Raw genomic sequence first — 531,439 nt, forward strand, 5'->3', positions numbered from 1 at the left:
ACTGACCATAACAGTTTCCTTGGAAAACAGCCTGGAGTCTAGAAAGGTTTGCTGCCACGATGGATGGTGAGTCGCCTTCCATCTCGGAATAGTAGATATGAAGCAGGGCATTGTTGATGCAGATGTTCTTGTGGGCCATGTTTCCTTGCTGCCCCATGCCCGCAGCCTCGACCCAAAGCGCTGATAGAATGGCGTGAGAGTGGAATGCATCATGGTCGATTTGCATCCACTCCGATTCCCATACATCTGACGTACCAAGGAACTCGTAAACGGAACGATGCATGAAGACGACGCTCGAGTCTAAAAAAAGGTCGTGCTCCTCGCTACCGCAGACACATATCATGTTGGGCTCGTTGGTCGATGTGACGCGCTGAATCTCAACTAGACCATAACATCGGCTTCGCAAGCGCCCTTCCATCATTTGACATTTCATTCTTTTCTGAACCATAGATAGATCTGGCATGCGAGGTTCGTCCCAGTCAGGGCGAAATCCCCGTCCCTCACTCAAAGCAAGTCCAAGCGTCGGGATAGAACCAACGTCCTCCTTGGTCTGGTTGTCGAACACGAGACGTAGCAGTCTTATGCTCTGATCTCTGTACCTTGGATGAATTCTGTGGAGCATGTGTCTGAACAGGCCTTCAAGTTCTGGGGGGATTTCGTTGACTCGAGCTTTGAGATCCGAGATACTATCACACGCCGCTAACCCTTCCAGCACTGAACGACATGCAAGGACAACCCAGAGAAACACGCCAGACGACTTCAAATTGAAGTCCCGTATAAGCTCACTAGAACTTTTCGGGTCTTCCAGGGCCAAATTGGTCATGTGTGGATGGTGTGTGACTGTGTCATCGACATAGGTCTCAATGTCCCGTCTCGTGAGATCTTGGAGATTCATCTTGGGTTTCCCTTGGAAAGCTGCGACGAATTCAGGTAGAGGTCGGCTAGACACGAGGATCTTGACGCTCTCCAGCTTCCCTAGCTCTTGGATAAAAGCTGTGGCATCCATGGGTCTCCCATCATACTCGTCGAGTCCATCGATAAACAAAAAAAGTTTGCCTGGTTGAATCTTGGCAAAGTTCAAAAGCCCTGTTTTCATCTCGCGTACAGATGGAATCGAGACGTCTTCCTTTGGGTCGTCTTCCGTCGCGAGCGCTTCCTTCCACATGTTGGGCATCACAGTCTCGATCAATTCACGGTGTTGACTGAGGACTTGATACAGAAGCCCGCGAAACAGTCCCTCCTGGGATTTCTGCTCGGGCATCCCCAAGTGATAAAAGAAGAAGTCGGTGACAGTGAGATCTGAGGCGCCGGTCCATTCCTTCAATAACGCTTGCGTTCGTGAGTGGCCAAGGATGTACTTCATCAATGTCGATTTGCCACTGCCTGCTTTACCAGCCAGCCAGTAGGTCCCCGAGCTTTTCCCCCGAAGCCAGTCGCAGAGATCGTCCCATTCCAGGGCTCTCTGTGGAGGGTTCAAGGCCCAGGAAAACGTCCCTGCATGGGCGCCGCTCACGGTTTCCCGTCGATCTTCGATTCGTCCAAACCACAGTCGCTGCAGAATCCGATTCTGGTTTGCGGTACGGATAGCTCGTTTGACTGCCTTGAGGACATATGGTATACCAGGGGTCGCCTTCAGAATCAGCTTGAGGTATGGGATGCTCCTTATGTCGGCGAGATCTTCTTCAGTCAACATCAAGGTCGATCTAGCATTATTGTTGTCCGGGACCAGTGTGTCAAGTCGTGAGTTAAAGTAAAAAAGCTCCTGGATCAACTGCTCAAACTTGTCTCTGTCGCGCACAACCCAGCACCATTTGTCTGTCACTTTGAAGCTCTTGGTTTCCGTACCTCCTTCTGGGGTACTCCTACTCAAACTGAGCTTTTCGAAATTTCGAAGAAAGCGCTCCATCCGCGGTGTGCTGGCCTTGACTGTGTCATCAATGAACTCGGTCTCGCCGATGCTTAGGTCGCGACGCTCAAGTCCGTATCGGGTTTGCAGAGCATCGCCTTCCTCTAGCAGAGTCTTGATGCTCGACAGTACCCCAGCGACTGTTGCGTTTAGAGCTTTGTCATCCAAACGTTTGTCCCATTCCTGTGGCTTGACCAAGCCGACACGGTCTGCCCATTGGAAAAAGAGCATTTTCTCGACGTCGAGCTTCGTCTCGAGCAATGCTGCATCCTTGCCGAGAGACCTCGCCGCCGAAATCATTGAGTAGAGGTCGATGCAATCTTTGAAAGTGCCAATGAGGGCCACCGCCCCGATCGTAAGCCCCGCAACTTCCATGGTGACGTATAGATACTGTCCTGTTGACAGTACCTAAGGTAGGGAGAGTCAGGAAGAAATATGTCGGCGAGAGAGGAACTGTTGGTACAATTGAAAATGTCTTTTCAGATGGCCTGCTTTTCATATTACCTAGGCAGAAACTGAAGGCCGCAGCGATTGCCCAAGGGGCTATGCCCTGGTCCGCAGCCCAATGTGGCGCTTCATCGCGGCAGGCTATGGCCAAGGACGTACGCAGAATGAGTTGGCGCTCCATGACTTGTGACAGCGATGCATATGCATTTCGCGTCGTGAGGATGGCTTGAAACAGAGTTGCTGGTTGGTTGATGGATCGAGCTGAAAAGATGACCCGCATGAATGACACCAGCACAACCCATCCCTTCTGCTCTCTCTTATGGATCCCAGGTCAGGTGACTTCACCAAACCCTCCCTCACCCTCGGCTACGCAAGAGCATCAAGCAGGTATTTTTCCCACTACGAGAGCACTATTAGGTTGTTTGTTTTATCATAGAACCTCATCTTTACTTTAGTGTTAAGTTTAAACATGCCGTGCGGGAAGTTTGAGGCTCTCAGCAGCCAGGAAGTACCTACAGTCAGGTTTAGTCCTCTTCTCGTATACCAAAGTGAACTATCTTTTCGCCGTTGAGAAGACATTGACGGCTTGCCCCAAATAAATAGGATCGAGTTGGACTACGGCACTATTGATAGTATTACTATTCTTTGAGACCTACTTGATAACTTACAACAATAAAATAAAGTAACCAGGTTGCAAACAATTCATCTCACCTATTTACATCCTTTGTCAAGTATCGAGCGCAGCTGAAACAATTAGCTTGGAGACATCAAGAAGCCGTCCACTCACAACATACAGAAAGATTCGAAAACGTCTTGCAATCAACAGCAAAGCACAAGCCGCTCCAAGTCATCTTGCCCAAGGTACTGCCCCCCCTTTGCTGCAACTCCAGCCAACTCCCAGCACTGTGTCTATTGTTAGTTCTTGACTCCTCAATCAGGCTCATTGCTTGCATGGAACTCCTTTGTTCCGCCGATCCACGATCATCACATGTTTTTTCGTCTTTGTCTCCCTGCCCCCCTTGGTGGCATGGTCAAGCCGCAAAGGCCAACACACCAAAGCCCAAGCCAGAAACCCCCTCCTTTGGTTTCTTTGTTTTGCGAGGCAGTTGCCTGCTCCCTTACTTGGTCCAACCCCCTCTGTCTTTGGCCTTTCCAACAGGCCTGCAGATGGCTTTTCTTTTCATTCTTGGCTCTGCCATTCATGTTGGCCCAGGTGTTTGCCTGAGCTCTCTAAATACACGCTGTTTCCCGACTCTTTGACATCCGACACACCCAAACTTCCCTCCTCCATTTATCAAAATGTCTTTCATAGAAATGAATTTCAAGGTACCTACTGCTCCCTCGCAGACGGCTCAACAAACTGAGGAGTCTGTCCGGAATGCCTTTTCAGTGCCTGACAGTACCGAGTCCTCGCCGCCACCTTCACCAACCGCCAAGTCTTCTCGCAGGAACATGTCTCCAGAGGGCGAGAACTATCTTAACAAGGTCCCGCCCGTCGTCCGATTGGAAGTTTGGCACTTTTCTAAGACGGGTGGAAACATTAAATTCCCTCGCTCCCTAGCCGATACTCTGTCTAAGGTCGATCTTCCGGGTTGGCAAGTCCAGCCATCCAACTCTGCCTCTGCTGAGGAGAATCGCAGGGATGAGTTTGTACCCGCTACGGTGAGCATCCAGTAACCCGAGAGCTTCTTGGATATTGTTGTTTATTATTGTCTTTTAGGTTGATTTCAAATACCAGCCCTTGTTCCGTGGAGGTCACGACACAGCTCCCGACGACCTCATGAGATCTTTCTTTTATCAGACTCTCCAACCCGTCGTCCGAGACTTCTTTGAGAGCATCGGGAAAAAAGAACAATTTTTAACCATGTATCCCCTCGGCCAGCGTACTCAACGCTACGCTGTTATCAAGTACACACATTTCGTATTTCTCCAGGCCTTGGTCGTGGAACCCGATATTGTTGCCGGAATCATGCAGGTGCCCTATGCCATCCAAAGATTTCTTATGCTGACATGGGTAATCGCTAGCCATCAAATCTCCAACGTGGATGAACACACCCGCAAACTCGCTTACAAGCGCGTCGGTGATCTTGCTATCAAGGCTGTTCAGGGACGTTCCTTGCAAGACGAGTGGCTCGCGCTCGGGACATGGCTCTCCAGAAAGGCTGTAGCAACAGGGGTAACAGGATCTCTGACATCAATGAGTCCAAAGTTGAGGCTAATCCTGCATTATAGGTCGTCAAGGTCGTTTCCAAAAGCCGGAGGCAGGCAGCCTACGACAGGTCTTCTGCCGCTTTCAAGTGCTATCAAGAGCTTGAAACCGTTCTTGAGCTAGACTGCAAGAAGCATTTCAAGCCCAGTGGTGAGTCCAATGACACTTCTCGCAAACGCATACTCACCAAGGCAGACCTTGGACACCAAGATCTTTATTTCAGCATCGCGCAGATGGCCATCGCCTTCCAGATCGTCCCATTCTACAGAAAGGAGCGGGAAGAGTACCTAAAGCGGTTCTTCAGGACGACTGGCCGCATTCTCTGCCTCGCATCCCCTTTCGTGGCGGCGACTGCATGCGCTTACTTCTGGACCAAGCGTAGACAATTCAACGAGCTCAGCTGGGATTGGGCGATGGACAAGTATACTTATTGGGATACAAGGTACCAGTACACCATCTACTGGAAGAACAGTATCGGCATGGGGCTCCTCTCGCTCTTGGTTTTGTTGATCAACCTTGCCGAATACTTCGCGCTCAGATTCTGTAAGACAGTTCTCATTCAACCTTTATCACGCGTCACCCACATCGCTTACTGACACCTCATCTCGATAGTCAACAAGAGAACCGACAAGAAGATCAACGATCTCAGGGTCACCCAGGGCGCCTTGGTGGCCAAATTCTGCGCTCGAGTGATGAAGGCGCCGCCAGACATCATGACCGCGACCGAGCGCAAGAAGGCTTTCTACTTTTTGGGCGTCAATTTTCATGATGAGACACCAGAGACACAGCGCCGATGCCTCGACGCGTTTCAGACCGACATAGTTCAGCGTTGAGAGCATGGAGACAGAATGGGGGATGGGCATGGTGATTTTTGTTCCTGTAATTCAGTAACTTCGTTTTTGATATTGCGGATGGCTTTCGTGGATGACGAATAAAACGACGCTAGCTTGCTGAGGATATCTTACAATCGTGGCATGACCGAAAACATAGCAGAGAAACTCTACTCTGTGTCTCTCGCTCCCTCTCTGACGAGCAACCTGAAGCTGACCTGTGACATCTAGATTCCCCAAACCTTCCCGTCTACCCGTCTGCCAGTCTTCCTCTCCTCTCTCGTCGCCATCATCATTCTCTTGATGACCTGCTGGCTCACATCATCCCATCCGCTAACCTTCTCCCTCGTAGTGATGTCGAACCGATGACCAGCCCACTCCCCTTTCATCGGCAGCCTCACCCGTTCGTCTTGGGCGGCCTCCTCGCCCCAGGTGATGTAGCACAGCAGCACCTCTCCCAGGCTGTAGGAAAAGTTGGATCGGGCGAGGGCATCGTCGCTGATGAACTGCTTGGTCGTGAGGTTGCGGAGCACTGCTGGTCGGTGACTGCTTGGGAAGTGGGGGTTGTGCATCAGGAGTTTCATTAACCGCTTAAACGGAAGCGACATCTCCTGCTTCTGGTCCAGTCGCTCGCGCACATTATCGAGTGCTCTGCCCCATACTTCGAATGGCTGTTCCTTGACGAGGGATGCCAAGGTTGAGTGGTGACCCTCGGCCACGGCTTGTTCGCCCATTTCGTAAAGCGGGTTGGTTCCATCGCTGCCCCACTGGAACCTCTCCAAGACGGTCGCAATCTCGGGAGGGTAGCCGACAGCCCTTTCGCCGATGAGAATGAGTCGGTCGCCAGCCCACTGTCCGATGTCCTCCGAGATGGCTGCTTGAATCATGTGGGAGATGAGTCGGAAGAAGTAGCTGCAGGTGACGGAAAGGCAGATGAGGTCGGCATCGTGTCGGCATTCATAGAGGAGGGCAACAATCGAGTCGATGACGTTTTGAGGGAGATTGACGAGAGGTGAGTCGTGGCTAGCGTATGAGGTTAGGGTTGTGGTCGACGAGGGAGGGGAGTCAAGCGCACTTTCTCTTCTTTGCGGGGATGGCTTTCTCGGCAGGAATCTGGAATCTCAGCCACGAGGGATTGGCCAGAAGTCCAACCAGCTGTTCGCCCGAGGTGCTCTTGAGGATGTCCAGAAGCTTGGGCTGGCCGACGTGGCGAAGCTGGCGCTTCTTGTCGATGTTGATCAGCTTCCAGTCCTGGCCCATGGTGAAGAAGCGGTGGCACGGGGTGGAGGAGTAGAGAAGGTGTTTGCCTGGGCCTGACCTAGAGGATTGAAAGGCCAGAGGTAGAAGTAGGTGAGGTGAAGAGGTGAAGAGGTGAAGTTGTCTCCCTTAGGTAATCGGCGCAGTGTGTCTCTGCACCCCGCTTCGGCCTCGAGGTCAAGTCGTACAAATCGCACCTGCCGTTTCTTGAGCAACAGAAGAATCAGCACCCTCTCAACTCAGAATGCATTTTGCCTGCTCGCATGGAGGTACAAACATTATGCAGTGTTGAAAGGCGGGGAAAACTGTTAGCAAGTGCCCATCACTTGTGAGCACTGCTGAGATGTGACGACCTTGGCTGCTCATACAACGCACCTGTTCTAATCATATTTGATAAGATTAATAAGAAAAACATTCTAAAGAGAGAATAGTCTGATGGCAGAATTAGAGCATAACGGAGACCTCTGCCTTTTCCCTCATCACACTCCGCGCCAGCTTCCAGCTGGCAGTACCTCGAAATATTGGCGATGTCCAGACGCTAACATATGCATCTCTCCAACTAGATCAGCCCGATTCCACTCCTTTTCCGAATTTCCTCCTGTCGGACGGTCATCAAACACAACCTGAACTTGGTGGGTACGGGTCAAAAGCCTCCAATACAGAGCCGAGGGCTTCGACCAGCTCCTGTATGGCTGAGAACCAACACGACACTCTCCAACCGTCCTCTGTGCTCCATTCTCATAGTAAAGGTGCATCCCCAAGAGATTATCTTCGTCGTGATATACATCAACGCGGGCCATGTTCTTCAAGGGGGCCCATGAATATAACATGCCTGCGCAGCCCAAATGCCCGTTCTGGCCCGGCCAACGGAATGTATGAGGTAGCGACCCTTTGCCCATGGGGTAGACAGAGATTTCAGGCTGATGGCTTGATGTCCCTTTGAAATAAATGAGCGCTTTTGGCGACTTGCTGTGCGACTCAGATGCGAGCCTCTGGTGATATCCAACATGGAAAACCCCAGCCAGTTTGGTCTCGAACTATTGGGCACTTAGAAACTCCATAACCTTAAGATGTATGCGTCAACTCACCATGAGACTAAAACTACCTTCGTCTCCATATTCACCACACAAGACAGACATTGATAGAATCTCCTCACCAGGTGGCAGCGGCACGTACACCGCCGTAAGACCGTCCGGACGCTTTTTCAGATGAACTGGGGATGTTCGAGTATGGACTTGGATAGCAAAGACGTCCTCCCGGGAGAATTCTTTGTATAAAAATGTCAGGCCGGTGCAGGTCGAAAGATCAATGGTCTTTGGATGCGACGGATACCTGTTGCTGGGCCAAGACATGGCGCACGACTCGAGCTGAAACAAGTTCGAATGTGCACCAAAGTGAAGGATTTTTGGGGGTGTTGGAGTGTCCCACATTGCGAGCCGTGCATATGTCCTGGTCGCGAGCCATGCGAGACCGTCCTGTCCATCATTAGCTCGGTGTTACAGTTCTGCTCTCATCTTATGTATTACCTGGAAGTAGATCTCTATCTTGAGAGCTTGGACTCTCCTCCGGTCAGCGATGATATATTTGGCCGAGCCGCTTCGCTTTTCGCTAAGCGGTTCCGGGTAGTCATTAAGAGCCTCAACTCTGCTAATGCCATGGTGATCCAGGGTGACCCGGGTGTAGTTGCTGTGTCCTTGTAAAAGCTTTGGGCCCTCTTCTCCTCGAGTCCAAGACTCAATCTCGCACAGTTTGCACTGGACCATCTTAGTTTCCTGTGGCATCAAAGACAGCTCCATCCTCAGAGCCACTGCTCTCGCAAAATGCCACAGTGGCGCTTCGCTCGAGTATTCTTGTATAATGGCCAAAATCTCCATAGGGAGCCCCGATAGGCCATGGAGATTGAATTTGTTGCGCACCACGGCCAGGGCATCGGGGGAAAATCCCCACGGTTCCGGGATACGAGCGTCCAGGTTGTCTTCTCCAACCATGAACGAGCTCACGACTCTTCCAACAAAGTCTGGTCCTTTCTTTGCTTTCCTTGGAGATTTTAGAGCGGATATAAATCTGTAGCAGTGCTCATGGACCTTGACACAAGGGGATTCACAATTGTAGAGATAGTGTCCATTTACCATCATGCCCATGGTCGCGATCACTGCCATTTCCCAGGAGCCAAGCGGGTAGTTCTCGCAGTAGACTGGGACAAAGGTCAGCAAGAGACACCTGCCCAAGTGCAATCGAAGCATGGGGCGAAAGGCCCTTTTGAGGATCACTTACGAACAACGACTTCGTCGAATAAATCCCCAAACCCCCCGTGGCATATACCGCATGTATGAGGCCTGAAGCATTTGAGCAAGGATCTTCTCCTTGATTGGGCCAAGAATAGTGGTTGACTCATAGCTCGTATTGTGAAATTGCGCGGTAAGTTGATGGAAGTGTGAAATAATGGTTTGTGGGGAGCGTAGAGAGACAGAATGATTCGGGGCAAGATGGGGTTCCCAAGTATGACTCCTAGATCTTGAATTAGGCCGCAAGCACAGTCATAGATGCAAGTTAAGTGCTTGTTGAAGACACATGGCCATAACACACGCCGTGGTGGGTGCCACGCAAAGCTTAACGAGCTCAAGACAAAAGCAACTTTCGATGTTGTAGCTCAAAGGCCTTGAATTTTACCTTTGGATCAACCTTGAATGGCATGCAGCAGGTCATCAACCCTAGTGACGCCTCTGACAGCTTACTCACAATCCGCCTAGCGACTAAAGATTACCCCCAGCTATTTAAACTCGGACCTAAACCGAAATGAAGCTCGGGGGTCCTCGATTTCATCCCCCAACAAGAGTGTATCAAAGAAAGAGTTAAGAGAACATATTAATTCCCAATTTCCGATGTTCTAACCACAATACATTACAGAGGCACTCTACTATAGGTCGCCGCCATCACCAAGAAGATACCTATCTCTCCGTTCAATTGCTCGTCTCTTGGAGGCGGCTTTGTCAGCCTGTGTTGGGAAATCAAGCACATCCCACACATCCCTCATCCTAGCCGCATCAGGAGCATCTATAGATAGCTCTTTGCGTTCCCACCTGTCCCTGTAAATGCCCGTCTCCTCTATAGGCTCCTCCGGATCCACGCGGTTGCGGTTCATGTCGTGGCCCAATATTGGGAGGGGGCTCTCCGGCGGAGCAGCATCAGCAGTCAAAAATTCGATCAAGGCTTGCTTCTGCTCAGGAAGGAGCTCAAAAATTCGGTATGTGACATTTGTTCGGTTCGGGTGCAAGTAGACGGCATATGGATCAAAGTCTGGTGACTGACTGCGCCGGTCAAACACGACAACACCACCAATGATACGGGACTCAGCCCAGTAGCCTACCATATCTGCAGCCCCATTGGGATACTGGTCGTAGTCGATATACCATGGGTGCTTGAAGAGGGTGGGAAGTGGCCCGTCTGGATTGTGGTCCCAGTACAGCCTGTTGGACTCTGGCGGTGCCCACTCCGTGATACCGTCGTCTTTGTGCAGACTCGTGCCGAGATTGAATAGCATCACTGCGATTTGGTGAGTCGCAACAGCCATCAACTCAATGAGTCGGATATTGAATGTCCTTGACCCCGGAGCGGCAGCTTGGTACGCAAAGAGCAGCTATCAAGCACAAAGGTCAGCTCGCCTAACAGCAACACAACACGCGGGAGTTTCCAGCTCACCCTAGAGTCGATACTTAGAATTTCGGGTTCAAATTCCTCACGGAATTGTCGTGCCTTGTCCAGCATACCTGGACATAGCTCCTGGTGAGCGCTGTGGAGAGGATGGCCTTTGGGCAGTTTCCCACCCCTTGACTCGTATATGACCTGGGTCAGGGGCAAGCCATCGATTATTTGTGCATATGTCAGTTCGGCAACGTCTGTGGAAAGAATTCTGGTGATGGCGCGGGTGAAGGTATCATGATGGTCGCCGTCAAGGACATCGATGGAAAGGCTCCTGATCTGGCTGTCATCCGTGATCGAGGGGGGTTGAGCCCCAGCCGATGAGTTTTCTGAGTGCTCTAAAGACATGACTTCTGCAATCCAAAATCTGAAGAGAAGAGGATGTCTCTGATATTGGGGGATGATGTGGGCGGTGCGTCAAGCTGGATTGCAGCAGGAAGAAGACGGCGCGCGTCTCCCGAGTGCAGAGCGCTAAAATTAGCGCACCGGGCGCTAGGGCCCAGGGGAGGCTGTCGGCAAGCACGTGCGACTCCGCAAGCGCCGACGATAGCGGGGGTGGGGGCGCGGACCAATGATATCGGGTAGTTTACAGCACCGCCGAGCCGAAGCGCGCGCTTCCGTCTATCAACCACGGTGCCAGGTGAACCAGGCCACCATATCCATACTTTTCCTTCGTGTTTAGAAATCGACATGGTTCATGCAGAAACATGGATCCATGGGGCGAAATGGTCTACTCCAATTCGGTCGTCCGGGGTCCAGGCCCAAGCCTGGCCGGTTGATAGGCCCCAAACAGGCTGAGCAGACTCTAGGCGGCTGCAACCAACAAGACGCTGATTCTTTTCCCGAGGATGGCACAAGGAATTCTCATTTCGGTTTCCCTTTCTGAGAAGCCAAGTTACTGGAGTGCTGCGATAATGTGAATACGGTCTGTTGGTTCTGATATGTTTCAGGCTCAGGTTATCATCTCATGCGTCGGGCCTGGTTGACGGTCTACTACTCCACTTCAAGAATAGGGCACCACCTGAGATTCTTCTGGTACCGCTGAGGCTTAGAATAGGGTTTCAATCCTTGTTCCTCACGTTGGCTCTGGTTCATGTCAACTTTGGAAGCGTTTTAGGCCAAGGGAACGACGAAGCAGGCAAGTATAAGGCATGGCCAAGTCCTCTGTTAAACCGCACCAAGACTCCAACACAGCTCAGATCACTCCAACAGCCGTTTTTTCCCTGCTCGTATTCTTTTATTGCTATCCAAGCTCCACGATATCTTCTTTCCAGCTTTATTTTTTGCAAAGCTTCCAAGTTCGATCTGCTGGCAGATTCCTACAAATCATTCCCTTCAACCAAGGTAAATCATGACTGACAGCATGCGCCGCGGTACGAGCTCTGTTGACAACTCCCTAGAAACAATAAAGGCCCTTTTCAGTTTCGTCTTGATAATCGTCCCCATTTCTTACCAAGACTATCAACTCAGAAATTCGTTCAATCATATCCAACATGTCTCAGAGCAGAGTCTTGGACCTTCAAATCCGCCCTGGTCGCTGGTTCGACGGGGTTGACCCTCTCCCCTCGACTTCGACCAGATACAAGATCGTCGAAGCTTCGGTGCACATGGGGTTGTCTATCTTGGAAACTCCCCAGGGAAGGCAAAGTCTAGCCAGAGTTGCTACGGCCATCATCGAAGAGGGCCGGAGCGAACAGCCACCTCGTGCTGATATTTACAAGGGATCACTAAGAGACATGCCCGCATGGATAAACAGGTTTCTTACTTCCATGCGCTTCAACTTCCCTGCAATATTTATCCATGATGAAGTCGCCGGTGAGGCTGAAGCGCAGAGGCTTGACTGGGGCGACGACATGCGGGACTATGATGCTGGTCTTGGAGGGAGGATCTCTCTCAGCAGCGCTCTCATCGACAATATGGTGTATGCACATCAGCAGTTGCCACAGATGGCCGGTGACAGCTACGTCAGATTCAAGTTTCAGATGGGCCTCAGCATTGCCCATGAGATTGTTCATCTCCTGACCGGATTCATCACTGGAGATCCTAGCCCGCTCACCCCCCCAGAGGTCAGCTTGCTCCGATACGGTGACTCGGAAGCTGGTGAAGCGGGTCGGTACTGGGAACATATTCTCTTTGGCGGTGTTGTTGAGTTTTGGTCCTTTGTCGATGACCCTATGAATGTTCGGCAGACGGGCACCGCCTATTTCTTCGAGAACGGGCACCGGGATGCCACGGGCTATGCCGTCTCACTGGGCTATATGAACGAATTCGTAAACCAGGGTAAGTTTCCGTCTTCTCAGCTCCTGCGCACAAGTCTGACAGCTCCTTCTTCCCAGTATTTACGTTTCCAATCCGTCGCTCCAGTGAGGCTGTCTTCACGACACGTGCGGCACTCACACGAGCCAACTGCGCTGAGACGACGAGCCTGCGCACGAGGAGAAGGCAGAACCGTGCTCCGCCGGCGAACTCGCCAGCCCCGGACCATTGGAGTGCAAATATGCGCTATCGAATGCCTCCTTCCGGGTCTCAGGGCCACTCCAGAGTTCCCGGCCAGAGTACCAACTCCCAAGCAGGTGGTTCAGGTAGAGGTTATGCTTCTCAATCAGGAAGACCCAGCCAGGCCTATAACCCTCCAGCAGGAGGATCTGGTAGAGGCTACGCCTCTCAGTCGTCAAGGCCCAGTCAGGCTTATCCTCCTCCATCAGGAGGGTCAGGTAGAGCCTACAGCTCCCAAGCTGGACAGCCAACCAGACCCTCCAATCCCCAGTCATCGCGGTCGGATCGGTCATACCCTAACCCCTTTGCACCCCGATCATCAGCACCAAGCCAACCTTCATATACTCAGCCGACAAGCGGCAGCCGGCCCCCTGAGTACTACTACAGACGCTGATTGGATGTTGAACCTAAGTTTGTGATTTTTGGAAGAGGAGTTGCGCTTGGAGATTGCTGCGGAATGTCTTGTATGTTTTCGGAAAGTTGTTCGCCCTGGAGTGGCATTGTATTTTGGACATGTCTAGCGTAATTTTGTGATTTCTTGATGGAGGTATCCAACCTCCCAGTTACATTCAACGCACAACAACAAAACCAAACTCAAATGAAGACACAAGTGGTATTCACAAGACGGTGACTGCGCCGCAACATTGCAATTGTCACTTTGGGGAACACTTTGCCTCTGGGAGTGTACCTAGAAAGAAATCTTAGACTGCCATGTCGTAAGTTGGTTTGTACAAGGTACAAACCAGCTCGAGCTGTCACAACATGGAATGGAGATTATTGGTTGCATCGCCTCCTTTAAAAACCAAGCTCAATCATCTCCAACGTCTTAAATCTGCAGTTGGCTATGCTGGCGGCAGTGCAAGGTGAGACAGTGAGATGTTGGCGTCGCCGGATGATATGGCGGGCCGGCATGTCTTACGCCAACGTTGAGTGGCCGCCCTAGTTCAAGGCTGACCAGAAGGCAGTTTCTCCCCCAACGGAGAGAGGTCACGCCTCCATATCCTCCCACAGCCTCAGAAAACCATCTCCTCATCAATACACAGCCGATCCCCATCATCCTTCATCTTGGAAAGCCATGCAGACGCCATGTTCAGAGCAAAAGGCAGCACTAGGGCGGTTGGCGGTCGTCCTCAACGGCTAAGGCCCGATGCCGGTGCGTACGGTCTCATTCCTTTGGAGCAGAGGAGAACGGAGCGCTGACTATGATCAAGAGGAAGCGGGATCCTCAGCTGACGCTCAACGCGATTCTGAAGAGGTGCCGTTTGTTAAGGATGAGCGGACATGGATACGGTGGCCTGTCTCACTCTTTGTGGTTCTGATTTACCGGCCAATTTGGAAGCCTTTGTACGCCGTCTTGTGGAGTCCTGCGTCTCTGCTGTTGGTTTTGGTTCTCTTTCTTTTCGCTGCTGTTCCGTTCATGATTATTTCTGGGTTCTTGTCTGCTGCTTTTGGTCTTCGGAGCGTCCAAGGTTCCACCAGAGAAGAGGGTAGGGCAGCGATGCAAGGGAGAGCTACTGAAATAGCAGCTGCTATCTATTGACGCGAAGGAGGACTGATAAGCTCATGCCCTTGTGTACTGAGCTGTTCTATCAACTTGGCTACTAAAGATCTGCCGTCAAAGGCAGTTCATTGCGTCTCTAACTGTTCAACCCTACCTCGATGAATCTGCTGATAAATAAATCATTTTCGTCTACAGGTTAGAATGTATAGTTAATGCGTCAACCATTCTGAGATGATGAGCTGCGCATCTATGACATACTCAAGCCTGCAAAGCTGCAACTGGCCGATTGAGATGTCAAAATCCGATGCCGATGACATTGCCAAGGGCATCTCCCTGTCCAGAATGGGGGCGAACCCCAAAATCTCATATATCCAAGGTTACCACTGGACTGATATCCGGGGCTTGGCAGCCATGCAATCCCTGGAGACCATTATCGAGGCCCGCAGACTGGCCTCCTGCGACCGAGACGCATGCATGAGATGCATGCACCGTTGCATCCCCACAAGATGAAACGTAACGGCACTCCATGATCAGTTTTGATCTGCAAGAGACTGCCTCAGGACGCATATTGTAAATTTGGACATCAAGGCTGGAACGTGGTTGGGCCTTCAAGCGGTTCAAGAAAAAAACAATACAAAGCTCATGCTTCCTTGTCCACGATGCCCAGTCAATTGCTGGTAATTGTCTATCTTCATGCTATCGACTCTTTGTAGGAAATATCTATCGCGATATAGAAGTCTGTGAAGCAGCTGATAATGCCCTATTGCCTAGCATAGTGGTGTATTTTGCCCCAAAATTCATTCCTTGACATTTACTTGCTAGTCTTCACCTTGAGAGACCTTCTCGCCTCTCACCCAAGGGTGGAAGTAGGCTTCCAGGGACGTGAGTCGATCCTCGGGAAGCCATGTCAAAACGCACTCAAGAAAGTTGATAAACATCTCCTTGTCTTCTCCTGGCACATTTTGGACAAGAGTCTCCAGCTTCTTCTCGGGTGGCAAGGGCACGGGGCCATGCCATTGGCCTGGACACTTGGTCAGAAGAGAGTAAACGAATAGGCGGATGCAACACAGGGAGATCCCAGGACTTGCTTCCTTTATATAGCACTCACCATTCTCATTCCAGTATTTAGCTGTCTTCTCTGACCTCTTCAGAAATTCAGGCGGGGGCGGGCCAAGAAGGGCCGTCAATGTTGCAGCGTGGTGGGCATCGTTTTGCTCCTGGGAGTCACGGTCGTACACACGGAAGAGGCTTTCCTTCTCAAGAAGATCCCAGGCCTAAGACAATGGACCCAGAATCGCATTAGAAAAGATGGGGAGAACCTGGGGTAGGGGTAAGTTCATACCAGGACTCCCGTGCTCCAGACATCCACGGCATTCCCCCATGTCATACCGAGAATAACTTCAGGTGCCCGATAAACCATTGGCATGGCATTCCCGCGCTGCACTTTGCCAATGCGTGCCTGCCCCAAATCACAGATTGTGAGCGGACCAGCACCCCCCAGCATGTATTGAGACACGTAAATGATAGTATCATCTACCACCTTTCGTGCTGAAGGTTTTTGTATCTCATTCTCTTCCACTGTGGATAAAATGCCGTCGTCCGTAATAGCAACAAGTAAGTTGTCCAAATGGAGGTCTGGTTTCTCGCAGGTTAGATAATATCGCTGTGTGCCAGGTCTAGTTGCTCACCAGTATGAATCACGTCTGCTTCATGGAGGTAGTTCAACCCCAGCAGCACTTGGCTAAGAGCTGTTGTGGCGAGACTCTGTTGGAAGACATGATCTTTTTGCAACTCCTGCAGAGTCCTCAGGCTCATGCCTAGGGGCGTCATGACAAAAACGTCATGCTCACCATGAGGGCCTTTCAACTTGAACGAATCATGAAATTGCCGCACGTATTCACGGCCAGGATGATCCACGATGAGGCCAGAGAGGTAGCGATAAACATTTAGTTCCTGGTAACGTTGAATAGTGTTTATGTGAACCTTGAGCACCCAATACTTTCGATTTCTGACAGAATCATCGATAGTCAGTAACTATTTCGTCCTATTGAAGGCAAAACAAACGTACATCAGATCTCTAGACAACCATACAGTAGAACCTGTGCCGTAGCCCAGCTTTGCCACTACCTGATAGCGGTTTTGAAGAACCTGTCCGATCCGCATGGGATAGTAGTCCTCCCGTCTGTAGAAGGGCAATCTCTCCTCTTCTACCTTTTGAGGCGGGTCTATTACCTCGAATCCACCAGACGGAAACTCGCGCGGCCGCGATGGCGTAGATTGGCTGGAGAATTGTCGCGAGGCAACGATGGGAGGTGGGACGATCAGACGAAAGAAATGGAGGGATGGTGAGCGAAAGACCCGCCTCGCAGCCATGACTTGGAAGGAAACTCTGTACTGAGCTGCCCACTATCAGCTTTCTATCCATAAAGTATCATTTCCAGTTCTTGCATCACACTTCTCTTATCTTGAGTTCTATGTATGACGCTGCTCAGCTGCGGTGCAATGTGTTTTGAAGCCCACATGGTTCCACGTGATGCGGAGCGGGGAAGCTTGTCTTCCTCCGGCATCAACCATATTCGCTCAGCTCTGCACTCACGCAATCTTGTCATCATCAGCCAATTGAAGCTGTTCTTTTGTTTAGGCAACTCTATTCCCTGTCACTGGTCTTTTCGGCTTCTCGTTCATCCAGTCCAGCATCATGAGCGTCACACATACGGTGCTCTTCCAGTTCAAAGCCGATGCCAAGCCCGATGACATCAAAGCGGTGCGTACCTGTAAATCACATTCAGGAAGGACTAAAGAATCTCACTTTGTCTCAGGCTTGCGGTCGCTTTCTAGCTCTTAAGGACAACTGCATTCACCCAACTACCAACACGGTCTACATCAACTCACTGAAGGGTGGCCAGGACAACTCCCCAGAGGGACTCCAGGTGAGCAGCCCGTGTCATACATCTAAGCTAGTGACAAATACTAACTGTGATAGAATGGCATTACCCATGGGTTTGTGGTCGAGTTCAGTTCTGTGGAGGATCGGGATTACTACGTCAAGACGGATCCTGCCCACCAAGCTTTCATCAAGAGCCTGGACGGGCTGGTTGAGAAGGCAATTGTTGTTGATTTCAACGATGGTGTGTACTGAAGCGTTACCTTGCCTTTCGTCATTAGATGGAGACTAGGTGGCTAGGTATCATTGATTGACTACCGCCAGAACAAGGCGGAATTGTCACTTTCGGAGCAGAAGACCTTAAGACAAACTTGGTAGGGCTTAAAAATCTCAAAAAGTTTATTCATATTTCATATCTTCATATCCTCATCAAATCAAATCACCGTTTTCGTTCCGCGTCCCATCACGCGCAATAGTCGCGTGGTGTCCATGCATCTTTCATCTCCGTCCCACCGTGCAAAGCACATTCCATGACCTCATCCGTGCAAATTTCCATCCTCACGCCCCGAAAAACTCTCTGGGCAAAGCTAATTCCCAAAGTCTTTTCCGTCCATGGTAGAAACCTCACTCACACGGCCATTGCCTGAGAACTCTGGAGCCGAAACTTGAGCTTCATGATGCCTTCAAGAAGAATGTCAATCACCCCACACTGATCGCCCAGGGCGGTCCGAAACTTTTGAATGTCCTCTTCAGTCACCTGCTCGCTATCCATGGTTGCGCGATCAGCAAGGTACTTGATCAGCCATGTTTCGTGGCCGGTGAGCGTATCGAACTCGTCGTCGAGAACCTTGATCAGACTAGCAAAACTCATGCCTTGGCATTGTTCTGTAATCACCGCCCCTGCCAGGCTGCCGAGATCCTCGAGGCCGAGATTAACAGCTTCGAAATAAACTTGAAGTGTTTCAACGAGCATCCCCTTGGGCGTCTCGGCCACATCACCCGGGGGAACTGGTAAAGCTTGGTAGGTTCCGGTGAAGAGGTAGTGCACAATCGTGTGTCCCACTCTTCCCGGCACGTCGAGGAGTTTGAGAGGCTCGTTCGGTGGCAACTCGTGGAATCTAGCGGCAAGGTCTGGGTGTTTGTTGATAACTTCTCGATGCACGCGCGCTTTGACGCCTCCCATGAACTCGATCTTCAGCATGGTTCCATAATATGGTCTTGATGATGGATCAGCGACATGATTGCAAGGCATGGTTATGGCCATCGTAATGTACTCACGAGTCGCTGGGTAATTCACCAGAAGATTGGCTGGGCATGCCCTCGAGTTGTGGCGGTTCAACATGTGCTCGATACATGGTGTCTGGAGGTTCCCCTTCGAGTTTCGCGCCGACTCTAAGATCAGTGGTAAGTCCGACCAGCATTCAGCATGTCTTGCGCGAGAAAAGGCAAATCTTTCTCGGCGGTGAGGTGGCAAAGAGTGGAGGAGGAGTGGTGCAGGAGTAGAGATGATGCTAATGGTCCTGAGTTGAGATGAAGTGGCTGCCTGGAAATGAGGAACGCCCGCGATTTTAGTTCGTGATTCACTGCGCAACCGTAATAGACAAACCATCTTGGAAACACCTCCCTATCTAGCGTTTGATCTCCAGGCACCATGATTCACCCTGGTTCCGTGTTCAACTTTCAATCCACTAATTCGTGCCATGCTCATAAAAACTCGAGTTCCTCCAGCCCCAAATACGAAACAAGTGGACCAGATTCAATCCAGCCACCTCTCTGAATCAAGCCGATCAGTGAGCCTCTCGTTCTCATGCATGAGGTCCCTGATTCTAGCTCTCTGTTCCAGAATATGCGAAAAGAGCGCACCAAAGATGGTCCCATCATTCTTGAGCGCTAATCGGTAGGTCCCAAGGCCTTCATCCAGTTCTGCCTCCCAACCGACTCGTGAAGCTCTCTGGACCAGGTTGTGCATCAGCTCGAAGTGCTCATTGTCGAACGTGACATTGCTTCCGGAAAGGACGAGGAGGACGCCCGGGAGCGACATGCTTCTTGATGTTACGTCAAACACATGAACTGCCAGCTGGATGAGCCTGTCGAGGCCGCACAGGGTAGCCAGCAAGTACGTCTGGAGAACGCGGTGGAGCATAGCTTCGGGTTCATCATACAGTTCCAGCTCGTCCTTGCCAAGTTCGTGCAGGTCCTGGTATGTGCCGGTGAAGAGAAACATGACGAGCACATGGACCACACCTGTCGGCCAAGTGGTGAGGTCGAGCTTCTTGCCATCCGGCACGGTCACAAACCGGGTAGCGAAGTCCGGGTACTTGTCGATGGTCTTTTCGGGGAGGAGAAGGACTTTGGGTCCAGCAAGTACCAGCATCACCATGCTCTGAACACGCTGCCTATCACCACTGGTCAGTTGTCGGTTCATGGATGGCAGAGAACTCCAACTCACGAAGTATTCTCTCCGGTGCCTCTAGCTTCCATCGTGTCTCGGATGGGCCAGTCGTCGCTCTAGACGATCTGGAGACTTCGTTTTCTTGCTGAATCGAGATTAGTATCATCGTCGAGTATGCACCTGAAGAAGAGCCAAACCTGTTTGCGAAGATGAATTGGCAGGTGTGCCGGATGATGAAGGAGGAGAAGGGATGACGGAGTGACGCATTTTGCGCTCAGTGTAATCGCTCTTGGAATTATCGATTTTCCAAACGTGATTCAATGTCGCATACAGAACCAGGTCCCCGCGATCCCACACAAACACACATCCTCCTACAATCACTTGGAAAAGACTGCCTGGAAAACGTTTCCCGCCTCGAGGTATAGGGTAACGAACAAACTTTCTGATTTGTCTACCTGGCAATCCATCATCTTGACTTTGTCTGCACTGACTGACGAGAACTGCAGTTGGCTCCTAAAATACCGACTTCAAAAGACGTGTTAGGGTGAAAATACCAATGATAGATATTCTGAGCGTTCTGGATGACAATTCAGTGTACGGAGTGAATAGATGAAATAGAAGCTTAGTTCAGCCCTCAAACATCTCACGAGATTACGCTGAACGCCTCAACTACTTCACGCAGCTTGGGATCATGATTTCAAGATAGGGGTAATATGTATTTATCCAGTGATGAGGGGTGAGCGCCCACGGTCCAGCCGCTCACTCAATTATCATCTATCACTGCTATTTACAATCTCCAACTCATGTAACTCAACCTGCAAGAGGTACTCAAACTATGTCAACGGCGGTCTTGGCAGGAAGCCTGCTGCTGTCACTCTCATCTCCCTTTCGTTCAACCACTTCAGGCGGAGCGTTGAGAGCCTCTTTCTTTGCCTTCTTTTCATCCCTCCACAAGAGGAGTTGAACCGTGCCAGTGATGACAACTGTTTTAGTGGTTAGTTGGGTATGAGCCATACAGTGAATCGTTACTTACTCAACAACACATTTAGAACAATAGACCAAGTGTAGCCCTTCCTGGCTGCTGGGAAGTCTGTCGTCTTCCACACAAAGTTAGGTGCCTGAAGTGCATGTTAGTCAGAAGGTCCTTTGATACAAAGATCTCGAAACATACCACTGCCTGCACGACATAAGCGAGATCATTAGCCGCGCCGACAAGCAAAGCTCGCTTCTCGGTATCGGCAGTGCAAATCTCGTTGATCCAACTAAGAATAAGAGGACCGGCACCACTCTATAGAATGGTTAGATACGGAAAGCTTCAATCTGTAATTAGGCTGAACTCACCCCAATGTTGGCGAACCAGTACACAATCATTCGGTTTGTGATGTTTCCATATAGGGGCATCTTGAGAAGTCCAATATGAAAAGAAATCTATATCCGATTAGTGCCTATTCCATCACAAATCAGGTTGATGGCACATACGGTGATTACGGCGCCAAGGTAGATGAAAGGATATCGACGACCCTTGAAGGGTCCATCAGAGAGCCATCCCCATGTCAGGGCCATGACGATGAAGATTCCAGTTGTGGGCAGGGGCACTATGAAAGTCAGCACTAAAATCTCTGGACAATTGGACTGATGGCTTACGGTTGTTGATCTGAGGAACGGTATAGTGCTTTCCGGGTACGGGAGGAGGATCAGCATTGAAGCTCTTGAGCCAGTATCCCATGGCAGGCTGGGGGTAACCGTTGTTCCAAACGACGTAGATGAGGGCTAAATGCCTTGTTAGCTGCGTTTAGTTGACTTTGCGGGGGTTGCATACGCAGAAGCCAAGTGTGCCAGCTGAAAAGAATAGACTTGACCTTGGCCTTGGTCCAGGGCTGCTTGCCAGCTCGACCCACGGCGTCCATTCGCTCAACAGAGATGACACGCTCTCGCTCAGTAACCCACCAAGTCTTCTTTCCGTCCTGAGGCAGGTTAGGAAAGAAGACGTATCCCATCACAGCGAGAGGGAGAGTGATGATGCCGTCAATGATGAACAGCCAGCGCCCTGTCTTGGTTAGAACAATACCGGTATGAGGAAGACAGAAACTCACATCCTTCACGTCCGTGTACTCCATTAAGATTAGTATAAGCAGCTGCCTGCAGGAAACCACTGAACATGTTGCCAATGGAGCCAGCGAGCCAGAAGACCATGGCACGCTTGCCAATCTCGCGAGGGGTATACCAACAATCTCGCGAGGGGTATACCAAGAGCCGAGCATGTAGTGAATACCTGGGTAGAAACCAGACCTTGGCGCAGTGTTAGAGACGTAAGTGATATAGGGACAATCAACCTACTCAAAGAGTCCGACAAGGAATCGAAGGGCGTACAGCGCCTTGTAATTTTTGACTGCTGAGGTGGCAATGGTTGCAACACCCCAACCAAGTTCCAACGAGGGAATGACCCAGCGAGGGGAAACACGGGTAAGAAGCAGGTTGGAGGGGAGTTGTCCAATAACATAGCCGACGGTCCAGATAGAAGTGCCTGAGAGTGTTAGTCCATAGTTGTAAGCGCCAGTTCCATCGATACGTACTGGTAACAAGTTCGTTGCCAAACATGTTAAGGTCCTCCTTCATTCCACTCAGGAAAGCATTGTTGACGTTGGTCTGATCGATATTCTTCAAGAAATAACCAATCGAGGCAAAGGTCAGCACAAAGGCGTCGACCTTGAACAGAAGCCACCGCTGCTCAGGTGGTAGCTCCCAAGTATCCCAGATGTAACCCTTCCACGTCTTGAGGGGCTTGACAACGACATCCTCGTGCGAAGATCGGCTCGAGTCGGTGTCTGGCTCGCGGACATTGGCGTCGACTGCGTGCTTGGGTTCAGCCATTGTTGAAGGATGTATTTCCAACAGGTCACAGCTAAGCGGACTGCTCAGAACGGTAATAGACTCTGGCAGACAGTGCTACATCGCAGATATATATATATAGGGAAAAGTCGGATTTAACGTCTGCTAGCATCAGATGTTGTAGCATTCACTCATCGGTCCCAGCGATCGCGTCAGCTCGCTGCGACGCTCTTGAATTTTTCCCTCCCACTTTCTAAGCCCCTTGTTGTAGCGCGCTATGGATCGAGACAAAGTGGGATAACCAATGGACAAGGGATGGCGACTATATGCACGGGGCCCCGGATGTTCGGAGCTGGCTATTGTGGGATCGCTAGGCCATCTTGCGTGATTCCGGGTGAGGATAACACCTTATTTTTTGGCCCTGTTAATTTCTCCGCTTCGAGATAAGAGAGATAAAAATGGCTGGGTCTTTTTAGGCGGACACGTGTATCCGAGATGAGCGTGATTTTTCTTGTTCAAGCGAGATCTTGGGGGAATTGAGTTTATGAGAGATGAGTGTTGATGGTCTTGATATCTCGCCTTTGGTGTTTATCAACAACGCAACACATCGACAGGTCACTTTCAGCCACTTCAATCGTGTCATAGTCTAGAACATCGTTAGTAGGGTCGCCCTTGACGGACAGCATCCGACTCCATGGTTCAAACAAGCAAAATTCCACTGCGAACTGCTCTGACACCATCGACACTATCCACAATGGCGGCATGCAACCCATCCCACCCATTCAGTGTGATAGCAGCTGTGGATCGGCCGAGAACTGGCTATCGTCATCGTCGGGCAGTCCCCCGACCAAGGATGAGCCCGTCTTGCTATTCCCCCCTGTCTCCGATTTAGGACCTTATTTGGGAATGAACCCAATAGAGGTGTTGCCTCACCGATATCCTGGACCCAACATGGAGCTCGGTTAGAGTGCAGGAGTCGCCTCGCTCACGCCATTACGCAAGCAAATATGGGGCTTCTTGGTTGTTTGATGCATGGCAGGAATACCTCCATGTTTTCTCTATGATGATGACCTCCTTGGATGAGTGACTCTGCTTGAATATACTACTTTTATAGCCTTCAAATTATTGCAACTCGACAGACGTCAAAATGCCAAGGCGGCTCAACGGCAGACCAGGTATCTAGCTTTCTTGGCACTTGGCACCCTCGTGCAAAGCATGCAAGGTCCCGAGCTGGTGTCTTGGCGATCGACCAAGGCGTCATGGCATGGGTCAACCAATTTATAGAAACGCTTGGCTAGCTCTCATATGTTTTACTATTAGCCTAGAGAAGGCCAATAGTTTTCGTATCCATTCTCTCTTTAACAGCTTCATGAGTTATTTTACGGTATTTCGCGCGCAATACATGGCAAGTATAACCCAGGGCGAGAAACACTCATCAATACCAAAAGCCGGCAGCGTCGGCCTGTCAAGACAATGGCTTGCATCAATTAACCTTTGCGTATGCTACGGCTCATCAAGCCTTCTATTCGAACCTCGCTGGACCTGATCCATGGCTCAGTAAATCTCTTTAATTACAGGGATGCAAAGATATCGCGTCTCAATATGCCAAAGACACTTTCGCTAACAAATCCGCAATGAGGCTGAGCCATAATTTGGAGAAAAGCTTAAACCAACAGCTGATAGCCTATAAACCTACTGACTTGATATTGACAAAGTCAACAGAGACGATGGTACGTAATACAGAGCATCGGTAGGTCACGCCATGAATAGCCTCCATATTGAGGCGGAAGGCTGGATCGACCAATATGCGGACATAGCAAACCGCCAGGCTATACCACCATCGTCCCTGCGATATATATGGGTTGATACCATCATCAACGATATGACCAGAATCGTGGCATAGGAGGCCATTAAACGGTCCGAACCTGAGCGCAAGACTGAAGAACCGGATGAGCCGGTCGTCCGAACCTTTACACGATATCAGCGAGATTGCTCCTGTCAACATTCGGGGCTTCATCTGACCAGTCAACCAGATATCAGATAAAGCAACCCAGCAAGATAACTGTGCCTACCAACGCCGTAAAGTCACAAGTTAAAACTCGCACCCAACCGCAAACCCAACATGTAGTAAGCTTTGGAGATGCATCACATATCAACGCTGGGTTTCAACACACATGGGCGTCTTATATTTTTCGTATTTCCATTCTGATATCTTCTCTTTTTCATCCTAAACCTTTCTTCTTCTTCTCATTCATATCTTCTCACTCTTACATTATGGCATTCACATCTACCCATCCTTGCAACGCCTGGCACCCAAACATGACTAGTGTTGATGACTTCCAGGCCGCCATTTCCGACGCTTGCCGCAACTACTACGATGCTACGACTCAGCCCTACAACAAAACGAGAGTGTTGGCCGTCTTTTGGGAGAAGGATGAGAGCGCAGGCCTTGGTAAGAAGGCCAGAATTGTCCGTGACGTCTTTCAGCGGTCTTATGGCTATGATGCCGAGCTTTTAGCCATCAAAATGACAGATCCAAACCCAGATATCACGCTTTCTTTCAACCTCGGTCGATTACTCAGTGGACTCAACAAAGGCGATCTGGCTATTTTTTATTACACGGGCAACGGCGACCGAGGGGCTTTCCAGCAAGTGCGAGCCCAGATCATCGACCCATCTCCTGCTGACGTCCTCATTCTTTTGGACTGCTGTGTTACTCCTGGGAAAGACATTGGACATCGCAAGTAACTTATTGCGGCATCAGCTTTCGACAGGACAACTGAATACAGCCCGTCTGGATTTACCGACGCCCTCGTCCAGCAACTCCAGCATGCCATTGACAATCAACACATCCTGTCCACGGCTCAAATCTACAGCCGTCTGGCCACTCGACACTTGGCCACTCAGTACTTGGCCATTCAGGGCCGAATTTCTCAGCTCAGTGCCATGCCCTACTTCCTCCAGAACTCGGGGGAGGGCCGAGCACCTATCATGCTAGCTCCCAAAATGGCTCATGAAAGTTGGACTCCAGGTGACGTCTTGGCAACCTTCAACAGCCCAGTCATTGTCATTCTTCGCGTCCATCTTCGAGATGCTCACGCTTCCACTTGGAACCAAATAAGACAGTGGCTCCTCGAAAACCGTTGTCATAATATCGATGGGATCAGGATCAAGTCTACGTTCCCGTCTTTGCCCAAGGGTGCGATTGGCATCATAGAGGTTACCTTAGATAAATGGTACACGCTCCGTGAGGACCCTGCCATTTCATTCATTGGCTTTGAGGAAAATCACGATCCTTGTATACATATTCCAACAGTTATGCCAGGTGCTATACGACCCATTTGTATAAATCAGATTTAAGGAATAAATCATGAAATAAAATAAAAGTATTCAAAAAGAAAATCACTTAAGACATAATTTTACAAGTTTGGTGAAAGTACAAGCTACATCATTTACCCCCTATAGTGCGTTTCTATGTCCTTGGATCCTAAAAGACTACACAATGGTCGCCTCATTAACCTCGCAAATCAAGCCGGCATATCAATTCGGCAAAGTGTGGGGATAAAACAGATTGACAGTTGATTCTTCCGACGTGGCTGATTGGTCGGCGGGATTTGTTGCGGAATTGGGCCAAGTCCCGTCTCCGTATCCCGAAACTCTTTGCCGACAACCCCAGTCCATGATCGTGATTGTCTACGTAGTCATACACCATCAAGGGCAAGCATGTATCCTGATCCAATTAGACCCCTCTATTTCGTAAGAGAGGTAGGGCTTGCCGTGCCCGGACCGTGTCACCTCTCTCGAGGCCAACTTTATCGACGGCTTCCGGACATCGACGAAGTCCGATGCCAATGGGCGGTCCGATAGGCCGGTTTGACTTCTTTTTCTTTTTAAATTCTTCTAAATTGTTGTTCTATCTTTCGTTCTATGAGTCATGGGTCCTTTTCTTGACAACAGACTCAGTGCCCCTGTCGGATCTAATACCATCACCTTATTACCATCATGCGTCTTGAAGCCATTCTCCACGTCGGTGCCATCCTGCTGGCTTCGGTAAATACATCGTTCGTGCTACCTTACTTCCATGATACTTGAGACGTACCAATACGCATATTAACTACATCAAACAACTAAATTCCTTTTAGATTTGCCATCACAGCGAGGCGTAATGTTCCTCTCGAAAATGACGACTCATTACCTCGGTCGCTTGATGAAGGCTTCATCGACAAGTTTCCAAAAATGTCCTACGAGCAAGCAGGTCATCTCCGACACTTTCATAACCTAGCAAGCCAAAAAGACGGCGAGTGGCGCCACATGGGATCTCAAGTTGCCGGTCAGGAATGGCTTGATGGGTACCGATACCAACTTGCGACCATGACATACGCTGCAGGGGCAACTCATTACTTTCGGCTGCCGCTTCTAAGGTCTCTGTTCAAGAGCTTATTTGAGCAGCTCATCTCCAAAATGCTGCTGCGAGATGTTTGGGGCTATTGGTATCTCACTAGCCACAGCGGCACTCTTGTAGACCCCGATCTCACCGAGTTGCGGAAGCCCTGGGCGGATCCGGTTGCGAAAGAGAACATCATGGCAAGTTTTCAGACGCTCTATTGAACGCTGTCGATGTCTTGCTAACGCCTTGTAGTATTCTGGTCACCTCCTCCACATGGTGTCATTGTACACGATGCTGTTTGACGATGACAAGTATAACGAATATGGTGCTCTGGAGTTCAACTGGATGCCAATCTTCTGGGGCATGGGGCCAGAAAAGTTCATCTATAACCGGACGTCCCTGCAACAAGCGATATTGAAGGGCATGGAGGGAGAAAATTGGCTCGGCGTCTGCTGTGAGCCAAACAGCATTTTTGTCGTCTGCAACCAGTTTCCTGTAAGAGCACATTGGCCCATTCTCCCATCAATTAGTGCTAACGCCATGATATCAAGATGATCGGGATGCGGTACAACGATATTCGGGACAATACTCGTATAGCCCCCACCGTTCTTGAAACATACGAGGAGGCTTGGAAGTCCAAGGGCATGTTCCAAGACGATGGCCTCATGATTGATTGGTTTTCTCCAAAGCAAGACAGAAAGACGCTTGCCAAGGACCCTGGGTTCACAGCCTGGTATGCGATAGCACCTGATGTGGCTTTTCACGGGGTGAAGCTAGGCTAATCGATAACAGGGCTGCTGCTTTTATGAACGCTTGGAATCCAGAAGTGGCAAAGGTCGCGTATGACACGGCATATGACAGGGTGATGGAGATGATGATGCCACCGAATAAGTCTACAGCTACGGAAGTGTCAACGACCTTGATCTCCAGGGCGCAATCTCCCGGTCCTCAGCAGCCCATGACCAAGCCCATCCTTGGATACGCAGCGCAGATGATCTCTGAACTCGGCGACAAGGCCACCTTGGGCCAGTACCTACGCTTTTTCGACGAAGCTTACCCCCCAACCTGGGAACAAGGCGGGCTCTTTTACCCAACCACTGCTCAGGGAAATGGCAGTCTACCTCCCATGGATGCCTTCACTGGCAACGCTGCCATCCCCTACGCGAAGTTGAATGTCTTCCAGGGCCAACGCACAATGTACGAGAATCCTTGGGCCGAGAAGCACTTTTCTACTTACCCATTCATCGACAACATCGACCTCTCTAGCGGTGTTGACTTTCTGCGCGGAAGCTGGGACGAAGACCTTGCAGCCATGGCTATCACTATGCGCTCGTATTCAGGGGAGGACAAGACGTGAGTATTTTCTCTTCCCTTCGTTATTCACCTCTAACATGCCAGCTCCAGTGTAAAGTTCCATATCACGGGACTCGGTCCTGGAAAATACAGCCTTTACGAAAATCGAGAACTGCTTGGCGCATACGAAATCCAGGCCAGAGCAGACATGATCCAGCTTGAACGGAAAGTGACAGGAGATGGCATGGATATTGTCATAAAGAGTATAGACACTGTTTCAGTGCTTCCTCTAGTACAGGTATCCCGGTGGGAATCGGTGCTGGAATGGGGCATGTGCATCTTGGGAACTCGAGCCAAACGTCTCATGAGGTATCTTTGGGTTTAATATTTGTGCATGAAGGTCTTTCATCAGGCTTGGATGCCTACGGTACCCAACAATGCAAAATATATTCCTCCAAATCAAGGAATGAGGCCAGTGTAGGCCAGCTCCTAAAGAGAGTTGCACCGAGCAACCATAACACCAGAGACCCAACCACCCACCGTGACGGCCAAGTTGCAACCCATCGAAGATCCTACATCTCCTTCTGGACGGTTCCTCTCATCGTCATCTGAGTCATCATCCCCAAACCATTCGTGCTGATAAATCTCTCGCTCGTTGATGGGGAAACCATCCATCTCCCGCATCCACATGAAGATATTGCGCGTGGAGATCTCTGAAATGTCCCTATCTGGGTCCAGCTGGGTGTAGTCAACTGGAATAACAGTCGTCATGGAAGACGATGTTGGTCGAGGGCGAACTATTGTGGTCAAGTTCGCTGCCTCCTGGATTTCCTTCCTCCCTCCGGTACAACTCCATGTGATCTTGGAAAACTTCAGCCCGTGCCCACCTGGGCATGCTGTGTGAAGTCGCACATCAAGATCTAGGTCATCGATTGTCGTTGACCCCGGCGGCGGATATGGATAAATCGGTGGGAATCCATACCTGGATATTCCCTGAGTAAGGAATGCCAATGTGAACTCGTCCTGGCGTGAGATTGAGGTGGCCCTTTCCTGCTGCTGAGGGACGGGGTTCTGCACGAAAGATAAGACCGTTCCGGTCCAGGCCGCCTCGTGAAGGTCAATCCTGTTGAGACCGAGGAGTCCTCCGAGACTTTTCAAGAAGCCCCTATGCAGGCCAGCGATAATAGCACCGAGCCATAGGAAACTTAAATGGGGGCTCCGAAGGGAGAACATGCGAGCCAAAATATCTAGATCCCCTGCCTTTCTGGACTGGAGAACAGCGAGAGTGCCTTGTAGCCATGGGCCAGAGGCATTGCATAGTATCCCAGGTTCGTAAAAGATGCTCCCGAGGATAGATTTCACGCCGTGGGCGTTGCATGATAATGTTAGGAGTCTGTCAAATTGCCGGAGGTCCCGTCCCCAGATTGGTTCCTCTGGCGTTGCACTGGTGCTGGTGTTGATTCTTGGCCGTGCTGCAGAGTGCATTCGAGGTACGGGCAGCAAGACATTCTGCCTGTCGAAATTGGCCAAGGGGAGCATCATGGCCGTCGCGAAAGCCGCACGGTTCTGGTCGTCAGCAGAATGAAGTGCAGAATACTCAGCGATATACCGAACTGCTGTCTCAAAAGGTGGGCATTGTTGCACGCTGGGCGTTGTACTTCTCGAGACGCTGGATAGCCGGATAGCCGGAACTGATTTGAATGTCGAGGACCAAGGAGACAAGAGTTGAGAGCGTCTGCATGAGATAAAGGCTTTCCAACCCTGCCCCGGCGAGAGAACAGCCGCCCACCATCGTGCCCCATCGTCACTTACGACTCCAAGCTCCACGATCCCGTCTGCACTTCTCTTGTCGTAGGACTGGCTGGCCACCCACTCGGCTTGGCTATCGGTATACTCGAGCGGTGACGCCTGAGGTATGATGTCGGCCCAACGAGCCGATAGAGCATAGGCCCATGCCAAAACGAGAACTGTGAGATGATTGTCGTATTGCTGGAACCACGCGGACGGTGGTACGGGTGCCTTGGTCGACATGAACAATCTCGTAGGCGTAGCGACATACGGCAGGATTTGGAAAGGCTGCTCGAAAGATGACAAATCACAGGATCCTGTCCCAGGAACCCACGTGGATGAGGCTGTCAACAATCCAGAGTCATCGAGTTCAAGTCCAACTGGAAAGTAGGGATGCTCAGGGAAGAGATGCTCGACTTGCAAGCTGGCTGGAGGAAGCCCAGGATCGTCAGATGCCTCCTCCATTAAGGCCGACCAGGTCTTGTAGCCATTCTCGTAGACTACTCGATATTCTTCCTCATCAAGCCGTAGCGGGTCAGTCGCCATCATTTAGGTAGGGTAAAATATGTCAGATGCGGTGCTGCTGTCATCAAGCGGTGGACAGCATTTTTGCATGTCAAACCGATATACTGATAATGCAGACTCATGCAATTCACCGCTTAATGTAAGTATAGGGAAAGGCAGCCAACGCCGGCCGGGTGTCTTGCTGACTAGAACATCATGTTGAGATCTCGAATAGGTCAGGACACTCTTGCTTCCCAATCAGGGAAGAGTTATTACCGCCAATGTGATATGAAGAGCCCGAATGCTGTCTGTTAGTCCAGCCTCAGCCTCCGATATGTACTAAGACAATAGCAAATAGGCGGTTAGCATAAGTAGAGCTGCTTGGCATGAGCCAGGTCGTCCTTTCAAAAAGGTATAACAGACAGCATCCTTAGATCAGACACTCCCGAATAACCCATGGCAAGCCTTGAAAGAGTCGTCAAAACAGGGCATGCCACAAGTCCTTCTCCAGTGGACTCACATAGAGGAAGCAATCGGCAAGCCAGTGTCATCGAGTCCGAGACCCGCATTAGCCACTAAATACAAGGCAAAATTTTGCTGTACAGTTTCTAGTACGGCTGCTGACACCAACATAGCCTGGGCCCAGGGATCTCACAAGAGCAAAAGCTCACCCGATCAACGTGAAAGCCTTGTTACTCCCCACCTGGTACCCAACTCAATGACCACCCATCCTCTAGCAAAGCCTTCTGACGCTGGACCTCGAGCTTCAAATTGAGAACACTCTCAATTAGAATGTTGACAAGAGTTCGCTTCTCTCCAATACGAGCCCGAAAAGACTGCACTTGAGCTTCAGTAACAGTCTCCCACCTCTGAGCACGATCCGCCATGTACCGGGCAAACCAGACCTCGTCTTCCCCTATCTCATAATCTTCTTGTTCCATGATATCAAGGATCTCGATAAAGGTCAGGTCCTCGCCCAGCTTGGTGAGTTCGATGGAGGCGAGGACGGCAAGGTGCTCGAGGTCGTACGCGACGCCGGCAAAGTGTACCGCGAGGTTAAGAGCAAAGACCTTGTAGCGCTTCTCGTCGGGGGACTCTGCTTCGGGTTCCGGGACCTGGTATTCCCCTGTGTAGAGGTAGTGGACGAGAACGCGGGCCGCGGCCTCGTCCAACTCGGAGATGTCGAGGTAATGGCCAACAAAGTGCGAGGCAAATGTTGGGTACCTTTCGATGACGCCGATTGGGACTCTGACTCCCAGACCGTCTTCAAACTCGATTATGTACGTATATTCCACGTACAGCCTGGGCGAATGATCAGTAGGGCGAAGCCGAGTCTTTGGGGGGATGCATGAAAGGAAGGACGCACGACTCGAATTGGATATCAGTATCCTGTTGGACGGGCATCTGAGAGGCCTCTCCGGGTCCCTCGTCGCTCCCAAGCTCAGTCTTCATCTTGCGACGTGTCGGGGGTCCGGGATGAGGAGAGTTCTCGGGCGCGGGATGCTTCTGCGGCTTGTCTTTGTCTGGCGATGATCTTGTTCTGAGAGGAACAGACAAAGACGAGTTGAACAACTGAAAGAATGACATTCCGCCCGCTGGGTATAAGGACAGTCAAGATCTGTGATGTTGGGGATGGAGCGACTCGCTGGGCAAAAGCCAGATGGTCGAAACTGCCTAGGACAGCTGGCAGGTGCACTCACCCAACTCTAAAGCAAGCGACCGCAAAAACAAAGTACCGAAGCATGATAGCAACCTTGTTCAATACCTGTTTATCAATCATCATTTGAATTAAGCTAGCTCATTATACTGTACAAAAGCGCACCTTGCGACTGACATCTTGAGCGCCACCTGGAATGTTACAACCTGGATCCCAAACTCGAGCCTCCAACGAACGACCAACGAACGACCAACGACACTTCCTTTCCTCTCCACATAATCGAAAACAACAAAAGCTCCTCGACCTACTTCTCCTTAAGAGCGCGGCGAAGGCGCTGGTTCTCCATCCCCATTCTGGCCATCGCCTCACAGACGATGCCCGTGATGGGCCTGTTGTTCTTCATGTCATCCTGCATGCCCCGGATGATGCTTGGGGTCGAAGCCTTGCTAGCCGTCATGACCTCATGGGAAATGTAATCGCGAAGCCAGCCAGCGATCTTGGTGTGAGTAAACTCCTCCTGGTCCAGGACGGCGATGAGAGTGCCAAGCTGCAGCATGGGAGTGAGGACCACGAGCTCGTCAGTCGCGAGGTCTTCGAGGTGGTAGAGGTCATACTCTCTGGCGAGGTCGTAGACATGGACGGCCATGCGGAAGTGGTACTTGGTCTTGTCGAGCTCTCCGTTGCCCATCGCCTTGAGGCCCTCGTAGCGCTCGGTATACAAGTAATGAACCAGAATGTGGGCGGCTCCTTGGGGAACAGGCTTCATGTGAAGCTGGCAGTGTTCAAATCTGGCCGCAAAGTTCGGGTGCTTTCTAATCAGGCGACCGTGGACAAAGACATGATTACCATTGAAGATAAGCGCCGACACGGTTCCCAGGTAAGGTCTTGATCTCTGGTCAGTCACTCGTCGGGTCCGGTCGGTCTGGAATACTCACGACAGCGTGCCTTGGTCGACAGTCGGGACAGTCGCGACAGTGTTGGACATTGTCGAGTTGGATGGTAGAGGATAGCGAGGAGAGTAGGTGAACCAAGGAACCCTCCAAAAGTTCATTCCAAAAGCGTGTGCAAAAAAACTTGGTGTACGTTCAGTGCCTGTGGATGAGTGGTGAGGAGTGAAGAAAGGTAAAGGTCGTGGGTTGCTGAGCGACGTCCGTTTGTAGCCAGCTTGTTGCGACTGTGATTCACTGTCACTCGCCTTGCTAAGTAATCCATTTCATTACGTATTTCATATCATGCGAATCTCGTTCATTTAAACAATCAATGGAGACTTCTACCGCTGAGATCTGGATGACCAAACTCACATCGAGCTACTTGTACATGATGGACGTCCTGTATCACACTCTCCCTATTCCCATGGTAGAACCAACAAACCCAACCCTCACATAATCTCAGGGCTTCATCTGACGGAGACGCTTGTTTTCAAGCCCCATCTGAGCGATCGCCTGGCACAAAATGGCCGTGACCGGCTGATTCTTCTGCATGCTCTCCGAGATGCTTCTGGCGAACTCCTCGGTCGAGTTTCTGCCGGCTTGCAGGAGCTTCTGTCCCATGTAGTCTCGAAGCCAGCCTCGGACGGTTGTCCGGTGAAATTCTGAGCTGTCGAGAAGATCAATGACAATGCCGAAAGGGATATTTGGTGTCAAAGCCATGAGCTCCTGATTGGCCATGTCCTCCAGTTCTGTGAGGCTCACTTGGTGAGCAATGTCGCAGACGTGAACCGGCATCTTGAAGTCATGTTTCATCTGGTCGTTCGGTTCGTTCCCGGGCGCTTTGAGGCCTGAATAGCGGCCTGTGTATATGTAGCTCACGACTATGTGGGCTGCAGCCGATGGGATGTTGTTGACAAAAAGATGACCGCTCTCGAACTTGGCTGCGAACTCAGGGTGTTTGTTCACCTTGCCAACATGAATCCAGACATAGTTTTGATTGCCAAAAACCAGGCCCCATAAAGTTCCCAGGTATGGGCTTCATCACAAGTCAGTCACTCATCAGGCGAAGGTTGAGATGGGATACTCACGATTGCGTGGGTCGCGTTTCAATAGCAAGAGACGATGGGTCTTGCCCCGGAGGCGCCATGGAGTCGTCCGGATCCAAAAAGTCTTGCGAGCGTGTCCAATTATGATTTCAAGAAATAAGTCCACAAAACAGTTGGTAGAGATGAAGAAGCCGAAAGGTCGAGGTAGCCAGCCTGTTGCCGCTGTGATTCACTGTCACTGAGCAAGGTGGGCGACAGTGAATCACAGACAACAAACGTTGCTGCCCTACGAGACTTGTTTGGCTTTCAAGTCCATCGTCTGATGTGTTCGTCTCTTTTTCTGAGGGTCTTGGTCGCAAACATTTGCCATGTCTATCGAGCAATTGACGACATGGCCAACCTCAACTGTGCAGATCTCGTCAGAGATGTCAAGAAACGAGATGGACATCGCGTGCGAAGCAATTCGTGTACGTAAAAGCCATCGTTTATTAGTGCTAATCTTGAATATGGCAACTAGATTGAGCTGTGGGTAAGTGATGAAAGTGTCGTGTTGAGCTGCGCGTTTGCCTCTACTCTAACACTCTTCCCCCACGACCACTGTCCTTTTCAGACCGTCTGTATTCATGTTTCTCAGCGCATTTGCGTAGCTTCAAAACATATCTCCTCCATTCTCAGCCGATGTTTCCCATTCCTTGGTGGTCTGGTATGCCTGGTCTCGTAGCTGCCAGGAGAAGATACAACCAACGGTATCTCGTGTACACATCATTAGAATGGAGACTTTGCTTGTAGTTGTTGTAGCCGACTAGTTTATAGTTGATGATGTATCTTTAGAGTGAGGTGAAAGTGCAGCTAGGCCCGTAGCCACAGATGCAATTGTCTGCCAGCCTCGATCCACAACAAAGGTAGTCTGATGGATCGTTTATGGGCACGCGCTTATAACCTTTTAGCAGAAGAATTTTGCTACCGTACTGCGATAGTCTTCTCGCATCCGTTCATCCCAAGCAACGGGAGTGTACCCTTGGAAGCCGTCCCAGCCCGCTAGACAACCTCTCCTGGACCAAAGGATTGCGCTACTCTGTGCGTCTCATCCTCAGTGATGTATATATCTACGTAGCCGCCCTAGAAAGGAACAGCTTGAGGTTTCCGGCGATTAGAAGATCCCGGATATGTCCTGTCTTCACAGAGTCAGCAACTTCCAGGCTCATCGACGCGGTTTTCTCACATTTCATCTGTATGCAGATTGGCCTATCGCACAGCGCGGAAGCTCAATCGTGGCGTCACAAAATACCCTCAGCGACACTTTTACTCTTCAGGTTCCTCCATCTAGACCAGTATTTCTTGCAGGGCGACGTTTCGGGGGGATGGCGTCGGATGGAACTTCCACCGGAAATCAACAATCCAGTCACAGCAAGAAATTCGAGGCAAGAAATTTCAGGGAAAAGTAGGAGTCATCACTCTCACTGAAATCGCTCATATATAACCGAGCCAGGTGATACAGTGTCCAGGTTCGTGGCCAGCGGTGCTTGAGAGCGCAAAGGGAGCATCCTCAGCGGGACTCGGATCCTCCCAGCTGGAGCTGTGATCCATCCAAGTCCAGAAGGCCTCGGGGTCTGTCACATAGCAGTAGGCTGTAGCCAGTTACCGAGTCTTGCCGGCTAGTCCTAGAAACTCATTAAGCTTCAGGGCAAGCATCTCAAGGTGCTGTCTGCTTCAGCTGTAAACTGAGGACACTGTCTGCATTCGCGGCCAGCGATAATTTTTCTCGGGGTCATTGCGCGAGATGTTCCAGTCGACTAGAGTGCACCCCAGAAATCTCCCTCAACTTCTTCAGGGTTCTTTTTGGTATGGCCAAGTGCCTTCCAACTATGAGCAAGGGGTCAAAGACAACGGTAGGCCCTGACTTTTGGCCCATCGGTTGACGTGATGTCACCAATATGGCGATGGACAGCCAGGGTAGGCGTATATATGAGGATATATAGTGATGTATAAAGAATAAAGAGAAGAGACAGGCCAAAGCCGAGCTGATGCAGAGTCTGGGCCTCACAAAACCGGACCGAAGCCGGCATCGTGACGGTCTTGTTCAGGTCCATCACCAAAGATGAACGGGAAATGGCGGACAATGTGGGAGCGACGAGCCATGGATCCGAGCATAGCTTGCGACTGCCTCGCAGACAATTCCGGTGGTTTGTCGGCTATGCTTCATGTTTTCATTCTATATGCAGTTCTTGAGGTCGATTTTAAACCTGAAACGAACAGGAAAAGGTGTAGGAGATGATACGAGTTTCGGAGGAGGAGACGGGTTGATGATATATATCCAAGGACGTCCAGACCGTAGATTCCGACCACGAGATAGCAGACAACATGCTCGCTGCTTGCGGCCTCCCAAGCTCAATTCAGGCGAAGGGCATCATGACGATTTGACCCTCTCTCCAATGTGCTGAGAACGAAGCCACCGCAAAGCCGCATGGATCCTCTCATCGGAGTCCATCAGGATTGGGCGTAACACAGAGACGAGCCCCGACAATATGCTGCCCATCGTGAAGTGTTGAAAGCGTGAATATATACTTGGTGTCTTTCTTGTACTCCGCCCTCTTGGTCAACGACCCGACTGCGACTGAGGTCATGCTCTCGGAGAGCAAGTCAGTCGAGCCGCCGTGGACAGAACAATATAGTACTTTAGTTTAGAAGGAACTGTAAAGATTGGATGACAGGCTCTTGGCACTTCGGGAGACTTTAAATACCCGCGATGGGTGCGTGTTTGCCGACGTTTGATCCTGTCTAGATGCTGTCAACCATCGCCGAACACACTCGCTCATCAAGGTGCCAAGCAAATCAACATGTTGATCCTGACGAAAAAAACCAGGAAACAAAACAAATTTCTCGATACCAAAGATTGTAGAGACCCGAGATACACAATTGTGATGCTCTTGGCTACCAGTCCTCTCCAGCATCCACGACCTATCGACCCGGTCTAGGTCAGGACAAACCAGCGCGCAAGACGGACAGAGTATAAACCTTTCAAACACGATATTTACTACATGTTCAAACTAAACAGTACACTAAAACACGGCAAAAGATGAAAGCCGTCAAGATAAGCAGGACGCAGGTCCAGCAACGCCCTTCCGCGGTGCATCTCGCCCCAACACTTGTCACCACCACCCAAGCCCCAACAACACATCAAACTACCCAAGAGTAGCAAAAAGGGACCGATATCAGGTATACCACTTGGGCAATTATTAGCAAATCTTTGTCAATATTGTTTCTTGCACAACAGTTATCCTAATACAGTTAGAAGTGCTAGCGAGCCAGCCAGCATAGTTGCAATCATCACAACACCACCATAATCACTCTTCACAAAGACTTGGCAGCTAACTTCCATCTTTTTTTGCAGAAATACCATGACTAGAAACAACCATGCCCCGTATAAACATGCTCTTGAACCTTCTCGCTCCCTTCTACCAGTCCTCCGTTCTCTGCACGCCAGCTCCATACCCAAATGAATGCAAGCATCCTCCGATGGTTCGGCTTTTGACCCAAGGCGTCTGCAGTGTGACAACCGAGACTCTGCTCTAGAATGAATCATGACAGTTACATTACTCGCTCCTGGAGGCATGTCTAAGACCGCCAAGCTTCGATACATCATTATCCTCAACGCCGGCTCACCCAGACTTAAGCCACCGACGCGACAACCAGCGTAGCGACGTTCTCCTCCTCGCTTCGCACCGTGATCTTGGTCGTCACACCCGTTTTTGAAGAGAATGCCATCCGCACGGTAGCAACTACCCGACCGCCACCAACAGTCTTGCCCAGAAGCTTGAGCGTGTGAGTAGTCTGGTTGACGGGGACATCGGTACCCTCCAGGGGTTGCAGGGAGAGAGCCTTGGTGAGCTGCTCCGTAGCCTCTGTGGAATTGATTAGTCTTGTTCTTCTCATCGATGTGACATTTCAACGTACCTGCAATGCTGGACATGCCGCTAAGCTGGAGAGTCTCTGTTGCCTCCTCGCCGGAAGCGCCAACCTGCTCCCAGATATGGCTAAAGTTGCCAGCGAACGTGGGAATCACGTAATCACTGCCAGTAAGGTCGAACTCGGCCACCTCGTACTCATCATCGTAGCCAGTCTCCTCGGGCTCATTTGTGGAGGGGTCAATCTCCTTGCTAGTGAATCGGAGTATGTTGGAAAAGGTAGAGATGGGCAGAGAGCCCTCGCCGTTGATCTTCTTGAAGGCCACATATACCTTGCCGGGCTGGTCGGTGGGAAGCTTCTCGGCCTGGATGATAAAGACCTCCTCGAGCTCCTCGTCGTCCGAGGGGGTGGCGACAACGGACACGTTCTCGAGGACAGTGTCGGGAAGAGTGTTCTTGACCTCGTACTGAAGAACAATGTGCTCCTTGAAGATGTGCTTAACCAGAGTAACGACGTACTCAGTCTCAGCCTCAGTGAGCTCAAGCAGAGGCGACGACTTGAGCACACTGCCAAACTCCTTCATCTCGGGAATCTCCAGCAGCTCCTGGGCATATCGCTGAGCCTGGGCAGTAGCAGATGCCTGAGCCTCGGCGCCAGAGGTCTTGGTGGGGCCAACCTTGGGTGCCTTGAGGGTAGGGGTGGTGGCGATGAGCTTCTTGGTACGGTCCTCGGCGTCGGCCTGTTCCCGGGTGACAATAGGGATCTTGGAGATGTCGAAGGGGCTGTCGAATGCAGACTTGTCATCCGAAGTGACGTACAGGACAAGCTGCTGCTCGAAGAAGGGGAGGGAGAACATGTTCTCTGTAGGCGAATTAGCATTGTTCATAATTACATATATTTCTTGCTTACCGTTCTTGACAAATCGAGCGGCCATCTCATCGTCTTCCTCGGCCATGAGCTTCAGGTTGAGAGCGGCGCGATCGCGAACCTCGTCATCGACGTCATCCAAGCATCGAGTAAGGAGAACACGGACACTGCTCTTGACCTCGGGATCCTTCTGACCGACACCAAACTTGGCAAGGGCGGTGACAGCGGCAGCTCGCACAATCGCATTCTCAAGCACCACTCGGTTGTAGATGTATCGGATGTACTTGGTGGGCTGGGCAGTCTTGGGACCCTCGAGACCGATAAGATGGAGAATTCGGACAGCCAACTTGGTGAACTCGCAGTCCTCAATGAACTCGCACAGGTGGGCGAGAGCATCCTCCTTGGAGTCGGGAACAAACTTGATCAGGTCAAACATGCTCTCAACGACAGCCCTCTTGAACTCGTATCCGCCCTCATCACGCAGGATCCCACTAAGGAAGGTGAGCATGCCGGCCTGCTTGCTGGGGAACTTGAGACACAATGTTCGAATAGCCTCGACAATCGTAATCTTGAACTCGTCGGTAATCTCAGACATGAAGGTGGAGATCTGCTTCATTAATCGGTCGACGCTAGCCTCGTTGCCCGTCTTGAGCAGAGTGGTGATGGCGAATGTAGCGATCGATCGGTTGCTGTTGGAGATGAGGAGCTCGATGTCGGGGTTGCAGACATGGACGGCGGTAGGCTTGAAGCTAGCAAAGTTGTGGAGGATGCGCAGAGCAGCGAACTTGGTGACGGCACGAGGGGAGGTCAGGAACAACTGGAGGACATGGACAGCTTGCGACACCTCGGCGTCGGACACATCTCGCATGTCGCAGATGGCCTTGGCAGCCTCGAAGTTGACCATCTCGCTCTTGTGTCGCAACCAGCCGTCGAGAAGCTGCATCATGGGCTTCCTCAGCGAAGGATCCTCCTCGGCGAGCTGCGCAGCAAGTCGGACAAGCATAACAATAGCAGCAGGGCTCTTGAGCGCACCAGCTGCGCCAAACTGCTGAACCATCTTGACAAGAGCCATTCGGTCGTGCGAGCGCATCTGATACAAAAGTCCGACAGCGTGGTATTGCGCCATGGTCGAGTGGTTCATGGGGATCTGGCTGCTCGAGGTGGAGAATCCGAGGGAGAAGCCGCCAGACGACTTGCTAGAGGCAGCGGCCTCCTGAGTCTCGCTCTGCCATCGTCGAACAACATCCTTGGCGATCGGGAGAAGGTGGTAGGAGGAGACGAGGGCGGCAGAAGAAACCGAGGGGTTCTTATCGACGATCGCAGTCTTCATCACTCGCTCGATCGATTGGACAGTCGTGGCCTTGTATAGTGTCAGTAGAGTCGGTGGAGGCGCCAGCAGCAGGACAACCTACATCAATGATGCGGCAGAGGGCGCGGATAGCGTTAGGTCGGTAAATGGCATCGGTGCTGCCTCCAGTATCCTTCATAATGGTGCTAGTGACCATAATGATGTCCTCGGCCGAGTTGGCAAGCTCCTTGATGACAAGGTGGACCATCTGGCGGAGGGAGGCATCCTTGTTCTGGAACAGCTTGGAGATGCCAAAGAAGAGGGTGGTGGCTTCATTGGTAGGGAACTTTTCGCCCGTGTAGAGGAGGAGGGCGATCTTTGTGAGGAGGATGCGACATCTTCGAGGCTGGATCGGGGACGAGTTGAAGAGTCGTGCTGTCGACCTATTTAGCTTGACTTGAACTTGGACGGTGGGGGGAACAGCAAGAGGGCGATTGCTCGAGACGGACCTTCCTGGAACACCTGAGTGCGGTCCACCTTGACCAAACCGAGGTCGGCATCTTCGTCCTTTTTGCCGTAACTCATGTTGGGCAAGCTGGGTCGTGGGGGGAGCGGTTTGGTGAGGGAGACTTGGTGGTTGCGGTCGAGGCGCTCATCCAGAATCACCACGTCGCAGTTACTCTTGTCAGGGATGGATGGGTCGTGCCGCATCACGTGACAGCTATCAGCCCCTTATCGTGGACTGGGATTCGTGTCAACTTTGGCAAGGAGGTGCAACGATTCGGTTGTCTTACGGGTATGAGAAAAGGGCATGATTGGATTCAATGTCGGCTTAATATTCGTTTCCTATTTATACAGTCTATTTACTAGAAGTCTTTCCCTTATATGCTCTCACAGTATGTCGCTACATCACCGTGGAGTACTGCTATCCCATGTACCTCGACACCTTTAAGCTCCAACCCAGAAGCTTTGGTACAATCTTTTAATAACTGGCAAATTCTCTTATCTAGATTCTATAGTTCCGATTGTCGAATCCAAGCTCTATTTAGCCAAAATCACCCTTGCAATGTCGTCTTTGGCGAGCTCCCATCTCTCGGGGTGACATCATGTCGACCCTGAATCCATCCACCAGCTCCGAGCCTCCTCAGCCGGACCCAATTTTCCACTCCGGCGGGTTTGCGGCTTTCTGCCCTCCAGCCTCAAATCTTTCCGACTCAACCCAATTCCACCACGAATTCGTCGCCAGAATGAAGCCTACGACACGGCTGCCGCTGCGGCTGGTTCCCCGGCTCGTCAATGCCCCCGTCTTCATCCGTCCAATTCACTCGACTGTTGCGAAGCCCGCCAATGTCGCCTCCATCGTCGGGACCGGCCCGCCACCGGAGCCACCGCTGCCAACCGCCGAGAATGTTCACCAGCGTGTCGCGAGGCGGAGGAAGCAGGCTGAGATGCTCAAGAATGCCAAGGAGCTGCGGAGTGCGAGCGGTGGAAAGTCAAGCGGTCCTTTGAGAAAGAGGTTCTGGAAGGATGTGGCAGTCAAGGAAGTTGATGGTAAGTGAAGATGGCTGATTCTTTGCCATTGATTGCGCCCACTTATATCGACGGCAATGGGCTAACAAATATTCTTGAACAGGATCTTTGCAAGTCTTCCTTGATACCCGACCATTGAGGCACCCTGTGTCCAAGGAAATCGTCTGCCTCCCAATGTCGAAGCCCGACCTCGCCTCGGCACTCGCTCTCGAATGGGATCTTTTGACTTCGGCTCAAGATGCGACACGACAGCATTTGATCCCTCTCACAAGTCTTACCTGCCGAGCTCTCGATATTGCTGAAGCCGACAAGGCCTCCGGAGCCGAGATCTCGGAGGTCCGAAACGCCATCTCTACTACGCTTCTACGATACCTTGACACCGACTCAATTCTGTGCTGGGCGCCTCCGGCCAGAGAGCACGACTTGAAGAACGATGCGGGAGAGTCACTCCGAGATGTTCAGAAGCGGATAGCCGAGGACATTGTATCGTTCCTTACAACCCATGTCTGGCCAGGCATCACCATCACGCCTGTTCTTGACGGTCACTCAATTCTACCCCAGGCGCAGAGCCCCGGTGTCCGAGAGGTTGTGCAGGGATGGATCGCAGGCCTCGACGCCTTTGAGATTGCGGGACTAGAGCGAGTTGCCCTTGCAGGCAAGAGTCTGATTGCGGCTGCACGGTTCATCGTTGAATGGAGTGAGGGATCGGCTGGCAAGGGCGAGTTCAACCAAGGCAAAAAGTTTGGCGTTGAAGAGGCCTCTGTTGCTACTAGTCTGGAGGTCGACTGGCAGACGGGACAGTGGGGAGAGGTTGAGGATACTCATGATGTTAACAAGGAGGATGTGAGGAGGCAGATGGGCAGCGTTGTCCTGTTGGTGTCGGGTGTCGGCAAGGCTTAAGTCATTTGCCATGCATGATGATGATCACAAATGCTGACATGTAGAATAAGAAAAATGTATGATAGATATAGAAGGATACAACGATGTTGCGATGAAGAGTTAGATTGGTCTGAATGATGTGCGTGATGATTTGCTTCATTGGGCGAATGGGTTATGCATCGCCAGTATGTACCTGCAGATGTCCATGGATGACTTCGCTACACAACATATGAAGCTTGTGTGGCTACTCCGTACACAGAAATAGATATGGAGCACGACAGAGTATCTTCTCAACCCAGTTATCCTCCTTATTCAATGCCACAGCCAAAGCATAAGCAAATCTCACATGTTGTTCTGCAAATTACCCTAGACTGAGTTGTGTCTTGGCCGTTGAGGCTTGACCAGCTAACTCAAGCTACCCTCATGGCTTGTGCTCTCGGAGACTCAGCGTTCCGCATGCGAAATGAGACAAGGGACGCCAAGCAGCGGAAAAGCTGAGAGCCATAGGGTGAACCAAGGGAGGCATGGGAAGGTCCGCAGACGGGTCTGACTTTATTTTCGTTAAAGATCCAATCAAGGACAAGTTGAGGCATCAAGGAGAAATAGTCTCAGAGATGCAGATGTCTTGTTTGTTCCATACCGAGTACTTCACGCACTGTTGGTTGGCGGTGTAAATTACCAGGTTGTGTGGATGAATTCGAAACGAGAACAGCACAAGGATAAAGATCCTCGTCTGCCTCACAAGGCTTATCCCGCCCCAATTTGGCATCCATCTGACGGTAAGCGGAGAGGCCAGGGCCATCCCAGGGAACCAAGACTGAGCAATGCCACTACAGCTTATTCCAACCTCGATAGATGATGAATACGACTCTCAGCTTGTGTCTCAATCAAGCCACCACGACGTACCCGATCAAGACAAAAGAGGCGACAAATTGACAAAAAGAGGAGGCCGCGCAAGCAAGACGCCCCCTTACCCCAGAAGCAATCGCATCACCTGGCCACACTCGATCGTAGCGTACAGACAGAGACTCAAGACATCATGGATCATTACCAAGAATGCCCAACGCTTGGCCAGGGCAAAATGTCAGCAAGAGCAAGCTTGGCCGAGGATCCCGCTGAGTGTGTGTGTGCTCGAACCCCAGCAACGCTAATCTCCCGCCTGAGCAAGTTAGCTTGCCCAGCGAGGCGGAGTCGAAGGCGATATGGGGCGGCTGAGGGGAGGGATGCCGAAGGATGACGGGGTGAATGAAACATGGAGGAGGGGGACTGAGATAGGGCGTTATGCTTAATGAATGTGTGTTCAGGCTGTTGAAGAAAGAGTTAAAGAAAGTCAACTCTAAAGGAGAAATCCTCAACTGGTTGACCTTCAGCTTCATCCTCCACCCCCCTTCACGACGTTCATAAGCTGCGGGAACGTGCGTCCCAATATCTCGCAAGCCACAAAGGCGTCAGCCATGGAAGAACCCAATGTTCAAGGCCATGCTCCCGACTGCCGCCGCCCGGGGTGAAGAGGGGGGCCGTCTTTCAGCTTCCCCAATTAAGGCTCGACTTGGCATTGGGACACACCAAGGATCCAGACGCCAACCAAGGCCAATGCCACCTCGTAGCTTGCGCCACCGGGGCCACCGACAAGGGGGTTCCTGTTCTGCGCTGTCTGTCGCTCTTTAAACAAAAGGTAGGGCACCCTCCAGCGCGTACAACATGATGTAGTGCGATTCTTCATCAATCTTGCACTTTGGACTTCGACTAGAGGTTCGGTATAAGCCATGAGGTGGACGACATTAGGCACCGTCGCCGCTGCCATCAGTTGCGCCGATGCGCTGAGCTTCCCGCGATCAAAGACCGGCAAGGGTTACCTCTCGGTGCACGTCGGCACTGTCGAGAAGCCCAAGAAGGAAAAGACGAGACGAGATGGCGATGCCTTTGTAGCCGTGTTGGACAATATGGGATATTTCTACGCGACAGATCGTGCGTTGAAACAAGAAGACATGGAAAAGGGTTACAGTTCTAACGCTGAGAAACAGTTGAGATCGGCACGCCACCGCAAAAGATTACCGTCCTCCTCGATACTGGCTCCAACGAGCTCTGGGTCAACCCCGACTGCGAACAGGCCAGCAGCATAAGGGAGTACAACATGTGTCATGAGATGGGACAGTATGTGCCCGACGACTCGACGACACCGCCCATCGGTCCCTTTGGAAGGGAAACACTCAGATACGGTGACGCTTCGGATCCCTCGACTCACACGTCGGCCACGATTCGATACTACGCCGACACATTCACCTTTGGAGACGCCAAGCTTGAGAACCAGACGTTTGGTGTGTTGATTGAGAGTGACGGTATTGCTCAGGGTATTCTGGGTCTTGCACCGGATACGAGGGGTGGATTCGACAATGACGATCCTTACCGACTGCTGCTCACTTCCATGGCTGTCGAGGGCCTCATCAACAGCCGTGTTTACGCCCTGGACCTGCGCCATTCCGAGGCTGACGAGGGTGCCGTCATCTACGGCGGCATCGACCGTAACAAGTTCATCGGCAAACTAGAGAAGCGACCTATTATCCGCGGCGAGGGCGGCGAGTACCGTCTCGCTGTGGAGTTGAGCAGCATCGGCATGACCACCGAGGGTGAAGAGCACGAGTTCGACCTTGATGATGCGGATAAGAACGTCATCCTCGATTCAGGAAGCACACTGTCCCGTCTGCACTTTGAGGCTGCGAAGCCAATTCTTGAGATGCTTGATGTGCAAGATAACGGTGAAGGCTTCTACATCACCGACTGCGAAAACCGAGACCGCGACGCCACAGCCGACTTTGGTTTTGGCAACAAGCTTGTCCGTGTTCCCCTCAGCGATCTCATCCTCGAGATGGGGTACGGACAATGCTACGTCGGCATTGTCGTCACCACCAACCAGCAGATTCTCGGCGACTCTGTCCTTCGGGCTGGGTACTTTGTCTTTGACTGGGATAACAAGGAGGTGCACATTGCGCAGGCTGCCAACTGTGGCGATGAGGATATCGTGGTTGTTGGATCTGGCAAGGATGCTGTCCCTACTGAGACGGGCAAGTGTAAAGAGGGCGATGCCTTTACCACTGGACATGTAAGTTGCTCACATCCTCAGATGATGAATTCTTGCTAACAAGACCTTTAGGCAACCGTCACCAGATCCCCCACGAGGACCGGCCTGGCTACATCAGCCTACACAACCACCTACACCGTCACATCATGCCCTGAGTTCGAGCGCGATTGCAGAACCGGCGTCGTAACAACACAGACAGTCGGACCCCAACGAACCGTCACCGTCACGGCGGGAGCCAACTCGGACAACAACAACGGCGACGACGACTCAGCCGCCTGGCAACCTGTGCCTCTGGGCTGGGTATTCGCAGTGCTTGGTGGTTTCGCACTTGGCGCCAACTTGCTATAGTGTACATACATGATTTGGGGGAAATACCTTTGCATAACTGTACATATTATTTTGCGACGACGACGACATCTTTGGATATAATGACCCTTAATTGATAGACCGCGTCATTGGCCATGACCATGAAGCATACAGCGGCGTTCTGATCTCTGACTCGTGGTGTTCTAGAGCAACTCTAATCTTGTGAAATTATCGTGCGATGGCTTGGCCTGGTACCTTGGACACGCGGGGGGCTTATTCGTTGGATGAGGTACGAGTGCGTGCCGTTTGGTGAAAGGGACTTGCCGTGTGGCTTGCATTCAGGATTGGAAAGTTTAAGACGGGAAGAATGTAGGAATAGCCTTGTTAAGTCACGGAAGCATATCAACATCTCACGCCCCTGGTGTTGGGTTGATATGTTGAAGTAAACCAACCACCGGCTGAATAACTTGGTAGCGTTTCATCCATCATAGCCTATTCCTCCCAATGTTCTGGGTTTAGTAAAAGGTTCCAAATGACTCAAACGTATCCCCATTGTTATCACCTGTCCATTCCCGCGCAAGTGCCGGACCAGGGACCCGTTGCGGCGTTTCTCGTGCGCCCGCGCCGAGGACCTGGTAACTGACGCCGGAGTGACTGGAATGTGTTTGCCTTGGGGATGGGGCTGGAGGGACCCAGAACAAAGGTAAAGTATCTGTATGCGCTAGGGCACGGCGACTGCGACGATGAGATGTTGGTGATGGTTAACGAGTCAGTTAACGTCATATGGCTGTGGTATTCTGACAACGGTGATGTTTCCGAAAGGCGTCGGAGGAAAGCATCATGTTTAGAACGAGGCTACCTATCAAGCCACGTTGAGTGATGGTTTGTTGGAATGGAGCCGTGTAAGTCTCTGTTTTCGAATTGCGATTGTCGTTTTCACGAGGCTATATGTATGCAATCCTTCCCATCCTTGGCATCACTCGTTGTCAGCTGCGTAACTGCCACTCCCCTACAGCCTCTCAGTTCCTTCGCCGCCTCTCCTTGCAAAGCAGTTCCTACCCCTCTGTGCCTGTGCCTGTGCCTGAGTTGGTCCATTGGCCGGATCATCATCATCCTCTTCATCATCCCCTTCATCACTGCCCTCATCGCTCTCTCCATTGCTTCCTTCATCCCCCTCATCGCTTTCTTCCTCACTTCCCTCTGCCTCATCATCATCATCCTCCTCATCGTCAGTATCACCATTTCCACACCACCACCCGAACTCCTCACTCTCGTAGATATATGGCGATGGGTAGTGCATCGGAGTCTCATCAGGCAAGCGAAGGCTAAGCCCATCATCGTCATAGTTGCTGGTCTCAGCCCGTTTGCTCGCCTGCTCACTGATCTTGCCTCCGTTCCTCTCAATCACATGTCGAGGCCGGAACGTCACAGACACAATGTAGTAGTCGATGACGCCCTCCTCCGTTTCATCACGAACCCATCTCTTGTTGTGCCAACGGCTGGTTCCCCTCCACCGACTCTCCTGTCTGGTTGACCCCTTTGTGTCGGCAACGAGAACGGTTCCGTCTGGCTTCTTAAAGAACCAGCGCTCAATCATCATCTTGGCGATGCGATCAACCTGGCGCTTCTTGCGCTCCAGAGTCTCCATCTCGATACATATCTCGTTCAGGCTGGGAGACAGTTCGTCGCACACGTCCCTAATCCAGGACCCTTCGAAGCGAAGTGGTGCATCATCCTCCCAATACCACCAGTCTGCGTGTCGAATCGTGATCGTGAGTCTCTTGGGGTCCATGTAAGGCGTCCTCAGGAGTCTTTCCAAGTCACCCGCTTCCAGCTTGAACATCTGAGGAAACGCTCTGATGCCCTCGATCTGGACTTGTTCCTGGCCCATCTGCTGGGCGATCTCCTTAGCTGTGGCGTGCAGCTTGTCCACGGCAGTGTCGACATCGTACTCTGGAGGCGCACGTTCATCAAAGGAGAGCCAGTGCAGCTGCTCGGTCAACATGAAGGGTAGGAATCTGCACTCGCGGTAGACAGCTCGACAGGTACGTAGTAGGGTTGTGTCCGTCTTGCGCGGCGCAAAGTATGAAGGCCGCGTGAAGCAGGTATTGTTATCATAGTGATTGTCTGGGGAAGGATCCTCGTAGTCGGTGAGAGCAAGGGCAAAGATTTGGTTGCGCACTTCTGCTGGCAACAGTCTGAACAGGGGCGAGCCGGATTGAGGATTGTCAGGGACGGAGAGGATGTCTTTAGATGTTGGCACAGGCTTCTTCTTGGTGTGCCGCCTGAACCTTGACAGGAATCGAGGCGGCTCGGGCTCAGACTCGGGCTCGGGCTCAGACTCGGGCTCGGGCTCAGACTCGGGCTCGGGCTCAGGCGATCGTTCCCATGAAGGCTTGGTTCTTGCCATGGTTGGTGATTGTATAATTTGTATGTGATTCGTGGTGAGAAGAGGGGATCAAGCTGACAGAGAGGGCGGTCATTTATACGCTGGGTGTGCTAGGCAGCACAGTGGGCCTTGTGCAACTCAATGGAGTCGCTCTGTTGGTTGACGGTTGCAGTTTCATGGAGGAGCATGGTCGAATGACGCTGGCTTCAGAGACAGGGAACATGCTCTGCGGGATCTCGGTTGGTGGTTGTATTGAGTCAGCATGATGTGACCGGCGATAGCCAATTTAGGCAATGGGGGGTTGAAGGCAGCCACCACTATCCTGCGGTTGTTGGTAGCATAGCAGTTAAATGAGAAATATCCGATGAGATTTATTGCCTTGAATACCCAATAGTGAAAAGAACAAGAGTCAACTGCTTTCGGACTCGGGGCCTGCTTAAGGGCCAATTGGATCCCAGTCGCTGAGGCTGTGTCGACACCCTGGAGCTCCCAGAGGAGAGCACAGTCAAAGCAGGCTCTGTGGAAGTGGACGCGATAGGTACATAAACAAAGATTTCTTCATGGAAAAGAATGCTTAGCACACCGCCTAAGTCGGCTGGTTGACACTCATTTATTGCTCAGGTCCAAGGTAAGTACGTGGATGAGATGAACAGTGAGAGCAGACATCAGAAGAACTCTCATATTTTAACAATTTTTCTACTCCTCTGACACTGAAATTATATAGAATTCCACAAGAATTTAATGAGAGTTCGATGAGAATAGCTAAGAAGTCTCAGCGATGTGCCGATTCCCTCTCATCAGCCTGCTGGGCTCACCGAGCTGTCAGGACCAACAGGACCAACACGTCGCATTAACCGCCCAGGATAGGCGCCCAAAGATGCGCAGCACACAGCCATTGGCCATGCCCAAGACATGCATGAAAGCCTTGGCCAAAGTAGAAAAATCTACAGCGCGACCAATTGGTATAAAGTCGTTTCGCTGCCTCTGTCGTCAAGACTGATCGTCAATGCCCACCATTCACTTTGCACCATGCCTCGGTCATGATACACCCACCATGTCCCGTCAATCCCACTCTGACTCTGACAGCCTCGCTTTATCCCACAATCGGTATGGAATTACCGAATTTTTCGAGGGCTTTCCCAACAATTGCAGGGCCGATATCGTCTTTGTCCACGGCCTGACGGGCAACTCGGATACAACATGGAGACACGAGAATGCAGACCTGCCATGGCCGGAAGAACTCCTCGCAAGGGACATAAGAAACTGCAAAATCTTAAAGTACGACTACAACATATCTAATATCAATGGCCTGGGAAAAGACCTGGCGAGGCTTGCTGCCGACCTACTTAATGAGCTCGTCAATTGGAGACGTGATAATAAGGTAAGGTGGTCGCTCGTCGCTATGCCCTCCAGCTACCAGAAACTAAACTTGAACCAGTCAGAGCGCCCCATCATCTTTGTCGCTCACAGCCTGGGAGGTCTCTTGGTCAAGCGCTTACTCCCAGAGTCCCAGTCTCGAAGTGCGCCCTACAACATCGGAGCCCTCACTCGCGGTGTCATCTTTCTCGGCACTCCTCAACGCGTGTCAAGATTACAGGAACATGGGCATAAAATCTTGCAAGCTCTTCGAGGCAATAGAGCTAATAGATTGGAACCAAACGTCGAGTTGCGGGCCATCTTCCAGCCAACCTCGGATGTCCTCGACAAAACTCACAGCTCGTTTATGGATTGGCTCGCACAGAGAAATGAGGACCCTCTGAAGCCTACTGTCCACATCGCATCCCTCTATGAGAAATTGCCTACAATGAAATTACCGGGGCTGGGAGATGGTTACTGCACCGTCAGAGCCCAAATTGTCAAAGCAGTTCGCTTGGCTAAGCTTCAGGATGAACTTGCTCTACGAGATACAGCCGAGCCTAGCAAGAACGAGCTGGAATTGTGGCGAGGTATGTCGGTCCTCCTTTTGGCGAGCGAAGCACTGACAGCTCCCTATAGCATGTTTGCAATCCTTTGCCTTTTCTGACGTTCGACAGCGGTTCGAAACCGTGAGCCCTCATCTCAGAGGAACATTCCGATGGATTCATTACTGCCATGACTTTTGGGCTTGGCTTGAAGATCCCAGCAAGAACATTTTCTACATGTCTGGAAAGCGCGCATCTGGGAAATCAACATTCATGAAATACCTAACACGAAACGAAGCACTTGCTTCGTGGGCTCGCATACAAAACCCTTCCAGAGAGGTCATCGTTCTCAGTCACTTCTTTCACTATGCTGGACAAGATCCTTCGCGGAAGTTTGAAGGATTCCTGAGATCTATTCTGTTCCAGATGGTCGAGAAAGACTTTGCCGCCTTCAAACCAGTCCAGCCGTTCTTCGAGGGGCGCAGAAATTACCAGCAATCACCAACCTGGCCTCGAGATGACCTGGAAAAGGCATGCTTGGAAGTCTTTAAAGAATGGGGAAGACGGATGGACAGTCAACGTCCAAATATCTATCTCATCATGGATGCATTGGACCACTTTGATGGAGAACTTTGCGAGATGACTTCCTTTCTTTTGGAAATATTCAAACTATCCGGCAGACGACTCAAGATATGCATCTCCAGTCCGCACGAGGAGAAGATCGACAATGCCTTTACCAACCTTAAAGACATGGGTGACCTCTCAAGACTTGAGATCCATCAGCACACCAAACAGGATATCGCCCTGTACATCAAGCGGAATTACCGAAAGCTCACAGAACTCTCAGTGGGCGAGAAAACGTTTGCCGATGTGATTTTGGATCACTCCCAGGGCGTCTTCCTCTGGGTTCGGCTAATGTGCAACAACCTGGTCAACCGCGCAATGACAAAGACAGAGTTGGACAAAACCTCGGACGAGGAGCTACAGCGTATGCTCAACAATCTACAACCTGATCTGGAGAAGTTTTACGAGATGATGTTCAACGCTATTGAACCAGACCTCCGAGACGAGGTTGAAAAGGGACTGTCCATTGTGGTAGCAGCCTCGAGAAGTTTGACCGTCGAGGAACTACAGTGCGCTACGTATTTCAGCAACCACAAGAACATCATGATCATCAACAACGATGACAATCGCAGCAGCAACAGTACCGGGACCGGGAACAAACCAAAGAGTAAAATCAGCAAGGAGTATCTGACTCGTCTCGGAGTATTCAACCAAGATTTGCAGACCATCATCGAAACAAGGTATCGCGGATTCTTGCAAATAACCAAGGTTCAAGGTGGTGATGCTGAACCCAGACTAATCATCGAACCTTGCCATGGGACAGCTTCTACCTACCTGATCAAACGCTGCAAACCTCAAGGCCCTGGGGCAACCTTCAGGGATCTCGTGGCCTACGGGGACCACCTTCTTTACGAATCATCGAGAGCATACCTCGGTTACTTGGAGAAAGGAGATCTACCTCCAGAAGCATCCAAAGCTCTGGAATTTCTCTTCGGTGCCAAAAATGGAAAACAGTCGAATCCTAACGAAACAAAGGGGGGGGAGAACACCTCGAGCTACATGGGGAGCATGACAGTATCCCTAGATAAGCTGAAGACGGTAGATATCGAGAAATTCTGCTCAGAGTACCCCTTCCTATCCTACTCGGCCGAATGCTGGGGCCATCACGCAAAGGTCGGCTGCCTAACCAAGATGGAACCAGTTCAGGTACTCGAAGGCGACGCATTCCAGTGTTTCCTGTGGGTATTTTGGGAGCTCATGGAGGCTAGACCAGCCAACCCATATACCTTCTCAGATTTACCACTTGATGCACTGGAATATCTTTGCTCGACGGGTTGTGCTAACTACCTAGACCGGGCTCTAGACAAGCAGCCGGAAAGGATAAGACATCCTGAACGGCTGCTCCTATTCACCATCCGAGCCAAGAACCTTTACATGGTGGGTCGTCTACTACAGCATTATCCGCTTAAGAAGCTCCATGTCAACCACGGCGAACAAGCCGTGTTGCAGGCCATCGACTTCTCCAACAATCCGGATTGGGGCAAACATTGGGCGAAGCACTACGCAAAATTGACCAAGAATCTTCTGGATCATAGATTTCCTGCACACAAAAGAGTCGAGTACACCATTCGCGATGAGCATTGGAACACGAACCCAGAAATCCGAGTTCGGAAGAGACAGTTTGAATGCAACCCCCTACTTCTAGCAATCCTGCTTAAACGCAACTACATCGCCGAAGAACTCCTGACACATGAGTCGTGCGAGAAGGCGGTTCATCAGGAAATCGACTGGGTTCTACAACGAGTGATCGAAATGACGACTTTTATCCAGCCCGCCAACATTAGCGGCATCGAATTGCTCCTACGCAACGGCGCAAATGCCAACACTTCAGGTTCGAACTCGCCCAAGAGCACACTCCTCGGCATGGCACTCTATCTCAAGGAGTTCGACGTTGCTGAGACACTCCTGAACCACGGGGCTGATCCCAACTTTCGCGGCGATCATGCCAGCCAGCTCAGTTTCATGGCAGAGACCGAGAACGACTTCCCAAAGGGTGTTCAGCTGCTGTTACGCTCAGGTGCTAGCGTAGATGTGTGGTCCATGGAGCAATGCTGTAAGGGACGCCGAGGAGCAAAGGACGTTAAAGATGTTGTTTTCTTCTTGATGGACCATTTGTGCAAGAATGGGGGTATCGATCAGTTGATACAAGGCCGAGAGACCGCTCTACACATCGCGATTCGCTGCGGTCGGGAAGACCTTGTCGAAAGGTTGATTCAAGACCTGGAAGCCAACACCAACATCCCGGACCACAATGGAGATTACCCCGTCCACGTGGCTCTACGGCAGAGCGAGCCCAAGAGGCATATCAAACTTCTTCAAAGAAGCCCGAAATTTGACGGTTCTGTCAAGAATCGTGATGGGAAGACCTTCACAGATATTCATATGGAAGAGGACCCTCAGCAGAATATCCTGGTAGGAATGCCGCGTCTGGATGCTTCCAAAGTTCACATGAGGACCGTTCTCCTCCAAGCGTGCGTTAGACAAATATCCGAGAGTTTACAATTTTCCTTTGACTAACGTATTCCAGGCCTCTCGGATACAATGCCGTACAGAAACGGCTAGAAAATGCCCCATATGGCATCAGGGTGTTATTCAATGACCCAAACGCCCCTTGGAGTGCCCTCCGCCCTTCTGTGGACAATATGGTTGTCGATCACGGTCTTCATGGAAATGAAATACATCTACCAACGCAGCCAGAGGCGATTCCACGGGAATCGGGGGACTTGCCGTTCCTTGAAGGAGCTATCACAGACGAGATGGAAGTTTCTTTTCCAGTTCAACAGATGTACGCCCCAAGCATATCAGATACGTCGGGTGGCGAATTTCTCGCTGGCACAGGGAGTTGGGATGGGCATTCGGTGTATTGGAATAGGCAATAGAGGGATAGATAAAGGCGTTGGTCGGTATGGGTGCAGTGATGAGTGTTGACGAAAATGATGCCGTGAATGACGAGAGAGACTGAGCGAGACGCGAGGCTCCAGACACCGAGTTGAATCTTGACAATTCAAAGGCTTTTCTCTATTTTATAATAACAATACATACATAAGATGAATATAACGACGAGGCAACCTAATAAGACAATGCTTTTACGTCTTTTAAATTTATTAATGTATTCCTTCTATACTAGATACCTCTATAGCTATCCTTGCGTGGGGATATGCTAATATCACTACAGCGTCTTGCGCTTTTTCCTATCGCGTGTGAGGGTAACCGTGGAGGATGGAGGAGCGGCGGGTCATGCAACCTTGTTTGGCAAAACGTGGGAGCGCACTCGCTAAGCCCTATTCGAACCAGCGTCTCCTCAATGATCTTCGCTTGACTTGCTTTGTGTAGAGATTTTTGCATATACTATGCTGCTAGAATGTTTAGCTCTCTGTAGGATTCTCTTGCCTGGCCTGACAATCAGGCTGGGGTGATGATGGTTCGTGGTAGGCCGAGCTTGATCACGAATCATGGACCACCAGCTATCACACTTGGGTGCGATCTTCGTGAACTGGGTCTTGAAACACACGTCCAAGACGGATAAACCGATCAAAATCACCACCGTCTAGACTACCACTGACCCGCAAGGCACGAGCAATCATTCACATCTCGACACGCACTCAACACTCCACTATATCTCTTCATTTTCGCTCATGACGCGGCCGGAAAGTAAAGGGAATAGTCGGCCTGACCGGGGAAAGCAGGCCGACCAGAGTCTCGACCTGGCCGAGGATGCGTTAAATGCTTACCCCCAGAGTAAGCATGGCGAGACCCTTGCACGAGCTCCACGCAGACGCCGAGCTCGATCCCTGTCGCCGAGCCATTACAGGACCACCTATTTCGAGTCTTTTACTACCTTTTTTGCGAATGCAATTCATCCTGTGGAGGTGGCATGCCTGTCGCGCGCGGGTATTGCGATGGGGTTTATGGGAAATGTGTCCGTCAGGCAGCGAGAACAAGCGAAGACATGCTATCGCTTGATCTTGGCCCAGATTCGCCCGAGACTCTTCCATTTACCCGTAAAAGCAATCGACCGAGTCAGACTGTGGGGGGTCCTGAGACACAGTTAGACACAGTGTCGGACTCTTGAGGTTCTTGTCTTTTGCCTCATGTCGATCTTATCTTATCTTATCAATCAGTCCAAGAAACGTGGCGCATCCTCAAACCGCCGCTGACACAGCGTGGTAATCAATCAACGCCATTGACTTTGAGAAGGCCAAGGGGACAAAAAGCAAAAGGTGGATCGCAGGCAGCAGGATCCGCTGTCGAGATTATCCCACCGGCCCAGTAAAGATTTTGAGTCCGTCTTTGGTGACATCGCCGGGAAGCCCAGAGCCGCCTGGACCGCAGGCGCCAAGAAGCGCTCGTTCCTTGACGAATCGTCTTTCAACTTTAATCCCACTTCACGAGAACTGTCTTCCTGGCCCTACGAGGCCTAAAGCCTTGTCACTTTTGGCTAGAATGGTCATGAACAGCAGACGGAAATGCCTCCCCACATACCCATCCGATGAACCCACGCAAGACAAGCATGGACTTACCACTACGCCGGTAGAATTGCCACTATTGGCTCTAGCCTTTCCCAGGTTCCCATAGGACAAGACGGAGCTTTTGCTTGCCAAGAAGACCCAAGTTTCGAGAAGAATTTTCTATTACGCGGACCATTCCTGGTTTGCTTGTTTCTCGTCTGGTCATCGGCTTTTCTCCTTTCGGTCGCTTGGACTGGATTTAGCTAGCTGCCTCAATAATCAACTGGAACTGGTGGGTTCGGACTCTTGGACCCACGCTTCGTACGCGATCGGGGGGTTGATCCTGTTTACCCTGCGAGCGATGGGTGACAGGAGGAGCTTGATCATCTGTTCCACGGGCATGGCTCTGATGCATGTCTTTCTGCAATGTAACAACACCTACCTGCAGCGTGGGACGTTGGAAGTGGTTTGAGAATCTGATTCCCAAGAGTTGGATACGGCCTCAGTTTCTGTTAGACGCCAAGACGCAAAAACTGCAGAGCAGGACCCTGTTCATGCCGGTTACTACTGCCGGGCTATGGCTTGGGACCTGGTCCAGGCCAAAATCCGATCTTGGCGCAGGTGGCGGGTTCTTAATCGAAGCCCCCCATCTCGCCATTGTTGGAATCATCCTTGTCGACAAGGCGTGCCGCTCTGAGTCGAGAAGCGCGGCAGACGCGCTGTTGGGTAAGCTATTCCGACTTGGCCAACAGTCACGGGAAGAGACTCTTTTGACTTCATTCTTGCATTCGGGCCAGTCTTGATTCAGTGTTAAAGTCGAGACCTTGGCTGATGGATCCCTTTGGAGCCTCCTTCATCATATGCCAATGCCAAGGGAGCACCAGTACCATGGACTCGTCCGTTGCTGTGCCTCAAGAGGTTGGCCGATCTCTTGCCCTGGTGGCCTTTGGTCAGCGATTATCAGATGATCAGATTATCGAACTAGTGTCCGAAAATTTGCGATGATCCTCCCTTGAGCTCTTGGGGATGGGATGGCCGCCACACCAACCTCAACCCCGGGCCATGCCCGGTAGCTTTTAGGAAATAAGCTCCGGCCAATGAAAGGGTTCTCAGACAGCTTAACCCTGCCAATTGGGGGTTTTCCGGTGCTATTCCCAGGATCTTGTACGGAGTCATGGTGGGGAACGTTGTGTGGGACGCCTGTGTGTGCGGCCTTTTTGACTTGGAGAGATTCGATGCAACGTTGGGAACTTATGTTCCCAACGGCAGACGCCGCTGCGAATCACCCGCAGCGTAGTAATGAGCTTTTGATTATCTAGTGTGTCATGGTGAGCGTGGGATTGTCCAGTCATGGGTTTGATGTTTGGGGGTTTTGGCCTGGGCGCGGGTCATGGGAAAAAAGAAGAGGGCATCGAGAAGGGAGACATTGTTGTATCTCTTCTACAGATGATCGTACAGCTACAATAAAAATTGTAGAATAATGCAGAATAATTGGTAGTGTTTGTTAATGTCTTAGTGGCTTTTAGTAACACGTCAATATTTTTAGGTAAATTATTAAACACGGGTTAGACATGTGTATCCCCATCTGGTGTCTCGATTATTTCGCCCCATGACCATGGAGACCGTCAGAACTCTAGGCCCTTGAAAGACCCATCCCACGAGTCTCGCCAGAGGGACGATCATCGCCGACCCTGTCAATAAGTCTGCGTCCAGGTACTGACAGCGTCGCATCTTGGCCGAAGAATGGGTACTTAACAGGGCACTCCTCCCACTTTGTGAAAGCTCTCTTGTCGTGCAAGCTCCTCTTCATTCACCACTGCGTCCTACAGCTCGCCTCCTCTACTCCTGAAGGACAGCCTCTTGCTTCAATGGCGACTCACACTCAGATTGGGCCCGAGCCCATTAACGAGGTGTCGGTTCCCGACATTGAAAAGGTCGCCGGCAACGAAAAGAACAATGAGATCACCGAGGAGGACCTCAAGGACTTGTCCGATGATGAGTTTAAGCAGCAGGGTGTCAAAAAGGCCGAGGCCATGACTACTGTCTGGTCGAAGCAGATGCTTATTGCCACCTTTATCTTGTAAGTCAATTGATGTCTTGAACCAAGAGAGTACTAACTGACTTGTCTAGTGTCTGGCTTGTCGCCTTTGTCGACAGTCTTCTCCAGGCCGTCCAGTCCAACCTCGTCCCCTACGTAACATCCGCATTCGCCCAGCACGGCCTCATCGCGACCACGAGCATCGTCGCCACCATCCTCGGCGGCGTCTGCGCCCTTCCCATCGCAAAGGTCATTGACATCTGGGGTCGAGTCTGGGGCTTTGGCTCCATGGTGTTCCTCATCGTTATCGGCATGATCATGAAGGCCACCTGCAAGAACGTCGAGATGTACGCCGCTGCTCACACGCTTTACTGGGTTGGCCATCTTGGTCTCATCTATGTTATCGACGTGGTTGTTGCCGATACCACAACCCTCCGAAACCGATTGATCATCATGGGTCTTAACTATACGCCTACCATTTCGTCGACGTTTGCTGGTCCCAAGATTGCCGAGCTGTTTTACGTCAATGTCAACTTCCGCTGGGCTTTTGGTGCTTTCTGCATTATCCTGCTTGCTTTTTGCATTCCTGTCATGGTCATCTTTATCATGAGCGAGATCAAGGCTCAAAAGCTGGGTCTTGCTCCTGAAAAGGTTCACAACCGCACCGTGTGGGAGTCTATCAAGTACCACTTTGTGCAGTTTGATGGTATGTTAAACTTCAAACCCCATCATCTTTACTGTTTCTAACTTGTTGCAGTTATCGGTCTCAGCCTCACCACCTTTGGATGGTCGCTTCTCCTACTTCCTTTCAACCTCGCCTCCAAGGCCCCCAACGGCTGGGCTAGCGGCTACATCATCGCCATGATCATCCTCGGAGTCGTCCTCATTTCCGCCTTTGTTGTCTGGGAGAAGTTCTTTGCCCCTGTGCCTTACTTCCCCTTCCACCTCCTCGCCAACCGAACTGTCCTGGGTGGCTGCCTCATCTACGGCCTCATGTTTGCCTCCATCTTGTGAGTAACCTTACTAGGTTAGGTATCTTTGTGTCTTGATCTAACTGGTATCAGCTGCTGGGATGGTTACTACGGATCTTACCTTCAAGTCGTTCACTTCGAGAGCATCACCACTTCCGGTTACATTCTCAACTCGTTCTCCCTGATGGCCGCCTTCATTGGTCCCTTCGTCGGACTGTGAGTCTTCTCGCCCAACTAACAATGAACCACAACTGACCCTAGCAGTGCCATTCGATACCTCGGACACTTCAAGTGGCCTTCCTTCATCGGCGTCCCCTTCATGGTTCTCGGTACTGCCCTGCTCATCCACTTCCGTCACTCCCACACCGCTGTCAACTGGCTCGTCATGTGTCAGCTCTTCAACGGTATCTACAGTGGCATCTGGTCCCTGACTGCTCGTCTCGCCGTCATGTCCTCTGTTAACCATCAGGATGTCGCTGTTGCCCTCGCTTTGTGGGGTATGTTTGGTTCCATCGGAGCTGCTATTGGTCTTGCCATCGCCGGCGGTATCTGGACCAACATCCTCCCTGGTGAGCTAGCCAGACGCCTCCCCGAGTCTGCTCAGAACATGACTGCCACCATCTATGGTGACATCACTGTTCAAATGAGCTACGCCAGGGACTCCCCTGAGCGTGATGCCATCATCGGCGCCTACGATGTCGTGCAGCAGAAGATGGTTATTGCCGGTGCTTGCTTCATCCCTTTCACCGTGCTGTGCCTGTTCATGTGGAAGAACATTGACATCCGCAAGAAGGATGCCCGCAGCACCCAGGCTCAGGGCATGGTCTTCTAGACGGGGATTGTTACGATATATCGGGATCACAGGCGGGTTCTGGTCTAATGAGTTTCCGACAAAGATTAATGTTCATGTAATTCCAAAAGTTCATTCGCTTTCTAGATACCTCACCTAGACTTTCTTTAATGCAAGATAGTCTACGCTCAGATGCCTCCTCTACAACTACAAAAATACCGTCCCAAATCACATCGCTCATCTAGACGTCTAGTATCTAACCGCCATCTATAGCTTGGCTCCCTTCTCCTTGCGAGCCTGCTTCTCTCGGTCTCGCAACAACCGTCTCAAGATCTTGCCACTAGGGCTCTTGGGAATAACATCGATAAACTCGATGCCTCCCTTCAGCCACTTGTGTTTCGCCTTGTGTTCCTCGACGTACTTGTTGATGCTCTCCTTCACCTCATCATCAGACTTGCCCTTGGCTTGGGGGGCCTTGACGACAAACGCCTTGGGCACCTCGCCGGCTCGCAAATCGGGAACCTGGATGACTGCACAATCCGAGACGAGTGGGTGGCTGAGAAGGTGATCCTCGAGCTCCGCAGGAGCAACCTGATGGCCCTATGTGGTGTAAGTAATGAATAACTCTGAGTACAAATGATGGACGTACCTTGACTTTGATGAGTTCCTTGATACGGTCCACAATGACAAAGTGCTCGTTGCCCTTGGGTGACTTGCGGACGAGAACCTCGTCGCCAGTGCGCATCCAGCGACCATCTTCGTGGTGAACAAAGGTCTCAGCGGTCGCCTTGGCATTGTTGAGGTAGCCCAATACGATTGTCGGGCCCTGGACGAGGAGTTCACCAGGCTTGTTGTACTCGGTAATTTCGCTCCCGTCGGTGTCGATGATCTTGGCCTTGAGGCCGGGGAGGAGAGTACCCGAAGTGCCAGCGTCGATGTCTAGCTCGCTGGTGGCGGTGACAACAGGAGATGTCTCGGTAAGGCCTTGGCCGAGTCAGTCATGAAGTTGACGATGAGGGCACAGATTTCACTTACCATAGCCCTGGCAAATTCTCCACGAAGGCCACACCTTCCAAAGGTCTTCCATGGTCTCCTTTCCAAGGGGAGCAGCACCGCTGAAGATGAAGCGCACACTGCTGATGTCGTACTTGGCGCACTCAGCCTGGCTACTCAACATGTGGATCATGATCGGGGGCACGAGGGCCATCTGCTCAATCTTGAACCGTTGGATAGCGGACAAGAGCATCTTGAGTTCAAAGCGTGGGAGAATGATGGTCTCGTCACCGTTGTACAGACCTGCGCAGGGTCAGTATCAATGCCATTTTAGAACGAAATAGAGACCTACCATAATGGGCAACGGGCACGAGGCCATAGATGTGGCTGAGGGGCAATAGACCGAGCTGAACCTGAGTGTCGACGCCGGCAGCTTTGCGACCAACGCCGTCTTGGATGGTCATCTGAATGATGTTTGCGATTACATTACGGTGGCTGATTTGAACGGCTTTCTGCAGATTTGTGAGCAAGGTCCCGACCAATGCCGCCAATACTCACGGGAAGACCAGAAGTTCCGCTGGAATAGCACAGGTAGGCAACCTGTCGCGCACCCTGACCGTTGACCCAGTTCAGCGGCTTGAGCTCAGGAGCGTCCTTGCCTTCAGCAATCAGGTCGTCGATTGTCTTGAACGGAGCCTTGGCCTCAAAGCCAGGAATTGGGAGGAGAAAGATGCGGTCCTCCGGGATACCCGCGCCCTTGGCCGCGACAAGGGCATTGTCTAGAAGAGGGACGCAGGTGAAGAGAGCGTTTGCGCCGGACGAGACGAGCTGGTGCTGGAGCTCCTGAGCAGAGTATGCGGCGCTGGCGGGGGTGACGATACCGGAGAGACGGTGAACGGCGTGGGTCAAGGGAATGTAGTCAATCTGTACGACGCGTTCAGTTGGCATGTGTTTTCCTCACACAGCAGCTCTGGGCATACGAACCGTGTTGAGGGAGTACAGCGCAAGAACCCTGTCCCACTCTGTGCCGTCGGCGAGGTCATAGCCGAGGCGCTTCGCAAGCGCGCGGGCGAGCAGCTTCTCGCGCTCCTCGACCTCGGAGTTGGTGTACGACTTTCCGGTGATGCCGCATGTGTAGGGCTTTCTAGACCGAGCCAAGGGCTTCCGGCCGTACTTGTCGGAGAAGACAAACTCGGGGATGGTGATTGAGTCGGGAGGATCTGCGGGTAGGCGCGTTGTGAGCAAGCAAGTCACGGCAGAAGAAACTTGAAAACATACCAAAGGGGAGCTTTGGGACTGAGGGGGGAGGTAGAAAGACCATTGTTGCTGGAGGTTTTGGAGATCTAAGCTGCGCAAGCGAAAGAAGGGACTGGGAGGGAGAGAAAGGGAGAGACAATTGGGGAGAGAAGGGGAAGGTAGATAAGGCGGCGCCTTCCTGTCGCCAAATTCAAGACCTCCCACCGAGGAAAAGGGAAAAGCTGGGGTAGGCGCCTTGGCGTTGGCCCCTGCTCCATCCCCCGCATGCGCCGAGGGGGGATGGTAATGAATGAGACACCAGTACAGAGACATCAAGTCAGTGTTGCTTTTTCACAGGTTGAACGTCTCTGATAAAATTCATGAATAATTTATACAGCTTTCAGAGCATCATTGTCTCTTGGCAGAATTTTTGAAATGTTTTATTTGAGCTGTCCTGGGCTTAATCATACAATACTTGTCAAAGGTAGAGGTACCCTCGCTCCTCAAGTGCCCCCTTTATTTCTTCAACCCCGTTCACTGTCTTGGAGTCCCACAGCACACAAGTCCCACAAACGTCGGTGCGCCAGCTCCAGGGCCTCGGCACAGAAAAGGCACTGGAGTCGTACTAACCAATAGGAGAGGTCGGAGGGCATGACGATCGTGAGCAACAAAGGGGAGAGAAGATGAACAACAAGAACCCAATTTGAACTGAACCACCATCTCTTAATTCCGCTGTGTGATGCGCTGAAACCAATCTGTAGATGCGTCCTGATGATCGGGGTTTGTAACCGAGGGCCGTCCTTGCATCATGACCCTTGTAGCCAGATTTGCGCCCAGGAATGCATCTCTTTGGATTCGGCATTTCCCATCACCGACCATCCTCTCTTTCTCCTCTCCTCTTCTCTCTGGATGTGTGGGTCGAACCTCGGCAAGTGGTCCCTCTCCAACTCGAACGTCATTTTGCGCTCTCTAATCCACCCTCTCGGAGAGATACATCACCGAGTCACCTTAGAGTCCGTTACTTCCGCTTCCGCTTCCGTGACACGCGTGGTACAAGTTCGACAGTGCACTCGGCTATAACCCAACCGTGACAACGCCCGCCAACCAGCTCGAAAAGATCTACTCTCCCCCCTTCCACACAAAATAGACTTTCATCATTTTCCCGTCCGTTTTTCCCGTCTGTGTACCCTCCAACGACGTTGAAATAAGCTCACGCGAAGGATCAAGATTGGTGCTGACTGGTGCTTACATGCGTGAATGGCACATCGGGAAAAGAGGTGTGTCGCATGGTACCTGACTTTAGCCACTGCTTGTAAGTTGGAAGATGACTCCTCCACAGTCTACGAGGGGAAATAAGCAAGGATGGGCCAATTATGTATACTTACTAAGACAACTCAACAAAGTTGCCTTGTGCGCTCTATGTTGACAAGACCTTTCAATAGGTACGTCGACTTGTGACGTCTATCCCACTGGAAGGGGTATCAGTGTCAAGGCACAGGAGTAGAGGCCAGCTCACATGAAACATCAATGGATACGGCAAAGGTAAGAGTGCGAGGCCGAATAGAGGTTAAGGACCAAAAAGAGCACCAATTTAAGAGTCAAAGCGATCAGCAAGGTCAATTCATGTTCAACATTCACAAGGCAATGCAGCTTGGACATCACAAGGACACAGATATTGAGCATCGGAGTTGATTGAAAAGAGAAAAATCAGTCAATATTAAGATTACACAAACCAGCCAGCGGGTATATATGCGTCTATATGCATTCGGCTCGGCCGGTAACTTCCCGTGCTCTTTTTTTTGTTTTTGTGTCAGTGATTTTCGACCCCGACGACAAGCGTCAGGGGGGTCGGGTAAGTTCCAACGTTCCACACCAATGCATATTTTTCGTAAGGATCGTAAGAATGATACATGTTGATGAGCGCGCTTGGGGGCTTCCCTGGAAGCTTGAGCGGTCTCGGGATGCGGGATATACAAGTGACATACATGTTCCGCCTCAGGTACCAAGACCCAATCTATAGATAACAAGGAAAACAAAGCTTATGTGCAGTGCTCGTCAAGACCCTTACAGGGCAATGGCGACAGCCAGGATGGCAGCGGCGATGCCCATGCCGTTGCGAGCGGCACCAGCAGTCACGGGGACGTTGCCGGGAGCCGAAGTGGGAACGGGGACACCACCAGTGCCAGCGACGGGCTTGTTGGTGATGAGAGTCTCGCCAGCAGCGGGAGCCTCGGGGTTGGCGGGGTAGGAAGGAGATCCAGTGGCGCCAGCCTCGGGGGCAGTGACGGGAGCGGTGGCGGGAGCAGTGGGAGCAGCGGGGATGGGGCCGTTGCCAGCGGGGCCGGAGGTGAAGCCAACCTCGGGGACAACGATCTCAGTCTCGATGGTCTTGACGGTGCTGCTGCCCTCAATGGTGGTGCCCTGGGAGACGCAAGGCTCAGTGACAGTGGTGGCAACAACAACGGTGGTGTAGTGAGCAGAGGTGATGATGGTGGTGCCAGTGACAGTGATGTGCTCAGTGACGGAGTCAGCACCAGTGGCAATGACGGGGTTCTGCTCAGCGTAGGGAGCGCAGATGCCCTGGAAGAAGGAGACGGCCTCGGCGACGATGTCGTCGTTGTCAGCGTGGGCGTACAGGCACTGGAAGACGTTGTCGACGAAGGACTTGTCAGGGCAGTAGCAGGCAGCGTCGGTGTTGTCCTCGCAGTTCTCAAGGTAGTCAAGGAAGGTGTTCAGGCAGCTGGGGACAACGTCAGGAACGTTGTAGCCATCCTTGGGAGTAGAGGGCTTCTCAGTCGAGGGCTTGTCGCCGCTGGGCTTGGAACCAGTGGGCTTGGGAGACTTGTGGGTCTGGGTCTCAGTGACGGGGCAGACGGTGGTGGAGACAGCGACAGTCTCAGTGACAACGGCAGGAGTACCAGCGGTGACGGGGCAGTTGGTGACCTCGGGGCCGCAAGAGGTGATGGTCTTGACGTTGGTGCTGTAGACGGTGGAGGTGCTGTCGTAGGTGGTGACAACAGTGGTCTCCTCCTCAGGGACATCGGTGGTGGCCTCAGGGGAAGAGCCCTCAGTGGTCTTGTCACCGCCGTTGGCAGGCTTGGTGTAGCTGGGCTTGTCACCACCGTTGGCGGGCTTGGTGTAGCTGGGCTTCTCGTTACCAGTCAGGGTCTCGGTGACGGGGCAGATGGTGGTGGAAACAGCAATGGTCTCAGTGACAACAGCGGGGGTGCCGGCAGTGACGGGGCAGTTGGTGACCTCAGGGCCGCAAGAGGTGATGGTCTTGACCTCAGTGGTGTAGATGGTGGAGGTGCTGTCGTAGGTGGTGGTGATGACGGAAGAGGTCTCCTCCTCACCCTCAGGGACAGATTGGGTCTCGCCAGGGGACTGAGCAGTGGTGGTCTTGCCGGCCTCAGGCTGGGTAGCAGGGACGGTCTCCTCACCCTCGGGAACGGACTGGGTCTCACCAGGGGACTGAGCAGTGGTGGTCTTCTGGCCCTCAGGCTGAGTAGCGGGGACGGTCTCACCAGCAGGAGGGTTGGTCTCGACGCGGGTCTCAGTGACGGGGCAGATAGTGGTGGTCAGGGGAACGGTCTGGGTCACGATGACGGGAGTACCCTGAGTAGCGGGGCAGTCAGGGACCTCAGGACCGCAAGAGGTGACAGTGGTGATCTCAGTGGTGTAGATGGTGGAGGTGCTGTCGAAGGTGGTGACAATGGTAGTCTCCTCGCCGTAGGGGAAGGTCTTGGTGGTCTCCTCGCCGCCAGGGTAGCTGGTGGTCTGCTCGCTGATGGGAGAGGTCTGGGACTCCTCGCCAGTGGGAACAGTGGTAGTCTCCTCACCAGCAGGGACAGTGGTGGTAGCCTCACCCTCAGGAACGCTGGTGGTAGCCTCACCGCCGGGGAAAGAAGTGGTCTCCTCGCCGCTGGGAACAGAGGTGGTCTCCTCGCCAGAGGGGATGGTCTCGGTGTTCTCGCCGCCAGTGGGAACGGTCTGGGACTCCTCACCGGGGAAGGTGGTGGTCTCCTCGCCAGCAGGGACAGTGGTGGTAGCCTCACCCTCAGGAACGCTGGTGGTAGCCTCACCGCCGGGGAAAGAAGTGGTCTCCTCGCCGCTGGGGAAAGAGGTGGTCTCCTCACCAGCAGGGATGGTCTTGGTGTTGTCGCCGTAGGGGAAGGTCTTGGTGTGGTCGCCACCAGGGATGGTCTTGGTGTTGTCGCCGTAGGGGAAGGTCTTGGTGTGGTCGCCACCAGGGAAGGTCTTGGTGTTGTCACCGTAGGGGAAGGTCTGGGTCTGCTGGCACTTGGTGCAAACGGGCTTCTCGGGCTTGTCGCAGTCGAAGTCGATCTGGGGGATCTCGACACGGCACTTCTCCTTGGGCTTGTTGGGCTGCTTGGGGTAGACAATGTGGACCTTCTTGGCACCACCACACTGAGAGTTGTAGACATCGGTACCATCCTTGGAGCAATCAGACTGGTGCTTGCAGTTGGAGCCGTCAGGCATCTCGTAGTGGAACTCAAGACGGCAGTCAAACTCGGGCTTGACGTGGAACTTCTTCACAGAGAACTTGTCATAGCCACCACCGCAGTTACCACTGTTGCAGCCGAAAGAGGGAGCAGACTCCTTAGAAGAGCCACACTCTCCGAAAATGGTCTTTCCGAACGTACGGCCGCTAAGATCACGCTTCGACTTGTCTTCTCCGCAGGTCCAGCCGCTGAAGTCCCAGTCGTTGTACTTGTCGAAACGGCCGACGTCGAGGTCACCCCAAGACCAGCCACCCTTCTGCTTGTCGTCGCACTTGTTGTCAACGGCACGAGGGGGAGAGTACTTGGGAGCTTCCTTCCAGTTACCCCACTAGAGATGTGTAAGTATGAGATCGGATGAGATGAGATGAGGCTCTGCGGTGAGCAGGGTACTCACGGTAGCGGAAACCTCGCCAAGGCTGGCAGCAACTGCCAGGAGGGCGAAGGTAGCCTTCATTGTGAATGGTTGTCGAAGAATTTGTTGTAAAACTAGTTGGTAGTAGCGAATGAGTGCAGATAGTTGATAGTGAGAAAGTAATTAAGAGACGTGTGGGCCAAAGGAAACGAATGACTTTGACACCGGAAAGAAAAGATATTTGCTTGAGTAAAGGAAAAAAGGAAAAGATGAAGGTGGTGATGAAGCAAGAGGAAAAGCCAAAGATGGGAGGGCATACGAAGCTACTATATACCCAAGAAGCAGTCCATACATCCAGACGAGAAGAAGTGGGAGACTGTGACTGCAGAGCACAAAGACCGGCCAGCCCGGCATCTGGTGCCAAGGATGCGCCCCTCGGCCATCCATGGCTGGGTGGAGAAGCACTGACGATGGAAACCCCTGGTGTGCCTCTGGGTCAGGTTGAGCACGGCTGGAGGAGACAAGAGGGCTCGTGAGGCTCCTGAGTAGTGCAGCGGTCCATCCACCGTCCAAGCTCTCCGGTGAGGTGGTGTTGGCCAAGCGGTTCGCAGTCCAGAGGGCGGCTCCAGGAACAAGGGACCAGGGTCATCGTTCAGGGATCTAGGACCATGGGCGAGCCCCGCTAACAAGGGTATCCGACAGCGGGCTAGGCGAAGCCAAACGATTTGTAGAAGCCCTGCCAGAGCGCATCCAGGGGCTTTCTTGCTGCCGAGACCAGGGCACCAATGTGGTCCTGAAGGCTGGATGGACTGATGGACGAGCGTGCTGGCACCATGAGCACGGGAAAATCGACAGCGGCCAATGTGATGCCTGTGCCTGGCCATGGGTAAGGAGGCATCCCTTTTCTTCTTCGCAGCCCAGACTTGGATCCGTTGACATATTTTGTTTATGCCATTGTGATCCCTATCAGATGCCCAATTGTGCATTGCCGCGTTGTGCATAGCCTCCCATCCTGCGTTGTCTATGTGTGTCAAGAGATGCGACTATTCCCGAGTCGGACAAGATTATGCATATTTTTGTTGAAAACTCCGATGTGCTAACTTTGGCTCAGCTGTTGTTGACAGAGCGCATTGGTGTCTTTGATGCTGAATGTCGCGGGGCGGGCGTCTATCAGACAGCGCTGCGGGGCAGTCGTTGAGCAATGACGGCTCGCTAGATCTGTCGACTAGACGCCCAAGGGCAGATCGTCGACAAAGAAGCGAGCTGATGAGCGGCGAATCAGAGACAAAGCGAAAGGCTTGCGCTTTGTCCTCAACTTGTGGACTTTCACCGACGACGGCGTTGCGGTGATGGTAGACGAGCTGGAGATGTGAGGCCACAAAGCACAAGGCGAGCACAAAGCAAGACAGTCAGTGCACATCTCCAGCCGGCTTGATCGTGATAGGAGAAACCCACCGCCAATTGTTGCTGCCCGGCGTTTTGCCTCCTGAAGGCAGCATGCTTCTCCGAGTTCCCATACTGCAGGGCCTGTCGATGTTCCATTGAGCTCCGCGTACGGCCAAGTGCAACCTGATCGTTGAAACGCTTCGCCACCTTATCAGAGAGCGTTAAGCACCTCCTTTTGGTGAGCGGTGGGGCCCCGTTGATGCCCCTCCAACAGCATCTGCAGGTACGGATACCACGGGCGATGCGCCCACCAATAGACTGGCAGCGCTTCGATGGCGCCCTGGCGGCTGGACGTTTGGGGGTGTCTTTGTGGGAGCCAGTGAGGTCGATGGAGGAGAGGATGGATCAGTCAAGGGGTCATTGGGAGGGAGCAGTTCTTCCAGTGGCGGTTGGCCCCTGTAGGAGAATGTCTCTGGTGGCTCTTTCCCCAGAAAGCCACCAACTGAAGGTATTAGACGTCTATCCGCGGAAAGCAGCAGCGGCGGGCATGACTTGCAGAGGGAAGGTGCTAATGGAAGGGAACCAATTTTTAGTGGCCAAAATGGAGGCCGCCACTACAACCTCAACGTCCAATGCCACAGGACTCATCCATCATAGTAGGGATGTCCTTTTCTTCTTCCTTGATCCTGCGCAAACAAATCATGGCTTCTAACGCCAGCACAACATTGTTGATGCCGGGTAGGCTCGAGTCAGAAACACAGCATCCGCATAAGCACCAAAAATACACTCGCCTCCGTGCCATGTGGTTGATCCTCACTGCCGTCGGCGGATCTACGAATGGCCTCCGGAAATACCAAGGTTAGGTGACCCATGCAATCTACAGCAACGTCAGTACAAATCCGTCACGGGATGCTACGTCGAGAAATTGCACAGATTCATGCGGTCGACGCCCGTTGGAAACCACCGAGAATTGTTCCAGGATGCTCAACTTGCACGCTTTCCCCATTTTGCAGCATCGTACCGAGACCGATTCAGCGCCCGAGATAGGGCCACTCCACCGTCCCCTCCAGGCTCCCACCGTTACCACCGTCCCGCTCCGGGATTAAGCGTACAACCAGCCATTGATCATGAATAAACGTTCGTGGCTGTCAGGGATTGAAGCATGGCCAAGGTCCGTGGGAGACATCGGCCAGAGACAGCACGCTTGGCATGGGGCCGCCCTGACATTCGCATCGCCTGACCGATGGGGTTCCGTGACATGGTTCTCACGTTCTGCAAGTGATGGCTTAACAACACCGAGTAAGAAGACAATCTCGCGTCGAGGAAACATCATCTCCGGATTTGTCGATTTGTTCTAGCTCGTAACTTTCCTATCTGGTGGTTTCGTTTTGCGATGCCGTCACACGCGGAATTTACTGGGCATCTTGATTGCTTGGCACTGGCACTTCAGATCAACTCGCTGGCGGATACTCCGTACTCCATACAGGACGGACAAATGACGGACGGATACCAGACAACGCTCGAGCAACGATAACTGAGACAGGCGGCTGGCCTCAGCGCTGAGCACAAGGCCACAAGCAAAGGTCCCTCTACATCTCTGCCATCGACAATTCCGCCTTCGTCATAGCTGTCGGAACCAGAAAAGGCAAAACTATGGCGCCCAAGTCCATGACTTCCCCAGTTTTCTTCTTTCTCTTCAATCTTCCGTCTTGGTGGATGTTCATTTTTAGCACCCAGCCCGCGCTACCATCGCGTGGCGTCGTTTGACGCTGGAGTTGTCTCAGGACAGGCTGCCCCTGGTTGTTTCAACATCAGGGCAGCCAATCACAACACAGTCAGTGACCCGATCCGAGACAAAGCAGCAAAGGGTCCAGCCTTGCCGCCCTCCAAGTTTACCAATGGATCCTGAACAAAGCCATATTGGACACTGGAGGGTATCAAAAAAAGACATGGCAAGGATCATGCCCTATGAAACATCCCGCTCAGTTTTACTTGTGCTTATTCTGGGAATCACTCGATGAGATCTCTCCATTTACGGACGGATCAGCGCGCATGGGCCGTTGCTCTCAAGTCCCGGGTAGGTGATGAAGATCAGAGTTAACCGCCAGCATCTCAACAGCAACCGCCTTTGCGGGACAAGACAAGAATGATAGGATATGAAGAGTCGATTGCAGTTAAAGAACTTGCACCGCATGATTTAAGCATATTTTACGACACGGAGATCCCAACGTTGGGTGAAGATTATCGAGAGGCCTTCAACACGCTCGTTTGTGATATGAATGACGGGTCGCATTGAAGGCTGTCAAGGATCTTTCACATCAACCTTGATTGCATGCTTACTCGCCAACCTCTCTCTCTCGCCAATTCTCTCTCGCCAAAATGTTTCAACCAAATACAGCAACAATTGAAACAAAAAAGCACAGCCTTCAGGTATGAAACTGAGTCCGTCCGTCACCGATTCCACCAAAACACGGTTCCCTCACCTGAATCTGGCGACGGCCGAATCGGAATGGTCCTCCATCACACTTGTTTGGTAGACCGGAGTCCACGGTTCCTTGTTTAATTTCCCGTTCTGTTCACAGAGTTTTTACGCCGCAGCCTCTCGGAAGCAGGAACTTTGTCAACGTCACTATGGTTCAGGTACGAACTGTTATTGTTGACTAGACACCTGAACACTAACCCGCTTCTACCAGTGACGCTTGAGCTTATCGACAGACAGCTCCCTGTGGCTTGCTCACGCCATTGTTTTGGCGTCCGTCAACGACGGTTCGCCGTAGTCTCCGCGCGCCGTCGGACCCATTTTGCGCCTCTTGCGTCGCTTGTTTTGAAAGGGCTTCTAGAAGCACATCATCCCCCACTTGTTGGATGGTGAATTACGGCGCTGCGAATTGGTCCAAGTGCTCCCGGCTGGAGTCTCAGAGACGGCCTGAGACGGAAAAACATGTCAATCACGGAACGTCGCCAATCCCGCCGCTTCCGGGGGTTGTCGTATTTTCTGTCAGGGGTCGTTCTCGCAGGTCGAGCCATGATGGGATGTGCTACCCCTGGCGAAGTGCTCACTGTGCTCTCTGTTCATGACCGGGGACTTTCTTGGCCCGCCCGAAGGGATCCCAGGCGACACTAGCCAGAAAGATCAAAGAAGCAAGGGTGCTCCCCAGTGTCTTCTTTTTCTGGCTCTATCACGTTTCGAGTTGCGGTGATGGCGGCTTTTGCTGAAACCCGCGATTTGATCTGTCATGGCCGTGTTAGCTACCGACCGACGCCATCCACCCAAGCTGCGACCCTCTTTTTACTTTTGAACGGTGAAGCAACGTCTCTACGTTGAGACTACGAGTTAATTCGGTGCACTTTTGTGTTGCGTCGTGTCGCAGAGCGGGCCTCAATCAACTGCTAAGTGCACATTTGCAATCAAACCAAGGTCGTACGTTTTTTAAGATTCGCGTGCGTATGTTGGTTCACTCGCAGGTAACCTTGGGATACAGGCATCGAGTTCTGCCCTCTTGACATGTCCTGTGGCACGTTCATCGCCAGACGCTTGGGCGATTGATTAACCGTCCTGGTCGATCGACTTCCAGGCCTCCGATTCCTCCTTTTCTCGTGCCAGGTTCCCTTGCCTCAGCCTTCCCCACTGATCGTCGGCCCAGAACCGTCTTCTTTGGTGGTTGTCCGGCCGTTTCATGCACAAAAATGCCCGACGAGTTGGCTGCCGGCTTTGTTTTCTCATGGCCAAGGATGCAGAGCTACGGAAGGATTTCAGCGAGCAGTCTTGACTCAACCAACAGCTTCACCGTCAAATTATTTCTCCTTGGACGTTGGTGCCATGTTTTTTCCGTCTGCGTTTGCCGAACCCCTCGTGGGGACATGGCCGTGGCGAGATGCCGTACCTAGCATCCTCCGACAGGGGAACCGGACCATGGCCTATGAACAACTCGTGCGGCCGACGACGGCCCAGCCTGCCAGCCTTGTGCCTGCTAGTCGGCCAGGACCGGGTACCTGCAGCTTGGTTCCGGTGCTTTCCTCTGTTGGTCCATGGGCGGAGGTGATGCTACATCGGGCGCTGGACACCTGAAGCACGCCGCTTCCTTTTCTCTTTTGGGATCCCTAGGAGGTGGCAGTGAAGTGCGGAATCTTCCATTTGTCCTTGTCCGTGCCCAGCTGAGTGGTGGATTTCGTTTCTACCTCTTATTCATCCTGGCTTCATCACAGGGCCGGCAAGGGTCATGGATCTATGAGTTCTACCATGGCCAGAGATAGATCCATGGAGGCCTTCGCTTTGGGCATGCGAGCGAGCGCCTTCCAGGGCTATCATCTCAAGATGATCATCAAGGTTGCCTCTTTCTTGGCCCGCCTCGGGCTTCTATATTTGTCAACCCCTTTAAGGACACGGACTCGGGCCGGTTTCACCAGCGATATGGCTCAAACCACTTAACCCCGTGTTGCCCACTCGTTCGGCAGATCTCTTGGACAGAAAAGGCATTCGAGTTCTCTTTTATGCGAAACTCTAGGGCTGAGCCGAATTTCAGCTTTGGAGGCCTGTTATGACTTCAGGTGTCGTAACAAAGAGGTGTTGCGACTTGGCCGCACTCTCTGTTGGTTAAACCACTGGGACTCTAGAGACTCCACGATGGAGCCTTGAACAAGACGATAACTCGACTTGTTCAAGCGTCACTCTCACCGCAAGTTGGTACTGACAGTGTTCCAGCTTCCTTTCCTCAGTTTCCTCTTTTTCCGTTGTCCAACCACCAATCGCATTTCTTCAGCACCTCATGAACCGACGCGAGATACCAGGTGATCACACCTCGGCTTCTTCACTTCCGTCCGCCTTCTACCAGAGCCAACTCCTTTGGTTCTTTGTGTGAGGTGTCATGTTGCCGAGTTCCATTCTTTCGTGGATCCTTTGTCCCATGGTCTTTATCTGCAGTCCCCTGCTCGTCGACCGGCCCGCCTCTTTGGAATTTACCCCCCAAAGGATCCGACAACGGAGACGGCGAAATACTAGGGGTTTCTGTTGGAACAGTTTTGCCGTGCCTTGATGATAACGATGCGATGACATGTCCTTTTGACAGTTCTGCTGCTGTTCGAGGCTGGCCCATGCATCTTGAACGTAGCAAGCCTTTTGGTGGGGGTTAGACACTTGGGAGGAGACTCTGATTTTCAACTCGACATGAAAACCTTGTCTATAATGGTGCCGAAGGCGTCCAGGCCATATCACAACGATGGCATCAGCTTGTGTCCGCCATGTTCAGTTCTGGACCCCAAGTGATCACCGGTTGGTCATGCCCCTTTCCCATGTCGATGCTTGACTGTGCTCGTACACGAGGTTTCAATGGGACCCTACAAGAGACTTTGACAATTCAGAGGATGAGTTAGTGTCTGAATTTTCTGGTGGCTGGTCTCTTGGGCCACCACCCATTATCCTTTGTACGCTGTTGTTCAAGTCTTGTACGGACAATGAACCTCGACACAAAAAAGGATATCCCATGTTCAAGTTCTCTCTGTTCACATTTCATTCTGATATGCGAACAATGAACTCTGAACAATGAGCTACGTACACTGGTTAGATACTTAAGAGTTGACGAGCCGAGGGATTCACCTCGAGTTCCCCTATCGGCTTCAGAGACGAATAACCTGCATCACCTTCCCCAACTTCATCATCATCATTGAACACTGAATCGTAAAAATGGGCAATAATCACGACAACCGTGGCGGCTATAACGGCAGGGGAAGAAATCGGAGAGGTTGGAACAAAGGAGGCAGAAACAACGGCTGGCAGAATGAAGGTAACCAGCAGAATGGCAATAACCAGAACAACGGCAATAATCAGCAGAATGGTAACAACCAGCACAACGGTTATAGCCATTACAATGGCAATCACCAACAGAACCAGCAGAACCAGCGGAATGGCAATAACCAGAACAATGGCAACAACCAGTCCAATGGCAATAACCAGAACAATGGCAACAACCAGTCCAATGGCAATAACCAGAACAATGGCAGCAACCAGCAGAACGGCAACAGCCAGCAGAATGGCAACAATCAGCAGAATGGTAACTTGGCTAACAATGGCCAAAAGAACAGCAAATGCAGCAATGACACAATCCACTGGAAGACCAACGGCTGGATCGGTGCCGATAGTAACAACACCGACGACGACAACAACAACAATGGCCACAACGATAACCACTGCTGCTTCTGGCAAGAAGTATCCCAAAATCCCTTCCTAAGGCAAATAACTGCCCAACTCTCCCAGTTCATGGCAAACAACAAAAGAACTTTCTACCCTAACTCACCCCCACCGTCCATCGACGCCATCATGACCGAGGCAAGACAGGCCAAGACGGATTGGCGGAAAAAGGTCGACGGGATCCAAGGCGCCCAAGTGTTGCTGGAAACCAAGATCGGCAATTTCATCGGCCAAGCTCTGCATGGCTACTTTAGTCCTTGTATGAACCCGGATATCCTGGACGAGACATACATGATGACGGAGCAGGACGTGGACGCTCCCGCTTCACAGTGTGTGGGTAAATACACGGTACACTCCCGTCATCCTATCATCCCAAATGGGCCAAAGGAGCTTGAAGTCCAGATAAAGGTGACAAAGTCGACAATGCGGGTGGAGATGCTGGTGTGCCCGCGCGATACTGATGGGTATAACTTTGTCGGTCCTGTAGGTGCGATGAACTGGTACCAAAAGACCCTCGTCACCCCTATCGAAGGCTACACAGTCACGGGTCAGATCGATCAAGGTCCCAAGGGGATGTATCTGGCCTTGATCATGGGGCAGTCTGAACGTGCGTGGGATTATGTCTATGCCAACCTTCTCAAGTGTCCACAATGATGGAATGATGCCGGATAGAGGAGGAGTCCAAGTCTGTTTGTTCTCATGTAATTGAATTTGTCATTAAAGTAAATTCCAACCCTTGTTTCAAGTTGATTCTTTTGGTGTTGGCCATGTTTTTTCCCCCTTGCATGAGGCTGAGTACGTAGATGTGGTGAGGTGCCATGTACCATTACAGGGGAAAGATATTTGCCCACGAGAGGGGGGACGAAATTGGCCCCGACGTGTCTCTTGATTTCCTTGAGACCGGGAATAACATGAAACTTGACCGTTGGTACTGTCCCCAAAGTTCTTTGACTCTCGGAAGGTTTGTGTACAGGGTGTGGGCACGAACCTCGTGGCGGAGTAATATGTTTATCTTTGTGTCCCTTTGACACGATACCGAGACCGAGGGCCTTTGTTTATATCTTGCTATAAATGGGATCATGGCGCATTCATGGAGTTGATATTCCCGACAACAAAGAAACTTGACGTGGGATGGTTGCTCCGTGCCAGGTGAGGCTGGTGCGGACATGGATGAGTTGGCGATATTGAGCATCACGACATGTCTGAAGAGCTCATTACCCACAGTGACAAAGAGCGCAGTTATATACGTGAACTTATTAGAATTCTACAGTGAAGTCAATCACACAATTTCAAGCTTCTATAACGGCCGCCATAGAAGGTTAATGGTGGAAACACAAGTCTTGAATGAGAGACGCCACCAGCTCTCAGATGCGCAAGTAGAAAAAAGTGGTAGAAGATTTAGGGTTTGCGGGTGTCGTGCGCATTAGAATTTCTCTTGAAACTGTAATGAGCTCTATGAGCGTGTCTGTACGTCTTGGAAAATCATTACCGCCTCTCGCTGTTCAGAACCTCCACAACTGTGTTCCGAGGCTGTGCATCAAGCGCAGCCGACAGCTAACTGTAGTCATATAACTGACAGGTAAACTATCTACATGCTAGTGGAATCTTTGCCTTGACCGTTGTTCGTTGTTCAGAACTTGTAACTTTTCTGATTGCATGCGGGCTTTCAACGGTCGTGATTCCTATCGTATCTAGAATTGGCTTCACGTCCCACGCCTGATCTCAAGTCTCCCTTGCAAAGTAGATAAAGAGTGAGTTTAAGACAACTGGCCGTGCTTGGAAGCCAATAAAGAAAGAGATGGCTTGTTCACGTTCAACAATGACAATGTTCTGGCTCACTTCAAGGGACATTTCAAAGACTGAACAGCCATTGTTATGAACAACTACTTCTCAAAGTCATACAGAAGTTTAAATATCAACAACCTTTCTATTAAGCTCCGATTCCTAATTACCTTTTCACCAGCAAGACAATAACCCATCGCTTTATTAAAGCAACACAGTAAGCACCTACACAACCAAACACGCCCACATCTATCACAAGATGCCTTTCAACTTCTTTAGTCGCCGATCAAGCCGCCCTAGGGAAGTACTTGTTAGGGCCCTCGAGACGGCTGACCCATGGCGCCTCATGGTTATTGACATTGTCGAGTCTTACCTTACCCCCTTGATCCTCCCCTATCCCCTCAACGTCTACCGAAACCCCCATGAAGAGGGGCATGAGTTCATGGTTCAGCTGCCGAAGCCAATTAACCCTGGCATCGAAGCTAAGGAGTTGCACGTCAAGTTCAAGACAGACTCCTACAACCGGACTACAGTGTACATGTCCATGCCAAAGCCGTCCAAGAGCAGCTATGCCCCCCCCGCCCCAGACCGGCTGTACAACTGGCCGACATACATGGGGCCTAACTACAAATATGGTCCCATCACGGTCAAGATGGAGGATTCAGTTGAGGGGCAGTGGTTGTCCATGACCATGCATGCTAGCTTTGGTGCGGATTACGTCGACTTTCGGGTGAAGCAGTCTATCATGGAGCAGGGAGAGAATGTCACACTGACTGGACCTCGACCTGATGGCATGTTTGCGCTCGGCTGTGCCCGTCTCTGGAGCCAGTAGAATGTTCGCTGCTGATCCATCATTCTTTGCATGGACGTAGAAGTATGGTAGAGGGAAGAGGTGACTGTCGTGACCTAGTCTAGAAGTATAATTACAATAGAACGTCATGATCTCAAAAAATAATACGATGTCTCGTCAAACTATGCATCATGTGAACAAAAGTGTGGTAAATGGCCAAGTGTGCGAAGTATGTCCACCTCTTAGGTGCCACCCATGTAAACATCCATTCTTAGAAGGGGGCTCAGGCTTCCACATCTAAGCCATTGTGCTTCTAGAAATGCTGAGGAAACAATTGAGAAAGGCATCCGGAGCCTGCTGGGGGTGTTGCATGTGGGTATCGACGCAGGCAGAGCAGTCATTGCAGAGAGAGCGACACTAACGTCCAATGGCTCGGTCCCTGGGCTGACAAGTCTCAATCTCTAGTGAAATTGGTGAATTCAAGGCTATAAACTATTTAGGAAGGTTGTGGGATATGCAGGCAATGTTCTGAGTTGCCGTTGATGCTCCCTTGCCTAATTGGGCTTATTTCGTACTTCACATGGAGTGGAGCATAAGTTTGCGACAATAGACGAACCACCAGGTGAACCTCAATCAGGGAATGGTCAAAAGAAGCTGGTTCAGGAAGATGTTGTTTTATCCTGCCTTGGAAGAATGCTACTGATCTACTCTCTGACCTGTTTAACTACCACCTTGCATCCTCCGTATCCTTTCCTCTGCTGCCCTCGCTCTCCTCTCCCTCTCCAACCTCACCCTCATCTCCGGCGTCAATCCTCTAGACTCTGCCTCTCTCTTCTCTTGAGGCGTCTTTGTTAATCCTGCAGAGAGCGTGTTTCCCTTTTGCTTCCGCCCCTCAGGCACCTTGGGTCCTTCGCTTCGCAGCCTCTCCTCCTCCGCACGTCGTCGCTCTGTCTCTTTTGTATCCGCTTCCTTCTTCTCTCGCTCGTCACGTTTGTCGGCTTCAGCTTTCGTCATCGCAGGTGGTACCTTGGCCGAGTCCCAAGACCACTTAGCCTCCCCAAGCTCCGATCGCGCCACACGGAAAGCATCACGGGTTGCTCGTTCGCCAGCGAGTTCAAACGCAGTCTTGCCTTCGTCGTTCTTGATCGTGGGATCAGCACCACCTCGGACCAGGAGTCCTAGCACGAGAGGTGCAGCGTTCTGGGCTGCTGCAAGATGGAGTGGTCGCGGGGCGTGGTGGTTCTGCTCAACGGGCTGGAACTCAAAGTCGGGAGAGAGGCTGTTGTTCTTGAGGTACGAGAGGAGGGCGGGGACTTTGCTTCTCCGTGTAAAAGCCTGAAGCTGAGAGGTATGTAACAAGGCTGTCTCTTCCTCCTCTGACAACTTGGGCTTTGAAGGCTTCGACTGGGTCTTTGTCGGAGTCGCACTGGACTCAGGCTCCTTCTTAACCTCAGCAGGATCGATCTCACGGACTTTTAGTCGGGTCAACTCGATAAACGATCTCATAAGCTCATTCTGTGTCGCTCGTCGCGTGCTGAAAGGGAAGCCTCGCAGGCGAGTGTCGTTGTGCTTCAACACCTGGCCTTCGTATGGACCGAAAAGAGTTCTCCGGTTTGTCACACCCGTTGCCCGGATGAAGAGCAGTTCTGACGTGTCAAGCAAAGCCTTCCAGTCCTGAAGCAGATTTCGTACATCTTCCACCAGGGCCTGCTCGTTGTACCGTCGCAGACTTGAACCGGCTGAGTGCGCTGCACCCTTGGCATTGTCGTTGGCTGACTGCGAGCCACCCTGCTTTCGTCGTGTCGTGTACCGATGGAACGTCTTGTGAGCCAACACCGTCGCTTCTCGGTTCATGGTTGTGCCGTTCTTGTTTGGTCGCGGCGCAAGAGACACAACCATGGCTGCAAAGTGGCCGCCTCCGATCATGCAGAGGAAGATGTGCGGGCCCTTGTACGCGATCTCGGGTATCGAACCGTCCTTGGGCATCTTGGGTATCGAGATTGGGTCGACTTGCTTCTTCTTGAGGACCTCGACCAGGTCCTGGTTCCGTTGTTCTTCCCCTGTGAGGATGGCACGATACATGCCAAAGTATGTTTTCTCAGGGAGCACAGGGGAACTGAACCAGATCAGGGGCGGCTTGCCACGACCTTTCCTACCAGCGGTATCATCTTCTTCCTCGTCTCCATTTGTGTCCTCCCGTCTATCTGCTAACCTCGCTTGCTTCTTTAGGAGTGTTGTAAGCGTCGATTCTTGCTTGTCCTCCTCTTCCTCGTCCGACTCGTCCGAATCTGAGCCCGACAACGACTCATCCAAGTCCCCAATCAGCTTCTCAAACTCGACTTCTGACACTGGCTTCTGCCCTCGGAGCTTCTGCTTGAGGTTGTAGTGGTGCAGGTCAGACTTGAGATGCCCTCGCTGGTCTATCACAGTGGTAAATGCGAGACCGCAGAGGGAACAAGCCTGGGAGCCAACGAGGTTGCTGTCGGATGCGGAGGGGCTATTGGAGGGAGACGAGATCGACGATTCGACAATGGCTTCGGTGTCGGCATCGGACTTGAGCGTCAACGTGTCTAGGACCTCTGGCGGCAGGTCATAGACTGGCGATCCCAGTTAGCGACCTGAGGGGCAACAATGGCGGGGTGAGGGGTTATTCCTTACGGTACAGGGGACGCCTGAGGATATCCTCGTTAGCCTTGGACATTGCAAGGACTATTCTATGTCTGTCGGGGATAAAAGGCAATGATGGCGAACCAAGACTCTGTCCAAAAGGCGTCTTGTCGCGATACTTGAACTTTTTTCGAGGTGAGCGGTTGTCGCGGTCCCTGTATGCGTCATACCTACCTTGTCGCGTTGACTCAGCCGGCCAAGCCACAGCCCTGAAGCCCTCTCGCTTGAGCCACGCCCATGCCACCACAAAAACGCACCCCTCTAGGTCCCCACCCAGGTACCAATTTATCTTGGCTCCATCAGGACCACCAAGACAAAAGCTCCCCACCACACAGCTCTCGGTGCAAGTACTTGTCTTCCATCTCAAGACAAGAACACAAACACCAAACCACCAACATCATTGTTCAAACTTTGTTTCATTGAACAATTCCAACCAATTGAGTCAAGATGGCTTACAATCCTCCTGTCTTTATCAACGGCCCTCTGGCCCCTGATCTCATCGGCATTGCCATCACTCAGCTGCAGTACCGTACCAACGAGCTCACAATCGATCCTTTCCGCCAGGTCCAGCGTCAGAGACACAATGCGCGACTCACCCCCAATGTCCTCAACTGTCCCACGACCTCTCAGCAGGTTCTCAAGCAGCATCGTCGCGAGAACTGCCAGCTGAACTCAATGGCTGCCAAGCTCCGCGTCTACAACAACTTGATGGCACCCAGCGAGCCCATCACTTCGGAGCAGAAGAGAAAGTGCCTTCTCTTCCGCTCATCTGGATGGGACTACAACCGCATTGCCATCCATCTCAAGTTCACCCCCCGCGAGGCGCAGTACGCAATGCTGATCACCGAGGCTTCCTCCGTACCCAAGGGTACTACCGCCAGAGGCCAACTCCCCGTCCTTAACCAGCCCCAACTCCTCATTGTCCTTGCCTACACCCTTTCTTCCAGAGACACTCGCCGCATGGACTTCAACAAGCTTGCTTCATCTCTCGGATGGAAGTGCAAGCCTGCCGTCATCGGAAATGCGCTGCGCGAAGTCGGGTACGAGCGTTATCCCGCCCTCATTCGACCCACCATCATCGAAGAATTCCGCCAGGCTCGATTCGACTGGGCCCAGGAGCACGTCGACTGGACTGTCGAGCAGTGGAAGGCCGTCGTTTGGTCTGGTGAGACTCGCATCATGACTGGACCTCACGCTCGCATCCATGTCACCCGCACCATCCTCGAAGAACGCGACCCTGCCTGCATCATTGACGACGATGCTCACCTCCAGAACGGCAACACCTTCTGGGCCAGCTTCTCCGGCCTCAAGGGCAAGAGCACCAGCGTCTTTTGGGACCCAAGCTGGGGCACCATTGACGCCGAGAACCACTCCGAACGGGTTCTCCCAAGCATGAGCTACTGGCTCCAGCAGCAGCCAGACAATGCCAAGTACTGCATGGAACACCGCACCATTGCTCACTCCGACGCCGCCATCCGCGCCGAACTCCAGAACAAGAACATCGAGGTTCTCCAGCTGCCTCCCGCCTCTCCCGACCTCGACCTCATGGCCGTCGCCTTTGACATGATGAAGACGAAGATCGAACAAGACCGCCAGGTTCCCCACCTCCGAAACCGCAGCGAAGTCGTTGAGGCCATCGAGACCTGGAACGGGATGGAAGACGCCCACCTGATGGCTCTGATTGAGAGCATGCCTGCTCGATGCCAGGCCGTGATCGATGCCGACGGCATGTACACCCCTTACATCTAGGCGGACTCGACATGACTGGATGGACTTGACGAAGGATGATGGCTATGAAGGACAATGGCTACGAAGGACAATGTCTACGAAGGGCAATGGCTACGAGGTTACGAGAGATGATGGAACTGGTTATGAAAAGGGATTACAAAAGGATCGAATTCATGTGAATAGCTATAATGACCCCTAATAGAGAGCTAGATTCACACACTTGCTGTTTCCATCTGTTCATTGTGCATGCTCAATTCACTCTTTCCACTTGATTGCGCCCATTATGCCCTCAATCTCTGCCACATTTTCACCCATCTCCCCCAATTCGCCGTGATACCAAATTTGGTGTTCTGGATTTGCACAGTACGTTGCACGGTAAGTGCGTGCATTGACACTGTATCGTCGGGAGACGGATTAGGAAATTTAATCAAGATCCACACAATCTGAGAGGAATCTGAGATTGTCCCCGTGGCAGTGAATCACGGCCTCAGAAATCGACCCCCCGCTTCAATCCATTGACAGTGAATCACGGCTCCACCAAAAGACACGCCCCCGGCTTCATGCAACCCTTTTGACTTGATGAATCACAGCCTCACTAAAATTCTGAATCACGGTCTCGCCAAAAGACATTCCGCCCCCTCGCTTCTTTGAACCCTTTGACATTGAATCACGGCCTCGCTAAACTTGCATTTCAGCGCAGCTCGCCCAGGTTCATGGAGGGGCACGCGAGCTTGGACGCCGCACCTTATCCCACCTGCAAGCTGAAGTGGGCAGCCAATCGCCAACGACGTCAACGTCACTGGTGCGCATCTTTCAGCTCCCATCTTCCAAGTCCCATGCTCTCCCGTGTCTGGTCTCACAACCTTAAGTGCAACCCTTGTTCTCATTGCGTCAGTGGATCTTTCCCACCCGCGATCAAGAAATTCGGTCCTTGATCGACCCCGCCTTGTGCGGCCTCCTGCCGTGTGTGACGAAGTGCTGCGTAGCTATATAAGGACGTCGTGGGGGACGTCTTGTGAGATTCTTGTCTTTTCTCCTCATCATACCTGAAACCTGCACATTCATCTCCAACGCCCTCACTGAAATACCTCAATTCAACCGTTCATCTCTTCAATCATCATCATGGATTTGCTCAACAAGGTCACCGGAGGCGGAAGCAACAACGCCGACCAGAACCAGAACCAGAACCAGAACCAAGAGTCCGGCAGCGGCGGCGGGTTCATGGACAAGATCAACGGCATGGCGGGCGGTGGTGCCAAGGGCGAGAAGAACGAGGATGGCCTCGACAAGGGTAACTCCCCCACAAACACTTGATGTTGAACCAGTGCTGACGTTCTTCTAGCTGTCGACTACATGCAGGAAAAGTTCCTTGGACAGGGCGACCAGAGCAACGAGAGCGCCGCCGAGCAGGCCAAGGACGAGGCCATCTCGGACTTTATCCGCGACAAGTACAAGGAGTCGACGGGCAAGGAGTTCTTTGTCGCGGACAAGGACAAGAAGTTTGGTGCCTAAGCTTGAGGCTGTTGGATTGTATGATTAGCTATTATGAAACCTGTATGAACCTGGTCTGCGAGACCTCTTTGATGACACTTGCCATGCCAAGAAGTACCCGTGGGTGTCAATTGGATACCAAAGTGATGCCGATTGATTGATGCGCATTGAGATCCATTTCTTATCAATGTGCATGGGTGAGATCCAGGGTTCAACGATCTACGCGGACGTTCAAAAATTTGAGACACCAGGACAGCTGCGCCCAGTTCAGTCAATAAAGAGCACTCGCTTTACAGCTTGACTATGAACTGAACAAGAGATAAAAATAAGAAATGGTATTAAATCTTTGAACATTTTAGATTCAGGGACGCGTTTGAAACCAGGGATTGTTGACTCAGCCTAGTGTCACACATCCCGATTCAGCGACTGTCGCATGTGCCAACTCTGCAAACAGAGGGGATCTCAATGCATTCAGCAATTCATTCTTGGCAATATCATCCTGCCATTTTAGAGATTACGTGCCCTTTCGTCCGATCTTAGGCCTCATGCAAGCTATTCAGACCATGCTACGGAGTGTTTGGTTGAAGCAAACGGGAGAATCGTCACGCCTGGGGGTGCCACCGGGTTGAGACAAACGAGACACCAGAACATTCCGTCGAGCATGATGATTAACTAAAGATATACCATAGTAAAGATTAAGCTCTAGACCTTCTTTTATTATTCTCACTATACTCTCTTTATCATCTTCAGGGAAGAACAGACTCAAGGCTGTATCTGAACGTCTCTTTTCCCTCGACCTGGGTGGGTGTCTACCTAGGTGCTTGGCCACAGCCCCGCAATACCGCAACCATAACCAACACAAGAGATGAAGAGCCAAATGCAGCAGGTCACTTCAGACCCCGGTTAATACCTGCTCGGTCATTACTTAGATGGGATCAATCTTTTGAGAGGCACGGCAATTGAAGGATGATAGCGGTGAGGCTGTGCTGACGTGGTCGCTTAAAGAACTGGGCTGACAGGCACTAGGCAACCAACACTTCGACTCATCATCATCACCATCATCAACAGCAAGCATGCCTCGTCCCGACAGCCGTACGATTGTAGGTGAGCTGCGACAGACAGACAGCGCAAGTAAACGCCAGGACGCTATCCGCCAATTCACCAAGGCTCTCCGTCGTGGAGACCGCTTCCAGCCGACATGGGATGCTGTCGGCGGAGCTACTGGGCTCGCCCAGTTGATGGCCGAGTTCAGCGTCAAGGACGTGCGTACAATGTGCAAGGCTCTAGGACGTACAGCCTCGGCTGAAAAGGCGAGACCTGAGAGACGCAAGGCTCTTGGGGAGCTTGTGGAACTACTCTGCGATAGTGGCGAAGATGATCGTCCGCTGAGGGAGTTTTATCAGAACATTGTGCCGGCGTGTACCATGGACGTGGTTGAGGAGTGGGAGAATAAACGACATGTCGAATGGACGTCGCCGCAGCAGAAGAGATTGTCCCTTGGACACCGCGAGCAACATGAGAAGAAGTTCCTCGAAGACATATTTTCTCGCGGCAAGGAATTGACATTCTTGTCGCAGAGGAGACTGTTTTGCGGTAATATGGCCTTTAGTGAGGAGATTTTGGATACCCTCCTTGCCAAAGAGGGAGATATCCGTGTCCCTAACGACTTTGTTGACGAGTTGGTCATGCCGTTGCTCAAACGCCTGCTCAAGAGAAGATTCGATCACGAAACACGACAGAAGTATCTGCATCTCGTGGTGAAGTGCATCCAGAAGCACAAGAAGATTATCTCGAATCAACTCAACCTCTTTCACGTTGTCGGGCCTGTACAGTATACAATCGACCGATGGTACGAGGCCCCCGTGGACAGCGACGTCAAGGAACGGTTCAAGAGCGACTTGATACAGCTGATTGAGCTATCTCCTGCGAATCAGCGACGGGATGGCGTAGACTCACTTCGCGATGTCATGGCCATCTCCAAGAAGCTCAATAGCGAGGCGAGATATGACCTCCTCCGTCTACTCTTCCTCCACGCCAAAGGATACAACAAGATCGATATCGACGATGGGTCAGACTCTGGTCTTGATCGGCTGAAGAAATTGACTACCGAAAAAGGTCTTTGGCCCGCCGATTTGTTCTTGACTGTTGACTCGAAAAAGGCAATGCAGCTGTTTGAGAGACTGGACAAGGCCCATCCAAGCAGCGACTTCTTGAGCCCTGGATCCGATTACTCGGTCATTGCGCAGCGTCAGAGGCCTGATATTAGCACCTTTGCAGACGTCGAGGTTGCTAGAGCATTATTCATCCGTACGTCAAAGACGGAAAATGAGCACGAGGGTTGGCTTGAACGTACCCGCGCACTTATCCAGGAGCGGCGAGTGAACTCTCAACAGGCTCGGGAGCCAGGACTTCGTGCCTTTTGGGCAATGTCGGCGCTGAATCTGTGCGTCGCTGCCAATGACATTGAGACGTTGGGAGATACTGTTCTGTGGGCGCGCCGTTTTACCAAGGACACTTTGGCGTGCAAGGAGTTGTATGGCCACAAGGTGTTTAAAACAAGGGAATTGGCAGCTCTCTTGACTTCCATGCCAACAGAACGTGTTAAAACCCCAGAGAACGCCATGTCATTCACGTCGTCAGTGGTGAAGGAAGATATCGTGCGCGCAAACAGGATCCTCATCGACCTTCTGGAGACGGCAACCAAGGCAGTTGGCGAACCTGGCTTCCAGCGCCGGGACTGGGACATTGTGATCGGCCTCTTGAGAGTCGTGGCCGACAAGAGATTCGACAATGTCAAAGATTTCTTGAAGAAGCTCAAAAAGTGCACGGCGGCTGAGTTTGCAAAGTGCGAGACGATCATGGTTGAGACGGTTTGGAAGCCAACTATGGACACTCTTATTGAGGCGGAGGCCATCGTTCGCAACCCGACATCTGATGCCCTCCGTAGTTCATCTCACTTTTCATCCCTCATTGGGCGGTCTCGCAAGTTTGAAGCCTCGGGCCTCTTTGCCTATAAGAAGCTCGCGTATACGTCCATCTCTCCTGTGCAGCTGGCGTACCTCGCGAGGTTTCTGCTGGATCAAATGCGGTCGCGTTTAGGAGCCGAGGCGATGCGTGTGCACATGGGAGACATTGTTTGGGTTATTGAGAGCATTGCCAACTCTGACCAGCCGGCTTTGGCCTCCCCGTTCATCCGAGACCTCGTTCTTCATGATGAGGGCGCTGCTGAGAGCTCTGCATGGCATCGGCAACTGCTCAGCGTTGCCTTTCTTTCGTCTCTTCCGGCAAAGGCGGCAAAGGAGATTCTTCAAAATATGGGTGGTGCCATGACGGAGAGACTACGGCAGCAGAACGAGATCATGGACAAGGAAGAGGCAGGCCAGTCCAAGGAGGCTGATGGGGAGGCCAAGAAGACTCGAACTCCTTGGATCAAGGTCACCACAGTCAAGATGCTTGCTCAAATTCTGCAGAACAACCTCTTTATCAACGCCTCATCGTCTTGCGACATCCTGATCGGTCTGCTCGCCGAGGCACGACATATTGATATCCGCATCACCATTACCAGCAGTCTGATCAGCGCTATGCAAGAACCAACATGCCCTCCGGAACTACGTTCGCATATCCTCGACGCTCTAGAGAAGTACATTGTGCCTGTCGTCGCAGACCTCAACGAACGACGCTCTATGAGAGAAGAGGACTGGACCGCTGCTGAAGAGGATGGCGCCGACTTGCCTGCTGTCAGTGAGGAAACCCCTCTGCTGGCACTTCTCGTCGAGCAAGCCAACTCCGCCAGGCTCAACGAGGACGATAAGAGACGGCTTGCGCAGCTCATTATGACGGCGCTAAAGCAGTCGGCCGTGAACAACGCTCGCTGGATGAAGCTCTTCCTAGCAAAGAACAAATTTTACCTCGGCGAAGGTGAAGAACTCCCAAAGATGCCAGTCAACATCACGATGCTCTCCTCGATCTTTACCCAGCTTATGGCCTACATGCCACTCTCCGTTTTCGACATGATCCGCTCCGTGGTGTTTACCAACATCAATCCGACACCAGCAATCAAGACCATCACAAAGTTAATCAAGAAGAACCGGGACCTCGTCAACTCCAAGCCCGGCAAGCATTGGCTCGCGCAGTTTAACGATCAGGGCGTGGACGCGTTCAAATTTGGACTTTGGAGCTCCGTCCTCGCGCTACAGAAGCCTAGCCACGAGACCCAGTCAAAGCTAGAGGACAAGGGAATCACGATCCATACTCTAGAGGACTTTTTACTCGATACCGTTGAGATTCTTCTTCAAAAGGGAGAGGATGACTTGATTGAGAGAATCGTTCTGAGGCTGTGTGAGGACCGGTTCCGGAGCCGTGAATCTTGGACCAGCTGGCGCGAGAACTGCTACCCTCTTATTGAACGAATCATCCTAAAGACAGATGAGGTCCGCGTTCGCCAGAGTAACGAGAAGAGCAAAGACAAGAAGCCTGTCCTGTTGCCCAACTCGACCCTGATGAACATTGCCATCCTCCCCGTCCCCTTCCCTGGAGGATCACCTGAAGAAGAAGCCGAGCTCATATCGAAACTCCGCCAGATGACAGAGACATTCGCTTCGCGTCGACGACCATATCACAACGACTTTGCGCGTTTGAAGAACGACATCAACAATTGGCCAGCCAGGAAAGATTTTGTTCGCTTCGCGCTGAAGCTGGCCGAAGAGACTGGATACGACGTCGCTTCAGGCGAGGAGGCTGGACCGGCAGACTACATGTGTTTTGAACTTTCGGAATACCTCCTCACCAAGGCCGACAATCCAAAGGACAAGGACATCATTGTCGAAGCCAGGGAGTTGTTGGATAGGTGGGCGAATTGCGGTGACGAGGGGGTTAGGGAGCTGGGGATCAAGTCTCGAGAGCAGCTGAAGCGGCAAAGCAAGAGTGGTTGGTTCAAGCGGAGAGAAAACGAAGAAGCTTAGGTTTGTTTACATGTTGTTTCACAACAGATTTGTTATATAGGTTGGATACAACGAAACAGTGTCGCCTTCAGGACATTTGCCAAGATGTTGGAGATCTGAGACGGATTGACAGGCATAACAGAAGTCGGTAGTACAAATATCTGGCCTTTCTTCCATGAAGGAGACTTTTCCCTCATCAACACCAAATTCTCTCGACAATTACCCTTCTTTTTTAATTTCCGCTGGCCGGATTCTTAACATCGTCAACATCAAGTTCTTCTCGGTCGCCATTTCTCTCTTTGTTGCCACTTCTCTGGCGCAGAACGGGCAAGATACATGCAACCTGTTTCCTTGTCAAAGTCGCTAATACTAGCACAGCTGTGGTTTTTCCCGACGGCCCCGATTGTGAGTCCGTTGGTGTCGGCGCCAACGGACTAGAGTAGTTTACCGACCCTGCCATTTCGCTGTGCTGGCGAGCTGTGTGTGAGCTAGTGAACAGTAACAATGCTGGCAACAGCGGCGACGGTAACGGAAACACAAACGGGAATGGCTTCAACTTTGGCTTTGGAGGAAACAGGGATAACCGCCGACGAGTGCCACGAATCTAGATGCCCATGATCTTTCATCACAGTAACACGGAGCTTCTGGGAAGGTCGAGGCAGCTGGAGGGCCATGCGATTAGGTTTCTGGGCCACCTACCTAGCGACTCGCTAATAAATAGCGGCGTCGTCAGCAAAGTCGTAGCGCTTATCCGCTAATCTATAGTGGATCTTTGCTGATTTATAGGGGCCCAGGCTTATGCGTGGTCGATCATCGGGCTGTTGGAGCTCGTTCATAGCTTCCACTGACATGCAAGCCTTCAAGGTTTGCGCTCGGCATGATGGGAAACGGAGGACGTTGATGTGATTGATACATATTACATATGTAAGCACTTATGAAGAGAGTATGATGGCATTTCAGCAGTTAATCTTATGTAAATGGTAGTAATATATTCCCATAAATGTAGTCAAGCTGTATCGTCTGTCCACGCACCATTCGCGAAATACCTCCACGTCTTCCCACTTTCAGCGGCATGAGGGTGCTCCTGTATAGGTAGTAGGGTGTGAGTCCTTGGATAAAAGCAGAGGAATCCACGTGGCATTGACTTTCTTGAGCATGTTGGGCTTATAGGGCAAGCTACTCACAATATTTCAACCGAGTCATATTCACCTTATAGCATCACCTCTGCAGCCACCCGCCTCATGGCATCTTTAAGACCACCAACTGGGCTGCACCATGGGGCTGAACTGCCCGAACGTTGGCCGCTTAATTTTCGGCTGACTTGTTAAACTTGGTTGTTTGCTCAATCGCATTACATATTGTTTCTCTCCTCATCGCACGCTTCACCTTTACGGTTCCCCCATTCAACTCATAGCTTCCTCTTCCTCTTCTTTTTCTTACTTGCTCTTGGATGACAAATATGACTGGCTTTGCAGATAATGACGCCGATGGCGCCTCCGTCCGGTCTGACGACTCGTTTCGGTTTCTCCCGGCCCAGGTTGGCGACACAGAGGAGCTGGAGCTGTATCAGGAAGGAGGTTTCCACCCAGTTCACCTTGGCGATCTCTACGATGACGGCCGCTATCGAATTGTCCATAAGCTTGGTGCCGGCGGGTTTTCTACAGTATGGCTTGCTTCTGACTGTTTACTCTCTAGCTGGGTGGCTCTCAAAATTGTGGTTGCCGACAAGTCTCCAGTCATCGAAGAGAAAGCAGTCATGTGCCATAAGATCGCTTCACATTGGAGCGACGGCCGGTTCATCACCTACAAGCGCTACTTTTATATTGAAGGCCCCAATGGCCGTCATCTGTGCCTCGTTCTACCTCCATGTGGCCCGTCTCTCCACGTCCTATCCCATTACCTGAGGAGCAGGGTTCATCCCTGGCTGTCGCGCCGTGCCGCCTTTCAAGCTGCAAAAGCCACTGCGGATCTGCATTCTCGCGGCCTCTGTCATGGAGGCAAGTGAAGCATCTCGTTCCAGCTGGAATTGAACTAATCCCTTCTAGATATTACTCCAAGCAATATCGTTTTTCGACTCCGCAACCTTGATCATCTTGACGATCAAGGCATCTACCGTCTCTTTGGCGAGCCACGAACTGGTCCACTGGAAACGTGTTCCGGTGATATTCCAGGTCCAGAGGCTCCGCGATACATTGTTGGTTACCTTGACTTTATGTCGTCTAGAGAAGATCTTTTGCTTGACGATATCTCCTTGATTGACTTTGATCAAGCTTTTCTAACGTCCGGCCCCCCTGAGGAGACGCTTGGGACACCAGTTGGGTTTCTGGCCCCCGAGGTGGCCGTCGGAAAGCCAGCCAGCCCAGCGAGTGATGTCTGGGCCCTGGGCTGCACTATTCTACACATCAGATCGGGATCTTCGCCATTTTCTACTCTCGACGTGGACTGCCCAGCAAATCTAACGAGATGTATTATTGAATACATTGGAGAGATACCGACATCCTGGGAGGGGCCATTATTTGACGACGATGGTCAGCCAACAACGGATAAGAGCCGTGGCATGCCCCTGAGAGAACTTTCCACCACAAGAAACTCGCTGAGGCAATGGGTGAGCGAGATTTGGGACCAACCGACAAACCTTGACGAAACTCAGTCCTCCTCAGCCATGGTCGTGGAAGATGAAAACAAGCCATATCCGAAATGCTACGACTCCAAGTTTTGGAAACCCGCCGCCATCAGGATTGACGACACCTACCTTGGTGGATACTGCGACAAGGTCGATAGAATCATTGGGTCCCTGCCCAAGATTTCGGCGCACGAGGTGGACTTGCTGTTTGATTTGCTGTCCCAGATTTTCGTTTATGAGCCTGCCCAGCGAGTCGGCGCGGGGGCCATGTTGGCTCATCCATGGTTTCATATGGATAATACAGTCTGAAGGAAGATGCCTGCGTTTCTCTTGCATTACATGTGTTTGTATTCCACGCTTAGTAAGCCCCTCACACCCATTTTTTCCGTGTCGAGGCTGTGAGCATCCCCTCCATCAATGCTGATCAACTCGCTCGCCTTTGACGATGCTCCAAGCCATCAAGTGCATGTTTGCCCTTTCGTGGACGCATTGCCTTGCACGAATTTGCCATCTCTGGAATTCTAGCCTTGCCCGCGTCTTCAGATGCGGCCCTCCTTCTCCAATCAATCTCAGGCCTCTCACAGACCAGCAGCGCAAACTAAAGGCTGATGAATTCATCGAGTCAATCGACACGGATGCCGTTTGTGCCCTGGCCTCCAAGTACACCGGCGGCTTGCCTTGTAGCATTAGATGCAGACGTCAAGGCAGCTTCAATGTCTGCTTCGTCCTTGACTTCCCCAATGACACTACCCGGCTTGTCAGGCTCCCCATCGAACCAATGGTCCATGACGTATGGGACAAGGTATGCAGTGAGGTCTATACTATGCAGTAAGCGATGCCTATATCTTGTCTTCACTTCTAGCTAGTCCAAGGCTTATCGTGTCCATAGATATGTGCGAGACCACACGAGCATTCCTATCCCCCGAGTATACGCATATGGCTGTGGTCCGCTCCGGCGAAATACCTCGGCCCATCAAGCATTCATAGTCCTAGATTACATTGGTGGGCAGCCCTTGACGAAAAAAATGCTTCGGGATAGCTCAGAAGACTGCCGCCGTCAGTTTTTCGGGGACATGGTTGACGTTTTTGCTCAACTGCGAAGGCTCGAATTCTCTCAAGGAGGCTCGTTGATGCCAAACACGACGGTTGGAATCTTGGCCCAGGTACTCAAGTCGATACTTCACCGGGAAGAATCCTTGACCCCTCAATCAACCATGGATCACGACCTTGAGCCAAAAATCGTCGGCGCTATTTCGATGCGCAAGAATGAACTCCAGATCGATGGTTATACAGCCCCACGCTTCACAGCCACCACTGCCAGGGAATTCTTCCGAGAGCAATATCAGCTGCTTCAATACATGTGGAAAATGCCCTCCCAAGAACTTGGTCGAGAGGAAGCCGAGCGCGAAGAGTTTGCGCTCCACGCCTTGAGCTTAGAGGAAGCTCTACCCATTTCCGGGCCAAGAACCGATCCAGCAGACGACTCATTCTGCCTGCACCACCCTGATCTCCGCGTTAACAATATCATCGTGGACAAGGAGCTTCGTATTCGCGGCATTATTGACTGGGAGTTCTCGGTCACAGTCCCGCGGCACGCATTTCTCCCCCCATCTTGGATTACTGGTCATGATACTGGATCGATTATTTCCAAAGTTGATCTTTCATCCGAGTTCATGAGCGTCTTGTCGTCAAAGGAACAAGAATCATCCAGCCACTCTCAGCTTGCGCAAGACTGGGATTTTCGAGACGATCTCAGGTTACCCATGACTTATATACTTCTAGATCCATCTGACCTTGTGTGGCTCTTTTACAAATTCATCTACCCCAAACTGTACAAGAAACCCCGGGACGAGGTAGTCTCTCGCTTCTTCCAACTTGCCGAAAACAAGGAGCTGCAGGTAGGGTTAGGGATGCGATTGCGTGCTTCTGAACGGTACACCCAGTATCTCAAGGACAACAACCTCATTGACAACGAGGAGCCAAAATGGCAACAAATCTGTGAGGGGACTGCCGAGACTCAAAAGGCGTTGGACCAGTTAAGTAAATGGAGCGATGAGACACGGGACAAATTAGCACGCCTGGATAGAGAACGGGCTATGCAACGCGGGCGAGAGAAGCAAGCATAGACAAGCAGCTAATCAGATGATGAACTCGATGGAGATGCTGTCTAACAGCGGCTCACTGACGGAGGGCAGTAGCAATTCGGTTGTAGTCCCTAGGCGAAGGGGGGTTCGGCCTCATGGCTCAAGGTGATAGTCTTTGCGACTGGGTGCCTCGGATGCGCCAAGCATGGCCCAAATCTGCCCCGTCAGGAGACTCAAGCTAGTTCCGACTGTTAGCCATCTTACCATTGCCTTGTGATCTTGCGAGACTTGATGGAATGCCCTTTCCATGCGACAGACACGCTTCCAGCCAGGCACGTCGGACCGGATCGGGTGCGTGTGCCTTGGCCTCCAGACCCGGGTTCAACTTTAAGGCCAATGACGAGGGCCCAATGATGGCTGATCGCGCGTCAACACTTCAGTCTGTCCCAAAGCGAACGGTAGTACGGACGCGTCTTCTAGTCCTGGCATCTTTGGTGTTCCTCCCCGTGCGTACAGCGCAAGATGGAGGCTTCATGGCAGAAACCTCTGTAATGATATTCTCCGCGAACCAATATGTACCTTTACCTCTCACATCACCCAGCTTCCCAGAGATCATCAGATATGCTAGGTCTCGGTACAAGAAGGTCATCAAGTGGTAACTGCCTAAATTTCTCCTCAAATCATCTTACACGCTTTCCTGGCTAAAGGGCTGGAGGGGACTAGAAGCCTCTGTTTCTTCTCATTGGCCATGGTTCCAATGGCGGATCCAAATATTGGACGAGACAGTCCCCCACCGTCCAGATCCAGCTCTTCACACGCGGATCCGCGGTCGGAGGGCATGGTCGTTCGAATCAGATGTCTAATTAGGGAGGCGGGGAGTGACCCACGTGGGCAGGCTATCTAAAGAACTCGATGAGTCGACGTCGCTAGGTTGCTTCGAGTATGGCAAATGAAATTGGGAGAATTCTTGATTCCTATTGACCCCAAAGCACTAGTAGTTAACGAGCTGAGGTCAACGGCGGCCCGCATTCTAGAGTGGATCCCCACCGACACCGACGTCTCGTTGAAATTCCGGGGTCCCCCCACCTTCGGGAAGCCACGGCCGTGGACCCTGCGATTCCCCCCCCCCCCCCCGCCGACCGGTACGGAGAACTTCGATGGAGAGTAGGGTTTGCTTCGACCACAGTGAGATTGCTTTGGGTGATAATTCTTGATTATTTGCACGAGCCACGTCGACAGAGTGCCCCTGCCATGAATGCATTAGGTTCGATCACGATGCGGTAAATCCACATACTCTCAGCCTTGACCTCGACAACTAACACCTTCGTTTTAGGTACATTCAAGAGCATACACAGATTCCCATTCCTAGAGTTCACGCGTACGGCCGGGCCTATCTCTTGCACGATAACTCTGCGGAGCAGGCTTTCATGATCCTTGATCGAATTGAGGGTGAGAAGCTCGTCGAGCGGCAGCTTTTGACCAGCTCGAAAGAACACCGACGTCAATTCTTTTCGGAGCTGATCGACATTTATGCCCAGTTACGAAGCCTTGAGTTCTCGGCGGCTGGCTCGTTGATGCCGGCCCAACCCGAAGGTTCAACTTCGACGCCAGCAATTGTCGGTGCTTTCTCTATACCTATAAATGAACTCAAGATCCAAGGATATTCACCTTCGCCTTCGCCCTCGCCCTCGCCATGCTGGTCCACGGCCGAGTTCATCTCCCAACAGCGCCGACTGCTTCGGGATTTCTTGCTGCCTACCCAAAGCCTGGACCGGGAGACGGCAGAGTTGGAACTGTTTGCACTCGACTCTCTAGGTCAGATACCTGTAGCGGTTGATCGCCAAGATGAACCGTTCGTGCTTTCTCACACAGATCTCCGATGGTCCAATATCATGGTGGATCATGAGCTCCATATTGTCGGCATCATTGACTGGGAGTGGGCAGGCACAGTTCCCGCAAGCAACTTGACACCACCATCATGGATCACTGCCTCCGAGTACTACTTTGCAGAGTTCCGCTTCGTCTTGGCATCAAAGCATACTTCCTCTCCTCACTCAAAGCTTCTGAGTGAGTGGAATTGTGAGTACACGGTCACGTCACGGGCTGCAGAGATATTTCGAAACCCACACCACCTCGTCAACGTATTTTATAGCTTCATCTACCCCAAACTCTTCACTGAACCCCGTCAGAAAGTCGTCCCCGAGTATTTCCGTTGTGAGCAGAAGCAGCTGGAGCTTCAAAGGCTGCTACAGAGCTCTGAGCGCTACACCAAGTATCTCAGAGAAAATAATCTCTTTATTAACAACGACGAGGAAGACCGACGAGCGAGTGAGTGGATGGCCGAGGTACAAGCATTTTATGATGGCAAGCAAAACTCATGCGCAATGGGAACTATGTTCGCCCTAGAGTGTCACGAAAGAGCTCAATGACTTCAGAACTGTTCTAACTGGCTCTTCAGGCCATAAGAACTCTCTGTCGCCGACACTGGCATCCTTCAAGACATTAAAGTGGCCGCTACACTACTTCTCCCCCTAGGCACGCTAGACAACAGAAGAGTCCTGTTCCATGCACCCCGAGGACCCTGCAGGCCATTAACAGATGTAGAAACACCTGGGTCTTTACTTTTCTCGGAACGTTACCGATGGTAGTTGGTCAGACTCCTAGCCCTGAGTGCCAATACTCGCGGCATCTATCTCATTCTGCTTGCTACATGGCTGCAGAGACTTGTAATGAGAGGCACTGATGTCTCTGGCCCAGGTTGGCACGTGTGTTCCCTCATCTCTTCTCGTCATCGCGACCTTGAACTCTTCAACAATTCATCCAGTTACCGCCAACACCACGAATTACAACAAGTGCTTCGACTTGAATCATGAGGTGCAGCAAAACTACTGGGTAGATCGCGTGCATGCGGCTCGTATCGACGGCCGCATATGCCAGTGGGGTTCGACCCTGCATCCTAACTAATCGACTGCCTTGCTATTATGATGGCGGTTTCTTACATAGCGCATACAACGTATGCCAGATATTCGTCTTTAATAACGGCACAACCCAGATACTACGGTTTCCTCTCGTTGGGGCCATCTGCGATGAACATGCCGATGAGAAGATTGCCATCTAGGTCGAGTAGCAGGTCAGTCATAATCGATCAAGCCGCGTGTGCGTCGCCGGCACCCCACCGCATCGTGGCAACCTCGCTCTGGAGCTTGGCCCAGACGTCGTAGATAGCAGGTTCAATCAGGATTCGTTACGACCCATCTCGTGTCGTCGTCGGGGAACTCGACAAAGAAGCAAGCATTGAAGCTGCCATGAGCCGAGTCGAATATCCGACAGGGCTTCCAGTTGTTATGCCGGGATGCAAGCTTACAGATGGCATCATGGTCAATGCCATCTATAAACTGCTTCTTCCTCGCGCCTTGTTGCTCGTATGTGAGAGGGTATGCGTGATGGGCTGTCGAGCTGCGAGGCTGGATTCGCAGTGCGGAGCCGACAAACCGAACGAGAGCGCTCCATGTATTTGCCAATTTTCCAAAGACGGCTACAGTCCACGGTATACGACGAATATGGTCAATGATTCTCAGCATTCTTTGGGAAATAGAAGCCAGTCGGGTAGTGGTAGGAGAGCCGTCGGTTGACAAGGGATGACCATTTTGTGAAGCTGGCGATCGTGCTTGAGTTGGAGAGTTCCAAGTTGTTACCCGATTGACCAACACCTACCCGGTAGCATCCCGGATCAATGCTGATCCGCGGAGCCCGACTTTGCAGCCTTCACATCCATGGCCGATTTCTTTGCCAAACCTTTTATTTCTCTCTCAGAGTACAATTACAAGACATAAAAAGCTTACTAGAGGATGGCCATGGCTACTCAAGATATGCTAGAATAAGAAAAAAACTTTGTCCATTAGCTTCGCCTTCAGTCCCCAGCGCTTACAGCCCGAGACCTCTCCAGCACCAACATGTCCTCCACAGACAAGAGCCTACACTTTTCCAACCAGTTCGTCATCAGCTGTGGCACCGTGTCGCTTGACTTGGAAAGATCAAAGGTTCTCCTTGTCCGCTGTCGGCGAAGAGGCGAATGTATGCTTCCCAAGGGTCGTAAAGACATTGATGAGTCCCTTGAAGAGACGGCCCTGCGAGAAACCTTTGAGGAGACTGGAATACGAGTCCAATTGCTTCCCGTGGATATCAACAGCCTGGCCACCTTGCCGTCCTCAATCAAGACCGAGGACCGCCCGGAAGCTGTCACTGAACCTATCGCCGTTACTCAACGCACTACACGACAAGGGATTCTCAAGATCATCTTCTGGTATGTTGCTGCAGCAGACTCTACCACTGTTCCAGAAGAGGGAACACAGCAGGAGAATGAGGATTTTGATCCCGTCTGGTCGGATTTTGACAATGTCGGGTCCACCTTGTCCTTTGATGAAGATCGAAGCATCGCCGAGGCAGCCATCGCTGCGGTTCAGAGAGGAGTGACCCCAGCTTCTTGAAGGGCAGGTCAAATACCCCCCCGTCAGAATGGCATACCCATTCATAAAGCCAGAAGCTCCATGGCTTCCGTTATCATGATCGCGAGACCTTGATAGCAGGACAGAAGGCGCCCGTGGTGTTGATGAAGCTTATCTGAGCGCTGCTGGTACCGCACAACTCTCTTGGCAGGCGGCTAGTGATGTAGACTAAGATCCCGGTGGTCTTTATTGAGTGCAAAGGTTCTAGAGAATGGTTTCAACCTCGGGATGATTGACTAGCATCTCTTCTGTAGCATTAAACTCGGTCATTTGAACACAAGTTGCTCATCAGCTAGTCTCGGTGAATTTCTTCCAGATTGGGTGACTGTATTTGTCGAGAATACGCAGGCCTTGCATGAAGGAGCGGCTCCTGATCCAAGAGACGGCGGCCATGGTCTTGGTGGTAGCAGTAGCAGCATCTAACGACTTGAGCAATTTCTTGAGCAAGGCTTCATGCTAGGGTGATGACCCCGACCGCAACTCTTGAGTGACGATACAGCCCTAGATCTCACCCATGGACAGAAGTGGAGCGAATATCCAATCTTGTCTCTTTCTTTAATGATTCTTCTCAATTTTTGATGTTGTCGCGGTGGAGTGCGATCAATGTCAAGGTTTGAAGTTCATATAGGGGCCATCACATTCTTGTGTAACCATGAGAGTTTGGAAACACAACTCCTCAAGAACAGCGCAACCAAGACTCCTCATACAATAAAAACGCATTTCCCATTACCTATGAACATGCCCAAATCCATTATCTCTCCAACCAAGCCAACCGGGTTGATTAGTCACCCATCCCTGAAAACCCCCCCGCGCTCCATCACTGCCAGACACCCGGCAGAGCCTCTACCCTTATATATCACTTCCCCGGATCCCATTTTCAACAGACAGACATCCGAATGGCGCAACGGTGACGACTGTTCAGCAGGTCCTGACGAGGAACGCACTTCGGGATGGCCGGTACGCCGGGGATGGCGACGTGTGCTGACATAAGGTGGGCATGTCGGTGTATACGGGCCTGGGGTTCGAAAAAGGTTGTGCCTGAAGATGTCTGTCCCTTACGCGCTTCTTTTTTTGTTGATGTAGTTTTTTGTATTTTTTGCAATTTTCTATTACTGTGCTTTGGGCGAGTGGTGTTGTGGTGTTGTGTGGTGGTTGATTGGAGATGAAGCTATTCACAAAAGGAGGGGCACCCAAAAATCCGTCACGACCCGACTTGCTCAAAGTTAAACACGTCCTGCCACTCATACGTATAATCAAAATCCCACCCAGAGCTCCAATTCTCCGTCAGCTCGCACGATTGCTGGAGGTCGGTCGGAAGATGCATGTTGAAGACGTTGGTCTCAAACTCGATGACGTTTTGGGGGAGAGCAGGCGCCGGCTTCTCGACCCGCGAGATGCGCATTCTTCCAAAGTAAGGTATGGTTACCTCAAAGTTCTCGGGTCCAAAGAATGTCCCGTGTCGCGCCGCATGTAGATTCTCCAAAACCTCGGCCCCCTGAGTCGCTACCGAGCAGTCTAGCACAGAGGTCATATCTCTCATGCTTTTTGCCAGTTCCATGATCAGCTTCCACAGCCTCTCCTCTTCTTCAGCCGAACGGGGGATACTCTTGGATATCAGGTCGGCAGCGAGAATGGCAGCTCCGCTAAAGGCCATAAAGTCGACAAAGTCGCAGCTCATGGGCGCAGTCCCGAGGACTCGTATGTTCAGGTATGCTCGCACCATTCCTTCGGCAGACTCAAAGGCGGTGGTTCGACTGTATTCGTATCGCTTATCTTGGGCTGCCATGCGCACATAAGGCAAATGCAGCAGCTTGTTAGTTGTATAGTAGAAGAGGATGATGGCACGACGTGTAAAGTCTATGCCATAGTACCCGGTTATGTCAGCCTCGGTGGGTTCCCACCACTCGGTCGGTATCATCTCCTTGAGCTGGTCCATCTCCTCTATGATCCGAGCTGTACTTGAATATGACGACTCGAGCTGGTGACAATTTCGATCGGTGATGTGGCCCGAAATTATGCCCACCTTTCGAAGGATCCTCCGTTCCAGGACATCATTTTCGTCAACTCGGTCGAGGCGGATGAAGTGCTCTGGAACAGCATAAGGTAGTCCTAGGAATAACGATAGGTGTCGATCCTGTACCCATAGAGCATTCCATATCTCCTTTTTCCGTCCGTTCGGGGCGAACCCGTGCAAACCCAGTATCATGGCATTGTTCAAGGCGGTCCTAGTGCTCTTCCAAGCACTGCATGGACGACCCATGAAGATGAAGAGTTCGTATTGGAGCGTGAGGGCCTCGATAAACTCCAGGCTGCAGACGGGAGACGAGTGTGTTTGCAGCAGCTCCTCCACCTCCTTAAGGTAGTAGTCAATGAGCTTGGACGCCTTCCAAGGAAGAGCCAAAGGTGTGTCCTTGTTGAAGTCTTTGGGCAGCTCTTGGAGGCAAATGCTGAGCCAGACCAGAGCTCTTGCGACGACGCCTGGGTTTGCGGACCCGACGGATTGCTGAATAAACCTCATGGCCATCGGTACAGAGTCAGGGAAACATCTTTCATTGGTCTCCGTAGGCGTGAATGCCAGGGGCCAAGTGGCCCAGAATTGCTGCGTATACTCAAAAATGCTGACCAGTGTCGGGGCGCAGGGCAAGTAAGGCACTGAAGAACGATTGGAAAAAGGTTCCTGTGGCCGGGTCGGTAACTCGGCTTCAAAAGTAGGCTGGGTAGGCAGAGTCTCTCTAAGATTCTTCATAAGCGGTGCGTTTTCGAGGACAACAGTGGCATCCAAGTCTTGATCAATGGAGGTGCTCCTCGACGAGATGGAGTTGCCAACAACATGGGTAAAGATGGCGCCGAGGGATGTATCTAGCGGTAGACCGAGTCTCTGACATTCTCGCAGTCGAAGAGCCTCAACAGTGGCCTCGTTCGATTGCACATAGTCCGGTGATAGACTCGCTGTGCTCGGCGAGCTGCTTGATGGAGCCTGCTGGGGCCTGCACGGCGCCTTGTGGAGTTTGCACTGTCGACATTTGTCTGATCCCTCGGGAAAGATGCATCGAACTTTTCGGCGTCTGCATTCGGTGCAGCTCTTGGTGCCTAGTCTCATCCGCTTAGGTTGTGACTCCATGATTCGTGTGTAGTAAGACTGTCCTTCGGAGAAAGTTGCTTAGTGGTTGTTGTTGGTTTCAAGATGGAATCATGCAACTCAGCTCGGTCGAACTCGGTCGAGTCGGCCGAATTCTTACCTTCCTTCCCACCCCTGCGGACCTGGGCCCATTAAGTAGTACAACACCAACAATCAGGCAGGCGCAAGTGGATTAATCAGTTCGGACAAACTGAGACCACTTCATTTCGAGATTTATAATTGAGGATTGATAATCATGTTGCAGCTTGGGCTGGTAGGCAGTTGATCGAGTATATAGTTGGCATAGTAGACGTGGTGTTGAGTCGAATCCAGCATCAGATCAACAACACTCAACACAATAACAACTTTACCACTCTCAAAACATCTTTCAAAACTCCAATCTTCATTAAAAAATCCTACAAAATGTCTTCCCAGTCTGAGCAGCTTACCGCCATCGCCCAGTCCTTCAAGGGCGTGCCCGGCTCCGAACCCATCACCACCGCCATCGAGGACTTTGTTCAGTTCTTCAAGCCCCAAAACGCTGTCCAAGTTGGCGACAAGTTCCCCTCGTTCCGTTTGAGTGATGCCACCGGCAAGGAGGTGTCGAGCGATGACCTGCTCGCCAATGGCCCCCTTCTCATCACCTTTTACCGCGGCGAGTGGTGCCCCTACTGCAACATCGCCCTCCAGCACCTGCAGCGTCACCTCGATGAGTACAAGGCTCGCGGTGTTACTCTTGTCGCTCTGACTCCTGAGCTGCCCGACTACAGCTTGACCACTGCCGAGAAGAACGAGATCAAGTTCCCCGTCCTTACCGACCGCAACAACGAAGTCGCCAAGAAGCTCGGCATTGTTTTTGATCAATCCTCTGCCAAGGACCTCTTCAAGCAAGTTGGTGTCGACCTTAGCAAGCGCAACGGCCTGGACAACTTTGAGGTGCCCATCCCCGCCACTCTGCTCGTTGACGGTTCTGGCATCGTTCGCAACGTCTACATCGACCCCGACTACCGAAACAGAATGGAACCCAAGGTGGCTCTGGAATGGATCGATGCTCTTAAGAACTAGGCGTCTTTGCAATAGCGCCTCGCCCTTTCTCAGATGCCGCTAGATTTGGATACCCCAGGCCTTGGAGTATCTTGAATGCTCAAGGGCAATGATGCATTTAGGAGGTGGAGGGTTGAGATTAAGCATAGGGCAATAGTGTCATGATAAAATGATGTCTCCAAGATTCTGCTATCCCAGATGTGTCTCGCTTGCACTTGATCAAGATTCATGTTTGATAACGTTGGTTCCTGACTTGCTAGGTGTGTAGTGTGAACTCATCCGTCAGCGAACCGCTTCGACTGGTTTCTAATGGAGGTGCGGGGCTCTTACTCGACTTGCCTGCTGATCCCTGGCAACTACCTAGACAGAATAGAGCAAAAAGTCTCATTCAGGTAGAGATCCCGTTGATTTGTCTTAGGGGGTGTATTCTGGCACCCGGACGTACACAAAGAAAAAGTTAAGACACCAGAATGTCTATCCTTAGTAAAGAGTCCTCACACAATAAGTGAATTATATACTAAGTAAGAGATAAAAATAAGTAATTATATCATAAATCTTTGAGTATTTTTTTTATTTTATTTTTATTTTATTTTTATTTTTTTAGAATATTTCCCACCTCAGACGACATAGGTCGTTGACTCAGTATCTCATGCTTTTCTACGAACGCGTGTCTGGTATCGCGACCACAGGGCATAGAGTGGTGAATTGACAATCGACTTGGGCAAGCCCCACATTTCGGCCGTCGGTGGGGCCGATGGGGCCGATGGGGCCGATGGGGCCGGCGCATTCATTCACAACACAGGTCCTTACCTAGAAGCTTCTCATAACAAACCATTCTTTGCGCCGATTACTTCCTCTCGCACAAATCCACCAGCCCGCCCTCCATGGAAGAAATCGAGAGGCTGCGAGAGCAGCCACGGGAAGATCCACGAATTCGTGAAGCTGCTGAAGGTCGCGCCCTCGAGGAACAACGCCGAAGCGAAGAAGCCAAAGAAATCGAGAGGCTCCGGGAGCAGCTACGGGAAGTGCAACGCCTGCGCAAAAAAGAGGAACGGCTTCGTGAAGCTGCTGAAGTTCGCGCCATCGAGGGACGACGCCAACGAGAAGAAGACCAACGAATATATGAAGAAGAGCGACAACGACGTCAAGAAGTCGAAGAATGTATAGCTGCATCGCGCCTATCGACACCACAACAATACCTCGAAGCATGCCATTCACTTGGCCTTGCTCTCAAAATAATAACCGACCGTCCCTTGACGGAACTAGAGCCAGAGGACACGACGAATCCGGCCGGCCGAATTTGTCCTCGACGAATCATCCCGTGGACCACATTCGCAAGGGAACAAGAAAAAGTCTGGGATAAGCTTTCTTTCAGTCCCTCCTTTTCTTCCCAAGCCACCTTTCCATCCCGACATCAGCTAGACTATGTCAAATCCCTGCTTTCCCCGGTCAGCTGCGAGATGGGACTTCGAATTAGCCAGCGAGACGTTGTGGAAAATGCAGCCCAGATTCTAGTAGACGCGACGTATAACGATTCGTCACTGAGAAGCTACCTCAGCCTCGGCGGAACGGTGGCTTTTGATGTACACACAAACCTCGAGGTTACCGATGACTCCCTCTCCGAATCGATAGAGCAAGCGTCAGCCCAACGTCGACGAAAGGCACGAGGGAAGGGCAACCGAGAAGCAGGCCAGTTCTGCGTATACCAGCGCTCTAGCGGACAAACTATTCCTGCCGTTGCGATCAAGTACAAGGCGCCCCATGAGTTGAGACGCGGCGAGATCGTCACTGGGCTTGCCTCAGAGATTCAACCGGATCGTGATATGATTAACCAAGAGGGCGAGGGATACGAATTCGCATCGAGACGGCTTACCACTGCCGTCGTAACTGAGCTCTTCTCCTACATGATAGGAAAAGGCACCCAGTACGGGTATGTTTGCACGGGGGAGGTCTATGTTTTCCTCTATATTCCAGATGACCCCTCCTGTGTCTATTACTCCATCTGTGTGCCAAGCCTAGATGTTCAAGGTGATGACGAGACGAGGCTCTATCGCACTGCCGTTGCGCAGGTCTTTGCCTTTCTGCTTCAGGCCATCCAATCGCCACCACCGTGTCAAGCCTGGCATGACGCTGCCGAATGCCTCGATACATGGGCCATAGAGTACGACGACGTCTTGCGCAGTACCCCGGAAACAGATCGCAGGCCGCGGCACGATACTCCCTATCAGGCGCAACGGTGGAAAGGGTTTACACGCTCTGCAATGTCGAGCGAGGTACAGGGGCAGGATGGAAACGCAGCTTCACAAGAGCGCACCAGCATGCGACCAAACATCCGGGATCGACTATACTGCACGCAAGGGTGTCTTCGCGGGCTCGCAATCAGTGGCCCAATGGACGAAAACTGCCCTAACTTTGCGGATCATGGCAATATGCACATTACTCCGGGAGAGTTTCTTCGTCTGGCGCGGGACCAACTAGCAGTTGACCGTGGAAAAGATGCTGATTGCGTGCCTCTCTACCTATCTGGATCACGGGGGTCCCTCTTTAAATTCCGCCTCTCATCGCATGGCTATACACTCGTGGCGAAAGGAGTAGAGATCATGGATACCAAACATCTACGCCACGAAAACAAGATGTATATTCATCTTCGGGATATCCAGGGGGAGTTTATTCCGGTCTGCCTCGGTGTCATTGGCCTCGTCAAGCCCTATTACTTCAATAGTGGCGTATACAAAGACTTTATGTTCCTGAGTTACGGCGGACAACCGGTCTTGAAAGAATTCAAGGAAGTCAGCATAGATATGGCCAACGAGATTCTTACCGCGCTCGGCCGACTACATCAGCATGGAGTCCTCCACTGCGATGCAGAGCCACGCAACGTGCTCTACGATGAATACACGGGCAGATGTGTGATGGTGGACTTGATGTTGGCCAAGTTCCATGCCCGACAACCACTCGGAACCATCAAGGTCAACAACAGTCGAAATCAGAAGAGGAAGTCGGGGTCTGGAAAGCAGGAAAAGGACGTTTTCGCTATTGAGGCGCAGTCCCTGCGGGCGAGTCTGAGACGGCGTCGGGGTCCTGCGTAGATTATCGCCTCTTTTGGGCAACACACTGGAGAGAAAGAGGAGAGAGCTTGTAATGTCCGGCACGGCCTCTTGCTATGTATCTTTGTGTAGTGGCCAAGTCTGGTCTACAGAATTGAAGTTTGCTTTCCCTCCCGTTCGTTGGCCGAGGTCCTGTGATGACTTGATTGCCTGTGATTGATTAGCCCATGAACAATTTCAGTCCGAGCGAGCTTAGGTCATCAGGAGGATAGCTATGTAAAGGTATGCACACACACACACATCATCCTAAACATAATGCCCGTGTGAGGAGTCGCCATAATTCAGGCCCATCAGAGTCTTCAACAAGCGTATTCTCATTCTGGCCTGATGACCAGATCACTGAGTTGTGATAGGCAATACTCGAATGCTTTCAAGCAACGTTGATTGCATTATTCACTTCCTAAGCAGAGGGTTCTCGTGTAGCCCCAGATCCCGTCCTGCCTCGGCCAGGTCTTGGCGCTTGTTCGCCAAACCACGCCCTCAGCTGTTCCATGCTGCTTCCTGACGACAAAACCTCTTCCGATGGTGACCCATCGACGTTGCGCCGGAATGCTAATCGGAGAATTGCGCCAATCTGGCCTGCAGCTTCAGCCAGACTCTGCGTTCTGACCCGACGTTCCTCCCCTTCGATCCCATAGGCAGCCCAGAACTCCTCCCAGAAGGTGTCTCGCAGCAGCTTCTTACATGCGTAGTCATGCCAGCCGCCCCGGGTCATGAACCCGGTGGTTAAGAAGAGGATGTCCAGATCCATTCCGAAGGGCATAACCGCCGCTAGAGACCAATCGACGATGCCTGTGATTTCGAACTTGTTCTCATCGACTAGAATGTTAGTTACTGAGAAGTCGCCATGTGTGAGGACCTGCGGGTAATCTTGACCGAAGAGCGAGGGAAGGCTCTTGATGAGGTTGAACAGCATCGAGCTGGGCAGAATAGACGGCCGTGATTCTTCCGCCAGCCGGGTGAGCCTTTTACAGATCCCTTGTTGCTTCTCTGCTTGGGTACGGTCAACAGACCGAGGGCTGGACCAACATCGTGCAAAGTACCTTGAAGATATGAGCAAGATGACCTCTGAATAGTCCTCGGCTTGGATGTGGTTTACCGAGCCAGGTGTTTGACAAAGACTCGATGCTTGGCTTCTTGATCGGGATCCATTTCCACCTGGAAAGCTAGGACCTCAATACAGGATGAGCCTCGCAGATAGGGCATGGAGTAGATGGACAGCGGCGGATCGGATCCCTCGACGTTGCCGTGACAGGTGGACTCGGGCACAAGGTCGCCGTGGATCTCTTTGGCCAAATTCACCATCTCCTCGTCGAGCATGGCCCCTGGTTCTCTAAAGGATACAATGACATCTTGCAGTGGCTCAGGGCGCCCTTTGCAGATGACGGTGTAGCTCATTGAGCCTGGGCTATCCACGGGGCTGACCGTCGACACGCCAGAGACGGATTGTGCAATTTCATCACATTGCGTCTGCGATGGCGATTTACGGCCGCCAAAGAAGCGGTCTATTGCCTATTGGGCCCAAGACGACTGGGCCATTATCAAGGGTGTAGTCTTTTTCTTCTTCAAGGTTGAATTCAGCGTGAAAAAACGTTGGCTGTGGCGGACGGGATATTCACGGTTAGTCTGGTGCTGCGGGCCAACAACCAATGCAGCAACCCCTTATTTCAGCCATTCTCGAGCGTCTACAATTGGATACATGTGGTACCTATTGGGGGCCATTTCTATCACCGAGGAAGCGAGAATAGAATACAGACATTGATCTAGTAATCAGGCCGAGGACAATAGTCGGCTGTCGGGAGTTTGTCCTAGACTTTGCTATCAGGCGGTTAGGTTACCAATGGTAGAGATAGGGATGAGTAACATGTCCAGATGTCCTTCTTCCCTTAAGCCAAGGTGCCATGCTCTAGAACATGAAGCCATCGAATAATGCCGTTACTACATTCTATGCAGCACAGATATGTGAATTCTCCGCTTTGGTCCTCAATTCTCGCTGTATCATCATATAGACACGTTTCTTTGCCTCGGAATTCGACCCTCACTATTCAGTCATGCAAGGCTGCTGGATGCCAACTTTGAAATGTACAGCAAAACCATTCAATCCTCGAATGTTGGGTTATCCAGCCACGTACGAAGCTTGGCCAGAGCTGAAGTGTCGTGTCGCGTCTCTGACGTCGTATAGTCCTTCATCTCGCAATCGATCCAACCTTTCGTACCGCGGCTAGTCGATAACTTCTCTCCAATCCTACGAGCCGAGCCAAAGTCGATCAGAATGGGTCTTCTGTCCTCCGCCACGAGGACGTTTGTGGGGTTGAGGTCGTTATGGGCCCAGCCAAGAGAGTGTACATGATGAATTGCCGACTCGAGTGATTCTATAAAGAGCTCTTTATTTTGGATGGTGTGGCCTCGCTTTAGATAGCTGTTCAAGTCATGGAGATGTCGATCGAGCACGAGCCCAGTGATATAGCCTCGTCGCACATGGCAGCCATGGTATCTGATAATGTTTGGGTGAGGCTGGCTCCACAGTACTTCCATTGCTTCTGCCTCTTCTACTAAACCCTTGGGGAGGAGATGTACGACTTTGTGCTTCAGGAAGACATCGTACAGTGCTAGCCTGGGCCGCTTGACGAAAACATTTGGCGGGAGCTCCTCAGGGGCCTTGGTGAGAGTGAGGCCTTGGGGCCACCGGGGAAAGATTTCGTCGTCGGGAATTCGAGCAAGGGAGTTGGTAACATGCTGGAATAAGATATTCGCCTTTGGTTTGTTCAGCTGGCCGTAGTATATCATGTCGTCTTCTACCGTTGCGAACATGGTATATTGGAAGTCTCCGGTGTCCTCGTCGACCTCTTCAGACACCCAAAGCAACTCCTCCCAACTGGTAACCAGTGGCGCCATGGCTGAGGGGTTTCCAGGTAAGTGGCAGAACGAGCGGAGAATTGGGTTATCTGGTCTGATGAGCTCTCTCTCGGGTAGTTCGAATCAGGTATCTCTCCCAGGCCGCCAACGTGCGAACTGACAGGTGATTATCCTCCCGTTTGGTGTGGCTGTGTGGAGCGGGTGCTCCTGGGGAGCTTAATTCAGAAGTCTGGGCCTTATTTGCCATTAGCGAAGCAGTGTCACCGCCCTGACCGATCCAATTGAGCTTGGCCCCAGACAGCCTGGAAGCTAGTCTCGAGGAGAATGTGTACAAAGGCACGCGATCGTCCTAAATATAATAAACTGAATATTCAAATCAAAGACTTAGAATATCGCATCTCATTCTCATCTCTTATTCAGCTCATACTTAGGCTATAAAGTGAATAGTCTTTACAGGCCGCAACCGTCCTGGTATCCGGTAGTTGTGACTATGCGGTACTGTTTACCCGATAGTCATCATAGTCAAGTCATCAAATTCGCCACCAAGCTCAAATTCCACGGCGAGCATTCCAATCCATAAAGGCCGTACTTGCCAACCAAATATCCTCCGAAAAGCCTCGATCTGCCCGGTTTCGCTTGCTTGAACCACCAGTCACCTTCTTCTTGGCATCCATCGCCTCCGACTTCCACGCTCGCTTCTTCGGCACCAGCTGCGCCAACGACGGGCGCTGAGGCGGCTCGAGCAGCAAAGCTCGTTCAAAGTCGATCACCATGACCCCGTTGGTCTCAGAGTTGAACAGCAAGTTGGCAAGTCGCACATCTTTGTGGATCACGCCCTCCTGATGCATGGCTCTCAAGGACCGGATGGCCTCGTCTTCAAGTGACTTGTTCATGTCGTCTACTGTGTCGACCCTGCATCCCCCCCAGGACAAAAGTGTCATGTGCACCACGTAGACCCGATGGTCATAGTAGTAAGTCTTGTTCATCGATCTGAGGTCAATGGCACCCAGAAGGACAGGTACGTGGACGCCTTGGATAGGCTTGAGGCGCTCGTAAACAGCAGCTTCGTGCTCGAGATCTTTGATGAAAGCCCGTACCGTGCCCTTGCTGACCAAGGTGTAGCCATACGCAAGCAGAGTCACTTGGAAGAGCACACCCCGCGCACCGCCCTCGTCCAACGGCCTGATCCCGTCGTCAAGGGACTGTTCCAGCTGCTTCCGAAGTAGGCGGAGCCACTCCTCATGATTGACAGGATGGCGTGCGCCGGCGGGAGCACTGCTCTTGCAGTGAAGTGCAACGTTGGGGCACTTTGGGTCGACAAGACCTCCCCTAACCATCCCAAGAAGGCATTTCTGCGTACAGTACTGTCGACCCTGCTCATCGCCTCCTCCACGTGACTGGCGTGCCAGTCGCTGGCTTCGCCTAGTTCCTTGTCTGGTGCTTCGTCCGAACAACCCCTCGTCAATCTGGCTCTTGGCGGCTCGGCGTTGCGGCGTCCGATCAACGCCCTTATAAGTAGTAGGTTCATAACCAGGTGAGCTATCCGATGGAGCCGACCGTTCATTTTCTGGAATGGAGCGTAGTGTCGATTCGAAGTCATCGGCCCATGTTCTCAAGTTTCTCACAGCTCTTTGGCGTTCCTCCTGCCCAATCACCCGTCGTTCACCTGGCGAGCCGAGAGCCATGAGCATGAAGGCAAGATGCTGACCGACAACCGAACAGACATCGACGTTGTTTGGATGAGCTGACACCTCCGGACCAGGCTCCGCTAGATGATAGTACAGCGTCTCAGGTTCGTCCCAGTCAATCTTTAGAAACACAATAGCCTCGCCAGTAGTCAGAAGCCCATATTCAAGACCGCTTTCAATCATGTAATGATATGTCTGCGTGACGGCAGATGCCGTGAGCTTCTCTGCGTGGTACTGGAAACGCGCTTCAGGGTCTGTAGAAGTTGGAATCGTCTGTCGGTTCACAACTTCCTTGAAGATGTCCATGGGGCGGAGACCGAGACGAAGATGCGGAGGGGTCAACTTGCAAGGTGACTTTTGCTCGGAAACGTAGACCAGGGTGTACTGGGAAGACGGGGCATTATCGGATCGATAAACGCAGATTCGATGTTCCGGCGTCGGCGCTGGTATGGCTGGGTCCTGCATCTCCCTGTCCACGACTTCCTCGGCGACGTCGCTGAGAGCATGGGGTTGGCTTTTAAAGATGACACGATCTCCGATCTGAAAGGCCCTTCCGACCTCTTCCACCAGCTTGAGCTGTCGGATGATGAGTCGGAGCGGATCCTCCACGGTCATTAGCAGGAAATATTCGAGCGCCCTCTCGTTTGCTACCGGCCGTTCAGAGATCCGCTTTCCCACGCCGGCCAGGCCAGCTAGGTTCTCGAAAGCACGGCGGTCGGTAGGAAATGAATCGTAGAGCGTCGCGAAGATAAGCCTCTGTTGATCAAGGAAGTCGGACCATGGCCGCAGGTTTTTGGGACACCACTTGTCAGGCGGGTTTGCGATAGAACCCATCGAGGTTAGCTTTGGGTGTGTTTTAATGGTGAATCGGGAGAAAACCGAGGTATGGCAGGCTGCGATGTACTCGTCAAGTGTCGTGGGTCGTATTTTCCTCTCCGCTTCATCGGCGCGTTTCTTTGCTTCGTCGGCGCGTTTTCGGTCCTCTTGTAGTCCTCTCTCCGCTTCATCGGCGCGTTTCTTTGCTTCGTCGGCGCGTTTTCGGTCCTCTTGTAGTCCTCTCTCCGCTTCATCGGCGCGTTTCTTTGCTTCATCAGCGCGTTGCCGTGCAATCTCACGTTCCCTCTCAGCGCGTTGTCGTCGTTGCAGTGCTTCCTCGAGGCGTTGCTCCAACTCTCGTATAAGCCTCATCTGCTCCTCTTGTAGCTCTCTGTCTGCTTCCTCCATGCGTTGCTCCGCCTCTCGCAGGAGTCTCGTTAGTTCCTCTTGTCGTTCTCTCTTTGCTTCCTCGGTGGGTTGTCGATCCTCTTGTAGTCTTCTCTTTGCTTCCTCCACGCGTTTCTCTGCCTCTTGCAGGAGCCTTTTCAGCTCCTCTACACTCTTTGGTCCATCCATGATGCAGCATAGGTTTGATGTCGTGATGAGAATCGATTCAGAAGGATGGCTATCTGTGCATTGCACAGTGTGGGCCCACACGTTGCGAGGGGTTACCTGCCGGAAATCGTGACGGCCAGTGCCTTTGTCATCATGACTGCGGGGGGGCTACCAGCTTGTACAAGAAATCAACTGCTTAGAACCCGCTTCATCACTGACCATGTTGGCACGCAGGTCCCTCGAATCGAGGTCAATGTGGCTCCTTCACCACCGATCGACACGGGGTCGAGAAGTAAACGAGGAGACAAAAGAGAAGAAGGTTACCTAACTCTTTATAATTATTATAAGTAAATTGATATAAAATATAATAAAAGAATTAAGGATATGTTATAATAAAAGTAATACCTTAGAGTCTTTTTTTATTATTACCCTACTATCTTTAGGGGAGAATTAACTAATAGGGTAGTGTGTGGCGGTCGGTCGACCTCGGGGAATAAGAGGATATTCTAGTCCATGAGAGGATATTCTCATCCATGGGCGTATCTTTCTACTTCTTCTTATCCTCTAGCGTGCCTTTGATCTAGAAGACGCACAAAGCATTAGGGTTGGATTGCTCGCACGGAGCGAAGCAATACGGAGGGCGGCACGTCGTAGAGATGAGGAAGCCGAGAACGCTAAATGCAAATTGAACTTGCCCAGCCTAATACATTACAACCTTCTAAATCATCCTCGTAAGAAAAAGGTCAGAGCCGCGGGAGCTCCTGCAAGATCTCGAAATTCTGCCTCTGCCTTTCACAGCCCAGGCACCGACAATCTCGTGGTTCCCCATGTTCACGTACATAGACTTGATACTTCTCATCGTGGCGTTTCTGGCTAGCAACCCTGCGGTTAAGAAAGTCATTGACATCTGGCCTCTTGAGGAACGCCATCAACCTCTCTTCAGCAACCTTCTCACCATCTGGAGAGTAAAATCTATAGATGAAAGAGTCCCAGTAGACATCATCGACGGCTTCAGGGTGTAAAAGTGCGAGCACCAGCGTGCAGTGCGGCTCCTGAGGGAGTTGTTGCCACTCCGTTTCGAGGGGGGACTGTTTCGATCTTGCAACAATAGACATGCAGAAAGCCTTGACCTCTAGAAAGTAACCAACGCTAGAACAACACAGTTCGCGGATTGGGTTAGAGTAAAACCCTCCGAGCCACGCTGGGGGGATAAAAAAGGAGACGGGGACTGCGTGACACCATTCCCAGTCGAGGACAGCAACGAGGTTCAGCTTGTCGTCCCAGAGGAGGTTATTCCCATGCAAGGTTAAATCGCCGTGCATTAGCACAAATGGCTTGCTCTTTGTTCTCCACTGCCAACGAGTGAGCATATGTTTATAGAACTCATTATGAGCCAAGGCAACTCTCGAGGCAACTTCCAGGGACCCCATGTCGGGGTCTTCAGCCCTAACCAATCGGTTATGGCCTAGTTTTACTAGGGCTTGGATGTACTCCCTAGCTGTCTTGAATGTCTTCTTCTCGGGGAAGAATTCTGTCGGTTTGAGCTTCTCGACTTCCTGGAGGGCCACCTCAATCGGCAACGGTCGATGACGAATGGTGATTCCCGATGAATCCGACGTAGGCATACCAAGCGCCCCAATCTCAGGGAACTCTAGACCACGAAGCTGGATATAGATATCCGCGAGTTGTTCATGGACACGAGCTAGGTCAGGGCTCGGATGGGTTGGGCTACCTGCCCATCTCTCTTCTCTGCGGAACAATAGGGCGTTTAGCGGCGTGCCTTGGACGTGATCCATGATGATAAAGGCATGACCAATTGGGCTTTGCGCTTCATACGACCATGCATGAATCTTGGGGATCGGAATAGTTGTGTTTTTGGCTATATACCTAGCCATCGTGAGTGACCCAATGGAGTATTCGTCAGGGGGTATATACATCATTGTGGCTATCTCCGAGTCAATCTTCTCGTCGATCCATGGGACCCGTCCAGGAAAGGGTATGCGCACTACCCATCTGTCTGCCGGGGTGGTAAGAGGATCATTGAATTGGATCATGAAGCAGATGTTGAATGATCCATGTGTTACCGCAAAGATATGGCATGGAGCGCCATCGTGATAGGAGGAAGCTAGGGTGCAAATGGCCTCTCCTTTCTCTTCCTTGAGGAGCCGGATAAAGATTTCCCGCTCCCTCCTTATCTGGTCATCAATAATCCGGTCTCTCATTTTGCATTCCTGGTGATGAAAGGAGGAGTGTGCCAGCGTTCATATACCCAATTGTCAGACCTGCACTTCTGCCCTCCCTACTATGCAGGAAGCGAAGAAGGGTTAAATCAAGCCAACACGATGCAACTGCTGGCCAACCACATTCTCCCTCGCGATGCCATCCATCTGGCTATGCACGGCATGGCTGGTTACCCCGCATCTGGAGCATAGTAAGGATAAGGACCACCATGGTAGGTCTGTATGCGCGGGCTGCCGTGCAGTCCATCTCGGCGAACTCGGAGGGAATTTTGGTCGAAAGGCGATAGTAAAGAGCAGTCGAGGTTCTCCAGAAGATGCAAGCCATTGCAACTAGACCTGAAAAATATTATCAGTTGAACAGGACCTACGCGGTAGATGTAGGCCTCTCGCAATCGCGAATTCTCTCCAGATCTTTCTCCTTGCCTCGAGGCACGCTTTCTCAGCTGCAGCGGTATTAATAAAGTCTTGGGTCGAGATGGCGAAATAATTTAATGCCGAGATGACAAAAATGAAAACACGACTTCCTTTTGGTCGCATGAGCGTTGGGGTGATCTGCACAGCTCCGTTGTTGATAAAAGAGGTGGTCCGCGTGTCCTTTACTAGATATTGGACTGTTCATACGGTGTACCGTCGAAAACAATGTCTTCCAGGTGCTCAAAAGCATACCTACCTATCCTAGGTTTGTTCGTCCTGGTGGTCGTCATTGGCTTCGAGGTGTGCAGCGTGTACTTCCTCTACACCCTAATTCCATCCATAACATCAATACTATAACTTGGCAAAACCTCCCCACAGGGTCTCTCTCATTGAAGCAAGGCATTTCAAAAAGTCGATTTCCCGACATTGAAATATCCTATTACCAGAACCTTACTCGATACATCGATCCTCGATGCGCCGGCCGTGGTAACTTTAGATCGGTAAGCTGCCTACCTGGACGCGCCCACTGACCAACAACCATGGATAGAATGGATGCAAGGCAGCCTGACACCCCGCCACACTAGAACCCATTGCAGTTTCTCTTGCATCAGGAGACAGGGAAAGAATGCGCGGCCGAGACCCGCGGACTATAAAGAGGGACTTTGGCCGCTGAAATGGTCCTTCGGCTGGCTGGTTGATACATGTGCATAATCCTTCATGAGAGAGTAACCAATAAGACATCGATAGGTAATTACTTTCCATAGCTCTCATGCAGTCTTCACAATTCACATACTCTACCAGATACCATGTCAGCGAGCTCGGGATTGCGCGGTAGTTGCAGTATTTGCACACACATGTATAACGAACATAACCGATACCGATGCACTAGGAGAGATAAGAGGAAAGTGAGCAAAGGAAAGCACGAGTGTATCAAATGTAAAATATGGTGGTATCTGTGTTAGAAAGGAGGGCATGATTTTATGGGTGACCGTTAAGACGCCTACCTGGTTTGCCTACCGATGTAGCAGAATTATACACACTCTGCGTCTATTTTTGTAATCCAGTCCTTGATCCGTTTAATAGGGGAGTCAGAAGAGTCCTGTTGGGCATCCGAGCTGGAATCCACCTCGTTATTTCCATCCATTTCTAGGTCTGCAAGAGCGTCAACCCAAGGATGCAGATATATGTTTTTCCCCGTAGGCTCAATTTCCGTAGCAGACCATCGAAATATGTCGCCAACCGCCCTCTCTGAGGCTATGTGATCTGGCTTGTAAACGGGATCGGGGAGGGAACCGTGAGCCAAGTCCACCGGCGACTCACTTTCGAAGAGAGAGAAGCTGTCCTGTGGCGACCAAGTCTCGGTTGACACGATCCCATTGCTCAACGCCCAAGTCCATCGAACATACGCCCACTGATGTCTATCGCAGTTGATATGCATCCGCATAGGCAACTCCAGTTCATCAACTTTCATAGATCCAAAGGGAGGCCAAGGGCACATTGGAGGGTTGCGAAAGGGAGCACCTTCGGGCTCGACGTCCTAGCACTCGTGGCGCAACCGCTATACATCTGCTCGAGCAACCTGATCCCCTGCTTGCAGATATGCTCCTGACCTACTAAGATCCATAAATGATTGCGGAGAACCTGTCTAACCCGCAACTTCGGGTATCGGCCTTGAAGGCACGGGAGTAAAGAGATTCTGGAGAAAGGGCACGATAGAGAGAATCGTCTTTGTCTGCCCATAGGCGGCAATTCCATACCATAGGGGAGCAACATTCGGTCGACGGAGCGCCAGAATATGGCCTAGCATCTCGAGCTCGCCTCGATTAATTAAAGGCTTGACTATGTTGATTATCGCATCATACCAAGGGCTAACTAGGTTGCACTCTACACCTGGTTCCCAGAAAACCGCCCAAAGCACCGACGATAGGAAGATAGGGTTGGAGCTAAGAGTCATATAGTGAGTTAAGCTCTTATACTCCCGTTCGATGCTTGAAAGAGATGCTCTCGGGGTATCTTGTCTGGTAAGAATTGGTCTTGGCAGTTTGACTACCGAGGTCGTTTCGTTGTGTAGGGGAAGCGTCAAAGCCATAGCGAGAGCAAGGGGAGCTTGGCCATCGAGGTCATACATGGAAGCGAATCTGGAGAGAAATCTCACTGCTTGTCTGCTTGATGGCGGGCTTGCATTCAACCCGGCCGACGGTACGACTTTTGCTTCAACTCGGAGTTTAATATTGCCCGTGTATGTAATGGCCCATGCAGGATGTTTTCCGCTGGCCGATCGCCACCCTTGGCCTGGAGAGAGCAGGGAAGTCCACCAGAGGAACTCGCCTTCAGAAACGTGCCCGATATCCACAGTGAGCTCTCGTCCATCTGAGCAATGGTCTTGAGTGGGAGGAGGTGTGGGTATGCTGTCTGGGTAACACATTGGAATGTGCTGTTTCTCTAGCATGCTCATGCAGAGAATATATGCCCAACCGAAGAACAGGATAGCGATCCCGTTAGACGTGCTGTCCGAGTAGGAGAAGTGGCTATGATCTGATATCATGCAGAGTGTCGGTCGCCGCCTTGCAAGAGCCCATCGTCGTGTCTCCTTAGTCATGGTTTTAGGGAATGTACTACACCCGGAGGTTAATAGCTCCTATGTAGCCTGTCTAGTAATATGGTTCACGCCTCGTAAATCGTCTGGCATTACCGGGAGTTTATGGGCCAGACGGGAGAGCGTGATAGTATTGCGCTGTAAACACATCGAAGCGGCTTTCTTATGTAAGTCTTGCCATACTTGTTTACTGCGAGCGAATGTCTGGTAAATTTGGCTCTTTGACGGAATAATATGGTCCTCATCTTGCCCCTAGGACTTTGAGCTAGGATTAGTGGAGAGGGTCGTTGAGATGGTGCTGCTTGATGATATGCTAAAGGACGATAAAAAGACCTGGGGAACGAAATGTGGAATCCAATGATGCTTGAGCAGCCTCGTCGCGACTCGGTTCAGCTTTCGTAGGTTGGATGGTGAAAGGCGTTGTCTTTGGTGTTGGTCGGAGATTCGATCCTCCGACAGTTGCGAGACCTTAGTCACTATTGTCTGGGGCGAGGCCAATCGAGACACGGACGGCTCCCTCCCCGCCGCGCAAAAGTGGTCAATGAGAGTAGCTCTTCTACTCCGACATTAACCTCCAATGCGTCGTCACCCGTCCCAATGAACTCGACCCGGAATATATTATTGCGCAGCCTGCGCACCTCAAGGCCAATCCCTCCATGCGCGAGATTGGCCTCCGCCCCCCCGAAAAGACCCTTCACATCATCCACCTTTCGTCGCAATACCAGGAAGCAGCCCGACGCCGATGACCCGGAGTTTGTGTCGATTCTCGATGGACCGCCGCAGATTGTTCGTGCAGGAAAGCGCCATGGACCTGGCCTCATCATCCTCGGTGCGTTAATTCACGTCTACATACCAGCGGAGAACTAACCTTTGCGCAGCCATCATCCCCATCACAGCCTTCATCCTCGGCTCATGGCAGGTCCAGCGTCTAGGCTGGAAGACGGAGCTCATCGCAAAGTTTGAAGACCGCCTCGTCCGAGATCCCCTCCCCCTTCCTCCAACCATCGACCCCTCGGCCGTCCACGAGTTCGACTACCGCCGTGTCACAGCAACAGGCCGCTTCCGACACGACCAAGAGATGCTCATCGGACCGCGCATGCGAGACGGTACTGACGGATACATGGTCATTACGCCACTAGAGCGCGAGGACGCCACGACTATTCTTATAAACCGCGGCTGGATCGACAAGAAGCACAGGGATCAAAGGACGAGACCGGATGGGTTGCCCAAGGGCGAGGTCACTGTGGAGGGGTTGCTCAGAGAACCATGGAAGAAGAACATGTTTACGCCTGACAATCAGCCCGAGAGGGGCCTGTTTTATTTCCCAGATGTCAAGCAGATGGCCGAGTTGACGGGAAGCCAGCCCGTCTGGGTTGAGGCCACTATGGGTATGTATAACTTCTGCTTCATCCTTGCCATCGTCCAGTCCATCTTTGCTAACAACAGAAGAACCCGAGTTCATGCAGATGGTCGACTATGAAGCTCGCGGCATTCCTTATGGCCGAGCTGCAGAGGTCAACCTACGGAATAACCACGCTCAGTACATCTTCACATGGTATGTCACCTCCTCTCATCCCCACACCAGTCCTCTCGGGTTTCTAATACCTCGACTTCAGGTACGGTCTCTGTGCCGCAACCTCCATCATGCTGTGGATGGTCGTCAAGAAGCCCTCAAACGAAATTGTTCGTCGGGTAGCCCGCTCAAAGGGCCTGTAAAATGTAAATCTCACTCATCCATACCCATGTAAGACTCATGTATACTCTGCCACCTCTCCCTCACCGTCTTCCACCCGCGGACGCTTAGCACGTCGTTGTTTGGCGGGTTGCGGAACAGGCATTCTCAGCTCTTGCATCAGTTCTCTCGGGAGGTGCCTCTGCGCGAGAGAAAACATGGAGGAACGCGGCCCTATCTGGCGTTGCCTGTACCATATTAGAATTTCTGGCTACAACAAAAAAGGAGCTGATACCCAAGTGACACATCAACGTACCTTTTCATGAGCGTGAAAACGTCGCTCTCCTCGATCGTCTTGCGCTTCGCGTGGTCCGCGTAGGCGCCCAGATCATCACCCAGTTGCTCAAAGAACCACTCAGATGCTTGAATGAGAGCGTCTAACGTCTCTGCGGAGAGACGCTGGTTGCTTAGGCCTGATGACTGGAGAGCTGTTTGGGCCACCCTCTTGACAAACGCAGGGGGCAGTGGCGGATACTCAATGCCGTGCTGTGATATCCGCTTCTGCTTCTTTCTGGCCTTCAGACCACGCGGAAGTCTATCCTCGGCTTGTGCTCGGTGTACGGTAGCAGTTACCGTGGGCTCTGCTATGGGCTCTGCTATGGGCTCTGGTCCCTCATCTAGTGAGCTGTGGTCGTCAACACCGCCTGCATCGTAGTCCCATCCACCCATATCAAAGCCTCCCCCTACATCCGAGTCAGAGTCACCGAGCACCACATCGGCATGACGCTCCTGGGCATCTTCGCCCATGGCCTCTGCAATAGAACGATCGACAATAGGCGATGTCTGCGGGACATCGACAGCTGGGTCAGACAGCATAAATGTTGTCTGTTCTCCAACACCAGGAGGGATCTCAAAGTTGAAATCGCTCTCTCGGCCAACAGTCATCCGTCTCGACTGATCAGCGTCGAATCTGTACTTGTTGTTAGGACACGCCGGTTCGTAAAACGCGGGGCAAATTCGACTTACTGGTCTAGAGAAAGGTCATCCGCGCCCGCTCTTGCTTGCAGGTCCTCCAACAGGCCTGGGAAGAAATCCGACTGTTGACCAATATCCTCCGTGCCTTCTTCGTCGTTAAAGTAGTCGCTCATACGCACGCTTCCAAAGCTTCCACGGGATAGCCTTGATGCCGCCTGCTCGCTGATAGCTCGCCGTGGCATCTCGATCGATTGCATCGTAAAGTTGTCTTCCTCGAGTTGCGACAACCGCGGAGGCCGTAGATCGGAGCTTGTACTAGAAGCATCCTCATCATCAAGCGGCAAAGATAGCCGTGGCCTGTCGATCGGTAGGTCGTCTTCATCGTCATCTTCGTAAATGTTCGTTTCTTCTTGCTGAACAGGCGATATGGTCGACTTGTCGTCCGGTGACGAAGACGAGGACGTCTGAATAGGCTTGCTTGTTGGCGCCAGGACTCTGCCGAGGGTCCGCAGAATGTCCAGGGGCGTCTCACGCTGCTGCATCAAACTGCGCCTTCGATTCTTTCCAGGCGTGAATATGGCTGTTCGGCGCTGGTCGAGCGCTCGACGAGCGGCTTTGGCATGGGGAGTTGGCGCATTGGATCGGCCAATGGAACCGGGAGTGCCACGGCGGATAGATGCTCGGAGGTCGCGGGCTCCGGTACGATCTAGAGGGGTGTGTATCGAAGCGCGGCCCGAGTGCGGTTCGGCGCTGAAGGCGCGGCGGTTTGGAGTTCGTGAGGGAGTTCGGGACGGGGTTTGTGAGGCAGCCTTGATAGGCGACCCGATGGGGCTTGAGTCCATGATGTTTTGTTTAGAGGTTGCGCATCGATAGTTGAGGGTGAAATGGCGGCGCAGATGGCAGGTTGACGGTTATCAAGTATACTTGGTCGTCCGCTGGTGTTCGGGCCAATTGATTCCTTTACGGGCTCGTGTCAGACTCTCCCTCCTTCACTGCTGTTGATGTTGTTGATCCATGTCGATGATGGATGTTAGTAAAGGTGGGACGCGACAAGCTCCGACCACACGCGACGAGGGGGACCATGGCCGCGCACGGACCATCTACCCTATCATGACCTGCAACACCAACTTAAAGCTGAAGTTGCAACATGACAGGCAATTATTACGAGATGAACCACGAGGTTCTACTCGGAATGGGGTCATTTGAATTGCCGGTAACATGTTCAGCTTGTGACATCAGTTTTCTCTGTTGCCGGCTGCCTGAAGTTCCGACGTTTCATGTTTCAAGGAGTAGGGATATGATAAGCCGAGCGTTGTGGAACTCATAGGAGCTTCGATATAGACAAACGCAACCCAACACAGCCTCACTCACGATAGGTAGTTATGGGTTGGGCTGAGTCAATGCGTCACATATTCCTACTTTGGGTGGGGGGCCAAGACGGTGCGTCACATGGCTTTCTGAGGGATGCCTTGAAGTTTACGATTGTTATACCATAACTTTCCAACTTGGAGATACGAAACGACCTGCCTGACATACAACTGGGTAGGAGCATAAACGTGAAGGCCAGAGGAATCCCGACAAATTGGTGAGTTTATAAGATAACTTCCCGAAAGGCTAGATTTAGACTTCAGTGCCGAACATCGGCCTGAGTGCCCCCATCGCCCGAATAGGTAGGTTACAATATTCATTGACTCGAGTCAGTCGAGACGCACAATCAACCCCTTGAAGTCAACCCAAGGAACCCCCAGCCGCCCACGACAAGACCAGAAGAAAATCTGAACAGCGCTTTGCCCGGAACGCCCTCCTTCCAGCACAGGTATCCATCTGCAACACCGGCCCAGAACAGAAGGGCCATCAACGTATCCAGTGTCTTGAGTTCACCTCGTAGATAAAATATCCACATGGAAAGGCCCATAATGGATACCCGGGATCCGTATACGGCGAAACATGTATGCGCTGGTTGAGACCTGGCTATGCCCTCTGGTAACCCGAACTCGCGAATGGCACGGGCTGGGTTCAAGAAGGGGAGAAGACCGCCAAGGGTAAACGCACTGGCGATAAAGAGGGGCGGGATATGCCATGGCGAGAAAGAAGAGAATGCGCCTGAAGCCATGGTGTTTGAGAGAATGAACTGCAAGACTTACACGGCAGTTAGCAGCCGGTATAGTGGAGATCTACGTTGAGATCTGAACTGCAGGGACTGAGAGCGATGGGAACTTGTCGCCAATTACTCACTTGATATTGATTCCCAACAGGTGGCATAGAGAAGCAATTCTTAGTTCCGGTTAACCTCGGAGTTGTAACTTGTTGAAATCTTACAAGCGAGGGGAATCAGTGAGACGCTCAACTGTAGATCAAAATGTAAGCTGGCAAAAGAGTAAGCGAGGGCAAAAAGAAAGGTATGAGGACCGAGCGTGGATCGAACACGCGACCTAGGGATCTGCAATCCCTCGCTCGTACCACTGAGCTATCGATCCTTGTTATTGGATGAGTGACGATCTTCAATCTTTGGTATATATTCATGACGCTTCCATACGTCGCAAAAGTGCGTGAAGTTGAATCACAACGTTCAGATAAGCGTCAGGAATGACTTGAATGGCATCCATTTGGGACAACAATGGTGATTCGTTTCGAGATTGAGGCTTTAACCCCTGACTTACCCTCCATGCGTGTGAAATGTAGGTAGGCAGGCAGTCACATTTCCTACTATTCCCAGCCTCTCTTGGCCAAAGCAACGTCCTGCCTGTCCTGACGTCTTCCTGCACCTGAGGTACTCTACGCAAACCGAGGAATTCTTGTGTCATGCCCATTGTTGGCCCTGGTCGTACTTGAGCGCCATCCCCGTCAATGTGCATCATAATGGCTTAAAATAAATCCATTCAACGATTGCAACCGTCCAACTGCTTCTGCACTTCCCCCCGCCACCGATCCACAATCCCCCGACCACCTTTTGGGACCAAGAAAACGGGTGGACAAGACGGCGGTTGGTGTTGTTTCTTAGCCTGAGGGTACTCACACCGACGCAAGGTACACCTTACCTAGGTACCTCACATGCGACGTCCGCGCACAGAAGATCGCCCGCCTCCACCATTTTCCTTCCATTCACAACAGCCACGAGTTATCCATCCCACCAGCTCCTGCGAATACCCGTTACTGTGCCTTTTTTAGGATTGTTGTTACTGCTTCTCCCTACATTGAAGTGTCACTGCAGTATTTTGTGTCCCGTCGTTGTCTTCAGTCCTCTCTCACCTCATCTCGGCGCGCTCCGAAGCCATCCCCAGCCACAGCTGGCCATCGACAAGAAGCGTTATCAGAGACACAAACCGCAAAGCAAAGGCAGGTTCCCTCTCCTCCATCAATCATTCCGCGTACCTTGGTTGGCCGTAGGGGACCCCCTGTATCACCCCCCACTCCCAAGGCGCCTAGAGCTGTCCAGCAGAGCTCCTCCAGAGGCCGTGATTGTCCAGAAGCTCCGACACTCTGAGCGGCACAGGAGCACCACCCGAAAGGCCCCCTTGTCCCCCAGCCAGCCCAGCGGGCTGTTGGCAAGGCTAGGACTGTCTCTAGCAGGGGACCTTAGCAGGCTAAGGTGGCACCGGCGGTGGCTACTGGCTATCCTGGGCGCCTCTCTCGTGGTCCTCTCTGGCTGGCGTCGTCCGGGCGGGCGGTCTCTCCTTGGCTGTCTGTCTGTCTCTGTTCTGCTCTGGTCTGCTCTCTGCTCTCTCTGTGGTGGATCGCTCCCATCATTGAACCTCCTCCTGTGGCCTCACCTTTCTGCGGCACAAAACGCGTGAACTACACCTCGGTTTCGTGTCAAGTTTGCTCGCTCTGACCTTTCCTCTTTGATTTTATGCAGCCTTGAAACTTTTGTCGAGCGATTCGAGTCCCACCGTCGCTTACCTATCTCATCGCCAGCTTCACCGTCGCACTCCGAGCCCCCGTCCTCGCTTCGTCATTGTCGTTCCCCTCTCCTCGGGCTCTACTCTACATCTAGACGACTCCATCACAAACTCATTGTCCGCCATCCCATCTCGCATCTCGACCTGCGCCCCGGCAAATCACGAGTGACTTTTACGGCCGAACCTCTTCCGATCCCTTCTACAGCCCATCGCAACAATGGCTCAGCCCGGCGTGCAATCGTTGAAGGTTTGTCGGTCGCTGGTTGTCTGACGCAATACCTTGGGTGGCTGACCGCTGATGCAGTGTGTTGTGACTGGTGATGGTGCAGTTGGCAAGGTTCGTCTCGACATCAAAGCATCGCCGTCTGATGCGGTAGCTGCAAGCTCTTTACTGACTTTGCATCAAGACTTGTCTGCTCATCTCATACACCACGAATGCCTTCCCTGGCGAATACATCCCCACCGTGTTGGTTCCCGCTTTTCCCGCCGATAACATCTTGAACATCATGGCTGATGCAACCTGTGACGCAGCTTCGATAACTACTCGGCGAGTGTGATGGTGGATGGCAAGCCCATTAGCCTGGGTCTCTGGGATACCGCCGGTCAGGAAGATTACGACCGACTGCGACCTCTGTCCTACCCCCAGACCGACGTTTTCCTCATCTGCTTCTCCATCGTCAGCCCCCCCTCTTTTGACAACGTCAAGGCCAAGGTACGATGAAACGACCAACGACGCAGCGAACAAGAACCCGAGTCCCGTTGACACAAGCTCTAGTGGCACCCCGAGATCGACCATCATGCGCCCAATATCCCCATCATCCTGGTCGGAACCAAGCTCGATCTTCGAGAAGACGCCGCTACACTCGAGTCCCTCCGCCAAAAGCGTATGGAGCCCGTGTCGTACGAACAGGCGCTGGCTTGCGCCAAGGAAATCAAGGCCTACAAGTACCTTGAGTGCTCCGCTCTGACTCAAAGGAACCTTAAGAGCGTTTTCGACGAGGCTATTCGGTAGGTTTTGTCCCGAGTTTGTGTGTCTCAACCATCTAACCCGGCTCCAGGGCTGTCCTTAACCCTCGGACTCAGACTAGCAAGGCCCCCAAAAATAAGAAGTGCTCGATCCTGTAGATATCCAACCTTGCACCGCGCGCGGGTAGCCCACGCGCTTGTTTGATTTTCTCAACCAAGGCGTCTCGACGACGCAAAATGACATGACGGCTCTGGACAAATGATCGACGATTTGGCGATACAAAGACGGCGGCTATAACGGAATATCCTGGGGGAGTTTCTACTCTAAAGGACACCCCTCAACCTCTCACACACACAACTTAAACAGCTACAACTGCATATCATGATGGTATATGCGAGGCGGTTCTTGAATGACTTTTGGTCCTTTCTATCTGCGGTTCAATTTTTATCTCCACATTTTTTCTGTTTGCTCATATCTCTCACCTGTTTCCTCCTCGCGGAGGAGTTTATACCGACGTTGCGAGTAATTCAAGAACCGGGTTGCATTTTTGGAGCATTCTATTCTGCATGACTACTTCACCGTGACGCTATGATGGAGAGAGACGAGCGAGATGGCTTGTTCTTGGGACTTTGTGACTGCTTTGTGTTGATTGTGGACTGTTGAGTCTACGAGTTTAAACATTACCTTGCTCTCCATGGTCGTTTCAGCATGCCCTCAAGTTGGCCATCATGGCTTAGAATGGACTGGCTTCGGAATCTCCGTTCTACAAGTGAAGATATCTTCGTTTTCATTGGCCTCAGAGGCAAGTGGCTGGCCCTCAAGTCTGGTGTAAGTTGGCGGCGTGGACTATGGCTGCTAGATGAGAAGTCTAATGTAGGCGAGTTCCTTATTCTTCATCATGAGTTCAAGTCATGGAAGAAGGGCTTGCGATTCGTCTAGACAGTTGAGATTGACCAGGGTTCCAGATTGGTAGAAGCTCCTTTGGCTTTGTTACTAGTTATATCTCGAATAGACACGATGGCAATGGGTAGTTTCATCACTGGCAGTCACTCATGATCTGGATATACAGCCTTGCGAGGTCATGATCCAATTCCTTGGGGTATCTCTCTATCTTGTACGAAGTAAATGCATACCAACTTTTGTGTATCCGTCCAAAACTTGATTCATTAGACTGCTTCAAGGACAACATTACGCTTACTCCTCATAACAACTATGCGCCAGGCTCAAAATGACGACGCAGCCGGCGACGATCTCTGGCATTCAGGTCCTACCAAGCGTTACCGGGGACACGACCACGACGGCTAGGATGGATGGCGTCCTCCATGTGCTGCTCCTGGTCGGTATTGGCTCTGGCCTCCACCTTGGCATTCTTCTCGCGCTGGATTCTCTTGGTGCGGTTCTCGTCGAGCTTGCGGTTCTTCTCCTGGATCTTTTCCTGACGGCGCTTTGTCTTGCCGCCTCCACCGGCACTGTTACACAGAGGGGTCAGCCATCATGTTCCTAAAAGTGAGTTGCGAGAGTTTCGATTTGTCAATGGCTTCTCTCCTGCGGGCGGGCTTTTTGCTGTTCATGCATATGACCACTCATGAAGAGATACACGGGCCGCATCGGTCAGGTGGTGATGAGCGTGACTCAACGGGATGTGACCAAGCAAGCCATGGAGGCGGATTTGGAGTGTTACACAAGGCACACTAAGAGGAGGAAGCAAACCGCAGGAAATGTGATGCATCAAGAGAGAGGGGGGTAATGAGTGAGATAGAGGAGGGAGGGGTGTAGGAGTGAGACACTTGAGAGAAAAGAAACAGGGTTGAAAAGAAACTCACGTCAACTCGACATTTATGCGACGTGCGGGAGAGACACCATCCTCAAACATGGAGTGGTGGAACTTGTCGAGGCAGGTTCGCATATGCCAGACTTTGGCGAACTCGACGAAAGCGAAGCCCCGGCACGGCTTGGAGTCGTTAGGGTCGCTCATGCAGCGGACGTGGATGGGGGAGAGCGAGGCAAAGTGGGCTTGGATGGTGTCGGCGGTGGCGGTGAAGGGGAGGTTGCCGACAAAGACGATGTGGCGGTCCGCCTTGGAATCGGCGTCGGCAGCGGCCGTGTCCGCTTCGGCGCCGTTGGGTATGGCCTCGTTGTTGTTGTTGTCGTTGGTGGTGGTTTCGGAAGAGGACTTCTTGTCCTTCTTGCTCTTCTTCTTCTTCTTGCTGCTGGACTCGTCGTTGGCTTCAGCATCAGCAGTAGGCTCCTCCTCCTCTTGTTGTGATTCCTTGTCCTTGTTCTTCTTATCCTTCTTCTTCTTCTTTGCGGCCTTGTCCGAATCTGCGGCGTCTGCAGTCGCAGAAGCGGGCTTGACATCGGCATCAGCCATTGGAGAATCCTCAGCAGCAGCAGCAGGCTCGTCCACCACCTCCTCATCGTCGTCCTGCTCCGGGAGGTCCTGGAGGTTCTTTCGCTTGTCCTTGCGCTCCTTGCGCGACTCCTTCTTGTGCTTCTTGTCTTTCTTTTCCTTCTTGGCCTTCTTCTTCACGTCGGCGGTGTTGGCATCGTCGTCGTTGCGCTTGCGCTTCTTGGGGGGAGCCTCGACATTGACGGGAGTGACGTGCTTGTCCTCAGCCTCGACGGCTTCTCTTGCGCGCTTGCTCTTCATGATTGCGCCGTGTCGTGATCGGATTGGGAGTCAAGGTAGATAGAGATTGTAGTGTGATGTACTTTTGCGCAAAGGCGGCAGAAAAAAAAAATTCTGCAGGATCTGCTTTTTTGCCAAGTCAGCACAAGCCTCTTTTTTTTTTCTTGCTTCCTTGTCCGACGTCGCAAAGACTGGCTATAGGGTGGCTTTTGGAACAAGACACAATCAATGGTTCGACTTACAGACAATCACAAACAAGTCAATTAGTGACACCGGTTGGCAGGCTGCAGGATACTGCAAGACACGACTGGCTTGGAGAATGGATGGGGCCCGAATGAGGTTTTCCGGTCTGCACGAGGCAAGGAAATGTTCCGTCCCGACTAGTTAGTCCAGCGGGCCAGTCAGCCCGGGCTAGAGAGTGTGTGTGTGACTTGGTGCTTGCTGCTACTGCTGCACGCGTGCTGTAGTTGGGGCCGACGTGGGATTGGAGATTTGAGGAGGATCGATCTGCGAGTGCCAAAACGTGCAGGAAAAGTGAGAGGTGAGTGGGATTGCTTGCTCACAAGGGAGCTAAGGAAGCGGGAGATGCCGAGACGGACGACCTACGGAGGATTTGGGGATTTCTGGGACGGGACACTACCTAACACTACCGCGGGACGGGAGGAGTCTAGATAAAAATAACATGTTGACGTATGTTACAGTACAAGACATGAGACCAAATATGAAACTGTATTGTTTCTGCTGTTTCTTCATCAGTTATCATTAGCTTAGTTGTCAAATGCCAACTGTCAACTAACCACCATCATGGCGTCCAATTTTTCTCTCTACCCATGGCATGGCACCCCGTTGCTTTCTTTTTCCCATTTTCATTCCCCCCTTCAGCTCTGTCGAAACTTTTCTTTTTCCTTATTTCCTCCTTCGCCGCCGTCTCACACGTATCTCACTAATCTAATCTGCATCATGCACGTACATACATGTTGTCGTACAGTGCTAGTTAGTCTACCGACCAGGCTAGGGTTCTGGGCGGTAAATCCAATCCCCCATGCCCATGCCATGCCATGCCATGCCATCATATCCTTGCCATCCATGCTTCTCTGTCCCAGAAGCAAGGCTCCGTAGCGGGGCCGCCTATCGTCGACGGCCGTTGTCACTGGCCCCTCTCAACCGACTCCAGACCCTGGGCCGCGACCCTACGACATCGACACCCTAGTTCAGTCCCGGCGCAGTGTCGAGGACATCTCTCCTCCTGCGTCCCAGAAGATGCGGTGGACGTTGATCGGCTGGCTATCCTCCTTTTTTTCAGCCGCTGTGCAACCCCGGAGCTGTCGGCTGTCAAGACGGCACTGCATTTCAAGACCTTGCTGCTTGCTTGTAAGTGGTTGACTTTGGGGGTTCCATGTGACAACCATTTAAAAATTTTTTGTTCTTGACTCTCTCGTCGTCAAACCCCAGTCCATCCATCCATCCTTGGGGATTTCCAGCTGTCAGCGCCGCTACCAAAGCATGGCTACCTGACGTAGGCAAGGTGACGCCCATACGCAAGCCAGAGTCAAGTGCCAACTGCAGCTTAGAGGCACACTGTATTATTGGGAGACGGACCGGGAGTTGGTGCACATTGACGCAGCTGAAGTGTCGAGGGTCTATGGTTGGCGCCCATCCAACTTTCTCAGGACCATCCTCTTATATTCAAGGGAGACGATCCTGAATGCTAAGCTACGATTTCATGGCCGATGGATACGGTCAGCTGGGATACCAACTATTGAACTCAATCACCACTCGGGCGAGTCATTCAGCTTACCCGGAGCAAAAGGAACGAGACCGAGATGACAGAGGCAAAGACAAAAAAAAAAAAAAGAAGGTGAACCCCCTGGGCTGGGCTGTTCAACGGCCGGCCTCTTTACCTCGTGGTCGTCGGTTGAGGTGAGAAAAGCAAAAAAGCTCCGTGCTCCTAGAGCCAAGGTGAGCGGACAACAGTGCGAATTTGGAAAGAGACACTGGGATAGACGGTCTGGTACCTTCCTGCGCCGCAACTGACAGCCGTGGAGTGCGTGTGGAGGGGGAAAAAGGAAAGGAAGGCACCACCCCTGTCGGTCTGTCCCTTGTCCCTGCCCCATGCTCAATGCCCCATCATCCATACCGCAGCCTTCAAACCCATCTCATCCCCGTCTTCCATCATCCATCTTTCATCATCCATTGACTTGACTCGGTATCCCATATCCACTCGAATTGAATGAATGAATTTCTACTTCTTTTCTCCTGCTGCCCGTCTCCGCCATCTCCGCTTCTCTCCGTCCCGGGTCCGCTTGGCTCTTCTTTTTTTACGCCTCCCTACGCTACAGTCCTTGTCCTGTACCACCCCTTGTTTTCCCCTCCGTCCCTCCGGCCCCCCGTCTGTCTAGTTGCTGCAGCCAGCAACACTGCAAAAGTTGCTTTTCTCTATGCCATTTGACTGTATTCACTCACTCTATGACAGCCCGGCGCAGGCTCGCACACCAACCCAACCCAGCGGCCGACAAGGGGCATGCGCGACATGCAAGCTCCCGTCCATGTCTTGTTTCTGACTCTCCTAGTGTCTTCCTCTTTGCCTCCCTCTCCGTTTATGTCCTGCTGGCGCTCTGCTCCGCCACTCAACCCCCAGCTCAGCCAGCCAGTTCAGTCGGCCAGAGCAGAAGCCCAACCAGCGTTGCCGGCATCATTCATGGTCAAGGTCATTGCCATGGCATGGACGTAGTAGTCGCGGCAAGCAAGCAAGCAAGCAAGCATCAAGTACCAGCTGGCAAGCAGTACAGCACGCGAGATGAGGCCCGCCGCGCACCAATAGTCCAGCCATACCCGCTCCAACCCGAGTCTATGCAGCGCTTTTCTCTGCATCACTCAAAGTCTGCATCTTGCTTGCTTCTTATATACTCAACGGGTTCCCGGGGGTGGGTGGCCACCCGGAATCTTCAGCCTTTTCTCTGCTACGCTCTCCCCTGTCTGTCCGTCCCTTCGTCTCCATATTCTTCTCTCTCATATCTACCATAAACCTCTCTCACACACCTCTTTCTCTTTCTTTCTTCCTTCTTCTCCTTTCTATTCCATCTTCTCCTTTTCTTTCGACCTCCACGTCAACCTGCCAACTTTTTGTCCTTTCGTGTGACAACCAGGCTGTCTGCGTCCTCCACCCTGGCCAGCCACTTAGAAGAGCCTCGATTTTTCTCTTCCTCCCACAATGCAGTTGACGTGGGACCTGGGAATGGACCATGTCCGGTCCTGGGTCCTCAGCGGCGATTATGAGTTGGACGACTCTTTCGACCGCCCCTTTGCCTGGAGTTCTACCATCGTCACCGGTCTCTCTGAGGCTGCCATTGTCCCTCAGCCTGATGATGCAAGTGCTCGTTCAGACGCTGGTGCAGACACTGAGACCTCTCTCGCTTCAGAGTTGACTCCAGCTTCCAGTGCTCAGACTTCGTCTCCCTCTCTCTTTAAGCCCGTCCCGGCCTTGAAGGAGCAGCAATTCCTCTCTGTGGCGGACCATGTCGACGACCCTTTGATCCCGAAGCAGAAGGACATCCGCCGCATCTTCAACAATGGTCGTCAGACTTGGCAACACTTTCTCAGCCAGGCCCTAGCCCTACCAAGAGGCTTCTTCCCCCCCGGCCTAGACCCGTCCATCATGCTCCAGGATATGCCGCCGCTCCCCAACACGGTCCCGTCAAAGGGCGTCCTGGCCGGAGCCCCCACCTGGCTCGTCCCGGAGCCCGAGCCCTGTCAACCGCCGCCCGCTCAACCGTCCGCTCGGGACCGCCCACCACACCTTGACCTCAACAAGGTTACCGGCACCACAAAGTATTTCCGCCTTTCCTACCCCGAACCCATCGACTGCCTCATCTCTTCGGATCCGAGCGCCTCTCACTATGGCAATCCCTCTGGCAGCGCAGACGCGTCCAACGCACCGCAAGGCCTTGCCATCTTGACCATGTGCTGGTCCTACATCTTCTCCACCCGGCTACTGCAACTCCAGAAGAGAAGGGCCCACTTCACCGACTCCTGCCTCCGCCCAATCCCGATCAACGCGGTTGGGGACCTCGCACAGAGCGAGATCCTGGTTCAGCTCCCCGGCGAGGCCTCCTTGCGTCTGGTCCACTGGCTCTCTGCCATTCTCGCGCCAAAGCCGGGCTGGGCTTCTGATGACGAAGGAGGTGCATGCTCACCTTGGGCTGCGCGATGCACGGGAGATGTGCGGTTCGTCATTGCTACCGAAGAGCAGGTCGCGATTGACCCTGATGCTGAGCCTCCGAGCCCATCGGAGGCTACCGAGCTGGTCATTGAGTTTTGCAATTTGTTCGGCATCGGCCATGAACCCTGCCGATCCAGAGATCCTAGCCCCCTGTCGCCCATCAAAGCTGCTTTCCTTGCAACCCTCGCGATACCCTTCTATCGCATGGCTAAGCTGCAGCCACATCTTCCTAGACCGTCTCTGAAGTTGCGCAAGACGACGGGGCTAGATGAGGGCCAGAAGACGGACATCCGGCGGTATGCTGGGGAAGCCCACTACTACATGACGCTGAGCATGCACCCTTACGCTCTGGGCCCAGTCCTCTGGAGCATCTTCTGGCAGCCCGACATCCAATGTAACCTTGTCAGCCCGTGGCTGGCTGCCATCTCCAGCGTCATCCGCCCCGCCTTCAACTACTGCGACTTTGAGATGCTGGTAAAGATCTTTGCGCTCCGCCGACCCCGCGTCGCGCTTTGGTGGCACGGCCTCTTCCTGCTTGGCAACCCCAAGATCCTTGACTTTATCCACAGCTACCTCACAACCCTCGACGAGGGCTGCTTCTACGACACCCTGTCTCGCCCCGACATCGTCACCGCCGCTTGGACAGGGGCTCCCCAGTCATATCAGGATGACCTCTCCTCCACCGCCTACCATCATCTCAACGATGCCGTTCCCCGCGCTGCTCTCTTGCAGCACCGCCACACGCTGACCCTCCGCGATCCGTGGCCTCTCTTCTACGGATGGCGACCGTTTGGATCCGTTCCGAAGGATACTATCGAGCCGGATCTCTACCCCTGGCTGGAGCATGGCCATAACCGTGAGTATAACCACTGGACCTGGTGGTCTAAGGATGATGCTTCCGTTGAGCCATCTGTGCATGCCGGCTACCGCAAGGAGACTGGGCGTTTCGACCCGACTGTCCCCGACAACCTTGAACTTCTTCCCGCCCACGACTCCTCGGCCCCTCTTCCTCCTGCTACCGTTCTGCCCATTGCCTTTGAGCCCTCGCGACGAGCCACTCTGCAGATGATCAACCACTCGCTTGGCAACATTGTTGGCGAACGCAGCGTCAGCACTGCTGTAATTCCTGATCTGAAGCAGTCTCACCCCTGGCTCAAGGACTGGACGCCTGTCTAAACATCTATTCCCGCATCGCATGATACCTCATCTGTTTTCAGCATTCTTATTCTATCACCCTTGCATCCTTATCCCCCACCTTTTGATGAACTATGACGGATACGAGAAAACGACGTTCGTAGCAGATGGGACTGCTTCTTTCAAGTCTGGGAACAAGGGAGGGCTTTTTGGCCCCGAAATATAGTGGAGGAGGCGTGTCTTGGGTTACTAAAAGGAGGACTAATTGGGACAAACTGGTTTGTTGTTGTTTTTGGACCTTGGCGATGGGTCATGCATGTATTGATATGGGTTTTGCTTCCGGATTCCCGCTGTTGTATCTTTTCTCCCCTTTGTCTTGATTCCTGGCTCATGGCGCTGCGAGGGGCGTCTTTGATGGCGCTCCCAGCTCGGGGTGCTTGTGTCATTCAAGGGTATCTTGCTGGATCTTGGTGTTTTGGGTTTTATTCCAAGAGTTGTCCTGGTCCAGGCAAGCTAGCTAGGTGCTTTGTGTCAGTAGATATGTCAAATACCCGACGACCACGTCTCAGTGGCTTCTCAACTTGATTCCCCAGACTGTTCCCAAGTGACTCACAAGTTCAAGGCTGCAGACTGGATATTGTAAGGGCCACTGTGAGCCAAACCATCAAGTTCATTATGTTGTCGGGATAATCTAGGTCTACAAGAACATTATCATTACGAGGTAACAATCGACTCCACGATATCTATCACAACACCAAGCAATGCAATATCCCGGATCAAAATAATAACATCATTGAATCTCAGACAGTCCCCTACACCTCTATCGTGCTCCTTCCATTAACAAGAAATCATCATTGTCCGCCAGACAGCTCAAGGTGAAGAGGGCGAGAAGGACGATGGCGCAATACCAAAGTGAAGGGTGAGATCGTCCTGCCGAGCCTGTGACAACTAGGGGATCTGGAGTAACACCTGATGGCGGATCTGCTCGAATGAATGTTGATGTCAGATCAGGCTCAGAGTCAGGATTCGGAGCCTCAGAGTTGATAGAGTCGCTGGGTTCTTGATCACTCTCCTGTCTTCGGGCGATATCAACCTCGGCGTTTGCTACGAGCTGAGGTGGCAATCGGTCCAACGAGGCGTCGTCCGTTGGCTAGACAGTGATGATCCTCGTTTGAGTGATTTCCACCTTCGTGGGAGCAAGCACCGTGATGACTTGAGGTCCACGATCAGTGTACGGGGCACTAGGGTCCTCCGAGGGGTGGATGGCTTTGACAAACTTGGTTGTTGTTGGAGGATCAGCTCGAATGAACGTTTCCGAGGGAGGATCTGCTCGGATGAATGTTTCGGTAGGTTGATTTGGGCTTGTCACTGGAGGGGAGGGCTGTCCTGATGCTGCAGGATCTCCAGGCGCTTGAGGATTCCCATCATTCTGCCCTTGGTTGCCGTTACTTGGAGGAGCTTGTGGACCATTGGGGAGCTGGCTGTTGTGTGAACCGGGAGACTGAGCAGGAGAGTTTGCAGATCCAGGGTCAAGTGGCTTGCCACTACCAGGGCTCGTCGGGCAGTTGCCATTGCATGAAGGCACACCGTCACCACTGTTGTTGTCTTCTTGTACTGAACCAGATCCCTGACCGCCATCATTACCAGGGCCGGGGGGTACTTGGCCGTTTGGAGAGGACTCCTGGCTATAAGGCATAGGCCCGTTTTCGGGTGTTGATGGGGTTCCAGGACATGGGCCAAGACTGCTGTCACAGGGGAGGCCATTACCATTGGGCGGAGGATTCGTTCCTCCTTGCGTGGGCGGCGATCCAGCATCTGTCGGAGGTGCAGCAGTGTTGCTTGCAGGAGGAGGACCTGGTGGTGTTGGGACAGTAGAAGAACCACTAGCCCCTGGGTCAGGTCCATTTGAGCCGGGGACAGGACAAGAAGAACTCTCTGCATCTCCAGAGCAGCCCCCTGGAGCATTGGAGGGAACAGAAGATGATGGAGATCCAGCCGGAGACGAAGGCTGTTGTGACCCAGGCGGCGCTTCGGCAGAGCTGCAACTGCCACTTGGGTCGGATTCTGAACAGGCTTGTCCAGTCATATCATCTGGAGATGGACCGGTCTGGGGGCTTCCTGGGTTTCCTGTAGGGTCGCCACTACTAGGCCTAGAGTTGGGGTTGGGAACCGAAGGCGGTGCTGGGGCTGTTGGAGGTTGACCGGGGACGGGGCATGGGGAGGGTCCATCTGCAGGACAGGTTGGATTACCTTGGTCTGGCACAGGAACGGCAGGGCTAGGTGCTGGCACAGGTTCTCGTGGTGCTGGGGGTGCTGGAGGAGTTGGAGGACTTGATGTGGCACCACAGCCAGGTGAACCATCAGCTCGCCCAGGGCATTCTCCTGGGTTCTGGGCTTCTGGAGAGGGGACAACTGGAGTCCCAGGAGGTCCTTGATTCTGATTCCCGCAAGCCGGATTGTCGGTACCAATGGTGCAGTCTACTGGGTTGTTGCCTTGGCTTCCGGGAGGTGATTGTGAGTGAGAGTTTCCTGGAGTTCCAGAGCCAGGCTCAGGAACAACGCCATCTTCGCAGTCCTCACCGGCTCCTTCTTGAGAACTTGTTTGGCCAGGCACTCCAGAATCGCCAGCAGGAGTCGACGGGCTTGGGTTCTGGGCCGCTGGTGCAGAGACAGGCTGAGATGGGGGTTGACCTGGTGATTCTTGATTGGGACCAGAGGGTGAGCTTCCGGTATTGTCCCCAGGACCAGCGCCAGAGTCATCATTTGGGCTGCCCGATGTTCCTTGATTGGGGCCAAGAGGCGGAGTACCAGCATCGGTTCCAGCACCATTACTTGGGTTACCCGGCACAGTGTTTGGGCTTGTAGGTGAACCGTCAGCTGGGTTGGGAGATGGAGCATTTGGTTGACCGTTGGTTTGGCCAGTTGGGGAGGAATCATTGCCGTTGGGTGAGCTTCCAGGAGGATGCTGAGCCTGTCCGTTGTTCGGAGCCCCTGAGGGATTGTTGTTTGAGCCCTCAGTTGCTGGGTCGCAGTCTGCATCTGCGGCTGCTGGGCTGCCAACACCGTTGCTGAGATTGTCGTTACCCCCGGGGTTATTCGAAGCTGCGTGCGCGAACGTCCCTGGCTGGTCACCATGTGATGTGGAAGGACGTGTTGACTGGGGTTTGAGGACGGGGTCGGTGTTACCGGAAGGTGGACTGGAATCGAGGTTGGGATTTGTGCTGCCAGCGGGTGGACTGGACCCAAGATTGGGATCACCAGCTCCAGACCCGGGAACGAGAGGAGAATCGCTAGTGGGAGGAGGTTGGGGAATACCAGAAGGGACAGATTCGGGAAGTGACAAGGTCAGGACGCCGTTGGAGCCGGCCGTGCAGTCGACAGCAAGAGTGAATTGGTTGCCAAAGGCAAAACGGCCTGTGTCAAGTCGAGGAGTCAAATGAGAGAACTCTCGCGGGGCGAGGCTCCCATGCTGTAGTTCGACAGGTAGAAGGTCGGTAATGAGAGCGCCGTAGTTGGAACATGCGGAGATGGTAAATGCCAGAGCAGGACCATAGTCTTCCCCACAAGAACTAGCCAAGCACAAGAAGAGTTCCTGATGATTGGAGTCAGCACATTGCCAGCAAACGACCAGTCTCCGACGTACCCTTTGCTTGGCCATGTCCATGCAGACAGCTTTGGTGGGTATGTTGTGCTGGCTGGTGAAGCGGTAACGAGTAAGGCCGCGAGAGCAAGTAGCAGCACATTCTATGGTCTTGTCAATTAAGCCTGTCAACAAGAGGGTCAAAGGTACTCACCTGGTACAGACTTGTCATGACCATGTGCAGAGCCAGTGACAAGGCTTGACAGCATCAAGCTGGTGGCGAAGTAAGGCTTCATATCGTGTTCGTGTTCGTGTCTCGAGAGACTGAGTAAGGGAAGAGTTGAAGCAAAGGGAGTAGTGGTTGTGTAAACGACAATGGCCAAAAGAAGCGGCTTGTTGAGGGAGAAGGTTGCCAAAAAGAGCACCGAAAGTCGTCAGGAGCGACAATCGCCAAAAAGAGGAGTAAAGTCCAAGAAAAGAGTTGTCAAAGGGGTTGAAATTGACCGCAGTCACAAAAAAGAGGTGGTAAACGACAGTCACCAAGAAAGTCTGAGGTAAACGACACACCAAAAAAGTAGCCAGCGAAGAACGCGGCGAGTCCAAAAAAGGGAAGCAAGAAATGGTCCAAAAACGGGCTTGTGAGCTCAAGGTGAGGCTGTGGATGATGGAGAGAAGAAGAGAGGAGAGAGGGGAGAGAGTGGGAGAGAGGAGAATAAATGGCCACCGAAGCCATCGTGAGAGAGGGAAAGAGCTGATCTCAGAGGGTGGAAGGAGGTGTGTGGGCGTTGCCGCCTGGGAAGGTGCAGAGTTGACTGAGGAGGAATTGGCAAGAGCATCCTCCTTGAATCCCGGTGACCATCGCCAACTGGAGCAGACTCAGATGAGGAAGCAGGCAAAGATGTGGACTGCCAAATGAATACGCCGTTGAGACCAGAGAACTGACGAGAAAGAGAAGCAGAAACAGTAACAAATAGATTGCTGTCAATTCTGTTGCATGGGTATCGTATCTAATAGAACAACAACGCCAGCGGCTTCTTCTCATCCCCATACCGATCCTTGAACTCCTTCCGCGCCAGGAACTTGGCAAGAGGCATCATGGTGTCCTTCATGTCCATGACGCCGCGCTTCTTCTGGTCGATGTGGGAAGCATCCACGACGAGCCGCTTCAAGTTCTCGAGGGAGAGTGCGCCTGCGAGAGTCAGCCCCTTGTTTCTTTCTGGCGTGGTGGAAGCGACTTACCGTTGTCGATGAGGTCCATGAGTCGGGCAGGTGTACCGACGGCGATGCCAGTTCTGTGGCCCTGGAGGAAGCTGACTTGCTCTTCGACTTTCATGTGCTTGGCGAACTGTTCCATCCAATATCAGCAATTGATCATATAGACAAGACACAAGACGAAAAATACCAGCTTGGAGATTGTGTTGTCCTTGTTCTGAAACTTGCGCATCGATCTGATCTCTGTCAGCTTCACGTCTCGGCTCTCAGATGGCAATGCGCCTCGCACCTCACGATGTCAGCCGCTCTCAAACCCGCTCCTGCAACGATGAGCGTATGAGGCGAACCCTTCTTCTTGGGCGACTTCTTCAGACCCTCGGGGTTCTCCGAGACGCTTTCCAGAAAGTCGGGGAACTTGTCCAACGTCCTCGCCTCCTGCCATGAAGTCGTGTCTTGGATGGCGTTGGCTGTCGCATCGTTAGCAGGTGCATTCGACAGAAGAGTGAGACCTCAGTAGTACCTGATACGGCCAGATCAGAGATTTCAACAGGACTCAGATCGCTGCCGAATCGACTCAGCTTCTGAGCGAGGTGATCCGCCAAAAGCTGGTTGTCCATTTTTGTAAACAGGATGTTGAGACCAAGCTCAGTGTCGAGGGTGTCATCATCCGGAGCATTGGCCTTTCTCTTCTTATTCTTCTTGGGCTTGGGTTGAGAAGGGTTGTCCTCAGCCTGTCTCTTTTTTGATGCCGACATGGTGATTGTCTCTGTGGTTTGGTGTTTCCTTGCAAGATTGTAAGAGTTCGTCGTGGTCGAGGCGTCAAGAAATTTTACGTTTTGCACAGTGCTAGAGTTTGATCATGGCTGGAATGGCGCTAGGGGACATGAGTTCGCACTGTTTCTGGCACTGTATCTAGGACATCAGATCCACCAAGAGTTCATCATGAGTGAAGCAGATTGACGGGCTCATGATGAGTGAAAACACATTCTTTGATATCAAGTTGAATCATGAAATTCACCTCGCTTTAATTACATAGTAGATAGTTGTTCAGATTTTGTTCTACTTAAAACCTCTTCAAGGTCATTAATTCCCCCTGCTTGGTACAACAAGAAACCAAACATCCTCCTCTTTGACGCGCGTCTATAATATCCCTAGAACCCGTACGCCAAGTAATACCAGCGCCTGACCCACAAAGCAATATCTTTCAATGCCCCTACTCTTTATTGCCGTCGAGGCTTAGAAGATGCTGTTCACAATGTTTCCTCCGATAGTCGCACCAGCACCAAAGATGGCGGCGTTACCCAGCTTCTTACCAAACTTCTTGCCGTACTGTCCCATTTTGTTCTCTCCCTCCTGTCCCTGCTGCTGGCCTGAACCCTCGGCGACAGCCATGGGTGGCACATGCGAGTTGTAGGGGTTCTGCTGAGCGGGAGGGCCGTGAGATGGCGCAGGGTATCCGTACTGAGGCTGCTGGGGTGTGGCGGCCTTCTTGGTCTCTTGCTCGACAAGGACATAGTTGCGAGGGAAGATACCCTCCTGGCCGGTGCGGTCGTTGCGGCCCATCCACCAGTCCTGGTTCATATATTCGTAAACGGCGATCTGATCATCCTTCTCGAACGAGAGATCGCGGCCATCAGAGCCAGCGTAGCGGTACAGGGCGCGGGCCTGAGCGACGGTGGGCTTGACGTTGCGCGCGGGGACGCCGGGAGGAGGCGTCTGCTCGTATGCGGGTGGCGCGGGAGAGGGGGCCTTGTCGACCTTGAGGGCCTCAAAGGCCTTGGTCGGGGGCTCGTGGGAGGGGGTGGGAGTTGCGGCCTTGGCAGTGTTGTTGTTGGAGGCGCCAGTTGCGGTGCGGAGAGGGCCAGAGAGCGAGGACTCGGGAGGGAGAGCGGTGTTGATGGTCTCATAGACCGAGTCGTCGATCACACCTTTTTCGAGAAGATTCTCGAGTTCCTGAACAGTGTTAGATTGTCGCATAGAATGGCCATGCGTTGCTCCAGGGGATGTAGCGAGTATGACCGACGGGAAGGGAGGCTATTCACATTCTTGATGTTCCGAAGCGACCGGTTCACCTCGATGATGGTCTGGCGATCAGCAGCCATGGTTGCAGGAGTTGCGCCGGGGCAAAATGGATATATCGCTGGATAATGCGAGCAAAGACAGAAGTATCAGTCGCAGCGATGAATGATTGCTTCACGGAAAGCGAAAGTGATGACAGGGACGTCAAAGCCAGTTAGATGACGGAGTAGAGTTTCATGACCTGTTCAAAGTCCGAAGAGCACGAACAAGAGAACGGACCAGACCCCTACAAAATAAAGCGGGCGGATTGAGGCGGTGCTGCCCCTCGCCGAGACGGGGAGACTTGGCATGCCGGCTTCCCGACCCAATCACGGGGTTGGGTCACTCGTAAACGCCGCGAGGCTCTATGATGCGGTGTAACCGAGTCGGTATTTCATTCCGATGTACGCGTATCATTTAATTGACTTATCTGCTTGTATGAAGTCATCTGTAAATAGAAAAGAGGCTTGAATGATGCTGCAATTCCTACTCTGCTTATAACACTGTAAACATAAGCCTACGTGAAAGGAAACAACATCGCCTAATATGGATCACTCTTGATCCAGCAAGTTGGAGTATTTGATCTCCAATGAAGAGTGGGTTACAAGCAAGCAACTACAAAAACGTCAAGTTTATCACATCCAATGCTTGATAGGAACAAACGTCAATTGACCAAGAGTACCAGAAACAATCTGATACCTAGCTATCCGTAGATCCGTCACCATCCTCGAAAGGGGTTTGCCACATATTGTCGAGAGGAGCAACTAACTATACTCTGCTCTACTATACCCTATGATCTCCCCTATCAACCACTATACTTTGCTTTGTTATGCCCTGTGATCTCACTGTATTGCGCCTTTTTTTGCTAACAATGACATGTTGTTGGATGTGTTCCGCGACGGCCAGGGCGTCCGAATGGCTCCCCCTACTAACAGACTGTGACGACTTCTTAGTATCTATGGAGGACATAGGCGCGACGGTGAGCTTGGGAGAGAGTAGGACTAGTCCACCAGCAAGACAGATAGCGTGTCTCTTGGTGATCAAACATCGAGATGAGGGCCTAGAGTCACTCTTTCATTGGAGCTCCGTCGAATGCTCAACAGCTTCAAAGAAGACGTCCCGGCCATTTTCTATTAGTATATCCTGTCCAGTATGCTAGTTATAAATTCAATGCTCTGCGCGTCTCTTTGAGGCCTTTGTGAAGCATCCTGACCTTCTCATCCTGGGCGAGAATCTTCCAGGTGAGTCCCCTCGCCCCCCAGAAGCCTGGTACAGCCCTTGTCCCGGCAGGTCGTGCGCTCCTGTTGCTAGAGTGAAATACTCGGAGCCACCGCTCATTGTCAATGTGTCGCTATCCGCTCGCTGGTCTGGGGGCTGCTGCACTATGCTCGGGCCCTGTTGTCGCCGCTGTCGTGGATGTGTAGGGCGTCGTTGTCGGGTTGTGCCGGTATGAGGTACTAAGGGCCGAACACGATGAGCTTTGGAGCAGGAAATGCATGCCGACTCAGCGCCCGTCGCTCAGCCTGCCCAGGGAACAACTCCCAGCGAGCCAGGTGTTGTTCTGTAGGAAATTGCAGTGGCCCTGGAAGGCCACCATGGCCGAGACCTGGGCACGGGTGCCCATGCTCTGGGCGAAGGCGGCCTGGGCCGCGCGCAGCGCCAGGATGGAGTGCCAGTGGCGGCGCCGGGCCTGGAATACATCACCTTTCCTACTGGAGTTCTGTAGTAGTTGTAGGTAAGGGACGCCAGTCATGTGTGGCTTGACAGGTAATAGTATGTATTATCGCTGAGGCAATAATCCATAGGAGAAGTCGGCCATGATAATGGCAAGATGTGACAGGGCAGTGTTGCCAATAATCCGTCTCTTCTAATGGCAAAAAAGACGGCCAGGCCTCGTTGAGGACAGATCGAAGATCCAGTTGGTCCGTCTGTGTTCGGGCGTCACTGAGCGACGTCTGCCAGAGATGACTTCCGCTCTTCGCCGCGTTGAGGCCCACCGCAGTGATCCGCATGGCTCCCCCCTACGATATTGTCTCTCGTAGCCTGTTGTGGGTGCTTTTCGCGCCCCTACGAAGCTTGCGGACCTCTTCGCAAGGTCATCCTGGTCATATAGGAAGGTGTGTCGATAGGCATTGGCCGCGCTGCTTTGATCGTTTGGTTGAAGGTCTCTGGGGAAAGCAGCTATCGAGATCTCGTTGACGTATTATTAATCAGTTGGCCGGTCGTAGATTGGTTGACTGATTGGTTCTGGATGTTGTTGGTTGTGGTTGAACCTCCTCTCATGAGGATAATGGAAGCGATTCTGACCTCTTTATTCACCGTTGGCTGGGGTGAAAAGTAGCATCTTGTTCCTGAGACCTGAGCGTCTTGGTCAACTCGGCCCCCTTGTTGAAGTCCTCGCTCTTCTGGTAGGGCGAGTTTCCATCCTCTGAGAGCGAGTCTAGGTCGGCGGGGCGGGAAAAATGGCATCAGTGCCTCCGTTTTCGGAGACTTGGGCGGCATTGTCGCCAGCGTCCGTAGCATCAGTGATTGAGGCCATCCGTAACAGAGACCACCGTAGCTGTAGGATGTCGGGGTGTCAAGGACGCGATGTCTTCGAAACATACAAAAAACCTCCCAGGGTTTTTTCTTCTCTCGGCGGACGAGGGCGTCCTCAAAGGACCCTGGAACGGGCTCTGGCATGCGATCCCAGACACGACGGCTCAGTCCAATCCTCAAGACGGCTTAGCACGTCAAAGACAGGGCGTATATGTGCAGACTCGAAAGGCCGGTGCTTTGACAGCCCTCTGGTGCCAACCATAACTGCAGAAGGCAGTTGAGAAGGAGCCGTTGGACTGCGGGTCCAACATTGCCGTGATGTTGAAGAGGAGGTGTTCCATTCGGGTACACATCCCTACAAAGGCTAGGGACATCCGTTTGCGTTGATGGTGGAAAGGCGCCGAATTGGTCGGGAGGGGTGAAGCATCCACCCAACGTCCAAAGTAGTCTTGATGATGTGAATCCTGGACAACTATGTGAATCCTGGACAACTATGGGAAGACCTGACAGATGTACTATCAGTTCCTGGATGATGTATTAATTGAAATAGACGGCCCACAGACGCGGGATGTCTCGCCCTATGACTTCGTCGGGAAATCATCATCAGCTGTCAATGGGATAACCAACGCTCGGCTGGCTGGCTGGGATTTCCCACCCAAAAACACCCTGCCATCTCCTGGTCAGCCAAGGAGCTTTTGGGACCGGATCCCTGTCTGCGCTAGTTGAAGGGTACTGAAATTCGTATGAAAGACCGCAACCCATGGGATAGATAGTCGACGCATCCTGTCCACTGCACAGCTCCACAACCGCATGGCGACAAAGCGCTTCTATCGGGCCAGTTGTAAGGCTGATTAATGGCATGAAATCATAGAGGAGGTGTTCTTGGTGTTCGATAAAGTCTCGCTCGTCAATGTGTTCTTTGTTGTAGCCGAAGCCCAGCCCATAATGGGTAACTGAGCCAGAAGATCGAAGTCCCGCTCGTTGTTGGTGAGATTGCTCTGTAGTCAGAGCAAGAAGCAACTGAAAAACTTCTCTGGCTCTGGCAGTCTTATCAGGCCAGGCTGCCCCGGGCAGTCTAGGGGAGCTTTGAGGTTTGGCCTTGACAAGGTCAGCGCATCGGGGAGGCACGCTAGTGTGGTCCCGTGTCGATTTGCTGCTGAGCTTGGGTTGTCGAGTCGGAGAATGTGGCGGGCGATTTGGATCGCTGTTTTGTGTGTTTTGATGATGTTCTATGATGGTGTTAATGATATTATAAACAATGTCGCTGTTGTCGCTGTTGTCGCTGTTGTTGATGGTGGTAAGTTGATCTGGATTGCCAGGATGGAGAGTAGGCTCCTTTTATAATTGCGATTCGGCCATGTGTTCATGAAGAAATAAGATTTGTTGAGGCAGAGTGTTAAGCGTGGAAGCATTCATTAAGCTTTTCGTTATTTAGCCGAAGGCTGACTCTATATTAATTCATAAGTTTTCCCGAATAATGAGGGTTTAGTGTAGATAGGGATAAATAAGTTTCTCGGAATCTAATTGGTCTAGATTTTGTATGGCTAGCCACGAAAGAACGCGTAACTGGCTGATGGCACCAAAAGAGTGGGGCTAATCGGTGCTAGCCCCCAAAAGGCTTACGGCAGCTTACGTCTATTTGGAATTGTTTGTTTACTTAGTACTATGCTAGTACTACGCGTTTAATTCATCTCCCCAATTCGATAGGTCTCGACATGGCCTCGTTGATTGAGTAATGGATTTCGGTCTTAACCCCGAAGAGCTCTCTACTGATTTACTCTTCGTTATTTGTGCTCGTTGTGGGGAGGAGAGACCGGAGAGTGCCTTTAGAGCAAAGAGGCAGTCTGCTAGGCAAACTAAGTAATGCATAGACTGCCGTAACTAGCGCGTTTCTTATATAAGTTCTGCCTTCCTCGTCTATAAGTCTCTTAACCCTCATCAAATGAAGCATTCTAGATCTAAAGTCGTGCTCTAGACGCTGCGGAATATTGCACTTCGTCTATCCTCACCTGGTAGACCTGCCACGAAGAGAACCGAAGGAGATGCTGGCCTATCGCCCCCCAACGAGAGATCCGGAACCCAGCCTATATCGCCAGAGAAGCTACGACAACTTCATATAGCTAGGAGTTTATTCGGAGAGTTAATTAGCTAGCCGCATATAGTGCTAGGGACGCCAATTCCACTAACCCAATAAAGCTCGCGGCTCTTCCGGGCTCTAGCTCTATCACCGCCTATATAGCTAACGACCTATCCACTCGTCTCATATTCTAATCTATCTACTCTTCGAAGTAGCACACCTAGTATGGATTACTCTTACTTAGCCACTAGGTTCCATAAGGGGGGGAAGGACTCATAAGATGATTCCTTGAAGGCTAGGGCGAGGGCTAAACTGGCTGTTATCCAGCGCGACTATCGTTCACGACGCTATGTAGGGGAGACTATGTCACTAACTCCCATAATATCTTAACTTGGCTTCTTGGAAGATTTTGAGGGTCCTAGAGAAGGTATCCTTATTCTATGGCCCTAGTAGTTTATTTAGGCTAACTATGGAACGTAGATGGGAGTTAAGATCAACTACGACCGAGTGGGTTTCTAGATAGGGATGGGATAATCAAGGAAGGGGATGACAGGGGATAGTTCTCTAAATCTAATATTAACGCCGATGATTATTTTAACTTGCTGCTTTTACCTACTCGACCACGGAGGTACCTCAAATAATTAGGGGTAGAGTCTAATTCCGATCTAGGGGATAAAGATAAGAACGACGATAATAATTGCGTGGATAGAAGCCCTCTTCGCTATCGCTTACGGTAGCCTTCCGCACAGCCAAGGCATGGTCGCCGTGGTCCTGCCCCTAGTATAGGAGGGCGACTAAGAAAATCTCGAATACAAACTCGATCATCGATGCCGCCACGACGTATTCGGAGTCTAGTAATAATTCCACCTAAAGAATCGGCGGTCTTTTATGCGCAAGATCCGGTGTAGAATGGCGACCTTGAGGCTTGCGCCTTGATTAGTCGCGATAAGGTAATCCTCCGCGAGTTCTAGATAAAGCTGGATAATGACTAAATGCAGTTTTGTAGTCGATACTAGGAGTATTGGTTCTAGATGAAGATCGATTGCGATGGCATTTATGCGCGTTATTATCGAAAAGATAAGAAATGCCGTCCCGATGAGCCGTATTTCTTCTCTGCGGATAATTAGCTCGACTTTAGCCCTATACCGGCCCGGTTGCCCTAGCTTACGCCTACCGAAGAGTCTTTGATTACTCGTGTTCACATCTACGTGAACATTATGCTTATGCGAGGGCAGTAATATAAGTATCGGGGGCACGTAGTTCACTTTCTCCGTAAGGTTAGCTTAGTATATAACTAGCTCCCGCTTCTGCCGCAGGAGTTGAATATTATATTACTACGTCCTGCCAATATATCGTCCCACGCAAATCTTAGTCGGCAATTTACCCGCTAATTCCGTATCCGCTGCTAGCCGGTTGTCATATGGCTAGACTACCTCCGGCGCTATCATCCTAGGTATCGATGCGTCGTTATCAACGAAGAGAGGCTAAATCAATTGCCCTAAGATAGCAATGTCCTAGATGCTATCCCCTAGAGTCAGGTGGAGGCTGCGGATATTAGACCCGAGGAAGATTAGGAGGCAGAGCCTGACCTAGAGGACGAGGCTGCAATGCTAGACCTATTGGCAAAGGACACGGAGCTCGATGCTCTGCGGTCTATTCTCGCCGGAGAGTCAGAAGCTAATTCAGAGCTTTCCATAAGCTTCTAGGCGTAGGCGCAACACGAGCTATAGCTCCCGAATATACGACATACACCTATTAATAAGTTTAATCGCTCTTATGCCCTACTCTCCTTGGCGTTTCCTTGCCTCTTTCCTAACGGTAGAGCCGACTTTATTAAACCTCGATTGCGCTCTATTGATTACAAGGATTATATCGAGCACGCAATGCGCTGGCACGACGGGCGTTTTGCACGCTACCCGACCTTCCGCTTCGTCGCCTTTAATACACTAATACGGTCATAAGCACATTCGCGGTCTAGATTCTTCGTGAAGCAATATAATGGGAGATAGTAGCCGCTAACGCGAGAGCAACTTATTTAGGCGCTGGAACATAGCGAGGACCCCGAGGCGCAGGCGCTAATTAACTCGATCGCAAGGCATGCGGTATCTATTCGCGGTATGCGTCTATTCTAGAATAAAAAGAGGTAAGACCTCGAGGCCTATGCCTATAACCTTAGTTATCCTAGTGCATTTATCACATTTAGCCCGGTAGATTTATACTAGCGGAGTCTCTACTAGTATATGCCCCAGTATGACGACTAGTTAGCCGCCACCGAGCCGGAGAGGATGGCTCTATCGCGCCGCCTATTGCGGCAGAACCCTCATATTGCTGCTTTCTACTTCTACCGCCGATATACCCTCTTTCGGGATATCATGCTAAGTAAGAAATTTAGCATCATAGATTACTAGGATCAGTACGAATAGCAAGGCCGTAGTAGCCCACATAACCACGGCCTATACTAGATAGATAATTATCTAGGGGCCGATATAGAGGACGAAGCGGCTCGTGATATATTTGCACGCATATAGGGATTCTACGTCACTACTATTAACCCTAAGCCAAGTAGGACTATGCCTCAGGGTAAGGGTAATCCCCTAAGCGTAGATCCCCTAAGCATAGAGATAACATTCCTACGGCTCTCATAAATCGTCAACCGTTACCAGCGCCATAAGTGCAATACCACGTATTACTTGCGCGTGAGGAAGAGAACCAGTGATCTAGCGAGGGATATAGAAGGTGCCGCTGCGGATATCAAGGCGGTAAACGTTGCCAATCCAGAGAGGGAGTGTCATTTTGACTTCCCTCGTGCCTTGCGGGAGCTAGCCGCAGTGATTAGGAAGGAAGGCAAGTCATACTATATCTTTGAGGCGGCCCGGAATAATAGCCTTATAAATAACTTTAATCCTGCGATTATCCTAGGCTAGCTAGCCAATATTGACATATCTCCTTACACTAGCTTACAGGCGGTTATTACATACGCTGCGAAGTATTGCAGTAAATCTGAGAAGAAGACCGAGTCTTTCGCCAGGCTTACAGACCAGGTCTTACCTCACACATCGCATGTTTAGCCCCTATTATCCTTCTCCTCTCGCCTAATGAACAAGTTGATTGCCGAGAGAGATTACTCGGCGCAGGAGATTTCCTATCTACTGCTTAATATTCCGCTGCAAGAAGGCACCCATATGGTTATTACCGTGGACTACCGTCCGTTAGAGTAATAGGCACGTTCGTATCGTATAGACGGAGATATCAACGAGGCCATCGGTAGCTATAGGAAATATCTAGAGAGAAAGGACCAGCATGAGGATATAACCTATCTCGAATACCTGCAATCATATAATCTCAATACGTAGAGGAGACTTACTGCTTAAGCGAAGAAGAGAGTCCTATCTTACTTCCCTCGATATAAGTCTATGGAGGCCTCTTCCTAGTTTAATAACTTCTGCCGTATTAAATTAATAATAGTTTATCCATATCGCTCTCTAAAAGAGTTGCTCGTTATGGGCGGGCAGCGGTTTAATTCCTTCACGGCTGCGTATATACACTGCAGATAGCACCATAATACCCATGCAGACGATTATTATAGGGAACCAGATATAGATAAATTAATAGCAGAGGAGGATAAATTTGAGCTTAAGATCTATGAGGAGCCCATCGCGGAGGAGGACTAGTATAAACTCGCCCGCATGCTACCTAACCGCCCACTAGAGGAAGAGGATATCGACATCCTCGGCCGCCGAGATATTAATATTAATTACGATTAGACCCCTCATATTAGGCGGTATACCGATAATAGCATTCTCAATAGCGACTACTAGAAGCAACGCAAAGCGAAAAACACCCTTAACCTTAATATAGACGATCAGCCCTTAGAGGCTCGCGATTCCCTAAATCCAGAGCAGCGCATAGTATACGATACGGTGATAGGCCACTTCCTGACCCAGGATCCCTCTCAGTTACTACTCCATATAGATAGCGGAGGCGGCACTGGCAAGTCATACCTCATTAACCTGCTCTCCGCGCACCTCCAATCCGCGACAGGGGGGAGGGGGACACCTATTTAGCGTACTACGCTAACGGGCGTCGCAGGAAACCAGATATCGGGCACTACCTTGCACTCCCTATTATACCTCCCAATCAATAAGGACTTTAAGCCTCTATCTCCCGTTAATAAGACCTAGCTCCAGAAGAAGCTAAAGGATATCAAGTACCTCATCATCGATGAGAAGAGCATACTAGGACTGCGTCAGCTATCGTGGATCGATAACCGTCTCCGCGAGGCGTTCCCGAATAGGAATAAGGAGTTCTTTAGCGGTCTAAATATCCTCTTAGTTGGTGACTTCTTCTAGCTTCCCCCTGTGCTATAGAAGCCGCTTTATTACGATAAAGAGGTGCAGGGAGTAGAGATCAAGGGCAGGAACGCATACAGGCGCTTCGATAAATCAGTATTCTTGAAGGTTATTCAGAGGCAGCGCGGCGACGACCAGGAGGCGTTTCGCATAGCTCTCAGGGAACTACGGCTGCTCTAACTATCTATAGAGTCCTGGAAGCTCCTGTCCACCCGCGTGCAGGCAAAGCTAGACGATCGAGAGGTCGCGAGGTTTTCTAGCGCCCTGCGAGTATACGCTACCAAAGATAGGGTGAACGAGTATAACCACTATCACCTCGACCGCCTCGGCCGGCCAGTCATCCAGGTCAAAGCTAAGAACGTCGGCCCTGGTGCGGCTGCTGCCCCTAATGATAAGGCGGGCAACCTTGCGAAGCAGATCCCTATATGCATTAGCGCTCGTCTAATACTGACGTCTAACCTTTGGCAGCCCGTTGGCCTCTGCAACGGCGCTCGCGGTACGGTTTACGACATCGGCTGGGCACCCAGGGCTAACCCCATCTAAGATCCTCCTTATATTATCATAATAAAGTTTAACAAGTACAACGGACCGGTGTTCCTAACCACCCCCGATGGCAAAAAGATTATCCCAATTCTCCTAATTAAGAGAGACTTTCTCATCGGAGCCACTCTCTGCGCTCACACGCAGTTTCCCCTAATCGTATACTACGCTATTACCGTGCATAAGTCACAAAGCATCATAGAAGATATAATCGTAACGGATCTCTCCTGCCGGGACTTTCAGACCGGTTTAAGCTACGTGGCTATCTCTCGTGTAAAAACGCTTAAGGGTTTAATATTAGATGCGCCATTTGATCGTAATCACCTGGTCTACGGGTCTCCCCCGGATAGCATAAAGATAAAGATGAGGGATCAGGAGCTTAGGAAACGACAGGTTCTTACACGGAGTCCTTACATAATATATAATACCAAGAATGGCCATGGCACTGGATCAGTACGTAGATAATGCAGTAGTAGTAATAGCTTCCCGGCCCGCGGACACACGGCCTTCGGCTGAGGATACCCCATGCGCCCCATCGCCGCTCCAATGTGCATGGGGTGGCGTAGTATTTTTGACTCTTGCGCTGCGTTGAAAGGCAGGTACGACGGCGAATCAATCACATGGACACAGGATGTGGACAGTAAAAGTTCATCGTGGAAACAAGGACAACAGAAAAGTAGTGGTGACTACACATGTTGAATCGAATGGACATGAAGTCACTCTTGAAATTCAAGAAATTCGTCTTAGATAGATCAGTCAGTACACATGTCCAACTCTAGGTTGTGATATTCATGTAATCTAACACTTGACTTCATCTGTGGGTGGCACGTGACTGTTCAAGGTGGGGCCCCGCGTTTCGCCGGGTATGAGGCCCGGACTTGATCTCCACCCTTCGGCGGACAACGCGTTGTGACCCGCGACGCCCCTTCACGATGCCGATGCCGATGCCGAACGACAAGCCCCCGTCGCGATGTTCCCCCCAACGATCTGGACATCTTCCACTGGATTTTTTCATAATATCTTGCGATTCCTAGTATCCCTCATCACCGGTTTTCGACAGTCGGCAACGGCAATTACGCATCTACCCACATGGCCTTTGACGGAGCAACAGATCTATCGTCGCACCGACACCTTCTTCCGTTCAATTGACGAAGACGCCATCCGGGCACTCGGGACTCAGCACCACAGCAATGGTCTACAATGTGAAATAAAGGCTCGGTACCGGGGTAGTTTCAATGGCTGCTTCATCCTCGAGTTTACCGACGGCTCTACGCGCGTTGTGCGGCTTCCTCTTGAGCCAGCAGTGCAGGATGCGTGGGACAAGGTACGAAGCGAAGTTTGTACAATGCAGTTAGTGTCCCTCAGTCTCAACGTACCTCAGTCTTGCCCTAACTCTCTCTTCGCAGATACATCCGACGTCAGACGAATATTCCTGTTCCCCGAGTATATGCCTACGGGAGGAGTCAACTCTGTCGACATGCCTCGGGACTTCAAGTCTTTGTAATCATGGAATAAATTAAAGGCCAGCCGTTAACTAGAAAAGCTCTCGAAGCCAGTCCGGAGCTTCGTCGTCGACTTTTTCTTCAACAACTAGTCGACGTCTTTGCTGAACTTCGAAAGCTCCCTTTCACACGAGGAGGCTCGCTAATGCCGAACAACGACGGGGATATCGGACTCGACAGTCCCCCAGACATTGTCGGTGCCTTTTCAATCCGCAAGAACGAACTCCAGGCAGCCGGATATAAAATCTCACGCGTTGTGACTACGAGTGCGAAAGAATTCTTCGATGAGCAACTTAGTATCCTCCGACAGTTGTGGGCATTGCCTTGCAAAGACCTAGACCATGAGCAGGCTGAGCGAGAGGAGTTTGCGCAACAATTCATCTGTCAGCCAGAGATATTAGACAGAATTTGCATCGACCCAACCGCCCAGCCATTCTTTCTAGCACACCCCGACCTTCGCCCTGGCAACATCATGGTGGACGATGAGCTTAACATTTGCGGCATCATCGATTGGGAATTCACGGCAACCGTCCCGCAGTGTGCCTCGGCCCCCCCAACATGGATCACAGGCAACGATACAGGCCTAGCCAACCTATCGTCCGAGTTCACATGTGTTCTTTCTTCCATGAAAGAGAAGTCCAAGTACCACTCTCAGCTCGCGGCTGAATGGGGCTTCAGAGACCCTCTCGCTTGGTCATTATCTCATATACTGATAGATCCAGCCGGGCTCGACTTTGTTTTCTGGGAAACGGTCATGCTAAACATAACTGGACTGTGTGACATTCCTATCCCCGACGATGCACAGCTACAAGCAGACGTGGATCGGCGCTTAGAAGTATCAGGCCGCTTTGCCCTGTATCTCGATGAGAACAATCTTAATGTGGAAGGGCGCGAGGAAGAGATCCAGCGCTTGCTGCAGCAGGCTCGGGCTACGATTGATCAGTTGAAAAAGGGAACAGTCGCTCACTCATAACGACGATAAATTGTGACATTGATGTCCATCCCACTTACTCTCATAGGCATCCTGATCATTCATGACTGAGCAAGACTGGAGGTAAGTGTCTTGGCCCATTAGTGATGAAGTATACTTGGTTTAGGACAGTGTTTTACCAACCTGAGCGTCACAAAGTTGAGGGTATGTGAGTAAGGGGTCGTTGCTCCTCAAGGCCGCACGCTCTTATAGAGGCTCTTGTCATGGTCATCTCAAGGCCCAACAGTCTGCCCAGTGGATGTTTGTCATCCGCTGCGCGATATCCTCCCCATTTGACTGCCAGATTCCCGTTGAGTTAAGGCCAGCAGAGACTCGTCGAGACAGGGAGACTCCCCGTCCAACTGCCAGTCTTGCACCTACCTCTTAATCTGCCCTTGTTTAATATTAACTCTTGGTTAAAAGGCATGTGTAGTGGCTTAATTATGTTAGTAACCATATTTCTCTCACAGGGTCACCTTAATCTGAGAGTAAAAATTCACTGTGAGAGCAAGGATAACAGAAAAGTAGTCGTCGTGACTACACATTTTGAGTCAAATAGACATCGCTATCGTTAATATTTAATGCCATTTTCCGTCCATCCCAGCTCTTTCTCCCAGAGTAACCGCTTATTGCACAAACTTGCTGCTCTCAACAGTGTACAGGTCAACGTACTCATCCACAGGAGTAGACTCGAGCTTCTTGGCATCCAGGTTGAGTTCGACGAGCTCCTTGACCCTAGCCTCGGGGTAGTGGGGGCCGAGGTGGCGCTTGTACTTCTCGAGGATGACGGGCTTGGCCTCCTCACGGCGGAGACGGTGACCCAGGGGAGCCTCGACGGCGACCTCCTCCAGAACGGTACCGTCGTTGAGCTCGACAGTGAGGGCGTTAGAGATGGTTCGCAGCTCGGGGTTGTGGTAGTCCTTGGTGTACTGGGGGTCCTCGACACACTTGATCTTCTGGCGGAGGGACTCGACCAGGGGAGAGGTGGCGGCCTCACCACCGTCGGTGTAGTCGGTAGCCTCGAGGCGGCCAAAGACGAGCATGGTGGCGCACATGTACTGGATGCAGTGGTCACGGTCGGCAAAGTTGTCCATGGGCTTGAACTGCTTGTCAATGATGCGGATGCAAGCCTCGTGGGTTCGGCAGGTGATGGCCTTGATGTCGGCAGCAGACTTGCCCTGAGCCTTGAGGATGTGGTGGATCTTCTCAGAGGCCTCGACGGCGGTCTGGGAGTGGAACTCGGCTGGAGCATGTTAGTCTTGACTCACTCATCTATCAATTGGGAGTACATACCAGGGTAGGAGACCTTGAAGAGGACGTTCTCCATGACATAGCTGCCATAGGGACGCTGGAACTCGAACTTGTTGCCCTTGAAGAGGACATCGTAGAAACCCCAGACGGGAGCGGACAGGACGGTGGGGATACCCTGCTCACCCTTCATGACCTTGAGGGCGAGGTTGACGGCACGCTGGCAAGCATCACCGGCAGCCCACGACTTTCGGGACATGGTGTTGGGGGTGTGGCGGTAGGTTCGCAGACTCTGACCATCAACCCAGGCCTGAGTGACGGCGTCGGCAATCTGCTTCTCGCTGAGGCCAAGCATCTTGGAGACGACAGCGGTAGAGGCGACCTTGACGAGGACAACGTGGTCCAGGCCAACCTTGTTGTAAGAGTTGAGGAGAGCCAGGCAGCCCTGGATCTCGTGGGCCTTGATCATACCCTCAAGGACATCCTTGACGGTAAAGATCTTGCCGCCAGCGAGGTTACCACCAGCCTTGTTGGTGCGGTTCACCCAGTCGGCGACGGCGAGGATGGCACCGAGGTTGTCCGAGGGGTGACCCCACTCGGCGGCGAGCCAGCAGTCGTTGAAGTCGAGCCACCGGATCATGGCGCCGATGTTGAAGGCGGCGTTGACGGGGTCAAGCTGGAAGGGGGTGCCGGGCACCTTGGGGCCGTTGGGGACGACGGTGCCGGGGACGATGGGGCCGAGGAGCTTGGAGCACTCCTTGAACCTCAGGCCCTCGAGACCGCAGCCGAGAGTGTCGAGGAGGATCCATCGAGCAGTGTCGAACTGAATTGGGTGTGTTAGTATTGTGGTGAGGCAGTGGTGTTGGTGAGAGTGAGCTTGGTTGAGGCCAAGGCGGGGTATGGCGGGGTTGCAAAATCATCACAAGCTCAAAAAGGCAAAAAACTCACGGCAAGCTCAGAGTCAATCGTCTTGTTGGCGACATAGTCGGCAATGTCCTTGATCTCAGGATCGTATTCACGGGGAGCGGCGGCCATGTTGGGAGCTCCGGAGGATCTGGCAACGGATGTTGAGAAGGCGCTGTACGATGCGGGAGTCGACGAGCGAGCGGCGCCGAATGCCGAGCGGGCCACGAGAGGGGCGGCGACGCGAAGGCCCCGGGACTGGAAGCGCAGCTGCTTTGTGGCCGTCCGGAGACTCCGACTAACGGCAGACATGCTGGAGATGTGAGGGTAGCTTGTCTTTTTTTGCTTGAGACTTCCTCTTCGTGATTAAACGGAGATGGAAGGTCAATTGAGGTCGCCGGTGAAGGGAGAGAGAAGAGAGAAGAGAAGGGGGTATCACGGCGAGCAGAGAAGAAGAAACAACCTCAGGGCTAATAACACCTGGAGCTTCACGTTCCTTTGGAGCTTGGTATTTGTTCGTATTTATTACGCTCGGCTGTAGGGGCCTTGGTTTGCCGTGGGTTACCGCGAAGCTACCCTCGGCTAGCCGCCGGCCTGACGACGGCCAAGCTAGAGATTTTGATATTGGCACTGTAGATGATGCCCCAAGCAAGGAGGTATGTACAGTGCATACAGTGCACCAACATGTGTTCCCCAAGACAACAGTCGAGTAACGTCAACGTCCCATCTCAGACCCAGGTGTTTTTGGCGAGGGGAAAACACAACCGACCAATCACGGCACCTCCCTTGCCCATTCTGTCTTCAATTGGGTTCATAGCTGAGCTTCCCTTTACCGACGACGTGCCGCGCCCCTGGAACCTGGGAACGCTCTCCAATGGTTGGAGAATCCCTGGCACGCCAGATTTGAATGCCGAGGAAGTCAGGATTCGTTATCTATTGGTTCTTTTTCCTTGGTTTTAGGAGAGCGAGATCGGAGATTGGGAATGGGGAGATTGAGTGCTGTTTTTGTTCTGTCTGATGTGAAAGTTCTGGACAAGGCAACGCGGGGAAGATGAGGATCAACAGTTCTCTTATCAGCAATGGATCAGACTTGATACTCTTCAATTGAAGAAATATACCCTCAGTATCACTCAGAATATGTATTAATTGAACTTGTACAACACCAGATTGACCGTAATAATCTCCATCACCGCCAATTCATCCATCACATCACTGAACCCCATCTCCTTACCCCAGGTTCCCCTCCTCACGATGGAGCCCTCACAGCTGCTCTCCAGCCTGTCAGAGCGCCCACAAGAATCCGGGGTCCGCTCCTCCGCCCCCCGAGGTCCCTTGCTTCGGTCCCCCCGCGCTGGCCTCACTCTTTGTGCATCTCGGACGATGCGAGCGGACATACGACGGATGAACCGAACGATGCTCCGACCGAGGATAACTCCTATCGTGGCTTGCCGGTAAGCGGAGGATATCAATGGTAGAAGTCTTTGAGATTGTTCGGCTTAAAGACAAGACATGACATTTTATAAGGCGTCAATGACGAGGTGGACATCTACAGCCCAGAGATGGCAATTTTTTTAAGCAATAGGCTAAGAAGATCTGAGCTCTTGGGAATAACACTGCAGCATTATTACCGCATCTTTGGGGGTAAGTAATCCAGTCCAATCGAACCTGTACCAGGATAGGTCTCACAAGGCAAGCAACCCCGTTTAGCTTCGGTCGATCTCCGCGGGTTCCTCGATCAGGATCAGAAACACCAACGGGTATCTCACTGGACGCTGTAGCACACTGCAACGGTTGACTCGGCGCAGCTGCAGCAAGATTGAACAGGCTGTCAAATTCTTGATTTACCGACCCGCTGCTGAGACAGCATAAAGAGGCCAGAGCCTCCTACGTCAGGTCAAGACTTGTGGACGAGAGATGATTTGTGCAAGTGGTTAAGTGGTGAGGAGTTGCAACTCATCAGACGAGAGTAGCATTTTGAAGATGCGTGGCGCGTAACACAGCATTGCTTCTTTGCCATACAATTCCATCGATCTGTCACTGTGGCGAGTTGAACTTGATTCAGAGGCTCGATGAGCTTGATCAAGAGCCTGGAATAAAATGTCGAGATCGTTGACTGTTAAGCCCACACACCCAGAAACCGTCCATGCCCAGAAGCCGCTAACCTGCCCTACCTAAAACTATGGTTTTTAAGAATCTTAAGAAATTCATAGTTAAATAAGGAAAGTAGCTATAAGAAAAAAAAAGATATTTTAATAAGCTTTAAAAAGGCAATTTTAAGATTAAAATAACTTATATAATATAAATTATATATTTATTAAATAAAAAATAAATTTATAAAAGCCTAAAAATTTTAATCTTAACTTTTTTAATATTTTTAAAAAAAATAAATATAATTAAAATTATAAATAAATAAATAATATAATATAATTTTATATTATTTATTTATAAAAAAAAATAAAAAAAAAAATTATATTTTATATTTATTAAGTTTTATTAAATTAAAAATTCTTTTAAGGAATATTATATAAGGATTTTTTAAAATATATATTAAAGTTTATATAATAATTTTATTAATAAAAAGCCTTAAAATTATTAAATTTTAATATATAAATAAATAAATAATAGAAATTTTAATTTTATATATAATATTTAATTTTAAAATAATATTCTTATATTATATATATTTTCTTAAGAAATATTATAATTTTTATATAATTTTTTTAATAATTAATTAAATTTATATTTATATTTTTTATTTTTTATTTTTATATTTTTTATTTTTTATTTTTTATTTTTTATTTTTTAATTTTTAATTTTTAATTTTTAATTTTTAATTTTTAATTTTTAATTTTTAATTTTTAATTTTTAATTTTTATTTTATTTTTAAATAATATTTCTCTTCTTAGCTTATATTTATATTACTTTTAATTAATATATTATAACTCTTTAAATTATATATAATATAATAATCTTAAGATAAACCACTTTTAGGTATAGGTAGTTTCTAGGTATAGGCGGCTTCTAGGTATAGGCGGTTTCCAGGTGTGTGGGCTTGGTCTGCCCTGCATCCTTTCATAGGGATACCCCCTAGACAGAAATCTGTCTTAATGTTTTGATTGGTTAGTCTACTAGTTCATTTTTCTCCATGGTACAGGTATGTGCCGGTACGTACCCCGCACGGGCCACCACAGGGTACATCGAGTCGGTAAGAACCCGAGCCGGGTATCTCATGTGTGGCTGTATAGCCATCTCAACTACAGGGAAGCCTGAACAGTTGCCTTCATCGATGTCGCAGAATGAAACATAACTACGTATGGTTCCATATCCGGTTACATACTGTACCCGTTGTTCATCCCAGGTGTTTGGGTTTGTGTACCTGAAAAGCCAACACCACCGATGTGATCACAAAAGCATCATCACCAGATCGTAGCGGATCGTCTCTAGTGCGACCAACGGGCCCGTATCTGTGGGTAAAGAATCGACAGTTGCAAAACTAGCCCAAGAGAAATGCCCGACGCACGGGATTATCCTCCTGCACGTGTTGTTGCAGACGGGGTTGAGGAATGCAGATCAAGGCAGTTAGTTGCACCAATGCAGGCGAGCAAGGGGTTGCCTTTTGACAGTCTGAGCCAACAGGACGGGAACCCGGTATAGTACATGGCACGCAAGTCAAGCAACGCAAGCATGTCGACTCTGCAAGTCCTGGTTGGAGACGAGTCGTCATATAGCCACACTCTCAAGATGCGGACGGCTTTGTAAGTCGAGACATGAGCAGCCACGATGCACATGATGAAGAGTTGGGAAGGTATTCGCGACGAGGTTGTATAAAACATAAAACATGGCCTTTTTGCATTTGACCTCTTGGCGTTGGCCATGTCTTGCGGGGATGAGTGCGTTGCTTTGATGTGTGCAGTGTGACTGTGACTGAACTGACAACAGACATCCATGCAATCCAACAAAGGTGCACGGAACGTGCTCCGAGAAAAAAGAAAGGACGAAACCTTGGGTGGTGTGTGCTGCAGGGTAGAGTTGAGACATGCATCCCAGCTGGTACGGGTATAAGAAGCTGAGAAATAGAACGGGCGAGAGAGTGTGTGTGTGTTTCAAGGCATTGCCAAGCTGCAAAGAGACACCATGATGCAGACGTGCAGAGCTCGGTGAGGGAGAAGTGTGTTGCCTGGATACTACCTAGGTAAAGAGGCTTGCATGGCCACACTTGGGAGCTGTAACTAGAATTCTCAGAGTCTCGATTGTCAAAGATCAAGATGGCGCTGAAACAGGGTCAAACGATAAAAGCTGTGTAGACATTCAACTTGGGCAACGGCATGTTCCGAAAGTATATTTGCTTCTTTTCCTCTTCTGAGGCGCCGCCTCTTTTCACTCATGTGTGTGTGCGTCGCGGACGGGAGCGAGCGAAAAAAAAAAAGGTGGCCGTCAGCTGGTCAAAGAGTCCCCTCGATCGCAGGGAACGCACGTTGCCAACGGATATCGGAGACTAAACACACACACACAGACCCCCAGTCAGACCATGGACAAGGATGTGTGTGTGTTCGTCTATGTGTGTGTTCGTCTAGAGCGGGCCAGACCCCAAGGCTGTCAAAGTTCTAGGAGCAGCCGATGGCCGCGTGCCAGCACCCTACGTGCAGATCAGAAAGGACAATCTACGGGGCTGTGAATGGGGACATACAGTCTCTCGAGGCTAGGAGGCAGTAAATTAGTGTACCTGTTCAGTAGCCTCGATTAAAGCAACTGAATCTGAAATCATTCAGGGGATCTTGTGGCTGGTGCTAGGTCGTTTAAAGAGTGCAACTCTGATGTCATTGATCGCCGGGAAACCTGCTGGACCCTTGATTCCTCCTCTTAGCGGCGGGGAGGAGGAGTGAAGCTCCTTGACGACGAAGCCTCACAAAGCCAAAGGGAGCAGCTCCGGCGCCACGGTGACGGTGCCCGCTTTGTCAAAGTCAATGGCTTTTGTCTCAGGCGAGGGAGAAAAAAACGGATCTCGTCCTTCGATGGTCATGTCGATACCCGAGCTGCTGCATCGCATCTTTGGTGCAACGCAACGCAAGATCGACTTCGCTTAAGAAAAAGAGTGAGGAAAAGTGAGGCGAGATAGAGTGAGATGTGTAAAAGGTGATACAGAAGGATGATTCTAGATTTACGGGGCGGAGAGAAAAGCATGGGTTCAAAACCATTCGAGGCTGGCCGGTGAAGAAGATCAATCAGTAACATTCTGGCCTCACCATCCTCCATCTTACACACGCAGGCCTGCCTGTCAATTGCTTCACTTTCCATCCAATCCATCTCAACTTTACTCACCCCCTGCAGAAGAAAACTCTCCCCCCTCTAAGAAAAGAGAAGCGCCGAGACTCATCGGGGACGCCTCGTCCTCCTCCACCCCCTGTAAAATAGAACAGCGCCTCGTCCCGCACTCTCAGGTTGACAGGGTAAAAAATTGGGTTGCAGTCACTTTTTCGACCACCCGTTTTTTTTCGTTGCTGACTCTTCAAGGGTCCTGATGCTTAGGCGAATCCGCATGAACCTTACCCCTGTAGGCTAAACCTCCCGCGTCTGGTCCGATCTAGAGGTTCGTTGTAGGGTCGTGGGAATCGCTCAGAAAATCAGTCGAGGCGAAAAAAAAGACAGGAACGAAGAAACAAAAAAAAAAAGAACCAACATGACGGCGCGCGCCCGTTCTTCCCGGCTGGGCCGATCAGGGTCCCTTTTCTCTCCTCCTGAATTTCGTTTACTTTTTCTTTTCTCTTCATTTTCTCCTGATTGTCATTATTTAATTCCTGTTCTGTTTGTTTCCATCTCGCCTCGTCTTGTTGTCAGTGAATAAGTGCCCGTGAAGAGACAAAAAACAACCAACGGTTGGCATCGCCCCCCTCCGTTCTTTTTTCCAAGGCGTCATCACTTGCTTGTCTACGGGCAACAAGTTCCGGGTTTCTAGACCTGCTCGCCCAAGGACCTCCCGTCTCTCTTCTCTCTCTGCAGGCTCCCCCTGCAACATAGCTCCCTCTAGAAACATCATCATCGTCATCCATCGTTGCCAACATCGTCATCGCCTTCAAGCTCTCTTCTCGTTTATTGCACATCCTCGTCTGCCTCGCCAACCTCTCGCCCGCTATCCCTACAGAAACTGTAGCCTCAAAACCACCACAGGCCTCGAGAGCCCTGTCTGTCTCAGCCTCAATATCCCCTCTCTTCTGAGCAGTTGACACAAGTCCTCCGTCTCGACCCTGTTGATACCATCATCATATCCACTCTTCAAGAGGCGTCAAAGAGTCCACTCGCCTTGGCGCTAGAGATCCATACTGAGCCAGCATACAGACAAGACGTCTGGGGACGCTGCAAGCGCATCATACATGCACACCCTGCCCTGCCCTGTGGCGATCTACCGATATCCCGCATCCATCGACGACGTTGTTGTCTCGTTTCGCCTTCAGCCAGGAACCGTTGGAGCCACTAATGTAGCGAGATCCAGAGACCCAAAAATCCATGACCCCTTTGACATCTACACACCGGTCAACTATCGAGTCGAGTTCTAGCTCACCTACAAGTTTACCGGCTGCCTCTCTTCATACCAAGACAAAACCACTTCACTTGGACGTTCCCCTGACCCAGCCTCCTCCGGCCCTGACCCACTACCTATCCATTTGATATCCAACCATCCTCAAGTACAAGCCCTCATTCAACTCCCACCGCACAAAGCCTCCCCCTCAACATCTGCTGTAGCAGTTTCAACCAAGTGCCGCCCACCACCATCACCTCGAGACTCGACTCACCAGCAAGTGGCCCGAGTCTCACCATCCTAGTACATCAAGTCTAGACATCCTGGCACAGAGAGGTCTAGACCTTTCCCGCACAGCCTAGTGGGAGATCTCATATCTTGCCTCCCCCTCCCGAGATCTGTCTGTTCATCGGACCCGAAAAAAAAGAGGACCGCTATACCATTTTCACCATCGCTCCGTTTCTCAACTCTCCCTGCACCGCAAATCTAGCCAACATGGCAGGGAGCAAACTTCTCGTCTACCTCCTCCGCCGCGACCTCAGAGCCACTGACAACCCTATCCTTCACCACCTGGCAACTGCTGATCATGGCTTCACTCACCTTCTCCCCGTCTACGTCCTACCGCCTCACCAGATCGAGGTCTCTGGCTTCCTTACCGAGAACCAAAAGTCTCCCTACCCCAAGGCCTTGAGTCAGGTTGGCCGCTTCTGGAGATGTGGTCCGCACCGAGCAAAGTTCACCGCAGAGTCAGTCTGGGATCTAAAGGACAGCCTGGAGGATCTGGGCAGCGGGCTGGTGTTGCGTATTGGCAGCTTCTCCGACGTTGTGAGACAGCTAATCCAAGCTCTGAACGACAACCACCACTCTGTTGATGCTGTCTGGATGACTGAAGATGTGTCATCCGAAGAAGTAGATGATCAGGATGCTGTTTCTGCTGTGTGCTCTGAAAAGAGCGTTGGCTTCAAGCTGTGGCGGGATGACAAGTATTTCATCGATGAGTGAGTTGCCTCAACCCTTATCTCAACTACAGGACACCCTTGACGATCTGCTAACACGAATAAAGCCGTGACACGGGCCTGAGCAACCCAAAGGAACTCCCAGATGTCTTCACCTCATACCGCAAGACCCAAGAACCCCTCCGTGAGCGCCCTCGTCGGTCCCTCCCCCGCCCCCAGGCCGGATCTCTCCCTCCTCTCCCTCCTTGGACCCCGCCCCAGGATGCTCCCTTCCAAGTGCCGGACACCTACGAGGAGTTTGAGCGTCGACTCCTGCAGCCCATCGACTACATGCTCGCCAACCCCCCTGTCCTGCCCCAGGATGCCAAGTCTGCGCACCCCTTTGACGGCGGTGAAAGCTTCGCCTGGGAACGTCTTCGACACCTCATCAGGACTGGCGGCATGTGTACGTATCAAGAGACTCGTAACGGACTTCTTGGAAAAGATTACAGTACCAAGCTCTCGGGGTACCTGGCTCTGGGTTGCATCTCGGCTCGTTCCATCCACGAGGAGCTGTTGAAGCTTGAGGATGGCACGGATCAGGCCTATGCTCGGGCTAGAGGTTTTGACAGAGGCGAGAATGAGGGAACCAAGGCTGTACGATTCGAGTTGTTGTGGCGAGACTATATGCGGCTGTGCACCAAGAAGTTTGGTGCCCAGCTCTTTAGAGTCTCAGGCTTCAAGGGGGCCACTGGTCAGTACGAGAAGAAGTGGAAGACGGCTGACAAGAAGACGGCTGCTATTGACCAGGATCCTTCTCCTGAGGAGGTCGGAACAATCATTGACAGATTCCTCGAGGGCACAACTGGCATGGGCTTCATCGATGCCTCACAGCGAGAGCTTTACCACACGGGATATACCTCCAACAGAGCCCGACAGAACGTCGCCAGTTTCTTCTCCAAGCACCTCGGCATCGACTGGCGCTATGGAGCAGAGTGGTACGAGATGATGCTCGTCGACTACGACGTGTCTTCCAACTGGGCCAACTGGCAGTACGTGGCAGGCGTGGGCAACGACCCTCGTGGTGACGCTCGCATCTTCAACCCCGTCAAGCAAGCCTTTGACTACGACAACAACGGCGCCTACGTGCGAACCTGGGTGCCAGAGGTCAAGTACATTGAGAAGCTGGAAAATGTTTTTCAAGTCTGGACCACGGATGAGGAGGAACTGCTCAAGTACGGCATCGTCGACGACATCATGGTCACGCAGCCTGTCAAGAAGATTGATTTCCAGGTCGATCGCAAGCCTCGAGGCCCACGGAGACCCTACCGCTGGAGACGAGGACCTGGACGCGGTGGTCGTCGCGGCGGTGGTGGTGGCCATTCGAGCGGATCAGGGGACTACTCTGACATGGGTAGACACAACGGGGGACCTCCCTCTCCCGAGAGCGATCGACAGTTTTACAACGGCGAAGCATCCTACATCCAGAGCAACCAACACCCTCACGGTGGCTGGGCTCCCGGCGGAAACCAAGCCATGTCCTGGCGAGGCAATTCAAACGGGTATGGCAACCCCAACGGTGGACGAGGAGGTCACGGCATGTCGCCCTTCGGCGGCGGAAACGGCAACGGCTTTCAGCGAGGATTCGCCACCAACAGCATGCAGTACAACAACGGGCCTCCTCCACGACAGTACATGCCGGCCCCCTCATACCCTCACGGGTTTCCCTCACTCGCCTACCACCACCAACTCCCTCCCCACCTGGGACCTCACGTCTAGCAGGCCGAGGCCCAGCTAGTACCCCTATGGCGGGTATATCCATTCGCATGGAACTATGAACACGAAGCGTGGTACCCACTAGGATGGTGAAACCACAAGGGCGACGAAGTGTGTTGAGGATCAGAAACGATATAGTGTGTTCAAAGGGAATCTTTGCTTTTTTCTTTTTTCGACTTGGGCGTGCAGCTATATACACGCATTTGCTGCCCACTTGGACAGAGGAGGGAACCAAAAAAGTTGACCACTCGTAACAGGACAGTCGAATCTGTTCATTTATCTATAAGAAGCATGCGCGTACCATATTGAGGCTTTCCAGTAGCCCTTTTGAGAAGGGCGAGCTAGGGTGTGTATGCTTTGCGTTAAATTGATTTATTTTTGGTGATAAACCCCGTACTTGGCTCAAACTGGAGGCTTCTACTGTTTTTATATGATCAGTTTGTTTTTCACAAGGGAGGTGAGCTCGATGCACTTGGTAGGTAGGCATGTGCAAAGGTGGTTTTTTGGCGCAACTACATGCTCGACATCCTCTACCCAGAGTGCACGCGTTCGGTCGAGGCGAACCCCTAATCCGAGCCCGATCCATGACACAGGCCTACTTTATCCTCGATTATGTGCCTGGCTAGTCCCTTGACGTGCAGTTTTGTATGGGAGCCATTCCTGTGTTTTTTGTGACCCCCTTGCCTGCTAACTCAACGACGACCGGGTGGTGAAGGGGAACCAGTACAGGCACGGCCGGCCGTGTCAATAAGGTCACGTGATATATATCACGGCCGGCCGTGTAAACAAGATCCGTTATGTCAGCCCACCGTGCAGCTTACAGCGGTCTTCAACAGTAGCTTACAGCGGTCTTCAAAGGCAGCTTGCAATGGCTCCCAAAGGCAGCTTGCAACAGCCTGTAACAACGGCTTGCAACAGCCTGCGATAGCAGCTAGCAATTGGCTTACAGAGGTAGCTTACAGAGGCAGCTTATCTCGCCCTCACGTGGCATAGTGGTTAGGTTGCTGTGGCTAAGTGTGGCTTGGGTGGCTAGACTATAAACTAGCCTTCTGATTGGCTATTGATAATACTGCGCCGTGGGCTGATATAATGGATCTTGTTTACACGGCCGGCCGTGATATATATCACGTGACCTTATTGACACGGCCGGCCGTGCCTGTACAGGTTCCCGTGGTGAAGCCTACTTAGTCAGCCATGTCATGTGATAGCGTGAGGTATTTCTGTTGCCTCGACAGCGGGGATACGCGTCTTTGCTATTTTGGTCATGACACCAAACCACCTAACCTATAGGCAACCAACCCATTTGAACAGTACCAAGTGTTGGGTCGCTCAGAAGTCCACCACCCACCGCTTCTTCGAGCCCTTGACCAAGTAGAAGAACAGTACCAAGTACGGTTGACGATCGTCAACTCACCTTTCTCAACATTTTTCTTTCATCGTGGGATACGACTCTATCGACATGGACGCGGACCGTCTTAATCGACCTGATTTCCGTCTGTTGGCAGACAATTTGAGGACTATGTCTGACCATGTCGAGCGATGCGAGAACCTGCCCACCGTGGACGGCGGAGTGCATGTGCTGGAGGCTGTGCAGGCACTTACTGCATTGGTGCAGGATTTGAGACGAGAAACACGTCGTGATTTTGACCGGCTTCACGAGAGGGTGGACCGGCTCCACGAAAGGGTGGATGGTATGCAGAGGAGAGTTACAGTCTCGTGAGTCATCCCTGATATTGTGTGAGGAATACGGCGACTGACTGGAGACGCCGTGCAGAGAATCGAATGGCATCATTCGTCTTGAGAATAGCACGGCGGTGCGGGCGGGGTCAGAGATCACGCCTCTTCTTAGTGTTGAGACGGGAGAAGTGATTGAGAACTTTCCACGGACTGTTGACGGCATATCAACCATGACATGTGAGTAAACACGTGCTGTCTTCTGACTGATGATCTAATTTTATTTTTTTCACAGCAGTGGATGTGAATCGGATTCTCTTGCAGTTGGGTGCACCAACGAATGGGAGTGTTGCCGTGAGAAGGCGAAGATTATTGTTGGCTGTGGGAGTGACGACGTTGGCTGTGTAGCCGGCGACGGGAGCAGCCTGCCTCATCGAAGCCTTGTCCTCATCCTCATCCTCATCCTCATCGAAGCCTCATCCTCATCCTAACCCTTTGCCTATAATCTTCTTGGTCTTTTCGTTCTATCGTCAGTCTCTTCAGCTTCGCGATCGTCCGCTGCGTTAGGAGGGTTGAGCCGGAGCAGCATTTGCGGTTGGATACGTCGGACCCCCACTGCCATGGCCCCCGCGAGACTGGTAGGCCGCCTCCAGGAAGCCTAGGAATGCTCGTCGGAAGCGGGATCGACGCGGCTAGGCAGGCAGGGAGCATGCTCTGTTTTGCTCACCTGCACAACGACCCTGACAACATGGTGTTGTACTACCTCTTGTCTATACTGGGTAACATACAGAGCCTCCCCATCTTCCAAGCCACCCGTTCATGTGTTGTTGGCACGTCCTGTAGACGCTGGCCTCCAAACGCTGGTGGTTCCATAAGGAATATAATCTTGTCCATGTATTTCTCCACGCCTTGATCTTGACCGCATTCCATTCCACCCTGACATCCGTGTCCACGATCGAGAGAAACCGCATCATCAAGCCAGAATCCTCATTTTATTCTATACAGATCAGTGTGGCAGAATCAGACACAGGTGTTTCACTAGTAGGAAAACTGATTGACTTACACGCCCATAGTGAATGTTGACTTGAAAGAGAAAAGAGATCACGGACAGGGGAGCCCTCAGGATGGACAGAAAGATGAAGAAGGGAAGAGGCAAAGGGTTAAGATGGGTGAGGGTAATGCCACGAGGCGAGCAGGGTAAGGGCGAGGACGAGGATGAGAGTGATCAGAACCGCCCACTTGCGCATTGGAATGGCGCAGATGAAGCCTGCAGGCACGCACCCTTGAGCAAGATACAACCAAGGGCTACACCAAAAGTATTGCCCCTGCTCCTCATCTTATCCGGCCACTCTGTCGGCTGGACTGCGTCGAAGGGATCTGCGGGATTGGGTATACCAGGCCGCTGCGGCTTCTCCCTCCATAGGACTGGTACGCCGCCTCGAGAAAGCCAAGGAGAGCCCGCCTCATTTGACGTCGGTCCGTCACGATATCGATGTGACACCAGCTTCCGCCGTTATCGAGGTAGATGAGAAGGAGCGTGTCCCAATCGAAGAAGGCGACGTATTTGCTCTTGTATTGGTGGGTGTAGTTGACCGCCTGCTTCATCAGGATCTCTGCGTTGCCGCTGAAGGCTGTAGGGTCGCCGCCCAAGCCTGCGTTACGCCGACGGAATTCATCTGGCGCGCAGCAAGCCTCGGTGAACTCCTTGAGGCGGATGATACCGGGTCTCTTGTCGTCGAGGGTGGCGAGCCGAGCAGAGCCGCCGCCAGGCAGACGCCGGTGCTAACTTTTGTCTGCCCTGGCGGAAGCACTGATAGAGCTCTTGATAAACTTTTGGTTCAGATGGAAGATCTCTTTTGGGTGATTTGCGGTCAAGGCGAGGTCCACAGGATTGATTAGCTGGGGGGAGGCGGCATCGCTGACATCGGCTTCGACGCGCAGAATTCTCGTTTCCTCCCAGGTGGCCAAATAGGAGTTTTTCAGATGACCATGGATCAAGTTGGCAGAGAGATGGGCAAAGAAATCATGTAGTCGTAGTCCGAGTCTGGGAGCTTCCGATGTCAGGGTTGAGACGTGAGCATCATGATTCTTCGCGATGGGTTCGGTCCCGTTAACCCGTGGTGATGGGCAGAAAGGGATTCATTCTTCTCTGTCTCGGGTGTCGTTCAAGGGTTACAACTTGATCGAGAATCTCGAAAATGGAAGGACATTTGGAGGTTCGTTTAAATGCAACGGTTCAGCCTAGCAGACTAGGCCGCATCCCGGTTGTGAGATGTTGGCCTTGGGGATCGCCGCTACCGTCAACGTCATTTTCAAGAACATGTTTAAATCACCAGACGAATGGCACTACGTCGAATGTTGCTCCTCTCCTGATGGGCATATAATTTAGCCTTGTCCATCGAAGCGAAAAGAGAACTCGCCCGAGCCCTAGGACATCGCACGTCGCAATGGCATGGGATATGATCAAGCTCTGTGGCTATTTCATCGCCTTCGTCCCGTCGACGACCTGTTATGGCCAGGCTTCCGCGCTGGCGCCATGTTTCAGGTTGTCCCATCCTAGGAATACTTTCTCCAAAGATCGGGGGACCTTCAATTATATGTATATATATCTCACCTATCCTTTCCCCCCTCAACGAGGAGAACGCACAAGATACAGGCTTATCCCATCCTACAAAGATTTCCGACGTCAAATAAGAGGGCTAGGAAGGATTACAACTTTTGTGCTCTCCGAGTTTTCTACTTTTAATTACATCATTAGCCAAATACTCAAGACAATGTCCTCTTTGCTTGCTTGCAAGCGAATGAAACCGTGTCACAGAACCGCCTTCATCCATACACATCTTCATGTCTCTGTGCCCTCGAGTTCATTCCGTGTCGTCTCGCTGACGTGGTGTCTGATACCACACCCCCATCTCCCAGACTACCCCTGGGTGAGATGGCTGTCCTCTGGCTCGGTGCATCCGTGTGATGTCTTTGCTTCCTTGATTCCGCTTCCAAGTAGGCCCATGTCGTCTTGCTCGATGCCACTTGCCCATGTCTCGCCTTCACCTCGAATATCTTCGTGGTATTGTAGTTCAGCAACATTAGTCCCGTCCTCAAAATCCTCGGGTTCGCTTTGAGATGAGTTTCTTCCGTCTGGTGAAGTACTGGCGTCTGGAGTCTTGACTTCGCTCGATCCGCTTAGAGACTCTGTGTCGGCTGGAGACCTATAGAAATGTTAACAAGCTTGTTCGTGTCACTTCCAGTATTAATCCACGCATAAATGACTTACCAAGACACGGGTGGCATGTCATACTCACGCCGGTACACTTGCGCAAAGACGGGCTCAGTATCAGGGACTGGCAAAGCATACTCAATCAGACCAGCCGTGCGGATATGCCTAGGCATTGTGAATGGAAGTAGCAGGTATCCGCTAGAAGGATCCGGCAACCGCGTCACCAACCAGCCATTGAAGACAGCATCTTGGGAGCGATGCGGTTCCGGCACCCACTGCGAAAACGCATTGGGGCATCCTCCCCACCAGCGATAGCGCGGGCTGATGGGAAGGGGATCTGCTGTGTGGAACTCTGCGTATCGAAAGTTGGGGCGGTTGACGCAGGTGGAATTGTTGAAGTCGATCAGTATCACCCGGGGAGTGTGGGAGTCAACTCCCTCGCGGGTAACAGGGTCTGCGATCATGACGTTTCTGGGCGCGAAGTCTCGGTGGATGATGCCGTGGAACTTCAAATTCGTCTCAGCTTCGGCAGCTTTGGCAAAAATTTCGAGTCTTTGTTCAGGAGGGACGGTATGGAACCCGAGACCCTCTCCGTCTCTCTCCATGATGGTCCAGAGGTCAGTCCCCTTGATGTACTCCATGAGCACCAAGCGAACTGGTCGCAACACAGGAGGAGTGCCTATCAAAGGCATGTCGAAAGTCCAGGAGCCATAGTATTTGGGAGAGAAGCGGCCATCTGCCCCATCGGCCTTGAGGTCTTCGAATGCAGCCGCCTCTCGAGAATAGTCTTGGTCTGCTCTGTACGTCACGTCGACGGGGGTGCCAAAGTTTCGGTCCGAGAAGGAGTAGTAAAGGGGATCGTAGATCTTCGCGACGTATACATTGCTCACATCGTGGCATAGTTGGCAGCGTACGACCTGTGCACCACGGCCGTCCTTGCAAGCGATGCCACCAACGATCTTCAGCATTTGCTTCTCTGTGATGTCTGGGTGCGGTGCGGTTTCGGCGACAGGATTGCGTAGGCACCATTCACTCTGTGGGAGTTTGGCGACCTCTTCCCGTGGTGCTTCTTGGCGCTCCAACCCTTTGATGTATCCAGTCGATCCAAACGGAGATGGGGGGACATGAGGCCGGATGGTGAGGGTGAGGCCGTTGTGGTAGGGGAAATCTGGGCGTCGCGGATCGGGTGATGGCACCCATGAGCCCAGCATCCAGTCCGCTTTGTCAAAATCGTCGGGCAGCATTTTGAGACCTGCAGAGTAGGACGTCGTATCGTGGAAGGAATCAGTTTGGTCGCAAGGGAAGTCCAAGTTGCGTTGTGTGAGATCAACTTAAGGTGCAGCACTGCCTCAAGCACCTGCGCAGACCTAGCAAACAACCAGCTTGCGTTTGATGCAAGTCCCAGGCCGTTTCAGACTCTGTAGTAGATGGTGAACCTCCTTTGTGAGATTGAGTTGACCTTGAACACAGACCTCTCTGATTGGTTACCGTCTAGGTGGATGAACTGCTTCATCCAGAGGGACTCGAATGGTAGAATATCTCGACTCTAAATGCAATTTCAACTACCTCGCTAATTCCATACTGAATATTTCCCTAAAGTTTCACGATATGGCTGGTGGAGTGGAGTTGGGCGAGCGTTTGCTGGCAGTGAATCACTGCCTCTAAAGACCTCAGGCCAAGATCCAAAGTCGTCTCGTGCCAATCTTGTTCAGTGAACTATTGGCATGGCCCTTCGAAGGGTGTCGACAACTCCAGTCTCTGCGAATATCGGATGGCGAGGTGACGGTCTCTGCTTGAGGAAGTACCGGAGGGACTATGTGACCATCGTTTTCGACTGGGCAGTCGACGACGTCTTCGTTGGCCTCGAGGGTCCATGAATGGATTGCTTCGCCTGGGAGAGGGCGGGTCTTCGACTTGTTCCTCCCACAGCCAGTGAACGGAATTGACTCATAGCCCGAGATTATAATAAAAGTGTGGAGATGAGTAGTTTCTATAGCCCGGAGATCCGTTATGTCCTGAACGATGTCTGACCAGCTCGGCGCGTCATCGTCATCCAAGCTGCAGATGTGCGGCTCACCGCTCGAGTGACAAGATTTCTATATAGGTATGGTGATATCGTCATCCGTCTAGACAGGAGAGATATAGCCAGTCAAGGATCCAACAGGACTTGTACATCAGGTAGGGTCTCCATGATGGCAAAGGGCTCCCGGAGGCGCGATGCGCCCTAATCTCGTCATATTCTAGTATATAGGGATGTTGTGGTGAATCTGATATATAGAGTATGCTCAACATTGATGAAGTCAGCAGCTAGGGCCGGATCGGGGTTTATATGGTTTTTTAGAGAATGACTGCCATCTATCTTTATGTCTCTGCGAGCAGATTTGGGAGCAGAGTGACCAAGATTGCATGTATCGACAAAACACGAAGTCAACGCATCGACCTGTCGTTATTGTTTTGGCAACGGCTTGATAAATATAGTGATCGCTATCATATCCAACTGTTTCCTCACAAGAGTAATCGCACATATCGCCTTGGTAACACTCTCAAAGTATGGAGTTGTTGTCTGGGATGCGGGTGTTGATGGGGGCAAGCATCAACGCGCAGCTACGAGCTTGGTTGCACTGAAACACGCAAGAACACAAGAAACTTGAAACAGACAAGCATGGAGTGCGTGTTGCCGTCTGCATATTGCCAAGATTGTTCATCATTGCCGCCAGATCGGGCATCAACCTGTTGCCACCCGAGTTGCTCACACACAACTCAACGGCTTGACCGGACTAGTCAAGACCGTCCAACATGTGGCTTATTTCCCCTGCCGGTGGCCTTGCCGTGAGTATAGTGCCAATGACCAGTCAAACAAACTTTGACTGGCCAAATGATATATGATCAACCCACGGTTGATGCTGATATGCTTGGTATCAAGCTTGTAGCACCCCCCCTGAGCGGGTCGTTGCATCCCGTCTACGCCACCAAACGAGATTGAACAACAACCAACTCAAGCAGGCCATCCAGTGCTTTAAGAGAAGAAATTTGACCAGTGCCGATCACCTGCAGAGGTGCGAGAACAGTGCTCACTTGACCCACGGCTGACCACGCCTTTAAAATCTCCCCCCTCCTCCCTCTCAAATCTTTTCCCTGCCAAGTCTCTCCATCATGGCTCCCGACGAGAAGATGGCTACCAAAAAGAACTCGGACACCGGCCAGAAGGTCGACACCCCGATGTACGCCATCCGGGACGTTCCCGGCAAGGGAAAGGGCCTCATCGCAACCAAGGCCATCCCAAGAGGCACTCGAATCCTGGCCGAACCTCCCCTCTTCAGAAGCGCCATGACTGACGACCAAGCTGTCAAAGCCGAACTCCTCAACAAGGTCAACAGCCTTCACCCAGCTCACAAGACCACTTTTTTTGCCTTGACCAGTCTTCAAAAGTACGAGCCCGACCACCCAGCCTGGGGCATCTTTTGTAGCAACGCCTTGAAGGAAGTCAAGGGCATGTACGGTCTCTACCCAACGGCTGCCCGTATCAACCACTCCTGCGTCCCCAACGCCCACTACGCCCGGAACACCACCTTGGGAAAGCTCACCCTCCACGCCGTCAAGGACATAGCAGAGGGCGACGAGATCACCATCTTCTACCTCGACATTTACAACACCAGGGCCGAGCGACAGAAGAAGCTCTGCGGCTTCACCTGCACCTGCAGCCTGTGCTCTCTGGAAGGGGAGCGCCTGAAGGAGAGTGACCAGAGACTACAGTTGTCGTTTGATCTTTACGAGCTCCTGGGGGACGAGCTCGAAGCCTCCAACGGGTCTGTGTGCCGAAGACCCCGTGCCGTTCGGGCTTGTATGGACCTGCTCGCCAAAGAGGGCGTGCTTCACCCCTACTCCCTCAAGCTCTACGCCATCGCCTTCCACCATGTGCTGTTCACTCGCTTTCGTGCGAGATCAAAGATCCTACTTGAGCGAGCCATTGAGCTTAGCATCTTGTTTCTGGGCGAGGACTCCCCGGTAGTCAAAGATGACCGGGCCATAATCAGAGCCCTGGATACGAACCCAGTCATGCAGTACAAGATGGATCTCTCCCCTGCTCCTGAGGGACTCACTCCTGAAGCCTTGGATGACTGGCTCTGGAGAGACTGGAAGGCTTGCTCCAACGGCTTCACTGACCTCGCCAACTGCCGTGTCTTTCCTCGCTTCGGAGATCTTCCCATCTTTCCAGAGAGCAGTCCAGATTACTTTGCTCTCTCCGGTGACGGCCAAACTTACCAGCCTCGCAAGGCTTGGGGTCTTCTCGCGGGGATTACTGAGACGTGGTTCGAGACCGAGAACGAGCGTGTCCATTTCATGGTCAACGACTGCTATCGCAGACACTACGCAGTCGTATTCCAGCAGGGAGGTCAGAACTCGAAAGCCCTCAGCCCCAAGCCTCAGGTCGGTTGGACTATTGCGATCTTGCATGCCAAGAGGACGTGTCTCTCCCTCCGAGATGTAATCGTGGAGACTCATTACCATGTGGTTTATGTTAAAGAAGGGGAGAAGGACCTTGTCAAGGTATTTCCCTAGTTATTGTCCCTGATGTGACATGCTGACAATGCCCATAGATATTCCCGGCAGGGTTGGACAACATCATGGAGCTGAGTGCGCGCATACAGCGGTTCTCGATCCAGCACGATGGCGGTTTGCGAACATGCCATGCCTGTCAGCGTCAAGGAACCTCGCTCAAGGCGTGCGCCAAATGCAACATGTTCTGGTACTGCGACAAGGTGAGATTCCCAGCTTAGCCCCGGCCTGGGGCCGTTATGCTGATTGACGTTCAGGATTGTCAGGTCAAAGGCTGGCGCGAGAAAGGCCACAAGAACGACTGCAAGCTGCTCAAGGATCCTGACTTGAAGGCCATGTTCCACCTTGACTGGGACAACATGGGCGAGAGAAAGCTGAGTTTCCCTCTGTGAGCGTGTTGACTAGCTCAACACTCGAGGGCATCTTGAGGTGCCGAGCGTGACGGCGGAACAGCATTGTTGAAGGATGACCTGTGCTGATGTTTGGAACGGGACTACATAGCTGGACAAGTTCATGTATCGGTGTCAAAATTAAATCGCTTGTATGGTATCTAAATGCAAATGCCGTCTATAAACTTTTACCGTGACCAGAATCTGATCTTGCTCACGAAACTCGCCGGCCTACCAGAGTCATCAGAACTGGTAGGACTTGCTTGGCGGAATGACACTCGTCGCGGCTTGACATAGTAAAGATCAGCCTCTCTGAACGAGTAGTCAACGTTTGGATTTGATGGAGAAGCCATCTGCCACGCTTGTGACACCTCTCCAGGTTCCAGTCTCTCTCCACCCCCTGAGCTGCCCGAGCTAGAACTCTCACTTGTGCTCTCGGCGATGCTCTCAGGGGTTAATCTTCCTAGAGGCTTGAATTGATGATTCCTCTCGTAGAGGCTCGATGACGACCTCTCGGGCCTTGGGGATCGGAAGTATGTACGTAGCACCTCTGGTGATACTGGCTCTGAGCCGAAGGACGAAGCGCGAGGCGAGCAGACTGACGGCGCTTTCGAGCTTAGTGAGCTATTCCTCTCGTGATCGACTACTAGGCCCCGTACGGACAGATTGGTGATAGTCGTAGGGCGCCTTGAAAGTTGTCGAAGGCCAAACACCTGGTACTAAATTAGCATGATGGTGACTTTGCACTCAGAAGTTCACCTACTTGGGGGCGTTCCTGATCCTCGTCCCTGTCCGGCTGCTCAGGGCTCGCATTTTTGTTGGCCGCAGCTATGGCAAATTGGACGAGGTCGTAGGCCGAGGGAACGAGAAACATGCCAATCATGAAGAGAGCATGGAACATCAATATGATGTATCCGAGAGCACTGGAGGCCTTGTGGCTCGCAAGGTCAGGAACCATGCCCACGCAAAGAAGCAAGACGCACAGCCGAGCGCATGTCGCCACAGTAGCTCTGGAGAGCAAGCCAGACACCGACCAAGCCCAGGTAGCAAGACCAAGCTGGCCAACTTCACAAGCCATAAGGGTAAACAGCTGCTCCGTTCCAAAGTGTTGCAACCCTCCAATTATAGACCCGCGGAGCACGAGAAAGCCAAAAGTAGCCAACGTATAATAGTCTTGGGTGCGCGATGGCACTTCATCGGCTTCCTGCCTATGGAGTTCGTCGATGAGCAGATATCCCATATTCTGGGGGCTCCGTGAAGCCAGTCCCCACCAACATCCTATAATCAATAGGCAGATCGCCACGACTGTCAAGACAGTGTAATAAGATGGCAAGAAGCGAGCCATGTCAATCTGGTAGGTTGCCCAGGCCGTAAGAGGAAGCAAGAGGTAGCTCAGAAAGACACGCAATGCAACCCAGATGGTTGCCTTGTGACTGTCTTGAGCAGAGCCCTCCATACTCCATTGCCCAGCCTGTCGAAACCAATCTCGTGTCCATCTCAAGCTCTGGCCAATGTGGATGAGAATGAAGAGGCAGATGAGAATGACGACGGCTAGAGTGGCGATGTTGCTCCAGGTGCCCATGGTGACAGGGGCACCCATAACCTGTATCATGTGCTCGAGGCCCGAAGTTCCACCAAATGTGCCATTGATCTCATGGATGCCATCATGGATGCCATAGTAGAGGGAATGCCTGATCACGATGCCTCGTTGGAGCATTAGAGTTGACCAACTGGCAGCGCTGACAATGGGTTGCAGAAACCCGGGATAATTGAGGCTGAGGGCTCCGGCAAAGAAGATGAACTGGATATATGAGAGGCAATCGGCGATCCTGGTGAGGTGCGACCTGTTCGATGCCCTTTGAACGGAACACTCTTCTTCGTCTTGTAGGGGTTGCACCAGATTTGACCACTCTCGCCAGCCAGCAGCAAGAATCACCAATACAAAGGTAATAACCGGACCCCAGAAAGAAATGCCTTGCATAGTTGGACCAATATCTGGTGTCAGGAAGCCATTCAGGCATCCAACTGGGAGGTCATCGGATCCCCTGATATCCACCTCCAGCTCGAAAGCCGCCAGAGGTGCTGGATGATCGATTCGGAAAAGGACATCGAAGTATTGTGTTCGCTTTTCAATTTTCTGGGCGCCAAATAGTCTTGATTGGCAAGTCGAGTTTAGAATCTCGCCATGGTATCGGCTCGTTCCACCGAGAGCAGCCAAGCTCAGGTCTATCGAGACATTCTGCTGGCGGAATTGTTCGCACGATCTTAGGCCCGTATATTCGCCCGAGATGATCAGTCGGAGTCGTGTCTCGTTGTGTCGTTCGTCGAGGGACGCCGAGAGGCTATGGGGAGTGAACTGGGGATGCGACGAGAGAGCCTCTCCAGAGGACGAGACGCAATCCCGGACCTGGACATGCGCAGCCAGACCAGGACGCGCGAGGAAAAGTAAAAGAGCGAAAAGTAATGACCTGAAGGAGGGCATTTGCGTCAGAGAATTAGAAAGAGAGGTAGGAGCTGGCATCGCCGCCGCCGTCAACGAGACATGAAGAGAAAGGAGAGACAATGAAGGGACGTTGGAAGATCACGAACCAGCAATCCAATCCATTCCATCGCATTGCAGGGGAAGGGTTCAAAAGACCAGGCGTTTTCCGGGGCAGCCTTTCGATTTCTGCAAAGTCCCCATCCAGGAACCCTGGAAGCCCCTGGCTAGTGACGACGCAAGCGCTACAAGGCCTGTAAAAAAGAGCTCTGTGGACCGTCTAAAACACCCGGTCGCTCTGTGGATGCCGCTTACAGGAGCGATCGTCGTCATTTCGATGGGGCTCAAACTGTCGCGGCCTCCATCTTGGAGCCTCGGGGCATTGTGGCGATCCAGAGGTTGAAGAGAGCCTGACTCGTCCGGTGCGCTAGCGGACAGAAGTGGAATCAGGCGGCCTCTCCGAAGGCCGGAGCCGAACAAGAAGCTTGGTGGATAGCTTGGACTTTAGCATTGCCATTGGGAGTGCCGTTGAGAAGTGCCGGAGATTCGTGATGGCATCCACTTGAGAATGGGCAGAGCACACACAAGTCACGTGGTCGTTCATTGCGAGTACATTCAATCAGCAGTTTAACCTTGGGCTTTCTATTCCCTATTTAATTCAGATAATTACGTCGCAGGAGCTCATTTCGAAGATCAGTTTACGCTATTGCTTCCTTTGAGACAAAATCGCTGGTGTTGATGCCTTCGTGCGAGAGAAGAACCAAAGGCTCGAGCTCACATTTGCAACGACAAGTGGCAGAGAGAAACGAAACACAAGGGACCATCCTAGATACCCGCAACCTCAACGGTTTCCAATTGCCGAGTTGGCTCGTCAAGGGAGATCATCATCCGAGCAAAGATGATGGTACTTCGCGGTTGAAATTCTGCAGGGCGAATCCCAGAGTTAGACACTGCATGAGGCTGAACCACCGGGGAAGCGGATGATATTCATGCCCCCGGCAATGGAGGGTGTTTTCTTCTTTCAAGCCCTGTTGTTTAGCCGAGGGCATTCTCATGGTTCAGAATGTAGATCACTCTTGTTCAGCCCGCCTCAACCTGGTTCATCAGCGCCCCCTTTGAACAGCCACGCAGCAACAATGAGACTATCGTCACTGCACTTTGGGAACTCCGCTCAGAACGCGCGTCTCAATGAATTTGGTTCGTTGATTACACAATGTGAGACTTGGCTTACATTCGGTGAATGAAGCCTGTCTCGGAGTCGCCAAAATAACAACACACTTGTCACATTTGATGTGCTCTCACCACCATCGTGAATGTGGCTTTGGAGGTTTCAGTCCGCTATCGTGCAGGAGGGATATTGACACCGGATCCCCGATGCATATGTCTCAAGCAGTCTCCGTCCATCGACGGAGCTCAGCAAAGTATTGTCTGGTGTGAAGGAGGGGTGTGGGTTGAGTTGAGTTGGGATGTGTCTACAAAGTAGGAGAGAAGAGGACATGAAAGTGCATTATGCACCCACGACCCTCCTGATCAAGCCATGAAAGGCACGCAATCGTTACACTCGGGCAGTTTGTTCTGTCCCACGCTTGCGGAAACAATTTGGAATAGATGTGACCAGAGATTTTCAACTGGAGTGAAAGGTGTTGTGTGTTGAAGAATTGGCTTCTCTGTGTCATCAATCATCATCTTCTTCAACTACATTGTTTAAAAGGCTCTTTACGACTGAGTTGAATCGATATTCTGACTCACTTAACTCGTCGAGGGCTGGGTGACGGAGTAGAATCAAAGAGAACATCGCTCGATTTCCGAGCCTGATCTTCGGCAGTTCGCATGACCGGGTATCATTGAGGCTGAGATTGCCGGGTATCATGGAGGCCGGGTATTGAAACAACAACTCTTTGCATGAGATAACAAGAGAATGTCAATCAAGTATTGGCGGTGAGTTTACCCCGCGAATGGCTTGATTGATTGGCACAGAAAGGCCGCAGGGGTCTATGCAAGTGGAAGGTCGAGAGAGACTGGGCGCGGGATACCGTTCTCAAAGGGTGGGATGAAGCAAGCCTCGGGTGACGAGAAGTACATTACTGTCTCACCTGCGAGGGATATCACTCGGTATTGGTGAAAGCGGTTGAATACCCGCTGCATTAATTGACCGAGTAAGCTGGTGGCTTGCCGGGTAGGCAGGGTGTTACCGCCCCGTTTCAGCTCTAGATGAACCCAGAGTCAACCAACACTTAACGTCGCCCGGAGCCTGATCTTTTCTTCACCTCTTCACCTCTCCCTCTCATGCCTATTACGACTTATCGACACCGAGAGCAAATCTAGGCCGTTCCATAAACATCAACTCTTCAATTCTGCCCGGCTGTAAGAAATACCACATGAGGGAGCCCGAGGTTCACTTACTGACCTGCTTTAGTACTGTTCCAAGACTGCCAGCGGAGTGATTGGGCAGTTCATCGAGGACCCTACCACAGCACAAACCCGATTCCTTCTATTCCGAAAGCTTCACAGAGCGCTGCGGCGACTTGAATACAGGCATCAATGGGCCAAGAAGTTAGTGCCGCGAGTGGCAGTGAACTGAGGGGTCCGTCACCAATCCAAGGACTGGACGAAGCCAGATCTTCGCCCTTCACTGGTCTGAAGGACGGCAGCTATCTGTACAACCGCTCAGAGAGGGATGTCTTCCGGATCCTCATCGACTGCTTCCGCCTCCGCCTGGAGGAACAGAGCCAACACGACAAAAAGGGCGCAGAGGGCACCATTTACGCCGGCGCTGATGACTCTCTGCCTGCCTTCAGGCAGTTCCTCGAACTAGCGGCAACCCGAGAGGACTTGCTTCCGCCGTGGTGGACGCCCGAGAAGCAAAGGGAGTGCGAAGAGTTTGGCATGTCCGGAACCGAGTTCCAGGACTTGCACATGGCGCTGGACGAGCCTAGCACAACCCTCCAATATATGGACTCGCGATTCCCTCCTCAGCTTCGAATCCTTGCCGAGGCAATCTATAGAAATACAGTTGACGGAACAAGTTTGTTCCCGAGGTTGTTAGTGTTGGTCCAGATGGAGGATGAACATGAAGAGCTGGAAAGAACCGAGCAGGTTTTAAGAGACCATATGGCAAGGATGAACAGGGAAGATCAACGTGCTTGAAACAATGTAGCAGCGCCTTTAGACACGCGAGCATATTGGCTTGGCCTTGGGAAAAGTACAGATTTGTCAACAGTTTAAGCTGAAAGAGCATTGGCTTGGGAGGATCAAGGTTGGAAGTAGGATTGAACAGGGTTCTAGGCTATCATCACACCAAATTGAATCGTCCTTTCTTTTACAATGACCATAATCTTGGATTGTTATCGAGGCAAGTGCGTCGGGCGCCCTCATCCATACTTGAAAACTCTGGCGACTCGGCCATCCTCCACCTTTCATCAACATCCACCACTCCACCCGGCATCAAGCACATTCTTTGGGTTCATCTATAACATCTCTCCTTGCAGTCATTAAAATGGGAAAATTCCGTTCTCTTGTTACATCTTTGGGTAAAAGAGTGGCCCAGAAAGGGAAAAAAGACACCGACGAAGACGATGGCGACTCGCTTACCGGCGATTATCCCAACGAGAGCCCGTCTGCTGACGACAGCACTGTAGGTCATTACCCTGGGATTTGACAAGATCCCCATAGGCTCATCACTGGCTCGCCATATAACCAGTCAGGAACTGACCTGTGGTAGCCTCTTAAAGATGAGGAGGACGAGTTCGTTCCCCTAACGCGACAACCCTCCCGGCGGAATAAGCATCCATCCACGGAAGCAATACCTTCTTCTTCTTCTTCTCGGGTTGGCGTTGAAGACTGGTACTCGGACCCAAAAACCTCTCGATCCTCGCTCAGACTCGGTGAAAGCCTGCCAGTTGTGTACGAGGACCCTGTCAAAGAAGCAGAGCCAGGTCGAGTAGAGCCCACCCCCTCTCCACCTCGACGGCCTCGCAAACAAGTCAGGTTCAGCTATCCTCCAGCTGAAGCAGGGCCATCTCGAAGACCTCCAGATTATACACCGCCTCCCCCTCAATGGGATGAACGCATACAGACCAACTTCGGACAATCCTCCACTGAGGCAGAACAATCTTCCCAACCGCACCCTGCGCAACGTTTGCTGCAACCTCGCCAAATGAACTTTTTGTCACTCAACGCCATATCCCATGAGGTCTTTACCACTCAGATGTTCAAAAACCCCTTGCTCTGGACAAACCAGCAACTTCAGGCTATAAACTGCACCATGTTGAGCGAGTTGGCGTCCAGACAACTCCCCAACAACGCAGCTTGGGAGCGCAATATCACGTCTTCCACAGTATTCCGCAACCCGTGGAAGGGCGTTGCTGCATCGCCATTGACCTCTGCCACAAGAGTCATCGATCAATTGAATCAAGGAACAACTTATGCTTGTTGGTACCTTATACCGGCTTTGCTACGTGGGTTTGGCCTTTGGCCTGCAGCTTGGAGGTAACTTTCCTCTTCACTCTCGATAGACTCCTTTGACTGACGCATCCAAGATCGATGATCCCGTATCGATATCGTAAAGCTGACATCCTCAATATCCCAATCCATAACACGTACAGCTAGAAGGAGTCGACCGGGGAATACCCTCAAATGGCCCATTTCGACTTGGGCAACCTTGACGACAATCGCAGATTTCTCTGTGGGACAGGTACTGGTGACGAAGAGATGAAGCGTCGCGCGCAGGCGGAATACGATCGAATTTGTCCTGAAGACAAGTTTAGCGACCCCTTTATTGTTGCTGTGATGATCGCTCTGGCCCAGCAGCAAAGGCTGTTCATTGACGGTCAACCGCCAAAGCCAGATCCGAAAGGAAAGATGCCCGCATACATGCCAGCGAATCGAATATGTGAATCTTACCAAAGCAGATCTTTCTTGGTTGGTCAAACATTTCCTGACGCAAAGGACCATGATGCTGACTTGTGGGCCAGGTTCATGTTTTCGTCACCTACAGAGAAGCACCCGGCTTTCACGTGTACAAGGCAAATGTTCCAATACAGCTCCTCGACAGATTGGATGACCCAGGCCGGTATAATCACTCTGGCAGGATGATTGTGAACCACAATCGCATCAACCTCAGGGCGCCTTCAGCCGTGCTGGAAGAGTTGAGTCGTGTCCTTGGCCTCCCGATTGACCGACCGCTCCCCAGAAACATCGCAAACATGGGAAAGCGAAATTAGCGGCGGAACAAGTCATTCAAGCGTCTCTATTGTCTTTGTCACCATGGCTTGAATCTGTTGCCATCTTTGGCGTAGCAGTTCTCGCTGGTTTCCCAAGCCTCCCTCTGTTTCGTCTATCTCGTCCATGGTCTTGGCAATCATTCCCAGAAAATCCTTTAGAGCCATCAGTAATAGCTCATTCACCTCGTCTTGTGACGCATGCCCATCATCCACGGCATCAAAGAACCTTTGCCATTGCCCAGGGGTGCAGCAGAGCATTCGCAGAGCCACCTGAGTGCGGTGGCAGCCAAGTGTCTGGTCGTCAAGGGTGAATCTACCCAGGAAGTCCACACTCGCAAGCTCTGCGCGTTGAGTCTTGTTTAGTAGCGGGAGTATCACATCATCGAGATAGACCTCGTCCCAGCGATTTGGACCGAGAATGAAGCCGTACTCGGTAAGGAGGAAGTCGTTCGAATGGGGCCCATAGGACACATACACTTCCTCACCTTGACGATAAACACGGTCTGCTTTGATGGTGTACCCCAAAGGCGAAAAAGAAAGTTGACAACCCTGATCTGCGTGGTTGAAAAGGTCAGCGGCTGGCATACAGACCAGCCGATCAGCCTGGGCGTATGCTTTCATCTTGGGCATGCTGTTGTAGAAGGTTCTGGTGTTGATGAGCACCCAAGCGTATAGATAGTCATCTCGAGTTAAATTCGGAAAAGCGTTTAGGACAATTTCACACTCGCGTCGAAAAGTAGTAGTCTGTTTGTCCAGGAGATTCTTTGCTCGCCTTGGGAGTAGTAGCTGTAGCTCACTCGGCCACATCATGGGCATGCCAGATTCTAGGTCCTCCTTGGTTGGGAGAACCGTCTTCCAGACGGCAAAGTCATCGCTCTTGTCAAGAGCAATCTCGGCAGCCAAGATTCCGTGAACTGAGACGCCGTGCAAAGCCTTGGATATCTGCTTTGGCACGGTGTCTATGGTGCGAAGGGCTTTCATTGGGACAGTCAAGATGGCCTCATTTTCCTAGAAAATTAATTAGAAATGTTTTAAGAAGATTGGAGTTTCTTACTCTAATGTCGCGAGTTGCGACAACACCAATACCCCTACCAGGGAGAATTCGAGGTTCAATGCCTTTCAACTTGACGCCTTTGCCCTCAGCCCAAGGCAGGAAAGCTTCATCGATGGACATTTTTTCAGTACATCTACCTGTAGATTCCTTCAACTTCTACTTTCCAAACTTGTGAGAATTTAAGTATCCGAAAAGAGTAAAAAATCACTACAAACAAAGAGTTGCTGTTGACTCATTCATCCATGGGATCCTTTCATGCAAGCACATCGCAAAGTTTCTACTGGATGGCGAGCTTTCCAATTTGGGTTAGTAAGCGCAAAGCCGAGCTTCGGCATGTTAGCCACGTGATGCCTCCAGCGTCATAGCTCCAAGCAGCTACTGTACCTGGTCACTTGGACCGACCTTTGGATGAGATCAAACTGTTGGGAACGCTCATCGTACCAATGCTTGTTGATTCTATTTGAATTGTTTCTTCTCCTTGAGTCTGTTGTTCATCTGATATGCGCTTGTCGATGAATCATACTCTTTTGCGCATTCCAGACCATCGCCGGAAGCTCTCAGCCTCGTGAGACGCAGAGACCAGCTCGAAGACACCTTTTCACATCTACCAGCAAGAAGAGAGTTTCTCAACTCCTCAGCATCTCTCGGTCTTGTTTCGTCCTCTAAGCGCTTCATTTGATCATATCGATTACTCCATTTCTTCTCTTTTACAATGTTCTACCAAGGATCCCTCCAGGACGGAATCTCGACCGCAGTCGGTCAACAGAAGCTCGTCCTCTGCTTCGTGACAGGTATGTCTTTCATCCCCTGCAGCATCGACAAAGACGATGTGCTCACGTGCGCCACAGATGAGAGCGAAGAGGGCGTGCAGTGGGAGACGGAGTTTCTGACCGATGACACGGTAGGATTTCTGGATCTGCAGATCAATGGTCTGGGGCTGGTTCTCTTGTCGCTAACCGCAGTGTGCAGCTGAGCGACCTCATCAAGGACCATGCCATCGCACTCCGCCTAACAGCAGGCTCTGAGGAGGCTGGCTACCTGGCGCAGATTTTCCCTCTACCTCGGACTCCCACTGTGGTTATCATTAAGAATGGTGACCTGAAGGAGTACATTACGCCTGGCACCAGCAAAGAGGATTTCATCCGGAGGGTCCAGAGTGTCTTCAACTCCACAACGTCGTCATCGTCAGCTGCCACCCAACCGGCCCCGGCACCACCCAGTGCCCCAGCGCAGCCAGAGCCCCCGGCGGCTGCACCACCAGCCGCAGCTCCTCAGACTTCAACGTCTGAGAATGTTCGTCGGATATTAGCTGACCGGGCGGCTAGGTTGCAGGAGCAGAGGGAGGCCGACAAAAAGGCCAAGGAAGAGCGCGCAAAGGCCGAAAGGGAAAAGGCAAAGGCGGCCGCCATGGATAAGGACAATGCGGCTGCGCACAAAGCCGCTGATGCAGTGAGGAAGCGCAAGCAGCAGGACCAGGAGGAGCGTGCGAGGATCCTCAAGCGCATTGCCGATGATAAGGCAGAGCGGCGGATGCGTGCCGAAGAGCGCCAGAAACAGCGTACTGAGACGACTGAAACCCCCCTCGAGGCAGTGACCAAGCTGCCTTCCATGACCAAGGTCGGCAGCATGACAGCGCTCCAGGTGCGGCTCTTTGATGGGTCGACGCTCCGGTCGCGGTTCAAGTCGGAGACGACTCTCAAGGAGGTGCGCGACTGGGTAGACGAGAGCAGGACGGATGGAAAGCAGCCGTACACGTTCAAGCAAGTGCTTACACCGCTACCTAACAAGAACATTGACGAGACGGAGGAGGACAAGGCCATCGGAGATCTCGGCCTCTCCCCGTCGTCAACGCTGGTGTTGATTCCCGTCAAGAAGTACGTATCTGCGTACAATGACTCAGGGAACATCTTTACGAGGTTCATCTACTTTATCCTGGGCCTTTTTACCTGGTTCTTTGGGCTCTTTGGGTCGAGGGAAGACCGTGGAGCACCGCAGGCACCAGCGCATGACGACGATGCACCAACCAGCCCTCGGGATGAGTCCCGAATCCGGGCCTTCCAGAACCAGCAGAGGGACCAACAACTGTACAATGGGAATTCTGTGAGTTGCGTCCTAACACATCATCACATGTTTACTAACATTGGCAGTTGAATTTCGAGCCACGGCCAGATGAGGAAGAGAAGGATGCGTAGTGTTTCCCAGTGGAGTGGGATGGAGATCTTTTTTTGTTCTTTTGGTATTATACAATGGATGGTTATGCCGAGAGTTGTAACAGTAGTATTTTCCCAACAGATCCCGTAATAACGCACGCTAGTCAAGGGGAAAACCAATTCCCTATGCTCTTAATCCCCAGGTTTGATATCAAAGTCTTTTTTTTTTTTTGTTCCCTCGTGTCTAAATCGTAACGGACATATGGCGAGTCAACACTTAGTTGGTGCCGGCAGCCTGGCAGGCCTTGAGCTGCTCAAGGTACCAGTTGCAGATCTGCATGTTGCCGTTGTTGTCGTCCATGCACTTTGTAAAGTTCTGGGCAGCGCCGGCGCAGTTGTTGTACGACTGCTCCTGGGGAGCGGCTTGGGCCTGGACGGCGGCGGGAGCGGGCTCGGAGGAGCCGCCGGAGAAGAGGCCGCCGATGGCGTGGCCGACCGAGGAGCCGATAGCGACACCGCTGTAAGGATCGAGGTTAGCTACACGTGTCTGGAGGAGAGGCTGTGACAGGGCCATGATGTGTATATCATGCTCCACATGAAGAAGAGCGCAGTTCGGGACTCGATCCCGGACCACGAATTGAGGGCGAGAATGACTCACGCAGCAGTGCTGGCCATCTGGCCAAAGAGACCTGGGCCCTGGGAGACGGGAGCGGCAGCCTGAGGAGGCATGGCCTGGGGAGGAGGGTGAGCAGCTGCGGGAGGAGCAGCCATGGTGGCGGCAGGACGAGCCTGCTGAGGCTTAGGAGCGGGCGCCGAAGCGGTAGGGCGCGAAGGAGCGCGGCCGACGGATCGTTGACGAGGCATTGTCGATGTGGTTGTTAGAGAGAGGGTACGGGTGTAGTTGGTGAGGGTTGAATTGAATGCTGAGGAAAAAGAATGTGATCAAGTTTCCCGGCGGCGTGGAAGATGGGGAAAGAAAGAATGCCGGGGACTCGGATTTCGGTGGTTCCAAGCCTGCAAGGACCGCGACCAATGGGAGATCACGGGTTTCCATGGAGGGTGGAGGGATTTGCCCCTCGGTATAGGCATGAGCTGCGGCGGGCAAAAGCAGGGGTCCAGAGGGATCCAGGGCCTTCTTCCGTTGACAGCCGCTGGATGCATCACGGAGTTAAGGAACGGGATAATTAACGAGTAAAACAGTTGTGCTTGTTTATTTCTAGAAGGAAATTCTAGACGGGCTCTTCTTCTGTATACTCTATCATGAATTTTTGCTTCTTTTTCTCCTCCTTACTTTCTACAATAGCCATCTAGGGCGTGCATCTGCCCATGAAACGGGGATACAGGCATGCCTCTCGTACTGTCCAGAGCTTGAGAAGCCACGCCAAAAATCTGCAAACAACAGTCAGCAACACATTCATTCATCATGCAAGCAAAATACGCACCGTTCTGCTCCGAGACCGTATCCTCCGTGGGGCGTAGAGCCGTACTTGCGCTGGTCCGTGTACCAGAAGTAGCCCGAGGGGTCAATTCCTTCACGCTTGTATCCAGCCATGAGCTCCTCCCAGTCCCAGATTCTCATGCTGCCTCCGACGATCTCTCCAACGCCGGGCATCAGGCAGTCGACTGACTCGGTCACGCGAGGGTCGTCCTCGGCTTTTTGCATGTAGAAGGACTTGATCTCGACAGGGAAGTGAGTGAGGAAGATGGGACGGTTGATCTCGTCAGTCATCTTGCGCTCAGCAGCCTCGGCACTAGATACGAATTAGCAAATGCGATACGTTAAACTCCAAACATGCACATACATATCATCACCAAAGGTGTGGTCGTTGCCCTCTTCGTTCTTGATACCCCGTTCCCGGAGCCAGTCGATGGCATCCGAGTAGCGCATTCGCATGAATGGCCGCTCAGGCTTCTTGAACTCGGGGTTGTACTTCTTGATGGCCTCAGCAGCGATGGGGTTCTCCAGAGCCAGGTCAATAACCCGGCAGATGACATGCTCGAGGTGGGCCAGGAGGTCGTCGAATGTGATAAAGTCCAGCTCAGCCTCGACGTGAGTGTACTCGGAAAGCTGTCGATGATTAGTATCCAATGGATCGAGCTAATTGGTATAAAAGTAAGGCACTTACATGACGGCGTGTAAGAGACTTCTCAGCTCGGAAAGACTTCTCGATACAGTACACATCACCCAGGACGGGCAGGACAGTCTCAAGATAGAGCTGACTCGACTGAGTCAAGTACGAAGTCTCACCGTAGTAGTCAAACTTGAAAAGAGTGGCACCACCCTCAACCTGGGTCTGCACAAGAGCAGGAGGGCTGACCTTCTTGACATCCAACTCCTTGTACGCAGTGTGGAAAGCCGACTCAATGACGTCGCGAACGAACATGATGGCGGCGGGCTTCTCGTGACGGAGGGTAAGGTGTCGCATGTTGAGGAGGGTCTGGGTGTCGCCGTCTAGGGGCACCTGGTTGGTAAAGGCATCGTCGCCTCCAGGGGCTCGGGCAATGATCTTGAAGAAGTCGGCGCGCAGCTCGCGGTCGAGGGGGGCGTGGGCACCGGCGGGGACCTCCCAGAGCTCACCGATGATCTCCATCGACGTCTCTCGCATGAGGGTCAGGGCATCGTATGTCTTGGAGAGGTCGCCAGAGAAAAGACACTGCATCTGGTTGAGTCCTCGGCGGAGTGTCACAAAGATAAGACCACCCTGCTTGGCAACGCGCTGGACGCGGCCCTGGACCGAAACACGCTTCACTCCCTCGGCGGGCTCATCCTTGCTCTTTCGGAGCACTCCAATGACAGCGGCATCGGTCTCGCCAAGGTTGATCCGGACGGGTTCAGGAAGGGAAGGGTCGTTGACAATCTGGATCTTCTTGGCCTCCTCAAGGACAGCCTCACGAGCGGCTTCCTCTTGTGCCTCCTTCTCAGCTCGCTTAGCAGCAGCTTCGAGCTTCTTCTTTTGCTGCGCAGCGTAGTTGGTAGCCTTCTTCAAAGCCGACTTTGCAGCAGGCTTGTACTCCTCATCGTCCTTCTTCTTGACCTGGTACTCTGACTCGGCGCCGTGGCGGAAGAAGGCCTCAAAGATGGTCTTGTAGGGGGCTGATTCGGTTCCCTGGACCTCGGGAAGGTCGCTGCCGGCCTCTTCGTCAATGTAGATGACCGCCATGATTTTTCGTCGTCTATTCGTTCTATCTCTGCGAAGACGAGGAAAAAGAATTTGGGCGCCACGAGATAGATACGGGATGGAGGGGTTTAGTGCCCCGCGATCGCCTTGGGCCTTGACTCACAGCCAATTCATGAGCCGATAGTGGGGGAGGAAATATTAGTCATTCCTAATCTGCCCCGATAAGAAGTTGCCGGGGTATGGGAGCTTCAAAGGTTCCAATGGATCCTGGAGATCAGACGCTTGGTCGTTGACTTGGACTAACCTTGTTAACTAGGCGAGTATATAAAAGAGCTAAACGCATAGTCTTCTAAACTCAAGATATTCCTAGTCTTGACGGGTTATCCCTTTCATTCAATGACGAGGCGATACCAAACTGAATCTTTCACTGTGTGAAATGCAATCAGTTGGTCGAGCATGGCGGGGCTGTCTGCCGTGAGACTTCTATTTCCGATTCGGGCAGCGAGGCTGCCACATGTTCTACCTCAAAGCCAACACGAATCTGGTTTCCTGCTTCTCTCTACAGGAGGCCTGGTTTGATGCCAGATAGGTACGCAGCCCCAGATGCCCCAGACGTACTGTCAGACAATGGACTGTCAACTGCGTCGCCGTCCACCCGGTCTCCTCGGCAATGCTGATTCAGGCTCTGCAGATGTGCACCTGGAAGAAGACTCTGTGCGAAGGAAAAGGAGGAACATGCCAGACCGAGTTCAGCAGGTACATTGAGAAAAACTGCGGAAAGTCCTGCAAGGACCTGGACGCGACAGGTTGGACGGTTGTACGCGAGGACACATGCACATGCTGCAAATATGCCACTCCGCCTGACAGCCCGTGATTGAGGACTCATGCGCGCCATGAGAATCATGTATGCAGTGCGGGTCTGCAAAGATTCACCCCGAGGTAACAGCCTTGCCGTGATCATCCAGAGATGGATGGAAGCGAGACCAGCTAATCAGGCTGTACGGATATATCGGCAAGACGATCTTGTTTTTTGAGGCCGAAGAGTTCTATCCCTGAAATGAAAATGTTAGACTCCCAAACACCATTCCTTTTCTAAAAGCCAAAACATGCTGCCTGATCCCTCGCAGACTTGCACCTCCTGGGGTATCTTGACAAGTCTCTGTCCATCTTCGATATCCACCCCGTCAACCGTCGAGGTGCTCCATTCTCGGCCCCTCACTTCTTTGGCTTGCTCTTCTTGCTCTTCTTCTGCTTCTTCTTGCCCTTGGTATCAGGCGTCTCAGCCGCAGAACCCGAAGAACCTGCCGTATCCTCCGCTGGTCGCTTTCTGTTCTCGACAGACTTGAGCAAGGCCTTAGCACGCTCCTCAGCAATCTTTTCAGCAAGCTTGTTGCTGATGGTCTTGTTATCAGCCTGTTTATATGGTCAGCATTTTTGTCTGTAAACATCATGAGGGTATGGCATACCAAATCAGCCTTCAGGATACGCGCCGCAGCTTCTTGGTTGACTGTCAAGTTTCGCGTCTCCTCCACCGCAGGCTCCTCGATGGCCTTGATCTTTCCAAAGTACTGCTGCACTCGCTTGAGCTCAGTGAAGACGGCATGGTTCTGCGCGTCAGTGCCCTCGAGCTTGAGTGATGCTATGAAGATGATCAGCTATTGCTCACACAAATATCGGAACAACTTGGAGATTTCTGGTCGCATATACTCACAGAAAAGAAGAGACTCAATCGCGTAGGCGGTCAGTGAAAACAGCTTGGCCTTGTCCAGCAGGGGCAGCTCAGACGCCATACCCTCCAAGTTGCCGATCAAGGGCTGCAGCTTCTCTTCGAGGTCATCCAGCTGACCATCCAGCCGGTCGAGATCCGGCGTGATATCCTTGACGTCTGCCATCTCTGTATCGGTTCTGGGCAAACAATGCAGATGAAAAGCGCAAAGATGAAATGTTCACGTCGTCTCAAAGACTTCAAGGGCCAGTGCAGAAACTTGATGGACCTGGAACCTAATTTGGACTAGCGTTTGGATATTTACTTATCGGGGCTCTTGTTCTTGGCGGTGTGATGCTGTCTTTTGAAGCTCAACGGCTTGACTCGTCTACTTGCAGCAAGTTTAACTAAAATTTGACTTGATAGGTAGATATTGAACTGGCAAGTAAGGCGTGTGTTATTGAGTAAATCGAAAATTTTCTAGGCTTCCCGTAGTTCCCGTCTCTGTAAAACGCTGGATCCTTGGACGTCACCAGCTGCTGCTGTGGGCTTCTGAGGCAGGAAATAACAGAGCTCTTGATCGTACGAAATAGAAAAACTAGTTTTCAAATATCACATGAAGCATTGAATCAAGCCGTTGACAACTGCTCTCTAACACGGTTTGACTGTCTATCAATTCTTGAACGATATCGGAGCTCGAATTGACCAATAGCGCCTCCTCCAAAAACCAGCTCAGAAACCCCAAAAAGTCCCCTTGGGCCGCAGCCTCTGATTGGCCACGCTCCATTTTCAACTTGGAGGGAAAAAACGGACTCGCCTTCCGGCTGAACGATAATCTCTCCCACGCATTCACTTTACTTATCGACATCACCACTTTTCTTAATCCGCCACTCAAGACGAACTCGACGATATTGGATATATACCGACTACTTTGCCATCCTTGAAAGCGACTCGAATAACGTCGCATCGTTCTTCAACCGTACGCGCCTCCATGCGCGCATCCGCCCTCTAGTCTCCAGGGCTTCCGGCTACCTCGTGGCCACCCAATTCCTCCTCCTTCACGACCCCGATTACAGCCGTCAAAGTGGCGAGCCTACCGCAGGCGCGGGCCACCGCACGAATAGCCCATAGATCGAACCGATGGCTTCATCATAGTGTCGGCGTGAGCCGCGGGGCTCTCACGCGACACTTTGCTTCCGCCACGACTCCGACCACACATCACAAAAAGCCCGAGGCTATTCCCCCAGAGCTAGCAAGCTCGCCTTCATTACGACCATGGCAGGGCTCAGAGGTCAAGGCCAGATCAGTCACACCGACATCAACATCTCCTTCGTCACGATTCTACGTCCCTTCGGTTGTCCTGCCGGCCGGAAAAGCCAGAGCTGGGCCGGTCCATAAGATCCATATTTTAGGCGATGATGAGCGATCAAGATTCATCGCCCATGCTCTCTGCAGTGTCTACGATTCCGTCGAAATGCTGTCCTTCCGAGACATGCCCAAATCACGATACCAAAATGTCGAAAAGGTCCAACCTGACAGGACAAGAAGCAGCGCATACGCCGAAAAGAATACGGCTTTGGTTGAGGAGCCAGACACACCCAGCACCTCGCGCATTAATCAGTTACTAGTAACGGGTCGAGGATTTGAGGCTGTCAAAGCCATTGCCTCCGTCAAAGACCGAGTGGACGAAAACACAACCATCTGTCTTATGAACGACGGCATGGGAGTGCTCGAGGAGGTCCGTGAAACGATATTTAACGGAACATACTCCGGGCCCACCTTCATGCTGGGCCACATGAGCCATGCCTTGGTCTTCAACCGGAACCGTGGCTCTGTCAAGGAGCTCAAGGGTGGACGAACAGTTCTCACAATGGCCGACACAGCTTTGCGGTCTCTCAAGGGCCTGCGCGCGTCACCCGATCGAACCCTCGTGCGAAAATTACAGCTAGCCCCTTCACTTAAGGCATCCACAAGTCTGTACGACCAATGGCTGAAGTTCAAGCTCCCGTCGATGATGTTTACAGCTGCCGTTGAGCCGGTATGCGTGCTCCTGGATTTACCGTATAATGGCCTTTTGCACAACCGGTCAGCACAGAGCATGATGAACAAGCTTTTGGATGAGATGGCTAGGGTCGTGGAAAACCTTCCTGAGGTCCAAGGCTCTACTGAGCTAATTAACTTTCTCCAAGGAGAAGGTCTCAAGAGGTTTTGCTATCGCAGAATCACAGGAAAGGCCATGGCCCCCAGCGAGCTTGTAAAACGGATCGAGAAGGGCTTGCAGACGGACATGAACTACCAGAACGGCTACTTTTTGAAGCGGGCAAAGACATTGGGCCTTGAGATGCCGACCAATAAGCTGATGGTGCAGATGGTCAAGGCCAGGCGGGCAGAGGCGATGGAGAAGAGGAATGCATATATTCCTATGCAGGAAGCATCGATAGAGAGCATCAGGCAGAGGACGCGATCTCTTTCAGGGGGTGGGAGTCTTTTGGAGTAAGCATCATGAACTGGGTCATTCGGCGTCTGGGGAGTTCATGTACACAAGCATTGAAGGCGCAGCATCTCTAGAGCGTCCACTAAATTTTATTTAACGTTGCAAAAACGAATTTCTCTCGTAACTCAAAGTAACCTTGTGAGTAAGGCACTTGACCTTGTCTTGCTACCTGATGTCCAGCATCAACCTTGATGCTCTGCGGGGTCATGTGACGTTTTTAAATGCCCCTCCACAGAACAGGCGAGACAACCGAAGCAACCCCGCGGTCGGCGTTTGGCTGGGCTGATTAACATCGACTTACACACTGTTGACGTCGCGATACCTCAGAAATCATGGATGACGCAGAGCTAGAGCAGGTATTCGATTCTCTTCCTACAAGCTCAAGCGCACAACTCACATCGGTTCCAGATCAGAAAGGCTCGTCTTGAGCAGCTCAAGGCCCAAGGCGGCGGCGGCGGCGGCGGCGGCGGCGGCGGTTCCTCTGGGCAGCAAGAGCAGCAGCGACAGTCAGTAATATCCTCTCTACACCAACGACCCATGCTAACAAACCTCTCTGAAACAGACAAAACGAAGACGCGCGCCAGAGCATCCTCAACCAGATCCTCCACCCCGAAGCGGCCGACCGACTGGGCCGTATCCGCCTCGTCAAAGAGGAACGAGCCACCGACGTCGAGAACAGACTCATCATGCTCGCGCAGACGGGCCAGCTGCGGCAAAAGGTCACAGAGGCGCAGCTCAAGGAGTTGCTGAATGCCATGGCCGACAAGAAGGAGGAGGAAAAGATTGTCGTGAGCAGGCGCAAGGCTTGGGACGACGACGATGATGACCTGGATCTTTGAGGGAGGATATACTCCTTCTGCGTAAAATTCTGGTGGTTCTCGGTAGTTCAAGGGTTGATGAACAACTTTGAGCGGTAGTGACAAGAGAATAAATGCTACGGCGAGACTTAATAACATGATGCTTCCCTGGGTTGGAGCCATGCGCAGACAAAGAGCTTCGAGGTCTAAGAAGATCAACACTGATCGGGGCACACGACGAGACACGGCCTGTTACCAAGGCTAACCGGTGAAATTTTCTCAGTTGTCACAACAGGGGCCATCAACATCTGCAACTTTAAAGAAATCCTGTAGCTTATCCAGGCCGATCATGATGGTCACTGTCATCCACGGGTAAGACTTGAGGCTATGAGCTCTACAGGCATCTTTCACGGGAAGTTTTGTTCCAGGATCTGGAAGGGGTTTATGAAGGCGAGAGCTTCATCATATTCCAGATCGCCCTAATTCATATAACGTGCTAGCGTATGCTTTTTGAATGCGTTCGCGGGGACATCAGATTGTAATATAGTTATACATTTCGAACAGTTTCACGTCCATCAGGGCTCACAGTCATTAGACGTCCTACTCAGTGGCTACAAAACAACAACCCGTTGGTCGTGAGCATCTATGTCCATATCATCCAGTATGAGGATGGAAGCTTCTTAAATTGGGTCTATCGTAATATACTTACACACTAATAATAAGAATAACTAATGGTCGATTCACCACATTAGATATAAGAAGTACAGGTATGGTTGCAAGTTATACCCAAGTGCCTACCAAAGGATTCAGGGTAGGTGGGCGGACGTGGCGGGAGCTCATCGATAGGTGATTGACGACAACACTTACTGGAAGTGCCATTGGAAGACACTGAAGGGTTTTTTTTGCGATTATTTCCTAGACGGACAAGATCTATATTTATTACGCTGGGACTGATGATCTGGTCATCGCCATCATCAAGAGTCCGGTCGATATAGTCGGCGCAGCCCGAGTTGAGAAGCCGGATCCATTGGCCGCCTGATTCAAACTGAACGCGACCATGCCGGCTTGAGAATCCGCATTACCTCTCCAGATGGTCAAATTTCCCTCCAGCGCTCTTTCTTGAAAGGTCAAAGATCTCAGCAAAGTCTGCCATCTACAATTCAAGTTGGGTTCGCTCCTTTCGCTTAGTGGTAATGGCATTCTTGAATGCTACAACATATTTTCCCGTGGTCTCGACAGCGACTCTTTGGCGAACAGTCAGGCTGGTTTCCTCCTGGGGCTCAGTGGTGGATAGAGTAGACAAACCTGTACTCGATCACAATATGCATATTCGGGCTCTACTGTATTCTTTTTTTATAGTTGAAGCCTGGCCCTTGATGGGTTAACTGAGTCAGAAGATTACATTCGGGCTCCTTTGGTTGTCGACTCATCCAGTCTGCCAAGTGCATGTCGTCCCAATAGTCGCGGTACAAAATGTTTCCTAGCATTGGGTGTTGTAGATTAGATTTGAAGTATGAACATTTGAAGGCTGCCAAGGTCTTGTGGGCTTAACCCAAACTTGATGTAATCAAGTCTGGGATGGACTAGAGTTGATCCAGAGCTTCCAAGAATTTGAGTGTCTGTTTGTTACAGTCTACATGTACGAGCACACCCCTTCTTGGGTCTATCAGAAGATCGACCGTACGAATTGTCAGTTCCGCTCCCTTCAATGCCATTCTATCCGGGAAATGGATCCATCGAACAGCCTCAGATCGAAATGTGACATCCAGGCACTCAACCTGCCTCACGATTCGTGTCAATGGATGCCGGCCAAGATGCAGCCATCTCAGATACTTTCTTTCGGAGGTGGGGTTCCTGATGAATATCGTCACGGCCCTTCTTCGCATGCAGCAAGCTCACCAAACCTGGCAGATAGTCAGGTCTGAAGCTGCGTCGATGGCATCGTAGCCTGGGAAGCAATGGGCTCCTGGCCCTGCTGGCGTTGCTGTATTATCCACAAAGATGGGGATGTCTTGAGGGTTTTGGTGCTGGCTTTGGTTGCGGTTATACATCGCAGGTATGCCGTAGCGGGTGTCTCCAGGAGGAGAAGAAAGGTGGCTAGAGGAGAGATCCGGGGAGCTACTGATGCCATGACTGACGGGGGCAGCGAGGACAGCGATCCTCGAGCTCCAGCAGTAGTCGAAGTTTGTCCATGTAAGTCGGAGGTGTTGGTACATGCGTCCAGGCTTGTCTTGTAAACGCGCTCAAGAAAGCTTCCCCCCCCTAGCACAATTCTCCGAGCTCATAAGGGCTGGAAGATCTTGGGTTCCCAGGCTCACTCACGTCAATCGAAGACTAGGCCCTCAAAGCCTTTTCTCATTTTATGTGCAATGTTGATTCGTTCCCCATTCTTGGTTGCCATGGGAGTACAAAAGTATGAGGTCGAAGTTGACGTCGTCAAAGGATTGGGGCCAGAATTCACTGGCAAGCAGAGGGTTTCCGGGCTGGGACGTCATTTTACCATGAGCTAGAGTCAGGCCCAGGCCCATCCCAATCTTGTTCTTCCTCAAGGTGGCCAAAGCATGATGCCAATCAACCGTGTCAAGTGCGGCCTGCGTGGAGAAGTGTCGCCGAAACGAGGGTCGGTTCCCTTTATGACTCGAAGAACGGGGCTCAGCGGCCTGTCTTCAAGCAGAAGGTCATATTCTCGCTCAAGAAATCCCCGATTGAGTTGGTTCAAAGTCTGGGATGGATGGTTGAGATCAACTAGTTGAGATGGTCGCCCTCGTCTTTAAGTACCTGATGAGGGCAAGAGCGTCAGAGGAAGCCTTTGTTGGCGAGACCTCAAAGTTTATCCTATTTTCATTTGAAACTTTGTCATTGCATGTTGACCCTACAGTTATACTTTCGGTGAACCAAGAATAGGCTTGTGTGTTGCCTTTCTTCTCTTCACGGGGCTCCCTAGCATCGGTGAATTGACCACATCCAACAACAACACCATTGTGCCTAAACCTTGACGAGGCACAAGGTTTTGCATTGACTTCCCGTCTAGGCATTCAAAGTCTATTCTCGGAATCGTGCAACCACCCGGTGTAGCACAAGGGCCCAAAGAGCCGCGGATATGTAGTCAGCCGTAGAACCACATGCCACTCGAGGCCTCGACCTGCAAGTATCCGGTGTCATTTGGAAGCCAATCAAACACGCGGCCCGTTTACTTCAACCCTTTGTAATTGAATTTTGAATTTATCAAGATGTTAGGGAGAAATTTGGGCATGGTTGGTGAGAGCCTCGTTTGTACGTTGAGCCACAGTACCTCACAGTCACAGCCAGCCATCAAACAGACGCCACGGGACAGGGTACTCGGGTGAATGGCTCAAAGATACAAACAGAGATTGATGTCTCTTGTTGTTTCCTCATTGTGTACTTTCCTCACACATGAGAGTCATTGTTTAAGGCTGCGAGCGGTAATTCCAACATGTATCCCTCGTCTCACGCACTGCCCGACGGGCTTCCAAGGATGTCAAGCCGCATCCCCAACCGATCAACCTGCCCAGGCATGCGGCTGACCATCTCGACGCCTTTCCAAGTGGCCAAATGCTACGGTACATCAGCCATCCAAGCGGCTGATTCGGTGTGCACACACACACACACATAACGCACACGCACGTACACGTCGTCGGAGGCGGGCGTTTGTTGGACTCGGCGGAGGCGGGAAGCATTGTCGGGGTGGAATCTGGATCATGGCCGGCGTCCGGGGACCCGGTCGCCATTCCTTTCTTTTTTTCTGTTGGAAGGGCGCAGTCTCGCAGGAAGAAGAGGAGGTGATTTCAGCCATGGGATGCGATGCGATGCGATGCCATCCATCCATCCATCCATATAGGCGGGATACATATTGGGTGTGATGCTGGAGCGGGGAGCAAGGGGGAATGAATGGCAGTGTGAGGGAGGAGTCATGCCATTCATTGAAAGGATGGTTGCAGGGTGAAACAGCAGCAGCAGCTCCTCCTCCTCTCAGTCAGCCTGACACCAGCCCAGCTGCACCCGATAAACGATAAATCAGATTGTTGTGATTCTTTTCTTTTGTTTCCACCGCATTAAACATGGAGGGTATCTTCAGGCTCTGTCTCTGTCACTGCTATTGCCACTGCCACCCTCCATCCACCGGCATTGTTCCTCCGGTTCCCCTCTTGCAAGGGTATAACGCCAGCTTTTGGTCTCGCAGCTCAGGCGTACTCAAGCCCCAACAACAATAATTGGATGCTTGAACCATTCAGCCGGTTTTAGTTCTGCATCCGTTCCCATCCCGCCCGTCCCGTCTGACAGCCAGTCCGGGGTACTTGATACCGTACCATCGGCAGATGTACCCAGGCCCCCTCCATCCGTGGGATATCAGAAGGTTCTGGCTCTTCATGCAGATGCAGCTGTTGTTTCTGCACTTCTCCTCACTTGAATTCACAATCTCTCTTCTCGCACTCACGCATGTAGGCTGGCTGGCATGTAACCTACATACAGACGGATACTGTACAGACCAATACTGGGACGTAACCCGTTATAAGACACGCATATTATGACAGAATTGTCCCAATCAAACACCCATCCATCCATCTCAGTCTCAGTCCCGACGCCCGCGGGAGCCGCCCCCGCGACCTGACCTGCACTGCACTGCACCTTGCTCTGCCTGACCTACGTGTTTGCCAGTTGAGGCGGACCAACGAGCGAACCAGACCATGAGCCGACCTCTCCTTCCTTCCTTCCTTCCCTCCATCCATCTTTCCATCCCCTTTCTATCTCTCGCAGAATCACACCACGTGACTGACAGCTCAGCTCGAGGTAAGCTCATAATATTTTAATCCTTGTTGCCCGCCGCCAAATCGAGGCTTTTTTCCTTCTCATCTCCTCCAACATCACGACATCCATTACAAGATCACCATTCAGACTCTCGAGACCGTGGGGTGAATATGTCTATGATAGACAATTGACTCCATCTCATCTCTTCTCGTCTCGTACACCAGACTCGAGTCCTCTCGCTTTTGTCTCTTCTACTTCTTCTACATCTTCATCTTCTGTCTCTGCTTGGCTCTTATTGCCTTGCCTTGCCTTGCCTTCTTCTACCAACGGTAGCCAACCTACCTACCTCCAGTGATCCCGGCCTCTTTCAACAAGCTGCCTACCATGATTCGCCTCCCGGACGAGATCTGGCATTCCATCTTCTCTCGGTACCTATGCGACATACCCAACGTACAATGGATTCTGCTTCGGGACAGGCTCAATCGCGATCCTCTCAAAGTCCTGTTGATTCTGTCTCTCGTATCTCGCCAGTTTCACCGTGTAGCTCAGGGTCTGCTCTTCCAAGTTATCGTGGCCGGCGTTAGAGACGATGAGCACGAGCGCCAGGTCAAGCTCGCCCGTACCCTAGCTGCTCACCCCGACGTCGGTCTCAACACTAGGGCCATCGCCATCGACGATATCGAATGGCCAAGCGATGCCGGTCTCTCCAACATGCTCGAGCAGCGCATTGACTCTCTCAGCATGCCTCAATCCTTCCAGAGACTCTGGGATAAGAAGATGGACAGTACCTGCGGCAACATGACCCCTCGCGACAGAAACAACCTGACAAGTTTCATTCTGGCCCTGACACCCTACGTGAAACTGGTCGACATCACGTACAGTTGCCCGTCCCAAGCCTTGTTCTGGCTGCTAGGTGGAAGTTTGGGCAAGCGGAAAGAGCTTGCTTACACCGAAAGTAGCGAGTTCTTTGGCAACGAGGATGTGCAGACGCCCTTCGGCACCATGGCAGAAACCTATGCCAACCATCTCCCAAACCTGCAAGAGTTACGCCTGAGAGGTGTCGGTTACAACTCGGCCATTGAACCAAGCCCACCCATCACCGACTTCAGGCGCGTCCTGCTTCACCCCAACCTCAAGACACTACGAGCCCAAGGCTTCCACTGGCTGGGCTTTGAGAAGGAGACGAGACTCTGGGCCAGTTTTCCCATTCGTCTCCAGCGTCTGGACCTCTCCGAAGCCATCATTGATGCTCCAACAGTCAGACACATCTTGGCCATCTGCAAGGATCTCCGTAGCCTCTACATCACACTCGGGAATGTCCGCAAGTCGGGATTTGATATCAACTGGGAATTCAACCTGACCAGCGTTGGCCACTCGCTGAGGCAACTAGGCCGGAACCTAGTCGAGTTTGGTTTACACACCGACGGCTATGAAGAGCACCGTCATTGTTATGGGAGAATTGGCTCTCTGGAAAGCATGACAAAACTGAAGCATCTCTGTGTCACGAAGGAACACCTCGTGGGCGTCCACGGGTGGGAGGGAACGCTGCAACTCAACGAGGCCCTACCCTTTACACTGGAGACGCTGTGCCTCTACTCCGAATATTACGTTTCCCCGGATGCCGACTATCCCGACCTCTACCAGGAGGTCAACGACGAAGTTTGCGGTGTGCTGGTAGGCGGCGACTACCCCGACTTACGAGAGGTTACCATATTACGATTCAGCACGGAGGAAAAGGTCAGAGGTGGTGAGTTTGGCGGCGCTGTCGAGGGCTGGGACCTCGTTGAAACGATACAGATTGAACCGGGGTATAATCCCAAGAAACTGATGCACCTCAATACATATCTTACTCGGAAAAGGACATTTGGGCCGGATGTTGCGATCTCGGCTTGATCTTGGGCGCACGATTGACGATCTACTTGGGTAGTGTTATGAAGCGGATTGGTATTGGATTGGGTAAATTGACATGAGATATGACTTTGGGAACCTTGATTAATACATTACACTCGTTTGGCAGATCAGGATTGGGTCTTGTGGTGAATGAATATCAATCTCAGTGAGAGAGGCGTCGTCTCAGGATGCTGGAGGAGGTGCTCATCAGTCCCTGACTGTGTTCAACAGATCACAAGAACAATCAGCTAGCAAGATCCTTTGACTCATGATGAAATCTAATCACCAGAACAAAATAAACAATTACTCACCAGCTGCCTTGTGAAGCTATTCTCGCGTGACGTTCGTATGGTTTGCTGTTTTGGGTTGGGAGCTTAGTCATGGCGGATGCCCATGTCTCCATCAACACCACCATTCCTCAACATCGTACCATCACCAACCTGTTGCCGGATTGTCCGTCGCAATGGAGGCTGCTCTGCCACGGCTGCGGTCAATTGGGTCTGCCCGACAGGGCTACACCCTTCTGCGTGCTACAGCTTGTGTTTCTTGCTCTCACCGCGGCTTCTCGAGCTTGAACCGACCCCCGCCAAATTATCCCGGCCATGTGCCTCTGACGAGGGTTGAGCGGGCTGGAATGGCCATTGGGGCCAGTCTGTGGTCCTTTTTCGACCCGTATCGTCATGGTATGCACTCTACACCCTTCTGTTCGCTATAGCTAACTCGTCACAGACCTCATCGCTGCCACCGGTGAGGCCACCGCAACCCCATACTTCATCTACCGCCTCCGCGACGCCATGCTCGCCGACCCGACCGGTCGCCGCATCCTCCGCGCCCGACCCCGCATCTCGTCCAAGACCCTCTCCCTCCCAGCCCTACGCGCCCTCCCGGAGAACACAGTCGGCCGCGCCTATGTCGGATGGCTCGACCGCGAGGGCGTATCGCCCGATACCCGCTCCTCGGTGCGATACATTGACGATGAGGAGTGTGCATACGTCATGCAGCGGTACCGCGAGTGTCACGACTTTTACCATGCCCTCACGGGCTTGCCGATCGTGAGGGAGGGTGAAGTCGCGCTCAAAGCGTTTGAATTCGCAAACACGCTCCTCCCCATGACGGGTCTAAGCATCTTTGCAGCAGCGACCATGAAGCGCAGCGAGAGGCAGCGCTTCGCGAGCATCTACCTCCCTTGGGCGATCAAGAACGGCGCCCGGGCAAAGGAGGTGATCAACGTCTTTTGGGAGGAGAGGTTGGAGGATGATGTGGATGACCTGCGGAGGGAGCTGGGGATCGAGAGGCCGCCGGACATGAGGAGTATTCGTAAGAGGGAGAGGGAGGAGAAGAAGAGGTTGAAGGAGCTGAGAGAGGGGGGGTTTTGATACCCTTTTGTACCCGTCGCCCCCTTGATTATCTTTGTGTAGTTGTACTATAGTGTAACATATTTGTGATCCTGGTGATGTCTGAGTACTTGTCCGTGGAGCGAGCCAGGAGTTGGAAGGTGGTTGCTTCCATGTGTGTCGTGGTCCTGAATAGATGTCTGACGAGGCTCATCAGATGATGAAGCTCATGACACATATGCTTCGATTGACATGGTCAACGGCCGATAAAGCTTGCAACGTCAGGGCCAAGTTTGACGGTGTGTGTTGATAAGTCGTCATCACGACGGCTTCGAGTTGCCTCGTAATGAGAGTGAGTATACACCAACAATGTGATGGCGCCACGCAGTCCAAGGAGAAAGCAAGCCACTAATACCAAATATTTAGAGAGTATTTATAGAGTAATAATTATTATAATTGCATGTTTTATCATCTCCTTTTCTCTTTTAGCAGGATTATTTCCTCGTAAATCAAGAGTCTTCCCTCAGACTCAAGAGGTGTTTTGCTCTTTTGGTGTCTCATCTTTTTCTTGGACCGCCAACGACACTGGGACCAATCATTCTCGATCTACTCAAAAAGAGTTCATGACATTGCAATCCAGATGCTAGACTAGCAAGTTTTCTTACTCTTCAAATCCCGTGTGGTTTCATCGTCGAGAGACTTGTTACAATCCAGGGGCTCTAGTTCTAGTCCGCCCCCAACATCACTCGTATCAGACATTTACAAGACACTTTCGATCACTCACAACTCCAACTCAGTCAATCAGTGTCCAAGGGTCGAAGATAGATTAGGCATCAAGTGGATTGATCCTCAAGTCATAGTATTATTAGTAGAGGCAATCGTCGACGGTGCAGCTTCGAGTTGAGAGTTTCCTGCAAATGTCTAGACCATCCTCCTTTCCAGTGTCATTGACACCCCTAGAGCTTAGATTCTCTAGCTTCCTTAGGTTCTTCAGGTTCCTTCTCATCCTTGGAGTCTTCCCCGTCCTTGCTCGTCCTCTTCTCAACCTTCTTCTTCAACTCCTCAAACTCAGCCGGCGGACAGCAGTACAAGATAATATCAGGTTCATCCCCATACATGACCGTCCCCCACTCATTGCCGCCGCCAGCACTCATCCAGCCATAAGTGTACACAAGTACACCCGAGTCGTTCTCGAAACCCGCTGTCTCTGGTTCATCGTCCTCACTTCCAGCTTCACTCTCGACATCATCATCAGCGTCGTCTGTCTCGTCGTCGCTTTGGTACATGGGGTCCGCCTCGACAAACACCTTGGGAAGCTCCTCGCCGTACATCGTGTCAATGATTGCATTCATAAAATCCTCCTTTGTCACGCCAGTTTCGTTCTTCAGCTGGATGGCGGGCTCCGAGGGGGACTGGCAGCAGGGACATCCCATCACGTGCATGTCGTCGAACAAGGTGACGGAACACGTAGAAACGGGCGGCTCAGTCAGGTAGTGAGGAATCTCTTCGTTTTTCAAAATTGAATCCTTGAGGTTTGTAAAGACCCCTCGCCAGTATGTCTGGAATGTCGAAGGCACAGAGGGGTCAAAGGGTGGGCTGGCTGGGAAGGCCTCCTTGGTGGCATCAGTAATGGCATCAATCATCGGCCGCCATTTTTCGAAGATAGGACCTGGGTCGGAATCTTCCTCAGATTCTTGAGCATCCTTGGTCTCTTCGATTTGAGCCTCCTCGAGGATGTTGGCCTTGTTGACGTCTTCTGTAGCCATGGTGGAGTGTCGTCTGAGGATGGTAAACGTCTGAGATTCAACGGCGAAAAGAGTAGAACAGCGCGATGGATGTATAGAAGGTCTTGCAGGAGATAAAGGCTGCCTCAATGTCAGTAATCTGATAGTAGCGAATAAGCCGTCAGGGATTCACGGCCTGACTCACACGGCGACTCAATGCCTCAGCCCCCAAACGATCAATTGTTCCACAGAGGCGATGCCGAGGGACAATCCTTGAGAGTGTTCGAATTGGGACTTTGAATGGCATTTGTCTTTCTCTAGCAAAATGTCAACACAAGAGACCTGCGCCTCAAATCAATCACGGGGGCACAGAGTTGGGCATGTCAGACGGTTGTCGAAGCGAGGTTTTGGTGCTTACATGCCCAGCATAAATCCAGCCTCAGGCAGCAGTCACAGGCTACAGTGGCAGGCAACAATGATGATTGCGGTAATAAACAACTCGTCTTCTCTTGGCATCTTAACTAGATGAGTCTGGATGCGTATTTGGGTTGTGGTTCAAGAACAAGGGAGTCTGACACACCAACGATTCGGCATTCCACCAGACTTCTCATCGTAAACTCACTAGAATCTCGATGAACTAGTAATACAATACTATAAGTCTCAGGAGAAAGTACTCCAAAGCATTTTATAGCTCTTAATCCACCTGTTCAAGTCGGCGGACGGGAAGTCTCACCAAGACCGGGTGATCTAGGCACACTTTACCATGGACACGCATTCAGGAGTTTTGAGAAGAAACCATAAATCTAGCTTCAGTCTCAGCTGTCCATAGACCTCCTGTTTGCTCCCCTCACAGCCTAGTGACCCCATTTCAATCCGGCGAATCCTCCAACCAAGTGTCGTGATGTAACCTTGGCAAGAGCTCATAGTCGATTTGGCCTCCATCAGACGCAAGAGGCATGAGATGCCTGCTCAGTCCTCATCCGAACATGTCCAGGTAGAGTTCCAAATGCCGGACACCAAGCGAGGCTCAGTCTCATCCATAACATGGTAGAAGCCATCTTCCAGCTCGAGTGACACTCTGTGAATGCTTCACAACCTTGGTAGATACACAGGAGACACAAAACCATAAACACACTCATTCAAAGTCAATAATCGCTCTGTTACGCCTGTGCCTAACCTTACATGCCTAAATCTATTGATACAATTGAGAGAGGCCGCGTCTCCAGTTTTCCTTTCTGAATCGCTTCCTCCTGACACTTGTCCATGCGCATGCCACATCCTTTCCCGGAATCAAGACGCCACTAGTTGTTGCATTAAACGAGGAACCTTCACTGCATCCTGGTCCAGGATGCCATTATAGCAATCTTGAGGCAGGTGAGCAGCCCGGACGAGGCTCTTTGGTCCTGGTTTCCTACCGTCGTCCGAGTTGCTCACGCCTTGGGCACCGCCCGGGTCGTCGCCAGAGGTCTGGCTGAACGATAGTTAGGTCGCTACCTGGATCGAAGCTTCTAACTGCGTGACCTAGAAGAATTAGCCATGTTTCACCACAGTATGCGTAGTGAAGAAATTATCAACGTACCAAACGCCCGCCTAGCTCTATTCTGGGCGTGGTCGCTTAGCACCGTGCGGGTTGCCCCAATCGCCGCCTCCGCCTTGGTTCTGGTTGAAGCCAAAGCCGGGGTTAAAGTTGGGAGGCATGCCTTGGAAGCCTGAGGGGGTTAGCTGTACTCCATCACAGTCGATGAGTTTCAACATACCAGGCATCCCATTGGGGCCCATCATGCCCATCCCCATGTTCCCGGGCATACCCATAGGCATTCCGCCCATAGGGTTCATACCCATCATGCCTCCTCGACCTCCTCGCATTCCACCAGGGCCACCACGCATGCCTCCACCCATCATGCCGCCTCGGTTGTTGAAGCCGCCAAAGTTGCCGCCGCCCATGGGTCCGTTGAATCCACCTCCCATGTTGGGGTTGAAGCCGCCCATGTTGTTATTGTTATAGTTGCGGTTGTTGTAGTTGCCCTGGTTCATACCGCCACGGTTGTATCCGCCGCGTCCACCTCGGAAGCCACCGCCAAAGTTTCCTCCCATGTTGTTGCCGCGGTCGTTATAAGAACCTGACGATGAGCGGTTCTGGTCCTTGGCCCGGGCTGGAGCGTCCTTGGGCAGTGTCTTGAAGGGGTTGACATTGGGGTTCCAGTAGCTCAAGTTGATCTTCTTGTGACCAGCTTGGTTCTCGGCCATGATCTGTTCGACGGTGTGCTTGAATGCGGTCGCCGCCTGAGGTGAGTAGTACTCAACGTATGCTTGGCTAGAAAACGGTCAGTTACTCCATCCAGCTCATCAAATCCTTGAGAATCGTACCCCTTGCTCTTGCCGTTGACCTTGTGCTCGCTAAATGTAATGTCCTTGAGCTCTTCTTCACACTCAGCTTGTCGTGCCCATCCTCGAATGTCGTCATCCGTGGTCCACCAATTCAACTCGGAGATCATGACTGAAGTGGTAGCAGCCTGGTCAACTGGCCGACCATCTTCTTCCTGCTTCCGCTTGGTCCCTTGTTGAGAGCCAGAACCGTGATGGCCAGAATCGTGGCTTTGACCCCGATGGCTGTTTTGCGGGTGGTGTTCATCCATGTTCTGATCATCGTGGCTATCCCGTCGGTGGTCGTCATGGTGGTGATCCTGGTGGTGGTGGTGGTGACCACCATCGCCGCGCTGGTCATCCTGCTGCTGCTCGTTGTTGGCATCGCCGTAAAAGTCGATCTCAAAGTCCTCTTCGGCCATTTTAGCCGGTTCGATGCACGAGGCACAGGTTAGTGCCGTGCAAGCGATCTAAAAGTCAACGAGGATGAGGTTGGTCAAAAGTGATAATTAGTCTGCGAGATACACGAGACGGCCTCTGGTCTTTACACTTGGTCATCAGCCACTGATCGCTCCGTTTCCAAAAACCGCACCCCAAAGACTTAGAGGCCTTGAAACACCAGTGTGATGATGAAAGATGAACAGGACTGGAAGCTTGCAATACGTACACTCCTCGGGTGACAGGACAGGATGGATTGAGGTCCAGATGATACCTCCAGACAAGACGATCCTCGACAAGGAGACAATCTTGAGGACGAAGCTCTATGCTCGCAATCCTCGATATCTAGCTCCTGGGCAAAGGCACAGGTACAGGCGGGGAGCAGTGGAATAGAGGATGCCGTCTAGCCCGATCAACCTTCCTCCTTTCCTTCTGCGAGCGCTTCCTTCGGTCGGTGATCAATCGCGATTCGGTCGCTGGCAGATTCGACGTCGAAAACTGCGCTTAGAGATCCGTCAACGTCTGGCTGTCCGATTATTCAATCGGCGGCGCGTGGTTCGTTGGTTGTCGGCCCTTCCGTCACCGTTCTGAATCAGGCTCTCGCGGCGCACGCTCACGCAGGTCGAACCGGGAAGAAGTAGCTAGCTTAATGAATCAAAGCGCCGGTAAGCAAACTCGAAATAAAAAGAAAAAAGGATAGAGAACGTTTGAAGATGGGCCCGAGATTCGCGTTGCAAGAGATGATGGACGTTGAGGTTTTACGAGAACCCAAGGTTGCGAGGAGAAAGAGCTTCGCGCCTTCTTTCCGGGGAAGGAGCTTCGCAAGCAAAAGCCAAACGGCACGGCAACACCTGCACAGGGCTTCCCTCCTGCCTCCCCCCGGCGGCAGCTGGCGTCTAGCGGCTCGCGTCTGGGGGAAATAGCCTGGGAAAGCCGCAGGCAACCAGCTCGACCCCACTTTCCATGCTTCCGCGACTCTCCACTCTCTGGGGCTGAAGCGGTGGCATCAGGGGAGAGAAACCGTTGCTCTGGCTGTGGCTGGTGAGGTCCAGACTCTCATTCCCGGAACATCCGACGGCCCGTCCGCCCTTTCGGAAATCTGGCCTTCCCCCAATTGGAAATTATTGTTAACACGTCGTTCGCACGCACGGGGTGGGCAGCTGTCATTACTGGATCACCAAAAGAGGCCCCCTTTGCGCATCCTCGACCTTTTTGACTCTCCTTTCTCCCATCCACTCACGCGACCCATCAACGACCCTTTTTCTACTGACGAACCTGTCGTCCCTCTATTCTTCTTCGTCCAACTTACTTTAATATCGTCTTTTCGACCTCCTCTCCTTAACACCCGCCAAAATGTCCGACCAGGTTCAAGAGCTTCTCGAGGTTCCCTCCGAGTTCGTCAAGGATGGTGTTCAGTTCATGCGACGATGCACTAAGCGTACGCCTCCCTTTGCGCTTATTTCGGTTTCTTACTAACTTGATCTTCTAGCCGACCAGCAGGAGTTCCTCCGACTCTGCCAGGCTGTTGGCGTTGGCTTCCTCATCATGGGCGCTGTCGGCTACGTTGTCAAGCTGGGTACGTTCTCAATCACCACCCAATGCGACTCTACTCTAACCCGAATGCAGTGCACATCCCCCTCAACCATGCTCTCGTGGGCAGCGCATAAACGGCCAACCGACGGGTGGAAATCTGATGGTGGCGACTCTACGATAATCCCCAGCTAGCAGATGGCGCGGCTGGGGCGTCACACACAACCTTTCTTGTTGCGAGTACCTTCAATGGGGCGGAGTTTAACGGAATCATGGCGGGAACGCGACATCATACTACGCCGGAATTCGGTCGAGCGCCGTGAGGACGATGGTGTCCTTTTTTGCGTGCAGGGGGAGCTGTGCAAATGGGGTTGAGACGACACCCCATGGAGGCAGCTGGGGAAGACGATCAATTGTACAAAAATATATCCAAAGTCTTTTCTGCAATCTTGTCTCGCTCTAATGAATAGCATACGTCGAGTTGTAGTACAAGTCTGGGTCTTCCTTGAGCACGTTGCTGACGCTCCGGCCCATGGGTGTATCTCCCTCGTCGTCAACGTTCTCATTGAACGAGTGTACTGAGCAAGTTCCCTGCGCCATGTTGTGTCCATTCCAAGCAGATGCTGGAGAGTTGTCAGTTGGGTGGAACAAAGTAACTTAGAAGTTAACTTACCAACAAGAACAGGGGCGTTGGGATGCCAGCTGGCATCACGAACACAGGTTCCCCAGTCGCCGCGCTCATCGAAGTGGTAAAGGCGATACCGGTGGTTCATTGGTCGTGTGCGCATCGTCGCCTTCTTGACATCGACAATGCCAGCCAATGTAGCGTCCATATTCCAGATATACACCTTTCCGTCTGTGCTGCCAGAATACACATACCTCGAGTTGGTCGCCGAAGGAGGTGAAAAGTGGCATCTGATTAGAGTTCGGAGTACCTTGTGGCCTCGGAACGTTACCAATGAGTTGTCGTTGGGGTGTACGTCCCAGTCCTCGTCGTCATAGACTCCTCCGCGGTAGTCAAAGTCGCTATTCTGCGTGTGTCGGGTAGGGTTCAACTCCTTGAATCGGTTGGTAGACATGGCCATTCGGAGATCCCAGAGCTTCATGCTTTGGTCCTTGCCATTGCTGAGAATGTACCGCCCGTCACCCTTGCTGTCGATGTACGTCAAACCTTCGATATGGCCCACGAATGCTCCAGCTTCTCGGTTGTCGCCCATACTTCGCCGATCCCAGACCTTGATTGTTGTGTCATCAGATCCCGAGTAGAGAATGTGAGGAGACATCTTGTCAGCGAAACAAACGGCATTGACATCGTCCTGATGCCCACGAACGTGGTGCAGAACCGTCCGTGACTCAATGTCGTATACAACGAGAGACGCCGCGCTAGTTCCTGCAACCAGCTCTCTCCCATCGCCAGAAAACCGAACAGACCAGATGCCGAAGCCACGTCGCCCGTGCCATCCATGCCTAGTCCCATCGTCGAGATCCAAGGTGTATGGGTCCCCGGTATCGTTTGGGTCAGTAGGAGCAATCGAGACCATGGTTTGGATCGAGGTGTAGGCGAGCCATTTGTTGTCAGGGCTTAGCGAGGCGTCTGTAAGTGTCCACTGACCCCAGGGATAGCTGACTGTCTTGTAATGCTTCCAGTTGTATGGGTTAGATGTGTCGTACATCCTGACCTTGAAGTCTTGGGAGCAAGCGAAGAAGAAGTTTCCATCATCGGAGAACTGTCCCGAGTATACAGGGTCATCAAAGTGAATGATCTGTTCCGCTCTGCTCCGTGGCAACATACTCTAACATGTCATATTAGTTGAGTTTGCTAGGTCATGTCGGTGAAGCTCATACCTGTGTGATGAGAGCGTTGTTTCTTAACCGATCCTCTCGGTCACCCAACGCCAACTCACGCTCCAACATTCTCGTAGCTAGACGCTTCTTGGCCTGGAAGTTGTAGTCGTTGGCACCAAACACCCCCGACCGCATGAGCTTGATGCCCTCCTCGCTCGGCACCTTCGGGAAACGATTCGGGTCTTTGGGTGTGCGCCGTCTTCCCAGAGGCCACTGCAAGAATTCAATATCGCTTTCGGGGTCATCTTGGAACAGGACGTTGGTGAGTTCCCGATTGCGCATCAGTGCAACAAGTTGTCCTCTGGTCAGTAGGCCTGTTCTGGCACCGGCTTGGTAAAGTCAGTTCTCTTCTCAGTTGAGAGTAAAGAACAATACTTACATCGTATGAGATTCAGAATGCGCTGTGCACTTTCGTCATCATCCTCGTCTTGATCGTTCTGGTCTTCGTTGGCGCCTTCTTCACCGTCATCGTTGGTTAACAAGACCTCAAACTGGAGGCCACCGTTGGCGTCTATACATCTTGTCAGATAAAGCTCGGCAAATCCTCATGCTTATCTCAAGCATACCTTGAAAACCATCGTCGTCATCTTCATCCGGCTCGTCCTGGTAATCGGGATCTTCGTCGTCGTCCTCATCATCCTGTTCTACTTCGTAGTACCATGCCGGACCTGCCGAAGGTTCTCGATCGCTTTGCTCCTCATGAGCTTCTCGGTCATTTTCATTCCCCTGCTGTGATTCCGAGCTCCTTCCTTCGTTAAGAGGAGCCATATTGAGTTCTGGGTGTGAGGTGTCGTGAGTGAGATGGCAGCTCACGATTGGACCTAGTGTTGCTTGCTAAGCGAGACCGCTGGGAGGGGACAGGGCGGCCGACTGGCGGGATAGACGGAATAGATTGTCAAGAGATTTATTACAGGATATGGAGGATTATGAAGACTCGGTAAGGAGCTTGGGGAATCATGAGTTTGATGAATTATCGACGATGCGACGTGAACGAGATGTTCAAGCTGAAGTTGACGGTTAAGCTTCCCGAGCTTGTGACGACATCTATCCCCGGAGATTAGATAAGGCAAGCCGCGATAACATAGGCTACCCTGAACAAGCCAGCTTCAGCGACGGAGTTAAGCACCTCTGTGTCAATTACATCGAAATGGCAACACGTGAGTGTCTTGAAGGAATACTCCTTTGTTTTAGAGATGCTCTGCGCCCTGGATCCTAGTACTCACTCGGACCGTTCCTTTGTGCAGCCAAGAGCGACCAATCGGTACGACACCATCACGGCGTCCAAGCGCAACACCACATCGGATAGATGCAGCTTAATGTACTGAGATGGCGCAGATACGTCCGAGTTTGCTTATCGAACAAGCTGACCGAAATCGGGGGCCAAGTTACGGTACAGTGCATGCTGTGACAGCCCAGGATCCCATGTTGAAATTATTATTAATACCTCCCTTGTTGTTTTCAGACCTCAAAGGTACATCTCAAGCCAGAGTGGTCGCTCCAAGGCACTTGTCCAACACCAAACTCCTCCTTCTCAATTACACCAGGATGCATGACCTCGATCTCGTGCGGTTGCAAGCCCAATATAGCAATCTTGTCGAGCCGACCTGGCGGGAAGGCCTGCTTTCCATCAACACCCCAAGTGAACCCCGGCTCAGAGTCGTGCACCTTAGTCCAAGCATCCACAAGACCATTATATGCGACAAGAGTATTATCCTCAGGAAGGACAGGATTAAAATCACCAGCGATCAGACCCTTTCCAGTCTCTCTCAACATTTCTGCAGCGATTGACAGTTGCTCAGGGCGCCTTGAACGTTCAAGGGCGAGTGAGTCGAGATGAACGTTGATCAGTCTAAGTCGTGATATCTGGGACGAGTTATCTGTTGGGGAAGAAACAAAGATATCGCTGCACAGGGCATCTCTGCCGAAGCGACTGGGAAACTTGACCCTCCACACTGGTCCTAGGGCCGAGACAGACATGGATTTGTTGGAGGGACCAAACCTGGCCTTTGAAACAAGCATCATGGTCGCAAATATGTGGCCTCCCCAGTTTGTCGTATCCGCTTCCGTTGAGAACCATGAATCTCGAATGCGAGTATCTTTCAAGAGATGCAGTAGCGCCGGCCTGGAAACCTCCTGGAAAAAGATGATGTCGGCCACGGGCTTTTGGCACAGGATGTGAGAGACAATGGCCTCCAACCGAGACTCGGTGAAGTGAGCACCAGCGTCGACGTTCCAAGTGACGATCCTCAACTTTGGATCCAGATTTCTGCCGAGTTCCGATGCTTGGCGGGGCGGCCCAGAGGTTTCAACACGGCTCCAAGTCTGAGATGATGGAATGAATTGGTGCCATGACTGCTGCAAATAGGGTGAAGCAGATGAGGGAGGTGAAGCGGTGGTAACCATTCTTCTGAACAAGCGCGACAGATTGTTCATGATCGTAATATTAGGAAATTACTTTCGTATGCAGGTAGGATCCCCTCCAAGGCATTGGCAGACAATTGCTCCCTTGATGAACAGAGCCCCCTGTTCACGATCATGAAAGAGTGGCCACGACGGCCCCTGAAGCTCGTGTAAAAATAGGTGATTAAACTGTTGCCTTAGTCAGATTTAGGCTTAGCGTGGCGCGGCTGGGGCCACGTCGTCCACTGTTCTTGCCTCTGACGGGACTCGCCACACCCCTGCAAGCTCGAATTTGCCCTGTCGCTCCTGCACTTTGGCTTTGGGACGGGACCTTGGGCCTGGGGAAAGAGGGAAGTTGGCATCTCCACATGAAACCTCAAGGTTGACCTGACTTGCGCCTGCCTGACCAGACGGGACCTCCTGTGACCGGCCGGACCTTCCTTGCCCCTAAATCCAATCCAAGCCATCCAATATCCAACCCCAACCAATTCCATTCCAGCTTCGTTCTTCAACTCCCTTCTTGTCTCTCTTGTAGTCGGTGCCCACGCATTGCGCCCTCATTAATTTTGTCTTTGGGACACCTTTCTTTTATTTCTTCCACTGTCACGTTGTCCCTTGCGCGTCAGACGGACTCGAGTCCAATTGATCCTCCGTCCTCTACGCCCCGTCATCGCCGTGAACCGACCGCATCCTACGTTGCACGCGACCTCGACTCCTACAAGGTTTGCGGCTTTGAACCTATCTGTCGATTCTCCTCTCGACTAGAGTTTCGTCTGTCCTCTCGACTCGCGGCCGTGACCGCTGACAGCAAGTCTTTGCGACTGGCTATCCTGATCATCTCTTGCTCTCGACATCATCGACTCGTCGCCCATCATGAAGATCCGCACCAAGCACTCGCCCTTGCTCTTCCTCCTCCTCCCATCCATTGCGTATGCGCTGTCATCCCATGACGTTGCCGACCTACCAGCCCCGGCCGCGGTTCCAGAGGCATCAAATGAGATACCCCAGGCTGGTCTGAATCGACATGATGTCCCAACCAAGGATGCCCCCGTCGATGGTAAGGATGGAAAGCCTCACCATGGGCCTTTCATCGAGACGACAGATGACCACAAGCGGACAAACGCGGCGGCCGCTGGATCTGTCGAGGGCGACCCAGATACCCTCCCTCAGCTCAAGGGCCGACCCGTTGACCCAACCGTTGTGGATGGTAAGAAGATCCCCGAGACCAACGACGGCGTCATGTTCGACACGAATCGAGTCCACGCCCAAGAGGGTACCACTGGGACCGAAGGCGGCGTGACCGAAAAGTACAAGGCAAAGAAGCTTGAGGAGGACCTCAACGGAGCGAGTTTCAAGAAGCCTGAAGCTCCTAAGGAGGCGCCTCCTCTACCACACAGCGAGGAAGAAAAGATCCGCGCGTCTGGAGGTGTGGTGAACGAACCCGGTAAGGATACCGAGAAGGAAGTCGGGTCACAGTACGAGAAAGAGAAGGAAGGAGAAGCAGTCAAGCCCCTTGTTAAAGGCACCAAGGGCAATGATGATATGGATTATACTGGACTGGATGTGAGTATCGATTCACCTGCCAAGAATCTGAGGCCAGGATTGCTGACATTGTTATAGAAGCCAGATGATCTTCCCGAACGACCTGTTGGACAGAACGCACCTTTCCATGATTCCGCCAAGAAGGAACCTACCGAGCCGAGCAGAGGATCAACTCACGGCCAACAAGATGACGACCACCTCAGCCAGCCCTTCCACTCCTTCGTTCTATCCTTTACCATGATTTTGGTCTCCGAGGTTGGAGACAAGACTTTCCTAGTTGCTGCTCTGATGGCTATGAAGCATGATCGGATGGTGGTCTTTACTGCCGCCTTTGGTGCCCTGCTTGTCATGACGGTTCTCTCAGCTGTCCTGGGTCATGCCGTTCCTGCCCTGATCCCCAAGCGCCTGACCGGTTTCCTCGCTGCCATTCTCTTCTTTGTCTTTGGAGCCAAGCTGATGCGGGAGGGTCTCCAGATGGACCCCAACGAGGGTGTCTCTGCTGAGATGCACGAGGTTGAGCAAGAGCTTGCCGAAAAGGAAAAGGAGATGGGCCGCAAGCGAGGTGATTCTGTGTCGGCTTACACGCTCGAGATGGGTCTCAATGGCAACGGCAACGGTCGAAGGTCTCGACCCAGCAACCGCTTGATGTCGCCCCCCCGATCGCCTTCTCAGTCCCCTGTTCGGGAATCCCGTGGTGGCTCGTCTGGTATCTTCCAAGGAGTAGCCAACCTCTGCTCTCTGCTGCTTAGCCCGGCTTGGGTTCAGACCTTTATCATGACCTTCCTGGGTGAGTGGGGTGACCGAAGCCAGATTGCTACCATCGCCATGGCTGCCGGACAGGATTACTGGTGGGTTACTCTTGGTGCTAGCTGTGGCCATGCCATCTGCACTGGTGTTGCTGTCATTGGTGGCCGGGCCATCGCCGGCCGAGTCAGTCTCAAAGTTGGTAAGTTTATGACGTCTACTCTACGCTTGATATCATGGGGGCTAACATTTCCAAGTCACTGTCGGCGGTGCTGGTGCCTTCCTCATCTTTGGTGTTCTTTACCTCTTCGAGTCTCTCTACGGCTAAAGACGATACCTGCCCGAACGGCATTTCTCTTTTTTCCAATATACAAGGGTTTCGAATATGTCGTCATCTGAGACAAAGTGACTGACTACATGACGCCTATTCATTGTAATACTTACCATGCACGTTTAACGGCCGCTCTGTAGTTTTGAGACGTTTGGCACGAGGAGAGCCTCCTTTCTGGTGGCGTTCTCTTGGCCTGGTTCGATCTTTTGTATAATACACCTGGCTGAGATTGTCTCAGCTCTCTTCTTTTCGGCGCGAGGGCAAAAGCTCCCTCGGCAAGATAAAGGTTATGGAATGAGACAAAAAGTAAAGAAGGGGACAACTAGTGATGCAAGGGAAGACATGGAGGAAGAAGGCTTGGTGGGAATGGCGGAGTTTTTGGAAACAGGGAGAGGGTGTCTGTCTGATGAATTGGATGGAATGATAAAGGGACAAAAGTAAGGGGTAATGGTGCAGGACTAGAACTGGTGTCCATGTTGGTTACTTGATGTAGCTTGTATACGTGGCGAACAAGAAGCTTCTGAGCAATGTATGAATACGAGTGATCAATGTTTCGTGTCAAGGCTGTAATGATGGACCCAAGAACAAAGACAGCACAGGCGAGATTTTGAATGGCAAACCATAGTAGACAATCAAGTCCATACATTTCATTAACATTTTCCCCTATCCATAAGGTATCATCCACCCCTTCCCAGCGGAACAAATATCCTCTGTGCTCTGGAACCCTCGCTTGACCCGTACATCTAAGAACCGACAGATATTCAGACAACCACCCAAGACATGGTAGAAAGGGACCTTTATCTCTCGACAACCTCCTACATTCTCAGGACTCATCACATATCTCTAACATCAGAACTTGTTCCCATTCCCTCCCCTGACGCAAAAAGAGACGAGAAAACATGAAAAAAAAGAAGAAAAAAATACAGAAAACGAAAAAGTAAAATACTAAAGAGCAAAGCCAACCAAGATTCCTAAATAAAGAATCAAAAGAAAAAAGAGGCTACATCCAAGCGTCAAGCATATAAGCGTGATATTCCGACAGCTGTGTTCTTGCCCTCTTCTCAGACATCTTGGTACGTGCTGTCAGGCCGTTATTGGAATCAAACAAAGGGGGTTCGGTTGTGAAAAAAAAAAGAGGCTGGGTTGGTCGTTGATTCTGACATTTCTATGATGGAAAAAAGATGCGCTCCTTCAAACAATTTTTTTTGGTCGTCAGTCATGTAATTTGCGGTCGTGAGATCCTTGATATCGTCCTCTCGCCTTTAACCCTCATCCTCCTCGTCGATCGGGGCAGGTGTGCGTCGCTCCGTGCGCCTCTTAGGTCGCCGGTGTCGCGAGCTACTGATGTTGCTGGCCGAGTCGTCGGGCATGATATCGGCCTCGTCAAATGCCCAGTCTTCATCGCTGCCTGGGTCACGATCGCTTCCAGCCCATGGTGGACGTTCATAGCCCGATGTTTGTGAGTTGCCGGAGCTGGGTCCTGATAGAATGTCGATGCGTCGGCGGTTCTGGAGGTTCTGCATCAATCCTGCACCTCGTTGACGCAGTGCTGTTCGAACAAGCTCTGCTCGGTGGTGCAGCTTCTCGAAGGCATCCTCCAGCTGCTCCATTCCCTTGTATATGTCTCGCTCAATCTCTGCAATGACTGCCATCTCCATCTCCTCATCGTTGGAGACTGCCTGTCGGTTGGATGGCGCCCCTGAAGATGAGAGGCTTACAAACGAGGCTGGTGTAGTACCTCGTGAGTAGACAGAGAAGGGAGTTGTGTTTCTGGAGCTATACACAGATGAAGCTCGGGGGCCAGGGCTCATGGTGCGTGTGTGATAGTATCCGCCAGCGGGAGTAGGACCTCGTGACTCGGGGTTTGGTGTGTGCATCGTGTCGTCGTCAGCACCAGACCAGAGGAAGCCATCGAACCGTCCCGAGATGAGAATTTCCCATTCCGAGTTGTTGATGTTTGAGAGGGCGACAAGTAGATCATGAGTGTGTGAGTTCTTGATGAGATATGTGGCCGACTCAGCATCACGAGGGACCTGAGGCAATCGGTACAGGCGTTGCAACGCAAGACCAGTCTTGATGAGGAAATCAGTGCGAGGTCGATGACCAGGAGTAGGTGCACGGACAGATGTCCGCAGCTCCTTCGATCCCGACATGATAGCATTGAAGTATGGGCGATCATCGGGATCGAGGTTTGTGAGAATGGCGAAAGAGAGCGTCTCATCGTCCACTTCCGAAGGTGGTGGCACCGGTGTCTCTCCGGTGTTGGATAGCCATCGATCCACGGCAGATCGGACCTTCTTCGACTGCCGGAGGTAGTGCTCTCTGAATTCCTCAGCGATATCGGGGTCGAGCTTCACAGGAGATGCAGGTCGAGGGGGGACATCGGCAGAGACCTCGGCAGCTTTGGTTCCAATCTCGGCAAGGTCGAACGGAGGCCACTGCGGGAGCTCGATGCGTCCACTCACCCACTCAAGGACATCACCCCAGTTCAGGCCCTGGTGAATCTCGTGTGAGTTGTCACACATGATACAAGTGCAGCCATGAGGGGGCAGATCCCGGGAAAAGACATTCTCCAGACGGTCCAGGAGTCTGCGGGCAACGGATCGATGCCCTGTGGCAACAGCAATTGATCCCTGTTTGTTGAGGACGGTGTTGTACTGTTCCAAAAGGTTGAAGAACGGGGCGAATAGGGTATCAGTGCCGGTCAGAGGAGGGTTGGATGGTCGGGTTCCGTTTTGTCGAGGTAGCACAGACAAGAAGTTCTTGGGGGCGGGATAAGCAAGGCCGCCATTCTGGAGGAGGTAGTCCACACGTGGGACATCCTGGATGTCCAGACCAGGCGGAGGGGGAGGTGGAGGAGGTGCCGCGAAAGTAGACGCCGGAGTCGCCGTTTTCGAGTGCAAGTTTGAGATATCTTGGACGTCAATGACGGAGGGTGTACCAGATTTAGTTTCGGGATAGACGCTAGGGAAAGGCGTCTGAGTGGGCGTCTTGGGAGATGAATCTTGAGCACTCGAGGGCGAGGACTCGGCCCCTTCCACCTCGGGTCTCTTGACACTTCGAGTTGACGATGTGCGCTTGGCTGAGGGGCGAGATGAGCTGGAAGTCCTCGATTCAGGTCGGAGCTTGTCTCGGGAGCGGATAGCGGAGGATTTGACATAAGTAGCTTGGCTCGAGGATGCGGATCGGCGACTAACTCGGGAGCGTTCCTCGTTGCGTGAGGCTGACCGGGAAAGGGTTGAGGATCTTGACTTGGAGCGATGTAGACCATCCTCTTCGGCAGGAATCCCTTCTGTTGGTGTGTCGACCCTTGGCATTTCGACCTTGGGCGTCTCTGCCCCCGGTGTCTCTTCCGGGGCTTCTTCTGCTGGATGTTCCTCCTCAGCCGGTTCCTCCTCTATAATATCTTCCTTCAATGTGCCTTCATCGAGCCTCTTGTCATCATCAAAAGGGTTCTCCGTCCGGGGTGGGCTGGGAGGCGAATCTGCCTTGCCGGCTGATACTGGCGACTTTGGAGATTCAGGCGCAGCGTCGCCAGGTTCGGCTGGTTCAGGAGAAGGACTAGGACTGGGGCTTGGGCTTGGGTAGCGAGGAATGGCTAGTGAATCGCGGCTAACGATCGCCTCCTTGCTGTGTGCCTTGCTGAAACTGGGATAAGGCCTCGATATGCGCTCCGAGAGGATAGAAGTGGCAGCTGTCGAGGTTCTAGCCATGTCCGAGCTGGCCAAGTCACTGGTCGAAGCGGCACGATCGCGGTGGTGGTGACGGTGGTGATCATCGTCGTCTCTATCCCTGCGATGTCGGTGTCGGCGGCTAGAGGTGTGGGAGATGGTATCGCTGCCCACTTCGCTCAGCTTGCTCCTGGAAGAGCGCGAAGTGCGGTGACGGCGTCGCTCGCGGTCGTAGTCCTTGTCTCGTTCTCGGTCACGGTCTCGGTCGCGATCCTTGCGCTCCTTGCGATCTTTTCGCTCCGACTTGGAGCGTCTGGGCTTTTCGCGCGGTGACCGGTCGGCGTCGGCGACCTCGACGTCACGGTCCTTGGAGGACATGGTGGACATGGTGGACCATGGAGGGGATGGGGAGATTATCGGGTGAGTCGTCGAGTATTAACCGAGAGTTGATCGCTGTCGTTCGAGTAGTAGCAAAGGGAGGTGAAGTTCTGGATCAAGAAAGCGGTCAAGAGGGGAGGAAGCGCGTATGTTGGGGGGAGTGCGTGCGTGTCAGAAAAGGGAAAAATGGAGGTCAAGAAGCAGTTAAAGTTTCAGGCCGTTAGGAAGCCTGATCAAGTAATAATAAAAAATTAGGCAGGTTCCGTAGCCGCGAAGAGGAATGAGGTGAGGGTGAGGGGATCGGAGATCAGGTCGGGTTGGCAGTGCAGAGGCAGTGAATCGCTGCCGGAAGAGCTGTTGGGCAGTCTCGGCTTTGGTTGGTACCTGCCTGCCCTGAATCACTGTGTCTCAGGTCATGGAGACTTCAGGCACCAAGGCAGGGCTAGTCTCTTCTGCGCACTGCGCGCTTGTCGGGTCTCTTGTAAATCAGTTATAGACCATATCACATAGAAATTTAATTCCGACTACTTGCTCCCGTCGCCTTTCGTCGCCCTTCCTCTTCCACTGCGCGCTGTTAAGCATGCGAGATGATTTCCGGGCTTTCATCTTGTGTTTGGCCCCCAAGCAATCCATCCGTCTCTCTCATCTCGCCGATATTCGCTTCCGTCATCTCCCTATTGATAGCCTTGACCGCGAGCACACAATATGTGACCATTGTTGCTCTTTGAGGTCATATTAGTTCATTCCTTCCTCTCAAGACTGATTGATAATTGATGGAGGATAAAACTCACGCTAGAAAACAGTGACTGACGATGCCAGCAATCCACACGCCCAGCCAATACGCGTCATGTCATGGTGGCCCTCCCTTCCAAAGGACAGGAAAATGCCACGCAAAACCAATCTCGTGCATAGACGACTCGCCATTGAACCCAATCATGGCTACAGCACCTAGGATGGTGCCGTTGCGGGAGTAGCATGGGTGGCGTGGGTGCAACTCAGAGAGGCCGTTGCCGCCCAATGTTGCGAGTGGAATACACCCTACAGACAGCTGTTGGAGAAGAGACTGCATTCAACGAGGCGCATTGTTGGACACCGCCATGCCACGAACGCCGTCCTCGTTCCACGGCCTTGCCCATGTCCCGCGACGGCAACGACCGGAAAACCGGTAGATTACTGGAGAGATACGGCGCAGCTTTCTTTCCAGAAACTGCCTGTCACCACCTAGAATATCCATCTTGCTCTTTAACAATACGAGACCGCTTTCAAACGGCATCACAGCCTTTCACAATATCATGGTTGGTCTATCCACGTATCACTCAGATGCCGACGACTCGACCAGGCGGGGGCGGATCAGGCGCAAACAACAACCTATCAAGCCCTTAGATGAAACTCGCAAGTATTGCTCTTTCTCCATCTTTATAAACGGGTTTAAAACTGGTCTATTCCATTGGTTTGTGCGTTCCTGAAAGGCTGTCCGGCGGAGGAAACCCAGAAATAGCCGCGCTGGTAGGGGACCTGTCAGTTGATATATATCCACTCTTGCTCTCATCGTGGAGAGACTTGGGCTCAAGGTGCGCCCGCGATGGAGAAAACATACCCTGATCTGCCCGATTTCACCATCTATACGAAGCAACACATCTGTGACAACACTTTAGACGATGCGCGGCTGGCGACACGGTGTCCGCTTGACAATGGGCGATACACCAACGCATCCAACCCCCCGCGTTATTCCGCTGGCCAACTCGACCAACTCCTAGTAGAACTTCTCATCTAGGTCCTGCTGTACACTGACCTTCCGTCGCTGACTCGTTTCCGCCGCGTCAATCGTCGCGCGATGGATCTCGTCGACTCGGTCCCCCAGTACGCCGCCATCATCAAGCATTGCCCCAACATCATCCGCGCCATTCTAAGCATCCAGGCAGACTCATTCAACTGCCATGTACTGTACACAACCCTAAGCACAACCCGATGCTTCACGTGCGAGCGCTTTGGCGATCCTCTCTACCTCATCGACTGCCGCCGAGTCTGCTACTTCTGCTTCACCCGGCGGCTGGAATACTTCCCCCTCACAATCGGCCGCGCATCGAGTTTCTTCGCTCCCAACGGGACACAGCGGCGCAATGCCATCACCAGCCGCCAACATCTACGTGCGGCGAATCCCCCAAGTGTCCTGAGCCTGCCTGGGCGGTACTGCACCGCCTGGGCCAGTGGGGGGGGGAATTTGGTGCGAAAGCGGCTTCAACTCTTTGACCGGGGGGCAGTGATCCAGGACCTTGCGGGTTCTGGTCTTCCAAAGGTGGACAAGACCACTCGGGAACCTCTGCGGTTCATGGCCATCATCACCGCACCGCATCTATTCGATTCTGGCCCGCGGGCCGACTGGGGATACTTCTGCCTTGGCTGCAAGGAGGAGAAGGAGGAGAAAACGAAGCACTTCAGGATCAAATACACAAGAGAAGAGGTATCGGAGCACATTGCGAAGTATGGACCTGTGAAGGAGACGCCAAGGATACCCGGCAGGTTCATGCATGTCACGCAAGTCTGACGGGGAGATCGAGCTCATCTTGATCCGGCCATCAGAGCAACTGTCACAGCGCGTATACTCACACTTCTCCGTCCCAGGGTCTACTCCGCCAGCCAGAGCACAGCATCACATAGCCCTTGGACAATTTTATTGTCTCGCGCTCCTGGCCGTCCCAGGCTCTCATCTTCCAGCTCAGCACACTTTCTAATCACACCGTTTCTAAGAATCATGCTACGCAACCGCCGTTCACATCCAGAACACACCTTTACTGATCTCGCAGCCGTCTCCTGTCGTCTCAGCACCGCTTCTCTGCAATGATTCCTCCACGGCCACGTAGCCAGGGACCCCGAGATAGGGAAGGCCACCTTCGTGAGGACTGAGACAGTGTAATTTGCCGGAACCGCATGACCAGGGACGTGGACGGCGGCAAGAAGGCTTTGGGACGGTTGCATAAACTCGGTATCAAGCTTGGCGATATTGACAAAGACAACTTGCTTGTGCGGGACAGGTACGCCATGGGTTTGGTAGACTTTGAGATGACGAAGCGGTACTGTTCGCCCCCGAAGCTCACGGACGAGAGGAGCGCCCTCCAGAGTTCAGCCTTTCAGAAACCGGTCATCGTACAGTTGGCAAGCCGAACTGCGATCTTCGGGCAGCCAACACAAGACCTTTCGCAGGAAAGCCAAGAGCTGCTGCTTTTCTTGACCATCCAATTTCGTCTCACGGCTCTCAAGAGACTGGCTTGGAATGGGGGTTGAGGCAATCCAATTTCCTGGAGGAAGACTTGATCAGCATGTGCATCTCTTTCAATCCAAGGCAATATTTTCAAATGGAGACCACAACACACCTTCAAGGTCCCAGCACTGCCGGGACTTTTCATGCCTCTCGAGAAATATCTTGGGCGGCGGGCCTAACAACGAAACCATCTCTGCGAGATGAAGTTCGTCATCTAGGTTGTTGGCGTTCGTGGCGCGGAATAGAGGACCGCCCTCGAAGAGATCCCATACCTGTAATATCTTTAGCCGTCTCGATTGTAATGGCTCAGCAGAGTAACTCACCATGACTCCGAGAGACCACATGTCAATTTTGGAATCCCACTCGGCACCCATGATGACCTCTGGTGCTCGATAGGGGCCTGGCATAACATCCCCCGTATGCTTTTCGTCCTTCTCTGGGTTTCCGAGGCGAGCAGCACCAAAGTCAGTAATGACCGCTGGTCCATGGGTGATGCCAAGCTTGTAGGAAAGGTAGATGCAGCGGTCCGGCAGTACCTTGCGAGGCGTCGGAGTTGTCAGCTCGAGGTCTTCGATTTGACTGAATGCACGCTCCTCGCCAGGATTGAAGCTGACAAGTATGTTATTCGGGGACAGGTCTGCACCAAGCATTGCCGTGTCAGCCAGCACGATGACAAGCAGAGAGATCAGAGAGTACCAGTGTGGACCACGCCAGCTTGGTGGAGGAAATCTAAACCCGTGATGAGCCAAAGTAGGGTAAATCGTAATCCGTCTGTCTCAAGCGCGTTGCCCGGAAAAAAAAAAACGTCTAAACTGAGTCAAAGGAAGACCGAGCGGGGCAAAAACGAGACATTGATGGCAGCTCCCGTTCAAGCCCTCAATCACGAAGTTGTCCAGCACTAAACGGAGTCGCTGTTTGCCGGGGTGGTGTGGCGCGTCGATGGATTTGATATGATGGGAAATAGCCACCTCCTGCAGAGCGTCTTGAGTGCCACGTTTGCCCGTGGTACATATCTTGATTGTCGCCAGTGTATTTCCCCTAGGGAAGACCGCTGGGCTAGTTGAATGGTTCAAAAGGGTTCCATGTTAAAAGATACGTACTCGAGATCGCGGCATGCCCAGACGGTTGATCCTCCACCATATCCTACTTTGCCGACAATCTGATACCTGTGTTGCAGGACTTGGCCGATATGAGCAGGATAGTACCGCGCGGCCTTGTAGTTGGGTAGATTTTCTTCTTCTATCGGTTGTTCCACCGGGAGAGCCTCGAAACCGACCGTGAGAAACGTCTTGGGTTGGACTGACATTGTCCGCGTGTGAGTGGGGTGGTGGCATCGATCAAGGAAAGCAAGAATAGGTCGAGGTTTAAAGATGGCACCTAGGGAAACAAGAGCGCGCTCTTGTACGCCAATCAGTTGTCGACGCAAACTGGAGATGAGGCTCATCGTAGTTGATGATTCTGTACAGGATAAAGTCTAGAAGTGTCGCCGAACAACACGACGTAACTTAGACATGCTTTCACTGCCTGAGCTTGCGTCTGGTGCCCTAGGAATGGGGACTCCAGGGGTCTGCCACAGTTAGCGCGCGCTTATGCTAGATAGACATCCGCCTTCCTCTTCGCGGCGCGTGTCAGAAGTCACCAAAATATTTACGCCTGATAGTTTCCATCCTCAACTCCTCTGGCATAGGCGTAATAAATTGATCAACCGGATCCGCCCAGAATGGATTCTGGGGGTTGACATACTTGGCAGTTGTATACTTCCAGTATGGCGGGAACCACCCTGCCGTCTCCCAGTCCACTATTCCCACCACGGCGTCCCCATGGGTAAGGATGTTGAGGCTGCTCAGGTCGCCGTGGGTTAGAACCAGCTTGTTTTCTGCTTGCTGATAGAACGTAAGGAGCTCGGCAAGGTCGGGGAATTTAGTGCAGTCGCAGTCCCAAGGAATACCGTTGGCTAGTGCTTGGTGAAACTCGCGCACAGTAGAATACGGACCCCAGTAGTCCCGTGATGGTAGACGACAGTCCCAGAAAGGCCCGCCATCAATGCTGCCAACTTGTGCCCCTTCTGGGGGTGTAACAGAGCGAAGCTCCGCGACCATGCTCCGCAGCTGCTCTAGTATCCGTCTTGATTCCTCTGGACGGTGTGCCCAGTTATATCCCGCCATTTGTCCTTTGATGTGGCGCATAACGATGTATGATGTCCCCTTATGGGTGAAAGCGTAGTATACCTTGGGCACCGGGATGGATGTTTGGCTGGCGACGAATTGCATGGCGTAGGCTTCGGAAAGGTTTCCGCCTTGTCTGGTCTTGATGCAAATATTGAATATGTGAAAAAGGCCAATATGTTTTCTCCAGAGTCTTCGCAAGAGCTTGTGGCGCGTTGCTTTGACAAGCATAAGAATGAGTGTTCGGACTGCGCATCCTGGTGCTGGAGGCGGCGGTGGAGACGCCATCTGCATGCCATGCACAGATGACTAGGAGGTCGAGGAAGAAATGCGGTACTGGACTATGACTATTGCTTTATCGCTGAGCTGAGGTCTTTCGTGAATGAATATGGACCACTTGGCGGCGAAGATGTAAGAAGGCTGGATCGAATGCGAGTTGACGCGCCGGATCAAGTGGGTCGGCCTGGCCCGCTGGTGTTACACCGCCACGTGATAGACTAACTATGGAACCGATCGAGGCTCCCTCCCCATCGCCGCTCTCAGTACCTAGCTGTTGCAGAGGTGAAGGGGCCATTTGCAGTTGGGACTGCACCCACGCATCGTCAAGTTAGGAGGCCATCGTCTACATACACAAACGCGATATCGTGCACCCTGACCTACGACAAAGGAACTTTTTAGTTCATGAGGCGACAGGGGGAAACCTCGATCTTTTACTCTGCCACTTTGGGGGAGCTACATGTACTGAGCCGGACTTGGATTGTGGATGGCTCCCTGATGGCCGAGGTGATGTAAACGGGCTGCTGGACGAAGCAGTTTAACTCAGGCGATGAGGTTCTGAACGTACTTGGCGGCGCCGTGGTTCCGAGTGTATGAGGACTGGTTTCCAATTTAAATCTGCAGCATAACCTTTCAACTCCAGTGTGTCCCCCATCTCGGTATGGTATATCATGACCTCCGAGGTCTCAAGCGCGCCATTCCCTTCTTGATTCAACATACAAGCATTGGCGCTCATCCTATGCAAACATCTTGGTCGAAGCGTTGCTCAACATACAATCATGCATCACTGGGATTGCAGGACCATTGATCTGCGTCGTGATTACTCGGCCACGCACGCGCAAGCTTCCTTTATCATTCATCCCCTCTTTGCCGCACTGTTCAGAGCAGTTATGTGACTATACGGTCGAGCCAGCTGTCTTGTCTCTTCCGCACCACTTACTCGGCCAGTTTGAGGAGTCACCGTCACGGCCTGCCGAAAGTGCTTGATGCTCCAGAAACACGAGGCTGGTCGCGCACTGCAAGACCTATGGAGGTCCCATGGTGTGATATGCAACCTGGTTGTCCCACACCTTGTGACCATCTCCGCGCAATGCGAGGTCCACGATACCATTGCACCCCAGGCAGCCACCCATCCAGTTCGAGCTGTGATGAAAGTACAGGACAACAGAGGGGGGTGCCGAAGGATAAAACGCCGCTGCATTCCCCCATTTCACAACAACAAACTTGACGCAACATATAATCAAGTCCCAATCTTACAGCAAGTTCTCTCTCCTTTCAGTCAGTCATTGGCACCTCATTACGACCCATCTTCAATCAGAACTTGTTTCAAACATGGCCGTCAGCATTGCAGATTACTCCGTCAATGAGTTCAACAGCCTCTTTGACTTCTTTTGCCCGGGTTCGACCAGCTCAATGGCGATTCCATCGCTACCGGTGTCATGAAGCAACTCTTCCGCCGCCACAGAGTGGACAACGTTTTTGGCCTAGCTTTGCTGCACAAACACTCTCTTCTCCGCGAGGGGGAACGACTCACAGAGGTCAGGGGAACATCCAACCCGTTGGCCTTCGAGGTTGGACACCCCTCCGTCTGGAAGTGCAAGTCCGATGACCGCCAGCTTGTCCCACTCGAATTTTCCATTGAGCCTTGTGATGTCAACTGGCAGAATTCGAACATACAGGCATTCCTCGCAGAGTTTTCTGAGCTCCTTACGAAGCTCGGAGCTGGCCAAATCCTAGGTTAATGCCGGTATCCTGGCGACGGCTATCCAGGACGTGTCGAGTTCACGACCGGTCGTAGCAACGTGAACTTGACCCCCGAGGAAGTAAGTTGACCTGGGTCCAATATTTTTCGATGAGTGTGAAGCTGAGTTCTCTCAGGCACAGAAATATCTCCCTTCCGGTGGTACCCGGGAGGCAGCATGGTTTTACACGGAGGACTTTATCCAGCGTGATTGCAGATGCAACTGCTTCACAACTCCGGCACACAATCATTCTCATGGATACACTGTCGGGAATTAAGTAGCATAGAGCTAGGCGCTTCTATAAGCGCCATCATCAACACTTCCATGAATCAATCTTGCCTTTATATCTTGCTCCCATTCTGCTTCGGCCCTTTGACCGGAGGGCTCCAGTCACACTCTGCCATGGCCCGGTGGATGTCGATGCGACTAGCGGCAGTGAGCCACCAATACCTAGCGATCTCATCCTCGCGAGCGAGAACTCGGTAGTAGTTCATCAGCATAATGTTCCCTTCCTCTCTGAATGCTCTTTCCTTGACGCATTCCAGGTAGAAAGCGCGGTCCTGTTCCATCTGCTCAGTATTGCGCGCTGTCCAGTCATATCCTTCACCTTTGACTGGCTCATGGGTAAGGAATCGTGGGTAGACTGCCGCAAACTGAAGCGGCATAAGTTCAGCCCATCCGAGGTCAATAATGCTGAAATGTGTTACCATGGTTTAAGCAGATTTAATGACGAGACTGCCCACTGATAGCCAGCCAGTTGACTTACCCCTGAACAGTACAATGATTACCATCAACAATGATGTTATTTCCTGAGAGGTCGCCATGAACTAGCACGTGAGGTGCGGTATCTAGTTCGGGTATCCAGTAACTCTTGGTGAGTTCCATTTGTCGCTTGCACTCAGCGACTGTACCACCAGGAAGGCTACCAGCTTGGGCACGGGTGATCTTGCGATGGATTTTCGACTCAATCCAGTCCAAGGCAGTCTCTTCTATTCTCTGAATTAGAAAAAGGCCAAAGCGTAGCAAGGGAAGCTTACTTCTCTCATTAATGCAGATCAAATCTAGACTTGCATCCGCAACAGAGCGAAGCACCCTCCTACGCTTATCCTTCTCAGCCGGCTGAGTATCTGACCAACATCAAGGTTTACCCTCAGCCCAGCCGAGCGCTAGGAACGGCGCGCGGAGTGAGTTTTCCGTCGTGCTGCTGAAAGCAAGGAGCGGTTGGAAAAAGCGTAACCCGGCGTTATCGATTCGTTGCCGAATCTCAGTCTCTCGCTTGAGAAGAAGGGGCGTATGAGGGTTCGTTCGGTTCTTAGGGATGCGAATAGATACACGGTTATCGTCGGAGCTCTCGAGAGCATAGACAATGTATTCTCCGCCGCAAAGAGGCTCGACTTCGGTGTTGTGAATGAAATGGCATGGTGAGCCTGTCACTTTAGTCGCTAAAGTGCGTACATCCGCTGAGCTAGGATTGAGGATCCCTGCCATATTTGACGAACAACCTGGAGGAGCTAATGAGCTTGACTATTAGCGATGAACCCTGTCTCTGCTGAGTTTTTCCCTACCAGCGAGCGACGCAGCAAGGCTATAGAGTGTCTTTAGTGTCCAGCAGGCTATTGGCCGGGCACCCGAGAGTCTTCGATCACAAGGAGTAGTCGTCTCAAGGCTTTCGTATGAAAAGTTGTTTGGAAGTGGTTGTCAAAGGCGATGTGCCGCGTCGGCACCACTGTCATCAGATGCCGAGCGGGATATAACCAAGTGTCCTTCCGTCTTTCCGTCTTGAAACTACGTTTTTAGGCTCCGGACGAGGCTGAAATCGGGCTAATTGCAGGCCACGACAGAAGAGGTAGTGTGCCTCTAGACGAACGGGGCAGATGCGTCGCGAAGAAAGGCGGGAAGAGAGGCAGCGACCGATCCGTCGGGGGAAAGCTGCGTAGAGGGCGCGTCTTCGTCTTCCAGTCTTGGTTCAAGGACGTAGGAAACTGCGAGCCAGTGCCATCACTTGCAGCCTGAGGCAAGGCAGCAATGAGCGATGGATGACCTCTGCCCGCCCACCAAAATCAGACAACACACGCCAATTGGCTCGAGCGGAGGTCACGGTAGCTAAAATGAATAGCGTCCGAATTCAAAGCAACCAGGGTGCTGTTCTCATTTATATTCGAGCTTCCTGAAAAGGCGGCCACTGGGGGTGGGTAGACGAACCCTGCTCCGAGCCTATCCCGGACCCATGGCCGTCAAGTAGATCACGGAAGTGGGGCATTGACGCCGTCTCCGATCCGGGGCCCCGTACTCCGTAGACAGTGGCCATTTGTGTCAAAGTCGTGCCGGAGAAACTCAACCCCGCTCAACACCGTCACCGGACAAAACTAGAAGGGGATCTTCTCAACCAGTTGAGGAATGTGCACTGGTCCTTTGAATATGAGTGCTGGTTTGCCCGCAGCACAAGCCCACCTGTTTCAGCAACCACTCACCGAAAGCTGACTGGGTTGGAATCCAAGGGCGTCTTGAGAGTCCGCCACGTTGACATGGGAGATATCACAGGTTGCACTGTGGAAAACCAAGGAGGCTTGCCCCAGTGACTGATACATGGGTCTTGGCTAGCATACAACGCGATGCCACAACACTAAATGACTGCTGCCGAACGTATCACATCCCCGCAGGCCGTCAAGACCCGGCTTATCGATAAGGCTGGGCCAGCCTGCCCGGCAACAGCTCGGAAATTTTCGCCATCATCAGACCCCGCATCCCATCCCGAGCAAGCAAAACAGCGAGCCGGAACGTATATGGTCATGATCCTTTCGTTATTCCATTCCGCGCAAAGATATTAACATCATTTGGCACATTAGAGAGGTGCCCCGGACCCTTCTTTGTCAAAAGCAGTTTCCTGTCATGTACAAATGACACAGTCGTGCAGTTGGCGTCGCAATCGAACACGCTGATTGACCCTGCAGCGTACTCGTGGAATCTCTTTGGTTGCTCACCCTCAAACGACTCGTTCGTAATGTCCACCCAGAGACGTTCCTAAGATAGATTAGCCTCGAAAATACGTAAGGATTAAGCTCATATACCAAATCATCTGCAGTGGTTTTGGCCATGGTTGATCGTAGCTTTGGTTTTTATGGTCTCGTATGATTGACTCGCCCGTCCATCCGCGCGCAAGTTCTACCTTTAAAGATCCGGTAGGTTGGTGCCCAAATGAGGGCCTAACCTGTACAACGCACGACCGGAAACACACGCGCGTAGGTCGTTACGGCTTCCGATCCTATTCCGGGACCGGGTACAAGTTGTGGCTTGTCATCGCGAAGCATTACATGGCCAAGTTCAGTAAATTTAATCCTCATTTCTGGTCTCACTGAGTGACATGTGTCTCCTAGTCTTCATCTTGGTTGGCTGAACCGCAACCAGCACACAGTGATCTGTAGAAAGGGGCCCAACCGACAGTAAGCTGGGTGGTGCCATCAGACGCAAATCGCGATAGCGAGGTTGAAGAGAACATCAGTTGTATTCGGGTTACTCCCATACCCACGGCCTTTATCCGGGGGTGAACTCGCTGTTTGTATTAACACAACCAGGTTCGCAACTGGGTACGGAAGTCAATAGGCTGGGTCTACAGGCCCCAAGTTGTCTGATAAAGCGCAAAAAGTCTCAAGCGCCTTACGCACAATATTTTATTAATCAGATAGACCCTGACACCCAAAACATTATAACCGAAGATGATTTAAACTTCCTGGCCATCATCGATTGGGAGTTCGCTCAAACTGCCCCTTGGCAAGTAAATCACTACCCGATGCCTTTTCCACTGTCATGGCCGGACGAGAGGATTAAAAACACCTTGTATAATCCTCAGCATCTCGCGCACAAGAATATATCACGACAGGCCCTCGCCAGGCGGCTATACCACACCCAGTTCCAAGATGCCGAAGCAAAACTTCACTAGGGAGGACTATGCCTTGGCGGTAGATTCGTAGAGGTGTTGGACCTGGGTGAATGCACGAAACATCTAATCGAACAAAGGTTTCTTTCATACCACCCTGCTTCCTCTAGCGCCAGCTCAAACAAAGACCACCAACATGACGAGGCGACCTTAAAAGCGACTCAAATATCCTCTCAACTTCCTACCCTCTCATTATTGACTCTCTCTCTCTCTAACAGATCGCTCATGGCAGGACCGCAGAATCGAAAGCGGCAGCACGCCGACCAGACCTCGCGAGCCGACATCGAACCTCCAGCGAGGAAGACCAAGACGAGAAGCGAAATCGAGCTTGACGCTTGGTGGTCTTGGGAATACCCCCCCGAGTTCTGGGCCAGACTGTCCGAGATCAACCTGAGCCACAGGGCCTTGAAGGAACTCGACAGACAGACCGGAACGCAGCGCTTTCCTTATCCAGCCAGTCCCATCAGACAAGCCCTCTCACGCACCACAACCTCTCGAGAGCTGGCTCGGTTCGCGAGACACGGCGGCCCAGATTTGCGAGATCTCAGAGGAGTAAGTTAATAGGAGCTTAGTCTACGAAGCTTCTGACAAGTCCATCCAGTACCCCCACCTACCAATCGAAAATCGACACATTGGCGCAAGCCGATCTTCGCGAAGCCGGAAGACCAAGTCAACAGATCCAGCCTCGACTTTTACCACCCCGAGGACGACGGAGACAAAGAAGTCAACACCCTATAACCGCAACTTTGATTTGCATTTAACCGAAAACGCCATCCATCCAGAATGGAAATCGCGGGAGCCGGACTTGGAGGAAATAATGGCGGCCCTGGTAGTCCCGAGGCCGTCACTCTCGTCTTCCAAGTTCTCTGACGGTGCATTTGAGGCCTTTCGGAAGAGAAACAGCCGGGCCGAGTATGAGGACGATATGGACGACGTGCTGGCAAATATCATACCAACCATTCTTGGTCCAAGTCAAGCCAACCGTTACTGCGCGAGAAACACGGTGTTTGCGAATCTCGAGCCGCTCACAGATGGCACCATTGTAGCGCCCAAGCCAGACATCTACTATGGCGCGTACCCCGATCAGCTGGCTCGATCTGCCCGCAACGAGCTCGCTGGCCACGTCGTCCCGTCAATCATGGAGGACAGGCCGATGGTGCCTAACGCCTTCTTGGAAGTCAAAGGACCGAATGACACACCAGCAGAAGCAGCGCGACAAGCTCGCTACCACGGAGCAGTTGGGTCTCGCGGCATCCATAGTCTACAAAACTACGGGGCGGAGGAGCCAGAATATGATGGCAAGGCCTATACCTTCAGCTCAATATACTACGGTGGCGCACTCAAGTTGCTCGCCCATCATGTCACGGCGCCGACGACCGAGGGAGGGCGGCCTGAGTATCATATGACTCAGGTAAACGCTTATGCTGTGACCAGTGATCTTGACACATTCGTCAAGGGGGCTGGGGCGCTCAGGAATATGCTGGATTTTGCTGAACAGCGCCGAGACGACTTTGTCCGGGCCGCAAATGCCAGAGCGTCTCAACTGGAGACAGTTGCCAGCCAAGAACGCACCACAGCCGAGATACAGCCTCCAGAAGACTCAGCTGATGAATTGGCGCTTTCCCCTCCCCGTTATCTCTGCGAGGGCGATGATTCACAGGACCCGTCAGCCATTGATCCACCAACGAGCCTCATAGCAAGCTTCGCGTCGAGCTCCGGCCTTGACAAGGGCCGGCCGGAGCTGCGACGCAGCCCACGTAACCGAGGGAAGGACGGGTCGTCTACCACTGTTACAGGACCAGAAGTGGCGAGCAGAGGCAAGTCCTTGTAGGTGCAGATATATTGGAAGAAAGGAAAACTCTGCTGCCTCAATATGCGAAAGCAGGAGATCAGGATAGGAGGCAGGGATTGGAAGCAAGTGCTTCTATTGGCAAAGTCCCAAGTCCGGAAAGTGCCCGTGGATCCCGGGAGGAATCAGGTTAGTGATTAGATGGCGCTTATAGGATCTAATTATCGCAATACTTTTGTTGTCAGTTGTCGCTAGACTTGTCCACCTCACGATCCCCCCGGGACATGCTGATTTCACCACTTTAAATTCACAAACAACTGAGCAAAGGGTGATGACCATCCCGAAGCCGCACCCAATACCCTCATCAAGATCCTTCCGTTTCGCACCCTACTTCTCCACTAGAGCATTCAAATCGACAACACCCGGCCATCGCCCCTCTTCCGCACAAGGCAAATCTAGAAGCCTCAGTCCCTGCCACGCCAGACCGACAGGATCTTGTCAGCCTCTTGACGTGCCTTGGCGACTACTTCCATACTTTGCCTATCCCAGGAGAGGCCCTTCAAGGCTGTATACCGATCCTGAACATGATGCAGGATGGCAATGTCTCGTTGGTCTATCTTGAGCTTGAGGAATTGCGAGGAGCAAAGCCGGCAGATTTCCGCCCTGTCCTTTGATGGCATGTTGGGGTAGGCCTTGTCCAGTTTTTGCAACCACTTTTCTTTCTCAACTGCTTTTCTTTCACTATAGTCGGATTCAACCTTTTTAAAGATGTCCTTTGGCACGTAGAGACCCTTGTGCCTTGCAAACTCGTACTTGGTCGAGGGGAGCTATGAGAATAATTAGATTAGAGGGAATGGTCGGTATTATTAGCTTAATACTTGCGTAATATGCGTAGATCTTCTTGTTTGCCCCTTGAGCGAGAACGCGACAGCGTCGAGTTATAAATGGACTACCAGCAGGCACGAGGATGTATCCTCTTGGCGGATACTGGCCGTCAAAAATAATCTACGTAATTGGGAGTAAGATGGCACAAATCTAGAAAAAACGGTAAGAAAAGATGAGGTATAGCACGTACCTCTTCTCCATGCTTGTTTGAATAAGCACTGCGCTGTTGACTGGTCGCGGATTTGATCCAAGAGGTAGAAGAAGCTGACAAGTTTACCGTCACATGGTGATTTCCAGGAACGGGAGTATTCAGCGTGCGAGGCAAACTTATTAGACGAAACATAGGTATGCGCTGAGGAAATGACTTTGAAGCTACTGCAGTTCCTCGTGGAAGTGAACAACAAAGGCTTGTCCCCCTCAGCCTTGTCACACACAATTGTGTGTTTGAGATGCACGTGACAAGCCACTCGACCCAAAAGTGAGTCCCAATTCAACCTGACTGACCGCCAAGGCAATATTAGAAAAAGGGAGTCTTGATTCACACGGAAGCCATGAGGTTGGTGGCGAGGCACAGGTGCCCGTTTGGGGCATACATTCTCCAAGACAAGACGTAGCGAATTCAGGAACTAAGAATACAAAGGCCGTCGAGATCAGATGGATCCAAGCCCACAAGTGGATACACGGAAACGGGAGCCCAAAAAAATCCACATTGAAACAGTTTGGTTGTGAAGGAACAGGTAGTAACCGACGTCGTGAAGTTGCTAGAGGTCTAACCCTGGAGGAACAACACCAAACGCCTTGACTAGGACGGGAAGCGAGGAAATACTAGTGAGGAACGACCTAGCAGACCAGTATGGACACAGTAGCAATCTCATGTTTGTAATCTGATATGCCGTGTACCAGTCAGTGTGGAGGATTAAGCCACTTGGTTTTGTTGCTCCAGCGAGTGCTTGTTTTGCAATGCAAGATTACCTACTGAGAATTTCCCAACACAACTCTCAACATCTCACATTGCTAAACCTGTTCACACCAGCCTTGTATCTCTCTCTCCAAAAACTTCTATACATATTTTCCCGGATTCAAAAGACCCGAATATGCCGTCTGACAAGGTTCTTGATATTTGTGCATATCATCGACGCGACTTTGACCTTGTGCTCGTGCGGTCACGTCTTCATGAAACTCAATCAGTCTCAAAGTCTCTCCAAACAACTTTCGAAACCTCGCCGACTTCAGGGCTCGGTGTCCTAGACTCTCTCCCCGTGGAGCTACTATGGATCATTCTTCGCAACCTCGACCTGCTCTCTTTTTTTCGGTTCCGCCACATCAACCGGCGAGCCCGTGCTCTAGCTACTGCCGTCTTGGAATATCGAGCAGTCGTTAGACATGGGCTGGAAGGTTTGCGTGGTGTTTTACGCGGTGGCCTGGGACAAGCCTTTACGATTAGGGATTTGTATATCCCTTTGGTCTCAGAAAAGTGCACCTTGTGTGGTGAATTCGGGGGCTTTTTATTTCTCGTCACCGCCACTCGCTGCTGCTTTGCCTGCATCAAAAGTTCACCAGATTTGCGCGTCATTTCTCCTTCGACTCTCTCCAGATTGGCCAAGATATCCCCCAAACGGTTACACCAGGCACTGGGATCAGGGCTGCGCACCGTGTCTGGTATATACTCTATGGAAGAGAAGCTGGTCAGACGACCAACATTCCTGGTCGCTTCACAGCCAGCCATTGCGCGATTACAACTACTCGGCCTTCTCAACCAAAACACAATCGGGGCGTTGTCAAAATGGAATGAGCATGAAAATCAGCGTTTCATGGCGTCTACTGCGTTCCCGTGGTACGATCCGTACAGCGGCAAGGTTGAGAGTGGTGTTTGTTGTAAAGGATGTCAAGTCAAGGAGGAGAATCTACTTGTCGGGAGCGATGAGAGGGATCATGTGTTTTCGAGATCTGGTTACCTGTCTCATTTTGAATCCTGCACAGAAGCACAGAAGCTATGGGATCAGAGCGAAGGCGGGGCAAGGCCTGTTCAGGAACCTGAATTCACTCGCCGCTGTGGTCATTTCAGCCTACTGGATCTTGATGGGTTGCCAAGGTAACACGGCAACGGCTAATGACCGTTGGCAATAGTCTTGTTCTATGTTAGTAAAAGCCCTTTGAGGCCCTTGTTACTCTGTCGGGGTGTTGACTCCTAGCACTTACTCGGAAAATAATAGGAGGGATGCTTTAGAATGTTACACACTCCTCAAGCTCTCTGACCAGACAGAAAGCGTTGGATTTCTGGCATGGCATGTTGGATGAAGCATGATGAGATCTAAACTGTTCGCATTCATGGCTTGGTATCGCAATCATCCAACGCTGCCATCGTGATGATGATGATGATGATGATGCAGTCACATCCCCAACTCTTGAATGACTCAATGCGCACCACGGTCACTTCTCGACGCTCACGCTGCCCCCATCCGTAGCTTCACCCAAACCATCTTGTATAGTTAGCGGTGCTGCCCAATCCTCCACTGCATACTGTACACATCCATCCATCTATCCATCACCAACGCTCCAACACTATAGGTTAAGCGCGCATTCTCACATGAGACTCATCACCACTGGAGCCCAACACCACCATCTGCCCATCATGATAGGCCGACAAAAATACCAGTTTAGTACTTGCGTATTCTCGAATCTTCCTTCTCATAGGACAAGTTATTGCATCATGCATCTTTTTCTTTCATTCCCGTATCCGTCATAATCTATTGCGAGCTTCTCTTGGCTGTCTAAGTGATTCAACAAAGCATAACACTCGCACTTCTTTTCCCCGTCCGTTATATAATGTTTCCTTCTCTTGATAAAAAATAACGCCGATCCCGTATTTCACTTGCGCTCTTGAAAATCTCATGAGCGTCTCGTAGCATCATGCGTACCGCGACGCTGTGGTTTAGCCCGCCTCCTCTTAAATCGATCGAGGCAAGCAGCTTGTGGGTATCTCCCTCTTCGACTCCCCAGTAGTCAATCCATCCAGTCATCCCTTACAGGCGGTCGAGGAGACCACGGCTCTCGAGGAGCAGGACAATCTCATGCACAATGGAACGGACAGTCTGCTTCTCAAGGTCGACAACGAGGTCGGCCTTGGCAGGGGCCTCATAGGGGTCGTCGACACCGGTGAAGTTCTTAATCTCACCCTTGCGGGCAGCAGCGTAGACACCACGGCGATCGGTCTTCTCGCAGTACTCGAGAGGGGTGGCGACGTGCACGAGGAAGAAGGGACCGGACTTCTCGATGAGGTCACGGGCAGCCTGGCGAGCCTCCTCGAAGGGAGCGATGGGGGCGGCGATGACGGCGGCACCGGCCTTGGTGAGCTCAGAGGCGACAAAGGCAATGCGGGAGATGTTGAGGTCGCGGTCCTTGCGGCTGAAGCCAAGCTCAGGGGAGAGCTCGTGTCGGACGTTCTCGCCGAGGAGCATGGACACGGAGCGGCCACCACCCTGGTTGAGAGTGACCTGCAGGGCACGGGCGATGGTGTCCTTGCCGCTGTTTTGGTAACCAGTCATGAAGACGGTGAAACCCTTCTGGGCGGGCAGGGGGTTCTGCTCGCGGAGGACCTTGACGACCTCGGGGTAGGAGAACCAGGCGGGGATCTCCTTGCCGGTTCGGAGACGGTGTCGCAGCTCAGTACCGGAGATGTTGGTGGTGCGGGTGCCCTCGGGGATCTCGTTGGCGGGGAGGTACTCGTCGGTGTCGGGGAGGTAGATCATCTCCTGGAACTCGACCATCTTGATGCCAAGCTCCTCCTGGTGCTCTTGGACGAGGTACTGAGCATCATAAGGACCATAGTGGTCCTTACCCTGCTTGTTCTTGCCGGGACCGGCGTGGTCGCGACCAACGATGAAGTGAGTAGCACCGTGGTTCTTGCGGATGATGGCGTGCCAGAGGGCCTCACGGGGACCACCCATGCGCATGGCCAGAGGAAGAAGAGCCAGAGCGGCCATGCCGTTGGGGTATCGGGGCAGGAGAGCCTTGTAGACACGGACACGGGTGAAGTGGTCAATGTCACCGGGCTTGGTGAGACCGACGACGGGCTGGATGAGGACGTTGGCCTGCTGGGAGCGGGCGGCGCGGACCGTCAACTCACGGTGAGCACGGTGCATGGGGTTTCGGGTCTGGAAAGCGACGACCTTTTGCCAGCCGAGCTTGTTGAAGTGAGAGCGGAGCTCAGAGGGGGTGACTGCATCGTCATTAGCCTCATGCGCCAAGTTAAAGTGAGGAGCGACACTTACAGCGGAGGTCGAGGAAGTCGTAGTGCTCAAGACGGTTGATAGCCTCGAGCTTACCACCAACGTAGAACTCCTGGGCGGTGGAGAAGAGGTACTTGATACCGGGGTGAGTATCGTCGTCGCTGCCAAAGACCTTCTTGGCCTCGTTGACCCTGCAATGCCTTGTAAGTATGATGTACAGTATGCGCCATTGAGACCACCTACTTGTCGGGTCGGTAGACATCCTCAACAGTGAGGATGGCGAGGTTTCGGTCGTCACGGAGATCGCGGAGGGTGATGCGAGCACCGGGCTTGATGCTCAGCCGGTCAATGGTGGCCTGGTCAACATCGAGGTTGATGGGCATGGAGAAGAGGGCGCCATCAGCGAGGCGGTTGGTCTCGACGACACTAGAAGCTCAATTAGCCCCTGCTGAGAGCTTGTTCTGGATCAAGCGATCAAACATACCTGTTGTAGTCCTTCTCAGTGAGGAAACCTGTTGAATTGCTCGTCAATTGATGTCCTCATAAAAGATCTCGTCGCAAAGGTCAGGGGTCGGAGATGCGGGGGCGGGGTCATTGCCCGTGCACGCCATCATCATCGCGGCGGGGGAACAAGCCAAGCATCAGCATCAGCATTGGTGTCAGCAGCTCTTACCTTCAATGGGAGAGAAGCCACCGTTGAGGATCAGCTCAAGATCGCAAAGGTGACGCTCAGTGAGGACAAGGGCGGGGAGCTTCTCGGACTCGGCCTGGAGCTCGGCCTGGCGAGGCAGATCGCGGGCGAAGAGGTCCTTCAGGACACCGCCGTGAGGAGCGTTGGCCATTGTGATGTGATGTGTGGTCGAGGTGTTTCTGGAGAAGAAGAGAAGGAGTTGAAGCTTCAGGAACCGAGTCGAGGATCAAGGTTCAAGAAGAAGGGGTCTCGAGACTTTTAAAAAAGAGACAAGAGAACCGGGGGCAGAGCACGCAATCGTGGGGGGAAAGACGATTGCACGAGTGATACTCGGGGAATGGATGACAACGGAGGACGGGAGAGAGGATGAACAAGAACGAGAGCCGTCAGCCGAGGGGAAGGGAGCGGTTGATTTTAAATCACGTCCGGATACAGACAAAGGTACAGTCCATCTTGTTGCGTCCACCCTGTCATGTCTACTAGTTTCCCCCGTCCCTGCCAGGCTCAAACATGACTTGCTGGGGCTTATGACATGGAGGGGTGTACGGCGAGTGGGAAAATCGAGTGAAAAAATTGCGTGGCCATTGACAAACGGACGAAATCGGCGGCCTGCGTGCAATGTCCTTCTCCCAGACGCCCATCCTCACCGTGAAAGAGAAAAAAAAACAATGGGGTTGTGGTTTTAGCTCTCGATGACGTGCTCGGGACTTGAGGCTTATACCTGCCGCCGACGACCCTAGAGGCCAATCAGGAGCCCGCGAGACCGGACAAGGCGGCGCTAGGTCCTCGGAGCATCGCTCTCGGGCGGCGTTGGAAGCGACCTTGATTGTTGGAGATCATGATGGGTGTTTTTCAGGAGGCACAGTTGCCATGGTTGAAGCTTTGAACTATCAAGGAGTAGAAGGCTTGCGCGGCTCTGGGCTCGGGACGTCTACCAAGACATGGTCCCTGCAACCACAAAGCCGTGATGTGGGATGTAAGCCTCGTCCTCCCCTGAGAATCATGCCTCATGCGGCCGGGTTCCTGGTGCCGTGCCGTGGCGACAAGACGGAGACTCTCCTCTTGTGCCCTTTTTCTTTTAGCCCCGCATCGCATCCCACTGCGCAAGAAGCGAACGAGACATTCCACGGACATGTTCCATGTGGCACGACCATCCATCCACATGCATCCACGTCCGAGCATCCACACCCACCTCCGGCTGGCTCAGAGGGACGAGTCGAGTCGAGTCGCTCGTGGGCACGCAATAATCTAGACCCTCACGTCTGCTGCTTCTCCGAGGCGCCTACGTCTTGGCTCGATCACGACTTGAATTCTTTTTATTCATTAACTGATGTTGGATGGTCTTCCGGTCCGGTCAGTCCCCCCCGTAGCCTTGCGTCTAGACGCCGTTGCTGGGGTGGTTCCGCCGACTAGGGCGGCAGTTCCCCCGAGCAGATGCGGTTGTCGGGTCGGGCGATCGCCCGGAAAGTGGTGGAAGCAGAAAAAAAAAAAGTCGAGTGCTCCATTTCCCCTCAGTCATGATGGATCATGTTAGTAATCCTGTGTCTGACATTGATGCGACGACGCTTGCCTTGGTTACCCCGGACATTCCATTCTGCACTTGTTAACGCCGTGGCCGATGAAAATGTTCTTGGGGAGTATTTTGACCATGGCACAAAACTGTGTTGTCCATGCAGAATTGTCGGTTCGAGACGCCTGTTGTGGTTTGCGATTAGACATGCTCAATTGACCCTTCGTCAAGGTGCCCCCGGCCTGTCCCCTGGCGATCTGGGTTCACGGAACCTCGGGTTGTTTGAAGGATCCTTTGGACCCTTGAATCGACACGCAATGTCATTTAAATCCGGTGGTTGATGGCCTGTAGCCGCGCGTATCTTTGATTGAAGCTTCGTCAACTGTTGTAGCAAACTCATAAAACCTCGACGTTTCCATGACCAAGGAGAACTGTCATTGTAACCCACACTTCCTTGATCCAGACTTGTTCGTGTCTCGGGGGCTAACTCTCCTGCAACGGCCCGTGGGGGAGACAAGGTGCGTGGTGGAGCACGGCTGTTGGATAACACGATGCGGCAGTACAAAACGCATCATGAAAGGCGACATGTACGCATAAAATTGCCAGCCGGAGTGATCAAGTGGACAACGAGTGCAGATTCTTCGATGGCGTCACCGGCGAGTTGATGATGGCAATGGACATTGCATCTCCAAGCCTCCCTCATTGTGGTCTCTACTGAGAGAAGGTCGTGTGACTGAAGCGCTCACCTCTCACAAGCCAGTCAATATTGAACTATTGAACAGATGCGACAAGGTAATGGTGAACCATTGTTCAACCATCAACTCGCTCGACGCTTGTGGTTGTCGCATTTGGTCAGCACCTTTTCATGATGGGCGGAAAACCCGCGGGATGGAGGTGCTGGGCGCGAGCGGACTGGCCAGCCACCTGCAACGCATCATTTTGTGGAATTTAGTCGCCATCGACGCCAAGGCCCGGTCCCGCGATCCGGTCCCATCGGGGCATCCACAGCCGACCATGAACGAAAAATAAGGTCGACGAGGAGATCTTCAAGATGGGAGTGTCTGCCGACGGTCCGAAGAGCTGTCGCATTCGATGGGGATGGTCAGTCTTGACGGAAACACCATATGTGAATATCATGACTCAATGATGCTTTGTTCGCGCCCGACCGCAACGGACTCCTCCAAAGCGCCGTGCATCCGCCCAAGGATGTTTCGGAATAGTCTCAAGCCAGTGCCCTCAACCTTTAATGACGAGTCGATTCAACCCAACCGCCTGCTCTTAACACTGGCGCTGCCTCATCTTGACCAGGATGAAGGCCTGAGCGGTGGATGACATTGCAACTAACACAAGCTGCCTAGCCACACATGCCAGGATAGCAATGAAACACCAAAAGGTAAAATATCTCAAAACTCGCCATCAGATGAGCATCTATCATATCCTGACGGAGTATGCTTTGAGTGCTTCTTGCTTAGGCAAAGCCAAGCGTTGACTAAAGTATCCGTGATTAACTCGAACCCCCATTGTGATCGCCGTGGAGGTTCTCCCGGCTAATATAACAGTGATCCATTTCTTCGATCGCCTTGTGCTAGGCGAGATTGGAAAGTCGGCGACAATATGGCCGTTTTCCGTTCTCCCAAAGCCCAGCCACTTGCTCGTATCTTTCCGCTCCCGCGTATAACACCACTGCGGGATCTCCGGAAGATGGCTGGTGATAATTTGGCCAACAATGTGCCAAGATCAAGTGCCCGCCGAAAAAGAGCGGGCAGGTCGTTGGAGCAGCCACGATCCTTTCACCACTCTGAAATCATTTCAGCGCTTCTCATGCGCCATCTCCAATCAAGACATGTCAAATCGCATCCATCTCCATCCCAGAGGCCGGCACCAGCTGAGACGGTGGTTGAAAGTACGACACGTGGAGATCAAGTCACTGAGAGGCCCCCGCCCCTCGATTAAAGCATGATGCGTCGTCGGCCAATCGTTACTCGTTGTTGCCCAATTCCAAGACCAAACTTGACGGGAAAAGCGGTGGGGGAATCAAGTTTTTGCTGGACTGGAAACCTCCAACATTCTGGATGTTTGAATCATGTTACGAGTGCATGGTGGGTGCTGTCGTGAGAACGGCCGACGCGACAGAAATGCGCCAAGTTGGGAATTCATGTTGAACCAGAAGTAAGCGTCAGCCAAGCACAGCGGAATGAAAGGTCTAATGAGGGCATTCGTAGACCTTGAATAGCTGAAGACAGGGTTGTCTCTTGATGTTGGAGGGAAATGGTGTGTGGGCCGCTTGGGGGCAGGTCCAGAAAAGTCCCGAAAGGGGTGCTTCGTAGGTGCATTTTCGCAATCGCAAATGGAAGGTGCAATGACACCACGGGGCACTTGCTTTCTTTGCGAAAGCGCGCCGACCACCTCTTGATTGCCTCAGAAGGGTCCAATCGAGACTTGGGTCTATGGGGACTTTTTTTTCTCTCTAGCAACACCAGCCTCCTCTTGCTCCCTTTTACCACCTACGGATACTACTGCTCGCGCAAGTCTCTCTGTTACGCGCCGTAAACTGCGCATCATTTCGCTGTCCGTTTCCTGAAACTCCCCTGCAGATGCCAGCCTATCAACCTTAAATCACAAGCTGCGATCGCTGGTGGCTTTCTCGGCCGCTGCGCCACTTCTTGGTCTTTGTCTCCTGGGGTTACACCTACGTCAAACGACACGAGATTTTGCATTGGCACCAAGAATACCAAGAGTCAAAACTCTCACACGACTTGTTCCTCTCCTCCTTTTTTCCCTCTCCGATCGACCGGTTGATACCTGAAAACCCGATCCCCGCCGCTTGCGCTCCTTCGCGACGTCCTCGTCTTTCTCGAGACCCCCGTTCGCGAATTCGAGATCCTTGCGATCTTCTCCCCGAGACAGACACGGCAGCTCTGAAACCTTGCCCGCCAACCTTCATGATCGAGTCGCCCACACCTCGAGAACCCATTACCCGATTTTCTCTCTTCTACGGCCTCTCGATATAAGAGTCTTTCGAAATAACCACTTTGGTGTCGCGAAATCTACCCCGGGCGGGATCGCCCGCCATCCCGCTTCATCCGGCCCCCTAACGACCCGTTGCCGTTCGAAATGTTCGCGACTCGACGGCCCGCAAGGGCTTTGGTGGCCTTGCTCTCTGCCATCAGTCTCGTCCCAACAGTTTGCGCCCAGGATCCGGTCCTCATCAACGGGACAGATGCCGATGGTGTCTATCGTGACGATCTCGATGTTAGTCGAACTCCGGCTCTATACACGGGCGACTTTGGCGACTGTTTGAGTGGTGGAAGTTTGTTCAATGTTACCGCTTTCGATGCTGCGTATTATGCCGACAACCTCACGGTATCTTTTCACTTATACGGAAGCTCCAATATCCGTCGTGAAAATGTCATGAGTATGTATGGGGAATTCGTCTAAGCCAACCTAGCTAACCGGGCTATAGTGCACCTTTCTATCGAAGTATACGGTGAAGAGAGATTCAACAAAACTTACGATCCATGCAAGTCCAACGTTACGAGCCTCTGCCCACTCGAGGCTGGCGAAGGCATTCAAGCATATATCGCTACCGAGATCTCCCCCGACGACATTGCTGGCATCCCATCTATCGCCTTGAACATTCCCGATTTGGAGGGCTTTGCCCGTCTGCGGATTTTTGCCAACTCGACACAGACCGAGATAGGTTGTTTTCAGGCCACCATGAGTAACGGACAAAGCTTCTCTCAGCCGGAGTATGTGGGAAGTATTGTGGGTGTCTTTGTCTTCGCCGCCGCCTTGGCTTCTTTTGCGACGGCCATCTACGGTCTCCAGATTCCGCACATGAGGATGCACTACGCTCACTCTTTCTCGATTTTGGTCATCTTTGAAACATTCCAGTCCATCTTCTTTTCAGGAGCACTCTCGGTTGACTGGCCTACCGTTCTGCCTGCCTGGTGGAGCAACTTTGCATGGACTGCTGGCATGTTTGCGAGCGACAGCATGGTTGATGCCATCAGCCCCTTTGCCGGTGTCACCGGAAACGCTAGCCAAGTTGGCTCTGCGGGATCGGTTCCCATCAATAACGGAGGTGGACTGAAACAGCAGATTTACGGTCGATCACTTATACGCCGGTCACTGCATGTTGATGATGTCCTTCAGTCTCTTGCTAAGCGCAATGAGTTCAACGCGAGTGATCCATATGATTATACTTGGGCAGGAAAGCCACGAAATCCCGGGATGCCCCTCCCAGGTGATTACGGTGGTTTCGCAGGCACGCTTTCTCGTATCAACATTCCCCTGTACGACGCGTTCATCGTCGGTCTGATTTGGCTTTGTGTTATACTGGCAGCTGTTGCCATCTTCGTTGTAACAGCCAAGCTGCTCCTCGACTTGTCTCGCAAGATGAAGTTGATCAAGTCTGATGGGTTCGACTTTTTCCGTTCGCACTGGCTTGGATACATGGTGGCAGGTCTGCTGCGAACACTCTTCATTGCCTTCTTCACCATGATGACACTGACCACGTACCAATTCACTTTGGGTGCGCCTGCAGGTCCGAAAGCTATTGCCGCCGTCATCTTCGCCATGTTCCTTGGACTTGCTGCACTCGCGGCCTATGCTTGTGCCGTTAGATTGCGCGAGGGCAAGTATCAAGTTGTTTCCGACTCGATCCGCTTTGAGGAAGGAAAACTGTTCAAGAAGGTGCCTTTCATTGCAGCAACACTAGAGAGTTCGATTGGCGAGGAGGAGCAGGCCCAGAAGCCTCGACTCTTTGGCAGCATGGCAGTTCGACGCATCAAGTTCACCGACAACGATCCCAACCGAGTGAATGTACACCAAGACGCAGGCTACATCAAGCGCTTTGGATGGCTCTCGGCGAGATATCGACGCACACGATGGTGGTTCTTTGCTGTCTATCTTGCCTACCAGTTCATTCGAGCGTGCTTTATCGGTGGAGGTCGAGGAAACCCGTTGGCTCAGGTCTACGGACTCTTTGTCTTTGAGATACTCGCCCTGGTTGCCGTTATCAAGATGAAGCCTTTTGAGGGATCTCGCAACACCACGGCGGCGATCTGGCTGTTGTCGATCTCCAAAATTATCACCACTGGCTTCTCGATTGCCCTTCTGCCTTCGTTCAATCTCAGTCGTATCGTTGCGACAGTCTTTGGCATGATCATCATTGTGGTCCAAGCCTTCCTGGCCGTTGCGATTCTGGTCTTGATTGCCCTGGGCATGATTTCGACGTGGATGTCTCTGTCTCGCAACCGCGAAGAGTTTCCCAAGGATCTCGACCCGATTCGAGTCCGATACTTTGAGCACATGGAAGTCCGAGCCAGGGACTTGCCCAAGTCGAAGGGAGTCGAGGTGATCCCAGAGCCTCCCAAGCCTACTTTTAGAGTCAACAGTGTTCGACGCGAGCGAAAGGTGGTTGAAGACAACTCATTCCCGATGCTCGAAGGAACAGGAGGCGACGTCCCAGATCATCCAATGCACCCGCTCAACCGGCGGAGTCGGGCAAACAGCGCCAGCTCTCGACACTCTGTTAACAGCCTGCCTCGCTCTGGACGCACCCACCGTGCTTCATGGAGCTCAAAGGACTTTGCGGAGTGGGATGCTGAGATGAACCGAGGAGATACGGCACGGGTCAGCCGCATGAGGAGTAGCTCTCTGCGTATGCAGGCAGCGAGGTATTCCGTGTCTCGACCACCGATGACACCAACCCGGGAGTCAGCCGAGTTCCCTCGCATGAGCGTCAACTTGATGGGATCCGAGGATAAGGAGGTGATTGCCGAGGACAAGACTGAGGAGACGACCGACACACCGAAAAGGAGGAAGAGGACTGTGAGCTGGGCCGACCAAACAACGGTACCTAGCTCTTCCGATTCTTCAGACAACACAAGCAAGGACAACACTATTCAAGAGAAGGAGGAACCAAAGAAGAGCCAAGACGACGAGGTCAAGGCCAAAATCGAGCCATGAGCAAATCGTGACTCGTTGAGCGACGGCCCTTGCATTTCATTTTAGACACGGCCTCATTGCTCATTTATTCGCACCGCATTTTGGAGTTTTTTATTACGACTAGGCGAGGGGTTGGCATTTGATTCAGCAAGCAAGCAAGCAAGCATCAACGACGGGATTTGAAAAAGTAAGCATTTTGTAAATACACGGCATGTTCCCGTCTCCCTGCCAGGCCAGGCGAGGTGGATTTTGTTTTCTTTCGTTACCCAGGTACCTTACCTACCTACACTGAGATGTGACATGACGAGACGCAAGAATATAGAGAACCTGGCCGGATTTGGCGGCTGGGGAGTTTGATGTTTGGATGCTGGAGATTGGCCACAGATATGTAGATAGTTTATTGAACCATTTGAACAGAGCATGTGCGCAATAATTAGTTGACTGGGATGGATCAGCTTGTTGAGTGTGGGTGACCCTGCTCAACACCCTATACTTGCCCTCTTGTAGAATCTTGGTGAAACAAGACGAGGGATCATGAGGTTAAAGTCGGGTCCTGAGACCAAGGTTGATGACATTGAGGTTTCATCCCGATTCAGCAACTACCCTGCGTGTGATATTCATCTCATGTTTGAACTGATTCAAACGCTCACCACATTTAACCAGAATCCTTCGCAGCTGACTTGAGCATCAACGCCAACATGGCATGCGACTTGGTCAAGGGAACTAGATTGGACTTGGTGTCATTATCACGATCCATGCTCAAGAGTGTGAGCGCGAGGAGTCAAACAAGAACAGTTCGTCATTGAAGCAATTGCCATTTTGGTCTACGTAGTCACTGAAGTTCTGTAGTTGGTGACGAACCAGAGCAAACGAACAACTGTTATTGAGAACGCTTCTGGAAAGAAGCCATCCAAGAGAATGCCACGTAACAATGGACTATATGCTGCGCTGCAAACACTGGGCTTTCATCTATTGTCCTAAATGGTATCTCAATGAATCGTTTGAGTCTCACCAGAAGCCATTGCACTCATCCAGATGACCCCAAGAGAAGAAACAGAACTTGTCAACTCTTCCCGCCTCAGCCCTTGAGAAGCTTGAGTTCGTCAACACATTCCCGAATAGCATCATCAACAGCACTCTCGAGAATCCAACAGACCCCCCACAATGGCCCCAGATCCTATGACCGATGAGATGAAGGAGGATATCCGTCGTATGACGGAGACCCTGACCAACCAGTCCACCATTGAGCTGCTTACCCGAGCCGGGAACCAAGCCAAGTACAATCGGTGGGACCTGAAGGAGCGAAAGAAGGCTCGGGAGGAGGCCATGGCACGAGCTGAAAACGACGGCAATGCCGGGGACTACGAAGAGGATGTCACTCGAGACACAGAAGCCAGTGTTGCCGACACCACTGGCATCAACGAGGCCAACGTCACGGATGCCGGCGCCAACGAGACCAATGCCACTGACGTCTCCGAGGCAAAGAGCAAGGTCACAACCAAGGTCACAACCAAGGTCACAACCAAGGTCAAGGATGTCGTTTCCCGCGTCACAAAGGCAATGAACCGCTTGAGCATGACCAAGAAGGGAGCTGGTGACAAGACGGCCGCAGACGACAAGGGCAAGTCTGGCCACGGCAGCAAGCAGGGTGACAACAAGGCTTGATCACCTGGATGAAGTTGCAAGCCAAGAACATGCACTGTTCTCTTCCTTTTCTTTCTTTTTTCTTTTGTTACTATCTGCAGAGGTAAGTGTTTGCTTTTCTCTGAACGAGGCCCCGACTAATGGACGCTTGCAGCAGCAGCAGCAGCACCATTACAGGAGCAGCAGCATGACTGCAGCAGCAGCGCGATTGCAGCAGAAGGGTGATTGCAGCATCATCTCCGCCATGGAGCGGACAGAAAGGCAAGCGGTGGCGTTCAAGGAGGGTATCGTCAGTGGAATTACTCAACATGTAACAGGGACGGGGCAAGGATCAAGGCGTGATGGGACGATACTGCAGAAAACACATCATTAATCTTTTTTGGAATCGATCGATTAGTTCTCAACAAATGAGAGCTTGCTACTACCCTACCCCAAGATGCCAAGTCTGTGAACACCTCATCTCATCTTGTTTGCTCTACAGCCCCTGCAAGGGATGTAATGCCCTCGTGTGCAGTTTGAGCAGCGGGCTACCTAATCCGACACTCGACATACCCGTTGCCTGCCTCGAGATCTCGCTCTCACCGGTCAAACGAACGAAAAAAAAAGATATGCGGGGAGACGGGCACCCACGTTTTTTTGAGGCCCCAAGTGAGACATATGCAACCTGGGGCTGGCTGTTGCTGCAAACACCCGTTTGCAACCCACCTCACCAGCCCATGCAGGCTGTCCTCTTTTTTTGCGTTGAAGATGGAGGGGTGAGCAAATCTTGTAGATCCAATCTCACGATCGGAGAGATGCAGATTTATCATGCAGGCTCTGGGAAACAAAAGAGTACGTCTTTGTACTGTGTACTATACCTTTGTATCTTGTCGAGGCGTTCATGTCTCAGTGCCGTGTGCGTGTTTGTCCCCCAACCGGGTTGCCGGCATATGTAGGAGTTCACCGGAAGCTTGATCCCGGAGATTTCGATCTAGGTTGCGTTGTATTGCAGCAAGGCTAGGGCTGTGTACCCGGGTCTAGAGTATACTACCTTGTTTAAACATGGCTGACATGGAGAAACCTCAGTCGTGCACTTTGTAGCATAACCTGTCAAGCCTGTTGTCGTACAGCTTCAAGTAGCAAGTAGTCACGTCACAATCACATAGTATTCTACACACTCCCCTCCTCTCGAGTCGAGTGCAGCCACTCGTCGAGGACTCTGCCGTGTCTGCATCTACCCGTAGCGTCCTGCACCTTGAAGAATCTGGGAGGTACTGGTTTTTTTTGTGAGGGGTCAGGACACGGCTCGAGATTTTTGTTTGTCCCCCCCCCCCTTTGACGGGGAAAAAAAAAAGCAAAATACAAGGGTTGCAAAATCGGTGGCGTTCTTTCAACGACTGTCGAGTACGATCGGCAAAGATACCAAGCCCTAGCACCACACAGTATACTTGATGACGAGGTGTTAGATTTGCTTCTTTTCATAGCCCCCGTGTTCCCGAGAGTCATCAGTCGACGTGGCGCCGCCAACGACTACGGGTTGGTCTTCAGGCAGCGACACTAATGCTAGCTGCCGTGTGGGAAAACGGTTCGAGACAAGAGAAACCGAGACAAGAGATTATGTAGGTCTTTTTTTTGTGTTTGTTTGCTCGCTATGACTCTGAGCTTGATGGATGGGTGCATCGGCCAGTCTCAGATGTCATCACGAGATTGGTTCTCGATCTGTAGCAACTCCTTTTCAGATACTGGACGAGTCCTCGCTGTACTACGTTGATAAATGGAACCTCTTTGACTCTATCCTCTCTTCTTTCTTCAGACTCTTTTGTCCTTCCCCAGATCTCTTCCACAACTTATCTGTCCCATCTTCATCTGTCCTTTTCCACAGTCACACACACACACACACACACACGCACACATACCCCTGAACAACACTTCAACACTTCAACAATGTCTCAAGTCAACTTCCTCTTCGAGTACCCTTCCGTCGGTCGCGACGTAGTCTCTCAGTCTGCCCCCGGTGTCAACGGCCCAACTTACGGCCCTGACCCGGAAGTCCATCCTTACGAGGACGACTCGGGTAGTGACAGTGAAGACTACGAAAGCGAAGCCGATGATGAGGAAGAGGAGGAGAAGCCTGAGGAGCCCGAGCTTGATTGGCATCCTCATGCTATCAACTTCCTCGCTCAAATTCCTCCGGATGACGCTGCCTGGTCTAGTTACCTCCCACGCAATGGAGCTGTGAACTCTCTGTGCCACCGTCTCCGAATCCCCTTTCTCTTCCCCGGCATCAGGGGTAACATGGACTGGGAGAGGTTCTTTGCAGAGTGCAAATGGCATCTCGCCCGGGCATGCAACAACCCTCCCCTGGCGTCACTCTTCACTCTGGTCTTCATTGCTGCGTGCCACATCGCCGCGGCCGACGGCTTGCCCCGCGCGATTTGCCTCAATGGGATGAGGGAGTGCGTCAGGCAGTGCGGAATCTGGGAGTACGAGCTCACGGACCCCATGATTGACAGGCTCCGAGAAGGTGCCGTCAAGGGCATCTGGATCCTCAACGAGTACACCAGGACCGTTGGGGTTCGCGCTCACGAGATCCCCCTGTTCAGTAGGTTTCCCCTTCATCCGGATCTGTGATCATGTATCTGAATGTTTGAACAGCTTCTGACTGTCTGCAGCTGTTCCTGCGATGTACTCCGGCGTGTATAACCTATGTCAAAGGTCGTATCCCGTTTACATACCGGCCAACCACGCCGCTGCATTCCGAGTGCCTCGAGACCCCATCCATGGTGTACAGTATGTTAGGAGGGCCTAAGTCGAAGTTTCAGTAAGTCCTGTCCAAACCCCGCAGCATAACCCTTTTACTAACAAACTGTCACCAGGTATCAAGAAATCTGCCAGATCCTGCAACCCGAGGGAGTGCCGCTGCCTCTGTACAAGGACATCTGTATGGCCGATGTCATGGAGTATGATGAGGATGAGAGTGATGAGGAGGACATGGATGATTATGATGGGCTTGTTTGTGATTTCAAGTATCAGTACGCGTGTTCGTGGCCGCATCCGATGGGCTTGTTCAGGAAAGACAGCTCCAAGGGTTTCAAGCCTCCGTTGTCTTTGTGATTTGGGTAAAATTGTTTTGAGATTCGGAGTGTGTGTATTCAGATTGTTTCATCAATAATATGAGTTTGTTCTTTCAACCATGACAAGATGAGTGCCGAGTGTGAAAGCCTACTGCATGTTCTGGCTCTTCTACACCTCCGGAGGCATACCAGCCGAGGAGGGCATGCCTCTGCTAGACTACCCGGGTACCACGATACCCTATTAGATCAAGAGTGGCGATACGTGCGAGGAGAATGCGGAGATCTCTTGTGATGCCCTTAAGCCTGAGCATCGGATTTGCCTGCCTAATAATGGCACCAAGGACATAGGATCAGTGGGGGGCCCGGGGGCAAGGACGAGGAGGAGGCCCTGCTCTCCTGATGTGATGCCCTGCCCTTCACTGCTGCACTGTCACCTTGTTGATCATATTACTCCCGTTCTCATGGTGCCAGGTGGACTGAAAAAACACCGCCGCTGTCCCCATACCATTTTGGTGCCAGTACCGGCGGCGTTCTTTTCAGACCACCTGGGTGCCAAGGAGAGTGTGAGACATGGGGGCAGACACAATCTTCAACGCAAAGACGGCATTTCAACGGGGTATCCCGAGACACACTAACTGAGAATGAGGCCCCCACGCGGGTGAAAGAAAACAGGGCCCGTCCTCACGTACAATTTGTATGGGGCGGGCGGCCTTGTAATCTTTCACCCGCGTGGCCCCTTATCGAGGACTCGTTCCCAGCATGTCTTGGTTGATTCAAGGGACATCAACTGTATGATACCGGTGTCTATTTGGTAGCAAACAACTGATCCCATATGTTAGTGCCATAAGATGCCTCGGGAATATTGGGATAATGAGACGAGAGAATCGGACGAGCAGTTCAGTCGGGACACTTCAATCTCATGGTAAAGACATACGAGCTCAAACGTCAAACAAGTGTATTCAAAGTAGGTAACGACAGACTATGTATCCCTTTCAAACTCATAACCAAGACCAAGCAACCAAACCGTAGTGCATCCAAAGTAGGTAACGACAGACTGAATATCACTTTCAAACACATAACCAAGAACCAAGAACCAAGGACCAAGCAACCAAACCGTAGTGCATCCCATGGAGGTAACGACAGACACTGTACATCCCTTTCAAACTCACAACCAAAAACCAAGCGACCAAACCGTAGTGCCCCTATTGCCAAAGCCCAAGCATCAAAAACTCCACGTATCCAAATCAAGGGACATACACCTCCCACCCCCTGATCTGTGGGACCGCAAGCTTATAAAGCATGATGTAGATGAAGCGAACGCTTCCATTGCCAGTGAACCGCATGCCCATCTCGTTCAGAAAGAGGACAGTGTCGGCATGCCAGTAGGCGGTAATGACATAGTCTGTTCCCCGGGGGAGGAGCTCGATGGGCGCCTTGTAGGCGCCCAGAGGCATCAGGAGCCCGATGGTATCTGGGCTAGGCCAAATAGTGCAGCCTGCCTCGAGACGAAAGGCCTCCGGGTGGAAGAAGGGTTGGGTGATGTCCTTGATGACGGCGTTGTTGCTTGAGGACCAGGACAAAAGGGGGTTGTACTATGCGTTCATGTTAGACTTGTTGGCAAATGCAAAAGTTGAGAAGACTTACCATCCCGCGCAAGACAGCTTTGACCACGGCCTCACAAGATGGAGGTAGTCCGTAAGAAAAAAGTCTGACCTTCTTCTCCCAGGGGGTGAGACACATGAGCTCGCCGATCGCCTCTCTCTGCAAGACTCGAGTGTACAGGTCGTACTCGAAGACGGCGAACCGGGGATCCATGGCCATGGTGTCGGTAAGGTATTGTGGGACAAAGTTTTGGTGAGATGTGTGTTGGGTAAGGGGTTGTGGAGCAGAGTGCTGGTCGAGTGTTGGTCGAGATGTGTGTTGAAGTGATGAGATGCTGTGAAACTGATGCTGTGGTGGATGATGTGAAGATGAACGGACTTGGAAGCCCTTTTTATGATTCATCGGACAGGTGAAAGCCGTGCAACAAGAACATTGACACTCTTACAGCCTGAGCAGAGACAGTATCGTTTGCTTGCTTCGTTCCATCTTCACATTGACGATGCATAAGCTACTGCCAAACGCCGATACCCCTTCAAACTCGACTGACTCCTACCTGAGAAAGCAAGCAAATAACCGGTAATCATTCCGGTACAATGCATTAGTCCATTATTTGCCCGGTGAAGACCCCGGCTCTCTCGTCGCGGAAGCAGGATCCGGAGACAACCCCCATAGGCAGCAAACGGAAGCTCGCAGGACACGATACACCGGAGGTTCCTCCTATCTTGCCGCCATTCGTTCTTCCCATGTTTGCTCTCCTTGATGCTGCATTGGTGCTGAATTGATCAACACGGGCTGAGCTGCAAGCTTCCGTCGAAAACCATGGCTTGGCTGAGGCCTCAAACGGACAAGAAAGAAGGGGGGGGAAACTGTGTAGTCGCCAGTTACAAGTTGACAAAGTCATATCCAGAGGGTTGCCGTTCCTGTGACACCACACGCACATACATACATTAGCAAGGCTGGCGTTTGCAAACATACATACAGTTATTCATGCAGGCTACGACGGTCCGTGGGTTGTCGAACGCCAAGCTGGAGCGGGACAGAAAAGAAAAAAGTGATACATCAGGTCATCGTCAACCCGCTCGCTGGTTTGCGTTGGACTTGTCAACTGGCTGCAGTAGCGTATCGAATTCTCTTCAAGAAAAAAAGCCACAGCTTATCTTTGCCTGGGTCTAGCCCCAGAGCCCGATCCAGAGGATGCTGCAGAGGGGGGGGCCAATGCATGAAGCAAACAGAGATATCGTCACATTGGATCTCGCACACCCTGGCAAGAGGGAACATGGCATGGGGGAGAAAAGAGGCGTAAAGGGGGGCATGACTCTTTGCATCTGCCGTGCGACAGACATAAACGGATTGAGTGGTTTTTTTTCTCTCAACGTAGTTTGTGTTTCAATGCGATCGACTGTGGTATCTTTTTTGAGGCTTGCAGTTGTCAACTAGTTTCTCACACTGTCAACGTTGTCCATCAATCTACATCTGCATCGCCCCCAAGATGTGATATGCGAGAGCCCGGTGAATCCCACGCTGCCAAACGAAACAGATACCCACAACCCTTTTTTCAGCTTGCATCTTTCTCCTTTGGCGTTGCAGCGTCAGGACGCCACGATCCCCGTCTCCTTTCGCAATCTCCCAGATCAGTGACCTCTTGGCATCGACTTGACCAGCTTGACAACATTGTTGTAGTAACCCCCAACTCCTCCGTACTTGTGCAGCACCCCAGCAATGTCCACCTCGTCGAGATCCTTGGTTCTCGTTCGTCCCAGCAGCCCCGTGTTTCTCGTGCTGGGGATCCTCAGCATCTCCGTTTCCACCTTCCACCCGCAGTCCTCGGCGATCAGAGTCACCCAGTCGACTAGCGACGCAAACATGGACTTGCCCTTGGTCTTGTCGCGGGGCGGAGGGGCTCGCCACCTGTCGCCCGTGAGGTTGTGGCTGCAGCACGGGATCATGATGAAGGGGCAAGCCGAGATGGCGGCGAGGATGGGTGTCCAGGGCGTCAACTCATCGGCGTGATTTGAGATGATGAATGCGCCCTTGGGAAAGATGCCATCGTGGATGTCATCCGGGCCAACCTCATGCTGCTGTCCGTTTGCAACCTCCCTCGTGACGACGCTGGGGAGAAGAAGCAATCTCTGCAGGGATTTACCCGAGGGTGACATGGACGATTCGCCGTTGTATTGAGCCCAAGACTTGCGCTCTCGAGCGTCGAATCCCCAGCCCGTGTAACCCTCTTCTCGTAGAATGTGCACCAGCAATCCGTTTCCACATCCAATGTCGACAAAGCCTGGAAACTCGGAGTCCTTGTACATGTCTCTCCACAGCTCAATGAGGAAAGCCGCGATGCCCAGATCCTCAAACACATGTTTGGACGGATCTGTTGTCTCGAGCCAAGACCGAGTAAGCCGCCTGGCGTACTTGTTCTTGAGCTCGGAGTACCTGTCCTGGAATCGCTCTCGAGGTACGACGACGTCGTGGTTTACCCTCTTGACGTAGCCGACTGCATTGGCGTGGCCGTGCTTGTGGATGGTTTGAAGGAGGTGATGGGCAATCCTCCCCAGCTTCACTCGATTAGCCTCCCGGTCGGCCTCTTCGATGGCAGGGTCCTCTTCGAAGGGTAGGAAATGAATAGAGATTGTGCCCGTGTTTGTAGCCGGATCCCACTCGTGGAGCTGGCCTACCCCCCTGACTTTGGGGTGATAGTAGGGCATTTCTGCAGCAGAGGTAGCATGTGGTAGATAGATGGTGAGAGATCTTGTCAGGCCTTCACCCTCTGGAGAGTCCTCGCTCTCTGGGGTGAGAGGAGAAGTGTAAAAAGAGCACGTTTGATCCAGGGGCGCATCTCGAAGTGTATTCCTCGGAATGAGTCTGCGAACAATAGTTCTTTGACAGATCAAGCCCTGAAAGTCTGGGATAGAAGGGCAGTCTTTGACAGAGTCTTTATTATGAGGCTGCTCGTCATCCCCATCATCATAGAGAACATCGGCCCGAAACAACCATTTGGAGTTGAGGTTTGGATTCCTAACCAAGTTCAACATGATATCGTCAAAGTATCTCGTCTCAAAGGTACAAGCGTGGCGGCACACGGGCACCCAACCGTCACCACCATCGGCGCGGAGGGCGGGCGGCGATCCCGGGGGGAACACTTCCGGGTCAAAGGGCAATTTCCTTTGAACCTCCATTTTTTGACGAGAATCGGAGGTTGGTGCCGGCAAGACCGGAGGGATGGTTGAATTTTTGCAAGGGGGATGGATACTGTAAAAGTGGTGAGACTTTTGAGTCTTGGGGGAAAATTCAGTTGGTACCCAGTACGGGTCGAGAATGAACGGGAGACTGCGGAGTAGAATGGCAAGCACCTTGTACTCTCAAAGTAATGCCTCTTTGATGAGTGTAAAATCCACTGAAAATGAATAGAGTATATAGAGATTTTCTATGAATTTTGTGTATTATTTTCTATTGTGCGGCTTGTCCATCAAGACATTGGTTTCTCGTGCCTCGTTTTTGCGTACCCCAGGTACCGACAGTTTACGATTCGAGCATGTCACCCCGAACGTTGCTAACCTTTCTCTGCCTGCCCAACAAAGTCAGTTAAACTTGGAGCTCTCCCCATGCACTAAAAAACCATGAGGCGACAAATCCTCCGTCTTTGAACAAGCCTCCCCCAGTTCTCACTTGATCCTTCGGCTCCGGGGAACCAAAGTGGGATGTGCCTCGGGTTGTCCCAGGGAGCCGGACCTGGCAAGGAAAGGCTACATAGGATGACAGGATATGGACAGGGTATCCGTCGAGAATGACGAAATACAGACACTATCAGCGGGCAATAGATGTGACACCGAAGAACAGTCACTACGATGGCTGTGGTTTGCGTAAAAGTCGCTGAGGACTGCATGGATGAATCAGGTGGCGACTCTACATCAGGCTCTGCAAGGCCAAATCTGCCTTGAAATGACTGCTTTTCAACCCGATGTTGCCTTTTGCCCATTTGGATTGGCAGAATGGTTATCCGTGGCAACAGTCAGACACTCTAGGGCTCCCTCACCGAGCTCCCTCTTGGACCTGGATGCAGCCCTGTGCGTCACCAGCGAGGGCTGGGTGACTCGCAGCGCAACCATCCTCAGTGGAGTTGAGTTGACTTGCCGCGGGTTCGGTTCGTGGAGATGGAACACCGCTGGCCCTCCCGCAACCGGCCGGGAACAATCCCCCGAGGCGGTCAATTATCAGAATCAACAACCGGCCGGATATGATTTGCAGAGTGGGTTGCGATGGCTGGTGCGTAAGGGGCTGTGCATTTCAACTTCTCAGGGGTATGGTGCTGTCATTGTCCCCCAGTATACGAAGTTGACAGTCTGGAAGCGACAAAGTGATGGAATTCTGTAGAGTCAAATAGCCGCATTCTGTAAAACGGGCTTCGCCGGGCGCAAACTGATGGGAGATGTGGCCAAAATAGCATCTGGACTGGGCTCGACTGGAATTGCCCGGCCAGAGCGGTGTGCGCGATAGTAGGGACAACCAGGCGTAAAGAGTGACTCCCCATGAGACCGGATCCGACCACTGACAGCCTGGACTGCGGCTGGGCCTTCTTTGTTCGGGCTGGTCCCTGGTGGAAACCTTCCATGGATGGCTGTGGATGGTGACCGAATTCATCCAGACAAGGCTCGGCGCCTTACAAATCAGGCCACAACTACCCCAGTAAGGCATCCGTCGCCCGTGCTCCCTCCCGCCCGCCGCCCGCCAGCGCCCAACCAATCCTCACTTACTCATCTTTTTGCCCCTCCGCCTCTGCTTCTCGAAACTCTCTTTCTTCACCCCCTACAACGTCACCAACACAAATACCCGCAACCCCCCCAGACTCTCTTCTTGTGTTCTCGCAAACTTCGTCGCAAGACTCTCCTCTATCGCAAGCTCATCACAGCTTCCTCTACAACCTCGTACCACTTCGATCAACCTACAACAGCGAGGCGCTATCTTTGCCGGCGGTCGCTGAAAACACCCTCAACCCTTTTTACAAAACCCATTTCCCAAGGTCACCCCAGTACCTCCGAGTTTATGTCCATCGAAAATCTCAAGACCTACGGTACGTTTTTCTCCATCACATCTCCTTCATCCATCAGTCGCAAACCCTCGGATCGTTCAGAGGCAACCCAGCCTCAAAAACCGACCCGCGTGTACCTGCATCTGTTGATGCCAAGCCACATGCTTCCGACCCCGCCAAACCCACATGTCAAGCCAGATGTTCCATGGAAACAGTTTTACTAACTGCCCTCGCCAATAGACCCCTTCGCCGAAGCCGACGAGGACACCGGAGAAACCAAGCAGACGCAGAATTACATCCATATACGCATTCAGCGTAAGTCCTTTCCTCTTCCAAGCCACCTCAGCCACCGGCGCGGCGCATCGAGTCGCATCACCTTACATCCTCACGTGAGATTGTCTGGTGGTCGCTTGGATCGTCGCATCGCTGCATCGGCAACGTCATATCTCGTCCAATGCTAACCTCCACCGCAGAGCGTAATGGACGCAAGACTCTGACCACTGTCCAGGGTCTCCCCAAGAAGTTTGACCAGAAGAAGATTCTCAAGGTCATCAAGAAGAAGTTTGGTATGTTTTTTCCTGTCATATTGTCAGCCAGTTACTAACATCTACAGCCTGCAATGGCACCATCGTCAACGACTCCGAGATGGGAGAGGTGATCCAGCTCCAGGGGGATCAGCGCAAAGATGTTCAGGAATTCCTCATCGACAAGAAGGAAGGCCTTGAGCTAGATGCCAAGACCATCAAGGTCCACGGCTTCTAAAGCTCCGCATGCCCCGTCGTCCTGTCAGTCGCCGTACCCGGGCGTCTTGACGTAGAGGGACAGGGATGCATGGCCTCCGGCTTGTGCCTTATCCGGACGTGTCCCCTTGCATTGGAGACACCCCGAGGCTCGGATCCGATTACTCTAGGACGACGGGCATCCACTCAGGGCGAGTTTGACTTTGACTCCTGGTGGCTTTTTGGAAGAGTATTTTTTCTGCTGCACACGTTCTGGAGCGGGTGGGTGGTGGTTTACCTACAGCATCTGCCCAGGCTCACGTGCAGAGAGGACGAGGCTACGGGCAAAGAACCTGTCGTGTTGTGTCTTTAGACGAACAGACAAGGCTTGTCGGTCGCTCGTTAGTCAAGTATATCCTACCTGGGCAAGCCCGCAGTAGTCTCAGGCAATAAATACAAGGTCAATTCCGAATGATGTCTCGAGTGATCAACTGTGAACGTGATAAATAGACTTGACGCCAGGCCCTTCATATCCAGTTTCAAGATAAACTCCAAGGCACCGACTCCAAGACTAACTGCCTATACACACAATACAATACAACAAGAGTCTGAAGAACAAGGACTCGCTGAAAGACAAGTTGAAACAAGACAACAAGCATAGCCCCAGCATGGGCGGGATATAAAACTCCGAAACGAGAATACAAGAACGTATACAAGTAATCCAAAACAGACAACGGCCAGGTAGGGATGACCATTCACCAGAGAAATGTTCAGAGAACCTGGGTCAATGTGACTGGGTCAATGTGAGGAGGATGCACACCGGCATGCCGGCACACAGTTCCGCGCAGATGACGAGATGCACTAGAGGCCGTCATGCTGCTCGATGCTGCCCCTAACCTGCGCGACGACGCGTGACGCCTCGTCCCAGGCGCGGCGTCCAGAGGCGATGAGGGGTATCTGAGGATACTGGGGCGTGTAGAGGTGCATGTGCGCGAGCAAAGTCACCATGCTGAGGAAGCTGGCGATGGAAAAGACGTTGATGGAAGTAGACGTCTCCTTGCGGATGTTGATTTTCTGATGCGTGATGTGATACATTACGGTTAAGGTCTGTGTGGCTCATGTGTTAGTGGGTGAAGCAAAGAGTGCACATGAATGTTGCGGTGTGAAGCCGAGGTGAGGGGGTGAACAAACGTACAGTCGCTATGCCGATCCAGCCTGGTAGGAGAAGACGGGGGTCTTGGAAACCCCCCGCGAGGGAGAGAACGCCAGCCGTGATGTAGGCGTTGCAGGCATTAATAGTTAGGAGGCGGACCATTGTCGCCTGGGGAGTATAGTTGATGAGCCTGTATAATAACTTGTCAGTATCAAGAGCAGGGGTGTTTTGGTGGACAACGTACCATCGCGACATCAGACAGTCGGTAAAGAAAAAAGATAAATATCCTGAAGCAAAACACTGAAAACCCCACGATATCAGCACAATTCCTTCTTGTAGTTTCACCTCGCAGCTCTATACTCCAATAGAGCTAGGTTTTCTTCACGCACCCATATTGTAGCGAGCCCAGTCTCGGTCAGGGCATACCTCGCATCCGCCTCGACGCTCAACTCCTTTGTCCCAGCCGTGGCCGACGGAACAACAACAACAAGCTCCGGCCCAGGAAGTATCCGTATCAAAAGCTGAAGCGCCGAGGGAAGACCCCACCAGAGCGCGGGTAGGATGGAGACGAGACGGAGTGTAAAGAGCCACGGATGCCAGGGCGGGGGCACATTGAGGACGACGGCGACGCGAGGCTGGAGGAGAGAGGGATGCACAGGAGGTTCAGAGCTGTTGGTAGAAGCTGCTGCTGTGCTCGGGGTCGGGGTCGAGGAGGTTGTCGAGAGAGGTTGTAGTGGGAGATGGCCTGTCGAGGAGCCCCGACGGAGGGGGGAGGGGTTGGCCATCACTCGCTCGGTCAGGCCATCTGAAGCAAGATGTTTTCTCGGTAGACAATTCGTAATGTCCAGATTTTCTGAGTAAACGTGTTGGTAGAGCAAAAAAATTCAAGAAAGTTGCGGTGGAAGGGGGGAAATTTAGAAAAAAAGATGATGGTGATGGCGTCAAAGGAGGAACCTCTCCTCTCGCCTTGCACCGAGTCTGAACAGGGGTTGCGGGGAAAGCTTGCCATGGTTTGTGCATTTCAGCGGCTGCCAAGTGGGCACACAAGGGTCATGAATGTGGCTATCCCCCCAATTTCAAACTGTGGCGCGAGCATCCCCCCCCCGTGGCTCGTGGGTTAGGGTTGAAGAGCGTTGAAGATCTGCCAAACCAGAAAAGGTAAACAGCTCAACAGACGGGATTGACAAGTCGTACAGAGTGGCTCATCTCTAGAAACAAAAGAGTCATGATGACAAACCTGACATTGCACACAATTTCATTTCAAAGCTAGCACTAAGGTATCATATTTTCGTTGGTTAACTTGCAGACTCCTCCATTTTATCCAGACTACCCATTGATCCAGCCCTTGAGAAACAATCGTCACTTGCATTATTGTAGGAAATTCGACATGTGAGAAATCCAGACCATCAAGCTTACCCCTTGAATCACCGGTAATGAAGCCTCCGGGTAACGACTGACAAAGTGGTGAAACACGTTGTGTAACCACACCATCTCCCACCCCACGAAATGTCCTCGCTCGAGTCCTCCTCATTCCTCAGCGTCCTGTTTCGACCGCTTGAGAGGGCTGCCACCATCCTCCTCCGAACTCTCTCCCTGATCGTCTTCAAGACGTGTCCGCTTTTTCCCGTCTCTTCGGGGTGCACTCAGTTGTTGCGACAGCAGAGATGGGTGATCTACATCGTCGCCCTCACTCCAGTCGTCCCCCCCTTCAAGGTGTAACCCATCCTCAGTCGAAGCTGGCAATCCCAGTTTCTGCTCGATCAAAGGTATTTGATCACGTATCCATCTCAGTAGTATCTCGTGGCGCTTTGCTCCGCTCCTGGCCTCTCGGTAGGTTGCCGTCGCCATCTTGTACTCCCCAATCGCAATTTTCCGATGCATAAAGTCGTCGAATTCCTTGATCGCCGAGTCCAGTTCCGCCTGGGCTTCAAACAGTTTCCGTTGTGCAGTAGGCCCCTTCACACTTGGGTCCAGCATGTCTCGATCTGCCAGCAAGATATTGGATCTCGCAAGCTCCACCGCTTGCCTCAACGATGTCCTCTCCCTCTCAAAAGCCACCACAAAACCGTTGGCTTCGAGGTCGTCCCGAGTCTCGCCGGGCTTCAATGCCTTGGTGCTGACGAGAATCTTCCAAGCCTCCTTGTACTGTTGATGTGACTTCTTGTGCTGGAGGAACTTTTCGTACTCGAAATACTCAAAGCACAGGTACTCGATCCACTGAGACAACTCGGTTTGGTCTGATGCATTCTTTTCAAGATCAAGAGACCCAGCGAACGAGTGCTTGGCCAAGCGTTTGCGACACCTGGAAAAATGCTTGCTGAAGAGTTCCGGGTCACTCCTCATGACCACCTGGTGACGACAAAACTGATCCCATCTTTTCCATTGCCGCTCGTACACTACCCAATCATCCGGTCTCGGCTCTTGCGACTCCCCTTGCCAGTACTTGAGAACCTCGGCGTGCTCTGTCGGTCTCGTCGAGACCTCTTCGATGCGCTCAATGGGATACCAGGGTCGTCCTCCAGTCCTGGTCAGTAAGCCGTGGAAACTCTTCTCACGTTCGAGGTTGTTGGAATACCGCTCCTCAGGTGACAGACGCCGTCTAAGTCCAGATCGGTATGGGGAGGCTCTGCTAGGAGTGGTTGGACTGGGCAGGGCCTCCTCGGGCCTGGTGTGGGGGTAGAGATGCATGTAGCCGATGGGCTTGTCATTTGGATAGATGACACTGGGGGTGTTCGGCAGCAAGTCGTAGTAAAGGATACTATGAAACCATTAGAGAGGGAATAGATTAATCGAGGAAGTGCCCATACCCGATCCGGTCCCTCATCCAACGAGTGACCTTTTCTTGGGCTTGAAGGCTGAGGTTGCTGAGGTTATTGTCAGCCGCAGGCAGATGGGAGTCGGCAGTATGGACCTACGCGCAATGCTCACCGTACTTCTTGAGTTCTTTGTCAGTCCACCTGACGGCGTCTGGACCTCGACAAGGCGTCCGGTCCGTCGGTCCATCGGGCGCAGGCGATTTTGGTAGCCGGTCCATTCGAGAACCTCGGGGAAAAGCTGGGGTGAGAGGGCCTGGTAGACGAGGCGGTCGCACGAGCTGAGACCGAGTGAAGCTGGCTCGGTGGCTGACAGTTAAAGACGATGGGAAGGCGGCCAGTGTTGTAGGATTGAAGAGAGGCTCGGGCGAGCGAGGTGCAGCCAGCACATGCGTCACGCAATGGGCATAGAGTGACACAGACACAGACAGATCCGACACTGACAGTGACACAAGCAGACGGAAACACACATGGAATGGATGAGACAAGACGGATCGTGAGTGAGGCTGAGCTCGAGGTCGTAGGTAAGGTAGGTTCCCGTCCACGTCCTACGTACCTCGGAAGGTACAGGTATTAGGGGGGCGTGCACAGGCGCAAGGACAAGGACAAGCAGAAGCAGCTGGAGCCTTGTTCTGTCGCATTTCCTGAGTGAGGAAGTTGCATGCTCGCACGCACCTTCTCGGTCGTCGCGGGTTTCGATTTAACGATGGAAAGCGCGGCCCAGGCCAGGTCAGGTCGCCCCTCTACTCCCCTGCCCTGCCCTGCTTGTGCCTGTGTCACTGAGGCACGGAAGGGAAACAGGTACCCCGGTACCTTGCCTTGCGTGGTAAGGTAGGTAGCCGGCCTCTACCCCCGGGCCCAGCCAGCTCCGACTCCAGGGCCTTCTCAGTCTCCAGGGCTGGGCGGCGGGGCAGCTTTGCCGGCAGCGTGTTTTGGCATGTTCAGGGGGGTCCATCACTCCCCACAGCGGGCGGCGTGGATCCTTTCCATCGTCACAGGTCGACCGAAGAGTCCGGGTACGTATCTACATTTGCGGGCTGCCCGTTCAACACCAGAGCACGACAGAGACTACGAAGCAGCTAAGATGAATGAACCCTGGTTCTGTAGATGAGCTGAATCAAGTGACCCCGATAACGTTAGGGTTCGGAGCTTTGTGAGTCCCGAAGTAGAAGAGTTTTCGGCAGTTTGGGCAAGAGAACGCCCTGTGAGAAAAGTGTGTGAGGAATGGACCTGGAAACTTCACTTTTGCCTGGAGCAGGAGATGCACCTCAAAGAAGCAAATACACAAGTAAAAAATACAATAAAAATGTGTCAACACAGGAATGGCTTTCAAGTCCCTGGCTATAATTTTTGAGCAATTATTTTCCCATTCCCTGGTCATCATGGCATCTCACTCGATAACCGCAATACCAGCCTGTCGACATCAAACATTCTCAGATCAAGGACGTCCCAGTATCCAGCACACAGGTACACCACGTTGGCAGAAGTGGAGGCCGGTCGCACGCGGCCGCAGCAGAGAATCTCTCCCCCCCCCCCCCCCCCCCGATGGAAGGACAAGTACCGCGGGATAAGCGCCAGAAACTTCTAGGCAATGTTTAGCTCCAACATGCGTGGAGACCCGGGATCTTCCCAAGTCCCCCCCGCTTGACCGCACATTTGTCATTTGTATCACCATCATGCGCCGTGTAGCGAGCCAGCCAGACTCCCTTGTCCATCATTTCCATGCCCCACGCACCACAAAGAGCATGCAGGTCCTTTCACGTTTGACTGTTGTTCCTCGTCCCGCGTAATCGTCGTGACAGTGTCTACCCGTCTGGTGTTGCGAGTTTCGTCTTGTTAGGAGGCCCGTTTAGACGAGAAAAGTCGTATGTCTTGGGTAACACCGTCTGCAACAATCCATTTAGAACAACCACTCATGTTCCGAAACGTCGTCGAATATCATCAAGGGCCATCAGATAAAGCTTTTTTTTTTCTTGTCCTCGCAATTTGCCCCCCGGCCAAGCCCAACTAAGCCCATCCAAGCCGGCATCGGGGACTCCAGGCTAACTAACTGCCTCTGTAACTAGCTGGTCCCCAATCTCTGAGAGAACCAACCTGATCTCGAGCAATCATCCTTGCGCGCCAGCTGCCCGTCGATCCCATCTGCCTTTTCTGCAGCTTGACCCTTTCTTAGCTTACCGAAGATACCGAACCTGGACAAACCTGGGGACCGGATCCTATCGACAAAACGTGTGCAAATGTACATACAGCACAGCAAAGCAAGTCTGTAGACGACGTCTGACCCATCACGCATCCCATACCTACAGTACATGCAAGGCATGTCTCGCCCAGTTTTACCACCCATGCCCATGCACGGGCGAATCTCTCCACCTTGACAATCTTGCTCTCCCTCTGTCTCCCGCCTCACTTGTGCTGCGTGCTGTGGCAGTCAAGGGTCAGTTGTCTTGAAACAGCTCAACTTTGACTGTGGGCACGTCTATCCGTTTGTCGCCTCGCACAATGTCCTTGTCAAGTGGGACAGAGCTCAATGGTCGGATCATATGCTGGTCCCCGAGGTGCGGGCTGACGATGTTGTCTCCCTCCTTGCGTCATACCTTTTCACGCCGGGCTGCAGCAGCAGGAATAAGCCCTTATCGACGATACATGCAGGCAAGCAGGCATGGGTTCGAATGTTTGCCTGCTACTGCTGCGCGTTCTTTCCAATTTCGGTTCACTGCAGCCCATGAGACGTCGGCTGGGAAGAGGTTTGGCTGACGAACAGGGAGGGACCAAGGGAGGGATCGCTCTGCGTTGTGTCACCCACCATCAGCCTCTCAACGTCTACAGTACGAGTACCACTTCCAGGGAAACAGGGCTGTCGGCCGCGTGCGTGCGTACGACAAAGCAACGTCGTACAGCGTCCCGTGCTGAAATGCACGTTGACTGGTTGGTCAAGACGCAGTTGATGAGTATCTGTGTCGGTGGGATACCTCGCGAGTCTGCTCATTGCTGAACACAAGCTGGTCATGTAGGATCCCGTGTTGGAATGGTTATGCTTGCATGACAGCACATCCGGGAGCAGGGCCTGAGACTGTTGGCGCAGCAGTGAGCCCAGCGGAATGGCGTGGGCAAGAGGATGCCATGGGCGAACAAAAGATGGCTGAAATGGGTGACATCTCGCACAGTTGAGTGCCGCCTCTTCTTGGAAATACCTTGAGAGACCAATCAGGACTACGGAGGGGGTCAGGTTCAGCTGTCCTCAATCCAAAGTGATCCAACAGGAGCTCTCGAGAATGTGCGCTTATGCCTTTGCTTCAAGTGGCTTGCGTTGATAGTCTGACAGATTATGTCTGAGATGGAGGTCGGAGCCTCGTTTGCAGACTCTACCTCATGCTCCGCGGATTGCCATCCGGGGAGCCAGGGTATCAAGACCCTTCATGCCTTGAATGTTTGCTACTGCATCTATGCAATAGGCAATGCCGAACCGGACATGAATGAAGAGCTGCATCTGCAGCTTTCACTGTGGATGGCTGAGACTGCGGGGTGATGGGACAAGAGGGAGCAATCCATACCAAGGGTTGTATCGACTTGGTCTTCTCAGCCCGGTTTCCTGCCGTTGTCTCAGTATCACGAACGATTGGTGACATAGCCCCGTTCAGGAGGGCATTGACGTGAGGTGACGACAATGATCATCGTGCGTTCCAAGTTCAGAGACAAGGTGTCGTTCGTTTGTAGTCTTGACAAGCACGTAGATCATGTTGCCAAGAGCATGTAGTAGCACTGCAGATGAGACAAGAGACAAGATGGCTGTTCCAACGGCAGGCTTGGTGATCTGTGATTAGCTTCACTCAGCCGTTGCCTTGAGAGAACACTGCATCGTGGAGGGTCTACACCCGTTAACAGTGGCCCGATCTGCGTGAATTGGATCCATCTCGAGATCACAAACAGGCACTGGCCACGTAGGTCGGGTACCTACCAGCCTTACAAGCAAGACTCAACCGGCGTTCAAAAAGATGGTGCAGGATTGTGAGGGAAACTGCATCGTTTGAATGCAAGAACAGTCCAGTATACACCCACTTGCAGTTTGTGCGACCCAAACACTGAACCTTGGAGGTATAGACAGGTGACCAATGCAATCAGCAACAATAGAACAGCCAGGGTCTGTATAGTGTCCGATATTTATCGGGAAAGTAGAATGAAGACGGAACGTATTGGATACCAAACTCTACATCCCATTTGCCCACAACTCTAGTAGTAACGGAGTAGTTACAGAGTTGACGAGACACTCAGCCCTCTCCCCCTTCCCTCGTCTTCCGCAAACTCACCCCTCTCGCTGCAGCACAAGAGGGATGTTCTCATGTCATTGGCCTCCGAACACGTCCTGTCGGAAGGCGACATATCGCACGATCGACAATGCGAGTGCAACCATTGAAGCCCGGTGCAGAAGCTGACGATGGCGTGGACGGTATACCAGCCATCCCAATGTCACATCCCGCCCCCGACTCGAACACGCGATACCATTTACCCGACTGGACATGCAAACGAAACTTGAAAGGTCGAGAGCAGTCTACCACATGCGGAGCCTCAAAGTTGTGATGCCCAACTTGCGGCGGTACACCCAAGGAAGCCAAGTTGAGGCCCCCGATCCATCGGTCTCGAACCGTTTCTATTCTTATTCTGGCCGATTGCATACCGATCGCAGCAAATCAGATCTTTGAGGACCGAGGCCATCCAGTCAGCTCCGTCGACACCGGCCGGATCACGATCCCCAGGAGTTGGGTTTCACGGTGGGTGATGCTGTGGAAGCTGCCAGCAAACGTTGTTTGTTCTCAAGCAGCAAGACAGTGACACAATCCCAAGAGGTAGGTAAGCGGTACAGTGAGGCTCGTGTTGTGACACTGAGTAGGACACTGGCTGGGCAGCATCCTCAGACGAACAGCAAGAAGGAGGACCATCATGTATGGAGAGCCGTACACAAGTCCGAGAACTAGGTAGAATTGATGAGTTTATTGCGATACTTATGCCCTGGATACACACAGAACCTAGTTGTTGTGCTTGCTCAAGTCCATTGCTGTCCAAGTGGTTGCGCTCTTGTTGGCCTCGCGGCTAGGTTGGTTCCCGACTCCCAGGACGGTTTTGAATGGGTATACTTGTAGATTGATAGCCATAAATCTTTGTCCCAAGACAAATATTATTGTTTAAAGTTGTTGTGTTGTCAATCAGCGAAAATTTGGTAATTCGCCGAGATGTTGTATTCCACCTGTTCCTCGCCGTACTCCTCCTACAGGCTTACTCACTCCAGCGGTCACATACAGTTGGGTATAAGCCTTCTACTGCAGGCAGCAGAAAGACTCAAAAATGCCAGCGCGTTAGCATCGGGATATGGTGGTAGGATGTATTAGTATTGTGTTGCTGTATATAGTTGAAGCCCGGCCCTTTATGGGATAACTGAGCCAGAAGACATTCCCAAGACGAGTTCCTGGCTTTTAGCTTTGCGCCAGTGAGCCCGTGGTCTCCGAGCCCGACCCCTTTTTCCTAAACCTGAGAGGAAGAGCGCGATGCCGCGCAGGGTCAGGCCGCATCATTTGCAGTGAACAAGTCCGCTGCAATCTCTGAAGCACCTCGTAGTTCGACAGGACGACCATTTTTGCCCAGTGTGAGCAGTTGAAAAAGGGAAAGTGAGGACGTGTGGTGCACTTCATGATCTCCTTCTGCGTGCTTTCGGACAGGCCATATATATCCATGCACTTTTCCCATTCGTCTAATTCCCAGAAGGCAGCGTCCTTGTAATAGACGATGTGTCTGATCATGAATTGCAAAAATGTAATACATGGCCTTCCGTCGTCAGGGTCTGTCTCGCGCCGGAGCTTTCCGCTAGGCCATTTTCCCCAGGCATCCCACATATGGTCTGCCATCTTGGATGTGAAGCCAACGTATTCGATGGTATCCCTGGATATGAGCACCTCAGGGATCAACGACTGGGGGTGAGGAGGTGGCGGTACGAGAGGTGGGTGTAGGATAGATGGTGGTATGAGAGGTAGGTTTATGAGGCGTTGACCTTGTCCGTTGTTCAGGCCAGGGGGGTTTTGTAGTGGCTGTTGCGGATCCTGTTGAACGTCCGCTTGGATGGAGCTGGCGACTTGTTGTTGTGAGAGCTGGGGAGTTTCCTCTGACTGAGGAGTGTTGTTTGTGAGGTTTGAGTTCGTAGGCATCATGATGTCGGTATCACGTAGCTGATAGACTCTGATCAAGTTCCGTACACTGGGTCTGTACTAGACACGATATCAGTATTTGCAACTAGGCTTGCCAAAAGAAGCCTTACCAGAGATGTTTGCTGTGCTGAGGCTGGCACGGATATTGTGAATGCGTTGTGAGATGAGAATTATGCACTGCAAGATGCGAGATGAGTCTGAGAAGAGTTGGATATGATGAGGAACCGAGAGGAGAGGATGAATCTGAGAAGGTAAATGATCACAAGAATCAGAGGCCTACTTATAGTATCCATATCTGCCCCCATGGGGAGACAGCTTCAACGGGCATTCCCAACAACTCTCCCCAACCTCTTGACATAGTTTCTTGAAAGGCCGAAAGCTAGATCAGCCTTCCCGTCTCTGCCCAAGTAGATGTTTCGAGAATCTCTTGTCTGTGGAAATCTACACTAAACCAAAGCTTCATGAAACTTTTGACTCGTTGTCCAGGATATCTTCACCTCGTTTAGACGGCCAACGTACAAGTCTTTGTTAAACTGTAGTCTGTACATAGGTAAGCATTACCATTTATCCTTAGAGTCATCATGCTAGACTAACCTAAGCTTTAGGAAAAGGAGAAAAACCAGGACTCCTCACACAAGTAGGGGGTCACCAGTTGACATGATCCTTTGTAAGGTTCATGGCGACGCCGTACGCCGGTCCGTGTGGTGAGGTATCGACGAAGACTCCCAAGACAAGGAATAAAACCGCTGCGATGAGACCCAAGAGAAACAGAATGAGCGACATTGGGCAATCTGAGGCGTATGGGCCCCATGTGTCGGCAAAGACATTATCGGAACGGGGTGTCGTCGACGGTCCATCCAAACAATTCGAAGCGAAGAGGAGGGCCTGTTCTGCCTTAGTAGCTCTTCCGCATATGACTGCCAAACCAACTCGGACATTGGTAGCTGGTGGCTCCAGGCGCTTTCAGTACGTCGAGCCAGCCGATCATGGCTCACAACCCAGGAAATGCGCCCATGGGCATCGCGTCGGCGCCGTTGAGTGCTCAAGAAATACTTCTGCGCTCAACCGAACTCTTCAACGATCCCAACCTCCGCAGTTCCGCTCGCCGCATCATGGAGGATGTCCCATCACGCCAGGATCGTGCTCCAGTGGAGCCATACGTTCTAGACTTTGACACACGCCAGCGCATTATCCTGCGCTGGGAGTCTTCTCTCGGTCCAACTCGACGATTCTCAAAATGACGCTATGGGAGGCGCCTGGGTGGTACGTACGGTGTTATTCTAGACACCGCTTCAAAGTGTCAGCGCCTGTAACATAAGATTCTGGGGGCGTCTAGGTACATACCGTGATTCTGGATCAACGGGAAAGTCAAGTCCCGGGAGGTTGGCAAACGAGTCCACGACTGCAGACTGTATGTCAACCACGGCTGCGCGAGACTCGAAACTCTGGTCCGGTTGAGTTCTCAACAAAAGTGCTCTTCGCTTCTTGCCGATGATGTACTGCATTGACCAAAGGTCTTTGAAGAAAGAAACGGGCTCAGGGATGAGTGAGCCAAACCCCTCCAGCTCAAGTGAGGTCACTCGCCAGGTTCGGCGGTATTGTTCGTGGGAGTTGTGGGTGTTCCCGGATGTGCGATGGGATGGGTTGAGGGAAACCGAAGATCGGTCAAGTCTTGTTCCAAGTCATCTTGACACATGTGTAAAGCGTCGTGGTCATAATGTTATGATGTGTTGAGAATCTGTTCTTTATTATAGTTGCAGCCTGGCCCTCGATGGGTTAGCTGAGCTCAAAGATCGTGTAAAGTGTCGAGACTGCGGCAAGATTTGTCGAAGTTATCCCCCAGGTTTAGGTCCACCTCGTCGATGGGTTCCAGTCGAAGCATATACACTGGTTGGATCGTAACTGCACTGATGCCCACGTATACCGAAGGGGCCGTTTCCTGGAGTTTCACGGCCGAGGTAGACAGGCAGTCAGTCCTTGGATGGAGACTCCCCCTCCTTTCGATCATTTTGGTCCTCTCGTGGGAATAACAGTCGGCAGGCTCTAGGGAAGACCTCGAGGACCCTCATGTCCCCTGCCAGTACCTTAGAACCCTGCGAGTTTCTGGCAAACACCTCCATCGTATAGGATCCAATTAAGGCGGCCCTCAGCGGTCGCCCATCGAGGTTCTCCAGCGCCATACCCTTCAGGGCGACGGGAATGCGTTCCACCCCCTCGGGTGTAGGATCGGTGGCGGTCGTGCGCCTGGCGAGCAGGCTGAGCTCAGCCTGGAGTTCAGCCCGGTGAGATGGTACTTTCTTTGGACAAATTCAAGAAGCAGGCCAAGGGTTTCTACAGCGGAAACCCCAAGGAGGATGTCAAGGACACTGCTGCCGCTGGTCTCAATGCTGCCGTTCCCCAGCAGGAGCAGCAGGGCACTTACACTCAGGTCACTGATGGCCCTAGTTCTCTCGCTAGCGCCCGCGAGGCAAGAGGTTCTTGTCGTGGTAGGGTGTAAGTCAGGACTGGGATTGTTCGTCGACAACCTCACCTACTCTAAGATCGCCGGTGTCCGTCACCCAGTGTCCTCCTGTGCTACCATCTACCTTGCGCCGAGTTTCTTTCCCTTTGACGGACCCATCTTCTTCTCATAGCACGATACCCACGAATCCCCTTGTGTGCCATGGAAACAGAGTTGATCATCGCCTTCACCGCGTAGACTAACACCCTGGGTACCTTCTTGTCAGCGCATGTTGGGCCGTCACCAAATATACTACCATACGGACCGACGCACAGCGTCGCAATGACTGGAACCTTACAAAGGATCATGCCAACTGGTGACTTCCTTTTGCTGTCCGCCACTCCCATGGAAACACACAAACTTCAGTACCATTTTTTTCACGAACAATACCGCCGAACCTGGAGAGCGGCCTCACATGCTTACTGGACGGAGCTGAAGGTTTTTGGCTCACTCTGCGATGAGACCCAAGAGAAGCGTAATGAGCGACATGGGATAATCTGATGCATACGGACCCCATATATCGGCGAAGACATTGTCGGAACGAGGTGTCGTCGAGGGGTACCTGGGTGGTGCGGCGTTGTTCTAGACACCGCTTCAAAGGTCAGTACGGTAAGTTTCTGGGGGCATCAAAATGCATACCGGGATGGATCGATGGGAAAGTCTGGTTCTGGGAAGTTGGCAAACGGAATGTTTCGAGGCCTTGACTCGAGACTCTGGTCAAGTTGAGTTCTCAACCAAAGTGTTCTTCACCTCTTGCCCCTCCCTCAGCCATCCTGACGACGGTACCTTCTTTGGTACTTTACGTAATTTGTCCTTATCTTGTAAAAGGTTCTTGTCGTGACAGGGTGTATACCAGGACTGGGTCGTGTGAATCGTGGTGGTAGGTTCGGATTAAGTTGAACGGGACGCACGATTCCCACATAGTAGCCGTTGCAAGAGCCGCCACCTCAACTGACAGAGCTTGCATAGGTTGAACCATGGCGGAATTTAGGAAAGGCTGAGTCTCGTTCGTCCGCGGGTGGCTTTGAAAAATTCTCGCAATCTGTTGGGCCAGGAGGTTTGCACATGTGAAGGTTTGAGAGAGGCTGTTGGTAAGCCTTTGGCGAGAGGTGCAAAACATCGGTAAGAGGTGAAAAACATCTTGGCTGAGAACTCAGCTGAAGCAGAGTTTCGAGTCGAGCCTTCCAAGCATGATTGGTATGAAAGAGCCATGGACTAACATTGACAAGCCCCCGCGACACCGGCATGCAGCCGAGACGCACATCACGTGCAATTCCCGTTCAACTTTGTTGCCTGCGATGGGTTTGACGTAGACTAGCTTCCGAGGTCCCGCCGGGTTAAGTTTGGGAGAGGCACATCGTTGAAAGACCAGATGCGGGAGGCTGGTGCCTTGCGGATATGTGTTGGTGGCTTTCACCAAGATGATCTTGGATTGCGGCTGCAAGGCAACCCCTACCCTGCATGGGTACAATCACAGGTAGTTTTACTGTCACGCTTTTTAGGTATTAAATCAAGGCAAGCTCTTCTCGGGGAAACAATGAAGTCATATCGGGGGTACTGCAAAGCGAGGTATGCGTGCCTGTTTACCATCGAACAGATATTTCAGGTGAAATAACCCAATGCAGGATTGTACCCAACCTGTTTGTTGAAATCAGGCTTCGGCGTGACCGAATTGTTCCAGACCAGGTCATCCCCATTCTGTTTGCTCCCCTTTGTGCGAATGTGCGGCTAGCCCCTTTTCCTACCTGCTTGCCACATAGACTTTCACCCACCCTGATTCAGGATCAAATGTTGGCGCACCAAGTACTCTACACATTCATATTTTCTATATTTTTAAATGAAAGCAGAAAATTGGCCTTGTGGTATGATCGCTGTATAGTTGGAGTGTTGAGCACAACGGTAAAATGGGCGTGTACAACCAAGAAATCAGCAGGTTGCCAGTCTAGCAGCATTGGTTTTAACGTTTGTTACAACGAGGACACGAAATTCCATTCCTTTGACAGCAGATCTGTTTGCTTTTGATGGGATCCTCTAGCATTGCCACCTTGCCAACTTGCCTCTGATTTCAGTCACCGGACAGTCTGACAGTCCGCGATCGCCTCCTAGTCTGCAGTATGTCCATGCCCGCATATGATAATCCGCGTCGTCTCTCAGCACGATAAAGGACAGATACTCGGCGTTTCGTTGACCAATGGATCCTGTAATGGACAACCAGCATTGTCGGAGAAAACAAGGAGCTGGATATGGCAGAGTACCGAATCCTAGCCTGGAACGCCATATGACCTCCTCAACTTCAAAGTTGCAGCATGTGTTGAACTCGATCGGTATCGTTCATCTTTCCATAGTGCCTGATCTATACAGATTTTCCGTTCGCGACGACGTGGAGGTGTCTCTCAATGGTGCTTCTTCCTGCTTCGGTACGAGTTTTGGCTTGGCTCTGAAGCCTCAGTGGCAGCTCTAGCCTTGGGATTCCTTCGACGACGATCATGTCGGACTCTGATTCAACACTGGGGATTCTGGTCTCCGAGGTTCGTAGGCGGAACTACGCTTGGAGGTGTAGTCAGGGGGTGGTTGAAGGAGAATTCAAAGGGATAATCGTAGGTATGTGCATAGGTATAAGAAGAAAGATTTAAAATACTATACCACATTGGCGTCGCTGGATTGAGGCGGAGTGGATGAAAGAAGAATCTAAAGTCCTAATACCACAGTTAGTTTACGAGTTCCAAGAGCAATCGGTTTCTTTCAAGCTCGTAATCTGCTCCTGGGCTTCTGGGGAATAGGCACCGAATTCTTCGAACGTTTTTCTAACTCCTTTGAGCAAGGAAGCTTGCTTTTCTCTCCTCCTCCAAGAGACTAGTCTACCTGCGAGATGGTACTCCTTTTGTGGCCTCTGTACCACCTTGGTTCCAGACGATGCAACCGGTATGCTTTTGGCCATCTTTGACTTCAGGGTCTGGTATAAGATCTAGCTGTCGCCAATTTCCTTTGGTGTCAAGTTGGAATTTCATCATCCCATGAAGCTTTGGTTGTCCATTCTGGAATGACCTGGATAGGTATGTTAGTCACTGGTCTCTTGGGTTCTCGTAAGAGGTGAACCTACCGGAAATACGTGAGGAGCGGTACCTGTTGAGCAACCTCACTTAGGCAGTGGGCCTGCGCTTCTTCATGGGTGATTGGTGGACTCTTCTTCTGTATCTGTTTCTGTTCCAGGCATTAGAAAGGCAAATGGTACTACAAATACTCCCTCGTCCTCAAGTGCAAGGTTACTTGCCCCTGACCGTGTAATCTCAGTCCAGGACTGAGATCCATCGAATTTACACTTCACATTGCCAACGAGAATCCAGTCTGTTAGCTCGGGGACCATGGCAGCTCCAACCGTAGAACTGGAGTCGATCACGACACCGGTCTTTCGGCATCGAGAAAGTCGATGTCCCGCTCTACCCGATGTCATATTAAAATGTTCAAAGCAAAATGTATCAGGGCCTTTTTCCTCAAGTCTGCCGGAGACCTTGTGAGCTAGGGCCGTACAACGCCCCGTTTTCGAGTTCCAGGTGAGTTCCAGTTCAGGGGAGTTTTTTCTGCGTTGTGCCTGAACATGCTTCAACGTCTGGGGAAACGTCCATTCTTTCAGCGTCTGATGGGGGTGGCTGACGAAGCCCTGGAGCGATAAGCCTGATTGGTCAATGAGATACTTCACCATTCTCATGGATGTATATGGACCCTCTTCGTGGCCTTTCCCCCATTCCTTTTTCGCAGTTTGCAATGCATCCATATCGACCTGAAGTGAAACAACGATATGAGAGATGAGCCAGACCTTGCCAGACTTGAGCGCATATGTAAAGGTTCTAGTCCGAGAAGGTGTCTTCCATTTGGTATATGTAGGAGAATGGTCGTCGGAGTTCTCGCTTGAACGCAGTGATTTTCACGCTTAATAGAATGGTTACAAACGACACCTTGAGATGGCATCTCCAAACAAGCTCCATTTGAGGAAACATGAGGTCGAAAACATAATCTCAAGGTACAATCGACGTCAAACAGGGAACCGACGCGATAGCGAGCGAGATGCCAAACTGTGCGACAATCAGGCTCAACATAGTGGAGAATGTTTGTAGGCGTTGGCCACGATTACTATGTTATGACAGGTTTAATGAAGAATCTGTGACAAGTCTTGTGACGGTTATAATGATAGTTGCGATGCTTTAGGATGACCAGTTGTCCAAGAACCGATGTGTCAGGCCAAGTAATTTCTACATTTGCGCGTCAAGTGCAACAACAGCAAATGAAACAAGGACCGAACAAGACAGAGATGAACAAGATGAAAGTGCATGCATGTTGGCAGTGAAGCTTCCAGCCCGTCAGACCAATTGCCGGTGGACTAACATCGATTAGAAGTTGATTGTTCACTCTTGTATTTGGTCCAAATCACCATAGAGTTGCTAAGCTAACTACCGATACATTGTGCGGTGAATGAAGCATGTGCGCTCTTCGGCGAGGACAACAAGCATCGAGCGACTGAAAGCGACAGCGACAAAGAAAGAACCTTTCATATCCTCCACAAGCTCAAGCGGTGAGATATAGGCCACCATTTTCTCAATCTGTCAAGGCTCTCAAATCGAGCCAATGGTCTCATACAGCATGGCGAATGCGTCTTCGGGACTCGTCTGGCTAAGAGGGACGCCACCTTGATCTTGGTTAGTGCGTCATGACTGAAGAGAGAAAGATATTGAACTCACCCCAGCTGGTAGCGTCGCGTTCCTCCGGGGTCATTTTCTTACGCTCCTCTACGGCAGCCTTTAGTCTCATTCGGAACTCTGCTGCTCTGCGCTCCCTGTCCTCGGCGCTAACCGAGGGCAGCTTGTTGATCTGTCGCTTGGTCTCGCTGGTATGGTCCGCATGCTTGGTAGTCAATGTGTGGTGGTGAGTGTTGTCGGCGGTCCCGGCTGGCGCCGATCGGGTCGAGACGGCACGCACTGCTGCATCCCCAGACGAGCGACGATGACGATGGGTTGAGACTGCGTGGGATACCTCAGTTGAGAGAGGAAGCCCGTCCTGACGGGACGACATGTTGGCCTTTGTGATTATCCGAGGGTGCAGGTCTTTGTGGCTGGATCGTACGCCAGGGGAAAGTGAGGAATGAGGATGTTGTTCAGTGGAAGTGTAGTGTGCGAAGTTCAGGGAAAGAGAAAGAGCCCTTGTTGTACTGCAGAAACAGTCACGCGAGGTGCAAATTGAAAGGACAGTGAATCATACACAGCTCGCGAAAAGAGAGCGGCTGGAGGCAAACGCAACACAGTGCCTCCCTGTGGAACGGTAAACACAAGTCGGGTGCTGGGCGGGAGGCGCGCAAGCCGAATTTGCTCCAAGTGATGGTGGAAAAAGTGTCGGTGATTGCGATCAATGAATGTTTATCATGGTGTAGAATCAAAGCATGAGCTTGGTTAACGATGAGCAAACGAAGCAGCGTGGTAAAAACAACAAAAAGAAGGCGTCTTACAAGGGCAAAGGCTGTTTGTGGAAAGCTCCTGTGCCAATGGGAGGTATTGAAAGTAGGTTGCTTTGTTGTTGGAACAACCAAGACATTGTCGATTGAACCATCTCCTGTGAATACGACTTGTAGTCTCATGATGTAGACTCTCTCTCTCTCTCTAGCGCAGGCTCAGCAGAAGGCTAAGCGATGGGGCTGATTCACATTGGGTGATTCAGCCCGTCAGTGAAGGCCAAGGTTGCAGTATTTACTCTGTCGACAACCTCTCCGGGGCTTGGACCACGATGATTGGCTCGAGTTGCGCATGAATCGTCATATCCAAGCCGAAATCAAGCTTTCGCCGTGGAGAACCGCTTGTCGAGATTGTTTTACTTGCTGATGCTTTTCTCGTTGTTGGTAAAAGAATCTCTATAGATAGCTTTTTTATCTTTCCGAGTAGTATTTATTTCTTTCTTAGGTTATACTAAGTGCTCTAGCCTTAGGCTTCCTATCGATAATAGATATAGTAGTCTCGGACGCATATTAAAAGGTCCTAGTCTATCGTCTGCGAAGTTTATCGTTATAAGAAAGCTATAAGGGTAGTCGTGCGTATTCGAGGTGTCTGCGAGAGAAGTCCAGAGTGAACTAGCGCTGATCCTGAACGCTGTTGGTTCTATGAGCCATTGTTATATAGCGCCCCTTTTCAATACCTGGTGATCCACACTGTGAGTAGTAGAGAATCTAGTTAAGCCAGCATGAGCAGGACAAGTACTACAGGGCCAATCTCACCTCTCTCCTTGTTCCTCGTTCTGTCTACCACCAAGATCTCCTCTGTTCTTCGACGAGGCGCTCAAGGAGCCTTGACGAAGAGACGCGAAGTTGCACTGGCTTGTATTCTTACCTAGCAACTTTCTTTAGCTTTCTCGGTCGAGTTCGAGGAAAGGGGAGTCCGCAGGTGCGATAAGTTCCGCAGGTCTTGCCGCTCGATCGAGGTACGACTGAGGATAGGCGACCAAACCCCGGAGCCATGAATGAACACGCCGAGGTCTTTTATTGTACCAATGCTGCTGTGTTCTGCGGCGAAATCCTAATCGAAGCGACCGAGGGCAAGTTCGTCTTCCTTCTTCAGCGTTCAAGTGGCTGCTGCGACGGGTGGCGTTCGACAAGGGGGCAGATCGACAGGTCGACAATGGCATCTTCTGTAGATCTTCGATGTCGAGTTGTAGGGGCCTTTTCTATGACCAGAGTCAGTGTGATCTTCGTAGAGGGAGGAAGAAACCGACGTCCCTGAGGGCAGACGATTCAGTTCTGCATCACCACCACGCAGACCAGGTCGGGATCATGACCTCCTTTTTCAATCTTGAAAGAAACAGCGTAGATGTCGATCTTTGGTATTAAGTAATAGAATGAGAAGGTCCTGGGTGCACATTGAGGAAAGTAGAAAGAATCAAAATCATACGCACTGACTGCACAGCTCCTCGAGGTCCCGTTGGCCGCGATGGGGTCATGACACTGCCCACCAAGAAATAATTCCTGCACGCTGGCGGCCAGCATACCTCACAAAGAACCAGCACACTGCATGGCCATGACATCAATACCGCCTCGTAGGGAGTGCGTCGAACAAAAATATCAAAAACGCAACAATCGTCACCGAGTGTTTGCCAGCTGCCCATGGCCCCATTCGCTTTTACGTCCACTTAGCCTATTGTTCCTCAAGCTGTTTGGACGCACCTTAACCAATGTGCAATGCCCTGTCCAACGATACTCCTAGGACGTTTTCTAGGGGAGGCCATTTACGCGGGTTAGTGGGTGTCGAGGCGTATGCAAGAATTTACAGCACCTATCTGCGTCTCTAAAATTCACAACACCACTGATATTGGAGGCTTGTTTGCCCTGTAGGAGGGACAATGGATTAGAATAGAATCAATGGGAGCCCTAATCCTTGTCCAAGCCTATTACGGTGCATCTGAACTAGTCTTAGAAAGTTCTGCGCGTGTGAAGCTGCTGTGGGTGCCTGACCGTGGTTGAGGCTGGTGCTGCTCCCGCTCCTTGTTTTTCTGGCGGCGGCTCTGAGCTGCATCTCCATCTCCCTCCCAAACTCCCCCTCGCCTCTCTTTGTTTTCCTCCTTCACACTTCACCACGCTCACACCACACTTCCGCAAACCTTTACCCGCAACGCATCTTCTCTTTGAGCATCGCATCGTCAGGCACCTGACAAGCTTCTCGTGTTTATTTTTCAAATCTTCTTCTCGAGAGGCTTCCTGCCTTTGTGCTCGTCTGCTTTCCACGCGAGCCCTTCAGGTTTCTGCCGTTCGCTACTCAAGCGATCACCTCTTCTCCTACCTTTGAAGCAACCGCTTCACATCTCTGCTCACTCTAGCATCACTCGTCCTCGCGAGTAGAGCGTCTCTGACGGCTCGCTCGCTTCGTTACCTTCGCTCGTCACTTCAGAAACGCCCTCGAACGCGCCCGACCTCACTCTCAAGGTCCTCGGTCACCAGAGAAACAGGCCATCCAGGTAAATCCCCTCTCTTCTCTCTCTCGCTCCCTCTCTTCCTCTCTCTTCCTCTCCCCTCTTCCCTCTCCTCCATCTTCTCCGCCTCCTCTCCCAAGCTCCCTCTCCTCTCCCCGACCGTCGCTGTCGTCTCTACCGCTTCAGCTCTGGCCTCTAACTCTTCTGTCTTCTCCTCTGCTTGTTCTGCTCGTCTCTAACGCCGCCGCTCGCAGCACAGTTCTCTCTATTTACCACAACCATGCCCTCGTCTACGCGGCGTCGCCCTCGGGGTGCCGCCCGACACGGAGCAAACCAGCTTCGAAACGCTTTTTCCGCTCTCGACATCCAGCGCACTGCAGACTCTGGAAGCGACAGTTCTGACGACCGTAAGTGACCTACTTCTTTTCAGTTTCGCTGTCTTCGTCTCTCCCTATCTCCCCTACTCCTTTTGTATTGATACGCATCCACCTGGTCTCCACCGGACTCGATGTGCACTTGCCTCTTTCATCTGGAATACTGCATGTTTGCCTCATGTTTAGTCTATGCTTGTGCATATTCATTGTTTGCCTTTGTTTGCTGTTTGTTGTGGCCTTTTCGCCGTTTTCAGGGGTGCAGTTTGCACTGCTGAGGTCCCAGAGACGACCAGGTCACTCCCTCATCATTCCTCTACTTCACTTTGAAATCTTCTTTCTGTTCCAGAATGACTTTACTAACTGGCGCAGAAATCCGTCCTCGTGCCCTTCATGTGGCCAAGAGGTAAGCGTTGACCGACAGCTTGTTGCACGAGTTCTCCTAACACACCTGCAGCTTCCCTCCTCCGCGTTCTTTCGGTGACGCCGATGATGAGTCTCAATCGTTCTCTGGGTGAGTATTCCAGAAAGTCCTCTACTTTTCAGTTGCTGATACTCCTAGATCCGGCCCTTCCAACTCGGATGGCATGACCGGACGAGACAACACTGGAACTGATACTTCCGTCACTCAGGAGATCCCTCACCAGGAGCAGATCTCTCAGCCTCTCATCAACCCAGAGGCCATCCAGGACGCCTCCGGTCAGGAGTGGGACGCTCAGTCCTGCTACCCATCCGAGGCTTGTGTCTTCGTTGCAAAGTAAGTCACCAGAGCACTCTTTTGAAAACCACACACTAACTGGACACTCAGCCTCAGTCAGAATTACGATGACCTGACCCTCCAGTCCGCCGTTACCAAGGTGTTCAACCTGTACGGCACTGTCTTTGTCAAGATCAAGCGCGACAAGCGTCAGATGCCTTTCGGCTTCGCTCAGTACACCGTAAGCAACGCTGACAACCACACGTCTGATAGTTGAAATTGACTCTTCCTTCAGAAACCTGAGGATGCTGAGAAGGCCCTCGCCAACCTCCGAGGTGTCGAGATCCTTGGCCGACCCGTTCGCGTTGAACGATGCAACGCCAACCGTAAGTGACATCCCACTCGATCTACTTGACTGCCTGCTTATCATGCATAGTGATTTTCCTCATCATCCGTCGCAACAAGGGCAAGGTGTCCCACAACGAGGCTCGAGATCTCCTCTCTCCGTTTGGAGCCATCGCCAAGGTCGAGGACCTAGACCCTGCCACACAGGAGCGTCTTGGTCTCTCGCCCGCCGTTCGTGTTCGATTCGAAAGGTTTGATCCCCGACGTGATGTCATCAGAGTGAGTATCCAGCTATTACCATTGTCTTTGCTTCAATACTAACAGTCTTACAGGGCGTTGGTGACAACACCCCCTTTGTCATCATCAACTTTGATTTCAAAGTTGCTCAGGATCCCTCTGAGCGAGATCCCCACGACGTCACCTGCATGATCACTTTGGAGAGAGACAGTCGTTCCGTCTTTCTCGGTTCCCTACCAGCTCATACGACTGAGTACCTTGTCCGCGAGCTGGGTTCGGGGTGCGGAACAATTGTCAGTACCCAAATTAAGCAGTCAGTCGACGGCAGCAACGGTAAGTAGTCTATACCTCTGACAAGTTACTTGCTAACGTGTACAAGGAATGGCTAGCTTTTATGCCTTTATCGAGTACGATCATCCCAACGGCCCTGACAAGGCTATCGCCAAGCTGGCAAGTCCTCCCCGATGTGTCCAAGATATAGTCAACTGCTAACAATGATACAGAACGGCTACAGAATTGGTGGCACTTCGCTCCGCTGCGAGCGTCGACGCACGAAGTCCCTTCACGCAACCCCAGCTGGTTCCACTGGACCCTATGGCACGGTTCCCCCGAACCGACCTCATCGACGAAATGCATCGGCGTTCGCGACTGCTTTTGTCACTCCCAACAACGATGCTGGCTCTCAGAGACGTCGCTCTAAGGGACATCAGCGATCTGCTTCTGTCTACGATGTTCTTGCTGGCCCCAAGACTGCTGACTTCTCGATGGGTGCCTGGCCACCAAAGGACGAGTCTCCCTATGATCAGTCTCAGCCCAAGGGACAGTCCTTCCGAAGATCGTCATCCTACCGCCAGTCATCTGTGTATGAGCCCTCCTACATTGAGTTGCAGAGCGGTCAGTCTCCATACCAGGAGACTTCATTCCGGAAGCCCACATACGCTGGTTCTGAGTACCAGCAACTGCAGTACCAGAGACTGCAAGCATCGCCCCTTCTCCAGGCTCACAGCCCGGAAATCCTGCAGCCTGAGCCTCTGAGAATTACAGCTCGTCGTCTCTTCGACCTTGAGGAGACTACTGCCATGGGACCCCCATCTATCCCAGCCTATGCTCCGCTGGCTTCTGTCGACATGCTAAAGCCCACCGTTCACTGGGCACCTTCTCCTGATATGTCTTCTACTGGATCATCTGACTTTGAGCGCAACCCTTACCTTTCTAACGCCTATCGTGCTTCCACACTCGGTCCCTCGTTTGGTCAGCGCATGGCTGGTCATCGTTCTGGTGCTCGCCGCTCGGTCACCAACATTTTCCCTTCCATCGACGATGCTGTTGCTCGTGCCAGTTCGACCTTGGAGGAGTCTGAGGATGCAAAGATCCAGAGCACACTCGCAAAGTACATCCAATGCGCCAACAAGGAGAACATGCACAAGGCCGCCGAGGATGCGAAGAAGAAGGCTTCTGAGGACGCTACCCGCAAGGCTTTCAAGACTGCTGCCGAACTCGCTATCGAGACTGCTGCTGCCAACGAAGAAGCGGCCTAGGAGACCGTTGACGATTCGCAGAGTGATTCCATCCGAATGACCCGGAAGAGGGCCTTCACTCGTTCTCACCATCTGTCCGAAGAGAACCTGAAGCACAACAACAAGGTGGAGGATGATCTCCTCAAGCGCACTGCTCGATCCGAGGAGCACCTTCGACTTGGTCGCCTCAACCTTTCCTGCGACGATCTGAAGAGAAGTGCCAAGGCTGATAAGGGTGAGAAGTCTAACAAGGTTGTCAAAGCTGACAAGAACAAGACTCCCAAGACTCCCAAGTCTTCCAAGAAGAAGGCCAAGGATCAGGCCCCTCAGAGCACTGTCGACGCTCTCGCTTCCGGTGGGCACAACAACCTTGTCCCTCAGGGCATGATGCCACTGCCTTACATGTCGATGGTTCCGCCTTACCAGCAGGCTTTCGCATACCCAGGAGCACCCGGCGCGCAGGTGACGCAGCCCCAAGGAATGATGCATCCTATGATGCAAGCTCAGATGGCGAATGCCCAAGTCCAGGCTATGCAGGCCCAGATGATGGCATCCCAGATGATGTCGTCTCACATGGCGCACCCTCAACTTATGCCTCAGATGATGCCCCAGGGAATGACTCCTGGATTCGGCTACATGCCCGCTGCCTACCCTCAACAGGCACAGTACCAGAACGCTTACGGCGCCAACATGATGTACACCGGTAACCCAGCCTATCCGTACGTTATCGTCGAGTCACCTACCCGCCAGGCCAATGTCACCGAGCAGGTTGACATCTATGAGGATGGCCAGAACGAGGAGTCTGAGGAAGAGACTTCTGAGCAGCAGACCGAGGAGGCCTCTACTGGGTATGAGGACTCTGCGTTCTCCGACTAATCTCTCACTCTTTGATGCGCTCTCACTCTCCGACCATTGACACTCATCACCGCGTCGGCATGAAGTCAGAGCTTCACACTACGACCGACTTCTCGGTTGTTTCTTGACATACCATACGCATATCCATCTGATCGCTTACACTCATTTGCTTTACGATCCTCAACGATATGCTCTATATTCGCTTTGTCTTTTTCGGTTCATTCAGTCTGTTTCGCTCTGTTTCGCCTTAACGTCTTTCCTTCGCATCTCTCAACACGTCTCCGAGCAGTGAGCTCTGTCGCAACGATAGCTTCATCACCTGAGGCTTGTTGCTTCTCGACACACTCAACACACTCGGCTCTTTTTTTGTTTGCGATTTCTCTCGGCATCTTCTGCTTTCGACTTTTTACACTCTACACTCATTTGGACCTCAATCTTCTCTAATCTCTCGGCCTCCTACCTCACAAGATGAAACAGGACGGCTTACGCGCTGCCCTTTGCTTACCAGGGTATTTGTATGAAAACTTCGGATGGGACATGTATGGATGGGATAGAAAATTAGAAAAACAAAAAAACATGGTTGGAAAAGGGCGCAAGCCCACAAAAGGGCGAAAGCCCACCAAAAAAATAACTCTGGTTCCCTTTTTGCTTGGTGAATGTGTGAATGCTTTCTCTGGTGATGATATGATATGATGTTTAGGCCTGGCAAAAGGGCCGAACGTGGGATCATGCTATGGGGCACTTGGTAGCCCTGGCGAGATAACAATTTTGACGAGAGGCCTAAGGACCTTCACAGCGTGAGCAAATGTGAGTATGACTCCGGGATAAGAATGATCAAGATGTTATGGCCTAAGGGAAGACTGATTGATGTGAATGATAAGGTAAGCCTTACTGTGATGTGTGAATAGTCTCAGTCAATTATTACATGATGTCCAGGTAAGCTTTTTACGACTCCACGACAAGCATTACGACGACACTAAGCTAAGGTTTGCCTCTAATGAACGAGAGAGTTATTCCCGTGAGCAATGGAGACCAATCGTCAAAGAAGAAACACAATCTCCCTTTATTCATCCAACAGCAGCTTGCAAGCTCTTCGGTCCGTCGCTCCATGAAAAACTCCACTCTTTTCGTGTCCACCTGATGACTCCCTGTCGTCTCATTTTCACCACGAGTTCGAGAGATGAACTGACCCCCACACTCACTAACGAAAAAAGCTCGCATTCAATCAGCCAAGCCCAAGTATCCTTGGATCTGTGACGGCTCTGATTACCTTTACTGGATTGGGAGATGGGATGGGTTCTAACTGTAATCAGCTGAAGCGGCGGCGCATTTGAAGAAAAAAATCCCCTCGGTTTGGGAATGCCTGATTTTTCTTCTTTCCTACATCAACAATTCCACCCAAGAACGACACTTGTTCTGTTGAACGTGTACCCTTCGTATTTCGAAAAACGACAGATCACGTCCCCCTTTTTCGCCATGGGTCAACCATCTACGCAGGCGTCCAACGCCGTCATGTACCTAACTTATGGTGCATTTCTGTTCGTCATCCTCCAAAAATCCACCTTCTTTTGCGCGTCAACAGACACCAAGCTAACAATGGACGCAGCATTGTTGGAACGGGCATTGCCTGGAGAATGAGAAACCAGTCCAAAAAGGACTTTCTCTCTGGCAACGGAACTCAGACGGGTCAGGAAAACTTAACTCCCAGAGACTCTAGATCCCATGAGTTCTTCATGGGGCACCCTAGGTTCCCTTCAAAAAGACCAGCTGCTAACGTTTGGCAGCCTTTCCTCTGGCCCTCAACTTCATCGCCTCCGGTGAGTAGAGCCTCAAAGAGCTCTTGAAACGCAAACATCCCGGAGCGGTAGCAACACTGCAGCAAAGCAACGATGAAGCAATTGGCTGTGAGGAATTCAATCTCACGCACGAGTATTACGACGAGCATGAAGCAGTAAAGACTGAACGAGCAGGTTCGTACCTCACAATAACGATCTTACTTCTTCTCCCCCCTCCCCAAGATGTTTCACACAACTCTGTTGCTACTAACCCTCATCCAGCTCAGTTGAAGCGTACAACTTGAGCTGAGCTGGATAACAATGCATCAAACCTGCTCCAGAGAGACATCTCGGGAGGGGGGAGAGGATGCGGCTCACTACGGGCGCTGAGTCGAAGTATCGTCGGCATCCAACCTCGAGAGTTACAACTCGAGGAGATGCTGACGTGCAGAGGCAAAGCTGAGATTGTACCGTAAATACTCGATCAAGTTAATGCTTGCGTGGGAAAAGTGTTGCCGCTCCAGAACCCCCCCTGACCCTTTCCCCATTTCCTCAGTGACAAACTGACTCTTGTAGCTCTCGGATCCGCCATTCTATTCTCGTATCCCGAGTTGGCAACCATTGCTGGCGTTCAGGGTATGATTGTCTACTCGTTCTCGTCGGCTATTCCCATCCTCATGTTTGGATATATCGGTCCTGTCATTCGACGACGTTGTCCTGAGGGTTTCGTCCTGACCGAGTGGACGAGGCAGCGATATGGTACTTTGACTATGCTGTATCTTAGCTTCATGACGCTGGTTACTTTGTTCTTGTACATGGTTTCTGAGCTCTCGGCCATTGGACAGGTCGTCACGGCTTTGACTGGCCTTGATGGTCTCCCCGTCATGATCGTCCAGTGTGTCATCACCACTATCTACACCTGTAAGCTCACCTCTCCTGTCTTGAAGCCACGTTCTGACTCTCCCAGCTCTCGGTGGCTTCCGCATCTCCTTCTTGACCGATGTCATCCAAGGAGCCATGGTCATCGGTCTCGTCATCATCGCCACCATCACCATCGGCGCAAAGACAAGCATCGACCGCAGCCTGATCGATTCATCCGGCCTTCTCGATGCGAACCTTCTCGGCTGGCAGCTCCTGTACATCTTCCCTGTCGCCGTCGTGACCAACAGCTTCTTCCTGTCCTCTTTCTGGCTACGCACCTTTGCCTCCAAGACGGACAAGGACCTTCATCTGGGCACCATCATCGCCACCATTGTCGTGCTGTGCGTCCTTACTCTTGTCGGTTCTACTGGTCTCATCGCCATCTGGTCTGGAGCCTTGCAGGAAGATGAGACTGCCTCATCGGGAGCCATTGCCTTTTTCGCCCTTCTGGAACAACTCCCTAGCTGGGTCGTCGGTGTCGTTCTCGTCATGGTCGTCACCCTCAGCACAGCTGCCTTTGACAGTCTGCAGTCGGCCATGGTCTCGTCCGCCTCCAACGACTTGTTCCGCAACAGGCTCAATGTCTGGTTTATCCGAGGCGGTGTCGTCCTCATCATCATTCCCGTCATCGTCCTCGCTCTCAAGGCTCCCTCGATTCTTCAGATTTACCTCATCACTGATCTCATCTCCGCCGCCACTATCCCCGTCCTCTGCATCGGTCTCATCAAGAGCTGCTACTGGTGGCGTGGCTTCGAGGTTGTCGTTGGTGGTCTGGGTGGTATCTTTACCGTCTTCCTCTTCGGTCTTGTCTACTACGGCAACGCTCAGGAGGCTGGTGAGCTTCTGCTCGTTCAGAAGGGTCTGTACGGTAACGACTGGAGTGCCTTTGGTGCCTTTGTTGCTGCCCCTGTCGGCGGTTTCCTCTGGGGTGTTGGTGCTCTCATCCTCCGTCTCTCAGTTCAGTTCGTCATGGCCAAGGTCCAAGGACGTCGCTTCGATGCTCTGGATCGTCCCCTTGAGCGACCTGAGAGTAGGGAGACTGATGAGCCTGCTGAGAACCTCGTCTCTGCCACGGCTGGCAAGTTTTTCTAGACATGTCCCCATGAGATGCCAGACGCTGTCGTTTCTTACAACGACTTGGCTGACTCTGTCAATCAACCCCTGACCAGAGTGGTACACTCGACAAACATTATCTCTCTTCACATCACCAGAGGAACCTCGTTTCTTCATGGACGTCGGCTGCTTTTTACACAAAAGGCAAATACCCAAGATTGAATTGGAGAAGTACTATCTATGTACTGACGTCCGTTCGCCGACCTCCATGCTATTCTATAGTACACAGATATAATCCTCGTACAATATACACTCTCGTTTTACACGTTACTCTTGCTCCTTGACTCGTGATCCCATTTTCTCAGCTGGAAACCAGGTCGTTCAGCCTTCATATCAGTACAACTGCCTTCTCTTCCTTACTTTTTGGTTGGTCCAGTCCATCCCGCTCGCTTGGCCTGCTCCACGTTGATCCAATCCTGCTCCTCAAGATACGCCTCGAGAGTCGTAGCAGGGACTGTGCCCCATATACGCCAAGGTCCAGAATGGTAAGTCCTCTCATTGACCTGCCGTGACAGAGCCACGTATTCAATCTTCTCCTGCACCTTTGTGCTTCCCGGGATCAGCTCCCCAGTAGACTTCTTGTACTTTGACGCTCGCTGTGTTGACGCAATCGCAATGACGGCCTGTTCGGTCGAGTTCTCCTTGTCGTATGGGTTCACCGCGTGCACCTGGTGGGCGACGACACGAGGGTAGAAGAGGGTCTTGTTGAACTTGACGAGTTCGAATGAGGTGCGCTCGGTAGGGTTGCGGCGGTCGATGGCAGCCGTGAGCTTCTTTGCGAACTGGCCGAGGCAGAGAGAGTTGATAGTAGCCTTGTCGCCAGCCGCGAAAGCTGTGAGCATCTCGGTGTACATGACCTTGGCTGTCGGTGCGATCTTGCCGCGGGCGGCCTTCCACTTGGGTCGGGTCGTCCAGTTGGGCATGGACTTGAGCTTGAACTGGAGCACGGAGAGGGTCTCAATGCCCCATTGACGCAGGCGGTACCATGAGTAACGGAAGAAGTTGGTGCCGCCGGGGTATCGAGAGAGGGGGAGGGTGACGAAGGTGCCTTGAGTTGAAGTTAGTCTCGCAGTGATTCACAACCTCAATTGGAGGGGCTATATGACCAACTCACCAGGAAACAGAGGCCCTCCTCCTGACTTGAAGTATTCATCATTCGCCTTCTTCTGCATAACAGACATTGACTCGGCTTCCATCTTCTTCGACTCTCGGCGGGCAGTCTTCTCCATCTCCCGCACCATCTTTGCCCTCGAGGGCATGGCCGAGTACCGCGCAAACTGTGCACCCACCGTGCCCATGACGCCCCTCCTCAGGGCGCCCGGGCGCAGCGCCATCGTCGACGAGGCAGGCATTTATTCGTCTGGGCACCAATTGAGCCGGCGCAGGGTCATCATTCGGAGCTGGGTGCTCTGATCGGCGGGCGGAACCTGGGTATCGGCTCAGAAGAATTTCTTGGGCCGGTGTCGGAGAAATGATGTGCCGTGGTCCGACCCTGTGCGAAATGGGATCATTTTGGGGACAGTGGGTGGGTGGTACGCGGGGCGAGACACCAGAAGGTAAGTTCTTTCCACCTGAGAATTATGACATTTTCAAAGAGAATTTACTCAAAATTTGAGAAGCGATCTCCGAGATATGCACTGCTTTTTTTTTCTTCTACACACCTTCACGGGAGGATAAACTCATGCCTTTGTGCTGTGTCTCGTTCCTTGCTTGACAAGGGTGGGTGACACTGATTCACACGCGCTAGCCTGTGTAAACCTTCAACGGCTTTTCGAACTCATCAACCACATCACGAACTACACCACCACCTCTTCTCCGAGCACAGGCGCAGTCGCAAGGCTCTACTCGCTGCTTCTACCTCTAGCCCATGTCCCGCGACTCTCGGTGAGCCAATTGGCTCTGCGACGAACCTTGCGACAAACCACACACCATTTACTTGTCGAAACTCGCCCATCATGAGGGCGACGCAAACTCTCCTCTCGAGGAACTTCTTCGGGCGAAGCATGGACGAGCTCAGGCGACGAACACAGATCGGTATGCTCTCTCTACCCAATTTTCTGATCCTCTGCTAACAAGCCACAGCCGTCTCCTTCGAGGCCGTCAAGGGCGCCACGAAACCCAAGCCCCTCTACGACTTCAACACCTCCAACAACGTCCGCGACTGCATCGTCATGACCGACAAGACCATCGGCGGCTTCTCCGACAGCAACTTTGAACACGCAACATCCACCGACCCGAAATCCCCCTCCTCCTACGCCCGCTTCTACGGCTCCATCTCTACACGCCTCCCCGCCGACAAGCCCAACATCCAGCGCACCGGATTCGCCGGCTTCCGAACTCCCGATCAGCGACCTACGGTGTTTGGTCGATCGATGTGGGATATCGATCCCTTCCTGTACCTTGCGCTGCGAGTCAAGTCAGATGGTCGCAGTTACTTTGTCAATCTACAAACCGAGAGTGTGGAACCCTCAGATCTGCACCAGCACAGACTGTTCGCCAAGCGGCCAGGACAATGGGAAACGGTGCTCATCAAGTGGAACGACTTTGTACGAACGAATCACGGTTTCGTTGTTGAGCCTCAGACTGAGATGCTGAGGCAAAAGGTTCTGAGTGTGGGTGTCGGACTGACGGATCGTGTAGAGGGACCGTTTGAGCTTTGCATTGAGAGAGTATGGGCTACGAACGATGTGTCAGAGGCCGATTCAGGAGCACCAACCGTTGAGGCCAAGGCAGAGGAGACGCCAGCAAAGGGGACGCCAGCAGAGGGTGGGTTGAGGAACAGAAAGGGTGAAAAAGTACGATGGTAGACATCAGGAGGTGGAACAAGCGTTGCGTGGAACAACCACGATTGATGAGGAACGAGGCATTGCACGTGTATCATAAATCTCATGCTCTTGAAGAAGAGTACCCCTGAGGGCTGGTTCATATCTCACTCGTCCTTGTACGAATAAAATGTTTAATCAACTCCTAAAGATGCTCTCCACTGTGTTCGGAACTGTTGCCCAGCATTTCCTAGAGCTCTGCCACTGACACCAGTCCGAGTAATCGTCCCAAACCTGCGTCATCCACACTGGCCCGACTAACTCATCGCCATCATTGCCACGGCCACTGTTTCACGAGACCCAGCAGCTCCTGCATCCACGCCTGGGTGATATCCCCTAGGAAAGTGTTTTGTTGATCTTGAGCTCCCCTCCTCGCGGCAGTTTCTTGGCCAACTGTTTGAGGCTCGTCTGCAGGACCAAAGAGGCCGACCACAACCAGAGGAGCAATGCAGGGTATTTATCCCCTCTGAGGAAGTATTGATGACAACGTCTTTTCCTCTCCTTTCAAATCGTCCTTGTACAAATAAACAGTATAATCAACTCCTAAAGATGCTCCCCTTCGCCACCGTCCATGCTGTACCATGTCATATCATGCCTTGGCTATCATCACACATCACGCCCCAAGACTGAGAGCCGCAGCCTTCTTCTGCAGTGCCACATACTCCGCCGCGTAGTCTGCCGCCAGGGCCATGTCCCCAGAGAGCTTCATGATCATGGCCTTCTTCGCCGTCATCTGGCATTGCATGGTCATGTCCTCAATCTGCGAGTATTGGCCAAAAGACTTCTGTACAGCCTGGAGGGCTTTCGTCATGTATTCCATCCGTTTGGTCGACTTTGGCTCGCACTTCCCTGCAAGTCCCATGTTTGCGTCAGCCAGGTAGCTGTAGAGCTGGCCGGACAAGTTCGCCGTATCGCATTCAAGAGACCGAGGTATCACGGCCACCAGCAATTGTGAGGCTGCTTCAAACTCGCTGAGTGAAACGAGGATATTTGACACAGCGCCAATGGCTTCCCAGAGACCCGGAAGATTACGAGCTTCCCAAGAGATGCTTGCAGCTCGCATGGCAGCAGTGAAGCCCCTCTGCGTCCGGCCACACTTATCCAGAAGCGAGGCCTTCAGCAGTAGAAGCTTGACCTTGAGAACCACGTCTCGACGTTCTTCCTGTATCTGTGACATGATGCGATCGATCTTGGCAAATGCTGCTTGAAAGTCACCCCGCCGGATAAGGTAATCGACATGGAGGCTGTCAACGAGAAAGGCCATATCGGGCTCCAGATCATCATCCCTGGACTGAACGATTTGCGATATTAGTTGGTCAGCCCCTTCGAGGTTGTTGTGGTGTAGGTCTCTCTTGAGCTTGATGATCCCTCGATACTTGTGCCAGTATTGACTTGGCTTCCATGATCTCAATGAGTTCTCTTCCAACACTTCCAGCTTCTCCAGGGCCTCGTCGTATCTTCCTTGCCCCGCGAGCATCATTGCAAGTCGACAGCTGAGTTTGAGTTCGTCATCAAAGATGGAGTGTCGTGCATGGCATCTCAGAAAGACCTCGCATGCCACCGACGACATACTCGAGACACCAAGACGGTCCCACAGGGCCGCCGTGAGCGCGAGGTGAGAGCCAAACATGTTCTTCATGTTTCTCGCCATGACAATGTGAGAACTTCGAACCATTGACTCCATTGCCGCAGCCACGCTGTCGCCGTTGATGAGCCCAAGCTTCGCCTCGCTGAGTAGCACAGCGCTCCATAACGTCCACATGCCCGTTTCTTTCGACTTGACTCGGAGGAATGCGAGGTTGTCCTTGCCTGTGCCTAACATGCTATGAGACACGAGGTCACGAACAAGATCGGGGTGGGCACGGCCAAAGTGGAACAGCCAGTTGAGAGCAAAATTGAGGCAAGACATGTCCCGGTTCTCTCGTGCTGTCGATACGGTTTCGAGCATGGCTGTCAGGGCTTCTCGGTGACAGCCAAAGTCGGCCTGGAGAACAGCAAGGTTCATGAGAGCGTATTGGTAATAGGAGCGGTCTCTGTTGGACATGGTGTAGTCAAAATATCGATGAAGCAGATCGAATGCGGTCGGATAGTCTCCTCCTCTCCAGGCATCAAGAAAACTGTGCATGTCAGACAAAGGTCCACCAGCATAAAGGGGCACTTGAACCTACTTGAGGTAGTGTGTAAGACTGGGCTTGATGCAACTGTCTTTAAGCAAGTCGTGAAACTGAAGGCGAATTTCAAGTGGTATTCGGTTTCCATACTCTACTTCGTGTAAGCAAGGGCCTCAGGACTAGGGGGTTATACTCACTCTGCACTTGTTCAATCTGGAACTCAAGGAGGCTCCCGATGTCGTCGGCACTCACAGGGACCGTACTACTCTGATCCCCAGTGAGCATGTCACCGTACGCCACTGAGGCCAGGTCCATGACGTTCTGGTGATCCCAGTCCTCTTGCTCGCCCATCAACAAGACATTGTCGAAGCTCATCCGCCCAAAGCCCGGGATTTTGCGCTTCATGTACTGGGCGGTGGGCTGTCGATATCGTACAAAGTTTTTCCAAAGTTCGGTGCAGTCGTGGAATCGAAGTCGATGGTACTCCAGCCGTGCCCGACGGACAAACGTCCCAAAGGGCGAGTTGGGTGTGAGTTTGACACCTCCCTCATCTTCAACGGGATGGCCCACTTCGGCAAGTCTCTGTCGCTCCTCCTTCGTCTTGGCCAGCAGACGAGAGAGATGGTCGAAGAAGTCGTGCAATGCATCGAGGCAGTTGATGTCCCAGAGTTTTCCTAAAAATTGGTCCCATAATCTCCGTCCGGGCATGCCCATTAAAAAGGGATAGCTGCCGAGTAGCTTCTCAAAGTCTTTGATGCTGATGATGAGGCTGACCGTCCGCTCTGCTTTGCCCCATCTTTCGGCCTGATCCGCAGATGCACTCTTTGGAGCAAAATCTGTGAGGTGATCGTGGACGAAGGAGAGGACTGGGAGGATCGCATCACTGGGCACAGCTCCTTCGACGTAGAGCTCCACGAGGACGAGCAGGCCAATCTTGGCCGGGTTGAGGAATCGCGCCATCCTTGCACACCATCAAATATTAGAAGTTGAAAGGGCGAGTTTGGATGTGAGATGGAGGAGTTAGGTTTGAGTGAAGTGTGTGAACGCGATGGGAAGGATGTTGTTGCTCTACACCCGGTCGCGCCTTCCTGCCTAATTGTCAATCAGGAAGGACCCCAACCGAATGGGAGTTTGTCTACCTCTACGAGAGGCCTAAGCCTTGATATCGATTCTCAAAGAGTCAAACACTCATAACCCGCGTTCTTTAGACAGCTCCAGGCACCTCAGCTCCAGCCTGGCGCGCGCGCTTGGTGTGTTGATGGGTCGCTTGGCGGTTTGTGGTTTGGTCGGCAGTTCCTCGGAAAATGCCGGGATGACACAATGTTGAGTGGGCAGATGCGTCGTTGGACATGACTTGAGGGGTCTGATATCATCGGCCAGCAGCACAAATTCAACGTTCAATTGGCGTTCATATCAATTAAGATCCTCCTGGAACTGGACGAAGCTCGGGAGCTTCCAGTTCCTCATCCAGGACATGCATTGGGCACGCCCAGAATGGCACCAGTAAAGGGCGAGGCATTACTCATCATTGACAATCTCACATCACCACACATCACTCTCATCAAGGCACGCAATCTCAACAATCAGTCAATTCGAGTCTAGGGAACATGTACAAGGTATCTCCGGGAGGAGCTGTCCGTCAGTTGTCCAACACATGACCAGTCTAAAGATTCGCTTAGGCGACCTTGTCCTTGTTGTGGTAGTTGACGCTCTCGTTCCAGCTGTGGCAGGTTAGCAGTTTGTCCTCGGCACTCTACAGAAAACGTGAAGCTCCATTGGTCGAAGCTGATGTCGGGTTCAAGCTTCGCAGAGCTCTTCCAATGTCGAGGTTCATCGTTCGGGAAGTCGTAGTAACTTACAAGAGAGTCTGTGACCTGTTAGCATTGTGCAATTGACCCGTAAAGAATCCAAACTGACCTTGTCGCCATCACCCCACTGGTAGTTCTTGGAGCGGATGTTCTGGTAGGGGTACTCGGTGCGCTCCTCCAGAGGAGGCATGTGGTTCCAGTGGTCCCAGTGCTCGTTCCAGAGCCAGTAGGCGTTGGCAGCGGACAGGGCGAGGGCGGGGATGACGCCGCTTCCATCTTGTTAGCTCTCGTTCGTACCAATGCATCGCGGCCGTGTCGTCTTCAGCTTCCGATCCTCCGAAATCGACGCTCGGCTCGTAATTCACTCAATTCTCGGGTCGGGACGTACAAGATGGAGATCTTCTTCCAGAGCTCTGCCAGCCGTCAGTAATCATGTCCAATCCATCCAATTGACCCGGTCCGCAGTCGTCGGCGACTCACCAGTGGTGCCCTTGGCGTGGTCCTTGATGTGCTGGCGCTCCTTGATGAACTCGTTCTCGACGGTGCTGGCGAAGCGGCGCTGGGCAGGGACGCGGAGCTGCGCGGAGACGCGCGAGGCGGTGCGGGTGAACTGTCGGACGGCAGACATGGTGAACGCTGTTGTTCGTTCGGTTGACGGGTTGATGGTGACAAGCCAAGTTTGTGATCAGGTCATTCTTGGACGAGCTCGGTTAGAGCCGCCAATCAGTGCTGCCTCAATTGTCAGGTTCGAATTTTTCTCGCGGGTGACCGAGACCACGTGATCTCGCGAGGACGCCGCGAGGTGCAACGGCACGCGGTGGAGCTCCTGCGTCATTGTACTCAGCAGCCGCGGTCCTCAACCCTCACGCGAGCAACGCTGTTAAGACCACAACTTCGAGTCACTTCGTCACCACGATGCTTTGAGTTTTCATCTCTCTCGTGGTTCTGTTTTCCCTATAGTACACGTCTGGTGTTCTTGAATCCCACCAATTTGCCCTTGTTTGCGACTTACGGCCGAGTTCCCCCTGTCTTTCTATGACCACATCACTCAAACCGCAGGAGATAATGTGCATCACGAGGATCACAACCATCACGACCCCTTCGAAGACTCTGCTGTGAAATATTCCCCCTGGGGCTCGAATTGAGCCTTTCCACGATGGCATTTCGTCTTACGACATGGAATGGTGAGACTCCTCTCAAACTCCAAGACTCACCCGCTTACACATTCACAGTCAACGGCATCAGGTTCGTCATTCGTTGTCGAGCGGCTGAGGAGTTCTAATACCTTGCTTTTATCAGGAATCCCTTTGGTTATCAGCCTTGGAGAGAAAAGCGAACCTTCCAAGTCAGTGTTCCTCCAGTCTCCTACGCTGCGATCCTTCCGCCCTCAGTTTGAGTTCCTTCCCTGCTTCAAAAGCATTGGCCTAGATACAACCTAAATCTTAATCATATTGCGAATGGTTACAACAAGGCATGGGTTAGATCCAGGCTGAGGCCCAGATGGTGCTCTTGCTAGAACCCAGATGATGCTTAGGCATGGTTTCCAGGCAAGGACTTGGATGATGCTTGGACAAGGTCCTGGGTGATGGTTAGACATCGACCTGGTCGATACTTAGCCTATGACTCAAGTGATGCTCACCCTAGGACCTAGATGATTCCTAGGCCAGTATCTGGGTAATACTCAGACTTAGGCCTGGGCGATGCCCAGGCTGGGATCTCGATGAGACCAAGACTGGGACGATTTAGAAGATGCTGAAGCTAGAACTTGAGCCATGTCTAGGCTGTCCAAGTGCAATTTTTGACTCTTTTCGCAGGCCATGTTTGATATCTTGGAAGCAGACATCGTTGTCATGCAAGAGACCAAGATCCAACGAAAGGATCTACATGACGAAATGGTCCTTGTCCCTGGCTGGGACGTCTTCTTCAGCTTGCCCAAGCACAAGAAGGGTACAGCTCTACCCCTTTAAAAGTTCAAATACCAGCAAGCTGACTAGTCCAAGGATACTCCGGCGTCGCCATCTACACACGAAACTCCAAGTGTGCCCCTATCCGAGCCGAAGAAGGGGTCACTGGTATCCTCACACCCCCTAAGTCTACGACCAAGTTCCGCGATCTCCCTCCTGACCAGCAAATCGGTGGCTACCCTCGACCAGGCCAGCTCGATGGCATCATCGACGAAGCCACTCTCGACTCTGAAGGCCGCTGTGTGATTCTCGAGTTCCCGGGGTTTGTGCTCTTTGGGGTCTACAGCCCTGCCAACCGTGACGAGACACGGGATGACTTTCGCTCAGGTTTCTTCCAAGCGCTCGATGTGCGGATACGAAACCTTGTAGCAGATGGCAAGCAGGTCATTCTCACGGGTGACTTGAACGTTGTTCGCTCTGCGATGGACTCGACCAACGTCGCCGAGATGTTGCGCAAAGAGGACATAAGCTTGGATGACTGGTTGAACATGCCTGTACGACGCATCTTCAACCAGCTCATCTTTGAGGGGAAAGTGGTTGGAGAGAGGGACGAGGGCCGGGAGGAGCCTGTTCTCTGGGATCTGTGTCGTTGCTTTCACCCTGAGCGAGCAGGCATGAACACCTGCTGGGACACGAAGCGAAACACACGGCCTGCCAACAATGGCAGCAGAATCGACTACATCTTGTGCAGCGACGGCATCAAGGACTGGTTCACATTTTCCAACATCCAAGAAGGCCTCATGGGGTCTGATCACTGTCCTGTGTTTGCGACGTTTGCTGACAAGGTGACGATGGAAGGCAAGGAGCGCGCACTGTTGGAGCTCCTGAACCCCCCTGGGATGTTTCGAGATGGTGAGCGTCAGCGCGACTGGAGCTCCAAGGACCTTCTCCCTTTGTCTGCAAAGCTTATCCCAGAGTTTGACCGCCGGCAGAGCATCCGCGACATGTTCACAAAGAAGACGGGCCCAAGCCTCTCCCGACAAGACTCGGTCATCACAGATGCGCCCGCAAGGCCGTCGAGCTACGCAAATAGCAACACTCCTGCAGCGTCGACGGAGCTTGACCAGGTCACAGGGTCACAGACCAGCATCGCCTCGTCCAGGCCTGACACCATCGAGACCACCAACTCAAGCCAGTCCCGATCCCAACCGAGCACGAAGAGACCTGCAGAGACCACGAGCACGGCATCAGCACGGTCACTCAAGAAGAGCAAGACTACGACAAGCTCCAACGACGCCAAGAGCAAGCCGCTGGCCCCGGGCCAAAGAACCCTGCAGGGTTTCTTCAAGCCCAAAGCACCAGCCTCCCAGCCCGACAAGCTAGAGCGAGTGGCAACCAACTCTATGCCCTCTCCAACAAAGAAACCGACAGGGTCGTCAAAGACACGGACCAACCTACAAGGGTCACCATCATCAATGTTTGCTACCACAGCAGGAAGGACACCCGAAAACAGCAAAGCCACAACGGATGGCGAGCCGTCCGACCGAGTATTTGACCCAATCGAGGCCAAAGAGTCTTGGTCAAAGCTGCTGGGCAAGAGAGTCGCACCCCGATGTGAACACAACGAACCCTGCATCAGCCTGACCACCAAGAAGCCAGGCGTCAACTGCGGTAAGTGGACCAACCGGATGCTATCCTACGATTATCAACGTGCATGCTGTGGCGTCCCCGTTGCACAACGTCGCGGGTACACGGCTGCAGGCAGGTACAATGTCAAACTCTGAAGCTGATATTGATCACAGGGCGGTCGTTCTACATTTGCCCACGTCCACTGGGTCCGTCTGGAGAGAAGGAGAAGGGTTCTGAATGGCGGTGCGGTACATTCATCTGGAGCAGCGATTGGAACGGGTCATGACACTCGCCAGGGTGCTGTCAGCGACATCAAGAAGGGATAGGGCTTGTACATTTACGCGCAGTACTGGCTGGGGTGATGCAAATACAGTCGGGTCCAAGATACCTACCTACCCAAACACAGTCATGGAAGTTGAAGATGCCTACCTCAGCACTCAAGGATGCTCGCATAAACACAGTCAACGAGGTTCAAGATACCTGCCTAATCGTAGTCAAGGAGTTTGCGTGGTTACCATGGTGACCCCAGCCTGTGTCTCCCAAGGGCAAGAGCGACCGGCCCACGTCGACGGTAGAATCGTAAAAGCATGGCATCGCGATATCACGCAGGCAGACAGAAAGTTCAGTGAATGACCTTGTTTGGATCTTCACCCTGGGGCAACGCAGAAGCGAAGCCGGTGAACTACCTGAGGCATTGCTGCCCGACACTAGCTACTTGATGACCAGAGTGAAAGACCATGCATCCCATAACCACAACCATAACCATCGCAGAACCTGGTAAGCAAAGGTGGGATCTCAAGCTGTGCTACCGCCATCGATGCCCCCCCTCCAAGTGAACGGGAATGCCACCGAGTGCCGGTGAAGGCCCGGGGCAGCAAACCCGCACAGATTAGTAGAGGAAGGTACAATGCGATGCCTCCTCGGTACACCCAGAGGTACATTAACCCGAAGGTTCCTCTTCCATGTTTGCGTTCGAGGCTTCATTGTTCGCGGCCTCCTGCTTCTTCTCAATGTAGTGGACGAGAGCTCTCTGGGCCATGAGCTTCCAACGCTCTCTGACTTCAGGAGTCTCGTTGAACCACATTTGAGTAATAGCCTCGCCTATACAAGCATTAGCCAAGCTCGCATATTGGTGAAAGGGTTGCTTACAAAGTTGCACATGCGAGATTTCGGGGCGCTGTCTGCGAATGTCCGGTTCCTTCGTCTTTCTGTACAAGATCCACGCATTCTTCGAAAGGGAATGAGTCAATCCATTGTCCAGCGTCAGAAGGACAGAGGGGACAGGAACACAGTCCGCTCCGGTAGCGTCTAGTATCATATTAGCAACGCCTAATCGACCGCAGTAAATACAAATGCATACCACGGGTGAAACAAAATCTTCCATAGGTCGAGGTATCGGTATCGGTATCAGACGACACACCCGGAGACACGGGGCAGAGGCGGAACTTTCTTCTAGCCTTGTCATGAAACACCATGACGGGCTGCTCAACACGGCGGCTGCGACTGTCAGACCATCAAGATCCTCCCAATCAAAGGTCCACATACCTGAAGTTGTCTGCGACATAACACAGATATTGGGGGTGCGAAAGGTCGTTCAGGAACATGTGAACATCCGACCGATCCTTCTGGTACACGAAGCTGAGGGGGACGTCCAGATATGGCGGACTGAGAAACCCTTCCACAGTACATCGGGGGTGCTTTGCCATGTCCTCCATAGAGATGTTGTCGGGCGCCATGGCTGTAGGTGTTGGGGCTGCCTCGATAAAGGCGAGGCCTGTGACTGAGGTATGAACTTGGGAGGGTTGTGTTGCGCAGCAGAGCAGCACGCGAAGATTGGTTTGGCGACCCACTGTCAAGTGTTTTCAGGACAATGCAGTTAGGCAAATTTACCTAATCTAGTCAGAGAACAATCTGAGGCTTATCATATTGTTCTCTAAATTACCCAAATAGGCACTGAGGAACAATAGAAGCACAGTCCTATTGTTAGAGCTTTAGGCCTATGGCATGCAGAGTTTTAGGGGCATGTCACCACGGACCCGGCTGCTGCTCTGTTCGCATTCAAACTTCACATCACAGAGCTCGCCAACATGGAGAACTCGTTCAGCTTCAGTCCCCTGTGGATGGAGGTTTCCGTCGCTAAGAGGGTTGACCCTGCTCTCAAACCTCTTCACAGCATTATCCTTCAGCGAGCCCTCAGAGACATCTCCCTACCGGAATTGGAGAGCAAAGAGCTCCAGACTGAAGGTATGTATTACACTCTCCTTCTTGCATTAGCCCTAACGTCCTCTAGACATTCTTGAATCGGTCGCCTCTCTGATCCCAGATCTACTTTCAGACCTTGCTGAGGATAATGACATCCTCAAGAACATTCGAACGCTCGCTGCAAGGGAAATACCAGGAGAAAAGCCTTCGGTCATCATTCAAGCGAGCATTTCGATGTGGTATGCCGAGGCCGTATCGTCTTTCCGCAAGCATTACAGGCCTGACGAGAACGACACTATGGGACTTGCTGGCCTGTCTCGGGACATTCCTTGGGAGCATAGCCAGTCTGAGCAGTTCCCATTCGCCAACTTGGGTTTCCTTGCGATGCTGGTCGTGGGCGAAGTCTGGGACAAGCCCGCCGACCTCAAATTTCGATCTGCCAGCCTTATCGCCCATACCGCCCTTACTTTCCTCTACATCACCCATGTCGTTGGGGAGCATCTCGCGGATTATCCGTGGCGTAGTCTTTCTACCTATGTCGATGAGCAATCCGCCAGAGCACTTCTTCTCAAGATCTCACTCTCAATTGTGGCGAAGGGCTACCGGCTGTCTCAGCCGTCGCAGGCGCCGGCAATTGAATTCAATGTGGCTCCCAACACCATCAAAGTGTCGGATCAAGGAAAGAAGCTGCTGGTCAAGGTCGCAATGGACAATGAGTGGCGATCTGTTCCATTCTGGCATCCCTATCGAAGAGTGCCTGGTTCGCCTTGGAACAACTACATCATGAACACCCAGCTGCCGACCTTCCCTACCAGCACTCCCCCACCTCAGGACTCCATTGAATACCATCTACCCTGCTCAGCTTTCACGTTGACCGATGGTTTCGAGAATGCATACGAGTTCAAGCGCGTCGAGATGGGTGTGGTAAGTTTCCTCATTAACTTCACAAACAGTAACTGATATCTTCAAGGACGTACCTGGAAACGAACGGTCGTTGGCCGACCGAGAGGAACGATTCATAGACCTCGCCCAGCTATCGGGGGGGACATATCCGGGCATGAGACTTGACGGCTTGGTTTGTTGTTCCGTGTACTTCGAAGGCATCACGCTGACCCGATGACAGCCACCCAACGAGATCGATGACATCGGCGATGAGTACCTCTACTTCACACCAGCGGTAAGTATTTTGTCATCCAGCCATAGTGCACGGTCTAAATTTCATGCAGGGCAGGACACCCCGTTCGGACATGGGAGGGTACCTTACCCTCAATTTCTTGAACGCCGCATGCCATGCATGCCAGTTTTTCGAGGATGCAGACGCGGATGATGATGACTTCTATCTGATGACGTTCACGCATTACATGGACAATGGTCGGGGTGCTTGAAATGGAAATGGCAGCAGGTGCAGCAGAGGTGCTGAGGTATAGCTACAGAGCCTAGTCTAGATCGCAAAATTGCATGTTGACGGTCACACTTGTGTTGGATGCGTAGATTAGAAGTTCGGGCAGTCCAAGTTAGGTTCATGACTACGGCCTGTCTACCCTCGCTGCCCTCAGCCAAGCCTCCTGAGTACGTATCTGCTGTTCCAAAAGAGGAGGTTTAAATGCACGGACCATTCTCTGTTCGTTGCCTGAGCATCGGCCTGCCCCACCATTGTCCTGTGTGGATCGTGGTGGTCGCCGCCTACTGACACCCCCACACACACCCCTCTACACACCCCTGCTCCTCACGCCCTCACGCCCTCACGTCTTCACGCCCTCACGTCTTCACGCCCTCACTGCTTTTTTTAAAGCAGCATCCTCCCTCTTCTACCATCCGGCAGCAATCATCACTTCGCTCCATCCACATCGGCAACTCTCAGCTTTTGAAGCATTTACCTCACCAACATGGATCGAAACACGCTCACGCAGAGCCTCGTCGGGGTCACCGTTCAAGACGTGCTGGCTGTCCTCCCTAACAACACCCTCCGTCATGTTGCAACCCAGCTCAGCCCTGCCGCTCATGAAGCCCTCGAGTCGTCCAACGCGGGCCAGGCCTCGGGCAGCCAGGATGCCTCTGTTGGCCGCACCAAGCGCCCTCTGAATGCCTTTATGGCTTTCCGCAGTAAGGACGCTTCACATTTACGATGAATGTTTGCTAACTGTCGGAAGCCTACTATCTGAAGATGTTCCCCGACGTTCAGCAGAAGACTGTTTCTGGCTTTTTGACCACGCTCTGGAACAAAGAGGCTCAGCGCAACAAGTGGGCCCTCATTGCCAAGGTCTACTCCTTCGTTCGCGACCATCTGGGAAAGGCCAAGGTCAACCTGGCCGCCTTCCTCGCTCTTTGCTGCCCTATCATGCGCATGATTGATCCGGCCGACTACCTTGATACTCTGGGCTGGGTTGTTCAAGAGAATACCGAGGGCGCGATGACCATCACCCAGGTCCAGGACGACGAGCATTCTGTTGAGTCTACCAGCAGCCCCGATGCCTACCCCACCTCTGAGATTGAGCTCCTGGCCTCCCTCGTTGAGTCTGGCTATCTCCCTGAGTATGGACCTGCCCTCGTTCAGCTCATGAGCCAGAACAACAACGGTATGATGACCCTGAGTGTCGACAAGGTCGACAAGAAGAAGGAGTTCATCGATGCGCTCGTCAAGAACCCATACCAGGCGACGGAGCAGATTCTCGGCCCCGTCTACGATCATGCCTACTTTCAGCGCATGTCGGTCTACTCCTGGGAGACTGTCGACCTTGGGGATTTCAGTCACATCCCCATCACTATCCCATACCCACCCACCAACGAACCCTACCCTTTCCATGACGATAACCGCCCTGGCGTCCCGACTTCGATGCCTTTCGACGCTCACTATACCCCCGCCCAACGCGCCTACGAGAAGCGGCTCAACGAGGTCGCCGGCGCCTGGGACATGGATGATTCTTATGTCGCCGGGTACATTGCCGAGATCAGTAAGTCACCCAGTCTTCATATCCTCAGTCGTTTCTTGATTCTGACATCCCTCTTTACAGACTTCAACGGTATGGTCTACGGCGTCTCCGGCGAGCTCCAGTGAGCAAAGCAGCCACATGCTGCGATGGGATGGATTCATGGAAATCATGGGTGATGGAGCGAGGGTGGTACTTCTAGGACTTGGTTGGGACTCGGTCACTTTGATTCTGAATCAGCAATGAAGTAGATGTGCAATGCAATCACGTCACAGATCTACACGGCAATTGCAATCAAAGCAATCCCGTCCACGTATGTTATGATGCAAGGCAGGTGAAGGCGAGAATTACAGACTACCTAGTGACTGGTCAACTACAGCTTGTGATCGTCAATGAGCGGAACGAGTTCAGTGCCTAAGAGCATTTGCCAAGTAAATTACTGCTCCAAATGAGCCAAAAATGGTTAGATATCGCCGAGAATCCAAACTAGAAGTCTGGGCAAAACAACAAGTGAGGAACAAGTGAGGTCAAAATGAACGTGGTGTGGTGATTGATAGACCCACCCCTCCTCAGTGAATCACTGCCCACTGCAAGCGCGGCTGCCCAGGTAACAGGAAAAGTAAGGTGGAAGTGAGGTGGAAGTGAGGGGAATGTAGGGGAAAAGTTCCGTTCTTGTTTGCCGGTGCCGACCAGCTGTCAGGAACTGTGCAAGTGCAGTGCAGAAGCCATGAGCGTTGAGCCCAGTTTGCCATGAGGTTCATGTCAGAAGTCGCTAAAGCGAGTGGAGTCGTGGGCCCTAAAAGCCTCTGAACGCCATGTGCCTCGAACCCTCCGACCAGGTGCCTGGCGACCCACTCTAAACCAGGCTACCTGCCTTCACTGCAAAGTCTCTGTGCACAAGCAGTCAAGACGACCCTAACCCAACTCTGCCCATCCCAACCATAGCGTTATCACTCACACAGATGTCGAAGACGCCCTTTGAATTCTAATGCAATTCCTGGGTAGGTAGAAGTTGGCCCAGTTCATCAAGCTTAGCTTGCACACACTGTCAAAAGCCAAAGCTCCAACACGTAGGGCCTGCGTAGAATTGACGCTGGGAATACTGTAGCAGGTAGCTACTTCCTGGGGTATCGGATGGCTTCCACCACTCAACCACGTTTAGCATCATGCAAGGGTCCGTGAAACCCCCCACACGATCGATCAGCCCTACTGTGTGACGGAGCAAGCATGGCTTGGCTGACATGGATGTCAGAGATGGCACTAATACGGAAATAGCGTCGTGTAAGGCAAGGTCAGCCACAAAGCAACAGCGTAAGTCGAGCCGCCCATACAAGAGATAATGAACAGAAAGATAGCCAGATGGGGGTGTTCGCGGCGTTCCTAGCCATTCTGGCCAGGAGCTGGCTGATCTCGACCATGTGTCATCCGACTCCCTCGACCAAGGATAGACTATATTTTTCGCCGTCAGCAAGGAGTGCCATGACGTTTGTGCAGTTTGTCTTCTTAAACTGGCCATTGCACCAGTCCCGACACAGCCTGGCAAGCTTTAGCTTGCAGGTTTACGGTACTGTACCGGTCACGCATGGAGACATCACTACCAACCTCCGACGGCTTGCAGGTGGGCTCACGCCGCACCTGGCGGGGAACCGAGCCTAGTGGACAGACAGAGCGGGTGAGCGGCGTACGATGCAGATCAATTCAAACCGCGACATGCCAGTCGGCGCCACCACCACACGGTAGTCATGGGCCAACCACACCATGCTCCTGTACGAGCTCAGCTGCCATGCATGCGACGCAAACAGCATTATCCCCGGTCAGAGGCCCATCAACAACTACAATGGAACGCTCGGATCGGATACTGTCCTGTTGGACTGTGCGTCCCGTTCCCCATCTCAGCCACTGGCAAGGGTTCACAGTGTCTCGTTCGGCTGGGGGACTCATCCTCACCGTTTTCCCTACTGGCGCAAATCCAGCAATCCTAGTCGCCAGAGACATTCTTCAGACACTAACCACGACCAAAGACGCAGAGGATTCATCCACCCACGTAGTCGCAAAAGAAACTGAGACACCAACTCGCGCTCAACTAATATAGCAAAAAGGCTTTAAATCTGATCTTTTGTTGGTTTGGTGTCTCGTGTTTTTGCGACCGCGTGCTGCTGTTCAATCATAGCAGTCACATCACACCAAATTTGGCTCCATCTGCCCTGTTCAGCGTGAAGCCGCACCCCAGCTGGATAAATCCTTGAGACCTTCCCGGTTTAAGACACTCCACGGGCCACTGCCAAAGCCCGGGCTTGGTGGCTCAAAATCCTGACACGCGGTCCAAGGACAAAGTATGACACCAGAAGGGTAGAGAACCAGGACCAAGAATCAAGAACCTATGATCCAATACTCGCTCATCAGACACGGGTCCAAGAAAATAACAGGAGATACCAGTACAAAGGCATTGCTTTATACTTATATTAGGCGAGCCCTATAAGTAAAATTAAAAAGAACATTAGAGAGATTGATAAGTATCATGAATTCTAATAGTCACATCTTTTCCTAATTCTTTCCACACTTTAGGATGCTTCCTCATAAAATGAGAGTATTCTTAGGTATCGATCAATTGCAGCGTACGTCTGTTTGCTTCTCACTTGGTGCCAACGCGACATGCAGCTCATGGGCTTGGCAATGTCAAGAAAGGTGTGTGGGAGCTGCATTGGAATCACGCATGCCTGAACTGTCGGCCGCCGCGAGGTTGAGCAGTCGCGACAGCTATTGGTAGCAAGCAACCCAAGTTAGCGCTCCAATCCTCACATCACAACGGGGAACGTAGTCAAAATGTGCGAGTCAAGCCTTCAGAGACATCAAGCGTTCAGGTGACCCAACTCTATCTATGCCGTTCCGGGTACCCGGTCAAGCGCCAGGCCTGGATATGATCAAAGCACAGGGTTTTTGCCTTTTGCCAAGAGGCCAGCCCATCATCTATTTGAGCGGAAACATCTCTTGCCTGCTCCCCACCCAGTCTCGGTGGCTGGAGTTCTAGCGGTCCAGAGGCCAAGACGAAAGCGGGGGTTTAAGCTGGTGCAGTTCCCAGAGTGGGCAAATTGTCGCCAATTTGGGCCCGGGAGATCACGACCTACAGCATAGAACAGAGAGTAGGGTTAGAGATGCGAACAACAGGAAGAACCATCTCCAAAGCCCCACAAGAAATAAAAGTAATAGACGTTCTGAGGTATTGATTAAATTTATTAGAGTCCAAATACATGGATTCTTCTTCGCCCTGAGCGCCCTGTTCTTCTTGCACTTCTTGAAGGAGTTGCTGAAATGCGTGTCAAGTAGTCGATGACCGAGGTTGGTGAGAGGTCGGATCAGCTCTCAATATCGATAAGGGACGTCTCCTCCGAAGGTAGCCCTGCTTCAAGGTCTGGTCTCAAGTATTTGTTGCTGATTTCCTTTAATAGGAGGACCACAAAGGAGATCAAAGTCGCCACAATAGCGCAGGCAAAATAAGCCCAGACGAATACATTGTGCCATTCACTGTCTGGGTCCTCCCTTAAATTCAATAGACAGATGAATGCCGTTAAGTAGAGACAGACCGCTACGAAGATGGCGAGCGCGGTCATGATCTTAGCGACGATCCTCTGGCAGATCACCTCTTCGGACTCGAGGGCCAGCTCAGAAACGATGGAGGTGGGCATCCCAGCCTTGTATTTCTCCTCGAATTGAACCATTTTGATGAGGATCGTATGGTGGAAGGTCGTATTGGTAAGTGTTGTGGTAGTACTGTGAGATGTTGGTGGGGGTCGCGATGTTCAACAGTGATGTAGTGATGTTAAGTTATCACGAATATCGATCCAGTAGCGAGCTTTGTGTGTAAGGTTGAACCCAGAGGACTTGGATGATGAATCGATGAGATGGAGAAGGCTAGAAAACAGGGCAGAAGGCCTTGTTCTTATACATCCTATTTGGCGGCCTCGCTCTAAGATTATCTTTGTTGGGATGGCTTGAGATGCAGGCTGAAAGCATCGCGATGTTGAACATTGAGGCGGTGACCAGGATACTCTAAACATAATCTAAGAATCACGCAAATGTGAGTTTCCTTAGGTAGATGTTAATCCTTTAATAAAAAGAGTAGAATTTGACAATGCATGGACAAGTCGGTCGAGGGGTTCCTGCCTGATGACGGCCCTTCATGATACTTCGCCTACATAGAGTTCCCCAACAAAAACATCTTTTCTCTACCTGACTTCAGGCAAATTTGTATAAGAGTGCCTGTTACCTCGCCTTCAAATCACCACTCGAGCTGCAAGAGTACCACACTGCCCTTCAATTACGAACTCTACCTTCGTTCGCCCCGACGAACATCACTAGCATCACATTTCAACTATCCTCCCCCCCGGGCGATTTGATCCACACCGCCGCGATCCTCACCAAAATGGCCCGCTTAGAAGATGACGATAAGCATCCTCTCTGGAAGGACTTCCTTCAGATCGTCAAACTCCTCATTGCTCCATTCAACCCCATCATGGAATTCACAAGGAAAGCTGGCCCTAACGGCACGGCCAATGGCATGTTTCTGTGCCTTGTTGTCGCCTTTTGGCTTGGGATGTCTATTTTCTTCTATTACAAGGGAATTGTGGGTGAACCGGCCCTTGTATGGATTTCATTTCTCTGTTTTCTAGTGGCTGTATTCTGGATGATCGTCATCCGGATAGCCATTGAGATGAGGCAAGATTTCGAGCTTCATGGGTGGCCGAATTCAGATGAGTACGTCAGACTAATGCAGGGCATTTGGCGGAACTTCACTCTGCTTATCAGACTTCTCTCTGGCCCATACGCCCTCATCCTCGCGGAAGAAAGAAAAGGGATATTCGATACGGTTTATCATCTGGCAATGTGCCTTTGCATCACCATCCCGTACGCGGGATGTCCTTTCTTTTTCGTTAGGGCGTTTCTGGATACCCCTCTCACTGAATTTAAGAAGGACCATTGGTGGTCTTTTTTCTTCTGTTGTTTTGCCGCTTCTGTTTTCTACCTTCTGGTTGTTGTGACTACTGGGCGCCCTGGTCACCGTCTACGGCGATACTTCATTGCGGTCGTCAGATCCATCACCGCTCCATGCAGCCTCCTCATCGTCAAAGCGGGAGAGTCCGGTATCGCCTTGACTGTTTATGCGATATTCAGTTGCCTCCTCGTCACCTATCTTCTTACGCTGTCATCCTGGTTCATTTACCTTGCTCTCCTGGATCACAGTCTGGACAGGATCTGCTTCTGGCGCGCCTCTGTTGTCTCCCTGTTTGCTGCTGGTTCTATCTACATTCTTACCCTTACAGTAGTCTTTGGGTCCACGATGAAAGATCGTCATCGAGAGAAGTTGCTTGTCGCTTCCCTCCTCGCACTGTTGGGCATTCAGTATGGATCAACCTCGCAGGGGAATGGTCCCGAACCTCAAACGGCATCCTCCCCTGTTCCCTCTGAGGCGGCCATGGATGCGACATCTCAACCAAACCCTACCGCTGATCCCCTCGCCTCAGCCCATGACAATCAGTTTCCTAGGGGTTAAGACTGTCTTGGTTTGAGACAAGCCACAGGACTGTTAAGAGGGAGGGTTAGATGAGGCTTTACAGTGGTTAGGAACTAAGGCTTAGAGTGTCGCATCAGAATGATACTCATCACATCACCAAATTGTATGTTGATCCTTAGTGCCCAAGGTTGCATTAGTGAGAGAAGTTCGAAGAAGCAGCCAACGCTCTGGTAGCGCCATGCGAGGCACAAGTTGTCACCGGTTGACATTGATATGCATACCGTCTTAGTGGTGATGAGAGGTGTTACGATACTTGAGAAACAAGGCTTGAAGCATCGAATGAGAATGCTGCGCATCATGTCACTCCTGCGTCTTGTTCCTTGGCGTCTTAGCTGGTGATCAATTTGAAGATTCAATCAACGCTCTGCTAGTGTCATGCGAGGCAGCATGTCGTCTTGGTGGTGATGAGCTTTGGAGTTATCGAATGAGAATAATACTCGTCACATCACCAAAAGTGTATCTTAATCCTTAGCGCCCAAGGTTGCATTAGCTGATGATCAATTTGAAGAAGCAATCAACGCTCAGCTAGCGCCATGCGAGGCACAACTTGTCACAATTGACATTGACATTGACAAGCCGCGATGATGGTGGTGATGGCGGGGATTGAAGATGCACGATGGCTTCACCGGCCTCGGCATCTAATGATCGGCATGTCCCCTAAACCCCACGCTAGATCCTCCTCTCAAGCTAGATCCGATAGAGTGAGGTCACAAGAAGATCAGACATGCATGCATGCATGGGGGAAATAGCTGCAGGAGAGAGGGGAAATCATGGCGCAAGCTTGGCAAAGTACTACCCTGGATTTCAGCCGCAGGAGGCTTTCCATATCACCAACAGCACCAACACCAAAAGCAAACAGGCAAACAATCTGCAAGGTTTGAAGCAGGCTGTGAGAGAGAAAACGGACCATCCATCCCGTGTGTGTGTCAAGTCCGTATCGATACGAGGAGTACGACTCAGGCTCCGAGATCTGGACTCAACACCAACAATCGCCAAGACATCCATGACGAGACGTCGTAAATGTGTCTGATTTCAGTCACAACACGATGGAAAAAAGTCCAAAACGTGATTATAGCTCTTGCATTCGCTTGGCGTCCTGTTTCTATCTAGTACAAGATGATGAAGATGAGAAAAAAAAAATAAGGTTACCGTCCCATCCAATACACACTCGATTCTCTCATCGACCTCGTCAATTCGGCCTGATCGATACTAGCTCATACTAACCCGTACGGCACTGTACGATACTGTACGGGGCCGCTGTCTTGATTCCATCTCTTCTTGTCGGGGATCAAGACTTTTAGCTTAAAGCGCCTCTCGGGGACCAACAAGCTTATGACGCCTCGCAAGCCATTGACTCTCTCGTCTCGTCTGGTCTCTGACCCCCGCCCAATAAGGCTCAGAGGCTAACCTTGGGGAATGCGCACACCCCGGACAAATCAGCCTCCTTACTCTTCTTGGTATGAGATCTTCCGCATCTCTCCAAGGCGATGCCGGGCGGCCGCCAGGGCGTTCTCCAACTGGAGAATCTCGACCTGTTGGTGGCTGTCAGTTGTCGATCCTGAAGCTAGCCCGGACATAGTAACCGTTGTGGCCGTCAAACCCCGGAGATGAGGGGGAGAGGGGGTAAGGCAAAAGAAAGGTAGGGGGCGTATGAACTAACCTGCTGCTCCATCTCCCGCACCTTGAACTCGTGGGCCCCGAGTGTGGAGTAGTCTACCTGGTCCTCCTCTTGGCTGCGTTCCTTGATCAAGCTCTGGACTTGTCGGACAAGCGAGCGGCATGCGGCTCCGACCGCCTTGCTGGCCTGCTCCAGCTTCTCTTGGCTCTTGGACATGAAGCCAGCCTTGACTCGGCTGGCGGCCACGAGCTGTGCAGTCGAGGCAGCGACATCGTTGGAGGCCACGATGAGCTGCTCGGGGCTGTTGCGGTTGGAGATGACTCCGTCTGCAGTCTCAATGAGCGTGTTCGTAGACGATGCCACGGCCTTGGCTGCAGAGATGAGACCTTCTGTCCATCGGTTGTTCTTCTTGTAGAAGGCTGTTCGTGAGGATGATCCCCGGCCTGCCTGCACAATCTCCTGTTGTGTCACTGTAGCCGCCTGGATAAGCTGGGTGATGGCATTGGTGATAGCTGAAGCCGCGTCCAGGATGGAATCGTGCACCTTGAGCTCGTACGTAGAGTAACCATCACGAGGCTTGTTCTTGAGCTTGAGCAGTCGTGCTGCCGCTGCCGCGATAGCATCCGCAGCCTTGCTCAGCTCCGAGTCAACGAGGTCTCCCAAGTCTCCCTTCTTGTTGGCGAGCTTGCCGAAGCCCGGCGCGTACGTCTCAACAAGCTTGTTGAGCTTCTGCAGGTTCATCTGCACGTCATTGTTGCTGTTGATGACCACGTCAGTCTTCTGAAGAGGGTCCATGCCCTCAAGTCGGAAGCTCTGAAGTCCACGGAGGAATTGCACAGTCGACAGCGCCGATTGGCGAGTTCCGTTCATCAAAGAGTCAGTCTTCTTGTCGTCGGTTGCCAGGCGGGTGAGACCCTTGGTGTTGCTGCACACATCGGCAATGGCGCCAGAGAAGACGTTGATGGCCTTGATCAGCTCCGCGTGAGTAGCGTTGGGACCATCCGCGATGAAGTTGTTGAACGAAGTCGCAAACTCCATGGCGCTAGCAGAAGCCTTCTCGATCTGCGACAGGACGTATGTGGGAGATGCGTTCTGGTTACCGGCCTGCATGCTAGAGTCCAGTTCGTAGAGCGCATCGTCAACACGCGCGACACCCGCCTGCAGAACCGAGTCGATGATGTCGTTGATCTTGTCGAGGTTCGCCAGGATCAGAGCATCGATCTGACCGTCGAGAGCGTGATCCGTCTCGCCCTGGTTCTGCTTGAGCTCGTTGAGCTCGATGAGAGTCTGGTCCATGCCGGCCTTGTAGACCTCGAGCTCCTCCTCCTTGTCACGGAGAAGCTGCTCGAGATCGGAGCTACCATCCCGGAGGTTCAGCTGAGCATCCTCCAGGGCTCGCGACTTGTTGCGCAGTGCCTCCTCAAGATCCGCCATCTCGCGGTTGTACTTGGCGAGCATCGTCGAGAGCTCGTTGCCCTTGCTGCGCTCCAGGTTGTCGGCTCTGTCCTGGGCCATGCGAAGCTCGCGCCTAAGCTTCTCGACCTCGTCCTTGTTGCTTCCGTTCAGTCGGTCCTTGTCGTGAAGAGCGCGATCGCGCTCACGGATCATGTCGGCCAGCTCCAGGTTCTTGGTCTTGATCTCACGCTCGAGCTTCTCTCGTCGATCAATAGCCTCCTGCGCACTGGCAGCCTTGAGCTGAACAGCCTTGAACTTCTGGAGGAGGTCAAGATGCTCGTGTCGCAGCTGAGAGTAAAGCTTCGCGAGCGCCTCGTACTTGGTCCTCCATGTGTTGACCTGCTCCTGGAGTGCCCGGATCTGGTCGTCCTTGCTATTCATCTGCTGGCCGAGGCTGTTCTGGATTTGCGACAGCTCGCTCTCCAGAGCCTTGACACGCTGATCGTACTGCTGCAGCATCAGTTGATCACGCTCGTACTGCGCGCGCGCATTGAGGTTCTCCCGCTCCAACTCGGCAAGACGACCCTGAGTCTGCCACTGCGCCTGCTGAGCCAGGAGAGCCTCCTGTTCTCGCTGTTGCTGCTCCATCAGCAGGCGTTGTTGCTCCTCAAACTCCCGCTGCGCATTGAGTTGGTGCTGCTGCTGCGCCAAAAGGGCCTGCTGCTGGCGTTCCTCAAGCACACGCTGCTGCTCCTCGTACTCCCGGTTCTGACGGTCCAACTCGCTCTTCCAGAATTCGGACATCTCGTCGGGGCCTTCATCCTTGGGCGCCGGTGGAGGGGTCGGCTGTCGCTCGATCTCCTGCTTTGGTCGTGCGGGAAGCGCAGGAGCATCGTCGTCTTCGCCAAGGAGGTTCGGGGGGTCTTGAGGTAGCTTGGGGATGGTGATGAGGCTGGTAAGATATCGAAGGTTGGAGCACTCGTAGTAGAACTTGACCAATCGGTAGTGCTGGGCATTGTATCGTTCACGGAGAGGTTCAAGTGCTTCGTCGTCGCCGGTCGCTATAAAGGTTAGTCTAACACAGGGATGGGGTAGGTGAATCACTGACTGGAGTGCATGGCGCGGAGCATGCTCGTGATGAACTTGTAGATACCGTAACTCTCCTGAACGAAAGGTACCAAGGCGGCGATTCGGCACTCGTTGTTCCCCACGTTTCGGAAATGAGAGAAAATCAGCTTCTGGAACTGCTCGATCTGGTCCTGCAGCACCATGAGGTCGCTGATGGTCTCGTAGCCCTCATTGGGGTCATTGATGGCCTTCAAGCTCAGGTACTCCTCGTACTCAAAGGTACCGTTGAACTCGGGGTGTTGGTGGTGGAAGGAGAGCTTGGCGAGGAGGTAGTAGACGTATTCGCGGATCAGGGGACCGTAACCACGCATGCCTTCACCTCCTCCGCCCATTCCGCGGTTCAAGCTCTCGATCCAGCCCCTGTTGGCCATTGCCTCTTTCAGAGCGCTGGGGTGACCCTCCTGCAGGACCTTATGGATGGTGATGAGGGCCTTGAACGTCTGAACTTCGTCGGCGAGGATCGGTTGGCTGTTGAACAGGTCGAGTCAATAAAAGAAGTCATGATGGAGGGGGAATGTGAGACATACACCTTGATGCCAGACCAGAAGGCGGCCGAGGACCGGTGATCCCATGTGTAGACGATACATGCTCGTACATGCTTGCGCTTCGGGGAGATCTCTTCGGCATTGGTAGCTTTCTTGATGTTGATGGCAAGTTCTTGGTCGGTTCTGCACAATCATGAGTTAGCTATGTGCTTCTCCGGCGCGGCCGTGATTCACGAACTTGGTATGCTCCATGCCGCGCACGGAAGCCATGACTGCTGCTGGGTGGCGGATAGCTCCGCGGTGCGATTATTCGATAGATCGAGTAGGTAAGGGAGGATGCGCGCGGATGCGAGAAATGATCTGTTGAGCTCCGACAGCTGCCAACAGACCCCTGGAAATCACGAGACAAATAACTCCCGTCGAGGCCCGACGCCGTGCAAGCTAAAGAGACTGGAAAGAGAACAATGTGTACTGGTATCACGACAAGAGGAGAGAGCAAGGCAGCAGCTCGTAGCGCGCTGTATCGAGGAGGAGTTTGGGTCGTCGTCGTCAGCCTTGACAAATCTCGGGCGACTTTGAGCGTGGCTGTTCTTGGTTGCGATAGCTCTCAGTGGCTGGGCTGCGAGAGGAGCGTCATACGGGGGTACGTATTCTTGCATTTGATGTGGGGCACGAGATGAGAAGTCGCGGGTTAAGAATAAACGAGACAGCAGCGTGAGTGTCGATTATTCGAAGAAGAGGCGTGATGCAAAGGGCAAGAGAATTAAATAAAATTTTGAGAAATATTATAATATTTTATTAGATTTTCTATTTGATATGCTACAAACTTATCATAATTAATTACGACTCTTAGGGCAGCATGCTTTAAAATCTGCATCTCTGTTTAGGCGTTGTCTTATTTTTTTACAGGTCCGTCCCAGGGCCGCAAGGCTCCGAGTTGGGTTCGGTGGTCGGACAGAAATTATCCGACTTAGACCGGGCTCATGCGAGCACTTATGAAAGGGAACGATGGATTTTCACAACTGGAACCATGTTACCATTGAAGAAGAGGTAACAGTAGTGGTCACACGAATACTAGCCCTCGGCCATTTTCACATTTTGGTTTTGTGAGATGCACACACGCCGCCAGTCTCACGGACATGCGTTCATAGTACACACAAGGACAAATGGTGAGAGGGGATCGCACAAGTTACTCTTTACCCTATAGGTCTTTCTCCTTCAGATTGATCTCAACTAAAACGAGAAGAGAAGACCAAAGAAGAGAAGACCGGCGAGGATTTTCAGGAGATGTTTGGCCTTGTTGCTCTCTTTCCTGGGGCGAACCTCAGTTAACCAGATACAGTGTACTGAAAGAATGCTTGAATATACCGACGAGAGTAGGTTCATGCGGTGGGAAGCAATGGCTTATGTCTAGTGAGTGATGCGTCATCAAAGGGGCTTGAGACCGCTCAGTTGGGGCGGGAGTATGGACACGCAATCCATCGTGAACTGCGGCGGTGATGGTTGACTGCTGGAAAGAAGATGGGGGCCATTGGGGAGTCCAAGACCATTGACCGACCGACATGGAGCTCCAAACGCAGTTCAAGGACTGGTAGCAGCATCACTTCATAGACCAGTCACATAGACCAACTTATTCGAAGCCGGGTTATTCATTGATGCGTCAAGTCAATGGCCAACCCACGACATGGGTCAGACACGCTTCACCAGAGGTATCTTCAAATACAGACATTTGGCATGCTTTCAAACGATGTCATTTTTAGTCTCATTCCCTATCGACATCAAAATGCAAGCCCTTGCCATGCAGAGATTCTTTCCCATCCGGACGCAATACCCCAAGCAAAAAGAAGCAAGCACCACCCAACCCCAGCAGGAATCCTTTTTAGATCGTAGTCTCGTAGGGGAGAGGAGTGAGGGTCTCGGGAGGGTTGTCGGTGAGGGAGACTGTTCGGGCATCTCGGGGGCCGAGGGGCTGGCGCTTGACGGAGACCTGGACACCGTCGGCCTTGGCCTGCTTCTTGGCCTCGGCGTTGGACTTCACCCGCTTGAGGAAGTCCTCACGAGATCGCGAGGGCTGGATGTGCTCGATTCGGATGTTGATTCGCTTCTCGAGGTATCGGTGCTTGACCTTCTTGTAGACAATGATGCCAACAGCGGACTTGGTGACGTTGTAGATAACACCAGTCTTGCCGTGGTACACCTTGTAGGGCATACTGTATTCAGTTGTCAGCCCTCCTGCTCCATCGCACAAGTTTTCCCAAGCGCTCAATCTCGCAATTCGAGTGTTTGTCGCAAGGTGTTGAGGGCGTTGCTTACCCCTTCTGGACGGCACCGTTCGCCTTGACGTCGACGATATCACCAACACTGCCCAATCGATCAGTTTCTGTCGCTGTTGCTCGTGCGATCCGGACTCGCACTCACCGGTACTGTCGGAGATAGGTGTTCAGGGCGATCATGCCCTTCTTGCGGAAGTCCCGGCTGAAGGCATACTGCAAAAAATCGTCAGTTTCAATGTTCGACGTCGTTGAAATTCGAGATCGTGAGCAAACGTACGCGGGTGCCCGCTCTCTTTCCGTAGGAGTGACCCATCTCGAATCGTTATCTGCCGAACGCGGGAAGGGTTGGGGTTAGTAGTCGTGGGTTGGCGAAAGAGATGGTGAAGACCTTCGCTTGGTGTTGTGGATTTCACGAAGGCAGCCGGGCTTGTGGGAGCGGGACCTGAGATTATCCGAATTTTTTTCCACACCGGTAGGGCAAGGGCGGTTCACATTTTACACCGCACACAACCCCACCCCTGTTAGGGTTCTCGAATTTGCACACGTGACCTTCAACTCGGGCCAAATTTCCCTCCACACAAGTAGCGATTTTTTGACCTCGTGTGTGCAAAAGTTCAACTCCAGCCAAACACCCAGGAGCCAGTCAAGTGAGTGCCATCGACGGCAACATCACCACGAGCATCAATTAACAAAGACTTTCAGGATGCCTCCCCGCGCCCATTCGAAGACCTCCCGTGTCCCTCGCAGACCCTTCGAGTCTGCTCGACTGTCAGTATCACCGGCCACTGAACATGAGCTTGTCTCTGTTTAAGTCGATTGTGAAAGTAAACTGACGCGAATAACAACAGGGACTCTGAGTTGAAGCTCGTCGGCGAGTATGGCCTGCGCAACAAGCGTGAGGTCTGGCGAGTCGGTTTGACTCTGTCCAAGATCCGTCGTGCTGCCCGGTATGCTCGAAACGACTTGCGCATCGAAAAGACAATCTCTAACACACTCACAGTCAGCTTCTTACCCTCGACGAGAAGGACCCCAAGCGTCTCTTCGAAGGCAATGCCCTCATTCGCCGTCTCGTCCGCGTCGGTGTCCTTGACGAGTCCCGCATGAAGCTGGATTACGTCCTGGCCCTCAAGATCGAGGATTTCTTGGAGCGCCGCCTCCAGACCTGCGTCTGGAAGCTTGGTCTGGCCAAGTCCATCCACCACGCCCGTGTCCTGATCCGCCAGCGCCACATCCGAGTCGGCAAGCAGATCGTCAACGTCCCCTCGTTCATCGTCCGTCTCGACTCCCAGAAGCACATCGACTTCGCTCTCACCTCTCCCTTCGGTGGTGGCCGCCCCGGCCGTGTCCGCAGAAAGAAGGCCAAGTCCGCCGAGGGCGGTGAGGGTGACGAGGAGGAGGAGGATGACGAGTAAATGCACCAAAATATGCAAAAACGGTTCTCCCTCATGTCTAGGGCTCTGGGTGATGGGATACCACTCACGGGAAGGGGATTCTCTTCATAGCTTGCGGCGTTGGCCAGAGGATAAAAATGGAATGATTTCACCGGATAACGACAAACAAAAACTTCCGGTGTCTCTCCTCACCTGTGTAAATGAATCTCATGGATCGTGCCCTATTCCACGACAATTCTTCATGTTTCGCCTGTCTGATGTGATCAAGTCCCATGTGCCATCCGTAGAGTGCAAGTGTCTGTTTGCTCAAGCGTGAATTAATGCTACATGATGCTAACGCTATGTCAAAAGTTCATCCTTGCCCAGGAGCTTCGCCATTGGATCAGCCGCAACTGTTCGTTTCCTCCTGTATTCGTCCATCTCCTCCTCTGTTACCCCGTTCATCATCTCTTCTCTTGTCCGTTTCTTTGGCTTCGACTCCTCGGCCTCCTTGTCTCCATCCTCGTTGGTGGGTTCCTCTTCCTCCTCTTTATCCTCAATCAGGTTGGCACCAGTACGTTGCCTCTCAGCAGCCTCCCAAGCCTCCTTGCCCTCCTCTCCTGTGCAGTAACTGTTCTTGATAAAAGAGTGACAGCATGCGTAACCCCATTTGAAGTTGGACCACCAGCTGCCCCAGGTTGAAGTGTGGTTGTTGATGAAGATGTCCTCGGCATACTTGGACTTGGCCTTCTTCTTTGGTGCACCCTTGATCAGACCAGCCTCGTCGTACTCGACAAATGTCTCGGACTCGGTAATCGCCATGTTGCGTAGAGCAGCTGGCATTGCCTTTTGCTCCCCTCCGTACTTGTCCAGCAAAGCTTTCTCTCGGTCTGCGCGCTTCGCCTCTGCCTCTTCCTGCTCCTTCTTTCGGTAGAACTCTCCCGCCGTTGGGTTTGCCTGCAAATGTTGGCTGGTGTCGCCAGATGTTTCTTGCGCCTCCCATGCGTATCGTTGTGCCTTCTCGAAAGCGCCAGCATCGCCTGAAGATCGCATGAATCCCTCCTCCGCAAACATGTCAGCCGCTTTATCGGCTGTCGCTCCTCCATCGACCAATGCTCGTGTCTTGGGGTCATATTTGGCGGATTCCAGGTCGAGATTCAGCAGGTATTTGGCTGTGTCTTCTCGTATTCGCAGTTGTCGGGTCGCTGTACTCTGGTGCTTGCTCATGTCGTTCTCCTCGGCGTACTTATCGCCATCGTCGTTTTCTTCCTCGCCATCAACGCCTGCTGTGGCCTTCTTTCGCAGTTCCTCCATCTGCTTATAGTCTTCCACTACGCTGCGATATTCCTTCGCATCGTAGCCGTTCCAGCGATCGCGCTTGGCGTCCCAACCCATCTTGACATCCTGAAGAACCTCGTCGGCCTGGATATCTTTTCCAGTCCACTTTGCGCCCTTCGCCCGAGGTCGGCTCAAGCAATCCTTCTTCTTGTGTGTCATCGCGCCGCAGTTTTCGCACGCGCCTTTGCGATACTTGGTGGCGGCTGGGCCAGCCTTCCTGCCGCGGTCGTACCATGTTGACTTCTCATCCTTCTCTTCGCGACGCTGATGCTTGAGGTAGTCATTGTCGTCTCCTTCCTCGCCGGCGTAGAACGGTCGTTTACTGATGAAGGATGGGATGTAGATGTTTTCCTCTTTCGAAGCGGCGCCGGCGCCAGTTGGCGGGTTTGTCTGTGGCTGCGGCATTGTGTAGGTTGATGAAGTCTAGGTGAATGATCTTCAACTTCAAAAGAGAATACAAAAGATGGATCAAGAGAGACCCTGATTCACTGAGGCTTGTCTACTAGGCGGCAAAGCTTGGTCGCGAACCAACTCGAAAGCATCAGTGTTAGATAAGCGCCTTATCGCGCTCACGTGACTTCGCGACACTTGAAGACATGGGTCCTGAGGCGCGTCGGTTACACAAAGACCGTGTCAGCCTAGACGAATTGCTTCATGACAGAGCCATCTTGTCTGTGATAAACTGTTTTGGCGTCTTTTTATTATGCCTTTCTAAGCCCTGATGGATTCGAAGCGTGGAGAATATGGACTTGTTCCGGGTCAGATTGAACTGTATCGATCACTACCAAGCGACTCCAACGCGATATGACCCCCAGCTTCGCAACGATGTCCGTCCTTCTCAGATCTCGAAAGGGCCCAAGGTTCCTGTCGTTAGGATCTTTGGATCGACAGAGACAGGTCAGAAAGTGTGTGCTCACGTTCATGGCGCGTTTCCGTACCTGTACGTGGAATACCAGGGGAGCCTAGCTCCTGATGAAGGTTAGTGACATCAAGGTTCGGGTTGGACAAGCCATTTACTCTTTCTCAGTCGGTGCATACATCTATCGTTTTCATCTGTCCATCGATCATGCATTGGCAGTCAGCTATCGGAGAGACAAGAAAGGCGACAATGCGAGGTTCGTTGCGAGGATCACCCTTGTCAAGGGAGTTCCGTTCTACGGCTTTCATGTGGGATACCGCTTCTTCTTGAAGATCTACATGTTCAACCCTGTTGTTATGACGAGACTGGCCGATCTTCTTCAGCAAGGCGTCATCATGAAGCAGAAGTTCCAACCCTACGAAGCGCACCTTCAGTACCTTCTCCAGTTCATGACTGATTTCAACCTCTACGGTTGTGACTACTTGGACGCTTCAAGTACCCGATTCCGGTCTCCCGTCCCCGAATACGACCAGGGATTGAACTCGACGCATTTATGGCACACCCGGTCCATCCCTGAAGGGTACATCACAGATGAAACCACACTTCCTCGAGCCAGCCACTGCTCGATAGAAGTAGACATCTGCGTCCAGGATATTATCAACAGGAAGAAGGTCAGGGAAAGGCAACTTCATCACAACTTCATAGAGCGAGTCAGCCCAATTCCCGGAGACATGAAATACGTTTACAGTATGGCTGGGTTGTGGAAGGACGAGACGAAGAGACGGAAACGAAAGATGCAGAACCCTGGCCCAGGGAGCAGTCCATTCCCACCAGAGGTTCTTATATCAATGTCAGCCAACGTTCGAGACTCGCAGCCGCAGGGTTGGATCCATGAGGACGAGTATCGAGCTCAGATTCAAGAGCTTATTTCAGCTGAGAGGGGTGCAACTTCTGACGAATTGTCCTTCGACAACTTTGCCAAGGCCCTTCCGTACGAGGAACAAGTAAGAACCACGTTGCAGTCTGTTGAAGATCTTTTCCCTTCAACCCTTGCACCAGTATTGGGTCTACCATCAGGGGTAGAAGAAGCGAGAAAAGATCCAGCAAGCAGCATTGAAGTTGACGAACGCAAGATGCGCCAAGTCGGCGACTTTCAAGATGACTTCTTCTCTGATGACTCGGACGAGGAAGCCATTTCAATGATGGTGTCCATGGAGAGGGCTGCTGCCAAGGGTTCTCGAGGTTCCACAGCCCAATCTTCAGGGATAGGGCGTAAACAGGATACCACGGCCGATGCCATGGACGATTTGGACGACGATTCTTTGGACTCACTGCTTGGCATCTGCCAAAGTGGTCTGAAGACTGGAAGACTGCCTGACATTCCCCTGAGCAAAGAGTTGCTTGAGTTGGCAGAAAACGAAGGCTTAGTTGGCCGCACCTGGAAGACTATGCCGTTCAACGCACCTCTACAGTTGAAGAGGCCCTTGTCCAGCTCGACATCAACTCTATCGCCCAACAAACGACCCAGACTCGCCGAGCCGCCACTCATCGATGATGATGAGATGCACTTGGTTCCCGTTCCCTCAGACTCGGCCAAACCCTCAACCTCTACGTTCAGAACCCATTCAATCCTCAAAGGGCGTTCATCGGTAACCAAAGCCTCGACGTCACCTTCGAAAGAGGCTGCTGGCTCCAACTCGAAACTACATTTCCCAACTGTCAAGGACCAGAATGATCCTAACACGAAACTCCGTCTCAGCCAGATGAGCCAAAAGTCTGCCTCTCAGCAAAGTGACGATGGTCACTTCACCAAACACGTTTCCTTTGACCCCAGCACCTTTGCTCCTGGTCCTGAGAAGGGCCTATCCCAAGTAACATTATCTTCCTCTTTGCTGTCATCCATTGCTCTGGAGGAGGAGGACGACGACGATAGCCAGGAGTCCAAGATCCAGCGAGCCATTGAAAATTTTTCAGGGTCTAAGATTCATCTTGTCCTGCCACCGCCTCCCTCTGCTGCCTCTGTAGTTTCCTCCCTGAAGGACCACTTTCTTCCCGATGCCATCTACCAGGATGCGTATTACAGCAAGGAAAAGGATGTCCCCGGTCGGACACGCGAGTATGCTGGAAAGGAGTTTCGGCTGGAAGGTAACACACTCCCATTTCTCCCTGAGTTCGACCCGACGGCAACAGCACCAGCAAACTATGGAATCAAGCATGGCGCTCTTGACAAGACACGCATGAATCTTCAGTTTGAACGCCGAGGGAAGAAGTGCTCGTGGCGTGGTTGGGAGATTGCAAATCCACCTCCAACGTACCACGAAGTTGAGAGTTGGTGGCTCGAAAAAGAGCGAGCTGCGAACGCAGAGCCAGGCTCTGACTTGCCGCCGACCCCAAGACACTACCACTCTCAGATCGACGGTCCAACGCCAAAGAACAAGCATGGCTTCAAGTACACACAGGGAAAGAAGACGACAAGCGTGGAGCATGAAGCTCAGTACATGAGCACGATGAGCCTTGAGGTTCATGTCAACACAAGGGGCAAGTTCGTGCCTAATCCTGAAGAAGACGAGGTACAGTGTGTCTTCTGGGCACTCAAGTCAGACGAGACGGTCATTGGCAGTCAGAATCAAGCAGAGGCAGTTCAGACGGGTATTCTTGTGCTGGCCGGCGACAGCGACTTAACTGAGCGTATCCGGCGCCAAACCACTGCTGAAGTCATTGAGGAGACTTCTGAACTGGACCTCATGGTACGGATGGTGGAGATCGTGAGGACGCATGATCCTGATATCTTGACTGGATACGAGGTTCATGGCAGTTCTTGGGGCTACATGATTGAGAGGGCTCGTCTCAAGTACGACTACAACCTCTGCGATGAATTCTCTCGCATGAAGACAGAGTCTCATGGGAGGTTTGGCAAGGAGAACGACCGATGGGGATTCAACACTACCTCGACAATCAGAGTTACCGGCCGACACATGATCAACGTCTGGAGAGCAATGAGAGGAGAGCTCAATCTCCTTCAATACACTATGGAGAACGTCGTCTGGCACCTACTTCACCGTCGCATACCACATTACTCCTGGAAGTCGTTGACGAGTTGGTACAAGAGCGGGAAGCATCGCGAGCTCGGCCGAATGTTGAGATATTACCAAAACCGGACTCGACTCGACATTGAGATTCTTGAGGCGAACGAGCTCATCGCCAGAACAAGTGAACAGGCCCGGCTTCTTGGCGTGGACTTTTTCTCTGTGTTTTCTCGAGGATCTCAGTTCAAGGTCGAGTCTATCATGTTCAGAATTGCCAAGCCAGAGAACTTCCTCCTCGTGTCGCCCAGTCGCAAGCAGGTGGGCGGTCAAAACGCTCTCGAGTGTCTTCCGCTTGTCATGGAACCGCAGAGCGCTTTCTACAACAGCCCTCTCGTGGTACTTGACTTTCAAAGTCTGTACCCGAGTGTCATGATCGCCTACAACTACTGTTACTCAACCTTTCTGGGCCGAATCACCAACTGGAGAGGCATGAACAAGATGGGCTTCACCGAGTACAAGAGGCAGCAAGGTCTCCTTGCCCTCTTGGAGGACTACATCAATATTGCACCAAACGGCATGATGTACGCAAAGACAGAGATTCGCAAGTCCCTGCTCGCCAAAATGCTCACAGAGATTCTCGAAACGCGAGTGATGGTCAAGAGTGGAATGAAGCAAGACAAAGACGACAAGGTACTCCAACAACTCTTAAACAACCGACAGCTGGCCCTGAAGCTCCTCGCCAACGTCACCTATGGCTACACCTCTGCGTCTTTCTCCGGTCGTATGCCATGCTCGGAGATTGCAGACAGCATCGTGCAAACAGGCCGGGAAACCCTTGAGAGGGCGATCGCATACATCCATTCGGTAGAGAAATGGGGTGCTGAGGTCGTCTATGGCGACACTGACAGCTTGTTCATCTACATGAAGGGTCGGACAAGGGAGCAGGCGTTCGACATTGGAAACGAGATTGCCAAGGCCATCACCGAGATGAACCCACGACCGATCAAACTCAAGTTCGAAAAGGTCTACCATCCTTGCGTTCTCCTTGCCAAGAAGCGATACGTCGGTTACAAGTACGAGAGCAAAGACCAGACGAAACCCGAGTTTGACGCCAAGGGTATCGAGACTGTTCGCCGTGATGGCACGCCAGCGGAGCAGAAGATTGAGGAGAAAGCTCTCCGACTTCTCTTTGAGACGGCAGATCTCAGCCAGATCAAGGCATATTTCCAGAAGCAGTGCCAGAAGATCATGCGCAACAACGTTTCCGTGCAGGACTTTTGCTTTGCCAAGGAAGTTCGTCTAGGGACGTACTCTGACAAAGGTCCTGCTCCTGCTGGAGCTCTAATCAGCACCAAGCGCATGCTCGAGGACGCACGCGCAGAGCCACAATACGGCGAAAGGGTTCCCTACGTTGTCATCACTGGTGCTCCAGGTGCTCGACTCATCGACCGATGCGTGGCGCCCGAGGAGCTTCTCAGCAACCCTCATTGGCAGCTCGACGCCGAGTACTACATCTCCAAGAACTTGATCCCTCCACTAGAACGCATCTTCAACCTTGTGGGTGCCAACGTTCGACAATGGTATGATGAGATGCCCAAAGTACAGCGAATACGCCATGCGACTACGCTCGGGACACGGAAGACAACCCTTGAGTCGTACATGAAGTCTTCTCACTGCCTCATCTGCGACAAGAAGTTCGCCAACGAGGACAATTCGCTATGTCCAACCTGTCGAACCAATGTCCCTGCGTCGCTACTCACCCTTCAGACGCGTTTATCAACCGAGGAGCGTCGCCTTCAAGAGGTATTATCACTCTGTCGCAGCTGTGCGGGAATAGGGCCGGTGGAAGATGTCCAATGTGACAGCAAGGATTGTCCGGTCTTTTGGACGCGCATGAGGCAGACCAGCAAGACACGTGGAGCGCGGAATACGAACCAGCCCGTGATACAGGCGTTGGTTGAAGGTGTTGACAGGCTGTCACTTGATTGGTGATAGTATCAGCAGCCTCGGGATGATTGTGTATGATTATACAAACGAGGACACCCGTTCTTCTTTTGTTTGTTATGTATTGCTAGGCGTATTGGATTCGGGGTGCAAGATCAGAGATGCACTGGCGCTTACAATGATTCTGATATCATGAAATAAAGCTATTGAATACCTTGAAGCTGGTGAACTACTCAAGTTATTGTTGCCCAAGGGCTAGCCACTTGACTCCCAGAGTGAAAGACCATGCTTCTTGGTCAAAAGCCTCCATGAAGCCCGGAGTGGGGACTTGAGAGCGGCTCAACAGAAATAACACGGCCGTAACACAACTGAACCTTGTACCCAAGCTTCAATGACTCAACAATAGTGAAAGGCCATGCATCCCAAAAACATAACCGAACCTTGCACACAGATGTGGGATCTCGAGGTGAACAGTAGAATCTTGACCACGGTCCCAGTTATCCCGTTCATGCCTGGAATTCTAGAAGGAACTCGTCTTCTAGATTCTCTCGGCCGCTTTTATTCCGAGTCTTAATGACAATATTCGGTTTGTCCTAAAAAGACAAGCCGATCCGCTCGTGACGACAGTGGCCATAGAATGGATCGTCGCCGTCAAGTTCGGTGGGTAGTGGGGCCGTGATCCGGAAACCCGTTCCGTCGGAGTTGTCGGGTCTGCGGCCGCGAATGAGAGCACGATATCAACTGCACACTGATGCTGTTGAGCGGGGAATACAGTACTAGCGACTGAGAGACCCTGGCTTCAAAACGCTGGTGCTATCAACTGCATTGCGCCGAGTTGCGATACCCGCTTAAAGAATGCGGACACTGCAATTGGGTGGTCAATGTCGAGAGTCATGTTGTGCGACTTGAGACTCCGGCTAATTGGGACGAGATTCGCAAGACTCGAGCCAAGCGGGAAGGGTCCTTGTCCCCCCTGGCGAGGCGAGGGAGCACAAGGGGTTTTGACAGCGGCCGCTGCCTGCCATCCCGACTTGTCGGTCAGTTCATGACGCCACGAATTAGGGGCAGGTATGTGTTGAGGGGCTTGTTACTGTGCAAGAAATCACTTGTCTCGCGCAGCTGCGCAGCCTCCAGCGAGTACATGCTTGGTCGGTCAGACAGCGCCAGGTCTAAGAATCTCCGATCCAGCCTGGCCCCGGTCCGCAAATAGCTTCAGGGACAGCTCGAGTCAGAGCCAGAGACAGAGACAGCCACTGACATGTGAAGGCCATCAGACATCGAGGGCAGATTGAGGATCTAGATCAAAGCATCAGCGAGCTCCATGACTTGGATGACTCCCATGCTGGTTCCCCTCTGGCTTGCGCGGCCTCCACATTCCTTGCGTCCACAAACAGCCAGCCACATGGCAACCAGGGCGCAACCCCGTCTAGCTCTTGTGTCGGAGCAAAAGGTGAGGAGGTCTTGACCGCCGTGGTCGTCGAGGCCCAGCTGAACTGGACTGGACTGGACTGGGCTGCAATGCGTTGCCAGCAAACAACCTCTTGCTGAGCTGTCGCGTGCGGTGTGCGGTGTGTGAGCGCGCTTCCCCGAAAGAACCGAGTGGTGGGTACTCTAGCAGCGTGGATTGGGCTCTGCAAGTGTGTGCCTGAGCTCTGAATTCTGCGGCAAGGAACAAGACGGGAGAAGCTGGCAGATATTGGGCCTAGAAGACCCAATCAAGGTTTCCAAGGTTCTCGAGGCTTGGGCTAGGCGTTGAAGGGGCGGACCGCGGTGGAGGTTGCCCTTGCAGAGAGGAAAGACTAGGGGCGTGCCGGTGGTGGTGGTGTCGAGCTGTCCATGATGTGGTTTGCTGTGCGACATGGCGACGCATCGGCGATCACAGAGCCAAGTTACCCAACGTTGAATAATCTGATGCCAGGGTGTGTGTGCGACCTTGATATCAGGTACCGCAAAGGCGCAAAGACATGGTAAAGAGGCCCTGAATTGCATCTTCCGCCCATGGCCATAACAGCCGGGCAAAGCTGCAATAGTGCCGAGGTATCAGGCAACGTGAAGATCAGGGTCCTTCTTCCGCCTCAAATGAACCCCATGTCGTCGGCGCGCTCTCCAGGAGCCCCTGCCCCTGTCTGTTCATCTGTTAAAGCGCAGATTGACCACAGAACCTCCGAGGGAGAGCCGTCGACGTCCAGCACTTCAAGGCTGCAGTCATGCACTGCACTGCACATATGGTTAACATCAACGTACGCCCTGAAATGATCCAATCCGTCCGTGTGCCCGTCAGCTCTCCCGCCTGTCCGGTCTCCGCCGTAACCGCCCGCTCTGTATAGATATGAAGGCGCCAGACACAATGCTTTTGGAGGCTGAAACATCGGAATGCATGAAAAGATAAATGTTCGAGGCGACTTTGCCACGGGCAGTCTCGAGGGAACGCAGCGAGTGATTGTCGACCGTAACTGTGTAAACGGAGAGATGATTGCGAGACATCCTGTGCAGTAGAGGTACGTACATACTGTAGTGGACGTGTTTCACGGGCAGGTACAGCTCCATCGGCAGATAGCCAACGCAGTCTCGGCGCAAGACATGACATATGATGTGTGCTTTATTTTAGTCCATGTTCCATCTCGTCAAACAAATCCAAATATGAAATGATACACACTCATAACCCATATGCACTCCAGGCATTCCGCAGCCATTCCGGACTCGGGCCCGGGGAGCACGGGAATCTCTCTGGTTGCAGGGGGCCCAAATTGGATGCCACAGGGGGTGCCGCAGTGAACCGTAGGGGCCCGGTGGCCCGCTACAGGACGCGCTACAGGGGAACGACGCTGTAGGGCGACCTGCCAGGTGCCGCCACGCCCAATGGCTACGGGGCGCCAGCACCCACTAGCGAACAAGTTATTACCGGGAAGGTGCGCTCCCCACACTTTTTTTCGCAGCACGCGCACCCTCCCATCTCCACCGGGCGAGGTTACCACCACCACCGGCGGGTGCTTGCTCGGGGTGGCAGGGAAAGTACAGACCAGTACCGACCCGCGGGACCTTGGCTTCCGCGCAGGAACGAACGAATGGATCAATAAGGCAAGTCACCGTCTTTTTACTTGGGTAGCTATTTCGCTCCTGCCTCGCCTTTGACTCACTTTCCTGTCCCTTTCTCCATCTTTTCTTCATTCCCATGTGAATATCTAGATAACAGCCTCGAGTCCATCGCCCTCGCACGTCGTGCTCTGCTCTGTTATACCTTGCTTGCTTACCTGCTTCGAACCAAGCTTCTCCCTCGCACAGCCCAAGACGTAACCCTACCTCCCGCTACTACCTGAACAAAAAGGGACCCTGTGCCTTGCACCTGGCGGACCCATTTGCGTCATACTTTGATATTCGACAGTCGTCACCATTCCCTAGTGCTGCTCTCCCTCGTGCTTGCTACTCAGAGGATAAGACTGTTTAATTCCTCGGGACCTGCTATACTCTCGGAAACCGACTCGACCTTCCTACCGATTAAGCCATCACGATTGAATCACGGACAAAAGAAAACAATCGAAGTCAAGCTCCTGGTCAATGCCTTCCTAACGAAAAACGATCCTACGCTACTTCCCCGATTTCTCCCTCGCTCCACCGCGACCGACCTTCTACGCACCTTCCATGATTATGGCGACGAGATTCTCGCCCGAGGCTTTCCTGCCTTCGGGCGCCTACGACACCGACGTTGGTCTTACCCTCAAAGATCCTCTCGTCTACTCCCACATCTCGCATCCCAACTCATATCCACGAGCCGGAACTCTTCGCCATCAATACCCGCAGCACTATCTGAACTCGTGTCGAAACAATATCCAACACCAGAACCAGCGTGGCTGGATCCCTCCGGCCAGCACGATGTCTCTGCAGCCCAGCGAGACGTCTCCTCAGTCACTCGCCGCGTTGCGAGCTACGCAGTCTGTTCCACCGCACTATTCATCAATCCAGTTCCAGCCCGAGTCTCTCGAATCTCTCAAAGCTCGACCGGCCACCGTATCTCCCACGTACGGAGGTCCACCTCCAATTCCCGAGCACCGTCTGCCACCTTCATCCACGGCTCCTCTTCCCAGCATGTCTTCCGGACTTGTCGGTGCATCACTCTCAAGATCTGTGTCTGCTGACGCCGTGGCGCCTTCCCAAACACCGTCGCATGTGGTCCAACGACTTGTTCAGCAAAACGCTATGATTCGTGAAGCTTGGGAAGCGGAACGAAACCACCTCGAGGCCAATCGAAGACGCGCCGAAGAAGTGTACCAGGAAGAGCGCATCATCATGGACGAGGTTCGAGTGGGTTGGGAGACGGAGAAGGAAAACATGATTCGAGAGATTGAGGATCTCAAGGAGCGCATGCATCGACTTGAAGGAGAAAACAATGCACTCAAAGCCGTCGCCGCCCAGAGCATCCAGGTTACGGGCGTGGTATCGCCTCTGGCGAGTCAGCGAGGTGGAAGCGGCGATGGCTCCTTGGAGAACTCGTACTTTTCTGCTCCACCAGGCCGACTTACGTCAAGGTCGCAAAACCCAACCATTCCAGCTAGTCTATCGATGGGCGATGCGTCATCTCTTCCGCCGGGCCTTGACGGGGCATCTCGCAGACCTCACTTTTTAAGTCCAGGCAGTTCCCGCCTTTCTCCCAGCACACAACCCGAATCATCCCCCTTTGTCCCCCTGGATCCAAGAATGCAGACTCAAAAACCAGTTGCCAGGGACTTTCTCTCATCTCCTTCAGATGACGCCACGACGCCCGTGCCAGTCATTGATGTTCAGGAGATTGATCCCAAGTTGGAAGGGATTCCCCTCAAGGCCACTGCCGTTCAAAAGTCTACCTTTGCCGATGGCGCAACTTCTACCGACAACCCTTCATCACCTATAGCGTCGCCCCCTGGTCCTGCTACTCAGCATCCGGAACGACTTGGACGACCCTCAAATGTCCGCGGGTCGTCAAAGGAATACACCCTGCAGGCCCTCTCTGCCGTGGAATCTCGCCGTCTAACGATGCACGCTGGTCACACTCCCAATCATTCTCTGTCGCTTTTCCCCACTGTCAATCCGACCGACACGGATGCCATTGTGGGCGAGGGTGCAACGCCAACCGTTGAGACGGTTATTGACCTTGCAGCAGCACTCCCAGAAGAGCCGGTTAAGAGCCCTGCAGCTACCATTGTACAAACCGCCAGGCGCGACTCCAAGGTTTCATTTGTATCCTTTGCGGCAGAGGAGCTGGACATGGATCATCCTGAGCCCGTGTTTGAACCAGACGAGTGCGACAAACCACTCAAAGGACCACTCATGATCAGGAACATGCCGGCAAAGGACGAGCTTTTCTGGGAGGCTGTCAACAAGAAACTGGAGCCCATCAGCCAAGGGCAGAACGCTCTTCCATCTGTCATGCAGACTTCCCTCGAAGACTTGGAGGTGGGAGCCGGGCCTTCGGGCTTGAACGCACAAGCACAAAAGCGCCAAAAGGTTTCACATGTCGGCGGCGACGGGTCGGTAGATGCCCAAGCGGACGGCGAGGACAGTGGTAACGATAGCGAGACGAGCGACAACGGGATCGACGCCGACGTTCCCCTAAAGTTTAAAGCCACGTCCAACTTTGGCGCTCCTTTCGGTGCCATGTAGGACAAGGCGGCTCTAGGGGTTCCACGGAGCATCAAAACAGATGGGGTTGAGGAGTCTTATCTCCCCAACTGGTCCACAAGAGGACCTTTTCAATGGTCGTCCTGGGCTTGGAAGGCTTCGGGACTTCCGCCTGCTCCGCCTCCTTCAGAGGGAGATTGGGATGATAATCCGACGCCTCCCCCAACGCAGCTGCACGTTTGACGCTTTTCATGATAATGAAACATTTTGCGTTTGGTGTTTTCTTGAGCGGTATTCTTACGTACGTCACGATTCACATGCCACGACACAGCACAGCACAACAAACAACGCGACGCACACGTCTAGTCGAATTTGCAATCTGTCTTTTCAGGTCAGGCTGAGTTTTTCAGTCGAGTTCAACGGCGAGCGAGCACACACATGAGGTTTCACGACAAGGGATTAAAAAAGGGATAAACATTTGATAGAAAAAGGAGTAACGGAGGTCCGGTTACTAGACCCATTGCGTTGTTTTATTTTCAGGAGCATGGACATGGACATGGACATGGGCAACACTTTGAACGCAACAGCGGGAAACAGTGACGCATTATGAGTTTATGGAGGCAAGGTGGCGGGCTTGTTTGATATCGTCGATGCGTGTTAGTGCATCGGGGATGGTGTTTAATACCCTGGGGGGTTGTAGGTAGGATGCTTCAGCACCATGGAATTGATATGGATGGGGATGGGAATGGTACGCGATGGCCAAGATATCAGACTGGGAGGCCAGATCAGGACGGACTAGGTTGCAGGTGCTGGAGTTTTACGGAAATATAATTTTATGAGAATACCGGATGAACAAGAAATTGAGCATCAAGTTTACCTCGCGCCCTTTGTGGACTTTGCTATCGCTTCATTTCATTCATGACAAGACGGGAGATCTACCCTTTCTACCTGACTCAAGATCCATCCAAGGAAACAACCTGCAGTAAGCAATCAAGATAAGACAAAAACACCGTCGACGCCATGTCTCCCAAACTCATTTCATCTTGTTGGCATTCTTCCACGGGCCCTTTCTTCCTCACGTTTGTTGACTCCTTGCTGTTGCTGTTGCTTAGACTCCCATAGTGAAGTCGTGCTCGATACCAGGTGTTACACTGGCCATGAACTAGAGATTTGTTAGTGATTTGAGACTTGGTCAGGTGAAAGACTGGGGACTTGCCTTGAGAAAGACAACCAGATACTGATCCACACGGATAGCAACCTCGTGATCATCAATCTCTGCCTCCTGCACCTCTTCCCACTCATCCTTATCCGCCGCCTCCTGCGCGCCCTTGACGTCCAACTTGTCAATCTCATCCACCAAACCTTCCATTCCGGACGTTGCGGATGCACTGGCGCCGGCGCGCAGCTTCTCCCTTCGCAGTCGTAGGGCGGCGTCGGCACGGTCGAGCAGCGTCTTCATGACCGAGGCGTGCTTGCAGGGATGCACTGACGCCATCTTGATGTTGTTTGCGAAAAAGGGAAAGTCCTCGAGTGTGACAGTCTTGTCCTTGTAATCGCCGACGATGTCCTCCATCATGTCGTGGGGAGGGAGGGGCTGGCCGTTGGGGAGGTAGCCTGAGAGGTAGAGTCGGGGGGTTCGGTAGTAGGTGGTGTACATGATGTACAGGGTGTAAGTTCGACGGCCGCTGAAATGTCAGTAGAGGTTCAAGAGAGTTTTTGCGAAAAGTCAACTTACCTGCTCTTGGAGTCGGCGCCGGTATCACGGATGATAGCTTCGTCGTCATCCTCATCCTCCATGTCGGGAATCTCATCATCCTCCACAACCTCTCGGTCGCCGACATTTCCAGAGTCGTCTACCGTCCTCACTTCCTTGACCTTGAGAGGCTGTGAGCTCGCGAGCCCGCCGGTGCGCAGCCATCCATCTTCATCATCTCCCGCGCCTCCCTTGAAGTCCTCGCCATCGTTGACGAGAGCCTCCTCATGGCCAGCGTCGCCAGCAAAGTCGTCGTTCAGACGGCGGTGGCAGGGCACGTTGCGGGTAACGAGGAACTGCTTCCCTGGGGGAAGGTAGCTGACGCGGCGCTCGGGGGAGTCGGCATCGCCCCAAGACCAGGTCGGGAACTTGTAAACGAGGTAGTCTCCGGCCGCGACGAACTCTTCGGGTGTGATCTGACCCGTCTGGCGAAAGGTGGACTTGTGGGTGACGGGTGTGTAGCGGTCCCGAAGGGTGTTGACTGTTGAGTAGATGTAGTTCATGATGGGCGATACGCGAAGGAGGGTTTTCGGTTCGATGTGTGTGTTCGTGGACGATGAAGCCGAAACAAGGGCGAGATAAGCTCTCTTTATAGAGAGGGACACCAAGCAAAGTACCGGCAGCGGTGGAAGATGCGGGGTCGGAGCTTCGTGAAAGCTTCAAGTCGACGATGCGAGAAGAAAGTAACAAGATCAAAGTTGGTCGCTACCTGACAGCTTTAGGTTCTGTCAACGGTTGCCTTGGGTATGACTGATGGAAGAAGCCTAAAGAAGAAAAAAAGGCAATGACTGTAGTTTGTAACTTGACGGCACATTCACAGAAAGTGATGAAGCGATCACATGGAGGCGGTGGTGGCTTAATGGTGGGGTGCCTGAACCCCTCATTGGCTGCACTGCAGATCATCCAGTCAGAGGCGGGCCTTGCTGCTGAGTGTGCCTGGCTTATCTTATCATGGTGCGCGACGCACGTCATACTCCAAAGTTGGCTCACGTGCGACAGAGGCTCTTGATACAATGATGGGAATGAGAGTCGGGTGTTTAGATCACGAGAACAAGTGGTTTAATATGGTAGTGAGTGTGTGATTTAGAGATGGCTTAGATTCATTATTCAAAGTGCCGTGGTATCTTTTTTGTCCCATCAATGGCGTTCATGTCCCTTTCTACTCTGTGATTCCATCTCATCAGCTTCATGCCTCTTCCTCGCCAGCCTCCTCTGCCTCTCGCTTCTTCTTCTCTTCGCGCTCCTTCTTCTTCTCCAGCAACTTTTTCAACTTCTTTGACGAGTTGAAAACCCCATTTGTACTGGTGCCGCACGCGGCGCATGTCGGATCTTTCCTATACCTCTTTAGAGCACATGGCTCGCAGAAGTAATGCCCACACCTCGTCACAATGGGTTCCCTGTACGATTCCTTGCAAATTATACACGCAAAGGGGATTTTTTCAAGCATGGCAATCTCTGCCTCGTCTTCCTCGACTTCCTCCTTCTTGTCACGGTTGGCGCTCGCAACCACGGTGCCACCCAGGTTCTTCTTCCCCTTTGTAACGGTCTCCCACTCTCGATCCAGCTGCCATCCTTGCTTGACCTCCGTTCGATCGTGGAGGTAAATGCAAGCATCGCCATAGCCGCAGAAACCGGTTTTTGCATAATCTTTGCAGATGTCGGGCTTGAAGTCCATGACCGTGATCGTTCGAATGTTGGTTGGCGCCTTCATCGGACCCTTGGATCTGGTGGGGGCATCGGGGTTCTTCTGGATGAATGATGTTTGATTCGAAAGTCCCTTGTATGTTCCATCAGGTTGCGAATCTTTTGTTGCTGATCTTGTTGAGCCCAGGAGGTTCTTGGCTGAGAGCGCATCCTTGGAGTCTTCGTCGTACCAGTTGCTGTGTTTTGTGGCGTCGTTGGTACTCGTGATTGGCACACTCCGATCTGCAGCATATACCGTCGCCGTCAACTCCTTTTCCCTAGTAGCAGTATCCTTGGAGGAAGCTGTGACGGCAACAGTCTTCTTGCGCCGCTTGACGCGCTGGCCCGACTCGTCTTCAGAAGATGAATAGTCGCTGTCGTCGCTGTCTGCAGGAGGTGGCGTCGCGGGTCGTTTTCGCAGGTTCGCCTTGCCCTTTGCGCCTCGCTTCTTGAACATGGCGACGGGCGCCGCGGTTTCTGTGTTTGAGTCGGCCATGGTTGTTGGTACTTTGGGTGTGTTGATGGCTGGGTTATAAATGCGATCAACAATTGGAAATCAACTTTCAGACGGAGGAATCTAGAAACTGTCATGTGACTTGGTGGTGATTTCGCGGAATGAGACGCGGTGGCTGTGGGGGCGTGTTTATACTTTACTACCCTATAACGGCGTTTTAAATCGTGAAGTTCTCCTTTTTGTCCTCGTTTCGATGTTGATTTGCAAAATCATAGCCTCTTTGAATATTTATACTACATTAAAATATTGATTTACTGTTCCTGGCGTCATTTTACATGATGTTAGTAACCATTGGTGTAACAGCATTTTTTGCTGCTAATCATCGTGGCTGATTTCATAAAATGTACTGGCGAAATCGTCCAAGTCGGCAACAACGTAGCTTTCCACAAATTACATCTTGTCACTATTCTGCTTCATTTAGCATCTCACAGTAGCCCAGAGGTTGGGCACCACCACACAGGGAGCTACAATACTCGAGAATACATATTTCCCCCATGGTTTTCCTTCGCCAGAAGGCCAGGTCCGAATCGATCAAGACCGTGTCTAAAAATAGGCCAGCCAAAATGGGGCTTGCCTGACGAGCCCCATTTTTATCAAGCCATGAGCTGCACAAGGAAAAACCAACGACAGGACCAACACATGGGAAGACCTGGATCATCCAGAACACTCAAGCAAGTCAACCACTTCCAACGAGGAGTCAGAATCAATGAAGGCTTGAGGTATGTCAAGCGAAGGCAATGCTGAGCAGCGAAGATAAAATGTAAAATTGCCAGATTAGTACAGTCATCATCAACACCCACAGTCATCATGCCTGCAAAGAGGCAACATCAAACATGCTTTACAGATGCATACACGTGAATACTCCCTCAACAAAGCTTATTTTATCAATAATCATAAAAGTGACCACCCCCCATGGATTCAAGCAGCACCAGCAGTGCTACCACCAGAGGCGACGCCAGCAGCAGCACCAACAACACACAAGATAGCTGCCCGGATCAATAGGTAGGTGCGTTTTCCCACCCAATGACACAAGCCAGGCAATGAATCAGTACAAACTTGCGATGCCATGCTCCCACAATGTGCTGAACCCATCGTGGTCATATCTTCAGGAGTCGTTGCGTTGTCCTGGATATGCTGGCCTCGAGTTAGTGAGACTGTACTGGATCCAAGAGCCACCCCTAAGGCCGCCATCAAACCCCTCCCCATCTCATCATATCTGAATTGCTACTCTCAGGGGGATAATGGGTTAATAATTTTCAAGTCATTGCTTCTTAGGATCCAAATATGGTGCTCTCTCTGCGGACAACGCCCGACGGCGTTGAAGACTCAACGGATCGCATCGAACCCGAAACCGGCGACTATATCCCCGACTTCGCCGCGAGAGAAGTCCTAATTACAGGACTGGATCAAATCAGGCGGTCCAGGATACCCGTTCGTTACTTCACACCTATCGCGACTGCAATCTTGATGATTGCGCCCGTGGAGATACTCCAAGACTTGCTTCAGTCCTGTAAGGAGGCACCCGACGTCTTTTTTGACGGTGTCATGGTGAGATTGAACAGAGATGGCCTCGCGGCAATTCAGAGCTGTACGTTGGACCATGTACATTCCTTCACTATACACAGGCAAACACTGACTGAATAACGATGACAGATGCCCTAGGAAACCGAATGGTCACCTTTCCCAGCATTTTTGAAGATAATCCAACACCTTGCATCCTTACGGGAAGATCAAGATATGTGAGTACTATGCGCCTTTTCCCTCGTATGGAAAACGGCCAGCATGAAATCCATCGTCTCCAATCGATCCTAGAGGCGTTTTGGGGAGAAAAGGCTGCCTCATGGATAGCCACATTCACCAATCCCGACTTCGTGGAGTCTCCGCAGAACCACATCTCACTAAGCTGCACATTTCACGACCTAGGTCGCGATACACGCTTTGCCTTTAAGCCTCTTCGAAGTGCTGACCCCAACGAAATGCGACTTCAGCTTCACTGGTTGAAGCCCTCGCCATTCCGGTTCTTCAATTCCTATTTTTACGAAAACCCCATCCAGTACGCTGGCATGAACGCTGAGAACACCAAGACGTGGGGTGACAGGTTTGCGGATGAGGAAGAGTTCAAGACGGGGCATGTCTTCACCATACGCGCCGAAAACCCAGCTGATCTCCCAGATTGGGATATGCTAGAGCTGCAGTGGGATCTTCTCCGAGTTGCAGCAATCGCTGGCGCTAGATCGTCTGCTCTGGATGACGGGACGGACTGGCATGACTGGAGCAACGAGGATGACGGCGATGACGAGGATGTCGAACCCTTCCAGCTCGACCAAGAGCAACGGATCTCGGACGATGATGATTCTTGAGACGAGAGACATGAAGATATCGAGGAGATTGCTGATTGGCATGCTGGCCAGGAGAAAGACACGGCGTTCAAGTTGAGAACTGTATCACCGACTTTGATAAACGAGAAGCCATCCTTATGGAACGTATTTGCTGAGGTGGCGTTACGGAAGTTACCCCTGCTTTCCCTGGGTAGTACTCTTGCACTTTATGATAGTTGCGCCTTTCCAAAGGCTACGAACCCTCACGCTGATTGTCCTATATTACGCTTCCCCCTCCCTCTTCAGACGTAGGTGATGCTTTGGACCGCGGTCGTAGATATTCCAAAGGTCAGCCGTCGTCTAATTGTTGTTGACTTATTGGCAATAGATACAAAAGGTCCCGCTGGAGCACTCCTCACTCCTCCGCCGCTGGGGGCGGGATCTAGTGTATCTTCCAGAACGCTGAAAGTCTTAAGCAAGTCTCGTGATCTCCATGTTTGCATCGTTTTAGGAACCCCATAGGTGTCCTCGTTTTCCCCAGTGCGACAGGCAGGAGCTCAGCCAAAAGCCATTACATCTAAAGGGCGCGGAATATATTTAGGGGCAAGCAAAGCTCACTTTGGATCACAGTTAGTAATCCTCGCTTTGTGTAGTCCATCCAAACCGCATCTCACTCAACCACCAACTTCACTTCTGGTTTGATCGGGACGGCGAGGATGTCCCTGAAGTGATCGGGGAAATGATATTCCGGGGTAATCCTTCTTTATCAACTCTTTTTACGGCTAGCTCATGTCTTATATATCAGTCTCTACCGTTTTCCATGCAACGTGCTGGGCTCCTCATTTCTTTCACAGTTTCCCTGGCTACCTCAATCATGAACCAGTTGTGTTTGACACGTAGGTGCGGTCTTTGTCAATTCCAGTTTTGCGCTGGAGATGACCTCATTGCTTGTAGGCCCACCAGCGGATCAGATGCAACCTCCACTAACCTTCAGTAGTAGAGTCCGGCAAGAAGTCCGGGCCCCTACGATACTGCTCTCGCCCAGAGGCCCAAGATGGCTCTGGAGAAATTGTTTACAAGGCATGCCCGTATCCTTGTATCCATGCAAGAGAGCAGGCGATTGGGTGCCATGTTTCTTGCTTGAATATGCTGGACTCCGCGCCTCTACAACGGTGCCTGAGGATCAGCAGCTATTCCTTTGAGCCTCAACTGTGCCGAGAACGAGCTCGACGTCGTTGGCTACGAGATGAGGTCACATCGAAACTTGAAAAGTCTTTGCCGCTACCGCCCGAGCTGCGACGAGAGATCAGCTATTATCTGCTCCAAGAATACGCCGTCACGAGTACCAGGGCTTTCCTAAATCGCCACAAGGTCTTCAGTATTTCTGCAACTAGCCTCCCTCGGACCATTGAACACCACGTCGAGTTCGAAGGACAAATGTATCTCAGCAATCTGACAATCGATGAGGATCGAACCAAAGCCTTGGAAGTCACCAAAGTCGTCTACGTAGCTGAAGATCATCGAGGAATTCAGAAAATAGTATGTAGCACGTCTATGGATACGCCGAAGGTTGCCTATACTCCTGGTATATGGTGGAAAGCATTAGAAATCCGGCAAGCAGGCGGCATCGTGGAGTTTCATAGCGATGTATGAGGTCCCCCACGCTTGGTAGTCGTTGAACTAACTATCTCCCGAAGGGCATAAAGCTGCGCCATCTAACGTATAAGGACGACTCTACCACGAAGACAACTCGTAATGCTCCCTCATTTGCGATTCCTCAGGATCCCCGGAAACCCTTTCGCCTATACCAATTTCATAAGGCCCATTGCCCAGCACCACCTCGGATCAGAAGCTTTCGGTACAATTTCCGTGGAATCACCGGTCTTTCAGTCTGCTGTAACCCCGAGCCCCTTGCCCTGCACGCCCACACAGCAGATGATGATTTATCTTTCTACAAGTCGTCTCCAGATAGCTCGGTATGGGTTCATATCCCTTTTGAACCGAACGAGCGTATCGTGAGCCTTTGGATGCGACAGGCTCGTATAAACCAGCACTTGGCGCTTGCATTTACGACAAATCTGGGTCGCACACAATTGCTGGGAGCCCAAACCACGCCTGTTCTCTCAGCTTACCCCTGGGCCCTTTTAGATATGCCCCAAGGGCAATCCAGTCATTTCTTTTTCGATTCACATCCCGCGGGAATCATCAGCCTCGGTTTCGACTCCAAAGTACCAGAGCACACCGGAGCAAGCCCGCTTGTTCTCCCAAGGCCACTATCGCCACATCCGAACCCGGCGTCATTTGAGGGCTTCCTCTGGTCTCAGGCTTCTCTTGAGGATGTCGTCGAGATAACTGCATGCCGTGGAGCGGCTGCGACCAGTTCAGCGATCACAGGCCTATCATTCCGTTATGCAAATGGGTTATCGGCATGCGTGGGACAAGTTCGCATGGACTGCCTTGATCGACCTCTGTTGGTCACGTCTTCGAAAAGGCTCTATCTACGTTTTGAGAAAACAGAAGAAAGTTATCCATATGTATCCGAGGTTTTGCAATCTACCGAGAATCCGCAGTCGATCACTGGTACTGGTACATGGTTTGAGGTTTCTTGGGCTGATACCCTTGAGTGGTGGTACTCTTACAGACAGTGTCAGGTTTGGCAGAATGGGCGCTGGAGCTTGACGATGAGATGCTAGAGTTTTGGGGGCTTGGAGATATACTATTCTTATTAATGCACTGTTAATTTCTTTAAAACCTCGCCCTCTCTTCTATTAATATGCAGTACCTCATGCAATTTGCTGAACAAATCAAAGCTATAGACACGATAATCGATACATTCGTCCTCGCTCTGCGCACCACTGCCCCCTAGCCTTATATAGCCTTTTAAATAAGTCCTCTAAACAGGCTAAAGAGCTAGGCAAACCTGAGTCTGCCACTTATTTTTGGACACGGTCTCGATCGATTCGGGACCACAGATCTAATCATCTCTAACGAAGGAAAACATGGGAAAAAAACACAAACGCAAACACAACAGCTCGGATGGCAGTCCACCCCACCATCTACCCCTACACGGGCACTTGAAGGACTAGGCTGGGGTTGCTAAACGTAATTGGCCGGAGCTTCTACCCTTGTTCAGGCACACAACCTTGGATGAGAAATGAGATGAATGAGGGTGTTAATGCGGAGCCTAGGCTCATTGATGGACGGGCTGTGTTGTGTGTTTGCTGGTCATGACGGAATGTGACGCTAGAAAAACAATGGACGACACGTCCGGGGCCATACATATCTAGTGCTGCACCCGCGTTACTGGCGTCACCAACCAAAAGTCAACATTGCGATTGGATGTTATGCTGTGCCGTGTTGTTGTTATGTTGTTTGTTTATGTTTTTATACTTTTGCACAATGCGCTATCGTTGTTCGCATGAACCCAGCCATCCCATCCCATGTCAAGCTTCGGTAATTGATTGATTCAGTAACGCGCAATTGATGCGAACAAGCAAAAAGAAAGCCAAATTCGACGCCCAAAACCTTTTCCCAGTCTTCAATGCGGCCGTGAGAAGTGGTCATCTGCCTCTTTGCGGACCCGGTGGCGGTCACACACTGAAGCTTTCGCGCGGCTCACCAGAAGGGCTGGAAGCTCAGCCTATGGCATGTGCCAGAGGCTATGGCGCTGCGCCGTCATCAAACGGCGGCTAAGAAGTAAAAAAAGAGATCCATCGTAATGGCTTCTCCTCTCGGCGAGGCCTGGACTTGGACTGCAGGGGCACCTGAACCTATCACGGCCGGCGTTACGGCGGTGGAGGCCGATAGTCAAGGCCGGAAGCAGAGGGAGACGCAGGAACAAGATTATGAACAGTGCTTGTCGAGTGAGTGATGTGATGTGTCCATGTTAACAAGGCTCACCGTCATGCTGCATTGGTCGAATTCAGCATTTCGATATGCAGCCAGTGGGAATCACAATTGATCCTTCATCCATACCTCGCCTGGCCCCCGGCTCTCGGCCAGGGGACGAGACAAATCACACGGCCTGGGACAACCTGGGATGAGGGCAGCGGCTTGTGGCCTTGCCTTGACAATTCCCTTACCCACGTACGCAGTCAAAGTCAATGGCCCAATTAGCGCATCTCCGTATGACCCCTTCTCGAAGCCGTTTCACGGATCCTATCGTGGTCCTTGCGGCATGACAAGAATGGAATAACACACACATCGGCGGCTGGGACAAGGCCCGGATGTACTATGTAAGACATGAGGGCATGTCAATAAATGCACAGGAGAGTCAAAAAGTGAATCACTTTCTACTATCCGCGTACCTGGCTACATCAAAAGAGTCGGTCGGCGTTGCGAGTCTCAGTTCATGTCTATCCCACCCCGGCGTCCCACTCTCCACGTTCCACCACGACTCCACGCTCATCCCAGTCAATAAGACTCCTCATTCCCAGTTTGAGCAGCTCCTCAGCCAGCCCAGAGACGAAAAAAGGACCTGCCGTCAGCAGGGGGAACATTCACTAGCAGGATAGGTAGTGACCCTGCCCTGTCCTGGCCTGCCCGACTGGTGCTCTCGTGCATCTCGGCACGCGGCTTGACGCAGGTACAAGAGCAAAGCGCAGGGGAAAGGGAGGAAAAGCGGAAATCATCAGGTACCGTGCAGACCGGGCCATATCCACCACGGACAGGGTCTGGGAGCATTTTCGTAGTGACGAGTCGGTAGCTTCTTCAGCTTCAGTGCAAGGCAGCTCGACGCACAGCCCACAGGTTGGACCTGGTTCCCTGTTGTTTCTGCTGCTTGACCCCGTCGTCATTGAACGAGGAGAGGAAAATAAGGAACCAAGAGCGAGAGTAACGAAACGTACGTCCTCAGCTTCACTTTCAGCTCTCCCCCTCTCTCCCTACATTACCGAAACCTCGTCTTCCTAATTCCTCTTCCATCCTCTCCCAACCCTTTCTTTTCTTGTCTACACTCCTTTAGACTCGGTGCTACCACCACCACCACCACCACTCCCTCCTAATACTAACCAATACAGCATATCAAAGGGCGATAGGCCACTGCCGGACCGGAGGCACAAAGGGAGCGCGTCTAATTCTGGATGCCCTTTGCCAATCACTTTGCATCCTCGTCCCCTCGGCTCCCCAAGGACCGACTTTGCGCATCACTAGGTTCCTTCTCTGGACCGTCCATTCCTTGATAGTCGATTCCTTCTGGGTCCCTTTCCTCGACGTCGTCTTAAAGAGGGGGTCTTATTGTGCAGCGGCTCATTTCGTCAACCTCGGCCCTGCCATCTCCTTTCTTCTTCTTCTCTCCAGCTCTGTCTTGAAGAAGACTGCGAATCGCCTCTCTTCGACCTAGTGCACCTACGTACTGTCCCTCATTATCGGTTTTCTGTTCTTCTGAGCCGTCTTTTTTCCTTTCTGGCTGCTTTTACTTTGGTCAATCCTCTTTTTTCCTCAAGGGCGATCCAATTCCACACGTCCACCACCGCACGTCACCGCCCGCCGCCCTTGAAATCGGACGATCCACCCCAGTCGATTCTGGACTGAGAGAGACGTCTTCCTTCTCCTGGAATAGAGACTCCACCTGAGATTCAGGTACAATCTCACTCTTCCCCTCTTGTCTGTTCAGTCTTTCTTCCCACAGGACCTCGCCGTTCGTCGACCGTTCACGTCGCTGCCGTATCTGTGGTCGCTCATTTGGTTGCAGCGCCCACCCTCCAGCATCAGCCAGCACCAGCCTCCGACTATCGCCCAAACGCTTTCGGCCGTTAGAGTTCCCTCGAAGCGCCGAATTCCAATTGGATTGGGAATGATCAACAAGGTCACTGTCGCATAAGTCTCAGAGGCACATTCCAGCAGCCAGCGGCCTGAAATATTGCTGTCAGTCCTGCGACACTTGGAGGACCAGGGGGCCACTCGCTCGCTCCACTGTTGACCTTGCTTGGTACGACCGTCCGTCCGTCCGCCTGCCTGCGTGCTGCAGTGTAATAAATCATTTGCCTGCCTGCCTCTACGGTAAGGTACCTGGAATCACTCGCAGACGACAGGGTGCGTCAACAACCCGCCCGCCATTAGACGCACACGGCCTCGGCATTTCTTTCTGTCGAATACCTGCGACGCGACGACTCGGGGATTGTTTGTTCAATCCTTCACACTCATTCTTTGGTCCATTCTTCGTAATTGTCGGCTTCTTTTTCGCGCTTGCACTGCACACATTGATCCGTTGTTGGTTTTCTTCAGCCCTGCCTCGTTTTCTGTGGGAAAGTCTTTCTTTTTTCTTGCAGCCGGGTCTGCTCTCTAGTTCCAATCTCACGCTCCCTCACTCTCCCTGCAGCCAACGCCAACTCTCTTTGCTGCAATCTCACTGGTCACGTCTGCGGCACTGCACACGCCAGCTCTAATTCATCTCGCTCTGGTTGGGTACTTAGCAAGAGGTACCCCGTTAACCTCAGCTTTGAACAACAACACAAACACGTTTGACCTCCAACAACCTTCTCCCCCGCGACGGGCCTGCTACGTCGTCCGTCCGATCTCTTGATGGTTTCAAGGCGAGTCTGAGGAAGCTTTGCTTACCCTGACGAGGGTCAAATTGCTCTAGAGCAATCATGGCCTCATCGCTGGCTTCCGACAAGCCAAGCCTGCCCGCTCCTGGCGCAGCGCAATCTGATCCCTTCGTCGCCAGCACGCCCGCGCCCGCCCACCATCGATATTCCACCTTTGACCATGACCTCTTCATCGCCGGTCCCGCTGCCTCGCCCAGATCCGCAAAGCGCGCCCTCGAGGCCCATCTCGCCGAAACCGAGCGACGTCTGGAGGAAGCCGGAAAGCTGGGCACCGCGCTCGTGTCCCAGCGCAAAGCCCTCACCGAGCAGCTCCAGGAGGTCGACAAGTTGCAAACCGAGGGAGAACTGAACCCGGAGCTCCGCCAGAAGCTCGTCGACATTGAGAAGGAGTACAACAACTTGGCCAGGGAGTCTGCACGGGCTTTTCTGCCTAAACAGAGGGTCCCCAGCAATGAAGCTAATCCGAGCTCCCCTTTTGCGCCTGAGAGCAGGGGCGGCAGAGTATGTCGCTTTCGCATCCCTGGTTTCCCTGCTACGTGGCACAGCTAACTGACATTACTTTCTTCTCTATAGCGGTCAGTCAGCCCATCCAAGTTTGAGAGTCAAGCGACAGGGTCCCCCACCAAGCTCAGTGTTCCGAATCGAAAGATTCGAAACCAGCCCTCCAATCGCGTCCACGACATCGAGTTCGCCGCCGAAATCAGCACCTCCCTCATTGCCCAGGTCCGCAACTTACAAGCGCTGCTCGCCGAGCGAGATGAAGAGACCAAGGACCTCAAGGCCGACAAGTCCAGACTTGAAATCGAATGCGAGGCCTTCCAACAACGAGTCAAGACCCTTGACGAGAGTGAGAACCGATACAAGGAGGAGAACTGGAATCTGGAGACTAAGCTACAGGAACTGTCGGCTCAGCAGAAAGAGTCCGCAGACCGCGAGAAGAAGCTTGCTCAGGCTCTTAATGTCATCAAGACAGAAAAGGTTACAGCACAACGCGAGCTTGACGAGGTCAAATTGCACCACGCCAGACTCATCGACCAACACGCCGCTGCTGTCAAGCAACACGACACTGAGATTGGAGCTGTCAAGCGCAACATTGCTATGGCAGAGGGTGAACGCGCGGCCATGCAGCGTCGGATTGATGACCTGACCGGTCAGAACCAAGAGCTCGCCAGGGCCTTCTCTACGCAACGAAACAGAGTCATGGAGCGGGAGCCTAACTCGCGTCCCAGCGACGATGACTTTGAATCCGCTGCTGATCACATCACTCCCGAGCACTCGCCTCCTCAGTCTCCTATCAAGGGAACTCCTCGCCATGCTGTTCTTGAGACGGAAACTGTCAAGTCATCACTCCACCACGCCCAACGCACCATCCAGAGCCAGAGGAGTCTGCTCCATCGTGAGAAGACCGAGAAGCTGGAGCTTCGACGTATCATCCAGGACCTCCGTGACGATCTTGAAAAGGCCAGAACCGACGCCACTGAGCACAAGAGCCATCGACGATCCCGAAAGCCGGAATCCAAGGAGTTTAAGAAGCCACCGCGCCTGCTTGGCTCTTTCCGCTCCAGTAGGCAAGAGGTTGTCGCCGATGATGGTGATTGGGAAGACCAGCACGATGTCTCCCCTCGCGGCTCTCTCTCTCATGCCTCTCCTCGTCCTTCTGTTTCTCCTATGAGCACCAGCAGCCACACTATCCTCCCCAGCATCGAGTCTGCCGATAACGACGACCATTTCGACACTGCCAATGAGGCCAGCGAGTCTGCCTTTGAGACAGCCAATGAGCGGGCCACTGAGACGGAAGATTTCCAGACCGTCAATGAGCAGATGTCAGGAAGTGACGGCGAGACAGAGACGGAGGGCACAACCCGAGGCTTTGGTAAGATGAAGAAGCCCCCGAGTTTGCCCTCTGGCCTCGCTCGACATGCCAGCAGACACTCGTTCCACAGCACCGCATCGACTTCGGCTGATGAAGACGACTTCGCCTACCATCTCCGGACGCCTACCAGCACTATTGGATCCCAGAAGAGCACTCGTTTCCGCATGAACCGCAGCATCTTCCATCGTGCCTCGAGACAAGCCAGTCAAGAGCCGCTCTACCACCGTGCTTCCAGACAAGCTAGCGAGGAGCCGCTCTTCCACCGCATTTCTAGACAGGCTAGCGAAGAGCCGCCATTCCAAAGCAGCCCGGCCAGCTTTGCTAGCAGCCGTGGTGGAACACCTCAAGCCACTGGCCAGAGCCTCTTTGCTGAGCTTCAAGACTTTGACGGTAGTGACGACGAGTCGCTTGAGCCAGGCACACCCAGTCGCAGACGGGCTCGCTCTGGTACACCCGCCTCTTTTGGCCGAGGACCATCACCGCAACCTCCAGTGCCCCCGTTGCCCAAGGTCACCATGGTTGACAGCGGCAGCATGACTGATCCCATTAGTATCTTGACCACCTTTGAGGGGGCCGAGACCCCGCGAATGATCACCACCGGTGTCATGACGGAAGATGAAGAGTCGATTCCTGCTTCTCCTATTAGCGTCGTGGTCGTCCCCCGCCCTACATCCTTGGGGTCCGTGGTTGACCACTCTGAAGTCCGCAGTGTCATATCTTGGACCCATGAGGATCATCTTGACAACTCGCGCCCTATCTCCATGTCCTACAGCGACGCCGGAGCGCAGCACGATCCCGATATGGAGGAGAAGCTTGCTCTGTTCCCTGCTCCCCCGACCATGCTACCGCCTATCCTACCCCCGACCTTGAGCATGTCCTCGATCGCCTCCGAGGATATCGAGCCACGAGAAGAGGTCGAGGTACCTCCTACACCACCAGCTCTGACTTTCACTCCTCTCTCGAACCAGAGCGTCGAGCCCCTACCCGAACCTGAGATCCCTCTCCCTACCCTCAGCTTCTCGTCTATCAAGGCTGAGGATCTCACTCCCCGAGCTGAGCCTGAAGCACCTCTTCCCGACTTGTCTCTTACAACAATCGTCACTGAGCAAGTTGAACCCATTGCTGAGCCTGAAACACCTGTCCCAGAGCTCTCCTTCACAAACATCATCACTGAGCAGGTTGAGCCCATCGCCGAACCAGAGGCGCCTCTTCCTGACTTGTCTCTTACGGCAATCCTCACTGAGCATGTGGAGCCTATTGCCGAGCCCGAAACACCCCCTCCCGAGCTCTCACTTACAAGCATAGTCACCGAGCAAGTTGAGCCTATTGCGGAACCCGAGGTTCCTTTGTCCTTGGCCACAATCATGGCTCAAGAGCTTGAACCTGTGGCAGAGCCAGAGGTGCCCTTGCCAGAGTTGACAATGACTACGGTTATGTCGGAGACGGTCGAGCCAATCGCCGAGCCTGAGGTGCCACCTCCTGCTCTGAGCCTCTCCATCATCTCAGCTGAGTCGGTTGAGCCAATTGCTGAGCCTCCTGTTGAGCCAGTCATGTTCATCCCGCCTCCTCCTGCACTCTCCATGTCTGAGATTGTGGGCGAGCACGTTGAGCCTATCGCTAGCAAGGCCCCCCAACTCGCTATGTCTGCCATCCAAGGCGAGCATATCGAGCCCATTGCTCAGCGATCTCCTGATCTTAGCATGTCTGCGATCAGAGGTGAACATGTCGAGCCTGTGGCTGAGCCGGAGCAGGAGCCTGCCATTCCCGCAGTGGTTATCCCTCCTCCACCTCCAGCTCCAGAACTGAGCTTCTCTACGATCCAGGGAGAGCAGGTTGAGCCTGTCGCTACCAAGGCACCGGAACTTGCCATCTCCACCATCAAGGGAGAGTCTGTCGAGCCCATCGCGGAACCTGTCCCTGAGCCGATTGTCCCTCAGCTCACCATCTCGAGTATTCACGGCGAACATGTCGAGCCTGTTGTGCAGCCGATGCCTGAACTCAGCTTGTCCACCATTTCCCGAGAACACGTTGAGCCAATTGCCGAGCGTGCCCCGGACCTCAGCCTGTCGACAATCTCTGGACAGCAGATCGAGCCTATTGCTGAGCGTGCACCTGAACTCAGCTTGTCATCCATCTCAGGTCAACATGTTGAGCCGATCGCCGAGCCCATTCCGGACCCGGTTGTCCCTCGGCTCAGCATTTCCAACATCCAGGGAGAACATGTCGAGCCTGTTGCCCTTCCTGCCCCGGACCTGGTCCTGTCGTCTATTTCTGCGGAGTCTATCGAACCGGTCAAGGAGCCCAAGAAGGTGGTTCCTCCGCCGTCCTTGAACCTCTCTTCCATTTATGCCGAAAACTGCGAGCCAAGGGAGGAGCCTCAGCCAACCCCTGTCAAGCTGGGCTACTCTGATCTATCCACACAACACGTCGAGCCCGTGTCTGAGCCTGCTCCATCGCTTGGCTTGTCTGCGATTGCCTCCGAGAACGTCCATCCTGTTCTTGAGCCTATCCCGGCACCTCCCACACTTGTTATGTCTTCGATCGCTGCCGAAGGAGTGGAGCCTATCAGCCCGGTCGTCGAGACGCCCAAGGTACCAGTGTTTGGATTCTCGTCGATCGAGTCTGTTGAGACTATCCCGGTGGCACCCCGAACTCCCAAGAGAGACGGCTTCATCCTTCCTCGCGACATGAACTCTCCCTTCAAGGAGAGAGAAGTGCCCGAGACACCCAAGAACAAGACTGGATCGCCCCTTGGCCGGGAGATGGATCAAGATTCATCGTCCCTGATTGCTGAAGATGAGACAAGTCAATCTCCTGCTGACACTCCCGAGCCTGAGACACCTGATTCTCAGCGCCCCTTGAGGGAGATCCCTGCCAACTTGAACGGTAGCCCAACGCGCAAGGCTCTGGTCCCGACCAGTGACCAAGGTGCGCAGACCGCGCTGACGGCCGAGGCCATCGATGCCATGTTCAAGGCTCGAGCTCAGCCCGTCTTTGGCCTTGATAAGAGCCTGTCACTCGCCAGCCCCGGTACCCCTGGAACCGCTGGCACCACGGGTACTGTCAGAATCCGCCGATCAAGGGATAGCTTTGAGAGCCCCATTCGAAGGGGTTTGGAGGGCGACGATGTCTTTGACACTAGCCCCATCCGAAGACCCGGTAGCTCTAGAAGTGGTAGGGCATCCCTCCACGATGCTCCTCCTCTGCCTGCGAACCACCGCCAAGTCATCGAGGCCGCACGATCTGGTTCATCTCAAGGCAACCAAAGCAACATGGGCCCGCCTCTCTGGCCAGCGTCTGCCCTCCGACCGCGACCAAGCACACCTGGTCAGAGACCTACCTCGCCCATGTCCGCTCGCGCCACTCCTACCCCTCATGTTGTTCGCAATGGTGGTGGATATGGCGACCTTGGAAGACAGTCACCTGCTAAGCTCACTGACGCATCGCGAAAGTCTTCTCAGTCTTCGTTTGCCTCGGAGCTCGATTCTCGATTCAACATGCGCCCCGGCGAACTTGGCATTGACCCCAGCGGCTTCGGCCCCAATACTGATCCCCGCATGATCCAGGCTATCACCCAGACCATGATCGGCGAGTATCTCTGGAAGTACACACGCAAGACTGGCCGTGGAGGCATGTCGGAGAACCGACACCGCCGTTACTTCTGGGTGCACCCTTATACCAGGACTCTGTACTGGAGCGAACGGGACCCCTCAAGTGCTGGGCGCGCAGAGTTGAAGGCCAAGAGTGTTCCTATCGAGGCGGTGCGTGTCGTTACTGACGACAACCCCATGCCTCCAGGACTTCACCGCAAGAGTTTGGTCATCATCTCACCTGGAAGGACCATCAAGTTCACTTGCACGACCGGTCAGCGACACGAGACCTGGTTCAACGCCCTTTCCTACCTACTTCTCCGAACCAACGACGATGTTCAAGCTGATACCGAGGATATGGCGGAGCACTTTACCCGCGAAGATGTGGACGAGTTCAACCCTCAGTTTGGACAACGTGCTGTGAACGGAACCCGACCAGGAGTGCCGGCTTCCTTGTCGTCTTACAACTCCCGGACGACCCGCAACGAGTCACCGGCCGTGGGTGTCTCGATGAACATTCCGACCTTGACACCCAAGGCGCAGCCACAGCGACCTAATGGAACGCTGAGCAAGCTCAGCGGCTACTGGAAAGGCAGCCAACTCTCTGGGACGTTCTCGAGCCGCCGTGGACGAGGGGCTAGTGCGCAGAACGTGAACATTTATGAAGCTAGCGAGGCGCACGACAGCGCTGAGGATGTGAGGGAGATTATTGAGCGGCAGGATAGAGAAGCTGACCGCCTCGAGAACGTCCGAGCATGCTGCGATGGTAAGCAAGACGATGTGCCCATGTAAAGATTGAGATACTAACTCGACTATAGGCAAGCATGACGTTGGAACTCTTCACCACCACCACTTTTCGAAGCGAGGCCGACACGGTAACAACCACACGCACTCGCATCAGGGACTAATGGCGTCCCACACGACAATGGCGTCTCTTCGCTCTCGAGCGTAAGCAAGGACGACCAAATCAAACCAACTCAAGCATTTTTACTTTTGTATTCATGGCAACAAATTGTGCCACCACGTCTCTTGCTAGACTATTTTACACACTACCAACTGTTACGACCAAATATCCTCACGGACGTTGACGACACTCACGATTTTCTTGACTCTGTTATCAAAACGCTGTTGCATCCTCGAAATGAACCCGGGATCACAGCTCATGTAGTTTCTGAAGACTATAATCAGCCAACCTCAGCCATGCCTATGGCTACGACTTGCCAGACTTTCCCTTGCTTTGTTTTTTCTTTTTTCCTTTAATTCTTTACGCACACAAACTTAATCCTACCAATCGACACACGAAATGGAGGAGACGAAAAACAAACACAAAAAACAGAACCATAAAAAGCCATTGAAGCATACACACACAGCACGATAGTTTGCTTTACTACACCACTACCACTACCACCACTACTACTCTTGGCCGGATCAGCGCATGGGAAGCTGGGGGACTTGCAGGAGTTTGTATTTTTTGCGATGCGATGCAGGGGCTGTGTCAATTATGGTTGACGAGCACACCTGACATGCGCCGCGGCGCCTTGTTTCTGTACGAGTCGAACGGTATAATGTTTTCGAGGCTGGCGTGTTTTCGGTTTAGAAGGCGCCAGTTGTTCGACATTTCTACTTTGGACCAGATTGCGCAATGTTCTCGATGCCGAATGGTATCACGGGGGGGGCCCTGAGTCGACTATGCTTAGACGCGGGTGGTTCAGGGGCCGAGAAGAGCAGGACAGACTTGCAGATAGATGATGGATGGGATGAAGAAGTTGTTGCTAGGGGAAGTATTACCTATTCACGACTGAATGAGATTTCGTTTTAGATTGTTGCCCGATGTTTCTGTCTGGTGTGTTGTGTTGCGATGTGCTTGATCGATGAGTGCTATCCTTGACTGACAAGCTTTTCCTCCTGCCTATTCAACAAACTCTGTCGGGAAATACTAACACAGGAAAGTGTACGTCTCTCGAGTCTTTCTCCCTGCAGATAGTTTACTGTTTGTTGACATGAGGCTCTTTGATACAGATGAACGTGCACCTGATTCCCCACTGAAGCAACTACCAAAAAATAGGCGGGTCTCGAACGGTGGGGGAATCAAAGACCACGAGAGGCTGTCAGCCAGTGGGCTCATCACATGACGTAGGCAGCTGGTGTTGGTGGGAGCTAGCTACCCTTACCTGCCGAGTAGCTTCGCAGAAGCCGTGTGTGGGTGTCACTTACACTCTCGCCAGCCTATCAAGTAATTCCGCGTATAACCTTCCGTCCACCATCAGCCGCCTCCCCAACGGTCCTCGAAAACAACACCGACTGTCTTTTCTTTTCCTTCTTCACTTTCTTGCGACGTCCATGACACCTCCGATGCCGATTCCTCGCCGATCCCTCTAGCTAGGAAGGAGTCGAGGCTGCAGTGCCCCTCTATACCACCGCGCCGCACCTAGCCTGGCCTCCCTCCATCCGTTCACCTCCGGCCTTCGGAATCCGGAGCCATGGCTGGCTTCACGTCTCTTCTCGTGGCCTACCTGCTCGGAGGAGTCACTTTTGTTCCTCTCGTCGTCTTGTCCGTTCTCGCATACGTCTTCTACTCGTCCCCCGTTCGCAGCGATGCCGACCTCCCCGACGAACCGAGCGGCTACGCCGACATCGTCCACAAGGGCGACGATACGACCGCTCTCGACGCCGCCAAGAAGGCGCACAAGGACGAGACCCGGGCGCACGCAAACGATCTCGACGTAGCTGCTGGCTTCTTTGCCGTCTGCAGAGAGTATACACCCATGGGCATCAACGCAAAGCCTATCGAGCGCTCGACCCCGGTCGGTTCGACTACCGTGGCCTCTCCAAGTCCCAGTGTCTATCAGACGATGTATCGGAGCATCTTTGAAAGGAAACCCACCCCGGGACCCCTGGATAACAATGGGAACGGGTCGAGTCAGCGTCCCAAGAACGCTGGCAACGTCTTTTACGTAGTCCTGAGGTTCGTGTCGAGCTTATCCGGCCCCGCATCCACCATTGCTGACCGATGATGATATCTAGACACGGCCACCTGATGCTATTTGACGATGAAGAGCAGGTCGAGGTTCGACATGTTATTTCACTTGCACACCACGAGATCAGTATATACTCGGGCGGCGATAACACCCCCGAGGGCGAACTATTCATCAAGCGCAACGCCATCCGCCTGTCCCGAAGACAGGGCGGCGCAGACCTGGGCCCCGATAGCCAGGTCTCGAAGCCTTTCTTTCTCTTTTCCGAGAACTGTTCAGCTAAGGAGGACTTTTACTTTGCCCTGCTCAAGAATCAAGAGCAGACTTTTGGCACGGACAACCAGGTGCCCCAGCCTCTACACTTTGACGTCAAGAACATCATCTCCCTGGTACAGAAACTCCACTCGACTGAGGAGAATATTCACTCGAGATGGGTGAATGCGATGCTTGGTCGGGTTTTCCTGGGCATTCACAAGACGCGCGATCTCGAGAGCTTCATTCGTGAGAAACTCACAAAGAAGATTTCCCGGGTCAAACGGCCCGCATTCCTCACCAACATTGCCATTCAGGGGATCCACACGGGCGATGCGGCGCCATACTTTACCAACCTGAAACTCAAGGACCTCACCGTCGAAGGAGAGTGCGTCGTCGAGGCCGACGTCAAGTACTCGGGCAACGCTCGCATCGAGGTGGCGGCGACGGCCAAGATTGATCTTGGAACCAGGTTCAAGGCTCGAGAGGTCAACCTCGTTCTCGCGGTTGTCCTCAAGAGAGCTGAGGGTCATATGCTCTTCAAGATTAAACCTCCACCCAGTAACCGTGTCTGGCTCACTTTTCAGTCCATGCCCAAGATGGAGATGGATATTGAGCCGATTGTGAGCACCAGACAAATCACATATACCGTTATTCTCCGCCAGATCGAGAATCGAATCAAGGAAGTCATCGCCGAGACTGTTGTGTTACCGTTCTGGGATGACATGCCCTTCTTCAAGACGGAGCATAAGCAGTGGCGAGGAGGTATCTTTGAGGGAGATGATGCCACAGTCGCGTCTGATGATGCTGAGAGCATAGCGGCAACGGCAGGAGACGTTGGAGCCGTGAACCGCCTTGACGGTGAACCGGATATGACAGAAGAGACTCGTCCTATGGAGAAGAGCCATACAATACCCGTTATGGAGACTCCTCCAACACCTACCGGTCTGTTTGGCCGGAAGCACAACAAGACGGGCAACAATCCAGCGGCATCTGCTTCTTCAACGAGCGTCGACTCCAAGGGAGCAAGCGCTAGCCCTATTCTTGCGCCCAAGATCACCAAGTCCATGGAACCCATCGTTGGAACAGATGCTGCCCATGCCGAAATTTTCAAGCCGTCCTCACCACCTGATCATGCAACGAACTACATGGCTGCCTTGCAATCACGTTCACAAGATGCTTCCCCAAAGCCACCGCCTTCTACGGATTCTCCCCCGAAATCCTCAGCTGCATCCCAACGATCCAGCCGCTCTTCGTCGTCAGCGAAGGACACGCTTGGTGAGGTGTCGGAAGATAGCCAAAAGACACCGGTTGCGACGGGGCGTCGTAATACAACCTCATCGACTGGGTCAGCATCTCTTTCGGACGAAAGGGGAACGGGATCCTCATCAGCATCCATCAAGGAGTCAATCAAGAGCCAGACAGGCTCCTTGGGGCGCAACTTCTTCATGCGGCGAGGAAACCAGGAACTGCAAGAGTCTGATGAGCCAACTCAAGGTGATGGACCTCACGAGCACGGCCAGAAGCAGACAACTCTGGCTGCCGTCTCCAACGCTGCCATGCAAGCTAAACAATGGGGCTGGAATGCCTATCAACGACACAAGGAGGCGCGAAGACAGGCAGAACAAGCAAACCACCTTGATCTCAGCCAGCCCATGGGGAGAGGCCAACCACTACCTCCCCCTGGAACACCGCTTCCAAAGCCTACCAACGGTATGACACGGATAGGACCCCCTGTCAACGTTCCGGCAAGGAAGCCTGTTCCTTCTCATGGTTCTGCCGAGTCTCTGGACACGCATCATGAACATCACCACGAACATCATCACGAGAACCACCATGAGCATCACAACGATCACCGGCCTGCACTTCCCCCTACGTTGCACCAACGTGGTCGACGCAGGCAGAGCCATGCACCAGAGCCGGATATCGGTCAGAATGTGCTTGTTGTCGCTGCCCCCGACGACTCTCAGCCGACAACACCATCAGCAGAGGACCACTCTAACCGTCAACCTTGGGCATCAAGTGGCGAGCAAACTATGGCGAACAGTACAGTAACTTCTCAACAACCTTCGACACTGACTCCCGAGTCCTCCATAGTGAAGGATGACGGCAGTTTGGTCAGCCCGATAGAGGCACTACCCGCCTCCTCGGCCGCGGCCGACGACGATGACGACTACTCGGGATGGCTGGACAAGGACGCCTTAGACATGGAGATTAACGATCCTGTACAAATTCCTGTGTCACAGGGAGTCAAGTAATACAAAACACAACAACTTTTAGCAACAAAGAAGGGAATGGGGGGGAATGGTTAGGCGTTTTTGGGATACACGGGCTCGCTCGGGTTCACAAGCAGTCCCGACGAAGCAAACTCAATTCTTTTTTCTTTTACTTGATGGGAGTCATTAGGCGTTTTATATGTATGGGGGAAGGCATGGTTTGCTGCTGCTACGGACAGCGGATATACCTGAGTGCATTGAGTAGTCTTGTCCTCAATATCAGAACTCTGTTTACAATACTCATGAATGATTGCATCTCTTTGGTGACTTGCAACTCGGGCTAGATGATCAAGTATAATACTATATACATGCCACCTCGAAGCTAAACTTCAAAAAGAGACGAATAGATGACGCAACCTTACGCCTCGAAGACCAAGTGAGATGCCGAATTGCTCGTAAGGGCAGATGTTTGGAACACTACTGTGGTCATTGTTGGCCAGTTTTCATTGGCATCAATGTTCACTATCAGCTTGTGGACGGTGTCTAGATGTGACAGCAGGTAGTTGGGGTTAGTGATAGCATATTGACCATGTCTTCTTTCGCTGAGGAACATTGACGGTAGCAGCAATGGCTTCGCAATCCAAGGCCCAGACCGAGCACTACTCCATATTAGCCCTCATAGCTTGCTTCCACAGTCTCCTCCAGTCTCCTCCTCACCCAGTCCAAGGGTGTCATTGTAACCCTCACTATGAGAATGCTAGGGGTCGTTGACAATTGCTTGAGCGTTCCAGCTTAGAGCAGTGACCCAATCCTCTTGGGCTTCCCGAACAAGGCTGTCTTGCGTTCCTTCCCAAGTCTAGTCCTGATGTCTGCGGTAATAGTGATTTCTTGATGTCGTCATGATAGCGTTCTGGGCGGAAGAAAGGGATCACTAAAGCAAATCAAGCTGCTTCCAACTATTAGTTGAATCCTTACGCCAAGATATTGACCATGAATATGCGCCAAGGAGCTCAAGCGGAATGGGCCAGATGTGCGTTCCTCATGTGGCTCATCGTGCAGCATCCAGCGTGTAAAGATGGCATAGTGTCAGGGGCTCAGCACTATACATCATCTGTACGCCGCCCGCATAGGGCCTCGACAGCGGTCTAGAGCGAATGCTGACCATGTCACAAGCACGAGGGTGAAGGCGGTGACAGTCTTGGCCTGGTAATGTTGGCACTAAATGGCTCAATGGATAATCCAGCCAGTGTTGGCTTCAATGCCCCTGGATGAACTTGATTCGGTGATGGGGTACATGACTGAGAACTTCATCTCTTTAGGAACAAAGTCGAAGCAAGTTCCCCTTGGCCACCGAGGTCTTTAAGATTATCATGGTGAGTTACCCCAGGAACAAGAACACGAGGGAGCAGAAAGAAGCCGGGATAGGAACTTCATGCACTCCGACGAACAGCTTGATATGCCCGGGGCAGGCAACCTCTCGAGAGCAGAATGGCCAATATTAACCCTGGAATACAGGGCCTGAAAGGACAGTAATGACACCAAGGCAACCAACAATCCATGAATAAAGACTCAAACATGTTCTTATGCAAGGATCGCTGACTGCACCCCAACTTCGCCCGAGGCTGGTCTTCATGGGTTCACAGGTGGGATAGTACAAAGCCTTCATTGATTGTGAGGCCGTGACGCCGAGGACAAGCATATTGCTGCAGCTGCTGTCCTATACCAGCTTTGCGTCTTGGGATGCATTGATACCCAGACACTGTCCGTTTCATCACCCCGTTGGAGGTTGATTGCATCCACTCAAACCGAAAACAACGCCCGAGTGCCTGGACCGAATCTTCAGGGTGAGCGCAGGTGAGGTTCTGAGAGCTGGGGCAACCCTATGTCGACCCCTGCGAGCTTCATCATGTTCGATGCCGCAGGACAAATCGACGAGACTCGCGACTCTCATGGCAGCCTGGTCAGTGCCCGACTGGCATCGTGAGCGCGAGTACACATGCCGGCCGTGGTGTGCAGTGTAAGCCGAGGGTGCTCTCGGATGGTATCCCGATGCCACATTCTTCCCCTCATTGAAACAACGAGATGATTATCGTGATGGCTCCGTAGACCCGAGCTGGAGTGTGTGCATCTGAGCCGTATGAGCATGACCTTGATGCTTATTTGAGGGTTGTGGAAGGCCCATCGTAGGCAATGCAGAGGCTATCGCGGTTCTGTGTCACGGCTGATCACTAGACAAGAAACCCCCAACTTGCGGTCTGAGATGATGCCTTTGCTGCTGCCATCAAGTCTCTGGATAGAACGGCAAATGAAGACATCGTCAACTCTGGGCAATGTAGACTCAATCAACAGCTGGGCGTGCACCTAGGACATGAGTCGATCATGACGTTTCCCATGCCGCTGCCCCACGGGGATGCTGTTGGTCTCTAAAGGCTGCATCGCATCGCATCACATCACATCGATATCCTCGGTCTTCAATAACGGACAAGTGGGAGTTGAAGCCGGAGGCGGTAGGGCTAACCCAACCTTGTGAGTGCCGTTGGGGCCCATGTAGGAAACAATCGCCGGGGGGCAAAAATCACCGCGGGGAGCCCATTGGGTAGTGACTGTGAGTGTGTCAAGTCGACATGGGAGGTCAAAGGATGCGATGCGCAGGGACCGACTTGCGACACAGTCTCTCCCTCCCTGAGACTGCAATATGCAGCCCAGCTACCCGGCGCTGAGCTGAGCTGTACTGAGCCATGCTGATGGCCAGAAGCAGGAGGTGTTCAAGGGGTCCCCTAACCTCCCTCGCCGGGCTCTCGACCAGTGGCTTTTACGTACAAGGCTCCATCGTGAGTCGTGTTATTCCCCAGATTGCAAGCCTCTCTGCAGCATGTCTCCGCCAAGAATATGGGGTAGCGGGGGAAGACGGAGGGGGGCTTTCTTGGTTGCTGCTTGTTGCTGGCATTTGCCCTCTCCTTGTCCCTTGTTCTCTCGTTTCGCTGCAACCCCCTCTTCTCAACAAAGTCCATCCTGGCAACACCAAGACTCGATGCCATGTGCGTGTTCTCCTCGCCAATGCAACCTGGGCGCACTTTCGGAGCTTGTTTTCTCTCGTCTGGATGCTCCACCACAATAGTTCGTCTCTTGGCCCCCCAGTGCCAAGATAACTCGTCTTGAAATAAGCTTGATCAACAAGCTTGTGGTTCGTCTTGCGGCCAAGCCGACGACTTGTGGCGGCCAAGAGCTGTGCGTGGTCGGGGCAGACAAAGTATTGGAGGGGCCATGAATCATCAAGCGCTGCGTCGTGCCCAATCTTGTCGTTTAGATAAGACGCATGCCAGGATTGAGTTTGCGGTTTGGCTTTTTCTTTCTTTCCAAAAGGGACAGATGGAAGCTTGGCCTGCCGAGCCAAAGCTTGACTGACGGACAGACAAAACACAACTGCAGCACTCCATCAAGGTCAACCGACGACCTGGGACACCGGGTGACATGGTGTATGCATCATTTCGAATTGTTACTTGTCGTCTGGTTGATTCAGCGTGCGATATGTCCCGATCCGGTATCCCATGAGCCGTCATGTCACTCGTCTCATGACGATAGGGTGCCTTGTCTGGCGACATGCCGCTCCCGTACCGGCACCTGTCCAGTCCATGGTTGACAGGCGCGCTTATCCAAGGTTGACAGAGCCTGTGCCTGTTTGATACAGCACAGAGCTGAGAGCATCTTGAGTCGTCGAGCACGGGAAACATGCCGAGACACATGACGCCACAGTGACCATGACCGGGACGGGCCCTCTTCTTTTCGTCCAGCCAGGCCTTGTTGGGACCGATATCCATGGATGCATCATTTGCAAGGACAGTAGCGTATCCAACAGCCTGGATAAACTTGCCCTGTCGAGCAAGTATCCGCGGACAGCCGTCGGTGTCGCTCCGTGTGCGGTGCCGTACGGTGCGCCTCGTCGTTGTTTGGTGAGGCATTTTCTGTCCCCCAAGCGCCGCGCCGCAACCACTGACTGGCTACCGGCCCTCGCATGCCCTGACTGGTCTCCCCTCCCTCCAGCCTTCATTACGTCCTCGATAGGCGCTCGCTCCTGAGAGGTGGTGGCCGGTATCAGGTCCCGCAGCGCTGTAAGCGGCCGGGGCGGGTCTCGAGTCTCGAACATCGTGGGCTTCGTTGCCCAGGGTTCGCCAAGATGACCATGACCGCCGTACCGACCTGTGCATCATGGCACGCACCCTGTCCTTCTGCCTGTCTCCTCAACCAGGTGAGCTGAGCTTGCAGTAGTCGGAGTCTGTCTCCGAGATGCCATCACCTGATGCAGCTTCTCTGCAATCGATCTTGTTCGACATTGAGATATGCTCATTCGAGACGTCGTTTAGAACATGAGACATCACAAGCCGCTCGAAAACGGTCCATGCGATGCAGTCCAGCATTCAATGAATGAACGTATGGCTGCTGTCGCAGCTCCTGCTCCTGATGCACGCCATAACGTGCAGAGCTTCCCTTGACGTGCCCACATCGACAGATTCGACACTAAGAGACGATAGTTACGGGCGGCGCCGACGATGGCGACCGTGGTATCGCAGACGCAGACGCACACTCCCTCCCACTACCAGATCCAACCTCAGACGATCCCGTCGTCGCCCAGCATAACATCAGCTCCACGGGCTTGACGAGTGCTTCTGTTAGCTTGATGAAATTTCTTTTCATCAAGACCTCAACCTGGCCCTTGCCGTCTTGGGTGTAGCACCGCACGGGGAGGGAGGTCAAAGAAGGTGTGGCGAGATTCGGCATTTGCCCAGATCTTGAAAAGCTGGTTGCTCGGACCACTTGAGGCTATTCTCAGGTGCTCCCATGTCCGTCAACCCTGAAGCGACCAGATGCCTTATCCGCCACTGTTGGACGTTTGATGCGTAGCTGAACTTTCTTTTCTCTGACCCATTGAGATTTGCGGACAAACGGGCCAAGGAAGCCGGAGCCGAAGGCCGCATCCAGATCTCCAACCAGGGGAGACGCCACGAGGTTTTTGAAGGATCCTGAGAGGCTCCAGGAGGATCCATTGGAGAACTCAGAACGCCTCTTCCGAACCATATCTGATCCATTGACATACTGGATATCACGGCATATCCGTGGGTCAGTTCTGGTGGCGCCATGTTTCGCGTCTGAGGGATGCTCTGCCTGGTTATGCGATGCTCCCAACACCTTTCAAGTGAGATTTGAACGAGCAGCGACCCTAGCGAGGACCCCTCAGTCAAAAGCCAGGCCCCGTCGACAGAGCAGTCATGGGACATTGCCTGGATGAGAGACGCAGTTGCGCTTGCAGCATGCATACTATGTACACATACCAAGAGCTCTTCATTTCCGCGTTGAAAACCCGTTTGACTGCATCATGCATCAGACCTCTAAGAGAGCGGTAGCAGTTTGGGTGGAGAGGATGTGACTTGCCGGAAGCGAGCCAGTCGAATCTTTTGGGGATGAAGCAATCGAGCGTGGGGGAACATTTCTGTGTCTTGGGTCCATGTCGTAGCGCCGTCGATGAGTTCTTGTGTAAGTCTTGGAAGTCTTGGAAGTCTTGGAAAAGTCTTGGGAGCCCATTCTTGGCCATGATTGTCTCTCACTGCAACTTGTTGAGCAGTTCCTCATGGCCCATCACCGCTTGAATGATGGACATGTTTCACGACTTGGCAGCATTGAGCCCTGGTTGACAGGCGCCACGCATGTCTGGCCGGCCGTCTTGAGACGAGGTGAAGAATCGGCGAGACTTGGTGTGTCTTTCCTTGCAGACCAAGGTAACCAAGGTGTACCTTACATGAAGGCTGCGAGTACCCGTATTGCCCGCCTCATCCTCAACGTCCATGTCTCATCGGAGGGAGAGCGATACCGGGCCGACGACTCTGTGCTACACCTCCACGCGTCCATCTCTGTCTGAGATATTGTTGCTGTTGCTGTTACTGTTGCTGCTCCTGATAACCTCCTGATGTTCTTGGCATTCTTAAATTCTCATGTTCTCGGCCTGACTCTGATCCCCTGTCAGCCCAGCACGGATAATGATTTGCGAGGCAGATCGCGGCAGATCGCCATCAACCTTCAGGTGAGGGCAGAATGAACAACTCACCGAACAACGGTGTGGCAGAGCCCGTCCAACTAGCGTGTCCCATCCTTACCAAATTCTGCCAAGCATGTTGCGACACCGTAACCCAAATTGCCATGCCGAACCTCAAATGGATGAGCGAGGCAATGCCCGTTGCGCACTGTATCCTTTGGTAAAACGGAAAGGACGGGAGAACCCTAGACGGCAGCACTAATAAGTCATTCTTTAATCCCCACACCCAACTGTAAAGCGGATGCTATTGCTGTTGACAACTGTCGGTGATCTCAACAGCCTCGTCATGACGCTTTGTTGGCCCTGGACTGAGTGACCTGGCAGGGCTAACCGGCAATGAAAATCGGTATAGCAGCCATTGCGGTGAGACATTTGTTTGTCAGGGGTATTCGAGGACAAGACTTTGATCAATTCACTTGACACGGCCCAGTGGAGATGTTGTTAGTTTAGAAACCGTCGTCGATCCCTCTGTTTAACTCAACCCGTGCTCGTCTCCGTTTCTTGGACGGCCCATGATGGGTGGTTGATGAGCGTTCAGAGCAGGCACATGAAAAACAGCAACCGCCAATCGATGGTCGAGAGTGTGAGTGAGACACACAAAAGACTGGGGACCGTGCCACGGGTTATTCAGGGATCATCTTAACCCCTGGTCTCTCCGGGGCGCATATGACGCACTCGCACCCGTGTCCTCCATCCCTGCCCTGCAGAGGCGAGAAGATGGCTTGGCTGGGTGTGGGTTAGGGTGGGTGTGGAATAGAGATCCCGCACCGGACCGGTTCTGGGGAGCCTTTTTCGTACACGATGTTAGCCCACGAGACCGCTTTAAACACCAAGAAACAGCCGCTCGAGGCGCCGTAGGTGCTGGACGATGTGCTCGGTCAAGATCCAAGGTGGGCTGGAATAGACTGCTATCTTTTCCCAGTGTCCCGAAACCGACACCGGAGGCTCAGAAGCAACCGCGGTCTGCAGAGCCAAACGGCCACCGAGGAGTCCCTGGATTTGCTACTGGAGCAGCCGAGATCTCGGAGTCCAACCAACCAGGGCCACCAGAACAGGGGGAAAGACCGACAGGCTTGGCAACAAGGGACTTTGGCCGATTCTCCAGAGCCGGACAGTGCAGACAGGTTAGACCTGGAGTGCGACCCTGTTTTGCTTCGTGTCCTTCGCCTTTGAATTCGGCGGTAATATTGATGATGATCCTCACTTTGCTGGCGGCCTTATTGAAATGACAAGAAGCGTTTCAAGGTGACGTGGAGACTGCGCTTGGTACTGAGGCCAGGAGGCAGAGACAGACCGATAGTTTGACTCCGGCACGCCCCAGGCGTATCCCTGGGTGGTCTCAATTTGCTGTTAATCAATTCCCATGCGATTTGCGTTGCACGTACGTAAATGCCGCCTGCGAGACCTCTTATCTTGCGTCGATCAGACGGTGACGGCTGTGAGCTAGAATTCAAGCTTACTTGGAATAATCTCAAACCGCCGCGCAACGTGTCTCAATTCACGTCACGGCGAGGCGCAATGGAGCAACGACAGCACGCAGCGGCCGTAATTAGATGAACCGCACTGTATCTGAGATCTGTGTCGAGATGCACGACGTGTAGTTACTGCGTACACATCTCTTGCGGGCTACTCAGGGGTCACTGCCGGCAGTAATGTCGAGCCGAGGAATGATCATCAGCATTGCCGCAAGTTGATGTCGTCCTTGATGCTGTCGTGGCTCAGGATTCACCGCAGTTGCGCTTGGCAAACATAGGGAACGCGTCAGGCATGGCTCTGTCAATGGGCTTCAAGCAGTGAAGCAGACCCGGGAAGCCAGCCGGGTCCTGGCATGCTGGAAATATGCCGGCCGAGTGACATCCTGATACCAGAGCCGCATTGACGAGAAACATTGTGGTTGTCGAGGATCCGCGGCTTTGCGGATGAAAGGATGCGCGCGATTGCGGCTGCCCTGAGGTGCGCAACACCAAGCCCCCAACCAATCCGGTGCCAGAACAGATATGTAAAACCCGACAACATGGAGAGGCTCATGTCTGGTTGCAGGTTTGATGGTGCATGTTGCTGGTCTCGTGCTGTTGGCAAGAATTGCCGTTTCTCCCGACTGATGCCAATCAAATGGACCCTCCAAGGCGGTTGTCGCGGCGCATGTCAGCGATGCTGCGTTAAGCGGCAGCAGCGCAACCGGCCCTCACAGGGCGCGAGAAGACCGACGGACCTATAATTAATCTGCCCAGGTTCCGTCGCCGTTCTGTCTCCAGGAGTCCCCCTCGCTGCCAACTCAGGCGAGGCGGCTGAGCGGGTACGCGTGGATAGCGTTGCAGTGGTCGTCCACTGTTTCCAGCCCTCGGCTCGCGTGGGGCAGCCACTGCAGCATGTTAATGCAGTCTCAGCACAGAACCCATGGCGGACGACGCAGTGGCTCGTCGGTCTGCTGGGTTCTGGATTCGGTTTCTGGAGATTAGAAGGTGCGGGCTTTGAATGCAAGCTCAAATTGGCTGAAGGGCACGCGAGGCGACTAGGAATAGGGCCGCAGCGGTCAGGAGAGGGACTGTGAAACGGGGCCGACAGCAAGGAGTTCTGTAGTTAGACAATTGTTCTCCTGGTCCATCGCAGCGGGCGTCAGACGTCGACCAGCGAGGCAGGGCGAGACAAGGCTGGGATAAGGCGCGGGATTATTGACCGAGAGCCATTGCGCCTCGTCAGGGAGTGAGAGCTTCAGTCGTGAAATCGTGATGCATCTGAGTGGATAATGCCTGATGATGTGCAACGCATCGCCACGAAGGGCGTCTTCAATTCCTCGTCGGGGCGAGTGTTCTGGACGGGAGCATGATGTACTGTAACATCTGATGACGATGACTCCTCTCGCAGCGTCACGATCGCTCTCTGATGGCCTTGGCAGAAGCAGGGTCTCGGGGAGATGCTCGTGCTGGAATTGCCTGGGGGGGATTGCCATGATGCGGCAACAGATTGACGAGACAAGTGGGCAATTCGCAAGACATGAGCTACTGTGCTTGAGGTGGGACATTGACGAAGCAATCATGGGGCCAACAAGAGGCAACACCAACAAGAGTTCATGATCGTTCGAGACGTCTTCATGATATGCATCCATAAGTTGTTTGGGAGCGTGCAATTGAAGGCGGCGCTTACACAAGCCAAAGATGGCGGTGGAGCTTGTGCAGGTGGATGGCTGTCACAGGTTGGAGGAGGACGAACTGTCCATCTCGAAACGGGGAAAGTGACACCGGCTTGACAGGGAGGTCTGGCCAATCATGGAGCGCCAAATCAAAGACCGATTCTTCAGGTGGAAGGTACAGTGTGCGCGGACTACCGTTAACAGGGAAGGCGCGGGTGCGCGCTTGGTGCTCTTCATTTCAACTCACATGAGCTGCTGCATTGGTTGCAGACGAGCATGTTTATTTGGCTGTACGCCGTATTCACGAGGATGGGAAGGAAAAGGAGGTCAACCAAGAGACAACACATAACTGACAACAGTCACGTTGATTCAATTGTGCTGCAGAGTCAACAGAGCCCCAAGAGGCAGTTGAAGTAGCAAACTCCTGGGTCTTGGAAAGAAAACTGGGGACCTCGGTCGACCTGTAGGGGAGAGCGACCCTGCCCTGGGAGACTGACCTCATTACATGGGTGACATAAAAATCGGACAACAACACAGAGGCATTATTTGTCCTTCAGAGCATGACCACCATGCCTAGACAGCAATCATAAAGCAAGGCATAAGAGGCTCTTGGAGTGTTGCATTCTATCAGAATGTTCTTCTCTGGCTTTTCATCACTCTCATATAAGTCATTGGGCAATGTAGGAGCAGTACTTGAAGCAGCTGGCATCTTCACCCTCCAGTGTCTCATCTATTTCTTCACCCACGCCATCATCCACTGCAGGACACACCAATCTGCGTCTTGCAATGGATCTCCAGACGGAAAAGAGGATTCATCCACAGACTGACTGGGTCGCATAATTCCATGGATGAATCCATGTGGATTCGTTCAAGATGGGAGAAAAATCACGCACTGTGCTTATTTAGGTACGTATCCGTATTCCGCCAAGCAGAGAAGAGATCCATGGATGGATGGATCGAATCCAACCACTCACGTCCCGGTCCCCTTGAGAAGCACTGGAATTGATGGAACGCGTAGCAGAAGGCCGATAGAAGAGACAGTTTGACTCTGGAGTGTCCGACGATAGCTTCCTGTTTTTCCCTTGATCACCGGCACACTCTCCACTCAAGCCCACGTCAAGCCTCAAACCAAACCCTGAGCCACTTGTCAATCAGTCACTTTGTGTGTGCGTGAGTGCGAATCGTTGTGTGCGCGTGTATCTTCAGTATGCGCACGCCCCCTCCCCTTGACAAGGCATCCTCACCCCGGTCGAGTTCCCCACGTCCGCCGGCTGGTCCACATCCAGAGCAGGCAAGCCATAGAGGGTCCTGGCTTTGGTTTGGCTCTGGTGGGCTGGGGTGGTGGACGCTCAACAAGGGACCGAAATGTACGAGTGAGCGACAGCAGCCGGCTTCACTCGTAGCGTTGGTAGCTTGTTGCCGCCCCAGACGGCGAAACACAAAAGACAAGCTGCGCGCTTTTTTCTGAGTTTCCTAATCTCCAAGCTTGCGGCTCCCACTTCTCCTTTTTACTCTTTTTTATTTACTTGCTGGTGGAAAACGACAGCTTGTGCTGCTCTACTCGTCTAGTTATATAACCCAAGTCGGCTTCTTTGATGCCGCTTCCTCCCCGTCGTCTTCCTCTTCTCCTTCGGCCATCGCGTCCTCCTCCTCCGGATCAGTTATCCACGCGGTGACCCCGACTGTTCATTCCAACACCTACCTCTAGGAGCAACGGAAAGAACTTGGCAGGAACGAACACCGAAGGCCTTGATTGAGAACAGAACACCCAACGGAAACGGATCTCCATTCACACGCATCTTGACAACCGACAACGCCGCATCGACACCTACGCTTACACGGGCACGAGATCCAAATCGACTCAGACTCGCACCAGATCAACATTGGCATTCTGTCATATCTGTTTAACCGGCGACTAAAAGTCAGATCACCTATCGTCCTTATCCCTTCGTCACGGTATCAACAACCCTCGTGGGCAGCTTGAGTGGCCGACAGAACCACCGAAAGGCTAGCAGCACGCAACGCCAAGATCGCAAATCTTGGACATCTTTCGCCGCAATCCGCAACAGCTCTCGGAACTGCCGTCGAACTGGGACGCCTGTGACAGACCATCCAACAACGAAAAAACCAAACGAACCAACCACGAGCACGATCCAGCCTGCGACAGCTGCTGAAGCGTCTCCATCCTCGATTTGACCAATCTCTTGGATGGTGTGTGGCCCTGACGTCGTGGTTCCTCGCCTTTCCCAGTGACCAGCAACCGCCCCCAACCTCTGCCCTTCGCCCGCTGTACCTTAGGCGCCGCCTGTACACCGAAGCGCAGTACCCCCCGCCAGACCAGACGCACCCATCCACCACAAGTCTCCGACAGGATAAAGAAGCAGAGGACCCCCAGCGCTTCTGGACATTAGAATCCACCGCAGTTTAGCGACCTAGCTCCCCGAGACCCCCCCGAAACAGCAACTCGCTCCATCACGATGGCGGCATTCTCGGGCCCAGGGATGCTCGTGGCACCCCACCAGCACCAACCACATCAGAGCTCCATGCTCGACTCAGCAGGTATGGAGACCCTCTTCTCTCAGTAATCATTCATTTTTGCCTCTCTTGCACTTGGGCCAAGCCAATCTTGGTAACCCCCCAATCCTCGCCCCAATCCATCCCCCTCCTGTTCTCCCAGTCTCGCAGTCTCCGGGTCATTTCCCTCGCTCTCGCGTTGTTGCTTTACCTTGCGTTTGTCATCGTCAAGCCCCATCGCCCGAAAGCGAGAAGCATCTCCGTGGATCGAGCCTGGGGCACCAGTGACGCGATCAACGTGGGACTCGGCCATCACGACAGAGTCTGTTACTGGCTAAAGAGAGAACATGCAACCGGCTGGAGCCTCTTTGCCTTGACAAGAGCATCCATCGCCCAACGCATTCGCCGTCCTCCACAGGCGGGCAATCCTTTTCCGCCCTGCGGCTCCTGTGCTGTGCCTTGGCTTGGTGGGCGGACGGACTTGGGGCCTGGCCTGGGGGATCTCTTAACATCCGATCCCTGCTTCGCTTCCGCTTCATTCCCTGTCTGATCTCTCATTCTGCCTCATGCTTTGTCCTTGTGTCCCTTGTTCCTTGTCATCTTTGACCTTTCACCCTGTTCAACTGTCCCAAGTTTAATCAATCCCTGCGTGCTGACGTCTTTTGTTCGTGGTCACCACAGATAAAATTGCCGCTTCTGCTCCTCTGAGCCCAAATTCGGCCATCAGCTTCCCTTCTGCCTCATCGCCGCGTCAATATCTCACCGACCTGACCGAGTCAATTGTTCTTGAGGAAGGTGGAGAGTCTGGCAGCGAATCCGCTATTGAACCAGTCACTCCCATCAGTGGTCGCCAGTCTCAGGACTTTACGCTTGAGAACCAAGACCTCACAGACCTTCAGAGCTACCAGTCCTACCAGGCTAGCTCAGTCACATCAGGCGCCGTTCCTATTCCCATTCCGGGCGCCAACAGCAACAGCAAGGCGCTCTATCAGACCCAGACACAGTCTTCTCGCCGACCCTCGCATACCGAATCCACAACCCCCAAGTATACGGACTACGAAGTCACCTCCACCGGAACTCCGCTCTCCAAACGGTCGACTCGCGGCTCGACCTCGAGCTTCAAGCGCACCATGTCCAACTTTTTCCGCCGCTCAAATTCCCAGGTGGCCAACAACTCGGCCATCATGGACTCTGCCACTCCTTCCGTTGTTTCTGCACCCGCAGAACCTCAGACCAACGGTAACCCACGAGCCACCCACCGTCGTCGCTTCTCCATGAACCGCTCTTCAGCTACAACCCGCTCCAACTCGCCCCCGTCACCAAGTGATGCCGGTCTCGAAATGGCCTCATCGCATCGCGAGCGCTCCTCGGCCAACAACCTACCCAGCCAGAGCGACTTCAAGAAGAACCGGGCCTCAACTGGTCTGACTCTCCGTGGCCGAACTATCGGCTTTGTTGGTTCAGGCGCAAAGAGTGCGAATGGAGACAAGCGCCCCCAGCTTAGCCGTCGAGCTAGCAGCTTTGACGGAAGCCGTCCCAACACTCCTCTACCGCCGCCCGCCGAGCAAGATGAGACCATGTACCCTCCCCAACGCAGCGTCTGGCCGCTCCCCCCAGACTCTGGTACTGGCGCCAAGGCTAGACGCATGAGTCTTAGCCTCCCCGATGATTTTGCTGTCGATGTTGCCGAACTACAAAGTGAGTTTGAGTACCAGCGCAAGTTCCTGGGCCGTCATGGCAAGCATCTCGGAAAGGGAGCTGCCTCCAAGGTGAGGCTCATGGCGCGCAAGGGCTACCCCGAAGAGCTCTATGCCGTCAAGGAATTCCGCGGCAAGTCTCGCCGTGAGAGCGAACAGGACTACAAGAACAAGATCAAGTCTGAGTTCAGCATCGCCAAGAGTCTGCACCATCCCAACATTATCGAGTCCTTCCGCCTCTGCACCGACCACTCCCGTTGGAACCACGTTATGGAGTACTGCTCCGAAGGTGATCTCTTTAGCCTGGTTCAGAAGGGTCACCTCAAGGGTGAGGAGCGCAAGAAGGATCGCCTGTGCCTCTTCAAGCAGCTGATTCAGGGTGTTGCTTACCTTCATGCCAATGGTATTGCTCACCGTGATATCAAGCTGGAGAACCTTTTGATTACCAAGGACAGCAAGCTCAAGATTACCGACTTTGGTGTCTCAGAAGTGTTTTCGGGTACCCATCCTGGTCTTCGGGAGGCTGGCGGACAATGCGGCCGTAATATGGGAGAGGTTCGTCTTTGCTCTCCCGGCATTTGCGGCAGTGAGCCATACATCGCCCCCGAGGTGCTCGCCAAGAAGGAAGCCTACGACCCTCGCGCCCTGGATGTGTGGAGCTCAGCCATCATCATGATCTACCTTACCTTTGGCGGTGCTATCTGGTCCCGTGCTGAGGTGGGCAACCTGCACTACGACAAGCTCGTCGATGGCTGGAACAAGTGGTACGCTAAGCACCCCGAGTGCGATGCTTGCATTTCCGACAGCGACTACCCCAAGTGCTACGCCCTCGACGTTGGCGTCACCCCGCCTGCTCTTCGCCGTCTGTTGCTTCAGATGCTTAACCCCGACCCTCACAAGCGTATCGGCATCAACGAGGTCATCAACAACCGATGGATGAAGAACGTCGAGTGCTGCCAGGTGGAGTCATATGATGACCCAGCTCTGGTTATCGACGCCACCAAGAAGGACAACAAGACCAACGGAAACAAGAAGATCTTCTGTCACAACCACCTACCCCCAAAGATGTCTGGCGGTCACTCCCTGGGCAAGATGCCAGGCCAAGCTGGCTATTAGACGAATTTACGAATGTCAACGAAACGAGATTTTTTTTCTTGACGAGATGGACCCGATTCAGTCACAGATACTATAATACGACTATCGGGCATGATATCACAATGCTGAGGCTTTCATTTCTTTCCTTTGTCTTTCGACAAGCTGTCCTCGAATGAGGACATGCACTCTTTGACTGCGCTGCTTGTCATTTGCATGCATCTATAAGGGCGTTGGGGTGAGGACCATGGACTGGGGAGCAGGGCAGCCCGCATGGTCCGGAGTTGATGATTTCACTGTCGTTTCTCTTTACTTAGTACTCTGAACTGTACATAACATACGGTTGCAGTTTGGAACTGCCTTGAAACCGTTCTCTTTTTGCCCACCACGTTGTACTATGCTATGGACCAACGGATACGGAGGACAGAATTGGAAGCAAGCAGGCTTAATACCCCCAAACATCAGTCTCTTGTGCCTTTTCTTTGGGAATCTGGCGAGGGTTGATTATATACCATGGTCAACTTTCCCGGTAGATGGAAAGAAAAGTTGGGATGGAGATGACCTGGGGGGTTATCAATTCATCCTTTGTTTATTCTGCTACGTTTTTTTCTTTTTTGGATGCAAAGAAGCGCCCTTTCAAGATTGCTTATGCTTATACTACGACCTAGTTACAAGTATTGGGACACTTGGGCATTACAGTCAGTTATTGTCTTGCGAATATGCAGAATAGACAGTTGCATTCTTGATCCATCCAAACATGAATGTGTGTATAAACCGGTATCCATTGTAAAGGGGCTTTCTCGGACCCTCTGTGACACTTCTTCGGCGCCGGCGGTGATGCCTGTCGACCTGTCAGGTGCTTTGGCCCGCCGAGGAGAAGTATATCCCGCGTTGTGGCGTGTCAGTTGCGCCGATACAGTGGGCTGGGATGTTTATTCGTAGAGGTGGAATCAAGGTGATACAAGGGTAGAAAGCATCCCACGCGACAGGCCGTGTCTCCCCACAGGGAGCTGTCGGAATATATCATGGTGATGGTGTTGACGGGCGATGGTGGGCGACGTCGGAGGGATCTGGTCGAGTCGGAATGGAGGGAACTGCAGCAAAACGAGGGACGAGATGACTCACCGCTGGTTATGTTTATCTGAGGTGTTTATTGTCTGTGACGCCATCAAGCCTGAAAATGAAGCTGTACAGTACAATCCATGTTTGTTGAAGGGGGGAGGGAGTGAAGATGCAAATGCAGAGTTGGGTAGATACAACGCCTCGGGGCGTGAAGCCAAGCACCACCATGTGTCAAAGAGCAGCTCGTCCCATCTCCTCCCATGTATCATGCTGCAGCGTTAAGCATATAGTTGCTTAATCAAGCACTTGACTAAACTGCGAGGTTGACGCTTCGTTGATAGATAGTCTGTGCAGTTTGATGTAATCTACAAATAACATGGCTGGACCTTGTAGTAGTCACCTGGCAAGACAACATGCAGTATCACACACACAACAAGAAGAAGGGAAGCAAATTGTATATCCATGTGTGTAGGATTTTCTGCACCGTCACGGATAGAACGTGCCGAACGGCATACAACATTTTTAGTGAGGCTTTTTTTGTTCTCTCTTCACAAAACTACATTTCACACAAGTTTGTAATTTCAACCCGCCCTTGCTGCAGTGATGGCGCACACACCGGTCAGCGGATGGGAGATGCCGACATGAGCGGGCGTCTTCGGTGAGCCAAGGTGATTCGTGCCCGCGTTTTTTCACCTGGCGAGGCGTCGTGGGGGATCATCTCCCGGGAGGTGCCCGGTAGCCCGGTCAGGTTTCCCGTTGTATTGAGGGGGATCTTGGAAAGTGATTGTGATGCTTGAGAAAACACTACTGCAATGTAGGAAAAAGAGAAAACATCGTGAGGGTGTGAAGATAGTGTACAGAACTTGGGCGGCTGTGGCGGGCTGAAAGTTTGGGTTGGACACATGGTGGACAATTCCTTTTTGGTTGACTGAACTTTAACTGAAAATGCCATGCCCGTTTGACTCGTGAAGGCGTAGCATAGCGTCTTGTCATAGCGCAAACTACGAACTTGTCAGTCGAGGGTAGGCGGGTATTCCCGTGAGAACTACTCCGGTGGACTCCGGGACGGGAGGGCCGGTCGAGGCCGGGATTGTGGGACCCAGACGGAGGTATTGGCCCGAAGATGGACGGGAGGCGCCGTAGGGCTGGAGGCTCGGGCCTTTTGAGGGTAAGATTACGGGCTATCCCGGCGGCTTTCAAGGGATACTCGTGTAAATCGGTCATGTGATGATGGAGGAGAGCGATTGCGAATGATGCTTTAGGGGTTCTCCCATCATTAAACCTTCGCTTTCTTCGAGAATATGACGAAATGACCCGTGTTTCTTCTCTTACCAAGTCCGGAACCTCGGGAACGTGTCACGACCCGGAGCGGTTCCTTAATTAAACCTTGTCGTCTATTTAGAGCCAAGCGCAACGCTTTAAGCTTTTCTAGCTTCTAGAAGCCCGTTTCAGATACAACATTACCAGTCCCGCCCACAGGTTCAGTACAAAAGGTAGCTATTTTCCCTCCAATGGTTGCGATAATTTCATGGGCAAAAGGTAGGATTGGTAAGGGATTTTGTGATTTAGGTGCCGGGTACGATGACGAAGCCTGGTAATATGTTTCGGAAGCTTGGCAACTACCGAAGAAGCCGGTAGATGAGATGAGCTTGAGGGTGATATATATCAGACGTCTTCTGTCTCTTGAGTGTCTCGTCAATCAGTACTCTTCAGCTCGTTCACTACTGGATAGTGTTTTGTTTTCTTGTCATTCATTACTCTCGTTTGTACATATCACCCACGATCGTTCAAAATGCGTGCCGCAGCCTTCTTCGCTCTTGTTTCCTCTGTTGTCTCCGCCACTCCTCTCGGCCACCGCTTCCACACCTACTCCAAGGCCAGCAACTCTTGCGCCGTTGTCTTTGACGGCCGCGTCCCCGCCAATGCCTCCCTGACCGACTTTGACACTGAGAATGGCGGTGGCTGGAACCCCTTCAACCCTGGCTATGTCAAGGGGAACAACATCTCCTGGTCCGAGATTCTCCTGCTTCCCAAGAACACCCCTCGATCTCGATTCGACGCCGTATCTCGCACTGTTCCCCTCAAAGTGACCATCAGCGATGAGAGCATTTTCATGCAGCAGCATGGCTTTCGACGTGCCGGCCTGCAATTCGCCAAGGATGACAATGAGAAAAGCCCTGCTTCTGAAGGCGTCAAGACACTTCATTTCAGCATTCTGCAGGACGAGAGCCGGCCTCTCAACCTCAGCCATGAGTACCTGGTGAGACAATTCGCGCAGAAAGTGCAAACAAACAGAGCTGATGATTGAGCAAAGAATGTCTGGCATGAGGCAGGTGACTACTCGAGCAACCAATTCAACTTTGAGGCTGGTACCATCATCGGTCAGGACCTGCCCAAGGATACATGGAAGCTTCTCGACCGCACCAATAAGCAGATCTGGTCCACCCCTATCCTCAAGGATGTGTGGCAGAACTTTGCCATCACTCTCGACTTTGACAACAAGTAAGTATTGTCTCAGCCTGAGACTGTATTGTTGTTTCTTTTGCTGACCGGTCGCAGCACCATCCAAGCCTGGTACTCAGAGGGCCGCAAGCCCCTCCGAGCCGTCACGGAGCCCATCTCCAACGATAACTCTGGACGGGGACAGTACCAGATTGGTATCCTGAAGAAGCCTACTGGAACGGATGATGTTGTCAACTCTGGCTTCCAGGAGAGTGATCTCGACGAGGGACTGATCTATGGTGGTATCTTTATTGAGGACAGCAAGGACGGCTGCGTGTCCGCGTAATCTGGGCTGGCATTCAGCTCTCTTGCTCAGCTGCCGGGTTTAGAAACGAGGCTCCCATAGCCACCACAATGATGAGACAACAAGGGTCTCGTACGAAGCCTCGACTGCAGATCATAGCGGTTCGTCATAGACATGGAGTGTATCGGCAGATACTGAATGACCCACCCCCGCATGATTATCCCGTGGATGATAAAGAAGCAATCATTTCCCTCTGATGTGACCTATCACTCGTCAAGCAAAGCCCCGCGATGCCTGTCATTGCCGAAGTCAGTGGAGTCTAGGCCCCTTGCCGAGAAAATGTGGTTGTACTGTCTCGTGGAGTTGACGTCTCACAGTGGAGAGTGTTCACCTCTGTGTAACCCACAAGGCTGCGTAACTGGCGGCCGTTTATGTTGACTCACTCAGAAGCTGTACTCTGATGCATGAGGTGGTCATTGACGTGGAGCTACTGGTGTTGAAGTCTCGGGTCGAGACCATGTCTCGGGGGTTTGTGTACCGTGATGATCAAGGAGTGAACGAGGCTCTGAGAGGACTTGTACGAGAATCACGATTCATACTGTTGAGACTGATCCCAACGCGCGTCAGGTATGTATGCCTGGTCACACAAACCCCGCCCTACATCTCTGAACTGAGTACTGTATATTGCACATTTGCATGCAGGGGGTATATGGCCGAGTCCCCAGGTCAAGCTGAATTCACGGCGACCATGGCCGTCTCATCATGGTTTGCTGGCAGCATGGCCTTGACTAGTCTTAATCTTCTATACCGATCGGGAGAAGAAACAAACAATCGAAATACTATAATAAAAGAATAAAGACAATGAAGGAGTCGTCTATCGAGATCTCACAGCCCCCTGTGAGGCCCGTGCGGGGAGGCGGCTCTGATATCAACTACACACTATGTACCTGGAAATCGGTAGTCGAGACGAGGTGCGTAGCGACTTCAGGGAAGCAAATGGTGACATGTCATGTGGCTTGCCGTGCGGGCTGAGAAAAGAGGTTTCCCCTCCCGGCTATCAGTTCCTGAACACTCAGAGCCTGATTTGGAAGTTACACCATCTGCAGAGGGATATCGGATAGATACCTACATAATGCCAGGGATTAAAGTGATATCAAGCCTTTCGAGGTTCTTGGTTGGTCGGACTCGAAGCGGTAAAGACACCACAGCTGCGTGTCAGCATTTCTGAATAGTAATTTGTTTCGGATAGGGGCTTGGGGCGGGTTCTGGACCTCAAAAGGTGGTGGCAGGGCCCTCTTCCGAAGGAGGTCAAGGTTCATTGTGTGGCAAGAGAGAAGAGAGACACTGGTCACGTCAAGATGAGTGCATCGTGTGTGTGTGTGCCTGGCCCTGGTTCTTGATTGAACGGAACGGAACAGGGCCAAGGTTGTTGGCTGAGAAGCGGTTCGCACGGACTGTCTCAGAAAGTTGCTGAGGAAGAAGAAAATATAGCTCGGCAGAGATACGTGGCACTACACCACCTTGGGCCTACGAGCTGATACTGGAAGAGCTAGAAGCATTGCTAGTTGTATTATCAAAAGGGGGTCCGTAGCAAGTTGAAGACTGTTGTAAAATTTAAAGTTGAAAGAGAGTAATTAATTCGACAACTTGAATTGCCGTTTGAGTAACAATTCTTTCTTTTCTCGTTCTCGTTTCTCAACAGCCGAAAACCCAAGACGCGGCCCGCTTCCCCCCTTCCCTGGTCAGCTAGCCACATCTCGTCTCGACAATCCTATCACATCAGAGATGCAACATGCAAGGCGTTTTTTGTTTGTTTGAAAGTGCAAATGCGCTGTCGTAACGCGGCTTACAGTAGCATAAGACATAGGTGGTGGACGGGAAACCCCGCACAAGAGAAGAGAGAACTCGAGTTCTCGAGTTGGGCTCCCGATTTCTGATAAATTCTGCCTCTTTTCCTCCTCTCTGATCAGACTCTAAACCATCAAACAACCAATCTACTACACAAGCTACTACACAAGCTACTATGGTTGTTTACCCACCTATTCCTAGTTCACAACCCCCCCCCACTCCGGAACCCCCCCCAGACATCAACATGACCCCGGTGGCCGTCCCGCCTAGTCCTGGCAACGCCAGCGTCGCAGGCGCCCTCAAGGCCTGCCTCGACATACTCTCAGATATGTGCTGCATCAACACTCTGGCGAAGGATTGGCCCGATCTCCAGACCAAGCTCGACGTTGAGAGAACCCTGCTCCTTCAATGGGCCGACAAGGTCAAGCTCCTCAACGACGTCCACGACAGGTGCCTCGACCAGCCTGACACCCACAGCCAGATCATTCATCTGCTGCACACCACCTACAACATGCTCACGGACAACCCTGGGCTCGCGCATCACTTCTCCATCATCGCTCATGAACAAGTGGACTCGCTCCCTGATGCGACCTATCTCCAAAGCTCCTGGATCCTCAGCAAGCCGCGAATGGAAAAGTTCAACAGCGAGTTTACCCGTCAGAACCTTCAAACTCTGCATGTTCCGGACGGCACGCCTTCGACCACCAGGATCCTCCGGGTCATGACCTGCAAGGCTGGTTTCCAGTACTTCACTGAGAACATCAGGCAGCTTGTCAATTCCCTCAACAGACTCGCCAGCAGCCCCAACTGTCTCGAGTGTGCGGCGCAGATGGCGGCAGAGGACGTCAAGGAGTGCAAGAACATTGATGACTTGCGCAAGGTTCGAGACGCCGCCAAGGGAATCAGAGATACGATTGCTCTCTCGGCCGAGAAGCTCATTGTCGACATGGCGCGACGAAGAGTCTGGGCCAATCTCCGGTTTGAAGGGATCCATGAGAGGAAGATGACCCTGCAGGACCCTCACCCTGGTACTTTCGAATGGGCTCTCAAGGCACCCGAGCCTGACACCGAGTGGGACAGTCTCACCGAGTGGCTTGAGTCAGGGTCCGGCATCTATTGGGTGTGTGGGAAAGCTGGCGCGGGCAAGTCGACACTTCTCAAGTACATCTTCAACCATCCCGAGACCAAGAGACGTCTGAGTACCTGGGGTGGAGACGAGCCTGTCTCTCTGGGATCCTACTTTTTCTGGAAGTTGGGAATAGTCCAGCAGCGAACCCGAGACGGCATGGCCAGAGCAGTCCTGTATCACATCCTGAGAGCGATGCCCCACCTCACCCCCATTCTTGTGCCCACCATGTGGCGATTCGCCTACGAAGAAGGTCCCTTGGAGTCTCACGAGCCTCTGCCTCTGCCGTCTGTGGCGGAAGTGAAAGACGCCTTTGAGAAGATGGCCGAGCCCGGCGTTCTCAACATGAAATTCATCTTCGTCGTCGATGGCTTGGACGAGTATTCCGGCGATGGAGCCAGAGCTGTCGCCTTCCTCCAGATGCTCTGCACATCCCCCAAGATCAAGATTTTGGCGTCGAGCAGGCCCAGTCCCGTCTTTGTTGATTTATTTGCCACCTCGCCAAAGCTTCATCTTCACGAACTCGTCGGAGGGGATGTTCTGCAGTATGTGCAGGACAAGGCTGATACTCATCGGTACATGAGAGCCCTGCGGGAGGTGGACGAAACCATGGCCCTGATCCTCATCGAGAAGCTTGCCGAAAAAGCATGCGGTGTCTTTTTGGGGGCTGTCCTTGGGACCAGGATTTTGCTTCAGGGGTTCGACGGACTTGAACGCTTCGTCAACCTTGAACAGCGCATCGAGGCCATCCCAGAAGAGCTCGAGGACTTGTTCGCGTACGTGCTCAACCTGATAGAGCCCTGCCACCGTAAGCAGGTGGCCAAGCTCCTCCGCATCTGCTTCAGAAGCAAGGAGTCGCGAAGCGCCGAGGCTGAGCGAAGACGAGTCTGGAACCGCGACATGGCCTCTGTCGACGAGGACATGGACTCTGACGAGTTTGACCGCAAGTCCGAGAGAACCCTCAAAGCTCGTCACAGACAGTGCTTGGCCCTTGAGAACCGCCTTGCTAGCCGCTGCGGTGGGCTCTTGGAGGTTATCCGGAGTGATGGGGATGACGTTGCCGATGACAAGTGTCTCTGCGCAACTCCAGAGGAGCACCCTCACGACGACATCTTGATTGACTCTTCGATCGAGTTTGTTCATCGAACTGTCTATGAGTGGTTCGGCGGGCTTGACTCGTGGGCCCTTTCACAGCTGGACATTCCAGGCAACCCTTTCAGCGAAGACTCAGCTCTCGGCTCCTTGGCCTGGCAGCAATGCCGACTGGCTCGGGAACTCGGAACCCCATACTTGAGAGCAGATGTCGACCTGGCAAACTGCATGCACAACATCGAGCGAGCGGACAATTTCGAGCCCAGGTTTGCCGACAGCATGATGCGCAAGATCCACGAGCTCGTGGCCGAGACGCGTCGCCAGCGCGGCATGAACTGGCACTATGCCTTTTGCTGCAGCGCCGAGAGAGACGAGTCGGAGTGCCTCGAGATGCTCTACTTTGCTGTTGCCATGGGCATGGTCAACTTTGTCAAGTACTTTCTGCAGCAAAACCCCGACGCGCCGAGCTTGAGCGAGATGGAGACGAAGTACCAGATGAGGTGGTGGAAGGTTGCTGTGGATCGGAACCTCATCAGAAGCTTGCTGGAGCCGTTCTATGAGACGATTCAGTTTCTTCCTCTTCAGGGGCCCATGCTGCTGTACCTCCAGTCGTCTGGATGTGTCGTTCCAGAGAATCAGTTGAGGACTTATGTCAGGCGTTACCCTGTGGATAGACATCGCAGCATGGAACCCGCTACGAGTCTCCTCTAGGGGTCAGAAGGGAGAGTTTCAACCAAAAAAGGAGAGAGAGAGAGTTGGCAAAAAACTGCAAAATGACAAAAAACATACAACAGCGGGAAAATGGCAGGTTTTCCTTGAGTGTTTTTGGGTGGCGTTTTTTGTTTCGATTTGGCAAGGATCCATAATGGTTTTCCTATGTTTTTTTCCTATTTGATTGGCCCAATCTTGCACACTGGTTGCTGCTGATTGGAGAACACCTGGCTTGGGTTATGGCCTCGAACATGCCCCTCATGACGATTTCTTTGGAAGGGGATTTCTGGGATGGTTTTGGGACCGGATGTGAGATAGGAAAAGACGGTCGGCTTGGAATGAGATGAGTGGGTCACGGATCAAGGGTGGTTCGATATCGATTGACACAGGGAGACGGTTTTTTTACAGAACGTCAAGTGTAACGAGATGTTCCAGCATCAATCACCACCCTTGCATTGTATTCTTTCTAGAGAATGATGTTATTATAATATAACATAAAAAAAACTGTCTCGTGCATTTTTGTGAAGTTTTGATTCTGACTGGGAGTACTCGATGGCACCGAGTCGCGTGGCAGACCCACAGCTCGAGCCGTGTGGAGGAAACTTGCTCAACTTGCTCAAGTCGAGGTGCATTCGTTTGCATTCATTTTCAATCGGCGACTCGGTGTCGCAGCACAGAACTTTGGCCAACGTAGACTACACCCCAAATCAAGCAGCATTTCGGCGACGGATGAATTCATTGAGGGGATTAATCAGCTCCAACTTTTTTTTTCTTTTTCTTCATTTTTTTGGCAATGAAACCATTGATGATCGGGGCCCCTCGAAGAACCCACCAGTCATTTTTTATGGATCAAGCAAACATGCTACAGTACAGTATCGATGAGAATTGAAACATCGGTATCCCACTTGCAACTTATGCCCGGTATGGTATTGCGACGTAGGGATAGCCGATCGATGACTAAAGTTGACCGTCAGCGACACAGCTGGTCAGCTTCGTATGCCTTGGCGACAGTGACCAAGTTAACGTTAGTTTCCTAAATAGAGAAAAACCACACTTTCGATCCTGTCGACGGCGAGGGTCTCGCTAAATTTGCATGACAAATGTACTCATCGTTCTTACTGAATTGGACGAGCTGTGCTCCAAGGATTTGGGCTGCGGCACGCAAGACGTCAGGACTGCCGTGTGCTCGTGTAAGCCGGCGTCTACACTCTCGAGATGGCACCCAAACATGTGTTTCTCGGTACCGTATTGAATCCGGTCTTGTTGCTTTTGACTGGGATTAATAATACCTGGAAGCCACCTCCGTGATAACGTGGACAGACAACATCACTTTGGCTTAAAAGACGTCAGATAGTCGTCAATATGCCAGAGTGTTTTTTAGATTATCTTCCAATACCATACCTCCATACTCGCCAAAGCCATCCCCAATCATTGATACTGATTCATCCCATTGTATAATGTCTCGTCAAATCAAGAATGTTGCTCTTGCCGGGGTGGGTAACAGACTTGCTATCATGGGTTCCAACATGAGCTAACCTACGCATCTCAGGCATCTGGCAGCTTGGGCTCGGTCATCCTGCAAGCTCTGGTCAGAACTGGTCGCTTCAATGTGACTGTTCTTTCTCGAAGGACCTTGAGTGACGTGCCCTCGGGGGTTGTCGTACAGGTAGTCGACTTCGAATCGGTTTCTGCCCTAACCGTGGCCCTCAAGGGTCAAGATGCCCTCATCGATGCCACCTGGGCGTCCGACCCTTCTTTGGCCACCCGATTGATGGATGCCACAGTCTCTGCTGGAGTTTATAGAATCATCCCATCCGAGTTCGGCGTGGACCCGGCCAACACCAAAGCGCGAAGCCTGGCCGTCTTCCAGGGCAAGGCTAATGCGCTGGAGCATATTCAGAAGCTTGCCAACGATGGGAAGATTACCTGGACGGCCATCTCCAACAACTCCTTTCTTGATTGGGGTCTTCGCACGAAATTTCTCGCCATCGACCTTGAGAAGAAAAGAATTAGCTACCTGAACGGCGGCAACACTGTCGTGCCGAATACCACTATCGCTTCAGTGGCTACAGCTGTCGTAAATGTTCTCTCCAAGCCCCAAGAGACCAAGAATCGGATCTGCTACATCTGCAACAGACAAATGACACAAAGGGAGCTCGCCACTCTTGCCAAGCGGGCTCTGGGCGACCAAGGCTGGGAGGAGGAGGATTTGGATATGAATCAGGTGTTTGAAAAAGCCATGGCTCAGCTGCAGGCTGGTCAGGCAAACTGGCAGGTCATGGGTGACATTGTTAGGTACTCTATTTCCACTCCGGGTTACGTGGAGAAGCTGGAAAAGACGGATAATGAGCTGTTGGGCGTTGAGGAAATGAGCGACAAGGAGGTGATTGCGCTTATAAAGGAGATTGCCAACGAGAAGACTCTGGCGTAAATCCACATACATCTTGGGCCTGGCTCAACAAGACATGCACTGCTCTTTGTGTGGAATGTCAGATAGATGTTTGAGCATTGTGAAGCCATATTTTCGTCTGGCTGTATCCAAGGTTCTAGCTATTGCAATTTACATTTCGCCCCAGTGCCCGATCGCGATGAGGGTATCTACCATGCTCTTCCAGGGTGGCCATATGATCCCTCACAATTCCTCGAAGCGTCGCTTCCCAAATCCCAAGACTCTCGCGTCTCTTGATCAAAACATCCCGACAGTGCAATACCTCAGGGCTCTGTAAGCTTACACAAACATTCACGCCCATCAGCTGGCGACTGTCGTCAAACATGAGGTCATGCTCCCTGACGACACCCTGAAGAATCTTGGCATTTTCGCAATGTTGAAGCGGGAGGTAGAACCAGAAGCGATAAGCATGCCGATATCGTACTTCGGGGTGTTCTGGGATGCCTGTTGCAATTGCTTGGAACGCGAGGCCCAAGACTATGGGGTCGAAGAAGCGATACGCCACAGCGGCCATTTCTCCTCGGTAGCAGTTGCGAGGGATCTGATCGAGGAGGATTATTAAGCTCATCCAGTCCAAAGCCGATGTGGGATTGGTGGCGTGTAGGATATAATCAACTCCTATCCTGTTGGTTTCTGAACTTAGAAAGTCGAGAACAGGACCGAAGGTGGAGCTGGGCCGTCAACAAAAGCATACCGGACTGGAGAGGGGATCTCAGACTCACATGCATTCTTGATCAAACTCGTCGTCTTGTGAGAACCAGACGAGGGCTTTCTCTTTGTCAGGAACGATCAAATGATGGTCGTCTGTTATATGCCGAAACCAAAACCGACGGACACGATCAAGGAGACTGTTGTCGAGCATCTGGGAGAGCTCGACCACTGTTTGTGAGCCATATGCCATAGCAAGATCTAGCAGGCATAGACCTCGGGTGAAGTGTTGATTGTCATCCTCAGTCTTAACGAGATGCAGACAACGCATTATACACCTTCACTGACGAGGGTCGGCACTTAGACGGATGCATGAACTGGTTCCAGACTGAGGTGGGTACTACGGTCAGTAAAGCATATGTGATTGGACATGGCCGAATATAAGCTTTGGCGAGATAAATCCGCATATCCGGAGTTCAACTTGTCACCTGGTTCGAGGAAAAAAGAGATGCCAGTACAATAAACCCTTCAGCTTATCCCGACGTGCCATGGAACCGATTGCGTCAAGTTAGACGGCAAATCATATCCGGGCACCATGATCAACTCAGTCGACAAGTAAGGTGTTATTCATGGGTCAAGCGCATGGACGAGAGTGACATTGCTCTAACTTAACTACGATGGAGTTGTTTTCGAGAACAAGTTCAAACGAGTGATCCCGGCATCGGCTGAATGGCTCGTTTCCGTCCCTCCGAGTTGGGGAGAGGGCCGTTTTGGAACATGAGGATGAGAGGGCAGTTGTTGAGGTCGGATAAGATGTTGATGCTTGCTCGTGACGGCCAGTTCAATCACCAACATCTCCTAAAGTACTGACGCAGCTTTACACTCAGCAAGAATGTCATTGAGTGAAATATATAATCCTGAGGAGAGACTTTAAGTGGTACGATCCTCTGAAGCATAGAGAATGGGCGCTGTTCCTCACTTGGAGGCCCGCCTTTGCACTTGATCAGAAGAAACGGGAAGCGTTTTCGTACCAGTGGCCAACCCTCTCGCACCGAGGTTCTTGACTTTTACGCCCCATTCTTGCAAAAATCCCATTCATCTCAGCCCGCGGCCTCAGTATTAGCGGTTGCGCTCGAGTTTCAAAAGTTCTCCTACTGCTCACGAGTTGTTGGGTCTCTCAAGGTGAGGAATGATGTTGTTGAACCTCCCCTACCTGCCTACCCACCTCCAGCTGGATGATGCAAGCCTCGGACACCCACCTCTTGACAGTTGGCCACTATTTGCGAGCCATGTGCAGGCATAGACCAAGGGTAAAATGTCAATTGCAACCGTCAGTCTCAACAGCGCGATATAGACGTTCATCGAAGCACCTTGGCTTATCCCCTTGTTGCCCCATTTATTTCTTCAATCCCTGGTTGTATGGGAGAAACCATGTCACACTTCTCTAGGTAATTACCTATCTACCTCAACACACAGCAAGCGCGCGTACGTAGTACAATTCCATCTCTCATACAAGGAACCCAAGTCAGCCAAATGAAACATAAAAGACGGTCAACTGTTGACGGCTTGTGAATGAGGGCATCGCCAACCTCGCTACTGGTGATTGGGCAGCACAGCCCCTATAATGGGGCTGCTTTGACCAATCAGGCTGTGCTCCGAATCAACACCATAAACACGACGATCATCCACCACTGCAGGGCGTCGTTATCGGGGCATCCTCCTCTGTTGCTATACCCAAGACTCATCGCAGCTCATCCATGGCACACAGCCATGTCTATCCAGATATTCCGGCTCAAGGATGACTGCCAGATCGACATTTCCGCCAAGGCAGTCGTCAAAGCCGCACAGGCAAATGACGACAGCCTCATTGTTTTTCATCATGAACCGACGATGACAGACGCTGTGCACTTTCGCCATCACCAGACTGCATACAACGCCTTTGTGGTGTGCAAAGGCAGTTTCCAGTTCTGGAATCATCATCGAGGTCATACACTCGGCCTTGGCGACTTTGTCTTTGTTCCTCCGGTAAGTGGAGTGAATGCGTCACCGACTCTGTCCTGACACCGCAGCAAGGGAACGGTATATGGCTACAAGCCTCTTGAGCCGCAGTCCGAGTTTATCATCCTCACCACCGTTCATGACATAGCCAGCCTTAGTCGTGTTTTACTCCACGATCACGATAGAGAACTTTACCCTGCATCTGACGAGGAGAGCGGAAACGTCACATATAACATTCACTTTCAACAAACCCATCTCCCACCGGATATTCTCAGAGGGTTAGAAATGGAGACGAGCTTACCGGCCATAACACAACCGTACTTCCTCCGCGTCACTAACAGCGCCAGCTGGATGCTCGGCGGCATCATTTCCCGGCCCTGCGTCACGACAGCCCAGTCAGACGGAAGGTTCTCAATCTCAGCAATGGAAACCGCCTACGTCCTAAAAGCGACACCATTCGTCAACCGATGGTGGTGCTTCACAAGGGTAGTCCACTGCTTCTACCTCATCCAAGGCGTCCTGAAGATCAAGTTCAAAGACGATGCGGAGTGGACCTTTGTGCGGCAGGGCCAGGCCATCATGGTGCCGGAGAGGCAGGAGTTCACCGTCGACCCTGGAAGTGCGTTTCTCCGGTTAATCTCCTTCTCCAACGGCGCGGGCATCGACGAGGTGGTCTGCAAGGCTGGGTTGAAGCGGGAGGGGCCTGTGTTGCCCGAGGCGGCGAGCCGGTGGGATGCTTGGGATGAACTTCGCTTTCGGTCAGCTTGTGTAGAAGTGGGAGCTCTTATAAGTAGTGCATAATGGTAATTGGAATGTCAAGTGTCTTACAAAATAGACGTTCATGGTGATGTTGAAGCCGAAAATCTTGGATCTCTTCTCGTTTCTATCACCAGTCACCACCTGTTGGTATACGATGTAGTTGAGAATGGTAATCAAGGATCAGCCTGAGTCAGCGGAAGTTTGGCAGTACGATGGAAGTAGATCATTCTTGCCTTGCGATCTCTTGCTTATGAATATCTACTCTTCACATTTATAATGCCATCTTCTTGTTTTGGCAAAGTGGTCCAATCATGCTCGCACTCCGGTCCTCTAAACCATCCGTGTTGGGACGTACTCCGTACAAATTATATATGGGTTTGTCCGGATCAACAGATGGTGAAACTGCTTAATCTGATAATCCCTGTCATCCACAGTGTTCCGTCATGTTAATGTCTATTGACCAGGATTAGTTCTTCCTACTCCAGCGTGGCATCCAAGGGTTCGGACTCATGACCAAGCACTCTGATACCAACACGGCCAAGGGTATCCCACAAAGATATAAGATCAAGACACCTTGCCATAATGAAACAGTCAACATTCAAGCTTGCACCAACCAGCACTATTCCTGGGCACTATGCGACATCACGCATTGGCAGCGGTCTTGGGTGCACCATGGCCAAGTATCGTCGGAGTAACAGCTACTCCTACCTATGATGCAAAGCCACCGTCACTCCAGCTGAGCAACGGGACTCTGATCGGCTCATACAATCCTTCCTACCACCAAGATTTCTTCCTGGGAGTCCCATACGCGGCAAGTCCCACAGGGGATGGTCGTTTGCGCATGTCCACGCCACCCGAGGCCTGGAAAGGGACCAGAGTCGCCGATTCGTATGGTCCCTGGTGCTTTGGCAACTCTATTGGGCTACAAGGCTTCTCCCAGAACATGACCCAGCGTATGAGTGAGGATTGTCTACAACTCAATCTCATACGCCCTGCTGGCACTCGAGTAACGGACCGGCTGCCCGTCCTCGTCTGGGTCCATGGCGGTGGCTGGCAGGAGGGAAGCCCCAACGACGACCGCTATAACGGCTCCTTTATCTTGAAAAGGTCGAAAGATATGGGGATGCCCATCATGTTTGTCAGCTTCAACTATCGGCTAGGGGTCTTTGGCATGATGGCCGGCTCTGCTGTCCGCCGGGCAAATGTGACGAATCTTGGTTTACACGATCAGCGACAGGCTCTTGCATGGATATAAGAAAACATTGGCGCTTTTGGCGGCGACCCCTCACGAGTTACAGTCATGGGCGAGTCGGCTGGTGCCCTGTCCATCGGCTATCACCTTCTCGCCTATGATGGTCGTGATGACGGGCTGTTCAGCGTTGTAATAACACAGAGCGGAGGCCCGTTCTCGGCCGACCCGGTTGGTCGTAACTACACTGAGCAAGAGGCTGATTTTGAACTTGTGCTCAACATCACTGGTTGTGCCGACTCCAAGATTCCCCTGGATTGTCTTCGTGGTGTCCCAGCCGAGGTATTGAACGAAGCCAGCGCTCTCCTACCACCTTACTTTTTCGTCGACGGACAATTATTGCCGAACAGCAGCATGGATTCTCAAGACCGCCCCTTCGTCCGAGTTCCGCTATTGACGGGTACGACTCGCAATGAGGGAACATCCTTCACGCAGCAGAGTTTAGCATCACCAATCAACACCGACCAAGATTTCCAAACGTTCATGAGGTCTGTCTGGGGTGGAGGGCCTATCCGGGATGAATTGGTTCAAGAATGGACGCACTTGTACCAGGAAGAAGTCGACAACTCTTCTGCGGGTGGTCTCGGAACTGTCAAGCTCAACCCGGGACCTAGACTAGGCGCCCTGTATGGCAAGGCCACACTCTGGATGGGCGACATGATGTTCACTGCCGGACGACGCTTTGCGAACCAGGCATGGGCCGAACGGGGCGTACCCAGCTACAGTTACTTGTTCGACGCTGTCCCGGCCAACGTTGACGCCAAGACACTCGGAGCCCCCCATTTCCAGGAGATACCCTGCGTTTTTGGAAACATACACGGCAACGGATGGATCAAAGACCCCTTTCCGAAAGAGCCAGATCGAAGGCACAGACACCTTAAACTGGCAGAGATTATGAGTAGTATGTGGATCAGCTTTGCCGTGACACACTCGCCCAACTTTCACCAAGGTATTTGATCTCGACATTTGCTGTGTGAATAAATACTAACTTGGCAGTTCCGGAATGTGGCACGGCATGGCCAATTTATAGCAAGGAGTCGCCCGTCAACATGGTCTTTACTGCCGACGAGGGTTGTCAGTTGCAGTCGGATATGTGGCGCACAAGGGCGATAGAGACGGTTTCTGAGTTGATTCTTAATGTTAGGTCATACCTTGGCTGAGGATTTTGAAGGTTGAATAATGTCTGAAGAACGAAGAGGCCCTATTGTTAAGTTAAGCGCTATTATTTATTTAGATAATTATTAAATATCTTTTATACTTAATATAAAAGACTCTTATAAGTTAAAAGCTATATCTTAACTTTATTTAAGGCTACTTTAATTAAAGTATTATATATTACTTAGCCTATTATAAGATAAAATACCTTTTTAATCCTAATTTTATATATTCTTATTATTAGATTTCTTTTTTATAATAATATAGCTAGGTATAACTCTTTAATTATAAGTAATAAAAGGTTAAAAAAAAGTAATTATATTAATATTAAGTTATAATATTTTAAAATATTAATAATAAATTTTATATTATAATTAAAGCTTAAAAAATATAATAAAAATTATTATTAGTTTTTTTATTTTTTTAATATATAATATTATTTTTATATAGCTAAGTTTATATTATTACTTAGATTTATTATTATTACTTATTTATATTATTTAATATTATTAGCTTTAATTAATTAATTAATTATTAATAAAAATATAATTATATTAAATTTTATTTATTTTTTATTTTATTTTATAATTTAAATGATTTTTTTTTAATTATAAAAAATATAAGCTTTATTTTTTTTAATAAACTTATTATATTTTAATATTTTATTAATAAGTAAAAAATTTTATTAATTAATTATTTAATTTAACCTTATAATTATTTTTATTAAATTTAAGTAATTATTAAAATATATATGTATAATTTTAATTTTAATAATAAATATTATTTTAACTTTTTTATATATAAAAATTATTATATTTTATTTATATTAATAAATCTTTTATAAAAGCTTTTTATTAAAAATATTATAATAAGGTAAGTAATATAATATAATAGCTCTTATATAAAAGGGGGGGGGGCTATAGGACTTATTATATAGGAGGGGGGGGGGGGGGGGGAAGGCGTGTCCCCACGTTACAGATACCCTCTCCGTGGCAATATTAACAAAGACGAAAATCTGTCTCACTTTTCACTAGGTACCGGTATGTACCCCACGGTTCTTGCCAAGAAGTGGACGCCTCAGGCATCACCCCAACTGTGGTCCTTTGTCGGCCGGGGTATTCAGGCTAATGGGAATAAATCCCTCGGAGAGGCTGATGATATATTCAAGGTACTTTATATCGGCAGAAATCCTAACTATTAATTGTGTGTCTTGCTTTTGGCTCGAGTGGCTCGCACCACCAAGTGGTTGGCGCTGATTGGTTTCGTAACGGGAATGGAGATGACTTCGAAATGCTCCGGCAACCCTCACGTTCATTCCAAAAGAGGAAGATGCAAGGGGAACGGAAGGCACGGAAGAAATGGAAACTTGTCTCTCGATTCATCTCTTCGTCTTAAGTGAATAAATGACACCTTGATGAAAATACCCGTTTCAGGCTCAAAGTTGCTTATCCCTCCTTCCCTCGATTGCAACGCGATCAAGGGTCACGGAAGTCACGGGACTTTCCTTGTTCCGGCCTCCGCGGACTTGAACGTCCCCTCAGCCTGATCCTGCAAATCACGCTTTATCACGCTTGAGACATCATTTCAGAATCAGCCATGTCAAACAAGTCATCTCCCAAGCCGTCCTCCGGCCGACAGTCGCCAATCGAGACGGCAACTACGCAACCGCTCATCGCCGCAGACAGCCCACCCGCAGAGGTAAGCAGGCAGAAACGCAGTAGGACCTGACAAGGATGCCGGGGTGAGTTTGACAGACTGACATCTGCAACTTTATATTGCCCAGACAAAGCTGACATCTCCATCTAGCAGCTAACGAAATCTTGACACATAGGACGATAACCGAGACGACTCAGCGTTTCTGCTTGACGAGCAAGTGGCCCACCAGATCCAAGATCGTCAACTTCCCCTCCCTCCCTAGCTAACCGAGTTCCCCAGAGACAATGCCAGCTCCACAGCTTCGATATCCTCGAGCATTCTCGAGTACCGCACCATTCACGGCAGGACCTTTCACAGCGAGAAGCACAACACGCAGTACTTTACCCCCAACGATGAGAAGCAGAATGAATCCCTAGACATTGTGTAGGTTTGGCACGTCTGACGAGACGTTTCTTGGCGACTAACCTTGATAGGCACCACTACCTCACGCTTCTTCTTGATGGGAAGCTCCATCTTGCCCCACTCAAGGAGAATGTTCAGGTGAGATCATGCGTTTGACCTCAAAGGATGGTGGCTGATAGGCCTTACCATTCAGAAAGTGCTCGATGTCGGATGTGGAAATGGTATGTTGGCTGAGTTTGCATGTGGTTTTATTGCTGACCTTTGTTGTAGGAATATGGGCAATGTGAGGATATCTACTTTGTGGCTCAAGCGTGGCCATGCACTGACAAACACTGGCAGCGATTTTGGTGATGCCCACCCCAGCGCCGAGGTAACAGGTATCGATTTATCGCCCATGCAGGTAATGTTAATTCCACCGCCTGAACAATTCCTCGCTGACTCCCAATAGCCGACCTGGGTTCCACCCAACGTCAAATTCTTGGTCGATGATGCAACTCAACCTTGGACATGGCCCGACAACTCTTTCGACTACGTCCACGTCCGTTTCCTCAACGGTGCCCTCAAAGACTGGCCTGGCTTGTTCCGTGAAGCTTACCGAGTCTGCAAGCCCGGCGGTTATGTTGAATCTGGCGAATTTGACCCTCGTTACTACTGCGACGACGGCACCGCTGCGGACGAAGACGCCATCAAGGTGTGGAATTCTGTCTTTGAAGAGGGTGGCAAGAAGCTCGGTCATAGTTTTACCGTGATTGAGGACGGTCTTCAGGAGAGTGGTATCAAAGCAGCAGGGTTTGAGGACATCAAGGCGTTCCCTTTCAAGGTATGTGACTTTGCAACTTGGAGTTTTGGCGCTGACTTGTTAGGCTCCTGTTGGCGGATGGACTCTTGATAAGAAGCTCGCCGAGATCGGTCGCTTCACGCAACTGACGCTTGAGAATGACATGGAAGGTGAACCTGCACATGCCCCCCATCCCCACCGATGGATTCAGCTGACACTCTTGCCAGGCTACACCCTTTTTCTCTGGACAAGCATCCTGGGATGGCCCCAGGACGAATACCAGGTCTTTCTAGCCAAGATGCGCCGCATCATGCGCAACACCAAGACGATGCATATTTACTGCAAGTACAAGTACGTCTATGGACGGAAGCCAGAGACGGAGTGACAAGGGCATGTCGAGAATATGTGGAACTAGAGAGCCTGCTTCATGGACCGACATCCCTCTACCTACCTAATCGACTGCGGGCTCTGGCTGGCTTGTAAAGAGTCACGATAGATGATTATGAGGGCCTTGTCACCCTCGTGTTGGCAAAAGCCGCTCACCTACAACAATGATGCTCAGAGGCCAAAGAACAAATACTGTAGAAGTGCTGATGAACGCGCACAAATGACCTGGTAGACAAACACGTGGTGGTCGAGAGTCCCTGCTCGTCGATGTTGGCACCTCGCATTTTACAAACACTTTTATTTCTGAATATCACAACGCTACCTTATTTCCTCCCCTAAATCCCCTTGTCCTGTGTCATCCTTCACCAGGGCCTCATCAGTCGTTTCACCCTCGACGCCCAACCCCGCAGCGGAGGACCCTAACAAGGACCCAAAGCCCGTCTCGTCCTCCTTTCCCCCCAGCTCGGCTAATGACGAGCCGACAAAGAGGCTGTTTAAAGGGTCGGACGAGTAATTATTTAGGAAGTGTGCCAGCTCTTCCCCATCCGCTGGCACCTGGGTCTGGGGCGAGATCGTCGTTATGGTTGAGGCTGGGACCATCGTCAGAGGATTGAGCAAGCTCGTCGTGTCGTCCTCCGGCGCCCTTTGAACGATGGTCCCTTCGTCTTCCTCCTCGGCGTCGAATAAGGACCCCGGACTTGATCCACCTGAGGAGGGTGTCTCGTCACCCTCGCTGGACAAGTTTATGGCCTCCCTGTATGCGTCCCTGGCTGATAGGCGCGACGTAGGTGATATGACCAATATCGATCCCAGGAGGAAGCGACGCAGGTTGTCCTTATATATTGGCACGTCCTCTTGAAGCTTTTTGACAATTGCTTCGCACCACTTCATCCCATAACGCCTGTGGTCACTGGCGTACCGCGGGAGGCCATCCAGCAACTCGTATGCCACCACACCAAGAGACCAGATGTCGACGGTCTCATTATACCCCCTCTTCCTCTTTCCGCCGGCTCTCTGCTGCCACTCTTGGTATATCTCCGGCGCCATATACTTCTGAGTCCCACACACGGTCATGAGCTCAGAGCTATCCCCCGATACGCCAAAGTCACCGAGCTTCACAAAGATGAAGTTCTCGGTCCGGAATTTGACCAGAATGTTGGCTGGCTTTATATCCCGGTGAGCAATCGGGGGTTCTTGGTCGTGGAGATACTTTAGAGCTGATAGGCACTGGCGGAGGATCGTTAGGGTTTCGTTAATCGTAAAATCGGTGTGGTCGTCTAGAGAACCGCCCGGCATATACTCGAGAAAGAGCCGCGGCTTGGGCACAAAGGACTCTACAATTAACTCGACAATATGGGGCTATTAAGATATTAGTATGCCATATGATGGTGAAGGGTATTCGTTATACTTGCGTGCGAGGCCTGCCCCATTATGCGAGCTTCCCTCTTCCATGCCTCAATATTGACATCTCCCTTCCTCATGGCCTTTTCACTTGGCTTCTTTAGGGCATACTCTTCCCCGGTACTCACGTTCCATAAGTGAGTTACCACGCCAAAGCTGCCCTCACCAAGTTTATTTCCGAGGTATATATCGTCCCGGCCTGGTGTGTTGGCCCCGGTGGGAGCCATGGTCATTGGGCGACTTATAAGGTTGAGGTCATCGAGGAGTTCTTCGGGTGATGCTGTGCCGTGGCAGAATCGATCGACCTTTTCTATATATTCGGGACAATAAATTTCGTGTTGGGAAATAACGATTCGAAAGGATATATCATTTCGGATCTCAAGGATGAGGTCGTCCGTGTTCCTGGGAATTTCAGGACCACCAATGATCCATTGGAACTTGCTTCGTTTCCCTGCCCCTTGGCCATCGTAAGTGACCTGAGTTCCAATCAAAGATCCCCAGTCCTTGACAATGAGGCGTTTCTGTTCGTCAAATGTGATGCTGATATGGCGCGAGCTGATGCCCCTTTTCAACACAACAATATCGCAGTCCGGATGGGATCCGATGATGATTCCCCGACCTGTCCTTGGTATATTGCTGAACCTGATTTCAGCACATGGCAGAGACTCAATCGTGTCGTCTGGTGACCCGGTTCTTTCTCGCTCGCTCCTGTTATATGGTATTTCGTCCAAGTCTTGGGGAGGATTGGGGCATAGCCAGCTAGCGGCGATGGCTTGGGAGGCGATGTTGGAATAAGTGCTGTGTGGATACACGCACGCAATGATATCCGAGTCGTTCATTTTGAAAGGTTTGTATTTATGAGTGGTTTGGTATGGTATTGACGGTTGTGAGGATAGCGAGGTAAATTGGAGAAGAGAAGCCATGATGCATGCTTCTTATGGGTATATATACACGTCCATTGCCAGTCTATCAGATACTATTGTCATTGTCTATTGCTTGATGAGAATCGTTAGAACCTCTCGTGATGTAAGTTTATGAAGGTTGATGTGGTTTCTGTCCGCATGCTTTGGCCATCAACTCCATTATTCAGAGGCAGGTCGTCGTTGGTGATACATGGTTGCGATCAACTTGCGCCTCCGCATGGTACCTGACTCAGAGAAGTACGACCGTACGTGACTACTAATGAACCATCTCGGGAGATACAAATAGCGATGTGAAACCCTCTTCAACTCTGCTTCCGCCGATGTGTAACTGCAGCCGTTCACCTGATGAGGGGCTTCTGCTACAGCCGCCAAACATCAACTTGCACCTGTCAACATTTATTGAAGGCTAGTCACATATGTTCCTAGCCTCCTACGCATCACACCTCTTCTCTTTCTGTTCGTGGTCAAGAAACAACATGACTTCACTAAGTCCCCGAGAACCGACGCCTGTCACGCTCCCTGTCAGCGAGCTCATCGCCATGAGTGATGAGCAGCTCTGTCAGTTCATGAAGGAGCACCGTGACGCCAATGGCGACTACAGTCTTCCGGTTGATGGCTGGGACAAACTATCAAAGGACGAGCGAGAACGTCTTGCCAGCCGATTGAAGTGAGTCTTCCTCAAACACGACAGCCAGCCTGACAAATACTAACTCCTGTTCATTGACAGGGCCAAAGAGCGAGTCCTCTCTCTAGATAATGAGCCTAGCTCACGACCACTTGATCTAGATGCTCTAGATGCCCGTCTGCGTCAAGCCCCACCAGATAACCCTCCCACCGAAGTGCAAGATGAATCACAGGTCGCAGGGTTCTCGAGACATGCATCCCCAGGAGCGAATCACCGAGCCCATAGCAAGGAAGTCGAAACAATCTACTACAGACAGCTGTTAGATGATGGTGGCCGCCCGCTGTATCCCATCGAACTGATTGACGAGGTGCTCGAGAAGCCTGAAGAGTATCGCGAGCTAATACAGCCCCTGCAAAACTACCCTGGGAACAACCAACCTTTCAACATATTTTTAGAGCAGAACGCGAGGTGGAAGGACTTTCGCAAGTGGCAAAAAGACAACCGAGGTCTCGAGGACGAGAATGATACCTACGAAGCTTTTGTCAAAGAGACGTCGTTCTGGGAGGAGCAAAGCAATCTCGACTGGGCGCAAATGAGGTTCGAGGCCGAGATGAAGAGGAATCCATTACATCTCGAGTCGCAATGGAGGTATGAAATGAAGGCACGCAACCGCCAGCGGCTACGGTGTCGAGAGCGCGATTGCAACGGCCCGGCCGACTATTTCGAAGCCGTGAAGCGTCGTCTTGCCAGTCATGACATTACTCGACCCTTCCAGCTCAAGGAGGATCCCAAACAGCAAGACCAGCTCACCACATGGACCGAGTATCTCGGCTACGAATATTGGTGTCTTGATGGACACGCTGAGGACATGGAACGCCTGGCCCCGAAACACGACGAAGCCTGGAAAAAGCTCGTCGACGCCAAGATCGTCGGACCTCACGAGTCCATAGATGACATACGCTCCGTGGGAGGCTCACTCCGGCGAGATAATGACGCTCAACAAGCCCACACAGAGGTCCGCATGGCGAAAGCAGAGGCCCAACGGGTCTTCAACTTGACCCAGGAATCCCCAGAACGCTTTCTGATTTCCGAGAAGCAACGGGTAGAGATGCTGAACAAGGTGGCTCGGGATGTCGAGCGTGCTGAACGTCGTCATAAAAGAGTCAAGGTTCGGAATGACAGAGTGAGCGCTTTTGTTAGCGGTACGCATGACTATGCCAGAGCGAAGATGAAGTGGACTTGTCACAGTCTGTATGTTCAGTGGGTTCTGAAACAGCTTCCGTTGGTTGAAGCCGAGATGGCGCAGGCTGAAGAGGAAAAGTCTCGTGCAAGTCAGAACAAGGGAAAGAAGAGAATGGTCAGCCCTCAAGAAGAGTCGCCCGCAGGTCCCAGCCAGAAGAGACAGAAGACAGGACAGGGATCGCTTTCACCTACGAATGGCAACTCAAACAAATCAGCAGAGGGCACAACGCAGGGGAAAGAGAAATCCCAAAGTTCGAGACCAATTAAGGCGATTGGCAAGCGTTCGTGTCGGGCTACAAACGTCTCTTCTCTTCCACCAGGCGGGCTTCGTCGCAGTGCACGCATTGCAGCACGTCAACCTCTTCCCCAGCCAGAACCTCGTCAACTACGACCTCGACCAACGAAGAAGACCGAAAAACCAGAGACAATCGCTGGGAGTCAAGGTACTAAAGACGGTAGAGTAGGGAAAAAGAAGCCCGGAACCAAGACCAGGTCACAGACGAGTCGTCGTTGACCACGGAGGGGTAAGTGAAGAAGGGGTATCGCCTGAGCTGTTATTCGCTCAAGGTTACGGAGGATTTTGTGTGTTGCGATATGCCCTCTCCTTAAGATATTTGGTTCGGCGTTTCTTGCATTTGCTTTTAGGAGAATGCTTCGACATTCAGGATACTCGCAAGGTGTTGAAAGACGCCTGAGTGCTGTCTAAGTAGTCCGAAATATTTCTATTTGATATCATCAGACATCGTTCAAGTTGGAAAGATACGCCAACGTGGAAGCAAAACGTCTCTTGTGTGGTATAGGTGACCAGTAGTATGGTCACGACAGGTTGGGGATGGATGGGAGGTGTTGAGCGTGAGGGGTGTCACGTGATCCATTGACCAGCTCATACCCTCCTTTCAACCTTAGCAGTATCTATAGGGGGCAAACTATCCGTACTTTGACATGTATTACATTTCATAGATCCTTGGGCGATAAGCAGATGGCAGGGATCTCCCCCTGAACTTGTATTGTTATTGACAACTAATCTATGTGCATTCTTAGGTAGTCTGCCTGCCTGCATGGCCCCCGCCAAGGCGCATCCAAAGTAGATGAGTTTCATATCGAGGAAGCATCAAACTAGGAACGTGTCAGCACGATGAGATGAACGTTGTTTGCCCGGCTTCATTTCCGGTTTGCACACGGATGCATACAGCCATACATGCTCCGCAATTAAGATGAGACTTCCCCTATTGCTGCAGCTTGGCCACCTTGCGAATCGATGAGAATGCCTTATACTGTCGGATGCGCGTTTCAGGGCGCGTGTTTGTAGGTTTATTTGCTTTTTCTTCGCTGTCGATAGGGGCTTGGGAACGTCAGCCACTGTATAAACATCTGTGCCATCCTTGTCTGTGGGGAGATCGATAGGTAACTGTTGGCCTCGAGCTGAGAAAAGGCAAGGCGAACTTGGGCGAACCACAAACTCTCAGCTCATGTAGAAAACGTAGAAAAGAAGAGTGAAGTCTCCCCCACGATGGAAACACCTTACTGTCAAGTGCAATGGATCCGCTCTCCATCTTTGGAGCCGTCGCGGGCGGCATCTCGGTCACATCCGAGATCGTCAAGGCCCTCGACAAGGCCATCTCGACGGCCTCGAGGGTCAACGATGCCCCCGACCTCGCTGTATCGACACTCCGCGACGTCTCGATGATGCGTCTCACCATGATACGCTTCCAGCAGCTCTTCGACTCGCAGAGACTTGACACCCAGAGGGGCATCCACTTCTCCCTCGATGACGCCCAGAATGTTTTTCTCGGTTGCGTTACGTCGCTCGATCAACTCGAGAACCTGTTGAGGCCGCTCTCTGATCCCCGGCTGCAGGGCCTGGATATGAGTGGTCGACTGGAATGGGCCATGAAAGACAGGCGAATCAACCAGCTAGCCCAGCGTGTGCGAGATGCTCAAGCGTCGCTGAATTTGATGCTTACCATAATGCAACAGTCTGTGCCTTTCTTGACCTGAGATTCGATTTGAGTCGACTAATGTTAACATGATCTAGCGAGTCCCTCATTGAAGCCCGTGAAGCCATTGCCGACCTATCGGAGATTTGCAAGAGAATCGCCCCAAACGTCGCCCATCTTAAGGGCAGAAGCATCGAATCTATCCCGAGCGTTCGAAGCGTCCAAAGCGACGATGCATCCACCATCAGACCAGCGCCTTCCAAGAGGCCCGAATCCATCGCCATCCCCAGTCCCCAAAGCGACGCCCTCAGCTCCCGATTTGCCTTTGAAGAGACGCTGGAAGCATCCAGGCCCTATCGAAGGGTCCCGAGCGGTGTTGACGAAGTCTTTTCCTATCGGTCCTCAGTGCTGAACATGCGTGCCCTTTCGCTGCTCTCGAAGCTCTCGGCGCGCAGCCTGGGCAACATGTCGACAATGTCGTTTGTGGCCCTGCCCATCTTCTGCAACGATCTATCCAACCCTCAACACTACACATTTGGCGACGGCAACGATGCTGATAAGCAACCGGCCTCGGCCGTCAACCTCAAATTCCCCTCGCCGCCTCCAAACCGACCTTTACCACCAACACCATCCTTGACTCCTCCCACAACACCACAAAGTCCTTCTCCGTCAATAAAGGCCAGCGTGTGGGGGTCGTTTATGGCCATGAGGAAGCCAGTGCAAAGAGAAATTCTCCCTCACAGTCCAGCCGGCAAGACAGCTGTCAGCATTGGGAAACATATACCTTCGATGGAACAGCTGAGCCAGCTGCAACTAAACACCAGCGAATGGCACCTTTGCCATGGCGTAGGGGGGCTACCTTGCCGCGGCGCAATCGACATGTCACTTTGTCAAGAGGTATTTAAGCTCTAGAGTACAAACAAGGCCTTGACTAACAGGCCCTCAGTTCCCATCAGAACAACTCTACACTTCCCAGATAGACCTAGGTATGTCCCCTCACTTGGACGACGCACCCAAACAATTGACTTACACTCCTTATTAGCCAGCTCCAAAGGCTTCCTCGACCAATTCTACTGCAAAGGATGCGAGTCAACTTTGGCCGACATCGTCTCGGCGAGACGACCAGGATGGTCGTCATTTGAGCTCTGGTGTGGCTCAGGAGCTTGCCTCGGCGCCAACCCTGACTTGAAGCTGTGTACTAGATACGCACGCGACCTCAAGGCTGGCTATACAATAGACGGCTTCCTGGGATACCGCAATCTCGCTAGGAACGAGGTCAAGTGCGCCCGATGCTTCTTCCTCTGTCCTGCCTGCGAGATGAAGAGGCGAGAAGTCGACGGGAGCAGTCTACTCCAGTCTGGTCAAGACGATATCAAGGACGAAAAGGATGCAGAGGCGCCTGACGACGGACTTTGCTCAATACTGGACGAGTTCTTGCCCCCTCGGGGACGCACATTTGAATATCCTGACACACCAACAACATCGGATTCTGAAGACAGCTCCTCACAACCGGGTCAACGCACTCAATCGCCCCAAGAGGAACGGGGCGTATCCGAACCTGCTGTGGCTATACTCGAAGAGAACCAAGGCGCCCTAGAGTTGGAGAGAGAAATTCTTTCCACCAGGGGGGATACAAAGGCAGATTGGGGCATCAAAATTGAGTATCCGGGCGTCCACTTTCACGGGGAACACAGTAATCCCACCGGTTCTCTTGCTCTGGCGTTCCAGGGAACCAGATATCCGAGGCCCCCTTTCCATGAGGCACGCAGCAGTCCGACGGGCTCTCTGGCTCTGGTATTCCAGGCATTCAGTAGCCCGGCTTTGCGTCCGGAGGTCTACACGGATGAGGACACAACGACAGTGCCATCGCCAAGAGACACCGAGGATGATATGTCTGACTTTCATGGCTTTCTACCGGAAGAGTTATTATTATTCTATAAAGAGCTGGATGAGGTAATAGAAGAGTCGGGGGGCATTTGATGAGAAGGTGCCCCGAGCAAAGCTGCGAGATGATGGCCCACGGTCATGACGAGGGACAACAGACCTCTAGCGTGCAGGAGTCTTGACCTAGCAGTTGTATTATTATTCATGATTTCTGCATGACGGCAGGCATGAATTGTATTGATAACCATAGAAACACCTTGTATAATAAGAATGATTGATGCCAAAATCACCGTCCCATGAAAGGGCCACGATAAACAGGAATTGTGAGCGATCCCTTTCCCTTCCATCAGTCAATAGCTTCTACGAGAAAGCAACAACCACGACATATTTCTATCCAACGCGGTATCACTCCCAGCCTCTATTTTGACGCTGTTCGCTTCTCCTATGAAAGAAGCGTCCGAATTTTGGCGCCCTTTCTCACTCCCACGAGCTTCATCCCAGCTGTTGGCGACATAGCCCAAGAGTTGATTCGCCGTGAACGGCTGAGCCACACCGCCAAACCCCCAACTTCTGAAGTCTCCAAAGTTAAAGCCAGCAATGGAACCATTTGCCACACTCTTTGGAGCCTCTTGGAACCAACCTATCACTACGGCCTGATGTTCGAGGTACCCTTGGAGTGTGTGGTGAACCAGGCTGAGTTCCCTAGACTCAGGGTCGTAGGATAGCAAGCCCTCGGAAACCGACACAATTGTATCAACGGACGGTAATAGCCTTTCGTCGATATCTTGTGTCCCTGGTCGATCTGCGACGGCGCAGAGGAGCTCTAAGACGTTGACGGGCCGTCTCGCGAAGGCTACACAAGCAAGGACCTTTTTAGCCAGCTTCCGAAACGCCGTGCTTTGTCGGTCTCTTCTTTTAGTAGATTAGCCATAAATATCGCAGAAACCGCGAGGCAGATCCAGTAGTGCGAGCTCCAAGTCTCCGACCGTAGGCTGCTCGGCCAGGATTGTGAGATGAGAGACAGCGACACGGAACCTGGCATCACAATTAGCCTCCCATATCATAGGATTTCAGAAGAACCGGTACCGACATTCCGCTATGCGCCTCAGAGATGGTTCTTTTGATATTGTTTTACAATTTGGAATCATTCTGCACAAAGTCTTGCATGTACTGCAGTTGGTCGTCGACACAACTCTGGACATCCTCCTCGTTCGCGGCGATATCGTAGACTGCGGCCTCTTTAAACTAATTCTGTATGTCTGGAATGTGCCTGGATGTCACTAGGAGGTTAAATCCTGTGCTTCTCTACAGCGCAAGTAGGTTTTTGAGGAACCTGGGTCGACGGCCACCTGATACTTGAAGCTCATCTAGAGCATCGACAGCTATGTACACCTTGGAAAAAAGGTCGATAGCAGAAGGAAGGCACTCCGAAATCTCGGAAATTAGAGGCTATGCTCTGGGCTTTGTTATGCTCTAGGTTTCCTAGTGTTTGCCGTATAATGCTCTCACAGCTTCCGAAAGACTGAAGTGAAGGCAATATCGCTGGGCCAGCTGCCTGGTGCCTACATCAGCCCAAGTGGGTTGCTGCAATTCGCTCAGGAACAGCCGCGCGAGAGCCAGGGGCAGACAGACGCTAATTTTATAGTAGTAAGATCTAAGGGTTCTAAAGATGGTTACGCAAATGGGCTCGGGACCTCGTGATCCACTGCGGATGTATCATCAAACGATATAATCTAGCGATGATACTCTCTGGTACCGATCTCACGCTGCTTGCAGACCATCACGATAGCCGGTAGTCCGAGTCCGTCTTTGAGGCAGACTGTTTTATCCTTCCAGTCCCCTCCAGCCCTTCAGCCAGGGATGGATTCTGGCGCCCGGAATAATTAATATCTCTGTATCTCGATCGCCAGCCATATCTTCCATGCAGTAGTTGATCATTCGCAGCGTAGCTGCCCGTGAAGGTTCCAAATTCGCGTTCGTGCTGCGTTCCGCAACCCCATCCAAGAGAATCACATCCAAGCAGTCGGTCACTGCCTCAACAAACCTGCCCGTGTCCTTCCTGAATCCTTCCTGGACGTCCTGACGGACGACTGTCTCCCCCTTCTTGATGTACCAGACCCAGTGCTCGTATGTTCTATCGAAACGACACTCCAGCCAAGGCCAGAGGTCAGGCTCTATCATAGTCTTCGGGGTGACCCCGAAGGGCTGCCAGGACAAAAGCGCCGAGCTTGTATCTTGTAGACGCAGATTGTACCGACATCGCAGGAGATCTGCCTTAGATACCGACTCGTTCAAGTCAATGTATGCACGTGATGTTCCTTCATCTAAGAAAGACTGTGGTGACCCAGTCCACGAAGAAACAGTCGTATCAGGTGATGCCATGGTTGCATATCCCCAACGCTCTTCCGACGTCTCCAGGTAGCGCACTATTAAGCCGGGGATTGCAGGGCTTCCCAGAAGAAAGATGCCCAGCCACCATAGAGCAACTCGTGGTCGACGGAGTGCAAAGGTCTTTGCAAGAATATCCAGGTTTCCAGAGTCGATAAGTGGGCGCAACTCGCTGAGAGTTGAGCTCAGCCAAGGACTAACAACGTTACACTCCACATCTGGTTGCCAGAAGATGCTCCAAATTATTGATCCAACCGACATCGGGTGCATGCTAAGCGTCATGTAATATCGAAGATCGGCGAGATACTGTCGTATCGGGCCTGGACGGACCTCGGTTGGATTTAGTCGCAATGTTGGTGCGAGAAACTGTGGTTGTAGCTCCATGACGCGGTAGAACGGTAAGGCGAGAACAGCCACAAATCCGGCGACGATTGGCGATAACGGATCATTCCTGCGGCCACTGTGCTGAGCAGAGTCGAATCCGTATAAGCAACCGAGTTCTACGAGAAGCTCTATAGCTTCAGCAGAACTTGGCGCTTGGCCATTTGGCGTGAACGTCGTAGCTTCGTCGGAAATGATCGTGAATTCAACGCCTCCGGAATAGAATGCTGTCCATGGCGCATAGCCTCCGCCTTGAACCGACCATCCAGGTTTCGGCGCGAGCAGAGCACACAGCCATCTCATGAGGCCTTGGGACGCGGAAGCTCCCAGGTATATGCTGATGCGGCCTCGACGGTTGCGGATGTTCCCGTTCGACCGGGGTTGCAGCGCATGCGAAGTGTACAGAACCTGTTTGCCCTGAAGCTCCCAAAACCGCACAGAAAAAACATAGGACCAACAGAGTGTCAAGAGCAGGAGGCCCGGTGGGTAAGGTCCGTCCCCCGGAGCTCTGGAAGCGCTGTCATTGCCGATGGCGACTTGGGGGGACACGCGACACTCAACTGGTGTCGGATAGGATAGACAGAAGTGTTTGCGCGCGCCATGTATATGTTGAAAATCGAAATCCTCGTTCTGTTTCTCATCGTCTCGGTCGATCGAAATGCCTAGTACATGCCAGAATGGCCGCCCAACGAGCATGCCGCATCTTGGAAGAGCTTTGGGTAGTGCGGGGACGTCTTTCAATATTATGGAAGGGTCATTGAGGCCTGCCGATAGGGAAGTTGCAGGTAGAGATCGAGAAGACGTGACCAGTTTAGACCATAGATCTTTGCCTTTCTGGAACACAATATCGACTTCTGCTTGTTTTGGGACGAGGGCATCGTTGTCAGAAGCGAGAAGCTTCTCGACTATGGGCGCCGCAGCCGTGGAGGCCGTGGAGGACACGACGGAGCTGCCATCACCCGAAACACTGTTGGCATCGGTTTCGTCAAAGTCGCCCGAATTCGATGCTGATGGGTCGCTAGCAGCATGTTCGTAATCCGTCAAGATCACATGTTTTCCTGTATTTATCCAATCTCGGATTTGGGCGTTGCGAGCGGCCATGGGACAGTAGTAAACAGAGGAAAATAGAGACAAAGATAGGCAGGCGGGGAATATAAATAGGAAGCTATAGTAAAGAATATTTAGTCTAATACTATTTAAAGTACTAAAATAAGTATATAGTTAATTAAATTTAAAAGAAAAAACTTATAATTTTAAATTATAATTTTTTTTACTTAGCTTTTTATTTTTATTTAATTTTAATATAAATAATTAATTTTATATATTAAATTTATATTACTTAAAATAGGGATTAAATATTATTATTAAAGTCTTAATAATTATTATAATAAAGGCTTTATACTTAAAGCTAAGAGGTTTAATATATTTAAATTAATAAGGTTTTAAATCTTATTATTAATAGCTTTAATAATATATTAAAAATAATCTTATTTATAATAAATAAATTATCTTTTAATTAATTAAAAAGCTTTTAATTCTTTAATATAATAATTCTTTATTTTAATATTAATCTTTTAATTATTTTTATAATTTTTAATTAATTAAAAATTAAATATAAAATATATATATCTTAGTCTATATAAATAAGTAATAATAATAATCTTAATAATAATTTTAATAGTAAATTAATATAATTAATAGCTACTAATATAATAATTAAAGGCTTTAATTAATATATAAGTTATAAATTTAATCCCTAGCTTATATATCTTTTTATAAAGTTATATAAGGTAAAAAAAAAGTCTTTTAGCTAGATTTAAATTAATAGCTTTTTTTATAAGTAAAAGTAATTATAATTAAGCTATAGTTATCTCTCGTAGCCTGTTATGGGTGCTTTTTGCGCCTTTGCGAAGCTTACAGACCTCTTCGGCAAGGTTATCTTAATTATATAAGAAGGCCTGCTGATAGGTATTGGCGCGCTGCTATAATCGTTTGGTTAGAGGTCTCTATAAAAGGCTATTATAATCTTTTTTATATTATTAACTAGTTAGCCAGTCGTTAATTAGTTAACTAGTTAGTTATAGTTATTAGTTATAGTTATTAGTTATGGTTATTAGTTATAGTTAAACCTTCTCTTATGAGGATAATAGAAGCGATTTATACCTCTTTAAGTAATTGAGAATTATAAAGATAATTAGAAGGTTAATAATAAAGGGGAGAGCTACTATGGGAAGAGGATATTAACCTCTTTAGCTAGTTAAGATATAATTCATTTATTGCGAATAGAGCTATTATTAAAGGTATTAATAATTATATAGATAAACCTTATTAATTTAAGCCTATTAAGACCTTAGGCTTTAGGTATAAAGCCTTTATTATTAAACTTATTAAGATTTTAATTAAGATATTTTAATTCCCTTTTTAAGTAAAATAAAGTTAAATAATAATAATTAAGCTATAGAAATTATTATATTATAAAAGTTTAAATTTAATAAATTTTTTTTTTATAAATTTAATATATTAAATTTATTTAATTAAATATAAAATATATATCTTAGCTTATATAAATAAGTAATAATAATAATATTAATAATAGTTTTCATAATAATTTAATAATATTACTTAATATTTTAATACTTATTAATATAATTAAGCTATGTCTATAACTAATAGTTAGGGTTAGGTTTAGTATTAAATAAGGACTTTTATTATTATTATCGTTATTATTATTATTGCTATTATTAGTTAGCTACTATGCCCCGTCCTAGGGTAGCACGCATCGGGAGCGTATCTAAATCAGAGAGCGTCCAAACCCTCAGAGGTACATAACCGACCTCTATAGTTATATACTACCGAGAGGGCCTCTTTCTTCTATAGCCTCGGCTGCCGCCCGGGTCACAAGCAGGCCTCGACGATTAGTCTTACTTGCTGAGACCACTGGACACAATCACTAGGTCAAAACGGTATAAAGCTTAACTAGAGACTATGGAACGAGGCAACTGCCCCATCTACAGAGCAGCTTTCTAGCCGCCTTAGGTTTTTCTCCTGCGAGGGTTTTCCCTAGGGATACATAGCTTTAATTATAAGTACTCGTATTCTTCTAAGATATAGAATTCTAGGGCACTTAATAAAATATATATATATATAAATAATAAATTATTACCTAACTCTATTTAATAAAATACCTCCCGAGTATAACTATTATCTTTAATTTAATATATAAGATAGGCTTAGTTAAGTATATAAAGCTATCTATATTAAGCTATAAGTCTATATATTCCTATCTAGTAATCTAGGGCTTATATATATAATAGTAATAATAGATCCCACTAGGCTATGGTCCTAATTAGTAGCTATGTCTAATTAGTACTAGAGCTGCTACTGCTATTAACTAGGACTAATATAATAAGTTAGTTATAATTAAGATAGCTTAATAAAGTAAAATAATTTAATAGGTATTAATAGCACGGGCAACTACTAATAGGGCCTATTAATAGGCCTTTAAGGATATTCTAGCGGGTAAAGTAGCCTATTTGTTCTAGGGGCGATAAAGCACTTAGAGGAGGCTAGCTCTAGTTAGCCTAAGGACATAAGCTACTTTACTTAATTTATATTCGGGCGCGCTCTATAATATTATTACTAATACCTTGACCTATATCTATTAGCCCGGGCGATATACTTATCTTAAACCTAGGCTTATTATTACTAAGAAGCGCCTAATAAATACCTATAGAATTCGACTCTTTATACTCTTTTTTAGAAATATATATTAGAGAAAGCTATTAGTCGCTCGGCGCGAGGCCTCGCTAAGGACTATATAGCGCCTAACTATATACTAGCTTTATATATAAAGTATTATCTTTATTATAATATTCCTTTTATTATTACTCGCATTATATATATTTAATGTATCTATCTAGCGAAAGAGCTAATATAACTTTATATAAGTCTTTTTTAACTTAAACTTTCCCCTAGATAATAAACTAAGTTCTTAATATACTTTATATAGCTAGTTTATATTATTAAGTTTCTCTATAACTACCTCGTATTTTCCTTAACCTTTATAATAGTATTAATTCTATGCCCTTACTATAACGAGACTATAGATCTTATTAAATCTAAATTATATTACTATAATAATAATTACTCTAGGCCTGGTTTCTAACTTATAGGTTAGAATAGGTATATTAGCACTACCCCTAATAGCTAGCTAATAGCTTATAAGTTCTAGCGTAGGTAGGTTTATAGCGGATAAGAAATATAGTAAAAGAGATTTTAGTTATAGGATAACTAGGGATTAGGGTTAGGGTTATGTGTTTAGACCTAAGAGTTTTTGACCTATATAGCTTTGGTTTTTACTATCTAATTAATATTTATTAAAAACATAAATATAATTAAATTTATTTTTCTAGGATCTTTAATAAGTAGGGCCCTATAAATATTTATATATATTATAGGTTTATTAATAAGCTTAGAGGAATAATCTAAGAATAACTATATAAAAGATTATGCCTAAAGAGGGGCTAGGTACTAGTTACTATAGAGCTCCTAAAAAATCTTTCTAAGGGGCAAGTAATAGTTTCTCTAACCTTAGCTATGGAAGCGCTAGATTAAACTTTCCTAACTCGCTAATACTTTAAAATATCCTTCGGCAGTTAAATACTAACTATTATCATCCTTAAGGAGGGTTAATACGCCTCTATAGTAAGCTTAGCATACGCGCTAACTCGACCCCGCTAAGAATAGATACTTCCTAGGGTAAAGGCTAGATTATTTCTAATATTAACGCATGCCTTACTATATAAGCGACCCTAAAGTCCACTCTTAGTCCCTATAGAAATAATCTATTAATAGTAGATAAGAACAGCAAGCAAACTATTATAAATAATAATGCGACAGTAATAAAGGTACGCGCCCTAAGCTCTCCGTTTCCTTCGGGCCTAACTAATATTATAAAGCTTCTAGAAATTATCCACCCTGCGGCATAGATCCTCGTCGATATTGCGAGGTCATAGGATGCGGAAGTTAAAGACAAGACGACCTCTATAGTAATACTAGCTAGCAGCATACTCAAAGAGATAAAAGACTATATTAAATAAGGGATTAACTCGCAGACTATTATTAAGGGCCTAAGGAAAGCTTTAGCAATAGCAGTTAATAAGATTAAGGAGATCGCAATTAATACGAGCATAGTAGATAAGAGAGAGACCCTCAGCAAGCTAACAGCTACTACCAGAATGAGCAAGTTAATCAAGCGCAATATAGACTTTTTTACTAAGAGTATACCCCTCTCTATCGCCTCTTTAACCGTCCTAATAATTATAATAGCTATTAACGCTGTCCTTACTCTAGATTAGGAAGATCTTAATGAGAGGCTAATCAGAGTTAAGAAGATCCCAGGCGGCTTATTAACCGAATCGCTATTTATTAACGGCGTAGCATTTAAGAAGACCTTCTCATATACCGGCTTTAAATAACAGCTAAAGACATTCCTCTAGCCTAAGATTATATACCTTAACATAGAGCTCGAGCTCAAGGCCGAGAAGAATAATATATAGGTATGAGTCAAGCAGGTATCTAAATATTAAGCTATCATCAATACGGAATAGCAAATTATCTATAAGAAGCTTGACTCTATCTATTAAATAAGTACTAAGATAATTCTTAGCAAGCTACCTATCAGCGATCTAACAACGCAATTTTTCGCCGACTAGGATATTTTCTATACTAGTTGTATTACTAACAAGGATATAAAACGTATTATTTAGGCTATTAGCGCCATCCTCTAGTCAATATGTTTTAATATCCTTCCTAAATACCTTAGAAGATATAGCAAGTTTAAGGAATATTATATTAATAGCAAGCGGTTTAATTTCTTTAAAGATTATTTTAAGGCTAAAACATGTACCCTAGTATTACGCGGCGGCGCAGAGTAATTTATCGCAGAGGTAAAGCGCTTATTATATAATGCTATTATAATTATAAAGCGCATTATCCTTAACCATACTATCATTAGCGGCAGCAGCGCCTACGAGATAGAGGTATTATCTTATCTCAGCTACTACGCCGACTATATTTAGGACAAGCGACAAGCTATTATTAAGAGCTTCGCTAAGGCACTTAAGATTATCTCGCGCTAACTATATAATAACGCGGGTTTTAATGCAATAGAGATCCTTAATAAACTATGTATTGAGCATCATAAGGGCAATATTTAAGCCGGCGTGGATTTTAAATATAAAAGCGTCGCTAATATATTAGACAGCTTTATATAGGAGCCAGCGCTAGTCAAGATCAACGCCCTTTAAGCTACCACTGAGGCTAGTTACCTAATTCTAAGTATAGATAAAACGATCCAGAATAAAGAAAGTGCGAAGCCATAGGTACCGGGCGCACTCCCTCCCGGTGCCGCCTAGCGCGCCTTGCGCGGAAGAGGGCAAGGCATGCCTAGACGCTAACAGAGCGGAAGGGGACGTCGGATAACAAAGGCCAAGATGCATATTATGGCATATAAGATAGCAAGCCGTTGCTGATCCTGCTCATGCCGGCATCGTGAGTTCCTGGAATTACAATCTCATTCAGGCGGCGGTCTTTGATAACGTCCTTGATGCTCTGCATCCAGCCTGCTCCACCGTGTACTAGTGATATAGTGTACCCATGTTCGTAGTCGGCGCTGCCCGTAATGACAAGAGTGACAGGTGTTTCCACCTGGGGGCAGTTATACTCTCTCGAACCAGCTCCCATGTCGTTCAGGTCGAAAACAATCCGTTTGGGGTAGAGTGCGAACTCGTGGTTGGTAACGCGTACCACAAATTTGTCGCGTGTACCATCAATGCTGTAATAGGCCTCTCCCTTGCTGTCCACCTTGCTCCCCGCCGTGGACGAGTATTCCACGGCGTTCTGCCGCGCCTTGCCCTGAGGGATGTCGGCAAAGTCCCAGTTGGTCATCTGGTAAGAGTTGGAGCCATCGATGTCGTAAATGAACTTGTGTGGAGTGAGGTTGACGATGGTGACGTATTGCACGCCCACGATGGCCGAATTTGTCCACTCCATTTTTTCCGAATCCATGTACTCGCCGACACGATCAATCTGCTTCTTACTGTATGTCTTGGGGGCTGAGGTACATTTATTGGTGTCATTGTCATCATCATCCTCGTCATCGTCGGTCATGGCGACGGGCTTTTCCAAATATCCGCGAGAGTCGGCTTCCAGGATAGCATTAAGCCAAGCATTAGCTATCTTCTCGTAGCCCTTATCGTTAGGGTGCTTCTCATCCCAAAGGTCACCAGGGCCGATATCAATAGGCACAGGGAGGATACGCTTTCCTTGCTGCTGCCTCAACTTGATCAGGGCCTCGAGCTGCGGGTTGAAGTTGTCGCTGTTGACTTGCATAGCCGGCTTGTTGGCCCAGATGACAGGAGCAACAAGGATAGTGACCTCTGGGGCTTCAGTAAAGATGCCGTCGATCATATTCCGGTAGATATCGAGGGCAATATCAAGGTCACGGTTCTTATCCATGTTGTTTATACCGGCATGGATAAGAACCAAGTTGGGGCGAGCTTTGATGGATAGTTTCCAGTACGTGTTGATCTCGTCCAGGTACCTTCCACTATGGCCCTCGTGGTTATTGTCAGGCATATTGCCGTCTGTAAGACTGCCAATCATGTCGACCGTAATTCCATCATCCTTGCCTTGGCTCAGGAGTTTGCGACGGAGGGGGCCTCGGTAACCAACAATACCATTGGAGCCACTCCCTTTAGTGATAGAATCTCCGAGGGGCATGATACGGAGATTCGGGAGCGCTGCTACCAGTGGCAACAAGTTGGCCATGAGCACCATCGCCAGGGCGAAGGCACTCCATGGCTTCTTAGACGCCATAGTGAGCGTAAAAAGGATGACGAAAGTGTGTCAAAAGAGTGTAGAGAGAGAGCACGTCAAATTCGGTGTTGGAGTGTCAAAAGAATGTGGGAAAAAAGAGTGACAAAAGGGATGCACAATGCTTTGTGCAACAGCCGATGAGTTGTTTGTTGGTCGTGATGCTGGCCATGATTCCAGGAGGGATGTTGAGTCTTATTGGCCGTGGTGTATTGATTGTCCCGGTTATGTTGTTTCTACAAGAAGGCGAAAATAACCTCGTGGCAGCATCCGCCGAAGCTAATTCTAGGTTACGGCGTTTTACCGGTATAGTATTGGATTTTAATGCCGGAATGTGTCGATGACTATGTCCTTTGTTGTGGTACCTGATGACCTCTTTTGTGAACAATAGCAACAGAATCTGCAGCGTGCAGATGGCCAAATGAGCACTACTGGCCACAATAACCTACAGCATGACACAATAGAGAGGCCTCCACTGTCTTGCACATGATGACCATGTGCCACAGTTCGCAGCTGCCGACCCATGTTTCAGGAGCTTGTTGGTCGACGACATGTTGATCCAAAAGGATCCGTAGATTTCGCACCTGGGTTTCAATGACGTAGCGTGTTGAAAACTGTGTCGGTTGACACTCCACTGCAACTCGGAGAGAAAAAAAACACCTAGCTCAGGCCTCGTTGTAATTCAAGGCCGGCCCACTCACTGTAAAAGACGAGAGGGCCGCCGCTGGTCGACCTCATGCCTGAGGGATAGATAAATGCATCGCGCGCCCTGGAACCCCCGGATTTTGTCCCTCTGCAATCACGGCAACCATGTCTTCCAACACCACACCGTCCTCAGTGACAGCAACAGCAACAGCGACAGCCACGGGCCGGATCAACCTCGCTTCGCCATACGAACCACCGCGTAGCTGCCAATCGAACTGGAGCCAAACAAGCGTCATCTGGACTGAAGATTGGAGTTCTACGGTGCCCGTTCTGGTGTCGGACCCGATCGCGTCATGCTACCCGTCCGGCTGGGACGATACCCAGGCGAAGAATCGCTTCAGCTTCCGTCCAGCAGTTTGCCCTACTGGGTGGACCTATTGGGATATGGGCAGGGTTGCAGATTCTTCCGAGATCGCTTCGACGGCCTACTGTTGCGAAAGGTTCGTCCCTCGGGCCCTTTTCAAATAGCGAACAGGACATAGACTGACCAACGACCCTGCCTCGGCGGCTACACCTTTAGTTACTTCGAAGGGGAGCGCCAGCTTGCTAGTACACTGCTCCCCAATCAATGCGGACGATGGATAGAGAGCAAAGCAGAGGAGTCCGAGGAAAATGGAGCGACAACAGCGACAGCGTCAGCCCTGGACCAGGATGACAGCATCATCCCCCCTGACGGCACCCTTATAATCCACCAGGCCTGGGCCATAACCTGGGCCTCATCTGATAGGACCCATCTCTCACCACAGCCGCCCACGCTGACCAACAACGAGCTGATTCCGTCGTGGAAACCACCAGAGTTCGTTCCTACCACTAGACCTGCGCAAGAGAATCCCGACACGGGCCAACAGTATATTAGCAACTCTGCCGTGTGGTTTTTGATGGTAGGATTGCCTATCATCGTCGTGTTCCTATTTGCTGGTCTCTGCTTCTGGGGTATACGACGCCGGCGACGACGAGCGGCGGTTATGACGCCCCAGGCTGGTGTCGGAGATTCTTCTGCCAAATCAGGTGGCCGGATTACTTCGTAGGTCATCTCGACGATGTGTTGATGACTTTAGCGAAGGAGAAGGAGGTGAGAGTCGTCACCTTTAATGGACAATTACGTACGTCGCGAAAGGATAAAATCACAATATGAAATCAACCCAAAATTAGCCATAACAACACGCGTAATGCAAAGGATATAGGCCGATGAAGAAAATTCTATTGGGCTCAATGAAAGTGAAGTAAGTGTCTTAATGTCTTCAAACTTTTAATCATTCATTATATATGTATGAATGTATGTTTTTCGTCCGGGGGCCGTGAGGCCCCAGAAGTCTCGAGACCTAAGGGAGCACAGGACGTGCTGAGCTACGGGAGTCTACCTATGATCTAACCATACAGTGTCCCCTATCCAGCATATTATCGGTATAAATGGCGTATTATATTAAGCCTATGTACGCGGGAGCGATAGCTCCGGAGGGCAGGCTACTATTGCCTTAAGGACTACCGTTTAACATAACGCCAGACCACCTAACTACAGCCGCCTGGCCCGCCTTATTATAAATATTATTAAACCCATATTAAGTAAATTACTTAATTAAATCTATTTAATTAACTCTTACCCCTCTTTTAAGCTAATACCTTATATTATTTTTATTTAAATTATATTATATTATATAACTTTGCCTTAATTAATTTTATAATTTATTTAAGTAAAATATAGTTTTTAAACCACTCATCAGGGAAGTAATCCTCTGAGTAGATCAGTCCGCACATGGCAAAGTCTTCGGGCAGAGGGCCGACTGCTACCTAGGATTCGAAACAAGGAGTCTACAAGTGTGGTACAATTTTCATTCCCCTCAGAGATGCTGGAATCATAACCTGACAGGGGTGGGGTCATAGCTAGATATATATATTGCCTCTAGTCTTTAGGTATCAGTGGGGTGAACATAGTCACTACGGAAGAGCCGGTCACTGGCCGGACTTGGTCGTCCGTACTTTGCTTGCAGCCTCGGCTTCAGGCTCAAGGCGCATAAGATGGACTGCTCAAGACCATGCCCCTCTGTCTGATAGACGGCCTTCAAGTAGTTGATTGCTGTTCTCAGCAGTGCTGGGGGCTGATTGATATGATCAAGCGGCTAAAGGCTCTGCGTTTGAATGGTATCCCAGTAATTGTACGGCGAGACACTACCATATCCGTTGCGAGGGTCACTAACAACGATGTCACCAAGTCCGATGTCGTTCTTAGTACCGGGCACGCCGCCGCCTATTCCAACCATCAGTCCAATCCTGATGTTTGGGAAGCTGTGCAACATGTTCCGGCCAACGGCTGCAGCAGAGGTTATGCCGTATTCGCCATCAGGCGCGACGGCCATGACAACGTTGTGGTTGCCGATTTTCCCCAGAGTATAGGCATTGTTGTCATGGCGTGAAATAGAGGACGGCCCTGGGTGAATCTCGTCGAGAAAAGCTCGCGCAGCGACATACTCAGTCTCAACGGCACAGATCCAGCCAACAGTATAGTCTCCAGGACCAGGCATTGTGGGCAAAGGTATTGAAACAAGGGAATTGAGACAAGAGAAGAAAGGGTATCAAGACAAGATGGTTGAGGTAGTGGAGTAGTACAGAATAAAAAAGAAAGGATTGATGATGTTCTGAGAAGCTCAAATCAATGTCTTCAGCATGGAATAAATACTCAGACTTACATAATGTTAAGCGCCCAGTTGGTCCCGACAATATGGTTCAGCGGCAACACCAATACCATCAACCAATAGCGTCCGACTCCCCTCGGCCGCATGAACCTGGACCTTTTTACAATTCTACTTGCATGGATATAGATCATGGCGATGCATCTAATGTTTTATGGAGAAGTAGGTCGGGTTCTTGGGCCGGCTGTGTATCCGTTGCCGCGCGTCAAGATCCCAGGCGCCAGAGCTACCCTAAGAATACGAGAGACTAGAATAGCACGACAAAGGGCGAGCGGAAGAGGAAAAGAGATAAGCTCAGCTGATAACAGTTTCGTACGCGTATCTACCAGGTTGGGGGACTCCCGGCATGAGTTACGCTATCTGGAAGACAACATCAAGGGACTGCCGGGTAGTGATGACGGTATTTACGATGATTGCTTGTAACATCCGACATTTTTGAACGGCAATCTGTCTCGGACTATGGTTACAGCTGGATATCCCTTTGTAATGAACGAAAAGGCCTTGTACATTGAGCCTCGGCATGCAACCCTTCCATAAATCCACTCTCAATTGTCTTGCTCAATGTCAGGAGCATCCCCAAATTCCTCAGAAGGAGTCGAAACCTTGTGCCAACTTAGCCTCCATGACCACTGAATCGGCTCCCTTGCCGAAAACTTCTTCCACTTCAACCCTCCCCGATCCTTGGGGGCCGAGAGTCTGACCTCCGCAACGTGCTCAGCCGGCGCTGATTCGTGAAAGCCAATCCCCATGTACAGCTTCGACGATTCTTCAAAGGAAAGAGGTGGCTGGGCGCAGTCGAGCCGAAACCTCCCTAGGGTTGTCTCGCGGCCGTCCTTGTACCGGAAGAGGAGGCCGTTGATTCTAGGCTTCCCTTGCTCTGTGCCCTTGCACAGGACGACTTGTGCGACATTCTCAAGGGACGCACTCGTGTGAAAGTCATAACCAAACAAGCAAAAGTTGTCCGGTTCCTCTTCATAGAGACCTTGGTGAACAGGCTCTCCTTTGGGCACGCCGCTCTTTGGTGCAGCAAACAAGTTGATGCCATCGAGGGAGTAGCTGAAAAAGATGCGCATAGGAGACGCTGTCGAGGATTTTGCGATGCATCGCCACGGAAACCTATCCTGAGGGAATTCACATGGTATCCCCGATACCAATACACGTGACTGGTTTGTTACGAGCTTGTAGGGTGTGAGTTTCAACCACATCCAAACAGGCAGACACGACTTACCCCTATGGCAACGTCGTGAGAGGCGTCACACCAGAGATATCGCGGACCAAACGGGCTGTCGTCATCGTCGTCGTCATCGTCTGGGAGCTTTTGAGGCTGTCGAATCCAGACTTGCTCAATGGCTTCTCCTGCATTCAAGGGATGGTATCTCCATTCGATACCCGACTCCTCTGCCATCCGAGCCATCCGATCCACCTTGACGGCATGTGGCTCGTGTCTTTCATCTTGATTCTTTGCCGCTGCCTCATTTTCATCTAATTGTCTCGCGTCTAGTTCATGGTAGAAGTCCAGACTCTCGCCTCGCTTGTGTGCGTGAAAGTAGACGCAACCGTAATGCCAGCCGACAGAGTATCCAATCGTATCCGGTGCATTGATGTCCACGGGGATCATCTTGGCCTCACGATCGAGCGCGGTATAGTAAAGGTACATGCCTTTGATCTCATCCGGCGTCATAGGGTACGGCCACTTGACATCTCGAAGCAGAGTCGCCGCCGAAAAGCTTCGAAGCTTGACGCCCTAGAAAGACGTCAGCGATCAAGACCGAACACAGCAAGGAAACTCACGTCAGTCTTGAAGTCAATTTTCGATGAGTGTTTTAACGTGACGGTACGCCACCAAGTCGAAACTTGCTTGCTCTGGGCCGACTGCGTAACTTCTGGGTGGTTGGTGATCTCACTGATGCCCAAGTGGTCTTCTCCGATGTAAACATGCCCGGTTGGGGATTTGGGTTTGTCCCAGAGCAGCCGACCTCCCGGTTTCTGTTCATTTGAGACGGATTTGATGTACTCGACGCCATCAATTTCGACGTACGTTGCCCACACAGCCTCCAAAGCATCAATAGTAAAGACCGTCTTTGGCTCGACAACAGGGATGGCGACGGTAGCAAACTCACACACAAGATCCTTGGCCACAAAGTCCCAGACCTCAGTCGGAAACCTCCCGATGTTCCTCTTGAGGGCCTGCTGCAAACGGAAGCGCACGAGCTCAAGGCGCCGCCTCTCGTCCGACTTGGAAGGCTCGTACGAGTAGGCGAGGGCTGGGAGATACTCGGCGGGGGTCAGGCCGAGGCGCTCAGCCAGGGCAGCGCATCCGGCGTGGCAGGCGACGCCCTTTTCGTAGTGGTGGCCGCACGTGTCGTCGAAGCAGCCCTGGAAAGCGGCTTCCAGCTCGGGCGTCCTGACTTCTTGGACGTCTACGGGAAACGCCAAGGTTTGGGACTGACGGCCGTCCTCGGTAACTGGGCCAAAGGTTAATAGGAGTGTATGACTAGGAATCGAGGCGAGGCGAGGCTTGCAAGCAACAATGTCTTGGCCGCACTTGATGGAGAAACGGCATAGTCTGCAACAGGGCCGAATACAAGTTCGAGGTATCCAAGGTTGACCAGCCGGGCTTGGTGGCCAATTAGTGTAGTCGCATGTGCCACACCAACTCATTGTTTTTGTTTGTGATGGCGATGCTGTTTTCGTGAAGCAAGAATCTGATAGATCAGAATAGTGGAAAAAAAGAGGTCGAGGCTGTGGGATGGCTGGGCTGCTGTCTGTTGCTGCCTTGTCAACTTGAAACGTCACGTGCTCTGGAAGCTGTTCAACTAACGCCTCGTTCTTGCTGTTAGAGAAGACTCACGAAAGAGATGACGTTGACGGATTGAACAAGGAAGGAATTTGGCAGTCGTTACACCATTCCATCAATACCATCATAGTTCAATTCAGCATTAACTACGTAGTACGTTCTTGTCAACGCCTACCCGCCCCGTTTCCGGCCCCGGAAAGCTATACTAACGTAGTAAAGCTCCGCGCCCGGTAACATCTCCACTCCGGCCGAAGCTCCCCGGCTCGTGCCCCGGGACACTAGACGAGGGGGGGCGTGTGCTCAGAAATAGCTTAACTCGGAAGATAACGTTCTCTTTCAGCTGGGAAGGAATATTCAAAAGGCCCCCAATGTCTGCGACATGATGTCTCGCATCTTTCCCCGTCTCCCCATCACGTTTCCTCCCCCTCCATAAAGTCTCAGAACAGTAAGCATTGCTGCCTCAGGCCTTTCCCCCTCTTTCAGGTTTCAAGTATCGCGTCGCAGCCTACAACTTTCCCCAACCATCCCTCCATCTTTCATCAACACCATCATCGCAAACATGGATTCCATCCATCCTTACTCGGTCGTCTTCAGCTTGGCGGAGGGTGACATCCCGGAGCCACTGCCAACGCCCGAGGAGATCGAGGACTCGACAGACATCATCAAGAAGCGTGGCGCAAGATGCATCGCTCGGGTCGGACCCCGCTACGTCGTCAAGTTTGGGACCAATGTCGATCCGACTGAAGGCGAAAACATGACTTTCGTGCGCCAGAACGCTCCAGGGGTCCCCGTACCTACAGTCTATGCCATCTACAAGCGCGAGGTGACACCGCACACAAACATCACCTACATCATCATGGAAGATGTCTCCGGCCACACCACCCTGGACGAGCTGTGGGATAAAATAAGCCCAGACCAAAAGCTTGCCGTCTGCGCCCGGTTGCGCGAAGCCTTCGACTCGCTGCGCGCGACACAGGGCTTGGGCTACTTTGGGAGCGTTAATATGACCAAGTGTCGAGATGATATCTTTTGGGCAGACGAGCCAATTCTCCAAGATCGCGGAGTTCTCAACACCGAAGCCGACTTCGTCCAAGCTGTGATTGACAAGTACACGGTCTACTGTAGCAGATCTGAACCGCACAAGGTCGACTACTACCGTCAAGTCCTCCCAACTGCTCTCCGAGGGACCAACGAGTCCGTCTTTACTCACAATGATCTACGACGCAAAAACATCTTGATCCGCGAAGACGGCACCATGGTCATCTTGGGTTGGGCGGCCGCCGGCTGGTATCCCGCCTACTGGGACTACACCAAGGCCATGCACCTTTGCGACTGGCAAGACGACTGGCACGACTACATTGGCGAGATTCTCGAAGAGTTCCCCAACCAGTATCCGTGGATGAGCATGCTGCGCACCGGGTTGTGGAGCAGCAGATATACCAGGTAGTTTGTTTCAGTTGTGTTGTGCTGGGCGGGATAATGATACCGGATGTTCGCATACGAAGGGCAATAGGACTACTCTGCTTTCTTTCCTTTTCGTTTTTCATTAATCCACAATCTTTAGTCGTCAGTTTGAAGCGGTTTACGCGGCAATCGTTGATTGGTGGGCTATGTACCGAGGGATGCGCTGTCGGGGTCCACGTGACCTCCAATCACCTACCCACGTGAGGGGGTTTCACATGCATGGTCCGCTCAGCAGGCTACCCAAAGAATGTTTTATTTCGGTATGATATCAGGGCAGATTGTTTATCGGTTATTGTACTCTCTTTTCATCTCTATGCCAGAGTGTTACGGCCTAGCATTGTTTCCTTGTTATCTAGTATCCTGTGGGAAACCAGGAAATACACTATCGTTGAGCCCCCATCCCCCACATAGGTACTAATACTGCGTATCAAGTGATGTATTATCCAATGTCTCCATCTTGATGATGTCTTTGTTTCTCCTCGATCTCTGAGATTCGGTCCTGTACTGGTCCATACCAATCGCCTCTTTGGCATCGCTGAACTTTGCGGTGTAGAGGTCGACATGCGGCGCCATCCTCGGAACTAAAGCCGCTACTTGTGCTCCATGCCCATCCTCGTCCTGCGGACTGTCTCCAATAAATGATCTCGCCTCGCTGATTGATGTACCTTTGGCCCCTCGCACTCCAATGAAGTGTATCTCCCGCTGGCCCACTCCAGTGTCGTCCCAGTTTTGGTGCTCGACGCTCATCAGTCGAGTCTGTCCTCCAAGTAACATGGTCGGAGTCGTCAGGGGGTGTTTCGAGGACGACAGTGGAGGGCCAAAATTGATTGTTGTCGTTGTTGTCGTCATTGGGTGGTTGTTGTGCTGGTATGGACATGACGGCAAAGTCGTATGGGGTGGTCGCGATAAAACCAGGTTGGCGGTGCCAGCACGACATTGCTTGCCTTCTGACTGTGCTCTGACATGACGGCGAAACATAGGAATTGGAATTCTTCCCAGTCAATGATGGCAGCATGTTTGTCTACCGAGCACCCAGCAGTGAACGGAGTCTCTTTCTCCAATACTGCCAAGGCAAGATGCGGCCTCTCGCCTGTTGTTGCTGTCCAAGTCTTCCGATGTGAGTCCGACTTTGGTGTCAACTTCCTCCCTCCATGATGCGTGTCGATACAAGTTTTTGGAAGAACCAAGAATAGAGATGGATCGTGTAGAAGGTGATTCATTGTCTGGTGAGAAGGCGGGTTGCACAAGGGCTCATGTGCCAACAATGGGGGAGACTGGCCAAGGCGATATTGCATGGTGAGTAGCTGGACAGAGGCGTGAACCCCCCCGCTGGGGATGCCATTCTCGAAGACCCTCCCAACGCGGAGCAGCCCTCAGAAACTCACGCAGAGCCCCCCAAGCACACATCGAGCCCCGAATCCATTCAACAGCAACAAGAAGTCATCAAGGCGGCGCGTGCCCGCGTGCGTCAATAAGTTGAGCAGTCTTTCCCGAAAGTCTGAACGGGTTGGCATCGTCGCATCGATGTCCAGCAAGGATCAGTCGTCGAACGTGGCAGGTATCAGTCGTTAACTGTGATAGTCGCCGGATTGGGGTGCGAAAGAGATAGTGTAGAATGGTTGCATGAGAGGCCCGCTGGGAAGTCATCCCTCTGGCTTGTGACGCATGTTGGTGAATGTGTTTTCCTTGTCCTCTCCATGGCAAGGCTCAGCCAATGCTCGTAGCGGAGAGAACTTCAAGCTCAGAGGCTAGCCAAAGGCCGCCCCAGCTATCATCTGGAAGGCAGGCCTTTGGCAAACAGCAGAGTACAGGCAGGCTGAACAGGAAGGTAGACAATCGTGTCTTTCGAGTGTGCACCGCAGAGAAGCTTGCGTTCCTCTTCCCGAACACGAGCAGGTCCTCTTTAGCCAGCTTCGCGTCCATCAGCTCCAAGGGGTTTCTAGCTGGGGTCCGTGTCGCCGAGCCCTTCTTCCTGTCTTCCCTGTTCCTATCGAGGGCGTTTCGGATATGCTCAGAGTAGCATGTCCTGATCCTTGCCCTGGCGGCCCAAGCATCCAACAGTTCGCTGGGGCCATACTTCCCGAGCCTGCGCGGATCGACCGCTTGCCGGGACAAATTTTGGTGAGATTGTATATATATGTCCACAAATGGAACGATGTATTGAGCTGGGTGCTGTGATAAACCCAAGCACGTGGGCAGTAGAAACAGTGTGCAGCGAAAGGGACGTTTCCCTCTTGAGCTGTTCCCGTTGCCTGGAGGGCATGGCTAGGATTGTTTGAACTACCAGCCAAATCGCACAGGAAGTGTAGCGTCCCATAGCTGGGATCCCATGATTGGGATAGATGTTGATTAGTTCAGATGTCAAGTGTCTGGGGGGATCATCCTCCCGAAGAGAGGGAGGCTGAGGTGACTGAGTTCTGCTGCCCCTTGCTCTCGATTTGCCCATGTGGCCAGGCAAAGAAAGTCGTAACTCTTAGGCGTTTCGGTTTGTTGCCAAAAAGCTAGTATCATTGAGCGCAAAGCGCCGCACAATGAGATGGAGCATCTCCTGTTGCCAGAGAATGCGGAGTCGGATGTTGTTTTCGGCCAATGGGTCAAAGGCCATCGAGGCAACGATCAAAGTGTCTCGTTGCACTCGTCCTTTGGGCCATCGTCTGACCGCAAGGCGCAAAGTTTCGGCTGTTGTCCAGAAACAATAGTGATTCGTATGCGATGTGCTGATCATGGTTGGAAGGAGTAGAAGGTTGTTGTAGCACCCCGAGGCCCACGCAGCGCCGACATATTATGGACTCGGCGGGTTTTCGCCGCATGTGACTCGACAGTCCACAAAGCTTTGGCAGCGTCCCATGCACTCCCTCAAAAAGCCTGATATCAGCCTTGAACATGCCGCATCTGGGGTGCTCAGGCAGGGAAGCGAGGAGCGAGTTTGGGGAATATCCCGCTGGAAAGGCACAGGAACCCAAGGGAGCCCATAGGAAGCCGCAACGTTCAGTCGGCAGCTTGGGCTTCTTCGCATAGTCCATGGAGATGCGGTCGTAGTTGCATGTTACAACCACGTTCAACGATAGACTCGTCGTGGAGAGGATGTGGAAAGTAGAAGCGGCAAGAACTTCTCCCCAAACCCTTGGTCATTGTCGAGCCGTAGGCGGCAAAGTCAAAATGCTTCTGAGCACTTGTGACACTACAAGTTGTTGGCAAAATCTGACAAAAGCTCGAATTTTTGGTGTCTCTTGGTGGCATCAAAGGATTGCCATCTCCCGGTAGCGCTCCTGCTCGTGCAAGGAGGGAATGGCGAGCGGGAGCATAGTGGTGGTAGTAGATAGAATGGGAAAGTCCAACATCCGGTAGATACCGTCAATCTGCTCGGGTCGGCTTCTTCTTACCCCTTTTCTTGCTCCGCTCATGTTGAGCGGATTGAGAGTTTCCAAGTTGTTCAGAGCTCTCCCAAGTACATATGGCGTCAACCAGCCACACAAAAGTGCAGTGTTGTGTGCCTGCCACTGGGATCCTGATAGAGAAGAGGACAGCAGCTGCTGCGGTTTGGTCGGAGAGGCACCACCAGGATGCTATCGGGGATTCCGCAGTGTTGCCAGAATGGGCGGGAATATAAATTCCGCCTTCGGATGATGCTAAAACCGCGTAGTAGGGCAGAGTGACAAATCCACAACTTGGGGTCGTTGCGAGCAATTTTATCCTCTCGGACCTCAGACATGGGGAGTAGAAGAGGATGCCCGACATGCTTCAGAAGGCCAAAGAGCGTAGTGGCGTTTGGAAGATGACAAAGTCGGGCGAGGATGAGACCGCGCAAATTGTGTGTCTGCATCATTGCCGTCATCTCGATACCATCGTCATCGCTGCTACAAGAAGCGCTGCAGACAGCTAGATGATACCAAGGGGCACATAGGGGGTTTCGAGGGGTTCGTCATCCGATGGGATAAGTAGGCTGAAAAGCCGAGGCGTAAAAGTGTACTCGGGTGATCAGCATCTCCTCGACTTGAGTACAACACCGGCTCATAGTTCGGGGAGTAGTATGCTTGAGCTCGAAAGCTCCAAATGGGAGGGGGGGAAATATCAACGAAAAAAACTTCTCCAACCCTGAGGAACTGATTTGGAACCTCTCATGACCTGGTGATGCCATGGAGTGGACAAGGAGTTGCCGCACATTCGCGGTCGCCACGAAAAGTTGAAGAAGGCCTGCATCGACTTGTCCACCGTGTATGGAAGGCATTCATCCTCCACATTTGGTCGCAATCTGCCAAAAGCTCCGATGGTGGGAAAAAGTCGTATCCCGGGCCGGACTCACAAGTTGGAGTTACGTCGATGATGGTTGAATCTTGTTTGGTTCGCGACAGTTTAGCTGGCTTCACATGATCTGGCATGCGTTGTAGCTTGTCGATCCCCCGAGCAAGTAGTATGGTACTGATCGTGGAGAGATGCTGAGGCAGACTCGATCCGGCCATTTTTGGAATGGAGGGGCGAAGGGCTTCCGAATGCTCGAAGGAGTTAGCAAAGAGATCATAAAAGTCTGCGCGTCAAGGGCAAGAGAAAGGTCGGCGAAGGAGTCTGGTGCAGTGCAGGAATTCTACTGACCTGAGCTGCAGCCCGAAGGAGCCCGCAGAGCATCATCGCCAGCGTCCATGATAGAAATCGCAGCCCCAAGACAACAAAAGCTTGACAACGCCTACAAATTCGTCAACATGAGAGGTGGAGGAAGATGCAGAGAGAAGAGCTTACCCATAACATCGGACGCAGTCGGGATCCCTGAGGAAGTGCGGGCCAGCACTGTCGTGGCACTGCCAAGGCAGGCACCAAACGCCAAACATAGGGTGCAATCAACACCCAAGACGTTGGAGGACTCCGCAAGACATGGGAAGCACCAAGATAACGGGGACCTCCCATATGTTGGTTGGCACCGAGATGAAGATTGCTCGGGAACCACGATGGATCCTCGACGTCGGGGGCTCAGGATGTTCGATGTTCTGGTGGGCAAAGGCAGGACACAGAAGGGTGCTCCAGTGACATCCAATTCATGAACCTGAGTCACTGGGCCAAACCACAGCAGACATGCCATGTTCTGGTCGTCAGCGTAAGGAAGCGAACCCAAATCAGAGTCTGTTGAGGTTCGCAAGCCTCGTGACGCACAACAGTCAACGAGGCCTCCAGCAGACTGCACCGGGTCTTCCTCTTCTCCGTCGTAAAGTTCCCCCAGAAACGCTGAGGAACCACTAAGATACACCTGGTTAGCTTGGGTCATCCAATGTCGAGAAGAATTACTACTTACAGAGCGACCGCACCAATTGTGCCACTTCGAAACAGAGACAGGACAACTGGGTTGTCGGGAAGCCTCGAGGGGAGCTCGGCTTCTCGCTCCCGTGCCAACCCCAGACTTCGAAGCTCAAGTGATTTGAGCGAAGTCAAAGTCATCTTCTCAACACTGCCGATACTGTGGCGTGTTGTACCGAAGGAGAAATGCCCTTGTTCTTGGTCGTCTGCAGCAAGTTGGTCCAATGTGGACGAACTAGACGGGCCAGGAAGCAAAAGACAATTCCGGGTATGAGAAGTATGAGGGGAACAATGATAGTGATTCAGTATATATAAAGATGAATGAGGAGTATGGGGGCACAGTGATGGTGGTTCAGTATATATAAAGATGTAGGAGAAGGTTGGTGGTTGATGAAGAAAAGAGTTGCCAAGTTGGCTGGAGTTCAAGGGGTATTTATATTTGCAAAATCACACTTCTTCTACCTAGATCGCCTCAACACAAGTCCTCTCACGACAAGACCCCTATCTGAAAAGATTCAATCTCCAAAAATTCATCAAAATAGAAACCCAAATTCCATCAGATTCCATCGGGCACTGACGTGTCTCGTAATATGCAACAGACCGGCGGTCAATCTCCTGGGCTTCCCACACCAGCCACCTGCGACAAGCAAACAAGCAACGACCCGATGCAAACACGCTCAAGATAGCTTCTTCTGCATCAGATCAGCAAGCTCATCCAATAGCTCCACCGTCTCAGCCGGACTCGCAATCCAGGCCGTCGTACCAACGCTCCGAGCCTTGAAGTCATTGGAGCCAGCGCTCAAGAATTGATCGCCTACGTGCAGCGTATTCTCGCCGCGGATGACTCCTCCGCTCTCCCTGCTTCCGAACCACTGTTGGCACACTGTGACGCCCCAGCTCTTGTCGCCAATGTCGACAAACACATCCCGTCCGCCGTTGAAGGCGCAGAACGGCACTCGCCGAGATTGACTCACGACCGAGGGCGGCAGGGGTGGCGAAGAGGAAGGACGCGGCTTGGCTGGATGTTCATCGGTGGATCCGAGGCTGCTGAGCTCGAGAATCCGTTGGACAACAAGCACAGTCTCTTCGAGACTCTCACGGGCGATGCGGCTTTCGGGTGTCTTGGGGATGATGCCGACAGCCCGATCCTTGCGCATAATCAGGGCTGGCAAGTTCATAGTCTTGACACAGTCACGAAGGGCAGACTCTGCGACATCCAACAGGGTCGTAATATCCGCATCCGACCAGGAGGCCATCTCGGGAGTCAGCCATTCCTCCCGAGGAACGGGAGCAAGCCGGTAAGGAGACGAGGGAGAGTACTCAAACAGATAGTTTGCCTCGCCTCCCATGATGATAATGTTCTGTTTTTGGATCGGATCCAAGTCAGTTGACTCCGCAATGGCGTCAAGTAGACCGTGGAGGCGCTCGTAATAGCGGTCAGCGGAAGTGTACCCGGCAGCTGTGACGATGCCAATCTTGATATTCTTGCGGAGGAGGTCTGCGGTTGGTTAGATTGTGTTTGAAACTCGTTGGGGATGCATCTTACCGAGGAGACGGGGAATTACGGGGCTGGACGGCTCGAGACTGCACCCATCGTCGTACAGAGTAACGTCACCATCAAACGTGGCAAGTTGGAGGGCGCCGTTGGTCACAGCCATGACCTGGGCCGAGTTTAGGATTTGGCGGACATCGTTGAATGAAGGGGCGACAAATCTCCTTGACGAGATGTACCGCTTCCTATCCTGGTACTTGAAGGCTGCCTCAAGCGGGAGACGGGTAAAGAAGGGGCCGGCTGTGGGCACCAGCATCCGTAATTTGGACGGGAGCAGGTTGTTGCCCTGCTGGCGGGCGACTTTTCACGGTTAGATGCGTGGTGAGTCAGATTGGAAAGGCAGCTCTTACTATGGTCATCAATCATGAGCTCGACATCACGCATAATCTCTGCATAACGGCGGTGAGACTCGTCGGCCATCTGAGCAACGCTAGGACCATCTCCAAAGACACCGGTGGGTTGAGAGTAAAGAACGAAAGGAACTGCGAGGAGGCCTTTGACCCATTCTGTTGTCTGGTTAGCTGGGTGGTGAAAGGCGGTGATGGTGGTTGGCAGGTGTGGAGGGGTGAGTTGGAGAAGGAGGGGATGATGGGTGAGATAGAGGGGAAATGTTTGGATTCTGTGTTGAAATGGGTAGAGAACATACCGATAAACTGATCTCTTCGGTGCGTTTTGAGGGCATCTGAATGCTGTCAGTATCTGTGTCCCTACGGTGACTGGACGAGATAAGGGAGGGGATGTGTATACATTCGACACGGTAACGAGTAGTCATGGCTGCGATGGATAAGAGAATAGACGTGAGTAAAGGTAGTGTATGGATGGGTATTCGCTAAAATTGGGTATCAAAGATTATGAATGTCAAAAGTTCAAAGATTATGTCAAAGACAAAGTTTGTCAAGATGAAGGTGAGTCAAAGGTGTCCAAGTCCAAGATGGTCAAGACGATCGAGGAAGGTGCTGCCCGGTGGCAGGTGGTCATGTCCGACGCAAGCAGCCACGGGAGCCGCCGTTAAGCGGGGAAGACCGACCCCACTGGCTTTCTTGCCCCAAGCTAGACCATTCCCGATACGTGATTGGTCCGGAGCTATTATCCTACCCCTGCCAATCCGTCCTGCATTAGCATAAGCTGGCATATTCGTCCATGATAATGCTGCATCTTTCGTCATTGTCAAGGTTACCCTAGAGAGATGAGTTGCCTCACTCTTGATTTCGTTTTCAAGGCGAATACTCGTGTTGCTCTTGTATTTGACCATAATCAGTGGCAAGCTCTGTGTATTGGTGTCGCAGCTTTACTACAACACCGCTCAACTCCATCACAAAGATCACCCTTGGCATGTGACCTGCGCCTCAACCATTTCGTGCTGACATCTGTCTAGACCACAGCTGAAAGCCATCGCTAAGCACCACGGCTTGGACTATTCATGTATGTCTCAAAATCCCGTGCTGAACCATCTGCAAGAGCCATTCAACACGTCACCAAGTGCCGTAGCGAGATTCGCTGTGATGACCAAGAAGAATTGACCATGTATCTTTTAAATACTGCTTCTGGCCTTGTGCTGTCTTGCCCGTGAAGCTGTTCAAGATGCGTCCAAGCTGCCTCCAGATGCGCTGAGATCGACCACTGCTCGAAATGGATGATTGACGTCGGACGTCGCTTCCAAACACTCTCCTATATCTCCTTCCCCAAAAATGAAGGCGCAATTGGGGAGTCCCCTCCCACCCGGCGACAAACATGTAAGCCAACCCCAACATCTCCAATGCTCACCAACTAACCTACAAAGGCCGTCAGCGTCTATCTTCCAACATGGAAAGACACCTTAGCCTGGGCCCAGCGGGACCCTGAGCTTCTCGCCCAGATGAAGACCGGATACCCTCGATTCTTCGTGCCCCTCATCGTCCGCGAACTCTCGGAGCGACTCCTCGAATGGATAGCATCCAAAATACCTGCGGACGAAGCGACGAAAGAGCTGATGTCGGTGTTGGCTGAGCCTGGGCGATCGGCTATGCTCTTTCCAGCATGCCATCTGGCCGGTATGGGCAGGAAATACTTGCAACTTCACACGGACCGTCCTGTTGTCGTAGTGCAAATCGCTTTCGACGGCAGTATACGTACCCCTGGCGCTGTCCCCCTAGAGGCTCTTGAATTCAGCGCTGGAGATATTTGTGCTGTGGTACACCCCCAGGAACTTGTTGTCGAGGCCAAAGCTTTCTGGCAGCACGCCGGCTGTGGTATTTCGACTCGACGAGCAACATACTGGCTGGAGCATGCACCCTTCCTGAATGGTGGGAAGAGGAAAGTTGTTAACCTGCTACTGAAAGAGCCACAAGATGCGAAAATCACCCTCCAAAGACGAATTGGCGACTTGCTCAGCACAGAAACCAACAAGCTCGCAACAGACGCTGTCTTTCTATACCCGACTGGCATGTCGGCCATCAGCCACACTGCCTCTACTGTTCGTTGCCTCTATGGAAGCAGCAAGGAAACCTTGGAAGTTGCAGTATTCGGGTGAGTTGATACACTAACATGTTTCTGTACGAGCGCAGCTCACCTCCACCTCCAGCTTTCTCTACGTCGATACCTTCAAGGTCCTCAGTAAAGTCCACGGCTTCGACTGCAAACTCTACGGCCACGCGACCCTCTCCGACCTCGAGGCAGACTTGGCAGCGGGTATGCAGCTTGACGCACTCTACACCGAGTTCCCCGGAAACCCACTCCTCGGCTCCGTCGACCTGGACAGACTATACCAGCTTGCAAACGACTACAACTTCCTCTTCGTCGTGGACGATACTGTCGCTACATCTGTCAATGTCGACCTAATTTCATTGTGCGACTTGGCGTGCACGAGCTTGACAAAGATGTTTAGCGGTGCTTGCAACGTTATGGGTGGAAGTATAGCTCTGAATCCGCAGTCAAAGCTCTTTACCAACATGAAGAAAGTCCTGGATGATCTCTCCATCGACACTTACTTTCCATTGGATGTGATAGTCATGGAGGAGAACAGCGTTGACTTTGAAGAACGAGTCATTGTCGCCAGCCGAAACGCGGAACGCATCGCAGACACACTCAGACAGCACTCTTCGGTCGATCAAGTATACTATCCCAAGGGTGACCCGACACAAGACATATACGAACGATTCAAACGACCAGGGAGGGGATATGGATACCTTTTGTCAGTACGCTTCAAGAAACCAGAGGCCGCCATCGCCTTCCACGATGCGCTGGACGTGGCCAAGGGACCTAGTCTGGGGACAAACTTTACACTCTGCTGTACTTATGCCTTGTTTACGCACTATTCAGAGTTGGAATGGGCTGCCGAGTTTGGAGTCGTTGAGCATTTGGTTCGTATCAGTGTGGGCATTGAGAGCCAGGGGGAGCTGGATGCGCTTGTTGCAACGGCGTTGGCTGCGGCTGCTAAAAGTATGGGGAGCGTCATGAATGGGAAGCTATAAAATAATAAAAAAGAGTCATGATATGCTTTCAATGGATTTAAATATTCGCTAGCTCATGAATCAATGCTCCTGTCACTAACCTCAACCCTTAGTGTTGTCATGTATACCGTTCAGTCGGAGCTTCATGCAAGCCTCCAATCTGCCGCTCTCGAGGCTGCTCAGGCTCTTCCGGGGCCTGCGGCTGATAATAAGACTGATGTCCAGGATGATGATACGGATCAACCGAAGGACTTGAAACAGACACGACCTCCTTGTCGTCATCTGGTGATCTCGGCGTGTTTGGACCTCCACCACCTCGAAAACGTCTCCAGAGCAAAAAGCCCAATCCACCGAGTAATATCCCACCTATCCCAGCTCCGACGGCAATACCAGCAATAGCACCATTCGAAAGACCCGTTTCTCCATTATCTTCCACCTGCGATGTTGCCGCTACCTTCTCAGCCGTCACGCTAGGTGTACGAGTTGTAAAAGTCTTGGAAGCCGTCTTTGTCGCGCTCGGAGTCGCAGCAGAAGTTGTACTCGTCGTCTTGGGATCGGTAATGTTGAAGTAGTGACATGTAATAGGCGTTGCATTGCCCATCGTGTCAAACAGCTGAAAGAAGTAGACGTTGCTCAGTGTTGGGTCGTGATCAACGGAGAAGCCATCGTAGGTGACCTTCCAGGTATATCTCGTCGACTTTGTGTTTTCTACCCAAGCTATTATCAGTATCACCCAGTCTGAGCAATCTGAGAGTAAACTTACGTATTACTTCGGCGTAGTATGACTTGTCGCCAAAGATCTTGTCGACATCTTGCTGCCAGATGACAATGCTCGCCTCTTCAAAGTCCATCTCCCAAATCAGGTCGATTTCCTCCCCAAGCTCATAGATGGGATCATCGCGATAATCTCGATTGGGTCCTGGACCAGGTGATCGCTGAAAGACGGTCTCGCAGTGTACGTATGCTGCAGCGAGCAGAACAAGGCCAAATTGTAGAAACGATCTCATCATGGCTCGTACTGGGATCAAAAACGAGAGGAATTGTCGAGATCACCAGCCAAGCATCTATCCTCGGGGCAAGATCCATCATATTAACAAAGCTTAAGCTCATTATCACGCTCCGCCTGTAAGCATCTAGCCTCAAAACCCATACCCCGTCTCATTCAACTCTAGAAACATCAACCTATGCTTGGGCAAAGATTGCTTCACTCAAGGTGACATATCCCTGCCACAACCCAGCGCCACGCCCGAGGACGGGGCCAACCGCACCGCGACGCTGGACGCCTTGTCCCTGAGGGGGCTTGACGCCGTTGGTGACGCTATCTTGGGCCCGTTTCATCATTGCAGCCCAGAACGAGACTCGAGGAAATGAGATGAGCTTATTGACTGCCGTGCTGCAGAATTCGAGGGAAGGATTTGCCGTCGGTTGGACCCGAGAGCCGCTCGTAGGGCTGATTCTATGTTTTCGCATTCATTCTGCCTTGGGGGAAGGATGAATTGGCTGTCTTTTTGCATCTTGATGCTGGTGGTGGATACCAGACCCGAATTGACTTTGAAGTTCTGACCAGTGGCTGTCTTTCTGTCCTTATCTGTGTCTATGCATAATCGGGACCTGAATGCCTCTTGAAGCGTATTGTCATCAACGCGCGATGATGGGGCCCAAGGCCCTAGGTTGGATGAGAAAACCAGAAAGAGATAAGCGTGCTGTGTTAATGGGGAGACTGGTGCTTGCCTCACTTGCCCTACTCAGCTGGGATGGCGCGATAGAGCTTGGCGAGTGAAGACAGATGAATGAGCAACCATGCATCATCAAGCCTATAGTTCCCTCATAATGAAATGAAGTATGAACCCGATGTAGTAACGGTTTCAAGTTCACACATCATGGATGTAGGTCTTGAACAGAGACAGTATCATAGCTCAAGAGTGGCACAGAGACCTTGACTCACAGCCATTTCTCAACATCAACTGTTGCGTAACCATTAACCACGTGCGAGACCATCACCGGAGCAAGACAGACAGACATCTTGGAACTATACTTATTGGTTATTTGATATGCCGTTCGGACTACAGATTCATCACTCAATCGATAGTCGCAGCCTCCTCTTGCTCCCCCCTACCTAGCTAGGTCGCCATCATGCTTCTCCATCGCCATATGCAACTCGCCCTCCACGCTCTTCTCCCCTGACGGGAACGGGATGCCTTGAAGCGCACCTCATCCCTAGCCGCGTCCCGACCCCGAGGTCGAAGTCTCTTTCGATACATCAATCCAATCTCCCCATACCAATCATACCCACGGCACTCTTTTGAGGGAATCTCCAGCAGGTGGGTTCATCGTTGTTTGCACCTTCTAAGTGTCTTTCTTTTGCTTCGGGCTCAACTCATCCTTGCCTCGCCTCGTCTCGCCTCTGCTCTTCCTTCTCTGCTTCTCCGGGGAATCTTGACTCCAGCCCTGACGTGAAAGAGAAAGGGGATATAGGTAAAAAATAGGGGGGTAAACACAACTAAAAAACGCAACTAATTGGCTCCTTCTTTGTCACATAACGTTATCCACATCTAACTGGCACCGCCGTTGGGCGCACCAGCGTTGCCGGCCATGACAGCCTGCTGCTGGGCGAGAAGCTGGGCCTGCTGTGTAGCGATCTCGTCAGCCTTGACCATGACGGTCTGGATAACGCTCTGGTCCTCGGCCGTGAGGTGTCCGGCCAGGGTTGCGTAGAATTGGGGTTGCTCTTGTTGCATTTCTGGAAACAGTCAGTACATATCTTTCAGTCATCAAGGGCTTACGCACTCATCAACGTGGCACGGAAGAGCTGGTAAGGCTCAACCTTGTCGAGAGGAGACTCGAGAAGGACAGTATCCTCGCCGAGATCATCCTCCTCAACGTCATCAATAGCTCGGCTGAACTTCTGAGCCTGTGTGTTGTCAGCGTCCCATTCTCGCCATAAATGCTGGATTCACAACATACCTCCTCGTTGAGGAAGTTAAGGTAAGCAGTGCTCTCATCCTTGCTCTCGGGTGTCTCGGTAGAAGGATCCTCCTCATCGGCGTTCCAGTTGGCCTCGTCATCATCCCACTCATCCTCCTCACCATAGTCATACGAAGACTCGAGGTGGATATCGTCCCGAAGGGCCTCTTCTCGGTCTATCACTTGTTAGTCTGTCACTCTGATGTAATCATCCATTGGACTCACTCTTCTGGGCAGCTGGCAGCGTGCGGAACAGCTCTGTTATGCCCTGCAGCAACCTAGGCCAGCCAACCGAGACACTAGCCGGAACCTGCTCATGACCAAGGCTAAGAAGAGCAGAGATGGCCACGACGCACAGCTTCTTGTCGTGAACGCGAGTGAACGAAGTCATGCTGCCAAACCAGAGGCTGAAGAAGCGGTTTGTCCATCCCTTGTTCTCAAGGACCTGAAGAGTCAGGAGAGGGTTGTAGTAGATCGAGTTGATGACCATCTCCATCAGGTGGATACGGTAGCTCTTGACCTTGACATCCTGGTTGGCCAGGATGTTCATGGCCATGTTGATGAAGCCCTCAACACACGAGTCAATCTGTCCTCGGAGGCTCAGCATCATGGCCTCGGCGAGCTTACAGGCGCATATCCTCTCAACTCCACCTTGGATGCTCTCGGTGAACATATCGGCAACCATAGAGTAAAGGGCCTGGGTGTACTCGGGCTTCTGGGCCAGCTGGGGAGCACCAAACTGCACAAAGTTGTCCAGGGCAGGGAGCATGTCCTCCAGGTAGTACTCGGCACCGGCCTTGAAGGTGGTGTGGATCAACTCAAACGCCTGCCACATGGTAGGCGAAATTGACTTGGCAGCGAAGGTGCAGCTATCAATAATCTCAAACACCTCGTTGTACAGATCTAATTTGGTCAGCTAATGCATCACGTCAAGGGTCACGCTAATACGTACCATAGAGCTTGTTCTCAAGGGTCACCTTAATAACTGGCATGAGGACAGCCTCGATGTGAAGGAGAACATCGGGAGTGCTCTCCAGAGTGAGGATCAGGGTGCCAATGGTCTGCAAAACACCAAGGGCAGTGATGCTCTTGTCGTCGTACTCGTTGTAAAGCTCGCCATCATCTCCAACCTTGCTCTCCTTCTCAAGAAGCTCGCGCACGATTCGCATGTAGGTATCTCGGAGTTGCTCGCTGAGGGCGACGGCAAAGGGCGTGAGCTCGGTAGCAAAGACCTCGACGAAATCCTCCATGACGTTGGCGAGAGCATCGATATCGGCCTCGTTGGCAAGCTTGAGCAGTTGCTGCATAATGGTGGGGATGTTCTGCTGCATGCTCGTTCGGATAACATCGTGGCGGATAAGAGGCTGGAGGGCGAGGGCGGCGGTGACACGAACGGGCAGAGCAGGGTCAGCCATGCAGTCGAGGATGTGTCGGTAGATGGTCAGGAGGTTGTTCTGGTCCTGGAAGTTGAGCTGCTCAAACTTCTCGATGGTGTCGCAAGCCCTCGCACGGAGGTAACCCTGCTGGCTCGAGAAGTCGGGGAACACAAAGCGAACGAGGAAATATTCCACCTCGTCGGCAATGGGACTCTTCTTGCTCAGGATGACGGGAGCCAGGGTGGCAATCATGCGCAGAGCACCCTCCTTGGCGATGTGGTTCTTCTTGTCATCGGGAGCGGCCTCGTACTCGGTAACGACGACGTTGACGAACTTGAGAATCTCAAAGACCTCCTTCCGGCGGTTCTTGGTGAGGTTGACGAGGAAGTTGGTGGCAGCGACATCAGGAGCCGACGCCTCCTCAAAGTAGTTGAGCTTTCGGTGGAGATACTCGTCGGGCTCCTCCTCGAACTGCTCAACGTCCTCCTCGGTAAGACAGAGGACGGGGAAGACAAAGTGAGTAACGAGGTTGGTCAGATGTGCCTTGAGGTGAGTCCACATCTCCTTGGGTCGTACCGACTCGTCGAGGAAAACGAGGGTGTAAGACAAGCAGGGTCGACTGAGCCAGATGGTCTTGGCAACCCACTTCTCAATCTCCTGGAGGTAGTGCTTGAGGATCTCGGGAGCGATGTTGGCAATAAAGTCCTTGGCGAACTGGAGGGCCTCGTCACCCTTGCCGGGGCTCGCGGGGTTGCCGTGTCTTGGGAAACGTCAGTTACACAGCAGGGCATAGTAGAGCGAGCGCAATCATACCGAATGAACAGGCGGTTCAGGTTAAAGTACGCCCACTTCTTGGCCTTCCACCAGTGATGCTTCTCGCGCTCGATCTGGTCGCCCTGGAGAGCATTGGCGGGGCAGGCCTTGGATACGGTGTGGAGGAAAACGGTGCACCAGGCAATGTTGACGTCGCGCTGTCGCAGGAAAGGAGAGAGCTCCAGCTGTAATCATGATTAGCCCACGCTCTTCCAAGATACCAAAGCATTATCCAAGAGATCGCACCCAAGTCGCATGCTTGTAGGCCTTCAATGCCAAGTGGAGCATCTCGCCAGCCTCATCGCTCTCCTGGTTCACCAACTCGTTGCAGATGGACAGCAGGCGGGGGAAGCTGGCCTCGACAATCTTATCAAAGTGTTGCCTATCATCGCTGTCTGTCGACTTGTATCTAAAGGCGCGGCAAATGGCCAACAAACATTGCAGACCAGCGAGGACGGAACTGGGGTTATTTGTGTTGAGGAGCTCGAGGGTGAAGTCCATGAACCGCGGCCAGCGGGCAGGGAAATCATATTGAAGGATTCGCTGGAGGACGGGGATGAGCTGCTGGCGGACGAGGCCCTCGGAGGCAGCAAGAATCGGCAGGAGGCGGTCTCTAACGCGAGCCTTCTCATCTTCGGGGATGAGGGCGGCGGGGGGCTCGGTGGAGTACCCCTCGTTGTTGTACCATGATCGATTGACCCGGTTCTTGACGTAGATAACGGCTGGGAGGAGTTTGTCAGGATTGTACTGGTGAGGAGCCCCAAGGATGCGGCGGTATGGAGGGGAAGACGGAAGATTGGATGAAAACATACTGGAGAGCCGAACACTAGCCTCTTGTTCGTTCTGGAGAATATCAAGCAGGCATTCGAGGAAGCCGGGCTGTTCTTCAATCTAGACGATGGGAGGATCCCAAGTCAGCACGCAAGGTCCTCTTTGTCCTCCAAGATCGCCGAGTGTCGCAAAAGGCGGGCAGCTGCAAAGAGGTCGACACAGAGCAAACGCAGAGCATCAAATCAAGGGAGAGGATCTAGGTAAAGGCATCCGCATCGGCCGGGCGACTCGGCGGGCGGGCACGGCATCCAACGGGTGCAGAAGCACAAGCCGTGGCTCGAGGGCCGTATCCGTATGTACGCAGGCAAACGCGGGAGGGACGCAAAGACGCACCTGTTTTAGCTGAAGCTCAGAGCGCCTCCGGTTGTCGGCATCAGGGTCCAAGCTAGCGGCGAGCAAGGACCTCACAGCGGCGATATCCATGATGCAGTGGATATGAAAGAAGTCGACGTCGAGGTCGAGGACGATGGGAGAGGGAGGAAGGGAAGTCGAGCGAAGCGGCGGAGGAAAGAGGCGGAATCAGGATCTGTCAAGTCTGGATCAGGATGGCGAGCGGCGGATGGCGGGGCATCGAGAGACGACCCAAAGAGACCCAGAGGAAAAGGGAAAAAAAAGACTCCAGCTAGTTGACTAGGTAGACAGTCCACAGTCTCGAGAGGCTCACGGGCCACGGTGTGATGCAGGATCCAAGGTCCGAGTGTTTCCCCTTTGAAGCTTTCAGCAGCAGGAAGCTGTTTTTGTCGTGGCCGAAGGAAATATTAGGTCCCGATGGACGTCCAGAGAAGCCCAAAAAGCAGCAGGTGGAAAGCAGGTAGGTAGGTAGGTCGGTAGGTACCAAGCAAGGACCGTCCGTGTGCGAGTGTGCGCAGAGCAAAAGGCAAGGCCAGGTTCAGTTCAGGTTCCAGTCCAGGGGTTGGGGGGAGAAAGAGATGGGAGACGGAGGATATGATTGGGACCGAGTAGGGCTGCGGGCGGGCTGTGTGGGACGCAATTCGGTCGCTCGGCGGAGGAAGCTGGAGACGGCGGCGGGACGGAGTATGGAACCAAGAAAAAAAAAATCAAATAAAAAAAAAACACACACACACATCCGACGCACACACACACACACTTTTTCACGGTGGCCCAAAAGATTGACCTGTCTATTTGTCTGTTCTGTTCTGTGGGGGACGGATGATAATAACGTGGAGGGTGTTTTGATGTTGAAAAAGAAAAAATATGAAGCCTCAAAACTGTCGAGACCCAGTAAGAAGCAGCTACGAAGGTGATGGTGGTGATGATGCAGGTGTGTTATTGAAACCCAAGCCCGGGAAAGAAGCAACGGGGGACAGAGACACGGCTGACGGCGTCAACTGGAACCTGTCAGTCTTGATGGATGCCGATGGGTGCCATGCCAGATGCAGCGGAATGCGGCAGCAGGAACATGGAGGCAGGAGCAGCTGGGCTGGGCTGGGCTGGGCTGGGCTGGGCTGGGCTGGCATCAATCAACCACAATGACAGGAGCAATCAAGCAGTCGCAGTGCTAGACCAACAGTCACGCTGACTAGCGACGCCAAGGCAGGAGCGGCTGGGAAATAGATCCAAACAAAATGTGCCACTCAATGCAAGGGTTTTTTTTCTTCCGCCTGTGGTCAAGTCGAGTCAGGCACATCCAGTATTAACAGAAAAATTCTAGGTACCGGCCATGTACAGTACCTACAGATGCCCAATATTACCCGCCCCAAGCAGGTACCGAAGCAAGGCAACCCACGACTGACCACGAGTCTCCCACGAGAAAAGCACGAGCAATGCACGGGTCACACATCCATGGATGGCCGATCCCTCTAGGGGCCTCATTTTAGGGGCTTATGGAAGTTAGTGCACAGCTGGAGGGGTTGCCAGCCTCGGCGCGCCAGGTCTTTCCCCAGAGGACAGTGCCCTAGACATGGAGCTGTCGCGGGCGGGCAAACGAGCAAGGGCCTAGAGCAGTCCCCTAATTATTAATTAGCTTCAGCTGAGGGGAGATGGAGGGGTGACAGAGGCCATCCATGGATGGCAAACATGCAGCAGGCAGTGTCTCTTGTCACCGACTCTTGCGGATAATCCCCGGCTGCATGAGCCATGAATGCATTAACTGAAATAAAAAGCCAAAACAGCAATAAAACCTGAACCCAGAGACAGAGAAGAAAAAAATGTGGTCAAGTCCAGTCAGATCGCAGGGTCCAACACCACAAAAAAAAACATGTGCATGACCCCACCTGCCATGGATGGATGCGGACTTGATCGCTCACCGCCTTTGGCTTATACGGAGAACCTCCAAGTGGTCAGCCTTTCTTTTCGAACTCCGGGACTGTCTCGTCATTTCGGGGTCAGAGTATGCTGACTTGGAGATTGGAGATATTAACAAAAACACGCAATCTTGACAAGGTGCATAGCATGACTTGACTCTAATCAGGTCCACATTTCCCCATGATGCATAAGCATGAGCATGAGCATGAGCATGAGCATGAGCATGAACCTTTGCCAAGTTCACGGGAACCCCCCGTGTCAGCCCAAACTATCGCAAGCCATGTATGACATGAACACAAGCACCTCTGAACCCTGTGTAACCACTTCTCGCATTATCATCCGAGTCAAAGACAAGACTCTACTTTTCGTGCAAGTGCCACTCACTCATCCCCGTCTCTCGCCCGGATTGCCTTCGCCGCTGCGACGGAGCTACCATTGAGACCATCACTCCAAGCCTTTCCCCAGGACATCAAGAAACCCATGCTTAACAATACCAGGATTCGACCATGGTGTTTCCAATAGCAATTATGGCGCCGCAAGAGAATCTGTCAGGTCGGTAGTCGGCAGCGAGAGCCCGACAATACGGTCAAAACAACAGCAAAGGGGCGCCGCCAGAGAACATGAAGAAGAATCTTCCGTCATATGCATTGGAAGCGTTGCCCAAGGCCACATGGCAAAGAGTCATTGTGTCATGAACAGCCAAGCCATTGTCCAACTTGAGTGCCATGAACTTGAAACCCTCCGTGCTCAGAGTTTGAATCAACCAAGATGGGTGGTACTCACTCCGTGCCAGCCTGTAGAATAATGGGCCAATAGCCATCATTCAAGAATGTCTAAGAGATTCGCATCTATAGTGGCAGCTGTCTTGAGTTTCATGAACGTGTAGCAGCCAGTTCTCGAGCCTGGACAGGAACACAACAACCTCAGCATACTCGCCGCCGCAACCCCCTCGTTGCTGTAATCAGGGAAAATAAAAAACGTCTGACCGCGATCCCCCGCTCCTAAGGACTTCGTCAAGAGTGTCAAAGGGTTATCTTCACCTTTAACTTTCCCCATCTTACGAACCGCCTTGCATGCTCGTACGGCTCCAGCCCATCGTGTGAACACCATGGCAACCCCCACACCCTCATCTGCTCTTGTAAGCCCGTCAAGCTCAATCTTGGATTCAATCGCGCCGTGGTGTGGAAGCCGGCCGCGGACTACTTTTGATCCCCAGAGATCAAATAGTCCTGGTAGCAAGACCGCCACTATTCCAACCGCCCCATCAATGATACTACGAGAACATCCTCAAGGACCATGCCCAAGGGCTCAAATGCCATCTTGGCCACACAAGGGCAGAAATCCTCCGTCTGGACATCATCGTGCTTGAAACCGAGCAACATCATGTCCCGCTCGGCTGCCATGGCGGACTGTTGGAGCCCATCGAGCCAGACTTCGCCCAACCTCTCACGACGACCGTCAGCATAGATCAAGAGCATACATGAGACGCCAAGTTTATCAGCATGCCTGCATTGCGTTATCTTGACCACGTCTTGGAGCATTGCAGATGTGAAAAACACAGTTTCGCAGCCAGTTTCCAGGTAGCGCGGTCGTAGAAATTGGTAGGCCATGGCGAGACATCTTCTATACAGAAGGTTCGGGTCTTGGTTGTCTCAATCTAGTCATATTGTTAATGTTGTCTCAAGTTGGACAGATCTAGGAAGGCAAACTCACCCGTATGGACCAGGTGTACCCATCTGTCTCCATGCCCTCCCACATTTCAGTCATCACTTCGCCATCATCCATCGGCATACACGACCAAGCATCGTCATCGCCAGGCTCGGTATCGTACATGCTTGTGTCTTGCCAGGTTTCGTGGGCATGGATGCTGAGTAAAACGCCCGCCAGACCTGACACCCTCGCAGAGTAGGTCACGACATTCTGTCCATTGCAGGCAAAGGATGGCATAGCTTCAGGGCCGCTATATTAGTCTTCTGAGTACATATCAGAGTGCAATGACCTGCGGGCAGGTTGGTAAGAAACAGATCATGCCGTCTCGCCGCAAAGATAGCCGCACTGCTCGCCAACTTCCCATGGACACCAAGAACCTCCGATCCTACCATGACCTATCCAACGCCGCTCGACTCCCCATCTCGAGTCAACAGGCCATACTTAACTTAAGAAGGTAGCGGGATCCCACGTCGAACTTTGAATATATGCGAGGGTTGGTGAGGGATGGCAAACGTCCTCCACCAAATGTCGAGAGCTTCGTCGGCTTTGACTGGCTTTGATGAGTGTACAAAGATAGCCTCGACAACCCCGAGGAAATCCTGTGCCGTGTATACAACATCGGCAGTCTTGTCATCTTGGGGGTTGTAAATGACCAGGTCGTGCAAAGAATCCTTCTGGTTAGACAGTAACCCGACCTACCTGACGCCTTGAAACTCGTTGAAGCATCCCCATACGGGCTCCAAAGCAGTGAAGGGAGACTCTGCTATCTCACCGAGCAGCAAGGACCCTTCCGCATCTGGGGCCAAGAACTCGCGGAGAAGGTACTCGGCTATCTTGAGCATCACGTCGGTGCAGCCAGCCAGCTCTCGACCTATCTCACTAGCTTGAGAAGCCCAGCTCGATAGTCTACCCGCGAGGGACTCACAAGCCTATTTCGGCCTGTGCTTCTCGTGTACCGGCAGAGGTTCGAAGCTGGGACTGAGATCCTTGAGTGGGCCCTGGTGTTGGGGATATGAGTCGTCGGCAGCCTTTGTGAAGGGCAAGCAAGAGCTTCTCCGACTGGAAACGGGGCAAGCGATTCCTTTGACCGTATCGATGAAATAGCTTATCGTTTCGAGGACGGGTGCGTACAACGTTGTCGTACCATCCGTCATCGCCCATCTCATCCAGCGCGTGTATCGTATCGCTATCTCGTCCCCTTCGTTCAAAACGAGACGACAGAGGACACCCCGGTCAGGGTAGTCGTTTGCATGTGGCGTCGCCATGATGAACGTTGTTATCCAAGGAGACGCAAAGATACTCGCTGACCATGTCCATTATCAAGGGGCAGGAACAAGGGCAGAGGTGAAGTGTAACCTGTCTGCCCCCCTGTCAGATCATCAGTCCAATGACGTGGGAGATACCACAATAGACTAAAGAAGATGCAAGACGAGAACATTTTCGGGATGTTGGTTTTGATTACTCCGTGTGAATTCTCAAGGCAGGACTGCCGGTGTTGACGCCCGCTTGGGTATGAGAGGAGCCATGTATAGATCCATCGTCCTCGGTTTCAGTCGCACCATGAATGCAGCGATGGGAACAATGACGCCATGGCTAACAGCGTTGCTAACAGCGTTGAAAGAAAACTCGTGCACCGACAGCTTTGAGACCGGGCTGATGCATGGATGCAAGTCTTGAAGCAAGAGAGAGGTTAGAGTTGAGGGTGAGCCCACCCGAGCCCAACATGTCTCAGTTCAGAGCTAGGGTCCCCTCAACTCGACATCTCCAGACAAACAAAGCTCTCTCACTGCATTGGACTTTTGGACGTCGGTTATTGTGGCTCCCCCAAGACATTCAGCTGCAGCTGGGACGGCCTCTATCCCCGGTTGAGCCAGGCTAAGCATGCATCTGCCGGCGTCTATCGAAAGGCTGCTTGACAATTCGCTGGCTCCCATAGGCCGCCCGAGGGCGTCAGACTCGCCTACAGTGCAGTAGGATCTGAGACCTCATCTGCGACTGGGCGTAAGCCCATGTGCTCGAGACACAGCAAACGTTGTGCCACATCGCGCTGACCTGTAGATGTGTCGCATTCTCGGCACGCACAGCCAACGGTGCTTGCCGGTGGCTGACATGGTACGGTGACCCAAGAGGTGAGGAGCTGTGGGAGGTGAAGCATCGCCTTCCCCTCTTCTCGCACGTTTATCTTTCTCTTGGATCTCTCATCTCTAGTCTTCGTCCAGCAAGAAGCCATGGCAGACCAAGACCAGGCGTCCGAACAGCTCGCCAAGGGAACCTACGCTCCCTCTCGGCCTGGTGACCTGCGAGGTCCTTGCCCTCTCATCAACAGTCTCGCAAACCATGGCTACCTCCCTCGCGATGGGCGCAACGTGCGAGTTGAAGAAGTTCTCGCTGGCATGGATGCTGTCGGCCTGTCCAAGCCCCTCGGTGCCGTCTTTGCCAATCCAATCTTCAATGAGCGCGCTCCGTCAAAGTTCCACAACGACCCTGTCCCTCAACGAACGTTTCTGCAGAGCGTTTGGCACACGATCAGCGACCCATGGTCCATTTTTGGAAAGTTCGGCATGCGGACGCCCGGTCAAGAAGACGCCGAAGGTCATAGAGTTCTGAACCTGGATCAGCTGGCTCTTCCCAATGTCGTGGAGCACGACATTTCTCTTACACGGCGTGATCATCAGCAGGGCGACAACCGAACCCCTCAGAAGGACCTCATTGAAGATCTCCTCGCCTCTGCAAAGGATGGAAAGGCCCTCACGGCTCAGGACCTCGGAGACCTGCGCAAGCGGCGTATCGAGAGGCAGAAGGCCGACAACCCGGGCTGTCTGTATGGAGCCTTCGAGCATGACCTCTCGTGTGCCGAGATTGCGCTCGTCCTCAACGTCATTGGCAACGGCAGCGAGCTTCCGTGCGACTATGCCAGGGCATTCTTCCTAGAGGAGAGACTCCCCATCAAGGAGGGGTGGAAGGCGAAGACGACAAGGTTCGGAGTGATTGCGTTGATAACGGCCAGGAACAAGATCAAGGAGCTGATTGGACTGAAGTACTGAATGATTCGGGTTGATTGATAATGAATGAACGAATACGCTTGTGTCTCCAGTTCCCTGCGAGTGTCGGTGTCTTGGTGTTCACAGTTCCGTGTCATGTGTCGATGTTTTGGTCAAGAATGAAGCAATCCGTGGAGTCCTTCTCATGCCGGCGCCCGCTTGAGGGCTCAGGCAGGAGCGGGGAATGCTTCGGCAGTAGAAGGCAGGTGGCACCTGCCAGATAGGTCGATTCTTACTTGAGGTCGGAAACGAGACGGGAAGCTGCAGTTACACCGGAGCGTCTAGAGCATGCGTGCGTGCGTGAGTGCGTGTGCGTGGCCCTTTCCCATCCGGGGAAACTGTGCTGTGCTGCCCTGCAAGATGCAGTCGGCCTATATGAGGCAACTGCATATGTCGATGCCTTGCGGCTTCCCTGTTCCTGCCTCGTAAATAATTGGTCCTTGTCGTTTCTCCTATCATCTCCCCCCCCTCTCTCCCCTTTCCCCCTCCATTGTCTTCCATCATCCCCTGTTCTCCCTCGAGTACTCCAAGGCAATACGCAATCTATTTCCTTGTCTCAGAAACTCGTATTTCTTGTTGACGCTAGTTCCCTCCAGTTCATATTCCGTTCGGATACTGTGGTTTAGCCCTGGTTGGCTGCAGCGCCACAACTCCAAGACATAGACACAAACAACTTCTCGCAGCCAATCTCTTCCTATCCGCAACAGCACAGACGAGAAGCTCACCCTCCATCCTCAGCCCGATCTGACGTGTTCGTCAACGACTCGACATTCTCGACAAAACTTGCTCATGCTTGATTGCACCCACGCAGCCACCCGTCTCGCTGCTACTCTGAGCATAAGCGTCCGAGGTGACTTGGCAACTAACAAACGGATCGAACCCTCTCCTCCGTACAGAAGAGGCATCCGCCCTAACCTCCCCTGCAAGGCTGCTAGGCTGCCCACAGGCTTTGCGCTTCGACTCTGTTCCACTTGTACCCCCGAAACGCCAATATGCGCCCTTATACGTGCAGAATCTCTCCATGTCCGGGATAGGGCTCATGCTGGTAATCTATCCGAGCACCTGCAGAGGTACGTACGTCCCTGACTGAGGTCACGCCCTGATTCATGCAGCCTCGTGTAACGAGGTCATGAGGGGGGGAATCCCGCCCAGTGTGCGAGATCATGTCTTTTCAACACCTCACTGATGTCATAGGGACGCTCTCGATCGATGGAAAGAGACTGATAGTCATCTTAGCATGGGAGGCCGGGAGGTTCAAACGCCAAACATGGCCGATACGCATCATGGTCGTACTCATCATGCTCGTCTCCTTCGTTGCCTCAGCTCCCTCGACGACAAACTCTGGCTCCCCGTGGACCTTCCGACGAGCACCGTACAAACAATTCCGTTTGTTCCCTCAAGGCCAGGTCCAGTTTCAACACTGTACTCATCATCACCATCGGAGGTCGGGGCCAAAACAAGGCGGCATCCCGGACAGCAGCGGCTGCACACATCTCATCCACGGGCACCTACAGCCTCCGAAACCTAGTCCCGTATGGCACCAGGCTTGCGAGCCGAGCCCGGCCATCGCCACGACCACGACCACGGTTGTTGTGATATCAACCGAGTCGTGCAGGCCGCCCGGGTGAGCCCGTCACGGAATTGACTAGCTATCTTTGGAGTTGTCGTGTTCTCGTCGGTACCACCTAGATATCCCAGAGTTGCTTCGCCAATGGCTATATCTAGGGGTTGTCCCCTCTTCTCTCATGGCTACTCTTCCTCTACCAGCAACCAGCAACCAGCAACCAACAGCCAACGACAAGACACAAGCACTACTCTACTTTACTCCACTCTACTCACTCCTCAACTTCAATCATGATGTTCTCTGCCGATCCTTCTTCCTCTGATACCTCTGCCTCCTCTTCTCCGACTCTCTCTTCGATCTCTCCCCTGTCCACCCCTTCGACTGCCATTTCGCAGCCGGAACCTGAGCCGACTCGCTTCCAGGTTTTTCAAGTCGAGGCCCCCCGCGGCCACCACAAACTTTTCATCTCGGCCGGTCCTCAACCATCTCTCGGGTTCTTCTTCTACGTGCTTCATCTTATAGGTCTTGCACAACCCATGATGATCTTAATGAATGATACGGTCACCTCCATTGAGCAGCTGGCTGCGATCCATGACAGCAGGAATGTCGGGTCGATTGCGGCCCATGACATGAACCGGGTCCGTATGCTCATTCGCGGCCTCGGTGTTCCATATTGCCCCTTGGAGTCCGATCCCCCGAATGAGGCCCTTCGCCGCGCGGAGCGTTGGATCATTGATGTGATCGACACGCTCCTCGAGGATGGTGTCCTCGAGCCACCACCACCTCCTCGTCCTGCTCACCAGCTCCCGAGACATCATCACACGGCGCATTGTATCCACCAGCGCCTTCACTCTCACCATCCGTACCGACGTCGTGGGCGTCGCCCGTTCGTCAACAACAACCCCCTCATGAACCCGGGGGTCAACCCCTCGCGCGAACCCCGCGAACCCCGCGACCACTGAGGACGGATGTCGACAAGAGCGGACATGATGGATGGGACGGGAATGTCAAGGCTGGTCGAGCCAAGTGGTGGATGGTGGGCCGCAGCTGTGATGGATTGTGTGACTGATGGATATGGATCTTGATGTGATTTGGATGGAACGACGGGACGGATGAAGGGGCTTAGTTTGTTTTAGTTGACCAGTTTGCCAACGATTTGTATTACAATGACAGACAGACTTTTGCAATGCACAATGATAAGTACTCGGGCCAAGTCAAGACGCAATCTCAAGACAAACATAAACACATGAACCACTCCACTCCATCCAGACAAGAAAGATTCATTCCCAACCATAAACTCCATTCGTCCAGTCCGGGCCATGGTCAAATAGACAAGAAGCGCGATTAAAAGATGACAACAGAAAGAGAAGAAGAAACAGGAAAAAGGTCCAAACAGGAAATATCCACGGATCCAAGGTCAGAGAATACCAGATAATAGAACAAGACCACATAGAAGCCAACCATCGGAGACCATCATCATACCCAATCCCTTCCCTGAGCTATCCACATAAGACATTCATCATCATCCCAGAAGTGAAAAGAAAAAAAAGACCCAAACATCCACATCGTCGAGACCAGGTGTTCCTCGGAGCCAGATTAAAGAAGTTCCAGTATAGTTGGCGTACATGCTCGTTGATTAAACCAGATTGTCGTCCTCAAGATTGATCCACACAAGTGTTGATATTGTCGAAGCACCAGGGAACATTGTCGAAGTATCACAGTTGCCATAGACCAAACGATGTAGCAAGCAAGTTGACGCGTCTCAAGCAAAGTCCTAGAGGGTTGAGCCAAATGGTGCAAAGACCGGGCTGAATTCCGCAGAATGCAGATAGCAACGATGGCGACAAATGCCGCAGACAGAAGCAATATGCAGTCCGGTGATTATTCAGACGGGAAAAGAGTCCAAGTTGAAGGTCACACCATGTGTTTGCTTGCACGTTACCTTGACTCCTTTGCAATGGCTTGCTGGTCATCCTTTTTTTTTTGGTTTGGTTTGGTTTCCCATGCTGCTCAACGCGGTTGCAATTGAGAGCGAGTATCGTCGAAGACGAACGAGAACCAACCTCGGACGAGGTCATGGTAGTCCAAAGGGAAGAAGCGGCCAATAGCAAAGCGAAGTGATGCCCATAAAAGGTGACAGTGTGAAGAGGGGTGTGCTCCTGAAGACGGTCCTTATCCATTGGAAGCTGGAGAGCGGGTGGTTGTCAAGATTGACTTGATCCAGAGAGATCCCGAGTCCATGTCCAGGAAGTAGAAGAAGTAACGCCTAGCTGGAGAGTAAGGTCTGTCGAGTCAGTCTCTCTGTGTGGTACAAGCTGAGATGTCAAGAAAGAGTTCAATGAGTCCATGGTGAGTTCCATCAATGGAAAAAGAAAAGAGGGAGCAGGAGAGGGAGGGAGCAAAAGAGATCCTTTGAGAGAGGGTTGGCTAATATATACAAGCTCTTGTTCGAACTCACCTTGCTGTCCGGGTTCCGGCCTCTGCCAATCTATTATTCTTTTTGTTCAAAACAACACCGCGTCTCGACGATGGGTCACATCGAAGAATCCGGGGAGCCAAAGACATTGGAGGGAGGAAAGGAGCAAGAACCAGCCAGATCCAGGAAGCAACGAAAACACAAAATACTCCCACTCGAGGCGGATCCGGACAGCAAGGCCAAGTCACATATGACATGCTTCGTCGTGCATGCATCATGACAGTGTAAACACCACCCACAAGTTCCACCAGGTCGAGGGATGGACCCCCTTCCGTTTTTCCCACCCAGCGCCGTATCCCAGTGTAAAACGTATGCAGCATGTCTCATCCGTGTGGCAAGGTACGGTAAATAACGGTGCGTAAGTCGATGAGGTCGTCATCCAGGGCAGGCCCATCCATATGCAAAGGTCGTAATCAAAAAGAGGTCAAAAAAAGATCCAAAGGTATGCGTCTCCAAGGTCAGGTCCGGTCTGGTCAGGTCCAGTTGAATGTTCCAGGGAATCATCGGTAGCAAATAGCAGTTGGTATATCCAGGAAAAGGGGGAGGAGGGTATATCGAGTCCAGGTAGGCCAGCAGGTCAGGTGTCCAGGGGGTTTTATGGACGACAAGCAAGTCTCCAAAAACGGACGATGTAAAACCTTTCCGGTGGGAGAACTCCAGTGCCGAGATGAGATGCAGCTTGCAAGCTCAACAGTGGCAGCCAGCCAGAGAAAGAAAATCTGGAACCTCTGGGGTTGGCATCACATCCGGGAGAAACAGAAAAGAGAGGGACGAAAGTGTCGATCCAAGTGGAAAAGCCGAACTCCAATTTGACCCGGTCATTATGCAGAAATCATCACACACTCGCGAAGACGTTGGAGCGCCTCGGCAAGCTCAGGTAAGGGGATGAAGGGGGGGAGGGGGAGGGGGAGGTTCCGGCCTCGGTCATCCAGGGGGGTAGAAAGGGGAGGGCGCCTTTTACCGGCGGCTGGAGCGGTGGTGTCGGTCTGAAGCGTGCCTGTCGCTTTCCCGTTCACTACGTCGGCTGCTGGAGGTGCCACTGGGATTTGTTTGAGTATTTGTTGGGGTCGCGGAAGCGCGAGCACGGGGGGTTTCATCATACTGTGGTGCCTGGGCTGCTGCGTATGCTTGTTGGGTCGATTGGCCTGCTGGAAGACGCTCGAGTATCAGTTACTGTGCTCTCAAGGCGAGTGGGCGGATGGGTATGCCTCTGATACGCACCACGACCGTAGAAGGGATCCTGGGGCTGCATTGTCGCGTACGACGATGCACCCGCAGGAGGAACCTGACCTGAATATGGGTAAGGAGCAGCAGTGGCGGGATAGCCCGCTGTCGTGGGTGCCGCAGTGGCATATACAGCCTGCTGGGCAGCGGCGGCTGAGGTGGCCATCTGGTTAGCATACGGGTCACCGGCGTATCCCCTCTGGTTGCGGTTTGCGCCCATGGTCATGTAGCTATCCTGGGCCGCCTGGTAGGCCTGGTTCAAGACGGAGCCGCTCGCGGGAGTAGAGCCGTATCGCGCGTCCGCCGGAGGAGGAGACTGCTGGGTCTGAGGATAGCCGGCATAGGCACCAGCACTTGTGGCGCCATAGGCCTGCGTGTAAGAGCCGGCGGCGCCAGTATAGCCGGGAGCGCCCGTTCCTGGGTACCTGGTGCTGTCAAAGCCTGCGTCACGGGCGTAGGGGTCGGTCTGGTAGGGACCCTCGGTCGGGCCGTGGTGCTGGCGCGACTGATGCGTCTCGGAGTGGCGGTACTGCACTAGAGGTGAGTTAGATGAGTGTCTCGGCGGAACGCCAGTGGCATTTCTCGAGGCATGGATACCTCCGGAGGTGTTGCGCGAGGTCTGCGCCCGCCTTTCACTATCCCAACGAGCCGAGTCTGCCTTAAGATCTTCAATCATGGCCTAGAGGGGTTGTAAGTATTGTGAAGTGTTGATGTGCGAGGACACAACGTACTGTTGTCAAGTTCCTGTAGGCGGTGATGTAGTAGCCCTGGACTACTTGGCCGGTCTGGGGGTTCTGTTGTGGGCAGTGAGCCATTTGTTCATTCGGACGTGGCGTCAGCGTGAGCCATGGTGTTGGCATACCTCGTAGTGGCCAGGACGCACGAGGGCGTCGTTACCAAGGTAGCGGCAGATGTCGGCGGAGATGACCTCACGATCGATGCCATCGCGAGGGACAAAGTATTCATTTTGTCGTCCACCAGCACCGGTGGGGGCGTGTTGGTTCCGGGATGCTCTCGACATTGTGATCTGAGGGGATATGGATGATGAGTCGACCGAGTGAGGGGTTTGACGACGAGACGACGATGAGGGGACGGAGGTGGATGTGGACGAGGAAGAAGAGGAGGAAGAAAAGGCCGGAACGGGGACGGGAGAAGAGACGGGGGATGAGGTGGATTGTTGCTGGGAGGCAGAACAGGCAGAAAGAGAAGAGGGAGCAGGAGAAAGAGGTTGAGGTGGAGGAGGGGGAAGAAAAGGCGAATGGCGGTGGTGGGCGGTGGGCGTGGGAGTGGACGTGGACGCCTGCTGCTGGCTCTGATTCTGTGGTGGTAGTGGGTCTAGCCGCTGGCGAGGGGCCTTCCCAGTGGCAGACTGACTTGCAGGAGACCGAGAGGCCAGCAGACGCCTACCAGAGCTTGAGCTGGACCGGCAGTGGGACAGGCTCTGCTGACGGCGAGACGTAGTTGGCTGGAAACGCCGTCTGGGTGGTGGCCTCGGTGGAGATGCTGGCGGAGGTGCTGATGCTGGAGGAAGAGGTGGTGGCGACCAGCAGGAGGCGTGATAGTCGAGGCTCTGGTATCCGAGGTTGTCGAGTTGATAACTCTGCTCCTGGTGAAGCTGGTTCTGGTTCTGGTTCTGTAACAGGGCGAGGTAGTACAGGTTGCTGGCGTCAGCTGCTTGCTGCTGGTGAAAGGGAGAATATGATATCTCCTCTGACGATGGCTGGGCTGAGATGGCTGGTGTGGCGTAGTAGGCTTGTCCTTCTCCCTGACCGAGCCCAACGTCAAGCTGCGGGATCTGCACCTGGAGTTGCTGGCCTCGCGCGTGGGTGCCCTGATTCTGATTCTGATTCTGGCTCACGTCGAGATCCTGGCCCCGGCCCTGGCCCTGGCCTGAGCCCTGCTGCTGCCAACAACCCTGTTCCGTCCCCGTCCAGTGGCGACCTATTTTGGTGGACCGTTGGACCGAGACGACGGCCTCAGCAAATCCTGGCCCACCGACGCCGGATGCGGTTGGCACCTCTGGGTCTCCCGGAGACTTGTACGCGTGGTGGCCTGGGCTGTCGCTGCCGCTTCCTCTGCCTTGTCGGGCTGGGGGTTGGGCACGCGCTCTGGCGGTGACGGTCGCTTGGGCACCAGAAGACGACGAAGCCGGCCTGTCGTTCTGGTTGGTCCAAAACCCTTCTCCTCTTCTTGGTCCTTCTTGTCCTGTCGAGTCTTTGTCCAGTTGTCCACGTCGACGTGACTCTGTAACCGGCGGCGAGCCACTACATACCCCGCCGCCGTGTCCTGATTGAAGTTGAGCGCTGATGATGGCGGCTTACGGCCACTGTGGCCGCCTTGCTAGCTGGCTGGCTGGTGGCTGGCTGTGAGACCGTTGTTTGTGGCTTTGCCTGCTTGCCGAGCTAGGACTCTATGTCTCGTCCCTTGCGCCGTGATGATGTGCCGTGTGGTGTGACAGATGCAACTGCAAGCCTTCTTCTGTCAGGTCTCATTGGGGAAATCCGCGTCTTCGTTGTCGTCCAGGTTGCAACGTGGCGAGAGAGTCGGCGTCAAAATAGTACGGGGGTACTGATAATGATACTGCACCAAAAAGTGTCATACCAAGGTTTCTTCGTTAAATGAGGTCTGGCACATGGGGAAAACGCTTCAATCCGCCGTTTATTAGAGATCGAACCCGACACGTCCGAACTGACGATCCAAACAGATCACAGTCCTGTCTGTGCTGGCACCTCGACCCAGAGCAGTCGTAGATGTGCCTGGCTGGCGCGGCAGATGCCCCTCTGAATGTCGCCGTTGTCTCGTCGTGAACAAGGCTATCCCTTGTTTTGACGATGCCCAACGCCCAGTCTCCCCGTTCCTGTTGGATGATTATGGCGATACGCCCTTCTCTTCCCAAGTTACGATCGCCCGTGGGTGGGCGCAACGGAATCCTCTTCTTGCACGAAGCTTGGATACGCGACATGAAACTCTCTCCTCTTACCCAGTGATCAGCGGTCGTGATGGAGCTTCTGCGCGCGCGCTGTGGTCGTGATGCCGGCTGCAGCGGCGCGACGGAGGTGATGAGGGTGACGATGACGTCCTCCTCTCAGCTCAAACCAAGGATTCCCCCGTAACAAGACACGGGGAGATTGTCCTTGTCTGGAAGATGTGCGCGGTCTGGTCTGGTCTGGTATAGTCTCTGCAAGCACGAAATCTGTCTACGTGACTGGCGTGAGGCGGCGCGCGGAAGCAAAAGGATAACGGTAGGCTGGAGCGTAAACCATCCAGGAACCGTCGCCATCTCCCGACGCCAACCTCATGACGCAGCTTTATATCCCCTCTGAGGTATCAGAGACTCGCTTCCTCTGCTGATTCCACACCGAATCCCATCTCCAAGCGACACGTATGTTGATGGAGCTCCCTCTGTGTCCTTCCCAGATAGTCCAATCCATGCAACGTCCGTCGCCCTGTCTCAAAAAGAAGCCGTGTGTTCCCTTCTGGTTGCATCGTATGTATCGTGCCTTGCCCAACCGTCTCGGAGCGAGTTGGGCATCTCTGCTCCTCTGGCTCCTTATTTCTCCTCGCCATGTCCCAGTCGCTGTTCGCCAGGCGTTAGCCCAATCTTTGACGCCCACACATGACAGGCAACGTGTTTCCACAGCGCCATGCTTGTCAGGTGTTGCCATTGCCAATATTACCTCAGCTGCAACTGAGGCAGAGCAGCCGTCTTGAGTGGTTGTCAACTGCCTTTGCGTGGTCGCCTGCGCTTGACCGAAGGTTGGGTTGGGTATCAATGCCTCGCACCAATTGAGGCCCAACCCTGCGCTGCCCGCCTTCTGGAACCATATTGTTTGGTGCCCAAGCCCCCCTGTCCAATCATATCGATCTTCCATGTCAGGAAAACCTTAACGAAACGGAACAAGATACCTTGGCATCCCACGCAATCGACGGGTGCCGTCTGGTCGCAAATGACAGCCCCGATGCCTGCATCGTCATGTCGTAGATTGACATCGCTTCCGGTTCGTCCGTCGTCTTTGACCACCAAGCATCCGGTATGCCGTAGCCAGTTAAGCTGCTTTGAAACGTTTCCTCCCTGGTACGCTCTCGGCTGCCCGCATGCCTCATCGCCTGTCATGCCGCCTCGGCCGTTTTGACATGAACTGTGTTCCCATGCAGCCGCAATTCCCCCGGTTTGTGGCATCCATTCTCCTCCATCCAACAGTTTCAGAACGCCCGTTCTGGACCTGTCGTCGCACAGCTAATGCTGGAGTAATTAGTGAAGGGCTGTTTGTGTAACCATCCCACAGCCCCGGTCCGTAGGAAGTGGCTTGTGCAACGTACTGAATGCACCTGAATGCACGCTCGAGAATAGCTTCATAACACTCGTTGTAAGCTCATTCTCTTCAACCCTTGACGCCTCCGTCAATGCTCAACCCAGCCCAGTCCACGAATATCCCCAGTCACTGCACCCATGATCATGCTGTGACGGCAAGTCGACGCGAGCCAAGGAGCCCTGAGTGTTAAAATCGAACAATTTCGCTTCTGTCGTTCGAGGCGCATCCATTTCAGTTGACGCCGTGTTTGAGCAGACGCTGCGATGATGCTCAAAACCGTCAGCCAAATTTGAGCCGACTTTGTCCTTGCTCGAGCTTCCCTCCTCGGCCGCGTCTTGACGAGGTTCCCTGCGTCTTTTGTGACGAGTTACGTGGAGCGGCTTGCCGTTGAGCGAATGTAGGTTTGACACGTTCCTCCTCCTGTAGGTCCTTGGCCATGTGCCAATCCTCATGGCTCTGCAGCGCGTCTGGGTCTCCGAAGCTGGTCTTACAGCGAGAGCATACAAGCGAATCAGCGAGAGTCGGTTGGTTGCAATCTTCTTGCATGTCTGCAGAGTAGCTCGCATCCGGAATGGCTGCATCTGATGCGTCGTTTTGGCGCATGGGGATTTCGGTTTCACCGCCGGTATTATATTCATGCTTCGAACCGAAGGCCTCAAAGTTGGAGGGAGGCGGATTGGTCTTGGATTGATCTTGAGGAATTGCAGGCGCGTAGAAGGGACTTTGGTTGCCGGATGGTCTCTTTGCAAAGAACCTCTGGATACCGTTATCCTCAACCCGGCGCTTCTTCACAGCGTGTTCGGATCCCGTAGATGCCGGGCGGCTCTCGGGGGTCGACGACCGAAGGGCTTCGGCTTCCTCCCCTTTGACCAGGAATGCGTCAATTCCCATGTTTCCCTTGACACCATCTTCAAATCCACCAACACTGAGACTAAGGTTCGCGCAAGGCCAGACCCTACCTTCAACAATAATCTGACCCAGGAGATCCTTGGCCAACTCAAGCAGACTCTCCTCGTTCAGCGCTTTGCCCTGACGGATGGGACTTTGCCGTGACTTTACCTGTCCTTCGTGACGATGATGCAGGTTGATAGTCCGAGGTCGTCGTTTGTTCTCCAGTACCCCTTCTTCAACAAGGCGAGCAAAGATGTCAGCGACAAAGATCCTCAACCAACGTACAGCTTGTTCCTGAGAGTTGATGGTAGGGCGGAATGACTTGGCTGATAACATCGACTTGATCTGAGTACGTGAGTTGACCTCGCTGGTGTCGATGCCCCGGATAGTGTTGTGGATCCATAACCCAGTATCATGTCCAAGCTTTGACTTTATAGTTGCCAATGGTACCTCCAACAACTCGGTGAGGCTCTCGGTGTTGAACGTAGAAACAATCTGTTCGCCGAGTTTACCACCCAAGTTCCGCAGCTTGGTGATTTTGAACCCGGACAAGAAGGACGACACGGCTCGGTTGCGAACGACAGTCTGCTTGTTGGGCTTCTTGTAACCAGATCCCAGCTTGCTGAGAAGCTTGTTGCTGGCTACTCCTGCTGAACATGTGTACCCCAAGTCTTGTCGTACCTTGGCCCTCACATCGCGAACAATCTCTGACCCTATCAGGATGGCGACATCGTCCCAGTCAGGATCTATCGTTTCTTGCTCCTCGTCCAGATCAACCAAGGCATCGGTTTGCCAGTCGAGAGCAACGATAGATGGAAGCGGGAGTCTTTCGGTGGGGTCATCGTATGGTGGTGGATTCTTCAACTCGGGGAACCGCTCTAGGAGGATCGAATGGATTTGACTGGAGAGGTCCAGGAAGACTTCGTCGATGCTTGCCTTCTCCACCTTCTGCAAGTCATGAGGCAGTGCGTCCTTGATCGTTGCCAGGATCTTTCTCGACTGGAGTCGATAGGGGTCAAGCGAGACCTTGTCGGTTGCTATGTTGGCAGCGGCATCGTCCCGGTATGCCCACTTGTCGTCTCCCTCTCTCCATGTGGCCACGTGCTGAGCAATGAGGTCGGGACACAGTTTCTTTGCCTCGTCGACATTACAGTGGCGTCCAATACCTGATTCGCGGGCTGGATAGTTGACAGCGATAAGTCCCTGCCTGTAAAATTGTTACCATCGTGCTCGCCAGATTATCATTATGCCAGTAAGACATGAACATGAGGGATAATGAACAAGTCGGAACTGGTGTGGCAGAGAAGGCGGGCAAACACGGGAACTCAAGCGCCAACGGAAAGCAATTCCGCCCAACCAAGTGTCCAACTGAGGGCGGGCATCCTGAGAGCTTTGCGGTTGAGATTGAGACGGGTGGGTGAAAGAACCAGAGATGGGTCCTCTGACAACTCTGTCAACCAATCACTTCCTGAGTCCCAACCAGCAGTAAACACCAGAAATATTGTCGAAACTCGACATATAAAGACCGGTGTGTAGAGACGAACATGTTGATGGGTCCTTTGGAAATGGTGGCATCCAATCAGCAGTGAAGAAGGGCGCCATTGGAATGTTGCTCGTAACAAGTTGACCGGCGAGGGAGAAGAAAAGGATCGATGGGTCCTTTGACAGCTCTCTCGACCAATCAAGGCCGTGGAGCAGCAGGAAGTGTCGAAAGCTCGACATATAAACGAAACCGGCGAGGAGCAGCAACAACATTGATGGGTCCTTGACAACTCTGCCAGCCAATCAAATCGGATAATGTCCGTCGAGGGGGATGGTAAAACAGCCACCAGAAGGGAAATGTAACTCAAGAGAGACAGGGGTTCATCGGGAGGGGGGAAGCGGAGGCAAGATTGCAAGAGGGAACGTCTGGAGGTAACATGGGCCAATAGTCGCGAAGAGACTTGTGAGAGACTCGTATCAAGTGGTAGGATAATGAAGACAGCTTTTTCAATAGATTCAAGAAGTCCTCCATAGTCAACTTCTCGTTCAAGGCGAGCAGAAGGGCAACACTTGTCTGTGGCGAGGCAAACCAGAATGAATCCCCCAAGTATCCAGCGGCAAGCAGATGGATAGCCAACGTAGAGTCCAGAACTTGAGGAAAGAGACAACATTAAGCCACCATTTCTGGTGACGGCAGGCCAAAGTGCAACAAACAGCGGGGAAGTGACTCGGAAGGGATGGATGGGCCGCGCGGAGGTAAACTCACCATTGCTGCACCGCAAGCGGCTTGTCCTCGGGTGTGCCGAGCCGGACCATCTCGCACTGGGCGTAGAAAGCATCGAGGTCGATGTGGGCGATAACGCGTAGCGGGCACGACGTGTTGGACAATGCGAGCTGCGAGAGCTGGCGGTACGTGAACTGGGAGCGGCGCCATCCGGCCTCATTCAGCGGCGACGAGGCCCCTGGGAGCGGGGAAGCGGGCATGCTTTCTCTGGCGGTGAGCAATGCCGTGTGAGCGAGAGAACGAGTGTGATGAGAAGTGATGGATGGATCAGCAAGCATGCAGTTTGCTGCCTTGGTCCGGGACTCTCGCGCCTCCCTTTTTGCGACGTTCCCGCGGGAAGGAAGGGAGGACTCAGCCGTGATCACGCACGCAACGCCACGAAAACAAAGTCTCACTCAAATCATGCGAGCTCGGAAATTCCCTCATCAGCTCCTGTGTCAGTTTGCGTTCGATGATTGGCGTATCAATGAAATATTGTCAAGGTAGCGAAGGGATCGCAGTTGAAGATGGTTGCGGGTTTGATGTTGCATGGTAACGCGGGATATGACTGGCTGACGCTAGGGTGGGGAGGATCCACCCGTGCAGATCCAGGACCCACCGACGAGATGTCTGCTCGACACCGGTTTGAAAAGAGAAAATGGCCTCTGAATATAAATGGGTCTCATTGGGAAAGAGACTTGCCAAGGTTTCTGAAGGCCTTCGGCCGAAGAAACGAAACCTCGAGTGTCCATGGTTGGTCTGGCATGGCCTTAGTCAGCGTAGGTACTCTGAGGAGAATGCTCTTTCCTAGGAAGTCTCTGCTTGGCCTGAGTGCTCCTTCCTCATCTCCATCTCCATGCCAGTGCCCTTTCCACCTTCCCCCTTCCCCCTTCCCAGGCAACATCCATTACCGCACTTTAACCGTCCCATCCAACTTTGCTTTCCATGTACTGTACTGTAGATACCTAGTCTATCACGTGAACACGATTCTAATTCAACTCGTCCCATGGGATGAGTGCCCACAAGGCTCCAAGCAGTACCTTGCCCCAGTGTTATGTCATTAACAATCGGCCGCTTCTTCTAGCCGCATGGGTACTAAAGACTTATCCTCACGATACTTAGTTCTCAAGCAGATGATAGAGAGTGAAGATGTATCGCCCCCATTGGAAGCCCTGATTGGTACAAACCCTCTGTTGTGACCTCCTTGGAGCCTTATGGGCACTCATGGGATGATTCAAGCTGTTCACTCTGCCAGTGACTGTTCATTTCAATGGGGCGTTTGCTTCCAGCTCCGATCGTGATGGTGGCGCCAGGGCCGCCGCTCTTCAAGTGGCACAATATTTACTGTGGGAGGATCAATTGTTATTTTGATCAGCCACAACTGTCAATGTCCACGATTTGCTTTTCTTTTCCTTCCTCTGGGCCTCTTGAATATGCTATTTTCTGTCTATGCTTGTTGTGTATCTCAACTTTTGTCATGTCAAGTCATGTGGCTCGAAATCCGTAGACTTGATGAATGAGGAGCTAACGGCCTACTCAATCCGACATCAAGAAACGTAAATTAGACCTGGTATTCATATTAGCAACATTTCTCTCTCAATTTTACACCAGAGAGCCGGAAAAGTTCGTGTATTGGCATGCTCTGGTGAACCCCTCATTGCTGTTCTAGACAGGTTTCCCAACCCTCCGCCTTACCCTACAGCACAACCAATTTGCCCTCCAATTTGCACATTTCTGTCGTGTCCCTTGGTTTTTCATCTCCTGATATACAATTGGAGAATTTGGATCTTCAAGGGAATTCAAATTTCCTATTGTGGTCATGTTGTGACTGGCCATTGTTCTCCTCGAAGCTCTTCGCTCACCGCCTGCACATAACGCCTCTCACCACCAAAACAAGCATATACGACCATACCCACCGGAGAACTCGGGATCCCGTCCGCTCTCCCATAGATAAGCCGGTGAGGGGCGGATTAGTAGTTGGGTCGGTGACGACCAGCGAATCCCCGCTGTTGTATGTTTTTTGGTGTTGACCACGATTTCTTTTTGCCGTTGGACGGAGTGAGTTGTGCGTGGTGAGGCTTCGATGTTGACAACCCCTCAGCGGAAGTCAGACGAGAGACTGCCTCATTAGGTCCTGAGACATGCAGGCTGCTGAACTCAAGGGCGGCCATTGCCCCTTGTCTTTTGCCCCGTCCCCTCTCCCGAAGACACGGCATTGCAAGATGAACTCAAAGTAACGTTCAAGGAAATGAATTGTGTAGCCTCGAGGGCCATGATGTCCACTCACATCAATCCCGTCTGTGTCGGGCAACGTCTAATCACCATCTAAATATTACATGGGTATATCCACCTCTTCATGCCCGTTATACTGTAAAAAGAAAGCGCTCTAACATACCGAGGGTATCTAATTCGACGTCATCTCAATCCCTTCCTTAGCGGGTCCACCGTCGGTGATCCCATATCGTCGCTTCAGCACCTCGATGAGAGGTCCATATTCGTAGTCGCTCACCATGCTGTCATGATTACAGCAGGGAGAGTGCCGGATGGGCAGCAGCCACTCAAAAACCGAGTTGCCCATGACCGACTTGAAGTTCCCCCAGTACCCGAGGTCCCAGGGGTTCTCGCCGGGCTCTGTGGTCAAGATTGCGAATGTTCGCCTGGCTTGCTGGTCCCTGGCTGCCATCCTCGGCTCTGGCGACGGTGTTCGAGATCGGTTGACACTATTAAGCTGACCCCTCGAAAAAGTAGTTGAACTTGAACACACTGGCGAGAGCGGGTATACGATGGTTTGAAAACGATCTGTCGGTCGAGTGGTATGTGATACTCGAACAGCCAGTCGAAAGACCTGGTTCTTCTTGAACAAGTCGATGTTAGTAATGTTTGTGAAGACAAAGCGGGCCGACGTCATGGTCATGGCCGAGGTGAAAAGGCAAAACAGGCCTGCGAGTGCGATGCCCACGACGATGCGTGCATCCAAGGACTCTCCGTCTTGCATCTTCAGATGCAGCGAATATCCGGATGTGGCCAGACAAACGGTGCAGTATGATGCGCAGTACGATGTGAACTGGACAAAGAAATTGAAGGCTGTAACTTGTTAGTTGAGATATGAGTCCGCTCTGCAAGGTTTCTCACAATTCTCCCCCACCACGCCTCCTACCCAGGGACACAGGTGATCCATTTTTCGAACGCATCGATCAAGATCACTTGAATGGTGGGCGCGGTCAGGTTTCCAGTTCCTGCATTCAGAGCACCATCTGGGACGGCCGTCGCTCTCGCAGACAAAAACATCTCTGCTGTAAAATGTCTCCAGGCCAGGACTATCAGGATTCGTATCGGGAGGGACCCATGGTAGAGCCTCGAGGTCACCCCCTCGCTTCTTTATCTGCTCGCGTTCCTGGTCGAGGGCTTCTCGTTCGGGCGTCAAGGGGACGAATCCAGTTTTGAATTGAATGGTAAGGAAAGTTCGGAAGTAGGTTGCAACGGTGAGGATGAAGAAGACAAAGTAGAGAACCAAAAGGACGACTGCGACGGCCGTCTTTTTCTTTTCTCGAAGAAGATAGTTGACTTTCCCGTTTCGTTAGTAATACGTCAGTCATGCAAGGAGAGGGCTTGATACCACATACCGCAGAGATGTGCAACTGTGAGGTAGGTCGCGTAGCCAATAGCGGCGGCGCAGAAGAACGGGACTAGGCGCACCGTCCACCGCGTCTCTGCGCGGTTGCTCGTCGCCGGTCGTGGCATCGCAACATCGCGGACGTCTTTACAGGAGGAGACGGCGAGGGCACTCGAGGGCCATGTCTGTGAAGGAGGGAGAGGGCCGGAAGAGTCGGATGGTGGTGACGAGGCCGACGAGGAGGCCAATGAGCGCGGGGAGGTTGACGAGGGTGACGACGACCTCGTGGGCGCAGACGTGAGAATTGTCCTCGACTGTTGTTGATGATCTCATTTAACATGTCGCAAGCGCGGGATGCAGGAGCGGGCCGGAGACTGTGCGGGAGGAGCCGTGTCAGCATACACCACACTGTACATACCTAACGGCTCCCGTTGACGTCTATCTTTGCTGAGAGCCTCTACCTATTGGATGTGAAACTTATATCATTCGAGTAAGTGATAGTTGTGGTTTGAGTTTTCACTAGTAAAATCAATTGATCTTTCTTGTCTCGATTCAAATTATTCGTCTGATCAATGTCGCCGCTCATCACATGACAGCCGCCAACCCTCAGCCAAGAAGGAGGTGAGGCAATTGAGCACAATGTTCTCTGCAACCGCACAATCGATGGCGTCTGTCTTCAATTGCAAAATAGTTCTTGGCTAGGTCCTCCATTGGCTGAACTAGCCTCATACAATTAATCTGAAAGTGTTGGGCGAAACCATTAACCAACTGTTATTGGCAGGGACCGTCCAACATGGTAATCCACCGGGCGAGAGGGCGCTCCCCCATCACACCTGTCACACCGAGCTCTCACCTTACGCCATGTCTCAGTCGAAAGCCCAACTTTGCGTTGAAGCAGCACCATTGCCAACGATTGTGTCGTCTCGGTTCCTCCGTGATAGCATCAGAAGGAACTCACCCTGTCTAGATGATTGGCTGTCAGTCTTCCCCTTATGTACGTCGATCCTTCCTTCTTCTCTCAACGACTCAAAACATTGCTTTTGTTCTCTCACGCCTCATTCGAAACGAGACAGGAGGCGTATGGCATCTTCGCCTCGAAATCGAGCCATAACCAGGCATCATCCCTCAAGGAGAAGACGTGTCGGTTTTTTCGGGTTGAATGAACAATCCGTGTCGGCGAAGCTGTGTATTTAGGTACTTCCAGTACGGACTGCGTACTCCGTAGGTATTTGAAATCTTGTGGAGGCGAAGTCTGCGTAAGCACAAACGCAAGACATTGTGCCGAGTTCGCCCATGGAAGCATTGAGAAGTTTATAGATATCCGGAGAGCCCGTTGTTTTTTTCGTGGTTGCTTTGTGTGGTGTCTTGAAGCCCCCTTTACATGCCTGGACTTCACGATGATGCCTCAAAGCCAAAGCGCCAGGGCCAGGGGCACACTGCACTGGCTTGATTGGGTCTGCCGGCCGGCCCTAGCCTTAGCATAATGCATCATTATGCTTCTATTTATCCCCAGTTTCCAGTCAAGAAAACACTGGTTATGCTGCTCAACCCTAGTCATCCTGGCATTGGGCGGCCATGCTGCAGCCCGACAGTTGTTCGCCATCATTGTGAATGAGGCGCACTCGTCACAAAAACAATCTTCACACGTTGTGTAAGATCACCGTGAATATCTGGGCATCTTTCTGGACACCCAAGCGCCCCTTTCAAGCCATAAACCCTCCACGATCAGCAACCACAAGTTCATATTGGCTCAGTTAGAGCGCACCGGGCTGGACGCAGTGACACAGACGTCGGCGAAGAATCATCTGCCCTTGATTCAGTCCCAAAGGAGGCAATCTGCATCGAGCAATGTGCATATATGCCTTTTCTCCAATTGCACGTCTCAGCCTGGTGTGTGAAAGAGGCTGCAAGAGGCTCTGCGGCTTGGGGCTCACCACCCATAGCGCCTCTAAGGCACTCTTTCTACAGCACATAGCTATATAGAGCCACGTCCTTCCCTTCCTTTCTTCTTGGTCTTTTGGTTTGATCTTTTGGGTGCCCCCCTTTCTGGTTGGAGGCCCCCTGAATGACACTCGGTCATTGCACTCGTTTGATGACCTGGACCACACGTTGGTACTGGCTACGGGTATCAACTCGACTAGATGAAAAACGACCAAGCTTGATATTTGTGAGTTCATTAAAAAGAAATACTAGATTACCAGTGCTAACTTTTGGCTCGAGTATAGCAGTGCATCATGTATCGCGAGCCGTCCGTTTGAACCCCATCATCGAGAGAACCGGGAACTCGAGCAGTTCGAAACAGCCATCAACGACACCGTTTCTATTCGACGAAAAACCAGACAAAACACTTGAAATACCCATTCGAAAAGTGTTGCTCCTTTTTCCTGAGCAGCTCAGATATGCCTTAAGTATCTTGGCAAGGCATCGTGAATGTCTGCCTATTTCAGTACCTACCAACTGATGGGGCCCACCTATGAAGATGTCTCACCTCGTCAGCCCAAGTACCTGCAGATTCCCCAGCCACAGTTCGATACTCATTATTCTTGTAAAAGAGGTTCATCTGCTAACGAGTTCTAGTCCTCTAGGTGGTCAAAAATGCAGCAGTCCGAAGGATCAACAGGGCGGCTGCACATTGCCCGAGGTTGCACAGCATGATCATTGCCCTATATTCGCAGAGCCGCATTCGATTTACCCGGGACGTTCGTCACCATTCCCCTCCCCTTTCCCTTGGTCTTTCCTCGCCCTATCAAAAGTTGGAGTCTTTTGGTCTTTGGCAAGAGCCCCCGAGGATCGGCTGTCAAAAGTTCAGCCGCACAACATCAACCCCACAACCGAAGACTTCCCCTCTTCCCCAGCCTGGTCAACATCACTTAGCAACTTACATCTTGCGACAACAAAAGACTGGTCATACCAGACCTTACAATTTTCAATCGCCTCGTCATTCACACCTGCTTCGGCTTCAATTCCACCGACCGAACCGAAATTACCTCAGCTCCTTGAAGACATCATGTGTCACTCTCCTTGCGTGGCGGAGCTCGCAAGCGGCGGCGGCCGTGGGTACTTGAAAGGCAAAGAAAGGCACACAGATGAATAGCTTTGGCGGCACCCCTCCTCTCGTCTACAGCGCCCGCTAGACCCTAGTCGCGAGGTGGTTGTACTTGGGCGAGCGGACAAAGTACATGGTGGTTCGCGATTTGAGCTATACGCCCCCAGAAGGCCAGCCTCGATACCCAGGGGTATTTTTCATCGTTGCTATGTTTACTACTAACCAATGCAGATGCCCATGTGGCAGCCTCGATGCACATTCAACGTGCCCTCCTTCCGACCGATGTGTTACCCCCTGAGTACAGACGAAGCTTGCGGCGGCCCTGTCTTGACGCATTTATCCGACGCTCTGACGATGCCGTCACTTAATCCTCCCTGAGGTGGCTCAAGTCTTGCAAGGCCATGCTTGCTTCTCAACCAGACCCAATCGACACACAGAGCTCTCTGGCCGGTGCGTCCGCTCCCTTTCAAGCTTCCCAGCTGTGGGCAATATCCCTTACTACGCCACGGGATAGTCGCACTACGGACCATGCTAGAGCTGAATGACTGGCTCCAAGCGTGATCACAGATGTTTGGTCTATAGCTTGCGCCTCTTGTGTATACTGAGGCGATGGCTATTTGGCAATCACGGACCTCTCGTCCTCAGAGGCGAGGTTAGTCTGGAATTTACGCCTCGCTTGTGGACTTTGAAACGATTCGATTATGGTTGATTCACTTGACAAGGTGAGTTGTTGAGGTGATACATTAACAAACAGCAGACTTTATAAGAGCGAGCATCTCTGGACTTGAAGGTCTCTTGACATCGACAAGATCATCTGCTCTACCAACTCACTCTTCTATCTGCCTTCTCCGGCTTCCTTTGGTCTACAAGCACCTTTTTACATTCTACAGAAATACTACAAGAGTCTATCGTCTTTAGATCTCTGACTAGCGCCCTCGCCGGCCACTACGTCTTCAGTTCTCAACTCGGATCCCCTTGACAACACGAACCATGAACATGGGCGACTCGGGCTGCATGTGGCGATGCCACGGATGCTACTACGACAACAACTACGACATCTGCCCCGCTTGCATCAACTGCGGCCATGTCCGCTGTGGTTACTGCGCGGTTGACGAGAATCCTGTCAAGGATGCGCCTAATAAACCACGACGCACGAAGATGTGGACGTGCTGCGTCTGCTACAATGACAACCGAGCCAGCGCCGGCGGTGTCTGTTGGAACTGCTCCCATTATTATCAGAACAGCTGCTGCTCCCAATACTACGTCTACCCTCAGGATTAGCCGTCCAGCTCAGTCTCCCTAAGGGGCTCCTTTGACACAACGGGTCTTGAATGGGGAAGAAGTCGAGGAATGTTGGAACCCGACCTGCCGGGCAGGGCGCCATGTCAAGAATCTTCTTCTCCTCTTGCTGTTTGGTCAGTCTCGGCAATGTGCCGGCAAGGCGCCTCAACCACTTCCGGCTCCCGACTTCAGGAGAGGGGATCATGGGTCCCAGGTCCAGAAGTCCAGACTGGACCATTGTCTCATGTAGCGAAAGCAATGACATGACGACAGGAAAAGGACACCCTCATTGGGGAGGGCCAAAAGAAAAGAAAAACAGAAAAGACAAAAAAAAAACACGACACAGGGGACGAATGGGATGGATGGATGAATGGCGGCGGCGGTATAGAGGGGTGGTCAAACAGCACATCCTAGAGCTCACGCAGAGTTGACGAGAACATTTGCTACCTTCTTTTTCACTTGGACGGAACCAGACCTCCAAGTTGTTTTCTTTTGTCGCCATGTCGTTTCTACCTGACTTCTCATGGGCTCGCTACAAGGCTAGGATCCCAGTTCCCTTTCCCTTTTTTCTCACGACAAGTTCACCAGGTACTGTTTGATGCTTCTTGTTGATGGTTGTTGTTTTACACAGTCTCATTTTTCTCTGTATTTTTCTAACCAAGTGGCTTTTCTCGGACTGTGTTTTCTTTTGGCTGGTGTTTTCCCCTTGTCATTATTATAGACATACCCCGATAGACCGTAGACTTAGCAATACCATTTCTTTTCCTCCAAATCTTTTCTCTGTCAACGTCTGACTCCTAACCTGTGCAATGGTTTCGCGGTAGCAAGATGACCTCTGCTCTCGTCCTCTCTGCTGGGGCGCATGCCCCTGGTGTGTCACCATGCACGAAACTTGAAGGGCGGCGCCTGGTTACAGTGAGATGCATCATCCAACCCATCCCGTGTAAGCGGTACTCATCAATCGCCCCAACAATCAAGTCGGCTCCAGCCAAAGTATGTCATTACCCTCGTGATGCCACATTTGCAGTTTCTTCCTTCTTGCACATGTTCCTCTTTGCCATGTGTTTTCCCCCCTGTTCTTTTCGCCTCCCCCTCATCAATCCGCACTGCCTCTCCTTACCCCGCCTCTTCCCCTCCAGACGTGAGACGACCTCATTAACAGACGTCATGCCACACATGTTTAAAAAACACCATACAGAGCAAGTTAATACAGTTTAATAAACATCGCGATGTTTTCAAACCCCCGCCTGGACGATCCTAATTAAACTCTTTTTAATTCTAGACCTCTTGATACGTGTGACAACCCACTCCTGCGGCAAGCTACAGCTCAGCTGCGCCACTGCCACACCCCTTGTCTAATATCACCGAGCAGTCGGTAACACACTTTCACATCTCGCCTTTCTTTTTCTCTTCTGGAAGTGTCAAGAGAAGGACGCTCGGACCGAGGCTTATACAGGGGCGTTTTTTATTTTATCTCGTCGTATATCTGGAGGGAGCCGCAGCAGCAGCAACAGGGCGTACGATATAGTTTCTCTGCCTGATGATTAGCTTGTTGTCGCCTCATCTTTTGCGCTCCCGTCTCACCGACTCTTGTTACATCACGGCATCAAGATGCTGAATCGCTAATACATGATTGATCCAGCTGTTGCCTAACATGAGATCAGAGATGACGAAAGGATACTTCTGCCATCTTCTTGCGCCCTGGTGTTGCTATTGTTGTCCATCTACACCCACATCCAATCAATCATCCCTGATCCCTGAAGCATCACCTCGCAGTCACCAGACCACGAGCCTCATATCACATCAAATCACTCACTCACTCGCTTTCCAAGCCACCAGACTGAGATGAAGCTTACAGAACACAAACATAGATACTAGGTAGACAAGCAGACATACACATGCCATAGACAACCCGCCGGCCCGCCCTGGTACTGTACAATACAATGCCACCGCCCGCCCTCCTTGTTACGCCTTGGCGCCAGCGAGAAAACAAAAGCCGGAGATGAAAATCACTGCAACAAAAAAAGCCTAGATCCTTGAAGTCCTCTTCCCTTTCCTTGCCTGATTTGACTTCCCTTACTTGTCTTGCTTGTCCTCCCGTCTTTCCCCTCTCTCCAAAAAACTGTCCTCGTCCTAGTCCAGGTCCGCTGGAAGGCCTCGTTTACTTGCACATAAATCCTTCGTCATCATCTTACCCCTTCATTACTTTACTCCTCCGCCTGCACCACCTCGATTTCCGTCTCGCGAGAAATGTCCAACCCCCTGCGAGGAGACGCCGCTGAGGTGATCGACTTGCGAGAGCTCTTGGCCTTCGTCTTGATGGTCACCTTGGTAATGCTAGAAGCCCCGGCTGATCCACGTCGCTTAGGCGTGCGTGCTGCGTAGGTCTGGATGACACGCTTGGTGGTCGTCTTCTTCAGAATGGCTCCGGTCGATGCTCGTCGCTTCGCGGGTGACTTGGATCCGAGCGCCGCCTTTCGTCCTGTCGAGGTGACAGTTGACACGCCCTTTCTAAGAGCGTTGGCTGCGCCCTTGGCAACCTTGGAGCTGGCCAGGGAGATAGCTCGCTTTGCTTGCTTCATGGGCTGAACCTTGCGCTTCTTCGCTGGGCCTCCATCCTTGCCCCCATCGTCACCGATCAGCTCCTTAAGCTTGCGCTTTCCAGCCTTGACGGCACCCTTGACAGCGCCCTTGACCGTGTTCTTCGAATCCGACTTGGGAGGCTTCACCTCTCGAGGCTTGGGGCCGAGTACACCTCGGCAGTTGGGCTCACCACATAGACACTTCTGAACGTTCTTGGCGGAGAAGGGGTCAAAGTTGTAGTCATAAGTCAACTCCTCGCCCGTCGTGATAGGCTTGTCACCTGCAAATAGGGCCATTCGCGGCTGTCCGGAAACGATCCACTTGATCATTCTGCAATTGGGATTGCAGCTGTGATTCACGAACCGCGCGATGCTCCCTGTCGTGGCATCGATGATCATGTTCTGGTCGAAGCTCATCAGATAGTAACACTAGGCTTAGTCAGCTAACCTGTCCACTCAGAGTTGTCATCTCAAAGTCAAAACTCACCTCATTGTCCTTGTAGACTTCAGTCATGCGACGCTCGCATTCAGCTTCAGTGATGATTTCGCCTGCGTACTCCATGATGATCTGGTTTGGTCGGAAGCATCGGTTGCTTCGCACGCCGTATCCGCGGTCCGATGTCTTGATCACCTCGACTCCCACGCGATACTTGCCGCCCTGGTTACGGCGTGCGGTCAAAGTTGCAAATGCGCGGTTGGTGCAGTGTGCCTTGCCGACGTTGCAGTTCTGCTCGTCGCACTCGTACAGCATGATTCGGTTCTGGCAACTCTCACCGCAACCATCCTCGGGCTTGCACACGCACTTGGATTGATAGTCGTGGAAGTGTGGTGACTTGCGCCAGTAGTCCTTGGACTCGCCGATGAACCGATCTGAGCAGTGTTAGTCAAGAATGCAAATCAAGCTGTCGGGTGAATTACTCTTGGTCATCTTCTTCCATTCGTCGGGTTTGGGCTGGCCCGGAGGAAGGGGGTTGCACACGTTAAATGGGAGCTTGAAGTCACGGCCATTGATGAGATTGCGCAGGCCATTAAACATGGGCAAAGGCATGGTCTTGTTGACACGACCGTTGGGAATGAGCTCAGGCAGCTGAGCCAGCTTCTTCTTCTCCGCCACAGATAGACCCTTAGAGATATCGATGGGAGCATCCTGGCCTGCATAAAGACCCTTGTCGAGGTACTTCTTCTCGCGTCTCTTCTTGGCATTGACCACGGGCTCCGGTTCAGCCTCCTCCTCCTCGGCGGGTTCGGGCTCCGACTTTTTTCGTTGTGGCTGCTTCGCGGCGTTGGGGTCAACGTACTTACCATTTGACCAGTAGGTAAGCAGCACAGGTTCAGTATCAACGCCGGCAAACTCCTTAGTATCGGCCAAGCGTCTCATTTCCCTAGACATGATCGCTGGCTGCTGCTCGACAGCCTTGCGACTGCGTTTGGCCGGCTTGATTATCTTTGCGCTCGACGGGGTTGCGATAGGCACGATGGCACTAGAACGGCGCGTCGAGGAACGGCGTGAAGATGGCGAGGGGTCAGCAGTGAGCTGGAGGCGAGTGCGCGGTGTGTCTGATTTCTTGAGAGACTGGTGGAGGCTAAGCGCGTGGATATCATGGCGAACGGAATCAGTAGTCGCAGGGCTTGAAGTTGCCTGTTCCGTAAGATTCACAATCGGACCAGAAATGGTCTTTCGTCGTCGGCGATCTGCAACAATGTCGCCTTTGGCGCGTCGCTTGCCGTGGCCATCGGTGCCGCTCAGTTTGGCCAGGTTATAGACAGGAGTGCCAACATTGCTGCGACGAGAACGCAGAGAAGGAGGAGGGGCCGGCTTAGCAGCGGTGACCTTCTTGACAGACTCGACGGGAACAGCAGGCGGTGCTGTGTCAATGGGTTCGGGAGCGGCCTCGAGGGGCTCCTGTGGGTGGTCGTGCTCGTGCGCATGCTCGGGCTCGGGCTCGACGGCTACGTGTACGACATCGCGCTTGGGAGATTCCGAGTGAAGACTGGCTTCGTCGGCAACAGTGGTTGGAGGAGTAGAAGTGGTTGACGCGACATTCGAAGAGGAATCATCCGTAGCGCCTACCTCGAAGCTGCCCTCGGCGGACAGATCGAGTGCCATGGCGGCAGGGGAACAAGAGTCGTGTGTGCACTCGATTCGATTCGACGCGAAATGCTCAAGACGCAGTGATCATGAGAAGTCGAGAAAGAGACAAGAGAGAAAGTCGACGGGAAAAAGGATACACTTTCTCGGATAAAAGAGGCGGAGGATAAAGAGTTGGGCCGTAGTCGAGGTTGGGTTTGGTTGAAGTTGAGTTTAATAGAGGCAAAGGTAAATGAGAGTAAGGAAAGCACGACGAGACGAGACGCGCCGCGCCTAGAGAGTGAGAGTGGGAATGGGAGTGGGAAGGAAGCCCCCGGGTCGGGTGTGGTGTGGGCGTGGGTATGTGCGTGAGCGAGTAAGGTGCAAGGAGCCCGTGAGAGTGGGTGGTCCTTTCCCCCCGCGCGCGCCGGTCCAAGCTGCTCCTGCCACTGGAGAGCCCAGAGCAGGAAGGGAAGGCAGGTACGGATACGGATACCTGGGTCCCGTCTGGACAACAACAACCGAAAAAGGAGGACAAGAGATTAGATGTGAAGGCGAGTTGAGAGTGTGTGAGAGGCTTTAAATAGCCGATACACAAAAGAGAAGAGAAGAATCAAGTAGGCGATTTCGTGATTCACGCCCTCTTGATGAAAGAACGCGTTCTAGAAAGGGGGTTGAGGTCGAGACCGTAAGTCGAGTCGAGAGGTCGCGCGTCTTGAAGGTCGAAAAAAGTGGGATGAGTGAGTGGTCAATGAAAAAAGAGGCGTGCGTGACAGGGAGGAGGAAATAGAGAGAAGAGGGGGGCAGCTGCTTCTCCGGAAAAAAAAGAATAGTCTCAACAATGAGCGAGACCGAATGAATAGTGGAGAAGAGAGACGAGATCTCGTGAGTGTAATACTTGACACACGGCCGAGGGAAGCACGTATGTTGTGTAGTCAACCCAAGAGAAGAATGAAGTTGTAAAGAGAGAGATAATTTTGGGTGGAGGTGGATGTTGAAGGAGGATGGTTTATCGCGCCCGCAGGAGGGGAGGATGAGCGAAGGAAGCAAGGGAAAACGGGCTGGGCTATTTCGTTTGCTAATGAGGTAAACACCAGCCGTCGAGAGACCTGCCTACCTTGACCCAGGCCTACAGACAGACCACCCCGTATCAAGTATTCACTATGAGGCATTTGCAAAGAGCACTCGGTCCTAAATGTGTGAGATGTCTCTGTAAAGTATTGACCTGAATTCGCCTTGATCTATTTCGTATATCCTCTGCATCTCTTGAGTTGCAAAACTATCCCCGTTTCCTCGAGACTGGACCTCCCATCTTGCTTTGCCACCGACAGCCTTGACGACAGCTGACTCAGATGACACCGGATATGGGAATCCGATCCATCATGAAACACCATGAAAAATCAAAGAATGCGATATCTTTACTATCTAGAGATAAAATGTCGAGTTACCGAGTAGTTATTGCCTCTACCTGCTCCCCGGGGGGATGTGTTTGGACGAGACTCCCGGTTATCAAAAACCCCGTGACACCCTCCTGTTGCCACTGCAACCCTCAATCACGTCTCAAAACCTCCCAAAAATGCCCACAGCGTATTGGAAATACTTGCACGAGAATACATCAGATATATGTAAAATCGTCTTTTTGACGTTGCCGCAAAGTTCAGGGGCCAAGGTGCGAGTGACGACCCACGGAGTTTGGGGGCGTGTGAAGCCTTTCGCAACATCGCGAGCCTCGTCCGCCGAAGAGCCACCGGCCATTATTCACTGTCACATCCTCTGGCTGTTATCTCGAAAGGACGGGCAAAAATGTTTAGGTGGGCAATACCCGTATATCCCCCGCAACTTGACGTTTGACCGACCTCTCCTAGAGACATCCTCGGTTACGAGGCATCAAGTGAGCAGTCATTCGCAACTGCGACGAATTTGTATCCATCATCATCTCAATTCTATCATCAGTCCAGCCTAGGCATTGCACGATACTCGAATTAGTATGCTTGAGGCAATCTACCGTCAAAGTCATGCTACGCGCCAAAGCCCCAGATCTGGGGTCTCGGGTGCCAGTCCCGATCCCTTGCAGCTCACTCGATGGTATCACCGCCAAATCCAACTATCACCATCAAATATTTTAACTTTCGTATTCTGAACAGGACCAGTTCATCGTATCTATTGCATTTTCCCATCAAACCCGTTCAAGACAAGGAAATAGAGCCATTAGCCTTGGCATCCGAGCTTCTTCGCCTCAATCATCCGACACCATTGGCCCCCAGAACACGGTCACGCGCAAGACAGCACAAGAACAAACGTTACAAGACAAGAATCTCTCTTATAGTCTACTTGACAATTAAAACGTCTCTAGAGCCGAGATCCGCACGCCCTTCCTAGGAGGCGTGCTCGCGAGAACTAAAGTAAAGGGGTATTGTTTATCACAGCGAAAATCACACACGGTTGGTATCCTCCGCACTTTTCTCTCAGCCTTCTCCAAGTCTCAGCCTCGTCGATCACAGGAACACAACAACACTTAGGCGGCCGTCTCCTTCTTCTCAGCCTCGGAAACCGGGACAGCTTCCTTCTTCTCCGACTCGACAACGGGGGCAACCTCCTTCTTCTCGGTCTCTGCAACAGGAGCAGTCTCCTTGTCGGTTTCGGGTGCCTCCTCAACGGGCTTCAGAGTCAGCTTCTCGAAAGACTCCTCAACAGGCTTTTCACCAGCGCTCTCGGTGGCCTTCTCGGCTGTCTCCTCCTTGGCAGCCTCAACAGGAGCCGGGACAGGAGCAGGAGCAGCCTCATCACCAGGAGTGGATTGGGCAACAGCGATGGGCTCAGCGACGGGAGAAGCCTCAGCAACAGGCGTCTCAGCAGCGGCAGCCTTGGCAGGAGCCTCGCCCTCATCAGCAAGAGAAATCTTAAGACCTTCCTTGACACTGGGGCCCTGACCACCATACTCCTTGGGAAGGGTGGAAACAATGTCCTTAAGCTCAGTAGCCAGAGTGGTGCCCGAAGTCATGGGGTGGAACTTGCGGAGGGTGGCAGGAGCGAGGAAGAGCTTCATAGCACCAAACATCCAGCCCATGATGGCGGGAACGTTGACAAAGTACTTGTGGGCAAGCAGTTCGGGGTAGGCCATGGAGAAGACGGCGATGGTCTCCTTGCTGGCAGCCTTGACGGCAGGGTCCATGCGGAAGAAGCTGACGTTCTGGTAGTCGTGAACCTGGATCATCTGGTAGGGGTCCTCGCCGCCCTCGGGGATAGGCTCGGTGACCTGGTCAAGCTTGAGCTTCTGAACGCTGAGCTCCATGATGGCAGCTCGCCACTGAATGAACCTGTGATGAAATTAGCAAGTGTCTGAGCGCAGAATACTGTAAACTTACTCCCGAACGTCGCCAAAGGTGGCCTTGTTGTCCTTGACAGCACCGTAGATGTTCCAGGTGATGATGGTCTCCTTGCCGCTCTCGCCCTTGTGGACGGTGACAAATCCGAGGTCGTCAAACTTGTTCTTGTTGAAGGTCTTGGTGACGAGGGCAGTAGGGTTCATCTTCTTGCGCCACTCGAGGGCAGAGGTGAGCTGCTTCTCGGCGGCAGCGGCATCGTCATTGTTGGCGCGCAGGAACTTCTGGAGCACAACCTTGGTGGGGACGTGATCGATGTTGGAGAGCTGAACACCCCACATCTCCTTGTAGGAGGTCTTGTTGAAAATGTCATCAAGACGAGCGTTGAGCTTGGTGAGAGGCGTCTCCAGAGCAGAAGGGCCAGCTTCCTCGATGGGCTTCTCATCGGCGGCCTTTGCGGGAGCTTCAGCGTGACCCTCAGCGGGGGCCTCAGCTCCAGCTACAGCGGGAGCAGCGGGAGTCTCCGCAGGGGGAGCGGCAGTGGTCTTGTCCTGTTCGGCAGCCATGATGATCTCGAATCGATAAAATGAGATTAATCAAGGGAGGAAGAAAAGGACAGAGTCGAGAAGAGACGCTGAGGTGGAGAGAAGAAGAAAATGGTGTGCGTATGTGGCCGATGTGCTTGTGTAATGTGTGCAGCGCAGTGCAGAGCAGCAGTGCAGTGCAGGTCCGACAACGGGGATGACAGAGAATCGGCTGATGCTGGTGTTGAGGAGAGAAAAAGCTTGGGTGGGGAGCTAGAGGGAGAAGCTTGGTAGCTTAGCTTAGCTTTGGGGAACTCGTCTAGTTATTGATGGCGGGCAGGTATCCGTCGACCAAGGAACGAACGATGGGACGAGTGCTTCCTTCTCTTGTTAATGTTAATGTCAATGTCAATTTCAATGCAACCTCCTTGATGTTTTGGATTTAGAGATCTCGGCACGGGAGCGGCAAGGGAAGGGAAGGGAGGTCGGGTATAACAGAGAGTACCTACCTAGGTACGCAAACAAACAAGAGAGCGAACCCCTTGAAATAAGACTTGGGTCAAATGTTTGATTGATCGAGGAGAGAACGAGCCAAGGGAGGAAGAGAAGGCCAAGCCAAGTCAACATTGCATGTCCCGTCTCAACCTTACAAGGTAGGGGTAGGGGACGGGTGCCCACCGAAGGGTACCTTCCCCCTGTCGATTCTGCAGGTGGAGATGATGGTCGTCCCTTCTATTGGTCCGAGTCTAATCTGTTACACGTGGAGCCATGAGATTCTAGGGGTTGCTCAGCAGAATTCCAGGGCATTGAGGGTGGGTTTCAGGGGAAATGTCACTGCATTGGTGCACTAAATGCCGTTATCAATCTTGTTATGCAGAGGCAGGGACATGATAGCATGGACGCGAACTGCGAAGGCAGATTCATGTCGACATCTACGCATCATGGAGAAGAGGAAACTGAAAATAGATACTGAGAGACTCGGATGCATGATGCTGTGGAAGAGTTCAAGTATCAACGTGTCAATGTGTTGCATGAAGAGCGCAGAGGGGAGAAATCACCACCATTAACGATCAATCTCGCATTCACGACTTCAACTTGGCCATCATAAATCTCACAAATTCGCAAAACACCACAAGTATCAAAAAACTTTTTTTCCTTTTTATGTTTTATATAGCAAGTTGTCGAGATTCCAAACCCAGACCATACCTCCATAGTCCTCCAGACCCCAAACCACAGTCCGTTCGCGATTCAGATCAAGACAGGCTCACCCCCGTCGACCTTCTCAGGCTACTAACTACCATGGTCCGAGAAAACCTGTCAAACCACAAAGATGGCGTGTAAGAGTAGACCGAGTGAAAAAAAGAGAAAGCCGAAACCAGTATTGCATCGCCCCAATATAAAAAGCCTGGCAGCCATCCATCCATCCTCGCTCCCCCAAGGATCAAGTCCTCTATTAGTTATTAAAGCGCCGCAACATCTTCTTCCCCGTGCGTGTTGGCCGTCTAGCCTTGGCCCCGATTCGTGATTCGAAACCGGACTCCCTATTAGTGCCGGTGAAGTTGCGTATGCCCGCGAGCGCCAGAGTCTTGTTCTCTATGGGGGTTCCGAGGTGGGAAACTGCGTTCAAGAGAAAGGCTGTGCCGAGATGAAATAGAAAAAGAAAAGAAGCCAGTTGTTGATGTAGACCGAAACCGAGTCGCGTCGTAGTAAAACCAGACGGCCGAGGCGAAATGCAAATGAAAACGGCCGAGATGCGAAGGCGTGATGCAGAACGAAGAAACCAAGGGTATAGAGCCAGCAGAGCAGTAAAAGAAAATGCAAACCGGAAACCAGATCGAAAATCAGAGTGTTGAGTCGTAGTTGAGCCTGTAAGGCTTTCGTTCATTGACTCTCATGAACGCATGGTGTTGGTAAACTTGTCATGTTCACCGATGGAGAAGTAAACCTCCGGTGCCCCAACTTAATGGTGGCCAAGGGCTCGAGTGAGAAGACGCTCGATAGCAGAGAACTCCAGAAAGGCGCACTGCTTGAGGGTCATGTAGTCGAAATCTGGGCCCTGGGTGTACCCCACCTCCTGGAAGAAGTATCCCCAGTACTCATCCGTGTCCTTGAGGGTTTCCTGAATCGCGGTGCGTTCAGAAATGGGGCGGACAAGGACATCTCGAGTCGACTGCTCGCGAATGATTCGGATGTACCACTATGATCATGTTAGCACAAGTTGTCAGAGACTTGACGATGATTGTCATACTCACATCAAGAACATCTTGAGGGCAACCAGGCTTGGCCGTAACTGAGTACTGGTGAACCCAGGAGCTGGCATTCTCGGGCTGGTGGTACATGCGCATCTCTGCCTGACCCATCTGGACCAGGAACGCAATGTTGTCCTTCTGAAGAACGGTGAAACCCTTGCACTTCATGACCGAGGCAACAACGCGTCGGAAAAGCTGGTGGTTGAGGTTGACCGGATCATCGTTTCGGGAAACGGCCCCGGTAAGCAGACGGATCAGCTTGAAGCTGGCCTTGTACATGGCACCACGCTGGGCAAGGGTGATGAAGTCAGTGGCGAACCAGGGGAACTTGCCAAGAGTGCTGATGAGGCACTCGTAAGGGCGCTGGGGGCACTCCTTGGAGAAAGGGGACTGGTCTGTTAGTGACTGAGCTGAGAGACGAAAAAGCAAAGACTTACTCGGTGAGGAACCTCGACATGCTTGACAAGCATAACCATTTCCTCGCAGGAAATGAAACCCTTGAAGTTGCCCCAGGGCTCACGAGAACAAGGAGGCAAGATGTTGGGAGTGGCACCATCCCAGAAAACGCCACGAGCGAGAGGATAGAGCTCTCTCATGAGAGCGGCCTGGCTGGACAACTCAACCTCGATGGGACGATCACCAAGACGACTGACACGTCCGGACTGAGCAAACTGGTGGTGGCGCTCAGCACAGCGGATCGCGTCCTCCATGGTTTGGAACTCGACAAATGCGTCCATGGTCTTGGACGTGGCGCGGTCCATGATGATGTGCACCGGCTCGTCGGCATCATTGAGCATCTTGCTATTGCGGCCGATGAAAGCCACGACCTCTGCACGCTTGGTAGAGAAAGGGATCTGCGGTAGTTAGCATAAAGTTGAGAATTGGTAGATAGGAGCTCAACTTACGTTCTTCAGGCGGATGACACCGTAGGTGACCGGCTTAGCTGAGCTAGGACCATCGATGAATGGGAAGTAGTTCGCGTTAAGAGCCATATGAAGACTGGGAAAGCCCGTGTACGTGCCCGTCAGCTGGTGAAGCTTGTCGGACTTGGGAGCGTTAGCCTTGATGAGAGCCATCTCCATAGCCCGATCGAGCTGCGTATTGTCCAACATTGCCATCTGAACAGTGGGAGGTGGCAAATTAGGGAACGGGATCAGAGAAGTAGCATCAGAAGGAGCAGGACTTCCAAAGGGGTCCTGGGACGTCTCCTGAGGAATATTCTCAGACACAGCAGGAATCGATTCCAAGTTCAGGTTGAAGCGAGGAGGGGGCAGACTCTGAATAGGCTGACCCGAAGTGCGAGGAGCGTAGTTTCGAGGCTCAGTCAGACGCCCGTTGGCAAGAGGGCTGGAGAAAGGAACTCGAGCGCGAGGAGCGGCAATCTCGTGAGGAGTGTCTCCAGGGCTCATGAGCGAAAGACCGGAGTTCTGGGAGTTGCTCTGAGTGAGACCAGCAGTGTATGACTGGCTCAGAGGGAGTCTACCCATTGGGACAGAAAGACCATTGGGATGTCTGCCGTTGTTAGGAAACCCAACGTTGGGAGGACCAGCATTGGCGAAACCACCGTTGACGAAGCCAACATTGGGAGCTCCATGGGCGAGAACACCGTTGATGGAAGGCACTCCGTTGGGAAGTCCAGTGTGAGCAAATGAAGGATGAGCAAGTCCGTTGGTCAGACCATTGGCAGGAGCTCCGTTGACGGGAAGCACACCGTTGGGCATTCCGCCATTGAGCATTCCAGCGTTAGGAAGTTCAGCATCAGAAAATCCACTGTCGGTGTGAGAGTGGTTGGCATGGCCACCGTTGTTGGGAACTCCAGTGTAGAGAGTCATCTCCGAGTGTCTGTGAGGAGGAGACAGAAGACCAGTAGGTGGGCCATGTTGAACTCCATTCACCTGAGGGGTCTGGGGTAAGAATTAGTGATGATGGACATAAATCAGGGGTCCAAATGTAGAAGAAGCTTACCTGTCCTTGAGAAACACCGTTCATGGTAGCTTGGCCTCCCATCTAAGGGACCGGAGCACCAGGACCGTACGTGTTGGCAGCATTGGCCAGATGAGCAAATCCCTCCGCGGGGCTGTTAGGAGGAGCCCGAACATAGCCTGGAAGACCAAACTCTTGGCCATTGCCAATGATCATGGGCATAGGTGGGCGATCGATGTTCTGGTTCCCGACAAGACCACTGGACTGAATAGAAGTTAGTAGAGAAGATGAAAAAACCATCAGGATTAACTTACTCGCAGAGCATTGGAAATGACCTGGTGAGCAGACGGAATCCAAGATTCGTCGCTCGTGCCCATATTCCCGTTGACATTACCGTTGACGTTGCCGTTGACCATCGGGTGTGGTCCAGAGTGGGCCCCGGTTCCGGCACCTTGGCCCGGAGCAGCCTGGCTGTGAAAGGAAGGCGCATTCCCTCGGAACGGTGGGTTTGAGTTGAGGGGTCCCGGATGCTGAGCGGGGGATTGAACTGCATGCTGGTTCGGGAAGGAACCGCGTGCCATATTAGGCAGTGCGGCGTTCGACTGCCCATTAAAGGGGCCAGTGTTATGCGACATCTTGAGATCGCAGACCTAAAATGGGTCATGATTGTCAGTGATTCATGTCATGACACGAAGAATGGTAGAGTTCAATAAAGGGCAAACGCTCAGGGGTTCCCGCGAGAAACTAATCTCCCGCGACACAAATGACGAGCGGGTAGGGACAAAACTTACCAGTAGGGGATAACCACCTAAAGTCTTTCTGATACGGGGACGCAAGACAAAGGCTGAATGGAGTCAGTGTTTCTGTACTTGAGAATTCCTGCCATGGCGTTTGTCTTTGAGTCGCGAACGAACCTGAGTGAAGCGATCGCAAGTGAACAAAGTTCGATTGCGCAAGGTTGAATGGAGTTGAAGGAGGTATGAGGTTAGATGTTGGAAAAAGATGAATGCGGAGAAATGCGAAATGAACGCGCGCGCAAACAGACGATCGCCTTTGAGTAGCTAAAAGCGAGCAAACAATCCTTTGAGCTCTGTGGAAGCTGCAAGGTAGAAATGTTTGAAGAAGCGATCGTGGAGCGAGTGTGTTTGAGGGAGGATGATGTTGAAGGGAAGAAGAGGGGAAGAGAAAAGAAGAGGGCGGAGGGGGAAGAAGTAGGGCAAACGGGGGAGCGCTGCGCACGTGACGGATGAAGCCTGGGAAATGAAAGATGGGAGTTGAAAGTGCCAGGCAGTGGCCGTCAGTTGGCAGTGTTGAGAAGAGATGAGGTTGAAGGGGAGAAGAGGAGAGTGAGGGGGGCTTAAATAGATGAGCCGAACTCGAGCGACAATGATTCACGATCAAGCCAGCCGAACCCGGAATAAAGCAGAAAGACAATGGGAAAGTCTTAAAGAGGGATTGAGGACAATGGGAAATGGCTTGTATCGCTTTTGGCTGTTTTATATCAGAGTGTCAATTGAGGTTAGTGGCGATCCTTGACACTGCTGGCCGAGTGACCAAGAACCGACCACGACCAGTCTTTGGAGAAATGATGAATAAAGATGAAGTAATAAAGGACGAATTCGGGATCTAGAGATTTTACTATTATCCCTTGGTGGTGAATTGTGGCGAGTTGCGGTCTACTCAACTTTGAGGTTTGACTTGCGACGATGCAACGCCCACTGGAACAACGGAGTCAATTGGATGCCTCAGGGGATATACCACTAACTCGATGCAATGCCTAAGCCTGCCTAGGCAACTCGGGCAAACATGGGCAAATACAGCGCGACTCGGGAGATCATATGACATAGGCAGGCAGAGTATTTCTAAAAAGCGTGCATTCAAGTTTCGGTGTAGTCGACAAGGTTTCATGTCTAATATCGTCATCTCGGATCCCTCCCTAGCCGCAGCATGAGGTTCGCCCCGTCTACATCTCTGCGGGTCAAATTGCTATCATGGTCGGTACCTTTTCCCTTTGATCACAAGAATATCGCGACAACCGACGCCCCCAAGCATAACTCCAACCCTCAAGCCAGCTGAGGTTCTTCAGTCAAACTACAGAGGTCAGTATTTGTAGTACAAGTTTGAGGGGGGTGTCGGCTTACAGGTGTAAGGAAAGACTCGGCCACAAATCGTGCTCGGGCGTTCAACTGCAACTCGGTTAGACCGGAACTCGTCCAGGTGTAAGAGGTACTCACAAATAGCTTCATCTCAGAGATCTCCTTATCAACCTCCTCCATGAACTGAATGATAAAGTCCACGAGCTTGTGCTTAAGCATCTCCTCGGTGTGAAAGTTTGTTATCAAGAAGGAGATGTCGTAACCCTACAACGAGGTCAGTCAGGGGTTAACCATCATCAACAGCAAAAACCAACCTTGATGGGCTTCCTCCGCAGGATAAAGAACGACTCGGCACGTTGCGTCAGGAATCTCGTAAACTTGTGGACCAGGATGTGCTCAATCTCGTCGGCCTGCTTGATCTTGATGCTGATGCGGACAGAGTTGATGCTGGGCTCGATCAGGACGCGCTCGTTCTCGTTGCGCGCAATGGTCAGGGGCTGCAGGAGGACCTCGGGGGACGTCTGGGCCTCAATCTCGGGGACATTGTGTCGCTCGGCCGTCTGGGAGGCAAAGTTGGACAGGGTGAGGGCGGCGGTCAAGCTGCTGCGTACACATTGCAGGTAAGGTCGGAGTGATTGAGACTAGAGCGGGGAGTAGGTGTCAGCTTAGGTAAATTGACATCTAGGGGGCCGAAACATGTACCATGATTGCTGATGCTTCCTATGATGCCTCTAATCAAGCTGTCGAGGCGTGAGTCGAGGTATCAACGGATTCGGCGGGGTCGGTCGATGTTGGAGTTGGAGGTTGGAGCTTCAGCGACGTGAGGCGCAGTTGTCACTCTGGGGCGCCGTGCCTGACGTCTCCCCCGGGTGGGGCTCATGACGAGGCGCCGAGCTGGAGAGGTTCACAGCGCTATGTCACGTGGAAGGATAGCTTGAGCCTCAGTGCTCCGTGGCTAGTGAAGCTCTCGTTAGCCACATCTGTTGCCCCGCGGAAGGTACACCGCTTTCCCCACCAACAATTCGCCGTCGTCCAGGTACCAATCGGTGACGCACCTCTCGCATCTTCTACGCACATGAACCTTGCCTAGAGGCACGAACCCTTTTCGTTTTTGCTTTCACCGACTGTCTCGTGCTACAGTCGATTAGGTGTCATTGATAAGGGTCCTCTAAATACCCTTCTGACGCCTCATTCTCTCCCTCTTTCCCCTCCACTTTCAAGCTCGGAGAGCTTCCGTGAACCGACATCATGGCGTCCATATCAGGTCAGTTGCCCATGCCCCTCCCTTTAGAGTCCATTACTAACAGACACCAGTTGTCGTGAAGCATCAGGGCAAGAAACACGATGTCGAGGTCGACCCAAACTCCACCGGCGAGGACTTTAAGCTCCAGATGTACAGCCTGACAAATGTCGAGCCCGAGCGACAAAAGATCCTGATCAAGGGAGGACAGCTCAAAGACGATGCGGATATGAGCAAGCTGAACCTTAAGCCTGGTCAGCTCATCATGATGATGGGTACACCTGCCTCTGGTGATATCGTCCGACCCAAGGATGCTGTCAAGTTTGTTGAGGACATGACGGAGGCTGAGCAGGCTCAGCAGGTCGGCGCCACACCTGCTGGCCTGATGAACCTGGGAAACACTTGCTACCTCAACTCTACCCTTCAGACTCTGCGTCTGATCCCAGAGCTTCAAGATGCTCTGTCCAAGTACACACCTGAGCAAGACGGCACTTCCCTCCTCTTGGGCGGCTCTTCAAATGATCTGGCCGGCCACCTGGCCAACCTGTACAAGAAGATGGGCGAGACGCAAGATTCTTTCCCGCCCCTGAACTTTCTCAACGCCCTACGGATCGTCTACCCCCAGTTTGCTGAAAAGTCCAAGACGGGACACGGCTACGCCCAGCAGGACGCTGAGGAGGCCTGGACGCAGATTGTTCAACAGCTGAGCCAGAAGCTTCGCATCAAGGATGAAGACTCATCCGACACGTCGTTTGTGCAAAAGTACATGTCGGGTGAATTCTCGTCGGTTATGGAGTGTGACGAGGAGGAAGCCCGCAACGGCGGCGAGCAGCCTATTACCAGCACCGAGAGCTTTGGAAAGCTCAACTGTCACATCGACAGCTCAACCAACCACCTGCGAGACGGCATCATCGCTGCTCTGAGTGAGAAGTTGGAGAAGAACTCAGAGGTCCTCGGTCGCGATGCCGTCTACACCAAGACGTCCAAGATCTCGCGGGCCCCCAAGTACCTCACGGTGCACTTTGTCCGCTTCTTCTGGAAGCGAGAGACTCAGAAGAAGGCCAAGATCATGCGAAAGGTGACCTTCCCTAAGGAGCTTGATATTGTCGAGTTCTGTTCGGATGAGCTGAAGAAGGCTCTGGTCCCCGTTCGTGACAAGGTCCGTGAGATTCGCAAGGACGAGGAGGATATTGAGCGTGCCCGCAAGCGACGCAAGAAGAATGTTGATGTTGGCGACATTCCAGGCGGTGCCGGTCTTCCTTCTGAGAAGGAGAAGAAGGAGGCCGAGAAGACGGCTGATGGCGACACTGTGATGGGAGAGGAGGGTGAGACCTACAAGACAGACGCCGAGATTGAGGCTGAGAAGAATGCCTCTCTCTTGGAGGCCAAGAAGGAACTCTTTGCCCTCATCAACCCCGATCTCCGCCATGACGACGGTGCGAACCAGTCGGGTCTGTATGAGCTCCGAGGCGTTGTGACGCATCAGGGTGCCAGTGCCGACAGTGGTCACTACACTTCGTACGTCAAGAAGGCCGCCCCTATCGACCCCAAGACTGGCAAGAAGGGTGAGGAGGACGGCAAGTGGTGGTGGTTCAACGACGACAAGGTCTCTGAAGTACCAGCTGAGAAGATTGATACCCTCGCCGGCGGTGGTGAGTCTCATTCCGCTCTCATCCTCCTGTACCGGGCCATCCCTCTGCCCACTGCCGAGGGTATCGAGGAGTAAGCTTCATGGGATTACGGGTATAGATAGACGAGGTAGTTCTGGTTGTGTTGCGGGGATGTGGCACAGGACGGAACGAACGTGCTAGATGAAAATGAACAGGAACATGGTTAGGCGTAGGGGCAAAGTAAGGATCAATTCGCGAATGGTAACGAGATGACTTTTTTATGTCTATTCCTGTTGTTGAGCTTTCAAATGAAGCTGTCACTCGGTTGCGTTGCTATCAATGAACAACATCTACCGATCCCATTTTCCCAGCCGTTAACGCCGATTTCCTGTTGTGAATGCAAATTTTCGTAGCTTTACATGATGGTGATACAACGAAGCCGTTACTAGGCTTCGACGATGATGATCAAGGATTCGCTTCCTTTCTCGCCTTTTCAGCTTCCCTCTCCTTGACACGGTCTTGAAAAGCGTCCATTTTCCGTTGCAGAATCTCTTTTTGTGAAACAAGAGCTTGCCGTTGTGATAGGAGAGCGGCTATCTGATCATTTGGTGACGTTGCGCGAAACTCCTTGATGGCCTGCTTGAGTGTCAGTACATAGTCCAGAAATGCGTACTGGGAAATGCCCAATCTAACCTCTTTCTTTTCATTATCCGTCTTTAATTGTGCGCCGGTGATTGTTCCGGCGAAAATGCAGGCGGCGAAAGCTACGGCCCAGATGCCGCGCTTGAACTTTTCTTGCCTCGTCCATTGATGTACTCCAGCCATTGTGTGATGATGTAGATATTTTATTCCAAGACACAAATGAGGGTATCAAAAGGCCTCTAGCTCCTTTAAAATCTCCTCGACAAGTTTACGTCGTTCCTCGAGTGTCAAGCCAGAGCTATCTGTAAAGAAATCCGAGCTGCCAGACTCCGAAATGGAAGACTCGGAGCTGTTTGTAGAGTTTGACAGGGTCGAGTTTAGTCTCGGACGCGTCGGAGGCAGGGCGGGCTTGGAAGTGAGCACGTCGAGCTCAATCTCTTCAGTCGGAGTCGGAGTCGGCGAGGAGGACCGGGACGAGGACGCGGACGAGGACTTGGACTTTGGATCGTCGTCGACAGCGGCCGCCGAGTGGGACTTTTGGCGCCGAGATGGTGGTTTAGGGAGGCAGCTTAGTAAGCTAGCTGCAGTCTTGTGGAGGAGGGGCATGATGATGTGGGGGTTTAGCTGATGTCACAATGTGTGTGAGTGATGATGATGAAGCAGTTGGTGATGGGAGATGGTGGTTGCGATGTTGAGATGATTGGTGTTGTTGTTTTGTTTTACTATTTTGAGATTCAAAATAAAGGGCAACGTGTATTATTTATTGTAAAGAGTAAAAGACCGAGAAGGGAGACTTAGGTTCCGAGGGTAGAGTCTATTCATGCCTCAATCAATGTATTGACTTCCCTACATTATTCGTTTCAACTTTTTCCATGCATCAACAACGCATAACAAGGTTACAAAATAAAACACTTGTTCAAAAATATGGCTTAGATGGGTCATTACATGAAGCTTAACAATAAAACCCGCCCATGCAGTCACTGCTCACCTTATCCCCCTTGATTGATTTGAGTGGGGCTAGAAGTGGCATGTGCAAAGGAGAGAAGACCGTAAAGCGGCCGCCGGGTAAAAAGATATTATCCTGTCCTATTGGAAGAAGCTGGCTTATGGCGCATGAAGGAAGTTACACGGCGCAGCATTTTTCTTCTTCTTTTCAATTTTTGTGAGAGAAAAAAAGAGGCCATCAAGGCAACTGCAACTGCAGGTAAAGTACCCCTCCTGCTCGTTCCTGACCTGACAGCGCGGGGTCATCCCACGTCCCACGTCCATTCCCATCTCAACACCACAGTCCCCCAAGGTCAAGATAACCCTCTTCTTCACCGAAATTACCCTTTTCGCAACAATATATATCAAACACTGCATCACCGTCTACGCCTCTACCTTGCATTATCAATCGATACTCTAGACCTCTCGCCTGACTTGTGCCTCTTCAAACAGGTTTATCCCAATCCTTCCGGCCTTGACTCGGCCCCGCCATCATAGGCTACCTGTTAACGTCAGATCATTCTCCCCCGCTTGACGACTTTTGCTGATTGCAGACGCAGGCACAGAGGGAGATTCTTCTGCAACTTTCAATCGAGTACTACCTCGGTTTTAAGCTTCTTTCTAGCTACTCGCCTGCCATGTCCACACCCCGCGTCTTCATCGTCCGCCACGGAGAGACGGAATGGTCCCTCAACGGTCGGCATACCGGTCGTTCCGACATTCCACTCACCGCCAACGGTGAGAAGCGTGTCAAGGCTACCGGAAAGGCTCTTGTTGGTCATGACCGACTTATTGCTCCCAAGAAGATTGCCCACATGTGAGTGTCGATTTCTTCGTGTCCCACTTTCCACGAAACATCATTCAATGCCATCAAGACGAGGAAGCTACCATCAAGATTGCTTGGGAACTTCGGTTCAATGGGTTCTTGATCTAGCAAAACCATCTACATAACTCCATTCCACTCCTCTCTTTAAACGAGCATCTCCCCTTTCAACACCCAGTTCTAACACACCCTCCAGTTACGTCTCACCCCGCAAGCGTGCCCAACGCACCTTTGAGCTACTCAACATTGGACTTGATGAACCTCTTCCCTGGACGAGACACGGAGAGAGTGAGGGCGAGGGTCTCCAGTGTGGTGCCAAGATTGAGGTCACTGAGAACATCCGCGAGTGGGACTATGGCGACTACGAGGGCATCACCACCCCTGATATTCGCAAGATGAGAGACGGACAAGGCTACAGGGGAACTTGGGATATCTGGAGAGATGGCTGCCCAGGAGGAGAGTGAGTATCCCATTCCATCTAACACTCTTGTCTACCCTACACCCTCGGGCCTATTGGTTCGTTCACGTTGACAACCTCATCTGCTAACTTCATCTCAGGAGCCCTGAAGACGTCACGAGACGGTTGGACGAGTTGATCAAGGAGATCCGTGAAAGGTGGCACCAGCCGGTGATGGGTAAGGGCAAGGACAAGGACCAGTGTGGTGATGTCCTCCTCATCGCTCACGGTCACATCCTCCGTGCCTTTGCTATGAGATGGGCTCGCTACTCTCTGCAGAATGGCCCTGCTTTTCTTCTAGAAGCAGGTGGTGTTGGAACTCTCAGGTGAGTTAACAGACCCATCCACGTCCGTCTATTAATGACACGTATTCTGACACGACACAGTTATGAACATCACAACATTGAAGAACCCGCCCTCCTCCTTGGCGGTGCTTTCGTGGTCGAACTCGACGACAACTAAGTTTGCCAAGTACTTTGAAAACAGATCTACCGCCCGGATACAGACATAGATGGTTCCATTTAATCATAGACTTTGCCATTTAATCGACATATTTTCATCCCGCATCACCAACCAACGTCCCCCAAGTTCTCGGACTCTTGTTACAGCCCGCTGACGATCAGACCGCCCCTCCAGAACGTGATATTGCACCAACAGAGTCTCAGCTGCTGACCTGACACAGACAACACCTTTCGCAAGGGCCTCATGACACCACGGCTCAAAAAGCCTCTTTGACTGGTATGCTCGACGGAAATGACCAAGCCTCGCTTCGGGGTAGCGCCGCCGCCGCCCTCGATGAGTCCGTCCGCCACCGCCAACTCCGCAAATTAGACACACTCCTTATCACTTCTTGTCTTTCGAAAAATAAAGGGCGTGTAAATGAATTGTATCTCGTTCCACGACTCAGTTGCCAAAACTGGGGTCTCGTTCTGGAAGCCGCGGAAGAGGCTTTTTGGACCACATGATGCAAGCCATGGCTCCCCCTTCGCTTCCAAGACACCGGATCGCGCCGCCCCGGATAAGCCTCTCCCTTGCCCGACTCAAAGACGTCACTGGCAACTCTGAGCCTATCCTGCTCCCTTGCTGTTGTGTTTCTTCTCCACTCGAGTCGTGGGGAGAAATGTGCCAAGATAAGGCCTCCCATCCCTTCATCTCTCAAAGTGGCTTTTCGTTTATTTTGCTGCTTCTTTTCCGGATAGGGACAAGACACCAAGGCTGACTTCTCAGAAAGGGCGGGACGGCACGGTCCAGACAGAGGAGGGTGTGAGGGAATGCTCTCCTGGTTTCTCACGAGATTACCTCTCGTGTCCTGTCTCTACCTGTCACAACATGTTTTTCCTATACACATGCCAGCCGGAAGGGGCACACTCACCTGTCCAGTGGCGTTTACTGTTGGTCCATGGAATCGTGCCGTGCCTCTGGAACGGATATAATCCCCCAAGGGCCCGTCTGTGGATTGCGGATAAGGTTGGTATGCGGGATTGCGTGTGGATATTCATTCCAATGCCGTGTTTAATGCTCGGCTGTGTAATTTGTTTGCCCAAGACGGGTACGTGGTGACGGTAGGGAATTTTGACATCTGATATGTTTAATACAGAGTTGATAAAGGGTTGTTTGTTGTGTTATCGAGGGAGAATGTGCTTTCGTAGTTGTGACTGAGACTTGGTATCAAAAATCCGTAACTATACACCGGCCCGAAGAGCTTCAAGACACGGAAGAGCCATATTGGGAAACGTACATGGCATAAATGATCTGACAATCAAGTATCCGAATGTTTCGGAAGCTTGGGTCCCTGTCAACTTGTTAGTCAACAGCCACATCTGTCTAATTTGACAGTTGAGGAGTCTAAACAGTTTCAGCTCCGCTAAAGCTTTGAGGCCCTTGCAATAAAGACCCTCCTAGTAGCTTTTACTCCCTCTTTACCCCCGTGTCCATGGCCATGGCCATGATCGTGGCCATCTCCATGCCCGTGACTGTGACCATGGTCGTGTCCATGCCCATGCCCATGTCCTTCACCGTGGCAGTCCTTGAACGTGATAGGCTCTGCAAACTCCTCATATCCAAAATCACCAAGCCCAGCCCCTTCAAACATCTCCTTGATCTGCTCTCCAGTGAAGCCATGGTGCGTGATGCCCCGTCCGGCCGCAAACTTGGGGTCCATCTCGTGGGCAACAAAGTCAATGATAAAGAGCACTCCACCAGTCTTGAGCCGCTCAGCCAGCCGCTTAGCTGCCAGATCTGGCTTGTCAATGTGGTGAAAGCCAAGCCCCACGCCGGCTATGTCAAAGTTGAAGAACTTGGCGTCCGAGAAGCTTGGAGCCGATGGGTCGGCGGGATCAGCCAGATTGCCTTGATAGGCCTGCCTAGATAAACCCTATGTACTGTTAGTGGACTCAATCATCGAGACAAGACGGCTTGCTGTGGGCTAAAAGCGGGCTTCACAGCTTGCTTGAGGCGGTTGAAACTAACCTGGCTCTTGGCCTGGGCGTTATACACCCCGACCATGTCCTTAGAGAGGTCGATGCCGATGGTCTCGCTCGTGTACTTTGCCAGTACCTGCAATACAACGTCAGTCCCCATCATGTTTGGTCCGGACAGGTTCATCCTGTAGGCAACTAACCCTCGAGAGCATGCCGGTGCCGCAGGCATAGTCTAGTAGCCTGGCACCCTGCTTGACTCCAATAAAGGCTGTCTTTTGCTCAATATCGCGCTCCAGCTGTGCAATCGCACCTGCGTTGCGTTGGTCATACTCCCCGGCGATCTTACTGCAATTGCAACGAATTAGCAAGGAACTTCATACAGGAGGCTGCAGCTTCGGCTAGTAGCGTGACGTGGTGGAAAACAAGTTGCTGATCCACCAACAGGCCGGGCCAGACCAACAGGTCTGAGGCCGTGGCAGGCAAACAAGCAGCCAAGATCGAATGATGGACATGGCGGATGCATGCAGCTGTCTAGTTCATGCTGAACTAAAGGAAGGGGTTCTCACTTGAAGTACGCCTGGTTCTCGGATAGAACGTCGGTCATGGTGGCGAGGTCGGGCCTAGCGGTAAGTGAAACAGCGAGCAAAGCGTGCAGGATAAGGATCAAGTATTGCAGTATTAAACCCCTTGTCTTGGTTTCTGAGAGCCAATGGTAGTTTCGTACACAGTTCGAGTTGATACAGATGTTGAACTCTGTTGCTCGATCGCTCAGAAAATCCCATGTTATAAACTCGGCCGCGGAGACTTTTCGGATAGTTAGCCTTCAAGATCGCAGACATATCCTCGCAAACATTTCAAGAGAATATCTCCGCGTTGCCATTGATGAAAAAGCCCCGCCCCTCCTCACCCAACAGTGCATGGCTGGAATCAAATAAAGCCTGCATGTTTCAGTTGTCGGCTTGATCCAGAGAATCAAGGCCAGTTGCTTGCGGATCGTAGATGCATGTTGGGGCCGTGGGGGGGCTTCAAGCTCCTGGTAAGTAAACAGCTCCCGAAACTCTTGTCGACTGGGCCTCATAACTGGCAAAACAAGTGTAGTTACTATCGACACCCAAGACAGCAGGCCTCAGTGTGCGCTTGGCGAGTCGGATGCCTACACCGTCCTTCCCCTTAACTAGTCAACGTCGCCAACCGAGCCAAGATCGTCGATTTGCGTTGCTGTGTTTCTCCGTGATCCTGCGCATGCGCGATCGCACCGGTCCGCCAGCCGGGAGGGGAGATGTTGCATACTACTGTAGCAGGAGCAGTGCAATGGAGCAGTACTGCAGCACCCGGTGGTTGTGCTATTCTAGCAACTCCTTCGGTACCCCGTACGGAGGATATGGTAAAGCAACCCTAGGCCAATGCAAGCGTCCAAGGAGCAAACAAGTGGTACGAGATGCCCTCCACCCGTGAGTCGTAACATGCAGCCAGCCCAAAAAGAAGGGTGGGGTTAACCACAGTCGACGCTGATCGCCGAGCCTGCAAGGGATGGTGCTGCGGCGTAGCACATCTCCCTCCCGCAGCAGCTCGCTCCCTCTGCGATGCAGTGCGGTGCGGTACGGTACGGTACGGCACTGTCATGTCGAAGCATCAATGCATGAAGGTTCCTGGCTGCTGCGGCAAAATCTCCAGAGACAAGGTCGTGCATTCCCTCCCATCCCCGCCCGGGAACCATGCCAAGCCGAACACACGGCCGGCAGTTTGGTGCGGCCTGGCAGCCATCCCATCCATCGAGGGATACGAAGACTACGACTCTGACAAGAGCAGCGCTGAGTAGCACAACTTTGACAGAGTCTATTGCTCAACAGGGCTATAGGGACGGCCCTGACGCAAGCAGGTGAAAATGGCAATCCCTCTGTCCGAGAAGGGTCACAAGCTGGCATGGATGTAGATTGGCAGATGTTGCCCTGTCCGTCTCACCGCTTGATTGCCAGACTGCTGTATGTCCGTCATTAGAAGCAGGCTCACGCTTGTCACCGAGCCATCCGCAGTCTTGGTCGGGCATGCCACCGCAGAACCCCGGCCAGAAGTCAACCAGGTGTTCAGAGACGGGGTGCGAGGCGGCCGAGTCCTCTGACCAAGAAGGCCGTGCCGTGGGATGGCTGGCGGCCGAGCCGGCCTGTGTTTGCTGTTCTTACGGGAACCCTCTGTCTTCCGTGGCGGAGCCCCGCTGGTGGTCGCGGAGCCATGGGCTAGGTGCATGGCTGCGCTGCGACAAGCTGCTAGCCGGCGCCGGGTGAGCCTGCGCCCTATCGGAGGGCGGTCGCTAGATCGAGCGCCGGCGAGATCAACGCAAAAAGCACTTCAAGTCTTCTTGGAGCGAGGCGCGCCCGTCAGATTGACCAGAATCAATTTGGGGCGTGTTTTCTCGCAGGGGACCCCGTCTGGTCAAGGCAAGGACAACAATAACACGCCAGGCCAGCGCCGCACTATTCAGCCTGCAGGTCGCCGTGCATGCAGACCAGGTCTCGTGGTGCCAGAGTACATTGCCCTGCCCTGCCTTGCCTTGCCTTGTGCTCGCTCCCCTCACGTTCAGACGTCGCCAAGCACCCTCGAGCCCCAATTGCGTGGTCGGTTAGAGTGATTGATCACCAAATGCAGGGCCCTCGTCCTTCTTTAACCCGCAACACGAATTTGACTTTGATTCAACAACCGCTCATGGCTGACTTTGGCGCTTTGTCTCATGCCTGTCTGTCTGTGCCTGTCGCACAGGGACCAGAATGGGCGTGACGGGGGCTGGCTGACCTGTGGGTTGGGTTGGGTTGTCTGGTCTGGTCTGGGTTGTCAGAAACGGGGAATCAGTTCCCGTGCGTCGTTGGTCAATCTCGCACTGTAGGATAAAGTCACTCGCTGGTACGTATCGTCGTTGGCGAGTGTTGGTGGCCCAGGATGACATGCAGCCCGGGATGGCGCGAAGTGACTGACGACCGTGCCGCGCCGTGAAATTGCGACGTGGCAGGCTTTGCTGGACGGATGCACATCTGCAAGCACCAACCCTTGCCCTCTTTTTTGTTTTTTTTTTCCTCCGGGGGCCCAAGATTCCTTCGGGGTCTGTTGCTTTTTGCGGCGAGGGTACCAGACCTTTGGGATGCGACCACGCCATCCAAGTGACTGCTCAACTTGCCAACTCGCCAACCAGTCCACCAGGCTCCCCTCTTCCTGCGGTGAGGCGACCAAGGCGACGACTCCACGAGGTCCGTGATAGCTTCGCCTACCCCCTTTGGGTATGGCGGCCCGTTCAGTAAGCCCGCCGCGCACTTGAAAAACCGGGGCCTTCACGGGAGACATGCAGCCTACCCGGGCTTGCATGGATCTTCCGCATGAGATTTTGTTCACGTGACCGTAGCTTGACGTGTGCGATTGGCGGACCGAGCCTTGCTTGGGCGAAGCCAATCAAGGACCTCCCTGGTATGGGGTTGAGATTGTGACAAGTGAGCATGGCGGCAGCTCTGGTGCAAGCCCGTCGTGCCAACCCTGACGCCAGCCCCGAGGTCTCGGGTCTGCATACCACTCGACTTGGCCGAAGGGCGAGACGAGTATCGGTGTGAGCATCAGCCGCGTTCCACCATGTCAAGCCAGTTTGCCGATTGCGTATCGCGGCATCATGAGCCCAACACGTTACGACCGCTCTCGCTCGTGCAGTCACCCTTGTCCAAGTCTTGTTGGTTGTTTCAATGCCACACTTGTTGGTTCTTGCTGTGCCTCAGAGATCGAGTGTTTTGCGTCGCACGTCAGCATTGGTCATGGCCATGTCGTGGAGCACCCGCGTTCTGGCATGATATTGGCCACCGTTATCCGCCGACCAGGCTCCCCCATGTGCAGGATTCCAAGGGTTTTCTCGAGTGTTGTTCTCAATTTGCCTTTACCGGCATGCAACTTTTCCTTCTCAGCTGATGGGAAACCGCATTCCATGCTGTGGGGGTCCTCGATGACGATGTATCAAGCATCTGGCTTCAGACTGGGGAAGCGAGCCTCAGCTCTCATGGCCAGTCCACGAGGTTCTCGGGGCGGTATGCGGGTCGTAACTAGCAGATGTCTCTCTTTATGCAGGGATCTGGCGGAATTCGATGGGCCGGGCCGTTCACACATCCCTCGCTGTCAAGCGGCGGCTGGTGGCGATGGTCTAGCCGACGTCGATCAATCTCAAGGTCGGTCAAGTTAAATTGCACACAGCAAGTGTCGAGAAAAAGTAAAGACGATCGGGGGACAAGCTGAAAAAGAAACCATGATGGCGAGGACCGGAGAATGCCACAAATTGGGCCTAGAGACGAGTTGAAGCTCGACTCGAGGGTGATGGGTGTGGAACTGAAGGAGGGCATTCATCACAGAACCCTTGTTGGGTCGAATGTACATCAGGCTCCCAGTCCGTGGGAGGTTGCATTGAGGAAGGAGCGATGACGGCGCGTGGCTTGCAATGACGGCTGGTTGGCAGTTAGCACCAGGAAATCAAACGCGCCTGCCGAAGTTGACACCTCCCCTGCCACCGTTGCGCTGTCGTCGGTGTCCCGTACTTTCCATATCGAGAGCCAACAACCAACCATGAACCAAGCACAGGCACCTCAGTTTTACGCAGGACTGCTTCATGTAGACAATTGAGTGAAGGAAGGACTTGGGAAGGTGAACTTGCCCCGACCGAGTTTTCCAAATCGGGGCTCTGTCGCTCCTTCCAATTGCCTCAAGACAACGAGGAATTTTTCATCCCACCCATCGCGAGCCTCTTGCAACTTGTCTCTGTGTACCTATCCACTCCCAGATTCTCGCTTCTGATGCCAAGCGCCCATACCAGGTTTTTGCTTCTTTTTCTCATTGAGGAACGACGAGGCTGTCATCGGCTCCATTGCAAGTGCCTTTTCTCCGACCGGGTTCGAATTTCTCAATTCGCCATCTCATCGGGCCATGTCCCTGCAGCTGCCAACGGTCATGTGAGCGGCGATCCGGGGAAACAGACACACGAGAAAGCCCCCCAGCGACAAAATAATTTCGGCCTTGTTTCAATCTAGTCTCCATGGGATTTTTTTCACGGCTGGAAAACCCTTGCCCCTGACAGGACGGCCATTATCTGCCCCTTCGGACTTGTTGACGAGGCTGTGGCTTGCCCTCCTCGCCTTGCGACACGACAGCGTCAAGCTAAGCAGGGGTAGCCTTCCTTGGACATCGCCCGAAATTACTCACCACCAGAGCAAGGCTGGCGTCCAGATACCCACTGCGAGGTGGATTGCCATCGACCTCATTTGTCGCCTCTGATTCGATCCGAAATTGCTGCTAGGATGTCCAAAAACCGCCGCTGCTGCTATGCTGAGAGCTGATCCCCGCACCCAAGACTAGACCAACTAACAACAGTCTGGATGCTGGTGTTGGACTATTCACGGGGTTGCACCTGGGTCTCTCAACTCAATCTGTTGTCAGGTGTCTCAGTTGGTGTGACCAGTCAATCCGCCTCGGCATGCAGACCTGCAGGACCTCATCGACACGCTGTCCCCTTCGACTTGGTCAGCGGGTCGCAACTCAAGGCTACAAGCCAATCGACCGCTCGAGAACGCATAACTCTACTTAATTTTCGTTTCTTTGTCGCACAAAGCTACCACCGGAGCTATTTGGCATCAGCACCGTGCAGGCCACAATCCGGATGCCATGTTGCCGTCCTATGATACTCCGGCCATGCCAAGTTGCTGGATACCAGTGTCCCGGGCCTTGTGTCCTGCGTTGCGAATAGGATGTCAAGAAGCGGAGCTCTGTTTCACATCAACACCGCTCGGTCATGATCAACGAGCGCCGTGCAGAGCCAATCCTGTCGGCCAGCATTGTTCTTTTTCTTTGCCTGTGCTTGCTTTTCTTCTAATGCCAAACTGTGGCACAGCAGCCCTCTTTATCCAGCGAGACAACCGAATGTGGGCAAGACAGTCAACCTTGGCAAAGTCGGCTGCCGCATCTCCGCACCAAGTGTCGTCCCGCAGCTCTGTTGATGTTCAGTTGACCTCTCACGTGAAGCAGGCTTGACGCGGCTTGCCGGGTTGGCCGAGCTTCACTTCCTCAACCCTTCCCCAAGCAGGCTTGGGCGGGACAGCCCTTGCGGCCCGACGCGCACCTCGAAGCCGCATGCCCCGTCTAGCTCAGACCACCCCAGATCCACCATGTCAGAGTCGCAACTCATGACACTGCCGCCCCTGGAGCGGTCGCCGCCTTGCGGTATCGTTGCCAGTCGTTTTTCAAAGGCTCACCGGGATCCATCGTCGGAGAGAACTGCAGGAGATGCATGTATTCGGAACTTGCAAGCACATCAAACACCCCCATCAGGTATCCCTGGCGATATCCGTCAGCCTCACTCCGTCCCCCTTCCGAGACACCATCGAGTTGTTCTTGCAGCAGTCTGGCACACGAGTGAACCATGTTTCACAGAAGCATAACCTCAGCGATCCCGCGTCGAACCTTGGTTTCCCAAGATCCAGACAAGGCCTGCCGCCTGCAGGGAGGCCGATGTGAAAGACAAGTGATTGATTGAATGGAGCGGCAGAGGCGATCGGCCAGTATGCAGTTGAGTGTTTGCTCCCACCCGCATTAGAGAATGTTGCTTTATTGGCGGTCAGCAGTCTGTTTGTGGGAGGCTTCCACGCACGTCTCCATTTCATGGCCGACGCCGCTACGCTACCAGCCAAGGAAGAAGCAAACGCTAGAACTGACCACACATCCCATCCCATCCCATCCCACTCAGATGGACACGCATACAAGTCCCGCAGACATCAAAGCTGCGCTAGAAGCTGCGCAGTCAGGCCAAAACGTAACATCGTGCATTGCCGGTTGGTGGTGCTCGACATGGTCGGTCGGCAACATCTGCAGCTCTAGCAAATGGGAAAGCAAGAAATGCATTAAGGGGGCATTGTGTTTTGGGTGTGCGCGGCAGGGACGGGAGGAGCCTTTTCTGCGGGCGGCTCAGGTCATGCTCGTCCCTGGTCTCGTTGGAAAGATCCCCCAGTCGTGTCAAACCAAGTGTTTGGGGTCTGGGCCTTCTGAAGATCGCTGGTATTCTGACGCAACCAGGTTGACCTGCGGCCCTTCCCACCTGGAACACATGACAATCTGGCCGGGGTGCTGCAGCGTCAGAATCCGTACTTGACGTTGCCTTTTTTCTTGCAGCGCCTTTCCTCCTGCAACTCCTGCAACTGGTCCCGATCAAGAGGAGCGGTGACCATTTCAGCTTGTCAGTGGTTGTGGAGTTGCTTGGGGACTCCGCCAGACCCAAGACACCCCCCTCGGCGAAGGCTCTCATTGCTCAGAGCTAAAGGAGCCCCAAGGGCCGCCGCTCCCGTGCCTTGGATGTGGCTAGGGATGAAAAAAGCAATTCTCACACATGATTGGCGACAGGGAGTCACTCGAGCAAGGTCCGTCGCTGGTAGCTTTTTTCGGTTTCCAGAGAATCGGAGCCACGCTCCACAAGAGGGTTCGTGACACACAACGGCAAACGGGACACACAACGATCCGGCATCACATCGATACGTTGTTGACCAATGACTGTGGCCAACCCCAGGCTTCGTCGTGTCGCCAAAATCGACCTGTCGGTCCACCCGTCACTCTTGGCCATCACGGCGTTTGAGTCGGTTCGGTCAGCTCCGCGATCGGAAACCTTGGATGCCAACAAGCCCGCCATGTCCTGATGATGACGCGATGGTCGCCAATCGGCGGGCGTTTGCTGTTGGTGACCGCGATGCCTAGACCATCGGGAGCAATAACGCTATGTCAGTCGTGGTTGTGAATTGGTTTTGATGGCTTGGGGTGTTTGTGACCGGCGTCTTTTTTACGTCAGCATCGAGACTCCTGCCGATCAGCAAACAGCAGGGCGCAAATCTCAACGGCCCTCGGGGACCATGGAGAATTGATAGTGACGCCCGGTGAGAAGGGGAACCACCGACCGAGCAGAGACAGGCAGGCAGACAACCAGGCTGCGGCCCTTCCTGCGGAGCACCGTCTGAGCACGCAAGGAGATCTTCTCCGCACCGCCCTGGCGGTACGAATTCCAAGGTCAAACGGATGCAAGCCAACACACCAATCAGAAGCTCATGCATTATCCCTCGGTGTTTCCATGGGAGGCATCTCGAGCTATGTGGAGGGTTGCATCGTCATGGCAATGGAGCAGACTTTTTTTTCCTTCTTTCAGAGTGACAGAGGGGTCAAGACAATGAGGGGCAATATCCTGGGTGGAGGGGTCATCGGACACTTCGACCAAAACTCGACCTCACACGAGACGTGCCATGAACCCGAGAGAAGAAAATAGCCCGATCTAAAGCGCAGGGCACCCGTTCTGTTGGGTTGACCAGAACCCGTACTGTGTGGTTGGAGGCTGGTGACTGGTTGCCCACCTTGCGCCAGGGCCAACTAAAACGTCGATGGGCGAGCATGGAGCTGAGTCGACCTGCATGAGTCGTGTGGGTGCTCGTCACCTGGTCCCTGTCGAGGAGGGGCACCAGCCCAAGAGCCAGGGAGGAAAACTCCAAGGGCACACGTTGGATGGGGCAAGGATGAACGGACGGTACCTACCTCCGCGGGTCGACACCTCGTGCGTGGCGGGGTCTCGCCAGCGAGTTTGGTTGTCGGGCCCGGCGCTATCTCGAGAGTTGCGGGTTGAACCGCCGTGCATGAGAGATGCCACCCAGAAGACAGGCGTTGTGGGGGTAACGGGTATCAACATGGGCATTGAGTTCATTTCGCCCGATCGAGTCGTGGGATACAATGACGAAACGCTTGAGAGTCACAAGTCTGCGAGTACGCGAGAGATGCGGATGACCATGATGCGAGGCGATGCTTTTGGTCAACTCGAATGCTTTGTTGCTTTCCTTGTCGGTCCCTTCTCGGTTGCCATCCACACGGACGGTTCGCAGGCGATTGTCGGTGACCCTCCAGCCCTCCAAGATCAATCAATTAACAGGCTGAGCTACAAACAAGGTTGTGTCTTGGCCATCTGCTGGTGAGCCGGTCACTTCCCAACAAGACTCCTATCAAACGCTGCGTTTTCGTCAATGCGAGCTCTGCTTGGTGTGGCTGCTGCTAAGCCGCTGCTGCAATTGACAAGGCGCAGATCGAAGCGCAGCCATCGGACTTCCTCGGGCGTAATGCAGGGTAGCTGCTGTAGTTTACCTGCGAAGCGTTCGGTCTGGGCATCATGATGGCACGAGGCAATCTAAGGAGCAAACAATGGCGAGGGACTTTGCTGTGCGACAGTGCCGGCTCAAATGGGCGTCACTCGCGGACGGGTTCTGGCGTCGAGCCGCCTGTGACAGCCTATCAGCCCTCGGGAGGTTGCGCACCAAGATCGCCGTTTTCTCGAGCATGCAGAAGTTGGAGTTGTCCCTCGTTGGCAAACCCGGTGGAATTCACACAGACTGTCTCGCATTTGCCCATCTACGCACAGTTTCCGACGGGGTCCCCATCCTTGTCGCGCAATCATTGGAAAGGGAACTCACATGTTGGTTGCACTGACACGGACTAAGGCAAGGGGATGAGACGGACGAGACTGAAAGCTCTGGATGCCCGTGTTCGTTCAGCAGCTAGCCGCAGGGGATGCGTGACCTGTCAGAATTCACACTGTCCAACCAAGCTGACATTGGAAGACAAGCGTCAGTGAAGCAGATTCCCACAACCAAAACGAGGCGTCATGGGGTCAAATGGAGGGAGGGGACTCCAGAGCGTGGCGTGGTGGATTACATGGATGTTGTTACCAATGCGGTGGGCGAGTGACTTCAACTCGCAACCTCTGCTGCCATGGGCCCCTGGCGGAACTTGACTGCCCAGAGCACTGCCCAGACCATCTTGCGGGCAAGCCCAAGGAAACGACAGCGGCTGGGACTCTCCAGAGCCACGTTCATCTGTGCAAGATTTCCCCTCTAGCTGGCGCCACCGGCTGTCAAGAACGCAGGGCGCCATGCAGTAACGACAAGGAATGGAAGACGACCAACATCTCGGGAATTGGGCGTGATCAGGGTAAGATCATTGTGATGACGAGGGAGCGATCTCACCACAACAACGGGACATTAGCCTGAGAAAGATGCAGACTCTTTGCAGGCAAACATGTCTCATCCTCCTCATTCTATGACACTCCAGCTCATCACCTCGCATCCCAAGCCGTGTTTGGTCTCGGCCAGCGTTTGCACTTTGCAATGCCATCCCTCACAGATTTTAGCGGTGAGCGAGCAAACGAAACACGCTCCCCGGTCGATCTACCATTGCTCTCTTATCTTCTCCCGCTGGCTGCTGTGGACGATGGATATCCACCCCGGTGAGTCCCTGAGCTCAACACGTGCGTGCAAATCCCTTGCCTTGGTTCAGAAGTTCAATCATGTTCATTGCGTCTCGTCCTTGCCGCCGGGCGCTACTGTACGAGAGCGGCACGTCACTCGGCCGCGGGGTCCCGTTGGGTTAGGGCCATTCTTCAAGACTCGTGGTTGGAGATGTACACGGGGAGTACCATGGCAGCAGCATCTGGATGAGCAAGACCAAGCCCCAGAGTAGTGCATGTCAGCACGCCTCAAGCGAGATCTCAAAGTACCGACGGCGTACCGCCCCCGCGTACCACGAGCGCCCCGACACCGCTGTCGCGTAGCGGATCCCACGGTTCTGTCGCAGGGCGGCAGTGGCTAAGGTGGTCTCCATTAAGCGAAGGACGGACCCTGGGGCTAGAATGGATGGGGAACGGATGGGATGAGAATTCACTGGTCCCAGCGCAGACCGGACCGTTCCAGGTGGCCCCCGCGACAACGGACGGCGAGGCCAGGGCGAATTAACCCTGCTCCCGTCTTCCCGGCATGCCGTCATGCATCATCACCGTCATCTTCTGGCCTTTTTCCCCTTGAGACCGGCGGGATTAAGCATCTAATCGGTAATTCTCCGATCTCTTGCCCATCGTGTCGGCCGCCTTTTCTGGCCCCTATCTGGACTTGATGAGCTTGCCTCAACGGATGGAGTTTCCAACCTCTGGACTCGCAGGTGAGGCCACTGGGGGTTCCGACTTGGCGAGTTTCTCGGGGGATATGTAGATGGGACCCTTTGAACCTAATCGTGGTTTCGGATAGATCGATCTGGACACCGAACATTGCTGTTCTCCGCCCAGCGTTGTCCGCCACCAGGAAACAACGTCGCCCTTACGTACATGCCAACTACGCAGCAATAGGAGGCGCCCGAGGTGTGCATCGCGCATCTGCCATCTGTGCACTTGAAACCGCCCTGGAGCTGGATGCAATTTGAACCTGCCCCGGCCGGCGCGGCAATCTTGGCCAGGGGAGACTGGAACTCATTTCCCATCCTGTGCCTGTGCGGTTCAGTTTCACTCTGCACCAGGTCGAAGGCAACGAAAACCTGTGCAGCAGAAGCATCCTTGCGTGGGCGGGCGGGCTCTGGGCAATCCTCCTCGAGACGGCGGCGAGGCCAACAGAAGACGCCGTGCGAGCGACGCCTTCGACCCCTGGCTTTGTTGCTGGCCCAGACAGCGAATCTGGCTGGCAGACAAAAGACACAGTTCGGGACAAGTCGCGGACAGTCTGGGAGAGTCCATGCAGCCGCCCTGCAACCATCCGCAAACATGACCGAATCGGTGTTTGCACTCGCGCGTCGTCACGGTAGACATCGATGGTTCTACCCGCCGTAGCTGAGAGTTGGGTTCCGCCAATGCAGTCCAAGTTGTCAACAGTGAGACAGACAGAGCAAACGGAGAAGAGAGGAGGTTGTTCTGGCCGCCACACCTATGGCAGGCGTTCCGTTGCGGCTCCTCGCATACACACGCACTCTCTCGCACGCGCACGCGCAAACGCACAGATGAGCACCGGTCAGGCTTCGAAGCCGATGAGACAGCTGGGTTCTCACACGCCGAGTCTCGACGGAGCGGGCTGTCGAGAAACTGGGCCCTCGAATGCAGAGGGGGCAAACAAACAAAAAGAAGACATGCGATGCGTTGATAGTGTGTCGCAGAAAAGGCACCTGGCAGACAAGAGACGAAGCAGCGGTCGAGAACAAGTTGCATGAATGACAGCAAGGGCTTCGCATGAAAAGAGACGCTAACTGATTCCGTCGGTCAATTCCACCGTCGTCCAAGACCCAGGTCCGCCGCGCCGAGGTCCACCCAAGGAAGACCAGGTCCCACGACCACGACCACGTCCACGTCCACGACCAGGGCTTGAGTCCTCTCTGCCAGGTCCACCACGCGCGCTGCTCCTACATCATCATCGGGTGTATACATGCACCCCCGTTGTCCGGCATGCCACGCAGTACCGGCTCAGAGATGGGCTGCACGCCCACTCACGCACGGTACAGAAGCCTGAGTGGCACGCCCATTCGCTCTGTCCACACACCTCGCACACACTGGTGGTGCATCCTGCGGCCGCCTCTGCAACCCGCCGTCGGGAACAAGCGCGGGACCCCAGACCACGCAGCGGCCCAAGGCTCAGGGCTCCAGAAGCCCCAAGACCATCCGCCCGCGGTGCAACGTCCCGGCAGCATCTGTTCTCCTGTCCCTGTCCCCAGGCCAGAAGAAGAAGCGTCGAGGAACCCTAGCATCTCTCTCGACAGGGTCTTGATTGGGCGAATCTCGAAGGTGCAAACTGAGAGGGCTGTGTTGCCCTTGGGGGGCATATCTTGTTTGCTACGGACGACATGACGACCCAGGTTCCATCCAATGCGTGAATCGGATCCTGCATCCTCTTAGCAACAATTCTCTCTCTGCTTGACCGTTGAACACGACGTCTCTGGTCAGGCTGAGACCGAGCCCGAGCCTAATCAGTCTGAGCTCAGCGCACAGCTCTTACATCTGCATCGCTTGATAGGCTCGGTCACTTCCAGGCCACACTGCCCGCTCGGGTAGTTACCCTTCCTTCAACCATCTTGGGCATTGCATCTCACAACAACCCGCAGGTTAGCTTTCACGAGCTTCCTCCCACCCATCACACTTGTTCCTCTGGGTTGCGCACACACTTTGTTTGTCCCCTCTTGGGTTGGACAAGGCCCACCACACACAGGTCGCTCTCCGGGGCGCACGCACGCACTGTACTCGGCTGAACCCCTCCTCCACCCTCGACTGACTGACTGACTGCGTTCTCCCTCGTTCGCTTGCCGTTAGCGGACCCGGAGTGTGTTTGAAGGCAAAGGCTCCAACTGCCTAGGCATTGTGCGGACGGATACGTCGCCCTCCGATGAGACGCCCTCCCTCCCTCGATGCCCCCGAAGCCGCCTCCAACCAAGCAAGCCCTGACGCACCGAGCCGACAGACACTTGGTCTTTCCTTCGAGTTCAGTCCAGCTGGGTTTGCTCGGCGACTCCCTGATCGACTCCACCGTCACCCGTGTCGCCGCCTCGGCCGCCATCTGGTCGACTGCTGTAAGGTACCGCTAGCTCTGCCACAGCCGAGCAAGCATCCATCCATCTCTCCATCCATCTCTCCATCCATCCACCCACCCATCCATCCTATTTCATCGCTCGCTCGGTTTGTGTGCGCACCAACAACGACGCAGCGCAACACACACGGCTGCAGACAAGAGGGCTGAATCCATACCTGCTGGGCACCTGATATGCACCCGGCACCTGGCCCTGCTTGCTTGCTTTGCTCTGCTTTGCCGTGCACCTGCTGCACCTGCGCCTGCACCTGCACCTGCACCAGGCTGTTGGACAGTACCCCCGGCCCTGGCCTGGCCTGACCTTGACATACTCTCCCATACCGCTGGGACAGACCAAACACGCCAAAATCAGAAAACCCCTCCAACACGACCAACAACCACTCAAACAGTCGCAACCACACGCCCCTCCTCCTCGTCCTCCTCGTCCTCCTCGTTTGCTTTCTGTCGTCCTTTTGGTCCTTTTCTTCCGCCCCTCTGCCGCGCTACGTTCTCTTCATCTCTCCATCTTTCTCCCTCCCCGCCATCTCCTCCACCCTCCTCCGTCCTCAAGACCGCTTCCGATATCTCTTCCGCCGATATTTTAGGTATGTCTGTGTGTGTGATGTGTGCTTTGTTGTTGTTGTTGCTGCTGTTGTTCCGGTCCATCCCCTCCCTTGGACTCTCCCTTTGCTTGGTCCTGGCGTCTGTCTTGTTTCGGGAAACATCGACTTGTCAGCAATTGGCGGCGTGGCTATTGCTGACCGAGCCGGCGGGCGGCGAGCGGCGAGAGGCGAGCGAAACTCATGGCACCTGAGCCAACACGGGTACGGCCACGGGAATTAAACCTTGGCTTGCCGCGCCCTTGCTATTGAGTTCTCTGCCTTGCTGTCTTTGTCTTGTTCAAGTCTCATGTTGATCGAGCTTTTCGCCGTCCCTTGGTCTCTGCCGGCGACTGCGTTGTTGCTGCTTTCACTTTGACTCAAACCATCCTTCAGTTGTCTCCGAGCCGGGTTAGTTTAGGTTTCGGTGTACGGCTTGAGTGAGAGGCTTCACCGAGCGTATCACCAACCACTCCAACCTGGCAGAGAAGCACATTGTTGCGGTGGAGAGAGCACGTTTCGGGCGGCCAACAACACACGATAGTTGGCCGGGCCGGAGCGCAGAGGAGACACTGGGCCAACAGACGACACTCGCTCATGCAGATGCGAGTGAGAGACAAGAGGCACGGGGCGATACGAAACCAAGCATCAGATGGAGGGACCAATGAGTTCTGGCCGACCGAACGAGTTTTTCAAGCTTCAGCAAAATAAGTCTAACATGATTGTTGACTAGAGTCTATTCACACCCGCTGGGCCTCGCGGAGTCACACGCATTCGCCCTGCCTGATCGCATTCTGGTCTTTGAGCCTCTCAGATATAAAGTCTCTGACGTAGTCCTCGACAAGGAGCCAGTACCTCTCGACCATAGGCCAACAACTTTGCACGCCGTCCGACTACCCACGAGAAGACTCATTTCTTTCTCTTTGCGACCTACCAAGTCACTCAACACTGGTGGTCTTGCCCAAGGCGCCGTCTGTCTTGAATCAGCAACCTGGTTCACGGAGATCTACAAGGCCAATCCGCCTGAAGCGAGTTGACTCTTTGAGCCTTAAGAGTCCCCAGTAAGGCTTCATTCCGGTTCGCACATCGAGCCACAACTACTGCTGCTACTGCTACTGCTACTGCTACTACCTGGTACGTGCTGGCTTCTAGTCGGTCGCTTCATCTCCCGTCCCGTCCTTTGGCCTTCCTTCTACTTTGACGCCAGAGATGCTGCCCTGGTCCCTGCTCTGTGCTTCGTTTCCTTCCGCTGGAGTTCCTCCCCCGGCTCCCCAGCTAAGGTAGCAAGCCGGTTGTCTCTGTTTTTCTTCCTTCTTCCTCGCCCCAAGTCAACTTGCCTTGCCTTAACCCCCCTTTGGCGGCGGCGGCGCACGCTACGCTACGTGCTGGGTTCTGGTGCTAGTTAGCAGGCCTGGGTTCTTGGTGCTAGCTGGGGCCGGCTCCCTGGGAACGGCACGACACCGGCCCATCCGTCCCATTTACATTCCCGCCATCGTCTCCGCCACTTGCCCACTCTAAACTTCCATCCTTCGGCAGCCCTCGCACATGCCTCTGCTAGACTCGCACCCCCCCCTTCTCTACGCTACGCTTCCCTTCCCTTGCCTCTCCACTTTCCCTTCATGTCGCTCGCTCGCTCGCTGCCAGTGCCAGTGCCAGTGCCAGTGCCAGTGCCAGTGCCAGATCAGACGTAGGCAGGTTGTAGGCATAGTTAGTTCCTACCCTCCTTTGCCTTCCAATGTCTTTTGCTTCCAACACATCCATCTCTCTTCTTCATCCTTTTTCTCCTCTTCCGCTTCTCCTCTGTTCTGCAACTCGCCTTCGAGGGTCGTATTGTTTTTAACTGTGCATCTATAGGCAGGGCGTCGTCCTAGTCGTCGTCGTCGTCGTCGTTGTCGCAGACAGGACGGACAGACACAGACACCTCGCTCTCTACTGCCCGCCTTCGCTTGGGCTCGCTTCACCTTCTCTCTCGTCGAGGAGCATTTCTCTCTCCTCAGCTGACTATTTCCGCACCCCCAAGCCCGACAGAAGGGAAGGGCCCAGAGTGTCCCCCCCTCCATCACCCCCAGTCCCGGTCCTCAATCCACAATCCACAATCCCCAAAAACCCCAGGCTCCATTTGCGGTTGGGTTCCTGGTTCCTCACACGGACGGCGTGGATCAGATCGGAGGTTCTTCCCATCCCTCGCTATAACTGTCGGCCTGTCCCGCCGCACTCTTCCCGCCCGCGTCAGAGACAACTCACCCTCCGCCTCTCGGGAATCAAGCCTCAGGCATTGCGGTCCTAAGACTTCTGGAATCCGCTGTCATCTCCCGCCGAGACATTCATTCTTGACTCGTGAGCCTCGGCCACTCCGACGACACTTCAAGAAGGGCGTTGACCACGCCAATTGCTGTGCTGTGCTGCGCTGCTCCGCTCTCTCTCGAGTCTTGTCCACCGCCAAATGCTCTGTCGCAGCCTGACCATCCACATCCCTCCATTCAACGCACCTGGTTCAATCCCAGTCAACCACACTCGCCCGTCAGCGGCCCCTTGCGCCTCAACATAGCATGGCCGACGACAGCTACCGGCAAGACTATCATCAGCAAAGCCGTCCAGACGAGAGCCAATCTCAACCTCAGTCGCATTACCCTCCTCCCCCAGAAACCACCCAGCGCCCTCTCGACGCTCACCCGGCCACCATGGCTGCTTCTGTTACTCTCCCATCTATTCATGACCCGCGCAGCTACGGCCCGCCGGCTGCAGCACCACCCCGAGGCTACCCTAGTGATCCACGATATGCGTCTCCCAACGCTGTCAACGGTTATCCGCCTCCCGGCGGGCAGCAGCCTCCTCCTGGCCAGCAACAGCAACCGTATCTCCCGCCTCTGCAGCCGCAGTCTGACCCGCGTTCGTCGGCCTATCCTCCTCCCCCGCAAGACCAGCGAGGTGGCTACTACGATGATCGCCGCCCTGCCTATGGGCAAGAGCCTTACCCGCAGGATCCCTACTATGCCCATTCCTACTATCGACAGCCGCCGCCTGGTCCCCCACCGCCAAATGGTCACCAGAACTACCGCAACCTCGCTGGCGGCGTTTACGAGTACCCTCAAGTTGGACCTGGCAACCCTCCCCAATTGACCCAAGCAGCGCCTCGACAGCGTACCTCGATTGCGTGCCGATATTGTCGTAAGAGAAAGGTCGGTGTGGAAAACGTTTGTAGCGGTGCGCGTGTGACTGACTGCCTATAGATCCGATGCAGCGGCTATCAGAGCGCTCCTGGTGGCAAGTGTCAAAACTGTGCCAGAATGAACCAAGAATGCATTTTCCAGCCAGTCTCTTCCTCGAGCTCCACCGCTTTCATCCCAGTCTCTGCAGTCCCCGGAGGTGTTCCTCCTGGCACTCAGCTGTTTGGAGCATACGGTCAACCCTTGGCGCCAGGCACCGTCCCACCTCCGCCTCAGCAGCCTCCTCCCCCAACTTATCAGCAGCACCCGAATGTTCCCCCTCCGGCAAACTATTATGCGCCTGTTCAATCACCAACAGAGTCGTTCTCTTCCTACGGAGATGCGAGAACCGACGATGGAAGCCAAGTTGCTGGACGCCGCCGCCGCAGGACCTCGGAGGAGCAGGAGGAGGGTTATCGACTGCCTCCACCACGCAGCGCATTGGAGGAGGATCCACGAAGGAGGTCTCCCGCCGAATTTTCGAACCACAGCAGCCCGGGTGGAATTGGATACCCGCCGTACGGGGGCCCGAGACAGAGCCCTCGTAACCCAACAAGCGGCACCCTACCCCAGCCTGCGACGAGCGGAGGATATGCTGCTTCCGCACCCGGCGGCCGCTCTCCTACAGGCCAGAACGGCTCCAGTGGCGCCTCGACTCCTGCGAGACAGGGACAGCAACAGGGGCAGCAGCAGCAGAGTGGAAACCAGTCGATTATGAGTCTCAGCAACCTGGTGGAGCAGAATGACATCGACAAGACCATGATCGAGCGATTGAATCGACCTTTGCCAGGACAGCCAGGAGGACGACGACGAGATGCCAGCCGTTGACGAGATGGCCAAGAATAGGTTGACGCTGCCGGACAGGTCAACAGGGAGGATCGAAACCGCCTGACGACGCCTAGCGACGAGGCCCTCGGTTACTGCTGGATGGCTGCCGACAAGCTGATGACGATTGTTTTGCATTTTATACCCTTTTTTCATTACAAAGCACGCTCATGTTCTCACTGGAAGGGAAGCGACAGGAGCGTGACCAAAAAAGATAAGACGAAAAAACTGAACGGGAAACTTGAGGACGATACAGGACAAGAGGTCATGGCCTAGAGAAAGACGCGAGTTTGGCAACGAACAATCCCCTTTCCTTGAATGGTTCCCAGGTTGCACGGGTTGACTTTGGCTCGAGTTTTGACGATTTTCTCAGTTGCTTGCTTACTTGCTTGCTTGCTTGATTTGCTTTGATTTGCTATCGAGTTTTGGTTTCTTCGTTTCTTTGGGGGGTTGATGATTTTTTTTGTCCGAAAAGCAGCGGCTGCAAAGCCGCCGCAATGTTGTAATCGGTCGGTCACTTTGTGTTTCCAGGAAAGACGGATAGCCTCACGGCACCACATGGTTCTGTTTTTGTTTTGATGCCCTCGGAATGCCCTATGTACGTTGCACCCATATGATTTTCCGGCTTCTCTTGTCGCCCTCGGGGGCGATGATGGGGCTCAGTTTTGTGTTTTTACGGAGGCTTGGATGGTTGTGTTTCTTGACTATGAGGTCAGGCGAGTCGCGCAAGCGAAACAGAAAAGCAGCTCAGCTCAGCTCAGTTCATGGGACGGTCAGGCACAGGAGCGCGACTGGAAGAAACAGCTACGGAAGCTATGCTATGGATGATTGGGAAATGAATGGTTGGGAAAGGAAAAGAAAAGGGAACAGGCAGCTGGAGAACGGGGACGGGTGGCTTTGTTGAAGTTTTGTGCTGTGTTATTCGAGTCGAATTTTTGTCTAGTGTAATCGAGATATTGATCAGCCAGAAAAAACAGCATTGCTACGCGTGTCTACTAACTAGGATTTGAAGCTATCGTGAACAGTAGGTGAAGTGAAGCTGGAGCTAGGTACGCAGCCTGGCTGGGAGTAGGTTGCCAAGGTGGAGGGTGTGAAAGTAGTTGATATCAAGGGTGTGATTGGCTGCATGCACGATCAATGGTGTCTATGTTTTTTTCTTATTGTTTTGATTTTCTCTTGGTTTATTATTATTGCTTTTTTCCTTTTTCCATTTGACAGTGAATGGCTCGATCTCTAGCCGTGAACTGGCCGGAGCAGATGGAGAGAGTCGGACGAATGGTATCCAATGAATGGCTCGAGGTTGGGAAGCACAACCAACAGACCAGAAAGAAGCACAGCACGCACAGCGAAGGGAGGGGGAGGAGAGGGAGGGGAGGGGCGCAACAGACAGGCAGAGAGCAGGGGTGTTGGTGGCCATGAGGACGGACGATGCCAGGGTTGGACAAGGGCCATGAAAGAAGAGGGGAATGAAGACAGTGAGAGAGGAGAAGGGGGCAAGCTACGCACGCAAGGCCAGGATGGAAAAAGAGGGCCAGGGACCAGGGCAGACCCAGGGCAAGCCAGGGCCTCTACAGTAGGGGGTGAGGGTCCACGCAAGGTCGTCATGTGTCACCCGAAGACTCCCGGCGGCTGCGCGGCAGATACCGTGGTGAGATTTGCAGGGGTAGGGATGGTACAAGAGAGTACAGTACGAGCAATTGAGAGTGTTTGGGTATGGCGATGGGCAGGGGGACACGACAGGCGAGGAGAGAAGAAACAAGTGTCGAGGTGGTAATAGAAGCGGGAAGGGCGTCTATTGTTGCTGCTTGTCACGCATGCGCTGGTTGAGCTAGCACGTATGTACCAGTCCGGTTCAGGCCAACAAGACGTCGAGAAGCATCTGGACGGCGACATTCAAGATGGGGCGGGCGGCTCGGGAGGGGGCGTGGCAGGGAGAAGGAAAGAAAGAAAGAAAGACGGCAAGGGAAGATGAAGGAAATAATCCACATGGCCTGGCCGTCCGTGGTGCCAACTAGGCAGCACGTAGTAGCAGTACTGTACGGTACGAATGCATGGAGAGGACGGGATGAAAAGGCGGGAGGAGAGAGCCTAGGCCAACGACTACTAGCTGCCTTAGTTCGATGAGATGGAGGCAATATACTACATTAGCTAGACGAGACAATAGCTAAAGGCTGGCTGGCTGAAAGAGAGTCTTATTAACTACTCAGATGTCAATACAAGCCATGACGGGCATTGTCAAGCGCCCCATGTCAACGCCAGGCTGAGGCGGACGATTAGGTTGAAGCACTGCATACACGCTCCCACCCCCTGGAGCTTTTTCCTTGGATGGAATTCCATTTCCAACGTCTTTTTTTTTTGTGGCTCTCACGCCGCGTGCACTCCGGCGCTCCGTGGTGGATGGTCCCGGGGCCCGCCCTGTCAGTTGAGCACTGTACATACATTCGTAGAGAAGAATGGAATGTTGGTGCTCAAGGGGGCGTGTGAGTGTGATTGTTGGGCTCGTTTGCATCCAAGAGAGGGAGGGGAGGCAACAGGGGACAGCGCAGGACGGGAGAGGCACATGACCTGGAGTCGATGTGTTCAAGCGAGACAATGTCTTGGGGTGGAGGGGAGGCTGGGCTGGGCTGGGCTGGGTGGTTGTTGTTGGTCTGAGCTGAAGATTTTGGACAAGGTTGTTGTTACTGCTGCTTGACTTGACTTGACTTGTCTCTTGTTGGTACTGTACGTTTTTGGGGGTGTCAATGAACAGGGCACGGTTGGGCTTGGGATTTAATCAACTTGAGGGTTATTAACCTGCGAGACTCGTTCGACAGACATCTTTACCACAACTAGATGAAAAAGCGTGGCCAGTGAAGGGGGGATGTCTTGCTTTTACTTGGAGTGCAGCATGGTGGACAGGTACTGTACTGTAGGTACCAAAGGTAATTAAAAAGAGACACTCGCCTCAGGTACGAGCCGTAGCCGTAGCCGTAGATTGCCGCTACAACACCACATCTGGTCAAGTAGTAGGTAGGTGTGCATTGGCCCGAGCGGGTGTAAGCCTGAAGCCCGAGCTTAGCAACCTGACCAAGATGGTTCAAAGTCACTGTCTACAGAGAGGGAGAATCAATCAGAGACCTTTGTACGGGTGTGTTTTTCTTGTTCTCCTCGATCCCGATTCTGGCAGCTGTTGCCGTCTCCTTTTCTCCTCAGGTTCCCCCCTTGCTTGTGATGCATCACAATCCCAGGGACCCGTTTCCCAACGGCGGTGTCTCTGGCGTGTAGCTTAGGGCAGGGCAAGGGTTTAGTCGTACGCCGCCGTTGCTTTCAGAAAGAGTCCGGTATTAACAACAAGAAGGGAGGCACGCGAAACAAGGGGAGGAGGAGGGGAAGGGGAGGGGCCCGGGCCTGATCTGGCGGCCGGCGCCGCGATGAGGGGGAGGAGCCTCTTTTTTCCTTTTAGCGAGGGAGGCACCATGCGAGTGAGAGCCAGGCAGAACAAACGGCGAGGCGAGAGGGGGTGTGTGCGTGGGAAGTGTGAGGAGAGGCGGTAAGGTTTTTTTTTTCTCCTCTCTCTCGCCTGGGCTTGGCGGATGAGACGGGCGCTATTGGAGAGGGGGAAAGACTGGTTTGACAAGAGACGAGATGAAGAAGGGAAGGAAATGGCCCGTGGTGGATTGCACTGTACGGTTGCTTGCTGGGTGAAACTGTGTTGGTTGGGCATGAAGGGGGTGGTGACAAGTTTCGAGTTGGTCCATGTAAGTGATGCTTCATTCATCAATCAAGATTGGGCGACGACAAGTTGGTTGGTCACGATGTGATTGTTCACCTCAGGCCATGTTTGTCTTTTAGTTCCAATTGATGCAGATACGCCAGGCGAGGCTGGAAAAGAGCAGAAGCGGCATCGACGGCAAGGCCAGCGCTGACAGCCTGGAGGTTGCTATGCATGACTCGAACTGGCTGTTGGGCAGCATTGACTCGGCGAGAGCCTTGTAATCTGACATGTTAATCTTTCACCACAGTATCACATGCACTGCGGACACGATGAGCAAGAAAAAAAAAGGGGGGCGGAGGATGAATTAGTTTCTGGTGATTGTTGAGTGAATTGAACTTGGAGCGAAAAGGGGGGATGCTAAGCACTGTTGGCGATGAAGTTTTTTTCACCCACACGGAAGACGATAGAGTTGAGGCGGACAGGAGCCGTAGAAGTGAAACTATGCTCCAGAGTAGAGTTCCTGGGGTGCAGCACAGCCCGATGACATTTCCGTTCCCGTGTGTCATCCAAATGTTGATAATCAAAGTAGGCGAGGCATTTGATGAGTGCACATTCAGGCAACCAGGGGCGGTGGGAGAAAGGTTCGCAATGTTTCTCCAAAAAGGTCCGACTTGTGATTAGAGACTTGAGAAGGAAAAAATGGACGGCAGAATTTGTGCCGAGATTTTGTTTCTCATTTAGAGAGCCGTGTCGAAAAACAAAAAAACACGACGGACCAGAAAAGGGGGGGCGTGTTTTGTCTCTGATCTACGAATGTTAATTGATGACGGGAGGGAAACAAGGGAGAGAAAAGAGGCAGAATGTGAATCATGGACTAGGCATCGTCCCGACGGGAGCGGGAGCGCCTTCCGAAACATTTTGACATGAAGGGAGGAAGAGAGACAAGTGTCTGAGACAAGTGAGGCGATGCGAGGCTTTGGAACTCGAAAGGTTGGGCGGTGCCTGAAACCAGCTGCTGGAATGCGGAAGGGATATGGCATGCTACGGTAGATATCATCGTGGGAGTGTATAGTAGCTGGGTAAGGTATGGAGATGATATTAAGATGACTTGGAAAAAGGGGGGTAGGTTTCGGTAGTTTTACTATCGTGATGACCTACTCTTTGGTGTTTTCTCCCCCCCCAAACACCACATCACCAGATATCGCGCGCCCCCTTCCCCGCGCCGAGACTCCTCTAAATCGAAATGTCTGGAATGTAGATCTCGATACGGGGAGTCGATTAACCTCATCGGAGAGGCGCGGACTGTTCCCACATGCCCGGAAATCGAAACGCAAAGTCTAGAAACTATCTCTACCCCCTCTCTCGATCTAGGCCAGATAATCGGGACGCATCGAAAGCCTCGGCTCGCTCTCTCTCCCTTTGATCAAATCTATACGGGGCGTGTGGTTTACTAGAGGCACAGCAAAAGACTAACGCCTGTTGACCCGCGCGAGTCTTGTCTTGCTTCTTTCTCTATCTTGCTATTCTTCTCTCTATTGTCGTTCAGCTGGACAGGGAACGGACGACGACGAGGTGTGCCGTGTTTGTGGATCTCTCTCTCCCGCGTCGAGACCGCAAACGGCTTTTGGAGGCGCTGGAATGTAGGTGACGTCGAAGAAAAGCTCTTAAGCGAGGCTTTTGTTGTTTGTTTTTGTTTTTGGCGATGGCTTCGATTTCTTTCCTCGGGGAGACCGAAGACACGGGATCGAGAACGGAGGTAGTGGGGCTTTTCGTAAAACGAAATAGGAAAAAGAGAGCGGGCAGAAGTTATGATGATGTTGTTGATGATGATGATGTGAAGGGGAGGATGGAAGGTGCGAATGTTGGAACCTTCCCGCCTCCGGGGACGGGACGTCACGGGATGACGGGCTATCCTGCTCTAGAGGAAGGAACCAACACCACGGGCAAAGTTGATTACTGGCAACTCCCATTATCTCCTCCAAACCTTGAACTCTTTCATGCATCCAAAGAAAGACGCGTCGTGCGTTGATCAAACTCCCCGCCACCTTCGGCATCACCGTCTTTTCGTTCTCGACTCCTCCCCCCTTACTACATCCGGCAGAAGGAGGGGGAAAGGCCGTCTGCCATCCCGAAGCCCAATCTCGTGGATCACACGAGGTAGGAGAACAAAGAAGGAACTGCTAGAGGCTGATCTATCTTGTAGACTTTGACGCCACTGGCTATTTTGCCTTTGGGTTGTTTTCTGCCTCTTGGCCTTCTAGGGCTGATCATTTGACTAACTTGGGAGACGGAAAGGATTGTCCTCGGCTGCTTTGGCACTCCTCCCGCGTTCCTGTTGTGCTCGTTGCGAAAATTCGTACGTAGTACACACATCCCCAAGGAAACTCTGGCTTCAAAGAATGGAAGTTGTCGTTGGAAGCGTGGGCGGGACGTTCCGAGTCGGCCGTTGTGCACACCTCTTGCGCCAGGGACGAGGAGTCGACGACATCATTGGCGGTTTGATGATTGGATTCGTTGAAGTATCGGCGAGTTGTGGCTTTGCTTGCGTATACTTTGGACTCTGATCAAGATGTGATGGCTAACAGGTGGAGTGTGAACGTTTAGAACCGGTATTCGATCTTCGAAACTCTTACCAAGTCTGCTTGGAGCGTTAGATGGCCCGTTGAGAGGAACATGGCCAAGTTGGCTGGTTTTGTCGCGAATACCTGGCAAGAACCATCACTCGAGTGCCCCCTGCGCCACCGAAATGATATACTTCGACCCAAGACTTCGAACGAACGGGGGCGACTCCGAAACGAACGATGTGTACAAGGGCTGAAAGATTGGCAGACGAGCTAATTTGATATACAAGAGCAGGAGCATGAAGAAGAGAGGAATGGGGGAGCACAGAAGAGTTGTTCGGAGCTGGTTGTTGGGCTGTCTTTCTCCTTTGGCGTCGTTGGATTTCGACTGGGACAGTCATTGCGCACGACTATCTGAGCGAACTGGACCCTTGGCCTTTTCTAGTGACAAGCTTTCGACAATTTGAGTTGTGGACAAGTTCGGCAGGTCATGGTGCAAGTGCCAATGCCACTGAGCCGCTCTCTGTTGCCGAGCACATTTCAGAAACAACGAGTGTTGTGCCTGTTCAAGACTGGTTGTTGCCGCTCATACATGGCATAGCTGGAAGTTGGCCCGTTGTTGCTGGTCTATATGGGCTCCACATTTGCAGCTGAGCAATCAACTTTCGGTGCTGCTTCATAGTTGAAGCTGGAGCTGGTTGAAGGCGCTTGGAGAAGCTGGTTTGATCGCTGTCGGGCCGTTGGAACGGGCTCTGGGAGCGAGCATTCCCCTCTGCTGCATTTGCTGTTGCAAGGCGCAGAGAGACTGGGCGACTGAGAGGCTCTAGAGCAAGCCCACGTGGTCTGGCGTCTCGCTGGGGGCATCCCGAGGCACAATATAGTCAATGAAGCTATGATCCAAGTGCCCGTCTATGTGGTTGCTTGTCAACAGCTTCTTTGGACCAGCACCACTCTCTCTATTCTTTGCATGGCCTTCAGATCTACCATCTACTACCATTCCTTTGTTTGATTCTTCTGGTCCACTACTGGTCCTTCTGGCTCCGGCCAAATTCACAGTGAGGCCCCAAGCCTACCTTGGTCCCCCCTGCAACTCGCAACACCCACGCAGAGACTGCGCTGGTGGTATCTGGGCGGTCGAGCTCGTTACAGCGTCAACTCGTTGCCCTTGTCTCATTGCGCTCCCCAGGTTCCCACTTTGGCACGTCTCGCTTGAGCCATTCCTCGTCGCCTCAAAGAGGCTAATGCGGGCAGGGCAGCGGTTGGGCCGGGCCGGGGGTCCGGGGAGGGAGACGCTCCACACTGTGTGAGGGGTCAGGATCTGGATAGGGACGACGGGCATCGTTTCCGGGCCAAAAGATGTTGGATTTGCGACTTGTTTTGGAGCCTGGACGTTGGGCGAGGGTCGAGGCTGAGCCTGTCGGCCGTGATGCATCGTGAGGGTTGGAAAGGCCCAGCATTTGCGGGAGAGAGGGACGGGAAGGGCCGCGCGGGTGGGAAGGGATGGACCAACAGGCGACAGGGGTTTGGCCTTAGTACGGACGAGCTACGCGAGCAGATGGAGCCAGGAGTTTATCGGGTGTCAAGGGGAGGGGAGAGGTTTGACACTGTCTGTGTTGGGAGAGTTGATGGCTTCTTGTGTGGCTAAGCGACTATTCAACTTGGAGTCGTCAACTCTGCACATTGGGATGTTATTTGTGTTGCACATGGATCATTTGCTTCAGCTGGTCATTCTCCAGCCAACATGGTCTCGTGGTCAGACAGCTCCCGTCCTTGGATATCTGGATGCTGATCAGTTGAGGCATCGTGTTCACGTCCAGAGCCTCGTTCAAGGACACTGTCTTGTTACACAGAATCAAGCCGCCCTTTGCTAAGCAGCAAATCTCGTATTCACGGGTTCTTGATAAGCCAATCACGGTTTGCGGGCAAACTCGACTCCGAATGTGCATGCGCCCGAGAGGAGAGGAGAGGAGAGCTGAAGCTGAAGCTGAAGATGGTTCCTCGATCCAGCCATCTTGTCTTCTGCATCGCTTTTTCGAAATGGTCGACCTTATCGCTCAAGACCGCCTCCAGAGGGAGCGCGACAGCTTCATCGAGACGATTGACGAGTCTTCGATTCAGCGACTCGCGAGCTCGTACCACGACGGCGATGAGTGTGACTTCTTTCAGCCGCCCAAGTGCGGGCGCTTTGTCATGTCCTACTTTGTGCGCTTCCCCAACGGCGACTTGTGGGTAGTGCGCGTACCTATTTCACCATGCTTGGCCTTTGACGCCCAGCAGTTGGTCGAGAGAGAGGTGGTGACTATGCAGTTGAGAGCTCCCATCTAGTTACCCCCCTTATGAGAACATGGTTTAACGGATGGGCTTTGTGACAGTTTGATCGCTCAGACGACAATCCCGATCCCGAGGGTCATAGCACCGAATATCGACGAGGAGGAGGACGCTGATATCCCCCCCTTTGTCATCCTCGAGTACGTCGAGGGCACGCCGCTCTCGGACGTGAGAATCCAGGGCCTTTCGGTTGAGCAGAAGGCTACTTTCTATCAAGACCTTGCCAACATCTACCTGCAGCTGCGCGGCCTCACGTTTTCAGAGATTGGAGCTCTCGCCTTGAGTGATGAAGACGAAGTCGACGTCCTCCAAGGTCCCGTCTCCCCAGAGTTCAACCTGCAGCAGCTGGCAGGCCTGCAACCCGCGCTCGTACGCGAGGTCCGCGGCCCTCGAGGCCCTGTACGCACAGCCACGGAATACGTGTCTATACTGCTGGCCATGTCATGGAATGTTTTCTACAGCAGCCCTGCCGTGACCCAAGACAAGGTCGACGCCGAGCAGACCCTGTACTACCTGTTCCAGTTCGACCGCTTTGTGCGCAAGAAGTGGTTCGACGAGAGTCTGGACCACGAGCCCTTTGTGCTCTCCCACGGTGACCTTGTTGACCGGAACATCATTGTCGACGATGATATGCACATCGTTGCCGTTCTGGGCTGGGAATGGAGTCGTGTCGTGCCTCTGCAGCTTTTCAATCCTCCCCTGTGGCTCGTCAGCAACTCCCCTGAGCTCCTCGCTTCGCGTCAGTTTTATCAATACCACGTCGAAGAGCTTGACAAGTTCATGACCATCCTGCGACAGCGAGAGCAAGCTCACTTTGGCGGCATCCACCTCGCCGACGAATGGCAAGACATCCACCGGAACGGCGGGCTCCTCGTTGCAGAGGCCCTAGAGAAGATGGACCTTGAGATCATCTTTTACTTTGGGTATCGGTTCTGCGATGATTCGCAGGTGCCGACTACTTTCTTGCGGCAGTTCATGGAGGATAGCCCGGCGAGGGTTGATATCGTGGCTAGCAAGGTGCGCGAGGGGGAGATGTATGACTTGGAGTGTCAGCATCGGAGGCTGGGGGAGTATTCGGCGTGAATCTCGAGTGAGGTAGTTCTAGGGGATTTGAGGATTTCGTCTTTTCTGTTCGCTTGAGTTCGTTGTTGGTTATTGGAGGTGCTGCATACTTGCTGGAACCGCGAGATGGGAGTTTTATTTTGGGGGAATGGGATGAGAGGGAGTTTATGTGGGCTTGATAATGATGGACACTGCCAGGGGCGATCTCGGAGGTGAACCCGCCGGTTTTTGAATCAAGATACTGGGGTTATACTCTCTGAGGAAGAGGAATTGTCGTGAATTGGGATTCTGGAGGCTTGGATCGGTTACTGTTTTTTTCGTGTTGTTTTTTTCCTTATTTCTGGCCGCTGCTCGATGGTTGTTAGGTGGTTTGTCCTTTGGGTCATGGGTAACGAGTTCAGCGAGAATTACACATAGGCAGATCAAGAGGAGGATGGACAGGATTGGACACGTCGGCGCATTGGGATACCAAGACACGAGAGTACAAGTGTAAATGGAGGATATGGTCATGATGGAGAACAGGACAGAATGACAAAGGTGAGAAGTGGAGGGAATTGGGAGGTGAAAGGAGGACCCTCGCTTTTGCTCACAGTTGAGCTCAGTACGCATCCATCTTTCCTATCATTGAGGATTCAAAGTACGCCAGAGGATGGATTGCTTCAAGGTCCAGAACGATACGACTGACTCGAGTCAAGGAATCACGCTCGTTGGGCCTGACAAGATGGTCTCGGTCGGACATGGGAGCAGATATTGGACATGCCAACTCGAAAATTTGACACACATTCATAGCTTAGGTAGAACTTAGGATAAGAATAACACAAAGAGTTGGAAGATACTCTACAAGGTAGTGATTATAATTGTAGAAAGACTGAATAGAGACTGAGTATCCTGTCATCTGGGAGATGGCGAGGAAGCGACACCAAAACAGCATCAGCTCATGGAAGTCACGTACATGCGCTTACTGTCAGGAGAGTTCTTTACATGGCACAGCCATCGCCTGACGATTGTCATGATTGGGGAGAGGTATCATTGCACGGTCTTTGGCTACGAGTATAAATTGCAGTAGCGATTTCTTAGTCGTTTAATCTCTCGGCCCATTCGTCGATTGCAAGGCAAGGGCTCTTGGGGCTGCCTTTGACGGAAGTATGGCTGCTGCTGCTGAGAAGAAAGAAGCTGATGCTGGCGATGGCGATGGCTTCGGCCGGGTTGGAAGCAGCTTTCGCTGTACCATGCCGTTGAGGAAGTCGGGCCTCGCGGCGAAGCTAGCAGCTTGGGCTCGTCAACCAGCCAGTAGCAACTTTTCCTTGGCTAATTGATCAATTGATCCCGTCAATTGACTACCTACCCTATGTGACGGGGAGGTTTGAGGTGCCGGCTGCAATTATGTGTCGAAGCACGTGATGGAACCGTGAGATGCCACTCTCGTCCTGGCAAAACACGGCAATCATCCTGTTTGTTTACTTTGCCTCTCATACAATAACAACAACAACAACATCATCATCATCATCATCCTCTTCACATCATCCTCATCCTCATCACTGCCTCTCATACAACAATAACAACATCGTCATCATCACATCATCACATCATCGCATCATCATCATCATCGCACGACCTTTCTACGGCCTACAAGAGTGAATTCATACCGCCATGGACGAGCTTGAAAAAGTGCGACAGGAGCTTGAGCAAGCCAAGGCGAGTCTTCAAGAAGTCGAGAAACACACTCGAGAGCTAGAGAAGCTCAACCTAGAAGTCGAGAAAGACAATCGAGAGCTAGAGAAAGACAATCGAGAGCTAGAGAAACACACTCGAGAGCTTGAGAAAAACACTCGAGAGCTAAAGAAGCGCAATCTAGAATTCAAGAAAAACACTCGAGAGCTTGAGCAAGCCAAGGCGAGAGGTCGAGAACTGGAGAGACGCGTCGCATCCCTGAAACTTGGCGACTTCCTCAAAGAATGCCACACTCTGGCCCTGGCACTGGTCCCCATCACTGAGAGGCCTCTCACTACGCAGAGTGAGACAACAACCAAGCCTGCCGGCCGACTGCTGCACCCCTTGCGCATTGTTCCGTGGAAGAACTTCCCGGCCATGCAGGCCCATGTCTGGGACACACTCACGGAACATACCTCTTTCTTTGACAAGGCCGTGTTCCCATCTTTAGAATACCTGGAGCGGCTCAAATCAACCCTCAAACCAGTCAGCAGTGAGATGACCTTGCGAACTTTTCAATGCAAGACTGTTGAGGATTCCGTTTGCATGATCATGGCTGCCGTCCACAACGACCCCGAAGCGAGGGAGCATCTCGGCCTCCGGGGAACCATGTCATTCATCGACGATACGAATTTTGGCAATAGCGCCTCCCCCGAGGCGCCGACCGAGCAGCAACCAAAGCGGATGAAGAACTGCCGGGCGGATCAGCTCTGCATCTACCAATCCTCCTCCGAGGAAAAGGTGCCAACTTTGGCGATCGAGTATAAACCACCTCACAAGTTGACTCGAGATGAGATCGTCACAGGGTTGGTCGGCGAGATTCAGCCGGCTCGCGATGTCATCAACAAGAGCACCGAAACCTTCACAGATGCTGCCAAGCGACTCAGCGCTGCTGTCATAACTCAGCTCTTTGCATACATGGTTGACAAGAAGCTGCGGTACGGATTCGTATGTCAGGGCGAGGCGTACATCTTTCTCCACATATCTGACGACGACCCTTCTCTGGTTTACTATTTCGTTTCTGTGCCGAGTCTGGATGTTCCGCCTGGGAGCGACAAACCTCCAGCCATTTATCAAACAGCTGTTGCCCAGGTCTCTGCCTTCATCATGCAAGCCATCAATTCCCAGGCGCCGAGCCAGCATTGGTGTGACCAAGCTGCTCGGCTCCCTCAATGGTGTGTGGAATACGAGATGGAGGTGCATGACATTCCGTCCACCATTCGCTCAGATACAAGCGCAGCCGTGGAATACACACCACAATCGTGGTCTGACATGTCCTTCGTTCTCTCACAAAGCGACACATTGGGCAACAACCGAGCCACCATCAACGAACGCCCTTACTGCACCCATGACTGCCTGAAGGGACTCGCTTTTGGCGGCCCGTTGGATCCCCAGTGCCCCAACGCTGCAGACCATGGGCATGCCCACCTTGGCATTGAGGAGTTCCTTTACCGCACGCGTGAGCAGTTGGCTAGCGACCGTGGCGAGGACGCTGACTGCACACCACTCCACGTTTCGGGCTCGCGTGGGTCCCTTTTTAAACTGAGGCTATCTTCCCGTGGCTATACCCTCGTGGCCAAGGGCGTAGAGGCTGCAGATAGAGATCAGCTACTCCACGAGAATGAGATATACAACCATCTCCATGACCTTCAGGGTCGGTTTATCCCGGTCTGCCTCAGTACGATCGACCTCATTCTCCCGTACTACTACGACGGCGGCATTTATATTCACTTCATGCTCATGAGCTACGGCGGGCGCCCTGTGCTCTATAGATTGGAGAGTATCAAGCCTGCGATTGCCGAGAACATCACGACTGCCCTGAGCCGCCTGCATGAGCACCGAGTTTTGCATCGCGATGCTGAGCTCCGCAACGTCCTCTACGATGACCGTACCGAGAATTGCATGATGGTTGATCTGATAATGTCAGAGGTACACATGCGGCAGCCTCCAGGCTTTGCGAGGGAGATGCAGAGCCTGCGTGGCATTCTAAACCGCCACATCAAGACCACGGTATCGGCCTGAGGAGCTAGCCGGTATCAAGTACTCCCACTGCGGCACTCTACCATACGAATGAGGCTGGAAGGGCGAAATCTGCTTCCAACCCAGCCGAAGCCATCGCCAGCATCAGCTTCTTCCTTCTCAGCAGCAGCAGCAGCCATACTTGCTTTATGGCCATAGGCGCTTCACTAAGGCTGCTAGGTTATTTTCTGGCCTAATTAGTTAATTAGCTAGGGGAATTATAGCTAAAAATGGTATCTGTGGTTAAGCTATGGCTTTGGCCTATTGGCTTTTCCCTTCCTTTCCTATGCGGGTGATGGGGGCTCTGGGTCAGGCTATAGGCGCTCTTTGCGTTGCATCATCCTTGACTGCTCTAAGACTGCTACTGTATAAAAATGTGAAGATATACTGATGAACATTTACCAAGGGTAGCCTCAGTATGATGCCAGCGGAGGATCCACTCCCTGATTGACACTGCGCATAGGTAGGCAGCTCGAAGAGAGAGCTGCGGCGGGCGAAGCTGACTGGCACGAAGGCCAAAGGTATCTGAAACCATCATGGAATTGGACTTCCCCCGCGGCTTGTATTCTCCACGCACATCTCCTCCCGTACCGCGATATTCCCGGTCCAAGCATCATTCTCGAGGATAAAGCATCTTTCGGCGTAGATGCCCATTTCGTTCTGCCTTCGCCATGCGCTGCTTAGTCTCCGGACCATAACACGCCTCCAGCCCCCGACATTAATGGTAACCTGCTTCCAAGAGACGGAGGAATTCATTGCATGTTTGCCTTGCATGAGAAGTCGAAAAGTCTCCATCGCTGCTTCGTAGTCGTAGTCGTTTCCGGGAGCGACATCTTCAAAAGGTTGGACCACCGTTTGGACGTGGAGGGTCAGGGTATGGAGTTCCGGGAAAGCACAAACGGCCCGCAAGAACGCTGTCGCATTGCACATTCTCACGTCCATATCAAGTTCGAGCGTGTGAACAGATCTAAGCCGTTGCGAGAGCATCGCCAAGTCGTTCGGTAGCAAGGTCGGGCACCTTTCGTCATCCTCACAGAACCCAGTGTGATCCCGGAATCGAAACACTCGTAGTGAGCGTTGATGCTTTATGATGGCATCCAATGGAAAGAGCTTGGTGTGGCAAGTAATGTCCAAAACCTCGAGCGCCCTAATGTGATTCTTAATGAGTAGATAGAGTCCAGCGGTGGCATCCTCTCTCTTGTCTGGTAGGTGGGCGCTGTAGTCTTCCACTTGCAGCGTGTGAAGTTTCGCAAAGTCCTTGAAAGACACAGACCTCAGAAAGTGAAAGACTGGCACGGAAACCAGTTCGAGGGACTCTATCCGGGAGAAGTCCCAGTGTTTCCGAACATCCTCCGCTGTGTGGTTCCAGTCGTATGATCGTAGGCGCAGGTTGGTAAAGGCAGGCATGCAGTCTGTCGGCAGAAAGTTGAAGCATGTGCCCTGTCCGCGGTCCTCATAGTGGAATGTCCTGAGTTGTGAAGCCTGGACAAGAAGACTCTTCAAAGAGCTAAGTCGAGTAGACAACGCTGGAGTCGGGTTTGCCAGCCTCAAAGTCGTTAGATGCTTTGCGGGGATGGCTTTTGTGTAGACATCTCCCAGATTGCTGTCAAAGTTTCTCATGGGCAAGTCTTCAACGTGGAGTTTGGTGCCCCTGAACTTGGCGTCATTCGAGCTTAGAAGATCAGAAGGCAGCCAGATGCCAGCGGTGTGTATATCGCCGTCGATGTATTGCCAGCTGCCAGTGAACCTGTCAGCGGAAAAGTAAAGTTGCAGGGACAATGTCAGTACCGAATGGAGCTCAACCTCCTGATACATGATAACACCCTTGAGATGCCATCGGGGTCCAGGTTGCTTGGAACGACGACATGGTTTGTGTGAAGAGAAATGTGATCAAAGACATTGGGGTACCGTTGATCAGCGTCTGGAGCGACGAGATGCTCGTTCAAAGTCAGGAAGCGGTAGGCCGTAGGTGTGGCTATGGCATCGAACCTCTTTGAGATTAGACGCACAGACAAGACGGACCGCGCATCAATATCCCGAAGCTAAACGGAGCTATTAGTGAGGGGCTATCACATGGAAACAGGGGTCTGTAAGAGTCTATACCTGTTCGAAGATGAGAACCAGGAGCTCCGAGCTGAGCCGGTTGAAGGAAGAGTGTAGAGAAGGAGATGTCCTGGATGGAGCGGCCATACGTCGAGGAGTGCTGAAGGAACAAGAGAAGCGAGCACTGGTTGGAGGATTGAGGTAGGAGAGGGTAATGGAGGGTGTTGAAAGCATGAGTTCGGTTGAAGAGGGCATGGTTAATTAAAAAAGGACCAGTCAAGGTAATAAAGAAGCAACGAAATAGTTGTGGGCAAAGAAGAGGAGGAGGGACCCAGTGTAGGTATAAGTCGACTGCTGGTGGTGGTGGGTAGACCGCGTGTAAACTCTCTTGCTCATGGATGACACTAGACTTCTTGGGGACAAAGTAACGAAGGATGGAAGACGGTCAAGCTCGATGCGGGATGAGAAGCGGCGTGGCTCTCTAACAAGTGGAGGGCCGTACTATCAATGCAGTTCCGAGGCGACGGAACTATAGCAGGGTTGGTTGCCAGGATGGACGGGCAAGCCAAAGTCGGGACGAGTGGAGTGCTATCTGACAGGGTTATGTACATGTACTATCCAGCCTACCTAGGATAGGAACAAGGACGAGTATATATGCATGCCCGTCAAGCAGGTTGTGAGCAGCTGGGGCGTGGGATGGGATGAGATGGGGGCAGGGGACTGAAACGAAAGAAGAGGGTGAGAGAGCATTGGCATCTCATGGAACAGACATGGACCAAGCCAGGTAGATGAAGGGAGAAGCTCTGACTCTCGAGCACCACCCACGTCGGTCCGTCTTGGGGTAACCCAACGAACAGACGGGGACGGACGACCTGAGGGAGCCTCGAGCCTTGTGGAGATGACGGAGCCGCCCAAGCCAAGGGGACCAAGATCGGGTAGGCAAGGGTGAGTTGTCTGTGGAGAGAGGCTAAGGCGAAGCCACAGAGTGCAGATGAAGAAGCCAGGGTCTCGGGGCCTGGGTGGGGAGATGACGGAGGAGACTCAGCTGCTGCGATGCGATGCGAGGAGGACATGAGACCGAGGGGAAGGTTAATGGGTCTGGACGAATCGAGAGGCAAAGGCAGAGACATGGTGTGTAAAACGACATCAGGTACAGGGAAAAGAGTCGTGTGATAGTGCGGCGCGAGGCGTCTCTGTCTGTATGTCTGTATGTATGGGAGAGGAGGATGCGAGACAGCCGGTCATGGCGTTGAGAAAAGAGACATTTCCGTCAAGTTCATGTAATCTTCGGCCTCAGGTGTCTTGGAGACCCAGGATGACCATCCATCCTGTCGATATCCATGACATGCTGCAGGCGGGGGGCGGCAGCAGAAATAAGACGACCGTGATATCTCGTGTTGGCAGAGGTCGACGTCAACGTCAACGGCCGAGATGCCGCCAGATCCAACAGTGATCCCAAGTCCAAAATCAAATCTCGCCCACCGACAGATCGACTGTGGCAGCGCACCGAGCTCTGGTACATCGACGCGGTGCGCGGACGAGTCCCCGATCTGGTCATTGGCCTCGCACATGCACACACACACACACAAGAGCCAGACCCTTCAATCTCATGGCCCGTAGTAAGTTCTGATAGACGATTCGCAAGAATCTCCCAAAACGGGAAACTGGGTCCAACTCTGAAGGGAACCGTCGCCCCTCATGGCGTCTTTCTCCGGAGCCAATCGCCCGTGTCAGAACGCCCGCGGCGGCCGGGGGGTGCCAGTCAATCGCATTTCTGCTAGGCTGGACCCTTGTCCTTTTCTTCTTTGATGTCTTGCGGTGCGGCGCGCCATGCCTGCCAACAGACGGACATGGCAACGGTTGCGGATCCCCGGGCCTCTGGTTCTGCAGCGTGCATAGCCGCTGCTCGTTCGGTTTGGCGGTGGGTGGACGGGCATCTCTCCGTCGCCGATGGATGGATTCTTGAACGTCGTTCTAGGTCCGTCCGGGCAGCGGATCCTTGACCTATACCGTACAAGCTGGGTTCTTTCCATGATCTGAGCTGTGGCTTCTTCGCTGATGATGCTGTTTGTTGTTTAGCCTGAGATGCAGCTTGCCAAAAGCGACAATGTTCAATATCTCGTGAGATTTGGTCCAGGTCATGTGAGGAGGGTTTCGTGTCTGTTGGCTCTAACCTCGTCCGTGTTGTTCTGGAAGGAAGCATGGGCAGCACCTGTGCTTTCCTATTCGGGGTGTTCCTTCGACACCTTCAACGTCACCATCAGACACCATCAACTTGCATCATTCATCCTCACCATGAAGCATTAATCAACTCTTACACTAGAGCTTACTTTACCTATGCCGGCAAATATGACCAAATGCATTCGTTCCTACTGTTTCGTTTTGAGGCCATCTTTCTCCGCCATGCGGGTCAGGACTTGCCTCTGCATCCACCAGACAACAGCTTCAAGTCTTGAACTACACTCTGCAACTAGCTACCGTTGTTCCTACATCTCGTATCCCCCCAATGGCGGGGCAGAAGGGGCCACGACGAGATTTGTGAAGCAGACGACAAGTCAAACCCCGTCACCTTGCACCGAAATGTCTGCGTGTTCCCCATCACGTACTCGAAGCTGAGCCTGCGGCTGTCGTGTCACTCGCCAAACGCTGCGCGACGACCATGTATCGGCCACCACGAGCCATGCCGATGCAGATTACCAACATGTGGGATGGGATGAGGTTGAAAAAAGTGTCCAGGGGTATGTTCTTCCCAAGCAGCGGCAAACGCCGTCCTGTCGCAACTTGTCAACCTGCAAGTGTAGGTTTACGATTGTGGATTTTGCAATGGTAAAATGCGACTGGCTCGACAGAGCTGCTGATGGTTGCATTAGGGCTAAAGTGCGAAGTGCAGGTGCCTTGCTACGGACGGCAATCGCATGCAAACTCGTCCAATACGAAAACCAGAACTCGACATCGAGTTATACCTAAACCCGTTAGATATCCCGACTGCTTGTCCCGGCCGACGATCGTTTCCAGCACCTTGGGACCGTACCGCACCGAAGGTGGGTGGGCAGCCTCTTCCCATGTGCTTCCCCCTCTGTCGCCGCCCGAGTCCTTTTCCTTCTGTTTCGTTTTGTTTCGTGTCGTATCGTGTCGTTTCGACCTGTCTTGCTTCGAGGGACAACTTACTCGTGTGCCTCAGGGCTGTCTTAGGATTGCCTGATGTTTCTCATCCAAGGCAAGGTAGGTCTCGGCCCGGCTTGTGCTACTTACTGTGAAGCAGAGGAGCATCCTATCTGTCCTTACTAATAAGACGTCGACCACGCCGTCGAGTCCGAGACTTGCAGCTGCGGCGAGCCATAACAAGATATGCAAGGCCTCCTTGTCCCTTGCCCAACGTTCCGGCCCTTACCGTCGACTGCATTCGAGCCCCAGCCCGCTGGATCATGGGCCACACGGCGTCTAAACACAAGATCATGAGAGTAACCACACCTTGATATGATCCCAGCATCGGTTGAGGGGAACGTATCACTGCTCGTTGGCCGCGTTGGCGCCATAACCTCGACCGTTGCGACTCTGCTGCTACGGACACGGTGAGCTGAAGGTTGGCCCTTCCACCATGACCCCTGAAAGAGATCAAAACTCTGGTGGACAATGCATCGAGGATTACGATTCCTGCTACAGCCTCGGAGACATCAGCGGCAAACTCGACAAAGAGTAAGACAAGCAGAGCAGAAGAAAGTGAGAGAGGGGCCGATGCCCCGATGCCCACACCTTGAACATGGTTAAGGGTAGAGTAACAATACAACTCAAAGAGAACGCTATGGGAATCTGCCCTTTCGCCGCGCCAGCCGCCCATTTCATGCATATACGAGAATACAACGAGTCGATCCAATCCATTATCCCTCTTTTCTCATCTGTGTTTTCTTGTCTCCTTGGGTCGAGCGATCCAGGTTGCTGCCCATGGATCATGGAAGACAACCTCAGGGATGTAATGCAAACAGAGCTGCCTGCATCTTGAAATACCGTCCATCACGCCAAGATTGAGGCCCCCGACTAATATCGGTACAAGGGCTGTTTGTTTGTAGGCGCACTATCGCGGGGCGCATCATAGATATCGTCGTCGTCCGAGACTTCGTCCACCCGCGGTCGTGGGGGATTTTGACTTGTAGGAGCCGGGCTCTGAGCCGACACTCCACCGTGCATCTGCACCTTGCCCACAGCGCTGTCTTGACGACCGATATAGCTTTCAGTCGGCTGGAAGCCAGGATGGAAGGGCTCAAAGGCAAGACGCTGGTCAAGATAATCGTTTGTCGTGCTGGGACCGGGGTGAGTCGATGAACCGCCTGGTTGAGGGTCTGCAAAGGGGTTCTCGACAGACTCGTCGGGTTGTTTGCTCGAACTTCCCTCTCCGGCTCTTGGAGGTGGACCAGGGGGCGGTGTGTATGATTCCGTCTCCTTGCCCTTGCCACTCACGTTGGCGACGTGATCCGGGTAGGGGTAGCCGCCAGATCCTGATCCTGACGGTGAAGCGTGGTCGCTGAAATGGTTGTTGGAGCCATTGGTCTGGGGTTGAGGAGAAACTGCGGGCGACTGCGAGTCGGCTGGTTCTCCAAGGCCCATTTGCTTCCTGGCGTTGAGAACAGCCCTCTTGTGCTGGTTCAATGCTGTCTGAAGCTGCTCGTTGGTGTCGATGAGGTTCTCCATGGTGTCATTGTCAGGGGTCGGGTTCTCGGACACCATGTAACCCTGAATACTTCGAGAAGCACTCGAACACCGGTCGGCAAACTCCTTGATGAGCTCGTTGTTCAGGATCTCGGTGGGAGGCGTGTTCATGACGACTTGCTCGAGGAGCTTGGCCGATGTTCGAGCCTCCTCGAGTCGGCTAGCCAGTTCTACAGGATCAGGCAGCGCCCTATTTGTATGGTGTCTCGCAAAGTAGTTTTGCGAGTGCGGGTTAACAGGAGGGGTGTTGTAGGCCCCTGGAGATCCCATCATCTGCTGAGGTGGTTGTCCCTGACAAACCATGTTAGTCTTGATCTTTCCCAACGGCGCATTTAACAGGCATACCCCGAAATCCTTCCACGCCCTCTCCTTTTCCTTTTTCCACATGGTGATCAGAATCACCAGGCCCTCGTCGTCCATCTTGGTACGCTCAAAGTCGTCCAGGGTTTCCATCAGGATCTGGCGCACACTGGGGTCGCGCACACCCCTGAGCAGCGCGCGAGTTGTGTCGGCAAACTTTTGGTCGAGATTGCGTGTAAAGGTCGAGCTGGGGTTATCGGTCAAGATGCGCATGAGCATGATGGCGTTGTACTGCCACGCAGGTCGCGAAAGGTATTCCTTGGACATGTACTTGCGGATGAGGCGCGCGCATTCCGTGGCAGCGCCCGGCGAGGACTCGGCGGCATCGACGATCGGAGGGAGGAAGAGGACTTCATCGCTCTGTTGCGCGGCGTGTTAGTGGATTGGACACTCGACGGAGCTTCCGGTGTGCATGCTTACCTTGCTGGTGCCTCCAGATTCACAGAATGCTTTCTAAGCTCTGGTCAGCGATGGCCAGAACGGACGATATGGACGGCGAGCTCGTAACATACTACACTGTTGTGAGCCGTGACCTCGGGGGTTCCGGCTGGTGTTGTGCCACTGGGTGGTGCTCCGGAGCCGGAGGGTCCGTCAGAGGTGCCTGTAGATGATCCATCCCATCAGCCGTTTTACTCCATGGTGTTTTGTGTCCGGGACGTTTGGGGTTTCGCCGTGATGCGCGTGGGCACGGGGAGAAACGTACGGTTGGAAACGTTGCTCGCTTTCCTCCTAATGCTGCCGAGCATCTTATTCACGCCGAGGCCCTTGAGAGACTTCATGGCTGCGGTTTCGAGCTCGCGCCACAGCGGGCGGCGCTTGCGGTGGGAAGCGGGTTTTTGGGGGGCGCGCGAGCACGCGGGGGGGAGGAGAGAGGAGAGAGAGTAGAGTCGGTTAGAGGACAGCTAAGGTAGTTGTTGATTTCCCTAGAAGTTCGAATACAGGTATTCGCGGAGGAGGAAGAGGAAGAATTAAGAGGATGTTGAAAGGGAAATGAACGACCAAATAGGGAAAGCGCCGAGGGGGATGCTGCGAGTTTCAGAAGCGGTGATGTTGGTTGGGAGAAGGCCGACGATGGGCTCTGGCTCTTGGTGTTGGAGCGGGCGTCGACTGATTGGAGCGCCGGTTGTCTGGGATTAGCAGGACTGGGGGGAGAAGTCGCAAGGGTCTCTTGTGTCCCTTTGGCGGTGATGAGCGAGGAGGAAGCAATCCCAGACGGTGAGAGAGAGGTGGGAGTTGGTGGTTAAGAGGTAGAGGTTCAAGTGAAGCAAAGAATGCTGCTTCAAGGCCGCCGATCAGTCGTTGACAAGATACAGCCTCTGTAGATTCGTAGGCTCCCTCTAAATTGCCAAGTTTCGGACTTGTCCAGGGTCCGTGATGCGCGGCGCCGTCTTCGAAGAGGTAGGTACCAAGCCCCGTGCGTCACCTTTAAAAGTTGACAGCAAAGGAGATTAGCAAGGGGAGCAGCTTACAAACAATCCCCGAAGAGAAGAGAGTGAGATCCTGTTAGTAGTAACAAAAGTCGAAACTCTTTTTTTCTGACGTCCCCCTCTTCTTGAATAAGTTTGTCTGTTTAAAGTTGAGGCCTCTGATGAAGAACCTACGACTCTCCCCCAAGACAAGACGTCCCCATCTTTTGCTAGCGTCCAGCCGTTGCACAGCCTCATCGCCCTACGCAATCAACCCCTCAGGGAAGCACATGACACTTCACTCTTGGCTCGCCTCTTGATGTGGGAATTGCTGCTTGTCATGTCGATAATAGACTCTTCTTGACGAGAACGCGTGTCGTTATGCTCTAGGCGGTTTAGTAGGGTGGCCCTTTACAATAGACACATGCATAGAGGGTCCGCATCATGCATGCACTTTGATGCTCTGTATGGATGAATCGTAGTTAGCTTCAACCACAAGACGTGATGATGTCCCCCTTCTCCAGACCATGGGACTGGATACATCTGTCCCTCAGTGTTCCCTTGTGACATGGCAAACATGGTGACTTGTCGGCATATTTCTCACAACACTTGTCCTGGTGTTGTCAGGGAGTAGTCGTACACTTCCACACACACGTCAAGAGGCCGCCGTCTACACCTTCACTCCACTCTGAATCAACATTTATCCCTCAGAAAGGATTAGATTGACGCTTTACCGCTATGTCAAGACTCATGGGTCACAGATAACCTCCCCATCATGCTTCCTTGGCACTCGCCTACTGTTGCCCCTCCGCCTCTTCATCTTCGTCATCGTCGTCGTCGTCCTCTGACTCCTCATCCGAGTCCGGTGATATGTCCTCCACAATGAGGTTTCCTGATCTTCCAATCTTCTCTCCCATCGTCACTGTGGCCGTGGGTTCGTACACCACCCGCGGGAGAATCGATGCGATTCGGAACCTGTACTCGTGCTCGTACTCCTCCGGCTCGTCACCTCCTTCTAGGTCCTCCTCTTGCAAAAGTTCGTAGCACTCCACAAAGGCATATAGGTCTTCCATAGAAGCGTCTTGGGGGAAGCGTCTGACGATTCGACCAATGCCTGATTCCTCGGGCATCTTGAGCGCAACCCGCACCACGTTTTTATCGCTGGTGGGAGGCTCGGCCACAATAGTTGTGGCCCTCCATGCTCGCCATTGGTGTCGCTTCTCCTCGAGTCTTATCGCGGCCTCTGCTTCCTCTTGAGCTCGCTTTTCTGCTGCCTCTGCAGCAGCAGCAGCCTCCCTCTTCTGGCGTGCGCGTTCTCGGTCAATAGCCAAAGATCGCTCATATGCAGAATCCTGCTCAGTTCGCAGATTCCTCGTCACCTCTTGTGCGACTCGCTCTGCCCTTACCCCTTCCAGGTCGGCACCGTACTTCTCGATAGCGGCTCGCAACTCTGAGAGGTAGGTCGCCGGCGGCATGGGTCCGACAAGTCGCTTCGCTATTCCCATGCGGGTACTACCCTCCTTGGGAGTGAGACATACCAGGGCCGAGAAGGGGAACTTGGTGCATATATACTCTTGGGCGACTTGATATGCTTCTGAGTCCAAAACGTTTCCTCCCCATAGGATAATGTTATTTGCAGGGTCCTTAATAAAGTCGACCACGTCTGGAAAAAGCAGGGTGTCCTTGACGAAGGATTCGGTATCGTCGTGCTCGGGGGACATTAGCACAACGAGCATAAACTTAAGTTCTTTCTTGGCCAGATCATGCGCCTGGGCAACGCCGCCTTCAAAGAAGGGTAGCTCGTGCTCTCCATATTCTTCCTCAAACTCCCGTTTAAACCTCGCAGCTGTATCTCGCGGCATAAGTGGTCGGCGTCCGTTGGTACCCCGGAAGCCTGTCGATATCCTGCTCGTCACCGCCCGAGGCCGGATAGATGCGGGCAAGAACGACAGCACATATATCAAAGTCCGGAATAAAGTCGAGGCCGCCCTCCAGCCCCAGCCAAACGGTGCAAGAACAAGTCCTATGATCCAGGGCGATCGCCCGGTGACGGGGTTCTGGGGGACGATTCTCGGAGCAGGGTCGGTGCGCTGCCTTGGCGAAGCTCGGGGTGATCGGGTTGACGATGCCAACAAACTCTCTTGAAGGTTCTCGTGTCTCGCCGTCGCCCGAGGAATCTCTTGTTGCGCCGCAGCTATAGGGTCGGGAGCTTCGCCGTCAAAGAATTTGGCAATGGCGATCTGTAAACCCAGAGGTCAGATTGTTGGAGCTTATAGTTGAGGATGCTCGTTTCATACCTGAACATTCCATTCAGACCGCCGAAGAAGCGGAATAGCAGCACTAATTTCTTGATTTGTGACCTGGGTGTATTGTTCGAGGGCCTCTTGCTGACTTGAGGACAACTGTCCCAAGTCAATGTCGGCTTCGGCCATGATGCCGATTTGTGCCCCTCCTCTGGTAAGGGAAATCAGAAATCAGGGGGCGGATGCGCCGGTATAAGTCCTGAATAATTTTGGAGTAGCTGGCGAATATGTAGGAGAATAACTTCGGCTTTGGTGTTTTGTGGTGACACTCGTGACAAGAACCACCTGGACAGTTTGGAGGCGCATGCGAGCAGTCGGCCCGGTGACTCGTTTGCTAAATAGACGCAGTGTATGAGTAAAAGCAAGCCACAGCTCTAACTCAAACGAAAAGCCCAAGAAATGGTTGCGAGTCAGCTACTGACTTTATCCTCTGTATCCGGCGGTCGGATCAAGAAGATGCCCACCGGAAGCTAAGTAAAGCAGTGACGAATGGTGGCATCGGACCGCGTCAAGAGCTACCAAGGTAAAGGTACCGGCTGCGCTGCTTATCGGGGGGTATTCTTCGGGATAATGTATTCTTGGAACGGGCAAGCACGATTGGCGTCATGGCGCGGGGGGTGCATATGTACCTGGCCATAGAGTTTGGCTGAGACAGTACCTCCCGTCTAAGCGCGGCGCTGGGTTGGCTCACGACCTCCCGTCTTGCCTTCTCACCCAACCCAACTAATAAACTGTCTCCGCGCGCGACGGACGGACGACTCCTCCACCAAAACTCCCCCCACCGCCCACATCCACACTCTCTCCATCTCCTGCATATCTTTCTTCCCGACGTCGTCGCTCCCGCTTCAAGAGGCGACGGCCCGCGCCTTGTTCGCCCAGGAACACAGTCCTTGGCTCATCGTCGTTTGCTAAGGCTGTTCCCGTCAGCCCGTCCGACCCCGCCGTTCGTCTCCTTCCTCCATATGGGCGGCCGGTCGCCTCGATCAATTGAGCCATGGGAAATGCTTGCCAGAGTCAAGTCGGTGTTCCTTTCTCTTTGACTGGTCTTTTCTACAAGTTGCGCCTTGTATGGTTCCTTTGCCTTTCACAATCTAGCTTTGCAACCGTCGTCCCATGACGGCACCCATCTCACTCTTGGCTATGCACCCGCTAACATGCACACCACAGTAGACGTCGTAAATCCGACCACGGAGACGGTTCTATCCTCATCACTATATACTACTGACCATGGCGACGTCGCGATACCAACCAGCCGATCTGCGACGCCAGATCGGCTCCCCGAGACCCAAGGGACGCGGTTCGTACCCTCTCGATCCCAACCCAACACCCCGCGATTCCATTCGAGCTGACTCGGCCCTACCAGAGAATAAGGATACACTATGTCGAAACGTGCTCATTTACGGTCACTGCCGATACGAGGATCAAGGTTGCGCATTCAGCCACGACCAAAACAAAAACAATTCAAACTCGGAAACGTAGGTTTATCTTTCGTACTTTGGTCATTTGGTATCCCCAAGAAACACGGCGACACAACGAACCCAGCCCAACCTTGTTTGCCGCCACAAGTTACACAGCCCGCCCATTGACGCCAACACCCGTGTCCCATGTTTTCTGATCCCGCGGCCTGTTCGAGTCGTCCTCAGCTTGTTTAACTTGGGGTTCCTGGGTTCCCTCGAAAGGCGCCGTTCTCGGAAGCATCATCGCTTGGAGGGATGTCGTGTCGCCTGACATATCCGCTCATCGGCCGATACTCGAATGCCCACAAACGCGCTGTTCCGACTGGTCCGTACCGTAGTCAGAGCTCTTGACAATCACTCGTCTCTGCGATCGCTTCTAGAATTGCCCAGACTTGCTCATTGCCTCGATCTGATTCGTCAACCCACATCGTCTTGGGCATTGGCGTTGTGTGTTTTGCAAGCCCTATTCATACTGATGAACGAGATCAATCATTGGGGCACGAGGCATCATGACTGACGAATTATCTAGTTCCAAGAAGACGTTGAACGTTGATTCACCGTCATTTACACCTGCAGGACTCGGCAAGAAGCCCACATTCTCGTCGCAAGCCGCAAGTGCTCCAGCTTTCACTCCACGTGGTTTAGGCAGTACGAATCTCTTCGTCATGACAGTGACATTTGTCCGACTAACAGCAACGTAGCAGCCACCCCTGTCGGGCCCGAGAACGATGGCAGTGTGTTCAATCCTGCGGCTATCCGCGAATTCACCCCAACATTCGACATTTCTGTAGGTCATGACAGCTGTCCGTTTGTTAGTCCGTTCATCCTAGCTAACCAACTATCCAGTCTTCGACAAACGGTTCCGCTCAAGATAGCGGACTATCCTATGACCCTTTTACAATGCCGCCAGTAAATCCAGGCCTTTCTACACCTCAGTTCAACCCCTATGCCGAAGATCACGGCGCCCTCGGCGGCCATGGACCTAGTTATTTCCCGCCGCAAAACGCCTTCACGACACCGGTTGAACCCCTTCAACATCACCTCTACTTCCCTGTTGGCCCGAAGCGAGATGACTTGATGCCGTATCATCGTGTACCGCACGACTTCTTTCTTCCTGAGAAGGAGCGGCAGGAGATTGCAAGGAAGCTTGAGGCTGCCGGCCAAGTTCTTCCCAATTCACAGCTGCCACAACTAGATAACTATCACAACTTGGTTCCCCTGGACACGACACACCGCAAAAACGCCAACATCTTTGGATATCCTAGTTGGATTTACAAGGCCACGGCCACCAAGACCGGTCACATCTATTGCTTGAGACGACTCGAAGGTTACCGCCTGACCAACGAGCACGCGATCAGACAGGTCAAGGAATGGCGCCGCATCAGCAACGGCAACGTGGTTTCGATATTAGATGCATTTACGACCCGTGCATTTGGCGACAGCTCCCTCATCTTCGTTCAGAACTACTTTCCGCTTTCAAAGACCCTTGTCGAGGTCCATCTATCTCCGAACCCTACTCACGGCAACCGTGTGCCCGCAAAAACACCCATTCCCGAGAACACCCTCTGGGGCTACATATCGCAAATCGCCAATGCCCTCCAAGCTATTCACTCAGCCAACCTAGCAGCTCGATGCATCGATCCTAGCAAGATTATCCTGACCGACAAAAACCGGATCCGGTTGAGCGCATGCTCCATTCTGGATGTTGTACAGTTTGACGCTCGCCGGCCAATCCAGGATGTGCAACAAGAGGACTTTATCCAATTTGGCCGACTATTGCTATGTCTCACAACCAGCACGCTACCGATTCATCTTACTAACCTGAAGATATCTATGGAGCAAATGAGCAGGACATACTCTGTTGAGATGAGAGATACCATCTTGTGGCTGCTTACACCACAGCAGCCCCCCGCGCAAAAGGGAATTGACGAATTCGTACGCGGAATTGCCGGCCGGATAACATCCACGTTCGACATGAACCTGCAGGCGTTGGATAAGGTCAACGCAGATGTGATGCGGGAGGTAGAGAACGGCAGGGTGGCGAGGCTGATGATGAAGCTGGCCACCATCAATGAACGATACGAATTCAACGGCGACCAGAACTGGTCCGAGAACGGCGAACGATACATACTCAAGCTATTCCGGGACTACGTTTTCCACCAAGTTGACAGCAACGGCAACCCAGTCCTCGACATGGGCCACATGCTCCGTTGCCTGAGCAAGTTGGAAGTCGGGACAGAAGAGCGAATCTGTCTGACCAGCCGAGACGAACAAACAAGCTTCCTTGTCAGCTATAGGGAGCTGAAGAAGATGCTAACGACTTCATTTGGTGAGCTTGCCAAGGCAAGCAAGTCAGGAGGTCGAGGATTTTAGGAGGATTTAGAGGGGTTCAGGGGGTTTTGGGGAGAATTTTAGGCTAAGTCAAGGACGATTTTTAGAGGGTTCAACAGGTCCCTTGGAATATCGTAAGATGAAGGTTAAGTAAGACGAGGCAAACAACGGCAAGGCCTAGCAACCTGCAAGGATACGGATGAATGGAGAAGGATCTTCATCAAACCATAATAGGCTTCGGGGAAGAGTGCGAGGACCTGGATTTTCTAGGGAAAGGAAACTCGGCTCTTACACTGACTGAGACCGCTTCCATCGAAGACAACGCATGTTCCTCTACAAAGAGACCGTTGCCGGCAAATTGGGTAGACAAGGGGCCGGGGTTTGGACATGATGTCTCTTTATACGGCTGATGACGGCACGACGGGGTCTCGGGACAAGCAATACACGGACTGTTGGCACCAGGGGATTGAATGATGGACGGAGGGATTAGGGAGCAGATATTTAACACACCTTTGTTCATATAAGTTAGCATGAATGATGATTGAGTTACCTTACTACGATATATGGGCTTGGGATGAGGTGCTTCCGAGTATTTTCGGCATTCTTACACGAGCAAGGGCTGAGTGAGATGTTACGTGACGAGAACGATATGTCTTGTGAATATGGTATATTGCCTTGACTTAAAACAAGACTGTTGATGTGAAGAACGTGATACCATGCCCTCTCATGGCGTGAAGTCACCAGGCTGGTTGAGCTTAACTCGACAAGCCACATCTGGCATCTCGCCGTTCATTCGCAATCCAACAAGTTGTGATAGTAGATGTAAGTCTAAAAGGGTCATCACGTCATTCCGCCAGCTAGACACTGGTAGGTAAGGCCACAACAGCGGCCGGCCACCCTATGTATCAGGGCTTCTTCCTTCACACCGTTTTGTGATTCTTTCCAACTAGGTATATTTCTCCAGAGAATTGGTGCTTCATTCATCCTCGGCTTGGACAAAGGGGTTGGCGATCTCTTCGCTGCCGTCGACGGGGCTCACGAGGACGAGGAGGGTGCCTCGAACGACGACGAGACCGAGGGAGCGGGTGGACTCGTTGCCTTCGTCGTCTGTTGATGGTGTGTCAGTATGGGCATGATAGGAAGAGCGTACTTGTCGTGAATGAGCAACTCTTTGTAGGATAGAAACATACCTCGGACAACTTCGTGTACATCATCCAGAACCAGGTTCATCAAAGCATCGTAACCCTTCAAAGTGCCCTTGACTAGAGACATAGGTTAGCATCGCAGCTCCATAGCTCACAGACGCTGATCGCGCGAGACAGCGCAACATACCCTCTCGTCCGCCGTTAAACTTGACAGTGATCTGCTTGTCCATGTACTTGGCCAGGTCGAGAATGTTCTCCTTCTTGGTCCTCTCGCGATCGTGGGCACCCGCTCCAGCGCCGCCTCCTCCTCTTCCGCCTCCTCGCCCGCCACGGGGGTGAGATCCCTGACCGCCCCGGCCGCCTCGGTGCGAGGGTCTATCGGACATGGCGCATGCGTGGTGGGCTTTTTCTTCCTTGGGGTGTCGAAGGGGAGGGGGTGGGTTTTGTAGGGCTACAGATTCGAGATGGGTTTGGGATGCGAGCTTGCCTTGGGGGTTTGGGTCAAGGTTGGAACTTGCGAGGCTTTGGTGGGGTTGGAGGGGCTATGCTGCTTACGGAATGGTGGTGGTGCGAAAGAGGAGCACTGGATTGCGGGGAGGCACGTGCTAATGTGCGTGCCAGAACGTCACTTGGAGATGGAGAAAGAGTGCAGTTTCAGTGCAGGTTGGCTGCAGCCGGGAATAAGGCCATGGCGGCAGGAAATCGTCTGCCGGTCTCTATTTCTCTTGGCATGAGATTTCCTGCTTGTTTGTCGCAATTGGAATATGATGAACAAATTACGCTGCGACCAATCGAGGGACGAGGAGAAAGCCTCAATGTCTTCAGGTGATGGGTCGGTTCCGGTGTCAGTTTTAAGCATAGAAGAGCGGCCGATGACAACCGGGATGGATCTGGAGCAGGCCATGATATCCATGATGGATACCAATGTAGGCAATCCGAGGAACAAAGCTCGGTCAAGCTTTCTGGGCCTGCCGATTAGCACTGCCGCACAGATCAACGTCACCATAGGACCATGCCCATCTTCATCACCGCTTCACTTTCCCCCCTCGCTCGTCTCTCCAATTTCGCTCGCGTGCCTCGGTACTAAGGATGCAGCAACCGGACCAGATTAACGAGCTTGCATGGTCATACCGTTAGTTTCACTGGCATGACAAGCAAGCAAGCATGTCGATATTGCCTCACACAACATTGACATTGGATCCAAGGACGAGGACCATGCGTAGGTATCCATCCATCGTTACCGCCCGCCGCCATCCATCCATCCGGCAGCAATCCGCCAGCAATCCGCCAAGCCAAATATGCAGCACAGGCTGCACAGCCTCGTCTCGCGTCGCACAAGGTTGGCGCGCAAGGGTTCCGACGACATGCGTCCTTGGGCGCTCAGAAATCTTATTTGACGGCACGGATCCGGGGTGGGCGCATGTAGGTCGGTAACTCGCGCATACGTAGGAGGAGCAGCGCGATGCGATGCGGTGCGCTGCGTGTGCTAACCCGAATGTTTTGATGAGTTGTTTTTTTCCCTTCCTTTTCTTATGAGTGTTTATCCCAGATTGTGAGAGAGAAGATGGAGACGGAGGCCTCTCGAGGTCAGTCATGAAGGAAATTACACGCAGAAAAAAAAAAGACCTGGCCAAAAAAGGAAACTAACTAGCAGCATGGTTTAAACCCGCTATCCGCTTGAGCGGTTGCTTGTGCTTGTCTGGCCTGTGCCGTGCATATGGCCACCAAATCAAATTGCTCGAGATTCTCCCACCTTTTCGGAAATCGTGCCCTGACGTCTGGTGTTGGTGTGTGTGCCTGTGACGTTTTTGCTGGGTGTCGTCTCTATTTTGTCTTGGGAGTTCTTTAATGCTTCCTTGGCTCGCGTAAACGGCTTGAGCTTGACAGCTCCCTTCCAGGGAATAGCCCAGTAACATACAGAGTGTACCTGCCCTGCCGCCGTCACTGGAGCTTGGAGTCGGGGATTTTCTGGGCGCAGATGCCATTCCAATTATTCCCCAGCTTGGGTCCCATGGATCCATGGATGTTTCTTTGACCTCAGACAGCCTGGACCAGACCCTGGTACAACAAGTACTGTACACACCTCTTCTTCTTGCTGCAGTCTGTCCCTCTGTCCCTCTGCCAGGACCTGGACTTTGACCGTGAGCTCTTTCCTCCCCCCCACATCCGACCCGGCACTTTCTTTCTTTGCTGGAGACTCTTTTTCCCATCTCATCCCATCCCCATCCACATCCACATCCATCCCATCTCCCTCCTCTCTCTGCCCCCCCTAACCCTTGGCCAAGCGACATTTGATCTTCTTCCCAGTTCTTTTCCCTCTTACACCTCCTCTCTCACACTCGCCTCCTCCCCCTACAGTACAGTACAGTACAGCCTGCAGGCCGTGTGTCGTGTTTTACAGTAGCTGCTCTCCGACAGCTCATGCGAGGGATTTTTATTACGAGACGGATTGACCAGTAACGACGGGATCTTGACATTCTGTTCTCCTCTTGGCGGTCATTTGCCTGCATCTGGCTACCATCCTCCTTATAACATCCAATCCATACCTACCTCCAGTCCAGAACCAGTGCAGTACCTTCAGTACTACAAAATCGAGAGCTTCTCCCCTGGGCCAGCCTCTTTCGCCTCCGTCAATCGCTCATCCGTCGACTCAGTCCATCTCTCCATCATCTCACTCGCACATTACTACAGTATTTCTCTCGCCATGAATTTACAATAACCGTTCCTGCTGCCCCCTTTTCCCCTCTCTTCCCCTCCCTCTTTCACCACCACCCATCACCATCACCATCACCGCCTTCTTCCGCGGCGCCCTACCTCCCTCGGTTCGTCGCCACTCACCTGACTGACCCTTATCATCTTCGTCCGCGCTTCCGTCAAGCCAAGTCAAGTCAAGCCTCTCCGCGATTTCATACCCATCTCTTCCCACATTCAGCTACCCTTACCCAGCCCGCATCGGGCCCAGTGCGCATACCATACCGTACCACTCGACGGATATCTCCTTTGTGCGCTCAAAGTCAATTTGAGGGTTCAACTTCGGCGTTTCTTTGACGCTCTGTGACAGAATTCGTGTCTTGAATTGACCTTGACCTGCTTCTTCGACGAGCACTCACACAGAGGCGGCTGAAAGATTAGTGCGCCGGTCAAAAGGTACCAAGATGACTCCTGACACATGCCCTAGTACCGTTCGAGGCTAACAGTCTTTAGGAGCCCGGCATTCACAAGCAGAGAAGTCATCTCTCAGTTGTGAATACCTTTTGCCTATCCAAATTCCAATTTACACCTAGCTACTTTGACGAGATTTTGGGTCGGTTTGGAAGCCCGGCTAGCATTCTTGCGACCACGCATTCGCAGAGCAATCAAGATGGGGCACACTTCCGACTCGGAAGCCTCCAAACGAAAGCGTGACGTTGATGATGCTGGTGGTCAACCAGGACGTGCCCAGCTTGCACCCGCATCCGCATCCCTACAGCAAGGTATGTCCAGTGCGAGAATAGCTATTCAACGCAATGCCATGCATGTTATGCCGCCTCGAGTCTCGAGATGCCCATCCGTAGCCTAAGACGAGATGGTCTGGTCTGGCTGGATCACCACTACGCGTGCCTCTCTGCATGTCCCGTGTCCCATCCCCCAACCCAGCGCGTCTCCTCGTCTCTTGGTGTGGCGCGTGCAAGAGGCATACGTACCCGCCATCCTTTCATGGCACCCTCGCCGGACGCAGCGTCTAGCTCGACTCCTCCAGGGACGCACATGTTGTTGCTTTTGTATCTGACTCTCTTGTCTTGGTGCGCTGGCACAGCTTGCCGACTTGGAGGATATGCTAACACGACATTCAAGGCATCCCCGGCTACATCCACTATCTCCCAAGGTCAAACACCTCTCACTTGAGTCTAATACAAGGTGATGGCGATACCTTTGCCGATATCCTCGGTCTCATCGCCGAATACGAAGGTAAGCATGCTCCGACCTCGGCTCGACAATAGGTCGATCCAGTTTGACATCAGCGTCCTAACCAGTACTGCAGCCACTCTCGACAGGCACGAGAGCCTTGCATCAGGTCTCGGAGCCAAGTTGACTGGCCCACGCCTTCTCAGGGGCATTGAGAAATTTTTTGATGGGCCAATCAAAACCACACCTCTTCAGCCTTTCTCCAACCCCATCAGTTGGCTGGATGTGGTCATTTACGCAAGATCCAACCCCAAAGACTTCAATCTTGTCCCCAAGCCGGATGGTTCTAGATGCTGTCAGTTCCTACTCAAGGGCTCTCAGGTCGAAATCACCGAAGATGACTGGCGTCTGGTTTGGTCAGGCGCTCTTGACCGCTTCCCCCTTGACCACCCCCTTGAGGAAGATGAAACGGCGGAAATGGCGACGCTAGATATTCTCGAGCAGAGAACATCCATTCTATACAAGAAGGCTGACGAGGTCGCGGCAAGGGCTCGCATTCTCAACCACCGGCTTGGACAGAGAAAGCAGGACATTCGCCGGCGCCGAAACGCGCAGGATCCTTCTTCAAGGTTTCCAGCTAACAGTGCCAACCAAAGAGGCTCAAATTTCGGTTCAGGATACGATTTACATGCGGACCTTCTTCAGCAGTTTCTCACTGCCTCCACCTCGCCACCTCCTTCACGATCGACATCCGTAACTGGAGTGCCCCTTACCACTCTCAGTCAGCCATCGCCATCTCACAGTACAACGTATACCCAGACTCATGTTCCTCGCTTCTCTGGACACTCGACGGAGTCCTTGATGCAGCCTGCGGTTGACAGCAGAGAGACTGCCTTTCGATCTCTTATCACGCAGAGGACAGATCAACTGGGCAAAGGTGATGCGATCAACCCTCCCTGCGACCGATGCCGGCGCTTGCGAGTGGAATGCATCAAACATCTGACGGCCTGTTCAGGTTGTACCAAGAAGCATGCAAAGTGCAGCTGGAAGACGGTCACGGACGAGGAGTTTCGGCGGCTCAAGCGGGAGATGGGTCTCCGGGACGAAATGGATATTGACGGACAGTCAGAGGCCGGACCAGCACCGGACACTTTGGATACCAGGGATCCACGTTCCAACCGGCTCGGTGACAGACACGAGGCAGGCCGAACATCAGGAGAGAGAACCCCTGGCACTTTGGGAGATGATGGCTCCAGGCCTCCAAGCCGAAGCCGCAGTGATGGACACCCTCCGAGTACTATGGAACCTTCAACTGCATCGATGCACCGCTTCGACCTGAGCGCCGAACGGCATCGACTCCCTTTTGCCATGGGGCAATCAAGTGCGCAATCAGATCAAGGAAGTCGAGGGAATGATCATATGCCGGCTGGTTCCAGTGCAGCCAGCCTGGCTACGACGGTGGCACTGGCCCCCAAGAGCACGCATAGAGTCAGCGACGGCTCACAAAACCCTTCACCCAGCTAACACGACGACATTTTCTCACTGCTGGAATATCACGGTGCTTTTCTCAACAATCGTCTAGCAGCAAAGGTTGAGAAGAGGCATGAGAAGCCCCTATTGGAAGAAACATCAAGACGAGCTGTCTGGTCCTAGTGTACGGAATGGGATCGAGAACAGACAAATGTTATGATAGCAGTCAAGCAATAGTACTTGGCGAACGTGTGATGAATGAAACGAATGAATAAATGCCGCTTTACAAACCATTATTCGATCAGTCGTGTGAGGTTGTTGATACCATGATGGTGATGGTCGGAGCCCCGGACCCACACCGGGTGTCTCGAGGTACGTACCGACAGCCGGATCGGAAACGGGGACCACTTTTTTGTTCTCTAGGCGGGTCGAGGCAAGCGCACGCCGCCAGTGGCAGGCGCGGAAAAAAAGTTTCGATGTGCCTGGAAGGAAGGAAGCAAGCAATCGCAGGCGCTCTTCGTTCGCTGATTCATGAAAAGATTCTCCGTCTTTTCTTTTTCACCACCACCCAATCCGTTCCTTTCCAACGACGTTTAACGATCGGCCCCCGATTGCTTTTTGAACGTGTGCTTCTGTTTATCACACAGAAGTCGGATTGGAGCTGGATATCTCTCCCGACGTTCCCGCCCGCGCATGCAGTGCTTTTAATCTAGACGACGACGACGATCGGCGACGAGTCACGAGAAGAAATTTGACGACGACCACCACCACACAACCGATATCGACGAGACCAAAGACAATCAGCTTGGATCTGAAAGATTGAAGCTTCTTATCGCCATGTCACACCAACAATCCTCTCTGCCCATCATGACGACCCGCGGCGACGACAAGCCTTTCCACCACACCCAAGTGCCCCTCGATCATTCGGCACTCATCCAGTCGCGAGAGACGGGCGATGTCCTCCCCGACGATACCCCAGTGCAAGGCAATGTCAAAGTGTTGCCCTTTGCCAAGTCATGGGTTCACATGCTTGCGGGCGGGTATGTGCATTTCCTCGATTGCCACATGAAATGCGACGAGACTCGAGACTCGAGACGCAAACACGAGCAACGTTCAAGCTAACGGGTGCCAATTTCTAGTGTCGGTGGCATGACAGCTGCAGCAATGACAGCTCCTCTCGATGTTCTCAAGACGAGACTCCAATCCGATTTTTACCAGGCCCAGATCCGAGCAGCGCGCGAGGCTCAAGGACAGGCGATCGGCCGTCTTAACCCCGCCAGAGCGGCCGTCTACCACCTCAACGACACCCTCCAGATTCTCGGCTCCGTGTATAGGACTGAGGGTTGGCGGGCTCTCTTCAAGGGCCTCGGTCCCAATTTGGTCGGTGTAGTGCCTGCTCGTGCCATCAACTTTTACGTGTACGGCAACGGAAAGCGCATCATCTCTCAATATCTAAACCACGGCGAAGAGGCCCCTTGGGTTCATCTTTCGGCTGGTGTTGCAGCTGGTGTCGTGACCTCGACAGCTACGAACCCCATTTGGATGGTCAAGACGCGATTGCAGCTCGATAAGAACGTTGCTGAGAAGAGCGGTGGCGTCCAGCTGCGCCAGTACCGCAACAGCTACGACTGCGTGCGCCAGATTATGCGAAATGAGGGTCTCCGAAGTCTGTACCGTGGAATGAGCGCCAGTTATCTCGGTGTTGTCGAATCGACAATGCAATGGATGCTATACGAGCAGATGAAGGCCTCTCTTGCCCGAAGGAACAACGAGATTATCAGAAGCGGCCGCGAGAAGACATTCTGGGATAAAACTCTTGACTGGACTGGCAATGGCTTTGCTGCTGGAAGCGCCAAGCTTGTTGCTGCTGTTATTGCTTATCCTCACGAGGTACGTCACTGGCTTGGAGATAGTTTCATTTGTGATTATATGCTCACTGACTTGACAGGTTGCGCGAACCCGACTTCGACAGGCGCCTATGGACAACGGACTGCCCAAGTACACGGGCTTGGTTCAGTGCTTCAAGCTCGTCTGGGTTGAAGAGGGTCTTATGGGTCTCTACGGCGGCCTGACTCCTCATCTCATGCGAACAGTGCCCAGCGCAGCCATCATGTTTGCCATGTATGAGGGCATTCTCCGACTCTTCCACACCCCTGCTTAAGGGTCTGAGGACGACTTTAAGCACCGAACACGACAAGCATGAGAGGACCTGATCCTCGTTGCTTGATGTTTGTAACAATACCAAAGGCGGATACGACCGGAGCTTCTAGGGAGCTTTTCTCAAGACGGCCCGACAGAACACCGACCTTTACCAGCAATGTATAATACCCTCCTCCCTCAGGACCACGAAAGGATTTCGAGATGGGGTGACGACACGATAAAATGGGGAGACGGAGCAGCAAGGATGTCTTTACGGCGTTTGGCGAGCGGATGATATTGGTAGAGGCTCAGGCAAAATCACCCACTCACACTGACACTGACAACAAAACTTGCAGCACAAACATGTACGATCTCATGTATAATAGGAGGGGGGCGCATGCTTTGCTTTTCTCACCTGGATATGAACGCGACCTTGGCTGCATTGCATGATGGCTGGATTGCGCATATAGGGACATAGAATTCTCCCATCTCCCTCTTTCGGGGTGTCTTGGGGTGTAAACGTTTAAATGTATAAAACGATAATGAACTCTTCTACGCTTTATCTTTTACGTAAATTCTTTTGTTCTTCTCTTTGTGATGAGACGTTGGATGAAGCTCTGTTAATATGTTTAAAAGCCAAGGTTACAAGACAACCCAACAACGCCCCCCTAAGTGAAACAGACAATTGAGCCGCCGCGAAGCTCCTTAAAAGTCTTTTTGGAGCGTGATACAAGTTGAAAGCGACGAGAACAAGACAAGAAAAAAAAGAGACCGGATCAGAAGTTTGCTTTTCCATCCCAATGCGCAATTGGAAAGCAGAAGAAAGAAAAATGGGGGTGTATTTCAGATGGACCATATAACATGTACGAGAAGAAGAAGAAACCGGTCTCTCTCTCTCTTTGTCCTGTTCCCTTCACAGCCCCTTTTTCATTTCATGGAGTTTCAGTTCCTATGGCGTTCTGCTTGAGGGTATCGAGGGGGGCGTCTCGGTGGTTGGCGTGCGGGTTTCGCTTGCGGAGCTTTCGAGGTTGTCGAGTGGGAGAATCGGAGGAAGACGAGGATGAGGAGAAGGGCCAGATTAAACGAAGGCGTCACCAGGCATTACGGTCCCAGTTGGGATCTGATCTTATCAGTATTCATAATCCTACAAGTGTAGGAATTGAAGCGCGCCAAACTCACCCTGAACAAAAGCAGCCAGGACCTTGCTCCCCGTCTGCAACAGCGGATGCCCAACGACGATCTTGAGAAACTTTTCCAGTCCGGCGCGACGACCCTCGATGACGTCGTCGCTGAAGCGATTGGTGAACACCTTTCCGGGGAGAGGAGGGATGGTGACGCGGGCGCTCTCGCGCTCGAGGATGTCGCGGAAGTACTCAAAGTCGGAGTAGCGGCGGCGAACACTGCTCTGGCGCAGCTTGAAGGCGGGGATGTTTGTGCGGCAGAGGATCTCATAGTCGGTGTACATGTGGCGGCCCATGCCGTGGGTTCTCGGGTTGCGGACCTGAGGGTGTTAGCTATGAGCTGGCAGCACACTTTAGGGTATGTGGTAAGGGTACCTCAATCTCGAGAAAGTTCTCGGGAGGACCATAGATCTCGTCAAAGCTCTGCTGGCGCGTATCGGGCATGGACTGCAGGATTGGACGGTGGAACTGAGAGCCGGGCGAGACGGGCTCGCGGCCGGCGGTATCTTGTTCTGAAGCCAGGGTTGCGGTTTACGGCGCGGAAGCCGTACGGACGAGAGATGCGAAGCTGAAGGGGACGAGAAGGACGAGAGGCGCGCGCGCGCAAAGAAGTGGTGATGCTATCAGAACGTGGGTGGATGTTGTAGGTAGGTTGTCGCATGTCGTCTTAACTCTGGGTGGGGGGGAAGTGAGTGAGCAACTTTAGGCGGGGTATTGGTCCGTTTTCCGAGTGAGGGAACCTTGGCCTACGGGGTTGACGATTCCTTAGGTAACAGGTCTTGCTCAGCACGGGCTATCTCGGATTGCTCCGTCTTTAGCTGACGAGGGTGTCACAGCGTCTCATTGCGAATATGCTGATGATTCATCGTCAGATACAAAGTGTATGCATGTAACGGGCTTGCAGATGGATTCATTGGGTTTGAGTATGAAGAAGAATTATTATGCATTGACC

General features: G+C 52.2%; 166 protein-coding genes across 166 annotated transcripts; 79 read left to right on the plus strand and 87 right to left on the minus strand.

Annotated features, from left to right (window-relative positions):
* Positions 1-361: 361 nt before the first annotated feature.
* On the minus strand, positions 362-2,281 carry NECHADRAFT_35981 (uncharacterized protein; the record flags this gene model as incomplete). Its single annotated transcript, XM_003053193.1, has 1 exon — positions 362-2,281. A coding segment is annotated over one exon (1,920 nt), but the record flags the coding sequence as incomplete, so codon positions are not given.
* Positions 2,282-2,822: 541 nt separating this feature from the next.
* On the plus strand, positions 2,823-5,395 carry NECHADRAFT_78038 (uncharacterized protein; the record flags this gene model as incomplete). Its single annotated transcript, XM_003052696.1, has 7 exons — positions 2,823-2,875; positions 2,957-2,985; positions 3,044-3,267; positions 3,701-4,015; positions 4,074-4,529; positions 4,586-5,105; positions 5,175-5,395. 7 exons carry the CDS (start codon positions 2,823-2,825, stop codon positions 5,393-5,395), a joined length of 1,818 nt encoding a protein of 605 aa, XP_003052742.1.
* Positions 5,396-5,619: 224 nt separating this feature from the next.
* NECHADRAFT_78039 (uncharacterized protein) lies at positions 5,620-9,044 on the minus strand (the record flags this gene model as incomplete). Its single annotated transcript, XM_003053194.1, has 7 exons — positions 5,620-6,415; positions 6,468-6,710; positions 7,025-7,029; positions 7,162-7,686; positions 7,738-8,124; positions 8,176-8,843; positions 8,924-9,044. The coding sequence occupies 7 exons, from the start codon at positions 9,042-9,044 to the stop codon at positions 5,620-5,622; spliced, it is 2,745 nt and encodes a 914-aa protein (XP_003053240.1).
* Positions 9,045-9,496: 452 nt separating this feature from the next.
* On the minus strand, positions 9,497-10,771 carry NECHADRAFT_67600 (uncharacterized protein). The gene is made up of 2 exons (XM_003053195.1): positions 10,349-10,771; positions 9,497-10,286 (listed from the first exon to the last, which is right to left on the minus strand). The coding sequence occupies exons 1-2, from the start codon at positions 10,694-10,696 to the stop codon at positions 9,567-9,569; spliced, it is 1,068 nt and encodes a 355-aa protein (XP_003053241.1). The 5' UTR covers positions 10,697-10,771; the 3' UTR covers positions 9,497-9,566.
* A 1,070-nt stretch (positions 10,772-11,841) lies between these two features.
* Positions 11,842-13,238, plus strand: NECHADRAFT_78041 (uncharacterized protein; the record flags this gene model as incomplete). The annotated part of the gene is made up of 2 exons (XM_003052697.1): positions 11,842-12,628; positions 12,685-13,238. The coding sequence occupies 2 exons, from the start codon at positions 11,842-11,844 to the stop codon at positions 13,236-13,238; spliced, it is 1,341 nt and encodes a 446-aa protein (XP_003052743.1).
* Positions 13,239-15,469: 2,231 nt separating this feature from the next.
* Positions 15,470-16,508, minus strand: NECHADRAFT_27845 (uncharacterized protein; the record flags this gene model as incomplete). The annotated part of the gene is made up of 4 exons (XM_003053196.1): positions 15,470-15,619; positions 15,688-15,980; positions 16,034-16,353; positions 16,414-16,508. Coding segments are annotated over 4 exons (858 nt in total), but the record flags the coding sequence as incomplete, so codon positions are not given.
* Positions 16,509-17,043: 535 nt separating this feature from the next.
* On the plus strand, positions 17,044-17,484 carry NECHADRAFT_36281 (uncharacterized protein; the record flags this gene model as incomplete). Its single annotated transcript, XM_003052698.1, has 3 exons — positions 17,044-17,109; positions 17,165-17,275; positions 17,329-17,484. 3 exons carry the CDS (start codon positions 17,044-17,046, stop codon positions 17,482-17,484), a joined length of 333 nt encoding a protein of 110 aa, XP_003052744.1.
* A 373-nt stretch (positions 17,485-17,857) lies between these two features.
* On the minus strand, positions 17,858-18,584 carry NECHADRAFT_78044 (uncharacterized protein; the record flags this gene model as incomplete). The annotated part of the gene is made up of 2 exons (XM_003053197.1): positions 17,858-18,446; positions 18,508-18,584. The coding sequence occupies 2 exons, from the start codon at positions 18,582-18,584 to the stop codon at positions 17,858-17,860; spliced, it is 666 nt and encodes a 221-aa protein (XP_003053243.1).
* A 401-nt stretch (positions 18,585-18,985) lies between these two features.
* Positions 18,986-19,710, minus strand: NECHADRAFT_78045 (uncharacterized protein; the record flags this gene model as incomplete). Its single annotated transcript, XM_003053198.1, has 2 exons — positions 18,986-19,625; positions 19,679-19,710. 2 exons carry the CDS (start codon positions 19,708-19,710, stop codon positions 18,986-18,988), a joined length of 672 nt encoding a protein of 223 aa, XP_003053244.1.
* A 739-nt stretch (positions 19,711-20,449) lies between these two features.
* Positions 20,450-22,492, minus strand: NECHADRAFT_78046 (uncharacterized protein; the record flags this gene model as incomplete). The annotated part of the gene is made up of 10 exons (XM_003053199.1): positions 20,450-20,604; positions 20,655-20,739; positions 20,793-20,909; positions 20,963-21,049; positions 21,101-21,216; positions 21,266-21,391; positions 21,441-21,668; positions 21,715-21,893; positions 21,959-22,145; positions 22,195-22,492. The coding sequence occupies 10 exons, from the start codon at positions 22,490-22,492 to the stop codon at positions 20,450-20,452; spliced, it is 1,578 nt and encodes a 525-aa protein (XP_003053245.1).
* Positions 22,493-24,769: 2,277 nt separating this feature from the next.
* NECHADRAFT_78047 (uncharacterized protein) lies at positions 24,770-25,810 on the plus strand (the record flags this gene model as incomplete). Its single annotated transcript, XM_003052699.1, has 2 exons — positions 24,770-25,194; positions 25,240-25,810. The coding sequence occupies 2 exons, from the start codon at positions 24,770-24,772 to the stop codon at positions 25,808-25,810; spliced, it is 996 nt and encodes a 331-aa protein (XP_003052745.1).
* A 642-nt stretch (positions 25,811-26,452) lies between these two features.
* NECHADRAFT_78048 (uncharacterized protein) lies at positions 26,453-28,515 on the plus strand (the record flags this gene model as incomplete). Its single annotated transcript, XM_003052700.1, has 6 exons — positions 26,453-26,511; positions 26,593-27,013; positions 27,090-27,332; positions 27,389-27,570; positions 27,630-28,190; positions 28,242-28,515. The coding sequence occupies 6 exons, from the start codon at positions 26,453-26,455 to the stop codon at positions 28,513-28,515; spliced, it is 1,740 nt and encodes a 579-aa protein (XP_003052746.1).
* A 104-nt stretch (positions 28,516-28,619) lies between these two features.
* On the minus strand, positions 28,620-30,464 carry NECHADRAFT_35839 (uncharacterized protein; the record flags this gene model as incomplete). Its single annotated transcript, XM_003053200.1, has 3 exons — positions 28,620-28,927; positions 28,982-29,602; positions 29,972-30,464. The coding sequence occupies 3 exons, from the start codon at positions 30,462-30,464 to the stop codon at positions 28,620-28,622; spliced, it is 1,422 nt and encodes a 473-aa protein (XP_003053246.1).
* Positions 30,465-30,733: 269 nt separating this feature from the next.
* NECHADRAFT_78050 (uncharacterized protein) lies at positions 30,734-34,155 on the minus strand (the record flags this gene model as incomplete). The annotated part of the gene is made up of 11 exons (XM_003053201.1): positions 30,734-30,761; positions 30,943-30,997; positions 31,126-31,724; positions 31,789-31,962; positions 32,123-32,187; positions 32,245-32,341; positions 32,388-32,963; positions 33,015-33,278; positions 33,381-33,408; positions 33,485-34,044; positions 34,097-34,155. The coding sequence occupies 11 exons, from the start codon at positions 34,153-34,155 to the stop codon at positions 30,734-30,736; spliced, it is 2,505 nt and encodes an 834-aa protein (XP_003053247.1).
* Positions 34,156-37,417: 3,262 nt separating this feature from the next.
* On the minus strand, positions 37,418-40,700 carry NECHADRAFT_67603 (uncharacterized protein; the record flags this gene model as incomplete). Its single annotated transcript, XM_003053202.1, has 4 exons — positions 37,418-37,956; positions 38,009-40,187; positions 40,240-40,550; positions 40,625-40,700. 4 exons carry the CDS (start codon positions 40,698-40,700, stop codon positions 37,724-37,726), a joined length of 2,799 nt encoding a protein of 932 aa, XP_003053248.1. The 3' UTR covers positions 37,418-37,723.
* Positions 40,701-41,362: 662 nt separating this feature from the next.
* NECHADRAFT_36247 (uncharacterized protein) lies at positions 41,363-42,545 on the plus strand (the record flags this gene model as incomplete). Its single annotated transcript, XM_003052701.1, has 2 exons — positions 41,363-41,666; positions 41,749-42,545. 2 exons carry the CDS (start codon positions 41,363-41,365, stop codon positions 42,543-42,545), a joined length of 1,101 nt encoding a protein of 366 aa, XP_003052747.1.
* A 1,699-nt stretch (positions 42,546-44,244) lies between these two features.
* On the plus strand, positions 44,245-46,100 carry NECHADRAFT_67604 (uncharacterized protein). The gene is made up of 3 exons (XM_003052702.1): positions 44,245-44,492; positions 44,549-45,624; positions 45,676-46,100. Exons 1-3 carry the CDS (start codon positions 44,291-44,293, stop codon positions 45,949-45,951), a joined length of 1,554 nt encoding a protein of 517 aa, XP_003052748.1. The 5' UTR covers positions 44,245-44,290; the 3' UTR covers positions 45,952-46,100.
* A 1,226-nt stretch (positions 46,101-47,326) lies between these two features.
* NECHADRAFT_6355 (uncharacterized protein) lies at positions 47,327-48,130 on the minus strand (the record flags this gene model as incomplete). The annotated part of the gene is made up of 1 exon (XM_003053203.1): positions 47,327-48,130. A coding segment is annotated over one exon (804 nt), but the record flags the coding sequence as incomplete, so codon positions are not given.
* A 1,222-nt stretch (positions 48,131-49,352) lies between these two features.
* NECHADRAFT_78055 (uncharacterized protein) lies at positions 49,353-53,702 on the plus strand (the record flags this gene model as incomplete). The annotated part of the gene is made up of 4 exons (XM_003052703.1): positions 49,353-49,679; positions 49,737-50,244; positions 50,294-53,294; positions 53,351-53,702. 4 exons carry the CDS (start codon positions 49,353-49,355, stop codon positions 53,700-53,702), a joined length of 4,188 nt encoding a protein of 1,395 aa, XP_003052749.1.
* A 3,437-nt stretch (positions 53,703-57,139) lies between these two features.
* NECHADRAFT_78056 (uncharacterized protein) lies at positions 57,140-59,112 on the plus strand (the record flags this gene model as incomplete). Its single annotated transcript, XM_003052704.1, has 5 exons — positions 57,140-57,351; positions 57,402-58,015; positions 58,067-58,319; positions 58,374-58,496; positions 58,545-59,112. The coding sequence occupies 5 exons, from the start codon at positions 57,140-57,142 to the stop codon at positions 59,110-59,112; spliced, it is 1,770 nt and encodes a 589-aa protein (XP_003052750.1).
* A 55-nt stretch (positions 59,113-59,167) lies between these two features.
* NECHADRAFT_59366 (uncharacterized protein) lies at positions 59,168-61,426 on the minus strand. Its single transcript, XM_003053204.1, has 7 exons — positions 61,342-61,426; positions 61,048-61,283; positions 60,622-60,987; positions 60,416-60,575; positions 60,106-60,366; positions 59,720-60,054; positions 59,168-59,670 (listed from the first exon to the last, which is right to left on the minus strand). Exons 1-7 carry the CDS (start codon positions 61,382-61,384, stop codon positions 59,338-59,340), a joined length of 1,734 nt encoding a protein of 577 aa, XP_003053250.1. The 5' UTR covers positions 61,385-61,426; the 3' UTR covers positions 59,168-59,337.
* An 11,814-nt stretch (positions 61,427-73,240) lies between these two features.
* On the plus strand, positions 73,241-74,398 carry NECHADRAFT_78059 (uncharacterized protein; the record flags this gene model as incomplete). The annotated part of the gene is made up of 1 exon (XM_003052705.1): positions 73,241-74,398. One exon carries the CDS (start codon positions 73,241-73,243, stop codon positions 74,396-74,398), a length of 1,158 nt encoding a protein of 385 aa, XP_003052751.1.
* A 1,387-nt stretch (positions 74,399-75,785) lies between these two features.
* On the plus strand, positions 75,786-76,358 carry NECHADRAFT_78060 (uncharacterized protein; the record flags this gene model as incomplete). Its single annotated transcript, XM_003052706.1, has 1 exon — positions 75,786-76,358. The coding sequence occupies one exon, from the start codon at positions 75,786-75,788 to the stop codon at positions 76,356-76,358; it is 573 nt and encodes a 190-aa protein (XP_003052752.1).
* Positions 76,359-77,036: 678 nt separating this feature from the next.
* On the minus strand, positions 77,037-79,017 carry NECHADRAFT_35225 (uncharacterized protein; the record flags this gene model as incomplete). The annotated part of the gene is made up of 2 exons (XM_003053205.1): positions 77,037-78,913; positions 78,975-79,017. The coding sequence occupies 2 exons, from the start codon at positions 79,015-79,017 to the stop codon at positions 77,037-77,039; spliced, it is 1,920 nt and encodes a 639-aa protein (XP_003053251.1).
* A 413-nt stretch (positions 79,018-79,430) lies between these two features.
* On the plus strand, positions 79,431-80,732 carry NECHADRAFT_78062 (uncharacterized protein; the record flags this gene model as incomplete). The annotated part of the gene is made up of 1 exon (XM_003052707.1): positions 79,431-80,732. One exon carries the CDS (start codon positions 79,431-79,433, stop codon positions 80,730-80,732), a length of 1,302 nt encoding a protein of 433 aa, XP_003052753.1.
* Positions 80,733-81,833: 1,101 nt separating this feature from the next.
* On the plus strand, positions 81,834-82,223 carry NECHADRAFT_78063 (uncharacterized protein; the record flags this gene model as incomplete). Its single annotated transcript, XM_003052708.1, has 2 exons — positions 81,834-82,002; positions 82,054-82,223. The coding sequence occupies 2 exons, from the start codon at positions 81,834-81,836 to the stop codon at positions 82,221-82,223; spliced, it is 339 nt and encodes a 112-aa protein (XP_003052754.1).
* A 1,052-nt stretch (positions 82,224-83,275) lies between these two features.
* Positions 83,276-87,247, plus strand: NECHADRAFT_59369 (uncharacterized protein; the record flags this gene model as incomplete). Its single annotated transcript, XM_003052709.1, has 2 exons — positions 83,276-86,527; positions 86,660-87,247. The coding sequence occupies 2 exons, from the start codon at positions 83,276-83,278 to the stop codon at positions 87,161-87,163; spliced, it is 3,756 nt and encodes a 1,251-aa protein (XP_003052755.1). The 3' UTR covers positions 87,164-87,247.
* A 1,354-nt stretch (positions 87,248-88,601) lies between these two features.
* NECHADRAFT_78065 (uncharacterized protein) lies at positions 88,602-90,074 on the plus strand (the record flags this gene model as incomplete). The annotated part of the gene is made up of 2 exons (XM_003052710.1): positions 88,602-89,130; positions 89,188-90,074. The coding sequence occupies 2 exons, from the start codon at positions 88,602-88,604 to the stop codon at positions 90,072-90,074; spliced, it is 1,416 nt and encodes a 471-aa protein (XP_003052756.1).
* Positions 90,075-90,505: 431 nt separating this feature from the next.
* NECHADRAFT_78066 (uncharacterized protein) lies at positions 90,506-91,891 on the plus strand (the record flags this gene model as incomplete). The annotated part of the gene is made up of 2 exons (XM_003052711.1): positions 90,506-90,567; positions 90,655-91,891. The coding sequence occupies 2 exons, from the start codon at positions 90,506-90,508 to the stop codon at positions 91,889-91,891; spliced, it is 1,299 nt and encodes a 432-aa protein (XP_003052757.1).
* Positions 91,892-93,124: 1,233 nt separating this feature from the next.
* NECHADRAFT_78067 (uncharacterized protein) lies at positions 93,125-94,278 on the plus strand (the record flags this gene model as incomplete). The annotated part of the gene is made up of 2 exons (XM_003052712.1): positions 93,125-93,129; positions 93,183-94,278. 2 exons carry the CDS (start codon positions 93,125-93,127, stop codon positions 94,276-94,278), a joined length of 1,101 nt encoding a protein of 366 aa, XP_003052758.1.
* Positions 94,279-95,802: 1,524 nt separating this feature from the next.
* NECHADRAFT_92100 (uncharacterized protein) lies at positions 95,803-96,336 on the plus strand (the record flags this gene model as incomplete). The annotated part of the gene is made up of 1 exon (XM_003052713.1): positions 95,803-96,336. One exon carries the CDS (start codon positions 95,803-95,805, stop codon positions 96,334-96,336), a length of 534 nt encoding a protein of 177 aa, XP_003052759.1.
* Positions 96,337-97,555: 1,219 nt separating this feature from the next.
* Positions 97,556-99,454, minus strand: NECHADRAFT_36252 (uncharacterized protein; the record flags this gene model as incomplete). Its single annotated transcript, XM_003053206.1, has 1 exon — positions 97,556-99,454. One exon carries the CDS (start codon positions 99,452-99,454, stop codon positions 97,556-97,558), a length of 1,899 nt encoding a protein of 632 aa, XP_003053252.1.
* A 441-nt stretch (positions 99,455-99,895) lies between these two features.
* NECHADRAFT_78070 (uncharacterized protein) lies at positions 99,896-100,537 on the plus strand (the record flags this gene model as incomplete). Its single annotated transcript, XM_003052714.1, has 1 exon — positions 99,896-100,537. The coding sequence occupies one exon, from the start codon at positions 99,896-99,898 to the stop codon at positions 100,535-100,537; it is 642 nt and encodes a 213-aa protein (XP_003052760.1).
* Positions 100,538-101,400: 863 nt separating this feature from the next.
* NECHADRAFT_35371 (uncharacterized protein) lies at positions 101,401-103,605 on the plus strand (the record flags this gene model as incomplete). Its single annotated transcript, XM_003052715.1, has 1 exon — positions 101,401-103,605. One exon carries the CDS (start codon positions 101,401-101,403, stop codon positions 103,603-103,605), a length of 2,205 nt encoding a protein of 734 aa, XP_003052761.1.
* Positions 103,606-104,023: 418 nt separating this feature from the next.
* NECHADRAFT_35375 (uncharacterized protein) lies at positions 104,024-105,135 on the minus strand (the record flags this gene model as incomplete). The annotated part of the gene is made up of 2 exons (XM_003053207.1): positions 104,024-104,666; positions 104,723-105,135. Coding segments are annotated over 2 exons (1,056 nt in total), but the record flags the coding sequence as incomplete, so codon positions are not given.
* Positions 105,136-107,027: 1,892 nt separating this feature from the next.
* Positions 107,028-109,559, minus strand: NECHADRAFT_36088 (uncharacterized protein; the record flags this gene model as incomplete). Its single annotated transcript, XM_003053208.1, has 2 exons — positions 107,028-109,226; positions 109,500-109,559. 2 exons carry the CDS (start codon positions 109,557-109,559, stop codon positions 107,028-107,030), a joined length of 2,259 nt encoding a protein of 752 aa, XP_003053254.1.
* Positions 109,560-110,118: 559 nt separating this feature from the next.
* Positions 110,119-111,760, minus strand: NECHADRAFT_78074 (uncharacterized protein; the record flags this gene model as incomplete). The annotated part of the gene is made up of 2 exons (XM_003053209.1): positions 110,119-110,238; positions 110,378-111,760. The coding sequence occupies 2 exons, from the start codon at positions 111,758-111,760 to the stop codon at positions 110,119-110,121; spliced, it is 1,503 nt and encodes a 500-aa protein (XP_003053255.1).
* Positions 111,761-113,222: 1,462 nt separating this feature from the next.
* NECHADRAFT_78075 (uncharacterized protein) lies at positions 113,223-114,791 on the minus strand (the record flags this gene model as incomplete). Its single annotated transcript, XM_003053210.1, has 2 exons — positions 113,223-113,656; positions 113,843-114,791. The coding sequence occupies 2 exons, from the start codon at positions 114,789-114,791 to the stop codon at positions 113,223-113,225; spliced, it is 1,383 nt and encodes a 460-aa protein (XP_003053256.1).
* Positions 114,792-115,385: 594 nt separating this feature from the next.
* Positions 115,386-116,504, plus strand: NECHADRAFT_35595 (uncharacterized protein; the record flags this gene model as incomplete). Its single annotated transcript, XM_003052716.1, has 4 exons — positions 115,386-115,617; positions 115,667-116,176; positions 116,235-116,343; positions 116,405-116,504. 4 exons carry the CDS (start codon positions 115,386-115,388, stop codon positions 116,502-116,504), a joined length of 951 nt encoding a protein of 316 aa, XP_003052762.1.
* Positions 116,505-116,718: 214 nt separating this feature from the next.
* Positions 116,719-118,277, minus strand: NECHADRAFT_35224 (uncharacterized protein; the record flags this gene model as incomplete). The annotated part of the gene is made up of 2 exons (XM_003053211.1): positions 116,719-117,430; positions 117,487-118,277. 2 exons carry the CDS (start codon positions 118,275-118,277, stop codon positions 116,719-116,721), a joined length of 1,503 nt encoding a protein of 500 aa, XP_003053257.1.
* Positions 118,278-119,149: 872 nt separating this feature from the next.
* NECHADRAFT_35144 (uncharacterized protein) lies at positions 119,150-119,548 on the minus strand (the record flags this gene model as incomplete). The annotated part of the gene is made up of 1 exon (XM_003053212.1): positions 119,150-119,548. One exon carries the CDS (start codon positions 119,546-119,548, stop codon positions 119,150-119,152), a length of 399 nt encoding a protein of 132 aa, XP_003053258.1.
* Positions 119,549-121,418: 1,870 nt separating this feature from the next.
* NECHADRAFT_67614 (uncharacterized protein) lies at positions 121,419-123,054 on the plus strand. Its single transcript, XM_003052717.1, has 6 exons — positions 121,419-121,581; positions 121,639-121,671; positions 121,742-121,800; positions 121,866-122,046; positions 122,110-122,342; positions 122,393-123,054. The coding sequence occupies exons 1-6, from the start codon at positions 121,552-121,554 to the stop codon at positions 122,457-122,459; spliced, it is 603 nt and encodes a 200-aa protein (XP_003052763.1). The 5' UTR covers positions 121,419-121,551; the 3' UTR covers positions 122,460-123,054.
* Positions 123,055-123,205: 151 nt separating this feature from the next.
* On the minus strand, positions 123,206-124,951 carry NECHADRAFT_78080 (uncharacterized protein; the record flags this gene model as incomplete). Its single annotated transcript, XM_003053213.1, has 4 exons — positions 123,206-123,294; positions 123,435-123,472; positions 123,573-123,770; positions 124,125-124,951. 4 exons carry the CDS (start codon positions 124,949-124,951, stop codon positions 123,206-123,208), a joined length of 1,152 nt encoding a protein of 383 aa, XP_003053259.1.
* A 3,190-nt stretch (positions 124,952-128,141) lies between these two features.
* On the plus strand, positions 128,142-130,619 carry NECHADRAFT_99737 (uncharacterized protein; the record flags this gene model as incomplete). Its single annotated transcript, XM_003052718.1, has 1 exon — positions 128,142-130,619. One exon carries the CDS (start codon positions 128,142-128,144, stop codon positions 130,323-130,325), a length of 2,184 nt encoding a protein of 727 aa, XP_003052764.1. The 3' UTR covers positions 130,326-130,619.
* Positions 130,620-134,870: 4,251 nt separating this feature from the next.
* On the minus strand, positions 134,871-135,830 carry NECHADRAFT_103849 (uncharacterized protein; the record flags this gene model as incomplete). The annotated part of the gene is made up of 5 exons (XM_003053214.1): positions 134,871-135,052; positions 135,103-135,208; positions 135,266-135,311; positions 135,365-135,542; positions 135,572-135,830. 5 exons carry the CDS (start codon positions 135,828-135,830, stop codon positions 134,871-134,873), a joined length of 771 nt encoding a protein of 256 aa, XP_003053260.1.
* A 273-nt stretch (positions 135,831-136,103) lies between these two features.
* Positions 136,104-137,319, minus strand: NECHADRAFT_67619 (uncharacterized protein). The gene is made up of 2 exons (XM_003053215.1): positions 137,118-137,319; positions 136,104-137,028 (listed from the first exon to the last, which is right to left on the minus strand). The coding sequence occupies exons 1-2, from the start codon at positions 137,175-137,177 to the stop codon at positions 136,312-136,314; spliced, it is 777 nt and encodes a 258-aa protein (XP_003053261.1). The 5' UTR covers positions 137,178-137,319; the 3' UTR covers positions 136,104-136,311.
* Positions 137,320-140,274: 2,955 nt separating this feature from the next.
* NECHADRAFT_78084 (uncharacterized protein) lies at positions 140,275-142,506 on the minus strand (the record flags this gene model as incomplete). The annotated part of the gene is made up of 7 exons (XM_003053216.1): positions 140,275-140,900; positions 141,295-141,306; positions 141,681-141,772; positions 141,989-142,064; positions 142,123-142,186; positions 142,365-142,413; positions 142,481-142,506. The coding sequence occupies 7 exons, from the start codon at positions 142,504-142,506 to the stop codon at positions 140,275-140,277; spliced, it is 945 nt and encodes a 314-aa protein (XP_003053262.1).
* Positions 142,507-145,390: 2,884 nt separating this feature from the next.
* Positions 145,391-147,229, plus strand: NECHADRAFT_92105 (uncharacterized protein; the record flags this gene model as incomplete). The annotated part of the gene is made up of 6 exons (XM_003052719.1): positions 145,391-145,418; positions 146,138-146,240; position 146,288; positions 146,320-146,593; positions 146,642-147,030; positions 147,092-147,229. 6 exons carry the CDS (start codon positions 145,391-145,393, stop codon positions 147,227-147,229), a joined length of 933 nt encoding a protein of 310 aa, XP_003052765.1.
* Positions 147,230-149,623: 2,394 nt separating this feature from the next.
* On the minus strand, positions 149,624-151,681 carry NECHADRAFT_59380 (uncharacterized protein). The gene is made up of 3 exons (XM_003053217.1): positions 151,306-151,681; positions 150,403-151,180; positions 149,624-150,352 (listed from the first exon to the last, which is right to left on the minus strand). The coding sequence occupies exons 1-3, from the start codon at positions 151,570-151,572 to the stop codon at positions 149,736-149,738; spliced, it is 1,662 nt and encodes a 553-aa protein (XP_003053263.1). The 5' UTR covers positions 151,573-151,681; the 3' UTR covers positions 149,624-149,735.
* A 263-nt stretch (positions 151,682-151,944) lies between these two features.
* On the plus strand, positions 151,945-153,055 carry NECHADRAFT_99741 (uncharacterized protein; the record flags this gene model as incomplete). The annotated part of the gene is made up of 4 exons (XM_003052720.1): positions 151,945-152,199; positions 152,427-152,711; positions 152,880-152,901; positions 152,940-153,055. The coding sequence occupies 4 exons, from the start codon at positions 151,945-151,947 to the stop codon at positions 153,053-153,055; spliced, it is 678 nt and encodes a 225-aa protein (XP_003052766.1).
* A 1,889-nt stretch (positions 153,056-154,944) lies between these two features.
* On the plus strand, positions 154,945-155,963 carry NECHADRAFT_78088 (uncharacterized protein; the record flags this gene model as incomplete). The annotated part of the gene is made up of 5 exons (XM_003052721.1): positions 154,945-155,015; positions 155,200-155,269; positions 155,565-155,645; positions 155,774-155,800; positions 155,835-155,963. 5 exons carry the CDS (start codon positions 154,945-154,947, stop codon positions 155,961-155,963), a joined length of 378 nt encoding a protein of 125 aa, XP_003052767.1.
* A 2,306-nt stretch (positions 155,964-158,269) lies between these two features.
* On the plus strand, positions 158,270-160,272 carry NECHADRAFT_22205 (uncharacterized protein; the record flags this gene model as incomplete). The annotated part of the gene is made up of 2 exons (XM_003052722.1): positions 158,270-158,772; positions 158,856-160,272. Coding segments are annotated over 2 exons (1,920 nt in total), but the record flags the coding sequence as incomplete, so codon positions are not given.
* A 1,502-nt stretch (positions 160,273-161,774) lies between these two features.
* NECHADRAFT_99743 (uncharacterized protein) lies at positions 161,775-164,058 on the plus strand (the record flags this gene model as incomplete). The annotated part of the gene is made up of 6 exons (XM_003052723.1): positions 161,775-162,201; positions 162,260-162,399; positions 162,455-162,563; positions 162,694-162,938; positions 163,233-163,356; positions 163,533-164,058. The coding sequence occupies exons 1-6, from the start codon at positions 161,945-161,947 to the stop codon at positions 164,056-164,058; spliced, it is 1,401 nt and encodes a 466-aa protein (XP_003052769.1). The 5' UTR covers positions 161,775-161,944.
* Positions 164,059-165,079: 1,021 nt separating this feature from the next.
* Positions 165,080-166,617, minus strand: NECHADRAFT_78091 (uncharacterized protein; the record flags this gene model as incomplete). The annotated part of the gene is made up of 2 exons (XM_003053218.1): positions 165,080-165,365; positions 165,431-166,617. The coding sequence occupies 2 exons, from the start codon at positions 166,615-166,617 to the stop codon at positions 165,080-165,082; spliced, it is 1,473 nt and encodes a 490-aa protein (XP_003053264.1).
* Positions 166,618-168,526: 1,909 nt separating this feature from the next.
* On the plus strand, positions 168,527-170,322 carry SDG2116 (uncharacterized protein; the record flags this gene model as incomplete). Its single annotated transcript, XM_003052724.1, has 3 exons — positions 168,527-169,921; positions 169,972-170,133; positions 170,188-170,322. 3 exons carry the CDS (start codon positions 168,527-168,529, stop codon positions 170,320-170,322), a joined length of 1,692 nt encoding a protein of 563 aa, XP_003052770.1.
* Positions 170,323-170,447: 125 nt separating this feature from the next.
* Positions 170,448-172,801, minus strand: NECHADRAFT_99744 (uncharacterized protein; the record flags this gene model as incomplete). The annotated part of the gene is made up of 2 exons (XM_003053219.1): positions 170,448-171,032; positions 171,083-172,801. 2 exons carry the CDS (start codon positions 172,799-172,801, stop codon positions 170,508-170,510), a joined length of 2,244 nt encoding a protein of 747 aa, XP_003053265.1. The 3' UTR covers positions 170,448-170,507.
* Positions 172,802-175,339: 2,538 nt separating this feature from the next.
* NECHADRAFT_78094 (uncharacterized protein) lies at positions 175,340-177,290 on the plus strand (the record flags this gene model as incomplete). The annotated part of the gene is made up of 3 exons (XM_003052725.1): positions 175,340-175,937; positions 176,287-176,432; positions 176,520-177,290. 3 exons carry the CDS (start codon positions 175,340-175,342, stop codon positions 177,288-177,290), a joined length of 1,515 nt encoding a protein of 504 aa, XP_003052771.1.
* A 742-nt stretch (positions 177,291-178,032) lies between these two features.
* SDG2111 (uncharacterized protein) lies at positions 178,033-179,194 on the minus strand (the record flags this gene model as incomplete). The annotated part of the gene is made up of 2 exons (XM_003053220.1): positions 178,033-179,028; positions 179,075-179,194. 2 exons carry the CDS (start codon positions 179,192-179,194, stop codon positions 178,033-178,035), a joined length of 1,116 nt encoding a protein of 371 aa, XP_003053266.1.
* A 592-nt stretch (positions 179,195-179,786) lies between these two features.
* On the plus strand, positions 179,787-181,266 carry NECHADRAFT_67627 (uncharacterized protein; the record flags this gene model as incomplete). Its single annotated transcript, XM_003052726.1, has 4 exons — positions 179,787-179,865; positions 179,923-179,975; positions 180,044-181,183; positions 181,222-181,266. 4 exons carry the CDS (start codon positions 179,787-179,789, stop codon positions 181,264-181,266), a joined length of 1,317 nt encoding a protein of 438 aa, XP_003052772.1.
* NECHADRAFT_59388 (uncharacterized protein) lies at positions 181,264-182,171 on the minus strand. The gene is made up of 2 exons (XM_003053221.1): positions 181,883-182,171; positions 181,264-181,742 (listed from the first exon to the last, which is right to left on the minus strand). The coding sequence occupies exons 1-2, from the start codon at positions 182,086-182,088 to the stop codon at positions 181,502-181,504; spliced, it is 447 nt and encodes a 148-aa protein (XP_003053267.1). The 5' UTR covers positions 182,089-182,171; the 3' UTR covers positions 181,264-181,501.
* A 237-nt stretch (positions 182,172-182,408) lies between these two features.
* On the minus strand, positions 182,409-184,454 carry NECHADRAFT_59392 (uncharacterized protein). The gene is made up of 4 exons (XM_003053222.1): positions 183,351-184,454; positions 183,027-183,292; positions 182,667-182,975; positions 182,409-182,613 (listed from the first exon to the last, which is right to left on the minus strand). Exons 1-4 carry the CDS (start codon positions 184,383-184,385, stop codon positions 182,532-182,534), a joined length of 1,692 nt encoding a protein of 563 aa, XP_003053268.1. The 5' UTR covers positions 184,386-184,454; the 3' UTR covers positions 182,409-182,531.
* A 1,104-nt stretch (positions 184,455-185,558) lies between these two features.
* On the minus strand, positions 185,559-186,235 carry NECHADRAFT_92111 (uncharacterized protein; the record flags this gene model as incomplete). Its single annotated transcript, XM_003053223.1, has 3 exons — positions 185,559-185,756; positions 185,810-185,982; positions 186,055-186,235. 3 exons carry the CDS (start codon positions 186,233-186,235, stop codon positions 185,559-185,561), a joined length of 552 nt encoding a protein of 183 aa, XP_003053269.1.
* Positions 186,236-187,522: 1,287 nt separating this feature from the next.
* Positions 187,523-189,381, plus strand: NECHADRAFT_35276 (uncharacterized protein; the record flags this gene model as incomplete). The annotated part of the gene is made up of 3 exons (XM_003052727.1): positions 187,523-188,410; positions 188,951-189,048; positions 189,105-189,381. The coding sequence occupies 3 exons, from the start codon at positions 187,523-187,525 to the stop codon at positions 189,379-189,381; spliced, it is 1,263 nt and encodes a 420-aa protein (XP_003052773.1).
* Positions 189,382-190,492: 1,111 nt separating this feature from the next.
* Positions 190,493-191,555, minus strand: NECHADRAFT_78102 (uncharacterized protein; the record flags this gene model as incomplete). Its single annotated transcript, XM_003053224.1, has 4 exons — positions 190,493-190,644; positions 190,742-190,819; positions 190,991-191,193; positions 191,239-191,555. The coding sequence occupies 4 exons, from the start codon at positions 191,553-191,555 to the stop codon at positions 190,493-190,495; spliced, it is 750 nt and encodes a 249-aa protein (XP_003053270.1).
* Positions 191,556-193,773: 2,218 nt separating this feature from the next.
* Positions 193,774-196,172, plus strand: NECHADRAFT_99748 (uncharacterized protein). The gene is made up of 2 exons (XM_003052728.1): positions 193,774-194,148; positions 194,459-196,172. Exons 1-2 carry the CDS (start codon positions 194,046-194,048, stop codon positions 195,997-195,999), a joined length of 1,644 nt encoding a protein of 547 aa, XP_003052774.1. The 5' UTR covers positions 193,774-194,045; the 3' UTR covers positions 196,000-196,172.
* Positions 196,173-196,459: 287 nt separating this feature from the next.
* NECHADRAFT_67636 (uncharacterized protein) lies at positions 196,460-197,372 on the plus strand (the record flags this gene model as incomplete). The annotated part of the gene is made up of 2 exons (XM_003052729.1): positions 196,460-196,679; positions 196,726-197,372. The coding sequence occupies 2 exons, from the start codon at positions 196,460-196,462 to the stop codon at positions 197,370-197,372; spliced, it is 867 nt and encodes a 288-aa protein (XP_003052775.1).
* Positions 197,373-198,286: 914 nt separating this feature from the next.
* NECHADRAFT_78105 (uncharacterized protein) lies at positions 198,287-199,096 on the minus strand (the record flags this gene model as incomplete). Its single annotated transcript, XM_003053225.1, has 1 exon — positions 198,287-199,096. The coding sequence occupies one exon, from the start codon at positions 199,094-199,096 to the stop codon at positions 198,287-198,289; it is 810 nt and encodes a 269-aa protein (XP_003053271.1).
* A 1,554-nt stretch (positions 199,097-200,650) lies between these two features.
* NECHADRAFT_78106 (uncharacterized protein) lies at positions 200,651-201,840 on the minus strand (the record flags this gene model as incomplete). Its single annotated transcript, XM_003053226.1, has 3 exons — positions 200,651-200,763; positions 200,812-201,368; positions 201,422-201,840. The coding sequence occupies 3 exons, from the start codon at positions 201,838-201,840 to the stop codon at positions 200,651-200,653; spliced, it is 1,089 nt and encodes a 362-aa protein (XP_003053272.1).
* A 1,369-nt stretch (positions 201,841-203,209) lies between these two features.
* Positions 203,210-203,523, plus strand: NECHADRAFT_92115 (uncharacterized protein; the record flags this gene model as incomplete). The annotated part of the gene is made up of 3 exons (XM_003052730.1): positions 203,210-203,294; positions 203,346-203,432; positions 203,483-203,523. The coding sequence occupies 3 exons, from the start codon at positions 203,210-203,212 to the stop codon at positions 203,521-203,523; spliced, it is 213 nt and encodes a 70-aa protein (XP_003052776.1).
* Positions 203,524-203,845: 322 nt separating this feature from the next.
* NECHADRAFT_36480 (uncharacterized protein) lies at positions 203,846-205,999 on the minus strand (the record flags this gene model as incomplete). The annotated part of the gene is given in 5 exon segments (XM_003053227.1): positions 203,846-204,042; positions 204,060-205,179; positions 205,232-205,560; positions 205,602-205,685; positions 205,807-205,999. 5 exon segments carry the CDS (start codon positions 205,997-205,999, stop codon positions 203,846-203,848), a joined length of 1,923 nt encoding a protein of 640 aa, XP_003053273.1.
* A 690-nt stretch (positions 206,000-206,689) lies between these two features.
* Positions 206,690-207,634, minus strand: NECHADRAFT_35874 (uncharacterized protein; the record flags this gene model as incomplete). The annotated part of the gene is made up of 1 exon (XM_003053228.1): positions 206,690-207,634. One exon carries the CDS (start codon positions 207,632-207,634, stop codon positions 206,690-206,692), a length of 945 nt encoding a protein of 314 aa, XP_003053274.1.
* Positions 207,635-208,504: 870 nt separating this feature from the next.
* NECHADRAFT_67645 (uncharacterized protein) lies at positions 208,505-210,299 on the plus strand (the record flags this gene model as incomplete). The annotated part of the gene is made up of 3 exons (XM_003052731.1): positions 208,505-209,134; positions 209,255-210,119; positions 210,175-210,299. 3 exons carry the CDS (start codon positions 208,505-208,507, stop codon positions 210,243-210,245), a joined length of 1,566 nt encoding a protein of 521 aa, XP_003052777.1. The 3' UTR covers positions 210,246-210,299.
* A 1,211-nt stretch (positions 210,300-211,510) lies between these two features.
* On the minus strand, positions 211,511-214,297 carry NECHADRAFT_35658 (uncharacterized protein; the record flags this gene model as incomplete). Its single annotated transcript, XM_003053229.1, has 2 exons — positions 211,511-213,643; positions 213,752-214,297. 2 exons carry the CDS (start codon positions 214,295-214,297, stop codon positions 211,511-211,513), a joined length of 2,679 nt encoding a protein of 892 aa, XP_003053275.1.
* Positions 214,298-215,394: 1,097 nt separating this feature from the next.
* On the plus strand, positions 215,395-216,842 carry NECHADRAFT_78111 (uncharacterized protein; the record flags this gene model as incomplete). The annotated part of the gene is made up of 3 exons (XM_003052732.1): positions 215,395-215,462; positions 215,523-215,751; positions 216,072-216,842. The coding sequence occupies 3 exons, from the start codon at positions 215,395-215,397 to the stop codon at positions 216,840-216,842; spliced, it is 1,068 nt and encodes a 355-aa protein (XP_003052778.1).
* Positions 216,843-217,417: 575 nt separating this feature from the next.
* NECHADRAFT_92119 (uncharacterized protein) lies at positions 217,418-218,862 on the minus strand (the record flags this gene model as incomplete). Its single annotated transcript, XM_003053230.1, has 7 exons — positions 217,418-217,593; positions 217,669-217,828; positions 217,880-218,193; positions 218,253-218,327; positions 218,362-218,569; positions 218,606-218,612; positions 218,657-218,862. The coding sequence occupies 7 exons, from the start codon at positions 218,860-218,862 to the stop codon at positions 217,418-217,420; spliced, it is 1,146 nt and encodes a 381-aa protein (XP_003053276.1).
* A 322-nt stretch (positions 218,863-219,184) lies between these two features.
* Positions 219,185-219,826, minus strand: NECHADRAFT_36398 (uncharacterized protein; the record flags this gene model as incomplete). Its single annotated transcript, XM_003053231.1, has 1 exon — positions 219,185-219,826. One exon carries the CDS (start codon positions 219,824-219,826, stop codon positions 219,185-219,187), a length of 642 nt encoding a protein of 213 aa, XP_003053277.1.
* A 2,254-nt stretch (positions 219,827-222,080) lies between these two features.
* On the minus strand, positions 222,081-223,227 carry NECHADRAFT_78113 (uncharacterized protein; the record flags this gene model as incomplete). Its single annotated transcript, XM_003053232.1, has 3 exons — positions 222,081-222,432; positions 222,506-222,728; positions 222,888-223,227. 3 exons carry the CDS (start codon positions 223,225-223,227, stop codon positions 222,081-222,083), a joined length of 915 nt encoding a protein of 304 aa, XP_003053278.1.
* Positions 223,228-226,676: 3,449 nt separating this feature from the next.
* NECHADRAFT_18627 (uncharacterized protein) lies at positions 226,677-227,282 on the plus strand (the record flags this gene model as incomplete). Its single annotated transcript, XM_003052733.1, has 1 exon — positions 226,677-227,282. A coding segment is annotated over one exon (606 nt), but the record flags the coding sequence as incomplete, so codon positions are not given.
* Positions 227,283-227,926: 644 nt separating this feature from the next.
* On the minus strand, positions 227,927-228,548 carry NECHADRAFT_78115 (uncharacterized protein; the record flags this gene model as incomplete). The annotated part of the gene is made up of 3 exons (XM_003053233.1): positions 227,927-228,289; positions 228,416-228,467; positions 228,538-228,548. The coding sequence occupies 3 exons, from the start codon at positions 228,546-228,548 to the stop codon at positions 227,927-227,929; spliced, it is 426 nt and encodes a 141-aa protein (XP_003053279.1).
* An 893-nt stretch (positions 228,549-229,441) lies between these two features.
* On the plus strand, positions 229,442-230,443 carry NECHADRAFT_35215 (uncharacterized protein; the record flags this gene model as incomplete). Its single annotated transcript, XM_003052734.1, has 1 exon — positions 229,442-230,443. The coding sequence occupies one exon, from the start codon at positions 229,442-229,444 to the stop codon at positions 230,441-230,443; it is 1,002 nt and encodes a 333-aa protein (XP_003052780.1).
* A 927-nt stretch (positions 230,444-231,370) lies between these two features.
* Positions 231,371-233,418, minus strand: NECHADRAFT_35700 (uncharacterized protein; the record flags this gene model as incomplete). Its single annotated transcript, XM_003053234.1, has 5 exons — positions 231,371-232,566; positions 232,619-232,767; positions 232,820-233,002; positions 233,061-233,088; positions 233,250-233,418. 5 exons carry the CDS (start codon positions 233,416-233,418, stop codon positions 231,371-231,373), a joined length of 1,725 nt encoding a protein of 574 aa, XP_003053280.1.
* A 4,473-nt stretch (positions 233,419-237,891) lies between these two features.
* NECHADRAFT_99752 (uncharacterized protein) lies at positions 237,892-241,179 on the plus strand (the record flags this gene model as incomplete). Its single annotated transcript, XM_003052735.1, has 2 exons — positions 237,892-238,192; positions 238,241-241,179. 2 exons carry the CDS (start codon positions 237,892-237,894, stop codon positions 240,748-240,750), a joined length of 2,811 nt encoding a protein of 936 aa, XP_003052781.1. The 3' UTR covers positions 240,751-241,179.
* A 248-nt stretch (positions 241,180-241,427) lies between these two features.
* On the plus strand, positions 241,428-242,394 carry NECHADRAFT_78119 (uncharacterized protein; the record flags this gene model as incomplete). The annotated part of the gene is made up of 2 exons (XM_003052736.1): positions 241,428-241,496; positions 241,852-242,394. 2 exons carry the CDS (start codon positions 241,428-241,430, stop codon positions 242,392-242,394), a joined length of 612 nt encoding a protein of 203 aa, XP_003052782.1.
* Positions 242,395-244,296: 1,902 nt separating this feature from the next.
* Positions 244,297-245,466, plus strand: NECHADRAFT_78120 (uncharacterized protein; the record flags this gene model as incomplete). Its single annotated transcript, XM_003052737.1, has 3 exons — positions 244,297-244,954; positions 245,008-245,173; positions 245,229-245,466. 3 exons carry the CDS (start codon positions 244,297-244,299, stop codon positions 245,464-245,466), a joined length of 1,062 nt encoding a protein of 353 aa, XP_003052783.1.
* A 1,204-nt stretch (positions 245,467-246,670) lies between these two features.
* Positions 246,671-247,247, minus strand: NECHADRAFT_35433 (uncharacterized protein; the record flags this gene model as incomplete). Its single annotated transcript, XM_003053235.1, has 2 exons — positions 246,671-247,018; positions 247,086-247,247. 2 exons carry the CDS (start codon positions 247,245-247,247, stop codon positions 246,671-246,673), a joined length of 510 nt encoding a protein of 169 aa, XP_003053281.1.
* Positions 247,248-248,659: 1,412 nt separating this feature from the next.
* NECHADRAFT_35510 (uncharacterized protein) lies at positions 248,660-250,204 on the minus strand (the record flags this gene model as incomplete). Its single annotated transcript, XM_003053236.1, has 1 exon — positions 248,660-250,204. The coding sequence occupies one exon, from the start codon at positions 250,202-250,204 to the stop codon at positions 248,660-248,662; it is 1,545 nt and encodes a 514-aa protein (XP_003053282.1).
* Positions 250,205-252,068: 1,864 nt separating this feature from the next.
* Positions 252,069-252,816, plus strand: NECHADRAFT_36720 (uncharacterized protein; the record flags this gene model as incomplete). Its single annotated transcript, XM_003052738.1, has 4 exons — positions 252,069-252,096; positions 252,295-252,369; positions 252,528-252,620; positions 252,668-252,816. The coding sequence occupies 4 exons, from the start codon at positions 252,069-252,071 to the stop codon at positions 252,814-252,816; spliced, it is 345 nt and encodes a 114-aa protein (XP_003052784.1).
* An 818-nt stretch (positions 252,817-253,634) lies between these two features.
* Positions 253,635-254,711, minus strand: NECHADRAFT_92123 (uncharacterized protein; the record flags this gene model as incomplete). The annotated part of the gene is made up of 3 exons (XM_003053237.1): positions 253,635-253,880; positions 253,969-254,116; positions 254,353-254,711. 3 exons carry the CDS (start codon positions 254,709-254,711, stop codon positions 253,635-253,637), a joined length of 753 nt encoding a protein of 250 aa, XP_003053283.1.
* A 742-nt stretch (positions 254,712-255,453) lies between these two features.
* NECHADRAFT_78125 (uncharacterized protein) lies at positions 255,454-257,380 on the minus strand (the record flags this gene model as incomplete). Its single annotated transcript, XM_003053238.1, has 3 exons — positions 255,454-256,684; positions 256,842-257,178; positions 257,296-257,380. 3 exons carry the CDS (start codon positions 257,378-257,380, stop codon positions 255,454-255,456), a joined length of 1,653 nt encoding a protein of 550 aa, XP_003053284.1.
* Positions 257,381-262,204: 4,824 nt separating this feature from the next.
* On the minus strand, positions 262,205-263,235 carry NECHADRAFT_78126 (uncharacterized protein; the record flags this gene model as incomplete). The annotated part of the gene is made up of 3 exons (XM_003053239.1): positions 262,205-262,990; positions 263,041-263,063; positions 263,211-263,235. 3 exons carry the CDS (start codon positions 263,233-263,235, stop codon positions 262,205-262,207), a joined length of 834 nt encoding a protein of 277 aa, XP_003053285.1.
* A 1,665-nt stretch (positions 263,236-264,900) lies between these two features.
* Positions 264,901-265,802, minus strand: NECHADRAFT_78127 (uncharacterized protein; the record flags this gene model as incomplete). Its single annotated transcript, XM_003053240.1, has 3 exons — positions 264,901-265,227; positions 265,353-265,434; positions 265,729-265,802. 3 exons carry the CDS (start codon positions 265,800-265,802, stop codon positions 264,901-264,903), a joined length of 483 nt encoding a protein of 160 aa, XP_003053286.1.
* A 2,486-nt stretch (positions 265,803-268,288) lies between these two features.
* On the minus strand, positions 268,289-269,202 carry NECHADRAFT_78128 (uncharacterized protein; the record flags this gene model as incomplete). The annotated part of the gene is made up of 3 exons (XM_003053241.1): positions 268,289-268,475; positions 268,531-268,631; positions 268,672-269,202. The coding sequence occupies 3 exons, from the start codon at positions 269,200-269,202 to the stop codon at positions 268,289-268,291; spliced, it is 819 nt and encodes a 272-aa protein (XP_003053287.1).
* An 835-nt stretch (positions 269,203-270,037) lies between these two features.
* On the minus strand, positions 270,038-270,494 carry NECHADRAFT_78129 (uncharacterized protein; the record flags this gene model as incomplete). Its single annotated transcript, XM_003053242.1, has 2 exons — positions 270,038-270,111; positions 270,164-270,494. 2 exons carry the CDS (start codon positions 270,492-270,494, stop codon positions 270,038-270,040), a joined length of 405 nt encoding a protein of 134 aa, XP_003053288.1.
* Positions 270,495-273,648: 3,154 nt separating this feature from the next.
* NECHADRAFT_78130 (uncharacterized protein) lies at positions 273,649-277,411 on the plus strand (the record flags this gene model as incomplete). Its single annotated transcript, XM_003052739.1, has 11 exons — positions 273,649-273,775; positions 274,112-274,145; positions 274,197-274,253; positions 274,302-274,496; positions 274,548-274,677; positions 274,732-274,822; positions 274,873-275,060; positions 275,114-275,351; positions 275,398-275,486; positions 275,522-276,408; positions 276,607-277,411. The coding sequence occupies 11 exons, from the start codon at positions 273,649-273,651 to the stop codon at positions 277,409-277,411; spliced, it is 2,841 nt and encodes a 946-aa protein (XP_003052785.1).
* Positions 277,412-278,866: 1,455 nt separating this feature from the next.
* On the plus strand, positions 278,867-281,178 carry NECHADRAFT_36599 (uncharacterized protein; the record flags this gene model as incomplete). The annotated part of the gene is made up of 5 exons (XM_003052740.1): positions 278,867-278,928; positions 278,997-279,076; positions 279,175-279,207; positions 279,742-280,086; positions 280,133-281,178. The coding sequence occupies 5 exons, from the start codon at positions 278,867-278,869 to the stop codon at positions 281,176-281,178; spliced, it is 1,566 nt and encodes a 521-aa protein (XP_003052786.1).
* Positions 281,179-281,349: 171 nt separating this feature from the next.
* NECHADRAFT_59411 (uncharacterized protein) lies at positions 281,350-282,461 on the minus strand. The gene is made up of 2 exons (XM_003053243.1): positions 282,314-282,461; positions 281,350-282,247 (listed from the first exon to the last, which is right to left on the minus strand). The coding sequence occupies exons 1-2, from the start codon at positions 282,456-282,458 to the stop codon at positions 281,556-281,558; spliced, it is 837 nt and encodes a 278-aa protein (XP_003053289.1). The 5' UTR covers positions 282,459-282,461; the 3' UTR covers positions 281,350-281,555.
* A 554-nt stretch (positions 282,462-283,015) lies between these two features.
* Positions 283,016-284,161, plus strand: NECHADRAFT_103861 (uncharacterized protein). Its single transcript, XM_003052741.1, has 2 exons — positions 283,016-283,233; positions 283,282-284,161. Exons 1-2 carry the CDS (start codon positions 283,155-283,157, stop codon positions 284,004-284,006), a joined length of 804 nt encoding a protein of 267 aa, XP_003052787.1. The 5' UTR covers positions 283,016-283,154; the 3' UTR covers positions 284,007-284,161.
* Positions 284,162-284,634: 473 nt separating this feature from the next.
* On the minus strand, positions 284,635-287,092 carry NECHADRAFT_92127 (uncharacterized protein; the record flags this gene model as incomplete). Its single annotated transcript, XM_003053244.1, has 3 exons — positions 284,635-286,138; positions 286,190-286,283; positions 286,330-287,092. 3 exons carry the CDS (start codon positions 287,090-287,092, stop codon positions 284,635-284,637), a joined length of 2,361 nt encoding a protein of 786 aa, XP_003053290.1.
* A 611-nt stretch (positions 287,093-287,703) lies between these two features.
* NECHADRAFT_99757 (uncharacterized protein) lies at positions 287,704-288,597 on the minus strand. Its single transcript, XM_003053245.1, has 5 exons — positions 288,421-288,597; positions 288,329-288,353; positions 288,050-288,209; positions 287,992-287,999; positions 287,704-287,853 (listed from the first exon to the last, which is right to left on the minus strand). Exons 1-5 carry the CDS (start codon positions 288,566-288,568, stop codon positions 287,808-287,810), a joined length of 387 nt encoding a protein of 128 aa, XP_003053291.1. The 5' UTR covers positions 288,569-288,597; the 3' UTR covers positions 287,704-287,807.
* Positions 288,598-289,096: 499 nt separating this feature from the next.
* On the plus strand, positions 289,097-291,628 carry NECHADRAFT_78136 (uncharacterized protein; the record flags this gene model as incomplete). The annotated part of the gene is made up of 4 exons (XM_003052742.1): positions 289,097-289,185; positions 289,240-289,285; positions 289,755-289,887; positions 289,935-291,628. 4 exons carry the CDS (start codon positions 289,097-289,099, stop codon positions 291,626-291,628), a joined length of 1,962 nt encoding a protein of 653 aa, XP_003052788.1.
* Positions 291,629-292,500: 872 nt separating this feature from the next.
* NECHADRAFT_19608 (uncharacterized protein) lies at positions 292,501-293,110 on the minus strand (the record flags this gene model as incomplete). The annotated part of the gene is made up of 4 exons (XM_003053246.1): positions 292,501-292,574; positions 292,623-292,769; positions 292,834-292,970; positions 293,019-293,110. Coding segments are annotated over 4 exons (450 nt in total), but the record flags the coding sequence as incomplete, so codon positions are not given.
* Positions 293,111-293,560: 450 nt separating this feature from the next.
* NECHADRAFT_78138 (uncharacterized protein) lies at positions 293,561-295,060 on the plus strand (the record flags this gene model as incomplete). The annotated part of the gene is made up of 5 exons (XM_003052743.1): positions 293,561-293,717; positions 293,764-294,599; positions 294,646-294,750; positions 294,799-294,852; positions 294,902-295,060. 5 exons carry the CDS (start codon positions 293,561-293,563, stop codon positions 295,058-295,060), a joined length of 1,311 nt encoding a protein of 436 aa, XP_003052789.1.
* Positions 295,061-295,732: 672 nt separating this feature from the next.
* On the plus strand, positions 295,733-296,454 carry NECHADRAFT_17696 (uncharacterized protein; the record flags this gene model as incomplete). The annotated part of the gene is made up of 2 exons (XM_003052744.1): positions 295,733-295,778; positions 295,826-296,454. Coding segments are annotated over 2 exons (675 nt in total), but the record flags the coding sequence as incomplete, so codon positions are not given.
* A 3,501-nt stretch (positions 296,455-299,955) lies between these two features.
* Positions 299,956-300,318, minus strand: NECHADRAFT_78140 (uncharacterized protein; the record flags this gene model as incomplete). The annotated part of the gene is made up of 1 exon (XM_003053247.1): positions 299,956-300,318. One exon carries the CDS (start codon positions 300,316-300,318, stop codon positions 299,956-299,958), a length of 363 nt encoding a protein of 120 aa, XP_003053293.1.
* Positions 300,319-301,022: 704 nt separating this feature from the next.
* On the plus strand, positions 301,023-302,150 carry NECHADRAFT_78141 (uncharacterized protein; the record flags this gene model as incomplete). Its single annotated transcript, XM_003052745.1, has 1 exon — positions 301,023-302,150. The coding sequence occupies one exon, from the start codon at positions 301,023-301,025 to the stop codon at positions 302,148-302,150; it is 1,128 nt and encodes a 375-aa protein (XP_003052791.1).
* Positions 302,151-303,616: 1,466 nt separating this feature from the next.
* On the minus strand, positions 303,617-307,067 carry NECHADRAFT_99759 (uncharacterized protein; the record flags this gene model as incomplete). Its single annotated transcript, XM_003053248.1, has 5 exons — positions 303,617-303,703; positions 303,832-306,245; positions 306,293-306,780; positions 306,840-306,980; positions 307,036-307,067. 5 exons carry the CDS (start codon positions 307,065-307,067, stop codon positions 303,617-303,619), a joined length of 3,162 nt encoding a protein of 1,053 aa, XP_003053294.1.
* A 1,365-nt stretch (positions 307,068-308,432) lies between these two features.
* Positions 308,433-309,435, minus strand: NECHADRAFT_67666 (60S ribosomal protein L21). Its single transcript, XM_003053249.1, has 4 exons — positions 309,348-309,435; positions 309,216-309,283; positions 309,111-309,158; positions 308,433-309,007 (listed from the first exon to the last, which is right to left on the minus strand). The coding sequence occupies exons 1-4, from the start codon at positions 309,381-309,383 to the stop codon at positions 308,677-308,679; spliced, it is 483 nt and encodes a 160-aa protein (XP_003053295.1). The 5' UTR covers positions 309,384-309,435; the 3' UTR covers positions 308,433-308,676.
* A 262-nt stretch (positions 309,436-309,697) lies between these two features.
* NECHADRAFT_67668 (40S ribosomal protein S9) lies at positions 309,698-310,702 on the plus strand. The gene is made up of 4 exons (XM_003052746.1): positions 309,698-309,713; positions 309,769-309,838; positions 309,919-310,017; positions 310,071-310,702. Exons 2-4 carry the CDS (start codon positions 309,774-309,776, stop codon positions 310,480-310,482), a joined length of 576 nt encoding a protein of 191 aa, XP_003052792.1. The 5' UTR covers positions 309,698-309,713; positions 309,769-309,773; the 3' UTR covers positions 310,483-310,702.
* Positions 310,703-310,800: 98 nt separating this feature from the next.
* On the minus strand, positions 310,801-312,183 carry NECHADRAFT_78145 (uncharacterized protein; the record flags this gene model as incomplete). The annotated part of the gene is made up of 1 exon (XM_003053250.1): positions 310,801-312,183. One exon carries the CDS (start codon positions 312,181-312,183, stop codon positions 310,801-310,803), a length of 1,383 nt encoding a protein of 460 aa, XP_003053296.1.
* A 338-nt stretch (positions 312,184-312,521) lies between these two features.
* NECHADRAFT_35842 (uncharacterized protein) lies at positions 312,522-317,655 on the plus strand (the record flags this gene model as incomplete). Its single annotated transcript, XM_003052747.1, has 3 exons — positions 312,522-312,756; positions 312,806-313,870; positions 313,907-317,655. 3 exons carry the CDS (start codon positions 312,522-312,524, stop codon positions 317,653-317,655), a joined length of 5,049 nt encoding a protein of 1,682 aa, XP_003052793.1.
* A 3,597-nt stretch (positions 317,656-321,252) lies between these two features.
* NECHADRAFT_99762 (uncharacterized protein) lies at positions 321,253-323,241 on the plus strand (the record flags this gene model as incomplete). The annotated part of the gene is made up of 1 exon (XM_003052748.1): positions 321,253-323,241. One exon carries the CDS (start codon positions 321,253-321,255, stop codon positions 323,239-323,241), a length of 1,989 nt encoding a protein of 662 aa, XP_003052794.1.
* A 1,066-nt stretch (positions 323,242-324,307) lies between these two features.
* On the minus strand, positions 324,308-325,455 carry NECHADRAFT_36177 (uncharacterized protein; the record flags this gene model as incomplete). The annotated part of the gene is made up of 3 exons (XM_003053251.1): positions 324,308-324,350; positions 324,405-324,884; positions 324,935-325,455. 3 exons carry the CDS (start codon positions 325,453-325,455, stop codon positions 324,308-324,310), a joined length of 1,044 nt encoding a protein of 347 aa, XP_003053297.1.
* A 683-nt stretch (positions 325,456-326,138) lies between these two features.
* On the minus strand, positions 326,139-327,131 carry NECHADRAFT_78149 (uncharacterized protein; the record flags this gene model as incomplete). The annotated part of the gene is made up of 1 exon (XM_003053252.1): positions 326,139-327,131. One exon carries the CDS (start codon positions 327,129-327,131, stop codon positions 326,139-326,141), a length of 993 nt encoding a protein of 330 aa, XP_003053298.1.
* Positions 327,132-328,137: 1,006 nt separating this feature from the next.
* NECHADRAFT_99764 (uncharacterized protein) lies at positions 328,138-329,718 on the plus strand. The gene is made up of 3 exons (XM_003052749.1): positions 328,138-328,151; positions 328,411-328,737; positions 328,803-329,718. The coding sequence occupies exons 2-3, from the start codon at positions 328,434-328,436 to the stop codon at positions 329,507-329,509; spliced, it is 1,011 nt and encodes a 336-aa protein (XP_003052795.1). The 5' UTR covers positions 328,138-328,151; positions 328,411-328,433; the 3' UTR covers positions 329,510-329,718.
* Positions 329,719-330,341: 623 nt separating this feature from the next.
* Positions 330,342-332,333, plus strand: NECHADRAFT_78151 (uncharacterized protein; the record flags this gene model as incomplete). Its single annotated transcript, XM_003052750.1, has 5 exons — positions 330,342-330,363; positions 330,465-331,006; positions 331,037-331,114; positions 331,165-332,118; positions 332,247-332,333. The coding sequence occupies 5 exons, from the start codon at positions 330,342-330,344 to the stop codon at positions 332,331-332,333; spliced, it is 1,683 nt and encodes a 560-aa protein (XP_003052796.1).
* A 3,724-nt stretch (positions 332,334-336,057) lies between these two features.
* NECHADRAFT_36716 (uncharacterized protein) lies at positions 336,058-342,430 on the plus strand (the record flags this gene model as incomplete). The annotated part of the gene is made up of 6 exons (XM_003052751.1): positions 336,058-336,516; positions 336,589-338,074; positions 338,129-339,135; positions 339,400-339,893; positions 340,086-342,244; positions 342,297-342,430. 6 exons carry the CDS (start codon positions 336,058-336,060, stop codon positions 342,428-342,430), a joined length of 5,739 nt encoding a protein of 1,912 aa, XP_003052797.1.
* Positions 342,431-343,958: 1,528 nt separating this feature from the next.
* NECHADRAFT_36832 (uncharacterized protein) lies at positions 343,959-346,963 on the plus strand (the record flags this gene model as incomplete). The annotated part of the gene is made up of 2 exons (XM_003052752.1): positions 343,959-344,443; positions 344,503-346,963. 2 exons carry the CDS (start codon positions 343,959-343,961, stop codon positions 346,961-346,963), a joined length of 2,946 nt encoding a protein of 981 aa, XP_003052798.1.
* Positions 346,964-351,669: 4,706 nt separating this feature from the next.
* On the minus strand, positions 351,670-352,508 carry NECHADRAFT_78154 (uncharacterized protein; the record flags this gene model as incomplete). Its single annotated transcript, XM_003053253.1, has 2 exons — positions 351,670-352,219; positions 352,249-352,508. 2 exons carry the CDS (start codon positions 352,506-352,508, stop codon positions 351,670-351,672), a joined length of 810 nt encoding a protein of 269 aa, XP_003053299.1.
* Positions 352,509-358,613: 6,105 nt separating this feature from the next.
* NECHADRAFT_99765 (uncharacterized protein) lies at positions 358,614-361,463 on the plus strand (the record flags this gene model as incomplete). Its single annotated transcript, XM_003052753.1, has 2 exons — positions 358,614-358,695; positions 359,332-361,463. 2 exons carry the CDS (start codon positions 358,614-358,616, stop codon positions 361,461-361,463), a joined length of 2,214 nt encoding a protein of 737 aa, XP_003052799.1.
* Positions 361,464-364,208: 2,745 nt separating this feature from the next.
* NECHADRAFT_67676 (uncharacterized protein) lies at positions 364,209-365,485 on the plus strand. The gene is made up of 3 exons (XM_003052754.1): positions 364,209-364,761; positions 364,816-365,003; positions 365,061-365,485. Exons 1-3 carry the CDS (start codon positions 364,294-364,296, stop codon positions 365,287-365,289), a joined length of 885 nt encoding a protein of 294 aa, XP_003052800.1. The 5' UTR covers positions 364,209-364,293; the 3' UTR covers positions 365,290-365,485.
* Positions 365,486-367,339: 1,854 nt separating this feature from the next.
* NECHADRAFT_36311 (uncharacterized protein) lies at positions 367,340-369,262 on the plus strand (the record flags this gene model as incomplete). The annotated part of the gene is made up of 1 exon (XM_003052755.1): positions 367,340-369,262. A coding segment is annotated over one exon (1,923 nt), but the record flags the coding sequence as incomplete, so codon positions are not given.
* A 2,176-nt stretch (positions 369,263-371,438) lies between these two features.
* Positions 371,439-372,581, plus strand: NECHADRAFT_67679 (uncharacterized protein). The gene is made up of 2 exons (XM_003052756.1): positions 371,439-371,517; positions 371,574-372,581. Exons 1-2 carry the CDS (start codon positions 371,482-371,484, stop codon positions 372,453-372,455), a joined length of 918 nt encoding a protein of 305 aa, XP_003052802.1. The 5' UTR covers positions 371,439-371,481; the 3' UTR covers positions 372,456-372,581.
* On the minus strand, positions 372,571-373,374 carry NECHADRAFT_35846 (uncharacterized protein; the record flags this gene model as incomplete). The annotated part of the gene is made up of 2 exons (XM_003053254.1): positions 372,571-373,144; positions 373,196-373,374. The coding sequence occupies 2 exons, from the start codon at positions 373,372-373,374 to the stop codon at positions 372,571-372,573; spliced, it is 753 nt and encodes a 250-aa protein (XP_003053300.1).
* Positions 373,375-374,891: 1,517 nt separating this feature from the next.
* Positions 374,892-375,920, plus strand: NECHADRAFT_36389 (uncharacterized protein; the record flags this gene model as incomplete). Its single annotated transcript, XM_003052757.1, has 2 exons — positions 374,892-375,146; positions 375,195-375,920. 2 exons carry the CDS (start codon positions 374,892-374,894, stop codon positions 375,918-375,920), a joined length of 981 nt encoding a protein of 326 aa, XP_003052803.1.
* A 592-nt stretch (positions 375,921-376,512) lies between these two features.
* NECHADRAFT_78161 (uncharacterized protein) lies at positions 376,513-378,287 on the plus strand (the record flags this gene model as incomplete). Its single annotated transcript, XM_003052758.1, has 3 exons — positions 376,513-377,095; positions 377,135-378,076; positions 378,124-378,287. 3 exons carry the CDS (start codon positions 376,513-376,515, stop codon positions 378,285-378,287), a joined length of 1,689 nt encoding a protein of 562 aa, XP_003052804.1.
* A 1,591-nt stretch (positions 378,288-379,878) lies between these two features.
* Positions 379,879-381,573, plus strand: NECHADRAFT_99769 (uncharacterized protein; the record flags this gene model as incomplete). Its single annotated transcript, XM_003052759.1, has 11 exons — positions 379,879-379,980; positions 380,114-380,151; positions 380,218-380,361; positions 380,412-380,478; positions 380,534-380,561; positions 380,611-380,623; positions 380,680-380,740; positions 380,789-381,160; positions 381,204-381,288; positions 381,346-381,401; positions 381,471-381,573. 11 exons carry the CDS (start codon positions 379,879-379,881, stop codon positions 381,501-381,503), a joined length of 999 nt encoding a protein of 332 aa, XP_003052805.1. The 3' UTR covers positions 381,504-381,573.
* A 250-nt stretch (positions 381,574-381,823) lies between these two features.
* On the minus strand, positions 381,824-383,745 carry NECHADRAFT_78163 (uncharacterized protein; the record flags this gene model as incomplete). The annotated part of the gene is made up of 2 exons (XM_003053255.1): positions 381,824-382,864; positions 383,035-383,745. 2 exons carry the CDS (start codon positions 383,743-383,745, stop codon positions 381,824-381,826), a joined length of 1,752 nt encoding a protein of 583 aa, XP_003053301.1.
* A 560-nt stretch (positions 383,746-384,305) lies between these two features.
* NECHADRAFT_78164 (uncharacterized protein) lies at positions 384,306-386,784 on the plus strand (the record flags this gene model as incomplete). The annotated part of the gene is made up of 3 exons (XM_003052760.1): positions 384,306-384,496; positions 384,557-386,139; positions 386,738-386,784. 3 exons carry the CDS (start codon positions 384,306-384,308, stop codon positions 386,782-386,784), a joined length of 1,821 nt encoding a protein of 606 aa, XP_003052806.1.
* A 448-nt stretch (positions 386,785-387,232) lies between these two features.
* Positions 387,233-389,613, plus strand: NECHADRAFT_78165 (uncharacterized protein; the record flags this gene model as incomplete). The annotated part of the gene is made up of 4 exons (XM_003052761.1): positions 387,233-387,672; positions 387,732-388,530; positions 388,580-388,619; positions 388,676-389,613. 4 exons carry the CDS (start codon positions 387,233-387,235, stop codon positions 389,611-389,613), a joined length of 2,217 nt encoding a protein of 738 aa, XP_003052807.1.
* Positions 389,614-390,440: 827 nt separating this feature from the next.
* NECHADRAFT_78166 (uncharacterized protein) lies at positions 390,441-393,387 on the minus strand (the record flags this gene model as incomplete). Its single annotated transcript, XM_003053256.1, has 4 exons — positions 390,441-390,552; positions 390,653-390,762; positions 391,027-391,150; positions 391,562-393,387. The coding sequence occupies 4 exons, from the start codon at positions 393,385-393,387 to the stop codon at positions 390,441-390,443; spliced, it is 2,172 nt and encodes a 723-aa protein (XP_003053302.1).
* A 6,075-nt stretch (positions 393,388-399,462) lies between these two features.
* Positions 399,463-400,116, minus strand: NECHADRAFT_35306 (uncharacterized protein; the record flags this gene model as incomplete). Its single annotated transcript, XM_003053257.1, has 1 exon — positions 399,463-400,116. A coding segment is annotated over one exon (654 nt), but the record flags the coding sequence as incomplete, so codon positions are not given.
* Positions 400,117-400,971: 855 nt separating this feature from the next.
* Positions 400,972-401,894, plus strand: NECHADRAFT_36784 (uncharacterized protein; the record flags this gene model as incomplete). The annotated part of the gene is made up of 2 exons (XM_003052762.1): positions 400,972-401,310; positions 401,409-401,894. The coding sequence occupies 2 exons, from the start codon at positions 400,972-400,974 to the stop codon at positions 401,892-401,894; spliced, it is 825 nt and encodes a 274-aa protein (XP_003052808.1).
* Positions 401,895-402,741: 847 nt separating this feature from the next.
* Positions 402,742-403,385, minus strand: NECHADRAFT_67685 (uncharacterized protein; the record flags this gene model as incomplete). The annotated part of the gene is made up of 2 exons (XM_003053258.1): positions 402,742-402,962; positions 403,062-403,385. The coding sequence occupies 2 exons, from the start codon at positions 403,383-403,385 to the stop codon at positions 402,774-402,776; spliced, it is 513 nt and encodes a 170-aa protein (XP_003053304.1). The 3' UTR covers positions 402,742-402,773.
* A 995-nt stretch (positions 403,386-404,380) lies between these two features.
* Positions 404,381-405,878, minus strand: NECHADRAFT_22566 (uncharacterized protein; the record flags this gene model as incomplete). Its single annotated transcript, XM_003053259.1, has 3 exons — positions 404,381-404,731; positions 404,782-405,297; positions 405,345-405,878. Coding segments are annotated over 3 exons (1,401 nt in total), but the record flags the coding sequence as incomplete, so codon positions are not given.
* Positions 405,879-407,023: 1,145 nt separating this feature from the next.
* NECHADRAFT_6430 (uncharacterized protein) lies at positions 407,024-407,776 on the plus strand (the record flags this gene model as incomplete). The annotated part of the gene is made up of 1 exon (XM_003052763.1): positions 407,024-407,776. A coding segment is annotated over one exon (753 nt), but the record flags the coding sequence as incomplete, so codon positions are not given.
* Positions 407,777-411,053: 3,277 nt separating this feature from the next.
* NECHADRAFT_78172 (uncharacterized protein) lies at positions 411,054-413,238 on the minus strand (the record flags this gene model as incomplete). Its single annotated transcript, XM_003053260.1, has 7 exons — positions 411,054-411,380; positions 411,518-411,693; positions 412,118-412,307; positions 412,405-412,484; positions 412,549-412,926; positions 412,957-413,039; positions 413,096-413,238. The coding sequence occupies 7 exons, from the start codon at positions 413,236-413,238 to the stop codon at positions 411,054-411,056; spliced, it is 1,377 nt and encodes a 458-aa protein (XP_003053306.1).
* A 536-nt stretch (positions 413,239-413,774) lies between these two features.
* NECHADRAFT_35271 (uncharacterized protein) lies at positions 413,775-415,421 on the minus strand (the record flags this gene model as incomplete). The annotated part of the gene is made up of 4 exons (XM_003053261.1): positions 413,775-414,595; positions 414,644-414,949; positions 415,000-415,143; positions 415,397-415,421. The coding sequence occupies 4 exons, from the start codon at positions 415,419-415,421 to the stop codon at positions 413,775-413,777; spliced, it is 1,296 nt and encodes a 431-aa protein (XP_003053307.1).
* A 916-nt stretch (positions 415,422-416,337) lies between these two features.
* Positions 416,338-418,098, plus strand: NECHADRAFT_78174 (uncharacterized protein; the record flags this gene model as incomplete). The annotated part of the gene is made up of 3 exons (XM_003052764.1): positions 416,338-416,382; positions 416,430-417,154; positions 417,210-418,098. 3 exons carry the CDS (start codon positions 416,338-416,340, stop codon positions 418,096-418,098), a joined length of 1,659 nt encoding a protein of 552 aa, XP_003052810.1.
* Positions 418,099-418,195: 97 nt separating this feature from the next.
* Positions 418,196-419,084, minus strand: NECHADRAFT_78175 (uncharacterized protein; the record flags this gene model as incomplete). The annotated part of the gene is made up of 2 exons (XM_003053262.1): positions 418,196-418,794; positions 418,841-419,084. The coding sequence occupies 2 exons, from the start codon at positions 419,082-419,084 to the stop codon at positions 418,196-418,198; spliced, it is 843 nt and encodes a 280-aa protein (XP_003053308.1).
* A 1,545-nt stretch (positions 419,085-420,629) lies between these two features.
* On the minus strand, positions 420,630-424,484 carry NECHADRAFT_92144 (uncharacterized protein; the record flags this gene model as incomplete). Its single annotated transcript, XM_003053263.1, has 9 exons — positions 420,630-420,817; positions 420,865-420,988; positions 421,042-421,217; positions 421,267-421,944; positions 421,994-423,177; positions 423,231-423,415; positions 423,477-423,952; positions 424,043-424,121; positions 424,395-424,484. The coding sequence occupies 9 exons, from the start codon at positions 424,482-424,484 to the stop codon at positions 420,630-420,632; spliced, it is 3,180 nt and encodes a 1,059-aa protein (XP_003053309.1).
* Positions 424,485-427,573: 3,089 nt separating this feature from the next.
* NECHADRAFT_78177 (uncharacterized protein) lies at positions 427,574-429,301 on the minus strand (the record flags this gene model as incomplete). Its single annotated transcript, XM_003053264.1, has 6 exons — positions 427,574-427,769; positions 427,853-427,983; positions 428,040-428,286; positions 428,736-428,915; positions 428,962-429,034; positions 429,181-429,301. 6 exons carry the CDS (start codon positions 429,299-429,301, stop codon positions 427,574-427,576), a joined length of 948 nt encoding a protein of 315 aa, XP_003053310.1.
* A 775-nt stretch (positions 429,302-430,076) lies between these two features.
* NECHADRAFT_59450 (uncharacterized protein) lies at positions 430,077-431,392 on the plus strand. The gene has a single exon (XM_003052765.1). It carries the CDS (start codon positions 430,265-430,267, stop codon positions 431,078-431,080), a length of 816 nt encoding a protein of 271 aa, XP_003052811.1. The 5' UTR covers positions 430,077-430,264; the 3' UTR covers positions 431,081-431,392.
* A 1,539-nt stretch (positions 431,393-432,931) lies between these two features.
* NECHADRAFT_78179 (uncharacterized protein) lies at positions 432,932-433,603 on the plus strand (the record flags this gene model as incomplete). Its single annotated transcript, XM_003052766.1, has 1 exon — positions 432,932-433,603. The coding sequence occupies one exon, from the start codon at positions 432,932-432,934 to the stop codon at positions 433,601-433,603; it is 672 nt and encodes a 223-aa protein (XP_003052812.1).
* A 2,471-nt stretch (positions 433,604-436,074) lies between these two features.
* NECHADRAFT_36283 (uncharacterized protein) lies at positions 436,075-437,362 on the minus strand (the record flags this gene model as incomplete). The annotated part of the gene is made up of 4 exons (XM_003053265.1): positions 436,075-436,227; positions 436,292-437,020; positions 437,073-437,135; positions 437,204-437,362. The coding sequence occupies 4 exons, from the start codon at positions 437,360-437,362 to the stop codon at positions 436,075-436,077; spliced, it is 1,104 nt and encodes a 367-aa protein (XP_003053311.1).
* A 3,571-nt stretch (positions 437,363-440,933) lies between these two features.
* On the minus strand, positions 440,934-444,089 carry NECHADRAFT_92146 (uncharacterized protein; the record flags this gene model as incomplete). The annotated part of the gene is made up of 3 exons (XM_003053266.1): positions 440,934-442,752; positions 443,794-443,989; positions 444,053-444,089. 3 exons carry the CDS (start codon positions 444,087-444,089, stop codon positions 440,934-440,936), a joined length of 2,052 nt encoding a protein of 683 aa, XP_003053312.1.
* A 2,105-nt stretch (positions 444,090-446,194) lies between these two features.
* Positions 446,195-447,531, minus strand: NECHADRAFT_35964 (uncharacterized protein; the record flags this gene model as incomplete). Its single annotated transcript, XM_003053267.1, has 3 exons — positions 446,195-446,874; positions 446,923-447,354; positions 447,414-447,531. The coding sequence occupies 3 exons, from the start codon at positions 447,529-447,531 to the stop codon at positions 446,195-446,197; spliced, it is 1,230 nt and encodes a 409-aa protein (XP_003053313.1).
* Positions 447,532-453,584: 6,053 nt separating this feature from the next.
* Positions 453,585-456,419, minus strand: SDG2103 (uncharacterized protein; the record flags this gene model as incomplete). Its single annotated transcript, XM_003053268.1, has 4 exons — positions 453,585-454,741; positions 454,800-455,182; positions 455,231-456,215; positions 456,261-456,419. The coding sequence occupies 4 exons, from the start codon at positions 456,417-456,419 to the stop codon at positions 453,938-453,940; spliced, it is 2,331 nt and encodes a 776-aa protein (XP_003053314.1). The 3' UTR covers positions 453,585-453,937.
* Positions 456,420-459,246: 2,827 nt separating this feature from the next.
* Positions 459,247-460,248, minus strand: NECHADRAFT_16399 (uncharacterized protein; the record flags this gene model as incomplete). The annotated part of the gene is made up of 2 exons (XM_003053269.1): positions 459,247-459,697; positions 459,746-460,248. Coding segments are annotated over 2 exons (954 nt in total), but the record flags the coding sequence as incomplete, so codon positions are not given.
* Positions 460,249-462,187: 1,939 nt separating this feature from the next.
* On the minus strand, positions 462,188-463,963 carry NECHADRAFT_35570 (uncharacterized protein; the record flags this gene model as incomplete). The annotated part of the gene is made up of 4 exons (XM_003053270.1): positions 462,188-462,424; positions 462,480-462,866; positions 462,914-463,330; positions 463,382-463,963. The coding sequence occupies 4 exons, from the start codon at positions 463,961-463,963 to the stop codon at positions 462,188-462,190; spliced, it is 1,623 nt and encodes a 540-aa protein (XP_003053316.1).
* A 2,294-nt stretch (positions 463,964-466,257) lies between these two features.
* On the minus strand, positions 466,258-467,283 carry NECHADRAFT_67698 (uncharacterized protein). Its single transcript, XM_003053271.1, has 5 exons — positions 467,198-467,283; positions 466,810-467,136; positions 466,634-466,759; positions 466,541-466,585; positions 466,258-466,490 (listed from the first exon to the last, which is right to left on the minus strand). The coding sequence occupies exons 1-5, from the start codon at positions 467,198-467,200 to the stop codon at positions 466,482-466,484; spliced, it is 510 nt and encodes a 169-aa protein (XP_003053317.1). The 5' UTR covers positions 467,201-467,283; the 3' UTR covers positions 466,258-466,481.
* Positions 467,284-467,576: 293 nt separating this feature from the next.
* Positions 467,577-469,696, plus strand: NECHADRAFT_67700 (uncharacterized protein). Its single transcript, XM_003052767.1, has 2 exons — positions 467,577-467,759; positions 467,810-469,696. The coding sequence occupies exons 1-2, from the start codon at positions 467,744-467,746 to the stop codon at positions 469,459-469,461; spliced, it is 1,668 nt and encodes a 555-aa protein (XP_003052813.1). The 5' UTR covers positions 467,577-467,743; the 3' UTR covers positions 469,462-469,696.
* A 114-nt stretch (positions 469,697-469,810) lies between these two features.
* On the minus strand, positions 469,811-470,170 carry NECHADRAFT_92151 (uncharacterized protein; the record flags this gene model as incomplete). The annotated part of the gene is made up of 2 exons (XM_003053272.1): positions 469,811-469,981; positions 470,039-470,170. The coding sequence occupies 2 exons, from the start codon at positions 470,168-470,170 to the stop codon at positions 469,811-469,813; spliced, it is 303 nt and encodes a 100-aa protein (XP_003053318.1).
* A 984-nt stretch (positions 470,171-471,154) lies between these two features.
* NECHADRAFT_59462 (uncharacterized protein) lies at positions 471,155-472,819 on the plus strand. The gene is made up of 6 exons (XM_003052768.1): positions 471,155-471,191; positions 471,425-471,482; positions 471,532-471,788; positions 471,991-472,254; positions 472,353-472,577; positions 472,638-472,819. Exons 3-6 carry the CDS (start codon positions 471,610-471,612, stop codon positions 472,711-472,713), a joined length of 744 nt encoding a protein of 247 aa, XP_003052814.1. The 5' UTR covers positions 471,155-471,191; positions 471,425-471,482; positions 471,532-471,609; the 3' UTR covers positions 472,714-472,819.
* A 1,296-nt stretch (positions 472,820-474,115) lies between these two features.
* On the minus strand, positions 474,116-475,275 carry NECHADRAFT_92153 (uncharacterized protein; the record flags this gene model as incomplete). The annotated part of the gene is made up of 4 exons (XM_003053273.1): positions 474,116-474,625; positions 474,721-474,807; positions 474,872-475,016; positions 475,238-475,275. The coding sequence occupies 4 exons, from the start codon at positions 475,273-475,275 to the stop codon at positions 474,116-474,118; spliced, it is 780 nt and encodes a 259-aa protein (XP_003053319.1).
* Positions 475,276-491,207: 15,932 nt separating this feature from the next.
* On the plus strand, positions 491,208-492,692 carry NECHADRAFT_36533 (uncharacterized protein; the record flags this gene model as incomplete). The annotated part of the gene is made up of 2 exons (XM_003052769.1): positions 491,208-491,837; positions 491,889-492,692. 2 exons carry the CDS (start codon positions 491,208-491,210, stop codon positions 492,690-492,692), a joined length of 1,434 nt encoding a protein of 477 aa, XP_003052815.1.
* A 7,075-nt stretch (positions 492,693-499,767) lies between these two features.
* On the minus strand, positions 499,768-500,376 carry NECHADRAFT_78192 (uncharacterized protein; the record flags this gene model as incomplete). Its single annotated transcript, XM_003053274.1, has 2 exons — positions 499,768-499,900; positions 500,018-500,376. 2 exons carry the CDS (start codon positions 500,374-500,376, stop codon positions 499,768-499,770), a joined length of 492 nt encoding a protein of 163 aa, XP_003053320.1.
* Positions 500,377-500,981: 605 nt separating this feature from the next.
* NECHADRAFT_78193 (uncharacterized protein) lies at positions 500,982-502,355 on the plus strand (the record flags this gene model as incomplete). Its single annotated transcript, XM_003052770.1, has 2 exons — positions 500,982-501,169; positions 501,317-502,355. 2 exons carry the CDS (start codon positions 500,982-500,984, stop codon positions 502,353-502,355), a joined length of 1,227 nt encoding a protein of 408 aa, XP_003052816.1.
* Positions 502,356-503,984: 1,629 nt separating this feature from the next.
* NECHADRAFT_78194 (uncharacterized protein) lies at positions 503,985-506,066 on the plus strand (the record flags this gene model as incomplete). Its single annotated transcript, XM_003052771.1, has 1 exon — positions 503,985-506,066. One exon carries the CDS (start codon positions 503,985-503,987, stop codon positions 506,064-506,066), a length of 2,082 nt encoding a protein of 693 aa, XP_003052817.1.
* A 531-nt stretch (positions 506,067-506,597) lies between these two features.
* On the minus strand, positions 506,598-508,361 carry NECHADRAFT_67705 (uncharacterized protein; the record flags this gene model as incomplete). Its single annotated transcript, XM_003053275.1, has 3 exons — positions 506,598-507,798; positions 507,852-508,105; positions 508,167-508,361. 3 exons carry the CDS (start codon positions 508,359-508,361, stop codon positions 506,598-506,600), a joined length of 1,650 nt encoding a protein of 549 aa, XP_003053321.1.
* Positions 508,362-512,141: 3,780 nt separating this feature from the next.
* Positions 512,142-513,786, minus strand: NECHADRAFT_92156 (uncharacterized protein; the record flags this gene model as incomplete). Its single annotated transcript, XM_003053276.1, has 4 exons — positions 512,142-513,101; positions 513,156-513,530; positions 513,591-513,623; positions 513,688-513,786. The coding sequence occupies 4 exons, from the start codon at positions 513,784-513,786 to the stop codon at positions 512,142-512,144; spliced, it is 1,467 nt and encodes a 488-aa protein (XP_003053322.1).
* Positions 513,787-515,280: 1,494 nt separating this feature from the next.
* Positions 515,281-517,151, minus strand: NECHADRAFT_59469 (uncharacterized protein). The gene is made up of 2 exons (XM_003053277.1): positions 516,874-517,151; positions 515,281-516,816 (listed from the first exon to the last, which is right to left on the minus strand). Exons 1-2 carry the CDS (start codon positions 517,006-517,008, stop codon positions 515,371-515,373), a joined length of 1,581 nt encoding a protein of 526 aa, XP_003053323.1. The 5' UTR covers positions 517,009-517,151; the 3' UTR covers positions 515,281-515,370.
* A 1,694-nt stretch (positions 517,152-518,845) lies between these two features.
* Positions 518,846-521,220, plus strand: NECHADRAFT_67715 (uncharacterized protein; the record flags this gene model as incomplete). The annotated part of the gene is made up of 3 exons (XM_003052772.1): positions 518,846-518,972; positions 519,038-519,123; positions 519,183-521,220. The coding sequence occupies 3 exons, from the start codon at positions 518,846-518,848 to the stop codon at positions 520,707-520,709; spliced, it is 1,740 nt and encodes a 579-aa protein (XP_003052818.1). The 3' UTR covers positions 520,710-521,220.
* A 100-nt stretch (positions 521,221-521,320) lies between these two features.
* On the minus strand, positions 521,321-522,285 carry NECHADRAFT_59475 (uncharacterized protein). Its single transcript, XM_003053278.1, has 3 exons — positions 522,000-522,285; positions 521,858-521,929; positions 521,321-521,774 (listed from the first exon to the last, which is right to left on the minus strand). Exons 1-3 carry the CDS (start codon positions 522,196-522,198, stop codon positions 521,644-521,646), a joined length of 402 nt encoding a protein of 133 aa, XP_003053324.1. The 5' UTR covers positions 522,199-522,285; the 3' UTR covers positions 521,321-521,643.
* Positions 522,286-525,173: 2,888 nt separating this feature from the next.
* Positions 525,174-526,837, plus strand: NECHADRAFT_25109 (uncharacterized protein; the record flags this gene model as incomplete). The annotated part of the gene is made up of 3 exons (XM_003052773.1): positions 525,174-525,285; positions 525,647-525,760; positions 525,834-526,837. Coding segments are annotated over 3 exons (1,230 nt in total), but the record flags the coding sequence as incomplete, so codon positions are not given.
* Positions 526,838-528,004: 1,167 nt separating this feature from the next.
* On the plus strand, positions 528,005-529,328 carry NECHADRAFT_92160 (uncharacterized protein; the record flags this gene model as incomplete). The annotated part of the gene is made up of 3 exons (XM_003052774.1): positions 528,005-528,207; positions 528,307-529,057; positions 529,116-529,328. The coding sequence occupies 3 exons, from the start codon at positions 528,005-528,007 to the stop codon at positions 529,326-529,328; spliced, it is 1,167 nt and encodes a 388-aa protein (XP_003052820.1).
* A 542-nt stretch (positions 529,329-529,870) lies between these two features.
* On the minus strand, positions 529,871-531,139 carry NECHADRAFT_59480 (uncharacterized protein). Its single transcript, XM_003053279.1, has 3 exons — positions 530,863-531,139; positions 530,486-530,807; positions 529,871-530,426 (listed from the first exon to the last, which is right to left on the minus strand). The coding sequence occupies exons 1-3, from the start codon at positions 530,929-530,931 to the stop codon at positions 530,398-530,400; spliced, it is 420 nt and encodes a 139-aa protein (XP_003053325.1). The 5' UTR covers positions 530,932-531,139; the 3' UTR covers positions 529,871-530,397.
* Positions 531,140-531,439: the final 300 nt, after the last annotated feature.

Source organism: Fusarium vanettenii (assembly GCF_000151355.1).
Source record: "Fusarium vanettenii 77-13-4 chromosome 3 genomic scaffold NECHAsca_2_chr3_3_0, whole genome shotgun sequence".
In the NCBI taxonomy this organism is placed as follows: domain Eukaryota; kingdom Fungi; phylum Ascomycota; class Sordariomycetes; order Hypocreales; family Nectriaceae; genus Fusarium; species Fusarium vanettenii.

Coding starts and splice junctions, on each gene's coding strand:
- NECHADRAFT_67600 (XM_003053195.1), bottom strand. CDS start 10,696: ATGTCTTTAGAGCACTCAGAAAACTCATCGGCTGGGGCTCAACCCCCC. Junction 10,287..10,348: donor TTCTAAGTATCGACTCTAGG/GTGAGCTGGAAA, acceptor TGTGCTTGATAG/CTGCTCTTTGCGTACCAAGC.
- NECHADRAFT_67604 (XM_003052702.1), top strand. CDS start 44,291: ATGAGGTGGACGACATTAGGCACCGTCGCCGCTGCCATCAGTTGCGCC. Junction 44,493..44,548: donor ATATTTCTACGCGACAGATC/GTGCGTTGAAAC, acceptor GCTGAGAAACAG/TTGAGATCGGCACGCCACCG. Junction 45,625..45,675: donor ATGCCTTTACCACTGGACAT/GTAAGTTGCTCA, acceptor CAAGACCTTTAG/GCAACCGTCACCAGATCCCC.
- NECHADRAFT_59366 (XM_003053204.1), bottom strand. CDS start 61,384: ATGGTCTTTCTACCTCCCCCCTCAGTCCCAAAGCTCCCCTTTG. Junction 61,284..61,341: donor AGTCCCAAAGCTCCCCTTTG/GTATGTTTTCAA, acceptor GCCTACCCGCAG/ATCCTCCCGACTCAATCACC. Junction 59,671..59,719: donor AGGAACTCATCAAAGTCAAG/GTACGTCCATCA, acceptor TACACCACATAG/GGCCATCAGGTTGCTCCTGC.
- NECHADRAFT_67614 (XM_003052717.1), top strand. CDS start 121,552: ATGGCTCAGCCCGGCGTGCAATCGTTGAAG. Junction 121,672..121,741: donor GTGATGGTGCAGTTGGCAAG/GTTCGTCTCGAC, acceptor CTTTGCATCAAG/ACTTGTCTGCTCATCTCATA. Junction 122,047..122,109: donor TTGACAACGTCAAGGCCAAG/GTACGATGAAAC, acceptor CACAAGCTCTAG/TGGCACCCCGAGATCGACCA.
- NECHADRAFT_67619 (XM_003053215.1), bottom strand. CDS start 137,177: ATGGCTGCTGATCGCCAGACCATCATCGAGGTGAACCGGTCGCTTCGG. Junction 137,029..137,117: donor CGCTTCGGAACATCAAGAAT/GTGAATAGCCTC, acceptor AACACTGTTCAG/GAACTCGAGAATCTTCTCGA.
- NECHADRAFT_59380 (XM_003053217.1), bottom strand. CDS start 151,572: ATGTCTGCCGTTAGTCGGAGTCTCCGGACGGCCACAAAGCAGCTGCGC. Junction 151,181..151,305: donor CGATTGACTCTGAGCTTGCC/GTGAGTTTTTTG, acceptor CACCCAATTCAG/TTCGACACTGCTCGATGGAT. Junction 150,353..150,402: donor CTTCAAGGTCTCCTACCCTG/GTATGTACTCCC, acceptor AACATGCTCCAG/CCGAGTTCCACTCCCAGACC.
- NECHADRAFT_59388 (XM_003053221.1), bottom strand. CDS start 182,088: ATGCCTCGTCAACGATCCGTCGGCCGCGCTCCTTCGCGCCCTACCGCT. Junction 181,743..181,882: donor CAGATGGCCAGCACTGCTGC/GTGAGTCATTCT, acceptor CGATCCTTACAG/CGGTGTCGCTATCGGCTCCT.
- NECHADRAFT_59392 (XM_003053222.1), bottom strand. CDS start 184,385: ATGGCGGTCATCTACATTGACGAAGAGGCCGGCAGCGACCTTCCCGAG. Junction 182,976..183,026: donor CACACCTTTGGTGATGATAT/GTATGTGCATGT, acceptor ATTCGTATCTAG/TGCCGAGGCTGCTGAGCGCA. Junction 182,614..182,666: donor TACGGTCTCGGAGCAGAACG/GTGCGTATTTTG, acceptor TGTTGTTTGCAG/ATTTTTGGCGTGGCTTCTCA.
- NECHADRAFT_99748 (XM_003052728.1), top strand. CDS start 194,046: ATGAGCCGACCTCTCCTTCCTTCCTTCCTTCCCTCCATCCATCTTTCC. Junction 194,149..194,458: donor GACTGACAGCTCAGCTCGAG/GTAAGCTCATAA, acceptor ACCTACCTCCAG/TGATCCCGGCCTCTTTCAAC.
- NECHADRAFT_59411 (XM_003053243.1), bottom strand. CDS start 282,458: ATGCCCTCGAGGGCAAAGATGGTGCGGGAGATGGAGAAGACTGCCCGC. Junction 282,248..282,313: donor AGGAGGGCCTCTGTTTCCTG/GTGAGTTGGTCA, acceptor CTTCAACTCAAG/GCACCTTCGTCACCCTCCCC.
- NECHADRAFT_103861 (XM_003052741.1), top strand. CDS start 283,155: ATGAGGGCGACGCAAACTCTCCTCTCGAGGAACTTCTTCGGGCGAAGC. Junction 283,234..283,281: donor CAGGCGACGAACACAGATCG/GTATGCTCTCTC, acceptor AACAAGCCACAG/CCGTCTCCTTCGAGGCCGTC.
- NECHADRAFT_99757 (XM_003053245.1), bottom strand. CDS start 288,568: ATGTCTGCCGTCCGACAGTTCACCCGCACCGCCTCGCGCGTCTCCGCG. Junction 288,354..288,420: donor CCACGCCAAGGGCACCACTG/GTGAGTCGCCGA, acceptor GACGGCTGGCAG/AGCTCTGGAAGAAGATCTCC. Junction 288,210..288,328: donor TGGAAGAAGATCTCCATCTT/GTACGTCCCGAC, acceptor ACAAGATGGAAG/CGGCGTCATCCCCGCCCTCG.
- NECHADRAFT_67666 (XM_003053249.1), bottom strand. CDS start 309,383: ATGGGTCACTCCTACGGAAAGAGAGCGGGCACCCGC. Junction 309,159..309,215: donor ACCTATCTCCGACAGTACCG/GTGAGTGCGAGT, acceptor TCGATTGGGCAG/TGTTGGTGATATCGTCGACG. Junction 309,008..309,110: donor AACGGTGCCGTCCAGAAGGG/GTAAGCAACGCC, acceptor AACTGAATACAG/TATGCCCTACAAGGTGTACC.
- NECHADRAFT_67668 (XM_003052746.1), top strand. CDS start 309,774: ATGCCTCCCCGCGCCCATTCGAAGACCTCCCGTGTCCCTCGCAGACCC. Junction 309,839..309,918: donor CCCTTCGAGTCTGCTCGACT/GTCAGTATCACC, acceptor GAATAACAACAG/GGACTCTGAGTTGAAGCTCG. Junction 310,018..310,070: donor AAGATCCGTCGTGCTGCCCG/GTATGCTCGAAA, acceptor ACACACTCACAG/TCAGCTTCTTACCCTCGACG.
- NECHADRAFT_99764 (XM_003052749.1), top strand. CDS start 328,434: ATGGTGCTCTCTCTGCGGACAACGCCCGACGGCGTTGAAGACTCAACG. Junction 328,738..328,802: donor CCTCGCGGCAATTCAGAGCT/GTACGTTGGACC, acceptor TAACGATGACAG/ATGCCCTAGGAAACCGAATG.
- NECHADRAFT_67676 (XM_003052754.1), top strand. CDS start 364,294: ATGCGTGCCGCAGCCTTCTTCGCTCTTGTTTCCTCTGTTGTCTCCGCC. Junction 364,762..364,815: donor ACCTCAGCCATGAGTACCTG/GTGAGACAATTC, acceptor GATTGAGCAAAG/AATGTCTGGCATGAGGCAGG. Junction 365,004..365,060: donor ACTCTCGACTTTGACAACAA/GTAAGTATTGTC, acceptor GACCGGTCGCAG/CACCATCCAAGCCTGGTACT.
- NECHADRAFT_67679 (XM_003052756.1), top strand. CDS start 371,482: ATGTCTCGTCAAATCAAGAATGTTGCTCTTGCCGGG. Junction 371,518..371,573: donor AGAATGTTGCTCTTGCCGGG/GTGGGTAACAGA, acceptor TACGCATCTCAG/GCATCTGGCAGCTTGGGCTC.
- NECHADRAFT_59450 (XM_003052765.1), top strand. CDS start 430,265: ATGGCAGACCAAGACCAGGCGTCCGAACAGCTCGCCAAGGGAACCTAC.
- NECHADRAFT_67698 (XM_003053271.1), bottom strand. Junction 466,760..466,809: donor TGCGGAGGAAGCCCATCAAG/GTTGGTTTTTGC, acceptor ACCTCGTTGTAG/GGTTACGACATCTCCTTCTT. Junction 466,586..466,633: donor TCTCTGAGATGAAGCTATTT/GTGAGTACCTCT, acceptor ACCGAGTTGCAG/TTGAACGCCCGAGCACGATT.
- NECHADRAFT_59462 (XM_003052768.1), top strand. CDS start 471,610: ATGTCCACACCCCGCGTCTTCATCGTCCGCCACGGAGAGACGGAATGG. Junction 472,255..472,352: donor GATGGCTGCCCAGGAGGAGA/GTGAGTATCCCA, acceptor ACTTCATCTCAG/GAGCCCTGAAGACGTCACGA. Junction 472,578..472,637: donor GGTGGTGTTGGAACTCTCAG/GTGAGTTAACAG, acceptor GACACGACACAG/TTATGAACATCACAACATTG.
- NECHADRAFT_59469 (XM_003053277.1), bottom strand. CDS start 517,008: ATGGCCGAAGCCGACATTGACTTGGGACAGTTGTCCTCAAGTCAGCAA. Junction 516,817..516,873: donor GGTCTGAATGGAATGTTCAG/GTATGAAACGAG, acceptor CTGGGTTTACAG/ATCGCCATTGCCAAATTCTT.
- NECHADRAFT_59475 (XM_003053278.1), bottom strand. CDS start 522,198: ATGTCCGATAGACCCTCGCACCGAGGCGGCCGGGGCGGTCAGGGATCT. Junction 521,930..521,999: donor GTTTAACGGCGGACGAGAGG/GTATGTTGCGCT, acceptor CTATGTCTCTAG/TCAAGGGCACTTTGAAGGGT. Junction 521,775..521,857: donor TGTACACGAAGTTGTCCGAG/GTATGTTTCTAT, acceptor CACCATCAACAG/ACGACGAAGGCAACGAGTCC.
- NECHADRAFT_59480 (XM_003053279.1), bottom strand. CDS start 530,931: ATGCCCGATACGCGCCAGCAGAGCTTTGACGAGATCTATGGTCCTCCC. Junction 530,808..530,862: donor AGAACTTTCTCGAGATTGAG/GTACCCTTACCA, acceptor TAACACCCTCAG/GTCCGCAACCCGAGAACCCA. Junction 530,427..530,485: donor CCTGGCTGCTTTTGTTCAGG/GTGAGTTTGGCG, acceptor TGATAAGATCAG/ATCCCAACTGGGACCGTAAT.